General features: G+C 43.0%; 3 protein-coding genes across 5 annotated transcripts; 1 reads left to right on the top strand and 2 right to left on the bottom strand.

Moving 5' to 3' along the window:
* Positions 1–23,226: 23,226 nt before the first annotated feature.
* Positions 23,227–120,333, bottom strand: TTC39C (tetratricopeptide repeat domain 39C). Its single transcript, XM_040431895.1, has 14 exons — positions 120,113–120,333; positions 76,224–76,272; positions 59,457–59,582; positions 56,925–57,039; positions 50,904–51,258; positions 49,107–49,275; positions 46,727–46,820; positions 43,773–43,880; positions 43,197–43,306; positions 41,979–42,102; positions 35,215–35,312; positions 26,262–26,366; positions 24,786–24,824; positions 23,227–24,628 (listed from the first exon to the last, which is right to left on the bottom strand). The coding sequence occupies exons 1-14, from the start codon at positions 120,250–120,252 to the stop codon at positions 24,539–24,541; spliced, it is 1,722 nt and encodes a 573-aa protein (XP_040287829.1). The 5' UTR covers positions 120,253–120,333; the 3' UTR covers positions 23,227–24,538.
* A 22,869-nt stretch (positions 120,334–143,202) lies between these two features.
* On the bottom strand, positions 143,203–391,684 carry LAMA3 (laminin subunit alpha 3). The gene is made up of 77 exons (XM_040434293.1): positions 391,293–391,684; positions 369,802–369,954; positions 354,617–354,734; positions 349,585–349,703; positions 346,834–347,004; positions 344,327–344,424; positions 342,839–342,954; positions 338,818–338,936; positions 334,098–334,188; positions 330,340–330,471; positions 312,516–312,581; positions 308,714–308,851; positions 306,130–306,264; positions 302,029–302,163; positions 299,343–299,480; positions 295,355–295,401; positions 293,289–293,388; positions 293,129–293,181; positions 292,867–292,972; positions 285,068–285,167; positions 284,515–284,671; positions 270,155–270,287; positions 262,515–262,657; positions 257,921–258,018; positions 256,722–256,875; positions 250,964–251,121; positions 249,406–249,514; positions 249,090–249,187; positions 246,098–246,269; positions 243,245–243,371; positions 243,030–243,169; positions 240,691–240,806; positions 233,048–233,259; positions 231,202–231,406; positions 230,509–230,653; positions 228,311–228,451; positions 223,231–223,392; positions 218,012–218,113; positions 213,990–214,073; positions 210,805–211,035; positions 203,552–203,665; positions 194,180–194,298; positions 190,581–190,661; positions 190,327–190,433; positions 190,103–190,144; positions 189,060–189,211; positions 187,728–187,838; positions 186,528–186,639; positions 184,337–184,495; positions 183,978–184,174; positions 182,592–182,708; positions 181,853–182,007; positions 178,139–178,280; positions 176,991–177,090; positions 175,634–175,750; positions 175,346–175,525; positions 174,635–174,774; positions 172,782–172,964; positions 172,452–172,603; positions 171,632–171,791; positions 170,356–170,489; positions 168,327–168,474; positions 166,808–166,933; positions 166,416–166,552; positions 164,820–164,937; positions 163,281–163,421; positions 160,528–160,664; positions 156,589–156,723; positions 156,118–156,271; positions 154,717–154,886; positions 152,111–152,300; positions 151,779–151,919; positions 149,083–149,242; positions 148,870–149,000; positions 148,573–148,666; positions 146,674–146,793; positions 143,203–143,703 (listed from the first exon to the last, which is right to left on the bottom strand). The coding sequence occupies exons 1-77, from the start codon at positions 391,584–391,586 to the stop codon at positions 143,558–143,560; spliced, it is 10,338 nt and encodes a 3,445-aa protein (XP_040290227.1). The 5' UTR covers positions 391,587–391,684; the 3' UTR covers positions 143,203–143,557.
* A 42,803-nt stretch (positions 391,685–434,487) lies between these two features.
* Positions 434,488–483,266, top strand: ANKRD29 (ankyrin repeat domain 29). Of its 3 annotated transcripts, XM_040433148.1 has the most exons (10): positions 434,488–434,616; positions 437,849–437,959; positions 442,819–442,917; positions 443,328–443,426; positions 456,480–456,578; positions 473,855–473,953; positions 477,570–477,668; positions 480,415–480,510; positions 482,107–482,205; positions 482,504–483,266. In XM_040433148.1, exons 1-10 carry the CDS (start codon positions 434,596–434,598, stop codon positions 482,591–482,593), a joined length of 912 nt encoding a protein of 303 aa, XP_040289082.1. In that variant the 5' UTR covers positions 434,488–434,595; the 3' UTR covers positions 482,594–483,266. The 3 variants fall into 3 exon arrangements, with proteins under 3 accessions (XP_040289082.1, XP_040289083.1, XP_040289084.1); XM_040433149.1 differs by lacking the exon at positions 434,488–434,616 and having other exon boundaries at positions 437,849–437,976; XM_040433150.1 differs by lacking the exons at positions 434,488–434,616; positions 437,849–437,959 and adding an exon at positions 439,508–439,688.
* Positions 483,267–576,716: the final 93,450 nt, after the last annotated feature.

Here is a 576,716-nt window from a genome sequence, read left to right as displayed (position 1 = left end):
TAGCGCTACCCCGACGCGCGTTTCAGCGTGCCTTCGTCCGGGGGTCGTTCATGAGACAGTCCTGCATATATAGAACAGCGTCCGGTATGCGTCTGCTGGCACTGACATTAATAGTATCTTCTTTTTCAACAGGAACAAGGTTAAATGGATTGCACAGTTACAACAACTTATCCCTTATCTAGAGAATAGGAGATGTGTCTGATTGGTAGGTGTCTGACTGCTGGGGCCCCTGTTGACCATGAGCATGGTGGCCCATGTTTCCCGGTTTGAATGGACTGGCGCGAGCAGCACTTACTCTTCTTTCTCTCGCAGTCCCATGGAAACGCATATGTATTTGCTGCTCCATTCAAATAGGTCTACATGGACTCCCAATCTCGTGATCGGCAGGGGCTCCACTGGTCGGACCCCTGACAGACACATCCCCTATCCCGTAGGCAGGACCTAAATTGTTGTAATGGGGCAGCCCCTTTAATAATCTGGAAAAGGATGTGGGTCACTAGCTAGAACAAGGTTTTTCAGTGTTCGGTCAGTGATTTCCATCAGTGATTGTGAGCCAAAACCAGGTGTGGCTCTAAACACAGAACAGGTGCAGATCTTTCCCTTATGTCTGTGGAGACTCCAATCCTGGTTTCGGCTCACAATCACTGATGGAAATCACGGACCAAAATACTTAGGTGTGAATGAGGCTTAAAGCAGTATTCCCATCTCAGACAATTGGGGTATATCGTTAGGATATGCCCCCATTGTCTGATAGGTGCGGGTCCCACCTCTGGGACCTGCACCTACAATGGGAACGGAGCGGGGAGAGCTGTGGCTGGAGGACCCCGGATTTCCCGGGGTCCGTCCGCCACCAAGCGCTGCTCCCATAGAAGTGAATGGGAGCGCACCGCGCACACGCGGCCCCGGCTCCCATTCATTTCTACAGGGCAGACGGAAATAGCCGAGCTCGGCTATTTTCGGCGGCCCCATAGAAATGAATGTTCGGGTGGCTGCGCATGCACAGTGTGCCCTCTGTTCATTTCCCCACTCTGTTCTCATTGTAGATGCAGGTCCCAGAGGTGGGACCCACACCTATCGGACAATGGGGTCATACCCTAGCGATATGCCCACATTGTCTGTGAAGGGAATACCCCTTTAAGACTGCACAAGCCATCCAGGCTCTGACCTTTGGGACACTAGACAGTTATTGAATATGTTCTGCATGACAGTGATTTCACTTAGGTGGAGGAGCAGCATGCATGCCATCATCAAGATGTTGCAGGAGAAAGATAATGGGGGTCATTTGGATCTGTGTTGGAGGGGGAGCAATGCCAGCTTCTGTTTTCTACATGTGGTGGACAATAGCTACTACTTGTTTTTGGTCTTCTTATCTCATTTACTGAATCGCCCTTGATCGGTCTTTCTAGCGTATCTGGGCATTACCAATCCTCTTGTCAAGCAACATAGAAATCTAAGAATAGATGTCCACGCAGTGGCGTAGCGTGGGGGGGCGTTGCCCCGGGCAGCAAATTGTAGGGGACGCCAGGCAGTAGGCAGTACAATGAGGGTGATGGAAGCCTGAAGCCTATGAAGTAGTAGAATAGCGCAGGAGATTGCGATTACGTCACTGTGATCTCATGCGCTCACGAGATGACATGATGACGCGGCACAGGAGGGCATGGTGATTTTTATGTAAGTACTAGGGGCCATACTGGGGGCTCTATGGAGGTGCGGGAAAGAATGGGGGCCATTACATATTATACAGAGGGGCCATTATATATAATAATTATATAGAGGGGCCATTATATATTATAATTATACAGAGGGGCCAGTATACACTTACCTAAAGAATTATTAGGAACACCATACTAATACGGTGTTGGACCCCCTTTTGCCTTCAGAACTGCCTTAATTCTACGTGGCATTGATTCAACAAGGTGCTGATAGCATTCTTTAGAAATGTTGGCCCATATTGATAGGATAGCTGTCACGGCTGAGGATGGGGGAAATCCTCAGCAGTGTGCCGAAGGAAGATGGTCGCTGCTTGACCAGGACAAACAGGATTAGGGAGCAGGTCACCTCCTACAGCGTCCCTAACCTGACCCTAACCTGACCCTAACTCCTACCTGCATGGGCCGACCTTGAAGGTAGGAGGACCCATGCGCAAGAACCTCGGAGCCCTAACTTACCCTCCGACCGGTCCCTGGGCTAGGAGTCAGAGTAAGACATCCTGTTCCTTCTGGATACGGAGGAACAGGAGTCTCACTGGCCAAGCTGCAAGCAAGGGGAAACAAATGCAACCTATGGCAATGGCAGGTACTTGCCACAAACATAGCAGAGACCTACCACAGACAACCAAGCCTGGAACCCATGTGGATGTACTGCCCACAGACATCAGGACTCAGCACACAAACACACAACACACGGGAACCCAGGACCACAGGTGCAATAAAACAACATACAACCAAACACATCTCCCAGACACCAAAGGACATATATATTTGCTTATGACCAGAAGGTTGGCCCCCACTGGCAGTTGGTAAGTAACCAGGAGGATGTCTACAGCCAGCATGGCTGAAACACCCTCTCTGGCTACTGCCTACAACTGAGGCTTTATAGGGCCAAGAGGCCACACCCAACAATCAGACACACCCTGTGACTCACACACACTGAAAGGGAGTTAACCCTTCCAAAACCACAGAAGGGAAAACATAACTAAAGGGGAAGTGTCCAAACAACAAACACACTGGCTGTTGCCGCAGGCAACGACATGGGTGGCAAGCGTGTCCTGGGAGTCAGCCCGAAGGCCAGGACACTGCCACCACATGTACATAATACAACCAAACGTTCTGTTTATGCCAAATTCGGACTCTACCATTTGAATGTCTCAACAGAAATCGAGACTCATCAGACCAGGCAACATTTTTCCAGTCTTCAACATTCCAATTTTGGTGAGCTCGTGCAAATTGTAGCCTCTTTTTCCTATTTGTAGTGGAGATGAGTGGTGGGGTCTTCTGCTGTTGTAGCCCATCCGCCTCAAGGTTGTGCGTGTTGTGGCTTCACAAATGCTTTGCTGCATACCTCGGTTGTAACGAGTGGTTATTTCAGTCAACGTTGCTCTTCTATCAGCTTGAATCAGTCGGCCCATTCTCCTCTGACCTCTAGCATCCACAAGGCATTTTTGCCCACAGGACTGCCGCATACTGGATGTTTTTCCCTTTTCACACCATTCTTTGTAAACCCTAGAAATGGTTGTGCGTGAAAATCCCAGTAACTGAGCAGATTGTGAAATACTCAGACCGGCCCGTCTGGCACCAACAACCATGCCACGCTCAAAATTGCTTAAATCACCTTTCTTTCCCATTCTGACATTCAGTTTGGAGTTCAGGAGATTGTCTTGACCAGGACCACACCCCTAAATGCATTGAAGCAACTGCCATGTGATTGGTTGACTAGATAATTACATTAATGAGAAATAGAACAGGTGTTCCTAATAATTCTTTAGGTGAGTGTATAAAAAAATAATTATACAGAGGAGCCATTATATATAATACAGAGGGGTCATTATATATAATAATTATATAGTGGGGCCATTATATATTATACGGGGGGGGGGGGGGCATATGTAATAATTATAAAGGGGGGCCATTATATATAATAATTATACAGAGGGGTCATTATATATAATTATACAGAGGGGCCATTATATATAATAACTATACAGGGGGGTCATTATATAATTTACAGATAGGCCATTATATATAATAATTATACAGAGGGGTCATTATATATAATTATACAGAGGGGCCATTATATATAATAACTATACAGGGGGGTCATTATATAATTTACAGATAGGCCATTATATATAATAATTATACAGAGGGCCCATTAATAATGGCCCCTCTGTATAATTATAATATACAATGGCCCCCCTCTGTATTATTATTACATACATATATATATATAATGGCCCCTATTTATAATTATTATATATAATGACCTTTCTGTAATATTAGGATATATAATGGCCTCCTCTATATTATTATTACATATATATAATTGCCCCTCTGTATAATTATTATATATAATGACCCCTCTGTAATATTAGTATATATATTGGCCCTCTCTGTATTATTACATGTATATAATGGCCCCTCTGTATAATTATTATATATAATGACCCCCCACTATTATTATAATATATAATGGCCCCCTCCGTATTATTAGGATATACAATGGCCCATTATATATCCTAATATTACAGAGTGGCCATTATACAGAGTGGGCCATTATATAATATACAGAGGGGCCATTATTTATAATAATAATAACTAATAATAATAAAATTCTGCAGAGACAAGACGCGGCTGAAGGAAGGTATCATGGCGGTCCTATCTCCGAATGAAGACGTTGAGGAAAGTCTACATCACAGGAGATGTCACTGGATGGATGAGGTATGTGGTGCTGTATTGTACTGTATATTTTGTAGTGATGTATGTAATGTCCGAACACATATTTGTTTCACGGTAGGGTTGCGGGGTGGATTGAGAATTTGGCCCACCCTGCCGCATTATCTGAAAAAGGGGTGTGTTGGGGGGGGGCGCAATACATGGCTTGCCCTGGGTGCTGGCAACCCACGCTACGCCACTGTGTCCACGTATGTCTTCTTGGCACCTTATATAAAACACATGATGGGAGCTGTATGTAAGTAAATGTAGTCACTGTAGTTGTCATTGCTCGGCAGCACTGCATCAAAATAACGACAGGACATATATGTTGATCTCTTTATTTTCTTTGAGGAAATATAAAAGTCTAAGTTCTTTATTATCATCAAACTAAGTTTTTGGTAACATTTACAGTCCTAATTATGTGTGAAGTCTAAGGGATCTTTCAGAGAAGCAGTGTTAAATCTGCCTGTGTTCTGCCCCGGACACATGGATGATTTTCTTCTCACTGCACACAAATTGTGTCCGTGCGCCGTCTTTCTCGCAGACTCATTTACCTGAGTAAATGGGGCACATTTAGTGTAGTGTTTGCGCCTGTTTTCAGGAGTAAATATGAGTATTACACTCACCGGTAATCCGGTTTCCTGGAAGTCTCCATGACAGCACAAACTGAGATTGCCTTCCTCTGATAGGACAGGAAAAAGCACACAGAGAGGTTAAAACCCCACCCCCACCCCTCATCGCCAGTGTATTATAACAGGACTAGGACAAGGGGTAGAACATAAAGCTAGCCAAATAGTCTATTGACAGAGAAAAAAACAAGGGCGGGACAAAGTTGTGCTGTCATGGAGACTTCCAGGAAACCGGATTACCGGTGAGTGTAATACTCATTTCCCCAGTCGTCTCCATGACAGCACAAACTGAGAACTAACAAAGTAACTTAGGGGGGGACTACAGCACCTAGGACTTTAGGTCCAAAGGCCAAGTCCTCGTCAGCAAACACATCCACCCTATAATGCTTGGTGAAGGTGTGGGCCCTCTTCCAGGTAGCTGCCCTGCAGATCTGTTCTAACGAAGCAGAGGCTCTCTCAGCCCAAGAAGTGGAGACCGATCTAACCGAGTGGGCTCTAAGGGATGTAGGAGCCTCCTTGCCAGAAGCTCTATAGGCCTCAGAAATGGTGCATCTAATCCAGCGGGATATAGAGCTCTTAGCTGCCTTCTTACCCTTATTTGGACCTGCAAATTGGATAAATAAATTTTTATCGATACGCCATTCCTCCGTGGCGTGCAAATAATGAAGAACTGAACGCCTAACGTCTAAATTGTGGAATCTAGATTCCTGCTCGTCTTTAGGGTTAGGAAAAAAAGACGGGATAACTATATCTTGCGACCTATGAAAGGAGGAGACCACCTTAGGGAGAAAACAGGGGTCTAATTTGAAAATGAGCTTGTCGTCTAGCACCTTGAGGAAGGGTTCCTGTATGGACAGGGCCTGGAGCTCGCAAACCCTCCTTGCGGAGGATATGGCCACTAGGAAGATGGTTTTCAGAGTGAGCCACTTAATAGATAGGGAGAGCAGAGGCTCAAACGGAACATCTGACAGCCCTAAAAGGACAGTGTTGAGGTTCCATGGTGCGACCATATTCCTGACTCTGGGTTTTAGTCGATCTGCCGCTTTCAGGAATCTTGCTACCCAGGGGACCTCATAGAGGCTGGTATTATAGAGGGCCCCCAAGGCAGACACCTGAACTCGCAATGTGTTAGGAGCAAGACCCAAATCCAGCCCATCCTGGAGGAATTCCAGGATAAGCGGGATATTAGGGGTGGACTGGTTGAACCTGACTCCTCCCCAGGAGGCGAACTTCCTCCAAACCTTGAGGTACGCTTTGGAGGTGTTAGACTTCCTACTGAGTAAGAGGGTCTTAACTACTCTCTCAGAGAGCCCTAGCCCTAGCAAGAGGGATTGCTCAGAATCCAAGCGGACAGCTTGAGGAGGTTGGTATTGGGGTGCGGTATGGGACCCTGGGTTAGAAGACCCTCCTCCGGCCGGAAACGAATGGGATCTTCCGGGCTGAGGGACCTGAGGAGCCCGAACCAGCTTCTCCTGGGCCAGAATGGGACCACCAGAATCCGTCTGCACCTTTCGGACTGAAACTTTTGGAGCACTCTTGGGATTACTGGTATCGGGGGAAAAGCGTAGACAAGGCCAGTCGTCCAGCTCTGGGTAAAAGCGTCTATTGCCACACATGGGTCTCTCCGATTGAGGGAGAAGAAATTCTGAACCTTGCGATTCTTTGCTGATGCGAACAGGTCTAGGATGGGATTCCCCCAACGGTCCCGAATTTGTTGGAAAGCGATCTGGGACAAAGACCACTCGCCTGGATCCAGACTTTGCCGACTGAGGTAATCCGCCTGGAGATTCAGGGATCCCTTTAGATGTACTGCCGCAAGGGATTGTAGATTCTTTTCTGCCCAAAGGAAGATTCGGTCTGAGAGCCTCTGGAGATGACCGTGTCTTGTTCCTCCTTGGTGCTGGATAAAAGCCACCGCTGTAGAATTGCTCGAATGGACCAGAACGTGGCGATTTTTGGCCTGTATTTGGATGGACCTGAGGCCTTCCCACACCGCACGGAGCTCTCTGTAGTTGGAGGACATCTCTCTCTGGTCCTCGGACCAAATCCCCTGGAAAGTCTCCGAAGCCGTGAGGGCCCCCCAGCCCCAAGAGCTGGCGTCCGTCGTGAGGGAAAACACACTTTCCTGCCTCCATGGAACTCCCGATTCCAGGTTCTTTGCCTTGAGCCACCAGCCCAGTGAAGCCTTTACCTCCCGGGACACTGACAGCCCCTGGTCCAGGGATGATCGATACCCATTCCATTGCTTTAGAACCAGCTTCTGTAAAGGCCTCGTATGGAATTGGGCCCAGGCTACCGCGGGGATGCAGGAGGTGAGATGGCCCAGCATTTCCATGCCCTGCCTTACTGAGCAACGGGACTGTTTGGTGAAGTGGAGGACCCTTGACCTCAGCTTCTGTACCTTTAGCGGAGGGAGAAAAGATTTTTGAAGAACTGAATCCAAGAGAATACCCAGGAATACCTTCCGATGGTCTGGGAACATGTCGGACTTCTCCCGGTTGATCAACCAGCCCAAGTTCTGGAGGCGCGAGAGAACCACCTGGATGTGTCTGTGAAGGAGATCTGAGGATTCTGCTACTATTAGCAGGTCGTCTAGGTAAGGGACGATTATTATCCCCTCCTTGCTTAGGGAGGCTACGACCTCCGCCATCACTTTGGTGAATATGCGGGGTGCCGATGATATGCCGAACGGGAGGCACTTGAACTGAAAGTGGCAAAGTGTCCCGCCTTGCTCCACCGCGAATCTCAGATATCTTCTGGAACGGACCTGTATTGGGATGTGGAAGTATGCGTCGGAGAGGTCTATTGTAGCCATCATAGACCCTCTCTTGATGAGCTTCACCGCTGACTTGACTGTCTCCATCCTGAACTTGTGGTAGGTGATGTGTTTGTTCAGGGGTTTTAAATTTATGATGGTCCGAAAATTGCCATTCGATTTCCGGACCAGGAATAAGGGGGAATAGTGACCTTTCCCCAAATCTCTGGCGGGTACCTTTTCTACTGCCCCCAGGCGTAATAAGTTTCTTACGCCCTCGGATAAGGGAGACTCGAGGCCCCTGGTGAGCTTGGTCAGGACGAACCTCTGCGGAGGAAGGGAATCCAGTTCTATAGTGTAGCCATGTTCTACGATGCCTAATATATATGGATCCGTGATGGTTTGCTCCCAAACCCCTAGAAAGGAGCTGAGCCTTCCTCCGACCGGGATGATGTCATTGTTTTGATGAAGAGGGAGAGGGATCTCCCCTGTTGGGATTAAGGAAAAAACCTTTTCCTCTCCCGCCTCTCGTAAATCCGCGACCCTCGCGGCTCCTCCTATCGGCCCTGGGATCCTGCTGGGGCCTCCGAAAAAACTGTCTCCTGGACTTGGATTTGTCCTCTGGAAAGCCCTTCTTACGGTCCGTGGCATTCTCAAGGATTTTGTCCAGGTCGGACCCGAACACGTACTGACCGTGAAAGGGTAGGGATATCAGCCTGTTTTTCGATACGGAGTCGCCCGACCAGGCTTTAAGCCATAGTACCCGTCTGGTGGTATTGGACAGAACCGCCGTGCGGGCAGAAAGCCTAACCGATTCTGCAGCGGCATCGGCAAGGAAGAAAGTAGCCTTCTTCAGAAGAGGAATACTATCCAGGATCTCCTCCCGAGGGGCCTTATTCGCTAAATGGTGCTCTAGTTGTTCAAGCCACACCGCGAGTGTACGAGCCACACATGTCGCTGCTACCCCCGGTTTTAGGAGAGCTGCTGTAGCTTCCCAGGTTCTCTTGAGCAGACTCTCAGCTTTCCTATCTAGGGGGTCCTTGAGCTGCGCTGCGCCCTCAAACGGAAGGACCGTTCGTTTCGCTACCTTAGCGACGGGAGCATCCACCCTGGGAATGGTTTCCCAGTCGGCACAGTCCGCTTCGTCGAAGGGGTATCGCCTTTTGAGGCCCCGTGGGATAAAGGAACCCTTCTCTGGCTTCTCCCATTCTGCCCGTATCATCTTCTGGATATTGTCCGGGACCGGGAACACTGATTTGTGCCTCTCCCCTAAACCCCCGAAAATCTCCTCCTGGACTGACTTGGACCTCTTAGGGACCTCCATCTTAATAGTAGCCCTGATGGTTCGGATCAATTCTTCTATATCCTCTGGGTTAAAGAGGAATCTCCTGTACTCACTACTTTCCTCCAATTCCTGAGATCTAGCCGAAGTCCCCGCATCTGACAAAACAGAGTCGGCCGAGTCCAGATCACTCCCGGAGTAGTCCAGGCCTCTGGAGGAGGGTGGTCTGTGGCCCTGACAGGGCTGGGGTATAGGGGAGGCAGGGGGGTCCCTAGCGGCCAACGCTGATTGGACCTCCGTTCTGACCAGAGTCTTGATCTCCTCCATAAAACTAGAGGACTCTGCCTTCACCACGGTAGAGGTGCAGTCCTTACACAGTAACTTGGACCCTGAGGAAGGAAGGCGCTTAGAACAGACGCCGCACTTCCTGGGTTTGGATTTAACAGAGGAGGTAGACTCCTTTTCTCCCTGCAACACACAAGGGAGGAAAGGGTCAGCCACTGCAGGGAAAATATGCAATAAGAAAAGGTGCCAGCAGGCTACTCACACCGCCCAGAGTGGTAGGGGGCTCAGGACCCGAGCCAGTGGTGGTAGGGGCGCTCATCCTCTCAGCTCCCGTCCACTTACGATGCTGTCAGCAGGTAGGGTGAATCGTAGAGGCCTCAGAGCGGTCCGAATCGGTGTCCCTTTTTGAATTTGGCGCCGGCCGCGGCCTCCGTGACGTCACGACGCTGGCCACGCCTCCCGGCGTCCGACGTCATCACCTGGCGACTGGAGGGAAGCGCGTCATAGCGTCGCTCCAGCCGCCCTACCGCACTGCTTCAAGCCCGCCTGGGCCGCCGCAGAGGGAATTTCGCCGGGGTCACCATGAATGAGGGTGACCCGGGCATAGACCGCACCTGGAGGAGGGAAGAGCCGGACCCCGGAACCGACCTCCGGTCTAACGGATGACCCCCTGCCGTAGCAGGGCGAGAAGAAAAAAGGTAAAAACCGAAGAAAAAAAGGACTAGGGAACCCAGAAGAGCTCCCAGCACCTCTCTGGCATTCCTTCCTTGTCAGGACAGGAAAAAACACTGGCGATGAGGGGTGGGGGTGGGGTTTTAACCTCTCTGTGTGCTTTTTCCTGTCCTATCAGAGGAAGGCAATCTCAGTTTGTGCTGTCATGGAGACGACTGGGGAAAAAAGCTGTTTAAGGTTACATTCACACGACAGTATTTCTTGGTCCGCATCCGTTGCGCAATTTTGTGGAACAGGTGCGGACCCATTCATTTTAACGGGGGCCCAAACAAACAGTGTGCTGTCCATATCCGTACTTCCGTTCTACGGTCCTGCAAAAAAGATAGAGCATGTCCTATTCTTGTCTGCAATCAATGACAAGAATAGGCATTTCGATCATAGGGCTGGCCGTGTGCTCCACAAAATGTGGAACGCACATGGCTATTGCCCGTGTTTTTGCAGATCCATTTGCAGACTGCAAAACACGGCCATGTGAATGTACCCTCAGACGGTTATTTTTTTAAAGGGTTTCGGTCATCAAAAAATGGTTATGTAGCTGGCTGACATTAGCGATGTGCTAATGTCAGCAGAACATACCTGTATGACGTATAACTCCCTGCCTGCTGCCGTTCGCGCTAAATAATTACTTTTATAATATGCAAATGAGCCCAACGCCCCACTAGCACCTAGAGGCTCCGTCCTCTCACCGTTTGGCACGCCCTTGTAAAGGTGATTGACATCCTCGGTGTCCTCCGTGCCCCGCAAATCCCGCACCTGCGCCGTCCATTTTAGTATTAGGCGCAGTGAGTGAAGGACAGCAGCAGGCGAGCGTCCTTCACTCACTGCACCTAATACTAAAATGGATGGCACAGGCCGACTGATTATAATGTGTCAGTGTCTGGAATTGTCCTTTCTACACTGGACGTGAAAACTGTTCATCTGAATGAGCCCTAAGAGAAGCAATTAAACCCAGTGATGGTCACCTGATAAACGTGAGGTTTCACAATGCCCACGCTACCCCTTTATTTATATTAGACAATGCCTCAGAGTGTGATGTACCCAGAGCAGCCTCAAGCTGCACACCATTTCCTACACTCTTCTAATGCCTCATGCAGATGTCCGTGTCAGTTCAATCCGTGTTTTCTCCCGTGACAGATCAGTGTTTGGTCCGTGGGTCTGTTTTTTGCTGTCCGTGTTTCACTGACACTGAACAGCTGAAAAATTATTTTCAAAGCATCTCTTCCTAATGATCCGTGAAACACGGATGCAACACGGATGGCATTTTTCACGGACCCATAGACTATAATGGACGTGATGGATCCGTGAACACGGACAAAATAGAGCATGCATCCGTGCTAAAAACACTGACCTACGGACCGTGCTAAAACACTGATGTCTGAATACAAACATTTAAATGAATGGGGACATGTGCTGTCCATGGAGAACACGTACAGCTCACTGACGTGTGAATGAGGCTTAACATAGTATATCCTGGCTGCTATTTGGTTCAGTAGCTTTAGGCTACATTCACAAACGGATTTTGTTTCCATGTCCGTTACATTTTTTTTGCGGATAAGATGCAGACCCATTCATTTTCAATGGGTTCGCAAAAAATGCGGACAGCACACCGTGTGCTATCCGTATGTCCGTATCGCAGCCCTGCAAAAGAAAAAAAAAATAGAACATGTCCTATTCTTGTCTGTTTTGCAGACAAGGATAGGCATTGTTACAATGGATCCGCCCAAAAAACGGATGTCATCCGTTTTTTTCGCGGATCAACAATTTGCAGACCGCGAAACACATAGGGTTGTGTGAATGTAGCCTTATGCTGAATATTCTGCATTTGTATTATAACACTATGACTGTTCTCATCACAGGCAAAATCTAATGAAGGCACTACTTCTCACGTGTAATTTCACGCAGGCATACAATGGCGGCATCTTATCATCCATATTATGATCACCAGGAGCCCCTATGATTCCACTGAACTAAACTTAAAGGAAATGCACAGGACAGACACATGGTGCTTTCTTCCACAGTAAGCCCTCTTGCACATGACCATTTATGTTTTGCAGTCCGCAAATCCGCAAAATATGCATGTGGTCCGTGTGCTGTCCACATTTTTTGAGTACCCATTGGCTTGAACGGGTCCGTGGTCTAATGGACATATAGATGCAGAAAGCACATGAATGATCTGCATGCTTTCCGCCTCCATACTGTATGTCCCTTCTGCAAAAGAATAGAGCATGTCTTATACTTGGCTGCAAAATGTGGACCATGGACCCACTGAAGTCAATAGGTCCACAAAAAATGTAGATGCAACATGGATGGTGTCTGTATTTTGCGAATCTGCAAATTGGGGACTGTACAAAACATATGGTCATGTGCATTTAGTCTAAGTTGTCCATAGGATGTGTCGGCTATTGCAGCTTAGCTCCGTGCAAATGAATGAGGCTGAGCTGCAATACCATATGCAACCTGTAGAAAGCTGTGGCACTGTTTCTGGAAGAAAGCTGCCATGATCTTCTAATCCCATAAACCCCTTTAAATGTGGCCATATTACCACCTTGTGCAACCAGTCATGGGTATAAATTAAAGCGGACACACCTGACCTGCAATTAAAATCAGTTAGAAAGTTATAGGCTAAGGTTTAGATCAGGACGTTGTAATGGTGATTTTAGCATAACATACAATAATAATGAAAGTTACACACCCCACACGTATTCAGTGTTAAAAATTATAAAAACTCTTAGGCCTCTTTCACACGAGCGTGTCCGGATAAGGTTCGGATGCGTTGCGGGAAACCCGCGCGAGTAGGTACGCAATTGCAGTCAGTTTTGACTGCGATTGCCTTCCATTGTTCAGTTTTTATCGCGCAGGTGCAATGCGTTTTGCACGCGCGTGATAAAAAACTGAATGTGGTACCCAGACGCGAACTTCTTCACAGAAGTTCAGGTTTGGGTTCAAGGTTGTGTAGATTGTATTATTTCCCCTTATAACATGGTTAGAAGGGAAAATAATAGCATTCTGAATACAGAATACATAGTATAATAGGGCTGGAGGGGTTAAAAAGATAAAATAAAAATTTAACTCACCTTAATCCACTTGTTCGCGCAGCCCTGCTTCTCTTCTGTCTTCTTCTTTAAGGAATAGGACCTTTGATGACATCACTGCGCTCATCACATGGTCCATCACATGATCTTTTACCATGGTGATGGATCATATGACGGACCTTTCACACGAGCGGATGCCGTGCGTGGAATCCACTGCGTGAAAGAGAGCCAAGCCCCGTCCCGGACAGCAGAGACACGGAGCATTATTATGATTCATAATGCACTGTGCCTCTCTGTGATCTTTTTACTACAAAATCACGGTGACAACTTTATCTCACTGTGATTTGTAGTAAAAAGGTCACAGAGGCAAAGAGCGTTATCAATCGTGTTACTGCTCCGTGTCTCTGCTGTCTGGAACGGGGTTTGGCACTTTGCGGATTCCACGCACGGCATCCTCGCGTGTAAAAGAGCCCTTAAAAGGGGTCTTCTACCTTACTGTTAGGGCTCATGCACACGAATGAGTGCTGGCCGGGCCCCTGCCATTTTTGCACCGCATCACGGATGCGGACCTATTCACTTGAAGAAGATGCGGTGCCAAACATATTCTATTGTTTTGCGGTGCGGATGGATCACGGACTAGTTCAAGTTGAATGGGTATAGATCCGTCTGCGGCCGCCCCACGGATGATGAGGATGAGCAGCATCCAAGGAATGCGGATGACACACGGAGGGCAAAAAACAAACAAAAAAAAAACACACGGACCAAACATGGATTCTTCACAGATGGATTTTCAACGGACTTTAAATGTGAACGCGGCCTTAGGTTACATTTCCACACAGTAGATTTGCAAGTGTACAATAAGCAGGTAAATGGGATTTTTTTTTTTAACCCATACATGTGATGGAAGATGAATTTTAGTACGTAACGTGTATTTGTATGACGGTATTTCCATAACTCTGAATGATCGAACAGGATTATATCTTTATCCCATACTATAGAGACACGGGAGGTTCAAAAATAAGTGCAAAACGTGGAACACTTGTCCTTAGCAACCAAGCAGGCCCTGTGATTTTTCGATTTAGATCTGATCGGTTATGGTGACGGCATAATTTTCCACGGCTGAAAATCAAAACCATTCATTTGAATGGAGCAGGAAGCACATGGATTTCTGCAAGCCCCATTCAGGTGAATGAGGCTGAAAATTCATGCACACAGCCGTTTTTTGCGGTCCACAAATCTTATATCTGCAAAAAACAGATCCCGACAGAGTGCATGCCAACTTTTATTCTGTATAAATGTCCTATCCTTGTCCGCAGGATGGACAAGAATAGGACGTTTATTTTTTTAGTGGGGCTGCAAAATGGATATACATCGCATGCTGTCCGCATCTTTTTCAGCCCCATTAAAATGAATGGGTCAGCATCCGATCTGCGGATCGGATGCAGACAGAAACTATAGCAGTGTGCATGAGACAGCCTATTGATGGCACTGGGCACTGTGTAAAGCTTGATATCCCTTGTGTTTGTGCTATCCTTTATAGATGATCTGTGGGGGTTCCAGCAGCGGGATAACTTGTGATCAGCTTAAATTTAGGGGACTCTTCTAAAAAGCAGACAACCACTTTAAGGCGTCTTGCACACAACAGTATGCCCTCCGAGACATACAGTCCGTGAGTGGGCCATATCTCTCGGAGCGGCATTGATCGTGCGCAGGTGAGTACACAGCTTCATAGATTACAATGATGCTGTGCACGTCGGACCACCTGCGGGGCTATGAGTGCGGGACAATAGCTCCGCGGACGGCCCGACGTGCACAGCATCATTGTAATCTATGATGCTGTGTACTCCCGTGCGCACGATCAATGCCGCTCCAGGACATATGGCCCACTCACGGACCGTATGTCTCGGAGGGCATACGGTCGTGTGCAAGAGGCCTAAGACTGGATTTACAAACTGTTTTGCCATACCCCCTGATTGATGAGATCTATAGATAATCTTCGCATATTGATTCACCGAGCTCTGCAGTGATGTGCCCAGATTGTAATCACTCACATTACCCTGCGTCCACGCTGCCTCACCTTTTAACTTTCTCATCTAATACATACTAGGCCCAATATCATGAAAAGTCAATCAGTATGTCTAAATGAAATGGGAGTACTAGGAGGACACTCACAAACCCCCAGGGAGAACATACTAACGTAATGAATCTGATTTGTAGTGGAACGAGAACTATAAATCCCCCTGAAGAGGAGATACAAGGGCTGCCATGTGGCCCCCTGTACAAGATGGTGGTGGCCCCGAAGCTGGCAGCACTGGAATGCCTGTAGGGGTGGGAAAAGGAACACTAGAGGGCTTTTTGTGGGGTCAAGTGCATACGATATTGGATTTGGTAAAGGTGGACAGGAAAGGGATTGCTGATGTAGGTGATCGGTGTACAACCATCAAAGCCTGTGATTTTATAACAAGACACGGAGGCTCGTATTGCATCACTCCTTCTTTACTGAAATTCCACAGCAGCAAAGAATGAACATAAAAAATCTAGGGCAAACCCCCAAATAACCCCTCCCATAAACCAGTCCATAAATAGGTCCTCTCTTGTAATCTCTTCCTCTTTCTTTGCTGCTGCCCACAGCAGATAAGTGTCTCTTAGTTTTTTGACCAATGAAGTTGTTCTTACTGTATTAATGTTAAAAGATTTTATATCTTATAGCCTTATGATACTAATAACCTTAGGTCCTAATAACCTAATGATTTAACACTGTGCTCTGGTTCATTTTGCCCTATATTTCATTCATTGTCTAGGAGTAAAGTTTTTACTTCCTTCATAGTTAGTGTGGATTGGTCTCGCTTCTGACCATATTTTCTCTTATCGAGCACTATGTACCTTTCCCTTCTTCCCTTACTTGCGTTTCCCGGTGCCATTCCTCCTCTATTCAGATAAGCAGTTCGCGCTTCTTGCCGCCTGAAGTCTCGCGATTTGCGCCGGGCCCGAGATTCTTGGGCGCCATCTTACTTTTCTACGGGCATCGTATTGCAGCCTGCGGCACCTAGGCTGATATCGCGGCCGCCATCTTAGTACTCCTTTGGGTGTAGGGGGGTGTTTCTTGTCTCCTCCCCCTCCACCCTCTGTTCCGTTTCCGGCGACGCCGTTCACTTCACGTCTGGCATCGGTACCTGCTCCTGCCTGCTCTGATTAGCGCTTCTCTTGCTGGTACTTTTTTCTTTTGCTCTGCATCAGGAGTGACTAACTCCTCTATCATGTCCCTACCCAGCGATATCCCTTCATCTCTAGTGAACCCCACCACCAGCTCTATTCCGCCCCCTGCTGGTTCTAGTCACACTCATTCTGAGTCCCATGTGGTGGATTTACAACAATCCATTTCTGCAGCTATTGCAAATGCCATGGGCAATGTGTCCTCTATGATTTCTCAATCTATTTCTCAGGCGCTTAGAGCGCAGAACCCTGTCGCCACCCCGACTGTTGCCCCTACTCCTGTTACCTCCAGAAATGATTGTGAAGATGACTTAGTTCCATCAAAAGACAACGTGCCTAGGTCACGTAAGAGAGCCTGCCCGCGCCAGGCGGAAAAAGCACGCCCCTGGAAGTCCGCTCGGGCTCGTCCCGAACCCAGTTCTGACTCGGAAATGGAGTCTGATGAGGAGGTTTTGAGTGAGGATCATTATACCTCTGAGATAGATCTTGATGGAGTCCGGGTGGCTGACGAGTTTAAAGGGTTTTCTCCACCACGTCCCCCCCCTTCTAGCGCAGGTCCAGATGCTAGTACCCCGGGACCTGACTCCCTTATTGATCCATAGGGTGAACCCCTGTTTGACCCGGACAGCCTTCACCATCCAAGGTCGGCAGAATGGTTGCCCATCCCTCATGTGGCCCACTATTTGGAAAATAGAGTGAGAAAACCGCTCTCCAAGGAGACCCGCAATAAGTTAAAGGCTGAATGCCCCCGTCCCTTAATACCGAATAAAGTGTGTGAGACACCTAACGTGGATCCAAAGATGATCCAATTCCTTTCCAAGTCGGGATTTAATCCCCGCAAAGGCCTAGACTCCGCTCTTCGGGGTTGTCAGGACAAGCTTTTAGACAGTCTAGGGCCCCTGACTAAAATATTTGAAATGGCTGAAACTGCCAGAACAGAGGGTACGGCCCTAGACCCAGAAGAACTAAGTGGCTGGGCGCAGCGCGCCATTTGTTTAATAGGGAATGTCAATTCCTCACTCTCCATTGAACGGAGGAAGGCTCTTCTTATAAAGATTGAACCCAAATTGTCTAATATGGCACTAACGGAGACGGGTAAGGAGGCTCAGGGGCTCCTCTTTGGTGATAGTTTTATCAAAGATTTAGGCAAATTTGTGGGAGCATTTACTGCGCTTGATAAAGCACAGAGCTCCATGCGCAAGGTGTTCCACGGACATGTCTCTAATAGGGCCGGCAGCTTCAGGGGCCGACTGTCCGGCCGTGTCCAGTTCCAGACGCGTGGAAACGCTCGAGGTCCCTATAATCAACGCCCCTCATTCCAGGATCAGAGGCAGCAGTCCTCCTTCTTCCCATCCAGGGGTCAGTCGTACTGCTCCAGAGGATTCAGAGGCAGTTCTGGTTCAAGACGTCCACTCAGTAAGTCCTCAAAACCTATGGTTTTCTTCCAACCATTGTATCGGGGGCAGACTCCGACATTTTTTACCCGCTTGGAACCGTGTCACCTCTGATCCGTGGGTGCTGGCCACGGTCCAAGGGTTCCAGATAGATCTGGTAGTTTCTCAGTTGTCACTTCCGGAATCTCATTCCTCTAGTTTTGGCACAACCGGCCCAGTCTTACATGGACCAAGAGCTCCATTCCCTTTTGGACAAAGGAGCGATAGAGAGAGCTCCTCCCCATTCTGTCGGGATTGTCAGCAATGTCTTTTTGGTGGAAAAGAAGGGAGGCCAATTCCGACCAGTAATAAATTTACGGAATCTGAACAGGTTTGTATGCTACCGCCATTTCAAAATGGAAGGGATTCATTTACTCAGGGACCTTCTACTTCCAGGGGACTGGATGGTGAAATTAGACCTGAAGGATGCCTACCTGATGGTTCCTGTCTCCCCCAAGTCCAGACTGCTCCTCCAGTTTCGCTGGCACGACCTCCTGTGGCAGTTCACGTGCCTACCGTTTGGCCTCTCGTCAGCCCTTTGGTGTTTTACCAAATTGATGAGACCAGTGGTGGCTTGGCTTCGCAGTCAGGGTATTCGTCTTGTGATCTATCTGGACGATATCCTCTTCATGGCTCAATCCCCATCGGAGCTCCTAACTCACCTGCATACTGCGATGTCTCTTATTACAGGTCTTGGTTTTGTCATCAACACCGAGAAATCCTGTCTACAGCCTTCCAGGTCGATGGAATTTCTGGGTTTTGTGGTGAACTCCAGCGAACTAACCCTATACCTTCCAGGAACCAAGGTCAGGTCCATACGCAAGGAACTACGTCACGCTCTGAAACTTCCTCAGTTGTCGCTTCGTCACCTGGCACGCATTATCGGCCTTCTCTCCTCCTCTATCCAGGCGATTTTCCCGGCTCCTCTTCATTATCGAGCGTTGCAACGGCTCAAGATCGCCCACCTACAAGCGGGAGCGTCCTATGCGGACGTGGTGACCCTGGATCGCGAGACGAGGGACGAACTTGTGTGGTGGATATCCAACCTCGACGCGTGGAATGGCAAGGCCATCGTGGGATTTCAACCCGATCTAATTGTGGAATCAGATGCCAGTCTCCTCGGCTGGGGTGCATACTGCAATGGGGTCTCCACCGGAGGTCCCTGGTCAGGCAACGAATCTCACCTTCACATAAACGCTCTGGAACTGTTGGCAGGATCCTTTGCCATACGCAGCTTCACCAACGACAGGATATCGGCATGCATCAGGCTCAGGATGGACAATGTGTCAGCCGTGCGTTATGTCAATGCCATGGGGGGCACCCATTCATCGATCCTGACCCACCTAGCGAAGGAGTTTTGGACTTTTTGCCTCGACAAAGGCTTCACGGTAGTCGCAGAATATATCCCAGGACTTCGCAATACTTTCGCGGACTGGAGCTCTCGCCACTCATCGGACTTCAGCGATTGGAGATTAGATTCAGCGGTGTTCTCCTCCATCATGTCGATTTGGGGACCTCTCTCTATGGACCTCTTTGCCTCACGTTGGAACGCCCAGCTGCCGGGCTTCTACAGTTGTCAACCAGACCCTCTGTCGGAGGCTGTGGACACCCTACTACAGGATTGGTCCGGTCATCGAGCTTATGCCTTCCCTCTGTTTGCACTCATCCCGCGGGTGCTGTCGCAGGTTCGTCGACAACTGGCAGACTTGGTGCTGGTGGTTCCCTTTTGGCAAGCCCAATCGTGGTTTCCTCAACTCCTGGAACTTTTAGTGGAGGACCCCCTGCTTCTTCCATCGTTTCCGGATGTCCTTCGCGGACCCCTGGACCAACGTCATCCACTGGTGACAGACGGCTCTCTCCGTCTCCTCGCGTGCAGAGTTTCAGGGAGCAGTGGGATGTCTCAGGCTTATCGAGAACGACTCGTATCCTCTTGGAGAGCGCATGGGCCCCCGGCACCCGACGCGCTTATCAGTCAGCCTGGAGACGCTGGTCTGACTGGTGCGTGGGGCGGAGTCTGGATCCCTTTTCAGCACCTGTGACGGACATGCTCGAGTTTTTGTCGTCTTTTTGACGAGGGTAAAGCTTATAGGTCCATTAACCTCTTCCGTTCAGCCATTTCTTCTCGCCACCAAGGTTTTGCGGGTTGCCCGGCGGGTCAACACCCCTTGGTGTGCCGACTTCTCAAAGCGTCTCGGTTATCTCGTCCACCCAGACCCCGTTTCACTAGTTCCTGGGATGTTATGCTGGTCCTTCGTTTTTTCTCTGCTTGGCCCCTCAATTCAACGTTATCCCTCCGCCAAATTTCGGCAAAGCTGGTTACCCTGCTTTGCTTGATTTCCTGCAAAAGGGTTTCAGACGTACGAGCCTTGGATTTCGATGCTCTATCTTTTACTCCAAGTGGTGTTTCCTTTAACATATCTCGCCGCACAAAGACTAATATTCGGTCGGTATCCTACCCGGCCTTTCCGGATAACGTATCTCTTTGCCCGGTGCAATGTTTGAAAGAGTATTTAGACCGCACGTCTTCTTTGCGTGATCCTGCTGCCCCGCAACTTTTCATTTCCTTCCGCAGACCTTTCCTTCCAGTTACTAGTATCACCCTATCCCGTTGGGTTAAGTGGATTTTATCTCAGGCCGGAGTTGATACGTCTATATTCACGGCTCATTCGATTAGGGGAGCGTCGGCTACCTCCATGACCGTTGCAGGAGCCCGTTTAGAGGATGTTCTACGATTAGCGGATTGGTCTAGGGCTTCGACGTTTAGGGAGTTTTACTTCAGGCCACCTTCTCATGCCTTTTCTACTGTAATGTCGTCGCTTTAAACTTGCAATACGAGCCTCCGTGTCTTGTTATAAAATTGCATGATTTTCCTATTTTATGACGTAAAGTCATGATTTTATTAAAGACACGGAGGCGAGTATTGCCCACCCTTCTACTTCCCTCCCTTCTTGTGTTTCTGATGATCGGATGGCTGTATTATATTTTATTTATATTTGGCGTTTTATTTCAACATGATTGGATAAGATTTCAGATTCTATGAATTACCTCATTTTATTCTGTTTGTCACCGTAGGTTGATTCCTGATATGCACCCTGTGATGGTTCCAAGAAGTTCTTAGTTCCAGTTGACCACTGTTCCGGTTGAGTTCTGGTTTCAGGTTCTCGTTCCATGAGTTTCGGTCCAGTTTTCAAGTGTGGATCGGCTAGTCACATCAAAGAAAGAGGAAGAGATGACAAGAGAGGACCTATTTATGGACTGGTTTATGGGAGGGGTTATTTGGGGGTTTGCCCTTGATTTTTTATGTTAATTCTTTGCTGCTGTGGAATTTCAGTAAAGAAGGAGTGATGCAATACTCGCCTCCGTGTCTTTAATAAAATCATGACTTTACGTCATAAAAAAGGAAAATCATGCAATTATATTTTATTTGAGAATGTATTTGTAGTTTTGTTTGTAAGGTAACATTGTGACACTACACATACTCAGATGGGGTGGTCGGGCTGTGTGGGGCTTGGGTAGTCAACAAAGGTGGTTGGGTTATCCATTTACTACCTGGCAGGGGATGCAGGTTGGTGTAGGAGGGCCCGCCTGTGGAACAGAGCAATAACCAAGGGCAGGTGAGACCAGGTTTAGTGGGTATCGTGTTGATTAAATAAGGAACGGCACAAGCCCCCAAAAGTTTGCCATATACAGTGGGCAAATGTGTGCACCTAATAAACATCTGGGTTATCGACATGTTAGAATAGAACTGATTAGACTCCAAAGTCAGAATAATTCAGGACAGGTCCAAAGTTTAATTTTGCAGAATCATGGCATGTAAATCCAGTCAAATAAATCAGTATATGCAGATTGAGCGAACAGTATGCACAAAACTAGTTAGTTATTTATATGATGTCTCTTACAGACAATGTAACGTCTTGTCCTGATCTGATGTGAAGATTAGATGAAGGGTACAGAGTCACATGAAGGGCTTTTATTACTATATACTGGATAATTCTGGACTGTTAGTGCTTAGCCAATTCTCACCTTTTTAGGGGGCCTGAAAACAATTAATCTCTGCTTATTCTGAGCTTAGAAGTGATGGACAGACTTCCCTGTATGAGCGTGTATACAGAAATACAAGTAGCTGCCAATCACTGATCAGATGCTCCCTGAACTCCTAGGGATAAAAGGACAAGGGATTCCGCCACAAACCTATATATCAATCTGTTCAGCTCCTCCTGCTCTGTAACATGCTGCCTGCGTATTAGACATCATGTTCAACATGGCAGGTCCGCTTTGAAGGATCTGACCAGAAGTACAGCCACATAAAACTACTAATGGTACTAACACTTCTAAAATAAAAAATCTGTTCAAGACACCTCAGTCTTGAAAAGTCACTGCCATGAATGAATCATGTAATGGCTTTAGCAATGTCATACGACAATTGCATATGAGTAATTGCACAAAAAAATAATTGTAAAACATTTTTTCTAATATGATGTTAACATTTAAATAAATAACTAATATGAATTTTTATTTGAATGTATTCCTAGCCACTCAAAAGGGTTTATTTCATTTTCTAAACCTTAACATCATTGATCAGTCATAGCTTGCTGGTCTTCTGTATGGTTATGTAGGTTCTTAGTAACTAAATGTACCAATAGTCAGTGAATGATTACGGACCTATCTTGTCTATGGGCGCCATCAGACACCTTCATATGAATTATCCTGGGGGATAAACCCCACTGGATTGTTGTAGCCAACAATCCAAAATAAGGTGACACCGGAGCAGGTGACACCAAGGTGCCTGGCTGCAGTAACCCCACATAGCTGACTGATAGATAACGTCTATGAGCATTGTGACAATGACAGAAGTGAAGGTATCCATATGCATTCTGAGTGTTCCTTATATATGACATATTTGGGCATGCCCCCATAGAGAGTTGAGTGGTGCTGCAGCATCACTGTCCTGTTCCCTATGCAGTTATGGGCACAACCTCAGTGGACACATCAGTTGAACCTGTTATGCACTCATTATTATGATATTCAGAACACCAGATTTCCAAATGCACACAATTTACACACAGGTTCACGTAAAAGTATAACTCCTAACAGCTTTTTCTCGTGTAAGGCTCCCTTTCACCTTGAAAAAAAATGCAACTTAAAGAAGCACTCCCACAAAAATAATTATTCTCTGGCCCATTAGAAGGTTACATGATGCAAACTTTAGTGAAGGTAATCATCTTACTAGTGACTGTACTTGTGGGTTATAACCTCCCTTCTGATCCTTAGCTGTGTCATGTGAACACAACTCTGATTTCCAACTGACACAGGACAGGAAGTCACTTACCCCTCTATTAATTCCTATGAGATTGACATTGAAGCTTCCATAGGAATACATAGAGAAACTGGCTTCCTGTCCACACATAAGATACTGTGTTATTTGGAGAGTCAAGAGTGTTGGTCACATGACACAGCTGAGGATCAGAAGGGAGGTTAGAACTCACAAATACAGTCAGTGGTAAGAAAATTACCTTTACTACAGTTTACATCATGTACTTATCTAACAGGTCAGTGAATAAACATTTTGTGAGAGTGCTTCTTTAAAAAACACACATTTGTAGCACATGACTGAACACGAATAATCCACAGGTATCAAGTGCCCAGTAAATAGACAAGAATGGAAGTATCCCTGAATATGAATAAAAAGTAAAATTTTCAAGTATGTACAGAAGCAAAAGTGCTACAACTTTATTGTATTGCCTCTTCCTACCCTCCAGGGCTGGTTCTTATTTTGTGTTAGAAAGTGTTTGCAGATCGATGTATTTCATCTATTTAATGCAAAGGATAAACAATAGGGGGCGCTATCACATCTACCCCTGACTGCGCAACTGAACCTACTATAATTGCAGTCGTTGGACTTGACTGTAAAATGTTCACTAAAGTCCACACCAATATAAAAAATGATTCTGTATCTATATCTAACAACAAAAAGAAAATGGATACCCCATGTAACATTTAACAGAATGTTCTAAAAATCCTATTGAAGAATGTTAAAAGCTTTATTCCTCTCATCTCACCAAGCGATCTACTTCCCCAGAAGAAAAAAAACATCTCATCTTATCCAGTCACCTAAGAAATTACTGTTGAATTGCCTGTTCTACAATATGGCAGACCAGACGTGGCACAGGAAAAGATCATGTACATCACTGTGTGTTAAATGTGCTTTTCTCATACTAGCCCGACTGCAGCCGAATTCTAGCAGTTCAGCTCACACTAGTCAGGGTTTAGCATGATGGCTGGCCTTGGGTGCTCAGCACCACCTTGCCTTTCATAGATAATATATTAGCCTAATGTTAGAACCTACTACTATAATACAGCATAAGAAACATAACATAGAACTAAACCAGTCAAAACCAAGTAAAAATGCCATGGGTGATGCAAGCTGAACTGCTGCATCAACTTTGATTAACACAAGGGTTAAACAGGCATGCTATACAGGTCACTACCACAGTCCTTAAAGACGGTCATCCGTTGTAGCGATGCCTCAAGTAATGGTCTTTTAGATCATAGTCCTACTTTTCCAGATTCAAATGGTCATGACTTCTCTTTCTCTCCAGCTCTCCTGCTACTGTGAATTGTCCCAAGTCTCTGACACAGGCAGCTTTCTATGGACTCTCGTAGAACCGTGTCATCATCCACAATCCCCTGCTGTGTGGTAAAGTGCAGAAAGCTGTGTGGGATTTAAGAGTCATGTCCTCCTCTCCATCACTGAGGGACTACTTCCCTGAGAGAGGCCAAGGCTGCGTGGATGCGAACATGTAATCTGTTCTCAAAATCATAGCCGGTGTAGTCCTCCTGCAGTACACAAAAGAGGGGGGGGGAAACACAAAAACTTCAGTCTGTGACACCAGTCAAGTCAATGAACAGAAGATTCAGGTCTACAAAACATATGGGATTAAAATGATTAGGCTATCAATTAATAGTATAAAGGTCATTAAGAATATTACCATACCTTTGCTTGAAACAGCAATGCTTTCCCCTTTCCAATGGTCTGTAAAGATAAAGAAAATCAAGATGTAGAAGGCGTTGTCTTGGAGGGATCATTTTTTCTTAGATAAGGGGCAGAATGGCACAAAAATATAAATGAAGCTTTACTCACCTCACAATCCCCTGCCATTTCAACAGTTACTGGTCTCCACTTTCTGGTCCAGCTCAACACACAGGAACTGTCTCTTAGCTAATTACGGACTTCGTCAGGTCACTGCTGCCACCCACGATTGACTGCCATTTCCTGGGTGTCTACTTGAGACCAGGAAGCAGAGACTTGGAAGTATCTTCCATTTCTTTACACCATTCTGCCCTTAATTTAAAAAGCTTGACCTTCCAGACACACTAATTTTAATGGACAATGCTCTACCATGGAAGAGTTGACGTTATGATGAGACTATGATGGTTACAAATGCATAGTCTCCAAGAAGTCATCATTTTAGGAAAATGGATTAACCACTTGATGCCTGCACGCTGGATTTATATGGCAGGCGGACCATGTCCCTAAACAGAATATGTCAGCTCTGAAACACCTGAAAACTAGAGTAATTGAAGTATAGTGTCAATGACACAGAGTCTAATTATGTAATTTTTATCTTCATAGTCACTTGCATTCCAACACTGTGCTCCTACAAACCAGCAGTAAAATGCATTGAGAGGACTGCTGAGCTCACGCGCATAATGGAGAGGACTCAAGGAGAAGTCTTCTCAATGCATTTCACCACTGGTTTGTGGGAGCACAGTGTCAAAAAGTGAGTATGAAGATAGAAATTACCAGTGATGGCCATTTATACTATACACTGCTTGCACTAGTTTGGGGTGGGGGATGTTTTGGAGCTGACACTTCTGTATTCGGCGCAGGCACAGTGAGTGAATGATGCGCTCCTGGCGCTGGATTCCTCACTGCGCCTGCGCCAACTATGTCACAGTGAGGAAGCCGGCATCAGGAGAGCGGCCTTCACTCACTGCGCCTGCCCCGAATACAGAAGTGAACGGCGCAGGCGCGGGATTTCGGCAGCGATGCGGCGAACCGTGCCATCAATCAAGAGGAGCGGGGCGGGCAGAACAGAGGACCTCGGCGGGATAAAGGGTGAGTGGACGGGGCCTCTAGGTGCTGATTTTACGCCCACATAGCACCTAGAGGCTCATTAGCATATTATAAAAGTGCTTTTTTTTTTTACCAAAACGGCTGCAGGGAGAAATGTCAAAAACATACTGTTATGTAGTACTGACATTAGCGCATTGCTAATGTCAGTACTACATAACAGTATTTCTGGTGGTAGAAACCCTTTAATACTTTCTGCTGAGATATCAGCCAACCTAGTTTCCCCACCCAGACAGTTATCACATATAAAACATGACCCATTAAAAGACACCCTAAAAACGAATTCGCTATATATCTACCATTTGTATTGTTCCCAAGTAAAATGGATTTCAATACCTCTGGATTGTCCAGCAAGAGGCAGCCTAGCTCATAGCAAGCATATGGCTGAATGTAGAGGTTTTGCTGTCGTCCCTGCTCATCCTTTACTGCACGATGGAAGAACTAAAAACAAAGTTAGAAAATTGTTATCCACGTATTGCGTGACATGCAGCACGTTTTTTGTCTGGATTTTAGTCACATCAAACATTTTCAAGCCTTACATTCATTTTGTTATACAGTGTTACAGGACTGCAGGCATACCTTTTCACTTTACCTAAACATTATCTAACTTGCTTCTTCTACAAGCAGGAGATATTTGGTAAGAGAAGAGGGAAAAGCCATCCGGCCAGAACCTTATGTCCACAGCTGCCATGTGCCATACCTCCTCTCCCCCATTTCCCATTGATGACATTATTAAAATCAGTTGTTGTTTTTCAAATGAGCAATCTTTTTAACCCCTAGGTGACCAGCCTGTTTGGGGCCTTAAAGGGGTTGTCTCACATCAGCAAATAGCATTTATTATGTAGAGAAAGTGAATACAAGCCACTTACTAATGTATTGTTATTATCCATATTGCTTCCTTTGCTGACTGGATTAATTTTTCCACTACATTATAAACTGCTTGTTTCCATGGTTTTGACCACCCGGCAATCCAGGAGAGGTGGACGTGCTTGCACAATATAGGAAAAAGCATCGGCCTATGTGCACTTTCACAGTCCCAGCCACCAGAGAGGCCAGTGCGTCTTCCTATAGTGTCCACGCACGGCCACTGTTGATGGATTGTAGGATGGTTGTAAACATGGAAACGAGCAGTGTATAATGCGACAGAAAAATAAATACAGCCAGCAAAGGAAGGAATATGGATAATAACAATACATTAGTATGTGCTTTAACTTTCTCTACATGATGGATGGCACTCGCTGAAGTGAGACATTGTTGCCTTCCAAGAGCTATACCTTTTTTTTATTTTTCCGTCTATGAAGCCATATGAGGGCTTGTTTTTGTGGGACAAGATGTCATTTTTAATGGTGACATTTCGGGTTACACATAACTTAATGATTAACTGTTATTAACTCTTTCTGGGCGGGGGATATGAAAAAACAGCAATACTGCCACTGAGATTTTCTGTTATAAATTTAGCGGGGTTTCTTTTCTTTTTTTTTTTAACTTAAATAACATAACAACTTTACTCTCTGTGTCAGTACGATTACAGCGATACCAAATACATACAGTTTTTTAAATTACGTTTTACTACTTTTGCACAAAAGCAGGGGCACGGCTGTTATGTTACAGATGTGCCCCCATGTGGATGAAACATCCAAAGTCGATTAGCATATAACTTTGTTTCAATACTGTACACATTTGGAGTAGGTTTCAATAAAGTTAATTTGTAAATTTAGGTACACTTTAAGCAGAGATGTGGCCCCCTTATCCTCCGGAGTATGGCGGGGGGGGGGGGGGGGGGACGACGACTTGGGTGTTGTCCTGGCAGTCAGACCCCCTACAGATCAGAAAGTAATGACACACCCTAATGATTTGTCTTTACTTTCTGTGATGGGTATACCAATTTAAATCCTTTAACTGAGGATTCCTTATAGAGACTGTTGTAAATGCAAAATCAGTATATTTAAATGGGTTCTCTGGAAATTAAGCAAATAAAATGACTGAAAATACTTAAATATAACTTTATTATAAATATATTCCCAAATACCTTTCATTAGTTATAATGGCTCATTTTGTCTAGGGAGCAATCATCAGGGAAAATAAAATGGCCACCGTTCTGTTAGTACACAAAAAACCTGTCCTAATCACACAGTACAAGTTACTTCACAACACTGAGCTAAAGAGCTGCCTCAGCCTTCTCTCTGCTCTACCTGTCAGGGATTATGATCCTGAATACAGCTGATAAGATCTTCAGCTGAATCTGAGGAGACATGAAGTACAGAGAGGAGGTTGGGGTGTGGATAATGAGCAGCAGCACTTGTATGCAGTCTCCATTACCACAGACTCACATTACCACAGTCTGTCCTTTCTGTACTTCATGTCTCCTCATGAACTCCATTCCCGCAGAGATTCAGCTGAATATTAGTGTTGATCAAGCACCAAAGTGCTTGAGTAGAACACTTTGGGATGCTTGGGTGCTCTACAGAGCACCCAAGCACAATGGAAGTCAATGGGAGAACCAGAGCATTAAACCAGGCACCCCCTGCTCTAAAGGAAAAGGTCAGAAATTGATGGAAACACCACTGAAATTGTTCGGGAACAGCATGGGGAGAATGTCTGGATGCATCTTGCTCCCATTTTGTCCGAGTAGTATGGCACTTTTACAGACTGACAATAATACGCACAAAACGGAAGATTAAATCGATTTTAGAGAAAAAATTGTTAGGAAAAACATTCTTTGCTGTATATTTACTTGTATATAAAGTGCAAGTGCTGCCAAAAATTACAAGGAAAAGGCACTCCGATACAACCTGTATATCACATAAAGGAGGGCCTCATTCACATTGTGGTATAATTGTTCAGGTAGACTCCTACACTCATAAAGCCTATGCACTAAGTGAAAGGGCTTCCAAAAATTACAAGGAACCGGCACTCCAATACACCCTTTATTACACATAAAGGAGGGCATCATACACAACCTTGAAAAATTATGATTGATGGTCTGCTGGTGACACTCAAAAACATTAGGGGCGAGGGTCTGCTGCTGAGCTGACCATCTAAAAAAAAATAGGGTTGAGGGTCTGCTGCTGAGCTGACCCTCTAAAACATTAGGGCAAGGGCAGCCTAATAAGCATGTTGATATGATGTAGGAGGAGAAAAGCAAGATTGAACAATATACCCTTTTTTGTGGCGGAAGGGATGCATGGGAATACAGTATATTGAATACACCATAAAAGCCACATTTAAAGTGCCTTTATGTTCAGCCGCTTTCCTCTGGTGGAATAGAGAAGTCAGGGGCAATCCAGGCCTTGTTCATTTTGAGTCAACCTGTCAACATTTTCAGTTGACTGGCAGATGCGCTTATCAGTTATTATGCCCCCAGCCGCACTAAATACCCGTTCTGACAAAACGCTGGCGGCAGGGCAAGCCAGCACCTCCAAGGCATAGAGCGCCAGTTCGTGCCACGTGTCCAGCTTGGACACCCAATAGTTGTAAGGCACTGAGGGATCACTGAGGACGCTGACACAGTCTGCTACGTACACCTTCACCATCTTCCAAAACTTTTCCCTCCTTGTGACACTAGGCTGCACATCAGGGTGAGGGTGCTGGCGGGGTGTCATGAAACTGTCCCAGGCCTTGGAGAGTGTTGCCCTGCCTCTGTTGGAACTGCTGTGTGTTCCCCTCATCTCCCATCTTCGGTTGCCCAAGGAACTACGTACTCTGACGCCAGCGTTGTCAGCTGGAAATTTTTGGATCAATTTTTCCACAAGGACCTTCTGGTATTGCACCATTTTGCTAGTCCTCTCCACCACAGGAATGAGAGATGAGAAGTTCTCTTTGTAGCGGGGGTCGAGAAGGGTGAACAGCCAGTAATCGGTGTTGGCCAAAATGCGTATAACGTGAGAGTCACGGGAAAGGCAGCATAACAAAGTCAGCCATGTGTGCCAGAGTCCCAACAGACAAGACTTCGCTGTCCTCATCAGGAGGATGACTCAATCTCCTCATTCTCTTCCTCCTCTTTGGCCAATCCACGCTGAACAGATGGAATAAACCTGCTATGGGTACTATCCTCTGTAATGGAGGCAAACGTCTCCTGCTCCTCCTCCTCACCATCATCAAATTCGTGCTGAGAAGACGAACTGAGTACCGTCTTCCCCCATTTCCACCTCTTCCACATGCAAAGCGTCCGCCTTCATTGTGAGCAGCGAGCGTTTTAGTAGACACAGAAGTGGGATGGTTATGCTGATAATAGCAGCATCGCTGCTCACCATCTGTGTTGATTCCTCAAAGTTGCGTAAAACCTCACAAAGGTCACACATCCATGCCTACTCGTCGCTTGTGAAGAGCGGAAGCTGACTGGAAAGGCAACGACCATGTTGCAGCTGGTATTCCACTACTGCCCACTGCTGCTCACAAAGCCTGGCCAACATGTGGAACGTGGAGTTCCAGCGTGTGCTCACGTCGCGCAACAGTCGGTGAGCTGGCAATTGCAAGCGCTGCTGCAGTGTTACCAGACCGGCGGCAGCTGTAGATGACTTTCGGAAATGGGCACACACGCGGCACACCTTCACCAGTAGCTCAGGCAAATTGGAGTAGGTTTTGAGAGACCGCTGAACCACTAAGTTGAACACGTGGGCTAGGCATGGTATGCTCTAAAGCTGCTACCAAGTTACGGCCATTATCAGACACAACCATGCCTGGTTGTAGGTTGAGTGGCGAGAGCCACAGTTCAGTCTGGTCCCTTATACCCTGCCACAGCTCTGTGGCAGTGTGCCGTTTGTCACCTAAGAAAATTAGTTTCAGCACGGCCTGTTGCCGCTTCCCCACTGCAGTGCTACACTGCTTCCAGCTACTGACTGATGGCTGACTGGTGCTGCAAGATGAGAATTAAGAGGTGGAAGTGGAGGAGGAGGTGGATGAGGAGAAGGAGGTTGCAGCCACTAATGTAGGTGGTGGCAGAAATCCTGAGGGAAGTAGGGCCCGCAATCCTTGGCGTCGGTAGCACCTGTGCCATCCCAGGGTACGACTCGCTCCCGGCCTCCACAACGGTCACCCAGTGTGCCAGGGAAATGTAGCGTCCCTGGCCAAAAGCACTTGTCCATGTGTCAGTCGTTAAGTGGACCTTCCCAATAACTGCGTTGGTCAGGGCACGGGTGATGTTATGGGGCACATGCTGGTGTAAGGTGGGATAGGCACACCAGTGGTGGCTGGGGACTGAGTAACAAGGGACGGCTGCCGCCATCAGGCAGCTGAAAGCCTCAGTGTCCACAAGCCTAAATGGCAACATTTCCAGGGCCAACAACTTAGAAAGGTGCGCATTTAGTGCTATGTAGGTGGGTGGCTGGGTATTTGTGTTTTCGTTCAAAGGCCTGCGGTATGGAAATCTGTACGCTGCGCTGGGGCACAGAAGTGGATGTGCTAGCTGATGGTGCTTGCGAAGGTCCAAGTGCAGGGCGGGAGGCATCCGGGCCTGCGTCTTGGGCAGGGGATTGGTCAGCGCTTATCACAGGGGAAGAGGAGGCAGTGGTGTGACCCGCAGACGCTGATTGTGGACCCAGGCATTCGGCCCACCTATTCAGGTGCTTTGATGCCATGTGGCGGATCATGCTGGTGGTGGTGAGGTTGCTAGTGTTCACTCCCCTGCTCATTTTGGTACGGCACAGGTTGCAAATGACAATTCTTTTATCATCTGCACTTTCCTCAAAAAAGCGCCAGACTGCAGAACACCTACCGCTTGGCAAGAGAGGTTGCCGCAAGGGGGTGCTCCGGGGAACAGTTGCGGGCCTGTTTGGTGTGGCCCGCTTTCTCCCTTTTGCCACCCCACTGCCTCTTCCAGCCTGTTGCGGTGCTGCGGATCCCTCCCCCTCTGTACTGATGTCCTCACTCGGCTTGCCACCTTCCCAGGTTGGGTCAGTGATTTCATCGTCCACCACCTCCTCTTCCACTTCCTCACTCTGGTCATCCTCCTGACTTGTTGACCTAACAAGAACCTCACTTATTGACAACTGTGTCTCATCCTCATCATCAACCTCTTGGGACACTAATTGCCGTTGACTTATTGGCAACTGTGTCTCATCATCATCATCATCCACCTCGTGAAACACTAATTTCCGTTCCCCACCGTTATCATCTTCTGACTGTGGATGCTCAAGAGTTTGGGAATCAGTGCACAAGATCTCCTCATGTCCCTCTTCAAGCGGGCTTGGCGAAAGGCCCAAATGAAGGAATGGCGATAGAAAGAGTTCCTTGGAATATCCGAGTGTAGGATCACGTGTTTGCCAAGACTCTCCATGGTGGGAGGAAGGAGAATCAGGGTGAGGATTCTGTTGAACAGACTCTTGGCTACTGAGACTGAACTTTGTGGAAGACAGGCTGGTGCTTAACCTACTGGAAGCATTATCTGCTGCAATCCCACCACCTGGTCGCACTGGTCTGACTTCGAGAGTGGTGTCCTGCGCCGCCTTGCAAACTGGGACATGAAGCTAGGTATCGTGGATGAGTGTGTTTCTTGTGCTCTGGCAGCAGGCACAGTTTCATCGCGCCCAGGGCCACGACCTCTGCGTGAACCATCAGCAGCACGGCCACTTCCCCGTCCCTTACTGCTCACCTTGAGCATATTAAATGGTATATATGCTTGCAAGTATGTCACACGTATAGTAGCGCCGGTTTTGTAAGTGCTATATAGCAGCCGATGACGCGTTCCGGCCAGCCAATCATTTTAATGCAAGTAACTAACATGGCTACGGCGTTACAGTGAGTGCCAGTACTTCCCCGCACGTTTATTGGCTGCGTAGCAGGCAAGAAACGTGTGGGGAGGAGACTCTAGCATCGCGCTCGAGCACACGCAGTGTTCGGCCGAACACCGCAAAGTGCCGAACATCGCGATGCTAGACTGAAAATGGTGTTTGGCCGAGCATGAATATCTTATCAGTTGTATTAAGGATCATAATCCTTGACAGGCAGAGCAGAGAGAAGGATGAGGCAGCTGTTTGGCTCAGTGTTTTGAAGTAATTTATCCTCCTGTGTGATTAGGACAGGTTTTGTATGTACTAATAGGACGGCAGACATTTTATTTCTCCTAATGATTGCTCCCAAGACAAAACGAGCCATTATAACTAATGAAAGTTATTTGGGAATATATTTATAATAAAGTAATATTTAAGTATTTTCATTTTCTTAATTCCTGCAGAACCCCTTTAAGAAAAGGATCACTATCTCTTTTTTTAAACATTGCATCACTCTAAAGATCAGAAATTATCAGCAGAGGATAGGAACTGTATTCCGAATTGTAATACACAACATTAGGCCTGCAACGATTAATCGTTGCTATGCGAGCGGTCGGTCAGGCACTATGCCTGGGGTCCTAAACCGGCAGTAACTTTTACTTTAAATCAGCGCATCGTTATTAGCTTACAATGAAGCTCCAGTAACAGGCAGAGCGGGCGGCGGCATAACGTCACTTACTCACGTGACGCGCCTGCTCCGCCTGCTTCATTCATAAAGTGGGCGGAGCAGGCGCGTCACGTGAGTGAGTGACGTTACGCCACCGCCCGCTCTGCCTGTTACTAGAGCTTTATTGTAAGGTAATAAAGATGCGCTGATTTAAAGTAAAAGTTACTGCCGGTTAAGGAATACTCTACTGCTGTGAACGGCAGGGTCGGGGCTGTTATGGGGAGGGGGATCTGTGGATGGCACTGTTATGGGGAGGGGGATCTGTGGATGGCACTGTTATGGGGAGGGGGATCTGTGGATGGCACTGTTATGGGGAGGGGGATCTGTGGATGGCACTGTTATGGGGAGGGGGATCTGTGGATGGCACTGTTATGGGGAGGGGGATCTGTGGATGGCACTGTTATGGGGAGGGGGATCTGTGGATGGCACTGTTATGGGGAGGGGGATCTGTGGATGGCACTGTTATGGGGAGGGGATCTGTGGATGGCACTGTTATGGGGAGGGGGATCTGTGGATGGCACTGTTATGGGGAGGGGGATCTGTGGATGGCACTGTTATGGGGAGGGGGATCTGTGGATGGCACTGTTATGGGGAGGGGGATCTGTGGATGGCACTGTTATGGGGAGGGGGATCTGTGGATGGCACTGTTATGGGGAGGGGGATCTGTGGATGGCACTGTTATGGGGAGGGGGATCTGTGGATGGCACTGTTATGGGGAGGAGGATCTGTGGATGGCACTGTTATGGGGAGGGGGATCTGTGGATGGCACTGTTATGGGGAGGGGGATCTGTGGATGGCACTGTTATGGGGAGGGGAATCTCCTTCCCCTAGATGATCGGCTGATCATCCATATTTTCATATGCTAGATATTAACTTGAGACATAAACCTGATGCTGACACTTTGATTATGTATTTATTCATTATGTTAAATTATACCCTGATATTTTGTATTTACTTCACTCCAGGCCGTGAACAAGGTCCTGTATTAGGACCGAAACGTTGGCCAGTTTTGCTAATATTCCTGGATGCTAATGAAATGATAAATTATATGAAAAATGTAATGAAAAAATGAAAATACAAATTTTCTGAATTACAATTACGAGTGCCGTGGTTTACTTCTCATTCTATCCCCTCCCCATAACAGTGCCATCCACAGATCCCCCTCCCCATAACAGTGCCATCCACAGATCCCCCTCCCCATAACAGTGCCGTCCACAGATCCCCCCTCCCCATAACAGTGCCATCCACAGATCCCCCTCCCCATAACAGTGCCGTCCACAGATCCCCCCTCCCCATAACAGTGCCATCCACAGATCCCCCTCCCCATAACAGTGCCATCCACAGATCCCCCTCCCCATAACAGTGCCATCCACAGATCCCCCTCCCCATAACAGTGCCATCCACAGATCCCCCTCCCCATAACAGTGCCATCCACAGATCCCCCTCCCCATAACAGTGCCATCCACAGATCCCCCTCCCATAACAGTGCCATCCACAGATCCCCCTCCCCATAACAGTGCCATCCACAGATCCCCCTCCCCATAACAGTGCCATCCACAGATCCCCCTCCTCATAACAGTGCCATCCACAGATCCCCCTCCCCATAACAGTGCCATCCACAGATCCCCCATAACAGTGCCATCCACAATTTGTTTTAATATGGCCTTTGGACATAATTTTTCAAGTAGAATCATATAAACCCCTTTTTTTTGTCATTTTGGTGTTTTTTCCCTGATGAATCGATGAAATTATCGACAACTAATCGATTATTCAAATAATCGTTAGCTGCAGCCCTACACAACATCAAAAAAGAAAAGGCCAAAATGGATTGAGAGCAGGATATCTGATGTCTCACCTGAACAGCATCTTCAACATTCCCCAGACATTTATGGATAGCACCAAGGAGTAAATTCCTCAGTCCAGCTACAGATGGATCCACAACTTCATGGCAAGCTTCAGTTAATGTCAAGTAAGAACAGAAAATAGAGAAGAGTCACAGTGCGTTAGGTTAGTATATAAAGATTAATAACCTTACAACCTTATAAAGTATTCTGCTAGTACACATACATATATGCATTGGATATACACACACCGAGGTCCAAGAAAACCTGTGGATTCTATTTCACAGAGTATACTACAAAGTTGATTCCCGTTACATATGCTGAAAGAGGCACTTTCCCGGGGCCCGTCCACCATCAAGCGCTGCTCCCATAGAAGTGAATGGGAGCGCACCGCGCATGCTCAGTTCTCATTGTAGGTGCGGGTCCCACCGCTGGGACCTGCACCTATCAGACAATGGGGGCATATCCTAGCGATATGCCCCCATTGTCTGAGATGGGAAAACACCTTTAAATGTGCCATTGAGTGCCCCCCCCCCCCCCCCAAAAAAAAATAATAATTTAGCCACTTTTTTTTTTTTGCAGTAAACTAAGTCAACAGATATTTGGTGTGAAGTTACATTACACATTAAAAAGATGTGCCAGATTTATCATCCAGCCCCAGCCATTCTAATAAATCTGGCATAATTTGAAAAAGCAGTGTTTGCTTTGAAATGCCTTTAAACTGTATGTAATATCACTGGCTCAACAATTTTTGTTAGTACATTTTTGTATTAAAAGGTCTATGAAACACAGTCGGATGTAGTAATGTGGTCGCTAACATGACTATAATGAATATAAAAATGCGGAATTTGCACTGAAATGTCCTTCAACTAGGCGCGTAATATCACTAGTAGAGATGAGCGAATTTCATATTTTGAAATTCGTTCACGCTTCGTTTACTGGTAAAAGGTAAATTGCGTTATGGATTCCGTTACCACGGACCATAACGCAATGCCTTTAGAGGCATTCCATCATAATATAAGTCTATGGGCTACAAAATCGATCCGTCACGTTTCCGGTATGCCTCTAAAGGCATTCCGTTATGCATTCTGTCACAGAATTGCGTTATGGTCCATGGTAACGGAATCCATAACACAATTCACCTTTTACCAGTAAACAAAGTGTGAAGGAATTTCATAACCTGAAATTCTCTCATCTCAAATCACTAGTTCCAAAACTAAGTTTACATTCTCTTACTATTAGACAGTAGCCTTGCTTACATTACCCTCTATGGGTCAGAAAATTACTTCTGTAAACAGAACACAGCAAATGAGGAATGAGAAAAAAAGCTGAATTTCGTATTGAAAAATAGGGTAACTAATAATTCTCTGGTAAATTAAATTTAAATATTACAGTATGCTGACTGAAGCAAGAATTTAAGACATTTTAAATAATACCACCATCTATTTGATGCTACATAACACTAATTTACATGTAATGTGACACACATGGTATGTGTTAAATGAAGGCATCCAATTCATTTGCTAATATAGACACTGAATTTGTCCTGTAGCTTATGTTCATAATGGCATACATATAATAATACAGTAATATAATTTGATAAAAATGAATACAAATAAGGGTACTCTCACACTAGCGGCAAGGAACACCGGCAGGCTGTTCCTGTGGGTGAATGAACATGTCGTGGTTTTATTCCGGCCGCCTCTCGGCATGTTTGCCGTGCTGCCGCCGGAACTCCGCCCCGTCCCCATTATAGTCAATGGGGCCGGAGCGGTAGTCCGGGGGCACGCGTGCACTAGCGGCAGCACGGATCCGACAGGCTGTTCACCCGCCGGAACAGCCTGCCGGAGTTCCTTGCTGCTAGTGTGAAACTAGCCTAAGGACACAAAGAATATAATCAGTTACAGTATATTGAGTGTTATCCGTATCTTTACTTGGAAATAGCAAAGCTACATTTTTCTAATATCAAGACATGATAAAATCATAGATTACCTTGTTAACTACTTCTAGAGGCAATATAAAACCCAATCTAAATATGGTGCAATAAAGTCATTCACAGCAATAATCTGCTAGTAGTCAGTATCATATAATCAGCTGCCACCACTGTGTATTCATCTTACATCAGCTGATGAGGAGTATGGTCATGGCCAAAGGATTAAAAGAAATTTTGGTTTTCACAAAGTATGCTGCGTCAGTTTTTGTGGTGAGTGTAAAGAGTGATCAGATGAACTGAAATTAATTGCATAGTCATTTCATGCCATGAAAATTAAAAATGACAGAAAACACATTTCCACTGCATTTCAGCCCTGCCACAAAATGACCTGCTAACATCATTTCAAGTTATCTTCTTGTTAGCTCAGGAGAAAGGGTTAACAAGAACAAGGAAGCAGATATCACTCTGCCATGCTGATTGAATTAGAAGAGCAGACTGCTTTAAAGGGTGCAGTGGTGTTAAGGAAACACATGCAGTCATCATTGCTTTGCATCAAAAGGGACAGACGAGGACATTGCTGCTTGTAAGATTGTCCTTAAATCAACTATTTATCGGATCCTTAAGAACTTCAAGGAGAGAGGTTCAGTTGCTGTGAAGACGACTTTAAGGCACCAAAAAAGTCCAGAAAGTACCAGGACCGTCTCCTAAAAAGAATTTAGCTGCAAGATAAAGTCACCACCAGGGCAGAGCTTGCTTAGGCTACTTTCACACTGGCGTTTCTGGGTCCGCTTGTGAGATCCGTTTCAGGGCTCTCACAAGCGGCCCACAAACGGATCAGTTCAGCCCCATTGCATTCTGAATGGATAAGGATCCGTTCAGAATGCATAAGTTTGGCTCCGTTTAGTCTCCGTTCCGCTTTTGAGGTGGACACCAAAACGCTGCTTGCAGCGTTTTGGTGTCCGCCTGACGATGCGGAGCCAAACGGATCCGTCCTGACTTACAATGTAAGTCAATGGGGATGGATCCATTTTCACTGACACAATATGGTGCAATTGAAAACAGATCCGTTCCCCATTGACTTTCAATGTAAGTCAGGACGGATCACTTAGACTTTTTTTTTTAAAGAATAATGCAAACAGATACAAGCGTTCGCATTATCGGTGCGGATCTGTCTGTGCAGATACAAGACGGATCCGCACCGAACGCAGGTGTAAAAGTAGCCTTAGCGATGGCAGCAGGCAGGTGTGAGTGCATCTGCAGGCACAGAGAAGTAAAGGATTTTGGATAATGTTTTAGTGTCAAGAACGGCAGCAAAGAAGCCACTTCTTTCCAAAAAAAACATCAAGAACAGACTGATATTCTGCAGGAAGTACAGGGATTGGACTGCAGAGGACTAGGGAAAGTAATTTTCTCTAATGAAGCCCCCTTTAGACTGTTTGGGGCATCTGGAAAAATGATTGGAGAAGAAAAGGTGAGCGCTACCACGAGTCCTGTGTCATACCAACAGTAAAGCATCTTGAGACCATTCTTGTGTGGCATTGCTTCTCATCCAAGAGTAGGCTCACTCACAATCCTGCCTAAGAAAACTGCCATGAATAAATAATGGTATCAAAAAAACGTGCTCCAAGAGCAACTTCTTACAAGCCAGGTGAAATCTGGTGATGACCAATGCTTTTTCCAGCATGATGGAGCATCATGTCACAAGATAAAAGTGAACTAAGTGGCTTGATGAACAAAACATTGACATTTTGGACCCATGGCCAGGAACTCCCCAGATCTTAATCCCATTGAGAACCTATGGCCATTCCTCAAAAAGCAAGTGGACAAACAAAAACACAGATAAACTGTAATAAACTCCAAACATGATTATGCAAGAATGGGCTATTATTTCTTTCAAGAAATAAATAATCAGATCTCACAGTGACTACCCCCTAAGATGGCAAGAATGGGCCCAAAAGCTGATATCTAGCATGCCAGGGCGAACTGCAGAAATCTTGAAAACAAAGGGTCAACACTGGAAATTATTGAGGGAAATTTATCAAACTGGTGTAAAGTAGAACTGGCTAAGTTGCCCATAGCAACCAATCAGATTCCACCTTTCATTTTTCACAGCTCCTTTGGAAAATAAAAGGTGGAATCTGACTGGTTGCTATGGGCAACTAAGCCAGTTCTATTTTACACCAGTTTGATAAATGACCCCATTGAGTCTTTGCATAAACTTGATATATTTGTCAATAAAAGTAAAAAAATGCATTAAATACTTATCTTTGTAGATCAGTAGAAATATCTGATCTAAAAACAGCGAAGCAGCAAACTTTGTGAAAACCCAAATTTGTTTCAGACTCTTCAGAAACTTTTGGCCTACAGGGTTTTGCGGACACACTACCCTCTCTGTATAATATTGCCTTGGGGGAGGGGTTCTCCCTCCCTCAGCATCTATGTCATACATAAAACTCCTGTTAAAACCTGGTAGGGACTTAACTCAGCTGGGCTCATACATAAATGCTGATGTCAAGATTCTCTCGAAGACAAAAGCTGGTAGATTTGACCATAATGCCAAAGCTCATAGGCCCAGCCAAGATGAATGTTACCAAGGGATGAGCAGCAGTAACGAATATCAGAACTGTCTTAGCCGTGTTGGGCAAAGTTTAGCACCAACTTCTGCAGGAAGAACTACTAGCCTTATTCACATTGGATGACAAAAAGGCTTTTGACAATATACGTTGGGCCTGGTTGGGGTTGGTGCTGGGCAAGATGGGTTTTGATGACCCTTATTCTACCCTACTTACAAATACTGACACTAACCCACAGGCCAGAATATATATCACTGGGTTTCTATCCCTTCCCTTTGTGTTTCAGAAAGGAATACGGCACAGTTGACCATTGTCGCCTTTGATGTTTAACATTGCTCTAGAGCCCCTAGCTCGTTTCTTGTCCTCTTCTGACTTACATATGAGCATAACAATGGAGTTAGTAAAATCAGCCCTTTTTGCAGATGACATCATTCTATTGTTGTCTGACCCAGTATATTACACCCCCAAGATCTTGAATACCATAGGAGAATTTGGAGCTTATTTTGGGTACTGACTAAATATTTCTAAATGTTCATTGTTGTGGCTGGGTGGGGGTGCAAATCCTTGACCCCATAGTCTGAATTAATTTGGCATCACTATATGTAAGGTCGTACCCACTCCTCATTATACCATCGTAACCATCAGCCCCTATTAACCCATATCCGGTCTGACCTCTTGAAATGGCTGGGTTTACCATTGAACATGCTTGGACGGTGCATTTTAATTAAGATGTCCTCCTTTCCCAAATTACTTTACCCCTTACAGACAATCCCCATTCTGTTGAAACACATTGATGTCAACTTTATATGGTCCAACATCAGTGAATACAATCTAGCTTGCTTGGGCAAACAACACAGTATTTTATTCAAACCCCTCTCTAAAGATGCATTTGGCCCACCCGTGGGATTTAGTCCACTCAAAACTGGCTACTCTTCCAACGCATATTAAAAATCTTGATACTACATAGAGATTACCTGGTGACTTGGAAAGTCTTTTATCAACATCTTAACCTGTCTTATCAGTACTTCAAACATATGCCCACCTGGGATAACCCTGATCTTAAAGTTGGACTCACCAGCAAATTATTTAGTTAGTGGAAACAAAAGGGGATCCGAAGGGTGCGAGATTTACGGTATTGCATGGGCCCAAGGCAAGGTACGTCGCTCACCCTATATAAGATACAATGTAAATTCAGCCTTCAGGGCCCTCAACACTAATCAACAGGTGCAGCAGTTTGGTTTTAAATAACTCAAGGACATCTAACCGGCACCCAGAAAGCAATCCACATCAAATTTATATAATACCCTCAGAACTACATTGCTAACTATGAACCCAAAGATTGCTTTCAAACGATGGTCAAAACAGCTAGCTGACCCAGGAGTAGTCTCTCATATTATACGTGGGTTGAGTAACTTCCGCAAACACATCTTGAACAAGGGCTGGAGAGAAACACGCTTCAAAGTCTTACATAGCAACATAAGCTTTCACCCTTTCTCTTTCAGTTCTCAAACCAGACAGGAAAACAGCCCACCCAAAATGTGATTAACCATGCTCAGACCTATACCATGGCCTGTGGTCTTGTCTGAGGCTGTCCCCTTTCTGGAGCGAGGTCTGGGGCCCAACGTTCTTCAAACATGTTCTACGTTTCATTTCCAGACTGATGATTGACACTGACTGGAGGATGTCTGTTATTCTGTAGGCCCAGACTTATATATTGACTTGTATTTTTTGTTCTGTTATATGGATGATGTTCAATCCATATTATGTGTGTTTTTTATGAAAACCCAATACAATTTTCTTTAAAAAAAATATATGTTTTCTATAGCATGACACAATGATATACTGATGATAGTATGGACCATATGACACTTGTATACATTATTGTTCAGCCAACAGCATAAGGCCGAATGCACATTCGTATAGTGTATTACTGTAGTGCAGCGGCGGCATGAAGCGCACGGCGTCATAGCAACCAATAACGCCGTGCGCTCCTGCTCTGAACAGGAATCCAGCCCAGGATACCACGGACCGCTCTCGGCCGCGGAACACGGCCGTGTGCATTCGGCCTAAAGGCCGTGATGGCTTTTAAAACCAGTCCTCAACCAACCATGATAAACCATTTTCAGAAAAAAAAAAGGTAAATAAAAACAAAAACATGGATTTCTATTCTATCACATTATAGCTGAAGTAGTGTTATATGTTGTAAAAGTTACAGTACTGTATTTCAAAGGATTTAAAGCAAGCAGAATACAGAACCCACGGTTCTCCATACCTTGACTCATGCGTTGGAGGTTGGAGAAGGAACAATTCGGTAAAGCTTTCCACAGGTACAAGACCTCTATAGCCGCTAGTACACACAGCTGCTTAGTTGGTTTTTGTTTTCTAAATCGTTCACCCTGTTAATGACGTACATACCTTTATCAAATGTGTGAACATAGGTCACAAAAATATATAGACATATACACTGAAAGCATTGTTACCCCAAAGACCGTTGCATCATAACTTTGTGTTATTGGACATGCACCCTGTCAGCATTATCGTTTCTGTCTCCGGGTTCTCACCTTCATGTAGTTCTCATACCAGAACAGAACATTGTTGCTGTCACATGTACCCTTCCCTCACTAAACTATCATTATGTATAGTCAATAAGATAAAATATAGCAACATTTTGACATTTTTGTAGACTATATGGCTGTAATACAATAGGACCAATAATCAGTAGTCTCCTGTTCCTGTGCAAACATTTCCTAACTGCTATCTCTCCCCCCCCCCCCCCCCCCTTCCATAGGCTCAGGATGCCCCCCCAAGCGTGCACGTGTTCTTTCCCCCAGCAACTGCCTTCAAGAAAGAGTTGGTAAACTGACTTTGGAAAAGTGCGTCTGAGCAAAAGCTGCTTTTTAGATAACTTTTGGCAGCAGAAGCCTTGTCTTGTCAAGCTAATTCATTTGCGTGATCGCGACTATTGCGCTAAGCGTCACCATGTGGTGAAAACAGCTGTGTAGCCGTGGCCTTCCACAGAAGGGTGTGACCTTGTCATGATAACCACTGGACAATGTCACATTTCTATAGGGGGGAATTTGTCATAGACCATCGTTTTACCCCAATCTATGATATTCCCTGTGCTGCCATAGGATGTGCCTAATTTTTGATGAGGCACAGGCCACATCATAAATCAGGTGCATCCGCTGGTCGTCTGTGTGCATAAACACAGAGCTGGCATAGATTTCAGTCTTCTTTTACACTAGAAAACTGCCGTCAAAGAAGATAAATGTGCTCGGCTGCTGACCCTGCCAAGTCCCCTTTTCGCGAAACTGACGAGGGCGGTGTAAACTCTAAATGTGTTTCGTTTTAGGAGCAGTGGCATTACAAAAATCGCAAACACGAAGTTTGCAACTTTTTTTGTGTACACCAGATAACTGAGGAGAATGATCAATTTCCCCCATAGTTTTCTTCCAATGACATCATTGTCCTTAACCCACATTACACAAACCTTTTTCAATGAAAATTGTTCAATCTGATTGTTTTTTCTTTTGAATAGCTTCTGGACGTCTCGGAAAACTTCCTGTGCGCCATCCACGTCTCCAGTTGCACCTTCACAGACTGAATTAGAATAAAGAAATTATCAAAAGTGAGCAGGTGAACTTCATCTAGGTAGAACCCTGTGCTAGAAATGCTTCATACAGCCTTGTGTGATTCATATCATCCAAATGTAACCAAATAGGGCCACCCTGGGACTCTATGGACAAAAGGTCACCCTCAAATGTTGTATATAAAGAAGCTGGGGAACAAGTGGACAACAGGGAGAATAGGCAAGCATAACAACGTTCTTTTTTACTTAGGGTTCCTTAGGATGAGCCATCAATATCAGATCTGTGGCGTTCCAAGTAGAGTAAAGGTAAGCAAATGGTAGTGAAGTAGCATGATAGGGGGCAGCCTCTTCATTTTAGGGGTCTACGGGACCTAGTTCCGCACTGATTAAAATTTCTGACATGATGTTTTCTAAAATAACAGTGAAAACCTAGGTTGTTGTTTTTTTTTTAACACATTTTAGAGCAGCACCACCCACCTGCGGTAAGATAAGCATAGTAACACTGGGACCACCTTGATTCATTTTTTAACCGTTCAAAGGATCGGAAAGCATCCTTAAAGTTCAACTCTATCATGCTGCACCAACCTAAGAAAGAGTAATAGAACATTGATTCAAAATGAGAAAAAGGTCTGTTAGTGCTTCTAGACGGTGCGTTGTGCCAAAGAGATAGTACAGAATCAATAACCCCTGTATGCTGCTCATATGAAGGGAACAATACCGAGTAGGGGCGCATCCAGAAATGTAATACCAACAGTGGTATCTGGCAGTAGTTTAACTTTCCAGATCGAGAAAACATACACACCCAGCCAAGCTGAACATAAGTGTATGGAGGGGTGAGGAAGAATAGCAGTCTGCAGAGGTGTACGGGCATCTTCGTTAGGTATTGCCAACTTAAAGGGAACCTGTCATCAACTTTGTGTTGACCTCACTGAGAGCAGCATAAAATAGTGACAGAAATGCTGATTTCAGCGGTGTGTTACTCATGAGCTAAAAGTAAGTGGTTGCTGAGAACCAGCATCATAACCATTGCAGCCCAGGCCTTGAGAAGAGTCCAGTCTACCTGAGAAGAGTCCTGGTTATTCATAATGTCCCGCTCTCCCCGTCCATCTGCTGATGATTGGCAGTTTTCTCCTACAAAGGAAAGGGAGAAAACTAGGTAGAAGCCGGTCAGTCATCAGCAGGTGGGCAGGAGAGCAGGAATTCATGGATAACCAGGACTCTTCTCAGGTGGCCGGGACTCTTTTCCAGGCCCAGTCTGCAATGATTGTGATGTTGTTTCTCGACAACCACTTACTTTTAACTTATAAAGGAGAGACCGCTGAAATCAACTCACCTGTCTCTACTTTATGCTGCCGTTAGTATGGGCAGCATAAAGTTGATGACAGGTTCCCTTTAAGGGGTGTGTTGTTGCCCAGGACATCTACCCATCAAATTCATGGCCCAATCCAAAAGTGACGACTATAAACTGTAAGCAGCCCTAGATTTTTACACATTAATCCTACTATAGACAAAAAAAAAAAAAGAGAGAAAAGCATGAATCACACATCCACATGCGATTACTTTTTCCATCACTGTTTCTCAGCATAATTAACATCACTTATCAGCTCAATTAAAAGTATACAGCCCTCTAATATACATATTGTACACAAGGCATTGGTATACATTTTGATCAGAAAGCATAAGACCACTCACCACGCCAAGGTTGACTCTAACCTGTGGGTACCTACTCTAATTTGGCAAGGCACCATGTGGCGCCCACTGACGCTATGGCTGCTGGGTCACACCACCTGCTGGCGAGGTGCTGTTATGTCGGTGGATGAAAGTCCTTAAATTACAGCCTAAAAAATCCATCGGGTGGATAAGTGATAAATGTTAGTTTGTGAAGGTCTGACCATTGAGACCTCTACGATCAGGAACACATGGGATGCCGTCTCCTCCCCACGTGCACAACCATAGATAGGAGGAGACTGAATGGCACAGTAATCAATCGTGTGTGCTCATGCTCCATTCATACGCCTGCTAGCTTCAGCCATGTGACAAGGGAAAATGGAGAACCAGGGTACCCCATTCTAGATATCACAGGGGTCCTCTTACTGATAAATGTTTCAGGCTGTAATAGCCCCTTAAAGGGTTGTCTCACTTCAGCAAATGGCATGCATAATGTACAGAAAGTTAATACAAGGCACTTACTAATATATTGTTATTGTCCATATTGCTTCCTTTGCTGGCTAGATTAATTTTTCCATCACATTATACACCGATCACTTCTACGGTTACGACCACCCTGTAATCCAGCAGTGGTGGTTGTGCTTGCACACTGTAGGAAAAAGCACTGGTCTATGCACACTTCCATGGTCCCAGTCACTAGAAAGGCTGATGCTTTTTCCTATAGTGTGTAAGCGCGACCACCACTGCTGGATTACAGGGTGGTCGTAACCATGCAAACGAGAAGTGTATAATGCGATGAAAAAATGTATCCAGCCAGCAAAGGAGGCAATATGGACAATCACAATGCATTAGTAAGTGGCTTGTATTAACTTTCTCTACATGCCACTTGCTGAAGTTACACCAGCCCTTTAATGTCAAACTATGTCGTATTAGGGAATTTGTAGTGAAGAAATGAGTAATGAGTTTGTACTTTCCATCTGTGCTAACATTACATTATCAAGGACGGGCTTTCAATGATCTCCCTTCATCAGGTCAAAGCCGCAATGATTCGTAAAGCAGGGGCCAGAAACACATCTTGATAACTGAGATAATCAGTTAAAGAGTGAGAAAACATACTACAAGGCCACAGAAAACATGCAACAGCAATTAGGGGTGGGCTGGGAAATGATGGGAGTAGTGTCATATGTGCATCTGATAAGGAGTCAAAAATCAACATCAACGTTCACTTTACTTGGATTTTACTTAAGGTCCCTTTAGACGGGACAATTCGTCAGGCAATTGTCGGGAAGGGGGTTTTCCTTCCCGGCAAGCGCATGCTCGTCAGTGAAGGAGACCGCTGCATTTACATGTGGATCTCCTTCACAGTATGGGGAGTGGGGAGGAGTGATCACTAATGCCATCGCTCATCCCCGTACAGAATCATTGTTTGCTGGCAGAAGACCGTGTATACACAGCACGATCTGCCACCGCCAAACGATGATTTAGATGCCTATACAACCAACTAACGAGCATTTCACTTGTTCATTGGGTAATCGTCAGAACCTTTACACCACCAGATAATCGCTAACGAGCATTGCTATGAACACTCATTAGCGATCATCTATTTGCCCGTGTAAAGGGCCCTTAAGTTCCTGCTCAGTTTTGGTCTCTCTAGATTAAATGTATTTCTCTGTGGGCTCTATGTGCAGCTTTTATACCATTGCTGATGACTGTACTACAGTGGCCTATATTTCTGTTGAATGAACAACACATTTTACACTTACCAATCTCATACAGGCAAACGTGCTGTATCTCTCGCTGCTCTGTTGCAAGCTCCAGCGCGGTGTGGAAGGAGGTCAAGGCACTGTTTATTTGACACTAAAACAGAAGTACAAAATGAGTAGATATTACTTGTTTAGAAGTCCAGTTTTAGACCAGTGGCCATCAAATCGGCTATGCACATTTCATAAGCAAAGCAGTGAATGATGGCGCATCATGTATTAAGCAATTCAGTCTATTCAGGCTCAAGAATAGTTTACCAAGTGGTCACTGGGTACTGTTTCTCCTGGAGCGTGCCAGAAATGGAACAGGGAATCAGGCAATGCTCCTTGGAAATGTAGATAAACTCTCTTCTAAGAGAAAGAGAGCTGTCTCTGTGGTGCCACCTAGTGGAAGTAGATATCCTATTTGGCTAATATCCTTAGTTTCCACATTTATTTGTTATCTTATTATTTCAAAGCACTGTTTCTGCATTGGACAACTTCTTTAAAGGGCCGGACATTGATAGCTACTTCCACTAAGTGGCAATAACGAGACAACTTTTCTTAGAAAAAAGCTAATCTGCATGCCAAGTGGTCACAAATGCATTTTGTGAAGAAATACTAGTCTTGGGGGTAGTGTTTCTTCTTGTGGAGAGCGCCGTACCTGTGTAGGAAGTCTTAAAGGCTAGTTAGGTTAGTATAACATTACAGCAACTAAAGTTGGCCATAAAAATTAGATGGCTTTTGAATGAATGATCCTTTGGCTGACCCCTATCTCCTGCGAGTCTCCCATTATTATATCAGTTTAGCTCAGTTATTTCTAAGATTTTAGAAAGCTAGAAATTTTAGATACAGTTTTTTTTTTTCCTGGGGGGAAGGAGGGGGGGGGGGCACAGACTTCTGGATAGATAAAAAATCAATAGATATGATATTCTCTTTACTGCTATAAAATATACCAGGGAGGGTTTTTTCAAAGCTAAGGAGAGGATGAAAAATTTGCGCCATTGGGAGAAGATGGAGAATCACCTGTTAGTTTTGTAATCTATGGGATAAAAAAAGGCATACTTCGAATTTTCAACCTTCACTCATCATGTAGAGGACTGTATTAATTCAGTGTCCAGTGTCATGCTATGGATGAGTAGTAACACCCATGCACCCAAGAAAAAGAAGCACATTGAATGTACATCCTACAAAAAAGTGTTTGCGACATTGCTCCTCACAAGGTCAGACTGGCCCACCAGAGTGTCCTACCGTGGGCCCAGTCTCTAAAGCCATAGTGGAGTTCCCTTTCGAACGAATCACTTGCCAGGATCTATGTACTTCTTTGATTCAAAACCTTTGAGGGTATAGACATAAGGTTTGATTTCCAGATGCAGTTTTGGAAGCCAAAATCAGGACTGGATCATAAAAAGATGAAAAGTATAAAAAAGACAGATACAACGTCCCTTCTTTACTGCCTTCACTCCTGAGTTTGGCTTCCAAAACTGCATCAGGAAACCTTGACTTTATTGAGGGTATAAGGGTTGAGCCCAAGAATGATTTCCTCTGTTGGGCCCATGGAACTCCAGTCTAACACCTGGCTATTCAAATACTGACCGAACTGATATGCTACCAGCCTTCTCCTTTTTTTTGCTACTCTAAAATATACAGTATGATTAATGGTATTATGGACAGCACATGAATTACGTGTGTAGAGCACAAAATGTGCTTGAACTGTTCTCTGAACCACCTACGATCCGTGTCAAAATAACAAAATGCAGTCTTAAATTAGAATATACCTTTAATACTGTAATTGAAGGGCCCATTTCTTATTATAGTGCAGTTCTTACAAGTGTTTCTCTGCAGTGGCATCTGACTCACGCAATGTAAGGAGCGAGAGCAGATTAGTCACACGACATAAATGCTAGGTGACTGTATTAGGAAAATGAGAACCGTCCTCACACATCAACACCCGTATACTGCTTCACATAATGCACGAAGCACGTGACATGATCATTACTTCTCATAGAGGAAGATAACATGGCAGCCAGCATGGATGAAAGACCATCTCAGAATAAGGACACATTCACACAATCGTATTTTTCGGTCCACATCCATTCCGCAATTTTGCAGATTGGATGCGGACCCATCCATTTCAATGGAACGGCAAAAGATGCGGACAGCACACCGTGTCTACATCTGTACTTCCGTTCCGTGGCCTCACAAAAAAGATAGAGCATGTCCTATTCTTGTCCATTTCATAGGGAAGGATGTTCTGATCCGCAAAATGCAGAACACACACGGCCAGTGTCCATGTTTTGCAGATCTGCAATTTGAGGTCTGGAGAAACCGATACGGTCGTGTGAATGGACCCTAAATGTGTGCCATAGTGACCTATGAGGAAACATGGGAGGAGAAAGACTACCTCTAGTCGTTGGACTCTTCCTTTGAAGAACATGAATAAAGAGGAGTTTGGGTATGCAGATTCCTTCTGGAGGAGAATCTCTTTCGCCTCCTTTAGTCCTGCTTGATTATCACTTCCGTCCAGAGCAAAAAAAGGGCGGACTACCGTATGGTACCACAACAAGGCCAGCCTGTATTAAAAGGGAAAACATCTGCATGTTGTAGTTATACAAGATCAGCACAGTACAGAACACATCGAATATGAGGATGTGAAAAGAGAAATGAAAACAATCCTGGTCAAACGAGAACAACGAACACGGGTCATAAGCAATGATATGGGCACTGCCCTCCTGCTTTCATATAAAGGAGGCCATACTACTCATGATGGTAGCTCAGCTAAACATAGATGTTCAAGCATGGAGGAACGCTGCAGACATTCACTGTGGATTCTGCACAGAAATCAGAGGTTTTAAAAACCTCATCTATGCATGACTGAAAAACTTTTGTCCAGAAATGAGAGGATGTTGCCGATTTCATTTAAAAAAAATAGAAATATGGTGGATGTCACCCTTTGCAACGCATAGGTTAGAATAACTGGTAAAGCTACTGCACAATAATCTGCAAGCAATTCATGAGTATTTGTGGTGACATTCATGGCGGAAGCCTTAAAAACTAAAATAACAAAAATAACTGTAGGTTCCAGTTATCTACCGTGATTAAGAATTGATGAGACTGCATAACAACCAGAGATCGACTATAAAGGGCCTGTCCAGCAAGAAAAATATGTCTGGAAAACAGTTTAAAGGGAGTCTGTCAGCAGTTTGAGGCCTCAAAACTGCTGACAGCACTATACAGGCGAGGGGCAGAGCAGTGCAGACATACCTGGAGTGATGGTCATGCAAGCTGCCTGAATGAGAAATCTAACAAAGTAGAAATCTAAACTTTTTATTCACCTTTCACCACAGCTGCAAGTGCCCAGGAAGAGAGGTGGTCTCTTCATGTTTAGCGCCTTGGGCTCTCTGCAATGAACACTTCCCAGCCTCTCCCCTCTGACTTTAGTAACTGCTTTAGCAGTCTCCTGATTGGACACCAGAGCTGTCACTCAGAGCAGAGAAGCTGGAAAGCATTCCGTGTAGAGAGCCAACTGAACAGGGGGGTTCGCTTCCTGGCTACTTGCCATTGTGATGCTTGGTGAATGACAATTTTCACTTCTCGGTCATGCAACCGAGGGCTCAAAACTGTTGACAGCCTCTCTATAAAAAAAATCTTCAAAAATAAACAAAATACACCAATTCCCCACTACATTTCAAAAAGTTTCTGGGTATCTGGCCAGTCTACTACCTGCTCTCTCTCAACTTGGACATGTGACCACTGCAGCCAATCAATGGATACAGCAGGTCACAGCTGCAGTCGGTGATTGGCTTGACAGGCCACATGTCTGTGTCGAGACGGAGGCAGAGGGACCAAGGAAGCATCAGGGAAAATATATATACTGTTATTTTAGAACATTTTAACAGTGATATAGGAAAGCTCCACCTGGGACTTCTTATCTCCAATACACTTTTGGTCCTGGGATATGCGGCCATCTTATAGACTTGACAGATATCTTTAGATACATAATGTAATCTGACAAGGTAAAACCTCAGAGACCTGTCATGAAATGGAGTCTCGTACAATAAAACAATCACAGTCCTACCACTTAGGCTTAGTCATACTAGGTCACCTTTTATACCCATTGTTACTTTTCTCCCACTTTGATAAAGGTTACTTACTGTTTACACTACATCAACTATTAAAGTGTTGCAATATAGCTACTCACGTAGCTAAAGGGGCCTTCATGTCCTTACTTTCACTTGCATACATCAGTGAAGATAGCCCCTGCAGACGGTCTCCTGGAAACCCCAGCAAGTTGATGATTTTGAGCAGGTTTGGGGGCACCATGGATATGCAAAGGTGAAAAAGTCCGTAGCCAAAGCTCACAGCACCTTTCAGTCTGTTCAGAGCCTCCTCCGTGACACTCTCAACAGAAATGTGATTATCATTAGCAGCGTCAGAGGTAGAGGATTCCTGAGATAGCTTCTTCTGATACATTTCCTGAAGGGAGTTAATGTCCACATAGCATTTGTTGTAAATTTTCCAGGCTTTGCGCAGGATCCAACCACCTTTTATGTAAGCTGGTGAAGTACAAAAGAAAATAAGGAAAATTATAAAATTAAACCACACCTATCATTCAGTTAGAAAACCATAGAGGTATCTACAGTGGGGGCTCACAGCAGTTTACAGGTCACATTCAAATTAGTTACGTGAGCACCATGGGGCTGGCTGTAGCGCTAGGAGCACTGCTAAAACTACGCCCCAATGCACAGTACACGCCCCTTGCCATTTGATTAACACGCCGGTGGCTCACAATCTAGGCACCTGTTCTTTAGATCTGCACAGGCGCCAACAATATCCTTCCACACTGAAGAAGAGATGCAGGTCGCTTCAGAAACAGGAGAGAAATGCTTCTAGGTGAAATTACGTCATTGGCACTGTGAATCTGCGTGGCACAGGAAGCAGCAGCAAATCCAGAGCACAGCACACACACCAGAAGACACTGCAAGGAGAGATACCTTGTCCATTTATTCAAATAGGAGGAAGGAGTGTACTGAGCACTGGGCTGTAGCTGTAGAGGTGCTCCTAGCACTCCAGTCATCCTCTCGATGCTCCAACTAACTAATATGCATAAATATAGAGTAATGATATCTCAGCAGCTATACAAGCTAAAAACTTAAGAAATTGTTTTTATCAGCATGATCAACTCACTGAATGCTCAATAAAATTTGTTTATAAAAAAATGTTTTTAGGTAGAATAAAAGTTAAACTGCACAAAGTAGATTTATGAGAAAAAGTGCTCCAGAAGGGTCATGTCAGGGGTAGTGACAGGTCCTAATTAATTTTAAACATATTTACAGTTGAGTCTGGTAAATGAATAATCAATTTTTAGTCCATTCTCATCCAGAGCTGCATTCACAATGCTGCACTTATCTGCTCTTCACAGGTCTACAATTCAGGACTTTTTCCTACATTAGAATTTGGTATAGTGCTTTATGTAAAGACTAACCGCCTGAATTCACATCAGCAGGGCCTGAATTAGCAGGAGGCTGCTGGAAGAATAGAAGTTGGAGCTAAGAAATAATGGGCAAAATTCTAAATGCAGTTCTGGATTAGAGACTGTTACCATGAAATAAATACAATATTCGATAATGTCCTCCACTTTTTTTTTATAGATTTTATGTAAACGAAAACATTGTATAACATCAGAAGGTACTGTATTTATCAAACTAAATATAAAGACGCCGGTCTTAAGAAATGTGCCCCTTAAATTCTTCACCTTCTTTTTTGATACTCTTCCCAAATCTAAAGGTCTATCTGTCATTAAGTCTTTCTATGCCCTCAAAAGAAATGCATTCCTGCTGAATGTAGCAGTAGTCTCCAAATTGTGGCTCTCAAGGGGCTGCAGAACTACAACTCTCATCACACTTGTGCTGTGATATTAAAATGTGGTAAAACAACAGTATAACTGACTCGGATAGTGGATGTACGACACTTTATAATACTGTATGTACATTTAAATGTTACCAGCTTTGTATTCTTTTACATTAAGTGTATGCAAATGGCTGCTAACCAGTCCAATGCCAGCGTCATAATGCTGTAAAGTGCATGGCTCATATTTAATTCACAACTCCTGCGGCGTTCCCCTTTGTACAAGATGCTACAATTGAAGCAGTCCCATTGCATTTATGCAGATGAATATGAACTGCTAACCTCCTCCCACATGCAGAAAAGACAACAACGCAAACAGGAGTTTCTTAGTCGATTATAAAATGAAACCAAGGACGTGGGTGTCAAATATTTTTGACTGTAGCAAATACCGGTACTTATGGCTCACGCTGAGAAACAGTCTATGTCAAATACAGAAACCTACCACAAACATTGGCAGCCTAAGCCATTTATGGTAAAAGAGTGCAAATGTGTCCACCTGATAGCAGAAAAAGGCTGTACTAGACCTGGTAACAGTGAAGCAATTCACAGAGAAAATAAACGCTAAATTGATAAGCAGAATTTTGCATATGGTGAAGTGTAGTGAGGAGTGGGGGGGGGGGGGGCAGACAGAAGCCTTGCTCTGGGTGGAGTGAGGTAGAGATACAGAGGGGGCACAGGACATGGCTCCCTGTAAGTCCTGCTTAGCCCCTCCTTCTACTGTCTGTAGTGCAGATAGTTACAACAGCTGGATCTTCTTGCTGGCTGTTGTACTGTACATCTATGTGTGTAATATGCACATGTGTGCATTCTATAGCAGTACTATATATGGGTGCAGTATAGTGGTGCTATGAATGTGTGTGGTATAGCAGCACAATGTATGTATGATGTATGTGTGCTGTATAGTGGTACTACTTATGTTTCTGATATAGCACCACTATGTATTTACAGTGGATATAAAGGTCTACACACCCCTGTTAAAATGTCAGGTTTCTGTGATGTAAAAAAATGAGACAAAGATAAATCATTTCAGAACTTTTTCCACCTTTAATGTGACCTATAAACTGTACCACTCAATTGAAAAACAAACTGAAATCTTTTAGGTGGAGGGAAGAAAAAAAATAAAAAATAAAATAAGGTAGTTGCATAAGTGTGCACACCCTCTTATAACTGGGGATGTAGCTGTGTTCAGAATTAAGCAATCACATTCAAAATCATGTTAAATAGGAGTCAGCATACACCTGCCATCATTTAAAGTGCCTCTGATTAACCCCAAATAAAGTTCAGCTGCTCTAGTTGATCTTTCCTGAAATTTTCTTAGTCACATCCCACAGCAAAAGCCATGGTCCACAGAGAGCTTCCAAAGCACCAGAGGGATCTTATTGTTAAAAGGTATCAGTCATGAGAAGGGTACAAAAGAATTTCCAAAGCATTAGATATACCATGGAACACAGTGAAGACAGTCATCATCAAGTGGAGAAAATATGGCACAACAGTGACATTACCAAGAACTGGACGTCCCTACAAAATTTATGAAAAGACGAGAAGAAAACTGGTCTGGGAGACTACCAAGAGGCCTACAGCAACATTAAAGGAGCTGCAGGAATATCTGGCAAGTACTGGCTGTGTGGTACATGTGACAACAATCTCCCGTATTCTTCATATGTCTGGGCTATGGGGTAGAGTGGCAAGACGAAAGCCTTTTCTTACAAAAAAAAAATCCAAGCCAGGCTACATTTTGCAAAAACACATCTGAAGTCTCCCAAAAGCATGTGGGAAAAGGTGTTCTGGTCTGATGAAACCAAGGTTGAACTTTTTGGCCATAATTCCAAAAGATATGTTTGGCGCAAAAACAACACTGCACATCACCAAAAGAACACCATACCCACAGTGAAGCATGGTGGTGGCAGCATCATGCTTTGGGGCTGTTTTTCTTCAGCTGGAACTGGGAAATTAGTTAAGCTAGAAGGAATTATGAACAGTTCCAAATACCCATCAATATTGGCACAAAACCTTGAGGCTTCTGCTAGAAAGCTGAACATGAAGAGGAACTTCATCTTTTAGCATGACAACGACCCAAAGCATACATCCAAATCAACAAAGGAATGGCTTCACCAGAAGAGGATTAAAGTTTTGCAATGGCCCAGCCAGAGCCCAGACCTGAATCCGATAAAAATTCTGTGGGGTGATCTGAAGAGGGCTGTGCTCAGGAGATGCCCTCGCAATCTGACAGATTTGGAGTGCTTTTGCAAAGAAGAGTGGGCAAATCTTGCCAAGTCAAAATGTGCCATGCTGATAGACTCCTACCCAAAAAGACTGAGTGCTGTAATAAAATCAAACGGTGCTTCAACAAAGTATTAGTTTAAGGGTGTGCACACTTATGCAACCATATTTTTTTTATTTTCTTCCCTCTACCTAAAAGATTTCAGTTTGTTTTTCAATTGAGTTGTACAGTTTATAGGTCACATTAAAAGGTGGGAAAAGTTCTGAAATGATTTATCTTTGTCTAATTTTTTTTACATCACAGAAACCCGACATTTTAACAGGGGTGTGTAGACTTTTTATATCCACTGTATATGCTGCAAGTGTTAAGTTACATTTTATGGGATGGGGACAACACTGAATCTTTGGTCCAGGTGATAAAGCAGCTAATTACAGCTCTGGACTGGAGATTACATTATGCGATTTTCTATAATTTCTATTATGTCTTTCAGTTCTGACCTGATTTTTTTATAAATGGATACCACTGAATTGTATTTTAGTGAAAAGAGCAGATAAATTTAAAGATAAATACATTTTGCTATTCATTTCTTTTTTACAGGAAAACAGAAAACAAAATTTCCTCTCCTCACAAAACAGGAATGATTTTTAGAGGTATAGAACAAGAATTTTAGTCCTATCAAAGCAAAGAGAAAGTTACATTGTGTTTTCCCTCATAACAATAATGCCGTAAACAGAGCATAAAATAAAAAGTATAGATATACCATACTTTTCAGACTATAAGATGCACCTGACCATAGGACAACCCTCAGGTTTAGACAAAAGGAAATTTGAAAATAAATATTTTCTACTAATTAAAGCTTTCTTGGTAGTTTAATGAAGTGGGGGGGGGGTCAATGTCCCCAACTTTAATAGTCAAGGGTAGAGGTGGTTAATAGTTTACAGTCAGCTCCCATTAATCCTTGTCTGTCAGCTTTTGACCATTGAAATAAACAGCAATGGCAGATGTAGTCACATGATAGGAGTATCAATCTCACAATCAGCATCACAAGTTACAGTATAGAGTGCAATAAGTACCCACTGTGTAGTCGTCTTTTTGTTACTGTTGTTGTGACACCAGTGGGGTAAGCTACAGGGATCACAGTGGTCGAAATTCCGACTGAGCCCCTAAGCCTGGGAGGCCCATAGGGCTTCCCTTGCCAGTGGTGAACCGCCAATTACCATATCCATTATGGAAGCGCTCACTAGTATGCAGAAGGCAGGGGGAGTGGTGAGTGAAGAGATGTACTTACCCCACCTCCCCGATATTCTCCGGGTCATGCTGATTCTCCTTGATTTTGTACAATGCCGCAACGTAGTAGTTATCTTTTGGAACTTTGCCAATAATTATTGAAAGGGGCGCTATCTGTGTGGTACTAGTATTTTCAAGGGGATTATCTGTTTCTGCAGAATACTTTTGGGGAGCACAGTGGGAACAGTATTGGGGTGTTGAAAAAATAGGAAACAAAGAGGTCTGTCTACCTCAAAGTAACTAATTAAAGCAGCACTCCAAACCCAAATAGGGTATAGTTCATTTTAGAAAAACTCCACTTGGTACCTGATAATGGTCCATGGGGTGAGTGGTGCACTCGGATAGGGACAAAGGCTGATTGTCCCACCAGACGTAGAAAATGTAGAAAATCCACAGCACTCTGTAAATTCAGATGATCTTGTGGTTTATTGAAGAGCAATGGACAATTCACGATACATTAGTGAGTAAGGAGAGTCTGACACTGCTGGACCACTCTGGTTGCGAACTATAACACGCAGGTAAAATATTTTCCTGCTAAAAAAAGTGAGTCTTATAGTCCAAAAAATACTGCCAATTCTTCTATATACCGTATATTATTCCTTTGACTCAAGTGCAGATGACAATGTGCACAAGCTTTTAATATGGCAATTCCTGCCTACACATCCTTTATATTCATACACCCTAGGTAATGACGGTAAGAACATTAGCTACAAAACACAGGACAATCTGACTCACAGAGCCCGTTAACACATGTGCCAGCGCTCCGCACAATACAACCAGTACATCTCTGTTAATCTGGAGACTCACCTGACAGTTCTTGCTTAACAAAAGAAAGCACGGCTAAATAAACCTGGCAGTCTGCAATAATGATCTGTCTCTGCAAGCGGTCAACCATAGACTGGGCAGACTTCCTAACGTCGACCTACAAAAGAGAAAACCTTATGTGATCAGGATAGCGCTTGTTTAAAATAAAAATAGCTGTCGGGATTTCATAAGGACACAATTAGGGATGAGCGAATCGACTTTGGATGTTTCATCTGAAGTCGATTCGCTCAGCCCTAGTCACAATGCCATGAGAATGCAATAAAATGTAACAAATTGATAGCAGATACAATGACATAGAACAGAACAAGTGCTTCATTAAAGGGAACCTGTCACCGGGATTTTGGGTATAGAGCTGAGGACATGGGTTGCTAGGTGGCCGCTAGCACATCCGCAATACCCAGTCCCCATAGCTCTGTGTGCTTTTATTGTGTAAAAAAAAACGATTTGATACATATGCAAAATAACCTGAGATGAGTCCTGTCCCTGACTCCTCTCACATACAGGACTCATCTCAGGTTAATTTGCATATGTATCAAATCGTTTTTTTTTACACAATAAAAGCACACAGAGCTATGGGGACTGGTTATTGCGGATGTGCTAGCGGCCATCTAGCAACCCATGTCCTCAGCTCTATACCCAAAATCCCGGTGACAGGTTCCCTTTAACCGCCAGGCTACGTTCCCAGTACCATTTGGAATCCGGTAGCCTGATCCACCACTGCCAGACACGCCCGCATACCACCAGATCCCTAGGCTGTAATGGGATCTTACAGTGATCCAGATGGTTTCTTGCATAAATGCCGGGTTTCGACTGGACAAATACCGTTTCATGCAACGTTTTTTGTCCGGCCAGCAGTTGGCCTTTATGTTGCAGCAGACTAACAGAATGGCCTAAAGGAACTGTGGATGTAGCCTTAGATTAAACGTTAAAATAAGTCAGAACTTATGCTATAGAGGTACCCTAGAAGCCATGCTGCAGCAGCTATGGACTCATGGGAGGGGGTCTCTATCCTACTTCTCCATGGACTGTGTGAACACACCACACTACTGAAGACATCATAGTATTAGAAACAGAAAAAGGAGAGAGAAGTGGTTGGTCCACTCATCTATGAATACTCCTGAGATAAGTATAAAATACAGGAAATATGTACGGAACCTCAGGGTTTTCCAGCACAAGGAAAATATGGAACCACTTCACAATTTATGGATGAAGAGGTTCTATATGTGTATTTTCACTCTCCTTTCTCTTATCATTTATATTGATTTTATGAATTTTTTTACTTTTCATCTAATGATGCCAGGGCTGCACTGAAACTACATCAATGGGCTGACTGACTGAGTTTGGAACAAAGAAATTTCATTCTAAAACATGCCAGGACCTGTCATCAGATAGGAACCTCACTGAGTTTGGGCATCATGCAGATGCTACTGTATAATAACACTGAAAGGGATTGCACCACCAAGCAACCTTAACAAATGACAATATTGGTGCAGGAAAATATCTTGCCACATTTGAAATTCATAGAATTCTTCATTAAAAAGACCTATATGCTTTTTGTATGGAGGGAGTACTATGCAGCATGTCCCTCTGAACCATGTGTAACTACAAGAGAATCAGACATAACAACCACAGGCAAAGCTCATAGGCCTTTGTGCAAATGTTTAGTTTGGTCCCCCCTTCCTCTGGTGGTCAAGGGCAATGAAAGGGTTATTATGTATTGTGACATAATTGTGTGCATTATATATCTATATAATAACCAAGTTGTGACACTATTATGTATGTATTAACTTGATACTGTGACATCACTGTGTGCATTATCCTGGTAATATCATGGTGTGTATTTATCTTTTACAATGTAACATCACTGTGTGCATTATCCCAATACTGTGACATTAGTGTGTATTATGCCGAGAAGACACACTACAGAATGGAGAACAAACTAAGGGCCCATGCACACGACCGTATGTATCTTGTGGTCCGAAAGAATACGGATGACATCCATATGCATTCCGTATTTTACAGAACGGAATAGCTGGCCCCTAATAGAATAGCACTATCCTTGTCCGTAATGCGGACAATGATAGTACATGTTCTATTTTTTTGCAAAACGGACATAAGGACACTGAATGCACACTTCCTTTTTTGCGGACCCATTGAAATAAATGCTTCGGCATACGGTCCGCAAAAAAACAAAAACAAAAAAAAAAACGGAACGGACACAGGAAGAAAATACGTTCATGAGCCCTAATAATAATAATAATAGGTTTTTCATGTTCCAAACTTATTAGATGCTGCTGGTGGTTATAGTTGAATTAGACCCCAAACTGTGCTATGGTGCCCTGTGATTAGTAGTCGCCCTCCTGCTCTTAACTATACCTATATACATGCTACTTAGAAAATGGAAATTAGAATCATAAATATGACAACAACCATTGCATTTACGTTGTATAATGGAGCGTATGTGAAGTTATAAGCTGTTCAGGTTTTCTGCATGGTATCGTAACTCATACGTACATTTTTCTTGATCTTATTTTTGATGGTCTCTATTACTCCTTCATCACTCTCACACAGCTTTTCGGTCATTTTCAAGTCATCGCATGCTATCTGCATTTTTTCCTCTTCAAAAGTCATCATGGCGTTCTGCATAAAAACCCCCCACAGGTGTTAAAATCCAATATGATATTGTACATCACATATTCAAAAACAGAATATCCTTATGATATTTATTCCCATCAAGTCTGTAGAGACCAAATCCAACAGCCACTAGAGAACCCCGGCATTAGAAATGATACATGTAACAGCAGTTCTACATAAGGTTACTCACAACATAGTAGGGGGTCTACAAAGTTACCTTTTTCACTATGAGTAATCATAGAGCATACACTGTTAAAGGGGTTCTCCAAGATGGAGTACAATTAGGTAGGGAGCAGGAGCAGTATAAAAAATAAATAAAATAAAACCTGTCCCGCCCCACGACTGCTATGCCTGCTGGGCCTTGTATGTCACATTCAACAATCCCGTGAATGCTACAGCCAATCACTGGCCTCAGCAGTCACTTGTACATTAAACGGCACGTCACTGGTGGTGCTAGTGACTGGAGAAACATTTTAAAAGGTCAGTGAGGTTTTTTTTGTTTCGTTTTTTATTTAACAGCCCCTTTTATGGGGCAACATGGTATCTTTCCCATCTTTCTAAGTTATGATCTATGTACAGTCAGGTCCATAAATATTGGGACATCGACAATTCTTTATAACATTTCTGGCTCTATACACCACCACAATGGATTTGAAATGAAGCGAACAAGATGTGCTTTAACTGCAGACTGTCAGCTTTAATTTGAGGGTGTTTACATGCAAATCAGGTGAACGGTGCAGGAATTACAACAGTTTGCATATGTGCCTCCCACTTGTTAAGGGATCAAAAGTAATGGGACAATTGGCTTCTCAGCTGTTCCATGGCCAGGTGTGTGTTATTCCCTCATTATCCCAATTACAATGAGCAGATAAATGGTCCAGAGTTCATTTCAAGTGTGCTATTTGCATTTGGAATCTGTTGCTGTCAACTCTCAAGATGAGATCCAAAGAGCTGTCACTATCAGTGAAGCAAGCCATCATTAGGCTGAAAAACACAACAAACCCATCAGAGAGATAGCAAAAACATTAGGCGTGGCCAAAACAACTGTTTGGAACATTCTTAAAAAGAAGGAACGCACCGGTGAGGCTGTAATTGACTGCAAAGGATTTGCAACCAAGTATTAAAAGTGAAAGTTTGATTTCTGATTATTATTCTGTCCCATTACTTTTGGTCCCTTAACAAGTGGGAGGCACATATGCAAACTGTTGTAATTCCTGCACCGTTCACCTGATTTGGATGTAAATACCCTCAAATTAAAGCTGACAGTCTGCAGTCAAAGCACATCTTGTTTGTTTAATTTCAAATACATTGTGGGGGTGTATAGAGCCAAAAATGTTAGGATTGTGTCGATGCCCCAATATTTATGGACCTGGCTGTATATTTATGTGTCTAGGTCTGCGTATGGGCTTTTATTTTAATATGCCTATGGTGATTTTAGGTTGAGCGAACCTGCCTTTTGGCAGGTTCGAGTTCGCGGTTTAAGTGAATTATGTAATGGATTCTGTTCTCACGGAATCCATAACGTAATTCAATGTTGGCATGCCAAACGGAACACCTTTAGAGGCATTCCGTTTTGCATGCCGTCATAATACAAGTTTATGGCCGGCAGAATGGAACCCTCAGGGCTGGCCATACACTTGTATTATGTGGCATGCCGGTATTGAATTACGTGATGGATTCCATGAGAACAGAATCCATTACGTAATTCACTTAAACCCCGAACCTGCCAAAAGGCAGGTTTGCTCAACTCTACTCCTGACACTGATTACCTATAATCAGGATTGGTCAACAATATCCAATCGGTTGGGGTCCGACACCATGCACAACGACCAACCAGTTGTTCCTTGCAGTCTCTGAGGCTAGAACGAGTAACTGGAATGGAGCAGGAAGCAGAGTTCTGTTCAAAATGAAGTGGCCATGCCGGATTATTGCGTGAACGTGAGCTGCAGTTACCTGGCACGGCCACTCCACTCTGAACGGAGCTCTGCTTCCTCCTCCCTTCCAGTTTCTAGTTCTGGCCTTGGAGACTGCAGGGAACAACCGATCGGTGGGAGTCCATGTGCCAGATCCCCAAAGATTGGATACCGATGACTAATACTCGGGATAGGTCATCAATGTCAGGAGCTTGGAAAACCTCCTTAAAGCAAAGTATGAGTGTGGCAAACAAGGAAAAACGCTTACTTTAAAACATAACCTTTATTTTCATATTGCTCAAAATGCTAAATCAATGTTCCCAACACAGAAAGTACAACTACCATCATTTCTGGTCTGCTGGTAGTGCAGAGAGTGAGACAGGACCTAATATTTCCCATCTGTAAAGTAACCACCCTGAAAAGGGCAACTCTCCTCTCCCAGCAAAATAAAAACTAATGCTGGAAACATCCTTGATCTGGCTAAATATGATCAAATGTGGTCAAATATAATGCGCTTCCCTTTGATGGAGTCAAAGGTTGTATTTGAGGTAGGTCCACTAGAATTTAGGATCGGTATCCCCCACACATAGTGCACATAGTTGTTCTTTAAGGGTCCATTCACACGTCCGTATGTGTTTTGCGGATCCGCAAAACACAGACAGCGGCAATGTGCGTTCCGCATTTTGTGGACCGCACATCGTCGGCACTCTCATAGAAGATGCCTTTTCTTGTCCACAATTGAGGACAAGAATGGGGCATGTTATATTTTTTTGCGGAACGGAAGTGCGGATCCGTAAATGCGGATGTGGACAGCACATTCCGGCCCCATTGAAAATGAATGGGTCCGCACCTGTTCCGCAAAATTGCAGAACGGATGTGGACCCATTTTGCGGACGTGTGAATGGACCCTAACAGGCACAGATTATGTTAGATCAAGCACCTAATGTAGTCACAAAATGCTGCGTCTCTCTAGGCTCAGAGACAGAGAGCAAGACGTATAAAAAATAGAATCTGCAGTCGGAGCCGTCGCACACATGCTCTGGGCACTCTGCGGAGCCTTTTGGTAAGATGTAAAGTCCTGTATCTATCTTTAGAACTAAGCAGAGCACACCAAGGTCAGTGCTGAGCTGTGCAATCACAGCAGTTTAGTGCACCGCTCATCCAGCAGTGGCACGCTCGTCAGCTCTTTCACAGCACAACCTCATTCAAAGCATTAATCTAATCTAAACCTTACCTCATACTTCACCCTATACAAATATCTGATATTCTGTGGACTAGAAACCATGGCGTAAGGGCCTAAACATTAACTAAACAACATAAGGAAATAAATGCCCACACAGATTCGGGTGCAATAGTCAATCACAACTACATATTGAAACAAAAAATATTAAGAAACAGCAAATATCACATTCTTTTTAGACTGTGTGAAGAAGAAAACGGCAGGAAGGGGCGCTGCATGGATGGGGAACCTCTGATGTGATTTCAGATGGAAACTTTATTTGGGTGCACAGATAACGTGTTTTGGGGGTTGTACCTGTTTTACTTACCCTGAAATGCGTTGTCTGTGCACTCAAATTTACTATGTGAAATTACACATTATATATATTATATACACACACACATCTCCAGTGTACCTCAGCCCCCGGAGAGGCCGCGTGCAGGAGTAGGAACCCACACTACATTACATGTCTTTCAAGTTGTTGTGCACTCTGCACAACTACATCTGGTGAGTACCCCCTTGGCTTTTGGTTTTCACAAAGTTTGCTGCATATTTTTAGATGTTTTTGTCAGCTGTTTCTATGGTATACTGGAGTACAATTATAAGCATTTCATAAGTGTTGTAACGTTTATTGAATACATCAATTTTATGCAAACACTCGATATTTACAAAGACTGCAATTCATCTTGGAATGCTGTAGATCAGCATGTGGGCCGAATCCTGACTGATGGCAACCCATTCTTGCCTAACTAGTGCTTGGAGTTTATCACAATTTCTGTGTTTTTGCTTGTCTACCCGCTTTTTGAGGATTGAGCAGAGGTTCTCAATGGGACTGAGATCTGGGGAGTTTCCTGGCCATGGACCCAAAATATCACAGTTTTGTTCTCAGCCACTTAGTTATCACTTTTGCTTTGTGACATGGTGCTCCATCATACTGGAAAGAGCATTGTTTATCACCAGATTGATCCTGTATCGTTGGGAGAAGTTGCTCTTAGAGGATGTTTTGATGCCATTCTTTATTCCTGGCAATGTTCTTAGGCAAAATTGTGAGTGAGACTAATCCTTTGGATGAGAAGCTTGCTCAGGAATGGCAGCAGGCAGATGTGAGGCAAAGGCTTCCGGAGGATGGCGGTATCGCGAGAACTTGAGCTCCTTCTCCCTGGCTAAGAGCGGGGTGCTTTGATTGGATGTGCTCGCAGCCAGGGAGAAGATAACTGCGCCCAGGAGAACTTCAAGTCCACGCCTAGTAGAACCGAGTCGCCTCATTAGCATATGATGCGCCAAAAGATACGGGGACCACAGTGGCCCAATGGGGGGGGGGGGGGGTTCTTTAGAAAAAAAAAAAGCCAAGACATCACTGGGGGACGCACTATAAGGTAGGATAATAATTCGATTATAGATATCCAGGTAAAAAGGTCCTCTTTAACATCATTTGTTTAGTGTCACAGCACACAGTACTGTGGTGGGTGGCAAGCCTCGGTCTAAAAAACAAAACAGTGCAATGTCACAGTGCAGTGCGGGGCCCGGAAGAAGATCAGAGAGCGGTAAATGCAGGAAAAGCATGTGGTCTGGAGCAGGAGAGGCAAGTTCATTTATTTATTTAGTTATTTCTGATGGAGCTTGGGGGTCGATCTGAGGAAAAATGTGGGTCTGATGGAGCTTTAGGGTCTGATCTGAGGAGGAATAGGGGTCTAATACAGAGGTCTGATCGGGGTCTGAGGAGGATCGGGGGTCTGATGGAGCTTGGGGGCTGATCTGATGAAGAATGGGGGCCTGATACAGAGGTCTGATCTGAGGAGGAATGGGAGTCTGATATAGAGGTCTGATGGGGGGTTGGATATGAGGTCTGATGGAGCTCGGGGGTCTGATTTAAAGCCTGATTGAGCTTTTGGGTTTGATACAGAAGTCTGATCTGAGGTCCGATACAGAGGTCCGATCTGAGGTCTAATGAAGCTTGATAGTGTGATACAGAGGTCTAATGGGGATGAAGCTTGGGGGTCTGATCTGAAGTCTGATGGGGTCTGATCTAAGGTCTGATGAGAAATGGGGGCCTGATGGGAGTCTGATCTGAGGTCTAAGAAGGAATGAGGATCTGATCTGAGGTCTTAAAGCTTGGTGGTCTGGTGGGGTCTGATCTGATTGTCTGATGAAAAATATTTGTTTCTTATTTTCTTCCTCTATATCCTCTGTGATTAGTGTCATCCTAGACAATAAAAAGGGATCCACAGGAATACAGTAGGTTTTACTGGAACTTTTAACAATGTTCCCTGCTTCCTGTGTGCCACAAGGTCTCATTGGGCATTACAGCTCATACAATCCTTAATTTGAAACAAAAAAGCACACACCTTCTATACTTAACTGTTATGTTTGTTTTGTTAGAGATAGACTTTTTACTAGAATGAGGAGTAATTACGGTAGATCACTGATATTGTGGGTGGACTGCAAGTATTTAAAAGGGAACCGGACACCATAATATGCAGTGCAATCTGCAGGTAGCATGTTAGAGCAGGAGGAGCTGAGCAGATTGATATATAGTTTTATGGGGAAAAGATTCCGTAAAACTTGTAATTTATGCATTTAAAACTCTGGTCTTTTTATTCATAGGAGTCATGTGGTCAGTGTCACCCTATGACTGACAGATAACTCTGTATGACTAAGCCTACAGGGAAGGCTGTCGATCAACAAGTACACACATCAGCGTATTTTGAACAGTCCCCTGAAAAGTACAATTTAAGTATTTGTATATTTGTCAATCAATTCTAAGGGTTCAACCGTAAGATCAAAATGTAAATTTTTATAGGGAACCTGTCACGTCGAGATGCTGTACAATCTGCAGGTAGCATGTTATAGAGCAGGAGGAGCTGAGCAGATTGATTATATAGTTTTATAGGAAAAGAGTCAGGAAAACTTGTAATTTATGCATTTTAAACTCTCCTCTTTTTATTCATAGGAGTCATGTGGTCGGTGTCACCCTATGACTGACAGATAATTCCATATGACTAAGCCTACAGGGAAGGCTGTGGATCAACAAGTAGGACCGCCCACATGACTCCTATGCATAAAAAGGGGAGAGGTTAAAATGCATAAATTACAAGTTTCCCTGAATGTTTTCCTGTAAAACTTTATATCAATCTGCTCAGCTCCTCCTGCTCTATAACATGCTGTCTGCAGGTTGCACAGCATCTTGACGTGACAGGTTCCCTATAAAAATTTACATTTGATCTTACAGTTGAACCCCTAGAATTGATTGACAAATATACAAATACTTAAATTGTACTTTTCAGGGGACTGTTCAAAATACGCCGATGTGTGTACTAGAGGAACAACATTATATATGGCCATTATATGACTTGTATGTGTAATTTTCACCAACTTTCCCCTCTGGAGACTCCATCTCTAATTTTCAGTTGGCATTCGGCTAGTGGAGACTAGCTGCCATGATGTCTCCTATACACAGCACACAGAGAAGTGAAGATTCTGCTCCCTATCTCACTGTGGAACACGCTCATAAGCAGCAGCCAACAGCAGTCTCTCTCTCTAAGAGTATGTTTTCGATTTAGTCTACTTTGTAATACGACTGTCTGCATCCGTTCAGAACGGATCTGTTTGTATTATCTTTAACGTAGCCAAGACTAATCCGTCTTGAACACCATTGAAAGTCAATAGAGGACGGATCCGTTTTCTATTGTGCCAGATTGTGTCAGTGAAAATGGATCCGTCCCCATTGACTTACATTGTGTGTCAGAACGGATCAGTTTGGCTCAGTTTCGTTAGATGGACACCAAAACACTGCAAGCAGCGTTTTGGTGTCCGCCTCCAGAGCGGAATGGAGACAGAACAGAGCCAAACTGATGCATTCTGAGCGGATCCTTATCCATTTAGAATGCATTAAGGGCAAAACTGATCCGTTTTGGACCGCTTGTGAGAGCCCTGAACGGATCACACAAACGGAAACCAAAATGCCAGTGTGAAAGTAGCCTTACTCTTCAGCTGCTCATTGCATAGATTTCGGTGGACAGCATGTAACCTGATCCCTCAGTGAGATTATAATCCTCTATATTAGCAGTAAATTGAGGGTAGTTGACCAGTGCAGGAGCCATAGGGTGAAGTGGCTAGAGCAAGGGACATTTTTCTCTAATAAGATATATTATAAAGTTTCTTATATTCAAATGTACTATTGATTTATGCAAAGATTGTTGAAATGACAGTGCTCATTTAAAATGAATTCAATTCTGTAATAAAAAAAAATAAAAATTTTTGTCCTCGTGTTTATAATTTTCTACTGACACCGAATATCACATAGTTGATTTGGCTAAAACAAATGTTGCCATTAGTAAAATATTCAAAGTTGCTAATTTGCATGTTTTACTAATGTGAATATTTGTATTAGCCAAATGAAGCTTGCATGTGTCTACATATAACAGTCACATAGTCAGTGTGACACATCCATGATTTCATGCAGTAATATCAGCTCCATCACAGTGAACTGTACATACCCATGGCCACATTTAGTGACTATATCTTAAAGGGCATCTGTCAGCAGATTTGAACCTATGAATCTGGTTGACCTGTTAGGGTACTTTCACACTAGCGCTTTTGTTTTCCGGTATTGAGTTCCGTCACAGGAGCTCAATACTGGAAAAAAAACTGATCAATGGAGAGCATTCCGTTCAGGATGCATCAGTTCAGTCCCCCTTAAGTTTTTTTGGACGGAGAAAATAATGCAGCATGCTGCAGTTTTATTTCCGGCCAAAAATACTGAATACTTGCCGGAATGCCGGATCCGACATAAATTTACATTGAAGTGTATTAGTGCTGGATCCGGCATTATGTGTTTGGGCAAAACGGATCCGGCTTTCCACATGCGCAGACCTTTAAAAATACCCCCAATTTTTTTTATACCGGATCCGTTTTTCAGGATGACACCAGAGAGACGGATCCGGTATTGCAATGCATTTGTCAGACGTATGACAAATGCCATCAGTTTGCGTCCGGTGACTGAACTGCCTGACGGAATCCTCTGCCGCAAGTGTGAAAGTACCCCTTACATGTGCACTTTGCAGTTGAAGGCATCTGTGTTGGCCCCATGTTCATATGTTCCCGCATTCCTAGAAAAATGATGCTTTAATATATGCAAATGAGCCTCTAGGAGCAATGGGGGCGTTGCCTTTACACCTAGAGGCTCAGCTCTTTCTGCAACCGCCGCGCTCTCATCTTTAATTAACAGGGCAAGTGGAGAGGGTGCGGCGGTTGCAGAAAGAGCTGAGCCTCTAGGTGTAAAGGCAACAATCCCATTGCTCCTAGAAGCTCATTTGCATATATTAAAACTTTATTTTTCTTAGCAATGTGGGCACATATGAATATGGGTCCAACACAGGTGTCTTCAGCTGCCAAGTGCACGTGTAACAGGTCAGCCAGGTTCATAGGTACAAATCTGCTGACAGATGCCCTTTAAGAATCCCATTTCACGCCATGGTCTGTGGGTGAAATCTAGTCTATAGACTTACAACGGAGAGATAAAAGAGACAATAGATTATTTATTTCCCAGGAGGAATGCATTGAACATGGCCCACTTATTATCCTGTTATCATCAGGGTGTCCATGGGAACTGCACGGAAATGTACGGTAGCTCGGCATCAATCATCTCTCACTGACAATACAGGGGTCTCGTCGGTGGAGGATAAAAGCTCAGCACTGAATGGACATTTGCAGCCTTACACAATACATATAACCTGCAAGGACAAATTGGATTGCGTATCAATGGACTAAATATAGAGCTGTTATCTGATGTGATTTGTAAGACCCACTGCCTAATGCCAATTAAATATAGGAGCTTACATTTACCAGCATACAACCATCATCCCGAGACTCGGCAATTCAAATATGATCACTTCTGATGTAAATCCCCGAATGTTTAGCTTTAAACAAACTGCTGCTTTGCATAGTTCTTCCACGTTACCGAGTGCACATTTTCATAAGGCTAAATATGACACTTCAGCCATCCACGGAACCAGGACAACGTGTAAGCATTTCAGTGACAGAGGCTCAAAAGGTCAATCAATTACCAGTAAACTTCTACACGGAGATAAATGTAAAAATGCTAAAAAAAATACTATATTATTTCATAATACAGTAAAAAAAAAAAAAAAAAAGGGTTATAAAGATGGGTTCAAAATCCCCTGCTGGTCTACCAGGGTCTGATCACCCTCTTAAAGCTACGACATGCTGTACCAGTATGTGACCACTCCAGCCAATCAGTGACTGCAGATCATGTCAGTATGTATAGCATGGGGTCGCTCTTGTCAGTATTTAGCTGGGGCAGTCAGGTGCAGGTATGGAAGGGAAGGGGATTTAAAAGGGAACTTGATTTTCTGTGATATTAATTTTCCACCTAGTGAATTTATTTTTGAACAGAAAAAAAAATAAAGAAAATCTAATTTATTATTATTTTAGGTATTTTGAAGGGGATTAATGTGGTCAATTTATTATTATTTTTTTTCACATCTAGAAATGTACCGTATTTTTCACTTTATATAAAGACGGACCACATTATAAGAGGTTTCAGAGGAGGGGAAAAAAATCAGAATTTTTTTTTTTTTCATCAGACCTCAGATCAGACTCGCATATCAGACCTCAGATTTAGACCCCAATATCAAAACCCCATATCAGACTTCAGATCACACCCCCATATTAGATTCCCATATCAAGCCCCTATATCAGACCCCCAATTTCAGATCTCAGATCAAACGAAAAATAACTAAACATACTTACCTCTCCAGACTTCTCCGAGGCCTCGATGTAGGCCTGCACAGCGTCAGCTCATAGTGTGCACCCTACATCCTGACGCTGTACGCAGTCAGGACACGTGCAGCATGGCGCCCGCGGAAGACAGGGAGCAGCGAGTACAGCCAGAGCTAGCAGCACTACAGAATCGCTGAATATCAGGATATTACAGAGGACAGTTGCTATAACACATAAATCACGGAGGGCAACTTCCTAAAACATAACCTTTAATCTACATACAATTAAAATACAAAAGATAAATGTGGTCCAAACTGGACCATGATCACTATAGTACAAAAAGCTGTCAAATACAATGGACGGTTAGCACTCTGTCCACGTACCTGGGCTAACTTGTCCTTATACAGCCCTATCACTTTTACAACATACAATGTCCCAACACATTTCCGCACTATGGGGAATACTGGGAACCTGGCTCCTTGATGTACGTGGACTGCACTACCAGCTTGGTCCAGTCCCCATCTTTCCAGAGAGAGGTATGGAAAGCATGAGGGCAGGGAGATTGTATCTCCAAGCGAGTCCTGAGACGCATGGCGTCCAAAGCTATCGGTGGAGACATATGGGGAGGATCTTTTATGCTGCTACCCAATAATGATGGTTAGCTCTGGTCATGGGACTGTGAGGGGTGGAGTTGAGGAATGAGCGGACCAATCGAGTGGGAGCCCGCCCAGTACTTTATCATTTAAATGAGAGCCCATGTCTCCCCCTGGAGCCCCCCAGCTGTGCATCCTGCATCTGTGAGAGGACTGGATTTATTCCTATATCTACCTGAATCAGCTAGTGATACTATACCATTTAAATTATCTGTATTGGATTCATATCAAGTATATTTTAGTGTTTATACACTGTTAAAGTGCTCTATCTCAGAGGCTTATGTCCTTCACCTCGTCACAGGATGTATGCTGATCTGGGGCGCTCCAGTAAATTAGGATTTATTTATCTCTATATATGGCATCCTATTATCATACTGATACTGTTGGTCCCCTGATCAACCTTTGATTATCTAGAAGGGGAAACGCGTTGGAACATTGTATGTTGTGTCAGAAAGCGATAGGGCTGTATAAGGACAGGTTAGCCCAGGTACCTGGACAGAGTGCACCTACCTTTAAGGTGCATCTCTGGGCTGAGCAGTATTTGTAAGGGCATGAACAGGGACAGATATATTATATCTTGATTCTCTGTCCCAGATGTATTTTATTGTCCTCATTTTTTGCTAATTGTCCATTGTATTTGACAGCTTTTTGTACTATAGTTATAATAGTCCAGTTTGGACCACATTTATCTTTTGTATTTTAATTGTATGTAGATTAAAGGTTAAGTTTTAGGAAGTTGCCCTCAGTGATTTATATATTACTAGCAGCACTACACCCAACGTTCCCCACACCTACTGCATACCAGTGAGAGCTTCCATAATGGAAGCACGCACTGGTATTCGCTTCATAAGACGAACTGAAATTTTCCGCCACTCTGGGGAGAAAAAAGCGCATCTTATAATACGAAAAATACGGTAACTAGGGGGCTTGAATTTTTCGGCACACTCATACCTGTCGGACAGGTTTATGATTTTGGGGATTTATAATTTAGCTTAGTTACTTGGAAGTTGGAATAAATTTAACTAATTGGACTGAAGGAGTCTCATTACACCAAGAAGAGGAGAAAGGTACAAAATAAGTGGAGTGATGCCACCCTGCCTACCTAGTCTCCTGCAGTACAGTATATCTGACACTTAAAGGGATTGTCCTATGAAAAATATTCTACATTTTTCAAACCAGCACCTGCATCTAAATACTTTAGTAATGGCAGAGGTTGCACTACATTTTTTCCAGAAGAGTAAAAATACTTCTCCGACCATTTTTGAGGAGTGTTTTTACCCGAGTAGGCGTACGAAATTTGCAGTAATTTAAATACATAATATACGGTCAGGTCCACAAATATTGGGACATCAACACAAGTCTAACTTTTTTGGCTCTATACACCACCACAATGGATTTGAAATGAAATGAACAAGAGGACCTTTCACCGATCCTGACATTGTGAACTAAGTATCATGACATATACAGCGGCGCCCAGGGATCTCACTGCACTTACTATTATCCCTAAGCGCCGCTCCGTTCTCCCGTTATGACCTCCGGTATGTTCGGGGACTTGGTTATAGTAGGCGGAGTCTGCCCTTGTTCTGCGGGCGTCTCCTTCTCCTAGGCTGTAGCGCTGGCCAATCGCATCGCAGAGCTCAAAGCCTGGGAGGTTTTTTTCTCCCAGGCTGTGATCTCTGCGCTGCGATTGGCCAGCGCTACAGCCTAGGAGAAGGAGACGCCCGCAGAACAAGGGCAGACTCCGCCTACTATAACCAAGTCCCCGAACATACCGGAGGACATAACGGGAGAATGGAGCGGCGCTTAGGGATAATAGTAAGTGCAGTGAGATCCCTGGGCACCGCTGTATATGTCATGATACTTAGTTCACAATGTCAGGATCGGTGAAAGGTCCTCTTTAACTTCAGACTGTCAGCTTTAACTTGAGGGTATTTACATCCAAATCAGGTGAACGGTGTAGGAATTACAACAGTTTGCATATGCGCCTCCCAGTTGTTAAGGAACCAAAAGTAATGGGACAGAATAATAATCATAAATTTAACTTTCACTTTTTAATACTTGGTTGCAAATCCTTTGCAGTCAATTACAGCCTGAAGTCTGGAACGCATAGACATCACAAGACGCTGGGTTTCATCCCTGGGTGATGCTCTGCCAGGCCTCTACTGCAACTGTCTGCTTGTTCTTGGGGCATTTTCCCTTCAGTTTTGTCTTCAGCAAGTGAAATGCATGCTCAATCGGATTCAGGTCAGGTGATTGACTTGGCCATTGCATAACATTCCACTTCTTTCCCTTAAAAAACTATTTGGTTGCTTTTGCAGTATGCTTTGGGTCATTGTCCATCTGCACTGTGAAGCGCCGTCCACTGAGTTCTGAAGCATTTGGCTGAATATGAGCAGATATTGCCCAAAACACTTCAGAATTCATCCTGCTGCTTTTGTCAGCAGTCACATCATCAATAAATACAAGAAAACCAGTTCCATTGGCAGCCATACATACCCACGCCATGACACCACCACGCTTCACTGATGAGGTGGTATGCTTGGGATCATGAGTAGTGTTGAGCAAACTTGTGTTTTAAGTTCGGCGTCTAAAGTTTGAGTTCAGGTTATCGAAGTATCCCGTTATGGATTCTAAATTCCGTTATGGTCCATGGTAGCAGAATCCATAACGGGATAGTTTGATAACCCGAACTTTAGACGCCGAACTTAAAACACAAGTTCGCTCAACACTAATCATGAGCAGTTCCTTTCCTTCTCCATACTCTTCTCTTCCCATCACTCTGGTACAAGTTGATCTTGGTCTCATCTGTCCATAGGATGTTGTTCCAGAACTGTGAAGGCTTTTTTAGATGTCATTTGGCAAACTCTAATCTGTCCTTCCTGTTTTTGAGGCTCACCAATGGTTTACATCTTGTGGTGAACACTCTGTATTCACTCTGGTGAAGTCTTCTCTTGATTGTTGACTTTGACACACATACACCTACCTCCTGGAGAGTGTTCTTGATCTGGCCAACTGTTGTAAAGGGTGTTTTCTTCACCAGGGAAAGAATTCTTCGGTCATCCACCACAGTTGTTTTCCGTGGTCTTCCGGGTCTTTTGGTGCTGCTGAGCTCACCGGTGCGTTCCTTCTTTTTAAGAATGTTCCAAACAGTTGTTTTGGCCACGTCTAATGTTTTTACTATCTCTCTAATGGGTTTGTTGTGTTTTTTCAGCCTAATGATGGCTTGCTTCACTGATAGTGACAAGCTCTTTGGATCTCATCTTGAGAGTTGACAGCAACAGATTCCAAATGCAAATAACACACTGGAAATGAACTCTGGACCTTTTATTTGCTCATTGCATTTGGGATAATGAGGGAATAACACACACCTGACCATGGAACAGCTGAGAAGCCAATTGTCCCATTACTTTTGGTTCCTTAACAAATGTGAGGCACATATGCAAACTGTTGTAATTCCTACCCTGTTCATGTGATTTGGATGTAAATACCCTCAAATTAAGGCTGAGAGTCTGCAGTTAAAGCACATCTTGTTCGTGTCATTTCAAATCCATTGTGGTGGTGTATAGAGCCAAAAATGTTACAATGTGTCAATGTCCCAATATTTATGGACCTGACTGTATCTGCCTGCACTCTCTCACAGCTGCGTTGGAGGCTGCGTTTGGGGCCTCTGTTGCAGATTCTGTCTAAAGACCAGACAAAAAAGCCTTGTATGCAGCACTTTTTTGGTCTGGTAAAAAGACAGGCTCGTGAATAGAAACTGAATAGACTCCATCATAGTAAGTGGGGTCTGTTCAGCCTCTTCCCTGTCAGTTAGGCCGGGTTCACATGACATTTTTGCCATATCTTAATTGTACATACAAAAAACATATATACTTCAACAGACGCCTCAGATAGATGCCATACCTTGGCATCTGTCACCACATAGAATTCCATTGTAAAAAAAAAATTAAAAAAAATGTTAGCCTACATTTTTTTTTTTTGCTGGACTTTGCAGGATGGAAAAACATGGTACACTACACTTTCCCATCCTGTAGATTATTATTTTTTCTTACTATGGAACTCCAGGGTGATGGATGTCACAGTATGGCATCTGTTGTGTATGTTGATCGTATGACAAAATCCCAGCCTTACGTGCCCGATTCAGCACTTCTGTTATTTTCGTTGTTCTGCTCCATTAGATGAGCAGAACAACATAAATAAATAGTGGTAATGTGAACAGGGCCTAAGAGGTGGGGATTTACGCAGAGGACCATTACTGGTCTAAATAACATCAAGCTATTATAGCAAAGTTATAAAGTCCAGTCCAATATGGCAGACCTTCCCTGTACTTTACCACTTGGCTATAATAGCCTTTCTGCATTTACTACATACTGCTCCTCCACATACGTGATGATCACACACTGCACTACATACATCACACACATTGTTACGTTACACGCTGCAGTCACCTTTTTCTGCGTTGTTCTGCGTCCATCTTCATGTCTGGCCCCAGTCTTTAGCTCCACCGCCGCCAGGGTCCTTGTGCAGCGCGCCCGGCACTCCATATTCAAACATCCCCTTGATGCAGGACCTGTATTGCTCATGCACCCACCCAAACTAACCAATAGCAAACCCCTTTGCTGTCCAGAGCATTGCTATTGGTTACTGCAGGCACAGGCAGCATTGCTGTGCTGCCTGTGCCGTTCACAGTGCGCCATACGCTGAGGAAAAGCAGGAAAAAAAGTCTAAGGCGTATTGGTACGCCTTAGACTTTTTCCAGGGAGTAAAATGGCCTGAACAGGCGTCTATGACGCTTGTACAGGCGTTATTGCGACCTCTGAGTAATGGCATGAAAACTAATAGCGCCACCTACTGTTTGACCTTTTTCTAAATTCTCTGTCCTGACATACATGCTCATTTCTTTCCTTCAACTGCCAGCAGCTGCAGCAGAAAGGACACCCCAGTTTTTCTTGTGCTGTAATACTTAAAAAATAATAATATTCTGACCCCCTTAGCTTTTTACATTTACTTCTACGGAGCTGTGTTAGGGCTCTTCTTTTTTTTCGGGTGGGGGGTGGTGATTTTTCATTGATGCCATTTTGGGTTGGGGATGACTTTTGGTAAATTTTAAATTGTTTTGGGTGGTGAAGGCAAAACAGGGATTTTGAGGTTTTTTTCCATTACGCCGTTCACAGTACGGGATAATTTTTTTTATACTTTATTAGTCTGGGCATTTTGGAATGTGGCAATACTAATAATGTTTCTTTTTTTCCTAGTTTATTTTGAAAAGGGGGAGATTTAAATGTTTATATATTTTTTATTTATTTTTTTACATTTACTTTTAGTCTCCCTAGAGGACTTTAGCTTGCAAGCTTCTGATCGCTTCTCCCATAGACTGCAATGATTTACCACTGCAGTCTATTGGAGAATTACTACGTTCGGCCTTGATAGAGACTTCACTAAGGCAGGCCTTTGAGCCTTAAGAAGGTCCGAGGTCGCCAAAGCAACTGAACGGCCCTGCGATCTTGCCACGGGAAGCCGTTCGGGCAGCAGGGGCTCAGTGCTCCTAGCAATTGATAACTCAGATATTGTGGTCACAACTGACAGTAACTGAGGGGTTAAAAGTCTGTGTTCGGATCACTGATCACAGACTATGCCACCAGGTGTCTGCTGTGTAAACCTGCAAGCACTCCTGAGCAGGCGCCATCTTTAAAGACCCAAATTCTGGCGTACATATACGTCCCATATCGGAAAGGGATTAAAGGGGTATTCACATCCATAGCATTTATCAAAGATATCTTATTGATGCAGGTCCCTCACCTGGAATCCACACTTATCTCCAGAATGGAGGTTCCTCTGGATAGGTCATCAGTATCTGATCGGTGGGCTTACGACTCCCAGCTTAGTCTAGGCCATGTGACGTCACGTTCATCGGTCACATGGTAGCTGAAGTTATTGGGGCTGAGCTGCAATACCAAGCACAGCCACTATCAAATGGATGGTGCTGTGCTTGGTGAGCAGAGAGATGGCAGCGGTGCTACCAAGAGGATAGGTCATCAGTAAAAAACTGTCAGAAAAGCCCTTTCATATAAAGACAGGTTCACAGAACAGATTATTTATCTGAAGATACTGTGCTACTTACCAAAAAGCTGACAAAACTAGCTCCAAAGCTCATTAACGGACTGTGATTCCTGCAAGACAAAACACAACGGAGGGACTGTTACAAGGGTGAAGAAATGTGAAGGTCGTGAAGACATTTTATTTCGTGCAGTATATTGAGGACACAAACTCCTTGCCAACTCTAAGTCCTAAACTACCAAACTAAATTTACAACTAAGGCGTTGAGTTTTCCATTATTCTTTTCCGTCAGAATGACTGAAAAAAAACCCGGATCTATTAAACGGATTAAATAACAGATACAAACAGAACACCTTCCATTTCTATCCATCATTCACTGACCTCAATGTTTTGCCGGAACACTTGCGGCCGGATCCGGCATTAATGCATTTCAATGAAAATGCGGGAACATATGAACATGGGGCCAACACAGATGCCTTCAACTGCAAAGTGCACATGTAAGGGGTACTTTCACACTTGCGGCAGAGGATTCCGGCAGGCAGTTCCGTCGCCGGAACTGCCTGCCGGATCCGGCAATCTGGACGCAAACTGATGGCATTTGTCATACGGATCCGTCTGAGAAATGCATTGCAATACCGGATCCGTCTCTCCGGTGTCATCCGGAAAAACTGATCCGTTATTATAATTTTTTTGCATTTTTAAAAGGTCTGCGCATGAGGATCCGGCACTAATACACTTCAATGTAAATTAATGCCGGCATTCCGAGAAGTGTTCAGGATTTTTGACCGGAGAGAAAACTGCAGCATGCTGCGGTATTTTCTCCGGCCAAAAAACTTAAGGGGGACTGAACTGATACATCCTGATGCATACTGAATGGATTGCTCTCCATTCAGAATGCATTAGGATAAAACTGATCAGCTTTTTTCCGGTATTCAGCCCAGAGGACGGAACTCAATACCGGAAAGTGTGAAAGTACCCTAAAACCTGCTGACACTGACACAGACTGAGCAGAACTGATGCTCGGAAGAACCCATTCAAACAAATGGGCTTAAAATGGATCTGGTTTTTTTCAGCTTTTATGATCCGCTGACAGAAACAGAAAAAAACGGGGGGGGGGGGGGGGGGGGGAAATCAACGCAAAAGTAAAAAGGCTACTTTTATTTAAAAGACGTTATTATGCATTATTTTTATATTCAAATGATGACATTTCATGTATATACCACACCAAAATCCGTGTGCAATCTGCATTCCATTGATTTCAAATGACACTGTAGTTTGAAATCTGTGTCAGGCTATGTTCCCACAACAGTGAAAAACGGCAGTGTGACCGTCTTAAGAACAATGGTAATCTATGGGGTTATTCACACTGTTGTTTTTTTGACGGCCAGTGAATAATTGCTGTAAAAAAATAGGCCATGTATGGTTTTGTCCGTTTTCACTGAGCAACAGCCCCCCTACAATTGAAGGGGACTATCCTTAACTGCCATTTCTCAAAAAGCCATTTTTTATGGCCGTTCACTGAGGTGTGAATGTAGCCTCAATAGGATTGTCACTGGTCTATCTCTCACCATTCTCTGCACTGCTGGAGGATGCACTTAATTCATGGTACGTTGCAAGCCTCGTCAAAAATTAGGAGCGTACTCCACCTGTCTGTGTCCTTGTCATTTATACCAGGAAACTAGGGTTAATGCCAGTGAATAGCCCCTGCCCCTCTCCAATGGCGAGAGTGGCGTTCAAAGGGTCACAAAATGTCAGCGTGCAACTTCTTGATTCCAGTCCCTGGTGTAGGGGGGGTCACTTATGGAAGCAGATTCAACACGTAAACCACGGCGGGATACAACCTTCCATATTGGATTTTTCCATACAAACAAAAGCTGTGTGAATACGGCATACAGTTGGATACGACCAGGCATATGCTCCGGGAAAATACAGGGACGTGTGAACAGCGCTAATGGCACGGTGCTGTTTTTACTGAGCTTGCGACTTGTGCAGTCAACTGAAAACTCAACACAAAAGGAGAATTTTTTATTTTTTTTGCCTACAGCCAGGTATATATTATAAAGAGGGCAAAATGAGCCATTACCTACCAGGCCTCCAAACCAGACAAAAAAACAACATTGCCTACAGGCCTAAAGGGTTAACATGTGGCAAAAGAGGCGATTATGCAGCTTTAATTATCATATTACAAAGATTTGGATTCTGTTCTCTCTGATATCTCATTACCCTGCACTGTTAACAATGAGGAACACAGTTGCCCCGGGGAACCCCTTTAAGTATCCACACGTCATATTACAGGATTAACAGGGAGACAGCTCCACCAAATCTTCTACCAACCTTCATCTGCGACATACCTAAAGACTGAATATACAGTATATCATATGTAATATCTGACCCAGAAGCAGCTTTCTCATTAGTGGGGGGCTCCATGCTATTTCCCACAACAAATCTTAGGCCTCAGTCATACTTCAGTATTTGATCAGCGTTTATTATCACTGCTACCATTATGTTGGGGTCTATAGCACGACAACGCTGACGTAACTTCACATAACAATTCCAATGCTAATATTACTCTTGAAGAAAAGATTACTGATGGGAGACAACAGATAGACTAGCCGTAGCATGCCAACCCCGTGCCAAAACCATGCTTGCCATGTGACAAACCTGGCACTGCGCCCATGGCTTCCGTTTCTATTTTTAAGTAATATTATGGACCTATTTCTTGTACCCTTTTTGTCATCAGAAAATAACCTATTATTTAAATCGTTTTTAAATGTTACATTTAAAACATTTTTATTTTTTGGTGTTTAAAAAAAAATATTAAAAAAAATGGCCATATCTAGATTTTCTAAATATGTATAAAATCATGCAGTTTTCACACTGGCCACTAGGACTAAAATATGTCAAGACTTCCTGTCTTTCAAGAGCAGCAACATAGATCATAGACACAATGGTCAGGAGAGGACCTCATTGGCTTGGGAGAGTTTTCTGGGCATGCTCTGTGACCTGTGCAGAGGTCAGGGGGGAGTTGATAAGCTGTGATATCACTTCTTGTGAAGGGTGGATCCTGTGTTATCTATACAGCAGTGCTACTTGTCATTGTAATTCGATCTGTGGTGATCATGAAAATGGTTACTAAAAAGTTAGGCTAGTTTCACACTAGTGTTAGTGAGATCTGGCAGGCTGTTCTGGCAGGGAATAGCCTGCCATGTCTCTCTGGATCTGGCATTGCCGGAAACTGCATGATTGCTGTCTGGGACCCCCGCTAAAGCCCACTGCCCACCAGGGACACCTGCTAAAGTCCGCTGACCAGCAAGGAAGGCCTCTTACCCTGCCAGTTTCTCCCGCTGAAGATCACGCGCTGCTGCAGGAGCCTCCCCTTCCACATCTTCAAAACAGTGCAGCCCACCAAAACCAACCAGTAACAAAGCTCCTTACTGTAAGGAGCTTTGTTATTGGTCATTTCAGGCCCAGGCAGCATCGCTGCGCTGCCAGTGCCATTCACAGCGCAACCTGTGCTGATGAACGGCAGGGAAAAGTCTATGGGTGCCTTCACACGCTGCATATTTTGTGGCAGAAATTTCTGCGACTCAAAATCAGTTCCATTCACCTTAATGGGGCTTGCCGAAATCCATGTGCTTGCTGTCCCATTCAAATGAATGGAACTGAATTTCCTGGCACAAAATCTGCCGCCTGTGAAGGCGCCCTAAGGCAGTGGAATCCTTCAAAAGAAACCTGAAAACCCACCTCTTCATGCGGATCGCGGACCCGTTCAAGTCAATGAGTCCAAATCCGTAAACGGCGTGCTCTTGCATTGCGGACTGGCTGTCTGCACGTAAAGCCGACGTTCGTGCGCATGAGGCTTAACTCTGTGAATTACCTCTGATGCCCTGCAGCATGCTATAAACCCGGAAACTGAAGGTCGTGAGCGTTTCGATCGCTAGTGTGACATGGAAAGTGTACATTTTTGAAGAAGCTTTAGAAAGCTCCAGTGCATTGCTTTCCCTACTGAAGCCATTAATCAGACAAAGGCTGCGGGAACAATGAAATAAAGGATGAATCACCGTACAGCTCAGCGTCCTCAGCCCACAATTTAGCCTAAATGATCTAGATTTATAAATCTGTTGGCAATTTTGTGAAATAACAGAAAATATAATATATTGTGGTGTGTCAGAAAACAAAAACATCCAGCGCACATTCAGAACAAGCCGTTATGTACTTTTCATCATTTCCATTACATCTGCACTTACTCAGTCTGAGCGGTGACGGAGTAAACGGCCACACAATAAAAAGGCAAATTATAAATAACTGTTAATAAAGCTACGAGCCCTGCGCAACAGCAGATCCGTCTAGAAATGCAGCTGCTTGGACGTCACATTTGTCCAATTCCAAGACGATGGGGGAGGTTCACTGCAGGCAAACGAAAGGCTTGAATGACTGATCAAACGTTGCAGAGCGCCCAGCTACAGACCTATTTACAGGGGCTATATACGGGGCAATGACTGGGACTGAACTGGTCATTCCCCATCACTGCCTGCTCATGTGGGCCACATTTACAAGCAGCAGATCATCACTACTGTTTGGGGGATGAACAATCGTTTCTACGATCATTCATCCCCATACAGATTCATTAATTATAGGCAGCACTTGCTTGTAAATTTGGGATGATCTGCTGCTGAAAAATGATTTTATGGGGAGCATAAAAAGGCAGATCACCTGACAAGCTAGCGTTTTGCTCGTTCACCGGGGGATCAGCAGCATAGTCACAAAAGCCAAGTGGGTCCGCAGGAACGTTCCTTTCCGATAGTTGACTCAGCCATCGACCCTGAGGCACACACACTCAGCAGATTTGCTGCATACATTTCTAGGACTGAAAGTCTGTTTTGTACACGTGATTAGATTGTGTTTGCAACATTTGCATGAATTTTGCTGCAAGCTCGATTCCAGGGAATGTCTGCAAGAGCTAGGCTTAGAAGAACCCAAAGGTCAAGGACCTGCCTAGCAACATGCACCTCGATTCCCAACAATGGTGACCTAGCCCCATGTTACTACGCCTTGCAGGCAGAAATACATGAAAGACTGCTTTACGATTAGCCTGTGTAGAGCATGGCAATGCTGCTAACAGAAGAAAGCGGAGAAAAAAGGAAGAAGAAACCCATAAACCACATGACAGGATATTTTTACAATTTGCCTGACTGAACAGAAAATCTAATTTTTGGTTCCCCGGAAACAAATTAAAGCTGAACAATCGAGAGCTTGTATTCTGTCTGTACGGTTCTGTTACCTCCACATAACAGTCCATGTGTGATCCAATCATCAGTCATATATTAAACAAGAAATTGTGCATGTTTGGGTGGAGGGTATTTGGCAGACCCCCCTCCCCCTGTGCAGATCTGCTTCCCGATGTTGGCTCCGGATCACGCACTCTTCGGGCCTTTGCTGCTCTGCTTGTGTCCCTGGATGTAAACTTCTGGTTTGTCGCCACTGCTGCCAATTGCTGGCCGCAGTGGTGACCTGTTCCTCTTGCATCACATGACTATTTGACACGATGCAAGCCAATACTGCTCCCTTTGCGTCATGTCAAATGGAAACATGATCCAAGGGGAGCAAGTCACCGCAGCGGCCAGCGATTGGCTGCAGCAGCATCGAACCTGAAGTTTACATCCAGGGACCTGAGAGGAGCGGTGGAGGCCAGCACCGGGAAGCAGGTAAATATGCTTCTTATGCAGGCCTGCCCAGGAGGGGGGAATTGCAGGGGGTCTTTCACTGCAAAAGTCCAAAGCAACAGGTAAAACCCACAGCAAAAACGGACATGCTGCAAACTGAAAACCTGCAGCACAAGTCAAGTTTTCTCTGCAGCGTATGGATGATTTACCTGAAACCTCATCCAGTTTGCTTGTCCTGTAAATGCCGCAGATTTTCTTCATGAAATTCCACTGTGGAGTATCTGCAGCATTCACTCCACGTGACTGAACCCTGAGGCGTTATGTGTTGTGAACAGACAGCATCCCGACTGAATCCTGACCCATTCATTTCCATGGGTCTGTGTACATGAACGGCATTTTTCAACGTTCCGGAAAAAAAAAAACGCAGCCTGTTCTATAGTGTGTGTTTTTCACGTAGCACTAGTTCCATAGACATGAATGGAGCATGTGTCAAAAACAGAAGGCATGCAGATGCAATGAGTCTTTCAATGATGGTTGCTCAAAGATGTAGATTGTTAGTCTTCAGTTTTTCTTCACTTGTGAAAAACGCATCAAAAAATGCAAACGCTGAACGCAACTGCAGAAAATGATTGAACTTGCGTGCAAAACCATCGGAACCATGTTATATTTTCACGCTCTGTCTGGACTGTGGTAAAACGAAGCACACACAGCACTTTGGCATGTTGTGCTTGAGACCTCAAAAGGAACACATATTTCCCCTAATTACTAGTGAAATGACTATGCACTTATATATATATATATATATATATAACCCCTATCAGTATTGAAGAGCAATGTTACCAGGCTCATATTGTTTGCATTGTATCGTATGTGATATGTGCCCTTGTCTACACTGCACTTATTATCCCGGGGCCGCACTTCCACATACGTTGCTCCAGCATGGGTTTTGGCTCCCCACTATTCTCTCCATAGGTTTTAGCCTATATTATGCACATATGTTATAACAATTGCTGCTCTGGGATTTCAGCGCTGGGACGACAAGTGCGGTAATCCCTGTTTAAAGATTCTACATGCTCTACATGGAAAAATGTTGCACAATGCTCGGGTAAATGGAAAGTCACAATATAAAATGTCCTTAAATATAAGTGAAACTTGCTGTTTTAAAGTGACTCTCCTGTTTAACTAAAAAAAACACTTCACATTAACTGGGGGACAAACAGAGCACTTACATGGTGCCCTTCTTTTCATCTTCAGATCCGCCAATATCTAGGCTCTTATTGTGCCATGAAAGATGGCCGCACTGCATCTCAGACTGCCTGATGCACACTGTGACACTTCCTGCTGCCCAGGGATTGGCCAGCGCTGCTCACGTGAAAAGTGCCGGCCAATCCAAGAGACCACCAATGGACTACCAATGCACAGTGCACATCAGGTAGTCTAAGATGCAGTGCGGCCATCTTGGATGGCACTGGGTAAGTAAGTCTGTTCAATCCTCAGTTAAATTATTATTTTTTTCCTTAAATCTGAGGATCACTTTAAGTAACATGCTATTATGACCCATAGAAGAAGACTTCATCAATGTGCCAGGACTATCCCAAATTTTCAGAAACAATCCCAGGAAATATGGCCTGTTCCGGTCTGAAAATGGGCATCGTTTATGTAAACCCCGCCAAAGAATAGGCATTTCTGGGTGGGTTTGGGGCATGACCGGGAGTTTAAGTGGCCCAAAATTACCAGAAATGTTGGTAAATATGCAATAGGGATATGTTGTAAATACCCAAATAGATGTGGACACCTAACGCAAAACAACCTACTGTTTGCATATCACCAAGAATACTGCCACGTGCACTCAGTCATCAAATGGGTGGAGTAGAAGAAATGTCACAGGATACTGTCTTATATGTCAGTACAGTAGATTGCTTCCTTGGTAGAGCTGCCCTGTCACCTGTAGTGAAGTAGGAATGTTAAGGGACACCAGCAGCTCGCCTGCGGAGTGCCAGGTCAAATAAATTCACAAAATGGGATGGCTGAGTGCGGAGAAGAAGCTTCAAACTGTCTCTGGAAATCAGCCAAAAAACTGGGTGCTTAGGTAATAGACCTCCATTATCCAGTAGCCACACATAAGCCTTACACCAGGCAAGCAATGCTAATGTCGATGGAGTGGTGGAATACAACTCTGGAGCCCGAAGAATTGCACTTTACTACCTGGACTTCTGACTGGTGGATCTGCATGGGGTCTACCTGAACCAAAGCACTATGCCAACTGTGTGGTTTGGTGGAAGATAAATAATGGCCTGGTTTTTGTGGTTCCAGCGAAGATAAATCACAATGCTACTTCACACAATCATACAATAAAGGGCCTTCCAGGGGTCAGAATGAAAATGTCGCCGTGCGAAATTCAAGATCTATTAAAAGAAGGTAGACTTAAGTAGTATAATAAGGACATGACTGATCTGAACAGAGCCATAGGCCTTTGCCTCAAGTCGTTTTACCCAACATCATTCCAAAATCTAGTGTTAAACCTTGCCAGAAGGGTGGAGACTGTGCTAGCTGCAAAACCAAGGAGGACATTTATTAGGACTGTCCATGGTTTTGAAATAAGCATATATAAAATGCCATGTCTACTTACTCATGGCCTGTTGACTCTCCTGATATGACTGCTTTAATAATTCTCAAGCATCTTTTCTTGGAACTCTTCAATGTGCCGTAACGCCATTACAGTGGTCCCTCAAGATACAATATTAATTGGTTCTAGGAGGACCATTGTATGTTGAAACTATTGTAAGTTGAATAATCGGTTCCAAAGCCCCAAAATGTCATCCAAGATAAGAGAAAATTAACATTTAAGAAAAATAAGCAGATATCGAAGACAGATAAAACAAGTCCTTACATATAACAGTCACGAATAGCTGCTAATTAGCAACGAATACACCTTTTTTTTTTTTACCAGAAAAGTGACCTTGATTGGTTGGATCTAAGTCAGAGACATTGTATATTGAGTCTAGTTTCAACTTACGATGGGTCAGAAAAGACCATTGTATGTTGAAAATATTGTATCTTGAGGGATCACTGTACTCCTCTTGAATATTTATGAATAATTTGATAACAGGAAGCTACCATTGCTTTTGTCAATGAGTTTGTATCCCTACACATTCTAAATCCAGCAGTTGTCCATTTATTTACAGCAGGGATAACAGAGGAATGACAAGCCAGAATTTTTATTTCATGAAGGATACAAATATTTACTAAAAACAGACATGGCAGGTAGTTGTAAATCCAGTCCTGAGTAATTTTGTGTCATGAAAAGGATTACGATATGGAGGAATTTGGCCAAGAGCTATCAACTGTGCACAACCAGGGAAAGAGAACAATCTCGCTAGCGCCACCTTGTTTAGGGACACACTTTTTTGACAAAGCCAAATATCCATCTGTAGACAGTTGTTATGGGGTGCTTGCTCCTTGTCAGTACGGAGTTGGATTCTGACTATTTGGCTTGGCTATTTTCCCTTGTCATGTCCCAAGGCTTGTGAATAGTTTTTTTTTAGAGATTTTTTTAACTGATGACCTGTCCTCAGGTCATCAGTATAGGATGGGCGAAGGTCAGACACCCGGGACTCACATTAGTGCTGTGGCCTTCTCTCAGCTCACCAAGCACAGCACCGTCCATTTTATAGTGGCTGTGCTTGGTATTGCAGTTCAGCCCCATTCACTTCAATGGGGCTGAGCTGTGCCTTGGCCATGTGACCGATAAACATGACATCACATGGCCTAAGCAAAGCTGTGAGAAGGCCGCGGCTCTACAGTGCCTTCTCAAACAGCTGATTGGCGGGGTCCCGGGTGTTGGCCCCTCACCTCTGGATAGGTCATCAGTTAAAAAATCTTGGAAAGCCCCATCAAAAAGTCAGATTTTTATTCATAGGGAGCCACTTCCACGAGGTGGTGCTAGCGAAATGGTTATCTTTCCTTGGGAGATACCTCTTTGCGTATTATTTTCCCATGGAGCATTGCCTATAAATCTCCTTACACAGCTGGTCTCTTTAAAGGGGATGTCTCCTCATAGACAATGGGGGCATATCGCTAGGACATGCCCCCATTGTCTTATAGGTGCGGGTCCTACCGCTGGGACCCGCACCTATATCGAGAATAGAGCCCCGCAAGTGAAGGAGGGGCTCCGTCGGCCCCATAGAAATGAATAGGAGCGGGGGGGCGCGCATGCGCGGTAAGCTCCTATTTTCTTCTCTGGGGAGCTGGCTTGGTGGTGGCCGGACCGGAGTCCTCCAGCCAGCACCTTGCGGGGCTCCGTTCTCTATATAGGTGCGGGTCTCAGCGGTGGGACCCGCACCTATAAGACAATGGGGGCATATGCCCCCATTGTCTATTATGAGACAACCCCTTTAAGGAGATCCAACGCATTGCACTCAGCCAGCTAGAATCCTACTCTGTACTGACCAGGGGCAAGCACCCTGCAACAGCTGTGTAGAGATGGATACTTGGCTTGGCCTTTAATCCCTTGTGATGTCCCAAGGATTGTTAAAAAGTGGGATTTTGACTCATGGGGAGCCAATTCCACAAGGTGGCACTAGAGAGATGGTTCTCTTTCCTTGGGAGACACCTCTTTGCATATTATTTACCCATGGAGCATTGCCTATAAGTCTCCATACACAGCTGGTGTCTTTAAAGGGATTTTTAGGGTTCAGAGCTGAACCCGGACATATCCCCATTTTCACCCAAGCAGCCCCCCTGACTTGAGCATCGGAGCAGTTCATGCTCCGATGCTTTCCTTTGCCCTGTGCTGAATCGCGCAGGCCAAAGGCATTTTGTGTAGTTCCGGTGACGTACCGGGCTCTCCTTAGGGCTGCCATGCAGAAGCTTCCGCCCAGACGTGAGCCCGGTGACGTCTCAGGCACTGATGGGCAGGGTTTAGCACTGCCCTACCCTGTAAAATGGCTAGGGCAGCGCTAAAGCCCGCCCATCATAGCCGGTGACGTCACTGAACACACTGCTGGGTGGAAGCCATCGCCCGGCAGTGTGTTATGGTAAATAAAAGAGCCCTTGCCCTGCGCAATTCTGCGCAGGGTAAGGGAGAGCATCGGAGCATGAACTGCTCCGATGCTCAAGTCAGGGGGGCTGCCGGGGTGAAAATGGAGGGATGTCTGGGTTCAGAGGAGATTGAGCACACTGCCTAAGTGTACATCCAGGATAAGACTTTTCCATCTACATTACAAAGGCCTACTGTTCTAGCAGATGACTCACATCGCTATATACTGTATCACAACCAATGCGAAAGCTTCAGAATAAAGAGCACATTTTACTATATGGAAAAATTCAATAGTAGCTTCAGTAAACTTGAATCCATCATTCTCTTTGACGCTTGTTTTTCTACAATGCCTTATGGAAAATGCAGTTAATCATCACTGAGCTACTATGAAGACGTCTTCAGTAACCTAAGTACATCTTAATGCTGTATGACCTTGATACAGTGAACTCGTCTCGAGCAAGGAGACACTCTAGAATTGGTATACTCTTGCCAACTTCTGAAGCTCCACGGTGTTGCCAAATTAATTCAACTATCTCTCAGGACACCGGGTATGTTATACTGGAAAGTCCAAGATATATTTTACAATCTAAAACTCTTCAGTGAGTAAGTAACCACGTCTTTGGAGGACGGAAGCGTTTCTTCTACAAGTATGGTGTAAGTCTCTGTTATCCCTCTGCCAGGATCCAAACAGGTTTCATGAGACAGCACTCCTTTGCTTACAAATAAGTTATGAACTTTAGGCTAGTTTCACACCTGCAGCAGAGTTCTCCGGGAGGATCTGGCACTGACTAATACTGCTGCCTGCCCGCTAGACCCCATTGACTAGAATAAGGACAGTCCGATCCTAATTTTTTGTTTTTTTTTCTGTTATGGCGTTCCCCGCATAGGAGATTTTTATATTTTAAATAGTTTCCACTTTTCTGGGCATGGCCATACGGAATATGTTTATTTATTTATTGTTCATATATTTTATATGTAAGATTGGGAAAGGGGGTGATTTAAACTTAATATTTTGGTGTTTGTTTTTTTTTTTTTGCTTTTTTTTTGCTTTTTATTTAATAACTATTAGCCCTAGAACCTGGGATCTTTTCATCCTCTGTCCTATTCAACCTAATAGAGATCTATTAGGGTGAATAGGACTTCACACTCTCCCTGCCGCCCTGTGCATAGTGCACACAGCAGCAGGGAGCTTACCATGGCAGCCAGGGCTTCAGTAGTGTCCTGGCTGCCATGGTCACTGATCGGAGCCCCGGGATTACACTGCTGGGGCTCTGATCAGAAGCTGCCATTGCACCACCAATGAGGAGGAGGGGAGACCCTGTGGCCACTGCCATCAATGATTATAATACTGGGGGGGGGGGGGGGAAGGGGTGGTTGGTGGGCGCACTGCATCACTAATGTTTTTAGTACTGGGGGAAGTGGGGGGGGGGGGGCGCACTTCGCCACCAATGAAGATAGGTAACCTTTTAATACAAATACTGGAGGCAGGTGCTGGCGGCAGAATCACATAGCCGGCACCCAACCTCTATGACGGGGCACTGCAATCCGCGGCAGTTAACCCCTCAGATGCGGCACCTGAGAGGTTAACTGCCGCGTATCGCAGCGGCCTATCATAGAGGTTGGGTGCCAGCTATGTGATTCTGCAGCCGGCACCAGTCTCCTGTATTTGTATTAATGGTTTAGTTATCAACATTGGTGGCGCAGTGGCCACAGCCCCTCCTCTCTTCTCATTGGTGGCAGCGGCATTAGCTGCACAGGGGGGGAGGGAGAGACTGCTTCCTTCCCCCCTGTGCTGCTGAGGAGAACATGGAGCGCGCTGAGAACAGCGCGCGCCATGTTCTCTGATACTAGGCTGCACAGTAGCGCAGCCTAGTATCGGTAAAAGTCAAATCCCGGTATCGAATCAATACTGGTAAAAAAGTATCGATTGGGTATCGATAATTTGATACCCGCAACAACCCTAGTAGCCGATACCCAGCATTCTAGGCTGGAACAGCCTACCGGAGAGGACAGCTGCCGGTGTGAAACTAGCCTTAGTCTTGATTCACCGCTAGAAATACAGTGCAACATTTTGGGTGACACAGCGTCCTTCAGGTGTGCCAAAACTACCAGCAGACCACCATCAATGTCTCTTGCTGATGAGAAGTCCACATTATCCTGACCAGTCTGAAACATTACATTGTAGTTATGGCAGGGAATAAGAATAAAAATTCATATCATATGTGCAAGCAAATTTCAAAGGATTCAAATCTCTACTTTATTGATAAATCCAGTAAGGAAACGCATAAAGTGGAGCAAGCTTATGTACTGATCAGGTTTTCAGGACCGAATGAAAGTCCATAGTAAAAGAAGAGTAGATAAGGAGAAGGTAAATGGCTCTGTGCTGATATTTCATTAAACTATTATATGATTAATTTATCATGGAGCTCAGATACCAAGCTGTCTACAAGCAGAAGACAACCAATGTAGGAAAACAAATAGCTGCCAGAGAATAAAAAGACTCATCACTAAAAACCCAATCTGCCTGGTCCCTGTTTTTTTAACAGGCATAAGGAAGAGCCTCCGTCTAGCTATCAACCTGGAGAAAGCCGCTCCAGAGTTCTTGCTCCTCATCAGTACAGGGCATGGTAATGTTTGGCAACAGCAGAAGACTTGATGTGGCTCTGGGGTTACTAGTTCTGACTGAAGAGATCTAGCAATGAAACTTAGGCCTGTATTAGACCAGCAGATCAGGCTGACGATTGTCGGGAAGGAAGCGTGCTCGTCAGTGGAGGAGACTGCTGCTATTACATGCAGTGATCTCCTCCACAGTATGGTGAGGAGCGATCACTAATGCAATCGCTCGTCCCTATACTGAATCATTGTTTGCCAGCAGCAGTATGTGATTAGACAGCACAATCTGCTGCAGGCAATTTTTTTTGGGCCTGGTAGGTAATCGGCGGCAGTATTACACTGCCAGATCATCGCTAACGAGCATTCCTACAACTTTCTGCATGTCTAAAACAGCCCTTACTTCATGCAGTGATCCATGAGAAAAAAAAAAGTATTCAAATCACCTCTCCTCCAAAAGGAAGGACCAGCCAAACCGAAAGAGACGCCCATCTGTAGACAGCCGATTCAGGGTTCCTCTCGTGGTGCTAATTTCCATTCTTACAATTTTTTGGCTTTGCTGTTATTCTTACCACATAAAATGTAACTTCTCCTCTAGAGTTCTCTGTTTCCAAGGCTATTTAAAGTTGCCTGTCACTGCACAAATCCTTCCCTCTACTGCTACCGGACAGAATGAAGTATTTCAGGTTACTGTCTCCATTTATTATCTATAGCTACTGGGAAAATTGCGTGGACGGGCTCCACTGCGCTGTCTGACAACTGTCCGCAGCTCTATATGGGCGTTCCCACAATGCATTGCTCTCTGGAAACACGCAAAATACTTAATTCCTCTTCAGATACGAACGGAAGAGAAAAACCATCTGGAACTCAAAATTACTACAATACAAATAAAAGAAAGTACTTATGATGAGAAATATTTTATATCAGTTTTAAAAGGTGAGAGTATGTTTCAAGGGGTTGTGCTACAAAAATATTCTACATTTTTCAAACTAGCCCCTGGATCTGAATATTTTTGTAATTGCATGTAATAAAAAAAATGTAGTACAGCCACGGAGTTATTCAATAAAATTGATCTGTATAGCGCCACCTGCTGTTTGTTCTTTTCCTTATCTCTCTGTCCACCTCACTGAGGTGGTCACACTCTCTCAGTTTGAATCTGCAACTGCCACCAGCCATATCTTCTGTTAGAAGCTGTGGCAATTAAAGAACTGCAGCAGAATGGACACACTCCCTGAGAAAGGATGCACCCGCTGAGCTGGCAGCCTGAAATAAGTCCAGAACAGCAATTGGAGCAATGAATGGAGAAATCTCTCGCTCCATGTCTTTTCTTAGAAACCCTGGTTGTCCTATTCCTCTATTATTCCTTCTGGAAAGTCGATCGGCGCTTGTTTAAATGGGCTTTTACACTGCCCGGGGAAAACTACAAGTGGACAAACAAGAACATTTGATTCCCATACAATCTGCACACTCTCGGCAGACCATCCCCTGTTTACATGACGGGATGTGCTGCCGACAATGACTAAGTTTAAGTGCATATAAAATAGGTGATCAGCTGATTATCTAGCTTTGCTCCTTTGCTGGGTGATCAATGCCATGTTTATGTGCACCAATGACTGCATTCTTATGAACGCTCATTCAACCAATTATCAGCCCAGAATAAAAGGGCCTTTAGTTGTCAAATTTATTTTTACACTTCCAGGAGGAATGATGGGGAGTGGGGCACAATGCTAAAAAAAAAACTGTCCTCAAATTGTTATTTTGTAGGCATTTTAAGTGTTTACTAAAGCAGAACTGCTCCTCTTTAAATAATTTTAAGTTTTGCTGTATTACTCACTCTAGCACTGAGCGAGTATTAGTGTAAGGTATCCATAAACAGCAACAATGTTTAAAGGGGTTATGCCAAGTATGTGGATAGGGGGATGACTGATCATGGGGGTCCGACCCAACAGATTCTGAGAAGGGGGTCCCATGTTCCTGCCCTGTTGACAGATCAAGCCTGCACTCTGCTCTTCCATTCATTCTTTATTGAATTGCTGGTGTAGTGTAAGGGTATTTTTAAGTACTGTTTGGTTCTGTCACTTTTAATTCTGTTTAATACTCTGTAATAGTTTAGAAGTCTTCCTTGTAATGAAGTGGGTTAGAGATAGTACCTATCCTCCATTGTGCTGATAAGAACACATTCCTGAGTGATCTCAGAGACATGCGTGATGTGAGGAGGGAATGATGAGAATAAGTGTGGTCTGCACTAATTGGGATTCGATCAGGAACTTCATCCTTGGTAGGATGTAAGTATTGGTCGCCCTATCTCTTGTACACCCTGGGGTGTCGGTTATGTGTTATAATGTGGTAGACAGCCATGTGTTATAGCATAGCCAACTTGATCCCTATATTTAGGCTAGTGATGAGTATTTAAAGAGGACCTTTCACTAGAATAGAAAATCTAAACTAAGTATGCTGACATGGAGAGCAGCGCCCGGGGATCTCACTGCACTTACTGTTATCCCTGGGCGCCGCTCCGTTCTCCCGCTATGCCCTCCGGTATCTTCGGTCACTAAGTTATGGTAGGCGGAGATTTCGGTCACTAAGTTATGGTAGGCGGAGTCTGCCCTTGTTCTGCTGTAGCGCTGGCCAATCGCAGCACAGAGTTCACAGCCTGGGAGGTTCTTTTCTCCCAGGCTGTGAGCTCTGCGCTGCGATTGGCCAGCGCTACAGCAGAACAAGGGCAGACTCCGCCTACCATAACTTAGTGACAGTGACCGAAGATATCGGAGGGCATAGCAGGAGAACGGAGCGGCGCCCAGGGATAATAGTAAGTGCAGTGAGATCCCCGGGCGCCGCTCTCCATGTCTGTATACTTAGTTTAGATTTTCTATTCTAGTGAAAGGTCCTCTTTAACTTTACTATTCTGTATGTGATTTCTCTGTTTTATCTTATATTTAATCACTTCGTAAATATATTTATTCACTAAGCCTGCGTAAACTTATTCATTCTCAAATCTGTTGAATTCACGTTACGTTACACTTGGATATAGCTGAGTACAGCGGCTATTACCAGCAATCCCATAGAGAATGAATGGAGTGGTAGGACGCATGCTCGGCCTGCAGCTCCAACAGAACAGGAACATAGGACCCCCATTCTCTGATGTAGACATAATATGAGTCTTCCTGCTGTATCCATAGCCCAGAAAAAAATTATTCTGCCTAATGTATGTCCAGGAAACACGGAGACAGAATAAGCAGAGGACAAACAAGTCATTAAAATTATTGATATGAATTATAACAGAGTTATTAAAAGTATCTGTTCACTAGATCCACACTGAGATCAAAGGGAGGTGAAATAAGGACATGACGGAAGGAAAAGGACTATATTGATCTGTGCTGTGAGCATATTTCATCCGCACTAGGGTGAATTGCAGGACCAAGACAGGTTATAAAACCTGGGGTTCTTCAGTTTGGAAAAAAGACGACTTAGGGGTGATCTAATCACAAAGTACAAATATATGAATGTACAGTGCAGAGATTTCAAACGATATTTCATGAAAAATGTAACAAAAAAATTAAGCAAAAAAAACCCTAAGTTGGCAAAAATGCCCAAAAAAAAACTATGTGAACCCAGACTTTGCTTCAACCTTATGAACTTTGCAATAATGTATGGGACAATATCAAAGTGATTGGCTTAGGCTCAGCAGCAGGATATCCCTGGGTATGATTTCGTAATTCTCTGCACCCACGCCAGCAATACTTGTGTGAACACCACCCAGTAGCTCTCATTGCTTATACCAGTCCATGGCATAGGTAATTAACTCTAATGAGCTTAAAATAAGAGCTTCACGCATGTGAAAATACTATCTGACCTTTATGTTAACAATGGCGGTGACCACATGGGAGCCTCATGTCGTACGGAGAAGCTCCAGGCGGCATACAGGTAATGCCAGAGACAACCAGATGTCTTATGACACCTTGTAAAAAGCCACTTATGTTTCTGACAATTTATTGCTTCGCTATTTCTTCTAGGAGAGCTGTAGGACAGCCTCTCCTACATTATGCAAAAGGGATGTCACACAGCTGTCCCAGAAGCACAAAAGGTGAAGAAGAACTCAAGCACTTATGGGATAATGAAATATGAGGTAATGAAAATAAGGCAGACCCATACAGGTTGGCTCAGTGGTTAAGACTCTTGATCTGCAGCACTAGAATCCTGGATTCAAGTCCAACCAAGGACACCCAGAGTTGTAGCTAGGTTTTCTTACTCTTGGGACAAAGGTTCAGTTTGCTGATCTAACCTTGTAACTAAATACCATGGTCCACACAAAGTAGCTTGTTGGTGGCCCTACTGGCACATGCTTCGGCTATATGCATGGCATGGGTTTTCTCCAGGTAACCTGGTTTTCTCCTATATTCTAAAGAACATACTGGTAAGTATCATGGGTTTCCTATGAACTTGGCCCTGCAGTGTGTGAGAGGGGAGTTAGATTTGCCCCACACTGGGGATAGGGAGTGATAACCGATTTTCTACAGCCCTGTGGAATAAGTTGGCGCTACAAAAGAAACTGAAAATAAAGGGCGAAACTACACACCTGAAAAGAACATAGGCGATGTATTAAGAACGTTTGAGAAAGGCGGCTTGTTCTAAGCAAATGATCGTAAGAACTTTACCAACTTTACTTTAATCAATAGCAAACCAAGCTGTTACTCAAGTAATGACACAGACGCTTGCTGAAGCCACTTAAAAGACATTACTATATCTTTAAAAGTCAGCACAAGAGTCAGCCAAAGAACACGCCTGAACTCAGCCGGGACCACAGTTGACACAGGACTTACATGGTTTTTTTTCCTGTGCACACTCTAAAAAACCATATTATATATCATTCAAGGTCTATAAAGAAGTGACTGCATAGTCGTGGCCACAAAACATTATACAGGGTTACACTTGCTCTTCAAGATGCTGAAAACATGAGTTAAAGGGGTAGTTCATCATTTTGTTTTGGAAGAGGGGCTGGGCAGACCTGCAGAAGGAAGCATACTTAACTGCTCCCCCTCCTTCGCTGCCGGGCCACCACTACCTTGCTGAAGTCCCCAGCTTTTTCACATGATTTATGGTGGCCAGGTCACCGCTGCGGCCAGTCATTAGCTGCAGGCATCAAAGCGGATGCTGACAGCTGGGGACCTGAGTGAAGCAGGGGCGGCGGAAGAGCAAAGGAGCAAGGACCAGGCGGCCGGCAGCAGGTAAGTTTGCTTACCTTTGCAGGTCTGGCCAGGAGGAGGGATCTGCAACCCCCACCCAAAAGCAACAACCCATTTAAGACCTTTTAAAGGGGTAGTACACCTTACCATAGCACTGGGGTAACCACTGTAAAGTCAACAGTCTCTTCTGTGTTGGGAGGTAATAGATATCATCCTTCAGTTGAGGATACCCACTATAGTCTATAGGGTATAGGGGCAAAAAGATTCTGTAAAGAGAAGCTCTCACTACAGAGGTCTTTCATTCATTGGACCCCTCAAATTCTACAGAGTGCTGGTGAAGCCCAAACCTAGGAAGTATTGTGATTCAAAAGAAGAAGTTGACAAACTCAGATAGAACAACCTGTGAATTATTGATAGGACAAATGTTACAGAAATCAATACAAGAGTTAAAAGTCTATTTCCCTAAAAGCTGCCTCTATTGCACCTGCTCATGTAAGCACAGATAAAGCAAGCGATGCAATACCTGCAATAAAGAGCAAAGGACCAGCAGAAAAGAACAAGGAAGGAGGAGGCCATAAAATGGCACATATCACCATGCAGGTACATACAGTAGTATATCAACTTCAACATGCATGACCATTTTTAGCTCTTGTGTACTCAGGAACATGACCTCATTTATGATATATTACACACTAATCGGCTCTTGCCACAAGGGGGCGTAAAAGTGCATTACCCCACTGCCCTATAAAAAGGTTCTCAGATGCTACTTTTGTGTAGTGAACCTCCTGGTGAGATATCGATGACTGGTAGACATGCCTCTACAACACTCAGACATTTTGCTCAGTTGAAAGACTTTGAGAGGGGTTGTATCATTGGACTGAGAAAAGAAGTATGGTTGTTTTGATGAACTGCCCACCATCTAGGCCGTTCTGACCTAGCTGAGGTATTGGGAGCAGTGGTTATGTGGGGCACGCACAAATGGCGACCAGGCTCTGAATGGCCCAGGCAAACCACCAGTAGAGAGGATTGTTGGATCCGACAAGCGCCAGCAGCTCCCACAGTTTTGTTGTCCACCATATAATGTTATGTTGCCCTTTACATAGCCAAACACCAGTGCCTTTGTGCGAGTTGGTGTCATGAATGAGAAACCTGGACTGCTACGGATTGGAACCGTATTGTCTTTAGCAACTAATCAAGGTTCTGTTTGGGATCAGACAACGGTGGGGTTCAAGTATGGAGGCCTTGTGGTGAGAGTATCAATTCTGCCTTTGCCGTGGAGCAACACAATGCCACAATTGCTGGTGTGATGATCTGGGGAGTCATCATGTATAACATTCAGTCACCCCTAGTAGAGATATGGAGAGCTCAGTGATATATGTGTTGGACATCCCGCAGCAAAGGGTGTTGTCTCTCATGGCAGGGCTTCCAGCTGGCATTTTTTTTTAGCAGTTTAAGGCTCGCACACATACAAGAAGAGTTTCCCAGGAATGTCTCTACCAACAGTTTCTTGGCTGCCCGGTCACCAGATTTATCGCCAGCTTTGGCAACCTACAAGTGTGCGGGATCTACTGACTCAGTTGCAACATCTGCAGGCCAATGTGTCACAGGATACAATAAGGAACCTGTATGTCCCCATGCCAACCATATCTCATCTTGTATCCAGGCTAGAGGAGGCCCAACAGGGTGCTAGAAAATCCTCTCTGTTGTACAGTTTTCCCCAATAAACTTATCCTTTCACGCTAATATTGTAATCACTTACATGCATCTTCCTTACATTCACACATTGAAACTTTCTATCAATGCCAACAACTCCTTCTTGGTGCGGTATTTTTTTTGTCAATGAGTGTATTTAGGTTCAAATTGTTGCATCTACAATCTACTCCCCTCTCCATAATCACGGATTCATCATTCTAACGCTTTTGCTTCATAACTATATTAAAATTTTGATGCAATATTTTGCACTAAAACGGTACCACATATTAGCACATCTTATACTACTTTCTAGGGCAATCACATTGGTACACTTAGATCCATATATATTTGGACACTGACACAAATTTTGTTTTTATTACCTGTTTACTAAAACATATTCAAGTTATAGTTATATAATGGACATGGACATAAAGTCCAGACTTTTAGCTTTCATTTGAGGGTATCCACATTAAAATTGGATGAAGGCTTTAGGAGTTTCAACTCCTTTTCATGTGGCACTCTGTTTTTAAATGGAACCAAAAGTAATTGGACAATTGACTCAAAGGCTGTTTCATGGGCAGGTGTGGGCAATTTCTTCATTATTTCATTCTCAATTAAGCACATAAAGGGCCTGGAGTTGATTTGAGGTACTTGCATTTTAAAGATTTTGCTCAGAAGTAAACATGCGGTCAAAGGAGCTCTCCATGCAGGTCAAACAAGCCATCCTTCATCTGCGAAAACAGAAAAAACCCATCCGAGAAATTTCTACACTATTAGGAGTGGCAAAATCTACAGTTTGGTACGTCCTGAGAAAGAATGAAAGCACTGGTGACCTCAACAATGCAAAAAGACCTGGACGCCCATGGAAGACAACAGTGGTGGATGATCGCAGAATAATTACCATGGTGAAGAGAAACCCCTTCATAACAGCCAACAACACTCTTCTTGATATAGGCGTATCAATATCCAAATCTACCATAAAGAGAAGACTGCATGAAAGTAAATACAGAGGGTTTACTGCACGGTGCAAGCCACTCATAAGCCTCAAGAATAAGAAGGCTAGATTGGACTTTGCTAAAAAAAATCTTTAAAAACCAGCACACTTCTGGAAGAACATTCTTTTGACAGGTGAAACCAAGATCAACCTCTACCAGAATGATGGAAAGAAAAAAGTATGTCGAAGGCATGGTACAAGCTCACGGTCCAAAGCATACCACATCATCTGTAAAACACAGCGGAGGCAGTGTGATGGCTGCCAGTGGCACTGGGTCCCTACTGTTTATTGATAATGTGACACAGGACAGAATTCTGGGGGTTTCAGAGACATACTGTGTGCTCAAATCCAGCCCAATGCAGCCAAACTGGTCGGCGTTTCATAATACAGATGGACAATGACCCAAAACAAAGCCAAAGCGACCCAGGAGTTTAATAAAGCAAAGAAGTGGAATGTTCTTGAATGGCCAAGTCAGTCACCTGATCTGACCCCAATAGAGCATGCATTTTACTTGTTAAAGACTAAACTTCAGACAGAAAGGCCACAAACAAACAGCAACTGAAAACCTCTGCAGTAAAGGCCTGGCCGAGCATTAAGAAGGAGGAAACACAGCGTCTGGTGATGTCCATGAGTTCAAGACTTCAGGCAGTCATTGCCAACAAAGGGTTTGCAATTAAGTATTAGAAATTAACATTTTAGTTACAATTATTTAATTTGTCCAATTACTTTTGATCCCCTGAAATGAAGGGATTGAGTTTAAAAAATGCTTTAGTTCCTCACATTTTTATGCAATCATTTTGTTCAACCCACTGAAGTAAAGCTGAAAGTCTGAACTTCAACTGCATTTGAATTGTTTGGTTCAAAATCCATTGTGGTAATGTACAGAACAAAAATTTTAAAAAAGTTGTCTCTGTCCAAATATATATGGACCTAACTGTATATGTGGACCACGGTCATATATTTTTATGGACCTCTGCTTTGAGCATGGCTTCTCAAATCTATTTTCTACTGGGGCCTCACCAGCCTAAACATGGTGATGACTGGGCCTCAATTTATTCTAAACTTTCTCTCCTGATTCCAGCATAAAAGCATTAAAAGGGATCTGTTCACCTCTGGTGATGACCCATGGTGGTAATCATATTAACTTGATCTCCGCCATTGGGTCCTGGCAGCTTAATGCCACGCCGGCTCTGCAGGTCTCCACACAACAACATCTGGTTCAAGGCAGGTCACGTGACTGCTGCAGCCAATGACTCGATGCATCGATCACGGGTCACCCATGCATCACGTCACTGGGGAGACCCAAGACCTGCAAAGCCGGCAGGGCAGCAATGGAGCCGGAACCCAGCGGCGGGAATCAGGTAAGTATGATGACCACCATGGGTCTGGCCGTGCTTTGGGGGTCTGTAGAAAATGTCCTCAAGGGTGAACAACTTCTTAAAAGCAGTCGGTTATGTTGCTAAACCATAAACTTGTGCAAGTATAGAAAGGTCTGTGCAGATCACTTTTCTAAAAACCAGTGATTTTTTAAGCAGCATGTGGATGCAATTTTTTTTACATTTCACTTTTGCTTGCGCTATATAACTCTGCAGATTTGCTGCATGCAAATCCACAGTGGAAAATCTGAAGCTAGACACAACCTTACGGTATGTAACCTATGCATGGCGCAGTGGAAATCTGCAGCATAAATTAATATGCTGATAATACAAAATACAAATGTAAAATCTGCACTGCAGGTCATTTCAGGCTGCGGATTTCCTACGGAGCATGTGGATGAGACTTGTTTGAGTCTCAGTCTATTGCTGCTACTGTAAAGCTCTGCAGCATTTACGCCACGTGTGGATTTACCCAGAATGTTCACTAAATATACGGACCGACAGAACAGATTTCCACTGGTCTGAAACCAGCAACATGAATTTATTCAGACAAGCATAGGATACTATAGCAGAACACAAAAATAACATAAAATAAGAGGGAAACTTGGGAGAAAAAAAAACAAAACATAATTATTAGCTATGTGCTATCGATGTCGTGTGACTGTAACAAAGAGGCTGTAAGATGTTAATATTTTTAGCTATCAATGCTTAGGAGATACCCGCCACGAGGAATTGTTACGAGCTCGTACATTTATATCCAACACCACATCCACATAAAGAGAAGTGTCAGACATGAAAACCTGCCACCTCGTTATAAATATGCTGCCATATTACACACACGGGCAGGGAACAGTCTGTTTTTATGAATAACCCCCATTCTGCCTCCCCCAGCAAGTTATTCAGCTATTTACTCCTTATTAGTGAAATGTCAACCTATATTCATGGGACACATGCTGCTCGCAACATTAAAATATTATCAGCAGGCAACGAATAGATTACAGAAGACCCCGGTTCATTTTCTTCACCAGACAAAATGCTAATGCCAGCAACGAGGCTATTTTTATTACGAAATCGATATACACTCCATAATATATATATATATATATATATATATATATATATATATTATATATATATATATATATATATATATCTCCATACTGCGGTATATAATGCCAGGGTAACACAATGGTACACGAATACATGGACACCAAAGAGAGAATCCCTGCACTGCAGGGCTCAGGCTTCCTTGTGTGAATACACTGCATCGAAGCTTTTAGACTCTGGTCCAGAAAATTTTGGGGCAGTTTAGCTTAAAACCAACACCATTTTCAAGCATAGCCTGCGTCTTTTCCCCGACCTGGTAAACGTCAGTTATTGCTAGTCGCCCATATAATATTTGGATTTATTCATGCAATATTGCTGCAAAAAAAAACTGTGTGAACCTGACCAAAAACAGTCTTTTAAAATGCTAATATATTTGTTATGGGCAATCCTGGTGGTTCCTTGGTTTTCACCCTTTAAGCCCAAGACAGGGATCTGGTCTTTGCTGCAGGGGAGCCACCAGGCCGCTACGTCTTGGCATAGTCCCAGTGTAGTGGGCAGCTGACCCATGAGGTTAAGGGACACCAACCAGTACGAGGCACCGGAGGATCAGGCAAAATACATAGTCAGAACTAGGGTTGTCACGATACCAATTTTTGATTTGATTTTGATACCATAAAAAAAAATGTATTGCGATACTCGATACCATGCGGAAAAAATAAACCAAAAAAGCTGTGTGCATTCCGCATTTTATTGAAAGTCTGGCCCATAATAGAACAGTCCTATCCTATTTTTTGGGGGGACAAAGTGACTAAAAATGGCGATTTGCGCGGTTTTGATTTTTTTTCTGTTACGGCGTTCACAGCATAGGAAATATTTTAATAGTTCGCACTTTTTCGGGCGTGGTAATATGTAATTTTTTTTATGGTTTATAAATTTTGTATGTAAAATTGGGAAAAAGGGCGATTTAAACTTTTAGCATTTGTGTTTTTTTTTTTACTTTTTATTTACTATTAGTCCCCTTAGAGTCTAGAACCCTTGTCCAATTTCACCCTAATAGATCTCTATTAGGGTGAACAAGACTTTACACTCTCCTTGCTGCCCGGTGCACACAGCAGCAGGGAGATTACCATGGCAGCCAAGGCTTCAGTAGCGTCCTGGCTGCCATGGTAACCGATCGGAGCCCCGCGATTTCACTGCTACTAATGAAGAGGAGGAGAGGAGACCCTGTGGCCACTGCCACCAATGAATATAACAATGAGGAGAAAGGAGGGTGCCAATAATTCTAATACTTGGTGGAGGGGGTGCACTGCACCACCAATGAATATAATTATCACATTAATTCAAGTGTAGGATGCCGGGTATGTGATACCATCGCCGGCACCTGGCCTCAATAACAGGACATGCGATCCGCTGAACTGCAGCAATTAACCCCTCAGGTCTGACACCCCGCACCCCTGCAACAGTTCCTCCCCTCCACCGCAGTGCTATCTCTCATTGGTGGCGGTGGCAGCAGCATCACAGTAGGGAGGGAATCCCTCTTCTCCACTGTGCTGCTGAGTAGAACATGGCGCGTGCTGAAAGCGGCGAGTGCCGTGTTCTCCAACTGATACTAGGCTGTGCAGCAGCGCGGCCTAGTATCGTTAAATAATAAAACCCAGTATCGGATTGATCTGGGTCTAAAATGATTGATTGGGAATCGATACCTCGATACCCGGTGCAACTCTAGTCAGAACCCAGCTAAGGTCAGGTAGGGAGTCAGGTAGAACATGGTCCACAGACAGACATACGGATTATAGATCCTTCATAGGATCCTGCAGACTAGAACGACCAGACAGAACTTGTTGCTCGGGCAAGAGGTGGGACACACAATACTGAATATATAGCGAACAGCTGAACACACAGAGAATATTAACACTTACAATGAACAAGTGCCCTAATTCACAGACAGGAAGCAGACGCCCGTCCAATCTCCCAATGTCTCCCGAGTCCCAAGTGGTCTATATTTCTTGGTGCCTCTAAACACAATGGAAATATCCATTTTGCCAATCACTGACTGAGGCGGGAGAAAGTTGCAGCCAGTGATTGGCTGAACGATCATTTCTTGTATGTCAAAAATGACAAGGACGTAAAGATCAGCAGGGACCTGGAAGCATCAGAACAAGAGCGGCAGGGTATTGTTGACGGGAGTAGCACTTCCTTTTTTGTTTTTAAGGGGTTGTATATTTCCATAAGGATTTTTTTAATCTGCATTCACTACCCCAAATACTGCATATTTCTGCCCAAATACCTGCCCAGATGAGCTGATGCAGAGAAGGGGTTCACTGGGATTTCAATGGCGATGGGTTATCCTCATTGTGCAGTGGATGAAACTGCAGCGCTGCTCCCATTCATTTCAACAGGAGCAGAGTAATAATCAGCCTCACCCACTACATAAAAGGATATGAGTATTACACTCACTGGTAATCCGGTTTCCTGGAAGTCTCCATGACACCAAGTCCTGAGATTGACTTCCTTCTGATTGGACAGGAAAAACACAGAGAGGTTAAAACCCCCACCCCCTCCTCACATCACCAGTGTATTTTAACGAAGAACCCCAGGATGAAAGGATAATAGCTAATAGCAGAAAAAAAGGGTGGGATATATGTAGTGTCATGGAGACTTCCAGGAAACCGGATTACCGGTGAGTGTAATACTCATTTCCCCAGTCGTCTCCATGACACCAAGTCCTGAGACAATATCAAAGATACAATTAGGGGGGGACGACTGCCGACAGGACCTTACGTCCAAATCTTAGGTCATCATTAGCAGCTACATCTAGTCTGTAGTGCTTAGTGAAAGTATGGACTCTTTTCCATGTTGCTGCCCTGCAAATCTGTTGTAAGGAGGCTGAGGCTTTTTCCGCCCAGGAGGCAGCCATGCCTCTCGTAGAATGTGCTTTTAGGGAAGCAGGGACGTCTTTTCCCTGAGCTTTATATGCTTCGGAGATTGCCATCTTAATCCATCTGGAGATGGAACTTTTTGCCGCTTTCTTCCCTTTGTTAGGACCTGAAAATTGGACATTCTCCAAAGACTGGTAGCTTCCATGTACTTTAAGACCGCTCTCCGGACATCTAATGTGTGGTAAGTGATTTCCTGATCGTTTTTCGGATTGTCACAGAACGAGGGGAGAACAATGTCCTGAGACCTATGGAAGGTCGAGACTACCTTGGGGAGGAAAGTCGGATCTAATTTGAAAATTAATTTGTCCTCAAATATTGCAAGGAATGGTTCTTGGATGGACAAGGCCTGCAGCTCACCGACCCTTCTGGCTGAGGTTATTGCCACCAGAAAAATCGTTTTAATGGTAAGCCATCTGATGTGAATAGAGTCCAGAGGTTCGAATGGATCGGAGGTTAGACCCCCTAGTACCGTATTAAGGTTCCATGGTGGCACCATGTTTCTAATCGTAGGTCTGATCCTATCTGCTGCCTTAAGGAATCTGGATATCCAGGGATGTTCCGTTAGCTTGGTATTATATAGTGCTCCTAAAGCAGATACCTGGACCCTAAGGGTATTGGGGGATAGACCTAAATCTAGCCCTTCTTGAAGAAAATCCAGGATTAGTGAGATGTTGGCTCTAAACTGGTTGAAGGAGGTTCCAGACCAATCAGCAAATTTCTTCCATATTTTTTGGTACTTGTCGTTGGTACTCTGTTTCCTACTAAGGAGTAAGGTGTTCACTACTTTTTTTGATAAACCAAAGTTTAATAAGTTGGATTCTTCAGAATCCAGGCTGTTAACTTTAGTATTTTCAGGTCTGGGTGAGTAATGGGCCCCTGACTTAGAAGGTCCGGCCTCTGAGGTAGAAGGAGAGGAGCTTCCACGCTGAGGGCTTTCAAGAGGGAGAACCAACTTCTCTTGGGCCAGAAGGGGGTTATCAGGATTAGTGTACAATTTTCTTTTAGGAACTTCTGTAACACTCTGGGGATAAGCGGAAATGGGGGGAAGGCGTAGACTAAGTTTGTTGTCCAACTCTGGTTGAAGGCGTCTACTGCCCCAGGATGATCCCTGGGGTTGAGGGAGAAGAACTGGTTTAGCTGATGATTTCTCCTGGATGCAAACAGGTCTATCGTCGGCCTGCCCCATTTTTTTGTGATTAAGTAGAAGGCTTCTGGAGCTAACATCCATTCCCCTGGGTCTAGTCTGTGCCGGCTTAGGTAATCGGCCTGAATGTTTAAGACTCCCTTCAGATGAACCGCTGAAAGAGATTGAATGTTGCCTTCTGCCCAGGAAAAGATTTTGTTTGCCAGGTTCTGTAGCAGGCGATGCCTTGTGCCTCTCTGGTGTTGGATAAAGGCCACGGCTGTAGCGTTGTCCGAGTAGACTAGGACGTGACGACCCTCTGCCAGCTGACTCGTGTGTTTCAGTGCTTCCCACACTGCCCTCAGCTCCTTGAAATTTGAGGATTGCTGACTCACGTAATTCCCCCATGTTCCCTGGTAGGAGTTCCCCTGGACGACCGCTCCCCACCCGTGGAGGCTGGCATCTGTTGTGATGACTAGAGGGAGATCTTGTGCCCAGAAAATCCCGTTTTCTAGGTTCGATTTGCTGAGCCACCAAGTTAGTGATTTTTTGGTCTCTGTATCTAAGAATATTATCCTCTCTAGGGTTAATTGCGATCTGTTCCATTTGTCTAAGATAAACTTCTGGAGTGGTCTTAGATGGAACTGTGCCCAGGCAACTGCTGGAATGCAAGCGGACAGACTCCCTAGTACCTTCATGGCCTGTCTTATTGAACAGAATTTCTCCTTCTTGAACTTCCTCAAAGCTGTCTGAAGTTTTACTATCTTTTGAGGCGGTAGAAAGGATCTTTGGGAGACTGTGTCTAGAGTAATGCCCAGAAAAACCTTCCGTTTGGATGGGATTAAATCCGATTTTTTCCAATTGATGAGCCAACCTAGGCTCTGTAGATGATCCAGGACTAACCCGAGATGGATTCCCATGGTCTCTATGTTGTCTGCCACTACCAGTAGATCGTCCAGATAGGGGATCACACAAATTGCCTTTTCTCTCAAGGTTGTCAAGGCTTCCGCCATTATTTTGGTAAAAACCCTTGGGGCAGAAGAGATCCCGAAGGGGAGACACCTGAACTGGAAATGCTGAATGTTTCCGTCCAATTCTATCGCGAACCTTAGGAATTCCCTTGACGACCTGTGAATTGGGACATGATAATAGGCGTCGCTTAAATCTATTGTGGCCATCACTGCATCCTTTTTTAAGAGTTTCACTGCTGACTTCAGGGTCTCCATTTTGAATTTTTGATATCTTACGTATTTGTTTAGATGTTTCAGATTTATAATTACCCTGGATTTCCCGTTTGGTTTCTTTATAATGAAGAGGCGGGAATAGAATCCCAGTCCTGTCTGATTTTTTGGGACGGGCTCTATGGCGGCCAAGGTTAATAGGTTTTTTATGTCGTTTTTTTAAGGTCGCAGTTTGAGATGGGGGAAGGGTAGTGATCACATATTTCTGTGGAGGGGAAGAGAGAAGATCTATCAGATAACCCTCTTGTATAATACTTAAAATCCACCGGCTGTTTGTTACGTGCTCCCAAGATCTTAGAAAGGAGCTGAGTCTTCCCCCCACTGGTATGGCGTCATTGTTTGCTGTTGGATGAGGAGGCTTCAGCCCGATTTGGGTTGAAGAGGAAACTTCTCCCCCTGCCTCCCTTCGCATAACTCCACCTCCCAGTCTTCCCTTTATCTTTTTTATTCTCAGGCTGAAAAAAATCGGTCACGAAAGGGCCGCCTTTTTTGTTTATATCTTTCCTCTGGAAAACCTCTTTTTTTATTTGTCGCGTTGTCTAAGATTTTATCTAAATCTTCTCCGAAAACATACTGACCGTGGAAGGGGAGTGCGATTAATTTATTTTTAGATGTGATATCTCCTGACCACGCTTTAAGCCATAGTGCCCTTCTCGCTGTATTTGAGAGAACAGCTGTACGGGCGGACAGTTTAACTGATTCAGCTGCTGCGTCTGCTAGAAAAGAAGGTTGCCATCTTTAATAGAGGCAAGCTCTCTAGGATTTGATCCCGTGGTGTCTTATTGACCAGATGTATCTCCAGCTGGTCTAGCCAAAGGTTTAGTGTTCTGGCCACACATGTAGAGGCAACGCCCGGTTTGAGAAGGGCCGCCGTAGTCTCACAGGTCTTTCGCAAGAGACTCTCCGCTTTCCTGTCTAGAGGATCTTTCAATTGTGCCGAGTCTTCAAACGGTAGGGCCGTATGTTTTGCTACCTTGGCCACTGGCGCGTCTACTTTTGGAATGGTCTCCCAATCCGTACAGTCCTCTTGGCTAAAGGGGTAGCGCCTCTTAATTCCCCTTGGGATAAAGGATCCTTTATCCGGTTTTTCCCATTCTGACCGAATTAATTTTTGGACACTATCAGGGACTGGGAAAACAGCCTTCTTCCTTTCACCTAGACCCCCAAAAATTTCTTGCTGGGTAGACTTAGGAGCTTTAGGCATCTCCATTTGAATGGTGGCCCTGATGGCCCTGATAAGTTCATCAATATCTTCAGGATTGAACAGGAAGCGCTTATATTCACCCTCTTCATCTGAAGATACCGGGTGTTTTTGGACAGATTCGGAGTCTGAGACCGCCAGCCCCTCAGAGTCGGAATCCAGGATAAGTGATTTAACACTACGGGAGTCCTGAGTGGGGGGAACTTTGGGGGGAGTAGGTTCTCTGGTAGTTAAGGCTAGCTGAACCTCTTCTTTTACCACTTTTCTAATGTCTTCAATTAAACTAGAAGACTCGGCCTTGATGACATTGGCGGTACATTCTTTACACAGGGGCTTGGATCCAGTGTTAGACAATCTTTTGCAGCAAATACCACATTTTCTAGTTTTTTTAGCTGCAGAAGCCGAATCCTTTTCTCCCTGAAATGGTAAGGGAGGAAAGGATGAGCAGACTGAACCCACCATACAAAGCATGTACCTGAGAACAGGTTACTCACTGTCCCAGGGTTTGATGCAGGCTCGGTTCCAGAGCCCGGCGTGAGGGGGGGTGCTCATCCTGACTCCCGACCGCTTCAGAGATGCTTCACCAAATGTGAGAGCCGCGCTATGCAGGGCGCCGTTACACAGGTCCTGAGCGTTTTTATAGCGTCTCCATGTGCTTCTCATGCTGCAGGACCTGTGGCGCATGTTGATGACATCAGCGCGCTTAGCTCCGCCCCCGGCGTCTGACGTCATCCGCCTGCCGGCCGGAAGGGACACATCACAGTGCCGATCCGCCGTGTTCCTCCTTCCCTCTGCATCAAGCCCTCCGGGACCGCCGCAGAGGGAATCTTCGCAGGGGCACTACCTATGCGCCCTTAGCCCAGGCCTAACCGAACGGAGGAGGGAGAGCTGCACTGCAGATCCGACCTCGGCCTGCAGATGAATAATAACTCCAGATGAGCCCAAACGAGCTCCGTGCACCTCTCCTGCTTCCTATCCTGATGGGACAGGAAAAACACTGGTGATGTGAGGAGGGGGTGGGGGTTTTAACCTCTCTGTGTTTTTCCTGTCCAATCAGAAGGAAGTCAATCTCAGGACTTGGTGTCATGGAGACGACTGGGGAAAAAACTATGTAGGTCTGGCGCTGTGGCTACCCAGAGACAGCTGATTGGCAGGGGTGCGGAGTGTTGGACCCCTGTGCATCTGATATTGATGGTCTATCCAAAGGAAAGGCCACCAATAACTAAATCCTGAACAACCCCTTTAAGTATTCGCCTACTTTTTAAATGGTGTCCTGTAACAAAACAGCCTGCAATTGTCAAAGAATAACTAGACCCGTCTATTGACCTTACCCATACTATTTACACTCGGACCAAGGTGCAGAAAATATTGTAGAATTCCAGTCAGACAATTCAAAGAGTCAGCAGGGTTTTACAGGCCGAACCTTGGAAGTATTCCTCCTAGCAGTGCAATTTCAGAAACTAGACAATATTAAAGGGGCTTCCTGGTTATCCCATGACTAAAGTAAAATATGAAAATCAGACATCATCTAGTACATGACAATCTCTTTCTAACAAACCTAGAACCAGCCCTGTACCTCACATGGATCCAGATATCTCCCCATTCATTGATCTGCTAGATTTATATCAAACGGACAGCTCAAGGGGAGTGTCTTTTCTGCAGCAGCTCAGGGGGCGTGTCCATGCTCTTCCTATCACAGCTCAGGAGGCAGTTGAAGGATGAAACTGAGCATGTGCGGCCTTCTCAGTGAGCAGGTCAAAGAAATAAGCAAAAAATAAACAGCGGGTGGCGCTATACAGGTAGATTTCAGTGAATAACAACTACAAAAGTATTTAGACCCAGGTGCTGGTTTGAAAACTGTAGAATATTTCTCATGCGACAACCCATTTAAATACTGATGGCCTATCTTCAGCATAGGTCATCAATATCAGACTCGTGGGGGACCAGGCTCTGACCAGCATTGTGGACCAGGTAAGTATGATCTTCACCGTGGGGTCGGACACTCTGTGAGGTCTGATATAATGTATAGCCAGCTGAACAGGAAAGCCCAGAAACACAGGTGAGAAGACTCTGGAATTTTCAAAAAAAAAAAAAAGTCCAGAGAACCCTTTTAAGCCAACTCTGGCAGCTTCAGATACAGTAGATGTCCTGATCCAAGCTCTTTTGTGGCACTCTCATATAGTTCGGAGAGGATATTATACAATTCAGATCTTCTCTGAGCCACATGAAATGTATCTAACATTATATGTCATGTCAAAAATCAATAACATGCAAGGTTGAGAAACAGGTTCTTCAGTCTTCAGAAGTTCCAAGCTGAAGAACCACATACAGGTAGTCTTATTAATACAACGCTGTATGTACTAAAATGCCCCAGAGAAAAGGCAAAGAGGCTGATTCTCCGGTCTAGGTGAGGCAGAGTCCAGGAGCCAGGTAGTCAATGCGCCCACATTTATTAAGACTGGTATCATCTCCCAGTATAAAAATACATTTATTAAAAGTTGTATACCCCTTAATCATTTTGGTGCATTTTAGAGTTTGCTAAAGTCAGAAAACGAATAGATTTGACACACAGTTTGCGCCATGTTATGGTATTAGTATTAATAAATCTGTCTTAGGATGTGGCTACAGGGGGCGGATTTTGCCGAGCCCTCACCAGCAGAACTTTCTCAATGTGAAATGGGTTTCAGACTAAGGGTTATATCTACAGTATGAATTGACATGCTGCAAATTTAAAATTTACTTTGCAACATTTTTTTTTTCACACCATGAGATTTCTTACAATTTCATCCACTTTGCTGGTACTGTAAAATCTTGCGGATCTGCTTTATTTTAACGCCAGGCTACTGTTCTCCAGGGGTTCTCCTAGAATGTGAACATGGTAATGATGTGATCCTGCCTACAATATGCCATCCTGGCTGAGCAGCCAGACAGGAACATTCATCACTGTGTGGTTTATGCAAGTGCAACGTGTAATGAGCTCTGGAAGTGGTGGCAAGCAGTCCAGCTCATATTCTAGGACAGGTTGTTGCCAGCCATTTTAAATAATTCCCTGAGAACTCACACTAAAGTCAAGGTTTTAATGGATTTGTTTTCAAAGCATGGAATGGATGCCATTGACTATAATGAGCGGCTCGTGTTGCCTTTGAATAAAGCCGAGCACATATTTTTCTATGCCCAATGCCACTTCATTCTAAGCAGCGCTGATGCCAAGGCTTTTGGCCACTCATTTACTGGACATTAAAAGGGTTTTCCAAGACTGTTTGAGAAGGCACCAGCACTCCTGTGAGCGCTGTGGCCTTCTGTGCTTACCAAGAACAGCGCCGCACATTATATATCGGGCTGAGCTGCAAGTAGACCACGTGACTGCTGAACGTGACGTCACTGGCCTAGAAAAAGCTGAGTGAAGGTCGCGGCACTACTGTGTGCGCCACTGCTTTATAAAACGGCTGTACCCCACCGATCAGATACTGATGACCTATCCTCAGGTATTAAAGTCTCAGAAAACCTCTTTAATAGCATTTACTAGCGATTCTGACCCAAAACGCCCACAGATTCAAAGGGGTTTCCCAAGATATATTCCTTGGAGGGGGGGGATTCTCTAGTTCGGTAAATACTGTATGGGTTATCCAATAGTACAAATCCCCCCACAATGCCCTCCTATAGATGATACTTACCCAGCCCCTGGCTCCCGCGTCCCTTCGGATCTCTACACGGCCACCGCTACATCTCCCCATCGAGCGGATCAAAATCCAGCGACAGGAGGGGAGCAGCCAATTGCAGGCCATGACGGTAACACGTCTCCCTAGCATCGCGGGTGACGCTAGGGATGCAGGTCACCATTGCGGCCTGCTATTGGCTGCTCCCCCCCACCCCCCCATCACCGTTTTTGATCCGCAAGACGGGGAGATGTAGAGGTGGCCGTGCAGGAATCCAGATGCCGGGTAATGGGCAAGTATCGTCTATAGGAGGGGCGCGGGCATTGTGAGGGGTATTTGTACTACTGGATAATCCCTTAAAGTGTTTCAGTCCTGTTTGCATTATGCGACTACGGCCAGGAGGATGACAGAACAGATAGATCAAGATGAATGTCAGCATGTGATTCCTTCAGGCCAGTGACACTGCCGCCCACGTCATATACTGACAACATTCTTCAGCAGTCAGCATGAGACGGCATTCAGGAAACAGAAGTACAAAAGAAATAAAAATCACATCCAAAAACTCATCCTGATCAGCAGCGGGCAGCCACGTGCACAAGGACGCCCATCACCATCTCCTGCACTCACACAACACATTAGGAGACTACGGTGGATTGATAGTTTTCATTCAAGCAAATCCACATGGAGGATATAAGACAGAGAGTGAGCAAAGTGTCAGGGGAAGATCACCATGCAGCATTACAAGAATTCCTGTGATCTCCCCATTTACAATGTGCTTGCTGTTTTTTACTATGCTGCGCTACATAATAATAATACTATTGATTTTTTATGCTCCACGACAGCATTAAGTTTATGCGCTCCTCCAGTTATGAATATTACAGCAGAAATCAATGGAAAAAAAGATGAAAGGGTTACTCTTTATGCTTTATGCTATCAATGACCCATAACAGAGTTCTCATGGCCATCATTTTTTAGCTGCTATGGACAAGTGGCTCTCTCCATTCACTTCTATGGAGGTTCTGAAAATAGCAGAGCACGCTTACTTGGTTAATTTCCAAACTCCCACAAAAGTGCATGGAGAGCATCGCGAATGAGTGGCCACCTCTCCACAGAGCTGCTAGTGGAGGTCAGGGGAACCGCCATCATTGTATGACATATCCTGTGAATATGCTATAAATGTCAAGATGGGACAACCCTCTAAAGGTAGGTTCACATCTGCCGGATTTGGCATGCTGTGGTATTTGTCCGGCCGAATGCCAGCATTTTGCCAGAAAGCAGTCAGTTCCTCATCAGATCCCATTACAGCCTCTCCCTCTTATCAGCCCCCTCTGGTAACTCAAACCCCCCCCCCCCCCCCCATAGTATTAATCATTGGCGGCACTGGCCACAGGGTCCCCCTCCCCCCCCCCATCATTGGTGACAGTGGGCAGTGCCCTCCCCCCCTCCCTCCCCAGTATTAATCATTGGTGGCAGTGGCCACAGGGTCCCCCTCCCATCATTGGGGGCAGTGGGCAGTTCCGATCGGAGTCCCAGCAGTGTAATGCTGGGGCTCCGACCAGTTACCATGGCAGCCAGGACGCTACTGAAGTCCTGGCTGCTATGGTATGTTAGTGAGCAGCATTATACTCACGTGCACCGTGGCCGCCGGTCGCTCCTTCTTCTGTCTGTGTGGCGCATTGCTAATGCTTATAGCATTAGCAATGCGCCGCACAGACCTATGAGAAGAAGGAGCGCCTGGCGGCCACGGCGCACGTGTGTATAATGCTGCTCACTGCCCACTAACATGCAGAGACTGAAGAACATTACCGGCACCCGACCTCTGACAGGACGCTGTGATCCGCGCAATTAACCCGTCAGGTGCCACACCTGAGGGGTTAATTGCGCGGATCACAGCGTCCTCTCAGAGGTCGGGTGCCGGGAATGCGAGTCACAGAATTCCTTCCCCCACGCCGAACTGCTAAGAGCGCCGCCGCAAGCGGCCAGCAGGTACCGGCGGTGGTATCGGGGACATTTGCACGAGTACAAGTACTCTGCAAATATCCAGTATTGGTTCATGCTGGGGCGGGCGGCCGCGGACGCAGATTTAGAAGCGGTCAGCGCACATGACCGCTTCTATGACGTCACAAAATACTGCAGTAATTAGGAAACAGCGATATCGCCATATCGCGGTATATCGTGATACCGGTATATCGCCCAACCCTAGCCACACTCCTCGCCTCAGGTGTTGCTAATGTGATCATTTAACCTTCCTTATTTATTGTTGCTTCTCCCACAATGCTGTGTGGTTTATAGCTTCAGTTTCAGTTGTAGACATCTCGGCAGAGTTCCTGGTGCTTCCATAGCCCCTTTGAAGTTAAGTCTTTCCTTTCCCTTTTTGTATTTTGTTTGGGTTCTGTGTGTTGCATTTTCCTATTGTTTTTATTAGACCTGAAGGAGACTCCTGTTCGTCCTTCCTTTTGGAGGAACAGGTAGTCTTGTCCCTGCCAGGGTCTTATAGGGCTAGATAGGACTCTAGGTATTCCTGCGTATGAACACAGCTACCTCTTGGGTCTGTTCATACTGGCAGTGAGTCAGGATTTTGGTTAGTGTTTTACTAGGAGGTGTCCATCTTCCTTCCCTAGTCCTCAGGCCTGATTCCCAGTCCCCCCCCCCCCCCCCCTTCCCTCTTATGCTTGGTGTGGTGTTTCCCTGTTCCCTCCCACACCGAAGCGTGACAGTATGGCATTAGACACTGTTGCTCCATTGTTTAAAAGGATTTTCCAGCCCAATGAAATTAAAACAACATTAACAGAGAAATACCTCACCCATCCCTTGCTAGTTCCATGTCAACACTTTCCTGGTCCCCTGCTGATCTCTGCTTACCAGGATCCAATAAAGATGTGGAATGTAGATGTGAGCGCTGCAGCCAATCGCTATTTGTAGCGCCATTTTGCTGACATTACTGAGGACACCGCTGTGTACAGTGCTTGGCTGCAGCAATCACATGCTGTGTCCATACGTCATCGCTGGAGTCAGATGAACAGAGACCAGTTAGGGGCCTGGGAAGCATCTGAATTGCTAAAAATTTCAAAGGGTTGGACAACTTGCTCAATTGCTTAACATTCTCAGATACCACTGCCAGTTCTAGGGATCTAGCTAGCCTGTCTCAGGACAGAATATTGACTAGAATTAACCAAAATGCCCTCTGGAGAAAACCATGACCAAAGATGAAGTGGTGCAGCTTTTTCCCTCAAGCTGCTGCCAATTCGCTCTAGTGATGGGTGGGTGTCACAGCAGTCGGACTTGCATGGATCATACATTCATCACATAGGAATAGGTCATCAACGTTTCTTCTTAGGTGACTGACTTTGCCAAGGCTTCCAGTTATAACTGAGTCATGACAGTGATGATGGATCGTGTTTCAAGTAGATTCTGAGAGACCTCCTTGACTACACTACTGCACTATTCCTACCATCCAAAATACTGTACCATGCCGGACGACCAGTAACACCAGTGTGAAAGGAGCCTAACAGGACCTGTATAACATCCATAGCAAATGACGCTACTAAAGAGGCAAAGCTATAAAACTGTAAAGTAAAAGTATAAATTACTGATAAGAATTACATGTGGTGATCAAACTACAGTATTTATTAGGCTACTTTCACACTGCCGTTTCTGGGTCCGCCTGTGAGCTCCGTTTCAAGGATCTCACAAGCGGCCCCAAACGGATCAGTTTAGCCCCAATGCATTCTGAATAGATGCGGATCCATTCAGAATGCATCAGTTTGGCTCTGTTCCGCCTCCATTCCGCTCTGGAGGCGGACACCAAAACGCTGCTTGCAGTGCGGAGCCAAACTGATCCGTCCTGACTTACAATGGAAGTCAATGGGGACGGATCCGTTTACATTGACACAATATTGGTGCAATTGTAAACAGATCTGTCCCCCATTGACTTTCAATGTAAAGTCAGGACGGATCCGCTTGAATTACACCTCGACTTAGACTTTTTTTGACTAAGTGTAGACGGATACAGACGGATCCGTACTGAGCGGATACCAGCGTTTGCATTTATAGGTGCGGATCCGTCTGTGCAGATACCAGACGGATCCGCACCTAACGCAGGTGTGAAAGTAGCCTTAGTCCCATAGTGGCAGAACTTTTACCATTACTGATCACTTTGACCCATTGTATGGTGCAGACTGGGTGTCTCCTGACTATTGGTTTACTAGAGAAGGACTGATTCCTACTTACCTGCTGCCGATTTCAGGAAATGTGTCAATAGCCATTCTAAGCAACTACTGTCTTAAAGTGTAACGGTCATTCTTTTTTTATATTTTTGTAATGTATAGGGGCAGTGGTACGGACCATTTTTGTAATATACTTTAATTACTGAAATTGTACATTTCTATTAGAAAAATAACTCTAATGTGGCCCATTTTGAGCCTTCAGCAACGTTCCTCTGTCTTCTATTTACATAACTGTGAAAATTTGCTAAACATTGACCATGTTATGTAAACAGAGGAGCATTGCTAAGGCTCAAAATGGGCAACTTTAGAGCTATTTTTCTAATAGAAATGCACACTTTCAGTAATTAAAGTATATTACAAAAATTTTAAGTATCACTGCCCCTACACATTACACAAATGAAAAAAAGAATGACAGTTACACTTTAATATTTTCTTGATATCCTCTTGCACTTTGTGTGTGCTGGCCCTTTAATTGCTGGTCTTTAATCCTTGCTTAGTCACTTCTCATGTTGCAATCTATTCATTTCACATCCAAACTACCGCACACTTCCCTACTTTTTCTACTACGCCATCAGCACTGAATGACCGTAAATCAAATGATGCTTTTTTGACAATGATCAATACTATTTAAAGGGATTGTGCCATTATGACAACTTATCCCCTCTCCACAACATGCGATCGGCAGGGATTCGACCACTGTGGCCCCCCCGTCATCACTAGAACGGGAGCCGGTGTTCACCCGTTTGAATGGAGCGGTGGATAAGCATGAGATAGCCGATTGCTTGTACTGTGCCATCTCCGTCAGTCCCATGGAGTTGAATGGAGCGTCAGACAGGTATGCGTGTCTGGCGCTCCATTCAAACGGGGAGCCCTTATTCTTATGATCTAACCCCAGCTATCAGAAACGTTTCCCCTATCCTGTGGATTCAGGCTCATGCACCCCGCTGTCATCCATATTGAAGTCCACAAACTTCGGATCCGCAAAATGTGGATACCGGCCATGTGCATCCCACAAGGCCCTGTTGTAAAAATGCCTATTCTTGTCCGCAAAATAGACAAGAATAGGAGATGTTCTATAATTTTTGGAACCGCAGCATGGATGCTGACAGCACACATATGACATCCGTGTGCTGTCTGCATTTTTCACAGCCCAACTGAAATGAATGGGTCCGTGTGAGATTCGCAAAAAATGCGGATCATGGGCGGATTGAAAATACATGGTCGTGTGCATGACGCCTCAGGGATAAGTTGTTTTAGGCCACAGTCACACGACCGTTTGCAGCCTGGGAAACACGGCCCGTGTGTCTGCCGCATCTAGGACCGACGGCGGATCCTCTAACATGAACTCTGTGCTTGATAATGACGTACAATGCAGCGAGTGCCGATCTGACCGCCGGTCTACTGTACTGCATTCACAGGATGGTGAGAGTACTGTACAACAGGCCGGCGGTCAGTCCTGATCTAATGGACACAATCAGATATGAAGAAATGCAGGGAAGACACGGCCCTGTCCTCCCAGTGTCATCCCCAATGAAATCCCAATGCCAAGAATCTGCTAGGGGACACAACACTAACCCCAGTTCTTCCTTTGCTTGCTGTATGGTTGTGAGTTCTCCGTTATGTTAGTAGAATACAGCTGACAACCTGACAACCCAATCCGGGTGGCTGTAATAACGACAGCATGCTATCCAGCATTAGCTGCCATTGCCCGGAATATTGGGTAGGTTTGAGTGTGAGAATTGAAATAATACAAAGCACAAACCCTAATATTTACATCATGGGGGAATTTTACTACGGCAGGCACCTATATAAGGGCTCATGCACACGGCCGTATGTATTTTGTGGTCCGCAAAAAACACGGCTCCTAATAGAACAGTACTATCCTTGTCCATAATGCGGACAATAATAGGACATGTTCTATTTTTTGGCGGAACGGAAATACAGGCATACGGAAACGAAATGCACACGGCCGTGTTCCGCGGCCGAGAGCGGTCCGTGGTATGCCGGGCTGGATTCCTGTTCAGAGCATGAGCGCACGGCGTCATTGGTCGTATAGTGTATTACTGTAGTGCAGTGGCGACATGAAGCGCACGGCGTCATAGCAACCAATGACGCCGTGCGCTCCTGCTCTGAACAGGAATCCAGCCCGGCATACCACGGACCGCTCTCGGCCGCGTGCATTCGGCCTAACTTCTGTTTTTTTTGCGGACCCATTGAAATGAATAGATCCGTATACGGTCCGCCAAAAAAAACGGAACGGACCGAAAAGAATGTATGTTCCTGTGCATGAGCCCTAACAGGTATGGAGAGTGACAAAGGGGGAGATTTATCAAAACTGGTGTAAAGGAAAACTGCCCATAGCAACCAATCAGAGTCCACCTTCCATTTTCCAAAGGAGCTCTGAGAAATGAAAGGTGGAATCGGATTGGTTGCTTACGGGCAAGTTTTCTTTTACACCACTGTTGATAAATCCCTCCATAATTTCTAGAGCTCAATGACAGTGTTTTGGGGACTAATTCCTACACGGGGCAGGCATGGTTAACGTCTTCAGACATGTGGGTAATAAGATGCATGTGACGAGACATTTCACATGTAATGAGATAACTGGCCCGGGTCTATCGCAGACAGCAGCTGGCCAGGCAGACAGATAAGGCCGGCTTCACGTCACCGTTATTTTTCCATTCTTCTGATCTGTCGGAAAGGCAGAAAACAACAACAAAAAAGTGGATCCTGTATTTTAATCATTCGTTATGCACAATTGCATCCATTTTAACCATTTCCGTCTGAGATCCGTTATTAGAAAAAAAACTGAGCATCACGGATGCTTAAAATACAGGACTCGCTTTTGTTGTTGTTTTCTGTTCTTCTGACGGATCACAAGAATGGAAAAATAAACAGTGATGTGAACCCGGCCTTATGTACACTCCTGGGGGAATTCAGCAAAAATGGTGAAAAGGAAAACTACCGTACCTTAGTCGCCCATAGCAACCAATCAGATTCCACGTTTTATTTTCCAAAGTAACTCTGATTGGTTACTGGTTTTCCTTGGCACCAGCTTTGATAAATCTCCCCCTTCAGCCCCTCGGGGACTCCTGGTCACACTAATGGTACTCATTGCTGGAACTTCTGCAAACCCTTAGGCCTCTTTCACACGGGCGTCGCATGCGAGGGCCAGATAGGATGCGGGTGCGTCGCGGGAAAAATTTGCGATTTTTGCCTGCGAGTGGGGCGAGTTTTGACTGCGATTGCGTTGAGTTATTCCGTTTTTTTCCATGCGACTGCAATGCATTTTGCACGCGCGGGAGAAAAAACTGAATGTGGTACCCAGACCCAAATCCGGACTTCTTCACTGAAGTTCGGGCTTGGGATCGGTGTTCTGTAGATTTTAATATTTTCCCTTATAACATGGTTATAAGGGAAAATAATAGCATTCTGAATACAGAATGCATAGTACAATAGGGATGGAGGGGGGTATTTTTTTAACCCCCTCCATCCCTATTTTACTAAACAAGTGGATGAGGTGAGTTTAATTTTTTGGTTTATTTTTAAACCCCTTCATCCCTAATTTACTAAGCATTCTGTATTAAGAATGCTATTATTTTCCCTGATAACCATGTTATAAGAGGGAAAATTATAATGATCGGGTCTCCATCCCGATCGTCTCCTAGCAACCATGCGTGAAAATCGCACCGCATCCGCACTTGCTTGCAGAAGCTTACGATTCTCACGCAGCCCCATTCACTCCTATGGGGCCTGCGTTGCATGAAAAACGCACAAAGAGGAGCATGCTGCGATTTTCACGCAACGCACAAGTGATGCGTGAAAATCACCGCTCATGTGCACAGCCCCATAGAAATGAATAGGTCCGGATTCAGTGCGGGTACAATGCGTTCACCTCAGGCATTGCATCCGCGCAGAAAAATCGCCCGTGTGAAAGGGGCCTAAAATATTGTCCTTCAAGATCCCGACGCTGAGACAATAGACGGAGCCTGCGATTACAAGATCTCGTTATGAGACCCACACGTTCATCTGACATCTGGTGCTGACTCCAGAATGATACGGGCATCCTGATTGGCATAATGATAGGGCAGATCGTAGTAAACACTGGTGCAGAGATTATACACTGAGTAGTATTGATCGTCCTCTGGCATGCTGATGTCATCTTTAGTCATGTGTTGTATCTGGACGTTACAGGCATAGTGGTTACCGTAAGAGTAAATTCACACGGGCAGTTTTGTTGCAGAAATAACATTCCATACATCATCTGCAGACCATTCAGGTGGATGGGACAAACATACTCGCCATTGGTTACCAAAAGCAGCCAGCCTGACCTAGTGGTGGCCAGCAGCAAGTCAGACAGAACTGAAGGAGTTTTACTGGACCTGACCTCAATATCAGACGGTGGGGGTCTGAGTCCCAGGACCGCTGTCCAGCTGATTGAATGATCTGCGCACTGTGCCCTGTCAAGCACAGCGCCATATGCATTGTAGTGGCTATTCCTGGTATTGCATCTCAGTCTCATAGGAATGAAAGGGGTGCAGTGCTCAGACACTGCGATTCAGTCAGCCGGCACGAGTCAGTCCCCCACAGATTTGATATTAATGGCCCATTCTTAAAGACAGACTATCAATATCAAAGTCCCTGAAAACCCCCTTAGGGTACTTTCACACTAGTGTTTTTCTTTTCCGGCATAGAGTTCCGTCCTAGGGGCTCAATACCGGAAAAGAACTGATCAGGCATATCCCCATGCATTCTGAATGGAGAGTAATCCGTTCAGGATGCTTCAGGATGTCTTCAGTTCAGTCATTTTGACTGATGAGGCAAAAAAAAATGAAGACTTGCCTGAATGCCGGATCCAGCATTTTTTCCCATAGGAATGTATTAGTGCCGGATCCGTCCTTCCGGCCTGCGCAGACCGGTAAAAATGTGAAAAAATATACAAGACGGATCCGTCCTTGCAATGCATTTGTGAGACGGATCCGCATCCGGATCCGTCTCACAAGAGCTTTCAGTCAGCGGCAGATCGGCGGATCCGGCGGGCAGTTCCGACGACGGAACTGCCCGCCGGATCACACTGCCGCAAGTGTGAAAGTAGCCTTAAAGAGTTAGGGCTCTCTCACGAGCAGATCCTGTGCATGGAATCCGCTGCGTGAAAGAGAGCCAAGCCCCGTCCCGGACAGCAGAGACACGGAGCATTAATATGATTGATAATGCTCCGTGCCTCTCTGTGATCTTTTTACTACAAAATCACGGTGACAACTTTATCTCACTGTGATTTTGTAGTAAAAAGGTCACAGAGGCAAAGAGCGTTATCAATCATGTTACTGCTCCGTGGCTCTGCTGTCCGGGACGGGGCTTGGCTCTCTTTCACGCAGCGGATTCTACGCACGGGATCTGCTCGTGTGAAAGAGCCCTTATACGACCATTTCTTTTAAATGTTGAAGAGTCTGCTGTGCATGGATGCGGCCCCTACGTTCCAGAGATCAGACCCCTGGAACACGACAGTTTGGTGTTTAGATATCGGCCGTGTGCATTCCACATTTTATCGGTCCCTAATAGACAGTCCTATCATTGTCCGTAATGCAGACAATGATAGGACATGTTCTATTTGTTTTGCAGAAAGTTTGTGCGCATGAGCCCTAACAGGGTCCTGTCACAGGGACCGTCCAGGGGTCCTGTCACAGGGACCGTCCAGGGGTCCTGTCACAGGGACCGTCCAGGGGTCCTGTCACAGGGACCTTCTAGGGGTCCTGTCACAGGGACCGTCCAGGGGTCCTGTCACAGGGACCGTCCAGGGGTCCTGTCACAGGGACCTTCTAGGGGTCCTGTCACAGGGACCGTCCAGGGGTTCTGCCAGTCACCGCTCCTCCTGACAGGTGATGTCCATAGCCCCCGGTACCCGGATGACAGCAGCCCGGCAGTGACAGCCTCACACGCCCCGCGCTGTACAGCGCCGCCTCTTACCTGTATTTCTTGAACAGCTGATCCGATTCTCTGAAGCCGTTGTTGAGCAGCATGTTGATGCCCACCAGGGCCAGCTCCGTATCATCCATCGGGTCCAGGTGCTCGGCTTCCCCCTGCCCTGAGGTCTGCTGCTCGGCCATTGTGCAGAGGACAGGACGCTGTGGTGCCAGTCTGCGGCTCTGACAGGACACCAGTGTGACACCCTGCCTGTGTGGAACTCGTGTGCGGGGGGAGGGGCAGGAAGAGGAGGCCCCAGCTGCGGCTCCTCCGGGCTCTGCCTTTGTGATGAAGGGAGTAATTATAATGAGTGTGATGCCTGTCCTCGTCCCCGGGAGCTGCCCTCATTACCGGGAGGGACAAGCCCTTCTATCGGCTGCGGTACTCGGCATTGCCAACCACCTGCGTGCTGGAGAAGCCGCGCCACATGGCACCAGAGCACTGGCACTACACTGCTGCCCCCCCTAGAGTGAGCCCCTCTACGTATGGGTGCGTCATACAGACCCCCCAATAACCCTGCAGCTATCAGCCATTGGAGAATTACAGCTTCTCTCATGCCAGCAATGGGCACCCGACTAGTCATGTGGTGGCATATAGTGCCCACCATGAGCACATCATACATAACCCATACCATTGTGTAAAACTGACATTATGCAGATGTCAAATGTCACCTCAGTGGTGGAAAAGACAAAGGGGGTCATTTATCATTTCGAAATACGCCTAAATTTGGCATATTTCAGGTGCAGATTGTGGCACAAGGGGAAAGGCCAGCAGGCCCCTCTCATTTACCATTTTCTATGCATGTTTTAGGTGTAGAAAGATGTCTAAAGGGAAGACAGCTGGGAAGCTCTTACATTTAGAACTGGCGCTGGATGCATCGAAGTTCTGGAGAGGCCGGTGCATCTTCATAACTCCGCGGGATCCTCTGCCAGCTTAGGGCTTTATTAAGACCGGCATCTAAAATGGCGGCCCTAATAAATGTGCCCCCAACTCTCTACATCCATACTATAGCTGTCTATCTATCTAATATCTGCTTATCTATCTCTGTCAATCTGTATATTAGTCTTTCTATCACCTTTATCTATCTATGAATATGTCAAATGTCACCTCAGTAAGGGAAAATGCCAACTCTCTACATCCATACTATAGCTGTCTATCTATCGCATATCTGTCTGTCTACTGTATATTCATATTTTTTCCATTTTTGTAGCATACAAGTTATTTCCCGTTATGCACAACATCTGGCGACCTATTCTGTAGCGCTGTACAGAGATTGTCCTGACATCAGACCCAGTCCTCTATGGGATTTCCTTGTTTAGGCTACGTCTACACAACCACATTTGTCGCGCAACAATAAGTCGCGCGACAGATAGTGCACAACTACACTGCAACATTTGTAGCGCAACATTTTGTTGCACTAATGTCGCGCAACAATTTTTTCGAATGGCAGTCTATGGTCTCGCACTGCAACATGCAACAGTCACAGAAAAATCCATCTCGAATGGATTTTCTGCGACTGTTGCGTCGCAGCATGTTGCATGTTGCAGTGCGACACCATAGACTGCCATTCTAAAAATTGTCGCGCGACATTAGTGCAACAAAATGTCGCGCGACAAATGTCGTCGTGTAGACGTAGCCTTAACCTACACACCAGATTCAGTTTCATCAGAAACCATTTAACCTATCAGTATACCGACAACCCACATACATAGATTTCCATATAAATGTTGCGAGTTTCAGATTCCAACCCCATTCTGCCCGGCCAGCTTTAGGCCTCGTTCACATCACCGTTTCTCCTTTCCGTTCTCCGGCTCCGTTGAGGAGCAGGAGAACGGAAAGGACGGATTCTGCAGATAACTGAGACCTAACTGAGCGTAACGAAGCCTAAAGACCCCATAGACTATAATAGGGGCCATTTGGTGTCCGCTCAAAAATCATGTTCTAAGCGGAGAACGGAAAGGAGAAACGGTGATGTAAACGAGGCCTTTTACCCGTGTTTTATATAACGTCATCCTGCTTTGATAAAGTCACTTCAAGGGATCTTGCCTTTGTCTCAGCAAGCCTCATCCTTCCTGAGCTCTCCAAAGATGTCTCATTTTATGCGTTTTATTTCTTCTTTCAGTTTCAGAGAACATAAATGCTGTCTAAGTTCTGTATGAAGGGAAAAATACATTCATGTGAACAGTGCCCAGAAAGAGATCTTGGCTGCCACATTAATTACCCAAGGATCTCATTATCAGAGTCTGCCTAATGTCTGTTTACCCGAGGGAATCTTCTGCCGACAAACCATTATTAAACTCACGTTTTACTATTGCTTGTTTATTTAGAGTTGTTGGCATTGGGCAATGATCAGGAGCAAATGTTTGTACGATCGTTCATTCAGCCAATTATCGCTCTGTGTGAAAGTGACTGTGATCTTCTAGATTGCTGATCTTCCCGGCCAGGGTGATCGTCCAGAGCGAATGAGTGGACATGAGGGATCCTGAATATCACAATAATTACACAAGGCAGGAGTGTGGATTAAGTGGCCGGCAGATGATGGAGCAGTCAGTAACCAGGCCAGTAGATATAGATAAATAAGTCTCTCTTTACTAAAATCTAGGATAGGAGTAGTAGTACATCCAACAAGGAACAGTTCTTCCTCAATAGCAATGTATGGGGTGTGATACTCCTCTCTGTCTTTCTAAAGTCTCTCTCTGCAGAAACTAAGGCTGTCAGTGAGGTTCTTAGATGTTTCTGTAATTTCCCAGGCTAAGGGCTACAGAATTAAGATAACGTCAGGCAAACTGTCTTAACGTATGACAGGATGTGTTGGCAATGTTCCCTCTCACAGCAGCAGAGTCTCTCTTTGCCATAAACGTGCACAATAGCTTGCTGTCTGACTCCAATGCATGGCCTTGCAGATCCTGGACCTTCTAATTTCTTCCCTTTCTCTCTAGAGCACTTTAATGCAGCCATTGTTCTTTAGCAGTAGAAGTCTCAAATGTAAAGATTCTCTGAATTCAGGCCTAGCTTTGAGGAGTAAGCACATGTAGGTCCTCTCTGTTTCTCAGCTGGTGCTAGCTTCCACACTAAAAAGGAGGTGAACCCTGGTCCATCTCCTGGCAACCTAATGGGTTTGAGTCAAGGTGTTAACCCAGACAATGCTGATGGCTATGCAAATACATCAAAGTAGAACCTTTTACTTAATCTAGCATTACAACAATTACCTTTTGCAGTGACCTTATTCTGGGGCAAAAATGGATTCTGTATCTAACAACCTGCCATTATTTAAGCGAAAAACCTTTGGAAAAGTTTGATGTAGATATAATATATTTTTTTTTTTTGTAGAAATAAAAAGAATCTTGGTAAAGATAATTTATTGAACATCATCTTCTGCCTGCCTTGAGACACTTTGCTAGGATCAAGTTCTGTTTCTATTCACCTCCATCATCTTTGGTTTTTGTTCTGCTGGGATATTTATGACTTGTTGGCTCTTTAGTTTGTCAGTAGGTTTCAATCCTTTAAAGGGCCCACTAAACATTTATTTTATTTTTTGGTTAGTTATAATCCCTATACTGCGATTTTTTCATACATACTGTAATTAATCATTTCGGTTCAGTAGATTATGTTAAAAACGTATTTTTAAAATATGCAAATTACCTTGCTACCAGCAAGTAGGGTGGCTACTTGCTGGTAGCAGCCGCATCCTCCTATCCTAAAGACGCCCCCTCCGCATGTTGATTGACAGGGCCAACGGACGGGATCGTCCTCTGGCTGGTCCTGTCTGCTATCAAGATCTCGCACCTGCGCCGTAACGGTATTCAGTCGGCGCAGGCGCACTGAGAGGAGGACGCTCGCTTGGCCGCTCCATCCTCAATGCGCCTGCACCGATGACGTCCTCAAGTACACCCGGAAGAGAAGACGCTGGCATCGCTGGAAGGAGGCGGAGAGTCTGGTGACGTCGCTGGATGCTCGAATCAGGTAAGTATGTACGTAATAAGCATGCTGCCACAAAAACCACCAACGAAATGGGAATAAATAATTTTATAAAAATGACAGTTAACACTATACCACCAACGATTATTAATAATAAATCTCTTCCGTGTGTACTTGAGGACGTCATCGGCGCAGGCGCATTGAGGATGGAGCGGCCAAGCGAGCGGCCTCCTCTCAGTGCGCCTGCGCCGACTGAATACCGTTACGGTGCAGGCGCGAGATCTTGATAGCAGACAGGACCAGCCAGAGGACGATCCCGTCCGTTGGCCCTGTCAATCAAAATGCGGAGGGGGCGTCTTTAGGATAGGAGGATGCGGCTGCTACCAGCAAGTAGCCGCCCTACTTGCTGGTAGCAAGGTAATTAGCATATTTTAAAAATACGTTTTTAACATAATCTACTGAACCGAAATGATTAATTACAGTATGTATGAAAAAATCGCAGTATAGGGATTATAACTAACCAAAAAAAATAAAACTGTTTAGTGGGGTGACAGAAGCCCTTTAAGGAGTTGGCAATGTTGGCAACATTTAACACACATCTACATATGATAGGTGATAAATGTATAATCGCTGGGGGCCCATACTGATGATAGGAGGTCCCCGAGTCCCCTGTGTGATTGGAGCAGTAGGGCTCGAGTGACATAATGAGAAGTGCACATGACGTTTTGGCTTTTCAGACATGAGTGCAGCAGTGAACCAACCCATGTAAATGAGTGCACAACTTGTAGGAAATTGTCATGGCATTTATTTTTAATAGGAAACATTTTTATTAGAACTTATTATAATCTGTCATATATTTCTGAACAATCGTCCAGATATAAAAAGAAAATGCACAAGAACCACTGTAGAAGAAAATCTAGATATAAATATAAAAGCAAGATGCAGCTAGCAAATGTAAACGTATCTATAAGATAATACAAATGTATCATTTGTAACATTTTGCTCTGAAGCCGGTAGCAGAGCTCTTTTTTTTATTTATTTATTTATCTATCTATTTATTCATTCATCTATTTATTTAAATTTAGAGTGATACATCCAAACAGGAACATTTACCCACATAACTTATAATTTATGTAATTATGCTATCGGTATTTTATCAGGTGATTCCCACAGCAACAAGTGGGAGAGTAGCAGAAGTTCCTGTGGTGTCACCGTGCAGCCTTACAAAGGGAAGTCATGAGGAATATGTGGATACTACTCAGCCTCCCCACGCTGGCCTTGTTGCCGATATACACTAACCTAAAGAATTATTAGGAACACCATACTAATACGGTGTTGGACCCCCTTTTGCCTTCAGAACTGACTTAATTCTACGTGGCATTGATTCAACAAGGTGCTGATAGCATTCTTTAGAAATGTTGGCCCATATTGATAGGATAGCATCTTGCAGTTGATGGAGATTTGAGGGATGCACATCCAGGGCACGAAGCTCCCGTTCCATCACATCCCAAAGATACTCTATTGGGTTGAGATCTGGTGACTGTGGGGGCCATTTTAGTACAGTGAACTCGTTGTCATGTTCAAGAAACCAATTTGAAATGATTCGAGCTTTGTGACATGGTGCATTATCCTGCTGGAAGTAGCCATCAGAGGATGGATACATGTTCTCATTCTGTTTACGCCAAATTCGGACTCTACCATTTGAATGTCTCAACAGAAATCGAGACTCATCAGACCAGGCAACATTTTTCCAGTCTTCAACAGTCCAATTTTGGTGAGCTCGTGCAAATTGTAGCCTCTTTTTCCTATTTGTAGTGGAGATAAGTGGTACCCGGTGGGGTCTTCTGCTGTTGTAGCCCATCCGCCTCAAGGTTGTGCGTGTTGTGGCTTCACAAATGCTTTGCTGCATACCTCGGTTGTAACGAGTGGTTATTTCAGTCAACGTTGCTCTTCTATCAGCTTGAATCAGTCGGCCCATTCTCCTCTGACCTCTAGCATCCACAAGGCATTTTTGCCCACAGGACTGCCGCATACTGGATGTTTTTCCCTTTTCACACCATTCTTTGTAAACCCTAGAAATGGTTGTGCGTGAAAATCCCAGTAACTGAGCAGATTGTGAAATACTCAGACCGGCCCGTCTGGCACCAACAACCATGCCACGCTCAAAATTGCTTTAATCACCTTTCTTTCCCGTTCTGACATTCAGTTTGGAGTTCAGGAGATTGTCTTGACCAGGACCACACCCCTAAATGCATTGAAGCAACTGCCATGTGATTGGTTGACTAGATAATTGCATTAATGAGAAATAGAACAGGTGTTCCTAATAATTCTTTAGGTGAGTGTATGTGTGTGTGTGTGTGTGTGTGTGTATATATATATATATATATATATATATAATTGGCAGACATATAAAATAAATATATATATCATTTTTTATATATTTAAAATGGTTTAAGAAATATTCCTTTTTTTAACCAAACGTGTGTATGTACAGTATATAATATGTTGATATATATAAATATCAGTAGAAGCCAGCTACTACTATATAGATCATCTGTCTTCTGCACCTTCTCCATTAACCATTATTCAGCGATCCTCTAGTTCTGCACCTACACCACTAACCAGCGATCCTCTTCCTGTAATATATTATTATTATATTAATGATTAAATTAATTAATAATTAATATATTTAATATATTTAAAGAAGTAGATGGCTGATTAGAGTGGGTACCATTTAAGTATACATTTAAAAATATATATATATACATTGATAAACAAGATCAAAGCAATTGGAATGGACATTATGAAAATATTACCAAAATAGATATTATTATAATATTAAATAATAGAGTAAATGTACAATAAAAAAATGGAAAAAAAAAATGACTAGACTTTATAGGATGAGTTTGAGCTACATTTAATGATCATGTTCTGACAAATCAATAATAAAACTGATAATAGGAACAATCCTGATTAGAATACACAACTATGATTATAAAATAGAGAGAATATGAAAAAGGAAAAATAATGCCTGCACATACAGTAGGAGTGCTAGATTTCCTCTATCAATGTCCAGCATAGGAATAGCAATCACTATTGTGCCATATTGATATCACTGATGGATAGACAGTTAGCCAGTTCATATATGACTACAGTACATCAAATGTCACAATTGCGATTCCATAGCATTCATGTGTACTCCTGCCATTTCTGTTTGAGTGTGTATGTGGAGGAAGGGAAGCAGAAACAATAGGCTTGTTAATGAGCGAATTAAAAAGCCTATTGTTTTCTGTCCCCTTCCCCCAAATACACACTCATGGTAGAGGACATGTGGAATGAAATGGCAGGAGTACTGTATACTGAAAAGTATCTTTATCTCTTTCAGGGTTTATAGGGGAAAAAAGTTAAATTTTTTTTATAATAAAAAAACATACAAAATAAAATGATCAAAAGTAAAAAAAAAAGAAAGTAAAACAACTGGAGAACTGTTTTTTATGGTATTTTTCTTTACCCAAGGTTCCTTCATAGTGCCAGCCTATAAAACTGAAAATGCAGTTTTGGAAGGGACTGGAGTATTAGGGCAGGTTTATAGTTTTTAGGCTTTTTTTCTTTACGTGAGTTTCCCTCATAGTGTCAGCCTACAAAACTGGAAAAGCAGCTTTGGGAGTGACTGGAGCATAACAGCAGATTCTTTTTTTTTCCAGCATAGTGTCAGCCTACAGAGCTGAAAATGAAGATCTGGATGTGACTGTAGTATAAACGCAGGTTTAATGTTTTTTATGCTATTTTTCAATACCAGGCACAATTTTTGATTTTCTTATCTTAAAAATATCCTTTTAATCCAGAAAATGTACAAAGCTTGATTGCATGAATTTAAAGTATATTTCTTATTCTTTGCTGTAAATTGAAGGAGTTCCTGCGTGGGCCAGCCGTACACTCATGCACACACATATGTACAGTACACACATACATATATATATACACACACAAAATGAGAATATATATATTGGAGGGCACTATACTATCTGGTGTTGCACAGAGTATATAGATGCATTTATTTGTAAAAATTATTATTTTTTTATTAAAAAATAAATAATAAGGATACGGATAAAATGAGCAAAACACGAGTTGAATCCATCTTGTTTTACTTTCTTTTTTTTTTTTACTTTTGATAATTTTATTTTGTATGTTTTTTTATTATAAAAAAAAATAAAACTTTTTTCCCCTATAAACCCTGAAAGAGATAAAGATACTTTTCAGTATACAGTACTCCTGCCATTTCATTCCACATGTCCTCTTCCATGAGTGTGTATTTGGGGGAAGGGGACAGAAAACAATAGGCTTTTTAATTCGCTCATTAACAAGCCTATTGTTTCTGCTTCCCTTCCTCCACATATACACTCAAACAGAAATGGCAGGAGTACACATGAATTCTATGGAATCGCAATTGTGACATTTGATGTACTGTAGTCATATATGAACTGGCTAACTGTCTATCCATCAGTGATATCAATATGGCACTATTATTATTATATTAATGATTAAATTAATTAATAATTCATATATTTAATATATTTAAAGAAGTAGATGGCTGATTAGTGTGGGTACCATTTAAGTATACATTTAAAAAAAATATATACATTGATAAACAAGAGCTATGACCTAAATATGGTGGTGATCAGACCCTCAGAGTATGGAGGGGCCCGCTGAGTGGCTGTTCCTATTTCATTGCCGGAGCGCTGGGTTCCAATCACTAGAGAGAGCAGCGGCTGTCAGATGGAGCCGGTGTATGAAGTCTGTGTGAGGGAGGAGGTTCTATATAGAGGAGGAGGGGTGGAGTGTCCCTTTTCGGTGTATGTAAAGTTGAAATCGCAATGCGATTAATTCAAGTTCTATATATCGCATCAAGATTTTAACTTAGAGTGTCACAGTCGTTACCTCTGGCTGTGACCTTCTGTCTATGCTCTCGCTGCAGCTCCATTCCTGTGTGTCATTTGTGGTTATTTATGGGTTAACTCCCCTGTGTGTCTATTAGGAGTTAATCCTCTCTGTCTGCTCCATGGGTGTGGCTTCTCTGCTGCACCCATGGAACCTGTATATAAGGCTGAGGTTTCCTCAGTTCTGGGTCAGCTCTCCTGGTGTGTGTTGTCTTGTCCTGCTCCTGTTTGTACTCTCTCTCCCATGCTGCTGACCCATGGGATCCGTGTCTGTCTGTGCTCTGTGGGTTTCCCTACTTGTTCATTGACGTCCTCTTTCTTGTCTTTCTGTTATCTGTTCTGCCAGTTATGTTTTAGTTACCTTGTGTGTATTCATATGTCTCTGTTCAGCAAGCCCTTGCTGCACCTTTCTTTGCAGCAGAGTGGTATGCGCAAGGCCATGCAGTTTACTACTGGCGGAGCAAGTCCTTCTCTGCTCATTGCCACTCCTGCTCCCTTGCGTGAACTCCTGCTTGTATTTTTAGTTACCTTGTGTGTATTCATATTCATATCTGCTCATTGTCACTCCTGTTTCCTTGCTATGTATTTCTGCTTGTGTTATTAGTTGCCCTGTTTTGTATTTGCCTGTCTGTTATGTTTGCCTATGTGCCGTCGGTACTTTCTGGTACCTGTTGTCCATTCGTTCCTGCTGTCACTGTCTAGTTCACGCTCCAGAGTGGACCCTAGCAACTTCCTGCGGCAAAGCCTAACCCTACCTTCTGGGGCCCTAGTGAATACCAGGAGTTGCTTAGTCACGCCCCTCTGGAGTATTACTAGACAGTGGCGCAGTGGGGGTTTTCTCCCACTGTGCTGACGGTACATAGAGCTCATGTTTTGTCTGTGCTGCCTTCCCTGGTTTTTGTTTGTGCAATAAACTCTTGTGTGTCTGTACCTGATTTCCGTTTGTTTATTGCTTGACGACGCGGTGGTCTCTCCTGGGACCTCCAACTCGTGACATAGAGCTTCTGCCGACTTCCGTGCTCATGGAGTGTCCCCACCATGGGAACGGCTCCATGCTAGAATGTACTGTCGGATTCGAGAAAGTTGAAATCGCAATGCGATTAATTCAAGTTCTATGAATCGCATTGCGATTTCAACTTAGTCCTAGGCGCAACATCGTGAGCCGGAGCTACTGTACAGTACTGTACAGTGTACAGTAGCTGTCTGGTGAACTACCCTGCCACCCCCGACACCCAATTTCTTCTTTTTGGCCGCGTGCGTGATGAAGGGGACAGTATACTGTACATTACCGTATATTGTCAATGCCATGCAGGTTACTGTAATCTCCGCCACCTCAGTGTTTCCATAAGGGTGAACGCGACCAGACGGTAATTACAGTAAGCTGCGCAGCAACGTTAATTTATGCATGTGTATGTACTGTACTGTACATGGCTGTATTTTTATTCATGTATTGCCACACTTTTTAATTAAATACAGCACATGTACTGTACAGTACAGAGTCCAACAGAGTATAGGGAACAGGAGGATGATGAAGTCAGCTACCCGACAGACCATACGGCTTAACGCAGCCGCAAGTACTGTAGATAATGATATACTGTAGGTGCTTACTGTACACATACAGGGGGGGGGGACACTAAGTTTAGGGGAGAACAAACATTAAAGGTGATAGGCAGAGCGGGGAGGGATGACGGGAGCCAGTAAAACGGGAAGCCGCTCTGGCCAATAACTACAATAATTTGAATACTTTAACTAAACATCGCCATCTAGATGCTTTGCTGTGTATTGCTACACTGAAGGAGATAAAATCGCGTTTCGGTATTAACGAATTGCGAAAAAAGGGAGCGGTAACGATGATACATCTGTAGTTTGGACACTAATTAAAACAATCACCCAATGTTTCATTAGTAAATTAGGCAATCAACAGATGCAGAGGTTGTACCAGTCTACCTGTTCAGCCGGTATACTAGTCAGATTTTGTAGCATGCAGTATTTCTGCTATGAATGTGTTCAGAACAGTGAAAGAAAACATCGCCCCTCCATGGCTGTGTTTGGTAATGCAGATCAGCTTGAGCATGAAGTTCATATGGATTTGCAGGGCAATGGCATATTTTTTTATTTTGTTCTGCATACGCACCTGTCAGCTTATTGTGGTTACATACTTGTAATGAAGCAATTATGATCATCTGCAATTCTTTAGTATATTGGTGCAGGTGAATATAGCATAAATCCAATCGCTTTCTCTGCTGCTTTCCCTTTTGTAGTTCTGCCTGCAGGCTTCATGTCATTACAAAATCTGCTACAGTTGCAAGAAAAAGTATGTGAACCCTTTGGAATGATATGGATTTCAGCACAAATTGGTCATACAATGTGATCTGATCTTCATCTAAATCACAACAATAGACAATCACAGTCTGCTTAAACTAATAACACAAATAATTAAATGTTACCATGTTTTTATTGAACACACCATGTAAACATTCACAGTGCAGGTGGAAAAAGTATGTGAACCCTTGGATTTAATAACTGGTTGAACCTCCTTTGGCAGCAATAACTTCAACCAAACGTTTCCTGTAGTTGCAGATCAGAAGTGCACAACGGTCAGGAGTAATTCTTGATCATTCCTCTTTACAAAACTGTTTCAGTTCAGCAATATTCTTGGGATGTCTGGTGTGAATCGCTTTCTTGAGGTCATGCCACAGCATCTCAATCGGGTTGTGGTCAGGACTCTGACTGTGCCACTCCAGAAGGTGTATTTTCTTCTGTTTAGGCCATTCTGTTGTTTCTTTACTTCTGTGCTTTGGGTCGTTGTCCTGTTGCAACACCCATCTTCTGTTGAGCTTCAGCTGGTGGACAGATGGCCTTAAAGAGGACCTTTCACCATAATAAAACCTCTAAACTAACTATACAGATGCGTAGAGCGGCGCCCAGGGATCCCCCTGCACTTACTGTTATACTTGGGCGCCGCTCTGTTCTCCGGTTATAGCCTCCGGTATCTTCATAGTTAGGCTCCACCCAGGGGAACCTGCCGGCGTCTCATTCTTCCATGCTGTAGCGCTGGCCAATCGCAGCGCTCAGCTCATAGCCTGAGAGAAAAAAAAACCTCTCAGGCTATGAGCTGAGCGCTGCGATTGGCCAGCGCTACAGCATAGGAGAAAGAGACGGTGTCAGGTTCCCCTGGGTGGAGCCTAACTATGAAGATACCGGAGGCTATAACCGGAGAACGGAGCGGCGCCCGGGGATAACAGTAAGTGCAGGGAGATCCCTGGGCGCCGCTCTACACGTCTGTATAGTTAGTTTAGACGTTTTATTATGGTGAAAGGTCCTCTTTAAGTTCTCCTTCAAAATGTCTTGATAAACTTGGGAATTCATTTTTCCTTCAATGATAGCAATCCGTCCAGGCCCTGACACAGCGAAATAGCCCCAAACCATGATGCTCCCACCACCATACTTCACAGTTGAGATGAGGTTTTCGATGTTGGTGTGCTGTGCCTATTTTTCTCCACACTAAGGCCTTATGCACACGGCCGTTGTTTTGGTCCGCATCCCATTCACTTCAATGGGGCCGCATGTTCTGAGCGGACACCGAACGGACCCCATTATAGTCTATGGGGTCTTTCGGCTTTCGACTTCTTCCGTTCTGCTCCTCAACGGAGCCGGAGAACGGAAAGGAGAAATGGTGATGTGAACGAGGCCTTTTACCCGTGTTTTGTATGACGTCATCCTGCTTTGATCAGGTCACTTCAAGGGACCTTGCCTTTGTCTCAGCAAGCCTCATCCTTCCCGAGCTCTCCGAAGATGTCTCATTTTATGCGTTTTATTTCTTCTTTCAGTTACAGAGAACATAAGTTCTGTATGAAGGGAAAAATACATTCATGTGAACAGTGCCCAGAAAGAGATCTTGGCTGCCACATTAATTACCCAAGGATCTCATTATCAGTGTCTGCCTAATGTCTGTTTACCCGAGGGAATCTTCTGCCGACAAACCATTATTAAACTCACGTTTTACTATTTTTTTTTAGAGTTGTTGGCATTGGTAAATGATCAGGAGCAAATGTTTGTACGATCGTTCATTCAGCCAATTATCGCTCTGTGTGAAAGTGACTGCAATCTTCTAGATTACTGATCTTCCCGGCCAGGGTGATCGTCCAAAGCGAATGAGTGGACATGAGGGATCCTGAATATCACAATAATTACACAAGGCAGGAGTGTGGATTAAGTGGCCGGCAGATGATGGAGCAGTCAGTAACCAGGCCAGTAGATATAGATAAATAAGTCTCTCTTTACTAAAATGCAGGATAAGGCCTCATGCACACGACCGTTTTTCGGGTCCGCATCCAAGACGCAGTTTTTGCGGCTCGGGTGCAGACCCATTCATTTCAATGGGGCCGCAAAAGATGCGGACAGCACTAGGTGTGCTGTCCGCATCCTTTGCTCTGTTCCGTGGCCCCGCAAAAAAAAATATAACATGTCCTATTCTTTCACTTTGTGGATAAGAATAGGCAGTTATATGTAAAGGCTGTCCGTGCCGTTCCGTAATTTGCCATCCATGTTTTGCGGATCCGCGATTTGCGGACCGCTAAACACACCACGGTTGTGTGCATGCGGCCATAGTGTTGTGTTTCTTCCAAACAACTCAACTTTGGTTTCATCTGTCCACAGAATATTTTGCCAGTACTGCTGTGGAACATCCAGGTGCTCTTGTGCAAACTGTAAACGTGCAGCAATGTTTTTTTGGGACAGCAGTGGCTTCCTCTGTGGTATCCTCCCATGAAATCCATTCTTTTTTAGTGTTTTACGTATCGTAGATTCGCTAACAGGGATGTTAGCATATGCCAGAGACTTTTGTAAGTCTTTAGCTGACACTCTAGGATTCTTTTTCACCTCATTGAGCAGTCTGTGCTGTGCTCTTGCAATCATCTTTACAGGACGGCCACTCCTAGGGAGAGTAGCAGCAGTGCTGAACTTTCTCCATTTATAGACAATTTGTCTTACTGTGGACAGATGAATAGCAAGGCTTTTGGAGATACTTTTATAACCCTTTCAGCTTTATGCAAGTCAACAGTTCTTAATCGTAGGTCTTCTGAGAGCTCTTTTGTGCGAGGCATCATTCACATCAGGCAATGCTTCTTGTGAAAAGCAAACCCAGAACTGGTGCATGTTTTTTTATAGGGCAGGGCAGCTGTAACCAACACCTCCAATCTCATCTCAATGATTGGACTCCAGTTAACTGACACCTCACTCCAATTAGCTCTTGGAGATGTCATTAGTCTAGGGGTTCACATACTTTTTCCACCTGCACTGTGAATGTTTACATGGTGTGTTCAATAAAAACATGGTAAGATTAAATTCTTTGTGTGTTATTAGTTTAAGCAGACTGTGATTGTCTATTGTTGTGACTTAGATGAAGATCAGAACACATTTTCTGACCAATTTGTGCAGAAATCCATATCATTCCAAAGGGTTCACATACTTTTTCTTGCAACTGTATACTGGAGAATATGGTCCATGTTATGTTCTCGTCCCATTTACTACGGTGTACATCTAAATTCTGTAGATTTCTGGGGTCATTTATCAAACTGGTGTAAAGTAGAACTGGCTTAGTTGCCCATAGAAACAAATCTGATTCTACCTTTCATTTTCCAAAGGAGCTGTCAAAAATGAAAGGTGGAATCTGACTGGATGCTATGGGCAACTGAGCCAGTTCTACTTTACACCAGTTTGATAAATGACCCCTTTCATTTGTAGTTCAGGAGTTCAAGCAAAGAAAGATGGAGGCAAGGGAATTTGTATTATTTATTCCGCAGTCTGGGATGTCACGGTAAGAAGTGAACAAACTTAAAGGGGTTGTCTCACTTCAGCAAATAGCATTTATCATGTGAGAAAGTTAATACAAGCCAATTACTAATGTATTGTGATTGTCCATATTGCTTTCTTGATTCATTTTCCCATCACTTTATACACTGCCCATTTTCATGGTTATGACCACCCTGCAATCCATCAGCGGTGGTTGTGCTTGCACACTATAGAAAAAAACACCAGCCTATGTGCGCTCCCATGGTCTCAGCCCCCAGAGAGGCCATAGTTTTTTCCAATATTGTGCAAGCATGACCACCACTGATGGATTACAGGGTGGTCATAACCATGGAAACGAGCAGTGTATAGTGTGTTGGAAACCTTAATCAAGTCAGCAAAGGAAGCAATATGGACAATCACAATACATTAGTAAGTGCCTTGTATTAACTTTCTCTACATGATAAATGCCATTTGCTGAAGTGAGACAACCCCTGTAATAACTCGATACACATTAGAAAACTGCTCTCCAAACATGGAGATGGAGCCATGTCCTAGATAAAAGACATCCCAGCACATGAAACCACAACGGCAAGGACTGATCTAATCAAAATGTCTCAGCATAGGAGGTGAACTGAGCATGTAGACTAAAGGGTACTTTCACACTAGCGTTTTTCTTTTCCGGCATAGAGTTCCGTCCTAGGGGCTCTATACTGGAAAACAACTGATCAGGCATATCCCCATGCATTCTGAATGGAGAACAATCCGTTCAGTATGGATCAGGATGTCTTCAGTTCAGTCTTTTTGACTGATCAGGACAAAGATAAAACCGCAGCATGCTATGGTTTTATCTCCGGCCAAAAAGACTGAAGACTTGCCTGAATGCATTTTTTTCCATAGGAATGTATTAGTGCCGGAATCGGCATTCAAAATACCGGAATGCTGGATCCATCCTTCCAGTCTGCGCATGCGCAGACTGAAAAAAAGGTAAAGATACATTCCAGATCAGTTTTTTTCGTATGACACCGGAAAGACGGATCCGGTATTGCAATGCATTTTTCAGACTGATCAGGATCCTGATCAGTCTTACAAATGCCATCAGTTGGCATACGTTTTGCCGGCGGCGGAACTGCTCGCTGGATCACTCTGCCGCAAGTGTGAAAGTAGCCTAAGATGAATAGCTTTGTTGATGTAACAGTTATGAGGAAATTATAAGATATTGTGCAAATTATTTACAAATGTGGTGAATTGAGAAAACAAGATTTTAAATGCTGCAAAGCTGAGTTTGTCATTTGGTGTGTTATACTATCTGTGAATTTGGATTGGACTGCAGGTAAACCTAGTGAATACCATAGTGTACTTACCTTTACAATGACAAATGTATCTTTGCTATATTTGTATAAAAGTTACATTACCACTTTATGCCACAAAAGGTTATTTAGGAAGAAAAACAAAAGCATATCAAAGTAATTTCTACGCACTGGTGTTTAGGCAAAGTCATTTTGCCCAAGTGCTTACAACTAAGTGCAGGATCTCATCTGAATTCTCTGCAACCTCAGTGCTTACTGGATTGCTTTGGCTTGTAAAGGAAGCTATTGTGATAGCAGTCAGTGTTCGGCAGCACTGGTCATGTTTGGCTGGTGGCAAGGTCATTACTGCTGGACATCCCTTGCTTTCTGCAAGATTTTTTAATGTCCCAGACAACGCCTTTAATGACTGCTTGACATGGTTTCCTTAAAATTTGATAATTTTGTATGCACCCTAATAAAAAAAAAATCTAACTTCATAGTGCACATCGCTCCTCATGTACAGTCGTGGCCAAAAGTTTGCTGCTAAACTGCTTTTAGATCTTTGTTTCAGTTGTTTCTGTGATGTAGTGAAATATAATTACACGCACTTCATACGTTTCAAAGGCTTTTATCGACAATAACATGACATTTATGCGAAGAGTCAGTATTTGCAGTGTTGGCCCTTCTTTTTCAGGACCTCTGCAATTCGACTGGGCATGCTCTCAATCAACTTCTGGGCCAATTCCTGACTGATAGCAACCCATTCTTTCATAATCACTTCTTGGAGTTTGTCAGAATTAGTGGGTTTTTGTTTGTCCACCCGCCTCTTGAGGATTGACCACAAGTTCTCAATGGGATTAAGATCTGGGGTGTTTCCAGGCCATGGACCCAAAATGTCAACGTTTTGGTCCCCGAGCCACTTAGTTATCACCTTTGCCTTATGGCACGGTGCTCCATTGTGCTGGAAAATGCATTGTTCTTCACCAAACTGTTGTTGGATTGTTGGAAGAAGTTGCTGTTGGAGGGTGTTTTGGTACCATTCTTTATTCATGGCTGTGTTTTTGGGCAAAATTGTGAATGAGCCCACTCCCTTGGATGAGAAGCAACCCCACACATGAATGGTCTCAGGATGCTTTACTGTTGGCATGACACAGGACTGATGGTAGCGCTCACCTTTTCTTCTCTGGACAAGCCTTTTTCCAGATGCCCCAATCAATCGGAAAGAGGCTTCATCGGAGAATATGACTTTGCCCCAGTCCTCAGAAGTCCATTCACCATACTTTCTGCAGAAGATCAATCTGTCCCTGATGTTTTTTTTGGAGAGAAGTGGCTTCTTTGCTGGCCTTCTTGACACCAGGCCATCTTCCAAAAGTCTTTGCCTCACTGTGCGTGCAGATGCGCTCACACCTGCCTGCTGCCATTCCGGAGCAAGCTCTGCACTGGTGGCACTCCGATCCCGCAGCTGAATCCTCTTTAGGAGACGATCCTGGCGCTTGCTGGACTTTCTTGGACGCCCTGAAGCCTTCTTAACAAGAATTGAACCTCTTTCCTTGAAGTTCTTGATGATCCTATAAATTGTTGATTGAGGTGCAATCTTAGTAGCCACAATATCCTTGCCTGTGAAGCCATTTTTATGCAACACAATGATGGCTGCACGCGTTTCTTTGCAGGTCACCATGGTTAACAATGGAAGAACAATGATTTCAAGCATCACCCTCCTGTTAACATGTCAAGTCTGCAATTTTAACCCAATCAGCCTGACATAATGATCTCCTGCCTTGTGCTCGTCAACATTCTCACCTAAGTTAACAAGACGATTACTGAAATGATCTCAGCAGGTCCTTTAATGACAGCAATGAAATGCAGTGGAAAGGTTTTTTTGGGATTAAGTTAATTTTCATGGCAAAGAAGGACTATGCAATTCATCTGATCACTCTTCATAACATTCTGGAGTATATGCAAATTGCTATTATAAAAACTTAAGCAGCAACTTTTCCAATTTCCAATATTTATGTAATTCTCAAAACTTTTGGCCACGACTGTACAGCCCCTCTGTTGGGAATTTACCTTAAAATCTGTAATTTGTGCTGCAGATATCTCCTCCTTCTTTATTAAAGGGGTTGTCTCACTTCAGCATTTATCATGTAGAGACATTTAATACAAGACACTTACTAATGTATTGTGACTGTCCATGTTGCCTCTTTTGCTGGCTGGATTCATTTTTCCAGCACATTATACACTGCTCATTTCCAGGGGTTAGGACCACCCGGCAATCCATCAGCAGTGGCCGTGCTTGCACACTATAGGAAAAAGCGCCGGCCTCTCTGGTGGCTGGGACCGTGTGTGTGTATACAGGTATGCCTGTGATTTTTCCTATAGTGTACAAGCACTGCCATCGATGCTGGATTGCAGGGTGGTTGTAACCATCAAACCAGCAGTGTATAATGTGATGGAAAAATGAATCCAGCCAGCAAAGAAAGCAATATGGACAATCACAATACATTAGTAAGTGCCTTGTATTCACTTTCTCTACATGATAAATGCTATTTGCTGAAGTGACACAACCCCTTTAACTAACAGACAGTTGATGTCATTAAGTGCTGTGTTAAAGATCCAGCGGCACTGGAGCCGATCCTGGTCAACGTGTCTACAAAAATGGTAGCTCACATTGCACTTGCACTTCACCGTCATCCTCTGTTAGCACACACCACTAAAAGGGTTTCTATGGGAATAACCTTTAAGTGATACCCGCAGCCTGCCTCCACTATTGAAAGATTCTCAGTTGCCAGCTCCCTGCTTCTCTGGTCCTGTGCGCTGGCTCCCATGTGTCCATCTTCCAGTCCCCCGTCTTGTTTACTTCCTGCCGGTTATGGTCACCTACTCCCCTGCTGCCAACCACTTGCTTCAGCGGTGATGTGTCCCTTGTGGATACATCACAGCTGAAGCCAGTCATTGACTGCAGCAGAGCAGATGACCATACACATATCCATGCCAAAAGTTAACAAGCCAGGGACTGGAACATCAACACACGTCATTGACGGCAGTGGAGCAGGTGACCTTACCCATGTCCATGCCAGAGGACTGGAACATGGACACAAGGGAGCCTGCACGCAGGACCAGAGTGGTGGAAAGCAAGTACAGTAAGTGAGAATCTTTCAATAACGGAGACAGGCTGCAGACATCACTTAAATGTAGTTATTCCTAGAAAGCCCCTTTAAATCAATGCCAAAGCTGTTGTAATCACGAGCTTTTATTAACTAGTAGGTTCTCTTTACAGACAGGAACAATGTGTAATTCCCTGCTTAGGTCAAGTCTGTCTATTTATCTATCTATCTATGTATTTCTGTACTGTAGCTGACATCAGGAAGGAAAGGCTGCAGTAATGTAACCCCTTAAGGACCACCCACTGACTTTTGTTGTCGCTGTTTTAGAGGGAGCACTCCTGCTCTAAGAATGAACTGTAACAGCTCTGGTTCCTAGATCAGCCATTTGCTCCACAGCCAGGATCAGAGGTATCTCCAATTCCAACTGTTCCCAACTCTTTGACTGCCACAGTCTATGAGCACAGAACATGATTAAAGGGGATTTCAACCTCTGATTGGGTCCCAGTGATCTGATCGGAGGCTAGGTAAGTCCTCTGCAGTCAGCCCTGGGCACCTAGAAAAGGACTGGAAAATTAACAAATCCTGCTGTTAGGGCACGATAGTGTTGCCCTAACCACAGAGACTACTATTCTGTGCCATAGAGACACAGAACATAATGTAGTAGAATATAGGAGTATGCTAATACATTGTAAATATAAAAAAACTATTTCTCTCACATAAAACTAGGCTGTTTACAGACATGTCAATGAATAAAACAAAAAGGTGAGCTAGTCATTAAGGGGTTAAGTCTCCTACTATTCTCCCCCATATTGAAAAAAAAATAGAGTATGCTACCTGCAAGTAAATGAAGCTAATAAACAGCATAGAACATTTTCTTTTGCAGAAAAAAACCCTTTAATTTACTCACTGAGGTTTTTAAATGGATCGCTGAAGGTCCTCTTTTATGATTTTACTGTAAGGAGGTAATGTTTTAGTTGGGAAGCTGTACCACCAATATAAAATTAAAATAAAATTACTGAAAATACTTAATTATTTTATTATAAATACATTCTAAAATGTCATTAGTTATAATGGCTCATTTTGTCTAGGGAGCAATCATTAGGAGAGATAAAATGGCCGCCGTCCTATCAGTACACACAAAACCAGTCCTAATCACACAGCAGGACAAGTTACTTCACAACACTGAGCTAAAGAGCTGTCTCATTCTTATTTCTGCTCTACTTGTCAGGGATTATGACCCTGAATACAGCTGATAAGATTTTCGGCTGAATCTCTGTAGGAATCGAGTCCATGAGGAGACAGCTGAAGTACAGAGAGGATGTTCAGGTCAGACTGTAGTAATGTGGGTCAGTTAGCATGTAGAAGATGGCATACAAGTACTGCTACTCATTAGCCACACTCCACTGTCCTCTCTGTACTTCAGCTGTCTCCTCATGAACTTCATTCCTACAGAGATTCAGCTGAAGATTTTATCTATATTCAAGATTGTAACCCCTGAAAAGCAGAGCAGAGAAGTGGCAGAGACATCTCTTCAGCTCAATGTTCTGAAGTAACTTTTCCTTCTGTGTGATTAGGACAGGTTTTTATGTGTACTAAGAGGAAGGCAACCATTTTATTATTGCTATTGATTGCTCCCTAGACAAAACAAGCTGTTTTAACTAATGAAATTTGGGAATGTATTTATAATAAAGTAATATTTTAGTATTTTCAGTCATTTTATTTTATTAATTCCCGGAGAACTCCTTTATTAATATTAATAATGATGTAACAGTCAAATAAATGCTATTCTGTTTGTTATTTTATTTAAGCTTTAGGTTGGTAGTAGAACAGATAGTAAACATACCTATGTCTTTAGGGGTCTTGTCTTGATCGGCCATTTATCTACTTGTTGTTACAGACAATAACGTTTACTACATATGTATTTTACTTTAGAGTTTATTTACTGTTACAGAATACAGTTGTATAATAACACACTATATACACACACTATACCCCAATACCAATTGTACTAGTTCCCTCACTCCATAATAGGAGCTCTGCAATCAAAGGCCTCCAATAATGTCGACCTCTTCAGAAATTTATAATACAATATGAGTTTTCCATCTAAAGCTTAGTTATCATCATCATGTATCACAATGAAAATATTGTTTTTAAATGAAGGATTGTGTTGTCCTGGAAACCACTAAGCTTAATAGGTCAACTTGTCAAATATTTGCAAGCTACTAATATCATCCTTGGATTATAAACACTGTGATGCTGACGCTGGGAATGAAGCTCACCCTGAAATTCACAATTTAGATGATTTTCTGAATAGTACATTTTCTATTTTTAATATGCATTTGAGTTATTTGAGACAATGGAGGCTTAAAGGGCATCTGTCAGCATGATAAACCAAGCTCACTACCTGATAGAGTTGATTCTGCTGATTAAAATGATACCCGCCTCCTGAAAATCAGTTGTGGCTTTCCCAAGAAAAAATACTTTTATTCTATAGGCAAATGAGGGCTTTAGTACACTAAGGGGTGTAGTCAGCACTGGAGAGCTGAGGTGCACCAAGGGGCTGGGCCCTGCCCCTGGGTGCAATGAAGCCCTCACTTGCATAAAGAATAAAAGTATTTTTTTGTCAGGAAAGCTGCAACCAATTTTAACAAGAGAGGTGTCATTTTATTCAGCAGGATCAACTCTACCAGGTGTTGTGCTTGGTTTAATAGGGCTGATCCTTTTGACAGATGCCCTTTAAGCATGGACTCCGGACTCCAGTGTCATAAATACAGTTTATACCTGACTGCAATGTCCCACAGGATTTAATGGGGAATTGTGTTATCTTTAGCAAGCTATTCCATACATAATTAAAACTGTATCTTGGACATCTGCAAGTTCCGATTATATTAGTAGCTTTTTATATACAGCTGGACAAAAAAGCACAGAATTCAGCAAAGGATGGCCGAACACAATGCATCCCGGCTGCTGCGGATTATCGCAAATTGCTGGGCTGTACCTGCTAGTGTGTCTTGGCAATTCATCTGCATGCATGGCTGAATTGTACCATGTATGGACACCTAAACTGATCTAGTATATTTTCACCAAAGTGGAATAAATCATTATACTAATCTAAAATATATACAGATAATAGCAGCCGCATTGAACAAAAATGATCATCTGATTACGATTTATGTGTTACAATGGAAACAAAAAATTTAAACGTCTAAAACTTTAGTGACCAGCATGACAGATTTCATTAGTTGGACACTTTTTCTGGAGCCACACCAATTTTCAGCACGCATACTTTTTATCTGCAATATTGTCCATCTGTCTCTCTATGGCCTGCGTAAGGCAACCTGTTTTAAAGGGAGTCTGTCTTCAGGAGATTCAGAGTCAGAGCTGTTCTCTGGGCTTTTGGAAAAATCCAGGAGCCTTCTGACCTGTTGTGGACAGTTAGTCTGGGCAGTACTTACAGGTGTCCAATTCTGCCATCTCTACTGTGCTCAGACTGGCTGCAGGCTGTTTTGCTCAGGTCTCGACTGGATGTGTTCCTGAGTCTTTCGGTTCACTTGCATTTATTTTGTGCAGCTGACTAGGTCGGGACTTGAGTGGAAGAGCGCAGTGGAGATGGCGGAATAGGCGGCCCAACAGAGGAGTAAGTACTGACCAGACTATCTTTCTACAACCGGTCAGAAGGCTGCTGAATGTTTTTAAATCTCAGAAAAGGACTTTTAAACCATATGCAAATCAGCAGTTCAGTTCACTGAGGGCTAGGCACTCTGTGCACCCTTGCTTCTCCTGCCTCCTTTGTAAGCTCCTCCTCCTTGATTGACAGAGCCAGGTTCCAGCATAGTCACCTCACCTAGTCAGGTCAATCAAAAAGGAGAAAGAAGAACTAGTAGAGTAAGTAGGAGGAGCAAGGGTGCACAGAGAGGCTTGGGTCCGCCCTCAGTGCACAACTGCTTAGTTACATATAGATTGAAAGTACTTTTTCTCCAGAATAAAGCAACTTATCTCTAAGTGAAAAGTATCATTCCATTCAAGGATTGTGAATGGTTTTTCAGTGAAATTTCTGGTGACAGTACTTTAAACTTGCAGTGATCATTTTCCATGTAATTTTCTGTAATTTGTTGCAGCCGTTTTAGGAATATTTCTACTGACACCTACACACCTATCCCCATAAGCACAGAATCTATCACATTTACAGCAAGTCACCATTTCAATGGTAAATAACATACAATCTAATTGAGGTAGTTGTATTTTACACTGAATAAACCACAAATCAACAGATGAGAAGTATGAAAGTGCCCGTTTTTTAATCTTGAGAATGGTAGTTAAGGTAGTGGGAACGAGTCTGCACAGCACTCGATAACATATCTATTTTCATGTACTTTCCCTGGTGAGCGATACGTGACTTATACACCACCGTTATGCTGCAGGACACCTGCTAAGGCTTATAGCACCATGAACGTCTGTTATTTTATTCGAGTTGATGGCTTTCTTATCGACTTTCAGGTTCTTCATACAGCCAACAAACGATCTCTTCACAGGGGGCCACTGTGTTTCCAGGGCATCTGAAACAGAACAAGATCCTGTAAATGCTCTAAAGCTGAACACAACAACTCAGGGTGTCCTTCATATATACATGATAGATGTCCAAAGCTCATGTCTGAAATAATGAGACATACTTTTTTTTTAATTTCCTGGTGCTAGGTAATTGCTAACAGCGGAAATAAGGGAGAAACACTTGAAAAACTGTATAACTGGTGATTTTATGTAGAAGAAACAAACAGCAATGTCTGCTGAAAATACTATGAAAGCTTCAACGTGAAGCTCCTACTTGTCTCATCACAGACGACACCTTCAAAACTGCAGCTGGTGATTTTTGCAGAGGACCACTCAGGTAAAATAGTCATCCATGGACTGCTGAAGTCCACCAGAGCAAGAACCACTGCTTGCTAGCAGTTCTCAGTTCTTAACTAGAGAGGGGGCTTCCAAGAATCAGGGATCACATTATAATGTCCATATGCCATAATAAGATTTTTTGTTACGTGCAGACTGTGTGACTTCACAGGGCAACCAAGCTCATTAACATACTTGACTACCTTAAAGGGGTTGTCTCACTTTGGCAAGTAACATTTATTATGTAGAGTAAGGTAATACAAGGCACTTACTAATGTATTCTTATTATCCATATTGTTTCCTTCAGCTGGCTTAATTTTTCCATCACATTATACACTGCTCATTTCCATGGTTATGACCACCCTGTAATCCATCAGTGGTGGTCATGCTTGCACACTATATGAAAAAGCGCAGGCCTCCTGGTGGCTGAGAACGTGGGACCGCGCATAGGCCAGTGCTTTTTCCTATAGTGTGTAAGCACGACTGCCACTAATGGATTGCAGGGTGGTCATAACCATGGAAATCAGCAATGCAGAAGGTGATGGAAAAACTAATCCAGCCAGCAAAGGAAGCAATATGGACAATCACAATACATTAGTAAGTGCCTTGTATTAACTTCTACATAATAAATACTATTTGCTGAAGTGAGACAACCCCTTTAAAGTGAACCTCTGATGGTACAGATGGTGGTATAGCATGAGCAGCATGCTATAAAACAAGAGATGAGCAGAATGATATATAGTTTATGCAAAAAAATGTATTATAACATTGGAATACCAAATCCTTGCATTATGTATTAATGGGTTAAAAACCCGCCACCATCCATTTTTATTTTAAATATACTGTATTGTAAATGCATTATCACTTGGCAGGCCATGTAAAAAGCAGCACTAGCCTTGCCCAGCTTTTCCTGCTCTGCACTCCCAGAATAGACTAAAGGGTAAGACTGTCGCCTTTTGCTTCAGAGAAAAATAATACCGTAATTAGACTAGCGTTTGTTGAGATCATTGGGACAGTAAGTAAACATGGATATAAAAAAAACTGGCATCGGGCCTGATTCCCCTAATTAGTTCTAAACATCAAAAGCTTGAAGGTGTCATCCAGGTAAAGATAATGACCTATCCTCAGGGTAGGTCATCATTATCACATCGGCAGGGGTCCAAATCCCGGCATCCCCACTGATCAGCTCTTTCAGGGAGCCGCGTCGCTCACCAGAGCTCCGCTGTGTGCTTTCCAAGCACAGTGCTGTACGTTGTAAAGCGGCTATGCTGGTATTGCAGCTTAGCCCTATTCACCTCACTGCAACTAGGCCATGTGACTAATGTACAGTGACCTTACATGGCCTAGGAAGAGGCCGTGACGCTCACGGAGCAGCAGCCTCTTCTAAAAGCTGATTGGCGGGGGTCCTGGGTGTTGGACACCCGCAGAGCAATATAAATTACCGGATAACCCCTTTAAAGGGGTATTCCAGCAGAATAAAAAAAAGCTTGACAATATACAGAAAATTCTTTAAAAATAGCAGATGTTATACTCATAGTCACATAGTTAATACGGTTGAAAGAAAGACATAAGTCCATTAAGTTCAACCAAGGGATAGGTGGGGACGTGAATCCCAGAAGGATACCCCACTGCTTCTGTTCTGATGGTGGCAGGGTAAGTGCTGTGCTCCACTTCCTGTCCTGACACAGCAGGAAATGGCTGTGAAAGGCACTCAACCAATCACTGGCTGCAGTGGGAGTCACAGTCATTTTCTGCCGTCATAGCACAGGTGCAGGATCTGTAGAGCACCAAGAACCTGGGCACCATTAGAATGGCAGTGGCGGGGGATCAGTGAGGCGAGTATAAACTCAGTTTTTTTATAATTTGCAGACTATGGCCAAGTTTTTTTTTAGATATATATATTTTTTTATTCTGCTGGATACCCCTTTGCTTTCCGATCCATTTTCTTAATCCACAGGCACTTCACACAGTGATGTCGTTCTACCAAGACAATATGTTCTGATGTCACATCACAATATAACACACGCAATAAAGATATAGCTCATGAAACCTACAGTGATGTCACAGCAGTGAGGTAATATTCATAGTGATGTCAAAGTACTGGTATAATGCATGTCACAGTACAAAAATAGAGCGCACAGTGAGGTCACAATAAAGGCATAATGCATAAAGTGATGTCACAATACAGAACTAGTGCAATTATTGTGTGTCACAGTACAGTGAAAATGGGCACAATGATATCACAGCACATGAATAATGCACATAATGATGTCACAGTAAGGGATGATATTACAATACATGAATACTGTCCTTTCCTTGATCTGCTAATGGATTCTGCATTTTGCTCCCTAACTGAACCTCACCTCTGGACATACTTGCTGGGCTCCATAGTAGCTGCTATACCTGCTGGCCTGATACTTGCACTCATGGTTGAGATACATATGCAAATATTTGGTCTGATTTTGGTGTTGTCCTAACCTTTACGTATATTCCATATATTGGCTGGCAGACATTTTGAATAATATTTGTGGCCAAATTTATAGGAAGCCAGAAGAGACTTCTAAATTGGTCTAATTGAAATATATTTTGCAGCCATATAAGTACTACTGTATTTATAACATAATGATGTCTACTGTGCTTACCTGGGAGTCCCCCAACATACAGTGTGACCTCTTTGTTGGACCTCAGTGCGGAGTTGGGGCCGGCTGAGTCTTTGGACTGGTTATCTACAATGAGCTGCACTGCATTATCTTTTTGACTCACTGCAAAAATTAGAAATAGAATTTTAACAGTTGAACTATGATGTAATTTTAGCATTTTATTTAGTACAGCACAATTAAAATATTTGTTTACAGGTCAACATAAAAATGTAGTACACAAAAATATTCACGGTAACAGCTTGATGTTTGATCAGTATTTATCCTGAAGAGACTGATTCTGCAGAACTAATTAGAGAGATTAGTCCTGTATGGTGATAATTGTTACTAACTGCCTGCCTAGCACTTAGATGCTACATTAACTATGTACATTGGGGGAAATTTAACAAGGCCATGTACTCTGCAAGCTGTGAGTCCTTAACTGTTCACTGAAGTATTGCAGTACTCTTTTCTGCAGGCAAGAATAGATTTGAAGAAATACTGGTTAGGACTCTGAAGAAACTAGTAAACGCCTAAAATTATGGAGCGTCAGCATCTATGCATTGATATCTAAGGCCCCATTCACACGACTGTATCCATTTCTGCAGTTCGCACATTGTGGATCCACAAAACCTGGATACCGGCCGTGTCCTTTCTGCATTTTGCGGATCAGAACATCCTTCCCTATGATAAAAATGCCTATTCTTGTCCACAAAAATAGGACATGTTCCATCTTCTTTGCCCATTGAAACGAATGAGTCCGCAAAATTGCTGAACAGAAGTGGACAGAAAAATATGGTTGTGTGAATGGGCCCTAATATTGCATGCAAAGCAGACAGTGCTTGAGCCCAAACCATAAATAATCATGTAGTAGCAGTATGTAGGCCTTCCACTAACTGAGAAAACAACTGAGATAATTCTTGCTTCTTGTCTTACAAAATACCACATAGATATGTAAGTTATATACATGGACTTGGCTATGGAGGACATCAAGAGTCAATGGAAATCAATGATAAAACGTAAAAAGGACAGCACTCACAGAAATAATAAAAGTAAATTAGATGCCCGCCTCTCCGGAGACTGATTAAAATCATACCGTATACAAAGTCCAATGTAGTAGGTGGAGACAGCACTCTGTAGAATAGTTGAGGCCAAGTATTTCGTTTAATACCAGGTGCAGCTTTAAACTACTTGGCCTCAACTATTGTACAGAGTGCTGCCTCCATTTCTACACTGGACAAAAAATCAATGGACACCTACTACTTTTAATGGGCAACCTGCGATGCTTTATAGTTGGCTATACACTCGCAGAAGAAGAGTCCAGGTGCTGAAGCGGCCGGCCTACAGTCCAGACCTTTTATCAATAGAAAACATTTGGTGCACCGCGAAATAAAAAAATCGGGCAAAGACGACCCAGGACTGTTGAGCAGCTAGAATCCTACATCCGACAAGAATGAGAGAATATTCCTCTCAAAACTCCAGAAATTGGTCTCCTCACTTCCCAACGTTTACTGTTGTTTAAAAGAAGAAGGGATCCTGTACAATGGAAGACATGGCCCTATCTCAACTTTTTTGAGATGTGTTCCGGCCATTGAGTTCTAAATAAGTAAAAAAAAAAAATCTGAAAATTGTAAAATGTCTCAGATTCAACATCTGATATGTGTTCTATGATCTACTGTAAATAAAATATGGACCTATCAGATTTCAAAATCATTGAATGCAGTTTTTATTTACATTTTACAGAGTGTTAACTTTTTTGATATTGGGGTTGTATAATGTAAAGTACTACAGTAGTTGATGGTGCTATATGATAAATATTAATAATCGTACTATATACTGAATGCAGAGACATACTGTGCTTTTAGTGTCTGTAGAAATAGGCAAGTAGATTTGTCCTGGTGTTACCTGTTATAGTATGCCATTTTCCATCGCAAAGCAATGCAATTGGGGTAACTGAAGCCTGGAAATTACCCCTATTGTTATATACAGACAAAATTACCTAGAAGAAAAAAAAATACTAAAATGAAATTAACGGCACCTAAAAAGGCTTCAATGATGATTTTACTTTGTGAATATTCTCGAGGTCTCATAAGTCACAGAGTATATTATATAAATGTTAAACAGACTAATTATCATCACCACAAGTACTAATGAACTGTCGAGACCCATAACCCTTAGATCAGGTATTATCTATCTACTTACCTCCCCACTCTCTATGTATAGGCTTAGTCTATTTTCTTTCCCTTCTCCTGTATATAACAGAACCGACTCTTGACTTTGTGGTCGAATGTCAAAAGATATTTCAAACTCCTGTCCCAAGCTCAAAGCGTTATCTTAAAGAAACAAAAACAGCAATGTATAATGGGTATGCAGTTACAAAAAACATTCACAAGTACAGTATGCACTTCTACTTACCCACAGCCACATGCCCTGCCTCCTCAGCAAAATACACTCCTGGCTCATAAGAGCCATCATGGCAAGGAGTGACCTTGGCACTTCTAGATGGTCTGTCTAACATCACCTCATTAATTTTTACATTTTTCAAGCAGCCAGTAAAACTTTTCTTGGGCATTCCCTGAAAGATATATTTTAATCAATGTTAAATGTTATTATTTTGTTGTATATTTTGTATTTAAGTTTTGCTTAGCTGATAACAAAATTTAGGCCCCGTACATACAACCGTGGGGCCGCCGTCCCGTGTTGTGGACAGCAAACCGCAGGTCCGCAAAACATGGACACCCGCCATGTGCACTCTGCATCGCGGTATGGATTCATTGACTTCAATGGGTTCGTGATCCGCAACAACATGTAGGACCTTTGGCTACAAAATTGCTCCCCTGAAAGGAAGCCTAATGGATCCCATTATAGTCTACGGGGCCCGTAGGCTCAGTTCGGCTCAGTTATGTGACAAATCCATCCTTTCCGTTCTTCTGCTCCTATAATGGAGCAGAAGAATGGAAAGGTGAGCACAGATGTGAAGTTAGCCTCTGTAACATTTAAGTGTCAGGAAAATATGTATAGAGAAATTTTCTACTGGTCGCTAAGAGGGTATCACATCAAATTAACATAGCCTAAGCACAAAGACACCAGGGTGAATTCAGGTCAATGGACCTACTGGCATATTTCTAAATAGTGGTAGGAACTTTAGGATACCCAGAGGAAATTTACGCTTTAGAGGGAATTTACAGAATGAACTGAAGTAAGATCCAAGTGCCAGAAAAGCAAATCAACGCCAGCAGTAAGCAGTATCAGGCATAAATTCTAGAAAACCTGCTGGCCCGTTGGAGATCTCTGTGCCTCCCAATAATCCCCATCTACTTAAAAAAGTGACATGAGCTGCGTAAAAACATCATAAAGTTCTTGAGAGACTGAAAAGAAATATAAACTTTTGATGATGGTGGTTTCTTGGCACAAAGGCAATGATAAATTCTCCCCTTTTGTGTAACGCCTGTAGATGGACAGAAGCAGACAGTGAGCCCTAACCTAGAACCCAGCCCACTGTCCCTACCTGCTTGCAGTGCAAGCCCTAGGTAGCAAGACCGCAACTGGTTGATAGTCCTTATGCTACTAAGGTGCAGAGACAGACAAACAGCTAGAGACAAACAACACAAAGACACGTGTAGTACGTAAATAGGTTAGAACCAGGAGGACAACGCAATACAAAAACGAGAGACAGAGAGTGGTCAAAAGACCAGCAGAGGTTATAACAAGATGGGATGCACAGTACAAATCACAAGAGTCAGAGTGGTCAAAGGACGAGCCGGGGTCAAAAGCACAAGCAAACCAAATCGGCACAGGAACAAGAACCAGGAACCTAGCTAGTGAGTCCAAACAAGACGATCCCTGGCACTGGTGTATGGCCAGGAAGGGATTGAAAAAGAGCACAGAGTCCATGGATCAGCTCCTGATAGGTGCTCCATTAGTCAGAAACACTAGCACACAGGAATAGAGCAGCTGTGCAATCAGCTCACTGCTAATCTCCTCCAGTACATGCCCACTGTGGGGAGAAACAAGAGCATTGCATCCTGTTGCTAAGGATGCTGTCGCGTCACCAGGGGTTGTGGCTCTGCAGTGTGTCTCTCCCAGCGCGGCCATACCAAGGCTGAGGATCGCGCTGCTGGAGCTGGGACACGTAAGTTTAGGACATTTCATCTGCACTTTTTTTTAAGAGGTACTCCCACCTTAGCGAAGTATGGTATATCCAATGGATATGCCATACATGTCTGACGGATGCAGGTCACAACGCTGGAACACCCAGCCTGCTGAGGAGGCAACTGCTCCCTGCATCTAGATGAAGAATGAATGCAGAGCATGCTTAGCTGGCTATTTTCATAACCCACATAAAAGTGAATGGAAAGTCCTGCGCACATGCACAAACACCTTTCGTTTCATTCTCCACCTCATTATGCACAATAGGCATCAGGGAACTCTCACTCTGGAGAGAGTTGTGGGTTCTCAGAGTTGGGACCCACATATATCAGACATTTTTGTCATATCCTATGGATATGCCATAAATGTCTGAGACAATACTCCGTTAATCAGAAATCATACAGAGACAAATGACTGAAAGGGAAATACATCCACAGAAAGAAAGGCTGCACAGGATACAGAAGTGGAGTAAATGTCTCAAGCCGATACTGTTGTATGAAAGAATATAGACACATTTATATAACGCTGATAAGCTCCACAGGCATAGAATAAGGGTATGTTCACACAACAGATTTTATAAATCTGACTACAAAATTCAGCAAGTTTTTCTTGTGGATTTTTTGTGTGGTTTTTGACGCTTTTTTAACCAATGGGTGTTTACTTCAATATAGAACTGCAGTTTAGTTTGTGGTTTTGACGCGCCAAAAAACATGCAGAAAACGCATAAAAGCTGTATGGACATTTACGGAGCTGTTTTTAATGCTTCCCATTATTTTCAATGAGAGATTCATTGTGGATTATGCTCCAAGATACGCCATGCTGCTTTTTTTTTCCACGTTGAAGTGCAGCTTCCCACTGAAAGGAATGGGAGGCTGTTTTAATGCATTTCTTTGGAGCTGATTTTGAGGCAGAAATGCTCCAAAACAGCAAAGTCAGTGCAAACTGGCCCCACAAGTTCTTACCTGTACTTTCAGGGAAGGAACACCTCCGAGGTAGAGCAGTGACATATTCTCCAAACTCAAGTGTTTTGTCAGACTTCCTGTACGAGCTTTCAGACCATCAATGACAAGCCGACCATTCTTCCCATCCCAGCTGAATGCAACCTAATAAAAAATTTAGACATATTAAGTCAAAACTTCTACAAAGCCGGTCCTTCTATCATTTTGTACATATGGAATTATCATGGTGAATAAAACTACAATAAAGAGAAATTGCTAAATTATAAAAATTAAGTTAGAAGATTTTTGTCATTTTTTCAGCAGAACATCTCTATATGTCAAATAATTTCACTTACTGTATGCCACTTCCCATCATTGTATTTTTCTTGGCTTTTTATCTTAAGTTTATTGCCTTTAGTTCCCAGAGAAAACACAAAACGACCCTTAGATAAATGAAGGGACAGGTAAGTGGACTCCTGTTTATTTGTCATTAAGAAAATTAATCCAGACGATTGCTCGGTTTGCACCTCTAATGAGAAGTGTGACCTGCAAGACAAAAACATGGACCATTAATTGCTAGAAAACATTTCTGTAAAAAATATCCGTATCCACATGAACTCATTTCTGTGTATACTGACCATCTGGTAAGCACTGACCATTACTCTGCCCTTAGAAGGGGCAGTTCAGTTTTAAGGTCTCATGCACACAGCAAAGCATGGTATATGTAGCTTGTATGGAAGGCACGCATACCGCCTGCGATTTTGCACAATGGAGCTGTGGGCACTCATTGTTCTACTATATAGTGCCATATTACAGAAATATTCTCCCCTAAAAGGAAGGTTTCTAGGGGATAATACCTCTTTAATACACTTTTTGATGAATCATTGCACAAATCAGGAGGCATACGGATTTACAGTTGGGCCCTCCTGGTTGAAAGTATTTGAAACTAGTCCATAGTACATAAAACTCTTGGAAGATTAAGGCCCCTTTCACACGAGCGAGTTTTCCCGTGCGGGTGCAATGCGTGACGTGAACGCATAGCACCCGCACTGAATCCTGACCCATTTATTTTAAGGTGTCTGTGTATATGAGCTTTGTTTTTCACGCAGCATGTTCTATAAAACGCAGCATGTTCTATATTCAGCGTTTTTCACGCAGCCCTGGCCCCATAGAAGTGAATGGGGCTTCAGTGAAAAACGCATTGCATCTGCAAGCGAGTGCGGATGCGATGCGTTTTTCACCGATGGTTGCTAAGAAATGTTGTTTGTAAACCTTCCGTTTTTTAACACGCGCGTGAAAAACGCATCAAAACGCATTGCACCCGTGTGGAAAAAACTGAATAACTGAACGCAATCGCAGACAAAACTGACTGAACTTGCTTGCAAAATGGTGCGAGTTTCACTGAACGCACCCTGAACGCATCCGGACCTAATCCCTCACGCTCAGGTGAAAGGGGCCTAAGGGTTTGCTCTCATCAGTGAGAAGAATGAAAATAACGGAAGCTCTGGTCCATTGCATAATGCGAACACATGGAGCTAGATGGACCACATTGACTATAGTGGAGCCTGTTGAGTTTCCGTCAGGAAGCACTTTACCAGATGAAATATTTAGTTTTTTTTAAAATCCAAACCTGAAATAGAGCCTGAATAGACAGATTAGACAGACTGATAGATAGATCGGTACAGCCAAATGGAAGGGTTTTGCGGTCCACAAAACGCGGATACCGGCCTTGTGCATCCAGCATTTTGTGGACTGTACATGACCGGCACTATATAGAATATGTCTACTCTTGGAACAAGGGATGCGGACAGCACAAGGTGTGCTGTCTGCATCTTTTGCGGCCCCGTTGAAATGAATGGGTCTGCACCCATTCTGCGAAACTGAAGGGTTGCAGACCCATTCATACGGTCGTGTAAATGTAGCCTTAACTATATCTATACTGCATTTGTAACTGATCTCTCATGTTGAAAAAGAAACCATAATAATTAAAGCGACCTTCTATAGTTCAAGTAAAAACATTCGCAGGAACTGGGGAAGACCACTTGCATAGTGACCTCCTTTTCATCTTTTCAGCTGCAGATCCGCCAATTTCTGGGCTTCTCCTCTGCCCTCCAAGATGACTGCACCTCTTCTTAGGCTATGTCATGCTCACTGTGCATTTGGTAGTCTAAGACTCTTCCTGCTTGTCCAGCCATGCCCTCAGATTTGGCCAATCCAAGGGCAGAAGGAAGTGTCTTGGGCTATAAAATGCACAGTGCATCCGGTAGTCTGAGAAGTGGTGCGGCCATCTTGGGCAACAGAAGAGGAGCCCTGGAGCTGGAAGGTCTGCATCTGAAAAGATGAAAAGGAGGTCTCCATGTAAGTGCTTTGTTCATTCCCTAGTTCATGTGATTATTATTATTTTTTAACTAGGGGGTTGCTTTAAAAGAAAATGTGTCACCAGGATAATTGCTATTAAAGTAAAGCCTTAGCCTAATAGCACTTAGTACCTTATTTCCAGATGTGCCCTTGTTCCAGCAATAGATGTCTTCTATTTTCTGAAAATCCAGCTTATTTGGTATGCAAATGAGCCAGTGAGGTGCCCAGTGGGGCGTCACTCTTGCAGGAAGGAGCCCAGGCACGCCTCCTGCTAGTGCCCATGCCTGTCCTCAGGCTGGGAGCAGGGAAAAGGGGGGCAGAGTTATGGCTTGAATGTGATGTAGGAGGGGTGGTTGGACACATTGTGGCAGGGGGCGTACCTGGGCTCCTTCCTGCAAGAGTGACGCCCCTCTGGGCACATTACTGGCTCATTTGCATACCAAATAAACTGGATTTTCAGAGGATAAACACATCTATTGCAGGAACAAAGGCACATCTGGAAATAAGGTACTAAGTGCTATTAGGCCATGGCTTTACTTCAATAGCGATTATCCTGGTGACAGATTTCTTTTAACTTTTGCAGTAGCTTGCCCATCATACATACTTCTCCTTGAAGCTGTGACTGCTCAAATCATAGACCAAGTGACTTGCTGGAGAGTCCCCAAATTTATAGGACTTCAGGTCTGATGTGAAGTTTGAGTGAGAAGTGCAGCCTCGTAAATTCTTTAGTCCAGTTTGAGCATTTAGCAAATTGCTCATAACGTCCAGGCCCGACTGTTAGGGGAGACACACAAGTCTAGTTATTGACACATTTACTCTCATAATTACCAACATTTTCATTAGTAAATTTGGGTTATTTAAGCCGCACTGCCAGAACTCCCAAATCCAATGGGACCGCCACAAGCCACACCCATCTCTAGCCCTGACCGATCAAATTTGCTGGAATTGTCTCTGAAAATTAGGTACAATCCTGCCAATTTTTGAACAGTTGGGAACTATGTACTCTTTGCTGCATCCCTTTATGAAACCCTAGCTCAGATGAACAAGTGTCTGAATAAGATGGTGAATTTTCCTGTTTGATGTAAAAATGCTCTATATGCTGAACATAAAAATCATTTAAAACATGGGATCCTATATCTATCACTCATTACGTAAGCACAGCAGCAGGATCCCACGTAATGACCCTTGGTGGCCAAAAACCACATGGACAGATTGACATTTGTTAATTGACTGTTGATTCATAATGACTGTGCAGTTTTAGAGGCTTAGGGCCAGTTCACACAGAGCTTTTTGGCACTGATTTTGGAGTGTTTCTGCCTCGAAATCAGCTTAAAAAAGTGCTCCAAAACAGCCTGATATTCATTTCAATGAGAACCAGCACGTGGAAAAAAGAAGCAGCATGCCCTATCTTGGGGTGCAATCCGTGCTGAATCTCCCATTGAAATGAACGGGAAGCATAAAAAACTGTTCCATCTAAGTCTATGAGTTTTCAGTTTGGCGCAGATTTGCTCTAAAACCCTCAAGGTGTAAATGCAGCTTTGTATTGAAGTGAACACCCACTGGTTAAAAAAAAAGACGCAGCAAAAAAACTGCAACAAAAACACACAAAAAAAACAAAAAAAAAATGCCCTGAAAAGAAACACGTGTTCATTCCTCGCTGATTTTTTCAGTGCGTTTTCAAAATCCGTCGTGTGATGATCCCCTTTGGCTGCCTTCACACTTGGCAGAAAACTTCAGTAACTGAAAATCAGTTCCATTCACTTGACTGGGGCTTGCAGAAATCCATGTGTTTGCCACCAAAACAACCCCTTTCAGATGAATGGAGCTAATTTTCAGCTGCAACAAAATCTGCTGCGTGTGAAGGCGCCCTTACCTGCAAAACTGGGTGGCCATTATCAATCAACAGTCACGTACCAATGACATTTAAACAGTGAATTTGAAAATGGCACAGACTTGGCGACTGCTAGGTGAGTCTGTGCACTTCATCTATCAACCCAGGAATTACCAAGTCAAAGTCGTTGAGTCTGAGATTGAAAGGCTGTCTGAGTTCAGGTAATATCAGAGGCACGGGGGCTTCCTCTGGGGTGCACATTCCCAGTGACACTTTATTCTTCTCAGTGTGGTCAAAAAGATTCTGTACAGAAGGATATTGTAAAGCTCTAAAATACAGAAAAGAAAAGTAGCCAATATCAGTATGACTGCGGATTGCAGCTGCGCCATTCAAAATCTTGAATGCAAAGATGTCTCAGAGAATTGACAATAGTCTAAATCCACAGCAACCCACCTGCTTCATGTCTGCCTGGGATTGGTCAGAGTTAACAGTGACACTTGGTGAGTTATCACATCTAGTTAACGTGTTATGACTGTGACTGTTAACTCTGCTGCATCTGTAGCTGTCATGGTGGGGAAGGTATTGTACATAACGTAGCCTCGACAGCCATATTGGGCTTGCACTTTATACTGCAGTTATGCTTACCTTTTAATAAAAACATTTGTCATACAGCCCTTGAAGCCATTTCCGCCAATGTATATGTCAGTGGGGGAGTAACCTGGCCTCCTGGAACTGTCCGTGATTTCTGTCTCTTCTTTATCATCAACCAAGAGCTTATACCTGAAATCAAAAAGTAACTTTTGTTTTTTAGTCACAAGGGATCATGCAGTCAATTGAGAGGCTCAGCAGGAAAATACATTTTATATTGACCTCACATTAATAATAGTAATTGTCCGAGCTCAACAAAAAATGCAGCCTGATAACAAATGCATAGTAATGAGATAAAATTCTGGCTGACACTAGAGGGAGCCGTTGATGCTGCATGTCTTCAGGTCCGCTTGTGGGCTTCTACAATGTTCTTTTTTTCTGTCTAAAATAACGAATCTCCGATAAAATGGCTAAAACGGATGCAAAGATAGTATAACGGATTCTTCAAATAAAGTACCCATTTGTTGTTGTTGTTTTCTGTTCTTCTGATGGATCAGAAGAAACAAATATGAAACAATGATGTGAACCTAACCTTGAGGCTATGTGAAAGCCTGGGGTTTGTATTTGAAACAGACGAATGGGTCTTCAGTTCTTACAAAAATATTTTATGACATTTGAAATGGCTTGCCTGACAGCTATCTTTACCTCAGCATCTCAGGCCATCAATATCAGATTGTCAGGGGTCCCACAACCTGTCAGAGTAGTGTTGGTGCCAGAACTACACAGCTCCATCCACTGTGTAGGGGACGGAGCTGGTAACCAAAATAACCAAAAAGCTGCTCCCACTAAAATTAGCTATAAACTCCATCCACTACACTATGGATGGAGCTGTTTAGTTCTGGCGCGAAAGTTACTCTGAAATAGCTGATCGTGGGCATGCATGGTGTTGGACCCCCATCATTCTGATATTAATGGCCTACCATATACTTAGTAAAGTTTGTTTATATATATATATATATATATATTTATATAGCTAAGCAACATCATTATATGTTTCTAACCTAACTACAGTTCTCATGACAGTAGTCATCCAGATATGCTACAATCTAAATGACAAATCTGTTATGTTCTGCAGGAATATGGGAGCAGAGGATATTTCATGGCTTAGTTTGACCAATATGCCATTAAGACCTCTAAAAGTAATTTTGGCAGCCATATTTCACATCACTCCAGAAACAGATATAGTACAGAAAACTTGAGGCAACTCAAGGACATTGCCCGTGTCCAGCTGGTAGGTTTACCTTCAGTGCTATGTAAAACTGCACATTAGAGATGAGTGAATTTCTTTCAATTTCTTTTTTGTCCAACTCCCTGAATCTGTCAAAACATTTGATTCAGGTTCGAATCAATACTACCTGAAACAATAGTGTTCCAATGGGACAGAAAATTGGTATATGACACTATAAGGTCTCAGGTTTGGTACACAGATTATTAAATGGTACTAGCAAAACTGCAAGTGTTTTTTCTGTAATTTAAAGAAAGAGCATACCGCGTTGCAGTGGCTGTCCCGGTACGGGGGAGGTATGTGCCGCTTTCTGGCAGCTGTCCCTGCTTCCGTAGGAAGCAGAGACAGCTGCCTGTAATGATGAAGCAATGATGAAGCAATGATGAAGTAATGATGAAGTAATGATGAAGCAAGATCCATCCGTGGGCTCTCTGCTTCATCACTCCTGCCCCCTGTCTGCGCTCTACACTGCAGGTCTGGGCAGGGGGCAGGGCCAGCCGGGAGCTCCACGTGTAGACTTGTGTTGGTTTGCTGCTGGGGAACGAGGTAAGTATGTGGAGTTTATTTTTTTTAACTGCCTGTGAAGAGAGAACAGCACTGGGCATATCAGTGTGAGGGGGCACAGCACTGGGCATATCATTGTGAGGGGGCACAGCACTAGGCATATCACTATGAGGGGGCACAGCACTGGGCATATTACTATGAGATGGCAAAGCACTGGGCATATCATTGTGAGTGGGTACATCTGGGCATATCACTGTGAGTGGGTACAGCACTAGGCATATCACTATGAGGGGGCACAGCACTGGGCATATTACTATGATATTGCAAAGCACTGGGCATATCAGTGTGAGGGGTCACAGCACTGGGCATTTCATTGTGAGGGGGCACAGCGCTGGGCATATCATTGTGAGGGGGAACAGCTGGGCATATCAGTGTGAGGGGGCACAGCACTGCGCATATCAGTGTGAGGGGTCACAGCACTGGGCATTTCATCGTGAGGGGGCACAGTGCTGGGCATATTGTAAGGGGGCACAGCTGGGCATATCAGTGTGAGGAGGCACAGCACTGAGCATATCACTGTGAGGGGGCAGAGCACTGGGCATATCATTGTGAGGGGGCACAGCACTGGGCGTATCACTGTTAGGGGGCACATATCTGGTATAACTACTGTGAGGGAGCACAATGTGGGCACAAATACTGTCCGGTGGCATAAAGGGGAATAATTACTATGTAGGGGTATTTAGGGGACTCGGTGGGATTAGGTATATAGTTATAGCCTAGGGTGGCAAAGATTTTCTGTGGCGCACTTTGCGCACCGCACATTTTATCCCTCATCCTTATCAAAAAATGGGAGGTAAGGAAAGAGGCGCAATTAAATGTCCCTCTCCTTCTATAAACACACTGCTAACTGGTAGAACCATTTTTGTAAAATTCCTAACAAATCCAATTCAAATATATGACTACCAAGTAAAATAGGCAAAACCATGGCAAAAAAAACAATGTGCCACCTCATATGGGGTTCGGTGGGTGCCATTGGTGTCTTTCTTATGACAAACCAAGCACTGCCATTATTATCGTTTCTGATTCTATGATGGAGCAGAACTATAGAAGTAACAATGCAGATTTGAAGAAAGCCTAAATGTAATTGTCGTGTACACTAATCAGAACGAGCAGATTTCCAGCCTGTAGCTCAGCAACCTGTGATCCCCTATAAATAGCACCTTATTCTCTCCACAGCTCCACTGACGCAAGACTGAATTTTTAGGGAAATACAAAGGAGTTAATTAATCTCTAGGGACACAGAAGACATGTTTGAAGTGGTATTTAAGAGTGTGTATTTAAGCTCCTGCTGTTTCCTCAGACTGTAATTTATCTGCGTTCAGGCGATGTACATTACTGTGTGCGCTTCTTGAAGCTGGAACTTCAGCGGTGAAAAAGCCGATGCTGAGAATCTCTGAAGGTCTGGTTCCTGTGAAGTTTTCTGCTTTACTTATCATATGGTGAAAGCATTCAGTTTAGTAATTGCCTCTCCTCTTCAGAAATCAAGTATTTACGAGGTCCTACCAGTAATACAGACTTTTTCTATAGAATAATGAATTGTGATATGTTACTTTGCTTCAGGGCTTTAAACCTATTCATTTTTTCTGCACATTGTGTTTCTATGCATTAAAATCCACTGGTTGTGTTCAGCTTTTTTGTGGCGGTTGGATTTCTGCTCTATTTCTAAATGTAATGATAATTCTATTCCTGTTGAATGTGACACAAATCAAGGCCAACGGGGGCGTTGCCTTTACCCCTAGAGGCTCTACTCTCTCTGTAACTGCTGTGCCCTCTGCAATTTGACAGGGCCAGGCAGAATAAACACGATCACGCCTGCCTGGCCTCTCGATCAAAGTGCAGAGAGCACAGCAGTTGCAGAGAGAGCTGAGCCTCTAGGTGTAACGGTAACCCCCCCATTGCTCCTAGAGGCTCATTTGCATATAGTAAAATTTCATTTTCTCAGCAATGCAGCACATATGAACATGGGACCACCACAGATGCCTTCAGCTGCCAAGCGCACATACAACAGGTCAGCCAGTGTCATAGGTACAAATCTGCTGACAGAGGACCTTTAATGAACTCCATCAAAATCTATCATGGGTTTCCACAGTATCAAACATAAAATAGTGGATTTCCAGTAATTCTGTCTAGAGGAGGTGTCCACTTACTCGTTATTGCTTCTCATTACTGACACATAGTGAAGCTTTCCATCACTGTACTTGTCCCTGGATCGTAAGTTGACATTTGAGCTAGTTGTAGTTAAAGTCACTGTTCCATCCTCCAGAGAAACATGTAATTCATCAGACTGTGGGAGACAAATACGACACTTGTAAGTTAACTAATAAATATAGGGCGGACTTTTATCAGCCCCTGTACGTCAGAAAACAGGTGTCAAAAAGTAGCAAAATTTGGTGGATAAGGGTGAGGAGTGGGCGGTGTGGAATGGCCATAGCCAGACTAGCACATATATTATAATGTATGCCTTAAAACTGCTGTAAACCTATACACTTGTTGGTGTAGCTTTCCAATATGGCGCACAGACCAGATGCATCACAATATTTAAGGGTCCAATCACATGTCCGTATGTGTTTTGCGGATCTGCAAATTGCGGATCCGCAAAACACGGACACTGGCAATGTGCTTTCCGCATTTTGCGGACTACACATCGCCGGCACTCTCATAGAAAATGCCTTTTCTTGTCCGCAATTGTGGACAAGAATAGGACATGTTCTATTTTTTTGTGGAACGGAAGTGCGAATCCAGAAGTGCGGATCCGCAAATGCGTATGCAGACAGCACATTCCAGCCCCATTATAAATGGGGTCCGCAAAATTCCAAAACGGATGCGGACCCACTTTGAGGACGTGTGAATGGACCCTAAGAGGCGCCAGTGGGAGATATTAAGACTGACATGTACAAGGCAACTCTTAGGCCTCTTGCACATCACCGTATTGCTATTTCAGTATTTTGCAGTCCGCAAAAAATACAGATGACGTCCATGTGCATTCCGTTTTTTTGCGGAATGGAACAGCTGGCCCCTGATAGAACAGTACTATCCTTGTCCGTTATGCGGACAATAATAGGATATGTTATATCTTTGAACGGAACAGAAAAACGGAAACGGAAGGCATACGGAGTACCTTTCGTTTTATTTTTTGCGGATCCATTGAAATGAATGGTTCTGTATACGGAACGCAAAAAACGGAACGAAAACGGAAAAAAAAAAAAACGTTTGTGTGCAAGAGGGCTTAAAGGGAACCTGTCATCAACTTTATACTGACCTCACCGAGAGCAGCATAACATAGTGACAGAAATGCTGATTTCAGCGGTGTGTCACTCATGAGCTAAAAGTAAGTGGTTGCTGAGAACCAGCATCATAATCATGGCAGCCCAGGCCTTGAGAAGAGTCCAGTCTACCTGAGAAGAGTCCTGGTTATTCACAGTTCTCTCCTACAGAGAAAGGGAGAAAACTAGGTAGAAGACTGTCAGTCATCAGCAGGTGGGCAGGGAGAGCAGGAATTCATGAATAACCATGACGCTGGGTTCACACCAGAGCGTACTGAACGTACGCTCTGTATGCGCGATTGTACGGGCATTTACAATCGTGCCGCGGAGACAAGCGAACGCCCATTGTCGCGCGTTCCCGGAAGTCTATGTACAGGAACGCGCGACACTACGCCCCAAAGAAGCTCCTGAACTTCTTGGGGCGTCAGGCATTTTACAGCGCGATCGTACGCGCTGTAAAACGCCCAGGTGAGAACCATGCCGATAGGGAAGCATTGGTTTCTCCTTGTTGAGTGTTTTACAGCGCGTAGGAACGTGCTGTAAAACGCTCAGGTCTGAACCGGCTGTGATTATTCTCAGGTGGCCGGGGCTCTTTTCCAGGCCCAGTCTGTAATGATTGTGATGTTGGTTCTCGGCAACCACTTACTTTTAACTTTTAAAGGACAGACCGCTGAAATCAACTCACCCGTCTTTACTTTATTCTGCTGTTAGTATGGGCAGCATAAAGGTGATGACAGGTTCCCTTTAATACCTGCCCCCCATGGTTTATGTACTTGTTGTACCTGTTCCTGTTGTTTTACCTCTTACTGCCACTTTACACAGGCTGAGAATCGACCAGATAACTTCTAACAAGCATTCATAGGAACGCTCGTTATTGATTATCTGTCAGTGTAAAAGGTGCCACCGATTACCTGATGAGTGAAACGCTCGTTCGTCGGGTAATATGATCATTTGTACAGGCACCTAAATCATCTTTTGCCGGCAGTAGATTGTTCCATCTAGACAGTCTGCTGCCGGCAAACAATGATTCTGTATGAGGACGAGCGATGGCATTAGTGATCACTCCTCCTCACACTGTGGAGAAGATTGCTGCATGTAATAGCAGCGGTTCTCTATTACTGACGAGCAGGCAATTCTCTGGCAGGAACGCTTCCTTCCTGAAAATCGCCTGCTAAATTGTCCAGTGTAAAAGGACCTTAAGTTTTACACTATATGACACAGCAACCTTTTTCATTTATTTTATCCCTGCCTTCCGAGAGCAATAACTTTTAAATTTTTCCATCACCAGTTTTTGTTTATCGACAATACAGGAAAAAATGCCCCTCCCCCCAGCAATCCTGCAACTGTTTTTTAGTACTTCACCATGAGATAGAAATAACATGCTAATCTCTACAGGTCGATGTCAATACAGCAATGCCAAATATGTGTAATTCTTTTAATGGTTCACTATATATGACAATACAAACACTTAAAAAAATTCTGAGGGCCATAACCTTTATTTTTCTGTTGACTGAGCTGTGTGGAAAATATTTTTTATTTTTTTTTGCAGGACTAGCTGTAGTCTTCAATGGTACCATTTTGGGTTTAGCTTAAAAGTGGACAATTAAAGTTAAAACCTGTACAATCAAAGAACAAACCTGTGTTTTGTGATTTAACAGCAAAGCATCAACCTGAGGAGTCTGGAAGCCAAATGATGCTTGAAAATCACCAGGGAAGGAGAATCCATCTGGCTTCAGTCCCAGCGTTCCTCCATTAGAGAACTCTGCAGAGCGTATGTTCTGAAACACAAAGGTAAAATGCAGCTTCATGTAGACAAAAATGTAAAAGATCAAGTAGCACTTGTCATATAGCCTGCAATAGGAGACCACAACATCATTCAATGAGATCTAAACAGCACAACTAAAACGTGAAAAACTGTTTTAGTCTGGTGGAGTAACATGTGCCATATTTATTAAAAGGGGCAGGCCTCTTAACAAATTTGGTGCATCCATGGGCTCTCTGTGTGCCAGGAACTATGAGATGATCTTGATTTTAGCTATAATATACTTTTTTTTTTTTTTAAGTAGTGTAAGTGACTTATCCTGAGGATAGGTCATCAATATTAAAAGCATACAAAATCACTTTGTGAATGCACTGCAATAGTTCTCTTGTACTGATTCAGAGTTACAGACTGTATTATAGTCCAGAGCTGCATTCATAATTCTGCATGCTACAGAGATGTATTCTTCCAGCATTCCTTGATAGATGCACACAGCTGGCTCTTGAAATTTGAATCCTTGAATAACAGCATTGTACAACAACCGGTGACCTAAATAGGTATTTGGATTGAAGGAGTTTTTTTCCTCTGCTGACCAACGTGGGTATGGTTCCAGGAATGGAAAGCAGTTAGAATACTGTCCCCAGAATGGAGGCCATTGAGATGAATGGCTGTCCATGTAACACTTGGACAGCTCAAGACTGAAAGAATGGGAATCACTCTTATATAAGCCATTCTCTATTGTGGCTTATCGAGGGAGGTCAGGAGTGGGAAACCAAACTCTCTAGTAACAGTTTATAAGACTGAAAAACAACATTCGTCCATCCAGTTCAACCTGTTATCCTGCAAGTTGATCCAGAGGAAGGAAAAAAAAAAAAACATGACGTGGAAGCCAATTTTCCTCATTTTAGGGGAAAAATTCCTTCCTGACTCCAATCAGAATAAATCCCTGGATCAACGAAATCTACTAACTATAACCCGTAATATTGCTACACTGCAGAAACACATCTGGGCCCCTCTTGAACTCTTTTAGTGAGTTCACCATCACCACCTCTTCTGGAATAGCATGTCTCACTTCCTTCTGGGATTCTTGTCCCCACCAACCAGTTGGGGGGTGTACCTGCACAGTCTCACTTTATCCAATCAGTGCTGCCATTTTCAGACTGTGCACGTACACCCCCCCCCAACTGGTTACCTCCCCTCTGTACCCTTACTGCAGACTGCTGGCAATTCATTCATAAGTTCTAGTAGAAATAATAAAGGAATGGCACAACATAGAGACATAACAATAGATGCTCCAGAATTGTTATTACATAGGGAATGTATGAAGCTATTAAAACAGACATGTCAGGAGCGGTGACAGGTCCTCTTTAAGTACATTTAGGAGACAAAGTTCTCAAAATGAAGAAACCTCACTTACACTCCATTCACTGTAACACCTTCTGCTGACTCCGTAGGTTTCCTTGAATGAGGCTGCACTTACAGGGGTCTTTACATTTTTCACACATCCACGGAAAGGCGGAGTTTTTATGTTAAACCTGTATAAAAGGGAAGTAACATATATATAGTGATTTTCCAATGACCAGTAATTTTTTAAAGGGATTGTGCAGTGTCAGGATACTGATGACCTGTCCTTAGGATAGGTCAGCAATATCAGACCAGTGAAGGTCCGACTCGAGGAAACCCCACCCATCAGCTGCTTGAAGTAGCTGTGATGCTCGTGAAAGGACTGTGTCCGCAGAGGTGCACTGTAATTACAGCTTCTTCTCTTTGTTTACTAGAATGGGGCGTACATCACTAAGGCTACTTTCACACTAGCGTTCGGAGCGGATCCGTCTGATGTTTCATCAGACGGATCCGCTCCGATAATGCAGACGTTTTCATCCGTTCAGAACGGATCCGTCTGCATTATTACTTAGAAAATTTTCTAAGTCAGAAAGTAGCCTGAGCGGATCCGTCCAGACTTTACATTGAAAGTCAATGGGGAACGGATCCGCTTGAAGATTGAGCCATATAGTGTCATCTTCAAGCGGATCCGTCCCCATTGAATTACATTGTAAGTGTGGACGGATCCGCTCGCCTCCGCACGGCCAGGCGGACACCCGAACGCTGCAAGCAGCGTTCAGGTGTCCGCTCACTGAGCGGAGCGGAGGCTGAACGCTGGCAGGCGGATGCATTCTCAGTGGATCCGCCTCCACTGAGAATGCATTGGGGCCAGACGGATGCGTTCGGGGCCGCTCGTGAGCACCTTCAAACGGTGCGCACGAGCGGACACCCGAACGCTAGTGTGAAAGTAGCCTAAGTCTACTTTCACACCTGCGCTTTCCCTTTTCCGCTATTGAGATCCATCATAGGATCTCAATAATGGGGGAAAATGCTTCCGTTTTGTCCCCATTAATTGTCAATGGGGACAAAACTGAACTGGATGAAACGGAGTGCACCAGAATGCATTCAGTTCCGTTCGGTTGCGCTCCCACATTTTTCTGTCCGCCATGTGGTGCGGAGCAAGACGGATCCGTACTGACACACAATGTAAGTCAATGGGGACGGATCCGTTTTCTCTGACACAATAGAAAAACGATCCGTCCCCCACTGACTTTCAATGGTGTTTATGATGGATCCGTCTTGGCTATGGTAAAGATAATACAACCGGATCCGTTCATGACGGATGCAGATGATTGTATTATCAGAACGGAAGCGATTTTGCTGATCCATGACGGATCCAGCAAAAATGCTGGTGTGAAAGTAGCCTAACACTGCACCACAGCTACAATCTAGACGGTGTACAGAAGACTCAGCATTAGTGCAAGCTGGTGTGGTGGGAGTTGAAGCCCCGCCAATCTGATGTAGTCTGACACTGCACAACCATTTTAAGTGTCTATTTTTCCACTATGCGAACCTTTGCTTATCTCTTAAAGACAAGGCCAATTAACTGCTGTAGATGCAATAATGTACCAGTGACACTGGGTAGTTATTCGATTAGTAAAAATTTGACAACAGCGCTTCAATGACTCACTTTTCTCTTAATTCTGTCGGGGCTCCACCCAAGTAGTATGTGTTGAAAGTAAATATATCCACATTACTATCATTTAGGACTTCCCGATCTTGACGTATACGTATGACTTTATCATTGGCTGCTACCAACACCTCAATCTATGAAAGAAATAAACAGGTATATCAACACTATATGATAGCATGGCTGCAAAATTATATAGTACAATATACAATAACACCAAGTGACAGAATTTCTGAAGTAGCGTATGAAGCTACAGAATGCCATTATAGTGCTGATGAATAGATTTAGTCTAGCATCAGTAGGTAAGACCTAACAGGTGCAATGACGGCTAGGTAGGTAGAAGGAAATCAGGAAAACATGGTCTGATAGGTGGAATCTAATATACTACTTACAAGGACTTCTGCTCCGGTATTTACACGCTTAAATGAGTCATTTTTCCTTTTTTGCTCTGGATTAGAATTGATTTTATATTTAAGGACAAGGATGCCATCCTCGATCTCAACACTGATGTAACTTTCCTGCAAGCAAAATACAAAATTTTATGTATGTATGAATGTTATTATGGAGTACATGAGTGTGTATTGTATATGTATGTATAATAGGCACATTACTGTATGAATGGTATTAGATTTTTACAGTCTAGGACTGTGTGAGTGCAATATATGTATAACCCGTGTTTGCGTGGGGTTTCCTCCGGGTACTCCGGGTTCCTCCCACACTCCAAAGACATACTGATAGGGAACTTAGCTTGTGAGCCCCATTGGTGACAGTGAGATGCTGATGTCTGTAAAGCGCTGCGGAATATAGGAGCGCTATATAAGATATGTGTCCATGTAAACTGCACTGATACAATATTGTATGAATATTATAATTATACAGGGTATGACTATGTGATATGTGTCTATGTATAAACTGCACTGATACAATATTGTATGAATATTATAGTTATACAGGGTATGACTATGTGATATGTGTCTATGTATAAACTGCACTGATACAATATTGTATGAATATTATAGTTATACAGGGTATGACTATGTGATATGTGTCTATGTATAAACTGCACTGATACAATATTGTATGAATATTATAGTTATACAGGGTATGACTATGTGATATGTGTCTATGTATAAACTGCACTGATACAATATTGTATGAATATTATAATTATACAGGGTATGACTATGTGATATGTGTCTATGTATAAACTGCACTGATACAATATTGTATGAATATTATAGTTATACAGGGTATGACTATGTGATATGTGTCTATGTATAAACTGCACTGATACAATATTGTATGAATATTATAGTTATACAGGGTATGACTATGTGATATGTGTCTATGTATAAACTGTACTGTTACAATATTGTATGAATATTATAGTTATACAAGGTATGACTATGTGATATGTGTCTATGTATAAACTGCACTGATACAATATTGTATGAATATTATAGTTATACAGGGTATGACTATGTGATATATGTCTATGTATAAACTGCACTGATACAATATTGTATGATTATTATAGTTATACAGGGTATGACTATGTGATATGTGTCTATGTATAAACTGTACTGTTACAATATTGTATTAATATTATAGTTATACAGGGTATGACTATGTGATATGTGTCTATGTATAAACTGTACTGTTACAATATTGTATGAATATTATAATTATACAGGGTATGACTATGTGATATGTGTCTATGTATAAACTGCACTGATACAATATTGTATGAATATTATAATTATACAGGGTATGACTATGTGATATGTGTCTATGTATAAACTGCACTCCTACATTTCTGTATGAATATTATCATAGATGTACATTGTATGACTGTGTGAATGTTATATATCAATGTAGAACATTCAATCACACATTTTCATATTTGAATACCTCTTTTTCAGCGAAGAACAGCAAGCCAACATCTGAGGTGGTCTGAACAGTTTGCTCAAAGCGCAAGAATTTAATGTTGGGCACATTGTAGGAGATGGTGGCATAGCCAATGCCTTCAAAGAAACTTCTTTCTGATTCTTCTTTATATCTATGGCAGTAAACAGGCTTAGTTAAATAATAAAGTAAAAGTGAAATTCTGAATTACAACTTATATAACAGCTATACGCCATGTAAAAATAACAGGCAGACCTCTTATAACACAAGAGCAGGTGTTTGCTGAAAAACCACTTTATAAAAAAAAAAAAACAACAACAACATTTTATTCATAGAAAAACCCTTATTAATATGTTTCTGTCATGGATTTCTTGCTGAACTTCTATAACATTGCAGCAACATGAAGTGCATGGTGCAGACTTAAAAATCCGCAGCATGCTCTGAATTCCACAAAGATTTTTAAATTGTTGCAGATTTCCGGTGTGGGTAATAATAATAATCTTTATTTTTATAGCGCCACCATATTCTGCAGCTCTTTACAATTCACAGGGTTCATGTACAAAAGAAAAGACATCACAAAGTTACTGCCTAATATATTGAAATACTGGGAGTGAGGAGCCTGCTCTCAAGAGCTTACAATCTATAAGAAAGTGGGGCAGACACAAAAGGAAGTTGATTGTTATATGAAGTGGTCCGGTCATCTTTGTACTGAAAGGAGTGGTGTAGGCCGATCTGCTTTGGGCATAGGACTGTCAGAAGAACGAGTTCAGGTCTGAAGAGTTGGGAGGGGAGGAGGATTACTGGGAGAAGATCAGCTTTGGAGGCATGATAAGCCTGCCTGAAAAGATGTGTTTTTAAGGCACATTTGAAGGTAGTTATGTTGGGAATTGACCTGATATTCCGGGGAAGAGCATTCTAGAGAGTAGGTGCAGCTCCAGAAAAGTCTTGAAGACGGGAATGAGAGGTACGGATTATGGAGGATGTTAATCTTAGATCACTGGCAGATGGAGAGCATGAGTAGGGTGGTAGACGGAAATGACGGAGGAGATGTATGGAGGTACAGCACTGGGGAGAGCTTTTTGGGTGAGGGTGAGAAGTAAGAACTGTATTCTGTGGTGGATGGGCAACCAGTAAAGTGACTGGCACAGGCTAGTAGCATCAATATAGCAGGTGGGTAGATAAATTAGCCTGGCTGCAGCATTTAGGACAGAATGAAGGGGAGAGAGTTTAGTGAGAGGGAGACCAATTAGTAATGAATTACAGTAGTCAAGACGAGAATGAATCAAGGCAATAACAAGAGTTTTGGACGTTTCCACAGTAAGAAAAGGGAAGACTCAGGAGATGTTCTTGAGGTGCAGACGACAGGAGAGTGCAAATCATTGGATATGGGGAACAAAGGAAACATCTGAGTCAAACATGACCCCAAGACATTGGGGGTGCTGCCCAGGAGTTATGAGAGTACCGCAGACTGAAATTGAAATATTGGGAGTATGGGAGAAGTGAAGTCCACCATAAGATAAGGCGGCAGGGGAAGCAGTGTCAGAGTGTTGAAGCCAGGTTTCTGTAAGGGCCAGCAAGTTCAGAGAGTGTGAGAGGAAAAACTTATGGATTGTGGGGAGTTTATTACAAACAGACCATGCGTTCCAGAGTGCACAGTTAAAAGAGACTGGAGAAGATGTACAGTGAATATTAATAAGATTTTCAGGGTTTCTATTTGTGGCAGATGAGAAGCAGAAGTTGCCAATAGATTGTGGAATCCAAATGTCTGATTTTCCCCCTGAAGCAGTTGTTTGTTTTTGGGTAGGTTCTACAATGATGAAATGATCACTCCTGAGATCTCAGTGATCAACTGGAGGAAGCCCAGCAGTAAGGGCACCACCACAGGAGAACTGGGACATTACACAGTTTCCGATCAAATCGATGGACTGTCTGTACAATGCATGGACGGGTTGGGTCCTCCATAAGATTCCCCTCTATTAATTCAGAAATTTCCAATGGGGTATTTGAACACCAGACAAACCCTTTATTAGCATACCTTTTGCAAGGCTCAACCCTCTTCGTGTCAATGTTGAATGTCTGTCGGAAATTGTACAAGCTGATTGCATTTTGGTTCATGTCCTCTAGTTCAATGCAGCCCTGGTATTTTGGAAAGTCCAGTCTGGGTGGAGGCTTTTAAAATGGAATAAAAAATAACAATAAAAAACAGGATTTAGATGCTTCAAATGGGAACACTTTAATACATCTATGCATTTTAGGTATACTATTTAACTAACAAAGAGGATTATGCACTATACTATTTGCCTCTCAATCTCATATTCATTTGTTACAGGATCTGTCAAGGACTAATGCTGAGTCACATATATGTACACACAGTTCATCATAACTTTACCAGCAATGATATTATCAATGGTGAATTGCAATCTGATTTATACTCAAGAGGACAGTACTGCATGACCAGATATGAACACTGGGGGGCTTCTGGAGTGTGACAATATATACACAATTACTGTAGGTTGGAGCAAAAGCGCTTTAATGTATTCTTTCTATACCTAAGCCTGTAACCCTGACATCCTCTACATGTACGGTAAAGAAGGTTTCACCATCATAAATGGGGATTCTTTACTGTAAGAGCAGTAAGACTATGCACCTATCATAATGCTATGATGGCTGTTTCATTAACAAACGAAAAATACAAATGTGATAGCACTCTACATCCAGCAATTTGCCTCCATGCTGGATGAGGCATTGGTGTACATTTTGGCCAAAGCGTAGTAAGCCACTCACCATGTCAAGGTCGCCTATAATTGAGTGGTCCCTAACACTAGTTCCTACCTGTTTATGGGCCATGACAGCCACACAAAATCCAGGGAATGCAGGTCAGCGTGCACGCCAAGCACACTCTGCTTTTAACCCCGTCCGGTGCCATTACAGCTTTCATCGGATCCAGGGATGCAAGTACCAACATGCACGCTGAGCCCACCATATACTTCTCCTGGAGCCAAATGGCTACTGGTAGGTTCTATATAAGCAGACTCAGTTTTATACTGACTTTAAAACCAGCCTCCAGGACAGATTGACTGGTCAGGTGTGCAATGACTCCAAGGAGATCGCCACGCCTCCAATATATGCTACAAAGAAAAAATGTAGCATATATTGGAGGCGTGGCGATCTCCCTGAACATGTTCACATAACCTGATATGAACCGAGCCTAACACTGAATTGAATTATTTTTTTTTTGCTTAATTATCTGTTTAAAACACAGAAAAAGACTCCCCAGTATGATAATAGCAGAACATGTAGCATAAACTTACAGTAAAGTCATCTGGGTATCCTCCAACATAAAACACTACATCCTCAGCACTGAGATCGAGCAAAGTGTGTCTCTCCGTCTCTGCGGTGTACGTTTTGGTTGGGTCTGGCTTGTTGGATGTGAATGCTTTGGTGTAATTGAGAGTAACATATTGGTAGATCCTGAAACACAGTAAGACATGGTGCCACATTTAACAACTTCATTGTTAAATCCATTCCTGCCCCATAGAGAATGAATGGGTCCGCACCCATTCCACAGAATTGCGGAAACGGGTGCGGACACATTCACGGACGTGTGAATGGACCCTAAAAACCAGGGGGCCCTTTCTTCTCCTTGATTCTTCAAGCGCTGACAGCGCTTCAGCCGGTGAGTGACCTCCATAAATACTTGAAATTCCCGCCGAAAATGACCTTCCTCCAATCCACTTCCACGATTAAAAATAGCTCAATGCCCAGCAACTGGTCAGCAACACCTTTGACCAATCAAACGCTGTCCTGTTACCGGCTAACTTTACCTGAGGAGACATGTAGAGAAAAGAACAAGGAAGGGGGAGGGGGGCGACGACGACACAGGCCAGCACAAAAAAACGTGTCTCAGTGACACCATGAGGGGCAAACGCCAAATTTCTATCATTACACAGGTTACTCAAGTATCCTTCTTCTCCAGTATGTTAGGTCAACCATTAGAGGGCTGTTAATATAAACATTACTATGCCAGATATCTGGACAGGTTGGACATCGCAGGTTGGACATCCATGCCCTATAGCATAGACATCTGTCCACCATACAGAAAGTATCAAAATACTCCGTCTACATGCTCACCTCTCTAACATGACTCTGTCCAATATTGCTTCTTCTGCCTTATTGGATGAAATAAATTGATCCACATTGATTTCAGCCACATTGCCGCCAAGATTATAGACACACACAAGCTGGCCATCTTCAACGCCTATGCCTATGTAATCCTTGGAGGTCTAGAAAAGAGAGAGCGCTGCTCATATTCTCATACAATATACTGTAGCACAAGGAAGGAGAATGGCTACTGCTTACATTTAACTCTTACTATACAGTAGTATATTTTATAATAAGTGCTCTAGTAAATAGTTGTTTTTTTAGCAACAGTTTCTCTTTTACTAGGTGTATTTCTCTTACATCTTTACTGCCCAGATACATCACAAACATATTTGCGGATATCTGGCGTTTCCTGCGATCTCCCCGACTTAGTGGTCTTTGAAGGTAAAAGGAAAGTGAAGTATAGGCCTTTAAGTCTTCAAGATTGCTGGGAGGTCGAACATCCACTCCTGAATTGCCATCGAACCTCATTGGCACAACTACCTACAAAGAGACAATCGATCTGGTTGAGAATGGAGTTTAGGAGAAAGCTAAAAAAAACATAATATGATATAAAACCAGCTCAAAGAGACAAATATTTTGTGTCTGAATATTGTAGTTAATGTTCTGTAGAACCATGCCATTTTGTGCATCTATTGCGCCAAGGAAAACTGAACTTGGATGAAATTGTGGACACAGTGGTACCTACTAAATGTCACCTTGTCCCACACTGTAAATGTAATAAAATAACCAAAGGAGCAATACTTACCCCTTTTCTCCCCTGTTGCTTCCAGCACTGTGCTCCGGTCCTCCCCGCTGCTGACATCATCTCCTGGCTGCAGCGGTGATGTTCTGTGCACAAAGGTCAGCCATTTGCCTCAGCTGTATACGCAGCACTGACCTGTGTGCATGGAACGTCACCGCTGTGACCAGGAAAACAAACAGTGACAGGGAGGCTCACATATGGCAAATTATTGTCCAATCCTAAGATCTGAACTTTGTGAGGATGTTTAATCGAAAAAATTGTTCCATTGTATTCAGCATTATGAGGGTGCTGCCACACTACGTCTTTTCATGCAGTTTTATTTTTGGCTTGTAAAAAACCCCATGAAATTCATGCGTTTTTTTACAAGTGATTCTTGGATGTGGTGGTTTTTAGTGTTTTTTTTTTCTATAGTGAAGCCTATGGAAAAATGTCTGAAAAAGAAAAAAAGCCACACCCAAAACATGATACGATTTGAAATAAAAGCCTAGAGACAAAAAAGGCAGAAAACTAGCATAAACACCACACAAAAAAAACAAAGTTTGTAGAACATTTTATACTTTATCACTGCCCAACATTTCACATCTGGATGCACTGGGGAGGGGGACAAGGTCTGTGTCGTTTGTGGGTTCAAATTTTGACATTTTCTCTAGAGAACTCAAGGAATACTGGGGGAGATTTATCATGAGATGAAAATTTTAAGTCAGTTTTGCCTGAGTCTGCGTTGGAATACTTTATGCCACATTTATCAAATGTCTCATGTTACTTGATAAATGTGGCTTAGGCCTCATGCACACAAACGCATTTTTTTTCCTTGTCCGTTCTGGTTTTTTTTGCAGACCGTATACGGAATCATTTATTTCAATGGGTCTGCAAAAAAAACGGAAGTTACTCCGTGTGCATTCCGTTTCCGTATTTGTCCGCATTACGGACAAGGATAGTACTGTTCTATTAGGGGCCATCTGTCCCATTCCGCAAAATACAGAATGCACATGGACGTCATCCGTATTTTTTGCGGATCCGTTTTTTGAGAACTGCAAAATACATACGGTCGTGTGCATGAGGCCTTATCCTTAGACCTAACACTCCAGCTACTCCAGTTTTCCTACTCCACCCTCCTTCCGGAGTGAGACTGACTTAGAAAAAAAGTCTCAATGATAAATCTGGATTAAAATGTATTAACATAGCTAACCACCCCCACTTTTCCACCCACATTACAAAACTGGAGTGGTGTAAAAATGCTAAAAGTCGCAAAAATTTTACGCATGTCACTGCAAAAACCCTATTTGATTTTTTTTACATTTTGACACCAGAATTCTGAAGTGAAGGTATGATACATCAGGACCACTGGATTTCCAGCTGTAGGTAGGTAATGTGAAGATATGTTAGTATTGCACAGATCAGAACGTACCCTGTTTGCTGCATCTCGGGCTTGCTGAATGAGCTCTCTTATACGACTCACACTCTCTGAGATGTTTCCTAGCGGCACAAGACTATTGATGCGATTCATGGCATCAAAAACATTGGGCAGGCTTCCACTTAGTTTCATCACTGAGGTTTAAAACACAGTTAGAAATTAGAAAGCAAACCTAATTTTTGTAATTTTTTTATAAAGCAGTTGTACAGTCAAATGTATCAGACAGGAGAAACTGGTGGATACAACATCTGGCTTCCATATCAGTAATAACTGTAAACCCTAAAACCACTTGGAGCTGCTTGTACCTTGTAATATAGCTCACTAAAGTCTGTAGGCAGCCAAACAGGCCTCGGCATTAACTACAGGGTAATACCCCATCTCCAACTACTCATCTCACTCAGATGTGTGTCCACCATCAGTAAAGCTGTATGAGAACAAAGCTGAAAATCAGATGTTGTATGCACACAGATCTGCAGGATAAATGGAGAACCTCTTTCGGAAGGGAAGCATAAATTAAAAAACAAAGAATAACAACAATGAACAAAATGTAAAATGATTCTAACTAAATACTGTAAATTAAAAATGAGAACCCAAAAGGAAAAAACTAAACTTTGACGCCTAACAGCTGGTGACACATTATTCAGTGCTCGCCAATTGCAAATCAATAGATCAATACGTTTTCTGTTCTTGTTACAAATTGCTCACCAGAATTGCTTGCCTCTTTCAGAGCCTCGTTGAAATTAGCATTTTGTGCCGTTCCAATTGTACCCTTAAGATTTTCCACGTCGTCTTTGATGGGCTTCAGTTCTGCTTGGACATTGTTAGTGATTCCATTGGCATTGGTAACTAAGCCCTTAGCATTATTGATCATGTTCTCTATGTCATCTGAAAAGCAAGCAAATGTTGGTAAATTGGTGGGGGGTGGGGGGGGGGGGTTTGACATGGAAGAATATTACAAATGAGGAAAATATATGGAGAAGACAAGCTGTTCACCTCTCTTGATGTCATTGATGCTGTTTTGGACAGCTCCGAGGTCACCGGACAGCCTATTCTTCTTCTCTGTGGCATCTGTCAATCTGTCCTTTATATCTTCAAGCTGGGGGCTTGCGTCTAATTAAACATACATGCACAGATTGTTACCGCAGCGTGTTTAATTTCACAGAGCTTGAATTTATTACCCTGGGTAGATTATTTGTGCAAATACTAGTTATCAGTTGCACTGAAGAGGACAATGTACCAGTTGTCGTTGGAGTTTTGCAGTTATTGTTGGACGTATGTGCCACTCTATAGGCATACTGTGGCATCACCTATAGGCACGGGTGTAGCTAAAGGCTCATGGGCCCTGGTGCAGGAGTTCAGCTTGGGCCCCTCTTCCCTCAGTGCTTTGTGGCCAGCGGCAGGGAAGCACATAGCCTTAATGCTGCCTTAGGCAAAAATTGAAACAGCACCCTCCTCCCCCATGCCAAATTCTTGACCTAACCCGTTCCCTCCAGCATGCACTTTCTATAATACCAGTGAATTTTTATGTGGCGCATGGGTCTTTGAGCCCCCTCAGGCTCCTAGGCCCGGTAGCGATTGCTACTTCTACATCCCCCATACGTACGCCCCTGCCTATAGGTTCCCACAGTAAAAATATATATACCTCATAGCAAACTTTTTTTTGCGGGATGTCTCTGTGTAAAATTCAGTAGACTGTGCAATTCCATACAGCAAAAAAAAAGGTACACCAACCTATACATGCCCAATAAAGCCACCTTCTTTAGCCTCCAATAGGTGGCTGAGAGACAATAGATAGATCTGAGGTATGTGCCAGGTGCTTCCCTGCAGATACGGCAAACAGACTCTGCGAAACAGTGAGAACCCACCCAAAGTGTATGGACACAAAAGGAGGCTTGATGTGTACAATGGTATCAAATACAAACAAAACGTCTTTTTGATACTGATGTCAAAGGCATTTCATATACAAGTGGTCCCTCAAGATACAATATTAATTGGTTCCAGGATGACTATTGTATGTTGAAACCATGGTAAGTTGAGGAATCGTTCCAAAGCCCCAAAATGTCATCCAAGATAAGAGAAAATGAAGATTTAATAACTAAGACAGATAAAACAAGTCCTTACATATAACAGTCAGGAATAGCTGCTAACTAGCAACTAATCCAGCTATTATACCAGAGAAGTGACCTTGCTTGGTTGGGTCTGAGGCATTGTATGTTGAGTCTGGTTTGAACTAACGATGGGTCAGAAAAGACCACTGTATGTTGAAAATATTGTATCCTGAGGCCATTGTATCTTGAGGGATCACTGTATGTTTATGTTGTTCCCCGTTTATACGCTTGTTCAGTTTTACCTGCAAGTGATTTCTGTGTTCTCTTGGCCTGATCCAGCAGTGCTTCAGAATCTGTCAGTGACTTTTTGGCTTTTCCAGGCAGATCCTCACTTTGTACTTTCTAAAATAAATGTAAGTAAGATCCAGTCAATAAATGCTCATTAAATTCTTAGAAATGAATGAGAAGAGACGCAAGCACAGCCGTATATCATAAGAAGAGGAGTGCGGCATGTGAAGCACGCTGGAGACATTTTCTACAGTCGTGACTTGCCCTTTTATGGAGGCCCACCTCCTTCTCAGCAGTCATGCCTCCTCCCTTGACACATCACACGTCTGGGCATAGGTGCTACAGCATCCCGGAGCCACATATATTTGGTGGTCATGGAGGGCTGCTTTTTTTCCAGGACAAAGCTCATGCCATTCATGAGAGATTTGCCAGCTGTTCTGGGAGTCGAGCATGTCTCCCCTTCTTCCAGGAGCCTCTTGGATATTTTGGGAGGGTTAACAAGTATACCAGAAACACTGAGCCCCAATGCAAAATCTGTAACAAGGCCTTCATCTACCACGTATCATTTATAACAAGGTCTTTAGGCCTCCTCAGGCACCAGAGCCAAGGTGAGATTGATACCTATGGCTATGCTTCTGTGAATGACGAATATCCAAATCACTTCTCCCACCATTATAACTGGATGCTTCTGAGTACCAACGTATTTCAGGCTTCTGTGCCCTTTGCTCCGGTACAACTGCACATAAGTACAATACCTAAGTAATGGTGCAACTGACTGAATGGCCAATGGAAGATGTAGGCCATTTGCACATATGATGCCACAATGCCTAGAAAAAAAACTGTCACCACAAGAGTGTTTGAGATGGCGGGATACTTTTGGGGAGGCACATATCTCAATTATAAATTGCTTTCAAGTGAAAGAATCTAGTCCCATTTGATATTTCAAGATAATGCTTTTTGTGCCACCTTGTGGTTAAATGCCAGAACTGACTGAGTGGCAAACTACAGTAGATGGAAAAACACAAATGCACAAAACAATAGTGAAAAAAACCACAACTACACCCCAAAAAACAAGAATCGGAAATGCATGATGTGGTTTTCTCTGCCCCAGAGTAATAGTTTTTCAGATACTACATGTTCCAAGTTTACTGGGGAACCTTACTGTCAGAGCGGAGTCGGCTGCTGTCTTTGCTTTCGTTGCGGCCTCTTCTGCAGCTTTAATTGCATTTATGATATCTTGATAAGCATTAGCAGCATCCACAGCACAACGCACCAGCTCCTCATTGCTAGTGTTCTTCTTAATTCTGTGAAATAGGTAACACAGGTAGTTAGGATAATCTGCATGCTGCAATTCAATGATTGGTTTCACAGTGAAAAATCCCAGTCCATAGGCTCTTAGGGCATATCCATGTCAAAAAGTTGGATCCCTCGCTAGGACACCTTTCTATTAGGCCTCATGCACACGAACGTTTTTTTTCACGGTTTGCAAAAACGGGGTCCGTAGGTCCGTGATCCGTGACCGTTTTTTCGTCCGTGGGTCTTCCTTGATTTTTGGAGGATCCACGGACATGAAAAAAAAGTTGTTTTGGTGTCCGCCTGGCCGTGCGGAGCCAAACGGATCCGTCCTGAATTACAATGCAAGTCAATGGGGACGGATCCGTTTGACGTTGACACAATATGGTGCCATTTCAAACAGATCCGTCCCTATTGACTTTCAATGTAAAGTCTGGAGTCCCTTTTATACCATCGGATCGGAGTTTTCTCCAATCCGATGGTATATTTTAACTTGAAGCGTCCCCATCACCATGGGAACGCCTCTATGTTAGAATATACTGTCGGATATGAGTTAGATCGTGAAACCTCATTTCCGACAGTATATTCTAACACAGAGGCGTTCCCATGGTGATGGGGACGCTTCTAGTTAGAATATACTACAAACTGTGTACATGACTGCCCCCTGCTGCCTAGCAGCATCCGATCTCTTACAGGGGGCCGTGATCAGCACAATTAACCCCTCAGGTGCCGCACCTGAAGGGGTTAATTGTACTATCATATCCCCCTGTAAGAGATCAGGGCTGCCAGGCAGCAGGGGGCAGACCCCCCCCCCCTCCCCAGTTTGAATATCATTGGTGGCCAGTGCGGCGCTCCCCCCCTTTCTCCCTCTATTGTAATAATTTGTTGGTGGCACAGTGTGCGCCCCCCGCCCCCCCCCCCCCTTCCTCCCTCTATTGTAATAATTCGTTGGTGGCACAGTGTGTGGCCTCCCATCTCCCCCCCCCCCCCCCCCGATCATTGGTGGCAGCGGGTTACTAGCAATAGTACAATAGTAAAAGATTCATACTTACCTGGGAGCTGCGATGTCCTGCTTCCGGCCAGGAGCTCCTCCTACTGGTAAGTGACAGTTCATTTAGCAATGCGCCGCACAGACCTGTCACTTACCAGTAGGTGGAGCTCCCGGCCGGACACGAACATCGCAGCAGCCGGTAAGTATGAATCTTCTACTATTGTACTATTGCTAAGTAACCATGGCAACCAGGACTGTAGTAGCGTCCTGGTTGCCATGGTTACCGATCGGAGCCCCAGCGATTAAACTGGGACTCCGATCGGAACTCCGCTGCCACCAATGATGGGGGGAGATGGGAGGCCGCACACTGGCCACCAATGTTGTTAATGCTATAGAGGGAGGGGGGGCCGATGGGGGGCGCACACTGTGCCACCAACGAATTATTACAATAGAGGGAGGGAGGGGGGGGGGCGCACACTGTGCCACCAACAAATTATTACAATAGAGGGAGGGGGGGGGCCTCACTGGCCACCAACCTATTATTACAATAGAGGGGGGGGGGGGCCGCACTGGCCACCAATGATATTCAAACTGGGGAGGGGGGGGAGGGTCTGCCCCCTGCTGCCTGGCAGCCCTGATCTCTTACAGGGGGCCGTGATCAGCACAATTAACCCCTTCAGGTGCCGCACCTGAAGGGGTTAATTGTGCTGATCACGGCCCCCTGTAAGAGATCGGGTGCTGCCAGGCAGCAGGGGGCAGTCTTGTACACAGTTTGTAGTGTATTCTAACTAGAATCGTCCCCATCACCATGGGAACGCTTCTGTGTTAGAATATACTGTCGGTTCTGAGTTTTCACGAAGTGAAAACTCAGCTTTGAAAAAGCTTTTATGCAGACGGATCTTCGGATCCGTCTGTATAAAAACTAACCTACGGCCACGGATCACGGACACGGATGCCAATCTTGTGTGCATCCGTGTACTTTCACGGACCCATTGACTTGAATGGGTCCGTGAACCGTTGGCCGTGATAAAAATAGGACAGGTCATATTTTTTTCACGGCCAGGAAACACGGATCACGGATGCGGCTGCAAAACGGTGCATTTTCCGATTTTTCCACGGACCCATTAAAAGTCAATGGGTCCGCGAAAAAAAACGGAAAACGGCACAACGGCCACTGGTGCACACAACGGTCGTGTGCATGAGGCCTTAGCCAGAGGAAAGATGTACTAATAAAACATAGCTCCCACTCTGGTGGACACCAGAAAAAAAGAAATCTATGCCTGCAAGAGAGTTGGTGTAGGCCTGCCTACTCCCACTTTTTGAAAAAGTGGAGAGCGTGGTGTAAAAGTGCAAAATGCGCGGACAACAAAAATTATACATTTCCTGCTAGACACTTTCAAACATGTACAAGTATGTACCAGTGGTAGCTGTGCCAGCTTGTTTCCAATAACCACCAGTAGAACTGTGAGCACAACTGGTCCGTAATACAGGGTGTAACTCAGGATCAGTATAAAACGGTTAAAGGAAATGTGGCACCAAAATTTTTTTGTTTACTAGTTAAAACCAGATAGTAACACAAATCCTTTTTTCCTAATCTCTTTTTATTTTCTGATTTATTTATTCTATTTCCTGAACATGATTATGGGGGCGGCCATCTTGCCTGAGCTGTTCTTAACAGCATTTAGAAAGCATTAAGAAAATTGCTTGACGGCAGCTACATGGGCCATAGACTCAATGGTCTGAAAGGGTCCTCATCGACGTCTATGGGAGAGTTTTCTAGGCATGCTCTCTGCAGAGATCAGGGAAAGAATAGATAAGCTTTGACAATCACCTATTGTGAATGGTGGATCCTGTCTTATCTGACATTCCAATCCTGCCTGTAAGGGTACCTTCACAGGCGGCAGATTTTGTGGCAGAAAATTCTGCAACTGAAAATCAGTTCCATTTACCTTAATGGGTCTTGCAGAAATCCATGTGCTTGCTGTCCCATTCAATCTGATTTACAGTCACAGAAATTTCTGCCACCAAATCTGCCCTTGTGTGAAGGCGCCCTAATGATATCACCTCTGTGTCTAGATAAGCAGGTAACTGCAGTAATGCCATCTGTACAGACCAAGAAGTGGCGCCTATTATTAGGCTTAGCGGTCAGTATGAAAACTGCAGGATTTTAGGGGTTTTGTTTAAATATAGATAGTGACATGGAAAATTTAAAATACCATCAAAAATTCTTAAAAAATATGTTAAACATAAAAATGTGATTTAAACAATAAAGATCATTTTCTGATGACATATTTCCTTTAATGTGCAGCTAGGCAATGTATAGAGTAGATCTGTACACAGATGGGTGCAGATTTTGATGGATTTTCTGCAGCCAAACTAGGAGTGGATCCAAAAGATAGGAAAATATCCACTTCTCGTTTTGGCTTAAAAACACAGCCAAGAACTGCACCATACCAGCACTGTGTGAACAAGGCCTTAAGGGCTGAACTAGAAAATGAGTATGCATACAGTAATTGAAAGGAGACACAGACATGTTGTAACAGCCCTCTGTAGTGCAAGTAGGTAAATGTACAAAAACAGCGCAGTACTCACTCCACCAGCTGATCCGCCAGATCCTGCAGGGCCTGAGCATGCTTTTCTGCCAGTACCACCAGTGGCTCTTTACTTGCTGCTTTGGAGACATTGTTAACTTTCTCATTTAGTTCCTGCTCAGCGCCGTACAACTGTGCAGCCAGTTTTTCATATTCCTATTATTTAAAGCAGGGTATGAAAGAGATGATCAGTCTGCTATTATTCCAGTTACACTCCATATGATCCTACCTAAATATTGCATTCTCTTCCTAGGAATGCAGGGTAAAAATGGCCACCACTACAGGGTTGTCCCTTAGCCTTCTTTCAGTCCAGTGAAACATCTTTTGCTCTCGAAGTGCGTGTCAGCAAATCGGGAATCCGCAAAATACGGATTTGCAGTCTTCTTTGCATCTGGACCCATTGATTCCAATGTGTCTGCAGTCCACATTTTGCAAACAAGTATGAGACATGTTCTATCTCTTTGAAAAATGGACATATGGATGCGAAACATCTGTGTGCTTTCCATATCCCTATGTCCACAAATAGACTATGTCTGCAAAATGTGGACCACGGATCCAATGAAAACAATGGGTCTGCAAAACAGATATGGTCATGTGCATATGAGATATGCAGTACACTTTATGCTATATTATGCTGCATGTGTGTTAAGCCTTAAATAGTAAATATGAAGGCATAAAAATACTAGGTAGCCGCAGTATATACATCTATACCAAGCACTGGTTTGATTTCTGTGATTTACCTCTTTACTTTTCTGCAGTAAATTCACCATACTGCTGGTCTGCCCCAGACTAGTCTCTGCTGCCTTCAGAGAGTTTGTTGCCACTTTCTGCTGTCTTCTTAAATCATCAACTCTTTTCTAGAATTAATGCAGAATAAAAATATCATCAATCGTGTCACAGCAACTTTAAGGTTAAACATATTAAGAATCCATTCAATGGGACAACTTCTGCACCTGTACATTTAGGGGCCCTTTTACATGGGCACATATCGCTGGGCAATGATAGGCAACGAGCGATCATATAAATGTTCATCCCCGATGGTTCGTCCTTCTTCACTTATTTCTCATCAGCAGGACATCCCCTTTTACACAGGGCTGACGACAAACAATGATTTTTGTGCTGTATAGGGTAAGTTCACACTTAGTTCTTTGTCTCCTTTGAAACCTACAGAGATTTCCAACTGTGTCCGTGCAGAAACCGCACCAAGAAAAGACATGCCCTTTCTTGGTGTGGTCTGGGAAACTACATAGAAATCAACGGAATGCATGCCAAAATTCATGCACAAGAAGCTCTTTGTGAACTTACCCTAAGGACTCATTCAGACGAATGTAAGGGCTCTGTGCCCGTGTGAACCCCATAGCGCGGTGCGGACCCATTGACTTAAATGAGTCTGCGATCTGTAACATAGTAAAAAGATAGGACATGCCCTATCTTCTGCCATGCAGAAGCACAGACCCGAAAGACCACTGAGGCGCTTTTGAGTGTTGCCAAGAATTTCTGATCTGTGTCTTTGCTCCGCAAAAGATAGGACATATCCTATTCTTCGCCGTCTCTTGCGCAGCATTGAGTTCACACGGCCAGTGCCTGTATTTTACAGGCTCGCCATTTGCAGTCCGCAATACGGCACCGAGCCCTTACGTTCGTCTGAATGAGCTGTAACAACTGGATCATCAAGATTGTGTGATCACTGAAACATTTACACTAGCCAAAAATTTACCCAATCATTAACTGGGCCTTTGGTCATACATCTCAACTCTGTTACACAGACAGGATAGCACAAACTTATTTCTAAAACTAAGCTGTAATATTTTAAGAAACTGCAAGCCTAATTCATTTTTTACCCTGATAAATCAGGAACAGAGAAGAGCAAATAAAAAAATGATCATGGTGAGTGTATAATGGGAGAAACTATTTATCTGTCACTTGGCGAATGAAAATCTCAGACATGGTCGATCCACCAAGTGAATCCCACTGGCTGGCAAATCTCAAAGTGTTTGGTGAATCCGCGAGATCAGGACGAGAGAGAGACAGGAACCCTGCACCCTAAAGATATACCTATAATCTGTAATAAAATAAATTCAAGTATACATATTATAGACTATCATAAGAGATGTCACAACCATTACCTTAATATCTTCAAGGGTCATTGCATTTTGTTTATTCAAGTCGTTTGCTTGCTTAGTTTGTCCAGATGCTTCATCTAGTGCATCTCGAAGGTCATTGAGTTTTTCTTCATAATCTTTTATTGACTTGGTGATTTCTCTTATCAGATCCTTATGTTGATCCAGATGCTTCTGGAACTGGTTCCTCACCCGGTTTAGCACTAAAAATACATAAATTCAATAATGAGATTAGCTCAACCTTCACTCCTGTGGGCATCAACAATACTTTAAAAACATCCTATAAATATTGGATGACGTGAACACAGGATCTTATGTCACACGTGGCTCCTAGTACTGGACAGACGTGACTCATCAGAACTTACAAGTTTTGGCTTCCTCTTTCTCCAGCTCGGCTTCTTTTTTCTGTGCATTAAAGTTGCGTTGTCTCATTTCATTTAACATACGCTGAGCTTCCACCATGTTCTTAGATACCTCTGCAGGGCCCGATACACCTCCTTGTGTACCAGCGTTCTTAATAAGAACTGAAAAAGACAACAAATGATGGCCACATAATCATAAATTAAGATATTTGTGAGGGCCTGTCACCCTGCTCCACCACCAGTCAGCTGTTCCCTGCAGCCTCTGGGTCCAGAACTCCTTCTTGAACAGAACAAGAAGCACAGCTCTGTTCAAAGTGTAGAGGCCGTGCTCTGTTACCGCAGTTCATCTCCCACTGAAGTGAATTTTAGGTTAGCCGTAGTAACCCTGGATGGTCACCACACTTAGAATATAGCTGTGTTTCCTGTTCCATTCAAGAGTTAGTTCCAGAGCCAGAGGCTGCAACGAACAGCTGATAAGTGTGGGTGTAGGGTGTCTGGCCCCCCGCTGATCGGATATTGATGACCCATCCTGAGGATAGGTCGTCAATATCAGGAGCCTGGTAAACCCCTTTAAGATATGATTGCATTACACTAACATGAAAGCAGGCCTTTTTTACAGTATGGAACTCCTTTATACAAACATTATACTAACATTTAACCATTAAGCATAATCTATGTACGTGTTTTACGTTTACAACTTGGTATTTGGAACAATCTCTTACATCTAATGCGCCATTGTAACTGCCTGGTGTCATATGCTCACTAAAACCTTTCGGAATTGGATTCATGTGTCATAAAGATTTTGCTTGTTTACCCCTATCCTATTTCCGCACCTATGCTCTCATCCCCTTTTCCTATGCCTACTGGATGTGACTAAACCACCACTTTAAAGGGCTATTCCCATCTCAGACAATGGGGGCATATCGCTAGGATATGCCCCCATTGTCTGATAGGTGCGGGTCGCACCTTCAACGAGAACAAAGCGGGGAGCGCTGTGGCTGGAGGACCCCAGATTTCCCGAGGTCCGTCCACCACCAAGCGCTGCTCCCATAGAAGTGAATGGGAGTGCACCGCGCATGCGCGGCCCATGCTCTCATTCATTTCTATGGGGCAGACAGCAATAGCTGAGCCCCATAGAAACGAATGGAGGGCGGCTGCGCATGCGCAGTGCGCCCTCCGTTCATTTCCCAGCTTCGTTCTCATTGTAGGTGCGGGTCTCAGCAGTGGGACCTGCACCTATCAGACAATGGGGGCATATCCTAGCGATATGCCCCCATTGTCTGAGATGGGAAAACCCTTTAACAGAGGTCTTTGGTCATTTTGACCTCTGACTACCACCTTCTCATTATTGTATGTATAGTTCTTCTGGATCTTTACATCATACTGTATATACAGTGTCATGAGGATTCCTCAATTACCTCCACTTGTTCTTTGTGATTACTGTTTTTGTGTTTCTTGAAAATACCAATGAAAACATGTTTAAACAATTGAATAACATAAACTAAACTAAAACTTGAGTTTCTCTGAGATAATCGGACTTTGGACAATATACAGAATGTCAATATGTTAAATACACTGTTGCAGCAAAACTTGACATTAAATACAACAAAAGCCATGCAATGTCAAGATAAAGTTTGCTGCACTTGTGTATTTAAAGAGGACCTTTCACCGATTCTTACCCTATGAACTAACTATACAGACATGTGGAGCGGCGCCCGGGGATCTCACTGTACTTACTATTATCCCCCGGCGCCGCTCCGTTCTCCTGCTATGCCCTCCGGTATCTCCGTTCCCTAAGTTATGGTAGGCGGAGTAGCGCTGGCCAATCGCATTGCAGAGCTCACAGCTTGGGAGAAAATAACCTCCCAGGCTGTGAGCTCTGCGCTGCGATTGGCCAGCGCTAGAGCAAACTCCGCCTACCATAACTTAGGGACTGGAATCTCCGCCTACTATAACTTAGTGAGCGGAGATACCGGAGGGCATAGCGGGAGAACGGAGCGGTGCCCAGGGATAATAGTAAGTGCAGTGATATCCCCGGGCGCCGCTGTACATATCTGTATAGTTGGTTCATAGGGTAAGAATCGGTGAAAGGTCCTCTTTAACTCATAAATGTCAAATGAAAGACTGCTACATCTGTACCTTGAAATAAGGATACTGGACTGCATGTGATACACATAGATCATAAACAACCTACTGTTAATATTCTTTATAAGAAGTTCTATGGTCAGCAGCATGTGACTGGCATTACGGAAGGTATCATCAGCGTTCATCATGATGGCTTCATATCTTTGAGAATTACTTTCGGCCTGAAAGAAATAGCATGAATAAATATAATGCTTGCGCATTTGTGGGCCTACGAGAGGAAGCAATAACATTTAAGGTACAACATACTGGAGCCTAGTCCTCCCAGGTCCTTAAGAAGAAGGTTGTGCAATCTGTAAATGCACAATAGTAAAGAAAACATGCTAGATATAACAATATAATCACTATAAATAAAACAATTAACACTGCTTCCTTGAATTTGTTTCTAAAATGGTTCACTATGTGGTGCGGTTTCTTAAAGCTTTTCTCTATAAGTTCCATTTTACCTAATACTGAGCTCCAAAACCACTATATTGTCAAGGATTTAAAACATAAGATTTCAGCTGCCTGAAGCCATCACTAGGGGGAGCTTACTGTATACACTGAACCCAATAACAATGCAGTATGCCATAAGCTCCATGTGTCTGCTATTAAATCTATGCCAGTGTTGGGGATGTTGAGCTCTACATCAGAAAAAGTGAGGTCTGACTGCGCTAAAGATATACAGTATTAAGAAATTAATAATAAACGTTGGATTTTAGGCTACTTTCACACTCGCGTTTTGTGCGGATGCGTCATGGATCTGCACAGACGGATCCATTCAGATAATCCAACCGTCTGCATCCGTTCTGAATGGATCCGTTTGTATCATCTTTAACATAGCCAACGTCTTGAACACCAATGAAAGTCAATGGAGGACAGATCCGTTTTCTATTGTGCTAGATTGTGTCATAGAAAACGGATCCGTCCCCATTGACAAACATTGTGTGTCAGAACGGATCCATTTGGCTCGGCTTCGTCAGACGGACACCAAAACGCTGCAAAGCGGAATGGAGACTGATCGGAGGCAAACTGATGCGTTCTGAGCGGATCCTTTTCCATTCAGAATGCATTAGGTCAAAACTGATCCGTTTTGGACCGCTTGTGAGAGCCCAGAACAGATTTCACAAACGGAAAGCCAAAACGCGAGTGTGAAAGTAGCCTTAACAGTAGTATGTGAGGTCATTGGAAATTAGGTGGAGAACCCAAGCATAGCTTTAGAACTAGTGTTCAGACAAGATGGCCTCTGGCCATTACAGAACATCATGCTTACCTTTTCCAGTAGACCTGCTATCTGCAGTTTCAGAGCATTTGTTTCTGTGTCCAGGCTGTTCACCTTCAGGCGCTGACTTGTGAGTTTACTATTGTAACTGTCATATTGTTGCTGCAATAAAAATCCAGAAATAAATATGACTATTAGTAAGATTTGCATGGCTTTTGTCACGTACTTACCTGCCTCGTAGCGGCGGTGTCACTCAGTTGCCACAGTAACCAGCCCCACTGCCAAAGAGGCTCAGCGCCGGTGTCATGTGCTTGCTGTCAGAGGGCTATTTAAACGGGCTACTGCTGGCCACAGTCTGTGATTGGCCTTCTTGGCCTCATTAGTAGTTTTAATCGCAAATTTTCTAATCGCTAATTTTTATCGCGAATATTGGCACTTTGAGAATTCGCGAATATCTAGAATATAGTGCTATATCTTCGTAATTGCGAATATTCTAGATTTTTTTTCATCATTCTCCTTGATCCCTCACTGCTTCTTGCTTGTGAGCCAATGAGAAGGCTGCAATATCTCTGACTTTAGAAGTAGTGTTGATCGCAAATTTTCGTATCGCAAATTTTCTGATTGCCGATTTTTCGCAATTAAGAAAATAATGACTGGAGATCACGAATTCTCGAATATATGACGAATATTCGCCCAAATATTTGCGAAATATTGCAAATTTGAATATTGCCCCTGCGGCTCATCACTGCTCATTAGCATGTATTACTGTTGTTTGAATCCCTGGTATTCTGACTTTTGGATTGTCCCCGATCTTGCTTCTGCCTGCTGATTATTCCTCTGACATTATTTCCTGACACTGACCCAGTCTGGTGTTTGCATGTTGTGTTGGTTCTGACGTATCTCTCTGGTTTGGACTCTGGCCAGATTTTGACTGATGGATTCTGATCCAGTCCTAATTTGCCTGTCTGATTATGACCTCTTTCTGATCTCTTTCTAAATTTAGGCCCCTGTACTTAGTCAAGTTGGGGACCATCGTCAAGTGAGGGCTGCCATTTAGGGCCGATCGTCCAAGTGGTTATGGACAGTGGTTCGGGTAGAGTACACAGCTGCATTGTTCCTTACCCTACACTCAAAATTAGAGAATATACTGTATCTCATTGTTTTCTGTAATTTAGAAAGACATAGATCTAAAAAGACAACTAATCTTGCACTGCAAACAAATGTGTTCCACTTAATACATCTACATACTGTATCTCATAGAGCTGGGAGAGCAAAAGCCTAACGATACAGATTTGACTTGCAACATGAGAAGTAGGAGATTAGCATACAATAAATATTAGAGTATATATATTAGAGGATACAGGTGACCCATCTAACACTTACTTTTACTTCTCGGATGCGGGCTTCTAAAGCTCTGATCTGTTCCAGTGCCCGGCTGGTTGCATTGATGCTCTGAAGCCTTGCCTTAATTAGGTTGAGCTCATCACTTATAGTCATTAAGCCCATGAGCAGAGTATCGACACAGCTGTCACATACTGGAAATACATAAGTGCAGACATCATGAACACATGAAAACCAGATTAGGTTTTAAAGGGGGAAAGCGAAATAAAAAAAAAGATCTCCTACAATGTGTGGTCCTATTGAGCACCAGAATAAGGCTCCTTCCCTCTAAGTTGAATGTTTTTGGGCAGTTATTCTCAATACTTAGATAAATTACATCAGTGTAACCCCAGAGTTATGATCATACACTGTTCTACCTATTAAAGGCACAGCTGTACAAACATGTTACGTCCCCCGAGGTACACATACCACAGGGTAAGAACTTAGGTTTTAGGGCACAATGGTTGCTTGAAAACACTCATTCTGGCTCCTTTACTCATCACCCCCTTGAATATCCTTTTTTATAATGTGTGACCACTAAAATCCCCAGTTTACGGTTGAATAGGAAAAAAGAGCCTCTTTTGAGATATTTATATTGACAGACCAGCACATGGGGAAGATTTTAACACAACATGAAGCTACATTTTAAAGCAAAAAACAATTATAGTCCAGAACTTGACAAAGTCCTACTCAGGCCTCTAGGCCACCACCTTCAGCTCAGGAGCTGGTGCCTTAGAGATCCTATAGTGCTGACTCCCAAGCTCTGTAAACTTTGCCATTCAGCTTAGTGTATGCATTTTTCTTACACATCAGATAGGCAAACCACAGGCACCCTGGTGGGAACATTATTCACAATGGCATACCTACTAGATAATTGTATCATACAAGCAGATATAACCCATTCACGTGACAATTAGACAGCCTTATAAAACATGGCGCATTGATATCACCACATATAGTATTTGCAGTTTTCCACTGGAATTGTATTAGGATGCATACATTGGCCATTTTATACTGATAAATTCATATTTTGTGTCAACACTTACTGTCATCACCTCCTGTGTCTTTGGGATCTTCATCAAGACATTCTGGAAAAAATTGCAATAAATATACATGATTATACTAGTGAATGTGTATCTACCCCCAGATGACAGTGTAATTATTATTATTCATAATAATCTATAAGGCAAATAAAGAGCAGAAAGAAATCCGTCTCGTGGACTCCAATTTCTCAAAAAACAAGGAAGGAGACATTCATGGTCATTCTTACCTCCTGTCAGAGGGTCACAACTTATCAGCTGGCCATTGTTACCACAGTTACATGGTTGACACTTGCCGCCAAGCCTTAGAGGATTTCCATAATAGCCTCTTGCACATCTACACATAGGAAAGAGAAGATCTACATGTAAACATTACGTTATATACAGTGCTGGGTGACACAAGTAGCTTTGGACATTTGGCTAAAGAACTAAACTAACAATGTCATGTAGTCATGTTTCCAATTAGACAAAGCTGTATACTTACTCTCCACAGTTGTACCCTGTGTATCCTGGTTTGCAGAAACACCTGAGATTTCTGCCACTTCCAGAACATCCAGTTGCAAAACTACAAGGAAGAATAGTATTAGCAATCCCTAGAAAGCAAAATTGTCAAGACTTTCTGTAGAATGAAGCATTGTGCATTTAGGACCATACAAGACGGATCCACTAGGTAGAGTATCTCTCACAAAGTAGATGTCTTTTTGTATAAACTGACAAATAGGGAGAAAGGCTCCTTTTACATAGGCAGACTGTCTGCCTCAAGTGAGCGCTGAAGAACTAGGTATGCTGCAGACCACCGACGATTTAATGTCCACTTGATACATGCGATTAAAGGGGTTTTCTGGGATTTTGATACTGATGACATATCCTCAGGATAGGTCATTAGTATCTGATTGTGGGGGTCCGACATCCGGGACCCCCGACAATCAGCTGTTATAAAGCTACCGGCGCTCCTGTGAGCGCTGTGTCCTTCTCCATGCTTATTGGGCACAGTGCCGTACATTGTATAGAGTTTGTGCTTGGTATCACGCTCAGCCCCTTTGAAGTGACTGGAGCTGAGTGCGATACCAAGCACAGCCACTATACAATGTACGGTGCTATGCTTGGTAAGCATGGAGATGGCCGCGGCGCTCACAGGAGCGCCAGTGCCTTTTCTAACAGCTGATCATCGGGGGTCCCGGATTTTGGATTCTCACGATCAGATACTAATGACCTATCCTGAGGATACGTCATCAGTATCAAAATCCCGTAAAACCCCTTTAAAAGACAAACCAGCCTTTGCTCGTTTGATCAGTGGCCAGTTTAGCGAGCCAGTTGTTGGGAATGAACAGTTTGACGAATATTTATCCCCTTGATCGACGGCCCGTGTCAAAGGACCCTAAGGCTCTGTTCACATCTTTGTCTGAGTCTTCCATCAGACATATACATATACAAGAATTCCCCAGTGCATACTTGCAAAGGAAAGCTCCAAATTATGTCAGTGTATTGCAACAGAGTGTCATATGTCACCCATAGCTGCCAGTGTAAAAAATAAATGTAGGCCATATGGTGTATACACTGCGTGCAGAATTATTAGGCAAATTAGTATTTTGACCACATCATCCTCTTTATGCATGTTGTCTTACTCCAAGCTGTATAGGCTTGAAAGCCTACTACCAATTAAGCATATTAGGTGATGTGCATCTCTGTAATGAGAAGGGGTGTGGTCTAATGACATCAACACCCTATATTAGGTGTGCATAATTATTAGGCAACTTCCTTTCCTTTGGCAAAATGGGTCAAAAGAAGGACTTGACAGGCTCAGAAAAGTCAAAAATAGTGAGATATCTTGCAGAGGGATGCAGCACTCTTAAAATTGCAAAGCTTCTGAAGCGTGATCATCGAACAATCAAGCGTTTCATTCAAAATAGTCAACAGGGTCGCAAGAAGCGTGTGGAAAAACCAAGGCGCAAAATAACTGCCCATGAACTGAGAAAAGTCAAGCGTGCAGCTGCCAAGATGCCACTTGCCACCAGTTTGGCCATATTTCAGAGCTGCAACATCACTGGAGTGCCCAAAAGCACAAGGTGTGCAATACTCAGAGACATGGCCAAGGTAAGAAAGGCTGAAAGACGACCACCACTGAACAAGACACACAAGCTGAAACGTCAAGACTGGGCCAAGAAATATCTCAAGACTGATTTTTCTAAGGTTTTATGGACTGATGAAATGAGAGTGAGTCTTGATGGGCCAGATGGATGGGCCCGTGGCTGGATTGGTAAAGGGCAGAGAGCTCCAGTCCGACTCAGACGCAAGGTGGAGGGGGAGTACTGGTTTGGGCTGGTATCATCAAAGATGAGCTTGTGGGGCCTTTTCGGGTTGAGGATGGAGTAAAGCTCAACTCCCAGTCCTACTGCCAGTTTCTGGAAGACACCTTCTTCAAGCAGTGGTACAGGAAGAAGTCTGCATCCTTCAAGAAAAACATGATTTTCATGCAGGACAATGCTCCATCACACGCGTCCAAGAACTCCACAGCGTGGCTGGCAAGAAAGGGTATAAAAGAAGAAAATCTAATGACATGGCCTCCTTGTTCACCTGATCTGAACCCCATTGAGAACCTGTGGTCCATCATCAAATGTGAGATTTACAAGGAGGGAAAACAGTACACCTCTCTGAACAGTGTCTGGGAGGCTGTGGTTGCTGCTGCACGCAATGTTGATGGTGAACAGATCAAAACACTGACAGAATCCATGGATGGCAGGCTTTTGAGTGTCCTTGCAAAGAAAGGTGGCTATATTGGTCACTGATTTGTTTTTGTTTTGTTTTTGAATGTCAGAAATGTATATTTGTGAATGTTGAGATGTTATATTGGTTTCACTGGTAAAAATAAATAATTGAAATGGGTATATATTTGTTTTTTGTTAAGTTGCCTAATAATTATGCACAGTAATAGTCACCTGCACACACAGATATCCCCCTAAAATAGCTAAAACTAAAAACAAACTAGAAACTACTTCCAAAAATATTCAGCTTTGATATTAATGAGTTTTTTGGGTTCATTGAGAACATGGTTGTTGTTCAATAATAAAATTAATCCTCAAAAATACAACTTGCCTAATAATTCTGCACTCCCTGTAGTTTTTTAAAGCAGTTCACTGTATAGGAAAGTGCAATCTGCTGTGCTTTTCTATACAGTTAACAAAAAGTTATGCCAACTCATAGGCCAAAGGAGACCGAAATGACACTTCTTTGGCCTCTGTCAGGTGAATGAAGTTTATGCACATGTTTGGTGTCCCAGGGCATTAGCTAAACAGACAAAAAACTTCATGTGAACAAAGCTTTACTAATGCTTGCCACTAGCCACCAAAAATTAGAAGCCTACAGAATACCATCTACAGTATCAGAGACCTGACATGTGCTTCAATTCATTAACTAGAGATTTGATATGTTATCAGTACATAAGACCAGCACTTTAGACGCTGGTCTTAATAACCCCTATATCTGCCAGGGGATCCAGAAGTTATGAATAGGCGCAGGCGTCTTCGTAACTTCGGCGCATTCAGAGCCAGTGTAAATGTGAGCCAGCTTCCGAGCTGTCTTACATTAGACCATTTTCTATACCTAAAACAGGCGTAGAAAATGCTGAACTTTTCCGCCCACGCCACCCCCCTTTTTTAGACCTGGCGTAAACGTGGAAAAGTGGCAGATCTGCATCTGAAATACGCCAAATATAGGCGTATTTCAGGATAATAAATGATCCTCATAGTGTCCATGAAATCCAGTCCAGCTCCCTAGAGCAGGTCTTTTCTTGGTACAATATTGACAAGATCAGACAACTTTCCATTCCAGACAATAAAACTGGCGTGTTATTGATGACTCATCATGAAAAGGTAGGTGACCCCATGGGTCTTGGTGGAAGCCCTGTGGAGTAATACCCAGATATAGTATGCATCCTGAACTAAATCGTGCAAAATAATGACTCTCAAGTAGTATCATTTACTATTTAGTTGAATATTCTAGTGAATAGACATGTTCCACTATTCTACCAATTCTTACTAGGACATAACGAAACAATATATTCTAAAAGGCATAGGTTTAACTTACCTGTTTGAAGCTACGGGGAGAGGGCAAGGACATAAATTGCATGAGCCTTGGGTGGCAATGCCACTGTATCCTTCTTTGCACAGTTCGCAGTGGTCCCCCTCTGTGTTATGTTGGCAGTTCTATGGACAGTAAGAAATGAGCATCAGTGGTGTAATGCAGCTGGACACTTATATACTACATGTATTCATACAAAGTTTTTACGGGCCACAAACCTACTATTCTCTTGCATTCGTTTTGATAGATCCTATCAACTGTATATAGATATTCCCCATGAAACCTTTATCTCCGCACTCCTGAGAGATCATAACCACTCATTTAAGCTATGTTCTTATGAAATTAAGCTTAAAGTCCCCTTTACACAGGCCGATGACCTGGCAATTATCAGGAATGAAATGAATGCTCCCTATAATTGCCTGATCAATCATCTCCCTTGTATGGAGAGGAGTCATTACTACTGTGATCACTTCTCCCCATACAAATTCATAGTCCCTGGCCAGCAAATCCCTGTTTACACAGGGCCATCAGCTGCCCAGAAACAATGTTCAAAGATGTGTGTGTGAGCTTTCTGCCCCAGCCTTATGTTTTTGATACCTTTGGAGGAATAAAGGACTTCAATCAGTTTACAGTGGTGAGTGCCACCTGTTATACTTCTTTACGGACATATCAATGATTAAAGATGCTTTCACCCAATGAATGAGCATTTGCTTATTCATTAGGTAATGAACACATTCACATAATTGCACATTCACATAGAGAAATTATGAGAAATTAGTCTTTGTACAAACATTCACTCCTGATAACTGCCCATATAAAAGAACATTAACAAGTTTAAAAGAGCAGAGATAAAGACTACAGATCAAGCTATCAGACTGAAGAGACACAGCCTTCAATACATGTGAAAAGAAACCGGCTGCAGAGAACAGTTGCAAATTTTAGATAAAGACTGATTAGAGAATGTTTAGTCCAAAATAAGTAACATAGTAACCCCATGAGGTAGAAGCCAATTTTCCTAATTTTAGAAAAAAAAAATCCTTCTGGACTCCAACTGGGCAATCAGAACAACATCCTTGATCAATAACCCATCTCACCGACACTTCTGTGTGGTCTGACTAGTGATTTGTAAAGTGGTAGGACTATGTTCTCATCACGGGCATCTATGCCCCTTTTGATATATCCGAAATCTTATTGGCCTTGACAGCGGCTGCCTGACATTGGTTTCTGTAGTTTAGTTTGCTGTTCACTAAAATTCCTAAGTCCTTTTTCATGTCAGTGTTACCCAGTGTTTTACCATTTAGTATGTCCGGGTGACTTGCATTATTCCTTCCCAAGTGCATAACCGTACATTTGTCAGTGTTAACCCTCATCTGCCACTTCTCTGCCCAAGCCTCCGATCTATCCAGATCCCTCTGTATCAGTATACTGTCCTCTTCCGTGTTAATTACTTTACACAGTTTAGTGTCATCTGCAAACATTTATATTTTACTGTGCAAGCCTTCTACAAGATCATTAATAAATATATTGAGAATAGGGGCCAATACTGGCCCCTGAGGTACCCCACTAGTGACAGTGACCCAATCTGAGTGTGTACCGTTAATAACCACCCTCTGTTTTCTATCACTGAGACAGTTACCCACATACAGACATTTTCTCCCAGTCCGAGCATTCTCATTTTATAGATTAACTTTTTATGTATAATACAATAATAAAAAAATGCATTCAACGATGTCCATAGACTCTAAAGGTGTCAGTATAACAAATTAACAACTATCCACAGGTTTGGTGAAAAGTGTTTGATCCCTAAAGCCTGTATTACACTGGCAGATTGATCTGCTAAAGAGCGTTAGTAGTAACGTTTGTTAGCGATCATCTGGCAGTGTAATACTGCCTCCAATTACCCAATGAACGAGAAAATGCTTGTTCGATGGGCAATCAAGCATGCTGAAAGATCACGATTTGCTGGCGGCAGATCGTGTTGTCTAATCAAGATCTGCTGCCAGCAAATAACTAGACAGCATGGGGACGAGCAATGTCATAACGATAGCTCCACTCCATGCTGTGGAGGAGATCGCTGCATGTAAGAGAAGTGGTCTCCTCCGCTAGTGAGCAGGCGATTGCCGGGTAGGAAAGCTTTCTTCCTGACAATCGCCTACAGAATAGGCTGGTGTATGGTGCCGATCCCTTCATTCTATATGGGACTGTCAGAGACAGAAAAGCACTCTACTCGGATATCTCCTGTCCCATAGAGAACAAATGGAGTTGCAGCATGAAAGCATGACCATCGCTCTATTCAAACAGAAAACTGGAGATCCTCATTGTGGTGATCGGTGGGTGTCCAAACAATCAAACACATAAAACTGTGGATAGATGAAATATAGCCTTTATGCACAACTACTTTATATATTTAGATAAAAATAAATAAAAAAAAACATCAAATAGTGTTCACCTTAAAGGGGTTGTGTCACTTCGGCAAATAGCATTTATTATGTAGAGAAAGTTAATACAAGGCACTTACTAATGCATTGTGATTGTCCATATTGCTTCCTTTGTTGGCTAGACTCATTTTCCCATCACATTATACATTGCTCGTTTCCATGGTTATGACCACCCTAAAAATCCAGCAGCGGTGGCCGTGCTTGCACACTACAGAAAAAAAAAAACAAGCCTATGGCACGCCTATGATCCTGGCCACCAGAGAGGCAGGCAGTTTTTCCTATACTGTGCAAGCACGGCCACCGTTGATGGATTGCGGGGTGGTCATAACGATGGAAATGAGCAGCGTATAATGCGATGGAAAAATGAATCCAGCCACCAAAAGGAGGCAATATGGACAATCACAATACATTAGTAAGTGGATTGTAATAACTTTGTCTCCATGATAAATGCCACTTGCTGAAGTGAGACAGCCCTTTAAGGAATGTCTACCCATATTGTAAATGACTGTTGTGTTGTTTAGAAATAACCTATACAATCTGACTAAGCTATGATGGCAGGCATCACTGTTAATGTGCATTTCTGCTGATGAGACAATATACCAGGTTAAGAGGTATATGTATTCAGTAACACGCGATATAGCTTTCTCATATTCCCTCCATGCATTAGTACATACATAGACAGCTTCCCCTGTAGTAACATGATACACCATTTATGAATATCATCTGCTCTTTATCCATTTTGAAGTTAACATGTTCCAACAGCTACATTTTATGCAATAGCAACCGACTTCATGTAACCATGATTTACCACAGTTGTAATTGCTATGTTCTTATGTACTAATGTAATGCTTCTGCTCCAGACCACATGGCATGACTTTACTCATTCTTTTCCTTTTTAAGATATGAGGACATCCACAATGCCTGTTCTCACAGTCTGACATTATGAGTTTGCATACTACTCCTGTAGCAGCTTGCCCTGTACATGTGTACGGCCACTCCCTATACTGAACCCACACGGTAAAGGCACATTACCCTGAGATCTGACAGCCTTGCCATTATCGGGTACAAAACAGCTATAACCAGTGACAATTTATAGAGGACAGAAAATGCCTCTTACAGTTCTCTCATGAAAGGATGGCTTGTGAGTTGCGCTCCCTCCCAGGCAAACAGTCACTGGCACTTTATAGGGGGCTGCCCAGGACTGAGCATACACATAAGGTGTGCCCGACTTCAGTCTAGTATAGGACCTGCTACTTGGCCGATCATATAGCAATGTATGCCCAGTCATGGGTGTCACTTCACTGCAGCAGCTGCACTTGCAGGAGGGAGGCATGTGCTTAAGGGTGCATTCACATGAATGTATTCCTTAGCCGCATCCGATCTGTATTTTTTTACGGATCGAATGTAGACCCATTCATTTCAATAGGGCCACAAAAAATACGGACAGCATACTGTGTGCTGTCTGCATCCGTATGTGTGTCCTGCAAAAAATATAGAACATGCAGAATGGTTGTCCCTAGAAATCACTTTTTGCTCTTTAAATAATGCATAGTACACTATAGATAAAGCAAATAAACTAAGACTAACCATTTTGACAGATGCCCTTTAATACATACAAAATTTACAGCAAATGATCTGTTTCATCCTAGGAGAAAGCAATAAAAGCCAAATACATCAATAAAGCCCTTCATTCCAACACATATGAATCTACCATAGGAAATGGGCTGCACTTGAGTTGAAAGACTTAAAGCACTATTTTTTAAAGGGGTTATCCTACATTTTTAGTTTCTATCTTTAAATATTCCAAGAATAATGTTAGTATTGTGCCACCTGCCGTGGACACACATAGAAGTGATAGAGAATGAGGCAGAATGACTGTAGTTGTATTCTGAGAAGAGGAGAAGACAGTGCAGCTTAATAATCAGCAGGCTCACTACACCAGGAATCCCTCTCAGACCCAAAGAAAGGTGGGCAAGAGTTGGCATGTGTGTGCACATTTACTGAGGTGGACTCAGAAAGGCTGTTCAGTAGAAACAGCAGGAGGCACCATACTAAAATGATTCCACCAATATTTGGGGATGGAAGTATTTTTAATAAGTGTACATGTAAACCGGTTATAATTATGTGCTGAATTAATATTTTTCATGGGACCAGATCGGTGGGGTCCGTCTCCCAGCACCCCCGGCGATCAGCAGTTTGAAGAGAACGCAGCTCTCGTGCAAGCGCTGCATTCTCTTGACTGACTACCTGCTCACTGTCAATTTTGCAGTGGCGAGCTCTCTTCAAATAGTTAATCGGCAGGGGTGTCGGGAGTCAGACCCCCGCTGATCAGATATTGATGACCTTTCCTGAGGATAAGTGATCAATATGCGGAAGTCAGAAAACCCCATTTAAGCCCCTAGCAGATTCCTCAACAGGTTGAGGAATCTGTTGCACAGCGGAGTGGGAAAAACACTCCTGCGCTGTTCATAAACTGCACTTGCATTGATAAATGTCCTCAATTATTTTTTTTGATAAATACTGGAGCTGCTTATATGCACCCATTTCCTCATAGTTTACTAAATTATCTTAGGGCTCTTTCACACCTGCGTTGTTGTGTTCCGGCATAGAGTTCCGTCGTCGGGGCTCTATGCCGGAAGAATCCTGATCAGGATTATCCTAATGCATTCTGAATGGAGAGAAATCCGTTCAGGATGCATCAGGATGTCTTCAGTTCCGGAACGGAACGTTTTTTGGCCGGAGAAAATACCGCAGCATGCTGCGCTTTTTGCTCCGGCCAAAAATCCGGAACACTTGCCGCAAGGCCGGATCCGGAATTAATGCCCATTGAAAGGCATTGATCCGGATCCGGCCTTAAGCTAAACGTCGTTTCGGCGCATTGCCGCATCCGACATTTAGCTTTTTCAGAGTGGTTACCATGGCTGCCGGGACGCTAAAGTCCTGGCAGCCATGGTAAAGTGTAGCGGGGAGCGGGGGAGCAGTGTACTTACCGTCCGTGCGGCTCCCGGTGCGCTCCAGAGTGACGTCAGGGCGCCCCAAGCTCATGGATCATGTGATCACATGGATCACGTCATCCATGCGCATGGGGCGCTCTGACGTCATTCTGGAGCGCCCGGGGAGCCGCACGGACTGTAAGTATACCGCTCCCCCGCTCCCCGCTCCTACTATGGCAACCAGGACTTTAATAGCGTCCTGGGTGCCATAGTAACACTGAACGCATTTGGAAGACGGTTCCGTCTTCAAATGCTTTCAGTACACTTGCGTTTTTCCGGATCCGGAGTGTAATTCCGGCAAGTGGAGTACACGCCGGATCCGGACAACGCAAGTGTGAAAGAGGCCTTACCTGTAAGTGCAATAAAAGAGTGGCTATTTTTAGAATGAACAAACCTTGATGTAATAGATATGTTACACTTGTATATCAATGTTAAAGACTGTGAAAGATAACATACAAAAGAAAACTCTTCTTGCCTGCCTGCATTCCAAAGCAAGTGGCAAGATATAATATAGCCAGCTCTGCACAATGATTTGGGTTAAAGTCCAATGAGGGAATTAATGCTGACCACATTTCTCACTTGTGCCAAATGAATTACCGAATGCAGTTTACACCATGCTTCTGATTACTTGTTTTTATAGACTTTATATTTATTGGAATTTCAAGAACAATGCAATAATAAATAATAATAACTTTGAATATATATATATATATATATATATATATATATATAAAAATAAAAAATTGGCAGCACCGTCACAGTTGAAGAAAATGGATGAAGGGTGCAAAAGCCCAATATGGATATAAGCCAATCCAATTGAATACGAATAGTGAAAAAAGGGGGCAGCACTCCAATAGATAAAAATGAAAAATAACTTTATTTACCCATAAGGCTGTTGCGACGTTTTGGCTCTTACACAGGAGGATTCACACTGAAGGCATCAAAACTATGAATTAACACATGTGGAATTATATACATAACAAACAAGGGTGAAACAACTAAAAATATGTCATATTCTAGGTTCTTCAAAGTAGCCACCTTTTGCTTTGATTACTGCTTTGCACACTCTTGGCATTCTCTTGATGAGCTTCAAGAGGTAGTCCCCTGAAATGGTTTTCACTTCACAGGTGTGCCCTGTCAGGTTTAATAAGTGGGATTTCTTGCCTTATAAATGGGGTTGGGACCATCAGTTGCGTTGAGGAGAAGTCAGGTGGATACACAGCTGATAGTCCTACTAAATAGACTGTTAGAATTTGTATTATGGCAAGAAAAAAGCAGCTAAGTAAAGAAAAACGAGTGGCCATCATTACTTTAAGAAATAAAGGTCAGTCAGTCAGCTGAAAAATTGGGAAAACTTTGAAAGTAAGGGCTATTTGACCATGAAGGAGAGTGATGGGATGCTGCGCCAGATGACCTGGCCTCCACAGTCACCGGACCTGAACCCAATCGAGATGGTTTGGGGTGAGCTGGACCGTAGAGTGAAGGCAAAAGGGCCAACAAGTGCTAAGCATCTCTGGGAACTCCTTCAAGACTGTTGGAAGACCATTTCAGGGGACTACCTCTTGAAACTCATCAAGAGAATGCCAAGAGTGTGCAAAGCAGTAATCAAAGCAAAAGGTGGCTACTTTGAAGAACCTAGAATATGACATATTTTCAGTTGTTTCACACTTGTTTGTTATGTATATAATTCCACATGTGTTAATTCATTGTTTTGATGCCTTCATAGTCATGAAAATAAAGAAAACTCTTTGAATGAGAAGGTGTGTCCAAACTTTTGGTCTGTACTGTATATATATAGGATTTTACTGTTATTAAATAAGTTTGGAGTAATGGATGAGCAAGTAAAAGTCTTTTAAAGTAAAAATACCTGTAAATTTGTGTTCAATCCTGGGAGATGAGACCATTGCATTTGGAGCACTGTGGCTTCATAATACTTTTTTTTAAAGAAGTTGTGGAAGAATGAGGTGTTTTTTTAGCAAATCCCCCCCCCCCCCCCCCCACTTGGCCGACCTGTAATGAGAAGCCTACTTACCTGGTTTCCCGCTCCTTCTCCTCCAGGCTTGTAATGCTCAGCTTGCCTCCTTCGCTGTAAACATCCAGTTTGACATCGCTGTGGCCAATCACTGGCCCACTTCCCTTACATCATGACAAATGGTCACATGACGCCCCCTGCAGGATGTTTACAGAGAGGGAGACCAGCAGAACAGCCAAGGCCTAGAAGTGAAGGAGCAGGGAGCCAACACTGGGAAGCAGGTAAGTAACCTTCCCTTTATAGGTTCGGCCAAGTGGGGCGTTCAAACCCCTCTTGAGTCTTTCACAACCCCTTTATGTCAGGTAAACCCAATCCGCCTTACTTCCTATGCAATGTCATTTTTTTAAAAAGCTATTCTAGTGCGTTTTTGGTTGACAAAATCAATTTAGAAAGTTTAGAATTTATTAGTGTAAAAATATAATTTGGTATAAAAACAGATAAAGTGGGGAAGTAAGGGTACTTTCACACTAGCGTTAGAAGAATCGGAACTGCCTGCCGGATCCGGAAATCCGTATGCAAATGGATATCATTTGTTTCCGGATCTGCCTAACAAATGCATTGCAATACCGGATCCGTCTCTCCGGTGTCATCTGGAAAACCGGATCCGGCATTTATCTTTTTCACAGATTTAAAGGTCTGCACATGCGCAGACTGGGAAACCGGATTTGTTTTTCCAGAACACTTGGTACCGGATCCGGCATTAATACATTTCAATGGAAATGAATGCCAGATCCAGCATTCCGGCAAGTGTTCCGGAATTTTGGCCGGAGAAAATACCGCAGCATGCTGCAGTATTTTCTCTGGCCAAATACCGTAAAAGGGACTGAACTGAAGACATCCTGGTGCATACTGAACGGATTGCTTTCCATTCAGAATGCATTGGGACAAAACTGAAGCGTTTTTATCCAGTATTAAGCCCCTATGGCGGAACTCAATACCGGAAAACTTTAATGCTAGTGTGAAAGTGCCCTAATATAGAATTTTAGGAAGGATAAGCATTTTGTACATAGTGATTTTACCAAGCCACGAAGATTGAAATTTAGGTTTCAATATCTTTTTGTATCTGGGTAAGTGATGGTTTGTAATTGCATTCCATGAATAAATTGGAAGTAAAAGGTAGCTCTATCCCACATAAGGAACAGATCTATCTCTCCATATAAAAGGGAATTTGAAATCTCACTCAATGACATCAGAAGCGCTTGCACTGTACATACAGTGAGCCCGATGCCCACTGCAGATAAGCCAGTGTACAAGCATGGAAAGATTACTAAATGTAACTGCGCAAGTTTTCAAGTGCAGAGAAGCTGATGTAGCGGGCAGAACGGAGTGCATGTTGTGCCGTTACAGTGTGTGTGGGGGAGGGGGGGGGCGGAATTATCATTGCAAGGGGGAAGTAATGGCACAAAGTGAGGAGGTGGTCTGGGGCTCTTAGGGGGGGCGGACTTGGGCTCTTGGAGAATTTTGTCTTGGCCTTTTTGAGCAACTGATGAAACCTTGATGGACACTTTGAAACTCATTAGCAAATCGATAAAAGCTCATTTTCTAGGGGAGAGAACATGGATAAACATAAGAAAGGTATGGTTGGAATGATGTTGGAGGGCACTACAATGCATTGGCATTCATTAGAAATGGTAAACATAGGTGACAGATTCCCTTTAAAGGAGCACTCCCATCTCAGCCAGAGTTATATCATAGCATATGTTCCTCTTTGGAGGAAAAACAGTAACTAATACTTATAAAGTTACTCAGAAATAGTTACTCAGAAATCCAAGCACGGAGAATAAAAAAGGAAAACACTAGTGCCTTGCTTGACTGGTGAGATTTTCAAGCTACTCATGGGCAGCAATATCTCAGAGACTTTGTGTAGTGAAAGATAAAAAGTCTAGGTGTTGGAGGGCCATGGAATAGAACTTACTATGCATATTCCAGATCCATCATGGCATCGTGTGGAGTGCCCATTGCAACTGCAAGGGACACATCTTCCTAGGTACAGCCCCTTATTCTCACGGTAATGGCCGGGTGCACACTCCTGTGAAAAGAAATGATTTACATATAAGACTCTGCATATCCAACATAAAATATATAGTCCAGTATACTGTTAATTATTTAAAATATTCAGGAGGGGCATAATCAATATAAGAAAGCATCCCCCCATGTACTTTATTCTTTGGGTTCAGACAGATGCCTGTTCTTATAACAGTAACTTGGACCCACAGAACATCTTTACCACTTATGAAACACCCTGTGGACTGTGCGCGGTGGCAGTGGTGAGAGGGGCAACGTCTTCTCCTAACAAGGGAAGCATTCTGAATCTTGAATATAAATACTGGTTTTCCTACAGGTCTGAATTGGAAATATGATCTTTTGTATCTACCATATATGAATTTATTAGATTGGTTGCATTGTATTATTATGCTTTTGGCATACAGTTTTTTCTCTTTTCCTTTGATATGTCATTTCCGGTCTTTTCACTATGGGTTCATTTGGTTTTTAAAATCACTTGGTTTCCGCATGACTACATGCTAAGATTAAGCACGAACATGTGCGAAATGCGTAGGTGTCTTGGGACCTCTTTTTTAATGTACTGATTTGTTGTTTGTTTTTACGATTTGAAATAATTTGGATTGGACAGCCCCCAAATACATTAGACTTGGCAGATCCAGGCAGAAATGAATGGCCTACTTGACTATTACTGCCATCTGCCATCTATTTTCGACTAAAGTGGTTATTTTACACCGCCATATATCTCCTTTATTTTCAAAGTTACAAGTGTGGCCTATTTTAAGATGCTCTATAATCCAAAATGTCCAAATACTGTGTCAGTCTGATGATAAGTGAGAATTTCTTCACAAAGAACTGGACTTTGTGTATAGAGGTGCACCACTTTGATGTCAGAACAATAAAAGGGTGCACAGTTTGGAGATATACATAGGCCCTGGTGTCCCAGGAACATCTAAAGGTTTTACTGCTGCATCAGACAGCTAATGAATTTGCAAGCAACTTTCAATTTTTCTGTGAGTCATACTGAAGGCCACCAAACCCTGGGTCAGGACACAAAATTGCTGTTAATTTTGAGGAAAAGATCTCTATCTTAAAGCATGTGTCTACCTGGAAGCTACAGCTGCTTTTACACTATGAAACCTCATAAGGGACAGCTCACAGAAGACAACCAAGAATGGGATCAAGGTTCTGATCAATGTCTCCTTTGTATTTTTGGCAATAGTAGCAACTTATATAGAGAAACATGTAACAATAGTTGTTGGGACGATCTCCCTTGCAGTGAATTAAAGCTTCATAATACATAATGCACATAATACAGGTAGAGTCCAGGTGCTGCCTTATAATACACTGATGAAATGAATGGAGACATGCCCTCACTTGCAGAACTCTGGCAGATCCTCAGCCGCCAGTGGGATCTACAGGTCCTGACAGACTCTGCAGCTGCAATATTACTTATAAAACTAGACTATTAATATACAGATATACGGTAGGCTCTCCTATTTTATAGAAGCACATTACGTACAGGCAGGACAATCTCAAACTACAAGCCGCAGTTGTTGCTGTATTATAACAGGAATTACCGTAGTTGACTTGGATGATGCTATCACATAATTCTCTTGATTGAGCTGACTAAATAAGCAAATGCCATTAACAAAGGTATAACTATAATTCATAGGGCCCCATAGAAGAATAAGATGGGCCCCCTACCATTAAGGGAGCATTCACACGACCGTGTGAAGCCCGTGCCCGTATTGCGGACCGCATTTGCGGATTCGCAATACACGGGCACCGTTCCCTGTGCATTCCGCATCACGGATGCGGACCCATTCATTTCAATGGGCCCGCAAATCCGGAGATGCGGAACGGAAGCACGGAACGGAACCTTACGGAAGCACTACGGAGTGCTTTCTGAGGTTCCGTGCTTCCGCACCGCAAAAAGATAGAGCTTGCTCTATCTTTTTGCGGAACGGAGGGATCGCGGACCCATTCAAGTGAATGGGGCCGCGATCCCTATACGGCTGCCACACGGCAGGTGCCCGTGCTTAGCAGACCGCAATTTGCGGTCCACAGCACGGGCACGGACTTCACGCGGTCGTGTGAATGCTCCCTTAGTGTAAGAAAATTAAAACAACAGTGTAAGTGGCAATAGTTAAAGGTAAGTATAGTCTAATAGCACCATGTATCAGAAAACCCACATGATAGCAAAAAGCAACCACAAAAAGGTACAATGTTCTTGAACCTCATTGGCACCCCCAACCTTTGGGTCCCATAGCCATCACTATACATCCCTGGTTGTTAATGTCATTTATTAATAGAGAAGTCAGAATTCATATCATTCATAGTTATAAAGATGTCCTAGAGGCATGAGAATAAAATATATTGTGTACAGATTTGAATGCAGTACTGAAGAAAGTAATATTAATAATGTAATTCTGAATCGCTACAATCCTCCTCCTCCTCATAACGAAGAATACATTTCCATGATATATTTCCAGTCTCATTCCTGATTGATGCATATACTCACATTGTTTGCTTGTCTATCCAATACATTCTGTTGTTGATTGATCCTAAGGGGCATCTGCAGGAACTCTACCCTCTGCTGCGTGCCAAGTGCCTCACACAGCGCCAAGGCGGTTGAGAAGATCAGCAGGTAAATCATTTTCCTGTTGAGTAATATTAAAGCTCCTAGTCCTCTGGCTGCAATGCACTCTACGGTAAGGTATCCTCTGTATATTAGTGTGCGCCCATTCTTCACGGTGCAGGGCTTGCTTTACAAATCTGTCACCCACCTTGTCAAATCCTTCTTATACTGCAGCCCTTCTGACTCAGGTATCCAGGCTTGCTACAGGGGACGCAGGGTACTGAGCTACGCCCCACCTCTCAAACCACTGCATGAGTCATATTGTGTAATAAATATGAGTGGCCCCAAGGGCTGACAGTTTAGAATATTGCAGCGTATCTAAGGTGTGTCTGATAACACTTCGCCTCCACCTCGTAAGACTCAGACATTTCTAGACCACTACTAGGGTAAATCTCAGCCTGAGTAATGCTGCAGACAAATAGGATGTATGTGTGATGGATCAGTCAGAGGTGCCACAGCTTCCTTTGGGCTACATATTTTAGCATAGCACAGTTATAGAAGAGCTAGTTACAGCATTTTAAGAAGCAAGCCCCTACTTGCAGCAATCCTGAATATTCCCCATTCTGAGTATTAGCATTTCTGATTAACCTGTTCAATTCTGTGGAGTATTTGATAATTAAACTACACAGTATAAGAGAAACCATAAAGAGTATACACCATAAGGAACATAGGGGGTGGCGAGTTGTTGACTTTGTTCAAGTTATATAAAAACCAAAGCTGGGTGTAAACATCACTGATCCCACATAGGTGGTCGCTCAGCTTTCTACAGAATGATGAATTCCATTAAAGGGGTTGTCTGGCTTCAGAGCTGAACCCGGACATATCCCCTTTTTCACCCAGGCAGTCCCTCTGAGATGAGCATCAGAGCGCTCTCCCTTACCTTGCGCTGTATTGCGCAGGGTAAGGGCTTTTTTGTTTACATTTTTACACTGCTAGGTGGAGGCTTCCACCTAGCAGTGTTGCCGGTGACATCACTGGACTAATGGGCTGGCTTTAGGGCTGTCCTAGCCTGTTTAACCTAGCAGGGACCCGGTACGTCCCCGGATCTGCAGAAAAAGCCCTTGTCCTGTGCGATTCAGCGCAGGGCAAGACAGAGCATCAGAGCATGAAATGCTCTAATGCTCATCTCAAAGGGGCTGTCTGGGCCAAAAAGGGCTCTGAATCCAGACAACCCCTTTAAGGAGTTTGGGAAAGCTGGGATGTCAATTATAGGGGTAAATATGTTTAATGTACAGTACTCTTTAAGGGGTTATCCCAAAAAGATGCATTAAAATGCAATGAACGGGGCATTTCAAAACACTTTGTATTGTAATATACATGCATTAAAAATATTGCCCAGTTTATTCATGTACATTACATTTCTCTCTCTGCTAGCGCCCCCTGCTGCTTATCCTTCTAGTCCACCTTCGCCAGCCTTCAGGGTTGGACTAACTTACTTAGTAGCTTCCCTGCTCTGTTGCCCTCACCTCAATGCTGGTGTATTGGTCTCATAGAGAAGCATTCATCCCTATTTCACAGAAGTATGTACTGTAGCTTTATGCTCTCTAGACAGTGGAGAAGGAAATCGTGGGGGCATTACGCACCATATGTATCGCTGGGGCTATATGGGACTATTTTCTATGCTGGGGTAGGAAGGAGCTAACAAAGGCTAATGGCAATGCATCCTTGGAGATGCAGATACTTGATGAGCTGTTGCCCACCCACTGAAGGAAAAAAAGTCATTCAAAAGATCTCTAAAAAGATCATTAAATTCATAATTTACCCTATAATGGTAAAACTAGAAGTCAATATCTTACCAATCTGCACAAAAAAACCTGTGATAAAATCTTCAGGTTTTATAGTTAATTTTACAGATTGTCTGCAGATGTAATCCTATTCACTGTACTGGGGGAAATCTGCATCACAAATCTGCAACTGGGCACGCTGGGAATCTGAAAATCAGCAGCATGCCTGGAATCTATAGTCTTTACACTCCACTCACTTTCATTGTATTGTACTTTGTGGTGGACTTTAGGTGTACTGTATATTCTGCAACCAAAATTGTGCCAGGTGTAAGACTACTAAGAATAGGCAGTAATAGACTGTTATACCTATAGATATATAGCTACCATTGGCCCATGGGAGTTTCATATTATGTGTAAGTCCCCCAACACAACATATGCTGCACTCTTGTATTGAATTTGGGGGTTGTGGTCCCCTACCGCTGCAGTTCTTTAGAATAAGACATGGTGCCTGAACATTGGAAATAGCTGCCTGTCCGTCAGCAGCTCTTCTCTAGACATTGATGCCAGGTAACATTAGTAGAGTTTTAAAGAGCATTTGTTCTGGATAGGCCTCCAGTGTGTGTTCGGCCAAGAGGGACAGGCCATTAATGAAAATTCATGGAATTACTGTTAATGCTGACACAACATTATTCCGCATCTACACTCATTTTCACATTACTTACATTACTAATGCCTTGCTCACACACCAGAACATGGATTCTGTCTAGCCACACATGGAGTCCCTGTGGCTACATAGTATGCACCCATGTGTCTCGGTAGAGAAGCGAGAATAGCTCTATAATGGCTTATTCAGACATCCCTGTGCAATCAGGATTATCTCCGATTTACAGTAGTTCAGTTTTTTTCCAACTGTATAGCATCAGTATGTTATCTGTTTTTCATGTCCATCAAAAAAATAAAACAGGAGAATGTCAGTACTTCCTGCTTTCACTTCTTTTCAACATCTCCTAGCAACTATCCATGAAAAACGGACAGCACACTAATGGCGTCCGTGCGCTGCCTGTTTTTCTGAAGACACATTGACTTGAATAGATGATTCTAGCATGAAGATCGAGTCAAAGTAGTCCTATGGTCTGTGTGAAAAATCAGACATGTGAATTGACTACTGAAATGATAAATGCTTGTGCGAATAGACCTTAATATGGCGTCTGATGGAGCAAACCATGATTTTTCATATGAGATTATGGGCAAATATTTAAGTAACTAATGTCATCTCTGGTCGCTCTCCCTTCCAGTTTTAGATTATGTTCCCATTCTCCTGAATTCACGTCACTTTCAATAAAGAAGAGGATGGCGCTGTGAGGCTTCAATGATCACTGAACTTTCAATGCTAGTGTTATTAACGTATTTCACCTGTAACATTAGGCCTCATGCACACAGATACCGGAAGTGTGCGCTCCACATTTTGTTGACCGTTACGTCCTGCCTTCTGTTAGAAATGCCTATTCTTATCTGCAAAATGGACAAAAGCAGGACTTTTTTTTTTTTTGCGGGGCCACAGAGCGGACATACGGATGGGGACAGCACACGGTGAGCTGTCCGCATCTTTTGTGGCTTCATTGAAATTAATGGGTCCGCATCCAATCAGCAAAAAATGCAGATCGGATGCTGACCAAAAGTACGGTCGTGTGCATGAGGCCTTAGTGTGTGCAAAAAACTCAGCGGTGTGCAGGAGAAGCCACATTCTACTTATCACACTAACAGCCCATGTAATTACACCCTAAATACACCCCACTGTTTTCATTCACATTGGTCCATGCTTCTTCATTTGAAGTCAATTGAACAATTATAATTACAAAGTGTAAGAGGAAATTGAAGTACATAAAACAGGCATGCAACAAATAAAGACACTGCCCTAAGAGCATAAAGGTGGAGAACGATATATTATGTACTATATGAATAACTTCAATCGTTTCCATGCTGCAAGTCCAAAGGTGGTATTGTCAAGGTTTGAACTTGTCTGCTTAAAGCATTCATAGAGGCACACCTATGTCCTACTCCCACCCTCAGTTACATTCCAGTTACAATCCTATTTCTCATTACTTGAAAGATCATTTAGTTCATTCAATTTTCGACATGTTTCCATGAAAAATTATTCCATTTGTAGCTTCTGCTATGCAACGGGAATGATCAGCTCCAGTGATATGTACATACAATGACTTTCTGCACAGAGTATAACATACTCAATAAATATATGCTGAGTCAGAAATGTTCTGCTTTGTTGGATCATTGATTGAGACTTGAGTTGTTACCCGTATGTGTGCACCTCCATTTGTGAATAGCAACAGAGACTGTATATGTGTTCCAAATAATACCCATTATAATATTCATTTTCAGTCTGTCTACAGGTCAATATGGCTACTCTATAAAGGCTATATTAGCAGTGTAGACTATTCTGCTTATTATTCTGCAACAGGAACCTGATAGAACTAAACCCAACTGAAGTATAATGATGTCATGGAAGGTCTACTAAAATCAGTGGGACAGTAATGGAAATGTTCATCTATATTTTCTGTAAAAAAAAAAACTATTGGAAGATGCCAAAATTACAGACATTTAGCCTTTAAATCTTTGTTTAAGTTAGCCTGGGATTATACAAGTATAAACTTATGGGGTATATATCTAAACTGTTATGAGTAACCTGATGTTTTTCGATCAAACAAAAGTGCCAGCTGAGTAATTTTTTTGGGTGCCGATAGGATCATATGATTAGATAAGAAACCAGACTATATTAAAACATACCTGGCATGAATCACCTGTGTATTCGGAAGGACAGGCACATATCTCTACATTCAGTGCTACACGCCCACTTCCTGAGATGGTCACGTCCTCCAGCCCAACCTCCCCGAGGGTGAGGCGCTGAGTCTCAGTGAAGTACAAGGCTCGGATGTTCAAACTTTCCAGTCTGGACAAGATCATCATCAGTTCTTCTCGAGAAACCAGACTGTTGCTACTTGCATGCCGGAAGTTACTCTAAATAGTAAAAACACAATATAAACATGTCAGTCCATACTCTTATTATCACCGCATTACCTCTTGATCACGCAGAATTAGCATTCTTTCATTTAGAACAAATTTTCTACAACCTCAGATCCGTGCTTGTAATGACTGAAAATATGGGGAGACAGTAACATCATAGTCGTAACACCACTTGAAAGTTGGACTATGTGTTTTCCTTCCCTCCTAAAATTTTACTTAGTAAAGCCCCATGAATAAAATACATGTGTGAAGGATCTGGGGAGTCCAACCTCTATGAGCCAAAATAGGAGAGCTGAGCTGCAATAACTCGGCAAGGCCCGTACACAGTGGACAGAGCTTCCTGCTCTGTCCACTATATTATTTACGCGCTGGTAGAGGTGTCCGACTTCCACCATCTAATTAATAAGTCAACAATAGAACCTAGAACCCGAAAAAGACCTTCAAACTTCAAAACTGAATAACTACATTTGAATCCATTAATAATTTTAGTCAATCTGAATCACATCCTCCAATGTGTTATGTTGCAGATTAAAATACAATGCTATAAATGTTCATCTCTGTTATACTTATTTAATATATAACATTTTAGAAATAAATGGAATTGTCATTGTTCACGGCTAATCCAAATGACTGAATCGCGCCCAACAGACACTTTTGACTGTAATGGAGTCTTTTGAGTTTTGATTACGGTGTCCGTCATTCTGCAGGACAAAGTAGTACCCCTTCTGTCTCTTCTCAGAAAGGGACTACTATTCTCCTCCATTGTGTTCTGGGGTTCTTGAGATCGGCAACTTTTTTTTTTACCAAGAACTCTGAGATCTAGGAATAAGATAAGTTTAACACAGTCTAAGGGCTGACAGATTAACTGACAGATTTTCTGACCAATTATTGGTCAGATGGCCTATTACACACACAGATCTTTTGTTATACACACCAACTATTGATCTGATTGGACAGAAATTGGTCAGATAATCTGTTGGTGTAATGCAGCCCATAGAGTCAGGGGCATCAGAAATAATGGAGTGCTGCCTTTTACCAAGATCCCAAACAGCATTGTTGAGGGCACTGTATGGGGTCTCATTTTTGAAACCGGAGAACAATAAACATTTCCAGACATGATAATAGAAAGGAAATTCTAAATACTAGATGAAATTATTAGATGAAGTGAGAAGATTAGTAATAGCCCAACTTGGCTAGAATAGAAGGCAGGGGTAGAGGGTTACATTCTCCTTTCTATTCCTCCTTTTAAACTAGTTGTGGATTTGTATAAAATGATAGGGAACCATAAAACTAATAACCTTCTATTATTCACAGCCACCCACTGGAACGGAATTTGTACTTGCCTTCCAAAGAAAACATTCCTATTGTCAAATTGTGTCCATAACAGCTGCATGCATTGTGTTTGGTATTCCCTGGGTCTTAGCAGAACTATGCCAGCTTCCCCTCTATGGAAGGAACGGCAACTAAGCAACTTCACTTGTCATACATACCATGCAGTTACATTTGGGACAAAAACAAACGCAGCAAGCAAAAACTTTGCCAAAACTTTTCAATGTCTGAAAGCTTAGATTTCCCAAAATATTTTAAAGGGAACCTGTCACCATAATAATGGAGTCGGATCTGCAAACAAAATGTCAGAGCAGAAGGAGCTGAGAAGATTGATGAAGTTTGTGGGAAAAGATTTACTTGTTTACTTGTATTTTATTAATCAACATCTCTGCTCATTTTGGGCTAAGTAGTCATATGAGGGGTCCTGTCAGTGACTGACAGCCTTCCCCATGTGAGTGTGCATACAACGATAGCAGTCAGTCAATGATGGGGCCTGGGCAGATTCCTTAGCCCAGAATAAGCAGAGATATAAATCTGTAAATTACAGGTTTTACTTAATCTTTTCCCATAAAACTATATATCAATCTGCTCAGCTCCTCCTGCCCACAGATTGCACTGCATTTCCATGGTCACAGGTCCCCTTTAGGTTTATCATCTGGAATTCTACCACAGTGAAACAGCACATATTGTATATATTATTTGCTTATAAATCAGTGCTACATAAAGAAATATTAAATTTAAAAAAATATTTTGGCGGTCATTTATTAAGCTGAAAGACGACTATATTAGGTGTATTTCAGGTGCAGATTGCAGTGCAACCGGGAAGGGGACAGGCAGGCCCCTCTCATTTACAATTTTCTACACCTGTTTTAGGCATAGAAAAAGGTCTAAATGGAAGACAGCTCGGAAGTAGCCCATTTTTCACCTTCCAGGCAGCCCATAGTTCCTCTTTCCCTGCCTATTAGTCCCCAAATATTAATATAGGGTATAACAGTAAATAGAGGACAGATCAGGGAGAGGGGAAATGCAGCTACAGTTTCTGGTATCAGTGAAACAGCATGAGAGGAAGATGATAGGGGAGCAGCAGAGTAGACATCAGATTACAAAAAAATCTGAAAGAGTCTATCCCTCAGTAAAGGCTCATTCACATGACGTGTGCTGTACGTGTTCTCCACGGACAGCACATGTCCTCATTCATTTGAATGTGTGTATTCACACATCAGTGTTTTAGCACGGTCCGTGTTTTCAGCATGGATGCATGTCCTATCTTGGTCCGTGTTCCCAGATCCCTCACGCCCATTATAGTCTATGGGTCCATGAAAAACACGGGTGCAACACGGATCGGCCATGGTCTGACTTCAGGCATCCCTGCTGATTAGCTGTTTGAAGAAAATGCAGCGCTGCTCACTCTTTACTATTTACCAGCCCGGCGTCGACATTTCAGCAGTGTAATTACAGTGGCACGATCCCATTCAAATGAACATATGTAACATGGAAGAGACAGTTTTAAGGTTTTTCACTTTTTATACATTACCTCTAGTGTACCTTATATATTAGATCTTATAGATAATGCATAAATGGTCAAAATGCATGCAGTGCACCAGTAATAACCAGCTTACCTCTACAAGCTGAACACGGCCATAGTATTGTCTGTCTGGTAAAGGATTGTTTGGATCCACATACACGACCGTCATTTGTCTGCCCTAGTAAAATACAATTTTTTATATTTTTATAAAAATATAGCATTTCAAGAAATTACTACATGGTCAGCAGAATTATAGTCTGGACCACATTTGCTGCCCCATAAATTCATGGGCACACAGATCAATTGTATTCTGCCACAGGATTGTCTTTTCATGTGCCTCTAACCCCAGTCCACTTAGATAAATCTACTCTACTGTACCCATTTTATGTTTCTTGGATATTCAGGGTGGTTTCTCTCAACTTTTTTTTTTTAAAACATTTTATTTTTCTCTCGACCAAAAAAAATAATTGGTGTCCACATGTTACATATTGGTTAATAGGAAATTTTAAGACGCCCTACAAATGCTGTGTTTTTTGTTGTAGCATTTTAAGTTTCCTGGTGTTTTTATATTCCTTTTTTCTTAAATCACAGCATGCTCTGGGTGAGGCATTTTTTCAGGCCTTTTCCCATAGACTTCTCTATAGGAAAAAAAACATGTGTAAGATGTGTGAATAAAACCACACCACCAAAAAAAGCTTGCAAAAATGCATGAATTTTAATGGAATTTTTTTTACAAGCCAAGAAAAAAGGCCCTAAAAACATGGCATGGCAACATCCTAAAAGTGTCATCTGCCACAAACATATAAATTAGTATTTTTATGCTAAATGAGGGACTACACACTTATTTGTACAGTGTTTTATTTCATATTTTATTCTACATTACTCTATTAATGTTATTACATTTTTAGCGTTGCCAGCAAGAAACACTTTTATAGGCATCAGTTAATCTATTCTTTCTGGGAGACAGTTAAAGCTAGGACTACACCTGCAGTCCAAAAGTTTTGAGACAGACACAAATTTTGGTTTTCACAAAGTCTGCTGCTTCAGCTTTTATGCAGGCAATTTGCATAAACTCTAGACTGTTATGAAGAGCGATCAGATGAATTGCAAAGTCATTCCTTGCCATGAAAATAAACTTAATCACAAAACCCCCATTTCCACTGCATTTCAACCCTTCCAGAAAATGACCTGCTAACATCATTTCAGTGATCTTGTTAGCTTAGAAGAAAGCGGTAACGAAGACAAGGAAGCAGATATCACTCTGTCATGCTAAATTAATTAGAACAGCAGACTGGTTGTTTTAAAAGGGGTGGTGGTGCTTGAAATCATTTTCTTCTTCTGTTAACCACGGTTATGTTCAAGGAAACACATGCAGTCATCATTGCTTTGCATCAAAAGGTCTTCACAGACAAGGACATTGCAACTTGTAACCTTGTATCTAAATCAACCATTTACCATTTATACTTCAAGGAGAGAGGTTCGCTTTATGTGAAGAAGGCTTCAGGGCACACAAGAAAGTCCAGCAAGTTCCATCTCCTAAAAAATATCCATCTACAGGATCAGGCCACCACTAGTGCAGAGCTTGCTCTGGAATGGCAGTGGGCAGGTGCGAGTGCATCTGCATGCACATTGAGGCGAAAGCTTTTGGAGGATGACTTGGTATCAAGAAGGGCAGCAAAAGAAGAAACTTATTTCCAAGAAACACATCAAGAACAGACTACATTCTGAAGGACGTACAGGGATTGGACTATAGAGGACTGGGCTAATGTTATTTTCTGTGATGAAGACTCCTTCAGACGGTTTGGAACATTTATTGTCGGGAGAAGAAAAGGTGAGTGATGCCATGAGTCTTTGTCATGCCAACAGTAAAGCATCCTGAGATCATTCATGTATAGGGTTGCTTCTCATTCAAGGGAGTAGGCTGACTCTCAATTTTGCCTAAAAAGTTTGCCATGAAACACTAGGGTTGTGAGCCGATATTGGAGGTGTATCACTCCTAATTTATATGCAATTGATATGTAACCATGCTTATGATTGTCAGTTGAATGTAATTAGATTTTATTGTCTCTGTATGTTCAAATTGTACTTAAAAGTGAAAATAAAATCTATTAAAAAAAAATGTTGCCATGAATGGTATCAAATCATCATCCAAGGGCAACTTCTCCCGACAATGCGATTGGGGAATGAACAATGTTTTTTTCAGCATGAAGGAGCATCATGTCAAAAGTGGCTTGGTGAACAAAACATTAAAAATTTTGGGTCAATGGCCAAGAAATTTATTCCAATTCAGAACCTGTGGTCAATCATGAAAAAGCGAGTGGAAAAAACAAAAACACAGAAATTCTGGTAATCTCCAAGCATTCATTAGGTAAGAATGGGTTGCCATCAGTCAGGATTTGGCCCAGAAGGTGTTTTCTAGCATGCCAAGACGAATTGCAGTAGTCTTGAAAAAGAAGGGTCAACACTGTAAATATTGAGTTTTCACATAAACTTGATGTATTTGTTAATAAAATGTATACAACTTACGAAATGCTTATAATTATACTTCAGTATACCATAGAAACATCTGACAAAAGATCTAAAAACACTGAAGCAGCAAGCTGTGTGAAAACCAAAATTTGTGTCAGTCTCAAAGCTTTTGGCCACGACTGTAGACTTTTTGTAGTATGGGTGCATGTACATGCTGTGGTGTGTGCCATGCGGCAGTAACTGCACTTGTTTTACTGATTCAGTATTTGGCTGTCCAACAAGTACAGCTGAAGCACATCATGCAGTCTGAAAAAACACACTGTGAAACTGCCACAATCTGTGGTAAAACGGTGTTTTTGCCATGTGGTTATCAGGAGCATGGTGCACAACCTTTACATTTATGGGAACTTTTAGGTTGCATTCATATGTTGGAGTGCAACACATTTTAACAGGTAAAAGAGGTTGTTTTCTACCTGTAAAAACTGTTGGGTCAATAACTGCATCACAAAACCGCGTGTGATACTCAACCTGAACACAACCTAAGGCTGGGTTTGTTTGTAATAAGTTAAAAATAAGTTGAATGAGGTGGCTCACTTCTGGTTGTTGATGGTGAGGTGCTACTAACTCAAATTGAGGACACCCTGCCTCAATCAATGGGTTTGTTTGTAGTGGCCATTGTGTGTGGCTGAACAATTTTGAAGGTAACACCTCTGTTAACCTGAAATGCCTGCCATAGATGAGTGGGGTTTAAGCCACACATGACAGCCATATTGCGGAAATCCGGTCTTTTTTTCTGTAGAGAAATCAAAACCTAAACAAGCAATTTTCAAAAGATTTTCATATTCATAATCCCAACATATAGCCAGTAAAAAAAAATGGTTCGCTTAACTCCAGTGATAAAGAAGACATTTTTAAGCCACTCAATGCATTCCTAAGGGCAGTGATTTCATGGTGATTTTTTTTTTTTTGGGGGGGGAGTGCATACCTAGCCTAAGGTGGAGGGGAGTACGCTATAGGAATGCATGATCTGTTCAATCAGTAAGAAGTGCCTTATTATTTCAGATTCTTCTGGCCCTTTAAATGTGTGCAGGAATGTGACCATCTCATTACAGAAGGAAAGATGTGAGAGATTCAACACGGTCTTGTACAATATCTCCAGTCTTCCAGGAGTACTGACAGTCAACAGAGACTTCCAGGATCATACCTAAATCGGCAGCAGGTGACACCTTCACAGCATTCACCTTGTTCCTCGATGGTTGTGTGATTCACTTGTTCATTGCTCCTTACATTTTGAGCAGTTTGTAATGTAACCCATTATATCCTGATCAAGGTTAATGAAGTGTGAAATGGCAGCAGAACATGGCTGAGCAAGAATGTATAGAATGTTACGCTGATAATCATGTCTGACAGCCTCTGACCGATAATAGCAGAGCGCTCACATCCAGATATCCAGCACACAACTTACTGCAGCCACTGACACAGAAAATCAGGACTTGCTCAGACAACATATCATTTAGTGCCTCATGATACGCAAGAACAAAACCATCAAGGCTGATACAATGTTACATCATAATTACATGGTTAGATAAAAATATGCTCTTGCCTCCAGATTTCTACTTTACGAAACCCAATCCGACATCTACTTACTGTGAGCAGGACATCTGGTCTCTTGTCTAAGAGGACCATGCCTTCACTTGGTAAGCCGAAGGACTTCAGCTGGTATGTCAGATAGCCTCCATATAAAGAGATCTGTACATGGATAAATGAAAGTTATGAGGCTAAACTGGGATCACATGGAACTGGGGAGATGGCATTAAGGTTAAGAAACCACCGCCAAAGTGTATGTTAAAGGGCATTACACAGCAGGTTTGTACCTATGAACCTACCTGGCTGATCTTTTACATGTGCTCTTGGCAGCTGAAGGCATCTGTGTTGGTCCTATGTTCATATAACATAGTACATAGTACATAAGGCCGAAAAAAGACATTTGTCCATCCAGTTCGGCCTGTCATCCTGCAAGTTGATCCAGAGGAAGGCAAAAAAAAAACCTCTGAGGTAGAAGCCAATTTTCCCCACTTTAGGGGAATAAAAAATTCCTTCCCGACTCCAATCAGGCAATCAGAATAACTCCCTGGATCAACGACCCCTCTCTAGTAGCTATAGCCTGTAATATTATTACACTCCAGAAATACATCCAGGCCCCTCTTGAATTCTTTTATTGTACTCACCATCACCACCTCCTCAGGCAGAGAGTTCCATAGTCTCACTGCTCTTACCGTAAAGAATCCTTTTCTATGTTTGTGTACAAACCTTCTTTCCTCCAGACGCAGAAGATGTCCCCTCGTCACAGTCACAGTCCTGGGGATAAATAGATGATGGGATAGATCTCTGTACGGACCCCTGATATATTTATACATAGTAATTAGATCTCCCCTCAGTCGTCTTTTTTCTAAAGTGAATAACCCTAATTTTGATAATCTTTCAGGGTACTGTAGTTGCCCCATTCCAGTTATTACTTTAGTTGCCCTCCTCTGGACCCTCTCCTGCTCTGCTATGTCTGCCTTGTTTACATGAGCCCAGAACTGTACACAGTACTCCATGTGTGGTCTGACTAGCGATTTGTAAAGTGGCAGGACTATGTTCTTATCACGGGCATCTATGCCCCTTTTGATGCAACCCATTATCTTATTGGCCTTGGCAGCAGCTGCCTGACACTGGTTTTTGCAGCTTAGTTTGCTGTTTATTAAAAATCCTAGATCCTTTTCCATGTAGGTGTTACCGAGTGTTTTACCATTTAGTATGTACTGGTGACTTGCATTATTCCTTCCCATGTGCATAACCTTACATTTGTCAGTGTTAAACCTCATCTGCCACTTCTCTGCCCAAGCCTCCAATCTATCCAGATCCCTCTGTAGTAGTATACTGTCCTCTTCAGTGTTAATTACTTTACACAGTTTAGTGTCATCTGCGAAAAATTGATACTTTACTATTCAAGCCTTCTACAAGATCATTAATAAATATATTGAAGAGAATAGGGTCCAATACTGACCCCTGAGGTACCCCACTAGTGACAGTGACCCAATCTGAGTGTGTACCGTTAATAACCACCCTCTGTTTTCTATCATTGAGCCAGTTACTTACCCACATACAGACGTTTTCTCCCAGTCCGAGCATTCTCATTGTATATACTAACCTTTTATGTGGTACAGTGTCAAATGCTTTGGAGAAGTCCAGATATACGACATCCATTGATTCGCCGCTGTCAAGTCTAGAACTTACCTCCTCATAGAAACTGATTAAATTAGTTTGGCATGACCGATCCCTCATGAAGCCATGCTGATATGGCGTTATTTGCTTATTTCCGTTGAGATGCTCTAAGATAGCATCTCTCAGAAAACCTTCAAACAGTTTACCCACAACAGATGTTAAACTTACCGGCCTATAGTTTCCAGGCTCTGTTTTTGGACCCTTTTTGAATATTGGCACCACATTGGCCATGCGCCAATCCTGTGGGACATTCCCTATCAGTATAGAGTCCGCAAATATCAGAAATAAGGGTCTGACTATGACATTACTTAATTCCCTTAGGATACGGGGGTGTATGCCATCCGGTACTGGCGATTTGTCTATTTTAATCTTTTTAACCACCTCCCGTCCGCCCATAGACTATAAACGTCCAGGAGGTGGTTCTCTATCTCCTAATGGACGTTTTTTAATCGTGCAGCTGCTGATCGGGTTGCCCGCTGTCAGTGACAGCAGGGCAACCCTTAGAGAAGGCAAGGACAGTTCCCAGGTGTTCCTCACTTCTAGATCGCTATGCGCTTCCTGTTCCGGCCCGGCGGTCATGTGATCGCCGAGACCGGAGAGTGCAGGAGCTGTGTGAGGTCTTTCAGAGACCTCGATCAGCCCTGCACTGAGGCTGTACAGCGCTGTATTGCGCTGTACAGCCTCTCTGGTGGGTGCATTTCTTACAGCCCCAGTTACAGGAGAAATCAACAGTGAATTATAATTTTTTTTTTAAATGAAGTAAATGTCCCCCAGAGGTATTGTATGACCTTATGGGGGACGCAAAGTGTAAAAAAAAAAAAAAAAAAGTTTCACATGTAAAAAAATAATTCCCCATGTAAGGAATAAAAAATAATAATTTAAAAATAGAAAAAATAAAATAGACATATTTGGTATTGCCGCGTCCATGACGGTTGGCTCTATAAATATATCACATGATCGACCCAGTCCGATAAACACCATAAAAAAAATAAAAAAATTGTCAAAAAAAGCTATTTTTGTCACCTTACATCACAAAAAGTGCAACACCAAGTGATCAAAAAGGAGTATGTCCCACAAAATGGTACCAATAAAACCGTCACCTAATCCAGCAAAAAATGAGCCCCTACATAAGAAAATCGTTCAAAAAATATAAAAACTATAGCTCTCAGAACATGGACACATTAAAACATAATTTTCTTGCTTCAAAAATGCTATTATTGTGTAAAACTTAAATAAATAACAAAAAGTATACATATTAGGTATCGCCACTTCCGTAACGATCTGCTCTATAAAAATGTCACTTGACCAAACCCCTCAGGTGAACGCTGTAAAAATAAATAAATAAAAACTGTGCTAAAACAACCAATTTTTTTGTCACCTTGCCCCATAAAGTGTTATAATGAATGATCAAAAAATCATATGTACCCAAAAACAGTACTAATAAAACTGGCACCTTATCCCCTAGTTTCCAAAATGGGGTCACTTCTTGGGAGTTTCTACTGATAAGGGTGCATCAGGGGGGCTTCAAACAAGACATGGCATCTAAAAACCATGTGGCACTCCTTTTCCTCTGCGCCCTGCCGTGTGCTAATACAGCAGTTTATGACCACATGTGGGGTGTTTCTGTAAACCGCAGAATCTGGGTAATAAATATTGAGTTTTGTTTGGCTGTTAACCATCGATGTGTTAAAGAAAAAATTGGATTAAAATGTAAAATCTGCCAAAAAAGTGAAATTTAAAAATTTGATCTCCATTTTCTTTTAATTCTTGTGGAACGCCTAAAGGGTTAACAAAGTTTCTAAAATCGGTTTTAAGTAACTTGAGGGGTGTAGTTCCTACAATGGGTTCATTTATGGGGGTATCCACTATGTAGGACCCACAAAGTGACTTCAGACCTGAACTGGTCCTTAAAAAGTGGGTTTTGGCAATTTTCTTAAAAATTTTAAGAATTGCTTCTAAACTTCTAAGCCTTCTAACATCCCCAAAAAATTAAATGACATTTCCAAAATGATGCCAACATAAAGTAGACATATGGGGAATGTTAAGTAATAAATATTTTATGAGGTATCACTTTCTGTTTTAAAAGCAGAGAAATTAACATTTAGAAAATTGCGAATTTTTCAAAATTTTTGGTAAATTTGGGATTTTTCATAAATAAAGGTGAAATATATTGACTCAAATTTATGACTAACATGAAGTACAATGTGTCACGAGAAAACAATCTCTGAATGACTTGGATAAGTAAAAGCGTTCCAAAGTTATAACCACATAAAATGAGATGTGTCAGATTTGCAAAATTAGGCCTGGTCAGGAAGGGGGCAAATGGCCCGGATGGGAAGTGGTTAAGTCGCTGTTGTACTTCTTCCTGGGTGAAACAGGACACTTTTAATGGGGAATTTATTTTTACATTCTGCATGTCATCTGACAGTTTATTTTTCTCAGTGAATACATTGGAGAAAAAAATATTTAACAGCTTTGCTTTCTCCTCGTCGCTCTCTGAGACTCCCCCCTCATTACTCTTTAAAGGGCCGACACCTTCAGATTTATACTTTTTAACATTTATATAATTGAAGAACATTTTAGGGTTAGTTTTACTTTCTTTGGCAATTAATCTCTCAGTCTCTAGTTTGGCCGCTTTTATTAGTTTTTTACATGTTCTATTTTTTTCCTTATAGTTTTTCAGTGTTTCCGTGCTACACTCCTGTTTTAGTGATTTATATGCTTTCTTTTTGTCATTTTTTGCTTTCTTTACAGTTCTGTTTATCCACATTGGTTTCTTTTTGTTCCTTAACCTTTTATTCCCATACAGTATGTACCTCTCACAATGAGATTTTAGGATGCTTTTAAAGATATCCCATTTTGTGGCTGTATTTTATTTTTGAGGACTTTGTCTCAGTTAGTTAGGCCTATGGCCTCTCTTAGTTGGCTAAATTTAGCTTTTTTGAAGTTTGGTATTTTTGTTCCTCCCTGTAGAAACGCCCTTTTGAATGATAATTGGAAGGTTATTAATCTATGGTCACTATTTCCCAGGTGTCCCCAAACCTGCACATCTGTTGTTCTGTCAGGCCTATTGGTTAATACTAAGTCCAATATGGCCGTCGCTCTAGTCGGGTCCTGAACCAGTTGGGAGAGGTAATTGTCTTTGGTTATTGCCAAGAACATGTGCCTGCATTGCTGAGAAAAATGAAGTTTTAATATATGAAAATGAGCTTCTAGGAGCAATGGGGGTGTAGTCGTTACACCTAGAGGCTCAGCTCTCCATGCAATTGCTTTGTCTTCTCCACTTTGATTGACAGGATCAGGCACTGAAAACATCATCACACCAGGCCCTGTCAATTAAAGTGGAGAGGAAGCGGCAGTTGCAGAAAGAGCAAAGCCTCTAGGTGTAATGGCAACATCCCTGTTGCTCCTAGAGGTTCATTTACATATATTTAAACATCATTTTTCTCAGCACTGCGGGCACACATGGGACCAACACAGATGCCTTCAGCTGCCAAGCACACATGTAACAGATCAGCCAGGTTCATAGGTACAAACCTGCTGTAAAATGCCCTTTAAGTACATACGCTTTTTGCTGCATTAGACTTAGTCTTACTTACCCTGTCTCCCAAGTATGACTCTGGCGCCACCCAGTGCAAACTATGAACCGAAAGGGGTAATTCTTGCACATCTGCTACCACACTGTTGCTTCCTGGATTAAAGGTGACATCTACTCTGGTCTGATCTGATGTTTCAAGTATCCAGGACCTCATATCTACAAACTTATCGAAAGAAGCACATTCATGAATGTTCAATATATACATGTTCAATACGTAAAGTGAGTTTCAAGACTTTGAGAAGCATTTGGTTTAGTATTGGTATTTTTCTAAGGATACATGTGACTCCTTCATTTCAGATTACCTCCCAATATTCATTACAAAGCACACATCTGTAATACTGAAGAAGGATGTGTGGGGGACTGGAGCCAATCCACCCACTATAGTGGCTTTATGCATAGTAGGCCTGGGAAGGGAGTTGTGTAAGATACAGTGGGATGCGAAAGTTTGGGCAACCTTGTTAATCGTCATGATTTTCCTGTATAAATCGTTGGTTGTTACGATAAAAAATGTCAGTTAAATATATCATATAGGAGACACACACAGTGATATTTGAGAAGTGAAATTAAGTTTATTGGATTTACAGAAAGTGTGCTATAATTGTTTAAACAAAATTAGGCAGGTGCATAAATTTGGGCACCACAAAAAAGAAATTAAATCAATATTTAGTAGATCCTCCTTTTGCAGAAATTACAGCCTCTAAACTCTTCCTGTAGGTTCCAATGAGAGTCTGGATTCTGGTTGAAGGTATTTTGGACCATTCCTCTTTACAAAACATCTTTAGTTCATTCAGGTTTGATGGCTTCCGAGCATGGACAGCTCTCTTTAAGTCACACCACAGATTTTCAATTATATTCAGGTCTGGGGACTGAGATGGCCATTCCAGAACGTTGTACTTGTTCCTCTGCATAAATGCCTTAATGGATTTTGAGCAGTGTTTAGGGTCGTTGTCTTGTTGAAAGATCCAGCCCCGGCGCAGCTTCAGCTTTGTCACTGATTCCTGGACATTGGTCTCCAGAATCTGCTGATACTGAGTGGAATCCATGCGTCCCTCAACTTTGACAAGATTCCCAGTCCCTGCACTGGCCACAGAGCCCCACAGCATGATGGAACCACCACCATATTTTACTGTAGGTAGCAGGTGTTTTTCTTGGAATGCTGTGTTATTTTTCCTCCATGCATAACGCCCCTTGTTATGACCAAATAACTCAATTTTAGTTTCTTCAGTCCACAGCACCTTATTCCAAAATGAAGCTGGCTTGTCCAAATGTGCTTTAGCCCACCTCAAGCGGCACTTTTTGTGCTGTGGGCAGAGAAAAGGCTTCCTCTGCATCACTCTCGCATACAGCATCTCCTTGTGTAAAGTGCGCCGAATGGTTGAACGATGCACAGTGACTCCATCTGCAGCAAGATGATGTTGTAGGTCTTTGGTGCTGGTCTGTGGGTTGACTCTGACTGTTCTCACCATTCGTCGCTTCTGTCTATCCGAGATTTTTCCTGGTCTGCCACTTCGAGCCTTAACTTGAACTGAGCCTGTGGTCTTCCATTTCCTCAATATGTTCCTAACTGTGGAAACAGACAGCTGAAATCTCTGAGACAGCTTTCTGTATCCTTCCCCTAAACCAGGGGTAGGTAACCTCCGGCTCCCAGCTGTTGTGAAACTACAACTCCCAGTATGCATACTTGCTCTGCTCTTCTAAGAACTCTCATAGAAATGAATGGAGCATGCTGGGAATTGTAGTTTCACAACAGCTGGGAGCCCGAGGTTGCCTACCCCTGCCCTAAACCATGATGGTGAACAATCTTTGTCTTCAGGTCATTTGAGAGTTGTTTTGAGACCCCCATGTTGCTACTCGTCAGAAAAAATTAAAAGAGGAGGGAAACTTACAATTGACCCCCATAAATACTCTTTCTCAAAATTGGATTCACCTGTGTATGTAGGTCAGAGGTCACTGAGCTTACCAAGCCAATTTTAGTTCCAATAATTAGTTCTAAAGGTTTTGGAATCAATAAAATGACAACAGTGCCCAAATTTATGGACCTGCCTAATTTTGTTTAAACAATTATAGCACACTTTCTGTAAATCCAATAAACTTCATTTCACTTCTCAAATATCACTGTGTGTGTCTCCTATATGATATATTTAACTGACATTTTTTATCGTAACAACCAACGATTTATACAGGAAAATCATGACGATTAACAAGGTTGCCCAAACTTTCGCATACCACTGTATCCTGTAGAGCTGGAAAGGGAGTGGACTGCTGCACAAACCTCTGGAGAAGGTATGGTCTGACATACAGGAGAGCTGAGGAGTGACTGATCTGACACGTGGAGAGCTAGGGAACGCAGAAGGTCTGTGGAGGGGGTCAGCTGTCACACAGAAGAACTGTGGAAGCATTAGTCTTTTACACAGCAGGACTAAAGAAGAAGTGGTCCTCCCACATACAGCAATGGGGAAGGGAGTTACCCAGCACATTACTGACAATACGCAATACGGCCACGGATCACACACGTTCGTGTGAACTAGGCCTTATTCTGATAGTCCAGACAAGAACCGCAAGGTAACCTAGGCTTACAAAATGAGGAGAACACTGATCAAACACTACCAATCATGAGACTGCTGATTTACAAAAATAGGACATTTTCTGTAAATTTTATATACTCAATGACTATTCGATAATCCAACATATTTGATAGTCTGGCATCTGTCAGATTTAAACTACAGGGTGGGCCATTTATATGGATACACCTTAATAAAATGGGAATGGTTGGTGATATTAACTTCCTGTTTGTGGCACATTAGTATATGTAAAGGGGGGAAACTTTTCAAGATGGGTGGTAACCATGGCAGCCATTTTGAAGTCGGCCATTTTGAATCCAACTTTTGTTTTTTCAATAGGAAGAGGGTCATGTGACACATCAAACTTATTGGTAATTTCACAAGAAAAACAATGGTGTGCTTGGTTTTAACGTAACTTTATTCTTTCATGAGTTATTTACAAGTTTCTGACCACTTATAAAATGTGTTCAATGTGCTGCCCATTGTGTTGGATTGTCAATGCAACCCTCTTCTCCCACTCTTCACACACTGATAGCAACACCGCAGGGGAAATGCTAGCACAGGCTTCCAGTATCCGTAGTTTCAGGTGCTGCACATCTCGTATCTTCACAGCATAGACAATTGCCTTCAAATGACCCCAAAGAAAAAAGTCTAAGGGGGTCAGATCGGGAGACCTTGGGGGCCATTCAACTGGCCCACGACGACCAATCCACTTTCCAGGAAACTGTTCATTTAGCTGGCACGTTCCCTGAGTTTTTCCAGCAAGATGGTGCACCACCACATTATGGGTGTCAGGTCCGAGCATTCCTAGATGAACAGTTTCCTGGAAAGTGGATTGGTCGTCGTGGGCCAGTTGAATGGCCCCCAAGGTCTCCCGATCTGACCCCCTTAGACTTTAATCTTTGGGGTCATCTGAAGGCAATTGTCTATGCTGTGAAGATACGAGATGTGCAGCACCTGAAACTACGGATACTGGAAGCCTGTGCTAGCATTTCTCCTGCAGTGTTGCTATCAGTGTGTGAAGAGTGGGAGAAGAGGGTTGCATTGACAATCCAACACAATGGGCAGCACATTGAACACATTTTATAAGTGGTCAGAAACTTGTAAATAACTCATGAAAGAATAAAGTTACGTTAAAACCAAGCACACCATTGTTTTTCTTGTGAAATTCCCAATAAGTTTGATGTGTCACATGACCCTCTTCCTATTGAAAAAACAAAAGTTTGATTCAAAATGGCCGCCTTCAAAATGGCCACTATGGTCACCACCCATCTTGAAAAGTTTCCCCCCTTTACATATACTAATGTGCCACAAACAGGAAGTTAATATCACCAACTATTCCCATTTTATTAAGGTGTATCCATATAAATGGCCCACCCTGTATTTTTGTCTGTAGTGGTAGAAAGAGCTCAGCCCACAAGAGCTCAACAAACTCAAAGGTTTTCTTCATTTTATATACGGTATATTCTAAGGCTGCATGTCTAGGGGCGATTCTGCAGTCCCCACAACGCCAAAGGGTCTGTTCGGTATTTCGAGGTTGAATCAATGTTGTGTATGTCAGCTCAGCTCGTCTCAGCGCATGCGCACTAAATATGGTGAGGCCAATGCCAACCGCAGCGCATTCAATGTACAAGCGCCAACAGCTAATTTTGCCGAGGGACAACGCTGCCTAGTCGGCAGGAGTTGAAGGAGGATTGTGACATCGCAGTGGAAGGGTGGGATGTATGGAGCAAGGGGAGGTACAGGGAACAAGTAAAGAGGAGGGCTTGGCTTCTGGCAGAAGGTGATCCTGGGCTCCTATAATTGTTATGCACGCCCCACTGGGCATCTTGAGGCTGCATTTGCAAAAGAATCAAAGTTAATTTTCTGCACTTCGGAAATACACTAATACTAAGAAAGGTATGTTTTGCATTGTGCTAGGTAGCCCTATGTAGCCCTGGATTGGGTTACATATAGTTAGATTAGCTGACAGATTCCCTTTTACCCGCTTGCATTTGTTAGTTGTTTGCTTCTTATAGGCTCTGCACTTTTTTGTTGTTGTTGTAGTGCTGTAACAAAGTCCCTTTAGCCAACTATGGCCTTGGGCTCTTGGGCACTGCCCAAATGGTCCAGGCACCACTGCTACTGTTATTGTATTTCAAATGAAAGAGTAGAATCTCTACAGTCTTTACCCTTTCGTGAGTCACTCACATAATCCCTAACACATAATGACTATGAATTTTTATTTGGATGCTATAACACAGAACACAAACCACAAGAAAGTCTTTCCTAATCCAGGAATATCAGACTTCCTTGGGATAAGCAGAAACTTGAAGTTAACTTGATTATGTTATTAGTTTATACAGAATGATGTCATCCAGTCTCCTAAGGATCAGCTAAGACTGCCTCGATGATCCTAGCCTGTTTTAGATGACAGGACAGACTTATGTCGTTTTTCCAATGCACATCTAATCTGGAACTCATCTGCAATTATTTCACATACTTATATGAAAGAAATATGAAAGTACAATCATAACTTACCTTTTTCCTGTGTTTACTGGAAGAATGGCAAATATCAGTTGCTCCAAAACAGAAACATCTGATGCATCCCTTGGTGTTTGAAGAGTCAAAATGAAAAGATCCCCTGCGACAAACATCACATCTGGACCCTTCAGTATTTTCCTGAACATTAAGAAAGTTATATAAAGTTATATGCTATTAGTTAAGCACTAAGAGTTGAGTTGTTTTTTTTTATGTCAGACTATACATATATATTCTACACAAAGTACACCACTAAAGGCTATGGAGACACCCCTGGGGGCAATTTTTTTATCATTTCATTTTATTCATTTTGGGCTAAAATCATTATCAATTGGTCTATATTATAAGTTTTCAACATTTACTCTCTCTACATCTACTGAGCTGCTCTCACGACTGGATTTGTAGCCCTTATCTCTGAACTCCTGACAGCTCATTAAGACTCATTATAGCTAAATTTCTATGAAACGTATAACAATTTTAGCTATAATGAGAATTTATGAGCTGAAATTACAAATAAGGGCTACAGAGCAGTTCTCTGATGGCTTCAGTGTGAAGCAGAAGATCTGCTACTCTTCAAATACACTGAAAGCAAAAGTAGTAGAAGAAAAACTGTTGAAAAATGTTAATAAAGATTAACAGAAAAAATGTTTTTTAGCCCAAAATAAGTAAAATAGAATGATAAAAGAATTCTTAGAAATAATGTACCATAGAATGCAGGGTTCTCTCCCAGCTCTTTCTATATATCTAGGATTAGATGCATACTTAATAACATAGTAGATAGTTATTAACATAGTTGATTTGTCTCATCAAGTGCCGTATTAGCAACAGGATAAATGATGAATGCTGAAGTCCAGGACAGGGTTGTGTTGTAGCTTCAGGAAAGTTCAGAGCCACAGGTTGAAAACATTGATACTGAGCACTGTAAAACCCTTTTCAGCCGGGCAACCTTTTGGAGGCGGACATTACAGACAGTTGAGAGGAGGAGAAGCCCCGTACTGGATATTTTTGCTATATATTGTAATGACAACTGTCATGGAACTAGTGCTTTCCCCCAAACTGTTGCCACAATTATCAGTAATGTAGAGAAATCCGCAGCACTCGTCCAATTTAGTCAATGGTGTTTTATTCAGTAGTTAGGCAGAATACATAGCTACTGTATGCTGCCTAACTACTGAATAAAACACCACTGATTGAATTGGACGAGTGCTGTGGATTTCTCTACACTGCTGTTTCTACTGGGATCCCTGGATGCATACCAGGTGACTTGAACATTGAATATGGATTTATTCCACTAAGGGGCTTGGAGTGCTGCTTATCTTTCTTTTGTACACAATTATCAGTATGCATCTCTGTCACCCTTGTATTAGCCATCTGTGCCACTGATGCCATAGAGCATAGAAGACTTTTTAACAATAATCCCCCCATGCACACTTTTTTATCCATTGGCCAAGCATTTATAGATGTGACCATGCTTAGAAATTAATATATAACTATGCAGACAATAATTCAAACAATATAAAACTATACTGCATACTGTGTGAGACACCAGCTTTTGATTCTGCAAAAGACTAAACATTTGACTCAATGATTAGAGATTTTTTTGCATTTTCTATCTTACCACACAGGTTGGCTATATATGTATCTTGTTATTGTATAATGTCTATAAAATATATAGACAGAACTATCATCAGCGCAGAACAAGAACAGTTATCTAAGCTGGTATAATAAAATAGATACCATAGTATAATATCTAAAATGCAGATCATTGACTTTGTGGATTACATTTTCCATGTTTAAAGGGTAACTATATATCAGAAAGTTTTTGGGCCTAACACATTCACTGGGTTAAAAATTGCCCAATAAATGGCAATCTATTATTTATTTGTGATCAGAAGCTCTCAAATATTATAAAACACAGTTTTCTCAGCTTTACCTAGGCCGTGTGAAGACATATTCATCTGTGACATGGCCTAGCTGCAGCTCAGCCCCATTGAAGTGAAGGGGCTAAGCTGCGATACCAAGCACAGCTACAATGTACGATGCTGTAGTTGGTGAGCAGAGAAGATAGGTCATCAGGATTAAAGTCTTGGAAAACCCCTTTAAATGTAAGGTTTATTCAGTTCTATAAAAAATGTTTCTGAATGATCTGAGAAGAGAAACATAAGTAGAATGGAGGTTTTAAAATAATACATATATACCTTGCACAGGCAAACCCCTGTGTGATGGTCACAGATTTGAGGTTCAGTCCCATATGAATTGCAGTTGCAAGGAATGCAGTCAGGAAAGCGGAAGTAACCAGGAGCACATTGGTCACATTGCCTGCCAAAAATTCTGGGCTTACACCTGGAAGACAAAAGAATCAATATAACAGTTAAAGTACACTATAGGCGGCTTCTCATAGCCTAAAACAAGTCCCCGACTACATTTATAAATATCAGCTGCTTCAATACAATAATGTTCATGCAATCAAATTTATCATTTATTTTAGACGTGAGTAGGCAAGTCAGTAAATTACTTATATATACTATATAATTACCTAAAAGACTATGTACAACTATATATAAAACAATGGCTAGCAATTAATATTTATTTTATTATATAATATTTATCATTTGTAATTACATAAATGATACAAATTATTATAAGATTAGAGATTTTAATAGCTATAAATAGTCAAAAACTTAAAGAGGGTTGTCCAAGACTGCAATCACATGGCTGTTTTCTTCTAAAAAACACACCACACCTGTCCACATGTTTTGTGTGGTATTGCAGCTCAGCATTTCTTAACAGCTTCATACTTAAGATCCCAATCAATGTACTATATATTGAATATATTACTATATGATTATATTTACAAAACTAAACATTAGCTAATGAATCTTGCACCCGACCTGCACTGCCCGCTCATAGAATCGCACTCTGGCCGAAATGGCTGTATGACTCCTGTGGTTGAACAGTTGCATCCTTCACAGCCCAAGAGGGGGTGGTAACTGAATGTATGTTGCTCACAGGCTTCACATGCTGGTTTAACCGTCTGAGGTGGACAGATGCATTTTCCGGTTATTTCATCACACAGGCGACGACCACATGTGCATGCTAAATTATGAATAAAATACAGTTATTTGCATACTGTCTGCATATATTGCACCAGAATTCATCACATTCTGCATGTTCAATTAGTAAATGGCAAGCAAAATGGTAACATTAGTATACTGGATTACAAAGATCAATGCTTACACAAAATGTAGGAACTAGATACACCATATGAACAAATGTTTTGGGACACACCTCTTTCAATCTTTGAATTCAAGTGTTTCATTCAGTCCCATTGAGTCGCAAGGCTTATTTTAAGAGCTGGCCTCTCACCCAGTTAAGCCAGTACTCTCTGCTCTGAACTGATGAGGGGCAATCACCCCGAAACAGCTGTCTGCAGATGAGGTGCTGGCTTATTTAATATCCAAGTCATGTCTCAAGGATTATTTTAAGAGCTGGACATTGACTTATAGGATAGCTGCCTTACATCTGGTGGCATTCGAGGCGGAGCTTGTTAAGAGCTCATTCGCATCCCTTCCCTCCCAGAATTCCAGAGGAGCATGTATGGCCTATAAGTCTCCTCACACTGATTAAGGTGCTCTCTCCCTAAGGAGAGTTAGTTCCCCCCTGATTCAGTCCCATTGTCACAGGTATATAAAATGGGTCGTTCTAAAGAGTTCACTGAATTCAAGCATGGTACTGAAATAGGATGCCATAGTTGCAATTCAGTTCATTAAATTTCTTCCTTCCTAGATATTTCACAATCATTTGTGAGTGGTATTATTGCAAATGCAAAGTGGAAGTCTTCAGGAACTACAGCAACTCAGCCACAAAGCAGACCACATAAAGGAACAGAGCAGGGCCACCATATGCTAAGGTGCTAAAGCTCTGCTGACTCAATATTTGCAGAGTTCCAAACCTCTTCTAGGTTTAACATCCACACAAAAAACCTGCAGCGGGATCTTCATGGCATGGTTTTGCATGGTGAAGCAGCTGCATGCAAGCGTTACATCACCAAGCACAATGCCAAGCATCGAACAGAGGGGTGGAAAGCACGCTGCCACTGGACTCTGGAGCAGTGGAAATGTGTTCCATGGTGAGATGAATCAAGACTCTCTATCTGGCAGACTGATGGACAATCAAATGTATCATTCACCAATCAAACAATGATCAAATTGAAACAATAGAAGTAACAATAGAAGAGACCTCCTTCTGATCACATCCACCTAGTTAATATGGAGAGGAGAAATGTAGTGGGCATGCCTACTGCAGAGAAAACAGTGTGGCAGACAAAGCAAGCCCTGAGAACCAATACAAAGCAAAGCATGCTCGGCTTGGTTAAAAGACCCAACAAGAAGCTGATGAAAATAGGAAGTTCTGGATGTAAACATCCTGTCCAGGTGAAATGATGCAGAAAACAGGGGAAAGAGCTCACATGAAAAACATGTAGGTGGGGCAAAACTATGCAGTTTCGGGGGCACAAAAATAAATAAAAATAAAGATAAAAAAAAAAAAATGAACCTGGAGACCCTCTTTAAGGACTCAATCAGGGACATGTACTCTGGGTAGTTTGGGGGCAATATCCAATGAACATGTTCTCTTTAAAGCCATGTACAGTATTAACAAATACTGGTTAACTGGAGTTCAGATGATGGTAGGGCTGTATGGTGCAATACAGGAATGGTAAAGTCAACATTAACTCACGTCTGCAGTGCGGAAATCCATAGTAGCCAGTAGCACAACGGCTGCAAGTTCTTCCGATGATGTTTGGTCTGCAACTGCACTGCCCTCCAAATGAATTGCATAAAGAGTTTATAGATCCTTCTTCATGACATCTACATGGTACTGCTCCATTATTATAATATGCTGCTAAAGATCTTGCAGAATCCTTACAAAATTCAGGCGAGGAATATAGACTAGAGTAAAAAAATAAAATAAAATATTTATAAATGTCCATATGTTTCTATTCTATTAAGACAATTTGCAAAAGTCTCTATGTTGCCTCCTTGTCAACAGATTGTGTGGTTTACGCAAGGTCCAATCAAAACTGAAACTGTACACCAGCATGTACTGTGGATAGTATAAATATGGGGCATCGGCTGCTTACTGGTCACTTCCAACACCACCACCTGTGTCAATGATTAGCCAAGGGACATGGTGGCCAAGGCAGCAATAAAGGGATAAAGGGAGCTCAGCATAAGTGTGGTAAAATCAGATACACAGAAAGGTGATACTGATTTACTAAACCTGTAGATGTCATAAATTTCAGATTGTCTACACGTGCAGCAAATTTATCACAGTGGCTCAGGATGGATGATACATCTGGTGAAGGGATAGACACTTTTCTCTAAACTATTGGTTGGCTTAGATTGTGGCCTTTATTGTGGAACAATTTTTACGCAAAATGTCACAGGCCACGTCACTTTCCCACCATGCCGTTTCCTGATAAGCCATGCCCCTCAGTCATCTAGGCAAAGAGGAATTCTCTGAAACTAAAGACGCCTAATTTTGCTCAGTTTACAGTTTTTGACTATTATCCATGGAAAGCTGTATTCTGTTTTGCAGAATTCATATGATGACTCTACCCAGGCTAAAAAGGCTGTATACACTCTTCAAGCATTTTGCCACTACACCATTTTAGAACAACACTTTTTGTATATGGTTCAGGATTTTCCAAAGCCAAGTCTGACATTTTTTCAGGATTCGCCATAGTTAAGTCTGACATATTGTTCCGTTAATCTGCAGAAGAAATCAGGTCACAAGATCAGCAAGCTTCAGATTGTAAAATCTGCAGTGCAGTTTTTATGAGCTGCATGTGAATGGAGTGTGAAATACCACATTCACTTCCATGCCCAATAGTACGGTCACACGGTCAGGTTTACTAATGCAGTTTTTTAAGCTAAAACCAGGAATCAATTCAAAAAGGTGGAGAAATCCTAATTTTCCTATTTAATTTCTCTCCTTTTACAGTTGCAAGAAAAAGTATGTGAACCCTTTGGAATGATATGGATTTCTGCACAAATTGGTCATAAAATGTGATCTGATCTTCATCTAAGTCACAACAATAGACAATCACAGTCTGCTTAAACTAATAACACACAAAGAATTAAATGTTACCATGTTTTTATTGAACACGCCATGTAAACATTCACAGTGCAGGTGGAAAAAGTATGTGAACACCTAGACTAATGACATCTCTCAGAGCTAATTGGAGTGAGGTGTCAGCCAACTGGAGTCCAATCAATGAGATGAGATTGGAGGTGTTGGTTACAGCTGCCCTGCCCTATAAAAAACACACACCAGTTCTGGGTTTGCTTTTCACAAGAAGCATTGCCTGATGTGAATGATGCCTCGCACAAAAGAGCTCTCAGAAGACCTACGATTAAGAATTGTTGACTTGCATAAAGCTGGAAAGGGTTATAAAAGTATCTCCAAAAGCCTTGCTGTTCATCAGTCCACGGTAAGACAAATTGTCTATAAATGGAGAAGGTTCAGCACTGCTGCTACTCTCCCTAGGAGTGGCCGTCCTGTAAAGATGATTGCAAGAGCACAGCGCAGACTCCTCAATGAGGTGAAGAAGAATCCTAGAGTGTCAGCTAAAGACTTACAAAAGTCTCTGGCATATGCTAACATCCCTGTTAGCGAATCTACGATATGTAAAACACTAAACAAGAATGGATTTCATGGGAGGATACCACAGAGGAAGCCACTGCTGTCCAAAAAAAACATTGCTGCACGTTTACAGTTTGCACAAGAGCACCTGGATGTTCCACAGCAGTACTGGCAAAATATTCTGTGGACAGATGAAACCAAAGTTGAGTTGTTTGGAAGAAACACACAACACTATGTGGGGAGAAAAAGAGGCACAGCACACCAATATCAAAACCTCACCCCAACTGTGAAGTATGGTGGTGGAGGCATCATGGTTTGGGGCTGCTTTGCTGCATCAGGGCCTGGACGGATTGCTATCATCGAAGGAAAAATGAATTCCCAAGTTTATCAAGACATTTTGCAGGAGAACTTAAGGCCATCTGTCCACCAGCTGGAGCTCAACAAAAGATGGGTGTTGCAACAGGACAACGACCCATAGCATAGAAGTAAATCAACAACAGAATGGCTTAAACAGAAGAAAATACGCCTTCTGGAGTGGCCCAGTCAGAGTCCTGACCTCAACCCGATTGAGATGCTGTGGCATGACCTCAAGAAAGCGATTCACACCAGACATCCCAAGAATATTGCTGAACTGAAACAGTTCTGTAAAGAGTAATGGTCAAGAATTACTCCTGACCGTTGTGCACATCTGATCTGCAACTACAGGAAACGTTTGGTTGAAGTTATTGCTGCCAAAGGAGGTTCAACCAGTTATTAAATCCAAGGGTTCACATACTTTTTCCACCTGCACTGTGAATGTTTACATGGTGTGTTCAATAAAAACATGGTAACATTTAATTCTTTGTGTGTTATTAGTTTAAGCAGATTATGATTGTCTATTGTTGTGACTTAGATGAAGATCAGATCATATTTTATGACCAATTTGTGCAGAAATCCATATCATTCCAAAGGGTTGACATACTTTTTCTTGCAACTGTATGATCCACGGCACGGCAGCAGCTTAAAGCCACCGCTCCGCGATCCTCAGTGCTGCCTCTCATTGAGATGTATGGAAGGCAGAGAAGACACGGCCCTTGGCAGGTTTTCAGTGAAATTTCGGAGTACAAAGTTGCAGTGTGAATGTCCCCATATAATTGAGAACAGTGAGGATGTTATCTGCACCAGAGCCAAGGAGAAGAAGACGGTAATTTTCTCTCATAAGATGGCCATATACCGTTAAAATAAATACTCATTTGGTTCACAGTTTTTACTCCATATCTCCCGATACAGCATGGCCGAGCATGCATGTTTCTCAGTGGGGAGAGGGAAATATGCCATTGCCAAATATCTTTAGTGGTAGCTGATCTTGCATAAGAACAGAGAATTGAGCATGTTAAACACCATTATGCCTGATTTTTCTTTCCCTTCGACATCTCTCATTGGAGAGAGTACCGGTAATTGAAAGCCTCAAACACATTAGATGGTAGACTGGTCCAGCTAAAATTGGTGGTTTCTGTCCGATGTTCATCTACTGTATGCGTATAGGGTTATATAGCAGTAAAAACAGATTGGCCACCAACAGTATCTTCCTGCCAGAAGATGACAAAGATATATGGGGGTACTTATAGAGGCACTATGATTGACACTGTTATGGAGAAACTATATCTGGCTCTGCTCGCAATTACCAGTGTCAAGAACACACATGTATATACACTCACCTAAAGAATTATTAGAAACACCATACTAATACGGTGTTGGACCCCTTTTTGCCTTCAGAACTACCTTAATTCTACGTGGCATTGATTCAACAAGGTGCTGATAGCATTCTTTAGAAATGTTGGCCCATATTGATAGGATAGCATCTTGCAGTTGATGGAGATTTGAGGGATGCACATCCAGGGCACGAAGCTCCCGTTCCACCACATCCCAAAGATGCTCTATTGGGTTGAGATCTGGTGACTGTGGGGGCCATTTTAGTACAGTGAACTCATTGTCATGTTCAAGAAACCAATTTGAAATGATTCGAGCTTTGTGACATGGTGCATTATCCTGCTGGAAGTAGCCATCAGAGGATGGATACATGTTCTCATTCTGTTTACGCCAAATTCGGACTCTACCATTTGAATGTCTCAACAGAAATCGAGACTCATCAGACCAGGCAACATTTTTCCAGTCTTCAACAGTCCAATTTTGGTGAGCTCGTGCAAATTGTAGCCTCTTTTTCCTATTTGTAGTGGAGATGAGTGGTACCCGGTGGGGTCTTCTGCTGTTGTAGCCCATCTGCCTCAGGGTTGTGCGTGTTGTGGCTTCACAAATGCTTTGCTGCATACCTCGGTTGTAACGAGTGGTTATTTCAGTCAACGTTGCTCTTCTATCAGCTTGAATCAGTCGGCCCATTCTCCTCTGACCTCTAGCATCCACAAGGCATTTTTGCCCACAGGACTGCCGCATACTGGATGTTTTTCCCTTTTCACACCATTCTTTGTAAACCCTAGAAATGGTTGTGCGTGAAAATCCCAGTAACTGAGCAGATTGTGAAATACTCAGACTGGCCCTTCTGGCATCAACAACCATGCCATGCTCAAAATTGCTTAAATCACCTTTCTTTCCCATTCTGACATTCAGTTTGGAGTTCAGGAGATTTTCTTGACCAGGACCACCCCTCTAAATGCATTGAAGCAACTGCCATGTGATTGGTTGACTAGATAATTGCATTAATGAGAAATAGAACAGGTGTTCCTAATAATTCTTTAGGTGAGTGTATAGCTTGTTTACATGCCCGTATTTGTGGTCTACATTTTAATTTGCCAAACGAGCAAACACTTTTGGTCAGTACTCACAAGGTGGCAGCAGCACATTAAGTTTGGAAACAAAATTTTGCAGTTATTTTTCTAAAATGTCTTGAATGCAAAAATTATGTTTTATGTGCTAGAGTCCACATAGTATCGTTCTGGGACAATGCCCTAAAAATCTGGTATCCAACTATTCGGTCTCATTACAGTATACTGAGCAGTTAGCTTGTTTTTGACACTATATTTACAGTGGTATACACGTAATATGCTTACTACAGTACAACTACCGTACATGAATTTTGGATAACATAATGGTCACTTTTGGAAAATGAAATGGTTATTATTGGGGGAGTTCAAAACAAACCTGTGAATGGCGTTGTTATTTTCAGGCATTTTTTCCCTATTGAGAAGATGGAAATATGCTATTGCTTAAACACAAAAAACACCATTCAACTGAAAAAAAGCCGATACCCCCCCTTCCCCAATACTGGAAAAGAACTGATCAGTTTTATCCTAATGCATTCTGAATGGAGAGTAATCTGTTCAGGATGCATCAGGATGTCTTCAGTTCAGTCTTTTTGACTTTTCAGGACGGAGATAATACCGCGGCATGCTGCAGTTTTATCTCCGTCCAAAATCCCAGAACACTTGCCGGACCATTATTTTCCAATTGAAATGCATTAATGCCGTATCCGGCCCCGAGTGTTCCGGCAAAATGGTTCTGGCATTGCGGTCTGCGGATGCTCAGACTGAAATCCGTTTTTCCGGATGACACTGGAGAGACGGATCTGGTATTTTAATACATTTGTCAAACGGATCAGGATCCTGATTCGTCTGACAAATGCCTTCAGTTTGCGTCCGCATTGCCGGATCCGCCAGGCATTCCGGCGACGGAACTGCCTGCCGGAATTTTCGGCCGCAAGTGTGAAAGTACCCTTAGTGACAGTATTTTTTTCATTTGTTTGACTACCAAAATAATTTTTGGGATTTTTTTTACTTGACACTTAGGACTTTCTATTAGAATGGTTTTTTAGAGTATTTTTTTTCTTTTTTTAGGTTTAATTTGGAAGAAAACTGCTAATTATTATTAAAAAGTATTTTTATTATTATAACTTTTTATTTCTTAAATACTGACACAAAAAATAATTATTGCAATGGGTTCCCTATTTTGTGACGATCGTTTTCATATATAACATCTATGGTGACGGTTTCTGTTAGCCTTCATTTTTATATTATTTTTTTTTAACTTATATTTTAATTTCTTTTTGGCACATAATATGTCCCCCAGGAGGTCATTAAAAGATCTCTGGAGGACACTGCCTTTTTTTTTCACTGTTTCCACTGTAACTGTGGCATCCACAGGAGCCCCAGTTACAGGGGAAAACAGGGGGCATGACACATAGGCAGAGCTGATCAGCTTTGCTCCTGCCCCTGCTCCAAACATCCCCGGCGTCACGTGACCGCTGGGACTAAAATAGGAAGCGGTGCTCCCTGCAACAAGCGCTCGTTCAGCGCTCTCCTGCAGGCACAGAAAAAGGCAGAAGCGGTAATAAACCGCTCCTATCTTCTCCTCAGGGTCCCTGCTGTGTCTGTCAGCTGGGACCCGACCTGCTCCTGCTAGATTGCAGGAGCAGGAGCTTTAATCCCAGCGCAGATCAGCGCTGGTATTAAAGTGCTGCCTGCACGTGTATATACATGCTAGCTGCACGGGGCATGTGCAAAAAGGACATAAATACACAGTGGGCAGTCATGAAGAGGTTAAACAAAAGCTGCAGCAAAAACAAATTAATAAAAACTCCACAAAAAATTTAAAAAGTGCTGACAAGTCACTAAAAAGTTATGTATTCATACACCCTTAGGCCTTTTTCACACAGTCAGTGTTTGGTCAGTAATTTATACCTTTTAATTGTGAGCCAAAACCAGGTGTGGGTCTAGACACAGAACACGTGCAGATCTTATCTCTTATCTATGTGTAGCCTCCACTCCTGGTTTTGGCTCACAATCACAGATGGAAATCATTGACCAAACACTGATGTGTGAATAAAGCTTAAAGGCTATGTATGCCTTCGGAGGCAATTTTTGTTTATGATTGCATTTTGCTCATTTTTTGCTAAAAATCATATTTTCAATTGGCCTTTATTAAAAATATTGAGCCGTTCTGTCACAAAGGTTTAACTGTTTTTCTAACTATGTGACTGCTACTTTCACTTTGTGTGGTCATCTAATAAGCCTTATCTCTAAACTACTAAGAGGACATAAACACTTATTTAGGCCACATTCTTATTAGTAAGATAAGAACTGAGCTATAATGGGTATTTATAATGTCAGAGAGCAGCGATAAGGAGCTGTCAGCTCCCCAACTGACGAAAAGGGGAGAGAAAATCCAGTAGCTGCTACTAGAGCATCTCAGCTCTGTACAGAAAAAAAGAGCTCCATATTTTATAATTAAGACCAATTGAAAAAATGATTTTTAGCTCAAAATGAGTACAATGCAATAATAAATAAAATTGCCCCCAAATGTACATAGCCTTTCAGACAGGCAGCCAGAGTGGATTTTTGATTATCAGAGTATATACAGCACAAATAAACCATTTAGGTAAATTTCAAATGTGGGTGTCGCATCCATCAAAGGGCTGCACATCAGCCAAAATGAATATGGGAGGAACACAGTTTGCAGGCACATAAAAAAAACTCATATCTAGAAACAAATAAAACCATAACCCCATAACAGATCAGAAAAGAGGCACTCTTCTGTTCTGTACGGCTGGGCTGGGCCTCTCCTTGGGGCCACACATCAGGCAGATGAAGGCTATTTGAGGCCCAAGGCTACCAGTTGGGCATCACTGCTGTCCTGTCCTAAATACAGCCACAATAAGATGGTATTTTACCTAATAAAAAGGAAATGTAAAAACGAATAGAAAATGAAAATGGAAACAAAAGAATTGTATTGTAAATTATTCTTACTCAATGTAGAAGCTGTTTTCTCCACAAATATTTATGAAGTCAAAAGATTTATCCAGTGGTTTCTCCTGCAAGATGTCGTGTGTATAGCTGTCTGCTGGCACAAGCAGTATAGATTCCTGAAAGAGAATGATACTGATATCTAATCCTCTCAAGTTGATTAGGGCAGTATCCACAGAAAGCAAGGCATTACAAGTATACAAATAGTATTTGTGCAGACACCATTATACAAAATCATTAAAAGCAACCTGATCTTAGCACAGAGACCATGCAGATTCAAAACACATAAAAGATAAAGAAGCAAGCCTCATATACTACAACTATTAAAATAATATCCAACCACATCATCTCACAGCATGGTGGCTGAGATCTGAATACATTTGTTGAGCTAGTTTTTCTGAAACAGATACATTAGATACAAAGAAATAAGTAAGCAAAAGTTAATCAGGCATCTGATAATTGTAAGATCCTCACCTGTCTCGCACTCCGGTGTGACCAAAAAGGGTCCTCGTGGAGCTGTGGGACAGGTTACGCGTGTCTCCATTGATACACCAGCTCCGACCCCTTTGCAAACCGACGCGGGGATGCGTTCGCATGTGCGCCGGAGGGGAAGACCCCATGGCTTTCGGGGACAGCTTGGCAGGGCTAGTGGCAGTACGCTGCGGTCGAGCTTGTCTCCGGTGCCTATTGCAGATTCCATTCCGGTGTCCATGTCGACGTGCTCGCGCACTCTCGCATGGGCCTGTCGTGCATCCGCGTTTACGTTCGAAAATGGGTTCGCAAGGGGATACGCGGTCGCACGTACACGCGCTTCTTATGCGCTTCGCCCACCTGCGAAGGGAATAGCACCTGGCTGCAAGTTCAAAGTAGATTAGGGGGCCGGCATTGGTCTAATTGACTAATGACCGACCAAAGCCTTGTACACAGGTGTAGGGCAGGATCATGACCAATGGGGAGTGGACACTTGGCACACTGGGATTGGTTAGCAGGCACATAAAAAGTGGCCTCCCAGGTCGGTCAGTGCCCACTGTCATCCTTCCTTATCCAGGTGCAGGTCAGTACTGTTAGCTACTGACTGAAGATTGCTGGGACTCCGTCCGTTCCAGTGGGCCCAGGACCCAGGACTTTCCGTAATTCATCCGTTTACCTGGCAAGTTGCACAGAGACTTATGCAAGGATCGGGACTACTCCTGGCTTTCCTTCGTTTTTTGTTTGCCTAATATTTGCCCAGTGAAGTTTACCTGGACTTTGTTTATTTTGTTAATAAACCCCTTTGACTTCATCCTCACTGGTCTGTTTTGTTGGTGCCTTGCATTACAATAATATAGAAAATCTAAATCCTAAAGATGTTAGAAGTTTAACTATCATATGCTAATGTAGATGCTATGATTTCCTATAAATGACCACCATATAAATCTGTGCTTCAGAATTATTGCATTTAATACAAAAATGTTGATTTCCAACTTGGTATGTCCTTTTTTATTCTGTGTGAATTTCCACCTCTAAAATTCTGGACACTGGATATTTCAGTTTGTAATTTTACTGTTAACATTTTTCTTGGCCTTTAAAAGGGTTCTCCGGGAATTAATAAAATCGAATTATTAAAATACTTCAATATTTCTTTATTATAAATATATTCACACATACTTTTCATTAGTTATAATGGCTCATTTTGACTAAGGAGCAATCATCAGGGGAAATAAAATGGCCACTGTCCTATTAGTACACACAAAACCTGCCTTAATCCCACAGGAGGACAAGTTACTTCACAACACTGAGCTAAAGAGCTGCCTCAGCCTCCTCTCCTGCTTGATGTGGATTATGATCCTGAATACAGCTGATAAGATCTTCAGCTGAATCTCTGTAGGAATTGAGTTCATGAAGAGACAGCTGAAGTACAGAGAGGATCGGTGAGGAGTGGGGGGCTAATCAGAAGCAGCACTTGTATGCAGTCTCCACTACCACAGCCCCACATTACCACAGTCTGTCCTTTGCATCTTCACTTTACTTCATATCTCCTAATAAACTCCATTCCTACAGAGATTCAGATGAAGATTATAATCCCTGACAAGTGCACCAGAGAGGAGCATGAGGCAGCTCTTTAGCTCAGTGTTCTGAAGAAATTCGTCCTGCTGTGTAATTAGGACAGGTTTTGTGTGTACCAATAGGACGGGATCCATTTTATTTTCCCTTATGATTACTCCCCAGACAAAGCCAGCCATTACTACTAATGAAAGGTATTTATAATATATTTATAATAAAGTAATATTTGTTCAGTAATTTTATTTTATTAATTCCCAGAGAACCCCTTTAGAAAAAATAATAATAATGTTTCAACTCACCAAGAGTAAAGGCTTATCTGGAGGGGTTGTCACAGTTACTGAGAGTTCTGGGTCAGTGACATCAAGGCTGATACGGTTGCCGGCAACCACCAGATCTCTACATCCAAACGTGTGAGGACAATATGAGGCGTTGAAGGTACCTGAGAGAGTAGCATACATTTATATTATTGCTGAAGGAAATGAAATCACCATTCGGGGGCTGTACAGTATCCTACCTGACCACTGTGTTCCACCATCAACCAGCACTGACACAGGAAAAGCAGGGTTCTGAGTCTGGTAATAATGAACAATGAAGACATACCTCCCTGTATTAGGTATTCTTCTGCCAAAAGTGATCTGATTCTGTGTAGAAAGCAGATGGAAACGAATATAAGTATAGATATACTACACATGCCGAGTATTTAAAAGGGAACGTATCATCTAGATTTTTTTTACTAATTAAAACAAGATAGTGAAACATATTTATTTTGTCGAACCAGTTTTTATTTGTAGATTTTTACAATTGTATTTTCTGTACATGCTTATAGGGGCACATGGTTTTCCTGAGTTGCTGCTGACAGCATTTTGAGATATTCTTTACAACAGTTACACACACTATGGCATACAATAGACAGGCAATGTTCTAGAGGAGAGTTTTCTAGATATGCTCTGTGACCTCTGCAGAGGTCACTGTGCAGAGAGGGGAGTAGATAAGCTGTGGCCATCATCTATTGCGAATGGTGGATTTAGTGTTACTGTATCTACTGTATATAGAGGCTCCATCTGTAATCCTCTCTATAATGATAATAAGATGACTGCTTATTACTTTGATTCATCGCCAAAAACAAAAAAATTATGATTAATATAAAAACAAGGTTTTAACAATAGGTCACTTTCTACTATGCTGCTTTGCATGATCTGTATTTCTAAGTTACTGCATATAATTAGGGATGAGCAAATTGACTTTGGATGACATTGGAAGTCGATTCGCATAAAACTTTGTTTCAATACTGTACTGAGCGAGCGCTCTGTACAGTATTCGAATTTATTGGCTCCGATGAGCCGAAGTTATTACTTTGCGAAGAACCACTTGGAACTGAACATGAGTTCGGGAAATGTTTTTTTGCAGTATGAAACAATTTCTTAAGTTATTATGCGAAGTCTCGCAAGACTTCGCAAAGTAATAACTTCGGCTCATCTGAGCCAATACATTCTTATACTGTACGGAGTGCTCGCTCCGTACAGTATTGAAACAAAGTTTTAAGCAAATCGACTTTAGAGGTTTCCTCTGAAGATGATTCGCTCATCCCTACATATAATCTTTACCTAAATATACTGTACACATACAGATCTTGCCAGTCTTTGTGGCCATGAAGGAAAAGCTGGCAGTCACTTTATCAAAGTCAGCCAGTTGGAGGATGCTCATTTTTAGGGAGGTTAGGAGGAGATACCTGTTGGCTGAATAAGTGTTCAGTCAACAGCTATTTAATTTACTGGCTTAAAGGGGTTCTCCTGCTCAGCTCCTTTTGCTCTATAACATGATGCCTACAAATTGCATTGCATTTTGTGTTGGCAGGTCTTCTTTAAATACTGATGATGTAGCCTCATGTAGGTCATCAATATCTGATCAGTGGTGGTCCAACTGCCGTCATACCTGCCAATCAGCTGTTTGAACAGGCAGTGGCGCCTGGATGAGCATTGTGGCCTCTTCATAGTGTACCAAGTACAGCACCGTACATTGCATAATGACAATGCTTTCTTCAGGGGCGGATTTAGCCACAGACCTTACAGGGAAGTTTCCCAATGGGCTGATGCTTAGGGGGCCACCTGAGTCCTCCTCATGGCCGGCCAGTGGATGTTTTTGGGGATGTATTTTATGCTCTTGGCGGCAGTATTTTGAGATGAACTGTGGTTCTGTTAAGGTGGTATGATGTGCCACAATTATGGTATTGCTGGCTATGCCTACTTTTGTTGGCCCTGCCTTCCATCAATTTGAATCCCACAACAAAGCGGGGCCGCTTTTAGTATTTTTTCCAGTGCCACTTTAAGTTCCCAGTTGCCCCTGGCGTTCTTGAATGGGACTGAGCTGCAGAACATTCATGTGAATGTAGGACATGATGTCACAGGCAGTGAAAGAGGCTGCAGTGCTCACCCATATACCACGGCTTTGGCCAACAGTTGAACTGCGGGGTGCCGGAAGTGGGACCCACACCAATCAGATACTGATGAAATATTCTGAGAATAGTCCCCCATTATTTAAAAGGGTTCTCTGTGATTTTTACACTCACGGGCTATTCTCAGGATAGCCCATGAAAATCAGATTAGAGGGGTCCAACATCCCACACATCTGATAATCAGCTGCTAGGGATGCTAGTGGATCAAAAAGTTTACTGCTGTGATGCTCCTACTCACTTCAATGGGAGCAGTGCTGCAGTAACCAGCTGTGGCCACCAAACTATGGATGGAGCTGTGTAGCTCTGGTGCCATCTACTCCCGAACAGCTGATTGTCAGAGCTACAGGGTGTTGGACTCCCGACGATCTGATATTAATGAGGTTAGGACAGCAATATAAAAATGCTGGACAACCCACTTAAGAAACAGCAGTGGTAATGAACTCTATACGCCGTCTTTTATATAACTTGTTTCTGAAAGGGTCATTCATTACAGTTCTTATCTGTGTGTTCATCTGTCTAAGCTCTTGTTGTGAACGGTCCTTAACTACTGTATTACCGTTAACTATGCTCCATCTGTGCTATATAGAATTTCTTAGATTAACTAAACTTTGACCTTTTCCCTTTGATTTTCTATTGTTAACATAACAAAACAAATAAAACAGTGTTCACGGAGCTTGTATGGATGCACACAGGGCTCCTGCTGTTAGATATTACAGCGCCTTAGGCATTCTGGGAGTCACTGTACGTTGCCTCAATATGGCACTGTGCTATAGAGGTATTCTTCCCTACAAGCAAAAAGAATACCTGCGTAACATGGCATGTGCTAGAGCATGCCACTATGTTTTTTTTCAGCTTTGGAAAATTTCTTGAAATTAAAGACCAGAATGTAGGAACATTTGAAAGCAAACAAAATACCTGTTGTGACTTCAGCAATACCTTGTTACCCTGGTGCAAAGGAAGACCTGATCCACGGACAGGTTCTTGTCCTGCGCCTTTTGCCCCACCAGAATCTCTAGCATCTTTGACAGGGTCCAACAATAGAGACAGAGGTGGGTTTTCATAGACTGAAGACTGGATACAAGAAGGACTTCAAAACAAGCACACAAAAAAAAAAAATATTATATAACTATTATACAAAATTATCCATTTGATATCATCACATCCAGTCTCAGTGTTTCTTCATACATCGCATATTCTATTAGAAAAAAAGATTAACTCAAAAGATATACTTAAAGGGGTTGTCCAAGTTATTTTTTTGTTCTTTCTATGTTCCTAACTAGGCAAATATAACAACTTTACAATTAACTCACTTTATCTGCAGTGCCTGGTTTATCAGATTTAACTGAGGGTCACATGACCTGTGATGCCAGCTTCTCTCCCTGCTCTGATAAAGTTTGTTTACAAGCCTGTAAACCTGACATCACTGTGCTGGCCACGCCCCCCTTCACTGCCGGGCTGTCTGCTCTCTCCTAGGATTCTTAACCCCTTCAGCTGCACAGACTGGGTAGCTGCAGGCGGTGACAATTCTGGGCACAGTAGCTGACAGACTAGAGAGAGCATTGCACAAGAAGGTAGGGGGAAGATCCTGTGTGTATTAGCAGTGTCATTATACAGGTGAGACTTGTAGTTCTACACATACAACATGCTGCTGAGTCTCCCACCAGGCAGACATGTCACTCAGGGCAGCACTTGTAGCCACTCCCTTAGCAGTGCAGGGGGAGGGGCAGAGAGTGTTTTTATTGCATGTAAACAAAGGGCCAGAAGAGAACCAGGGAAATGAGGAAATATATATATTTTTTTTTTGTATAAAACTTGTATAAAACTTTGTATAAAACAGTGCTATATTTTTTTTTTCATAACTTGGACAACCACTTTAAACATGTACACTATGAGGGATGAGACTGTAGCTTCCATGTCATAAATCACAGATCTCCAAAAGGATGTATGAATTAGCAGAATTATAAAGATGGTGCGCACGTATCAGAGCCATGAGTGCCATAGGAAAGTTGCGTACAACTTTGAGGTTGTATAGAGCCATAATATGGTTGTGTGCTTTAGTCCTAACACGGGCTGAGGGTCAAGCCAATTATCTGCAGCAAACATTGGTATGAATGTTCATTCCTAATAGTTGACCTGTATAAAGATGCTACTGGAAAAGCGAGCAAACACTTGTTTATCAGGTGATTACATCTTTCCTGTGGCAATAAAATCCTTGTCTGTCGGTAGCACATCGCCCTGTGTAAAGAATGAAACTGTATGGAGAGCAATGATCATAGCAACTGTTGTTCATCCCCATACATCACTGATTATTGCTGCATGTAACTGCAGCTACCAAGGGAGAAGATCAGGAAGCAATGCTGTTTACACAGGCCGACAGAGCGAGCACTGATCAGGAATGGGGAAGGTTATTTCTAATCACTGTGCACTGGTTGGCTGCACCTATATCCCGCAATCATCCCCTCTGTATGGGAATGAATGATTGTTTCCAAGATTGTTTTTCCCCATACAGTGCCCATGATTTTGGGTGCTGCCAGAAAGATAAGGAGGGGTGGACTGACCTTAGACCTACAGGGAAATTTACCGTTGAGCCAAAGCCCAGCGCGCCACTGGAGCCCTTTTCACAGCTGCTGGCCAGGTACGTAATGATATGATAATCCTAGCACTAATTAATGCTAGGAGCATCAGGTACTTATGTACCTGGCCAGCGGTTGCAAGTGCCCTCCTGAATTCAACTGTATTTCCATCTTCTGGACAGCAATACAGTTGAAAACTGCGGTGGGGGCAGCAGTATTTTGTGCTGCACTGTGGTATTTGGTTCTGCTGGGGCAGGACTTTGAGCTGCATTATAGTATTGCAGGACCTGCCTACTTCGGTTGTCCCTCTTTAATTGTATTGGCCCGGCTTACTTGTGCTGTCCCACCTTCTGTCAATTTGGACCCGCCTACAACATGGGGCCACTTTTAGTTTTTTCCAGCCTCTGAAGATAAGATCACTTTACAGATAAGTATTTGCTTGTTTGTTGGATGATCTGTGTATGGGCCAGTTATTTCGAATGAGCATTTGTACGACCACTTGTTCCATTAATTGGACTGATCCTCGGCCCCTGTAAAAAAGCCTTAATTTGTCAAATATATTAAAGGGAACCTGTTACCTAAAAAACGCCTACCAAGCCACCAGCATTACCTTAAAGTAGCCAGCAGTATTTTCCTAAAGATCCTTTTTTTCCTCCGGCCAGATGCACCAAAATCTTGAAAAACAAACTTTAATCCCCTGCACGCGCTATGTAACAGCAGAGTTTGAAGTCAAGGGGGTAGCGGCCTCCTCTCTTCAAGTCAAGATAACCACGCCCCCTTTCCATGCCTCTTTACTTTTGATTGACAGCCGGTAGCTTTCGGCTGTTCAGCAAAGCTGGCCGAGTGTGAGTGTGCGTCAGACGTTTACGTGTGAGGCTGTCAATCAGAGGTGAAGGGGCAGGGAAAGGGGGCGTGGCTATCCTGACTTGAAGCGAGGAGGCCGCTGTCCCCTTGACTTCAAACTCTGCTGTTACATAGCGCATTCGTTAGAAATTACAGCATACTGGCTAATTGAGTAGACAAATAGTTCCAAAGTGAATTCTGCCCTAAAATGTTAAAGAGGTTATCCCAGATTGACAGCTTGTCACCTATCCACAGGATAGGCAATATGTATCTCATCAGTGGGGCTGTACTTGGCTATATGCAGCAGTTCCATAGACTTTGAATGGAGTAATAGTGTGTATGCTCATCACGAGACATAGGAACCCCATTCTCCTGATCACTGTGGGAGTTACAGAGGTCGAACTCCCACCGATCAGATCAGACACTTATTTATCCATTGGACAGGTAATAAGTTGTCATTCTAGGTCAACACTTTAAGGATATCCATTTACCTTTGACCAGGAATTCGTCCATAAGCTGCTATACAGTGCACCTTTGGCTCTGCATATTCAATGGAGAACTCCTCAATGGGGACAAGGCATACATTGTGCTGAAAAAGAACAGATAATGGTCCATTGAAATAAAGTGACATTTTCCTGGTAGAATTGGACATGCATCTTAGTCTATTTCACAAACATTCACTTTCAAACATCAAGGTGCAGTGACAGTAATGGGGCGAACATCTTAAGATAAATACTGTACTTGTTCTTGGAGAATATCATCTTTAAATACTGGCAAGAGTGGAAATATGGAATTAGTAGAACTCACCAGTAGGAAACTGACTGATGATGCTGTCACATGTATTTCAGCTTCAGAAAGTATCTCAAACTTTGAGATGCGATTCATGTTGTCCACTACAATACTGCGGCAGAGGAAGCTGAAGCACAACAAATGGATGACACATTAAATTAGCATTTACTAAAGTATTCTCAGCCCATAAACCTTCCAGTGTTTAGAAGCAGCTAAAATTTCTGAGCCTAAGGCAGATATAGAAAATCAATAATAAGGGCACGTTAATAGTTTGTAGTTTCACATGTCCTTTGATTATAGCTACAGGATCATAGACCTCATCCCAGGTAATCAGATAATCTAGCTACAGAACAAAAAACAGAAACAGCAGGGACAGATTATAAGTACCGTAGGCCAATAGGGTCAACTGACCATAGGCCTTACCCACCTAGAGGATCCACCATCCCCAAATAAGAGATGGAAGTTTGAAACATTTTCAAGTATACATCAACAATATATAAAAGTTTTAGTATGTGACAGAAGAGGTACTGTGCATGAGACATCCATCCCTACAAAGACGGAGAGAGGAAAAAGGCAGAAGATATTCGTGCCGAGGGAATGGAAGTAACATGGTTCTCATCTAACATTTGATAATGGATGCATACCTGTAGCTGTATTGGTCTCTGCTTTGTACCAAGCCCTAACTTTTTCCACCCATATGCTTCCTATTTTATGCATTTTTTTTCTTGTCATATTCCACACAATTACAACAGAAAGATGGTGTCAGACTCCATCGGACTCAGTATATATGACGTTATTCTTCCCTATATGCATTGCTTCTAGGGAAAACTACCTGCCATATACTGTATATGACCATATGTATGCCTCCGTCCAGAGGTTGTATAGCTACATAGTAAGGTGTTGTAAAGCCTCTGTACACTGATGTACAGGTGCGCTCGGCTCGACCATGTGCTGAGCCCTTATTAAAGAGGACCTGTCACCTCTCCTGACATGCCTGCTTTAGCTTCATGCATTCCCCATGTAATAACAATTCTGGAGCATTTATTCTTATGGCTCTATGATGTGCCATTCCATTATTATTCCTGCTAGAAGTTATGAATGAATTGCTATTAGCCTTCAGTAAGGGTATAGAGGGGTGGTAACCAGTTGGGGGGGTGTACCTGCACAGGCTCACTCTATCCAATCAGTGCTGCAATGTTCAGACTGTGCAGGTACACGCCCCCAGCTTGTTACCTCCCCTCTGTACCCTTACTGAAGGCTAATAGCAATTCATTCATAACTTCTAGTAGAAATAATAAAGGAATGGTACATCTTAGAGCCATAAGAATAGAAAAAGAGATTAAAACAGACATGTCAGGAGTGGTGGAAGGTCCTCTTTAAAGTCAGGCTCTAGTTCAGAGCCTTGGGACAGCAATGAATGCAGTACTTACTTCTCTATCCCCAGTCATGAAGAAGCTGGCACACACCTTCATATTAACAGGAGGCACATGTGTACGTACAGGTAAAATAAACCAGTGAATGTGCTCCTTATGGAAATGCATTGACGTGCACAAGTAGAAGAAAGCTCTTACTGTACCTGTATTTACAGCTGTACACGTTCACTCTGCCTGAAGTACTGGGGTCATTTCTAATCACCACATTCAGAATATACTGCTGAGCGTCTTCATTGGCATATTCAAAAATAAGAGCGTAAACTCCAGCCCGAGAGACTTTAATGCTAAACTGTAACTCCACCTATGGGAACAAATATAGTAGACACTTCACTTTAGAATAAAATGTGAAAGTATCTCAGATCTCACACACTGTGGTGAAGGCAGAGTAGTTTTAAAGCACATCCATTATGAGACAAGATCCTTTTAAGGTAGACTGTCACCAGTAAATTCACGGTTAAATCAGGCACAATGTCTTGTAGGGCTAGCTTAACTGAATGTAAAGATACTTTCACTTAGGCCCCTTTCACACGGGCGAGTTTTCCGCGCAGGTGCAATGCGAGACGTGCACGCATTGCACCCGCACTGAATCCTGACCCATTCATTTCAATGGGTCTGTCTACATGAGCGATGTTTTTCACGCATCACTTGTGCGTTGCGTGAAAATTGCAGCATGTTCTATATACTGTGTTTTTCAAGCAACGCAGGCCCCATAGAAGTGAATGGGGCTGCGTAAAAATCGCATTGAATCCTCAAGCTAGTGCGGATGCAATGCGATTTTCACGGATGGTGACCCCATTAAAGTCCATTTACTGTATTATTTTTCATTATAACATGGTTAATACAGAATGCTAAGTAAAATGTCCATTAAGGGTTAAAAAAATAAATAAATTACTCATCTCATCCACTTGATCGCGCAGCCGTTATCATCTTCTTACTTCTTCTTGCAGGACCTGCAAAAGGACCTGCGCTGATGTCACCGCGCTCACCACGTGACATCAGCGCAGGTCCTCTTGCAGGTCCTGCAAGAAGAAGAAAGAAGACGATAACGGCTGCGCGATGGATGAGGTGAGTAATTTATAAAAAAAATTTAACCCTTAATGGACATTTTACTAAGTGGATGAGGTAATTTTTTTTTACTATTTTTTAACCCTTAATGGACATTTTACTTAACATTCTGTATTAAAGAATGCAATTATTTTCCATTATAGCCATGTTATAATGGAAAATAATAAAATCTATAGAACACCGAACTTCAGTGAAGAAGTCCGGGTTCGGGTGTGGGTACCACATTCAGTTTTTTTATCACGCACGTGCAAAACGCATTAAAACGCTTTGCACTCGTGTGGAAAAAACTGAACAACCCAACGCAATCGCAGACAAAACTGACTAAATTGCGTGCGCACTTGCGCGGGTTTCCCGCAATGTACCCACAACGCATCCGGACAAAATCTGTGACGCCCGTGTGAAAGGGGCCTTAGTGCTTCATTGCTTCATTCAGGAGAAAAAGTACTTTTAATCTACAGTGGGGAAAGTAAATATTTGATACACTGGCGATTTTACAAGTTTTCCCACCTACAAAGAACGGTGAGGTCTGTAATTTTTAGGTAACTGTGAAAAACAGAATCTAAAAAAATCCAGAAAATCACATTGTATAATTTTTAAATAATTAATTTGCATTTTATTGCATGAAATAAGTATTTGATCACCTACCAACCAGTAAGAATTCTGGCTCTCACAGACCTGTTAGTTTTTCTTTAAGAAGCCTTCCTACTCTGCACTCATTACCTGTATTGCACCTGTTTTAACTTTGTTACCTGTATAAAAACCACCTGTTCACACACTCAATCAATCACACTCCAACCTCTCCACCATGGCCAAGACCAAAGAGCTGTCTAAGGACACCAGGGACAACATTAAAGACCTGCACAAGGCTGGGATGAGCTACAGGACAATAGGCAAGCAGCTCGGTGAGAAGGCAACAACTGTTGGAGCAATTATTAGAAAATGGAAGAAACACAAGATGACTGTCAATCTTCCTCGGTCTGGGGCTCCATGCAAGTTCTCGCCTCGTGGGGTAAGCATGATTCTGAGAAAAATCAGGAATCAGCCTAGAACTACAAGGGAGAACCTGGTCAATGACCTGAAGAGAGCTTGGACCACAGTCTCAAATATTACCATTAGTAACACACTGTCGGCATGGATTAAAATCCTGCAGATCACGCAAGGTCCCCCTGCTCATGCCAACACATATCCAGGCCCGACTGAAGTTCGCCAATGACCATCTAGACGATGCAAAGAAAGCATGGGAGAAGGTCATGTGGGAGGATGGATGGGGCCATGTACGGTATACATTCAGCTGACCTAGCCTTACAAGGCATTGTGTCTGCAATATTATATCTTATCAGAGAGACATTCAGACTCCTTTAAAATTTGTTTCAATAAATTAATCACCAAAGCATTCAGGATTGATGCAACTTACAGAAGAAACACCCTTCTCTGTTCTTGGTAAAACATTTGTTCCTCTAGATAAGGGGTGCTCAACCTGCGGCCCTCCAGGTGTTGCTAAACTACAATTTCCAGCATGCATGGACAGCCTACAGCTATTAGGGCATGCTGGGAGTTGTAGTTTTGCAATGGCTGGAGGGCCGCAGGTTGAGCATCCCTGCTGGATATAGTGGATGTTCTCCTGTTATGTCTACTTCCCTTAATACTGAAATCCACCCATTGCTTAAATTCAGGGGTGCTCCCAATTTTTTTTATTCTGCACAATTCCCAAGGGCCACAAAAAACTAAACAGATTATTCCCATCTGAGACATTTATAACATTTACAACAGTATATACTAAAAATCTCTCAGTTCTACCGTGCAGATTTTCAATTGACAACAATGGGAGGTAGATTGTAAGTGGATATGGGTCGCGCACGGGCACCATACCATTTACCCGGCTTCTCCTCCTGTTGTCCTGGTGGCCCGGCCGCACTTGCCCTCCCCTGCCGGCTTGCAGTGGACCCGGCCGCCAGAATCCGATGTCTCACTCCCCGCTGGAGGCCAAAGTCTGTGCTTGTCTGTCAGGCCTCTTTTGCTGGCCCATACGGCGTGCACACACTTCCCAGCCCTTAATCATAACCAGACAATAGCTGTCTAACCTGGGGCACTTAAAGAGGTTTTGTCACTTCAGCAAGTGGAATTTATTATGTAGAGAAAGTTAATACAAGCCACTTACTAATGTATTGTCATTACCCATATTGCTTCCTTTGCTGGCTGGATCCATTTTCCCATCAAATTATACACTACTCGTTTCCATGGTTATGACCACCCTGTAATCCATCAGCGGTGGCCATGCTTGCACACTATAGGAAAAAATGTTGGTCTCTCTGGTGACTGGGACCGCAGAAGCTCACATAGGCTTGTGCTTTTGTTTTATTGTACCCTTCTGCTGAACGTATGCCCCCAGACATACGTACCAGACTCCCATTTTTATAGAGTTGTATGAAAAATGTAGTCAAATACACTAGGGGTGGGCGATATAGACGATATAGGCGATATGCGATATAAATTTGTGCCACGATATGGATTTTGAGCATATCGCCTATATCGCCGGACCACGATATGATCCTGAGCCGGCACACTGGAGAAGGAGAGAGTCCCTCCCTCCCCACTGTGCGCGGCTGCCGCTGACCACCAATGACAAAAGAGGAGGAGGGGAGGGACTGACAGTAAATCATTGAGTTTTCACGATCTCAGTGAGCGCATGAAAACTCAAATCCGATGGTATATTCTAACCCCCAGGCGTTCCTATGGTGACAGGGACGCTTGCCTGGGGGTTAGAACATACAGGGCCACGCCGCTGACAGTAGAACCTTTAAAAACTAATCAGTAACTTTAACTTTATTAATTGGTGATCTCTTTACTGTATACCTTACTAGGTCTTAGCTCCGGTAACTAGTGATGTCCGGTTCATGAACGAATCGTTCATTTGAATCGATTCAGTTCAGTGAACCGGAGGAGTCGATCACTTGAATGATCTGTTTGAATCGGCTCAGCTCAGTCCCAGCACACAGACACTGCAGACAGAGACGCTCACCTCACCACCTCACGCTGGCAGCAGGAGCCTGAGGGAGGGACTGGGGAGTCAGTAATATGATCTTAGAGTGGAAGAGCTGCTTCTGCCAGCCCCACCCCTCCCCGCCCACCAACCAATCACCGACCAGAGCTGAGGGGGCGAGGCCAGCACAGCACAGTAGCAGCTCTGACTCCAGTCCTCGGAGTAGTGCAGGGTCAGGGAGTCTAAAGGAATCGAATGAGTCAAAAGAATCTAAAGATCCGACTCAGTTAGTGACTCATTCGATTCATTGAGTTAGAAGAGCCGAGAGTCAGACTGTAGAGCAGGTTACACTGAGGCTGTCGGCTCTTGTTGCAGCAGTGATAAGGAGCAGAGAGATAAGAGAAGGGACAGATGACACAGAGTTTACATTACAGGATGAATTAAATTAACCCTTTAGAATCAAATTGGCTTCTCAGGAGATATATATGTTAAAGGCATATATAGGCAGTACTACTGAATGAGATGCCTTTAACATATATATCTCCTGAGAAGCCAATTTGATTTGTGGGATCTGTGAATGGCACCGTTTAGGGGAGGGGGGGGATCTGTGGATGGCACCGTTTAGGGGAGGGGGGGGGGATCTGTGGATGGCACCGTTTAGGGGGGGGGGATCTGTGGATGGCACCGTTTAGGGGAGGGGGGGATCTGTGGATGGCACCGTTTAGGGGAGGGGGGGAAATCGGGGGATGGCACCGTTTAGGGGAGGGGGGGATCTGTGGATGGTACCGTTTAGGGGAGGGGGGGTGGATCTGTGGATGGTACCGTTTAGGGGAGGGGGGGTGGATCTGTGGATGGTACCGTTTAGGGGAGGGGGGGTGGATCTGTGGATGGCACCGTTTAGGGGAGGGGGGGTGGATCTGTGGATGGCACCGTTTAGGGGGGGGGGATCTGTGGATGGCACCGTTTAGGGGAGGGGGGATCTGTGGATGGCACCGTTTAGGGGAGGGGGGGAAATCGGGGGATGGCACCGTTTAGGGGAGGGGGGGATCTGTGGATGGTACCGTTTAGGGGAGGGGGGGTGGATCTGTGGATGGTACCGTTTAGGGGAGGGGGGGTGGATCTGTGGATGGTACCGTTTAGGGGAGGGGGGGTGGATCTGTGGATGGCACCGTTTAGGGGAGGGGGGGTGGATCTGTGGATGGCACCGTTTAGGGGAGGGGGGGATCTGGGGATGGCACCGTTTAGGGGAGGGGGGGTGGATCTGTGGATGGCACCGTTTAGGGGAGGGGGGGTGGATCTGTGGATGGCACCGTTTAGGGGAGGGGGGGATCTGGGGATGGCACCGTTTAGGGGAGGGGGGGATCTGGGGATGGCACCGTTTAGGGGAGGGGGGGGATCTGGGGATGGCACCATTTAGGGGAGGGGGATCAGCTCCCTGCTGCTGTGTGAATAGGCCTATTCACCCTAATAGAGCTCTGTTAGGGTGAATATGACAAGGGTTCTACGTTCTAGCCCTTAAGGAGACTAATAGTTATTAAATAAAAAGTAAAAAAAAGTTTAAACACGCCCCCCCAAATATAGAAAACCATATATCGCAATATATATCGCATATCGCACATGCTTAAAATTATATCGCAATATAGATTTTAGGCCATATCGCCCACCCCTAAAATACACTTTTCAATACTGCTGAAACACAGCTGGATATTCTTTTGGTTCAAACGCAATGTGAACCTAGCCTAAAAGGGAAGTCCTGGAAAATCTGTTAAACATATACTGTGGGTGAAATTTGTAAGTTCTGTAGGATATCCTGCTAAATTTCAGAAGTAAAAAAAAATGACACAAATATATTGTACCTGTCTTCCAGAAATTGCTGCCATTAGAGGATGTCCATAACTTGGTTGCCGAACAATTATTGGACGACTTTTACCATCCTGTTTAAAATACTCCATTTCTGAGCCATGTAAGCAGGTAAACTTTTCCATGGGCAAATGCTGAAAAACCAAGCAGCTAAACAACAAAGAAAAACAGTAAAATTATATTACATAAAAATGAATAAATAAACAGGAACCTTTTGATATGTTTGAGTATATTCATGTGGTACGGGTAAGGATGGAGTAGGAATATGTCATCGCTACAGCACTCTGCCTTGTTCCAAGCAGGCAATTTCTTTCTCTGCAGCGTGAAGTGTGATCATGGGGGTGTACTAACAGGGGACACGGGGTGGGGAGGAGAGCCAAGCGTAATATGAACAGGTTTGCAGACAGAGTGACCGGTGTCCAGTCTGCAGCTCCACATTATTTATGACATGGCAAACAGTAATAACATCATGTTAGTGCATTAGGTAGAAATAGATGTTTTGAGAGAAAAAAATAAGGCTCACCAATGTACTAATGTACTAAACATGAGGATCTAAGAGCTCTTTGAAAAAAAATTTTCACAGTTAATATGAAATGGTATTTTACACACTGCTATTTTGCTGGAATGGAACTTTTTTTTACAAGAAAAACCATTCCTTATAATTTATTAAAGGGTTTGTCGGGGTTCAGAGCTGAACCCGGACATACCCATATTTTCACCCAGGCAGCCCCCTTGACAAGAGATTCGGAGCATGAAACGCTGAATCGCGCAGGGCATTTTCAGGAGATCCGGTGGCGTACCAGGGTCTCCTTAGGGCTGCCAGGCAGAAGCTTTCACCCAGCAGTTAGCCCGGTGACGTCACCGGCACTCCGACCGGCAGTGTGTTATTGTAAATAAAAAAGCCCTTGCCCTGCGGGATCCTGCACAGGGCAAGGGAGAGCATTGGAGCATAAAATGCTCCGATGCTAACATCAGAGGGCTTCCTGGGGGAAAATTATGGGTATGTCCGGGTTCAGCTCTGAACCCGGACAACCCCTTTAAATAAAACTTTACTGTTCCATAAAATACTGTTCTAGGTGATCACAGTTTAAACTACTGAATCACTGGGATAATAATGATTATCAAAGAAATGTAATCAGGTCAGATAAATTTTACAATAATGAGTTTCTGTAGAGGATTGCAATCCTAGACTTACTTTGCTCCAACTGGTCCATTATAGTCACATAGCTCCGTAACTCGCAATTGTAAAATGGAGGCTTCATAGTAATCACTTGGCAGCAGTACAAGGTAATCCTGTAATGAAATATAATAAAATTATAAAAAATACCAAAGCACTCGGTATAAAAATGTCTATGTCCTATATTTACTTGCAGCGTACTCATTTTGAATTGGTCTTTATTAAAAATGTTGAGCCCCTTTCTCTGTACAGCCTTGAGATAGAATTCTCTGTATAGTAGCATGCTCTGTATTTTTACTGTGTTCCATCAGGCAGCTCAGCTGACAGCTCCTTATTTCAGATCTCCAAAACACTCATTATAGCTGAATTTGTATCTTACTGATATGAATGTGGCTGATATGAATGTGGCTTAAATGTATATGTTTGTAATATAGTTTATTGATGGATTTTCCTGTTTTACAAAGCAAATAGGCACCCGAAGTCCTGGATGCCTATTACGCTTTACAATCAGTATACTTGTACCATGTTGACATGACACTTGTGTATTGGTGTACGGATTGCACTGTGGGGACAATGCTGTCAGGCGGGAGCACACATCGCTGCTCCTGACTGTGTCCCCTCAGCTTGGCTAAGTCCTGGCTTATCACATCGGCTCCCTATATGCATGTGCTCTGCCTGGAATTAGCTGAGCGGACTGGGCTCCTGTTTAGCACATTAGAAATAGTGTACCAATGTGTTATGCATATGGCACAGGCAGGAGCTCGCTCTGCTTAGCTAAATCATGACATAGCAGATCTTTAGAGTGTACCAATGTGCTGTGCCAGGATGTAGCCAAGCTGAGGGCGCACAGGCAGCAGTGTTGTGTGCTCCTGCCTGTACAGCAAGCATGTCAAACTCAAAGGCTAACATGGGCCAAAAAAAAAAAAATTTAAGTTTATGTGGGCCGCATCAAAAAAAATAAAAAATTTTTACAATATAATGCAGACGGATCCGTTCTGAACGGATCCACCGTCTGCATTATATGAGTGGATCCGTCTCAGGCGGATCCGCTCTGAACGCAAGTGTAAAAGTAGCCTTAGGGGCGAGAACCTGGGATCTTTCATCCCTTGTCCTATTCAGCTCTATTAGGGTGAATAGGACTTCACACTGTCCCTGCTGCTCTGTGCCTTGTGCACACAGCATCAGGGATGTTACCATGGCAACCAGGGCTTCTGTAGCGTCCTGGCTGCCATGGTAACTGATCGGAGCCCCAGGCTTACACAGCTGGGGCTCCGATCAGAAGCTGCCACTGCACCACCAATGAGGGGGAGGGGAGAGGTCCCTGTGGCCACTGCCACCAATGATTTTAATACTGGGGGGGTTGAGAGGGGCTGGCGCACTGTGCCACCAATGATTTTAATGGGATGGGGGGTTGAGGGGGGCACACTGCACCACCAATGATAAATTTCCCCTTTATACAGGAGGCTGGTACTGGCAGATCAGCAGTTAACCCCTCAGGTGCGGCACCTAAGGGGTTAACTGCCTCTGATCGCAGCTCCCTGTCAGCGGCAGGGTGCCGGCAATGCGATTCTGCTGCCGGCACCCGCCTCCTGTATTGTGTTAAAGACTGACTCTTACTATCAGGCCACACAGAGCGGCGCCCAGCGATGTCTCAGCACTCACCATTAGTTCTGTTCGCCGCTCCGTTCGCCTGCAGTGCTCCATTACTGTCTCCTCTCCTGCTCCACATGCTGCTGATTACTATCGGAGCGATGGGAGGAGACATCAGCTTCACTAGTGGGCGTTCCTTCTTCCTGGCTGTAGCGCTGTCCAATCGCAGCGCAGGGAGAAGGAACGCCCACTAGTGAAGCTGATGTCTCCTCCCATCGCTCCGATAGTAATCAGCAGCATGTGGAGCAGGAGAGGAGACAGTAATGGGGCACTGCGGGCGAACGGAGCGGCGCCCAGGACTAATGGTGAGTGCTGAGACATCGCTGGGCGCCGCTCTGTGTGGGAAATGGGAATAGTCCTATCATTGGTGGCTCAGTGCGCCCGCCCCTCCTCCGCCCCTCTCTCCTCATTGGTGGCGCAGTGCGCCCGCCCCTCCTCCCCCCCCTCTCTTCTCATTGGTGGCAGCGGCAGCAGCACAGGGGGGAGGGAGGACAGCTTCCTTCTCCCCGTGCTGCTGAGAGAACATGAGCGCGCCGATAGCAGCGCGCTCATGTTCAGAGATACTAGACTGCCGGGCCGCAAAGATATTCATTGCGGGCCGCATGCGGCCCGCGGGCCGCATGTTTGACACCCATGCTGTACAGTGTTTCCTGCAGCCCCACAGTGAGATCCGTACACCTGTACACCTCTGACATGTCAGCGAGGTACGAGTGCTGATTCTACTCGTACAGGTAACCCGGACTTCAGCTGGTGATTTGCTTAGTAAAACATTTTTCAGAAGAGCTCTGAAACATGAAAGGTGTACTGATTGGTTGCTATGGGCAACTAAGCCAGTTTTCTTTTGCACTAGTCTTAATAAATCTCCCCATTAAAGGGGTTCTCCGGGAATTAAGAAAATTAAAATACTTAAATATTACTTTATTATAAATACATTCTCAAATACCTTTCATTATTTATAATGGCTCGTTTTGTCTGGGGAGCAATCATCAGGGGAAACAAAATGGCCACTGTCCCATTAGTTCACACAAAACCTATCCTGATCACACATGAGGACAAGTTACTTTACAACACTGAGGTAAAGAGATGCCTCATCCTCATCTCTGCTCTACTTGTCAGGGATTATGATCCTGAATACAGATGATAAGAACTTTAGCTGAATCTCTGGGGAATTTAGTTCATGAGGAGACATGAAGTACAGACAGAGAGGACGGACAGGACAGGCTGTGCTAATGTGGGGCTGTGGTAATGGAGACTGTAAATAAGTGCTGCTGCTCATTAGCAACACATCAGCCTCCTCTCATGTCTCCTCATCATCTCCATTCCCACAGAGATTCATCTGTATTCAGGATCATGATTCCTGACAGGCAGAGCAGAGAGAAGGATGAGGCACCACTATGGCTCATTGTGGTGAAGTAACTTGTCCTCCTGTGTGTTTAGTACAGGTTTTGTATGTACTGATAGGACACTTTCTCCTAATGATTTCACCCTAGACAAAACAAGCCATTCTAATTAATGAAAGGTAAAAAATAATATTTAAGTATTTTCATTTTTTAATTCCCGGAGAACCTCTTTAAGTATTGAGTCATATAGAACATTTATAAAGGTTAATAAAAGATTACTCTTTCATTTTTAAAACCAATCTGACCCTTTTTAAAATAAAAAAGGAATGTGTGTATTGTATATTGGGTCTGAAGACACCACAAGATGGAGCATAAACATTAGGCTACTTTCACACTGGCGTTTTGGCTTTCCGTTTCTGAGATCCGTTCAGGGCTCTCACAAGTGGTCCAAAATGGATCAGTTTTGCCCTAATGCATTCTGAATAGAAAAGGATCCGCTCAGAATGCATCAGTTTGCCTCCGTTCAGTCACCATTCCGCTCTGGAGGCGTACACCAAAACACTGCCTGCAGCGTTTTTCTGTCCGCCATGTGGTGCGGAGCAGGACAGATGTAAGTCAATGGGGACGGATCCGTTTTCTCTGACACAATAGAAAACGGATCCGTCCCATATTGACTTTCAATGGTGTTAAAGACGGATCCGTCATGGCTATAGAAATCATAATACAACCGGATCTGTTCATGACGGATGCATGCGGGTGTATTATTGTAACGGAAGCGTTTTTGCAGATCCATGACGGATCCGCAACAAACGCTAATGTGAAAGTAGCCTTATATGTAAGTAATTACCTACAGAGGATGATTACCTGCATTTTATTTTCCACAGATAATGCTTGTGGACGCTTTTTAGCTGAGCTCTATTTTGGCAGAGATGTAGCGTAAGGTATAACAAAAGTTTAGGTACATTGCCTAGTGTTAGGTAGTCACACCCTCAGCAGCCTGAACCAATGATGAGACAGGAGGTCTGCCCCAGACTACCTCAGTCTAGGCAACGTAGCTACACCTTAGTCACAGATCATGGCTCTGCTAAGAAACGGCAAAGGAGCAAGATTTTAGTAAAATAGATGCAGTATGAGGTGATCATCCCCTGTAGTTACTGACTTACGGTACATACAATTTTTGAGCTCCTTGCTGGAAGGCCACTTTAATATAAATAATATAACACCACTATGTTTATTATAAATAAGTAGATGAAACCTGTTAAAAGAAAACCTGTCTTTGCTCCCCATAGCAACCAATCACAATACAGTCTGACACTGGCAGGGCTAACTGGTTAGTGTCAGACTGTGCAGACACCCCACCCCCCCCCCAACTGGTACCACCCATCTGGACCTTCACTGCAAACTGCTAGTAATACATTAATATGTTCTAGCAGGAATAATAAAGGAATGGTACAACATAGAGTCATAAGAATAGATGCTCCAGAATTGTTATTACATGGGAATGCAAATAGCTGCTAACATTCACATGTCAGGAGAGATTACAGGTCCTCTTTAATTATGTCTATATAGCTCTGTGGCAGCAAAATGAAAATATACACATTATAAAGATGAAATGAGCTTACCAAAAGTACTCCTTCTACAGAAATTGTAATTATCCAGTTTCCAGGAACCAAAGAGAATGGCTCTGCAAAGCTTTTTCCTGGCACGGTAAGGAATGCTGGCTCCGTGCTTGGAGGGAACACAATGTCTTTGACATCTAATGAACCTATAGATTATAAACAGTCTTTCAGAATTGGCGATTTAAGAAAAGAAAAAGTATTTGTATAGAAAATTAGGATAAAAGGAAACAACTGTTTGATATTTGCAGAATATCATCATAATTACAGCTATTTACTGTAATTATATATATTTTTTGTTTAAAAAATAGGGTCTATATTATATACTTAAACCCTTAAAACTTAGCTTTTATTCTTATTCTAATAATTCCCTAATTGACCTATCAGAGTATGTTATAAACAAAGCGAATAGACATATCCACCCAGGGAAATGTCTAGAGCCAGCGTGCGGCTACCAGCCTATGAGGTGTCATACCCAATTCAAGCATCATAGATAGGAGATCACCCTGAAGTTTTTAACTATTGATGGTCAATTAGGGAATTATTAGAATAAGACTAAAAGCTAAGTTTTAAGGGTTTAAGTATAGCACATGGCAAGATGAGGTAATTAGTAGTGTTGAGCGCGAATATTCGAATTGCGAATTTTTTTCTCGAATATCGCAATTTCGAGATTTCGCGAATATTTAGAATATCGTTCTATATATTCGCGAAATAGAATATTCTTTTTTTTTCTTTTTTTTTTTATTATATTTTTTTCTTTCCCACTTCCCTAAAGTTGTTCTTACCTGTCCTTTGGATTCCTGGCTTCCTGGCTGCTCCAGTCAGTGGCGTTTTCAACTTACTGCTATATTCCATATTAGCTAAATTACAATCTAATCTATATGTGTATTTTACGAAATTTCGCAATAGTCGCAATTGCGATGCGAGTAATATAACACGAAATATTCGCATGAAGATTTCAATTTAGCACTGCTATACTCCATATTCTAGCCTAATATGGAATATAGCTGTGCTAAGTTAGCACTGCTATATTCCATATTAGGCTAGAATATGGAGTATAGCAGTGCTAAGTTGAAATCTTCATGCGAATATTTCGTGTTATATTAGTCGCATCGCAATTTCGACTTTTTCAAATGTTCTTAATATTGCTCTAACTTCGTCTTTTAGAAATTTCGTAATATTGCTCTAACTTCGTCTCTTAGAATATTACGAATATTCTAAAAAACGAAGTTAGAGCAATATTACGAAATTTCGTAAAATACACATATAGATTGTAATTTAGCTAATATAGTGCTATAATCCCTTTTTTTTCCTGTAATTTTTTTTTGCCTCTTCTGAACTTAAGTTTTGTAAAATATGTACACTATTAAAAATTATTACTATAGCAGTATATTAGCTTAAATACAATCTATGTGTATTTTACGAAATTTCGTAATATTGCTCTAACTTCGTCTTTTAGAATATTACGAATATTCTAAAAGACGAAGTTAGAGCAATATTAAGAACATTTGCAAAAGTCGAAATTGCGATGCGAGTAATATAACACGAAATAGTCGCATGAAGATTTAAACTTAGCACAGCTATATTCCATATTCTAGCCTAATATGGAATATAGCAGTGCTAACTTAGCAGGGCTATATTCCATATTAGGCTAGAATATGGAATATAGCAGTGCTAAGTTTAAATCTTCATGCGACTATTTCGTGTTATATTACTCGCATCGCAATTTCGACTTTTGCAAATGTTCTTAATATTGCTCTAACTTCGTCTTTTAGAATATTCGTAATATTCTAAGAGACGAAGTTAGAGCAATATTACGAAATTTCGTAAAATACACATATTAGCCTAGCCATAGTCATTAGCATAGGAACGTTGCCTTATACTATCAAGATAAATTTTCGCAATATGCGAAAAAATATTTTCGCGATAATTGGAATAATTGCGAATATTCGATTTCGACGAATATAACACGAATATTCATGCGAATATTCGCGAAATATCGCGAAATCGAATATGGCACCTCCCGCTCATCACTAGTAATTAGTAGTCTTTGACTAAATGTAAACAAATATTAAAGCCTCTACATGTGTTAGGGTCCATGTGTAAAAGTTTATATTAAAGGGGTTCTCCAGGCTTTTACTATTGATGACCTATCCTCAGCTTTTACTTATCAAGGCCATTCTGAGAATGTTTTCTCGTGATACATTGTGCTTCATGACAGTCATAAATTTGAGTCAATATATTTCACCTTTATTTATGAAAAAAATCCCAAATTTACCAAAATTTGGGAAAAATTCTCAATTTTCAAAATTTGTATTCTCTGCTTTTAAAACAGAAAGTGATACCTCATAAAATATTTATTACTTAACATTCCCCATATGTCTACTTTATGTTGGCATCATTTTGTAAATGTAATTTTATTTTTTTAGAATATTAGAAGGCTTAGAATTTTAGAAGCAATTCTTTAAATATTTAAGAAAATTTCCAAAACCCGCTTTTTAAGGACCAATTCAGGTCTGAAGTCACTTTGTGGGGCTAAGGCCTCATGCACACGGCCATTGTGCGGCCTGCATACACACTTCAATGGGTCCGTAATCCGGGAGATGGAGTGCGGAACGGAAGCCAACGGAAGCACTACGGAGTGCTTCTGTGGTGTTTCTGTCCATGTCTCCGCACTGCAAAAAAATAGAACATGTTCTTTTTTACAGTGCGGATGGATCATAGACCTATTCAAGTTGAATGGGTCTCGATCCATCCTGGCCTCCGCACGGATGTTGCCCGTGCATTGGGGACCGCGAATTGCGGTTCCCAATGCACAGAATGGCCGGACAACGGCCATGTGCATAAGACCTTACATAGTAGAAACCCCCCATAAATGACCCCATTGTAGAAACTACACCCCTCAAGTTATTCAAAACAGATTTTATAAACGTTGTTAACCCTTTAGGTGTTCAACAAGAATTAAAGGAAAACGAAGATGAAATTTCTAAATTTCACTTTTTTGGCAGATTTTCCATTTTAATCCCTTTTTTTCTTTAACACATCAAGGGTTAACAGCCAAACAAAACTCAATATTTATTACCCTGATTCTGCGGTTTACAGAAACACCCCACATGTGTTCATAAACCCCTGTATGGGCACACGGCAGGCCGCAGAAGGAAAGGAGCGCCATATGGTTTTTGGAAGGCAGATTTTGCTGGACTGGTTTTTAGACACCATGTCCCATTTGAAGACCCCCGACGCATCCCTATAGTAGAAACTAGGGATCGACCGATATTGATTTTTTAGGGCCGATACCGATAATTTGTGAACTTTCAGGCCGATAGCCGATAATTAAAAAAAAAAATTCCTACACAAATCTGCTGAAAATTAATATGTTTATTGTTAACGTGTATTTTTTTATTTTTTTTGTAAATCTATTTAATTTATACTTAATATTTTTGTTGGTTTTTTTTACTAACTTTTAGCCCCCTTAGGGACTAGAACCCTTGTCCTATTCACCCTGATAGATCTCTATCAGGGTGAATAGGAGCTCACACTGTCCCTGCTGCTCTGTGCACACAGCAGCATGGAGCTGAACATGGCAGCCAGGGCTTCAATAGCGTCCTGGCTGCCATGGTAACCGATCAGAGCCCCAGGCTTACACTGCTGGGGCTCCGATCGGAGGAGGAGGGGAGAGGGGATCCTGTGGCCACTGCCACCAATGATTAATACTGGGTGGGGGGGCGCACTGCGCCACCAATGTTTTTACTATTGGGATGGGGTGGGGGGCGCACTGCGCCACCAATGATTAATACTGGGGGGCGCACTGCGCCACCAATGAAGATAAGTCTCTCAATCATTCATATACAGGAGGCGGGAGCTGGCTGCAGAATCACATAGCCGACTCCCGACCTCTATGAGCGGTAGCTGCGATCCGCGGCACCTAAGGGGTTAACTACCGCGGACCGCAGCTATTGCTCATAGAGGTCGGGAGCCGGCTATGTGATTCTGCAGCCAGCTCCCGCCTCCTGTATATGAATTAATGAAAGACTTATCTTCATTGGTGGAGCGGTGGCCACAGCCCCGCCCCTTCTCTTGTCCTCCTTCCTCTCACTGGCTGCAGCGGCAGCAGCAGCACAGGGGGAGGGAGACACTGCTTCCTTCTCCCCTGTGCTGCTGAGGGAACACAGAGAGCGCTGAGAGCAGTGCGTTCTGTGTTCCCAATAGGTTATCGGTATATCGGCAAAATAGATGCCGATACCGATAACGTTCAAAATCCTGAATATCGGCCGATAATATCGGTAAAACCGATAATCGGTCGATCCCTAGTAGAAACTCCCAAAAAGTGACCCCATTTTGAAAACTACGGGATAATGTGACAGTTTTATTGGTACCATTTTGTGGTACATATGATTATTTATTGCTCTATATTATATTTTTTGTGAGGCAAGGTAACCAAAAAATGGCTGTTCAGGCACAGTTTTCATTTTTTGTTTTTCATAACATTCATCTGACAGGTTAGATAATTTTTATAGAGCAGGGTGTTACGGACACGATGATATCAAATATGTCTACATTCTTTGTCTGTTTCAGTTTTACATAATAAACATTTTTGGAAAAAAATTATGTTTTTGGGTCTCCATTTTCTGAACGCCATATTTTGTATATTTTTCAGCCGATCGTCTTATGCGGGGGCTCGTTTTTTGCAGGAAGAGTTGACGCTTTTATTGGTACAATTTTTGGGTACATATGATTTTTTGATCATTCATTATTACACTTTATAAGGCAAGGTGACCAAAATTGGTTGTTTTGGCACAGTTTTTATATATTTATTTTTACATCGTTCACCTGAGGGGTTAGATCATGTGATATTTTTATACAGCAGGTTGTTACGGATGTGGTGATACCTAATATGTATACTTTTTCTTATTTTTTTTAGTTTTACACAATAGCATTTTTGAAACAAAAAAATTATGTTTTGGCATCTTTATAGTCTGAGAGCCTTATGTGATATTTTTATACAGCAGGTTGTTACGGACGTGGTGATACCTAATATGTATACTTTTTCTTATTTTTTTAGGTTTTACACAATAGCATTTTTGAAACAAAAAAATTATGTTTTAGCATCTCCATAGTCTGGGAGCCGTGGCTTTTTTATTTTTTGGCCAATTGTCTTAGGTAGGGTCTCATTATTTCGGGATGAGGTGACAGTTTGATTGGTACTATTTTGAGGGGCATACGCCTATTTGATCGCTTGGTGTTGCACTTTTTGTGATCTTAGGGGACAAGATTAAACTGATTTTCACAGAACAGCCTCTCACACATTATGTATCTCTCATGTAGAAGAAGCATAAGGCTTCTTTCACATGAGCTATACAGAACGTGTCAGGGTCAGTTCAGTGTAAAATTGATGGTTTTGCATGCTGTATGAGTTTTCTCTGAGATCTGCAATCTGTGTTTCAGCTTTTTTCCATCAGAATCATTTTTACATCTGTTTTTCACGTGCATGAAGAAAAATTGAACAATAACACACACAGCATCTCCTAACAACCATCAGTGCAGTGGCATGCCCAGGGGGGGGGCGGGGGGTGCGGTCCGCCCCGGGTGCCGGCTCTCATGGGGGCATCACTGCCAGGCCCAGAAGCAATAAGCGCTTCCATCAATACAGATGGAAGAGCTCATTGCTGAAGCGCTGATGCCCACATACTGCAGCGGGGCACGGGAGCGGAGCGCATAGTTCCCTGCCCCGCCGCCGATCACCGCCATAGGCTTCAGGCCTAGTAGGCCTGAGGCCTATGCGGTAGACGTCATCGCGCGCCCCTGTACCGGGACTCAGCAGCACAGAGCCAAGACTCTGCGAGCAAGCGCAGGTGAGTGCTCCGCTTTTAGGTTTCTTTTTTCTTTTATGTGCAAACTTTGGGGGACATGAGGGGGGTGCACACAGGAGGACATGTGGGGGGGGAAATATGAAGGGATACTGTGTGGGGGCAATTTAAAAAAAAATAATTATGTGGCAACTTTGGGGGGCATGAGGGGGGTGCACACAGGATCACATGTGGGGGGGGAAATGGTGGGATACTGTGTGGGGGCAAATTATTATGGGAGGGATTACTATGTGGGGGCAATCATTTTGGGAGGATTACTATGTGGGGAGCAAATTACTATATGGGCAATGTGGGGGAAACTACTGTGTGGGGGCCAGTGTGGGGGAAACTACTGTCTGGGGGACACTACTGTATGGGGAAAGTGTGGGGGACAATACTGTGTGGGAGCAGTTTGGGGAAAATTCCTGTATGGGGGAAACTACTGTGTGGGGGGCAGTGTGGGGGAAACTACTGTATGGGGACAGTGTGGGGGAAATTACTATATGGGGCAGTGTGTGGGAAATTACTGTGTGTGGGAAATTACTGTGTGGGGCAAATTACTGTATGGGGGCAGTGTGGGGGAGATTATTGTATGGGGCACTGTGGGGGAAATTACTATATTGGGAGTGTGTGTAGGAAATTACTATATGGGGCAGTGTGGGGGAAATTACTATGAGGGCAGTGTGGGGGAAATTACTGTGGGTGGCAGTGGGGGGGGGGAAATTACTGTGGGTGGCAGTGGGGGGGAAATTACTGTGGGTGGCAGTGGGGGGGAAATTACTGTGTGAGGCAAATTACAGTATGGGGCAGTGTGGGGGGAATTACTATGGGGGGCAGTGGGGGGGAAATTACTATATGGGGGCAGCGTGGGGGGCCTTGCTATTGGGGAGGCACTGTAGGCGCAATTCTATTATATCTGGGGACACTATACATGGATTATTGCCTGGAGCACAATATAGGGTGTTATTATTACTAGGGCCACTCTAGGGGACATTATAGCGGCTGTGGACACTATATGGACATTTGGGGTAATTTATCAAACTGGTGTAAAGTAGAACTGGCTTAGTTGCCCATAGCAGCCAATCAGATTCCACCTTTAATTTTTGAAAGCTCTTTTGGAAATCCAGTTCTACTTTACACCAGTTTGATAAATGACTCCAATTATGTCTACTGGGGTCACTATTTTTTCAGCAGTATAGTACCTGGGGCATTGGGGAACACAACGGGCACAGTATTGGGGGTGGCAGCAGGATGACACTGTGGGGACACCAGGATGGGGAGGTTGATGAAAAAACTGAGAAATCTAACGTGTCTGTGTTACAAACTCTGTAGAGACGAGATGCGGCTGAAAGAATTTGTCATGGCGGTCTAATGAAGGAGAAGAGGAAAGAGAAGGTCTACATGACAGGAGATGTCCCTGGATGTAAGAGGTATGTGGTCAAGTATTGGAGGGGGAAGGGTGCCAGAGAAAGGACCGGCCCCGGGTGCCAAACACCCTAGGCACGCCACTGCATCAGTGAAAAACATATTGCATCTGTACTGTCAGTTTTTTTTCACCGACCCATTGACTTGAATGGACCAGTGAAAAACAATGCTCATGTGCATATATGGGTCAGGGTTCAGTCTGGATGCTATCCATTGTAAAAACAGACTGCATCTGGGCGGAAAACTTGCTCCTGTGAAATGAGCCGCCTGTATGTCAGAGTTTGCCAACGCTAAGAATATCTTTGGCAGCAGTATATGCCAGCAGTACATACAAGTATTACACAATTATATTGCTGTAGAATTTTTTATACTCACCTTTGCTGGAGCGAAATCTGCGAGCTGTAATTTGTCCAGTTATTGCATTTACATCAGGATTAATGTATCTTAATATAATACGAAACAAGTTGAGATTGGAATTGCCCACGTTAACTGGGACCCTTACTTCATTCTGTTGAAATATGAAGAATGTGAGTGTAGAAGGTGTATATACACACAGTACCTAGCATCAGCTATAACATTAAAACCACTGACAGGTAAAAGGAATAACATTATCCCGTTGCAGTGGCATTTTCCAATTGGTGGGATACTGTATATTCTGCTGAGTTCACAGGTAGTGTGAGTTCCAGTAATGGTAGCATACCTCCTAGGTGATTAATGACTGCCAAAACTGCATGTGTTTTATTGCAGTGCTTTTGCAACACGACTGCGTTTTTTTTTTTAAAGGTGAAGCTAATTTTAACCATGCACAAGGCCAATTCAAACCAAGAGCGGTTTTCGACGTGGGTAAAGAAGTTATTCAAGACTAAGAGTTCATGCACACGACCGTATCTCATTTGCGGTCCGCAAAACACAGATCCGCAAAGAAAATGGATGACATCCATGTGACGTCCACGTTACATCAGTTTTTTTGCAGATTCATCGTAACAATCCCTGTCTTTGTCCGCAAAACGGACAAGAATAGGACATATTCAATTTTTTTGAGGAACGGACATGTGGACATACGGATACGGAATGCACACAAAGTCATTTCCGTTTTTTTTGCGGCCCAATTGAAATGAATGGTTCCACATATGGGCCGGACACGGACAAAAAAATAAGTTCGTGTACATGAGCTCTAATACAGACCTTCCAGAGTGGCCGACCAGCAGTAGTCATCATACTTACCTGGTCCCCACCTCTGGGTCCAGTCTCTGTTGTTCCCAGGCTGGCTCTTCCTCTCCCTGTTGACAGTTGGACACGTGACCAGTGCAGCCAATCACAGGCCACAGCGGTGACCCGATCCCCTTGCATCATGAATGTTGATTTTAGCACTTCCGAGCGTCAGAGACCAAACCCAGCGGCATGGACCAAGTAAGTATGACCACCACTGCTGGTTGGCCACTCTGAGAGGTCTGTCTTAGTCTTGGAAAGCCCCTTTAATAGAACAAGTGAGTCCTTCAGGGGAGCAGTGAAGTTGTTCAATACGACTGTACGAAAACTATGGAAGATTGAAAGGTGGACGATGTATGGCGGAGTGCAATTAGACCACGTTTTCTCTGAGATGGTTATAATACCGTACATGAGCACTTATAGCAAATATTTAAGAAAAAATTGCCTCAAAACTTACAAATTCTCTGGAGATAATAGAAGCCTCAGAAGAAGAAATCACAGAGTAACTAAAAGTCATTTCTTTCATAGACATTTAGGAAAGTGAGCAGAGCGTAGTTAAGAAGATGAAAGAAGGTAACAAAAGCCGCAGACATGCATAGTCAGGCCTGGCTGAAAAGAGAAAAAGCAAAACAAGAGACAGATGTGATTAGCCAATCCTTCCGATAGTGAGCAGTATGTATGGGGGCAAAAACAACTAGAAGGTTTAGACAGAGTTAGCGCGACTGGTTACCTTATTGTGGTAGGATTTAGCAGGCACTGTTACTATAAGCCATCATAAGAGGTTGTTAATGAATCAGAAAATGACAAGGACTGTGTACATAAAAAACGATGGCCAATAAGTAATGGTGAAGGAGCAATACTGTTCTGTATAAAGAATTCTATTTACACAAAATGAGCAGTACAATGAGAACGAGATCATTCACATTTTCATAAAGGGTACCTTATCTTTAAACAAACTCTGCATTATTCAATAGTACAGCATGTGTACATGAGAAATAATAAATAAATAAATGATTATCTTTATTGGAATAAAACATATACAAACCATTTTATTTTCATACAAAATAAAAACGCAATGTTATTATTCTTTACTTTCCCCTTATACCACCTATTTCCCACCCCTCCCTACCCTTGCGATGCATCTCAAATCCCTCTATCACATCAGAGGAAGCAACAAAAAGGAAAAGAAGGCTAAGAAAAAGTAAGAGGGGTCAAGGAGAGTTAAATGCAGAAATTGGGTCGAGGAAGATTAACACCTCCAAGCCTCCCATATCTTAGACCATTTTTCCTGACTGTTTCTTTGCTTATATAGAATATTTTCATAATTTTTAACCTTATTAACCAAATGTATCCATGTGTTCAGATTTGGAACACTTCGTGAGAATCAGGCTCGAGTAATCAGGAGTCTTGCCAGGAACAATATTCTACTCAGAAAGATCTTTTTATATTTATGGCAATTTACCTGGGCAAGACCAAAGCATGTGTAAGTGATCAGCACCAAATAAATCACACCGTGCACACCTAGAGCTATCTCTTAACCCACATTTATTAAACCATAAGGGTGTGACATATAATCTATGCAAATTTTCAATTGTACCAATACTTGATTAAAATTGTGAGATGTTGAACTTAAATTCACAAATATATTTCCCATCCCTCTAGTTGGATCCTTGGGCAATCAACTCCCCAGGCCCTTTGTCCTGGTGATTGTGTTTTAGTAAATAGTGCCTTAAGTAGTAATTTATACAATTGTGAAATCTTAACCCTCTGATCTAAATTCCCTATCAAATCATTTAAAAAAGTGGAAGTATCTATCTCCAAAAGTGATTTATCCTTTACACTAGAAAGTGCCAAATGTAACTGGAAATATCTAAACCAAGACAAATTACCCATAGCCTCTCTTTGTGCTAACCCCGAAAACGGCAGTATCTCTTTATTGTTCACCACCTGTGTAACATACATAATATTATTTTCTTGCAAAACTGGTCCCCAGCTATTTTATCTAAACCCTGTAGGTAGAAATTATGCCAAAGAGGAGCACATTGGAGAGATCCTTTTATTCCCAACCATCTTCTAATAGTGTCCCATGACTTGGATAATAACTTTTTAGCCTCTCTGTACTCCTGTTCCACCTTAATCAATTGCCCAGATTCCAGTAGTGTAAATATGTTGTTATACAAAGATCTCCTCAGCAAAGTCGTACAGAGTACACTTTTCTCCTACTCACGAAATAGCTGTAACTGCCCAGTTATAAAGTAGCCCATGAAGTAGGGAAGATTCAATCCTCCCTGCTCCAGCGGCTTATATAAATATTCCAATTTAAGCCTTACCCGCCTTCTTCCCCACAGCAAATCATTAATGATTCTCTCGATAAGTTTAAAAAACGTATTGTCTATCCATATGGAAGAATTCCTTAGGATATATAGTAGTTAGGGTAGGATCACCATCTTCACCAGGGATAGTTAGCAATTATAGTTTAGTAAGCAATGGAATCAAGTTAAGCTGTAAAAAGTCTTAAATCTTAGGGGATATAATCATGCCCAAGTATTGGAAAGAATCAGAGACATTTAACATGCTCAAGAGTCCCTCACTAGAGGGTACAAGAGTATCCACTGGCATAAGAGTGGTTTTTGACCAGTTTATATCTAGGCCTAAAACCTTACCAAAAGAGTTAACTATTCAGATGAGTCTAGGAAGTGTATTAGTATGATCTCTAAAAAATAAGACATCATCCGCATATAAAGAAATACGGTCCTCCACCCCCAATGTTCCAAACCTTACAAGCTTAGAATCCTGCCTAACAGCCAAGGCTAAGGGCTTAATATAAATTTCAAAAAAGGAGATCTACACTGAACAGAAATGATCAAGATGTTATATACACTGAACAAAAATATAAACGCAACATTTTCGGTTTTGTTCCCATTTTGCATTAGCTGAACTCAAAGATCTGAAACATTTTCTACATACACTAAAGACCCATTAATCTCAAATATGGTTCACAAATCTGTCTAAATCTGTGTTAGTGAGCACTTCTCCTTTGCCGAGATAATCCATCCCACCTCACAGGTGTGGCATATCAAGGTGCTGATTAGACAGCATGAATATTGCACAGGTGTGCCTTAGACTGCCCACAATAAAAGGCCACTCTAAAATGTGCAGTTTGATCACACAGCACAATGCCACAGATGTCGCAACGTTTGAGGGATCGTGCAATTGGCATGCTGACTGCAGGAATGTCTACCAGAGCTGTTGCCCGTGCAATGAATTTTCATTTCTTTACCATAAGCCGTCTCCAAAGGCGTTTCAGAGAATTTGCCAGTACACAACCGCAGACCATGTGTAACCACACCAGCCCAGGACCTCCACATCCAACATGTTCACATCGTCTGAGACCAGCCACTCGGACAGCTGCAGCAACAATCGGTTTGCATAACCAATTCCTGGAAGCTGAAAACATCCCAATTCTTGCATGGCCAGCATACTCACCGGACATGTCACCCATTGAGCATGTTTGGGATGCTCTGGATTGGCGTATACGACAGCGTGTTCCAGTTCCTGCCAATATTCTGCAACTTCGCAAAGCTATTAAAGAGGAGTGGACCAACATTCCACAGGCCACAATCAACAACCTTATCAACTCTATGCGACTCTATGGCCACACCAGATACTGACTGGTTTTCTGACCCCCCCCCCCCCCCCCACGTAAGGCAAAACTGTGAACATTTCAGAGTGGCCTTTTATTGTGGGCAGTCTAAGGCACACCTTTGCAATATTCATGCTGTCTAATCAGCACCTTGATATGCCACACCTGTGAGGTGGGATGGATTATCTTGGCAAAGGAGAAGTGCTCACTAACACAGATTTGTGAACAATATTTGAGAGTAATGGGTCTTTTGTGTATGTAGAAAATGTTTCAGATCTTTGAGTTCAGCTCATACAAAATGGGAGCAAAACCGAAAGTGTTGCGTTTATATTTTTGTTCAGTGTATATAACAACTTGATCATTTCTATAAGGCTTCGTTCACATCACCGTTCTGGCTTTCCGTTCTCCTGCTCCTATGGTGTCTCTTGGTATGTTTAACATCTTTGCAATCTTCTTATAGCCATTGCCCTTCCTGTGAAGAGAAATCACCTCTTCTCTTGTCTTCCTGGACCATTCTCTTCACTTCACCATGTTTGTAAACACACCAGTAAATGTCTAGAAGGAGCTGAGTATCACAGTCCTTTTAAATCTGCCTAATTGGTGCTTATTATGCTTAATCGAAAACACTTGAATGAACCTCTGTTCTTAAGAGTGGTAGTCTTTAACCCCTTAAGGACTCAGCCCTATTTCACCTTAAGGACTTGGCCATTTTTTGCAAATCTGACCAGTGTCACTTTAAGTGCTCATAACTTTAAAACGCATTGACTTATCCAGGCCGTTCTGAGATTGTTTTTTCGTCACATATTGTACTTCATGACACTGCTAAAATTGGGTCAAAAAAGTTAATTTTTTTGCATAAAAAAATACCATATTTACCAAAAATTTAGAAAAATTTGCAAATTTCAAAGTTTCAGTTTCTCTACTTCTGTAATACATAGTAATACCCCCAAAAATTGTGATGACTTTACATTCCCCATATGTCTACTTCATGTTTGTAGCATTTTGGGAATGATATTTTATTTTTTGGGGATGTTACAAGGCTTAGAAGTTTAGAAGCAAATCTTGAAATTTTTCAGAAATTTACAAAAACCCAATTTATAGGGACCACTACAGGTCTGAAGTCACTTTGCGAGGCTTACATAATAGAAACCGCCCAAAAATGACCCCATTCTAAAACCTACACCCCTCAAGGTATTCAAAACTGATTTTACAAACTTCGTTAACCCTTTAGGTGTTGCACAAGAGTTATTGGCAAATGGGGATGAAATTTGAGAATTTCTTTTTTTTGCCTAATTTTCCATTTTAACCCATTTTTTCCACTAACAAAGCAAGGGTTAACAGCCAAACAAGACTGTATCTTTATTGCCCTGACTCTGCCGTTTACAGAAACACCCCATATGTGGCCGTAAACTACTGTACGGGCACACAGTAGGGCGTAGACCGTAGAGGGAAAGGTGTGCTGAATGGTTTTTGGAAGCCAGATTTTGCTGGACTGGTTTTTTGACACCATGTCCCATTTGAAGCCCCCCTGATGCACCCCTAGAGTAGAAACTCCATAAAAGTGACCCCATCTAAGAAACTACACCCCTCAAGGTATTCAAAACTGATTTTACAAACTTTGTTAACCCTTTAGGTGTTGCACAAGATTTAATGGAAAATAGAGATACAATTTCAAAATTTCACTTTTTTGGCAGATTTTCCATTTTAATATTTTTTTTTTCCAGTTTTGCAAAGCAAGGGTTAACAGCCAAACAAAACTCATTATTTATGGCCCTGATTCTGTAGTTTACAGAAACACCCCATATGTGGTCGTAAACCGCTGTACGGGCACACGGCAGGGTGCAGAAGGAAAGGAATGCCATACGGTTTTTGGAAGGCAGCTTTTGCTGGACTGGTTTTTTGACACCATGTCCCATTTGAAGCCCCCCTGATGCACCCCTAGAGTAGAAACTCCAAAAAAGTGACCCCATTTTAGAAACTACGGGATAGGGTGGCAGTTTTGTTGGTACTAGTTTAGGGTACATATGATTTTTGGTTGCTCTATATTACACTTTTTTGTGCGGCAAGGTAACAAGAAATAGATTTTTTGGCACGTTTTTTTTTTTTTGTTATTTACAACATTCATCTGACAGGTTAGATCATGTGGTAATTTTATAGAGCAGGTTGTCACGGATGCGGCGATACCTAATATGTATACAATTTTTTTTATTTATGTAAGTTTTACACAATGATTTCATTTTTAAAACAAAAAAAAATGTTTTAGTGTCTCCATAGTCTAAGAGCCATAGTTTTTTCAGTTTTTGGGCGATTATCTTAAGTAGGGTCTCATTTTTTGCGGGATGAGATGACGGTTTGAGTGGCACTATTTTGGGGTGCATATGACTTTTTGATCACTTGCTATTACACTTTTTGTGACGTAAGATGACAAAAAATTGCTTTTTTTACACCGTATTTATTTATATTTTTTTACGGTGGTAGCCTGAGGGGTTAGGTCATGTGATATTTTTATAGAGCTGGTCGATACGGACGCGGCAATACCTAATATGTATACTTTTTTTTATTTATTTAAGTTTTACACAATGATTTCATTTTTGAAACAAAAAAAATCATGTTTTAGTGTTTCCATAGTCTAAGGGCCATAGTTTTTTCAGTTTTTGGGCGATTATCTTGGGTAGGGTATGATTTTTGCGGGATGAGATTACGGTTTGATTGGTACTATTTTGGCGTACATGCGACTTTTTTGATCACTTTTATTACCTTTTTTGGGAAGTAAGGTGGGCAAAATTTCAATTTCCTAATAGTTTCTATTTTTTTATTTTTATGGCGTTCACCGTGCGGGGAAAGTAACATGACCGTTTTATAGATCAGGTCGTTACGGACGCGGCGATACCAAACATGTGTAGGGAATTTTATTTTTTTCATTTTTAATAAGTGATAAATGTGTTTTTTGATTTTTACTTTTTTTTCACTTTTTTTCACTTTTTTTTTTACCCAGACCCACTTGGTTCTTGAAGATCCAGTGGGTCTGATGTCTGTGTAATACAGTACAGTACAATATATATTGTACTGTACTTTACTTACACTTTGTCTGAACAGATCTCTGCCTTTAGCACAGATCTGTTCAGCACCATGGACAGCAGGATGCCTGAGAGGCGTCCTGTTGCCGTGGGAACCTTCCCCGTCTGCTCAGTACTGCTCAGAACTTCGCAGACGGGGAAGGGTAAGGAGGGGATCTGTCGGGGGGCTCTCTGGGGGCTCTCTCCCTCTCCATCGGGGGGCTGCAAAGGCACAGCAGCCCCCCGATGGGAGTGGGAGGGAGCTCCCTCTTACTGTTAACTTTTTCCATACAGCGGTCCGTACGGACCGCTGTATGGAAAGGGTTAAACGGCTGACATCGCATCATCGATGTCAGCCGTTTATACCAGGGTGCCAGCAATGTGCTGGCACCCTGGTATACCCACTGAACACCAACGATTATTCAAGGGGAGGCGGGCGGGGGATCGCCCACAACTCCCCCCCCTGCACCACCCGCCGGCAAAAAATCATGCAGGGGTGCAGGGGGGGTGTAAAATCTATATTTTAGGGGCACTAAAGCTTCTGATCCCCGCGGTCAGGGCCCGCGGGGATCAGAAACTGCAGAAAGCGCAGCAAACCGCAGGTCTGAATTGACCTGCGGTTTTCTGTGATCGCCGATGCGGGGGGGTCAAATGACCCCCCCCTGCATGGTTACGGGATGCCGGCTGAATGATTTCAGCCGAAATCCCGTTCCGATTAACCCCTGGGGCGCCGGAATACCGATTTCAAGTTATGACGTACCGGTACGTCATCGGTCCTTAAGGACTCGGGACCCATGCCGTACCGATACGTCCTAAGTCCTTAAGGGGTTAAGAGGTTGAATAATTGTGTCAATGAAGAAATCACAAAAAAAACCATTTAATACTGTATTACAAAAACAATTGATGTCATTTTAGTTGCATTTGGTTCTTTAAAAAGTCCTTGTAAGATTTCATTCTGAACACAATTACAAATGCACACTAAATTCCCTAAAACCCTTTACAGCATTGGGGGTTGAATAATTTTGAACACAACTGTATGTAGCTGTGAAGTCTCTTTAGTGTCTCTCACTCATGTCCCATCTCACTCATGCTGTTGCTCACTCCTCCTCCCTCCCCATCCATAGTCTTGTATTAACGTGCAATATGTTCATCATATTGCACGTTACTGTCTCGAGATGGGATTTTCAAAGTGAAAAGCAATTAGCAAGGAAGGAGGGGAGAGGTAAACATGAGAACTAGACTTTTATCACTGAAAAAAATAAATCACAAAGTATCTTGGTCGCTTGTACTATTGATTTATGTAAAGTTGTTTGAAAGTACAGTGACAATTTAATCTTTTTTTGTTCAGAATGCATTTATTATTATGATGGTTTGAATCTGAATAGTTATTCCAAATAAACTGACCATAGGCCACTTTCACATAGTCAGTATTTGGTCAGTAATCTGCATCAGTATTTGCTTAGTAAATCCAGGAGGGGAACCCACAGAAAAAAGTCTAATGGAAAGATTTGTGCCTCCTGTGTTTTGGCTCACAAATACTGATGGAAAATACTGAGAAAATTCTGACCATGTGAAAGTGGCTGCATGTGGGTTCGACAAGCAGTAACTTTTTTTTCGCTCATTATTCAAGTAATGTTTGCTTTTTTTCTGTTATCAAAAGGGGCTTTAGGCTACTTTCACACTAGCATTTTTGCTGGATCTGACACGGTTCAGCAAAACGCTTCCGTTACTGATAATACAACCATCTGCATCCGTTATGAACTGAACCAGTTGTATTATCTTTAACATAACCAAGACGGATCCGTCATGTACTCCATTGAAAGTCAATGTGGGACGGATCCGTTTTCTATAGTGTCAGAGTTAAACGGATCCATCCCCATTGACTTGCATTGTGGGTCATGACGTCTTGCTCCACAACCCACGACGGAAAGAAAACCGCAGCTTGCTGCGGTTTGCTCTCCGGTATGAGAATGCAACCAAACGGAATAGAATGCATTTTGAAGCATTGCATTCTGTTCAGTTATGTTTTGTCCCCTTTCACAATGAATGGAGACAAAATGGAAGTATTTTTATAGAAACGCTAGTGTGAAAGTAGCCTTTTTTAATGTAATTTTATTTTTTACTTATTTTTTATACCAAAAAGGGGGAAAATTGCTTTTCTATTTTTTTTTTATAGCAGCTAAAGTGCACTTAAAATACTTTATTCAATTTTGTCCCCTTTCTTTACGGTCATTTTTTTTTGTTGTAATTACTTATTTACAGTATATTTTACACATTGTACCCTACTTTCCCCCACAAGGTCCTACAAGACCGTTAGGGTAGTTTAACATTAAAATTTTTATTGCTGATTTACCCTGTAAGTGGGTTGGATTATCAGTCCCAGTTACAGGAGGAATAAAGCCTCCAGAGACTCATTACAAAACTAATCTGGGCGAGCTAAGACCCAGCAGCTCCTGCAGCTACCCAAAACCCAGCAATCACATGATCACTGAGATGGGAGAAGGTAGCGCCATGGCAACTCCTTTAGCACTGTGTATACAACTTGGAAGGCAAGGATGGTGATAAACCATCTCTGCCTTCTCTATGGGAGTCTGGCTGTTACTGACAATTGGCTCCCTGTCCTTGCAAGACCTCCGTGAAGCTGCATACACAGCAAGGAAGTTTAGAAACTTTGCAGAGTTACATGTGGACCTGCCATCCAATTTAAGTCAGAGAAAGGTCAGAGTGATGGCGCTGTAGTGGAGGGGGTTTGAACCAATAAGCATAACTTCTTTTATTACTTTACATTATGGAACCACTGTATTAACCAACAGATTTAACTTAGGGCTACCCCTAAAAGCGTTATCCTGGCAGTCCCCTGGTATTCACCTTTTAACTCCTGTACAGGGATCTGGACTTTGCTGCAGAGGAACCATCAGGCAGAAGTCGGTACATGGGCGGTCAAATGAATACAGCACACCTAGCAGGATACTAGCAAACTAGGAACCTGGTGCTCAGGCACCTTCCAAAGTGGCTAGCCATTGGCTGGTGTAGATTAGTGTGTAAAATCAATAACTAAACACAGGAGTATTTTTTTAATTACTCCAATTGAAAAATTGTCTATTTTTCCTGATCTAACAGAAAAATGTAGTACTTAATCATGGGAGCATCCCTTTAACTGTCTATGTAACTTTGTTTGGCAACCGGTGTTAACAATTTTACTTATGTTAATGTTAGGGATTGCGGGTGTTGTTACATTGTGGTAAATTTCATAATGTAGACATTGTACCTTTATTTGAGAGCACATGAGGTCTTTTTTTTTATTTTTATGTACTGTATGATTCATATTTGGCTACAGGCTTTGTAACATTTTTTATTATTGTGTGTATATAACCTTATTGGAAGATGTTGCAACAAATGTTACTTTTATTTTATTATAGAGCGGTGTCTCTTATTCCATTTGTCTATAGGGTTGATTATCTTCTAGATACAGATAAAGTAAGATACACGAAATATTGAGCAGCCCTGACTTGCTGCTTTAGTATATGAGGAAGATACCATCTGAACCAATTAAAGGGAGCTCAGGGAAGTATAAAGCAGGGTCACCACATGTAAGCACATATACTAACATTTACATCAATTGTAAGCCAAATTTAAGAATGCATACAAATCTTGTTACTACAAGACAGACTCTCCTTAGTAAACAATCAGTCAGAGCTTTGCTAATAAGACTTTTAACATCCTGTTTTCTAGTACAAAGAGACATCTTTCTCTAATAAAGTATATTACAAAACTATAGTGGTAGGTTGTGGTGGCTCACTAGCAAGTAGTTAAGGTATGGTGCTGCAAGCTCATATAGAGGGAATAGACTGGGAGTAGCATGAACAACAGGTGTCCGAGATTTGGGAAGCAATTAAAGGAATAGATAAAAATGGAGGCAGAGCAGGCAGACACTTGACCACTGAGGAAGGGAGAGTGAATCTACCCGTAACGCGTATGGTGAAACAAGTGATGTACCTGCATTTAAAAGCCTCCGATAATACTGTATGGCCATACAGAAGAAAATGTCTACAGTAAAGGATTAACTATTCTTATCGTCGAAAGCTGCACCAAAGGAAATTGCGGAACAGAGTGGCAACTCCTGCGATCTTTGGAACTCCTGCGAAATTTAAACCAGCTTGCTGTATGGAGCGACTGAATAAGCCGGCAAATATTTAAAGCTCCATTGAAGCAATAGGGAGACAACAGACGCTAGACCAGGCATCCGCAAACTGCGGCCCTCCAGCTGTTGCAAAACGACAACTCCCAGCATGCCCGAACAGCCTACTGGTATCAGCCTACAGCAGGGCATTGTGGGAGTTGTAGTTTTACAACAGCTGGAGGGCCGCAGTTTGAGGATTCCTGCGCTAGACGGTAAGCCAAATATCGATTTAAAGTTTTCTTCAATTCAAAGCTCATATCGAGCTTAAAAGGATATGCTATAAGCGACTTTTCACATTATCAGGATTCCTGTGGACACTTTATGAACATGTTGCGCTCCCAGTGAATACACCTACAACATTTTTCTGTGACATTCAGTTTCCCAAATTGGGATAGAGCGCTAGAAGATAATACCCCCTCCTCCCAAATAACAGCATATACTTGAAGTTTTTTGGTGTGATATATATTATTGAATTTATCGACACTATTGAGTCATATGAATATAGTGTCGATCATATCTACCATAATATATGTGACTGTAATGTTGTATATTATTGCTACATTGTTCTTATAAATTTTATTACTTGTATTTTATGGGGATTTAATAAATATTTTCTGCACATGTCAATCTGGTTGCCAAGTGTATGAGTGCTCGCTCATTTTCCTATTACTATATTACAAAACTGTTAAATATCCCTATTCTTGCATTATATTAAAAATAAACCGAAATGATAGTTACACTTTGTCTATGAATGAACTATTCTAATGTATTTTTGTCGCACTCCTAGAAAAACTAGGAAACGTTTGACAGCTATTTCTGTCAGGGTACATTCACACGACCGTATGAATTGGTCCGCATCCGTTCCGCAGTCCCACAAAAAAGATAGAGCATATCCTATTCTTGTCCACAAGAATATGCATTTCTATCATAGGGCCGACTATGCGTGGTCCGCAAAATGCGTAACGCACACGGCCGGTATCCGTGTTTTGTAGATACGCAAATTGAAGACCGTAAAACATATGTGGTCGTCTGAATGTAGCCTCAGTCCCATACATCCTGAACAGTCACTGTCATTGAAATTCCTCCGTACCACGGTTGTGTGGTGAGGAGTAATGGAAGACTTGGCTCCCCAGCCTTTATATGTATATATGAGGTCGGAAAACCCCTTTAAAATCACAATACAGAGTAAATACGCCCACAATACCTGTATCCCCATCACGCATGCTCCTTCATTGCCACTCTCAGGAAAGTACCAATTTTCAGGTTATATATTACAATGTGTGTACTGTTAACACTACATAACAGTATGCTTTTTACCTTTCTCCCTGCAGCCGTTTTGGTAAAAAAAGCACTTTTATAATATGCTAATGAGCCTCTAGGTGCTATGTCGGCATGAAATCAGCACCTAGAGGCTCCGTCTACTCACCCTTTCTCCCGCCTAGGTCCCCTGTTCTGCCCGTCCCGCTCCTCTTGATTGATGTGACGGTTCACAGCAGCGTTGACGAAATCCCGCACCTGCACCGTTCACTTCTGTCTTCGGCGCAGTGAGCCTGGGCCGACTACGTCACAGTGAGGAAGCCGGCACCAGGAGAGCAGCTTTTACTCACTGTGCCTACTCCGAAGACAGAAGTGAATGGCGCAGGCGCGGGATTTCATCAATGCTGCTGCGAACCGTCACATCAATCAAGAGGAGCGGGGCGAGCAGAACAGGGGACCTGGGCGGGATAATGGGTGAGTAGACGGAGCCTCTAGGTGCTGATTGTACGCCGACATAGCACCTAGAGGCTCATTAGCATATTATAAAAGTGCTTTTTTTTTAACCAAAACGGCTGCAGGGAGAAAGGTAAAAAGCATACTGTTATATAGTGCTGACATTAGCGCATCGCTATGTCAGTCAGCTACATAACAGTATTTCTGGTGGTAGAAACCCTTTATGAATTGTTCCCATCATGTTTTTCTCTCCATCAGACTTTTTTTTTGTATTTTTGTCATTTTTTTCTCCACACGCTTCTGAATACATAGTGTGTAGAATTACATTTAAGGCTGAGTTCCCAGTTGAGTTATTTGGTCAGTTATTTCCATCAGTTATTGTGAGCCAAAACCAGGCGCAGGTCAAAAACACAGAATTGGTGCAAGGTAAATCATTACACCTTCGCTTCTGGTTTTGGCTCACAATAACTGATGAAATAACTCTTTATGCCTATTTATGAATCATATGGAGGTACATTAGAAGGCTCGTGTACCTCTTTAGATGTCCCACTGGATTGGTTGTAGACCCATTAATTTCAATGCGGCCAAAAAAAAAAAAAGAAAAACACACTGTGTGCTGTCCTTATCCGTATATCCGCATGCCCATAATACAAAAAATAGAACATTTCCTATGTCCGTTTTAAAGACAAGAATAGACATTTTTACAATGGGGCCCGCGGGATGCACAGCCGGCATCAGTATTCTGCATATCTGCAGTTTGCAGACTGCAAAATACATATAGTCATGTGCATGAGGCCTTACTTGAATACTGGCTTGCAGGACCACATGGTTCTTGCCGCACCACAGCCACTCCTCAGTTACTGCAGGACCATGCCACATGGCTGGACCCTTAGTGTGACATTCAATAAAGATGACTGTCCTATTATAACTCTCTTACCTGTATGGAAGACATTTGTGCGTATCCCCGCCAGCTGAACCCAGGAAACTCTTGAGGATTATATCCAAAGCGAACAGCCCTTCCACTAGCAGTTGTGCCATCCTCAATTTCAAACTTCATTTGATGGAGGTCAGGGAAGTAGTAGTTTGGTTTAGGCCTGGGAAAACAAAGGGTTAAGGTTATTATGAAATATAATACAACATATAGACATTACAGCCATTATACAGTATATATTGCATATGATACATAATATGTGTATGAATAGGAACTGATATCTGATAGAGTTTATGGTCTGATATGATCAGTTATTTTTGGTGCTGCAGAAGAAATTACACTAGATTATTTTTATAGGCAACAAGATTTGTATTTGTTAGCGTAGCCAGTGTTCGAAGATGGAGAATAGACATTTAAAAGCAATATGAACAAAGGCAGTGAAATCTACCATGACGTTCAGAATTTTTAAATACAGACAAAATTATGTAAATAAGATAAAATCTTGTATCGTCATGTATTGCTTTATAACTTTATATAATATATGCATAAAATAACTTACTGGTTACAGTTCTGGCCTTCAATATTATTTCTGCAAACACATTTTCCTGTGGACTCGTCACAGAGATGACTGACAGATCCACCAACATCGCACTGACAACCTGTCATAAAATACAGAGACTAGCAAAGCAATCCGTAATCTCCATTTCTACTGGTGCTTGTCATCAATATGGACATCATAATCTGTACAGCTTTACAATGTAAACTAGTCACGTCAGAGCATGAAAATTATCTCGGACTCTATCTCACTGTGACTAAAGTGGGGAATGAGTGTTACCATTCTCCTAGCTGTCGATTGTATGTAAGGGTTCATTTTTGTTTCTCCTGGTTCTTTAAACTTCTAACTTAATGGGGGGTGTACAGCCACTACATATTAATGACCTATCCACAGGAAAGGACATCAATATCTGATTGGTGGGGGTCTGACTCCCGGCATCCCCGATGATTAACTGTTTGAAAAGGACACGCCGCTCATACAAGCTCTTCTTCCTTTTCAAAATTACATTGTGAGTCGTCTCCCTTGAAGTGTCAGAGCAGTGTAATTACAAGTACTCGTCCCCTTTAAGAGAATTTAACAAGCACTTGTAATTACACTGCGGCGCCAAGATTTCCAAGCTAACACGCAGTGTAATCTTGATGAGGAAGCAGTGCTCGCATGAGCACCCCTTTCTCTTCAAACAGCTGGGAGTCAGACACCCACCGATCAAATACTGATGACCTATTCTGAGTAAGGGTCATCAATAGGAATGAAGTTCATGAGGAGACATGAAGTACAGAGAGGAGGGATGTGGATAATGAGCAGCAGCAGTCTCCACTACCACAGCCCCACATTACCACATTCTGTCCTGTCTGTCCTCTATGTACTTCATGTCTCCTCATGAACTCCATTCCTCAGAGGTTCAGATGAAGATCTTAGCTATATTCAGAATCATAATCCCTGACAAGCAGAGCAGAGAGGATGAGGCAGCTCTTCAGCTCAGTGTTGTGAAGTAACTAGTGCTGCTGTGTGATTAGGACAGTTTCTGTGTGTACTAATAGGACGGCGGTAATTTAACGTCTCACTGTGGGTAGAAATATATGGAGGCAAAAAGAATAATAAAATACTAATAGGAGTTTATTATAAACCACCTAATATACCAGAGTCCACAGAAAATCTGCTACTAAACGAGATAGATGAGGCGGCAGGTCATAATGAGGTTGTTATTATGGGGGACTTCAACCACCCAGATATAGACTGGGAAACTGAAACCTGTATATCTCATAAACGAAACAGGTTCTTGGCAATAACCAAAGACAATAACCTTTCCCAACTGGTTCAGGACCCGAATAGAGGGACGGCCATACTGGACATAGTATTAACCAATAGACCTGACAGAAGTGCAGGTTGGGGGACACCTAGGAAATAGTGACCATAAAGTAATAACCTTCCAATTGTCATTTAAAAGAGTGTTTCTTCAGGGAGGAACTAAAATACCAAACTTCAAAAAAGCAAAATTTAGGACAAAGTCCTGAAAAAGGCGATTTTTTGTGAAACTCACCTGGAAAATCTTTTTCTCGTCTTTTCCATTGGGGGACACAGACCATGGGTATAGCTTAGTCCACCACTAGAAGGAGACACTATGCAATAAGAAAAAAAAGCTCCTCCTCCACTGGCTATACCCCCATGCTCCAACAGGAGGACCTCAGTGCGTGCAAAAGCAGTAGGAGACCAAAAACCAAATGTTAACAAAGAACACCAGAACCTAGGAATACCACCATCAGGCCGTTAACCATAAGGTCCCAAAAGAACAGAACCAACCCCTCCTGCAACAGACAAGAATAGGTGGGAGCTGTGTCCCCCAATGGAAAAGACGAGAAAAAGATTTTACAGGTGAGTTTCACAAAAAATCTCCTTTTCTCGCCCATTCCATTGGGGGACACAGACAATGGGACGTCCTAGAGCAGTCCATGGGGTGGGAAGACCAGCACCTCCAGAGGGAAAACGTCCAACGGTTAAACAGGAACCACAGCCTGCAATACCTTGCGCCCAAGGGCAGCATCAGCCGACGCCAGAGAGTGCAGCTGGTAGAACTTTGTAAAGGTAGGACAGGACGACCAGGTGGCCGCCTTACAAAGCTGAGATGTAGAGGCTCGATTACGCCTAGCCCAGGAGGCTGGTGGAGTGCACAGTAACCCCCGCTGGGGGAACCCTACCCCGGGACCGATAGGCCATGGCAATAGTCGACCGGATCCACTGAGCCACAGTGACCTTGGAGGCCGCCAGACCCTTACGAGGCCCCTCGGGAATCACAAAAAGGGAGTCCGAGCGGCGAAATGGGTCAGTAACCGACCGGTACACCCGCAAAGCACGGACATCAAGAGACTGGAGAGCGCGCTCCCTGGGTTTGGCTGGGGCGGGGCAAAAGGAGGGCAGGATTATATCCTCGTTGAGGTGGAAGGCGGAAACCACCTTGGGCAAGAAAGAAGGAACTGGGCGCAGAACCACCTTATCTTTGTGGAAGACCAAAAAGGGCTCCTTAGAGGAAAGTGCCGCCAGCTCCGACACCCTCCTGATAGAGGTGATGGCCACCAAAAAGACCACCTTCCAGGTGAGAATACTCAGGGAAATGTCCCTCAGGGGCTCAAAAGGAGCCACCTGAAGAGAAGACAGAACCAAGTTCAGATCCCAGGGGGCAGGGGAGGGACATACAGAGGAACCGAATGCGCCACCCCCTGTAGGAAGGTCTTCACCGGACCGAGCAGAGCCAGAGATCGCTGAAAGAAAATGGCCAGAGCAGAGACCTGACCCTTCAGAGAGCTAAGGGACATTCCCATCTCAAGGCCCGACTGAAGAAAGGAGAGGACCACCGGGATGGAGAAACGAAGGGGAAAAACGCCCAACTTCTCGCAAAAGGCAAGAAAGGCCTTCCAGGTTTGATATGGTGGTCTTCAAGATGGTGGTCTCAACAGCCACGCCGTTAAACGAAGTGACTGTAAATTCCGGTGGAAGAGTAGGCCCTGAGACAGCAAGTCCTCCCTGAGAAGAAGAGCCCACGGAGCGTCCGCCAGCACCTGAGAGACCTCCGAGAACCAGGCGCGGCGAGGCCAATCTGGGGCGATGAGGATGGTCGGGATTCCTTCTGCTGCTACCCTGCGAAGAACCTTTGGAAGCAGAAGCAGTGGTGGGAAGACATAGAGGAGCGCGAAGTCTTGCCATGGAGACACCAGAGCGTCCACCCCGTACGCCTCTGGATCCCGAGCTCGGGCCAGGAACGTGGGAACCTGGTTGTTGAGCCTCGACGCCATCAAGTCCACGTCCGGGCGGCCCTAACGGTGACAGACGCCCTCGAACACGTCCGGATGCACTCTCCCGGATCCACCCTGTTGCGGCTGAGAAAGTCTGCCGTCCAGTTTTCGACCCCTGGGATGTACACTGCAGACAATATAGGAACGTGAGCCTCCGCCCACTGAGTCTAAACGTATGTCAACTGAGTCCGGTAGGGAGGACTTGTCCAGGACTGGTATTGCCGTATTCTTAGCCAATCTGGCCACCGGCGGGTCGACCTTAGGAGGAGAAGACCACTGCTGCACATTATCTGCCGGGAAAGGATACAGAGTATCCATGCGCCTTGTGGCAGAAAAACGGTGACTAGGGCGCTCCCAAGCCTTGAAAAAAGAACCTTGGCAAACTCGCCATGAATGAAATGGAAAAGGGGGAACTCCTTGCTACTAGATGTCAAAGGTGTCACGAACCGCCGTGACCAAGTCTGCCACCATGGTGGAGAGCTTAGGCGATGGTTCCGGCTCCGTGTCCTCGTCCGAGCCGGACCTTTCCCCTTCAGACCGGTAGTCCCTGCGAGGGGGAGAGGCTGAACACGCTTCCAGGCGAGGGGGGGAAGCAGAGTCATCCGAGGAGGGATGCTGCTGCGTACGCTGCCTCTTAACGGTCGAGCGTCCTCTGTGGGGGGCACCGGGAGCTGGAACGGTGCTAACCACAGGATCAGTGGCCGCCATGCGTTCCATAAAGGCCATGGCCGCGCGTGAGACTTGAGGGTTCCGCAGGCTCCGAGGGAGCGGTGGAGGGACTGGGCTGAATTGGTGGAGGGGGAGGAGGAGGAGGAGGATGATCCTGTCCTGAGGCTAGGCAAGAGTCACAGGATCCAGTAACCGAAAGTGGCAGGCAGCATACATTACAGGATCCCAGTGGGACCAGAGTCGCCGCTTTAGATTTTTGCGGGGCCCCAGGTCTAGGCATGATGGCAACAATCCCGGAGTCAGGGTCTCCAAAGATTTGCAAAACGCAACTGTCCTACCATGACCTGTGAGGAGCTGGAGGAGCAGCCAAACGTGTAGAAGCGCTGAGGCAAAGCGGAAGCGTCAGAGCAGACGCGATAGGCTCCGCCCCCCAGTTGCGTCACAGACCGCGCGAAAAACCCGCGCGCGGGCGGGAAATAGGAAAACAAGAAAAAGGCAGGACCCCGGCTCCAAAAATGGCGTCCACCTCCAGAAAGAAGGGGTTAAAAGCCCTCCACAAAAGGAAGCAGCCGCAAGGCACTGCGACTAGTCACAGCCCAAGAAGGAATCCCTCCTCCCTCTCAACCCAGCAGGCCCACCACATTACATAGTCAGTACGGGGGGAGGGGGAGAATGCAGGAGAGTCTTCACCCTCTGATCCGGACCAGTGGGGTCACCTCTTCAGTCATCTGGCACAAGGAGTGGCAGTGATCTGGATAGAGGGCATGAGTAGGTGACCCTGGATCTGGTAGGCCACCGGAGCTGCAGGTCGAGCCCGGTTCCACTTATCTTCTGGGGGGAAGGGGAGGTAGCCGTGGACGTCCATTCGACCCCGGCGCTCGCTCCCTGAGAGCCCAGGGACGCACATGCGACCCTGCGTCTCTATAGAGAAAACAAACAAACAGGAGAAGAGATAAAACTACAGGGACAACCCTGCTGAGCAGGAGTGTCACCTCCTTATCTGACACTAAGCTAAAACTGAGGTCCTCCTATTGGAGCATGGAGGAGCTGTTTTTTCTTATTGCATAGTGTCTCCTCCTAGTGGTGGACTAAGCTATACTCATGGTCTGTGTCCCCCAATGGAATGGGCGAGAAAATAAAAATACAGCCACAAAATTGGATATTTTTAAAAGCATCCTAAAATCTAATTGTGAGAGGTACATACCTTATGGGAATAAAAGGTTAATGAACAAGAATAAAACAATGTGGATAAATAGAACTGTAAAGAAAGCAATAAATGACAAAAAGAAAGCATTTAAATCACTAAAACAGGAGGGTAGCGAGGAAGCACTGAAAAACCATAAGGAAAAAAATAGAATATGTAAAAAACAAATAAAAGCAGCCAAACTAGAGACTGAGAGATTAATTGTCAAAGAGAGCAAAACTAACCCTAAAATTTTCTAACCCTAAAATGGTAAAAAGTATAAATCTGAAGGTGTCTGCCCTTTACAGAGCAATGAGGGGGGAGTCGCAGAGAGCGATGAGGAGAAAGCAAAGCTATTAAATATTTTTTTCTCCACTGTATTCACTGAGGAAAATAGATGAAAAGCAGAATGTAAAAGTAAATTCCCCATTAAAAGTGCCCTGTCTGACCCAGGAAGAAGTAAAGCGGTGTCTTAAAAAGATTAAAATAGACAATTCGCCAGGACCGGATGGCATACACCCCCGTATCCTAAGGGAATTAAGTAATGTCATAGCCAGACCCTTATTTTTGCTATTTATAGACTCTATACTGACAGCGAGTGATCCACAGGATTGGCGCATAGCAAATTAGCATCTACCTCACAGTTTTTTTTCTTTGCCTTCCTCTGGATGAACTTGCAGGATAACAGGCCGAACTGGATGGACAGATGTCTTTTTTCGGCCTTATAAACTAAACTATGTTACTAATGATTGCTCTCCAGACAAAACAAGCCATTACATCAAAAGAAAGCTATCTGGGAATATATTTATAATAAAGTAATATTTCAGTATTTTCATGATCTTAATTCCCGGAGAATTCCTTTAAGTTCAAATTCAAGGCCACATTCCAAGAGTACTCACTAATAACACGTGTGCACACACCTGTTTCACTGGTGGTTTCTATGAGATAAGTGTGCATTATCTTACTTTATTTTGACGAATGTGAAAACGGATGTAACTAATTATGAGATCACAGCCACAGACTATCCTGATTCAACACTGATAGAAAATCATGTTTTTAGCGGACAGAACATGAACAAGCTTTACATCACTCATCTGGATGAACCCTATGGTGGCTTCTAAACACGCTACTCTGATTGTTGTATATTTTGGGCACTGTCATGCATGACATATGGCTTTCCCAAGAGACCCTATGCTAAGTGACTGCCAGTTTACTTTGTCTTTACTTTACTCGCTACCTTATCTATCTTCTGCTTTTTAACTGCAGTAAATCTTATTAGCTGCATATGCATTTGCTAAAGGGGTTATGCCATGATTGATGTAAAAAAAATCAGGCATCATATAGTACATAACAATCTCTAACAATGCTAGAACCAGCCCTGTACCTCACATGGAGACAGAGATCTTCCCATTCATTGGTTCAGTTGCTCTGCTAGATTTTTTGCAGGCTGACAGCTGAGGGGGCATGTGCTTTCTCAGGGGGCATGCGCTTTCTGCTGTAGCTCGTTCTCTGTGCCACAGTTTCTAAAAGAAGATATGGCTGGTGGCAGTTGAAGACTTAAAATGAGCATGTGCGACCACCTCAGTGAGGTGGACAAGAGAAAACAAGAGAACAAACAGCAGGTGACACCATACAGATACATTTTACTGAATAGCTTAGTGGCTATACTAAATTTTTAATTATATGCAATTACAAAAGTATTCAGATCCAGGTGCCGGTTTAAAAACTACAATAATTTTCATGGCTCAACCCCTTAAATCTGCAAAAATTGCCTATTATTCACCTAGCTATGTTGAGTGAGCCTATTTATTCCCATATCTGAAAATCCAATGCAAAATATCAGTTTATTCACACATTTTCAAGGGGAGTAACAAGGATTGCACAAGGCAGAGTTCTAAAGATAGGCGTTTCAGTATTTTTATTTTTTGGAGCATGCAACAGTATAACTTTGATGTAATTAAAAGAGAAGTGCAGGGCATAGAGAAAAAGAAGCAGTACTGCCAACTATTTGCACTGGGCTACAGTAGTGAGATAAGAGGCAGGCTGAGAAGCCGGACTGTATATTATACATAGTTGTTTTCATAGTGCAGTAAATGTTGTAGACAGACTCTCTTTAGCAATGCTTAGTTAGAGTTTACACCCTGTTTTTTTTATAAAGTATGTTCCAAAAATGCTGTTAAGCATTATCCCTACACTTTATTAAAATAGACTGAAATGACAGTTACACTTTAACCTTGATCGGACCTGATCCAGCCCCTCATTCTTCAGTGACATCTAACTGCTAACTTCAATAACGGGGGGCCACTGTTTTCTTACATTTCTAAATCCTAACACATTGTTAAACATGAATGACTATGTGGAATACAACATTTCTGACTTCAGATAGACTCCTAGTGTACATCTCTCAGATATCAATATTTCTAACAAATTCAATTAACCTTCAGAGCCACTGTATGAACATAATAATTCTATGCTGAAATATTTTTTTTCTCCTCATACCTCCTATTCTTGAAATTAGCAAAGGTATCAACAATAAGATCCCCATTGATCCAGTGGATATTCATAAAAAGCCTCAAATAGTAAACCCTGTTTACATATCCTAAACTATAATATAGACTGAACTTGCATTCTTTAATTTTCTGGGACTCTCAATGATAAATTACCTTTACATCCCAAATAGTTCTTGCCATCCAGGTAAAAATAACCATCTTTGCAAGTTCCACAGGATGTGCTGCATGTGTTTGGTTTACAATGACAATCTCCTTCAGTCTGAAAAGAAACATGGCGACATTTATACAAATATAATGAAATATTAAACTTTTTCAGAATTGTCTCGTACAACTTGTGTACTGCAATGAAGCTGGGCAGCAATATCAAATGGGACCCATCTAATCTTACACAACCCCTTCACGTCTGTATTATTACCTGATGACATTCACCTATTCCACTTATTGTTCCTTCTACATCACAAGCACAGTCTGGAAACAAAAGATTTTACATTAATGCACTTATTACAGGCTATACAAATAATAGTACAACTCATCTATACATACATAGAGGTAGAGGACTAATCACAGTTTCTTACCAATACAACCTTGAGGATTGTCCCCATCTAAATTCCAGAATAATGGTTTGCAGTGGTCACAAGTTATACCCTCCACTCTCGGTAAGCATTGGCAGTGACCCTGTATAAAAAACATTCCAATTAATGCAAGTTAATTTATAACAGTATTTTTTCTATCCGTATGGTTTGGAGACCATGCTGCGCTATTTTTTGAAATAATATATAATATATCCCTATCGTTTAGAGAACATACTGCTCTATATAATAGACAACAGCTAGGCCCTTTATGTGTTCATGGGGGGAAAGCAACAGGTTATAATGGAATTTATCCAATATGTCATATAGCATCCATTATATCAGAAGCCTTGACACCATGTGTACAGATCTATGCTTCTCTTATATATGAAGTAATAATTGTAGTAATAAATGAATGTACAAAGTTTCAGATTCTGTACATCATTTCCATATGGGAGATTTATTAAAGTGTACCTGTCACCAATTTTTAGGATTCCAGGTAAATGATTTTCCCTTTTTTAAAGTGTCTCTTTATGGCATTTTTTAGTTTAGTTAGTTAAGTGAATGAGTTTTAAGGTTAGTTTGTCTCTAAATGAGTCTAAAGGCTGGAGCTGCAGTAAAAGCTCTGACCAACCTGATTAAGTATTGTATGTCAGGTGACCTAAACAACCAATCAGCTGCCTGAGGATGGAGTAACCAGGCTAGAAGCCCTCATAATTATAGATACAATTAAATAGATTGCCTATTCTCAGGCTTTGATAGCATATCAGTAGGATATACCATCAAAGCCAGACAGGTACGACTCCAAAAGGGGCCCCCAAAGTGTAATGTAGAGCAGTGTTTCCCAACCCGTGTGCCTCCAGCTGTTGCAAAACTACAACTTCCAGCATGCCCGCACAGCCAAAGGCTGTGCGGGCATGCTGGGAGTTGTAGTTTTGCAACAGCTGGAGGCACACTGGTTGGGAAACACTGATGTAGAGCACACCGCGCAAGCGCAGCCACCCTCTATTCATTGCTATGGGAGTCCTGAAAATAGCCAAGTGCTGGCTCAGCTATTTCTAGCGGTCCAAAAGAATTGAATGTAGAAGCAGCCAAGCACGTGCAGAGCGCTCTCCATTTACTGCTTTGAGATTTCTGAAAATAGCTGAACGTGCTCTCTCGGCTACTTTCAAAACTCCTATAGCAGTGTATGGAGAGCATGCCATGCATGCATGGTGTGTGCGCCTTGACTTTAGGGGCCCTCTTCTTGAGATAGTTGCCTATCTAACTTTGATGGCAAATTTCAGCAATATGACATCAAAGTCTGAGATGAGAAAACCCCTTTAAGTTTGCCAATGCAAGCTACCGAAAGAAATTCAGAGTAAAAGAGCAGAATTTATCTATTGTATAACTATGAAGACTGATCTATAGACACAGAAAGAAATGCATTTTTGTAACAGATGCTTTTCAAACGTGTTGTCTCCAAAAGACAATCTATTTCATACCGCAGGGGAAATGTATGGTAGTATTACATGGTAGACTGCTCATGTAACATTGTATACAGGTGACTCATGTCTGCCAGATGTACATATGCCCTACATGGGACAGACTTAAAGAGGACCTGTCACCAATCCTGACATGTCTGTTTTAATAGCTTCATGCATTCCCTATGTAATAAAAATTCTGGAGCATCTATTCTTATATCTGTATGTTGTGCTATTCCTTTATTATTTCTACTAGAAGTTATGAATGAATTGCTAGCAGTCTGCAGTAAGGGTACACAGTTGGGGGGGGGGGGGGGGGCGGGGTGTCCCTGCACAGACTCACTCTATCCAATCAGTGCTGCCATTTTCAGTCTGTACAGGTACACACCCCCAACGTTACCTCCCCTCTATACCCTTACTGCAGACTGCTAGCAATTCATTCATAACTTCTAGTAGAAATAATAAAGGAATGGCAGAACATAGAGTCATAAGAATAGATGCTCCAGAATTGTTATTACATAGGAAATGCATGAAGCTAACAAAACAGGCCTGTCTTTAATCATTATAAATAGATGCCAATATTGTCCAACAAAATGAAAAAGCACTTACTGTTTGTGAGGTAAGGGTGCCTACAGGATCACATTCACCATTAACATCTATAGTAAGAAAATAATACAATAAACACTACTGAACATCAGGAATAAAGAAGTAAACCGTCTAATCCTATGACCACATTAAAGCCTCTTTCACATGGTCAGCATTCGGTTGGGATTTTTAAGCTAAAACCAGGAGTGGGTCCCATACATGAACAGTACTCTTTTCTCTGTAGGTTCCACTCCTGGTTTTGGCTTACAATATTGATGCAAAATACTGACCAAATGCTGACCTGTGAAAGTGGTCTAAGTGTGTGAGAACTTTTGTTGGAACTGATGCACAGGACCACATTACAGATTCATACTGTAGAGCTGTGGCATGGCATTGGCACCTACAGAAATGTATGGGCCCATACTGTACCTCAGTATGCTTTTAGTTTCATTCTGAGGACCATGAATATGTTTCTCTTATGGAATCATGCTGCACTACAGAGGATATACTTTTAGGGGTGCAGGATGCCATACAGGAGCACCATATGGCAGCCATGCCTAGCAAAACTTGAAGTCACTTCAGTCTTGGGATTACTGGGTCCTGGCTGCCAGCATCTCACCAAAGATTTATTGACAGAGTATCCTATGATATGACTTTGGGATTAAAATACAATTTCAGAACCCCCTTAATACCGTAAAACAGATTTACTCCAATATGAATAGCATTGCTTTTTTTTAAATCATAAAGAGTGTCAGCAACGAGCAATGCCTTAGCAGATATTCCCCAAGATGAACAAACCCTATTCACAAACACTGTGGGGGAGTTGCCCATTGCAACCAAAGGAGCTCTGAAAAATGAAAGATGGAATCTGATTGGTTGCTATGGATAACTAGGTCAATTTTAGAAAGTTATAATTTACATTAATATGTAGTGAAAGAACCATGTCACGCAGAAATATGTGACTTTTTGCCCCATAAAACTAGTGTAAATCTATCCAAAAACTCCCTATAAGAGGTTTCGACACGAAAAACACTCATAATAATAACTAAACTCTAAAAGGGCATGCTTAATGATGTAGTACCATGAGAAAGCCTCTATTCCTTCATATGTTTTATCTCCTGCTACAATACCACTGACATTTGTTACAGGACATCAAAAGATACCCCTCGTAAAAACCACTGCCGCACACTGGTAAATCACTATTCGTGCCAGCATTCATAAAACGTGTGTCACCAATGGGGCCTCTAAACTGGTGGAATCAATCCAAACATTCCCAAAGAACATTCATCTAAGGAGCCTTCCATGATGGTTTATTGCACGCTTGTAACCAAGCAGATTTGATAAACAATCCCTAGAGATCTGGGTGTTATAAAACCAGCGCTGATCTCTCAAAGGTCCTTTGTCTGGCAGTTCTTTCCTTTAGGACTGCACCTCAAAGCTGAAAAAAAGATCACACACTTTTGTCTTCTTAATAATACTTGGGGAAAAAAGTTCAATAAGAGCAAGAGCATTGGATGTGAGCCCAGAAGTCTAAACTACTAGGGGAAATATGCCAAGGAGCCTGTTTTGTGACATAAGTTCTAATATCTATGAAACCAAATTACCCAGAACATGTTTGTTTTTGTGAATCTTACAAAGCTGTAAAAAAGCTAAAAGAAAAAAAAAAAGTATAATCAGACTTTAGACATTGTGACTCTCCAGCTATTGCCAATATTTAAGGGACTCCATACACTTTAGACCAGGGGTGCACAACCTGCGGCCCGGGGGCCACATGCGGCACTTGATACCATTCTGTGCGGCCCCCAACCATCTGGTAACAGACATGTATGTCTATGTCTTGTGGCTACTCACATATATTTTTCATGTATTCTCCCATTAGATGGGAGTACTAGAAATGTAACCAGACAATTATAGTATATACTGTATGTACAATATGAGCATAAATTACAGTATTTCAGTTGTTAATACCCTTTCAAATTTTATTTTCGGCCCTTGTCGTTGGTTCAGTCTGACAATGTGGCCCCCAAGCAGAAAATTTTGTGAAACCCTGCTTTAGACCAAGGATCAGCAACCTCCAGCACTCCAGCTGTTCTGAAATTACAACTCCCACAATCCTTCTTTCACTTCTATGGGAGTTACAAGAACAGCCAAGTAAGTGTGCATGCTCGGAGTTGTAGCTTCACAGCAGCTGGAGAGCCAAAAGTTGCAGTTCCTTGCACTAGACTATGGTCCACCAAATTTACCTTTTTCAGCAGGACCATCCAACAATCTAATATGCATGCGACGCACCCTACTATCCCCAGACAGACTCATCCTCAATGTTACCAGCATATGTGCAGCTAGCATTATAAACTGGTCAACCCCTTTAAGAAAATCTCTCTTTTGTGTCTGGTGTTACACAATCATTACAATACATCACCATCATGTATACAGGGAGTGCAGAATTATTAGGCAAGTTGTATTTTTGAGGATTAATTTTATTATTGAACAACAACCATGTTCTCAATGAACCCAAAAAACTCATTAATATCAAAGCTGAATATTTTTGGAAGTAGTTTTTAGTTTGTTTTTAGTTTTAGCTATTTTAGGGGGATATCTGTGTGTGCAGGTGACTATTACTGTGCATAATTATTAGGCAACTTAACAAAAAACTAATATATACCCATTTCAATTATTTATTTTTACCAGTGAAACCAAAATAACATCTCAACATTCACAAATATACATTTCTGACATTCAAAAACAAAACAAAAACAGATCAGTGACCAATATAGCCACCTTTCTTTGCAAGGACACTCAAAAGCCTGCCATCCATGGATTCTGTCAGTGTTTTGATCTGTTCACCATCAACATTGCGTGCAGCAGCAACCACAGCCTCCCAGATACTGTTCAGAGAGGTGTACTGTTTTCCCTCCTTGTAAATCTCACATTTGATGATGGACCACAGGTTCTCAATGGGGTTCAGATCAGGTGAACAAGGAGGCCATGTCATTAGATTTTCTTCTTTTATACCCTTTCTTGCCAGCCACGCTGTGGAGTACTTGGACGCGTGTGATGGAGCATTGTCCTGCATGAAAATCATGTTTTTCTTGAAGGATGCAGACTTCTTCCTGTACCACTGCTTGAAGAAGGTGTCTTCCAGAAACTGGCAGTAGGACTGGGAGTTGAGCTTGACTCCATCCTCAACCCGAAAAGGCCCCACAAGCTCATCTTTGATGATACCAGCCCAAACCAGTACTCCACCTCCACCTTGCTGGCGTCTGAGTCGGACTGGAGCTCTCTGCCCTTTACCAATCCAGCCACGGGCCCATCCATCTGGCCCATCAAGACTCACTCTCATTTCATCAGTCCATAAAACCTTAGAAAAATCAGTCTTGAGATATTTCTTGGCCCAGTCTTGACGTTTCAGCTTGTGTGTCTTGTTCAGTGGTGGTCGTCTTTCAGCCTTTCTTACCTTGGCCATGTCTCTGAGTATTGCACACCTTGTGCTTTTGGGCACTCCAGTGATGTTGCAGCTCTGAAATTTGGCCAAACTGGTGGCAAGTGGCATCTTGGCAGCTGCACGCTTGACTTTTCTCAGTTCATGGGCAGTTATTTTGCGCCTTGGTTTTTCCACACGCTTCTTGCGACCCTGTTGACTATTTTGAATGAAACGCTTGATTGTTCGATGATCACGCTTCAGAAGCTTTGCAATTTTAAGAGTGCTGCATCCCTCTGCAAGATATCTCACTATTTTTGACTTTTCTGAGCCTGTCAAGTCCTTCTTTTGACCCATTTTGCCAAAGGAAAGGAAGTTGCCTAATAAGTATGCACACCTAATATAGGGTGTTGATGTCATTAGACCACACCCCTTCTCATTACAGAGATGCACATCACCTAATATGCTTAATTGGTAGTAGGCTTTCGAGCCTATACAGCTTGGAGTAAGACAACATGCATAAAGAGGATGATATGGTCAAAATACTCATTTGCCTAATAATTCTGCACGCAGTGTATGACAACAAGAACTTACCTTGACAATATGGATAGTTATCTAATCCAGAAGAGCATCTGTCACACTTCTGCCCAGTTATCCCTGGTCGGCAGTCACACTGTCCAGTAATAGGGTCACATGTACTCTGATAGGAGCCTTGAGGGGAACACTGACAGGCTAAACAGCAATGATGCAATTATTAGAAACTGCTGTTAAGTGTACAGCACAAAAACATTTCTTGGCAATGGAAACTTGGTTTGGAATTTTTTTTTCTATAGATGCCCTTGAGTTAACCTCACTCCAGAAAAAAGGCTATATAGTGCAGCATATTAAAGAATAATGTACAGACTTTTGTGTGTACTTGTTTTAATTCATGCGTCATTTATGGGTTGTCCACCATCTTGATTCCTTCTTTCCCTTACATATGGTTCCCCTAATAAAGCTTATATTTTCCATCATGCCTTTGGCATTGGAGAGACAAAGGGGATGAAGTCTCATCACACTAAGAGCAGCCATTGATAGATCACTGATGTAGAGCTGTCCCGTAATTCAGATTACAGTCTCAGTGTATTCTATGTGATGCAGCTTCAGCCTGTCTCCCTGCTTCCTGCTTGTGATGGGCTTCTCCATCAGCTCTTACAAGCAGGAGGCACAAGATGGGAGCAGTGTGAAGTTGCATCTCATAAAAATACACTGAAGATTCTGCACACAGCATACACGGATGTATAGACCACATGTGTCAAACACAAGGCCCACGGGCCGAATTTGGTCTCATTTTTTGTGGCCCGGTGGTAAGGCCGTAATATGTGTGATAGTGCCGCAATGTATATTTACACCAATCACATCAGCAATCACATTGACGTAGCACGCCATAGCTTCACCTCCATGCTATGTAGTGGTAGCGTAGCAATGTTATTGCTTAGCGGCCAGGAAGGTATAGGTGAGAGTACAGATGATTGCCGGTCGCCATTTTCTTTTTGTGCCCACATGGAGCAGGAATGGAGCTAAATACAACTGGTGACAGCAGGCTCTCTGGGGTCAATATGGCGGCAGGCTCTGTGCAGGCAATCTGGCAGCAGGCTCAGAGAGGGCAATATGACAGCAGGCTCTGTGGGGGCAAAACAGTGTCAGAAATCCAGGCCAAAAAAAAAATAGGTAAGGATGTTTTACAAACCTGTTTTGTGTTATTCAACAATATGTTAACATCAGCCTTATGGTTTGCCTCCAACAGACGATAAATGTAGCTACACCTAACTGGCATAGTTACATTCATTCAGTCGCAGTATTACTAACGGCCCTTTAAAGACAGCCATAATGCTGATGTGGCCCTTGGCAAAAATGATTTTGACACCCCTGGTATAGACAGTGTGAGTCAGAGGAGTTTTATAACTCCGCAGATAATCACTGTATGCACTCCTGGTCCTTATCTAAGGCAGAAATGTATGAGGAGGCATACAGAGAAACTAAGGCTACTTTCACACTAGCGTTTTTCTTTTCCGGCATAGAATTCCGTCACAGGGGCTCTATACCGGAAAAGAACTGATCAGGTATATCCCCATGCATTCTGAATGGAGAGTAATGCATCAGGGTGTCTTCAGTTCAGTCATTTTGACTGATCAGGCAAAAGATAAAACCGTAGCATGCTACGGTTTTATCTCCGGCGAAAAAAACTGAAGACTTGCCTGAATGCCGGATCCGTCATTTTTTTCCATAGGAATGTATTAGTGCCGGATCCGGCATTCAAAATACCTGAATGCCGGATCCGTCCTTCCGGTCTGCGTATGCGCAGACCTTTAAAAATGAAAAAAAAAAAAAATGCCGGATCCGTTTTGCCTGATGACACCAGAAAAACGCATCCGGTATTGCAATGCATTTTTCTGACTGATCAGGCATTTTTCTGACTGATCAGGATCCTGATCAGTCGGAAAAATGCCTGATCAGTCAGAAAAAATCACATGCGTTTGCATACAGTTTGCCTGATCAGGCAGGCAGTTCAGGCAACGGAACTGCCTGCCGGAATCAAACAACGCGGTGTGAAAGTACCCTAAAATGGAGGAGCTGGGTGGGGAGGGTGGGATTTCTGAGCTTTCAGGAGGGATTTCATACGTAAATGAAGCAACGCTGTAGTTTACCTCTTAGTAGTCAGACTGGGGTCATGGACACAGCCTTTCATCATAAAAGAGTTCAAAATGTATGGGTGCAAATGAGCGGGGATAATGCAAACTACACTGTTCGACTGTAACTGGTCGCTAGCATTATACGTACAAAGCAAACCTGCCAGAATGCTTCTAGAAAGTATAAAGAAGTCAGAATAAGGGTCCATTCACACGTCCGTAGTGCATTGCGGATCCACAATACACCCGGCCGGCACCCCCATATTATAATGCCTATTCTTGTCCGCAATTGCCGGACCGGATTATCGGCGGCGCGCTCCGGAAATGCGGATGCGGACAGCACACTGTGTGCTGTCCGCATTCATTCTGTCCCCATAGAGAATAAATGGGTCCGCGGCCGTTCCGCAATTTGCAGAACGGATGAGGACCCATTATTACGGATGTGTGAATGGAGCCTAAAGTACAAACATTTTATTCAGACGACTCGCCCGTCTCTGGTTTCGGATGGCAAAGAAGCAATGTTGCAGAAGGGCATGATATACTGTGATACCTCCCTGCACTGCTGGTCTTATCATCACATTGATCACATTATGATGGTCGGTTATACTTACCTCTACAAGCCGGGTAGTTGTAAAAATTAGGAGAACACTGATTACATGTCAGTCCAGAATAGTGAGGGCGGCATTGACATTCTCCATTATAGCCACATGAAGGGTCTGCGGCGCCAATCATATCACAGTCACATTCTAGTGTTAAAAGAAAAATGAGGCTGAATTGGTCAAAGCATGACACCTGAGTTTGCCATTTAAAGGGGTTGTAACATGAATAATATTCAGGCGTTTTCAAACCAGCCCCTGGATCTGAATACTTTTGTCATTGCATTTAAACATTTAGTATAGCAACTGAGTTATTCAATAAAATGCATCTGTATAGCGCCACCTGCTGTTTGTTCTTTGTCTAATTTCTCTGTCCACCTTGTTCAGGTGGAAGCACATGCTCAATTCCAACCTCAACTGTCATAGGAAGACAGCTGCAGCAGAAAGGACCCCCCCTCCTCTGAGCTGCCAGCTTTAAATAAATCTAGCAGAGCAATTGGAATTATTGTGGAGATCCCTGGACCCATGTGAGGTACACGGCTGGTTCTAGCTTTATTAGAAAGGTATTGTCATGTACTATATGATGTCTGAATTTAATTTTTTATTCATTAATCGTGGGATGACTCTTTAAACACAATTCATATGATGGCAATATGTTATCTCTGATTTTCCATATAACTGTAGTTAACCTACAGATACAGAATCTTAACCCTTTAGTGAACAGCCAACCTGCCTGTTTTGGCCCTTACCGAACAAGCACATTTTTTCATTGTCTCCTTTCAAGAGCTACAACTTTTCTATTCTGTCTATGTAGTCGTATGGGGCTTGTTTTTCGCAGGACAAGTTGTAGTTTTTAATGCTGCCATTTTGGTGTAAAAAAATAAAAATCACAGATCAAAAGATACAATACATCCTGCACGATATGATAGTAAATATGCCATTTTGGGGTACACAAAACTTACTGATTAACTTTTATTAACTCTTTCTGGGAGGGGGATAGAAAAAAAGTAGTTTTTACGTTATAAATTTTGAGGCATTCATTCTTCAGCATAAATGACATGATAACTTTATTCTCTGGGTCAGTACGATTACAGCGATACCAAATACATATTTTTTTAACATTTTACTATTTTTGCTCAATAAAAACACATTTTTTTAAGAAGAGAATCTTTTTACATCGCCTCATCCCAAGACCCTTAATTTTTTTATTTTTTATTTCTACAAAGCTGTATAAGGGATACTTTTTAGTTTTCATTGGTATCATTTAGGTGGTGGCCCAGCCTAAGGCCCCTTAGTGACTGTTGTAAAAAGGTGTATAAAGGTGACTTTGACACTGATGGCCTACCCTTAGGATAGGCCATCAATATCAGGGGGAATCCAACTCTCAGTCCCCCACTGATCCGCTGGGGAATGCTGCTTCTCCCTCATTGTTTACCAGGCACAGCTGTGCACATTTGTTAGTGACTGTTCCTGATAGTGCACCTGAATAGGACTACGCTGCAAATGGCTGCAGCGCCAGGCATACCGTACCCACTACAAAATGTATGGGTACCTGTGTGTGGTAAACAATGAAGGGGGCAGTAAACAATAAGAGAAAAAGTTACTAATGAAAATGCGCCATGCTGCACACCACATTTACTTAGAGTCTTAGGCACTTATTGTGCCGTGCTTGGAAAATGGGCATGGCTTAGTGGGAAAGCGAAGAGTTTTTAAGGAAATGAGGCATGGCTTTAGTTTTAGCACTGTGCCAAAACTGCAAATTTATCATACAGCGTGAGCTACCAGGAAAAATTTGGCACATCTTTAGGGTCCATTCACACGTCCGTATGTGTTTGCGGATCTGCAAATTGTGGATGCGTAAAACACAAACACCGGCAATGTGTGTTCCGCATTTTGCAATTGCAGACAAGAATAGGACATGTTCTATTTTTTGGGCGGAACCAGAAGTGTGGATCTGCAAATGCGGATGCGGACAACACATTCCGGCCCTATTGAAAATGAATGGGTGCACACCTGTTCCGCAAAATTGCGGAACGGATGCGGACCCATTTTGCGGACGTGTGAATGGACCCTTAGACTGCCTTTCCCTGTTTATGCTGTCTAGACAGTAGTAGTAAGTCTTCACCTACAGTGAATATAAAAAGTCTACACACCCCTGTTAAAATGTCAGGTTTCTGTGCTGTGAAAAAATGAGACAAAGATAAATCATTTCAGAACTTTTTCCACCTTCAAAGTGACCTATAAACTGTACAACTCAATTGAAAAACAATCTGAAATCTTTTAGGTAGAGGGAAGAAAACAAAACAAAAAAAATTATGTGGTTGCATAAGTGTGCACACCCTCTTATAACACCCTAAGCAATCACATTCAAAATCATGTTAAATAGGAGTCAGCATACACCTGCCATCATTTAAAGTGCCTCTGATTAACCCCAAATAAAGTTCAGCTGCTCTAGTTGGTTTTACCTGAAATTTTCTTAGGCCTCATGCACACGGCCGTGCCGTTTTTTGCGGTCCGCAAACCGCGGATCCGCAAAAAACAGAAGCCGCCCGTGTTGCCTTCCGCAATTTGCGGAACGGAACGGGCGCCGGCAATATAAATGCCTATTCTTGTCCGCAAAGCGTGGACAAGAATAGGACATGTTATATTTTTTAAGCGGGGCCGCGGAACGGAGCCACGGATGCGGACAGCACACGGAGTGCTGTCCGCATTTTTTGCGGCCCCATTGAAGCGAATGGGTCCGCATCCGAGCCGCCAAAACGGCGACTCGGATGCAGACCCAAACAACGGTCATGTGCATGAGGCCTTAGTCGCATCCCACAGCAAAAGCCATGGTCCACAGAGAGCTTCCAAAGCATCAGAGGGATCTCATTGTTAAAAGGTATCAGTCATGAGAAGAGTACAAAAGAATTTCCAAGGCATTAGATATACCATGGAACACAGTGAAGACAGTCATCATCAAGTGGAGAAAATATGGCACAACAGTGACATTACCAAGAACTAGACATCCCTCCAAAATTGATGAAAAGAAGAGAAGAAAACTGGTCTGGGAGGCTACCAAGAGGCCTACAGCAACATTAAAGGAGCTACACGAATATCTGGCAAGTACTGGCTGTGTGGTACATGTGACAAATATTTCCCGTATTCTTCATATGTCTGGGCTATGGGGTAGAGTGGCAAGACGAAAGCCTTTTCTTACGAAGAAAAACATCCAAGTCAGGTTACATTTTGCAAAAACACATCTGAAGTCTCCCAAAAGCATGTGGGAAAAGGTGTTATGGTCTGATGAAACCAAGGTTGAACTTTTTGGCCATAATTCCAAAAGATATGTTTGGTGCAAAAACAACACTGCACATCACCGAAAGTACACCATACCCACAGTGAAGCATGGTGGTGGCAGCATCATGCTTTGGGGCTGTTTTTCTTCAGCTGGAACTGGGGCCTTAGTTAAGCTAGAGGGAATTATGAACAGTTACAAATACCAGTCAATATTGGCACAAAACCTTCAGGCTTCTGCTAAAAAGCTGAACATGAAGAGGAACTTCATCTTTCAGCATGACAACGACCCAAAACATACATCCAAATCAACCAAGGAATGGCTTCACCAGAAGAAGATTAAAGTTTTGGAATGGCCCAGCCAGAGCCCAGACCTGAATCCGAATGAAAATCTGTGGGGTGTTCTGAAAAGGGCTGTGCACAGGAGATGCCCTCGCAATCTGACAGATTTTGAATGTTTTTGCAAAGAAGAGTGGGCAAATCTTGCCAAGTCAAAATGCGCCATGCTAATAGACTCCTACCCAAAAAGACTGAGTGCTGTAATAAAATCAAAAGGTGCTTCAACAAAGTATTAGTTTAAGGGTGTGCGCACTTATATAACCATATTATTGTATTTTTATTTTTTTTTCTTCCCTCTACCTAAAAGATTTCAGTTTGTTTTTCAATTGAGTTGTACAGTTTATAGGTCACATTAAAGGTGGGAAAAGTTCTGAAATGATTTATCTTTGTCTCATTTTTTTACATCACAGAAACCTGACATTTTAACAGGGGTGTGTAGACTTTTTATATCCACTGTATATGCATGCTTGTTCTTGATGAAATAGCTATTATGAAACTAACCTTTACAGCTTGGAAATGAATGGTAGCCGGGCCGACACTGGTCACATTGTGTCCCCGCCACTCGAAGCTTGCACAGGCACTTTCCTGTGGGACTGCATATCTCGGGGAGCACGCCAGCAGGATTGCAATCACACCCTAAACAATGAAAGGAAACGGCCTTATACACTGAATAAACCATAAATTATATTCTGTGACACTGACAGGAAATTAAATATAATATCAACAAAAAAGGAATTCAACATGAAACTATGCCCATTCTATAACAAATAAATCCATCACTGTGGAGCTGGAAAATCTGCCAGTCATATAATACATCACTGACTGAAGCAATAGAGAATATCTGTTTACCTGTAAGAATGAACTGATATTTTTTCTTACTTTAAACTATTTTTAAGTTCATTTATGAGGCTAGAAAACCATAAAAAATCTGCAGAGGGATTCACACCCAGAAATAGGCCCCAGTGCAGGATCATAAAAGGGAAGTTAAATAACCTTTGGACAATACGGCAGTATATCAGGATTCTATGGTGCTGTCGGCGTTCACAAGAAGCAGCTGCCTGACTCATACCTTGGACCCAGTTTATCAGCGCTTGAAATAAAAAGTCAGCTTTTTATACTGTGTGGTGAGGTTTTCATTAATGGAAAATCCTTTTAATGTAAGGCACACGTGGGATGAACTTGTTTTTCAAGGATTTTATCTTGAACTAATTTAATTTTTAATATATTATATGAATTTAAGGGGTTTTACAAGATTACCATGGTTTATAACAGATAGGATCATGTAGTTGCTTACCTAATATACATCTACTCCATGTTTTTTTTCAGTTTGGACTCTCCTGACCTGTTTTCACCATGTGAACCAATCCCTCTGGTTTCTTTCCATCCTGTATTTAGCACTTCCTGTTCCTGTATCCAACCAAACCCATGATGCACTTCTCCTTTCTCTGCCACAGCTTCAGCTCCGCCCCTAACAATGACCAGCTGGTTCATAGCTCCTCCCACCCAGCTAGTTACACAAACACTCCCCTATCACTGCCCCTGTATAACATCACAGGAAATAAGAAAGAGCGGCATGGACATGGTCATGTGACCACAGGATTATTTTAGGGCAATTGTTGAGGCAAACCAAAACATCCACACAAGCATTTTACAGCTCTGTTCACTGGACGCCATATTGTATTGCTGCTAGGGGAGAATGATTCTGTAATGAAACCCAATTTAGACCCTGACACATCAGTAGAATGAATGGTAATGGCTCTGTAGTATGGAGCTCCAGGGACCCCATGCCATACTGTGTACAGCCTCTCGCCTAATCATTTACTTAGGTAACTGCACCCTGTCCAGTTTCCTATAGCTGAAGCTCATGTACCATATATATGCTGTTTGCCAGCATAACGTCACAATTCTAGGCAACTAAATGTAGGTGATCGGCTCTGTCAGATGCCTTTCTCACCTTTTCAGTGCATCCCCTGCATGCACAATCCGCCATCTCATACTTATACTCTGCCCTGACCACAACACTTGAGCAGCTCCTATAGTAGAGACTGAATAGAGGTGAACCTGCTGGGCTAAATCGATGGCAAGCTGTTGCATTGACTACTGCTAGGCCCCTTTCACACGGGGGAGTATTCCGTGCGGATGCGATGCGTGAGTTGAACGCATTGCACCCGCATTGAATACTGACCCATTCATTTCTATGGGGCTGTGCACAAGAGCAGTGATTTTCACGCATCACTTGTGCGTTGCGTGAAAATCGCAGCATGCTCCTCTTTGTGCGTTTTTCACGCAACACAGGCCCCATAGAAGTGAATGGGGTTGCGTGAAAATCGCAAGCATCCGCAAGCAAGTGCGGATGCGGTGCGATTTTCACGCACGGTTGCTAGGAGACGATCGGGATGGAGACCCGATCATTATTTTTTCCCTTTATAACATGGTTATAAGGGAAAATAATAGCATTCTGAATACAGAATGCATAGTAAAATAGCGCTGGATGGGTTAAAAAAGTAAAAAATAAAATTTAACTCACCTTAGTCCACTTGATCGCGCTGCTCGGCATCTCCTTCTGTCTCCTTCTTTGCTGATTGTAGGAACAGGACCTGTGGTGACGTCACTCCGGTCATCACATGATCCATCACATGATCTTTTACCATGGTGATGGATCATGTGATGGACCACGTGACGACCGGAGTGACGTCACCACAGGTCCTGTTCCTACAATCAGCAAAGAAGGAGACAGAAGGAGATGCCGGCAGCGCGATCAAGTGGACTAAGGTGAGTTAAATTTTATTTTTATTTTTTTAACCCCTCCAGCGCTATTTTACTATGCATTCTGTATTCAGAATGCTATTATTTTCCCTTATAACCATGTTATAAGGGAAAATAATACAATCTACAGAACACCGATCCCAAGCCCGAACTTCTGTGAAGAAGTTCGGGTTTGGGTACCAAACATGCACGATTTTTCTCACGCAAGTGCAAAACGCATTACAATGTTTTGCACTCGTGCGGAAAAAATCGCACGTGTTCCCGCAACGCACCTGCACCTTTTCCCACAACGCCTGTCTGAAAGAGGCCTTAGACTTACTTTGACAGAATGGATATAGGAAGTATCCAGGGGCACAAGTATCACAAGCCATTCCCCGGTATCCTGCACGGCAGGGACACTGTCCTGTCAGTGTGTCACAATTATTACTGAGTGCTCCAGCGCCTGTACAACGGCAACCTGTCAAAAAGAAGATAGACATGGTAAAACATCTATCCCTCATCCATATGCCCTGTCAGGGCAAACTGACATCAAAGTGAGGGCTGCCCCTGCTTGATATGCTGCCCCCTACATTGATATTTCATGTCCTTTTTTCTAGTTTGAAAACCTCTAAATTGTATTATTTGGCAGGATACTTCTTTATTTTCTGATGGGTAGATGCAGACTTATAGCCAAATGAGCATCTCGACATGACAGTATTAAAATGAAGGAGATTTGTTTAAAGACCAGGCACATTATTGTAAAGAAGTTTTCAGTTACTGTCTAGTGGAAAATGCACAAAAAATGCACATGGGTGAAAAGGTACGAGCTGGTACCAATCTACTTATCTTCTAGCTAGGGGCACAATATAGCAAAAGGCCTGAAGCGCTATGGGTAGTAAGCTGCTGCCTCGCTGTCCAGCTGGAGAGGAGGTCTGGAGTGCAAAGTCGTCATGGAGAACCCAAAAATAGACTGATTCCAGCAATGTGTTTCAGGACTGTACCAGTCCCTTCCTCAGGCAATACATGGTGTAGCGTATTGCCTGAGAAAAATACTGGTACAGTCCTGAAACGCGCTGTTTTTATACACTGACAAATGGATTAAACCTGCCATCAAAGTCCTGAAACGCGCTGTTTTTATAAAACTGACAATAAATGGATTAAACCTGCCATCAACAAAGTATCTGGACTCCATTGGGATGTAAAGAGAGCTGGCAATTGGGGGGGGGGGGGGGGGCAAACAGGGCAATTTCCCAGGGCCCCCAACTGTAAAAAAGCACCCTGCTCAGCTGGTCCACAACCACTGAAACAACAGCAGTGACTACAGACCAGAATGCACCGCAGGAGCTGAAGGATCTGTGATAACATCACAGTCATGTGTGGTCAGTGCTACACCAAAGGAGAAAACATCACTGGAAGTAAGAAGTAGTTAGTGCTAAATTTTCCTGGAAGGGGGGGGGGGGGGGGTGGGTTGAGAATTTGGCACGGGAAGGAGGGTCACCATTCAATTTTCACCTCAGGCAGCAGAAAAGCTAGAATCAGCCCTGTCTGCAGCGTCAACAAGGTAGAGGAGGAGGAGGGGGAAGAGCGATTCCCCTCCCTCTCCTCTGTGGTACTAAGCGCTAAGCTGATAGGTGGAGCTACAGTGAGCGATAACTGCTGCTCCACCAATCAGCTTTAGGCAGTGACAGACACTGGCACCGCCAAGGAGAAAGTAGGAGCCGCTGTGTGACATGACACACTGTCACTGAGATGCCATCAGTGAGCAGACAGCTGTATGGACTGCTGAAAGCGGTGCCTAATTTATTAAGAGGTCTACCCTCTTAATAAACTAGGTTCACCTAACTCCAGTGGGCCTCTTAGTAACACTGGTGTAGGAAACTTTTTTTTTTTTTTGCAGCCTGGCTTTCAGTGTGCATGAATATGGGGAAGTTATATGGGGGAGTGAGGGATAGCTGACGGTCTAGGGAGCGTTTTCTGTTAACTAGCTAAATTGTGTGGACATCAGTAAGGGTGGGGGGGGGCACTAAAGTGCCTAGGTCAGCATGAACCCTGGCGTGGAGGCTGGAGGTGTTATACCATATACTGGGTGGGGCTGGGGGTGTATTACTACATACTGTATGGGGCTGGGGGTGCTATCCTATATACAGTTTGGGGCTGGGAGGGGGTTATACTATATACTATTTCTTTAATGAAATTAAAACTATTATACGTGGTTATATTTGTTTTAATATACTAAATTGACTGAATATGACTGTTGGTACAATACTTCAGAATTTGGGGCCCACTTTTAATTTTGCAAGGGCCACATTTTGTCTAAAACAGGCACTGGATGGCAATGCCGATATCAGTCCATTTTGGGGTCTTCCTTTCTAATTATTATACTGAAAAGTCTGCAATCATTGCTGGCAGGGCACAACAACGTAACATAGTCATGGCAATATTTAAAGTGTATCTCTAATTATATCATTTGTAAAGAAAGCAGCAGAATATGATCCATTAGTAACAGTAACATAGCTTATAAGGCTGAAAAAAGACACCTGTCCATCCAGTTCAGCCTGCTATCCTGCAAGTTAGAATATCTTATCTGCCTTTATAGCTCAGTTCTGCTTCTTTACTAAGGAATACAAGCCCCTCTGTTCCCCGCACATGTACTGTACAACAATAGTGCTCTTACTGTATCTGTATGCACTTTTTTTATGGCCCCTATTGAGATGAATAGGAGTCGCATACAAATGCATGTGGGTTAAACATGCAGAGAATGAATGGTAAGAGCTCCCTTCTAAATAAACAGCTAAGGGTGGGTTCACACTAGCGTTAGGGATTCCGTTATGGCTTTTCGTTATAACATGCTTATAACGGAAAATAACGGAATCCATAAGACGGAAGGACTGATCCGTTCTTCTGCCTATAGACCTGTATTATGACCGAATGCATAACGGAAGCCTTTAAAAGGCATTCCGTTTGTTTTCCGTCCTAATAGAAGTCTGTGGGAATCAAAACGGATCCGTCTGGGTCCCGTTATGCAAGATGGAAAACAAAGTCCCGTCGACAGGACTTTGCTTTCCGTCTTGCATAACGGGACCCAGACGGATCCATTATGCTTTCCCATTGACTTCTATTAGGACGGAAAGCAAACGGAATGCCTTTGTCTGGGTATTCCGTTATTTTCTGTTATAACCACAGAAAGCCATAACGGAATCCCTAACGCTAGTGTGAACCCACCCTAAGCTGTCATTTTTCCACGGAGAACCAAAGGCTTAAAGGAGTTCTCCAGGCTACAGATATTCTCAGGATTGGTCATCAATACCAGATCAATGGGGGTCCGACACCCAATATTCCCACCGATCAGCTGTTCTCCAGAGACTATACAGTGTATGGTGCAGGAGACAGTTAGCGCCGTATACTGTGTGGTGGCTGTGCCGGTGTACTGCAGCTTAGCTCCCATTCAAGTGAGTGGGTTGAGTTCCAGTATGCTGCTACTGAAAACCACATAGTGTTCCAAAGTATCTGCTTCATCCCTGTACACTGTTAGTATCCGGCACCGCGGTAACCCCAAATCAGCTGATCGGTGGGGGTACTAGGTATTAGACATTAATATCTGTAGCCTGGAGAACTCCATTAAGAAGTTGTCTGGAAAGAGGAGACACATTCAGGGCCGGTTTTACAGAAAATAGGGACCATGACAACAATAAAGATTTTTCAGCACAAGCAAAACTGCCACGATAATAATGTCATATACAGCCCACATAATATCACTATATATGTATTATCCAAATAATTCTCCCTACATAATACCGCTAAAAGGTTCCCACAAGATGCTGCAGTTCAATTTCTGAATACTTCTACCATATAAATGCCTGCTAAATAGTTCTGGGTGGTTTAAGTTTGTTACTTTGTTGGGAATATGGGGGCAATAGGCAATGGCTTACTTTGCACACCCTGATTTGCGAGTACACTATAGATTTGTGGCATACTGTATATCTGCAGCATGAGATAAATATACGGTAAATGATTGTGGCAGTTCTGTGTGTATGGAATCACACCGCTGGCGTATGGTGAGGATGCTGACTTCATGGTGCTGTGATAAATGTGTTTTCCTGTAACTACAAACTATAGTTTTACAGATAATGGTAATATCTTGCCTTGTATGCTTCCAGCAGTCGGTTCCACAGGAATTGATGATGTAGGAACAGGATAAAAAGGAATTCCTGAAAATAACAAATATATTATAGAATTCCCATATTTAGCTGAGGACAGTAGTTCTGAAAGAGAAAAGTGCCAACGTACATTCCCAAAAACATTTCTGTGCTGATGTTTCCATCTTTTTTATTCCATGCAGTGCAAAAGAAATCCCTTGGGATCATCAATTTGCACTGTTATGATAAATGCCTAATCAGGGGAGGTCTTACCTACAAGACACCTAATGCTCTTGAAAACAGCCCTTAGGCAAGAAAACAGCAACATACAGTCAGGTCCATAAATATTGGGACATCGACACAATTGTAACATTTTTGGCTCTATACACTACCACAATGGATTTAAAATGAAACAAACAAGATGTGCTTTAACTGCAGAACATCAGCTTTAATTTGAGGGTATTTACATCCAAATCAGGTGAACGGTTTAGGAATTAAAACAGTTTGCATATGTGCCTACCACTTGTTAAGGGACCAAAAGTAATGGGACAATTGGCTTCTCAGCTGTTCCATGGCCAGATGTGTGTTATTCCCTCATTATCCCAATTACAATGAGCAGATAAAGTCCAGAGTTCATTTCAAGTGTGCTATTTGCCAATATTTTGACATCTACTGTGAGAAGGGAGATAGGCCTATACGAATCTACTTTAGTAGGGTCTTTGCCGGGTTTTGGAAGAACTACAACTATAGCCTCTCTCGTGGAACTCGGCAACACTCCAGTCTTATACAGTCCTGGAACGCAGATAGAAGGTGCGGGAGAAGGACCTCCTGATGTTTCTTGTAAAACTCTCCTAGTAACCCATCTCCCCCTGGCGCCTTATCATTGGGTATAGACCTCACCGCCAATTCCAATTCCTCTAGCTGAAGGTCACCGTCTAGCATCTTCCTGTGGTCATCTGTCAAATATGGCATTTGGATGGCCTGCAGATAGTTATCCCTCTCTCCCGCCATAACCTGGAACCTGGACCTGTATACCTCAGCAAAGTGGGCATGAAACACACCCAGTACCTTCTCATCACCCCCCATAGTCCCCTGTGTATCCGTGATAGCAGGGATACATGAGGGGCCCTCCTGCCCCCTAATGACTGTGGCTAAAAGGTGACCAACCTTTTCTCCCTCCATATAATATTTCTGCTGCGTAAAGAACTGTTTCTCTCCCGCCCTATGAGTTTGGTGCTCTTTTAATAATTCCTGCGCTTCTAACCAGCTCGCAGCATTTGCCTCCGTTGGATTAGCTATATATATGGCCTCCGTAGCTTGGACTCTATTAGAGAGCTCAATATGAAATGACCTGCTATTAGTTTTGTGGGCACTAATCAGTTTAATATAAATGCCCCTTGTGTAGGCTTTCATGGTTTCCCAGACAGTACTGGGGCTGGCTGAGCCAGAATTAATGTTAAAGAATTCCTTCAAAGCGGAAGAGACAGTATCTCCTGTGTCTACAAGCTGTAACCAGAATGGATCAAGTGTGCTATTTGCATTTGGAATCTGTCACTATCAGTGAAGGAAGCCATCATTAGGCTGAAAAAAACAAAACAAACCCATCAGAGACATAACAAAAACATTAGGCATGGCCAATCAACTGTTTGGAACATTCTTAAAAAGAAGGAATGCACCGGTGAGCTCAGCAACACCAAAAGACCCGGAAGACCACGGAAAACAACTGGGGTGGATGACCGAACATTTTTTTCCCTGCTGAAGAAAACACCCTTTACAACAGTTGGCCAGATCAAGAACACTCTCCAGGAGGTTAGGTGTATGTGTGTTAAAGCCAACAATCAAGAGAAGACTTCAACAGAGTGAATACAGAGGGTTCACCACAAGATGTAAACCATTGGTGAGCCTCAAAAACAGGAAGGCCAGATTAGAGTTTGCCAAACGACATCTAAAAAAGCCTTCACAGTTCTGGAACAACATCCTATGGACAGATGAGACCAAGATCAACTTGTACCAGAGTAATGGGAAGAGAAGAGTATGGAGAAGGAAAGGAACTGCTCATGATCCTAAGCATACCACCTCATCAGTGAAGCATGGTGGTGGTATTGTCATGGCATGGGCATGTATGGCCGACTGGTTCTCTTGTATTTATTGATGATGTGACTGCTGACAAAAGCAGCAGGATAATTTCTGAAGTGTTTCAGGCAATATTATCTGCTCATATTCAGCCAAATGCTTCAGAACTCATTGGACGGCGCTTCACAATGCAGATGGACCCAAAGCATACTGCAAAAGCAACCAAAGCATTTTTTTAAGGGAAAGAAGTGGAATGTTATGCAATGATCAAGTCATTCACCTTACCTGAATCCGATTGAGCATGCATTTCACTTGCTGAAGACAAAACTGAAGGGAAAATGCCCCAAGAACAAGCAGGAACTGAAGACAGTTACAGTAGAGGCTTGGCAAAGCATCACGAAGGATGAAACCTAGCATCTAGTGATGTCTATGCATTCCAGACTTAAAGGGAACCTGTCACCAGTTTTATGGTGTCCTAACTAAGGGCAACATAAATAAGTGACTGATTCTTTTAGCAAAATGCTGGTTCACTTTCTTTAATTGACCCAGTCAATCTGCCAACATCTTGTATTGAAAAGCTCCAGCTGATAATGATGAGTCCTGAATATTCATGAGCTCCTGACTCTCCCCGCCCACCTGCTGCTGAATGACAGTTATTTTCCATATGAATCAGCAGCAGGTGGGCAGGGGAGTGGCTATAGCTCTGAATTAAATATACGCTGGACTCAATGACATCACGCTGGACTCAAATCAGCTCATTTGCATGCGGCATCTTTGTGTGTATATTATGAGGTAACCATCTGTCACACCAGTAAGTGAATACATCTAAGGTACTTTTTAGTAGTTAATGATTGTATATAATTAGTTAGATTATAATCAAATATCCACATGACAGGTTCCCTTTAAGGATGTAATTGACTGCAAAGGATTTGCAACCCAGTATTTAAAAGTGAAAGTTTTATGATTATTATTCTGTCCCATTACTTTTGGTTCCTTAACAAGTGGGAGGCACATATGCAAACTATTGTAATTCCTACACCGTTCACCTGATTGGATGTAAATACCCTCAAATTAAAGCTGACAGTCTGCAGTTAAAGCACATCTTGTTTGTTTCATTTCAAATCCATTGTGGTGGTGTATAGAGCCAAAAATGTTAGAATTGTGTCGATATTTATGGACCTGACTGTAGATTTTAATGGAAAGTTACATCTGTTTCACACTGGCGTTTTGGCTTTTCGTTTGTGAGATCTGTTCAGGGCTCTCACAAGCGGTCCAAAACGGATCAGTTTTGCCCTAATGCATTCTGAATGGAAAAGGATCCGCTCTGAATGCATCAGTTTTCCTCCGATCAATCTCTATTCCGCTCTGGAAGCGGACACCAAAACGCTGCTTGCAGCGTTTCGCTGTCCACTTGACGAAGCTGAGTCAAACTGATCCGTCCTGACACACAATGTAAGTCAATGGGGATGGACACAATCTGGCACAATAGAAAATTGATCCGTCTTCCATTGACTTTCAATGGAGTTCATGACGGATCCGTCTTGGCTATGTTACAGATAATACAAACGGATCCGTTCATGACGGATGCATGCGGTTGTATTATTGTAACGGATCAGTTTTTGCAGATTCATGACGGATCCCAAAAACGCGAGTGTGAAAGTAGCCTTATCTGGTAAAAGGCAGGCAAATTTCTCTGAAGAAGAGGGGGGAACTAGTTAGTAAAATCTCCGTTGTGAATTACGGCAGGCTGTTCTGGCAGAGAACAGCCTGACAGAATTCTTCGAACAGAATGCCCGCCGACCCTATTAAGTTTAATAGGGTCCGGCGGAGATCGGTACACTGTTCCGGAAGACAAGCGGTCAGACATACACCGCTGCATGCTACTGGAGGTGTGAAACCCTGGCAAGCTGTTTCGGCAAACAGACGGAAAATCACCCTGACACAAACTGCAGCATTCAGTGGTTTGTGTCTGGCCGACTTAATGGAGCCGGCAGGCATTCGATTTGTATCCGGCAGCGTCTCTGCTGGAACAGCCCCACCGGAATTCACAACGGTGATGGAAAAGTAGCCTTAGGGTACTTTCACACTTGCGGCAGGATGGATCCGACAGGCTGTTCACCCTGTCGGATCCGTGTTTCCGCTATTTCGCTGTGCCGCCGCTCCGTCCCCATTGACTATAATGGGGTTGCGGCGGAGCTCCGGCGCAGCACGGCAGTTCGCGGTGAGAGGCCGCCGGACTAAAATGACTAAAAAGTCGGACATGCAGGACTTTTAGTCCGGCGGCCTTTTCGCCGTGCACTGCCGTGCTGCGCCAGAGCTCCGCCCCCGTCCCAATTATAGTCAATGGGGACGGAGCGGCGGTCTGGCGAAATAGTGGAAGGACGGATCCGACAGGGTGAACAGCCTGTCGGATCCGTCCTGCCGCAAGTGTGAAAGTACCCTTACAGTAATCACCAATGCTACAGGAATAAGGATATTTTTTTTTGCTTTGTTTTAATGGACATCTTTGAGAGGCCTCATGCACACGACTGTATCCATTTTGCAGTCTAGCTGTGTTCATCCCACGCTTTCCGTGGGCCCTTTTGTAGAACTGCTACAAAATGGACAAAAATAAAACATGTTCTATCATCTTTGCGGAACGGCAGCACGGACATATGGATGCGGACACCAAAATACATGGGTCCACATCCAATATGGTGGTGTGCATGGGACCTGAATTTAATAATAAAAAGTACAGCCACATTGTATTAGTTTTCTGTCAACTCTTGCCTTTCTATTCATAAAAAATCCGGGTAAATTTAAAGTTTTGTAAAATTATTATTGGAAAAGAGCGAAAGCTGTCATGAAATAAAGGACCAATAAATAAATGAAATGTATTGAATATAGGCAAAATAGGTAACAGAAGTAGAGTGGGTCAGGTCTGAAGAGTCCCCACACAATTCGCCATGCTCTGCGGCTTCCTCAGGGGTACTGCGAAACACTGCTCCCAAGCTTTAAATAAGCATGTCACAGCTATATGTGATAGTGTATTTAACTGTGTGTTACGTTCCAGAAGTACGGAGCCCAGAAAGCCGCAGCATCATTAATTATTGGAAAAAACAACCTAATCTTTTGTCGGTGTCCAGCAGAAGGATTCTTCAGTTCATATACAAAAGAAAAGGAAATCGATAGCACTAGCACTCCAGAAGGCAGTAAACTATAGGTTATTTATTAATCATAAAATTATATATATATGTATGCAATAGATATAAATCCAAAACACAGTGATTCAGTCCACTTTTGTCAAGCCGATCAGATAGTGCCGGAACAGATCAGATAGCTCCAGAACTACTGCAAAAGAGATCGGCGGGATTGCAATATGTAAGAAGTGGGATTAGATGACTACAGGCCATCACTTGTAAAAGAGTGGAGAGCCCCTTTAAGGGCTCAGGCACACACCACTGCACGGAGGCTGTATTGCTCCTTGCATTACCATACAAGCTCCACTGGAAGTATTCTTCTGAGATATTCTGGCTGCACAGTCTCACAGCCTTTCTGTTATAACATATTTTTTTGTTCTTGAATGTACCCAAAGGTTATATTCCAAGAATGATTCATGCAGTTTCATGTTCCCTCTCAACCTTATTCCTCCCTGATATCAAACATTGTGTCACTTTTCTTTATCAATATTTACATCGAATTCTGGTTTCGTTTCGCTACTGGGCAGGAAGCACAAGGAACATGTCTTAATACGACCACAGATTAAAAAAGGCGTTTACCCCAGCAGATTTATTTGGTTGACCAACAAATAATAATACAGATTTTAATTAATATAGTTTTGGTTATCTGTAAAATTAGCATACCCAAGAATAGTTATTAAAGGGCGTATTCCCATCTGGCACATTGATGGCATATTGCTAGGGACTTATTTCTATCTCCACAACGGGGCCCCCAAGTGAAGGAGAGCACACCACGCATGTGCATCTTACACTCCATTCACTGCTAGGGGACTTCCGAAAATAGCCGAGCTAGCACTTGCCAAGCTGTGCATGCTCGGCTGCTCTCCCTTCACTTTGGGGACCCAGTTTGAGCAACCTCTCCTTGCCAGCAATCTGCTATTTTCAGACCTCCCAATAGCGGTGACCAGAGAGTGGCTGCACATGCGCGGCTCTTCACTTCGGGGACCCAGTTCTGGAAAGAGGAGAGGGTCCCAGAGATGGGACCCGCACTTATCTTACATTGATGGCATAGCCTAGCGATATGCTACCAGTGTCCCAGATGGAAATACCCCTTTAATACTGTGCATACTTCCCATTAAGACCTTCCAAATAACAAAACTTAACATTTATTAGAAAACTATTATACAATACAGAACGCACCACAGTTAACTATCAGTCCGTCACTAGATTTACAGTTTAGTCTATATGTCTAGTAATAGCATTTACATCATATGTGTGTCTGAGGAATGCCTCAGTAATCTATATACATCTTGTATAGACTACACTTTAGTATTCTACTTACTGATATACACTGATAAGGAGTGCATATATGTGGCGTATAGTAGGACCCTTGGATGCTTTATGAGTCTACACTAAATAGTGGAGTCAATTGAAACGTTACGCAGTGTGCGCTGTCTATATTTGAATTATTAGCACCTATAACAAGGTTGTGTTGTTAACACTTTGCTTGCAATGAGCTCTGTCTGTGTAAGGGCTGGTAACAAGATATTATTTATAAGTACTCAGGGTATAATCAGTTGCCGCTTATATTCTGTATATATGATTCAGAAGTCTGACTTATAGTGATGTCTTATACTGAGACTCAATCTAAAAGTGGAGGATATGTTGTCACTATCCTTTTGTTATTTATTATACCTATATAAGCTAATATTTGCGCTTTGTAATTTTGCAAATTTCCTACACCTACTTTCCTTGATCTCCCTTTATGTTTAACCTCCTATAGGAGGTGATATAAGAGTGATTGAAAAATGGAGGGGATCAACCCCTTTTTAATAGACCATGCACACCTCACACCTAGTGGCTTACCCCCAGATTCATACACCATTCACGCCACTGCTGAAACTTGTGTGCTGAGCGGAGAGCGTTTGTTGCATACCTCCCATTCACACATTATACCGCAAAATTGCCTAGTGACTGCCTAAAAGATTCTAAAAAAGACTAAACCTAAGATCTAACACCCCCCCCCCTTCCCCAACATGTTTCAGCTTCCATGCAGCTTCATCAGGGGACAAGGGGTTATAGGCTCTTGCAGGGAGCATTCACAGTGCTTTTGATTTCAATAAACTACTTTTCTTTACATTGTCAATGTATCTTGTTTTCAAGTATTTGCTTCATTGGGCATCCTTAACCAAATTTGAAAGAAGTAAGGGTAAATACATCTGTCGTAAGTTAGTTGAACACACCCTCAAAACTACCCACACAGAAAAAATACTGGGTGGTGTAAAAAGTGCCACTGGGTCAAAAATGCCTAAAAAAAACAAAAATAAAAAATATACACATTGTCTATAGAGAATACCATATTCTCCCGCTGACTAATAGTAAATATCTGACAGCTAAATTTTTAGCAACTAAATTGTTGAACGTTGGGGGGCGGAGCCTAGCGGCGCATGGAGTAGGACTCACGCCGCACTAGCTCCGGCAAGAATCCTGACTTAAATACCTACAACGGTGGCGATATTACTTACAAACAGCCGTAGGAGCGGGGGACATAGCCAGCAAGCGGTCCGGTGCTGAGGAAAATCATTATGCCTGCAAAGAGAGGCAAAACGCTGAGCCGGCAGGACAGAGAGGCAAGATCCCAAGATGGCGCTGAGGAGGAAGAGTGGCCTGATCTGAGGGCGGCGGTGAGTCAGGGAGCAGCAGCGCGGCTAGAGCGCTTCGCTCACAAGTCACACCAGTCCCCCAGTCATGTATGGGGAGAAGGAGAGGGCACCCTGGCACAAGTGGAGGAAGGCTTAGGGGAGCAAGATGGCCCCTGTAATGATGACCAGCAATCCCCAGTTCAGCATGAGGGGGGGGGGGGGGGGGGGGGCGAGTGCTAGCCTGTGCAGCACTGAAAAGTGTCTGCCAGTGGTCAATGCCCCTGAGCCCACCTTGAAAGATGTGATGGCAGCTATTGCTAGCTGCAACGCCACCCTCCAGAACATGAATATTAATATTGGAAGTCTAAAAGCGGACATGTCCATTATCCGTCATGACCTGCATAAAGTGGCTGAACGCACCTCAGAAGTAGAGAGGAGGGTCTCGGATCTGGAAGATGGGGCTGTTACCCTACAGAGAGAGAGCCGGGCTGCGTCAAAGGATATAGCGGCGCTCTATGCTAAAACCGACGACCTAGAAAACCGCTCTCGCCGCAATAATATAAGGCTGGTGGGCATTCCTGAGAAATCTGAGGGCCCAGAGGCTACTGATTTTATTGAAAAATGGCTTGCGGAAAAATTCCGTGATAGAGGACTCTCTGCACTTTATGCTGTGGAACGAGCACATAGGGTCCCCACCAGGCCTTTGCCGCCAGGACGTCCGCCACGTCCAATACTGGCCAAAATCCTGCACTATCGAGACAGAGACACTATACTGAGGGCCGCAAGGTCTCATCCTGATTTAAAAATTAATGGAGTTCAGGTGTCTCTGTTCCCTGACTATTCGTCGGATGTACAGAAAAAAAGAGCTCGCTTTGTGGAGATTAAACGGAGGCTGAGAGATTTGCAAGTACAGTACTCCATGATGTTCCCGGCCAGGCTCAGGGTGGTGGCGTTTGGATCCGCGGTGTTCTTTGAGGACTCGGACACTGCGGTCAAGTGGCTGGATCAAAATGAGCGTCGCCTTAGGATTCCATCAACAGACACCTGAGACTGTTGGACATTCCTGCTCCTGATTGAAGTTCTGATGTCCACTGGACCGTCCACCCACCGTTGTGGACATTTTCTTTTTTCTTTAGCCGGTTGCTGAAGAAATTTTGTGGGTAGAGCATACGCCCGAGGTTGCTCTCCACCTTTCTAATGTGCCTGCGTACGGTATCGTGCTGGATGCTGTGCTGCTTCAGGCGCTGTTGGGCCAGGTTCACAATGTTGGCCCCAAGTTCATTACTGAATCTAATTATGCTGCATATGTTCATTGCCTGGGGAGGGATAGTTGGGTGGGGGGAGGGAGGGGGGATGGGATTAGCGGGGGTTATTATCGTCAAAGGTGCTTATGATGGCAATTCTAAAATGCTGAAACGTACAGTCCTGGTATATTTTGTCCGGGGGGGAAAAAGAGAAGAGATGGGAATCTGTAATCTGGTATTTAACATTGTTTTTCCCTGCGGCTGCTGGGAGGTGGAAAGTTGTAGATCTCAAATGTACTTTTATATATGTATGCATTCTTATGGGACCTGTTACGAGAATACTTAGCTGGAATGTGAGGGGAATGGCGGATGCTACAAAGAGACACGGTCTGTTCCGTTAAATGTCTAGATATCAGCCGGCAATAATATGCCTGCAAGAAACGCATATGACCAAACAATCTATACATGTCATGCAAAAGCCGTGGTTGGGTTATTCGGTGCACTCCGTCTTCTCCTCGCATTCCAGGGGGGTTAGTATCCTAGTTTCTTAAGAATATCATATTTGAATGCCTGAGGGTATGTGTGGATGAAGAGGGAAGGTTTATAGGAATGCATTGTGTGGTCCAAGGGATGAGAATGGTGTTAGCAACAATCTATATACCCCCACCATTTTCCTCGGTACCTTTAAGGAAGCTTATAGAATTCATGGCAGAGTTTTCTGAACTTCCAATGTTAATAGTGGGAGATTTTAATAATGTACTTGACAGTTCGCTTGATAGATGCCAGATCACACCTAGTGGTAGTAATATGGGTGAAACCTCGTTTGCAAGAATACTGAGGGAAGTAGGTCTGATGGATGTATGGAGAGAGACCCACCCCCTGGACAGGAAGTACTCGTGTTGCTCCTCGACATATGGCTCCCTGTCGCGTATAGATCTGGGTCTGGTAAATGCTCATATGTTCCCGTTTGTACAGACCTCAGAGTATCTTTCTAGGACCCTATCTGACCATTCCTTATTTAGCATCACCCTTGATATATCTGTGACGGCCAGGCCGGGGGTTAGGTACTGGCGACTAAATGCCTTTTGGTTAAAACTGATGGGTGACCCGTCTGATATGCTTCAATCCCTTAGGGAATATTTTTGTATAAATGAAGGGACTGCGTCTCCGTTAGTCGTCTGGGATGCGATGAAGGCCTCCCTCAGAGGATCCTTTATTAAAACAGTCAGTCGGATTAAATCTAAATCTAGAGAGCTTGATCAGCAGAAACATGATAATATGAAGATAGCGGAGGAAGCTTTTGTGTTAAATCCTTCTATCATGACAAGCAATACCTTAAAGACTAGGCAGGAGGAGTTGAGGTGTCACCTTTTGGAGGTAGCAGAGAGGAAAAGACTGTTTTACAGGCAGCAATTTTTTACTGAAGGGGAGAGTGTAGGCCATATGCTCTCTGTTATCGCAAAAGCGCAGCAAGGATCACAATGTATATCTGGCCTGTTAGATGCTGGCGGCGTCCTCAGGCGTCATACGGATAACATTCTGAATATACTAAATAATTTTTATTCCTCTCTGTATGCTTCCAGGGTGACATGCTCGGATGAAGAGATTGACACCTTTTTGGCCACATTAGATCTTCCTAAGCTTTCCAGGGAAGACAGTATGCGGTTAGAGGAGCCGATTGAGCTAGAAGAATTGAGGGCGGCATTGGCTGCTATGGCTAATGACAAGACTCCGGGTTTGGATGGGCTTCCGGCGGAAGTTTATAAGTCCTTTGCGGAAGTGTTGCTCCCGAAACTTCTGAAGGTATTCAATTGTTCCAAGGAGAGGGGGGAGCTACCTCCGTCCATGCAGTAGGCGGTAATAGTAGTCATTCCTAAGCCGGACAAGGATCACTCTCTCCCTGACTCATATAGACCGATATCGTTACTCTCCACTGATGTTAAGATGCTTGCAAAGGTCTTGGCCATGCGTCTGTCTAAAGTGATTCTGTCTATCATACACTCTGACCAGACTGGCTTCATGCCTCAGAAATCAACGTCAATTAATATTAGAAGAGTGTTTGCTAGTATTCAACTTCCAGCTGATAATGTTGGAGATAGAGCTATCCTTTCTTTGGATGCGGCCAAGGCCTTTGACAGCATTGAGTGGCGATTCCTGTGGAGAGTTATGGCGTATATGGGATTTGGAGATGAGTATATATCCTGGGTCCGGGTGCTATACTCTAAACCCGAAGCATGTATCAGGGCGAATGGAGGGGTGTCCCCCAAGTTCAGTCTGGGCCGGGGTACTAGACAGGGGTGCCCGTTGTCGCCTCTGCTATTTGCAGTTGCGATTGAGCCATTAGCCGCAGCAATTCGTAAATCAATGGACATCCGGGGGTTCCAATATGGGACAGTTAATAATAAAGTGGCGATGTATGCAGATGACACCCTGCTTTTTCTGGGAGATACTGGTCCATCGTTGGAAGCGGCTATGAAAATCATTGATTGCTTCGGGGATCTGTCGGGTCTGACTATTAACTGGAGTAAGTCGGCGATTATGCTGCTCGACAGGCAAGTGCAATCACAGACAGTCCGAGACAGAAACATTCCATGTGTAGCGACCTTTAAGTATTTGGGTATCCATATATCTCCGAGAATCCGAGACTTTGGGCGCCTTAACTTTGACCCGTTGGTTATCAAATTTCGTAATAAGACTAAGGCATGGTGTAAACTATATCTGTCGGTGGCGGGAAGAGCTAATCTCATTAAAATGGTGTTGATGCCCCAGCTACTCTATGTTCTACATAACTCCCCGGTCTGGCTGTCAAAATCCAAATTTGTTCCTATCAATGCTACTTTCAGGGAGCTCATATGGCGGAAGGGGCAACCGAGAATTAAGCTTGAAACGTTGCAATATCCTAAAACAGAAGGGGGCCTTGCAGTGCCAAACCCCTGGGTGTATTTCCTGGCTGCACAATGCCAACATTTTAAGGGGTGGATGGAACTGGAGTCGAGTGAGGTGTCGTGTCAGTTGTTTAAACATTGCTTGTCCTCTAATGACCTAATGCTGATCCTTGAGACTAGGGGGGCTGGAAAGAGTGGTCCGATGGGCGATTTGGGACACTTGATGCAGTCCGTATGGAATAAGGTCAAGCTCCTGAGGGGGGTTTTCGGCAATACGGAATATACTCCACTGTGGGGCAATCCTGTGCTGCCGGAATTCCTCTCCCTGTCTGAGTTTGGGGCATGGAAAAGGAAGGGTATTCTGAGGTTGGGCCATCTTTTGGAGGAAAAGAAGTTCATGTCATTTGCCAGATTTCAAGAGAAGTATGATCTGCCTAGAACTCACTTTTATAAGTACCTTCAGGTGAGACATGCTTACAACTCCACATTTAAAGGTACGAATATGGTGGCTGGGAGAGATGCTGCATTGCACCAGATTCTGTCCAGGGGGGCGAGGAGAGGTATGATTTCCTGTATATACAAGCTGCTGCTTGAGAAGTTTCTAATGTCGCATCCGCTTACGGCTAAAAGTAAATGGGAGAAAGATGTTGGCGAATTAACTGATGACCAATGGTCTGACATACTGGAGGCGATACCTCTCTCTTCCTTGAGTGAAGGACGTAAACTCTCGCAGCTGTTTATTGTCCATAGGGTCTACAAAACACCGTTTTTTTTTGTTCCGTATAGTGTTCAGACCCACGGATGAGTGTCCAAGATGCTCTGTGGTGTCTGCAGATTTGTTGCATATGATGTGGATGTGCGAGAACTGGATTAATACACATAGTTTGGTGCCCTTTTTGTTATTAGTCCTATGGATAATATGTCTCTATGTCATCCTTGTATGTATTGTGGAAAAACGTGTATTTACACTGTAAAATGTTTAATAAAAATGATCTGATTTAAAAAAAAAATTGTTGAACGTTAAAGCGCCATGAAAACCTGAGTGCCAATCCAGCCTAATGACTTCAAAAGGGATTTACCAGGTTTGTGGTCCTAAAGCATACCTAAGCGTTTACATAACTTTTCAGAATAAGCTGCTCATGAGTGATAGCATTATATCTGACCATTATATGACTTATTTTTGTCATTTTTTGCAGTTTTCTTCTTTGCATATGCTACATCTTTAATTCTTTGCTGTCTCAAAGCTGGTGGGTGGAGAATAACTGCTGATCCTGTCTCCCCATAGAATATACATGAAGACAGCATATTCTACTTCCTAACTCAAAGTTTTTTCACAGGAAATATGTATCTCACTGTATGTAAGAGTATACCAGGTGAACTGACTTTTTGAGTACATTCTATTAATGCTGAGTTGGGGTATGGACTGAAAGAGAAGTTTTTTGTTTGTTTTTCTCAATAGAAATACAGGTTCACAGAAATCTGAAATGTTCATGTACTTTTTTCTTGTGTCATTATTTACACTCCTTAAGTGTTTGCCTTTTGTACAGACACTTGACGCTTTGTGCTTAATTCATAGCTTTTTCTGGGAAAATTATCTGTGTAAACATAGGTTGTTCTATTACACTGATCTAGATGGAAGCATTTTACTTCAAAGATATGTATGGTTTTGTCACACTGTTCTCAATGCACAAAGTGCACTAAAAACACTGACAGACCTAGGGTGCATGCAAATAACAGAACCCACAGTATAGCCTACAATGGACCCATACTGTACCTCATAGTACCTATGATTTTATAAAGAGGTATGTGGAGGTTTGAATGGATGCCTTGTAACATTTCATTTCCCCTGTAGCTCCATGACCCACTAGAAAATCTGTTTAAAAAAGTGTTGTTGTTTTTTTAATGGAAGAAACACTTTAAGCCTAATGTTAGGGGCCCCCAGCAGAAATATTGGATCTTTTTACTTTTCAACATTGGAGACGGCATCATGCTCTACTAATTTCAGTAAGTGTGCCCAAATAAAACCCACTCTCAAGGGCAAATCTCCCCCTTTCATTGAACAATAAAACGAATGAGCTCCAAGTGAAAACTCATTCTTTAAAAGGTTTGTCCCATCCTGCCATTTCCCTATACCTAGGTGTCGGTGCTTAGGGAAACGGCTGAGCGGGCTTGTGCTTTTCTGTTTCCGTAACTCCCATTGTAGTGAATGAGAGCCACACAACCAGAACAAGCTATACTGCTACCAAATCTCACTATGATTAATGTTACGGGAACAGTGGAGCTTTTTATGTAAGCCCAGCAATCTGTGGCACTTAGTCCCATCTCGCTGGGGAAACAGAGACATTGGACAAACCTTTTAGCATAAATTTAGCTGACAACTCATCTGGGTAGTCGCTTCACACTGCTTTATAAATATGATGCCCTGAAAGGTTTTAGTAAAGTGGTTTTTATCACCCACCAATCTCCTGTAGCCTCTCATTTTGATGTTTCAAGATAGGGGTAACTATTAGATCGCTGGGATTCCCACAGATCATGAGAATGGGTAACCCATACTCATCAGAGCACTCTGAAATGAATGGAGCAGCAGGTCGAGCATTCACACTGCCGCTCCATTCATCTCTTGGGAATACAGCCGAGTACAGCGCATGGCATTTCAAGAACTCTTATAGTGAAGAATGGAGCAGCAGAAGAAGAAGAAGAAAAAAGTCGCAGTTGCCTCTTTTTACGCCACCCTGACAGTTTTCTGGTGCAAATGAAGACAGAAATCTACAGCGGCTGTGAGTGCACAGACTGCCGGAGGATGCGCCTAAGGCTCCATTCACACGTCCGCAAATGGGTCCGCATTCTTTCCGCAATTTTGCGGAACGGGTGCAGACCCGTTCATTTTCTATGGGGACGGAATGGATGCGGACAGCACACAGGTCTTCAGGACCGCAGTTCCGCAAAAGATAGAACATGTCCTATTCTTGTCCACAGCTTGCGGGCATTGGGAATTTCACACGAAAAACAATGGCGTGCTTGGTTTTAACGTAACTTTATTCTTTCATGAGTTATTTACAAGTTTCTCTTTGTTTACAGCCATTGACATGTCGCCGAGGTTAACACGTGAGGAGCGGATAGAAATTGTGTTGATGTCTGGTGAACGCAGTAACCGGGTCATTGCAGCAGATTACGAGACCACCCATCTCCCATGCTACAGTTAGCAAACCGCATGAAATCTGTCTCTAATGAAGAAACATCAGTGGCTGTCCTAGCTTCATTCAGCAAGAGCCCACAGCGTAGCACTCGCCGCATGTCACTGGAGAGTGGCATTAGTCGAACATCCCTTCGGCGGCTATTAGCTACTCACAAATGGCACCCTTACAAACTCCAGCTACTGCAGCATCTCAACGAGGATGACCCAGATCGCCGCACTGAATTTGCAGAATGGGCAAAACAAAAATTGGAACAGGACCCTCAGTTTACGCAGAAGATTTTGTTCAGTGATGAGGCAAACTTTTATGTGAATGGTGAAGTTAACAAACAAAACCACCGCTATTGGTCTGACACTAACCCACATTGGATAGATCCCTCCAAGACTGTTGGAACAAAAAAATTTATGGTATGGTGTGGTATATGGGGTACAAAGATAGTGGGGCCCTTCTTCATCAATGGAAACCTCAAGGCCACTGGATATGCGAAATTGCTACATGATGATGTGTTTCCCTCTTTATGCACTGAAGCTGGCACGTTCCCCGAGTTTTTCCAGCAAGATGGTGCACCACCACATTATGGGTGTCAGGTCCGAGCATTCCTAGATGAACAGTTTCCTGGAAAGTGGATTGGTCGTCGTGGGCCAGTGGAATGGCCCCCAAGGTCTCCCGATCTGACCACCTTAGACTTTTATCTTTGGGGTCATCTGAAGGCAATTGTCTATGCTGTGAAGATACGAGATGTGCAGCACCTGAAACTACGGATACTGGAAGCCTGTGCTAGCATTTCTCCTGCGGTGTTGCTATCAGTGTGTGAAGAGTGGGAGAAGAGGGTTGCATTGACAATCCAACACAATGGGCAGCACATTGAACACATTTTATAAGTGGTCAGAAACTTGTAAATAACTTATGAAAGAATAAAGTTACGTTAACACCAAGCACACCATTGTTTTTCTTGTGAAATTCCCAATAAGTTTGATGTGTCACATGACCCTTTTCCTATTGAAAAAATAAAAGTTGGATTCAAAATGGCCGACTTAAAAATGGCCGCCATGGTCACCAACCATCTTGAAAAGTTTCCCCCCTCACATATACTAATGTGCCACAAACAGGAAGTTAATATCACCAATCATTCCCATTTTATTAAGGTGTATCCATATAAATGGCCCACCCTGTAGATAAATCTCCCCCAAAGTGTCTAGACCTAAACTAGATTTTTCACAGTGGCTCAAGCTGTATAAATGTGGTGCAGGGCTAGACACTTGTCTAACGCTATACAAACTTTTGGTTGGCTTACATTGTGAGAGAATTTTAAGCCAGTAATGTGTTGCATTTTTAGAGCAAAATGGATCACATCTTGGGCCCTGCCCAGTTTTCTAAATCAGGGGCGTAACTACCATAGTGGCAGACCATGCGACTGCTATGGGGCCCAGGGCAAGAGGGTTGTGATCATCCCCTCTTCTACTGGAGGTGAAAACTTGGTCAGGACTCTACCCTCTAAAGGTTCAACTTTTAGCAAATGAGGCAGTGGAAAAAATGGCCCAAGGGTTGTTGAAAAGGGTTCAGGCGGAAACCTTTCTGTCCTGTGGGGAGGGGGGGGGGGGGGGGGTTCCTGGTTTGATCCTTGTTATGGGGACCTTACTTCTCTATGTATGCCATTGCCCTAAATCCTCTCCTTTTCCTCTAAGCCCAGCCCTTTTCAGACCAAGACCCTAGCTGGGAAAAATTGTGCAACTTTTTAGACAAATTATAGGTGAAGACACATTAGTAAATGGTGGCTAGTATTTCTCTATGGCATAATTGTAGTTGCAAGGCTGCACAGCTATGTAAAGGCCGTTAGCTATGTAGCTATAGCCTCAGAATTGTCATTTCATGCAAGGGCTGCACAGTATCTTGTATTTTCCTTTTTGTGTTTTTGTCAGGTGCGTTCTATTTTTTCACTATAGATATATTAGGGTTGTGGTCTCTTAGACCTCATCCTATTATATTGTGTAGGGGTGAAGGAGAAACACAGGCATTTTACTGCTGGGTCGGAATTTAGGGCTCATCAGTCCCAACTGCTCTCCATTCCTGACCAGCTGTCATTGTGGCAGGTGAAAATAAGTCAGAATGTTATAATTTGCCTGAGCTAAATTAAACAAGTGCAGTAAGCCACTTTCATAAAGTTGACGCACGGACTACTACCTTTACACAAATCGATAAATCCGAAGACGAACTTCAATTGTCCATCCACTGTTGATAAATCAGGGCCTTAGTGGGTCATTTATTACACGGAAATACGCCTAAATTAAGTGTATTTCAGGCGCAGATGGCGGCACAACGGTTAGTTGCACTGCTATCTGTGACTTCGCCCCGCTCATGCCAGGCCGAAAATTGTGATGTGGGCGGGACAATTTATTATATTCTATGCCTGTTTTAGCCGTAGAAAATGGTCTAAAGACAGCTCAGAAGCTCTTCATAACTTCGGCGGATCCTCCGCCAGGTACAGGGCGTTATTAAGACCGGCGTCTAAAACGCTGGTCCTAATAAATGTTTCTATATACATTTTTTAAGTTGCAGGTCATTCTCTGCATTGCACTGAACATGAGTCATGCTTATTGTAATGTTCATTAAGGAGGCCTGTTCTCGATTACTTACTCAGACAGACTGGGTAGCCGTAGTAGCCTTCTGCACACCTCTCACAGTTCTTTCCACTAAAGTTGGGCTGGCAGTAGCACCTTCCTGACCCTTCCTCACATCCAAGTGAATGTTCTGGATTACAGCTGCAAGCTTGGGAAGATTATTAAGACATTTTTTAATAGTGAGGAAATATTTATTGCTGTTATGTCACTAGATAAACATCATATGAGTACCATAGATATGCCAGATTTATAACCACACCAGATATCTACATGGAGAAGGAGGCAGGCAAGAAAGCCAAACAATATTATCAGGTAATAATAAGTGATAAGTTTCCATGGCACTATATATACAATGTCAGGAGTTTATTCAGCCAAAATCTGTGTTGGGAGGGTAGCCATGCCGACCAGTAAAACTTCAGATGGCCAATCAGATTCCTGGCTCAGTGTCCAATCCCAGAGCTAGGTGGGATTTAAAGGGGTATTCCAGTTTTTATTTTTTAAGCTTTTTTTCTATATGTATATAATAGGAAATCATACAATTTTCTAATATGCATGTATTTAAAATTCTGCTTACAAACCTTTCTTATATGAGGTGGTTGACCCCTATATGCAGTGGAATGGTATAACGCATTAATCAGTCCTGTGTAATGTATCCATGGCCTAACTGAAACATGGCATCAATCATGTGACACCCTACACATCATGTAATTTCTGACTTTCAGTAAGCAGCAGTGTTACATGACATACATGTGTTGAGTCAGCACACAATACATGTGTACAGGGAGTGCAGAATTATTAGGCAAGTTGTATTTTTGAGGATTAATTTTATTATTGAACAACAATCATGTTCTCAATGAACCCAAAAAACTCATTAATATCAAAGCTGAATATTTTTGGAAGTAGTTTTTAGTTTGTTTTTAGTTTTAGCTATTTTAGGGGGATATCTGTGTGTGCAGATGTCTATTACTGTGCATAATTATTAGGCAACTTAACAAAAAACAAATATATACCCATTTCAATTATTTATTTTTACCAGTGAAACCAATCTAACATCTCAACATTCACAAATATACATTTCTGACATTCAAAAACAAAACAAAAACAAATCAGTGACCAATATAGCCACCTTTCTTTGCAAGGACACTCAAAAGCCTGCCATCCATGGATTCTGTCAGTGTTTTGATCTGTTCACCATCAACATTGCGTGCAGCAGCAACCACAGCCTCCCAGACACTGTTCAGAGAGGTGTACTGTTTTCCCTCCTTGTAAATCTCACATTTGATGATGGACCACAGGTTCTCAATGGGGTTCAGATCAGGTGAACAAGGAGGCCATGTCATTAGATTTTCTTCTTTTATACCCTTTCTTGCCAGCCACGCTGTGGAGTACTTGGACGCGTGTGATGGAGCATTGTCCTGCTTGAAAATCATGTTTTTCTTGAAGGATGCAGACTTCTTCCTGTACCATTGCTTGAATAAGGTGTCTTCCAGAAACTGGCAGTAGGACTGGGAGTTGAGCTTGACTCCATCCTCAACCCGAAAAGGCCCCACAAGCTCATCTTTGATGATACCAGCCCAAACCAGTACTCCACCTCCACCTTGCTGGCGTCTGAGTCGGACTGGAGCTCTCTGCCTTTTACCAATCCAGCCACGGGCCCATCCATCTGGCCCATCAAGACTCACTCTCATTTCATCAGTCCATAAAACCTTAGAAAAATCAGTCTTGAGATATTTCTTGGCCCAGTCTTCACGTTTCAGCTTGTGTGTCTTGTTCAGTGGTGGTCGTCTTTCAGCCTTTCTTACCTTGGCCATGTCTCTGAGTATTGCACACCTTGTGCTTTTGGGCACTCCAGTGATGTTGCAGCTCTGAAATATGGCCAAACTGGTGGCAAGTGGCATCTTGGCAGCTGCACGCTTGACTTTTCTCAGTTCATGGGCAGTTATTTTGCACCTTGGTTTTTCCACACGCTTCTTGCGACCCTGTTGACTATTTTGAATGAAACGCTTGATTGTTCGATGATCACGCTTCAGAAGCTTTGCAATTTTAAGAGTGCTGCATCCCTCTGCAAGATATCTCACTATTTTTTACTTTTCTGAGCCTGTCAAGTCCTTCTTTTGACCCATTTTGCCAAAGGAAAGGAAGTTGCCTAATAATTATGCACACCTGATATAGGGTGTTGATGTCATTAGACCACACCCCTTCTCATTACAGAGATGCACATCACCTAATATGCTTAATTGGTAGTAGGCTTTCGAGCCTATACAGCTTGGAGTAAGACAACATGCATAAAGAGGATGATGTGGTCAAAATACTCATTTGCCTAATAATTCTGTACAGGGTGTATTTACACACTGCCTTTCTCTAGGTGATTTGCAAAATGGCTGCCTTTCTGTAGGTGATGTTGTCATTTTGTTAATAAATTTTAGTGTAAAAAAACAAACAGAGATCTGCTTCTACATAGACACTAACGGACATGATGAGATGCTGCTGCAGGTAGTAATACTATATATAGTGAATATGTTCTGCTCCTCAACACACTATTCACTTGTTAAACACTTAGGCAATTAACTGAAAGCCAAGACACATGATACTTCTGAGGGTTACATTGTTGCTCTAATGACTAATGCCATGTTTAGTCCTATCTAGCTCTCCTATGACTACCATAGGCACCATATTGCACCAGTTTTCTGCTATCTTACTCCACAGACAAGTCCTTGGGTCCCTATGACCTTGCAGGAGACTCTGGTAAAGAATCTAGGGGTGGGCCTAGCTCCCTACCAACTGGAGTGGTTAAGGAAGACTGGTAGCAGGATCCAAGTTTGCTAGCTGTGGTACCGGATGGTAACCATAGTACTTCCTTATATACAGTAGTTCATGTTGGATATTATGATGTAGAATTCACATGAAGGAAAAACCAAGCTTATTTGTGAGCCTTACTTTACATTTCACCAATTTTGTCCAAATCACTAAATGCTACTGACCTGAAAGAATAAGCATGGACTGTCTCAGCTGTTTATACTAAACCTATGTTTGACTACTATACTAATAAAAAATCATGGTCTTTGACAAAACTTAATGTTTCTGCCTTTATGTTTTATTATCTATTTAACAAAAAGAAATCCTCATGTGAATGTCATTTACAGAATATATGTTTAAGAAATACAGAGGTGTAAGGCCTCTTTCACACGAGCGTGACGGATTGGCTCCGGATGCATTCAGGGTGCGTTCAGTGAAAACTCGCACCATTTTGCAGGCAAGTTTAGTCAGTTTTGTCTGCACTTGCGTTCAGTTCTTCAGTTTTTTCCGCGCGGGTGCAATGCGTTTTTATGCGTTTTTCACACGCGTGATAAAAAACTGAAGGTTTACAAACAACATCTCCGAGCAACTATCAGTAAAAACACATTACATCCGCACCTGCTTCCCGATGCAATCCGTTTTTCACTGAAGCCCCATTCGTTTCTATGGGGCCAGGGCTGCGTGAAAAACGCTAAATATAGAACATGATGCGATTTTCACGCAATGCAGAACTGATACGTGAAAAAAAAACGCTCATGTACACAGACCCATTGAAATGAATGGGTCAGAATTCAGTGCGGGTGCTATGCGTTCACGTCACGCATTGCACCCGCGCGGAAAACTCGCTCGTGTGAAAGGGCCTTCCCTGCAATACTTTACTCAATTACTAGAAATTATTCCACATGTGAGGTCTACTCATAGACAAAAGTATTTTTATAAATGCAAGGACACAGAAAACGAAGTACATAGAAAACTTACGTATGCAGCCATGTGGAGCTTCTTTTGGGACCCCATAGGGTCGAAAATAGCCTATTCCACACTTCTCACAATTGATGCCTGCTGTGTTATGCTACAAGCAAGGAAAAACACAAAATAAAATAAAACTGAGTCGAGGAAAGGCTAATATTATCCTAGATGTAACAAATGCAATAATGTTTTAAGGGTATGTTCACACCAGTGCTAGTAATTTCAGTTATTATGATCCATTAGAAGAGCAGAGCTACAAAAATAATGGAAGTTCCGGATTCAGCACATAACTGAAGCAAACAGAGCTGAACAGAACCCATTAACTATAATGGGGTCTGTTTACTTGTTGTTTAGGAGTCCACTTTTTTAGCAGAAAAAAAAGGACTTTTTTGCCTGGCCTTTTTTGGCGGAATCTGAACTGAGCCTCCGAGCACCAAGCTCTGAGGCATGTGAAATATTTTTTTTATACCCGAGCTGCAAAATAAAGTACCGGTACCTAGCTCAGTTCTTGTTCTACATGTTAATAAGAGCTTTGAAATACTATACTGTTATATAATGACATAATGTCTAATGTTCAAGCTTCTAAAATAAATGTACTTCTGGTGCACAAATCACCTGCAATGTTTCACGTTTCAGTACTATAGCAGGAATATTACAATAGATCCTCCTTTTACACCAAAACATACATGTCATTTTCATTCATTCATTCATTATGTTAGGAAGCAATGCAGGGAGGAAGTGCATGTCAATATTTAGGTTTCCTAGGGATGGGACTTAGGCCTCATGCACACGACCGTTCCGTTTTTTTGCGGTCCGCAAAAAACGGAAGCCGTCCGTGTGCCTTCCGCAATTTGCGGAACAGAATGGGCGGCCCATTGTAGAAATGCCTATTCTTGTCTGCAAAACGGACAAGAATAGGACATGCTATCTTTTTTTTGCGGGGCCATGGAGTGCTGTCCTTATCTTTTGCAGCCCCGTTAAAGTGAATGGGTCCGCACCCGAGCCGCAAAAAATGCGGCTCGGATGCGGACCACAACAACGGTCGTGTGCATGAGGCCTTAGGTAGGTGTCACCCAATAATCTATAAAAACTGCTCAGGTATAAGCTACTTTCCCACTTGCGTTGTTGTTTTCCGGTATTGAGATCCGGCAGAAACGGTTCCGTTTAGTCCCCATGTATTCTGAATGGAAAGATATCTGTTCAGGATGCATCAGGATGTCCTCCGTCCTGTCAGCATTCCGTTTTGTGGCCGGACACGACACAGCTGCAAGCTGCGGTTTTGTGTCCGGTCATAAAAATGGGAAAAAAACGGATCCGCCACCCACTGACTTTCAATGTATTTAGTGACGGATCAGTTTTTTTTTCCCCGTTTTCATTTCACACAACTGCATTCTAATAGAGAGGATGCATCCTGATGTGCAAAATCAAAACAAATACGTTTAATTCCGGTATTGAGATCCTCTACTGTTGTTTGCCGGCAGGAGATCGTGTTTACACGGCATTATCTACTGCCAGTAAACGATCACTTTTGTGTGTGCACAAACTATTCAACTACCTGATGAACGAGCATTTTGCTCTTTCATCGGGTAATTAGTGGTACATTTACACTGCCCAATCATCACCGCCCGATCATTACTATGAACGCTCGTTAGCGATAATCTGTGCCATTCTCGGCCCGTGTAAAGGGCCCTTTAGGCCTCTTTCACACGGGCGTTGCGGGAAAAGGTGCGGGTGCGTTGCGGGAACATGCGCGATTTTTCCGCGCAAGTGCAAAACATTGTAATGCGTTTTGCACGCGCATGAGAAAAATCGGCATGTTTGGTACCCAAACCCGAACTTCTTCACAGAAGTTCAGGTTTCGGATCGGTGTTCTGTAGATTGTATTATTTTCCCTTATAACATGGTTATAAGGGAAAATAATAGCATTCTGAATACAGAATGCATAGTACAATAGCGCTGGAGGGGTTAAAAAAATAAATATATAATTTAACTCACCTTAATCCACTTGATCACGCAGCCGGCATCTCTTCTGTCTTCATCTTTGCTGTGTGCAGGAAAAGGACCTGTGGTGACGTCACTCCGGTCATCACATGGTCCGTCACATGATCATTTACCATGGTGATGGATCATGTGATGACTGGAGTGACGTCACCACAGGTCCTTTTCCTGCACACGGCAAAGAAGAAGACAGAAGAGAAGCCGGGCTGCACGATCAAGTGGATTAAGGTGAGTTAATTTTTTATTTTATTTTTTTAACCCCTCCAGCGCTATTGTACTATGCATTCTGTATTCAGAATGCTATTATTTTCCCTTATAACCATGTTATAAGGGAAAATAATAATGATCGGGTCTCCATCCCGATCGTCTCCTAGCAACCGTGCGTGAAAATCGCACCGCATCCGCACTTGCTTGCGGATGCTTGCGATTTTCACGCAGCCCCATTCACTTCTATGGGGCCTGCGTTGCGTGAAAAACGCACAATATAGAGCATGCTGCGATTTTCACGCAACGCACAAGTGATGCGTGAAAATCACCGCTCATGTGCACAGCCCCATAGAAATGAATGGGTCAGGATTCAGTGCGGGTGCAATGCGTTCACATCACGCATTGCACCCGCGCGGAATACTCGCCCGTGTGAAAGGGGCCTTATACTTTATGTCTGAAGATTGCCTAGCGTTGGCTGCACAGTGATGCACTCTGTCCATCTAACACCAGAAGACCTATATTATACTATAACATTTACTGTACTTGTAGATTTCATGAATTTTTCTTAAGGGAAAACAAGCTAGATCTTGCCACTGTAAAAATCCAATCCATCATCATAAATGGTACAGTAAATACAGCCTTGGTACAGTCACCCAGCCTAAGTAACTACTTCTGAGAGTTCAGCTTTCATCTACTGCCTGGGACAAGAAACTACATGACACCGGCGGGGAATCACGTCAGTAAATAATCTATACTTCACATCTTATCTTATATGGCAGTTAGGAGGTATCAGACTCATATCATCTATAATAAAACCTACTCTACAACCCAAGTTCCACTATATTACCATATTTCTAATAGGCATGCTGGCTCTTCACCCAAAATATTTGGCTTGGTAGGTAGCAGTTAGGCAAGAGCATTTAATTGATATACACCGGATAGCTGCAAAAGTAATTCTAGCTTTGAGAAAACAAATAATGACCCACAATCTTGCCAACTAGGTAGACACACACAACGCGGACATCTGATGAAGTGCAAACATATGCAAAGTGAATGTAAAAATTGTCATTGTTAAATGGCATCTGTCACCTGGACATTTATGGTTGAACCAGGCACAATGCCTTGTAGGGCTCGCTCAGCTGAATGGAATGATACCTTTCACTTAGTGCTTTCATCCTTGCTCCCCCTGCTTCCTACTTCCTCTGCAGGGCCTCCCTCTACTTGGCTGACAGGTTCCTGCATAGTCATCTCGCCTGGCACTGTCAATTAAAACCCTTTCCTGAAGGGAGAATTTAAAAAAAATAATAATAATTCTCCCTGACTTCCCAGAGCCATAACTTCTTTTTTTTTTTTTTTACTTTTCTGTTCACATAGCTGTATAGGGCTTGTTCTTTGTGGGACAAGTCGTACTTTCTAATGGCACCATTTTATATTGCATACACAGTAGTAGTTTAAAACTGGAAAATAATTCCAAAAGGGATGAAATTGAAAAAACTAATAATTCTACCACAGTTTGATGAGTTTTGTTTTTACAGACTTCCCTATGCAGTAAAACTGACATGTTACCTTCATTCTCTGGGTCATTACCACATTTATATATTTTTTTTCTTGTCTTTTAAAACTGAAAAAAATTAAGTTTGGGAAAAATATTTTTTTCTTAGCTTCGCCATATTTTGATCCCCATAACTCTTTTATAGTTACGTCTTCGGTGCCAGGGGTAATTTTTGGTGGGGTGATCTGTACTATTTATTGATACCATTTCAGAGTGTATGTGACTTTTTAATTCTTTTTTCTGTTCCTTTTTTTGGGAGGTAAAATGATGAAAAAGGGCACTACAGCATTTACCATACGGGATAAATACTTTTATATTTTAATCGTTCTAAAATTTTGGGACATGTCAGTGCAAATTTTTACTGTGGTAGCCTCGGATCCTTCAGAGGGACCAAGGCTACTAGAGCAAGCCAACAGCTCACTCCATCACCGCACGAGGGTGTCTGCTGTGTAAAACAGCAGACATCCAGCAGCTGAGTGGAGCGGGCGCCATCTTTTAGGACCCATCCAGCGCCATACATGTACGACACTGGTCAGGAAGGGATTAAGAGCGGGAGGGGCTGGCAGAAGAAGGTTAAAGTGGGCACAGTGTGTCTTGGGCCCACCTCGGGGCACTTAAAGGGGTTTTCCAAGATTTTGAATACTGATGACCTATTCTCCTGTTCCTTGTAATGAAATATTATTGTATATGATATTATAGAGCAAGTAGACATACTTTTATGCAACTTCCAAACTACCTAATCCAGAACTGCTAATCCAAACTAACTAATGCAACATGTATTCCTATGTAAGGACCAGCAGATACACTGCTTTTTTCTGCACAGTGTCCCAAAATGCCCAAACTATTAAAATATAACTGATATTATAGGCTGCTGTTACCTGCCAAACCTAAAAACCTACTAATAAAAACCAATAAGGCAGAAGGTGAAGTGATGTATTACAATGCACAAAAAATAGATGCTGTATGAAGAAGTACCTGGCAGTTAATGCAGACTCCTCCACCACTGTATTGTCCATGTATGTCAAGACTTGCTTGTCGATTGTCTACATCGCTATCATAATAGCAATCAGATGCATGTCCATGACAATTACAAGCTACGGGGAGACAACAGGATATTTATTTTTGAAAAGGTGTAATTCACAACAGTATTTCATAAATTATGAGTAAGAATGGTCTTAAAAGAAACCTCTGCCAGAAACATGTTATAGAGGAGTAGGAGTTAATAAGATTGATATATAGTTGTGAGGGGAAAGATTCAGTATAACTCATTATGGGCTTAGGAGTCCAGTGGGCGGTCCTATCACTGATTGACAGCTGTCTCTATATGGGAAGTTATACAAGAAAGGCCGTCAATCAGTAGGTGGCCCAGAATAAGCAGAGGTTTACAAAATTACAAGTTATACTGAGTCTTTTCCCTCAAAACTATATATCAGTCTGCTCTGTACCATTCTGCCTGCAGAGTGCACTGCATATTCAATGTGTCAGGTTCCAAAAATTAGAAATAGATGGGAGAGAGAGATACAGAGGAATAGAGATAGATACAGATAGATAGATAGAAATAGATAGATATGAGATAGATAGACATATATAGAGAGATAGATATAGATAGATAGATAGATAGATAGATAGATAGATAGATAGATAGATAGATAGATAGATAGATAGATAGACAGAAATAGAGAGATAGATATAGATAGATAGAAATATATAGATATGAGATAGATAGATAGATATAGAGAGATAGATATAGATAGATAGATAGATAGATAGATAGATAGATAGATAGACAGAAATAGAGAGATAGATATAGATAGATAGATAGAAATAGATAGATAGATAGATAGATAGATAGATAGATAGATAGATATAGATAGATATAGATAGATATAGATAGATAGAAATAGATAGATATAGATAGACAGATATAGAGAGATAGATATAAGATAGACAGACAGACAGATTAGCATTGTGCATATATAAGCATATGATATGTAAGAACAGCATCTGCCCCATGTGATATATTTCAGTAACTTTACTGCAGAAGTTTATCAAAACTGATGTAAAGGAAAACTGTCTTAGTTGCCCATAGCAACCAATCAGATTCCACCTTTCATTTTTCAGAACTCCTTTGGGAATCTGACCGGTCACTATGGGCAACTAAGCCAGTTCCCCTTTACACCAGTTTAGATAAATCTCCCCCAATGTTTACTTCGATAGACGGTGCCACAGACCATGGGCATTCAGTCTGCGCCAATGAGGAAACCGTGTAACCATGACTAAATTCTGAACAGTATGTGTACCGATATGGAATGGAATTTAGATGCAGCATTTGATAACTGTGCTCCAGCAGGTTCGCAGCTACCAAGGCCCAGAAAGGCTTTCCTGTTCTAAAAGTTAAGCATTGACAGAACAAATACTTTGTTTAACTCATGAGGTTACGCAGCGGCAGGCATTTTATTCTTCAATCTATTATATAAACTTGGACAGTTAAACAAAGATGATATTTGGGCTTGCAGAAGGATTCGGAGGAGGCTTCTCCAAGATAATGCATCGCAGTGAGGTGCTTGGTGTGCAGAATAAGGTTGCTGTAGCATGGAATTGCTGAGCTTATTTCTGATTATAGCGTCTCCCACTAGGAGATTTACTCTTACTGAATCTTCAGGCTTTCATGCTCGATGCATACACTAGTCAATGATGTGCTCCATTTGGCCACAGGCCTGTCGTTCTGACTTTGTCCCTCCTGGGGCCCTGCTGTTAGATGCAAGAGAATACTCTTTGTGACGTTAGCAACCAGTCTGGGGGAAATGCTGGTGCTCTGACCAGTCTACATCACCTGTAATTTATTGCCCATAGCTCCACTCTGGTGCCTGAGTAATTAGGTTGGTTTTGTTCTGCGACGTTGGCAATAATAATGGTGTTCTTGACCTTGGTAGTGTTCTCTTCATCCTTTAACCTTCTACCTTGTCTCTACGCTGTACTGCATTTCAGGTAATCCTAGATTGTACTTTGGTTAACCTTAGCAATTGGGGACTATTCTAGGAATTGTAATCTAGGGACTCCCTCAGTAAAAGTCTGTTGCAGGCTTAAGACTGGATCAGACCCCATAAAATTGGTGAAACAAGTGATGTACCTGCATTGAAAAGCCTCCGATAATACTGTATGGCCATACAGAAGAAAATCTCTACAGTAAAGGATTAACTTTTCTTATCGTCAAAAGCTGCACCAAAGGAAATTGCGGAACAGAGTGGCAACTCCCGCGATCTTTGGAACTCCCGCGAAATTTAAACCAGCTTGCTGTATTGAGCGACTGAATAAGCCGGCAAATATTTAAAGCTCCATTGAAGCAATAGGGAGACAGCAGACGCTAGACGGTAAGCCAAATATCGATTTAAAGTTTTCTTCAATTCAAAGCTCATATCGAGCTTAAAAGGATATGCTATAAGAGACTTTTCACATTATCAGGATTCCTGTGGACACTTTATGAACATATTGCTCTCCCAGTGAATACACCTACAACATTTTCAGTGACATTCAGTTTCCCAAATTGGGATAGAGCTCTAGAAGATAATACCCCCTCTTTCCAAATAACAGCATATACTTGAAGTTTTTTGGTGTGATTTATATAATTTATCGACACTATTGAGCCATATGAATATAGTGTCGATCATATCTACCACAATATATGTGACTGTAATGTTGTATATTATTGCTACATTGTTCTTATAAATTTTATTACTTGTATTTTATGGGGATTTAATAAATATTTTCTGCACATCTCAATCTGGTTGCCAAGTGTATGAGTGCTTGCTCATTTTCCTATTACTACATTTGCCTTTAAGAGAGGGTGGGGTGATTCCCTCTATATGAGCTTGCAGCACCATACCTTAACTACTTGCTAGTGAGCCACCACAACCTACCACTATTGGTTGGTAGTAATGTTTAGCTCGGTAAAGTTGTAAAACCTAAAACAGTAAAATCATACATACATATACAGATCCCAATAATCAAATAAGTTCTAAAAGGCAATAATATGAGGTCTCCGATTCATAAAAGCAATAATAATCGTGTAAGGTAATCGATCATAAATATTCGATAATAATGTTCGATAGTAGTATTCAATGAAAGTCCATCGATGAAAAATATTCGATAATAAGTTTGCTGGAAATGAGAAGAAGTCACAAATGGGAATTATCGGTCTCTACCGAATATTCAGGATAAGTGCCAGCTCGTGACCAGTTCTCATTCATTTAGTGACCAGGATTCGAAACACAGATGGAAGTCGATGCTGCATCAGACGACGTTCCACCTGCTCATACAGACAGCGGCGTCCCGCTGTATTTGGTTAGAAGGCAATCGCTTAGTAAATGGAATAAGGACAGTCTTACCAGGAGGTCTTCTAGCCTTCTAGCCAATTACAGCGGGACGCCGCTGTCTGTATGAGCAGGTGGAACGTCGTCTGATGCAGCATCGACTTCCATCTGTGTTTCGAATCCTGGTCACTAAATGAATGTGTGTTGAGAACTGGTCACGAGCTGGCACTTATCCTGAATATTCGGTAGAGACCGATAATTCCCATTTGTGACTTCTTCTCATTTCCAGCAAACTTATTATCGAATATTTTTCATCGAAGGACTTTCATTGAATACTACTATCGAACATTATTATCGAATATTTATGATCGATTACCTTACACGATTATTATTGCTTTTATGCATCGGAGACCTCATATTATTGCCTTTTAGAACTTATTTGATTATTGGGATCTGTATATGTATGTATGATTTTACTGTTTTAGGTTTTACAACTTTACCGAGCTAAACATTACTACCAACCATTATTGACATTTTATTTGCTATATCTGTGATATTTTATTGCTAATTTTACCTTATTCAATAAAGATCCCTTTACTAATAGAGAGTGCCCCACTACTATTTATTCACTGCTTAGATCATGTTCACGTCTGTCGTACTAGTGATAACATTGTAGAAGCACTCACGTTCACACTGATTGGCACTGTCAATACTGGCAGGACGCCAAGGCTTCTGATTATAACCAGGGCAGCAGCGGTCACATATTTCCCCACATGTGTTATGTTGGCAGTTACACTGATACCTTGACAATGAAATGTAAAGCAAGTCAATAACTGGACAGTAGATTTAGTTATCAATATTGATTTAATAGACCAATAATCACTGAAATAGAAAAAGAAATGACCATTTTTGACATTATGAAATTTAGATGCATGATACAGTGTGAATCCCATTTAAATTCTGCATAACCAACAGATTTGGGCACATAATAAACTAACAATACGATATATAGATCACTGCACATTTCCATCCCCATTGCTTTAATCCACTGATTAACACAGTGTGGATTTCATCAATTCAAGCAGATAATGCTCTTAATTACTGACTCAACTGTTCTATAGATGTACTTCTGAATCAATATAAAACACCACCATAATAATATAAGATGGTGTATATCAACAAACATTGAGGCTTATGACAACGTATACCTTAGATATCTTGTTCTACGCACCCTTTGGCCTAACCCCTTTTTAAAAGGAAGATGGACATTGATCCAGGGATTTCTTCCGTCAATCAATATATCAGGATTACAGGTTGGACTTTTGTCTTTTTCCAACCTTAACAACTATGTAACTACGGTATGTAAGCATAAAGAGGAATTTTGCCCCAAATGTCCAGTATTTATAGCAGAAGCTGATTAACAATTAGAAGCATCCATGCAACTGCCCACGGAGCAAGAAGAGGAGGGGAGTGGTGGAGCAGCAATGGATACAGGCACCAATGTAATAATAGTAGATTTGTATCTGAAATTTCTAAGACAAAAAAAAAACATTCCATATATCTGAACTAGCTTGTTTCCGCAGCATGTGTATGAATTACTACAAATCCTATTCAGATGCATGGAACAGGTGCAGATATATCTAATATTTTAACTATAGAACCTGTAAAATGCATTTAAGGGATTGTCCAGGCATTTACTATAGATGGCCAGTCCTCAGGACAGGCCATTTATATCTAATCAGCAGACGCCCGACACAACACGAATCTGTTGATAAGCTACACCTAATCTGTAGTAGCTCCAGTGCCGACAGCTCTGTCTATTGTATAGTGGATGGAGCTGGTAACTGAACAGAGCTGTGTCGTTCTGGAGCAGACTTCCGATGCCAGACCTATTGGCGGGGGTGAGGGGTGTCGCATTGCCACCGATCAGATATCGATGGCCTTTCTTGAGAATAGGTCATCATAGTAAAATCCCGGACAATCTTTTGACCACAGCAACCACAAGGATAAAAAAATGTAAGGCAGGAGGCCAGGTTGTACTGTATTCTTTTATTTTAACCATGAACAAAGTCTATTTAGAGCGCAATAAACCAATAAGTAGAAACATAAATCTACAAAGTTGCTGAAGCAATAAATCAGAACAGACTATAATATGAATATCAAGTGTTACTTACAGGTTCTGATTGCCAAAGCGATGTACACTGCAATCATTAGCATGACCGTGGCATACACAGCGACCTCCAATACTTATATCCTTGATGCTATAGTAGTACTAGGAAAGATAAATATATATATATATACCTAGTGTTTTACAATACGCAGTTTTAAGTCAACAAAAGACAATAAAAAAGAATAAATATGGAAAAAAAACATCACATTCTTGCACTAGTGTATATTATTGTATTATACTGTGCCTGATGGCGTTGTTGCATTAGGTCTATTACAAAGGTGTTGGAGCTCATTTTGGCACCAAGCATGTCTCCTCAGATATAACTGTACCCAAGCAATTCATACCACAGATCTGCCGGCTTCACAAAAGGCCTCTTTCACACAGACATATATTTTTTTCCGTTTTCCGTTCCGTTTTTGCGGTTTCCGTTTGCGGTCCGTATGCGGAACCATTCATTTCAACGGTTCCGCAAAAAAAATCAGAATGTACTCCGTGTGCATTCCGTTTCCGTATTTCCATATATCCGTTCCGCTAAAAGATAAAACTTGTCCTATTATTGTCCGCAAATAACGTTCCGTCGCTCCATTCAAGTCAATGGGTCCGCAAAAAATACAGAATGCATACGGAACACATCCGTATGTCATCCGTATTTTGCGGATCCATGCCCACTTTGCCCATGTGCTTACTGTTTACAAACATTACAGTACATTACATTAATGATTAAAAATTTTCTATTTCCGTTTTTGCGATCCGCAAGAGATGTTATTGAACGGATAAGGAATGGAAACACAACGGAAACAAACAACAAAACAACGGATCTGTGAAAAATGGACCGCAAAATATAGCAAAATACATACGGTCGTGTGAAAGAGGCCTAAAGCAGGAAATCCCAGCCCAATCGAATGCATCGTTCAGCAGCTGTTTTATGCAGCCTATCAGATGCCAATAAACACACCATACTTTCTTTGTGCAGGTGGAAAAAGCTCCTCCAGGTTCCTTATCTCCGGTACCAACTACAGAAAGAAGCAAGCTTCCATATTTCCTGAGGACCGATCTTGCTGGACCACTGACAGCTTGTTGCATCCAAAAATAATATTTTATTCCTCTACATTTTCTAACCCTTTAATAGGCCTCTAATCATGATTTATTCAGGGAAACTGAGCTGAAATGTTGAACGCCTGAATGTGGGTTACCAACAGTGAGTCCACACAATCACCCTGTAGGACATTTTAAAAACTATGCTAGAACTCTTAAAACTCAGCAAAAAGACTGGATTATGACAAGTCAGCCATAATATGAAACAAGATTTTCAAACTATACAATAGGACAAGGTTTTAAAAGGATACAATACAGTATATGATAAGGCTTGAAAACATGGAACCTTAAAGGGGTTATCCGACACTAACAAATGCTCCCCCATATGCCGGGCCGCTCACACTGATTCTAATTACCTGGCTTCCCGCTCCCTGCCTGGTTCCTGGTCCCCGCATCTCTGCTGCTGCTTCTCCCCGTGCGCGGATGAAAACATCCAGTGTCGGGGAGGAGCAGCCAATGGCAGGCGGTGACGGAGACGAGCCTCCCTAGCGTCACCCCTAGCATCACCCACGGGACCAGGAGCGACGTGGGGAGCGGAGAGCCGTGTAAGTAGAATCAGTGTGAGGGGCCCGGAATATGGGGAAGCATTTGTTAGTGTCGGATAACCCCTTTAAAACGTACAGCTTTTAAGACAGTGACCTGACTGACCTTTGAATACTAGCAAACATGTCACTTCTATTTTAACAAACTCTGCATAAATGAATAGTACAGCTGAGTATGAGAAACTTTGTAATATATCTTATGAGAAGAAAAAAAAAAATTCTCCCTCTAGCAGCATTCTTCCTCCTCTCTCCACAAACATCTATGAGCAGCAAGTATGTCTACCTCTTTAAATAGGTTCTTTTTTTTGTCTCTCTCATTGTAGCTCACTCCTCCTTATTCCTCCTCTCTCCACAGACTTCTATGAGCAGCATGTAATATGATCCTTCGGTGAAGCCATCTTGTCTCTCAAGATGAACATAGCAGAGAATGTCAGTTTAGAAGAGGGGGAAAGAGAAATTTTTCTCTGGTTCAATATATTACAAAGTTTCTTTGGATTCACCTGTACTATTGATCTATGCATAGTTTCTTCAAACTACAGTGACCATTTAACATGTTATTACTGTACATTATTTTATATACAGTGACACCTCTTCAAAACACCACGTCTTTGAGAAAACCAAATTTTGTTTGGCAGATATTCAGATTAATGATATCCTATGTATACCGGCCATCTTGTGTGAGAAGATCACCCTCTAGAAGACCTAGGTATCACACACATGTAACTGTAAAAAGGCGTGTTTTTCCTCATCCAGTGCCAGCCAGTACAGTGACTACCAGTAGTATATCCTCGCTTTTAGAACTTTATCAGTCATCTGTTTGTCTGTGTATATGGAATTGAGTCTTAGGTATAAAAATAACTCAATATGTACTTACCCTCCGCGTTACAGTTTGATCTTTTTCCGCCTTTGATATTAAATGACCAAGAAGTGTGTTTGTTCTGAGGAAACGCAGTCGTATGTTTGTAGCCTTTGTAAAATCTCTTAGTATAGGAGAGTCCATAAAATGCTTTGCACCAGGCCGTCCGCTTACCAACCTCACCACCACCTGAAATTTATAAGAACATCGGTTTTAAAGTAAAGCAGTTCTATGGTTTAGATTACCCATTTTAAAAAAATATATTCTGAGTTAATACGGTAGGTTCAGCTGATGATCTTATAATGTGTATGGGGATCTTTACTGATCCCATAAACCATGAGGTAGAAGTAGAGCTGAATATAGAAGACCCCCTCTGCTATATAGTAAACATAGCAAAGTGCTTGCACTCTTCTGTCTGTTACTGTCAGTTGTGTAGTCATGCCTACCTGGTCCTCATAGTACAATCAACCTCTTAGACCTCTTTCACACGAGCGATATGGATTCTCTCAGGGTCTGTTCGGGAAAAAACTGATGGTTTTGTTTTGCTTGCAAGTTCAGTCAGCTTTGTCTGCGATTGCGTTCAGTGTTTCAGTTTTTTCCACATTGGTGCAATCAGTTTTTGAAGTGTTTTTCGCACACGTAAAAAAAAACTGAAGAATAACAATCTGCATCTTCTAGCAACCATTAGTGAAAAATGCATTTCATCCAGATGCAATCCGTTTTCACTGAAGCCTCATTCACTTCTATGGAGCCGTAGCTGCGTGAAAAACGCACAATATTGAACATGCCGCAAATTTTTCCTGAATGCAGAAATGACGCTGGAAAAACTACTCTCATGTGCACAGACTCCTTGAAATGAATGGGTCAGGTTTCAGTCCGGATGCTATGCATTTGCTTCACGAATCGCACCCGGACGGAAAACTTGCTAGGGTGAAAGAGACCTTAGGGTATGTCAACATGTTGGAAAAAAAAAAAACGGAGGCGATTGGAGATTGGACGCTGACCCAGAGATTCTGCTGCAGATTTTCAATTTACATGATGCGGATCTGCCTCCAGATTTTCCTGATTTAACTCCAAAGAATAAACCTTCTCATTTGCTATTTTCCACATTGTGGATCCAAATCCATGACATGGAACTACAGCCAGGATTCTTATTGCAATCAATGGGCAGTTAATGTTAGAAGTTTTTTTCTGTGCATTTAGGCACGATAAACCTAACCGCTTCTGATAAAAGGGATGACCCTTGGGCCCCATTGACACCGCCATGGTTTCTGCCACGGTTGCTCACTTTAGGTGCCATGGACCTGCTTAGAATGGAGTTAAACCACGAGCGGAGACATGCCGCATCTCCAGCTGTCTGCACACCGTGCCAAGAAGGGACAGGTCTTTTCTTGGCACGGTCACGGCTTTAAACCACTGGCCCACGAGCAGCTCTTGAATCTCTCCTACTTGCTACATGTGAGGGATATAGGCTGTTGAATAAATGTGCTACACTTGGCAGAAGCACCGAATTTAATGCCAAACTTCACGTGTATTCCTGCTAATGCAGCAAGCTCTTTCCACAGTACAGCCTAACCAGCTGTGTCAGAACTTGCTTTTGATCTCACTGTATGTGATGCTTTTCTAATTATATACCATTACAAAAAATTACTTTATTACTGATCCAGCAACAAGAATTGAAAGGTAATCATTTTCTTTCATAATTATCTACCACACAGGAGTGGTTCACCATGTTTTGGCAAGTCTACCAAAGTGCCATAAAATCATATTTTACTTGGAACAAGAAAGACCAGAACACATGTTCTATTTTTCCAGGTAAATCTTGAGCTCACTATCTGTTTCTTCACCCATTATTTATCCTATTATAAGGAATAAAAAGCTTTGAGTAATTAACCTTTTACAGGTATTACACTGAAGTAGGAAGGGAGGTCTCAGTCGGGTCAAATAGTATTTCTAGTATTTTTATGTGGTCTTTGTAGTAATCCCATTAGCAGAATATGAAAAGTATTGATAAAGTCTAAAGTTTAATGCCATAAACATATTATTGATGATGGGACTAGAGCTATCTATAGCAGTACTCCTGTTCACACTAAGGCCTCGAGCACATGGATGTATTACAGCATTGTACAACTTCCAGGTACCATACCTTTATAAGCTTCCAATTTTATATGGAGCCACATGGATGTTTTTGTATCATGCCCCTACGTTTCCATAGTACAGAGTACCAGGACACCATGCACCGCAATGCAGACCCATATTCTGAGGCCTGGAGATGGGTGGTCTATTGAAATGCATTTTACAGAGATTTTTGTAAAAAATAACCCCCTCTCAAGATGCCCCATCAGATCTAATTGCTGACACCCCTGGGATCAGCAGTTATCATTGGGTAAACTTTGGGTGAAATGGGTGATCATATAGAAAACATGGTCACACAAGGCCTACCCTCTCCAGAAGCTCTCCATTGTGGCTAACAGTTGGAGGTCCTGAATGGAGTAACCCCTCTATGACTCCTGAACTTTCTCTTCCGGTCACTAGCAACTGGCACAGAACGCTGTCTGTTCAGCAGAAGTATTGTATTACTGAGCAGTGTGCCACCCCAAAGAGTGTGCACCAACCTCACTAATATACTCTTATTGTACTCAGTGGCAAATCCTTAAAATGTGCATTCAACCATAATTCTTCAGAACTGTTTAAATATTTGAGCCAATGAATATTTTCACGTGTCATAAGGCATGTCAAAATGATGATACATCTTCACGATACACATACCTCCCCATTTTCAAGTGGAACGATCCGTGAGTACTCTGCCGTGCATATGACATCATCATCTCTTGCAATGGGCTGTTTAGGGTCCTTTCCAAAATGAAGTAAGCAGCCCTGTTTAGAATCTGGAATATAAGTCCATATCATTTTACATTTGAGCATTAGATCACACAGTGGTGTCCATAATTTAGAAGGGGGCCCATAGTAAAAATTGAAATACAATGCCTACATTCTCCCTATGGATTGGAGGAAAACAAAATATTACAATGCAAAAAAGTGTTAAAAAGGAAACTTTTGGTAGGCTTACTCCACCCACAATGAAAGTTTTCTGGCCATGCTAAAGAGGACCCTCTGACAGATCTGATTATGACACAGTTTAGACTATACACTAATAGCCCTACATCTGATAAACCACACATTTCAGCAGGTATAAAATACAATATGTGGCTCACAAACTTACTGTGTTGCATTGGATACAACCCTTTCCACCAACCAAAAGAGAGTTTGTGGGGAAAGAAAACACATTATTGATATATAAGAAAAGAATATTTTAAAAAAGGGGAGTCTACACTAAATTCGGGAAGCTCCGGGCTCCATGGCTTGACACACTGGCTCCTAGCATTCTACTTTGGGATGGAATACTGACTATCCCTGTTGTTGGGGGGCTCCTGCATGGTGGTAGGTGAGGGTTTAGGTGGTAGGCAGTGACCTTTTATCTGTTTATGACTCCCATGTCATCAACACGTGGAAATAGGGGTTTTCTGACCTTTGCACTATTGTTCTGTTTTTCTTATTTGTATTTTTTTTATTTTTATTATATCTTTCTCTGTTTTGTATTATTGTTTGTATGGTTTAAAAATTAATAAATAATAATCTGATTTACTATAATGTATACACCAGTGCAGTTCTGCTGAATCAGGTATTGCAAGGAAATATCAGTAAATCAGATTTGCTGAGATACACACAAATATACACACTTAAGTACTGTATATGGCCGAGGGGAGGGGGAGGGGGGGATAGGGTGTTAATACAGAGGTGTGAACTAAGTGCAAATAGGATTAATAGTCGATCCTTTTTAACCAACTGCAATAGTCTTGTCGATAAAGGGGTTCTCCGGGAATTAAGAAAATGAAAAGACTTAAATATTACATTAGTATAAATATATTCTCAAATACATTTCATTAGCTATAATGGTTCATTTTGTCTAGGGAGCAATCATTAGGAGAAATGAAATGGCCGCCGTCCTATTAGCTCACACAAAACCTGTCCTAATCAAACAGCAGGACATGTTACTTTACAACAATGAGGGAAAGAGCTGCCTAATCCTCCTCTCTGCTCTACTTGTCAGGGATTATGATCCTAAATACAGATAAAATCTTCAGCTGAATCTCTGTAGGAATGGAGTTCATGAGGAGACATGAAGTACAGAGAGGACGGACAGGACAGACTGTGGTAATGGAGACTGCATATAAGTGCTGCTGCTCATTATCTACATCCCCACTATCCTCTCTGTACTTCATGTCTCCTAATGAACTCCACTTCTACAGAGATTCATTTTAAGATCATATTAAACTGTATTCAGGATCATAATGTCACGGACGTTCCCGCGACAGGTGGCAGGAGATCGGTGAGACTGGCAACACGTGGCTTGATCTGACATTTTTTCTGTTTGGATCAAATGACGTCTGTGTTGTTTCTGGTGCTTGCCACACCTTCTTTCCCCAGGAGTGGCTATTATGGTCATTTTTACCTTCTCTATTTATTGTTGTTTCTCCCACTATGCTACGCGGTTTATAGCTTCAGTTTGAGTTGTGGATAGCTGGTGTGTGGATCCCGGCTGAGTTCCTGGTGCTGCCATAGCCACTTGAAGTTAAAGGGGTTCTCAAGGAATTAAAAAAATGAAAATACTTAAATAGTATTTTATAATAAATATATTCACAAATACCTTTCATTACTTAGAATGGCTTGTTTTGTCTAGGAAGCAATCATTAGGAAATGGCCGCCGTCCTATCAGTACATACAAAACCTGTACTAAACACACAGGAGGACACGTTACTTCACCACAATGAGCCATAGTTGTGCCTCATCCTTCTCTCTGCTCTGCCTGTCAGGAATCATGATCCTGAATACAGATGAATCTCTGTGGGAATGGAGATGATGAGGAGACATGAGAAGAGGGTGAGGTGGGGCTAATGAGCAGCAGCACTTGTATGCAGCCTCCATTACCACAGCTCCACATTACCACAGCCTGTCCTGTCCGTCCTCTCTTACTTCATGTCTCCTCATAAACTAAATTCCCCAGAGATTCAGCTAAAGTTCTTATTATCTGAATTCAGAATCATAATCCCTAACAAGTAGAGAGGAGGAGGCAGCTCTTTACCTCAGTGTTAAGTGAAAAGTAACTTGTCCTCATGTGTGATCAGGACAGGTTTTGTGTGAACTAATGGGAGGGCGGCCATTTTGTTTCCCCTGATGATTGTTCCCCAGACAAAACGAGCCATCATAAATAATGAAAGATATTTGAGAATATATTTATAATAAAGTAATATTTAAGTATTTTCATTTTCTTAATTACCCTTTAAGTGTTTTCTTTCCCTTTTGTATTTTGTTTGGGTTATTTTGTGTTTTGCATTTCCCTGTTATTTGTATTAAGGCCTGAGGGAGACTCCTGTTCGTCCTACCTTTTGGAGGAACAGGTTGTCTCAGTCCTGACATTAGTACCAGGGTCCTATAAGGTGAGTTAGGACATTAGGTATTCCTGTGTATCAACTCACCTACCTCTGGGGTCTGTTCATACTGGTAGTTAGTCAGGACTTTAATTAGGGTTTTACTAGGAGGTGTCCATCTCCTTTCCCTAGTTTCCAGGCCTTATTCCCTCACCCCTTTCCGTCCTATGTTCGGTGTGGTGTTTCCCTCCCACACCCGAACGTGACACATAATCCCTGACAAGTAAGAGAGGAAGATGGCTTAACTCTTTAACTTGTCCTCCTGTGTAATTTGGACAGGTTTTGTGTGGACTAGTAGGATGGCGGACATATTATTTTTACTAATGATTGCTTACTAAGGTATTTAGTAATATATTTATAATGAAGTAATATTTAAGTATTTTCATTTTCTAATTCCCGGAGAACCCCTTTAACAAGCCTTTCACACATTTAGCCCTCTAGTCTCTTTGATCATATACCATTATATGGATTCTTCCATCATGAGTAAAACATTATACCTGTCTCTATGTGAATAATGAACAGAAGAAAAAATGTTAGCAATAGAGTATTGTATAGATGAAGATTTTACCTGCATTCCACATATACAAGGGACAGCAATTAACAAAGTGTATGAGAGCACCGAGCCCTATAAAGGCAACATGCCAAGAAATTCCTCCTGGATTACTGAACTAAAAGGTTCAACACCTGCACCTCACATCAGTGTATTCTAAAGTTGAGATTCTGGTTTTAGTACATTGTACTGCTCTATATAAGAGAGCTTAAACCATGTTTTTAGTGCACAAGCTGAACCACCGAATGCAGATTTGCGGGAGAATTTGTGTCAGAAATCCAAAACGCACACTGTCAGAATATGCAGTTTTCATGTCACGCAACCACACCTGGATTAGCCCCAATCAATCTGGCTATCTCGTGTGTGGCTGATCACTATGGTTTCCATCACTGATGGGACATTTTGTCCACAAAGTGGATTTAAAATTAGAAGCTGAAAATTCCACATTCCTATGAAGGCCAAAGTAGATTCTCAAACCAATTGGAGTTGGATTCTGCTGTGGTATCTGCATCTATACAGTGATCCTTCAAGATACAATGTGCAACGGGATCACGGGTTCAGCGTCTGGGGTATCACTTGCCCCTTAGGAGGTTTCCACAAAATATCTCCCTTTTACAGAGCAAGTAAACGTGATGCCAGCTGCGGTTAAGCAGTGGAAGCACAAGGCTCCCTTTGTAGATAGTAATGTTGGTACCCAGAGGTAAAATTGCCAAAATGATGCAGGGTGGCCTACAGTCTCTGTAGATGTTATGTACACATGTCACAGTGTTCCTACCTGGATATCTGTGAATCCCAGATGTGATGTGGTCCAAAGCAGTGCAAAAGGGGTAGGTGAACTTGGATGGTGGAAGAGTAGAATGAATGGAGTCCAGACTTTGTAGTAACGTTGAACAGTTGCTTTTATTTGGCATAAATGGCTAATCCAAACAGCTTCCAAACGATATCTTGGTTATCAGCAGGTATTGGCTTAACTTTGGCAGGCAAATACTTCTCTGCAACAATCTCAGCTCTGAAATGCGGTAGCTCTCTCAACACTGCTATGCTTGGCTGGATAATTAGGAAACTGTTCCTCTTCTGCTGGAACTTAAGTTATCTGTAGTTTGTCTCTTACTTATAGTCCTAGGAACTTCTTGTCCTGGCTTTAGAGTACCTCAAGCTTTGGCTCAGCTTGGAAGGAGGCAATGCAAGCCCAGGAGGGAATAAGCAACCATGTAGACTTCTAAGGCAGGGCCTCTGGGCCTAGCAAAGCAGGCAGTGCTCTGCTAGCCAGCACACAACCTTTCCCTAAGGAGGGTGGACTAGAACTTCTGCAGGCTCGTCCAGGAGGGACGAGAACCTTCTGCTTCCCTTACAGGGGATAAGCTAGACTCCTCACTCACTCACCAACTAACTAAACTCCTCCCTCTAGCTACAGAAGGTTGGAAGGAAGCCAGAAGGTTCCTCTCCAGGGAAGCGAATACTGCCAATGTTGTTGCCACCATCTGCTGGTGGACCAGGTTATGTTTCTTAAATCGTAATTTTCTCTTATCTTGGATGACATTTTGGGGCATTGGAACCAATTACTCAACTTACAATAATTTCAACATACAATGGTCTTCCTGGAACCAATTAATATTGTAACTTGAGGGACCACTGTATATGTATGAAATATTTAACCTCACACAAATTTGTAAGGAAAAATCCTATCACATTCTATGGGCATATGCTGACATATTTATTCCAGACATATATATCATGAAACTACATAGAAGAAAATACTTACTAGCAAAATATTGCCAAGGCATGTAAGTGCTTCCAAAGTCAACTGATCGTTCAAGGACCCAAAGATCAGGCCGTGGAGAGTTTGCAAATTTGATGAGGACATATGCAACATGGAAAACCTAGTGACACAACCATAAAGATAAAAATAAGAAAAGGTAATAGCCAGTATATTGTATAGTAGATAATACAGTATATCAAACCATGCAGGCAGTGGTGGTACACTTCCATAAGGAGTTGTTCAAAAAATATTAATTTAATTTAGATCATACATAAAAGAACAATTGGAAACATTTTTAAAAAATGCCCCTGTGTCTGCATATTGCTGCTGTCATGGCACCAACTAACTTTTGATTCCTTCTCAGAATGTCTACCGTCCTAATGTGTTCAATGCTGGTGAGAAAAAGTTGCTTCTGGTGTTTGCTTCTTATTGGGTTGCCCCATGTTTAAGTGGATCCAGACAGTGAGACCGAGCTACTGAGCATGTGTGACCATTAGCACTGGATATATCACAAGGACTCCCTAAGATGGAGCAAAAAAAAATATAGGGGACACGATAACAAGTATGTAAAAGCAGTATCTGGACACAGGAAACTTTTTAAATCACTCCAATTGGAAAATTGTAATGTTTTGCCTGATCTAACAAAGAAATTTAATTTATATGTGAGACAACCGCTTTAATTGGGAAGATAATAAAAAGTACTGCAATAAAAAAAATTGCTATTATTTTATGCATTCCACCATAATATAAATTAAAAGCTAATATACAGTATATTATATTAAAATGGCAAATGGTAAAACTACAAACAGAGAACGGCTTCTTGCTGCTACATCAAAGGAAAAATGAGAAAGCTATGGTTTTCGGAAAGCAGAAAAAAGATGACTTCGTGGCTCCTATATACTGCTGCTACAAACAGCCAGGATGGATTTGGGATAAACTGATAATAGACCTGTAACAAATCATGTTCTTATTTCAGTTCAGTGTTAGGCCCCTTTCACACGGGCGAGTTTTCCGCGCGGGTGCAATGCGTGAGTTGAACGCATTGCACCCGCACTGAATCAGGACCCATTCATTTCTATGGGGCCGTGCACATGAGCGGTGATTTTCACGCATCACTTGTGCGTTGCGTGAAAATCGCAGCAAGCTCTATTTTGTGCGTTTTTCACGCAACGCAGGCAGCATAGAAGTGAATGGGGCTGCGTGAAAATCGCAAGCATCCGCGAGCAAGTGCGGATGCGCTGCGATTTTCACTCACGGTTGCTAGGAGACGATCGGGATGGGGACCCGATCTTTATTATTTCCCCTTATAACATGGTTATAAGGGAAAATAATAGCATTCTGAATACACAATGCATAGTACAATAGGGCTGGAGGGGTTAAAAAAAATATATATAATTTAACTCACCTTAATCCACTTGTTCGCGCAGCCAGCATCTCTTCTGTCTTGTTCTGTGAGGAATAGGACCTTTGATGACGTCACTATGTTCATCACATGGTCCGTCACATGATCTATCACCATGGTAAAAGATCATGTGACGGACCATGTGATGAGCGTAGTGACATCATCAAAGGTCCTATTCCTCACAGAACAAGACAGAAGAGATGCTGGCTGCGCGAACAAGTGGATTAAGGTGAGTTAAATTATTTTATTTTATTTTTTAACCCCTCCAGCCCTATTGTACTATGCATTCAGTATTCAGAATGCTATTATTTTCCCTTATAATCATGTTATAAGGGGAAATAATACTATCTACACAACCTGGAACCCAAACCTGAACTTCTGTGAAGAAGTTCGGGTCATTGCACCCGCGCGATAAAAACTGAACAACGGAATGCAATCGCAGTCAAAACTGACTGTAATTGCGTACCTACTTGCGCGGGTTTGCCGCAACGCATCCGAACACGCTCGTGTGAAAGAGGCCTTAGGCTACTTTCACACTCGCGTTTGGTGCGGATCCATTCTGACAATACAACATTCTGCATCCGTTCAGAACAGATCCGTTTGTATTATCTTTAACATAGCCAAGACGGATCCGTCTTGAACACCATTGAAAGTCAATGGAGGACGGATCCGTTTTCTATTGTGCCAGATTGTGTCATAGAAAACGGATCAGTCCCCATTGACTTACTTTGTGTGCCAGAATGGATCCGTTTGACTCAGTTTCATCAGGCGGACAGCAATACACTGCAGGCAACGCTTTGGTGTCCGCCTCCAAAGCGGAATGGAGACTGATCGGAAGCAAACTGATGCATTCTGAGCGGATCCTTTTCCATTCAGAATGCATTAGGGCAAAACTGATCAGTTTTTGGGCCGCTTGTGAGAGCCCTGAACGGATCTCACAAACGGAAAGCAAAAACGCGAGTGTGAAAGTAGCCTTAACCGTTGGCATACTACATTCACACTGCTTCTGAACTTCACACCACATCATAAACCATTTACAAGGGTTGAGAATTTACTACTGTCCCTGGCATGTATAACATTGTGAACTCGTTAGGGAAATATTTCATTTTTTATATTTTACAACAACAATGTGAGATTTTAAACTAGAGAGCAATTCCAGCCAAGGCCTTACAGAGGCTGACACAAAGAGGGGGGATTCTTTAAAACGACCGGAAGAAAAAATCTGTGTACAAGAAACCATGCAGCTCAAGATTATACAGCACAAATCTTCTACAGCTTGTGCCTGGAGTTACTGTATCTTAAGGTCCCTTTACAGAGGACGACGATCTAGTAGATTATTGGGAAGGAAGTGTTCCTTCACGGCAATCTGCTGATCGCTAGCGGAGGAGACGGATGCATTTATATGCACAAATCTCCTCCAGAGTATGGGCAGGAGCGATCGCTAATGCAATCTCTCTTCCTTATACTGTCTTGTTGTTTATACAGAACGATCTGCCACTGGGAAACGATGATCTTTTGTGCTGAACAAAAGATACAATTACCCGATGAACGAACATTTCCCCTGTTCATCGGCTAATAGGCGGTGCTTTTACACCGCCAGATTATCTCTAACCAGTGCTACTAGTGACGCTGGTTAGCGATGATCTGTTCAATTGTCGGCCCTTTACATAGACTGAAGACAATGCAGGACAGAACTACCAGCGACGACATAGAGAAGTGTAGGATCAGTAGACAGGGCATTCCTTGCACAAGCTATAATGAAACCATAGTGGCAATTTAGAACATTTCCATTCTATTTTTTAACTCCGTATTCATAGAAAACAATTTTTTTTAAAAAATATTTAGCTTTTTTCTATCTAATTTTGCCAGTACTATGCCATTGAAAATTAACTGCCGTATATTGTCCTGAGGGAGCACTGCACTGATTAGGGTACTTCTACACTGCGATTTTGGTCACCACATGTGTCACACCCAAGTATTACAGTTTAGCAGGGCACCCATAAGAATAAATGTAGACGCAGTGCGTCTGGCATGTTTGCTATTGGATTTTTCGCGATTCTCTTGTTGCGGTTGCAGAAAACAAGTTGTACTGTGACCCCATTCATTACTATGGCAGCCCCGCTACACTGCGATACTTGAGAGTGACACGGGCGCGCAACACATTTTGCAGTCAAAATCGCTGTGTAGCTGTATCCTAATGAAATAACAGAATGTAATGTCAATCAGCTGCTTCTAAGTCTAGCAGGATATTGTCATATATTAAACAAGGCATGGACTCGCGGGGCAGGGATGTAATATTACCACTTTACAAAGCGTTGGTGCGGCCTCATCTGGAATATGCAGTTCAGTTCTGGGCACCAGTCCATACAAAGGATGCTTTGGAAATGGAAAAGTACAGAGGAGAGCGACTAAACTGATAAGTGGCATGGAGGGTCTTAGTTATGAGGTAACGATTAAAAGAATTACATTTAGAAGAGGTGTCTAAGGGGGGGCATGATTAACCTATACAAATATACACTGCTCAAAAAAATAAAGGGAACACTTAAACAACACAATGTAACTCAAAGTCAATCACACTTCTGTGAAATCAAACTGTCCACTTAGGAAGCAACACTGAGTGACAATCAATTTCACATGCTGTTGTGCAAATAGGATAGACAACAGGTGGAAATTGTAGGCAATTAGCAAGACACCCCCAATAAAGGAGTGGTTCTGCAGGTGGTGACCACAGACCACTTCTCAGTTCCTATTCTTCCTGGCTGATGTTTTGGTCACTTTTGAATGCTGGCGGTGCTTTCACTCTAGTGGTAGCATGAGACGGAGTCTACAACCCACACAAGTGGCTCAGGTAGTGCAGCTTATCCAGGATGGCACATCAATGCGAGCTGTGGCAAGAAGGTTTGCGGTGTCTGTCAGCGTAGTGTCCAGAGCATGGAGGCGCTACCAGGAGACAGGCCAGTACATCAGGAGACGTCAAGGAGGCCGTAGGAGGGCAACAACCCAGCAGCAGGACCGCTACCTCCGCCTTTGTGCAAGGAGGAACAGGAGGAGCACTGCCAGAGTCCTGCAAAATGACCTCCAGCAGGCCACAAATGTGCATATGTCTGCTCAAACGGTCAGAAACAGACTCCATGAGGGTGATATGAGGGCCCGACATCCACAGGTGGGGGTTGTGCTTACAGCCCAACACCGTGCAGGACGTTTGGCATTTGCCAGGGAACACCAAGATTGGCAAATTCGCCACTGGTGCCCTGTGCTCTTCACAGATGAAAGCAGGTTCACACTGAGCACATGTGACAGACGTGACAGAGTCTTGAGACTCCATGGAGAACGTTCTGCTGCCTGCAACATCCTCCAGCAAGACCGGTTTGGCATTGGGTCAGTAATGGTGTGGGGTGGCATTTCTTTGGAGGGCCGCACAGCCCTCCATGTGCTCGCCAGAGGTAGCCTGACTGCCATTAGGTACCGAGATGAGATCCTCAGACCCCTTGTGAGACCATATGCTGGTGCGGTTGGCCCTGGGTTCCTCCTAATGCAAGACAATGCTAGACCTCATATGGCTGGAGTGTGTCAGCAGTTCCTGCAAGAAGAAGGTATTGATGCTATGGACTGGCCCGCCCGTTCCCCAGACCTGAATCCAATTGAGCACATCTGGGACATCATGTCTCGCTCTATCCACCAACGTCATGTTGCACCACAGACTGTCCAGGAGTTATCAGATGCTTTAGTCCAGGTCTGGAAGGAGATCCCTCAGGAGACCGTCCGCCACCTCATACAGGCACGTGGAGGCCACACACACTACTGAGCCTCATTTTGACTTGTTTTAAGGACATTACATCAAAGTTGGATCAGCCTGTAGTGTATTTTTCCACTTTAATTTTGAGTGTGACTCCAAATCCAGACCTCCATGGGTTGAAAAATTTGATTTCCATTTTTTTATTTTTGTGTGATTTTGTTGTCAGCACATTCAACTATGTAAAAGAACAAAGTATTTCAGAAGAATATTTAATTAATTCAAATCTAGGATGTGTTATTTTTGTGTTCCCTTTATTTTTTTGAGCAGTGTATAAATGGGCCATACAAAAAATACGGTGAAAAACTGTTCCATGTAAAATGCCCTCAAAAGACAAGGGGGCACTGCCTCCGACTGGAGAAGAAAAAGTTCAGTCTCCAGAAGCTTCTTTATTGTAAGAACTGTGGATCTGTGGAATAGATTTCCTCTGGACATGGTCACAGCAGGAACAGTGGACAGTTTTAATAAGGGTTTAGATGAATTCTTAAAAATAAATAACATTAATGATTATGAAAATGTGTGGAAATCTGGGTCTCGCTCTGCTTTTTTTAAATTTACATCCCAACCAATCCCTTGGTTGGAATTTTTTTAAAACATTACATTAACTATGTATACTAGTAATGTGTGATATGCTAATGCAGTCAGTCACCCCTTTTCCCTCTCTGGCCACAGTGAATGGTCTGACTGAACAAGTCAAGTAAAACTGCTGTCCAAACAAAAAGAGGAAGTTAAAGAGCCTAGACAGGTAGAAATATGCAGACACTTTAGAGTCAGCTCTCACTAAGGCCTCATGCACACGACCGTTGTTTTATTCCGTGTCCGTTGTTCCGTTTTTCGTGATTTTTGGCGGACCCATTGACTTTCAATGGGTCCGTTGAAAACTCGGCTAATGCACCGTTTGTCATCCGCGTCCGTGATCCGTGGTTCCAGTCCGTCAAAAAAATATAACCTGTCCTATTTTTTGCACGGAAAACGGTTCGCGGACCCATTCAAGTCAATCGGACCGTGAAAAAACGCGGAGGCACACAGGATTGTCGTCCGCGTCCGTTTTTTTCCCTATCATTTGCATGGCAAACTTGACTTAGACTTTTTTTTTACTTTCCTTCATGTCTGGTGATCCTCCAAAAATAAAGGAAGACACACGGAAACAAAAACGGAAACGGATCACGGAACAACGGAACCGCATTTTGCGGAATGGAACACAACGGTCGTGTGCATGAGGCCTAAGGCTGTTAATCTTTTAGATCTTATTTACATAGTCACAACAAGTGGAAACATTAAAACCATGCACCATGTGCTCAAGGTCACCTGGCGACTCCTCAGGACACAGATACAGCTGAACACCATGGTATCATGTTGAGTGATCTTACAGATAGATAACTGCATGCTTCCTGCTAGAGGACACAAGTGACACAAAAAACATCAATTTAAGGGCACAGTCACAGGGCTGATTTTTGCTTGAATTTGGTGCAAACCGCAACCCATCAATTTCAGTGGAAAATGGGCAGGGTAAGTCATAAACTTGTGGGAAAAAATGTGATATGTTAATTCTGACCACAGATTCTACACAGAAACCATGTTCGGGGGGCCATGTGGGTTACCCCAGTGAACTGGACTAAATCTGTGAACAGATCTGTGGCATGTAAAACTGCAAGTCTATGGTAGAAATACAAGAGACTGCCTGGAATTTCTGTTGTAGATTATGTAGTAAATTTTGTAGAATAATGTAGAAATCCCCCAACTAAACATGCCATAAAGGCAGGATCGCACCGGGTGGACACTGCAGAGTTTGCTAGAAGCAGAGCTGAGGCCAGTGATTGGGCTATAGTGGTCACATGTTGTGATGTAACATCTTTGCTGCAGCCGTGAAGACAGAGACCTTCTGCGAGAACAGAGCAGGGGAGCAGGATCAGTCAGGTATCTATTCTTTTACAGGTCGATCCCTCTTCTTGAAACTGGACACCCCCTTTAAGAGGCCCCCCACATGTATATGAGTAGATAAGGCTACTTTTACACTAGTGGCAGGACGGATCTCACATGCTGTTCACCCTGTCGGATCCGTCCTTCCGCTGTGCTGCCGCTCCGTCCCCATTGACTATAATGGGGACGGGGGCGGAGCTCCGGCGGTGCACGGCGAAAGACCGCCGGACTAAAAGTCCTGCATGTCCGACTTTTTAATCCGGCGGCTTTCGCCGTACACCGCCATTCTGCGCCGGAGCTCCGCCCCCGTCCCCATTATAGTCAATGGGGATGGAAGGACGGATCCGACATGGTGAACAGCCTGTGAGATCCGTCCTGCCGCTAGTGTGAAAGTAGTGTAAGGGGGTTTTCAAGGACTTATTGACTGATAGTCTATCTTTAAGTGCAACTGTCATTCTTTTTTTTCTTGTAATGTGCAGGGGCAGTGATACTGACCATTTTTGTGATATATGTTAATTACTGAAATCGCACATTTTGATTAGAAAAATAGCTCTGAAGTGTCCCATTTTGTTCCTTACCAACGCTATAAGGCAGTGGAGAGAGGCAGTGAGGGCAGCAGCAGTCAGTGTGGAGTCTGTCTCCACAGTTAAGTAAATAGAAGACAGGGAACATTGCTAAGGCACAAAATGTGCTAAAAATGGTCAGTATCACTGCCCCTACACATTCCTAAAAAAAAAAAAAAAAAAGATTGACATTACACTTTTAGGTTAGTCCATCAATATCAGACCAAAAATGTTTGTGTCATTAGTGATGAGCGGCATAGGCAGTATTTGTTTTGGCATAATATTCGCAATAAATTTGTGAATTCAAGAATTTGCGGTTTCCAGTCGTTATCTTCGCGATTGCGCAAATCGGCACTAATGATGTGCATATTTTTTGCGCAATTCATGCAACTTCACATTTTATCAGGTCTGAGTAGATATTACTGATTGGTGCACTAAGTATTGCTGTGACATCACAGCACTATGTCTGTAGCATGTATGTATGGACAGCAGAGAAACAGTAATTCCTATCACACTACCTAACACCCTGCACTGGAACCTATCAGCTACACTATATCACTATCTAACCTACACTGACTGTCACGAGTTAGAGATCCAGCGAAAGACCTCTGCGTCGTCAAGCAATAAACAAATGGAAATCAGGTACAGACACACAAGAGTTTATTGCACAAACAAAAAACAAGGAAGGCAGCACAGACAAAACATGAGCTCTATGTACCGTCAGCACAATGGGAGAAAACCCCCACTGCGCCACTGTCTAGTAATACTCCAGAGGGGCGTGACTAAGCAACTCCTGGTATTTACTAGGGCCCCAGATGGTAGGGTTAGACTTTGCAGCAGGAAGTTGCCAGGGTCCACTCCAAAGCGTGAACTAGACAGTGACAGCAAGAATGAACGGACAACAGGTACCAGAAGGTACCGACGGCACATAGGCAAACATAACAGACAGGCAAATACAAACAGGGCAACTAATAACACAAGCAGGAGTACATAGCAAGGAAACAGGAGTGACAATAGGAAGAGGAGGACTTGCTCCACCAGAAGTAAACTGCATGGCCTTGCCCATGGCACTCTGCTGCAAAGAAAGGTGCAGCAAGGACTTGCTGAACACAATATCCCCTAAAGCAGAGACAGAACCTTCCATACGGAGGAACAAATATGAAATGGGGGAAGACAGGCACGATACAAGATAGGCAAGACAAATAAGGGCAGAGGCATAAAGACATGATAATAAACACAGGGGAACTCAAACATAACTGGCAACCCTGATAACAGAAACACAGGAGAAAGGACGACAATGAGCAAGAAGGCGAACTCACAGAACACAGACAGACACGGATGCCATGGGGTCAGCAGCATGGGAGACAAAATACAAACCAAGAGAAGGACAGGACAAACACATACAAGAAGAGCTGACCCAGAACTAAGGGAAAATCAGTCTTATATACAGATTCCGTGAGTGCAGCAGAGAGGCCACACCCATGGAGCAGACAGAGAGGATTAACTCCTAATAGGCACACAGGGGAGTTAACCCATAAAGAACCACAAACAACATACAGAAACGGAGCTGCAACGAGAGCATAGACAGAGGGTCACAGCCAGAGGTAACGACTGTGACACTGACTATCTCCCACTAACTATCTGTATTATATATAAATGAGCTAACTAACTAACTAACTAATGTAAGGCTACTTTCACACTAGCGGCAGGACGGATCCGACAGGCTGTTCACCCCGTCGGATCCGTCCTGCCGCTATTTCGCCGTGACGCCGGACAGGTGCTCCGTCCCCATTGACTATAATGGGGGCGGAGCTCCGGCGCAGCACGGCAGTGCACGGCGAGAGGCCGCCGGACAAAAAAGTCGGACATGCAGTACTTTTAGTCCGGCGGCCTTTTGCCGTGCACTGCCGTGCTGCGCCGGAGCTCCGTCCCGTTCCCATTATAGTCAATAGGGATGGAGCGGCGGTCCGGCAGCACAGCGAAATAGCGGCAGCCTGTCGGATCCGTCCTGCCGCTAGTGTGAAAGTACCCTAATTGGATAAGGAATATGATCCAGATGAAAGCACAGAGCACAGCAATGTCACTGCTCTCTCTCTCAGAACTGCAAAAAAACTGCAGAAATTGCTGCTGGGGAGGTTCTTACATAGTAAAGGTGTAGGCAGCTTTCCTATTGGTTGCTAGGGATGTTGCTAAGCTCAGACAAAGACATTGCAGCCTTCTCATTGGCCAACAAGCAAGAAGGGAGGTTACTGATGAAAAAAAAAATCTAGAATATTCGCGATTACGAATACATAGCACTATATTCTACATCTTCGCGAATTCTCGAAGTACCGATATTCGCGATAACCAATTCGTGATTAAAATATTCGCGATCAACACTATGTGTCATGACTTCTGTTCTTCAATGAGCCATGACAACTACGACAGATCCATTATCAAACAGCACCCCTACACTCCGAACCTTTGAACACAGGCAGCAGAAACCTTGGCACACACTTCAGGCTCATCGGTGTACGCCTGTAAAGAAAATCTGCCCTTCACATTGCCATAAAAAGCCTATTTCACCTCCTTTATCGCTACACTATCTAATAATTCAAAATGTCTCTTTAATGTTTTCACTCTCTCCTTAGTCCTAAAGTGCAAGCGCCTATCTCTTGGGGCTGTGAAAAGTGCAGGATGCACACTGATTGCATTTGTATTTTGAGGATCAGCGCTTTGCGGACCTCAAAACGTATATGGTCTTGTGAATTGCCCCCATTGCCATACTTATAATAATAAAATGCAGGGTTCATAGTCTGCACTGACAGACTTCAATGAAAATGTATCAAGGATAAAGTACTAAGGTCAACCATAAACTACGGTAGTTCTCATTTCCTATGACATACTGGTAACATTACAACCTAGCAACCAGTACACAACAACATATCTATCACACATATACTACTACTTCTATAATGATGTAGCTAGCAGTCACATATCTATCATACATATACTACTACTTCTATAATGATGTAGCTAGCAGTCACATATCTATCATACATATACCACCACTTCTATAATAATGCAGCATTCACATATCTATCATACATACACCACTTCTATAATAATGCAGCATTCACATATCTATCATACATATACCACCACTTCTATAATAATGTAGCAGTCACATATCTATCATACATACACCACTTCTATAATAATGTAGCAGTCACATATCTATCATACATATACCACCACTTCTATAATAATGTAGCAGTCACATATCTATCATACATACACCACTTCTATAATAATGCAGCATTCACATATCTATCATACATATACCACCACTTCTATAATAATGTAGCATCCACATATCTATCATACATACACCACTTCTATAATAATGTAGCATCCACATATCTATCATACATACACCACTTCTACAATAATGTAGCAGTCACATATCTATCATACATATACCACCACTTCTATAATAATGTAGCAGTCACATATCTATCATACATACACCACTTCTATAATAATGTAGCATTCACATATCTATCATACATATACCACCACTTCTATAATAATGTAGCAGTCACATATCTATCATACATACACCACTTCTATAATAATGCAGCATTCACATATCTATCATACATATACCACCACTTCTATAATAATGTAGCATCCACATATCTATCATACATACACCACTTCTATAATAATGTAGCATCCACATATCTATCATACATACACCACTTCTACAATAATGTAGCAGTCACATATCTATCATACATACAGCACTTCTACAATAATGTAGCATCCACATATCTATCATACATATACCATCACTTCTATAATAATGTAGCAGTCACATATCTATCATACATATACTACCACTTCTATAATAATGTAGCATCCACATATCTATCATACATACACCACTTCTATAATAATGTAGCAGTCACATATCTATCATACATACAGCACTTCTATAATAATGTAGCATCCACATATCTATCATACATACACCACTTCAATAATAATGTAGCATCCACATATCTATTATACATACAGAACTTCTATAATAATGTAGCATCAACATATCTATCATACATACACCACTTCTATAATAATGTAGCAGTCACATATCTATCATACATACAGCACTTCTACAATAATGTAGCAGTCACATATCTATCATACATACAGCACTTCTACAATAATGTAGCAGTCACATATCTATCATACCTTTTATTAACAATATTTGTATTGAATATTTTGGAAACCCGATGGTTACATTGATCTACCCCTACCTGGATATGACTTATTTACTTAATTCCCATAGTGAAAATGATAATCTGTATTAGCTACAGAAAACATTAAAAAAAAAGATAGGAACAAAGATTAAATCATGCTGTATGTGTCCTACTTACAGAAACATATCTTCTGTACAGTGACATCAATCATACAGACAATATCCGGTACTGTATCTACCATGGTTCATAAAGTAAATCATTCAGATCTGCAAACCCTGTGTCCATATACCCTGAAACTCTGTGCCTTTCTTTATTACTTCCTAGACTTGAACATTTTTGATTGATTTTTGAGTTAATATTTTATATGTAATATATAACAATGACCTTTACATTCCACTGATATGACATACAGTAGAAAACACTCGCAATCATAACTTCACCAGTTAATAATTATTTCCACAAAGACCAAAACTACATCTATAACCAGAAGATGCTGATGGATTATGATTTGAATATTTGGTGCTGAAGTGGAGCTATGATTAAATGAACAATTACAGGCAACATTATGGCATTAGGTTGTACAACACTACTCCCTCCATCAGCACCATGGACAGAGGTTTGGAAATGGAAAGCTGGTGGTATCATGCTTCTTTTTGAAAGGCGCCATTATGGTGTTGTATGGTATGTGGGTCAGGAAATTACCCTTTCCTTACCTAGGATAGCGGGCAAATCTGCAGCGAAGAGACTCTGTAACATTGATTTGTTTCTGTAAGACTAATACTAATAAAAAGTGAAAGTAAAAAATAAAGAAATGGAAAGCTGGAGGCTGATTAACCCTTTTGTCCGATCTACCACATATATACGGCAGAAGGTGGTGTTTTAAACATGGCACCCTCTCAGGAGCTGAGCGGGCGCCATATCCGGCTGGTGACTGCTGTGTTATACCAGCAGTGTCTGTGATCAAACACTGCTGATAAGATGCCATGGTCAATTAACCCTTCAGATGGTCAATTGTGACCACTGTATCTGTGGGGTCATTTACTAGGAGCAGGCTGCTACTGGTGACCGAACGGCTCGCCTGTGACAAGATCGCAGAAGTTGTTCTGTTGCTGTGGTGGCAAGGAAACGTGTAAAGGTTCTGAGGCCTGCCATAGCAAAGTTCCTATTGAGCCCTGTCTGTGGCAGGACTCAATAGAAACAATGTGATTCTACCAAAGACTGCAATGGTAAACTACTGCAGTCTATGGTATAAGCAATTTAATAATTGCATTTTTAAAGTCCTCTGAGTGGGATAAAAATAAAGTAAGGGTACTTTCACACTTGCAGCAGAGGATTCCGGCAGGCAGTTCTGTCGCCTGACGCAAACGGATGGAATTGAAATAACGCATTGCATTGAAATAACGGATCCGTCTCTCCGGTGTCATACGGATCCGGCATTTTTTTTTTGGGCATTTCTAAAGGTCTGCGCATGCGCAGACTGGAAAACCGGATCCGTTTTTGCCAGAACACTTAATGCCAGATCCGGCACTAATACATTTCAATGTAAATTAATGCCGGATCCGTCATTCCGGAAAGTGTTCAGGATTTTTGGCCGGAGAGAAAACTGCAGCATGCTGTGGTATTTTCTTTGGCCAAAAAAACGTAAGAGGGACTGAACTGATACATCCTGATGCATACTGAACGGAATGCTCTCCATTCAGAATGGATTAGGATAAAACTGATCAGTTTTTTCCGGTATTGAGCTCCTGTGACGGAACTCAACACCGGAAAAGAAAAACGCTAGTGTGAAAGTACCCTAAAATAAAGTTTTTAAAAACATTAAAAAAATGAAGAATAAAAAAATGTATATCACCCCTATTAGCCCATTTTAAAAATGAAAATAAACAAAGAAAATCAAAACATAACTGGTAATAACGCGTGTGAAAATGCCTGAACTATCAAAATATAAAATTACCGTATTTATCTCATACACGGAACGCCATAAAGGAAAAAATGTCAAAAATGCTGGAATCGTGCTTTGCATCCCAAAAATATTTGCAGAAAAAGTGATAAACAGTGATACAGACTCCAAAATTGTATCAGTAAAAATTACGGCTCAACCCACCAAAAAGAGCCCTCACACAGCTCCGTAGACAGAAATATAAAAAAAAAGTTATAGGTGTCAGAATATGGGAATGTAAATATTTAATTATTATTATTATTATTTTTTAAGTATTAAACCCTAACAAAACCTTTATAACTTTGGTATTGTTGTAATTGTGCTGACCTGCTGAAAAATGCAACATCATCTTTACCACCCAATTAATGCCATAAATAAAAACCCCATAAAACTATGGCGGGAATCCGTTTTTTTCCACTTCCAGACCATTTACAATTTTTTTTCAAGCTTTCTAATACAGTGTATGGACTATTAAATGGTGCCATTAAAAAGTACATGTCCCACAACTAACAAGCACTCATATGGCTATGTGAACAGTAAAATAAAATAGAAAGAAACGGGTTGTTGGTGGCTCACCTGGCCAATACAATGTGTAGGTGCTCTAGGTTTGACTGATTCATCCAATCAGAAAAGGAGAATATGCAATGAGAATGTGTAGAAAACCGTCACTCTTCACCTGGTAGAACACTTAAAGAGCAATGTAGACAGATTGGTAGGTAAAAATGTGCATTTATTTAATATCAATGTCGATCATAGAGGGTATGCTATGGTACGAGGGGGGATCGTATAGGTACAATTGATGAGATTAGATTTAAAAAGGTATTATTCAGTAAAGGTTACCACCTTCATAAAAAGACATAAAATGAAAAAATAAAAAAATAAAAGTATAATGTGAATAGCAAAACTGTTTACATCGAATATCTATCCACTAACTTACCAGCAACCATTGAAGGTGGAAACTACTGCTGAATGACCACTATATTGCTATTCACATTATACTTTTATTTTTCATTTTTTCATTTTATGTCTTTTTATGAAGGTGGTAACCTTTACTGAATAATACCTTTTTAAATCTAATCTCATCAATTGTACCTCAAATGCACATTTTTACCTACCAATCTGTCTACATTGCTCTTTAAGTGTTCTACCAGGTGAAGAGTGCCGGTTTTCTACACATTCTCAGAAAAATAAAATAGTTATGGCCCTTGGAAGGCAGGGAGGAAAATGTGAAAATGAAAACTGGTCGTAAAAGAGTTATTATTACGAAGCGATCAGTTATACAGGGATACTGAAAGACATATTAATATAAGACATCAACACTGCTCACCTGTCCAAGGTCAATAGTGACATTGACTTCGTTGTATTTGACGTCCAGGGATAACGGGGGACTTTGCCACCATCGCTCTGTGCCATCAATGGCATTGGAAGCAGGATGTGCTTTATTGGGATCAGAGGAGTCGCAGAAATCACAAGACTGTCCCTTTGAAGGAAACACAACGGTATGAACTGGATGGATAAACATCACAGATGGAGCAGACTCTTTTATTGTGCACTCATCGTTATTAGGTAAGGGGCATAGTGATCATAGCCCTATCACAATAAGAAATTTGACTCAATTTCTGATGGTACATGTGAAATATTAGGAGTAGGTTACTGAGGATTTTAAGGCTAAGATCTGACAGCCAGATACACACCTAAAACCCCTCCCAGATGTGGTGGCCAATGGCCATAACATTAGGAAAGTAATACCTTAGTTTCACACTGTAAAACCATGCTGCCATTGCACGTGGGTGGGTATTTGGCAATGTGGGGCATCTGACACCTAAGGGTGTGTTCACACGTCATGCATACTGACTACCTGACACTTAGTTTTTTTTTTCTGGCCCTTACCTACTTTCATGTGTGCATAAGTGTACAGTGATTACGCATTCAACATTTAGTTGCTGTCTGGATGTCCCCATTTTTGGCTTCTGAAGGACTAGCACACCATTCATGGTAATAGTTCACTAGCTAAAGGCTGGCATGGGCAAGGCGGGGGTTATTAATGGTATGGAGTCCTATAACTTACCATGAGTCAACATTAGGGACATGAGGTATCAGGGACTTCAACAGTGAGTGGGAAAAGATGCAATATAAGACAGAACCAGTGATATGGATGAGTCCCTGTGGCTATGTGAACCCCTGTGGACCCTCAATGTAGTGGTCAGCAGGAATCAAGAGGACAATTCTCTGCCCACCCCCACCAACCAAACATTCATGGCGTACAAAAAGGAAAACAAAAAAGGAGGTGGCCTTAAAGTAAGATTAGGCCTCATGCACACGACCGTATTTTTTCACGGTCCGCAAAACGGGGTTCCGTTGGTCCGTGATCCGTGACCGTTTTTTCGTCCGTGGGTCTTCCTTGATTTTTGGAGGATCCACGGACATGAAAAAAAAGTCATTTTGGTGTCCGCCTGGCCGTGCGGAGCCAAACGGATCCGTCCTGAATTACAATGCAAGTCAATGGGGACGGATCCATTTGACGTTGACACAATATGGTGCAATTGCAAACGGATCCGTCCCCCATTGACTTTCAATGTAAAGTCAGGAGTCCCTATTATACCATCGGATCGGAGTTTTCTCCAATCCGATGGTATATTTTAACTTGAAGCGTCCCCATCACCATGGGAACGCCTCTATGTTAGAATATACTGTCGGATATGAGTTAGAACGTGAAACTCATATCCGACAGTATATTCTAACACAGAGGCGTTCCCATAGTGATGGGGACGCTTCTAGTTAGAATATACTACGAACTGTGTACATGACTGCCCCCTGCTGCCTGGCAGCACACGATCTCTTACAGGGTAATGTGATCCGCACAATTAACCCCTCAGGTGCTGCACCTGAGGGGTTAATTGTGCATATCATAGCCCCCTGTAAGAGATCAGGGGCTGCCAGGCAGCAGGGGGCACACCCCCCTCCCTCCCCAGTTTGAATATCATTGGTGGCCAGTGTGCGGCCCCCACCCCCCCCTCCCTCTCTCTATTGTATTATCATTGGTGGCCAGTGTGCGGCCTCCCCCGGCCCCCCTCCCTCTATTGTAATATTATTGGTGGCCAGTGTGCGGCCTCCCCCTCCCTCCCTTTATTGTATTATCATTGGTGGCCAGTGTGCGGCGCCCCCCCGGCCCCCCCTCTATTGTAATATCATTGGTGGCCAGTGTGCGGCCTCCCCCGGCCCCCCTCCCTCCCTTTATTGTATTATCATTGGTGGCCAGTGTGAAGCCCCCCCTCCCTCCCTCTATTGTAATATCATTGGTGGCCAGTGTGCGGCCTCCCCTCTTCCCCCCCCCTTCCGATCATTGGTGACAGCAGAGAGTTCCGATCGGAGTCCCAGTTTAATCGCTGGGGCTCCGATCGGAAACCATGGCAACCAGGACGCTACTGCAGGCCTGGTTGCCATGGTTACTTAGCAATATTACAATATTAGAAGCATCATACTTACCTGCTGCGCTGTCTGTGACCGGCCGGGAGCTCCTCCTACTGGTAAGTGACAGGTCTGTGCGGCGCATTGCTTAATGATCTGTCACTTACCAGTAGGAGCTCCCGGCCAGTCACAGACAGCGCAGCAGGTAAGTATGATGCTTCTAATATTGTAATATTGCTAAGTAACCATGGCAACCAGGCCTGCAGTAGCGTCCTGGTTGCCATGGTTACCGATTGGAGCCCCAGAGCGATTAAACTGGGACTCCGATCGGAACTCTATGCTGCCACCAATGATCGGGGGGGGGGAGGGGGGAGGCCGCACACTGGCCACCAATGATAATAATACAATAGAGGGGGGGCCGCACACTGGCCACCAATGATAATACAATAGAGGGAGGGAGGGGGGCCGGGGGAGGCCGCACACTGGCCACCAATGATAATACAATAGAGGGAGGGAGGGGGGGCCGCACACTGGCCACCAATGATAATACAATAGAGGGAGGGGGGCCTGGGGGGGGCCGCACTGGCCACCAATGAAATTAAAACTGGGGAGGGAGGGGGGTCTGCCCCCTGCTGCCTGGCAGCCCCTGATCTCTTATAGGGGGCTATGATATGCACAATTAACCCCTCAGGTGCAGCACCTGAGGGGTTAATTGTGCGGATCACAGCCCCCTGTAAGAGATCAGGTGCTGGCAGGCAGCAGGGTGCAGTCATGTACACAGTTCGTAGTATATTCTAACTAGAAGCGTCCCCATCACTATGGGAACGCCTCTGTGTTAGAATATACTGTCAGATATGAGTTTTCACGAAGTGAAAACTCAGCTCTGAAAAAGCTTTTATGCAGACGGATCTTCGGATCCGTCTGTGTGAAAGTAACCTACGGCCACGGGTCACGGACGCGGATGCCAATCTTGTGTGCATCCGTGTTCTTTCACGGACCCATTGACTTGAATGGGTCCGTGAACCGTTGTCCGTCCAAAAAATAGGACAGGTCATATTTTTTTGACGGACAGGAAACACGGATCACGGATGCGGCTGCAAAACGGTGCATTTTCCGATTTTTCCACGGACTTTCAATGGGTCCGCGAAAAAAAACGGAAAACGGCTACGGATGCACACAACGGTCGTGTGCATGAGGCCTTAGAGCTACACTTTTTGCAGTGAAACAGAAGTGATAGGAAATTACTTCAAGCCCATAGGAGTACTGCATGCACAAGTGTCACCTGCCAACTAGTCTAACTTTTGATTTTCCAAAACCTGTCACCTTTCCTGACATGTCTGTTTTAGCTAGTACTTGTATATCTCATGCAATAACGATTCTGGAGCATCTATTCTTATGACTGTATGTTGCACCATTCATTAATCCTTCTACAAGTTATTCTAATGGCCTGCAATTTGCATTGAAGATCCAGCTGGAAAGCACTGACTGAATAATGTCCTCAAAGAAGGAATAATAAAAAAGTGAACAATAAAAGATTGACACATCATAAAGTCATAAAAATAGATGCTCCAGAGTTGTTAGTACATAAGGAATGTAAGTACTTACTAAAACAGAGTTGTCAGGAGAGGTGACAGGTCCTCCATAGATTTGAAAGGTATAAAACAAAAAAACAAACACTAAAGTGCAAGTATGCAGAAGATAATGTTGGAACTGTCCAATTTCCAATGTTTAACCTGAAAAGCTGCACACTGTATTATAAGTGGCTACATGATGAGGCATGACAGCTCTAAAAAAACAGAGACTCTGAGTCATACAGTTATCCATGGCATAGTGTATCAGAAACAACGAAAACCCCTTTATCTCATGAGTCACAATGTAATAACGTTATCTGCTTTTCTTCAGTAGGTCTTAGTTACAATCAAACACAGATACACAGGGCAGACTTATCAATGTCTCACCGCTTTATACGGCACATTTGGCAGTCGTGGCGAAGCACATTGCTGAATCACTGCTGCACAAAATAAGGCAAAGAACAATAAACCGATGAAGCTCTTTTCCAAAACTGCTTCTATGGAACCCCAGGATCACAGTGATACACGTAAAACCACAAATACATTTTTAGGGTCCATTTACAAGACCGTACCCACAGATGCTTACGCCCAAGCAAACACCTTGGACCCTGTCATGTATCTGTTAAATGAATAATTTTGGTTTTCCCAAGCCAAGAATTCTTCCATAATATACAATGCATCTGGTGGTTTTCAGACTCTTTCACTTTTTTCACATTTTTTTGTTATGTTGCAGCCTTGTGCTAAAATAAAATAAAAAAATTAAGTCTCCCCCCCTTCATCATTCTGCACTCGATATCCCATAATGGCAAAGTGAAAACGGAATGTTTGAAATCTTTGCTAATTTAATGAAACAAAAAAAAAGTAAAAAGTATTCAGACCCTTTACTTGTCTTGTTGGATGGTAAACGTTCGCCCTAGTCTGAGATCTAGAGCACTCCAGATCAGGTTTCCAGATCAGGTAAAAATATCTTTGTACTTGTGCCATTCAACTCTCCCTCATCCCTGACCAGTCTCCATGTCCCAGCCGCTGAAAAAAACTCCCCCACAGCTTGATGCTGCCACCACCACCACCATGATTCACTGAAGGCATGTATTGGGCAGGTGATGAGCAGTGCTTGGTTTCCTCCAGACACGATGCTTACAATTGAGGCCAAAAAGCTCAAAGTTGGTTTCATCAGACTGAAGAATCTTGTTTCTCACAGTCTGAGAGTCCTTTGCAAACTCCAGGTGGGCTTTCATGTGTCTTTTGTTGTGCATTTTCATACGTATACAATATTATCTAATGACATTATAATCAAAATGAATGCTCATCTCATTGCCTTTAAGAATAAAATCAGCCTGAACCAAAGTTCTATTATGTGGCTGAGGAAGCCAAGATGAGTTCATGGCAAGTTCAGTTTATATAAAAATAATTGTGAACAAAAAACGGACATTGTATTTAAAAGTTATTACTAAAGATATAGGATTATCTGTAAGGAGTAAGCCAACTTCCTAAGACATGTCTGTCTGGAGGGAACAAGGTTATTTTATGGATAAGCAATGACGTGATAAGGATACATATCCTTGAGGCACACCTGCTGTATGAGGTTCAATTTATATATTCATAATTATATTATATATATATATCTCTGTATGGTATATTTAGTTTACAACATATGTTAATCAATAATGCATATAATGTGTTATCTATGTGTAACAATGTATCGATTTATATATATGTTATACCATGTATTTATCATTTAGAAGGTAATGTAGAAGGTACAGAAACATTGAAGTAAGTTTATGTTAATTGAATTTCTGAGAAGAGTAAATGTTATTTCAAAACAATAGTTACTCATGGATGTAGATAAGTGAAATGTACAAATTCCGATGCCAAGCATCAAAGCCGTTATATAAAATTTTCATCAAGTCAACCTATATTTCAAAAAGACAGGAGAAGACAGCCAACTCCAACAAGTCCAGGATAGGTAATTAAAAGTGTCAGGAAAAGACCTTCCTCAAAGATTTATATTAAGAAGGTCAACGAGGTCATGTGAACGTATTATTAGATATTTAATTTTAATGCTTAAAAGTTGTGATGTTTATCTGCAGTACCGCAGTGCCATCTGGAGGCAGATGGACAATATTATATTATTTCATTATTTGTTCTATACCATATTAGGAGTTAATATGACATCATGGTGTTATTAGCATGCGAATACACCCACCTTACCTGATTGGGAATCCCTAATCTAGAGGGGATGATTCTTAGATAAGGGGGGGAATAATTACTTGTGTGCGGAGCAGCAAGAGAGATCCATATAGATCCAGGGATCCATATTAAGCCATAGATCCATCCATTCATTCAATCAAAAAGAAAACTTTACCAGAAGAAACTTGGATTATTTTTTTGGATTACTAGGAAAGTTCTTCAGAACTGGTCCCATCTGAACTCTGTCTACCTTTGACCCGGTAACGGTATATAGCCAAGAGTTCCCATACTGTGGGAATATATAGTGTTAGGCGCCTCCATAATGCTGATTATTCCCTTAGCAAAGATGCATATTGTTAATGGAAGATCTGACATTATTTGAAAAGAGGACTAAACCCTTGGAAAGTTATTTTCCATAGTCTGATTGCTGAGCTGAATATTTTATCATATTAATATCATATATTTTTGATTGGTCATAGGAAAACAGAGTCAAGGGATAACAGTTATTTTCCTGTATATCCTCGTTTTATTGCTATAGCCTGTTTGATAAACAGAAGATCCTAAGTTTCTCTTGGTATATGAGTCTGTTTGTTAAAAGTATGACACTGGTTGTCATAAATCACTAAATCATACTGTGCTGATCAGATAGGGGTGTGTTAACACCACCGTGTGGTACATTTTGGGTGTTATTTTGTAACTTCATCATTTGTTTTGCAATTGTATTGATTTTATATTCTTTGTTTTATAATAAACAATATATATATTTTTGCATATACAATTGTCCCTTTGTTTCACTGCTTGCACAAATCAAATTAAGATACCCGATACTACAATTAATAACCTATCCCTTCATGGCAGGAACGGTAGTGGCAGCGGCATGACGTAGGTGTGCCGCGCTCCTCCTCCGGCTGCCTTCTCCTCTCGCTCCTGCCTCACCTCGCTCCTTGATGCAGATCTAAGATCCCAGTGAGTGCCGCCCCCTGGCCAGGCCTGGCTAGCCGAGCTCAGACGGCCTAGATGGGAGCTGAAGTTATTCTTACCTGCCGCCTATGATGATTCTCTGCATGCCGATTGTCCCAACCTGCTTCCTTTGGCCGGCCGCCTGCCGCGACTTGCTGTGACCAGCTGTATGGCGTCTCGTTGTCCTTGAGGTGCTTGGTGTCGGATTCTGGAGCTGGTAACCCACTTCCTATACTTCGGCTACTGCTTTATCCTCCTGCCGTTTGTTTGTTGGTATCTGGCTGCTTGCTTTACACTGCTGACTCTGTCCTGTTTGACCCGTCACCCGATGCCCGTTCCTGGCTGTGATCCGTTGCATGCTGTCTGGCTGCCTGCGAGGTGCTGGTAAGATACCAGATTAATTGAGGTCCGGCTCCTGTGGATGAAGTAGGGGTCCGGTGCCAGATGCCATGTGGATGAATTGGGTGTCCTAATGCATGGTTTGTGAATTTGCGGCCATCTGGCTGTGATCCGTTGCATGCTGTCTGGCCTCCTGCGAGGTGCTGGTAAGATACCAGATCAATTGAGGTCCGGCTCCTGTGGATGAAGTAGAGGTCCGGTGCCAGACGCCATGTGGATGAATTGGGTGTCCTAATGCACGGTTTGTGAATTTGCGGCCATCTTTTTTGTGTCTGTTTTTGGGCACCTGCGAATCCAGGGGCTACCATCTGTGCGAGGTCGCTGCGGTCATTGGAGTCTGGGGTCCTGACCTCAGGTGAACTGCCCCCCCTTGCTGTGCAAAGTACAGACGGTCAACTAAGGTCAATAAAGACCCTCCTTGCTTTACAGCTTCCTGGACCCTGCCTTATTTCTCCTTGGATGGACTGGCCCTGCTGATAACTTTATTTGCTAGTTGGAAGATTCGTGGGGCGCTCCGATATTGTATTTGTGTGGCTGAAAAGCCAAATTTTGGTGCTTTCAGATTGATCCTCAGAGGATGCGCCCACTGGTTATACTGTTTTTTCATCTCGTTTATGGAATATATAATGTAACGCTGTGCTTTAATAATCTGTTAAAGTTCAATAGGATATGTCCACTCATATCTATATGGTCGTTATATAACTGCTGGCAATTATATCATATTCCTCATCTGGGGAGACTAACCATTTAGTCCGAATTTACCCTGGGTTGCTGCTATTTATACCTGATTCAGCGTTTATCTGTTTGTCCATTGTGTATAGCTAATTAGTATTGTCCCCCCTTTTTCTAACTGGTCTTGCTAATATTGATGGGTGGTGCTCTGTATTTATATATATGAGATATTGCTGTTTGGGAACCTTGTATGCAGATACATTATACTGATTTTTATAAAAATGCCGCCAAAATATCGTAAATCAGGTGGTTTGACCTCTCCAAAAGGTGGATCAGGGGGGAGCCCTCAGGCTCGATTAGATAAATTTCTGAAGTCACCACCACCCAAAACTAGAGGAGGGGTACTGAGATCTGTTCTTCAGGTTGATTCAGGATCAGAGAACACGGAACGGTTAGAACAGGGTATATTAAAGACCAGTTCCCCCTACAGTGAAGGGTTTGAGAGCATTAATAATAAACTGCAGGACATACTGGGAGTGGTAAATGCTACTAGTACTTCGGTTGCAGAATTGGCCTCATCCCTCGCAGTAGTACAAGGGGACGTTACTATAATAAGAGACGAGATGATGAAGCTGAGGGCAAAGGTTAAGGAACTGGAAACCGTAGTCAAGTCTGTCATTGTAGAGAACGGGGTATTAAAGAACAGATTAGAAGAGGTAGATGAAGATCGCTCTTGGTTAAGAAAGAAAGTGGTAGAGCTGGATGATAGGTCTCGTAGATACAACCTGCGGTTAGTAGGCTTTCCAGAAGGGGTAGAACAGGATAATCCCGCAAAGTTTGTACAGAAGTGGTTGGTAGAAAGTTTGGGTCCAGATTATGATGTATCTTCCTTTTGTGTGGAAAGGGCACACAGAATCCCATTCAAAAAACCTCCTCCAGGTGCCCCCCCCTAGGGCAATTCTAGCAAAATTTGTTTGTTCAAAGGACCGGGATTGGGTTCTTAGACGCAAAAGAGAAGTATCAGAAACATATTTTGATAGTAACTTGATATCAATATTCCCTGACTTCTCCCGAGAGACTCAAAACAAAAGAAGATCCTTTTTTGAGGTGAAAAAAAGATTGATTTCAGCTAAGATCCAGTATTCTATGTTATATCCCGCTAAATTAAGAGTGGTACACAACGATTCTGTGCGCTTTTTCATCACACAGGCGGAGGCGGTGCAATGGCTGGATTCTAGAGGTTTGTGAAATAGTATGAAGAGGTGGCGAGGTGGGACGTTAGTGAGGGGAGGTGGCGGGGGGGAGGTTTGGTGGAAGGAGAGAGGTTGATGGGTATTGTCAAATGCCTTGTCTACCATGCAGGGGGGTTTTTGGGGGTGGGTTTTGGGGTGGGTTTTAGGGTGGGATTGGCTGCCGTTCTCTGTTTCGTGGTTGTGCGTGCCTCTCAGCTGAGACTGGGGATACTATTACTCATGTGATATGCCGTGTAATATTTTATTTTGGAATGTGAGAGGGTTGGGAGACAGAGTGAAGAGGACGGTGGTATTTGACCTTGTGGTTCGTCATCTCCCTGCGATTGTGGCACTACTAGAGACCCATGCAACAGTAGATAGGATTTATACATTGAAAAGGAAATGGGCTTCTCTGGATTACCACTCTTGTTACTCTTCTTATGCAAGAGGTGTTAGTGTATACATTCATCGAGGGATAGAGTTCCAACCGTTAGACAGTTCCATCGATAAAGAAGGGCGATATGTATTTCTCCACGGGTTTTGGAAAGGGCAGGAGGTGATACTGGCTTTTATTTATATACCCCCTCCATTTAAATCAATAGTTTTTTCACATTTAGCGCAATATATATCTACTAAAAATCATTGTGCCTTGTTGGTGGCAGGGGACTTTAATGCGGTTCTAGACCCTGAGTTGGATTGGTTCTCTTCACTTTCTGGGCGCGGATGCAGTGGGTCCCCTTTGACTGCTGTGTGCCAGGAGCTGGCGCTGGTTGATATCTGGCGCCACCTCTATGGCAATAAAAAAATCTTTTCATGTTTCAGCCAGTCATACGAGTCTATGTCCCGGATTGATTTGGCTTTTGCAAGTTGGGATCTGTGCGGTCGCGTCCTGAGGATGAAGTATGAACCTCATGGAATTTCGGATCACTCCCCAGTATTGATTGTGTTTGTGGAGGTTCCATCTCCAAGAAGAACTTTTAAATTGAACTCGCATTGGTTTGAGGTGATAGGGGAGCAATCCCGAGTAGACCAGGATATTCAAGAATTTTGGGGCTTCAACGTAGGGTCTACACACATCCATTATGTGTGGGATGCGTTGAAGGCCCATATTAGGGGTCTGTACTTTAATAAAATCCATAGATTCAGAAAAGAATCACGACGAAGGGAAAAACAACTGACAGACTCAATAAGGAGCTTGCGTGCCGCATTGATTGATTGTCATACGGAGCAACTTGTCACCCAATTAGGGGAGGCTAATTCTCAGCTTAAGACACTGTTATATAAAAAAGCACAACACAAACTGTTATTTCAAGGCCAGAATCGTTTTTGTGAGTCGGGTAAAACGGGTAGATTTTTGGCTCGTTTGGTGGCTAACCAAAGAGACGATACTAGTATAAAAGAAATCAGGAATTCACAGGGAATTGGAGTGAGATCTGCAGAGGAGATTAGAGAGGAATTTGTGAAATACTATTCTTCCCTTTATAAAGCTGAGTCTATGGTTGATCGTGCTGACATGGATCAATACCTTCAACAATTGGCGCTTCCCCAGGTAACTATCCAAGATAGAGAAATGCTGGATTCCCCTATTCTTTTGGAGGAACTCCAAGCGATTCTCCCGTCCTTAAAGTATAGTTCATCACCAGGCCCAGATGGTTTGCCGTTTGAAATCTATAGGTACCATGCCAAGTCCCTCCTCCCGATCCTTCTTCGGGTCTTTAATGAATCCTGCGCACTCGGCTCTTTACCACCATCATTTAGAGAGGCAGTGATTGTCTTGGTCTTGAAGAAGGATAAGGACCCATGCGATGTGGGGTCATATAGACCTATATCGCTCCTAAATACGGACTATAAGATCTTTGCAAAAATTCTGGCTGGTCGCCTGAAGAGGGTTATAGCCGGTCTGGTACACCCTGACCAGACGGGCTTTATCCCGGGCCGCCAGTTACAGCTGAGTATATATAGGGTCTACCTGAACTTGTCTGTTGGGGGTAGTGTGGACCACTCCATCCTGTCATTAGACGCCGCTAAGGCGTTTGACAGGATGGAGTGGCCTTTTTTGTGGGCAACGATGTCTCATTTTGGTCTTGGGAAATCTTTTTTGGAAAGGACTCAAATGTTATATGAACACCCGGTTGCATATATTAATATCAATGGTATTGGTACTTCTCCTGTTATGATGCGGAGAGGGATGAGACAGGGCTGTCCCCTGTCTCCTCTCCTCTTCGCGCTCTTTATAGAACCGTTGGCTTGTCGGATCCGGTTGGAGAATAGTATAGATGGTTTCGGGGTGGCGGGAGTGAGCGATAAAATTAGCCTATATGCAGACGATGTGATTCTGTTTCTGGATCAGGGTTGGAAAATCCTTCCCTATGTTATAGAGGTTATAGAATATTATGGTAAATTATCAGGCTACTTGATCAATTGGTCAAAGTCATCGCTCCTCCCGCTGAAACGGAAAGCTGTAGATGTGGGGAGCCGAGTTCGTGTTTTGGCTCCTAACGATACCTTAGATTACTTGGGGGTTAAGATCGGGGTTCCTATAAGTAGGTTCTGTGAGCTTAATCTGGTCCCAGTTTTGGATAAAGTCAGGATCAAAGTCGGTGCTTGGCGGAAATTGATACTGGCACAGACAGATCGAATTGCGCTGATCAAGATGATTATTTTGCCTATGGTTCTGTTTCCGATCTGTGCTTCCCCTGTTTGGATTGACGATATCTTCTTTCATAGATTGGAGACTTTGATTAATGATCTAATTTGGGGCAGGAAGAGGGTGCGTATAAAGCAGAGATATCTATGGTTGTCGGAGGCAGATGGTGGGTTGTCACTACCCTTTTTTCAAGGATATTATTTTTGTGCACAGATTCAGAGATGTTGTAACTGGAAAGAGAGTTTACTTTCACGGTATTTGAATAAAGTTATGGATACACCAATCGGGAATATTTTTTCATGTTTGGAAACAGGATCTATGGGAATGAGGAAACCCTTGTTGATCCCTTTATCAATACAGAGGGTGTGGAATAGGTTGAAGGAGTTCCTTAAAGTCCCTGGCCCGTTCGTTTTCACCCCATTGTGGGGGAACAGGGCGTTGGAGGAATTTTTCAAAATTACAGAATTTGGGTATTGGACACGTAATGGTATCAATGGGGTGTCTCACCTATTCCATTTAGGACATTTTAAATCACTTTTGGAATTTGGTTTTCATGATAGTTCCCCATTAGATGTATTTATGTATGCACGTTTGAAACATTTATTTGAAGCTTCTAGGAATAGGGGCAGTATTTTTCCACAAAAGAATATATTTTTTGATTATTGTGACGCCCAGAAGGATGAGAAGGTGAAATTATCCAGATTATACGCTAAACTCCGAATGGCACTGGCTACTGTAACACCTTTTAAAAGCCCAAGTAAATGGGAGCAAGAGTTGAATTGCCCTCCTTTACAGTGGCCCACTATCTATAGGAATGTGAGAAAGGCGACAGTTTCCAGTGCTCATAGACTAATTCAATTTAAGATCCTTCATAGACTGTATTATACGCCCAAAACCCAAGGAAAATTCCCTCAGAATAGGGACCGGGACTGTAGTTGTCCTAAATGTGGATATGTGAATGCGAGTTATGTCCATATGCTTTGGAGCTGTAGTAAAGTAAGACAATACTGGGATGAGGTTTTCTCTGCCCTTCAGAAGGAATCCTTAATGAACTATAACCCGGGGATCTTGATAGTGATCTTTGGAGACTATGGTTCAGAAACTGAAGTCCCCCCCCAGGTTAGACGGATCTGGATGAGAGGATTGATGGTCGCGAAAGCTATATTGGTCAGGCACTGGGGCTCTGTCTCCCAGCCCTCGTCAAGGGAGTGGGGTTTATACCTTCAACAAATTAAAATATATGAGGATATGGAAAGGAATCGGAGAGTTGCACGCAGAACCACGTAGAAATAAATTATTAATGTTTTTCTTTTTTCTTCTTTGGATGAATTGAGGGGAACGACAGCCAATGGGGGGGGGGATATAACGATGTTTACGAATTCTATTATATTATATACATGGATGTGATGGTTATGTTATATATTGTTATATATTATACACTAATGTGATTGACACTGGTCTATGTACTAATTTTATGTGTTTTCTAAAATTAAAATAAAGATAATTTATAAAAAATAAAAAAAAGATACCCGATAAAAAGAACTTAGAGGTGTGTTTATGTCCGCCCGAAGGATAATATCATTTTATGGTTTTTTTTTTATCCTCTCTTTTATATGAAGATTCTTTTTATATAGAAGATATATGACACTTTTACTGAGGAGAGTCTTCTTTCTGGCCACTCGGCCATAAAGCCCAGATTGGTGGAGTGGTGCAGTAATAGTTGACCTTCTGGAAGTTTCTCTATCTGCACACAGGATCTTTGGTGCTCAGCCAGAGTGACCACTTAAGTGTCATTGCAAAGGGTCTGAATACTAATGTCCACGCAAAATAAAAAATATATATTTTTAAAACACTAGCAAAAATTTCTAAAATTCTGTTTTTACTTTCTCCTTATTGAGTTCAGATTCATAGGGGAAAACTTGAATTTTTTTGACTTTAGCACAAGGCCACAACATAACAAAATGTGAAAAAAAAGTGTATGTGAAATGTGAAAAAAATTGGAAAAATGTAAAAAAAAAAGGGGTCTGAATTCTTTCCGAACGCATTGTATGTGGTCAATTTTTGAAATCTTGTTGGGGAGGTTGGTTTGTTCCACCTAAGTGTGCTCTCCTTCACTTATTGGACCCTGTCCTGAAGATAGGAGAGGGTTGGGTCCCAGAGTAGGGATCCACACCTATTTACATATGTGGCATATCCGAGCGATATGCCATAAATGTTGAGATGGAAATACCCCTTTAAGGTAGTGACCAAATGAAGAAAAATGTGCTGTGGTGCATTTCACACCATTATTTTTCTGCCCCACCCCAGGTTACAGTCCTGGTACTGCCGCTGGTGGGGAGTGAGCCCAACCTGCAAATTACTTCATAAATTCAGAATGGTTTGATAGTGGAGCAGTTTCCAGGTTCTCTTCTCCAACAGTTGTCAAAATGTATTCTTTTCACAGTTTTCAATTTAGATGGGGTGAGGTAACATCTCGAGATGTTTAAGGGAGTTAGTTCTCTTGGAGTGTAACAGAGCATCAAGTGCCATGGGAGTTATTATATATTAAAGATATCTCCTTATAAGTAAAGCTGGCCTCAAGATCTAACTCCCAAGCATAGACATAGAGGTGCCTATTAGGCAGGTTAAAGGACTGGAGGTGTCTATACACCCTGGAAAACAGGTGTGAAAGAGGTGAGCTCTAGAATCCAAGGTCTCAAAAGGCACAAGAAGACTCATATAGGGTAAACCATATGATATCTGGTTACCCCCTGATTGGTGGACAAAAAGTATTCCCACCTTACCAAGGGAATTATAGTCTGTGTCACTTTAAGACATCTTACACTTTATCGCAATGTGTTTGGGTAAAGGCGTCTCTGAGACAGGTGTTTTGGTGGCTGGCAGCACCCTGCTGCTCCTGGATGGGAGGGCCCTTTAGTGTGTTGATTAGGGCACTTAGTGGTATATGTACCAGTTCCAGTGACCAGTGTTGGGACGCTGATTTGTTGTTATATCAATCACCCACATGGGCTAGGACTGGTATTTAAGGGAGGATGGTGTTCCCTTCCCTCCAGTGTCAGAGCAGCGGCGGCAACAGTTGGCTGTCACTGAGCAACCCTGGGTTGGGGCCTTACGGCTGAGGGAAGCTAGGCCCAAATCTGGATAGAGCAGCTACAGGAGGAGGCTCCAGAGGGAGACAATTATTGTGGCCACGAGATTAAATGGTCTGCTGGCTGGTTATTCACAAATTTGTGACTCTGGGGCTATGTGAGCAGAACTGTTCCTGCTTTTGATTAGGATTGTGCCCGAAGTCTACCTGGACAGGAGGCGTTTTCTGCAAGAATGCCTCTGTAGGTCTTTCCTCCATCTGGTACTCTGCTCAATGTGTAACTGTGTAAACCTGTGCCAGTTAAGCCTTACTCACCCCCCCTAACTTTTTGTTAGATATGCATGAGCTCTACCTCTTTCTTACAATATCAGCAACCTACATTGTATAGGGCACATTGGTAAAGACTTCCTTTACTGTTCTGTGGTATGCATTTTTTTCTATACATTGAATACCTTTGTAGTATTATTACTCTTAAAGGGTCACTGAGTTCTCATTAAACTTCTGATATTTCATACAGACATATTAAATGTTTTCAATATGTGAGAGAGAATCTAAATCGCACATCCTCATAACTATGCTTTTGATATAACAACTGTTTAAAACTGCAGCAAGATAAAACATGGCTCTACAGCACTATTATCAATCTATTGCGATGCACTATTAGGAGGCATTAGTATACAGTTTAATCAAAGAGCATAGGCCCACTTACCACGACAAGGTTGCCTCTTCAAGTGGGGACCTACTCTAACTTTGGCGCGGCACTGTGAGGCGACTATCGCGCCCCCACACCGCTCCAGCAGGCAATGGGACTCAGCAGCCACACAGCATCCCCACTTGAAGAGGCAACCTTGTCGCGGTAAGTGGGCCTATGCTCTTTGATCAAACTGTATACTAATGCCTCCTAATAGTGCATCGCAATAGATTGATAATAGTGCTGTAGAGCCATGTTTTATCTTGCTGCAGTTTTAAACAGTTGTTATATCAAAAGCATAGTAGTGAGGATGTGCGATTTAGATTCTCTCTCATCCCCACCGATCGCTAGAAAGAGGAGAAAGAAGTGGTCACATATTGCACTCTCTCTACTCTCTGCAGGAGATGAAGTGAGAGAGACTCAATAGAAAGTCTATGGGCCTGTCTTGATTCCGTCCCCTAGCGAGGAAAAAGTGCTTCTCTCTCCTCATTTTAGCAATCAGTGTGGGTCTCGTCACTCAGACCCCCACTGATTAAAACCTTTGATATGTCTCTATGACCTATCAAAGGTTTTATGAAAACTCAGTGACCCTTTAATAAAACATAAAAGAATAAAAAATAAAAAATAGATAGATAGATAGATAGATAGATAGATATAGACAGACAGGGGGACAGACAGATAGATAGATATATAGATAGATAGATAGATAGACAGGGGGACAGATAGATAGATAGATAGATAGATAGATAGATAGATAGATAGATAGATAGATAGATGATAGATAGATAGATAGATAGATAGATAGATATAGACCGACAGAGGGACAGATAGACAGATAGATAGATAGATAGATAGATAGATAGATAGATAGATAGATAGATAGATAGATAGATAGATAGATAGACAGGGGGACAGATGGACAGATAGATAGACAGATAGATAGACAGATAGATAGTTAGATAGATCGAAAGATAGACAGATAGATAGATAGATAGATAGATAGATAGATAGATAGATAGATAGATAGTTAGATAGATAGATAGACAGATAGTTAGATAGCTCGATAGATAGCTAAATAGATAGATAGCCATTTCCTGAAGATCGCGTATATCATTTACTGCCGTACAAGAAGGTAACGCCTATTTGGATTGAGATGACGTGTTTGCATTTAGTCAACCTGTTTCTGACCCCAAACGTTCATAACAACTCACACCTTCATCACAGGCATGACATGGAAAAGTCTACCTGTCTCACAAGAAACATGTCTCAGTCACCTATGCAGCATTATCATGGGGGGAATTCTTTTACCTCAATTACCAGAAACTTTTCTATACTGCCAATGTAATGCCATATATTGTATTACCAGAAACTGCACTGCTAGTGTTATACCATATACTACCAGTAACCCCCCTGCACTGCCAGTGTAATCCCATACATTACCATAAACTGGACTGCACTGCCAGTGTAATCTCACATATTACCAGAAAACCTACTGCACTGCCAGTGTAATCCCATACATTACCATAAACTGGACTGCACTGCCAGTGTAATCTCACATATTACCAGAAAACCTACTGCACTGCCAGTGTAATCCCATACATTACCATAAACTGGACTGCACTGCCAGTGTAATCTCACATATTACCAGAAAACCTACTGCACTGCCAGTGTAATCCCATACATTACCATAAACTGGACTGCACTGCCAGTGTAATCTCACATATTACCAGAAAACCTACTGCACTGCCAGTGTAATCCCATACATTACCATAAACTGGACTGCACTGCCAGTGTAATCTCACATATTACCAGTAACCCCCCTGCACTGCCAGTGTAATCCCATACATTACCATAAACTGGACTGCACTGCCAGTGTAATCTCACATATTACCAGAAAACCTACTGCACTGCCAGTGTAATCCCATACATTACCATAAACTGGACTGCACTGCCAGTGTAATCTCACATATTACCAGAAAACCTACTGCACTGCCAGTGTAATCCCATACATTACCATAAACTGGACTGCACTGCCAGTGTAATCTCACATATTACCAGTAACCCCCCTGCACTGCCAGTGTAATCCCATACATTACCATAAACTGGACTGCACTGCCAGTGTAATCTCACATATTACCAGAAAACCTACTGCACTGCCAGTGTAATCCCATACATTACCATAAACTGGACTGCACTGCCAGTGTAATCTCACATATTACCAGAAAACCTACTGCACTGCCAGTGTAATCCCATACATTACCAGAAAACCCACTGCACTTCCAGTGTAATCTCATAAATTACCAGAAACTCCACTGCACTACCAGTGTAGTCCCATACATTACCATAAACTGGACTGCACTGCCAGTGTAATCTCACATATTACCAGAAATCCTACTGCACTGCCAGTGTAATCCCATACATTACCATAAACTGGACTGCACTGCCAGTGTAATCTCACATATTACCAGAAATCCTACTGCACTGCCAGTGTAGTCCCATACATTACCATAAACTGGACTGCACTGCCAGTGTAATCTCACATATTACCAGAAATCCTACTGCACTGCCAGTGTAGTCCCATACATTACCATAAACTGGACTGCACAGCCAGTGTAATCTCACATATTACCAGAAATCCTGCTGCACTGCCAGTGTAATCCCATACATTACCAGAAAACCCACTGCACTTCCAGTGTAATCTCATATATTATCAGAAACTCCACTGCACTGCCAGTGTAGTCCCATACATTACCATAAACTGGACTGCACTGCCAGTGTAATCCCATACATTACCAGAAACCACAATGTGCTGCTACTAAACTCCCATATATTATCAGCTGAAACCCCACTGCACTGCTAATCTAATGTCATGTATAACAAGAAACCCCACTGCACTGCTAGTGTAATCTCATATATTGCCAAAAATCCCACCATACTGCTAGTGTAATCCCATACATAACCTGAAACAATGGTAGTGTGAACAGACCTTAAAATCTCCTAACAAATGATGGGTTACTTTAATCCCCATCACAAACTCCCCCCCCCCCCCAAAAAAAAAAATCAATGCAGATTTTTATCTGGGCAGTGTAAAAAGAATATTGGTAAGTGTAATGCTCATGCACATTATTATTATTATTATTATTATTATTATTATTATTAGCCCCATTAAAGGGCTTCTGTCACCCCCAAAACACATTTTTCATTTTTGGGCTTGTTAAAATCCTTATTGAACGACTATTCCCTATATAGGGCTCTTACCTTGGTCTGTGGCTTCATTTCATTAAAAATCAATTTTAAAATATGCAAATGACTTCACTACCAGCAAGTAGGGCGTCTACTTGCTGGTAGCCTCCGCATCCTCCTTTTAAAAAAACGCCCCTCTCCTCCTGTTGATTGACAGGGCACTCCCTCAGTGCGCCTGCGCCGATGATGTCACCGAAAGAGAAGACGTCATCGGCGCAGGCGCACTGAGGGAGTTCTGAGGAGGCGAGCCTCCTTCTCTCAGAGCGCCTGCGCCGAATGAAGACAGGCGCGGGATTTGAAATGCTGACAGGGCCAGCCGGAGGAGGAGAGCACTCGCTGGCCCTGTCAATCAACAGGACGAGGGGGCGGTTTTTTAAAAGGAGGATGCGGTAAGAGCCCTATATAGGGAATAGTTGTTCAATAAGGATTTTAACAAGCCCAAAAATGAAAAATGTGTTTTGGGGGTGACAGAAGCCCTTTAAGTACAAGAAGCATGCCCCCTATGTAAACCAACCGACCGAGCAAGAGCAACATGGGTGCAATCCACGGTGCAGGGTGCAGAATCTGCATAGATGGCACGCTTTCCCATAGCGATTTGGACAGGAGATTAGTGGCATTCTCAGCAGGCATATAGGCACATGCCGGGTTGTTTTCTTAAGGCACTTAAGGGAGCTGTCCTGGGACAAAAAGTACTTTAAGACCTCATGCATACGATCGTTGCCTGGCTGTGCCCATATTGTGGCCGAAAACAGCGGGTCCGCGGTATACAGACACCAGCCATGTGCACACCGTATTGCGGATGCGGACCTATTCACTTGAATAAGTCCGCAATCCAGAAGGTGCGGTGCGGAATGGAGGCACCGCACCCCATGGAAGCACTACGGAGTGCTTCAGGGGGGTTTCTCTCCGTGCCTCTGCACCGCAAAAAAGTAGAACATGTGAGAACGGATCACGGACTCATTCAAGTTGAATGAGTGTGGATCCGTCTGCGGCAGCTGCACGGATGGTGCACGTGCATTGGGGACTGCAATTGGAACGGCCGGCACACATTTGCGTGCATGAGGCCATAGTCTGATTTATTCAATTGTGTGTAAAATGTGAGTGTATGTCCATGCATAATGATCATCTGTGTACATGTGTGTGTTTCCGCATGGATGCCTGTGTATGTGTGTGTTTTCTAGATGTCAGTGTATAATCTTTGTGTGTGTTCTTCACATGGATACCTGGATATAATGTGGGTTTGTACATGGAGGTCTGTGTATTTATGTTTGTGTATGAATACCTGTGTGTGTTATGGATGTCAGTGTATAGTGTGTGCATGTATGCTTGTGTATGGCTATGTATAGTGTGTGCATGTATGTGTATGGCTATGTATAGTGTGTGCATGTATGTGTATGGCTGTGTACAGTGTGTGTATGGCTATGTATAGTGTGTGCATGTATGTGTATGGCTATGTATAGTGTGTGCATGTATGTGTATGGCTGTGTACAGTGTGTGTATGGCTATGTATAGTGTGTGCATGTATGTGTATGGCTGTGTATAGTGTCTGCATGTATGTGTATGGCTGTGTATAGTGTGTGCATGTATGTGTATGGCTGTGTACAGTGTGTGCATGTATGTGTATGGCTGTGTACAGTGTGTGCATGTATGTGTATGGCTGTGTACAGTGTGTGCATGTATGTGTATGGCTGTGTACAGTGTGTGCATGTATGTGTATGGCTGTGTACAGTGTGTGCATGTATGTGTATGGCTGTGTACAGTGTGTGCATGTATGTGTATGGCTGTGTACAGTGTGTGCATGTATGTGTATGGCTGTGTATAGTGTGTGCATGTATGTGTATGGCTGTGTACAGTGTGTGCATGTATGTGTATGGCTGTGTACAGTGTGTGCATGTATGTGTATGGCTGTGTACAGTGTGTGCATGTATGTGTATGGCTGTGTACAGTGTGTGCATGTATGTGTATGGCTGTGTACAGTGTGTGCATGTATGTGTATGGCTGTGTATAGTGTGTGCATGTATGTGTATGTTGGTCTGTGTATAGTGTGTGCATGTATGTTTGTGTATGAATACCTGTGTGTGTTATGGATGTCAGAGTATAGTGTGTATCCTTCTGTATGGCTGTGTATAGTCTGTGCATGTATGTGTATGAATACCTGTGTGCTATGTATACCAGTGTATAGTGTGTGTGTGTGTGTGTGTGTGTATATATATATATATATATATATATATATATAGTGTGTGCATGTATGTGTATGGTTGTATATAGTATGTGTATGGCTGTGTATAGTGTGTGTATGTATGTGTATGGTTGTATATAGTATGTGTATGGTTGTATATAGTGTGTGCATGTATGTGTATGGCTGTATATAGTATGTGTATGGCTGTGTATAGTGTGTGCATGTATGTGTATGGTTGTATATAGTATGTGTATGGCTGTGTATAGTGTGTGTATGTATGTGTATGGTTGTATATAGTATGTGTATGGCTGTGTATAGTGTGTGCATGTATGTGTATGGCTGTGTATATTGTGTGCATGTATGTGTATGGCTGTGTATATTGTGTGCATGTATGTGTATACCTGTGCCCTATGTATACCAGTGTATAGTGTGTGTGATGTGTGTATATATAGTGTGTGCTGAGGTCAGTCACTGCATACATACTGAGTGATCAGATTTCTCGGGGTCAGGACAGCACAGAGAGCCGTGCGGGCAGTACCTGGATCGTGTGCCCCTGGGCGGATGATGCCACTGGTCCTCCGACCAGCTTACAGTACAGGTCCACCCTGGGCTGGGTGCCCCCTGCCCCGCTCTCTTCCTCTCCGCAGGTCGCTGTCGCCCTGATCTGGGCTCCTTCTGCCAGGTTGAAGGAAGGTGGGTGCAGACTAAATCCAGTGCTGGCTCCTCCAAACTCCTGGCCGCGTCCCCCGGGCAGCAGGGAGAGCAGAAGTGCAGATGCCAGCAGTGCCCCTGCCAGCCCCGGGCAAGGAGGGCTCCGGCCCCGCAGCACCATAGTCCTGAGGAGATGTGCCCGATGGCAGCCCTATATCCCCGCAGCCATTCCGTGCTCCCTCCGTGCTGCTGTCAGCGCTGGAAAACAAAGCAATAGAGAGGCTGCCCCCTGTGCCCGGCCCCGGGTGTGAAGGACACTCCCCCAGCAGCAACCTGCCCGCCCGGGTCATCTCAGCGCCGGGAGGCTGTGCCGGGCTGCAGGTGAACACCGTCTATCGTCCCCCATAGCAGAGGCTGACTAGAAATGTGCCAGCTGCCATGTCATTATTTCTCATAGTCCTGAGAAGTTCCAGGTACAGGGATATTCCTTGTGTGAAGCTCCTCCAGCCCTGAGGGGGCGCCACAGGCTGAGGAGGACCCACTATGTCAAGGCTGCACATCTCAATGATGGGATTGTTTCAGTTATTCTCATGTATGAGGTGTAGTCTCGCAAACAGTGTATGAGGCATTTACTGTGCCTCCATATGTAAGCCCTGGAAGGGGTGAAGAGCCCTGTACACAAGGTACCACACTAGAGAGTCCTCTGTTCACTGGCATACAGGTCCACCATGTGCATGTGTAGTACCCCAGACCTGGGCGACTACAATTTGTTATGTACTTTATTGTTTACTTCTGGCACTTTCTACCAGCACGGAATGGTTGGCAGGAACACAGCTAACCACCCTGTTCCTCCTCTCATGGTAAGGTGGAGTTCCTGTCCAGAGACAGAGAGGAAAGAGGAAGCACACATCAGAGCTCCTGCTTCCTCCAAGCCTCAAGTGAAGTCCTGAGACGCTAGACAGCAGAGTGAACTGCTACAACCGGCAATATGAGGGTTTTCCGAGATTAATACTGATGACCTATTCTGATTGGGAGGTCCGACACCCAGGACTCCCGCCGATAAACTGTTTGAGAAGGCAGCGGCACTCCTGTGAGCGATAGGGCCTTCTCTGTGCTCACCAAGCCTAGCACTGTACATTGTATAGCGGCTGTGCTTGGTATCATAGCTCACCCCCATTCACTTCTATGGGGTTGATCTGCACCTAGGTCATGTGACCAATAAACGTGTGGTCAAAGCTGGAGAAGGCCGTGGTGCTACTGCGAGCGCCACTGCTTCTCCAACAGCTGATTTGTGGGGGTCCCGGGTGTCCAGAGGATAGGTCATCAGTATTAAGGTCTCAGAAAACCCCTTTAGAGAGGACCTTTCACTACAATAAAAAAAATCTAAACTAAGCATACAGACATGGAGAGCGGCGCCCAGGGATCTCCCTGCACTTACTATTATCCCTGGGCGCCGCTCCGTTCTCCCGATATAGGATCCGGTATCTTCAGATTTTCGGCCCAACTGGAAGGAGCCTGCCGGCGTCTCCTTCTCCCAGGCTGTAGCGCTGGCCAATCGCAGCGCTCAGCTCATAGCCTGAGAGAAAAAAAAAACTCTCAGGCTATGAGCTGAGCGTTGCGATTGGCCAGCGCTACAGCCTGGGAGAAGGAGACGCCGGCAGGCTCCTTCCAGTTGGGCCGAAAATCTGAAGATACCGGAGCCTATACCGGGAGAACGGAGCGGCGCCCAGGGATAATAGTAAGTTCAGGGAGATCCCTGGGCGCCGCTCTCCATGTCTGTACGCTTAGTTTAGATTTTTTATTGTAGTGAAAGGTCCTCTTTAAAGACATTGCTGACAGCTGAGGGTTTCAGCCAAGACACCCATCGCATAGAACGTTACTAGGCCAGTACCACCTGTCTCCATCTCATCTGCCTCCATAACCTTGCTGGTGCCAGAGAGGATGGGCACTTAAAGCCTGCTGCTACTCTTTGTATTTGAAGTTCTACGTTGTGCTTAGTAAAAATAATTTGTTATGTTTATTTCTGGCCTCATTCTTCGGGGATCCCCGGGGAGCAATGGCCTGAGGTAGGACACAGTGACACTACACTTCATGAGGGCAACTACGACTCCCATCTTCTGCACTGGATCGTCTATGGCTCGCTGCATAGGAAGCAGGTTAACCTATCAGTATAAGGGTCCTTCCTAATATCAGTGTGAAGGCTCCTTCCTACCTGATTGGTGGGGAGGCCAGCCACGTGACTCCCCCACTAAGGGTACTTTCACACTTGCGTTGTGAAGATCCGGCAGACAGTTCCAGCGACGGATCAGTAATTACGTGTGCAAATGGATAGCATTTGTAGACGGATCCGGATGCAGATCCGTCTAACAAATGCATTGAAACTCCGGATCCGTCTCTCAGGTGTCATCCGGAAAAACGGATCTGATATTTATTTTATTTGCATTTTTAAAGGTCTGCGCGTGCCGTTTTGCCGGAACACTTGGTGCCGGATCTGGCATTAATGCATTTCAATGAAAAATAATGCCGGCATTCCGGCAAGTGTTCCGCAATTTTGTATGCTGCGGTATTTTCTACGGCCAACTGCCGTAAGAGTGACTAAACTGATGCATCCTGAACGGATTGTTCTCCATTCAGAATACATTAGGATAAATCTGATCAGTTTTTTCCCGGTATTGAGCCCCTAGGACCGAACTCAATTCCGGAAAACATTAACGCTAGTGTGAAAGTACCCTAATCCCGACAATGGGTTGGTTCTATAGCTAACCATTAGAGGAGATTGGCCGTGAAGACAGGGTTGCAGGGAAACATGTAGATACAACTAGTTTTGGTGTTGTCAATGTGACAGGATAAGATATCAATTGTGTAAGAGTGACCATGAATGGCAATGACTGACAAGCAAATGTGATAAGACGTGAGTGACAAAGTGCATGTGACCCGCTGGGTGAGCAGACATTTAGGGCGGTGTTCCTCCTGCAGTCTTTTTTCCCTCCTTGTTGACCAGTCTGAGCTTGCGAGATGCCTTACAGTTGGAATAAGTGCTTTATATCTATAGGGAATCTTCAGTGATTCTTCTCCCGGGCCCGGCTTGTTTTTAAACGGCATATTCTCATGAATGCTGCAGCGGTCCAGAGTACAACATAGCTGCCGCCAGGGTCTGGCCAGCATGAGGCTCCTGGCAGTTACCATTTAAAGCGGTTGTGCCAAGTTTTTAAGTTATCAACCAGCTGATTCATGGAGGTCTGGTAGCTAGGACCCCCACCGATCACCAGAACAGGGGTCCCGTTCTGATGGAGCGGCTGGTCATGCAATTGCACTGCCGCTCCATTTATTCATTTGAGTACAGGGCTCGGTTATCTCCCATAGACAGTGAATACAGCGGCAGTGCACATGCACAACCTGGCACTCCATCAGAAGAGGGTAATGGGACCCCTATTCTGGTGATCGGTGGGGGTTCCAGCAATTGAACCCCCAGGAATCAGCTAGTTAGTCCCCTTTCCTGTGGATAGGGGATAACTTAAAAACAGGCCCAACCTCTTTAAATTACCTGTGGGAAATCCTGCACCTACATTTATCGTACACTTGTTATCAGAAGATTAAAAAATCTTTATTCTGTCCACTGATATCCATCATGAATGGTCATCAGACCATGCTGTACCTGCGCTCTCTGGACTTTGTGTGGCTGTCATGGCCCATAAACAGGTAGGAACTAGTGTTAGGGATCACTCATAGAGGTGACCTTGACGTGGTGAGTGGCTTATTACGCTTTGGCCAAAATGTACACCAATGCCTCATTCAACATCCAGCATGGAGGCAGGGCAGAGTGCTGGTTGCAGAGTGCTATTGCATTTGTGTTCTTTTCTTAGTAGCAATTCTTACCTATTCGGAGTAGTATTTTGACTGTGAGTCATTCTGTGGCACCATATCTGACGTTCTGACCAACATCTGATAATTTCTACATCGAGCCCCCGATTGGTTGATGCAGGTGATCAGGTGACCTAAATACATGGCCGCTGCCTGCATGGGTCATTGTAAATCTGACAGATGATAAGATTAGTTCCCAGCAGCAGGGGATTAGAAGTGAGACCGTGAGGGGAACCAAAACCTCAAATAACTGGTCGATATGTGCCGATTCACAAGCCAATGAGTGCCATTGAGCTTCCACTGAAGTTCTGATAATGCGACCTCACAGTTACTGTACATGGTCCTTCTGGCGAAGAGGAGCAGCCAGCCCTGGAAATTTTAGTTGGTGGTAAGCCGCAGCAATGTACTTGATCCCTTCACTATGCTGCTCGCCTGCTTCCATATTAGTGGTGGCGCAGGGATCTTGACAAAAAAGCCTATATAATAAGAAATATATTAGACTGGGAACCACTGCTAAGGAGACTGGATGAGGGGGCACAAAGGCCAGGTGATTACCAACCAAACTGGGTCAGTTGACATGCATGACCCCCCCTTTCTTGATGAGAATTGTGGTGGTAGTTATGGTAAGCAATGTGGATGTGTCTTGGGACAATCAGTTCCCCACAGTGACAGTTTGGGACATGTGGGAGTCTGAGATTTTCCATACTGTGCTACTGTAACTACTGTAATTAGATGGCAGCGAAGTGTAAGAGACTGGTCTGGATAGGAACATCGTATGGTGTCACTCACCAGCACCTGCCCACCACTGCCTTCTGAAGCCAGGAGCGACTGAGGAGCAGCGGAAAGGGAAACGTTTTTACTATGTTTATGGCCGTTTTTACGTGAGAGCCATGGTTAGATATTGAGCAATAATTTTTTTTTAAACATATGACTAACAATAAACCAATTTTACAATATTTTAAAATGCTACTTGGCAGTGATATTCTGCTGTGGCATGTCTGGTGCATAGTTGTAAGAAGCTCAATACTGATCCATATCCTTCAGACGCAAGACTTATCTTTTTTATTTTTATTTTATAGGTGATTTTTGCATACACATGAATGGGTTGTCTTAAGGTCAGAAAGAGCAGAGATTTAAATATATAAAATTACTCTTTTCCAAAAAAACACCATATCAATCTACTCAGCAACTTCTGTTTTATAAGATGTGACCTGCAGCTTGTATTTCCCAGTTACAGGTCCCAGTGAAACTCCCTCTGCAGTTTTGTGTTAATGGAGAATACTGTATATTCAGTATGAGAATCTAGAGTAATGTTTTACCATTTACTTAGATTTTCCAATTTTTGTAAATTCTTTTTTCAGTTGAAATGTTGGATTGTTTAGTGTCTTTTGCAGTAATGTAACTGGGACCTCATAGATAGACCTGCAATGGGGCTGCTCTTGGCTTTTCTAGGTTTGTTCACTTCTCTCCTCTAAAGAGTGTCTTTTTTCTGCACAGATTTTGTGCAGAAAATCTGCTGCATAATACAGTACCAGCAAACTGAATGAGATTTGAAAAATCTAATGCACACATGTCAACTGTTTGTGCGATTCGACACCTTATGTAGAGTTCAATGGATTATTAACATAAGCAGAACGTGTGCCCATGGACCCATACAGATGCAGCAGAGACCAATTACCTGTTTGCCCCCATAGCTGCTATTATTTTTGGTAAAAGAAAAATCACTGAAAAAAATTTACGAACTTAAAGGGAACCTGTCGTCAACTTTATGCTGACTGTACTGAGGGCAGTATAACATAGGGACAGAAATGCTGATTTCAGCGGTGTGTCACTCATCAGCTAAAAGTAAGTGGTTGCTGAGAACCAGCATCATAATCATTGCAGCCCAGGCCTTGAGAAGAGTCCAGTCTACCTGAGAAGAGTCCTGGTTATCCATAATCTCCTGCTCTCCCCGTCCATCTGCTGATGATTGGCAGTTCTCTCCTACAGAAAAATGGAGAAAACTAGGTAGAAGCCGGTCAGTCATCAGCAGGTGGGCAGGAGAGCAGGAATTCATGGATAACCAGGACTCTTCTCAGGTGGCCGTGATTGTGATGTTGGTCCTTGGCAACCACTTACTTGTAACTTATAAATGACAGACCGCTGAAATCAACTCACCTGTCTCTACTTTATTCTGCTGTTCGTATGGGCAGCAAAAAGTTGATGACAGGTTCCCTTTAATAGATGCAAACATTATATATGGACTTAGCCCTCATTCTGGTATGATAAAATCTGAGACTCTCAGCCAATATATTTTGATCAAAACACATCTGTGCCTACCTACCAACCAGTGTTCCCTCTAAGCCTTGGCAGCTGCTGAGCGGGGTCAGCTCAGAGCTGGGCACAGCGCCATCAAAGGTGGGCGATAGGAAAACCTAAGATAATTGTCACATTAAAGAGCATACAGTGTAACCCCTGCACCATCCCATACAATACAGTATAATCCCTGCACCATGCCGTATAATATACATTTTAATCCCTGCACTGCTGTACAGTATACAATATAATCCCTGCACCATGCAGTACAATATACATTATAACCCCTGCACCATGCTGTACAATATACATTATAATCCATACACCATACAGTAAAATATACAGTATAATCCATACACCATGCTGTACAATATACATTATAATTCCTGCACCATGCCGTACAGTATACATTATAATCCACACACCATGCCGTACAATATACAACATAACCCCACAGTGTAGGTGCTATACTGTATATTGAACGGCATGGTGTATGGATTATAATGTATATTGTATAGCATGGTGCAGGGATTATAATGTATACTGTACAACAAATGTATGGAGGTTGCACCATGCCGGACAATATAACCCCTGTGGGATAGATAGATATATACGAGATAGATAGATAGATAGATAGATAGATAGATAGATATACCTAAATACAGCCTATACCTATACACAGTCTATACCTATATACACCCTATACCTATATACATATATACAGTCTATACCTATATACAGCCTACACCTATATACAGCCTACACCTATGTACAGTCTACACCTATGTACAGTCTACACTGTGTAGACTGTATATAGGTATAGGCTGTATATACCGTAGGCATAGGCTGTATATAGGTGTAGGCTGTATATAGGTGTAGGCTGTATATAGGTGTAGGCTGTACATAGGTATAGGCTGTATATAGGTATAGGCTGTATATAGGTATAGGCTGTATATAGGTGTAGGCTGTACATAGGTATAGGCTGTACATAGGTATAGGCTGTACATAGGCATAGGCTGCATATAGGTGGAGGGCATGCTGCTGTAGAACACAAGAGGTGAAACCACTGGCAGGAACACACCATCCCAGTGATAGACTATCACTGGGATGGGATGGTGTGTTCCTGCCAGTGGTTTCAACCCTTGTGTTCTGCAGCAGCATGCTCTTCAGGTCTGTCGACAGCATACTTATATAGCAGGCGCAGCAGGCAGCTCTCAGTCTCAGGACGGAGTGTAGCTTCTAAGATGGCGGCACCGCCGCCAACGCCACCTCCATGTTACCTCTCCCTGTGCACTGCTGCTCCTCTTCGGTTTGAAGTAGCGCTAGAATATGTGGTAGGCGGCACCTGCTGAGCAGCACAGGAGGAAGTTTTGAAGAAGTCAAACTCATCATGAGTGTGTACAAGTGTGGGCATTTTTTGCAAGCAGGGTGAGCAGCCGCTGAGCGGACTTATTAAACTTGTAAGCGGGGGCACAATAATTGCTGCGCGGCCGTTCACCTGCGCAGCTTAGAGGGAACACTGCTACCTACGCCAAGGTGGTCTCAGTCAAGAAGGTCCTACTCTAAACCTATCTATGCCTTAGGGCATCTACATTCAGGAGAGCAGACTCTGCACATATAGTCCCGCCTTTTGCCCTGCCTAGCCCATAGGCGACCTTGATTAGGTGGTACATATAGCTGTGCATGCTCCTCCTCTCATCGGTTGCTTGGTGCACACAGAGGTAACTAAGAGCCGCACACTATATGTGCAGGGTCTGCTCTCCTGAATGTAGATGCCCAACAGCATAGGTAGGTTTAGAGTAGGACCTGCATTGACTGAGATCACCTTGGCGCAGGTAGGAGGGCATACATGTGTTTTGATCAAAATATATTGGCTGAGAGTCTCAGATTTTATTATCGGAGTGAGGGCTTAGTCCATATATAATGTTTGCATCTATTGTGTTAGTGCATTATAGTCTGTGATTTTTCTTTTATAAATGTAGCCATGTACATACGTATATTTATTTATATCGTGCAGGATGTTTTGTATCTTGTACCCTTGTATTGTGCATTTAGATGAAAATGTATCATGAGGGGAATTTTTGATACCAGTTTTGTTTGAGTGTATTGAAGATTACTGTAATTTGTGCCAAATATATTAAATGCCACATGGTGTTTGATAAATTTGGTGCTTCTTTAAAAATAAAACTGATGATAAAAGATGCTACCCCAAGTTTTGTACCACCTCCCTACTAATGTTTGCTATTTTTAGTGACTTTCTTTAAAAAATTGCCCTTCATAAATCTGGCGTACACCTACTCACCACTAGGTAACCACGCCGACTTTCTCACCCAAGCATAATTCACTTTAGGGCTCATGGACTCTAACATATTTATTTTCTGCATCCAATCCGCATTTTGTGTGGGTCAGATGCGGACCCATTCACTTCAGTGGGGCTGCAAAAGATGCCGACAGCACACTTTCTGCTGTTCGATCCGCGGCAACGTAAAAAGATAGACATGTCCTATTCCTATATGGACAAGGATAGGACTGTTCTTTAGAGGCCATGGTGTTCCGTTCCCCAAGATGAGTATTTATGAGTTCTCAAGAATTCTGAAAAAAGGGTTACATACTGAGCCATCAGGGATTTTACAGTGAAACAGACACAGCAGCCTGCAACATGCAGGCTCCAGAAGACATACAGTTGACATTTTTTTTATAACCGCCTATTGGAAACATGGTTTTAGCACAAAATAAGGTCATTTGCAATAATAAAAAAATGCCCCCAAAAGTGCCCATAGACTTTCAGCAGGAAAGAAACAAAAAAACAATAGGAGGAAGCCTGCCTCTACCCATATTATCAGTATGGTCCCTAAGAGAATAATCCATTTTTGACATTCATAATTCATTTATTATACAACCTTTTCCTGTTGTGGGTTTGGAGAAGTAAGTGCTGTGACTTAAAGAGGACCTTTCACTACTCCTGACATGTCTGTTTTAATAGCTTCATGCATTTCCTATGTAATAACAATTCTGGAGCATCTATTCTTATGACTGTATGATGTGTCATTCTTTTATTATTTCTACTAGAAGTTATGAATGACTTGCTAGCAGCCTGCAGTAAGGGTACAGAGGGGAGGTAACCAGTTGGGGGTGTGTCCCTGCACAGACACATTCTATCCAATCAGTGCTGCCATTTTCAGACTGTGCACGTACACCCCCCCAACTGGTTACCACCCCTCTGTACCCTTACTGCAGACTGCTAGCAATTATTTATAAGTTCTAGTAGAAATAATAAAGGAATGGCACACCATAGAGCCATAACAATAGATGCTCCAGAATTGTTATTACATGGGGAATTCATGGGGGTATTAAAACAGGCCTGTCAGAAGTGGTGAAATGTCCTCTTTAATTTCTCATTAATACACAAGATATCCATTTTGTAAATGAAGTGTCCACAAACTATATTATTTTAACAACTTCCATATTTCATTCTTCCATCTAATCAAGTACTGGAACTAAGAGGACCTGATTATTTGGCAAAACTTGTATGATGCTTATTTCAATCTGCTAGAACTTAAAGGGAGCCTGACACCAGGAAATTCACTGTTTAAACAGGCCTTGTAGGGCTAGCGCAGCTGAATGTAACGACTTAGTGATCAGTTACTTCATTATGAAGAGAAAGTACATTTAATCCATAGTAAATGAGCAGTCAGGGGTGAGTCCAAACTGCTCGGTGCACCCTTGCTCCTCCTGCTTTCTCTGCCAACCCTTCTCTTTCCTTCTTGATTGATAGGGGCAGGCAAGATGACTATGCAAGAACCTGACCCTCTCAATCAAGAAAGAGAGGGAGGGGCTCTCAGAGGAAGCAGGAGGAGCAAGGGTGAAGAGAGTGGCTTAGGCCCACCTTAAGTGCACCTAACTGCTCATTTGCATTAGAATTATAAGTAGTATCATTCCATTCAGCTGAGCTAGCCCTACAAGGCATTGTGCCTGGTTCAACCATACATTTCCCATTGACAAATTCCCTTTCAGGTCAGATTTTACCTAACCCGTTGTCTGAGAGCTCCAAATCTAAGATTAAAGCATATGTTCTCTGGATCGCCCTGGGGTCCAGCACACACATTCCCAGCAATCCTGTGGATAGGTGATAAATACTTTTCGTGAGATGACCCCATTAAGGTGGCTACTTGGACGAAGTGGTCCCCAACAAAATCAGTGGGTTTGGATGACTTGCATCTAATGTTTACGGGCAGCTTTAGTGAGTGGGAGCCAGGAGAGTCGCTGTAACATGCTTATTCAGATGCTGCCACACCTTGCTTCAGTGACAGAAGCTGAAAGGATCGCGTCTTTTTTATAGAATATATGTAAGCAGCCAAGTCCTGCAATAAAGGTAATTTGTTTGATTTGTTATGCTTTTTATGCCATGCCATGGTCCCAACCCTGCAGCAGCTAGATGCTCTCCAGCATTGTGACATAAGGAGCTTCACCTTGATTTACCTCTGATAGCTTCTCTCACACCCATCTGATTTCACTGCCTAGAAACATTACACAAAAATCACCCTATTGGTCTGTATTCGTAAGATAGTTCAGAATCTATTATGAATTTCATATTTGATATGGTCCAACTTGGACTTGTGAAGATCCACTGTAACTATAGCAGCGTTTCTAAGCTTTTAGTTCATAGAGGTATACTACATCACATTGCATTGTCCAGTAGACTAAATATTACTATGGCACAGGCTATGCATCCATCGCGATGGGCAACATGACTATGGATACAACATCATTTCAGCCCTGTCATTGCACCAAAATGCAATGACTAGGAATTTTGACAGGAAGTATATATACACACATTTTTTGGGTATAAATTAGTGTCACGTCTAAAGCTCTGGGTCCCCAGCAAGTGCCCAATTGGTCAAAAGTCAGTCTGCCACTGCTTTTATTTTGTAGGTCTCTCAGCACTTTGCACTCTTTCCCTCCATATTTTCCTGCTGTTCCTACACAACTATTTAGTTATGGTTATCTGTTGTGCTCATGTTAATATAGTGAGTGTGTATTTATAGGCAGTGTTTTATTGTGAGGATGTTATAACAGTGTGTGTATACAGTCTGTGTTCTATTGCAATGATGTCACAAAAGAGTGTGTTTACTGACCAGTTGTGCTCGATTAAAAATATTTAATAAAGGTGCATTCACACGATCAGAGTGTTTTGCGGATCCACAAAACATAGATACTGGCCTGTGTGCGTTCCGCGGACCGCACATGGCCGCCACTGTCATAGAAAATGCCTATTTTTGTCCATAATTGCCGACAAGAATAGGACATGCTCTATATTTTTTGCGGGGCCCCGGGAACTGAACTACGGATGCGAACAGCTTGCTAGGGGCTGTCCACATCTTTTGCTTCTCCATTGAAGTTAATTGGCCCGCACTCGTTCCGCAAAATTGCGGAACAGATGTGGACTCATTCTTATGGTCGTGTGAATGAGCCCTAATAGCGTGTCCATATACTGTGTTTGGTTGTAACAAAAATGTCAACTGATATGTATAATGATGATGTCACAATAGTTTATATTTGCCTTTATAGTCTGTTTAGTATTGTTTTAACAAATCAGAGGTGTGTGTGAGGTTACTTGTTCCATAATGACTTAAAGGCTATGGATATCTTTGGGGGCAGTTTCTTATCATTGCATTCTACTCACTTTGGGGGTGAAATTTTTTTTTTTTGGTCTACAGCTTTCATTTTTAGTGTATCTGCAGACTCTTGCTTGCCAGAGAGCTTGATCATCAGAGCTTGATCTGTAGCCTTTAGGCTACTATCACACTAGCGTTTTTGCTGGATCCGGCAGGGTTCAGCAAAAACACTTCCGTTACTGATAATACAACCATCTGCATCCGTTATGAACGGATCCAGTTGTATTATCTTTAACATTGCCAAGACGGATCCATCATGAACTCCATTGAAAGTCAATGGAGGCCGGATCTATTTTCTATTGTGGCAGATTGTGGTTGAGAAAACGGATCCCTCCCCATTGACTGGCATTGGGGGTCATGCCAGATCCGTCTTGCTCCGCATCCCAGGACGGAAAGCAAACTACAACATGTTGCGGTTTGCTTTCCGGTATGGGAACGCAACTAAATTGAACGGAATGCATTTTGGAGCACTCCGTTCTGTTCAGTTACGTTTTGTCCCCATTGACAATGAATGGGGACAAAACTGAAGCGTTTTTTTTCCGGTATTGAGACCCTATGACGGATCTCAATACCGGAAAACTAAAACACTAGTGTGAAAGTAGCCTTATCTCTCTGAACTCCTGACAGGGGCAATGTAGGATCTAACATACTATGCTCTAATGAAAAGCCATGGACAGATGGGTCGGAGTGCACAGCCCATATTTGGAGCCTCGCTCCAGTGAAGTTGCCCAAAATAGAGTTTGCTGTAAATTAGGGGTGGGCGATGTAAACGATATAAGATATTATCATCATAAATTTGGGCAACCATATAGATTTTAGTTATATCGCCATATCGCGATAGATGACCATGGAGCGGTAATGAATTGAAGAAGCTTCTCACTCACTGCGCCGTGGCCTCCAAACTCTGCACCGCGCTGCAGGGCCTTGCGTTCACACATCGTCAGTGCGCTGGCTGATGCTGTGTGTGACGTCAGGTCCCTCCCAGGGCATGCTCGAAAGAAGACGCGGTCCGTCTCCTGCAGACTCCATCAGCCAGCCGCACACTCTGCGGGAAAGATAAGTATATTAGCAGGGGCTCAAATCTACCGGGGGGTGGGGGCTCAGGGGGTGCATGGCGTTGGCTGTGGGACATGATGATGGTGGCAATGGCATGGGGCTGATGGCGCTGGCTGTGGGACATGATGGTGGCAATGGCATGCGGCTGATGGCGCTGGCTGGGGGACATGGATGATGATGGCCATGTAATTTGTATACATACAGAAGAAAATAATATATCACGATATATCGTTTTATCGCACATGCTTCAAATTATATTGCGATATAGATTTTAGGCCATATCGCCCAGCCCTACTGTAAATACAAAAAAGACCACAAAATGGTAGACAAAAATAGATCCTAAACTTTCCTAGAAAGATGTAGTTAAAGAATTAGAGTATGATATATAACCTATAAAATATAGGTTCTCTTCTATCCTAGATTAGTGCCATAGAGTAAGTACTGTATATTATGCTGCAGAGAGTACTGAGCTGTTTATTCCCATCTGCTCCAAAAATAATATAGGTCTCCAGCCAGGTGGGATAGCCCAGGAAACATAAGCCTTCCTGCCATCTATCCCAGCCTGCCCCTGCTGTGTTGTGTTGGATCACTTTTCAACAGAGACGTGATAGAGATGGAATTATCCTGTGATCGTGGATCGGATATTTTATTACAGATCAGGACCTTCAGCAAGATCATATTACTATTAAGTAAAGATTGCAACATGAATACCATTGTAATACCAAATTGAAGTTAGTCTGAAGAGGAAACTTGTCCCACTGCTATATCGAAAACTTTCTCACAAAAACGTATTCATAATACTTTCATCAATCCTGTTGAAAGTGATTATATTTCTAGCACAGATTTGATATGAGACTGTAATAGAATGTCACTTTATGAATTAGTGATGATATTCACATGTACAAAATGAATCAGCTTTCTTCCATTAAAGTCTAAACAGCAAATAGAAATTCATAAACTTTCATAGTGAAATTCTGTATTTTCCAATAATGCTTAGACTTAATGGTGCTGTAGTATTTTGTCCTTTGACTTTGAGTTGCACAGAGATGTGCGGACATCCAATATCTTTGTCCATGAGGAAAGTCATCTTTAAACTGTACATATCATTCAAATTTATGAATTCTCTATGTTGTACAGGGAAACATATCACATTGTTATAGGGCCAACATTTTTTTTTAATTTGCTATGTAGCTCCGTACTGTCAGAATATTTATTCTGCTCTGATAAACAGTTTAATTTATTTATGTAAACAAGTTAGGTTTATTTGTTTTCCACAAATAAAAAGCTAACAAGAGCTTGTGATTTGTGCTAAGTTGATGACAAAAGGAAGACAGTTGTATACAATATATATATATATATATATATATATATATATATATTTATTAATAATATTTCAGTGCAATAAAATAAAAAAATAAAATAAAATATATGACGATATAAAATTGGTGGCAATTAAAGAATAATCAATGATATGCAATCAAGAAGACAAAATAACCTATAAAGTATATAATAAATAATCAAACTGATATCTTGGTAATAACTGACACAAAAGAAAACTTGAGATTGACACTTGATTTCTCACAGCAAACAGATTTACCTGTTTCAAAGTAAAGTTAGGCTTTCACCATGTTATATAATATATATCCATTCAATTAGACCATCGGACTAGAACTACAATCAGTTCTCTGAAGATCACACAATATATATCAATATCACAATAATATATATCAATTGTACAGGGTGGGCCATTTATATGGATACACCTTAATAAAATGGAAATGGTTGGTGATATTAACTTCCTGTTTGTGGCACATTAGTATATGTGAGGGGGGAAACTTTTCAAGATGGCGGCCATTTTGAAGTCGGCCATTTTGAATTCAACTTTTGTTTTTTCAATAGGAAGAGGGTCATGTGACACATCAAATTTATTGGGAATTTCACAAGAAAAACAATGGTGTGCTTGGTTTTAACGTAACTTTATTCTTTCATGAGTTATTTACAAGTTTCTGACCACTTATAAAATGTGTTCAATGTGCTGCCCATTGTGTTGGATTGTTAATGCAACCCTCTTCTCCCACTCTTCACACACTGATAGCAACACCGCAGGGGAAATGCTAGCACAGGCTTCCAGTATCTGTAGTTTCAGGTGCTGCACATCTCGTATCTTCACAGCATAGACAATTGCCTTCAGATGACCCCAAAGATAAAAGTCTAAGGGGGTCAGATCAGGAGACCTTGGGGGCCATTCAACTGGCCCACGACGACCAATCCACTTTCCAGGAAACTGTTCATCTAGGAATGCTCGGACCTGACACCCATAATGTGGTGGTGCACCATCTTGCTGGAAAAACTCAGGGAACGTGCCATCTTCAGTGCATAAAGAGGGAAACACATCATCATGTAGCAATTTCGCATATCCAGTGGCCTTGAGGTTTCCATTGATGAAGAATGGCCCCACTATCTTTGTACCCCATATACCACACCATACCATCAATTGTTTTGTTCCAACAGTCTTGGAGGGATCTATCCAATGTGGGTTAGTGTCAGACCAATAGCGGTGGTTTTGTTTGTTAACTTCACTATTCACATAAAAGTTTGCCTCATCACTAAACAAAATCTTCTGCGTAAACTGAGGGTCCTGTTCCAATTTTTGTTTTGCCCATTCTGCAAATTCAGTGCGCCGATCTGGGTCATCCTCGTTGAGATGCTGCAGTAGCTGGAGTTTGTAAGGGTGCCATTTGTGAGTAGCTAATATCTGCCGAAGGGATGTTCGACTAATGCCACTCTCCAGTGACATGCGGCGAGTGCTACGCTGTGGGCTCTTGCTGAATGAAGCTAGGACGGCCACTGATGTTTCTTCATTAAAGACAGATTTCATGCGTCCACATTTGGCAAATCCAACACTGAACCAGTTTCACGAAACTTAGCAAGCAGTTTGCTAACTGTAGCATGGGAGATGGGTGGTCTCGTAGGATGTCTTGCATTGAAATCTGCTGCAATGACCCGGTTACTGCGTTCACCAGACATCAACACAATTTCTATCCGTTCCTCATGTGTTAACCTCGGCGAAATGTCAATGGCTGTAAACAAAGAGAAACTTGTAAATAACTCATGAAAGAATAAAGTTACGTTAAAACCAAGCACACCATTGTTTTTCGTGTGAAATTCCCAATAAGTTTGATGTGTCACATGACCCTCTTCCTATTGAAAAAACTAAAGTTGGATTCAAAATGGCCGACTTCAAAATGTCACCACCCATCTTGAAAAGTTTCCCCCCCTCACATATACTAATGTGCCACAAACAGGAAGTTAATATCACCAACCATTCCCATTTTATTAAGGTGTATCCATATAAATGGCCCACCCTGTATAGATTAATCTCCCTAGATTGAAAATACACCATTGATGCTACAGGTACAATTATCTCTAATCAATCTAGTTCCTACAACAAACAATATGGTTTATTTAAATAAATATATATATGGGTATATGGCAATCAGTTGCCTAATATACAGTCAAAAATGTATACTATACCAGAGAATCTGTCTGGAAGAAATCAGCGTCAATGTTCAAATTCAAGGTTCAAGCTTGTGGCTTTCCTGGATTGATCTGATGGATGGATCGATCTGATGTGATCCTCCGATCTCATGTGATGTGATGATCTCCCTTGCTGGCTCCTACCAACTTTTATCACCCCCTCCCCCTGGAAGGTGGGCTTGGTTTGATCTTTCACGTGACTAATGAGATGCATTCATTTTCCACTGCTCTCAAACTCACCACCACCACCACAGCGGAACACTAGTGTGCTACGTAAGAGTTGGAGTAATTACAAATCAAATATTCTATTTTCTATTAATTTAACCTCTTCTATTAAGATAACCTCTGACCTAAATCTAGGACCATGTTAGAAATATAGATAAAAATGGCACTTAGGCTTGCTACTGTCAGACATCCAGTCTACTAGAACGATATATGATTTGAAACAACTCTTTCACAGGATATTTATCTCCTTATCTGTGCATTTTTCAGACATGTAGTAATTAACTTCAACCATTCTTGTTAGCACACATAACAAGACTAGATTGGAAACCTCATTTAATTCTATACACCATGAATATATTTTGATTATTAGAACATAATATATAAAATAAAATAGATAACACACAATACAATCACTTTAAAGCTATATACTCCATACAATTATATGTATACAATTACAAACGGATAAATATTGTCTTGAATGAATCATGCCATTATTGTCATGAGCTCTGTTCACATGCGCAATATACCATTCTTGCACCTTTCCAACTGGAATTGGGATATATTGTAGTTCCATTCAATGGATATCCTTGGACCCAAACTTCACAAAGATTTTCTAAGATAAAATCTTCTTCTCCATTAATGAAATCCTGGAGCGTCTTGTTACATGACTCCTGATGAAAGACCCGGTTCACTGACATATTCAGTCCTAAACTGAGCACCAAGGATAAACACCATCCATACGACAGCTGTATCTTTGGTTGTCATCATTGTCTTGGCGAATCACCGTCTTGCTTCAGACTGTCACTCTTTTCTATGAAAGAAATTGAGATTATGAATATATGCTTTCATCATTTGATATTTACAGTTTTCTGGCTCTGCCATGTAGGATATTTTGCAAAGAAACACTAATTTTGAAAATCTGTAAGCTGAGAGAAAAATCATCATGTCAAATCCTTGTCACATTCTCTTAAGATACTTATTAAGTCTCTTCTTCAACTTCACCTTCCACTATTCTCAATTGAGACCTAGGATGATAGACACGCAACTGATTAACATGAACCCATTTTTCTACAAAACCATAATTTTTATAAATTTTTACTTTGTAAACCACAGGTGAGATTTTGTCGATGATGTCATAAGGACCTTTCCACGACGGAAGAAACTTCTTTTCTTTGACCCGATCCCGAGCAAAATTGTAAAGATACGCTTCATCACCGACCTCATACTCCTTCTTAGTGGTTTTCAGATCATAATAAGTTTTGTTACTTACAGCTGCTTTCTCGAGATTCTTTTGTGCATAAGCAAACGCCTGTTGAAGATGCTGACGAAGGTTCTCCAGATACTGATGTGTCATGGCTGCATTGATCAGATTATGATCCGATGTGCGATACAACAGATGTTGTGGAAGTACCATTTTCCTACCGGTCATCAGCTCAAAGGGTGACATCTTAGTAGCAGCACTTGGAGTGGCTCTAATAGCCATGAGCACTAACGGCAACTTCATGTCCCAGTCTTTACCTGATTCCTTAACATACTTCTTAAGGATGTTGACAATGGACTAGTTATAGCGCTCAACGGATCCACTAGATGCTGGTCGATAAGCAATGTGTAATTTCCGTTTTACACCTAAGATCTTCCACAAATTAGACATTACCTCACTTACATAGTGCGATCCACAGTCCGAATCGATCCTTAATGGCAACCCAAATCTGGAAAATACATGGTTAATAAGCAAAGCGGCACATGTTTCGGCTGTGTTATTACAAGCGGGTAAACACTCTACCCACTTGGTAAACACACAAGTAACTGTTAACATGTATTTGTTTCCCCTGGATGACCTTGGGACAGGACCTATAAAGTCAATCTGGATATCAGACCATGTCAATGAGAAACCCTTTTTCTGAAGTGGGGCACGATGCGTGGGACCTTGAGGTTGGAACTGAGCACATACCAGACAACCTTGACAGTAAATTTGGACATCTTTCAACATATGAGGCCAATAAGCATAATCAGGTATTGATTCATAGGTAATTTTCTCCCCACGGTGACCAGCTGTAAGCACATCATGAGCGTGTTGCAACATTAGGCCTCTAAGGCTGGGTTCAGACCTGAGCATATTTGATATGCGCGTTTAACGCGCGTTTTGGTCGCGCGTTTTTATGCGCGTTTTTTGCAATAGTAAACGCGCGTTTGACGCGCGTTTGTGTGATTGACTGCAGTGTCCTATGGCCACAAACGCGCGTCAAAACGCCCCAAAGAAGCTCAAGAACTTGTTTGAGCGTAGGGCGTTTTTCAGCGCGTTCAAACGCGCTGTAAAACGCTCAAGTGAGAACCAGGGCCATAGGGAAGCATTGGTTTTCATGTGTTGAGCGTTTTACAGCGCGTTTGAACGCGCTGTAAAACGCTCAAGTGTGAACCCAGCCTTAATGTAGTGGGATCTACCCATTGTTGAATACTGTTCTTTGAGGTCCTCATCAATAAACCATCTTGAATACTAAATTGAGATTTAGATTTCACTAGTAATCGGAGGTCTTCTCTTTGGGCATAACCATCCTCCGATATGGGATTGCTATCAGGATCTTCAACGTGTTTATAAAATATTCCAAGTATAGGATCTTCCTTTTGGCTCCTAATCAGATCCTCACTTGTAGATTCTTGACTTCATTGAGCCACATTCTTCGCAGACTTTTCCCTAGCTTGGCGTCTAGTGACAGCTTCAATGGGTATCATCTCTAGTAAATGATCTATGTTTACATGATCACCATTTATGGCTCCTTGTTTGGCAAGCTTATCGGCTAGATCATTACCTTCCTTGTCCATGTTCGGGGTTTTAGAATGACCTTTAGTCTTCTTCCAATAAATGGTCAAACTACTACCTTGGACTAACTCATCCATGGCACAAAATAATTTGGCATGTTTCACAGATTTATTATTAGACCACAACGTGTTATTTCGTTTCCAAGTAGGCATATACTCAACAAAACTGTTTCGTACATAATTGGAATCCGTGACTATGACAAATTTTTTGAGATTGTGCGCTATAGTAATTTGAACTGTTTTGTATACACAGGCTAATTCCGCCACTTGGCTACTTTTAGCCCCAATACTGTAACCTACAGCAACATTTGGGAATTCACCTGTCCAAGTAATTCCAATACCTGACACTAGTTTTTTCTTATCTCTTATGGTGGTGTGATAGGCACAACCATCAATGTATACACATAGGAGTAGAGGACAATAATCTTCATCATAAGCTTTATAAGGAGAATAAATTTGTTCCTCTAAGAAGTCATCTAATAGCTCTTTAGGAGAAGAAACTGCGCAATCATGAAGTTCGGCAAGTGCTTGAGCTACCGGACTCTATTTATTTTGCTTGTACCGGACTTCTAATGGCCATCCTTGTAAGGACAACGTCCAAGCAGTTATTCTGCTGTTTGACAAATTGCCATCCCTGATTTTGTCACTTTGTAAATATTGCAGGGGTTGGTGTGCCGTTTCAATAATGGTTTTCTCACCCTGCATGTAACTTCTAAAGTTCTGATGGGCCCAGACTTTGGCTAATAAAGCTTTCTCACAGTCATTAAATTTTATCTCTACAGGTGACAAGGACTTACTTGCATAAGCTATGACTTTATTCAATTTGTCTTGTCTTTGACACAGTACAGCACTGATACTGAGGTTCCTAAAGCCTGTTTCCATATAAAAGGGTTTACCCCTCTCTGGATATGCAAGACATGAGGCTTGAATGAGTTTTCTCTTAAGTTCAATCATGGCTTGTTCCTGGTCCTCCCCCCACGTCCATGGTACACCTTTCTTTAATAACGTGAACAGTGGTTTAATGATTTCTGCAAAGTTATCAATAAACTTACGTGAATAATTCATCATACCCAAAAATGACCTCAGTTCACTGACATTGGTAGGCGTTTTGGACTTCATCACAGCCTCCACCTTATTCTTTTGGGGATTTAGGCCTTCGGAAGTAACCTCATGTCCCAGGAAGTTGACCTTGGTTCAACACCACTGGGCTTTCTGTAATGAGATTTTAACACCTGCCTCTCTCAACTGATTAAGCACATGCCTAGTCTCCTGGACATGTTTTTCAAATGAAGTACTCTTCAACAAAATATAATCCGTTAAATTCCCCCTTTTAGTGGCATCAGGCATAGCCTTATGTAAAAACACAGCGAATTCATGACCTGAATTTATGTAACCAAACGGAAGTCTGGTCCATGTGAACTGTTACTTACCAAAAATAAATGCCAATTTATATTGGTCTTCAGGACTTACCTTGATGGTCCAATATCCCTGAGCACAATCAAGTGTAGTAAAGATCTTGGCACCTCGCATTTGTACTAAGCATTGGTCAATATATGGCACGGGACAGCCGGACATATATACTAGTTTATTGAGCTGTCTAAGATCAGCACATAAACACCATTGACCGTTCGGTTTAAGGATAGCAAGAATAGGATTATTATAAGAACTGTGCACCGATCTTATAATACCTCTTTCCTTGAGATACCTTATTATTTACGCTAGCGAATAATAATATGCTAGTGGAAGACGATATTGCTTGATATAAAAAGGAGGTGCCGTCTGAATTCTGGAAATGTGTATATCTGTTAGACCACAATCATAAGAATTTTTAGCAAAGATATCCTTGAACTCCAAGAGAACTTCTTTTAATTGTTGACGCTCTAGGTCATTAGAGCATCCACCAGCTAAGGATATTTGTTGCTGTACCATCTCCAGGAACCCTGGAAAAACTTTAGGTTGACCTAATTCATAGGCTTCTTCAAGCCTGTTAGTGAGGTCATGACTAGACTTACCAGCCTCTTTGGCAAACTCGCGATATTCCTCAGCTTCCTGCTCATTAAGTGTATGATCAAAGGTAAGGGAGGATTTCTCCACCTTGCAGGTACCTTCTTCAGGATGAAAAGGATAAATTGAACTGATGGTGAACAATCCTTCAGGAGAAGAATAGAATGTTTGCTCAACCAATTGCTTCTCGGTGAGATATGATTCAGGTATTAGGCCAATAATTACATTTTGAAACCCAAATGTATAATAATCAGAATCTAAAGCCAAACCAATTATAGTGTCTTTAGACAAATGGACTTCGTTTGACGTACCATTATTAACAATGATTTGGGTTTTGAAGGGTTGTAATTTCACCACGGGTGTAGGATTTACTGAAATTTCTAATTGTTGAATTCTGTTTGATTGGCATATTAATGTATCAGAATTCTTTAACTTCTGGCCTTTTGATACCTGAATAGGTAACAGGAAATTATTAGTACCTGGAGGGATAATAACATATTGTGGTTCTAATACACTTATTGCATATGGCAGTATCTGGGATGATTTAAGGGCTTCACATTCATCCATAAAATCATCTGGATTTCGTTTTAATCTAGTCAACAATGTGGAATTCACCATATCCACGTGTATAGCAAAACAATGTAATATATAGTTGCCTATGTAAATGGGTTATCGTGGCTCATTGAGTACCAGGAATAAATGAGTAGCTGATTTTCCCCCAATAGAAATGGATAACATGCATTTTGCAATTACATTATGACTATCAGAGTCATCATCAAACTTATAAACCCAATTATCCTGAGGGTTTGGATACCTAATTACCTTAGGATTGGCCAATTGTTTTAGCAGGTCCCTACTAATGTAACTGTTCTCCTGACGTAAATTCAGTTTAGCCCTTTGAGTCCACCCTAGGTCATTAACCTGTAATGGGAAGTACGCCTCTTCATTCACCTTTTCAATTCCTACGAGGAATTGTTCATGACCACTAAACCCAGTAGAGTCAGTAGTTTCTGGGTGGAGGTGAATTGTGAGAACATCACTTTCCAAGCAAACATCTCTAACTCTTTCAGGAGATACACATATGGTGTTATCCTCCTGTCCACCTACGGTGGAGGTTGAGGTGGCTTGTAAGAAGGAGACATCTGGAACCTGACTACACTGCGTGCAGAATTATTAGGCAAATGAGTATTTTGACCACATCATCCTCTTTATGCATGTTGTCTTACTCCAAGCTGTATAGGCTCGAAAGCCTACTACCAATTAAGCATATTAGGTGATGTGCATCTCTGTAATGAGAAGGGGTGTGGTCTAATGACATCAACACCCTATATTAGGTGTGCATAATTATAAGGCAACTTCCTTTCCTTTGGCAAAATGGGTCAAAAGAAGGACTTGACAGGCTCAGAAAAGTCAAAAATAGTGAGATATCTTGCAGAGGGATGCAGCACTCTTAAAATTGCAAAGCTTCTGAAGCGTGATCATCGAACAATCAAGCGTTTCATTAAAAATAGTCAACAGGGTCGCAAGAAGCGTGTGGAAAAACCAAGGCGCAAAATAACTGCCCATGAACTGAGAAAAGTCAAGCGTGCAGCTGCCAAGATGCCACTTGCCACCAGTTTGGCCATATTTCAGAGCTGCAACATCACTGGAGTGCCCAAAAGCACAAGGTGTGCAATACTCAGAGACATGGCCAAGGTAAGAAAGGCTGAAAGACGACCACCACTGAACAAGACACACAAGCTGAAACGTCAAGACTGGGCCAAGAAATATCTCAAGACTGATTTTTCTAAGGTTTTATGGACTGATGAAATGAGAGTGAGTCTTGATGGGCCAGATGGATGGGCCCGTGGCTGGATTGGTAAAGGGCAGAGACTCCAGTCCGACTCAGACGCCAGCAAGGTGGAGGTGGAGTACTGATTTGGGCTGGTATCATCAAAGATGAGCTTGTGGGGCCTTTTCGGGTTGAGGATGGAGTCAAGCTCAACTCCCAGTCCTACTGCCAGTTTCTGGAAGACACCTTCTTCAAGCAGTGGTACAGGAAGAAGTCTGCATCCTTCAAGAAAAAACATGATTTTCATGTAGGACAATGCTCCATCACACGCGTCCAAGTACTCCACAGCGTGGCTGGCAAGAAAGGGTATAAAAGAAGAAAATCTAATGACATGGCCTCCTTGTTCACCTGATCTGAACCCCATTGAGAACCTGTGGTCCATCATCAAATGTGAGATTTACAAGGAGGGAAAACAGTACACCTCTCTGAACAGTGTCTGGGAGGCTGTGGTTGCTGCTGCACGCAATGTTGATGGTGAACAGATCAAAACACTGACAGAATCCATGGATGGCAGGCTTTTGAGTGTCCTTGCAAAGAAAGGTGGCTATATTGGTCACTGATTTGTTTTTGTTTTGTTTTTGAATGTCAGAAATGTATATTTGTGAATGTTGAGATGTTATATTGGTTTCACTGGTAAAAATAAATAATTGAAATGGGTATATATTAGTTTTTTGTTAAGTTGCCTAATAATTATGCACAGTAATAGTCACCTGCACACACAGATATCCCCCTAAAATAGCTAAAACTAAAAACAAACTAAAAACTACTTCCAAAAATATTCAGCTTTGATATTAATGAGTTTTTTGGGTTCATTGAGAACATGGTTGTTGTTCATAAATAAAATTAATCCTCAAAAATACAACTTGCCTAATAATTCTGCACTCCCTGTATTCTTGAAATGGATCTCAATAGTGTCTGGCCTTTCCTCTATCAAATGGCAATTGCGCTGACTGTGATGGGATTGAGAATGCTCATCGTTAATGGGCGTTCTAAATTGGGACCAGATAACCTTATTGATAAAAATCAATAATAGGATTTAATCTCGTAAGGAAATCAATGCCAATAATTAAGCGATCAGAAGACATATCCACTATCAATGTTGGACGGCTAATTACTTTATTTCCCACCTTGAAATCCAGCAAAACTTTACCTAAGACCTTTAGGGTGGTGCCTGAAACACTTACCAGGTTAGCAGGAAAACTTTTTAACTTATACTTCTCAAAAGATAAATCCTGTAATTGTTAAAAATATTTTTGGGATAATAAGGTTGCTTGGCTACCTGTATCCATCAAAGCCAATATTTGCGGGAACTTCTCAAACAATTCCACTCTAATAAAATATTGTTGTTCTATTTCATGTAAGGAACACAAATATTTTGGATGATAATTGAAACTGCTTTCATTCTGTGCAGGCATTCTTATCCGTGACCCCCCCCCCCCTTCCTTTTTTTCACAAGCAGGAGTGCCCGTCATTCTCTGCACAGCTGAAGTTTCTGTAGGCTGCAAGATAGAATCACAAACATGTCGCCCCTTTCCCCTGCCATTTGGAATTGGAAGGGTTAAATTCTTTGCAGGGGGACAGACATTTACAGTTACAAGAAAAAGTATATGAACCCTTTGGAATGATATGGATATCTGCACAAATTGGTCATAAAATGTGATCTGATCTTCATCTAAGTCACAACAATAGACAATCACAGTCTGCTTAAACTAATAACAAAGAATTAAATGTTACCATGTTTTTATTGAACACACCATGTAAACATTCACAGTGCAGGTGGAAAGAGTATGTGAACCTTTGGATTTAATAACTGTTTGAACCTCCTTTGGCAGCAATAACTTCAACCAAACGTTTCCTGTAGTTGCAGATCAGATGTGCACAAGGGTCAGGAGTAATTCTTGACCATTCCTCTTTACAGAACTGTTTCAGTACAGCAATATTCTTGGGATGTCTGGTGTGAATCGCTTTCTTGAGGTCATGCCACAGCATCTCAATCGGGTTGAGGTCAGGACTCTGACTGGGCCACTCCAGAAGGCGTATTTTCTTCTGTTTAAGCAATTCTGTTGTTGATTTACTTCTATGCTTTGGGTCGTTGTCCTGTTGCAACACCCATCTTCTGTTGAGCTTCAGCTGGTGGACAGATGGCCTTAAGTTCTCCTGCAAAATGTCTTGATAAACTTGGGAATTAATTTTTCCTTCAATGATAGCAATCCGTCCAGGCCCTGACGCAGAAAATCAGCCCCAAACCATGATGCCCCCACCACCATACTTCACAGTTGGGATGAGGTTTTGATGTTGGTGTGCTGTGCCTCTTTTTCTCCACACATAGTGTTGTGTGTTTCTTTCAAACAACTCAACTTTGGTTTCATCTGTCCACAGAATATTTTGCCAGTACTGCTGTGGAACATCCAGGTGCTCTTGTGCAAACTGTAAACGTGCAGCAATGGTTTTTTTGGACAGCAGTGGCTTACTCTGTGGTATCCTCCCATGAAATCCATTCTTGTTTAGTGTTTTACGTATCGTATATTCGCTAACAGGGATGTTAGCATATGCCAGAGACTTTTGTAAGTCTTTAGCTGACACTCTAAGATTCTTCTTCACCTCATTGAGCAATCTGCGCTGTGCTCTTGCAGTCATCTTTACAGGACGGCCACTCCTAGGGAGAGTAGCAGCAGTGCTGAACTTTCTCCATTTATAGACAATTTGTCTTACCGTGGACTGATGAACAGCAAGGCTTTTGGAGATACTTTTATAACCCTTTCCAGCTTTATGCAAGTCAACAATTCTTAATCGTAGGTCTTCTGAGAGCTCTTTTGTGCGAGGCATCATTCACATCAGGCAATGCTTCTTGTGAAAAGCAAACCCATAACTGGTGTGTGTTTTTTATATGGCAGGGCAGCTGTAACCAACACCTACAATCTCATCTCATTGATTGGACTCCAGTTGGCTTACACCTCACTCCAATTAGCTCTTGGAGATGTCATTAGTTTAGGGGTTCACATACTTATTCCACCTGCACTGTGAATGTTTACATGGTGTGTTCAATAAAAACATGGTAACATTTAATTATTTGTGTGTTATTAGTTTAAGCAGACTGTGATTGTTTATTGTTGCGACTTAGATGAAGATCAGATCACATTTTATGACCAATTTGTGCAGAAATCCATATCATTCCAAAGGGCTCGCATACTTTTTCTTGCAACTGTATATGATGATATAACATTGGTGGCAATTAAAGAATAATCAATAATATGCAATCAAGAAGACAAAATAATCTATAGGGTGTAGATATACCGTATTTTTCGCTTTATAAGACGCACCTGATGATAAGACGCACCCAGTTTTCATAGGAGGAAAATGGAGAAAAAAATTATTTGAACTAAAAGGTGGACCCCCTATAACCCCCCTCATCCATAGGAAGTCACACATGACTATTACGGAACAGTGTTTATTTTAAATATGACTATACCCCCCACATCCATAGGAATTCACCCATATACTGCAGTATATGGTTGGATTTCTATGGATGATGGGGGTTATAGTCATATTTGGCACAGTTTTTAATTAGGGTACCATAAATTGCCTTAAGATGTCCTCACCTTGGGACTTAGGATGCAATCTACGGTACCCAGAGGGGGGTCATGTGGCACTGAACAGTGTACCGGTAGCTGATTGGTGGAGGAAGGGGGAGCAGGACTCACCACCAATCAGCACCGGACAAGTAGAGTAGGGGTGAGTAGAAACTGCCCAGGGGGAGAGGAGAAACTGCCCGGGGAGAAGAGAAACTGCCCTGGGGAGAGGAGAAACTGCCTGCCTGGGGGGAAGGGGAGAAAGTGTGGGGGGGGGGGTCTGGAGAGGTGGAGAAAGTGTCAGGACCTGTACTTGGATACAGCAGGCTGGCGGCAATACATGGGATACAGAGATGCTGCCAGCCTGCAGGACACTGGGACGACGCACATGGAGGACGGCAGGAGGTGAGGAGTAACTGCCGGGGGGGGGCTTGGGGGGCGGCGCTATTCAAGGTTCAAGGTTGTGGCTTTCCTGGATTGATCTGATGGATGGATCGATCTCATGTGATCCTCCAATCTCATGTGATGATCTCCCTTGCTGGCTCCTACCAACTTTTATCCCCCCCTTTCCCTGGAAGGTGGGCTTGGTTTGATCTTTCACGTGACTAATGAGATCATAGTACATTAATTTGCCACTGCTCTCAAACTCACCACCACCACCACAGGGGGACACTAGTGTTCTATGTAAGAGTTGGTGTAATTACAAATCAAATCTTCTATTTTCTATTTGTTTTGTAAAAGATAACCTCTGACCTAAATCTAGGACCATGTTAGAAATATAGATAAGAATGGCACTTAGGCTTACTACTGTCAGACATCCATTCTATTAGAACGATATATGATTTGAAACAACTCTTTCACAGGACACTTATCTCCTTATCTGTGCATTCTTCAGACATGTGGTAATTAACTTCAACCATTCTTGTTCACACACATAGCAAGACTACATTGGAAACCTCATCTAATTCTATACACCATGAATATATTTTGATTATCAATAATGAATTCTAAGTGATTTCCGTTTCTTAGAACATAATATCTAAAATAAAATAATCACGGATGAATAAATAGAGGCGCTAAAACGTTTATTGATATTCACTAAAAGAGATGAGAAGGGAATTCATGAATCCTTTAAAAAAATTCCCATGTGTGGTGAGCACACAGAAACCACACTCGGAGGACTTTAATACATAGGTCTCTCAATCTATCAGTAACTATGTTGACATCATCTTGTGCCCCTATTACTCTCCAATGTGAGGGATTCCATGGAAATCATCAACAAAATAGATGGACTCCACTTTGGTGCTAATACCCTCCTTGCGAGTCTCGACATGGAGGCCCTGTATAGCTCCATACCTCACGGATGCAAGACTGTACATTATTTGTTACAGCAACGTGGGAGTAAGTACAGTAGACACAATTAATTTGTCATCAGCCTTCTTGATTTCATCTTACATCACAATGTCTTCCTGTTTAAGCGTCGCTACTATCACCAGCTCAGGGGCGTGGCCATGGGCAGCCCTTGCACACCGTCCTACGCAAATTTATACCTGGGCTGGTGGGAAAGGGAGATAGTATTTGGTGATGAGATGAGTGTCTGGTCAAGTCACATCACGATGTGGGTAAGATACATCAATGATGTACTGATCTTTTGGGATGGCACGGTACAGGAATTCAATGATTTCGTTAAAACTCTGAATGTGAATAAATACGGCCTTTTCTTCCACTTCCGAAATCAATCCTAGTAGAATTACATTCCTGGATCTGACCATTTTGGAAGCAGAGGATGGCAGCATACACTCGAGTCTATATCGTAAAGATATGACAACAAATACATTGCTCCATTGGCAGAGTTGCCACCCGTACCCATTGAAAAAGGGAATCCCGAAGGGACAATTCCTTCGGGTACGTCGGAACTGCTCATCCTTGTCAGATTTTCAGACGAAGGCTAGTGATTTGACCGATAGATTTTTGAGTAGAGGTTACCCTCGCAGGGTCCTCTCGACTGCCTACCAGCATTCCCTCTCCTGTGCCCGTGAATCACTCCTTAATCATTGTGAGAGGGGGGATGGTCAGGGACAGGTACGGCTAATAGCCACTTTTGATGGGGCTAATGGTCCCATTCAGGACATCCTTCGGAGGCATTGGGGGATTTTACAGATGGATCCCGATGTTGGCCATCTCGTTAGCCCTACTCCTGCGGTATCGGAGGGGTCGCAACTTGAAGGATCGCCTTTGCCACTGTTTTTTCCAGGAATCGATTCCATCTACCTGGTTGGTTAATCCCTTAAAAGGGACATTTCGCTGTAGTGGGTGTATAGGATGCGACTCTATCAAATCAGGATCCACATTCCGCAGTACATCAAAATCATATACCATCCGTACTTTCATCAATTGCAGATCCTCAGGACTGATTTATCTGATAACGTGTACATGCGATATTCAGTACGTGGGGAAGACGATTCGCAAATTCCGATGCCGCATAGGAGAACACCTTAATGACATCCGCAAAAATACTGACACCCCGTTTGCCCGTCATGTCAATACCCACCATCTAGGTGACGTACGGGCAATATGTTTTCAGGGGATTGAGGTGGTATGACCCTCCCCTCGTGGGGGCAACCTGGATCAACGGGTGTTACAAAAGGAGGCCCAATGGACTTTTAAAGTGGGCACCTTGCGTCCCCATGGACTTAATGATCATATTTGATATGTCAGTTTTATTGATTGAATAGTCGTAATTGACATATCCAACAATACATAGCACCTGTATGTATATCTATACATGTTTTGGTTGATAATCAACACCTCCATTACTTAGATGTACATTCACATGTGATATGGATGATTTCCTACCCCGATCGGAATTGTCCCTATGTGTTTATTATCACATCATGCGTGCGTCCTCCTTCCTCTCTCTTTTTTGTTAACCCTTCCTCTGTTTATTGTGGTATCTTTAATGGGAGGCGTCCTGCCACCAGCCTGTCTTTATGCATCCAGTTATCCCATCCTAGTATGGAGTCATCCCTGCTGCTATTGGCTTCCACTACCTCTTTACATATCTTACTGTGGGTATCCCTTACTGTATGCATACGATTACGGAGTCGGGAGTTGACAGGCGGTGTGTGCCGTCCTCTGGCCCGCTATTTGTCCGCATGGGATCCCCGCGTCACAGTGTGGGAGTGGCCTCTTCCTTAAAAAGTAGCGTGTTCGGCCGCCGCTTCACGGCCGAACTAGTGTCGAAGCTGTCACCACGCTGGTGGGACAGCCGATGCTCTGTACCTTTTCAAGCAGCCAAAATAGCTTCTGATTAATTATTATTAGAGAAAACGCATCGAGCCATGACGCGCTGCTTTAGTCAGTTGAATTAGAACCTTGAAGTGTAGCCCTATTAGTATAGTGGAGCAGTCCCCTCATCAGTTACCACACAGGTAAATGAGGGTCCCCTCCTCAATCTCTACACATGGGATCTGCATTTTTAGCAGATACCCCTGTGATCTTAAGTCTATGATACACTCCAGGCTCAGTGGTTTGAAAAGTCAATTGCCTACAATATACACTCACCTAAAGAATTATTAGGAACACCATACTAATACGGTGTTGGACCCCCTTTTGCCTCCAGAACTGCCTTAATTCTACGTGGCATTGATTCAACAAGGTGCTGATAGCATTCTTTAGAAATATTGGCCTATATTGATAGGATAGCATCTTGCAGTTGATGGAGATTTGAGGGATGCACATCCAGGGCACGAAGCTCCCGTTCCACCACATCCCAAAGATGCTCTATTGGGTTGAGATCTGGTGACTGTGGGGGCCATTTTAGTACAGTGAACTCCTTGTCATGTTCAAGAAACCAATTTGAACCTGTCACTTACCAGTAGGAGGAGCTCCCGGCCGGACGCAGACATCGCAGCTCACAGGTAAGTATAATGGTTCTACAAATTGCTAAGTAACCATGGCAACCTGGACTGCAGTAGCGTCCTGGTTGCCATGGTTACCGATCGGAGCCCCAGCGATTAAACTGGGACTCCGATCGGTACACTCCGCTGCCACCAATGATAGGGGGGAGATTTTAATTAGGAGGGGGAGGGAGGGGAGAAGGCCCACTGGCCACCAACGAGTTAACTACAGGGGAGGGGGGGGGCCCACTGGCCACCATAGAGTTAACTACAGGGGAGGGAGGGGGGCCCACTGGCCACCAATGAGTTAACTACAGGGGAGGGAGGGGGGGGGGGGCGGCCGCACTGGCCACCAATGTGTTAACTACAGGGGGGGGCTGCCCCCTGCTGCCTGGCAGTACCTGCCAGGCAGCAGGGGGCAGTCATGTACACAGTTGTTTTAGTATATTCTAACCTGAAGCGCCCCCATCACCATGGGAACGCCTCTGTGTTAGAATATACTGTCGGTTCTGAGTTTTCACGAAGTGAAAACTCAGCTATGAAAAAGCTTTTGTGCAGACGGTATAAAAAGTAACCTACGGCCAAGGATCACGGACACGGATGCCAATCTTGTGTGCATCCGTGTTCTTTCACGGACCAATTGACTTGAATGGGTCCGTGAACCGTTGTCCGTCAAAAAAATAGGACAGGTCATATTTTTTTGACGGACAGGATACACGGATCACGGGCTCGGCTGCAAAACGGTGCATTTTCCGATTTTTCCACGGACCCATTGAAAGTCAATAGGTCCGCGAAAAAAAACGGCACAACGGCCACGGATGCACACAACGGTCGTGTGCATGAGGCCTTATCCTGCTGGAAGTAGCCATCAGAGGATGGATACATGTTCTCATTCTGTTTACGCCAAATTCGGACTCTACCATTTGAATGTCTCAACAGAAATCGAGACTCATCAGACCAGGCAACATTTTTCCAGTCTTCAACAGTCCAATTTTGGTGAGCTCGTGCAAATTGTAGCCTCTTTTTCCAATTTGTAGTGGAGATGAGTGGTACCCGGTGGGGTCTTCTGCTGTTGTAGCCCATCCGCCTCAAGGTTGTGCGTGTTGTGGCTTCACAAATGCTTTGCTGCATACCTCGGTTGTAACGCGTGGTTATTTCAGTCAACGTTGCTCTTCTATCAGCTTGAATCAGTCGGCCCATTCTCCTCTGACCTCTATCATCCACAAGGCATTTTTGCCCACAGGACTGCCGCATACTGGATGTTTTTCCCTTTTCACACCATTCTTTGTAAACCCTAGAAATGGTTGTGCGTGAAAATCCCAGTAACTGAGCAGATTGTGAAATACTCAGACCGGCCCGTCTGGCACCAACAACCATGCCACGCTCAAAATTGCTTAAATCACCTTTCTTTCCCATTCTGACATTCAGTTTGGAGTTCAGGAGATTGTCTTGACCAGGACCACACCCCTAAATGCATTGAAGCAACTGCCATGTGATTGGTTGACTAGATAATTGCATTAATGAGAAATAGAACAGGTGTTCCTAATAATTCTTTAGGTGAGTGTATATTCCCCCTGTGGTATCAACAGGAGGGTGGGGATATAATAGGCACATATAGTTCACCTGAGACACTCAAGACCTATGTATTAAGGTCCTCTGAGTGTGGTTTCTTTGTGCTCACCACACATGGGAATTTTTTAAAAGGATTCATGAATTCCCTTCTCATCTCTTTTAGTGCATATCAATAAACGTTTTAGTTTTAGTGCCTCTATTTATTCATCCATGATTAGCTTTATTTTAGAGACGTAATACCTTTATCATTTATATAGTCCGGAAATTATAAAATAAAATAGATAACACACAATACAATCACTTTATAGTTATATACTCCATACAATGAATATAAAATTGATGGGGAAAAAAACTTTTGCACATTAGTGTGCTACAAGAGAAGCGAGAGGAGAAAGTAGGTGAGGGTACAAGATGCTCAGATGGGTAGTAAAGTAGCAGCAGGTTTATTACAGAGGTGGAGTTTCAAAGTTGCTTTTGAATGTTTGGAACTGCCTACCCCAGTGCATCAGACTCCCTTCCACCATCCAGAGTATATGTAATTATGTGAGTAGCAGATAAGAGCAGAACAAAGAAGAAGGTCTTGGGAGAATCCGAGATTACATGTGGGGTTGTATTGTTACTAAAGGCTGTATTACACAGCCGATGTGGAAGACGATTGTTGGGAGAGAAGCATTCCTTCCTTGCAATTGCCTACTCACTAGCGGAGGAGACCACTGCTTTTACATGCAGTGATCTCCTCTGCAGCATGGGGAGGAGTGAACACTATGCCATTGCTCTTCCCCATGCTGTATAGTGGTTTGCCGGTGACAGATCATTATTAAACACCATGATCTGCCGCCTGCAAACAATACATTTTTTAACATGCCAAAACGAGCATTTCCTCGTTCATCGGGCAATCAGCAGTATTACACTCCCAGATGATCGCTAACGAGTGTTCATACGAATGCGCATTAGCAATCATCTAACGAAAAATCTGCTTTAACATGCAGTGATCTCCTCTGCAGCATGCTGTATAGTGGTTTGCTGGCGGCAGATCAGATCGTTATTAAACACCACGATCTGCCGCCTACAAACGATACATGTGTAAGAAGGTACCTGGAATCATTGTGGATGGAAGGTATGTGTCACCGAGTTTCCTGGCCTCGGTGACGTAAGAGCCGGTACTTTATGTGTCAGCAGCAGCAATTGCTAATTGACACCTTAAAATTTAGCATGGCTGTCATAGCTGATCCAGGACGGCTCTTACTGGGAGTAGTCAAAGTGCTGGGTGGGTGACTACTCCCCATGTTCCAGGCCGGGTTTTACCAGGCATAAAAACCAGTCAGCACTACCAGGTGGTGGGGATTTACCTCCCTCTGACAGTTGAGCTCAGGAGTCTGTGTGCTGTGAACTGAGGGCTGTGCTGTGATTTGAGGTTTGAGCCGGGCTGGAGGACTCAGGCCCCTCTAAAGGCGAACAGAATTTTTGTTCTGTACATTACCACAATGGATTTTGAACAAAACAATTCAGATGCAGTTGAAGTTCAGACTTTCAGCTTTAATTCAGTGGTTTGAACAAAATGATTGCATAAAAATGTGAGGAACTAAAGCATTTTTTTAACTCAATCCCTTCATTTCAGGGGCTCAAAAGTAATTGGACAAATTAAATAATTGTAAATAAAATTTTAATTTCTAATACTTAGTTGAAAACCCTTTGTTGGCAATAACTGCCTGAAGTCTTGAACTCATGGACATCACCAGACCAGGCCTTTACTGCAGAAGTTTTCAGTTGCTGTTTGTTTGTGGGCCGTTCTGTCTGAAGTTTAGTCTTTAACAACTAAAATGCATGCTCTATTGGGGTCAGATCAGGTGACTGACTTGGCCATTCAAGAATATTCCACTTCTTTGTTTTAATAAACTCCTGGGTCGGTTTGGCTTTATGTTTTGGGTCATTGTTCATCTGTATTATGTAACGCTGACCAATCAGTTTGGCTGCATTTGGCTGGATTTGAGCACACAGTACAGTATGTCTCTGAAAACCTCAGAATTTATCCGGCTGCTTCTGTCCTCTGTCACATCATCAATAAACAATAGGGACCCAGTGCCACTGGCAGCCATGCATGCCCAAGCCATCACACTGCCTCCGCCGTGTTTTGCAGATGATGTGGTATGCTTTGGATCATGAGCTATACCATGCCTTCGCCATACTTTTTTCTTTCCATCATTCTGGTAGAGGTTGATCTTGGTTTCACCTGTCCAAAGAATGTTCTTCCAGAAGTGTGCTGTTTTTTTAAGATTTTTTTTTTAGCAAAGTCCAATCTAGCCTTCTTATTCTTGAGGCTTATGTGTGACTTGCACCGTGCATTGAACCCTCTGTATTTACTTTCACGCAGTCTTCTCTTTATGGTAGATTTGACTTGGTTGGCTGTTGTGAAGGGGTTTCTTTTCCCCATGGTAATTATTCTGCGATCATCCACCACTGTTGTCTTCCGTGGGCGTCCAGGTCTTTTTTGCATTGTTGAGGTCACCAGTGCTTTCTTTCTTTCTCAGGACGTACCAAACTGTAGATTTTGCCACTCCTAATAGTGTAGCAATTTCTCGGATGAGTTTTTTCTGTTTTTGCAGATGAAGGATGGCTTGTTTTACCTGCATGGAGAGCTCCTTTGACCACATGTTTACTTCTCAGCAAAATCTTTAAAATGCAAGCACCACACCTCAAATCAACTCCAGTCCTTTTATGTGCTTAATTAGGAATGAAATAATGAAGGAATTGCCCACACCTGCTCATGAAACAGCCTTTGAGTCAATTGTCCAATTACGTTTGGTCCCTTTAAAAACAGGATGCCACATGTAAAGGAGCTGAAACTCCTAAACCCTTCATCCAATTTTAATGTGGATTCCCTCAAATGAAAGCTAAAAGTCTGGACTTTATGTCCATGTCCATTATATAACTATAACTTGAATATGTTTTAGTAAACAGGTAATAAAAACTAAATTTGTATCAGTGTCCAAATATATATGGACCTAACTGTAAGTCACAGGACGACCAGAGGAACAGGTTGTGGACAGGCATGTATGTTATAGTTAATATTTCAAACTGAATTCATTGGGCAGGGGGTAGCCAATGACGGGATTGGCAGAGAGAGATGCAGAAAGAAGGGCAGAGGTGGATTAACCTGGGCAAAAGAGTTTAAAGGGAACCTGTCATGTGGATATTTTATTATAATCTAACTAATTATATACAATCATTAACTACTAAAAAGTACCTTAGATGTATTCACTTACTGGTGTGACAGATGGTTACCTCATAATATACACACAAAGATACCACATGCCGCATGCTAATGAGCTGATTTGAGTCCAGCGTGATGTCAGTGAGTCCAGCGTTTTTTTAATTCAGAGATATAGCCATTTCCCTGCCCACCTGCTGCTGATTCATATGGGGAAAAAACTGCAGCAGGTAGGCGGGGAGAGTCAGGAGCTCATAAATATTCATGACTCATCATTATCAGCTGGAGCTTTTCAATACAAGATGTTGGCAGATTGACTGGGTCAATTATAGAAAGTGACCCAGCATTTTGCTAAGAGAATCAGTCACTTATTTATGTTGCCCTTAGTTAGGACTAGGGTTGTCCCGATACCACTTTTTTAGGACCGAGTACAAGTACCGATACTTTTTTTCAAGTAGTCACCGATACCGAATACCGATACTTTTTTTAAATGTCATGTGACCGTTTTGGGGGATCTGTGGATGACGCACTGTCATGTGGGGGATCTGTGGATGGCACTGTTATGGGGGACCTGTGGATGGCACTGTTATGGGGGATCTGTGGATGGCACTGTTATGGGGATCTGTGGATGGCACTGTTATGGGGGATCTGTGGATGGCACTGTTATGGGGGATCTGTGGATGGCACTGTTATGGGGGATCTGTGGATGGCACTGTTATGGGGGATCTGTGGATGGCACTGTTATGGGGGATCTGTGGATGGCACTGTTATGGGGGATCTGTGGATGGCACTGTTATGGGGGATCTGTGGATGGCACTGTTATGGGGGATCTGTGGATGGCACTGTTATGGGGATCTGTGGATGGTGCTGTTATGGGGGATCTGTGGATGGCACTGTTATGGGGATCTGTGGATGGCACTGTTATGGGGGATCTGTGGATGGCACTGTTATGGGGGATCTGTGGATGGCACTGTTATGGGGATCTGTGGATGGTACTGCTATGGGGTGGGATATCTGTGGATGGCATTGTTATGGGGTGGGGGGATCTGAGGATGGCATTGTTATTTGGTGGGGGATCTGTGGATGGTGCTGTTATAGGGGATCTGTGGATGGAACTGTTATGGGGAGGATCTGTGGATGACACTGCTATATGTCATCCACAGATCCCCCTCATAACAGTGTCCCCCAATACACCGGGCCCCGCCGCTCACCGAAGTATTTATAAACGTGAATCCTTATCCTGTTGTTAAGTTGAACTAACGCTGCCCTCTCCCATGTCCCCCCTGTATCCCCACAGCACTTACTTAAGCTTCCATAGCAGGCAGAGCGGACGGCACCAGTAACGTCACTCACTGACGTCGCGCGCCTGCTCCGCCTGCTTCACTCATAAAGTGGGCGGAGCAGGCGCTCTACGTCAGTGAGTGACGTTACTGCTGCCGTCTGCTCTGCCTGCTATGGAAGCTTAAGTAAGTGCTGTGGGGATACAGGGGGGACATGGGAGAGGGCAGCGTTAGTTCAACTTAACAACAGGATAAGGATTCACGTTTATAAATACTTCGGTGAGCGGCGGGGCCCGGTGTAAGAGTACAGTGACTGCACCGGGCCCCGCCCATAGTTACGCCCATAGTATTCTATTTATGTATCGGGGCGGGGTATCGGCGGCTGAGTACCGCCGAGAAAACTCGGAATCGGTCCCGATACCGATACTAGTATCGGTATCGGGACAACCCTAGTTAGGACACCATAAAACTGGTGACAGGTTCCCTTTAAAATTGATTAGAAAGTTGCAAGAGTGTTAGATGGGAGGCCACAGAAAAGAATGGGAGATAGTGTAGGCAGGAGATGATGAGGATTTGCACTAACATTTTTATTGTTTAACAGCCGGATACAATGACTGGATTTCACTTACAATAATTACTGTCCCTGGGTGCTAACAGTACCCAGTTATTCCCAGTACTTACAGTAGGGACAAAATATGCAACAACTGGACAGTCGAACAAACAAGAAGGTTATAAAGCACACATCACAACACTAGTAGGTAATAATAAAGCAGGAAAATAGGAACTTACCAATGGATGACAAGAACAGTATGAGGATGACAATCAGATTATGTAACAGAAAGCTGATTATGATGATGATAGAGATAGTGACAATAACTGACTCCGACTAGCTTTTCCTGAATCTTTTCCTAGATCTGTACCTGAACACTGACCCTCAAACGAAACACCTTTGACCATTACTGCCTGTGAAGATATCTCTATTCAAAACCCTAACAGAAACAGAAAACCAAATGGAACAGAGCTGAGTTGGAATCAAGGCAAGGCAGAATTAAACCAGACCAAAACTAAACACAAACTACAAGTCTCCAAAGCAAGGACTGGACCAGAAAAAAAAACTACTAGGGATGAGCAAATTTCTTGAAATTAGTTTTGAGTCCAATTCTAATGAATTGGTCAGACGAATCAATTTGGGTATGAATAATTTCAACCTACTGTAAATAGAAAGTGCTCAGATTACACTGAAAAAATTATATGACACTCTTGGGTCTCCTAGGGATTTTTTTCTCTCCCCTTTCAAGCTCTTCAATGCAAAGCAATAGTAAATTATGTCAGACTGCCGTGACATACCTATCCATGGGTAACTGCAAGGTTGATGGTGTTAACAAATAGCCTGTAGAATTTTTTAGGCTTTTTAAAATTAAAAAATTGGCCCTTATTGGGTGCAAATGCCTGCCTGTGTTTATACACATGGTAGTCTCAGAAAAAAAGTGGCTTGTTCTGAACAAGTGATCCAAAAATGATGTCTTAATGGGGACAGATGCCTGCCCGTGTTTATACACACACACAGTAGTATGAAAAGGACCTGTGGCTTGTTCTGAACAAGCATCCAAAAAGTCTCCCTTTTTTGGGAGCAGCAGCAATACAGCATAAAACCTGATGGACGGGAAATGTGCAGCTGTGTAGGGTTAGTAGTAATGTCAGTAGCTGCTGTGGCAGTAGCAGTAGTGTATAGAATCTGACATACAGAAGATGTGCTGCTGTGTAGGGGTAACAGTAATGACAGCAGGGGCAGCAGCAGTAATACAGTATGAAACATGATAGACAGGTAGATATCATTGGGATGGCAATAAATAGCCACTGTCAAGGATGAAAGCTCTATTCACTGACAGCTGGAGGTGTGTGGAAATCCTTCCGGATTCATACCTGATTCGTTTTCACAAATGTAATGTTTTCTACACTTGCAGAGGACAACTTTGTCCACTTCGGCGTGACAACGCCACCTGCTGTGCTGAATACGCTCTCTCTGACTGACAGAACACCAATAGCAAACTGAGATAGTTCTGGTCACTATTCCAGTCTGCCTCCCAGAAGTCCATGGAGTCAGGGAACAGGATCTGTGCTGGAGAAAGGGCACAGCCCAGTTATGACTGAACCTATTTGTTGAGGTGGTGTGTATTGGCTGGAGTTTGTGCATCAGGTTGGCATGGCACTTGAAAAAACGGTTCCATCATGTTCAGCAAACTGAATTGGCTGCTGCTGGTACTGCTGCAGCTTGTGGTTGTTGTAGTGGTAGTGCAAGCTGAGATGGCAAAAGATCTGTGACTCCGCTAGATGTGGAGAGAGGCTCCCTGCCTAGTCACATAACTAGGCATCTGCTCAGTAAAAGCTGCAGCAAGCTGGGTATGGAGCGTATTCAGGTAATAAAATATTTTTGCCTCTGTTTCAAATGAAGGAAACAATCTCTCATACTGTTTTTACAGCATGGTTAAAAAACATGGCTTGTCAGGGTTAAAAAATATAGATGTCCTCTCCAGTGTTCCCAAGGACCCAGTTGCTTCAGTCTCTGTCACACAGCGCAATGGTTTGTCATAGCAAGTGTCCTTATCATTACCATCATCATCAAGTGTGCCTTAATGTGTGTCATCTTAACAGTCATCCCATATTTGTGCCTGTGAAGACGCAATTACTTAGTCTACCACCAACTCTCCTCCTCCTCCTCAAGTTTTATCTTGTCATCTTATTCCATTTCTTCCTGAATGTGTGAGTCATCAACCACCACAGGATGGCAGGCAATATTTGGAAGCTGTTCTTCCTCTAGCATACCTTCTTGCATTATCATGAGTATTTTGCCTCTTCGAAGGGCCTGATTATGTAACACGCATCTCTGATGAACCGCCACTTCCTGGGCTCAAAATAACACATGCTCCCTGCTGTGGTGGTCTGGTACATGATGGAATCATTGACTGCTTTACACTGCTTGTACTTACGCTCCAGCCAGGGGCGTACCTAGAGCATTTGGCACCCGGGGCGAACCCTTTGTTTGGCACCCCCCCCTCCCCACCTTAATTACACCCCCTCCCTTAATTACACCCCCTCTCTTCTCCCCTTAATTACACCCCCTCCCTTAATTACACGTCACCTCCTCCCTTAATTACACCCCCTCCCTCCCCTCCTTAATTACACCCCCTCCCTTAATTACACCCCCCCCCTTAATTACACCCCCTCTCTTCTCCCCTTAATTACACCCCCTCCCTTAATTACACGTCACCTCCTCCCTTAATTACACCCCCTCCCTCCCCACCTTAATTACACCCCCTCCCTTAATTACACCCCCACTTAATTACACACTCCCCCCCTTAATTACACCCCCTCCCTCCCCACCTTAATTAAACCCCCTCCCTTAATTACACCCCCCCTTAATTACACCCCCTCTCTTCTCCCCTTAATTACACCCCCTCCCTTAATTACACGTCACCTCCTCCCTTAATTACACCCCCTCCCTCCCCACCTTAATTACACCCCCTCCCTTAATTACACCACCCCTTAATTACACACTCCCCCCCTTAATTACACCCCCTCCCTCCCCACCTTAATTACACCCCCTCCCTTAATTACACCCCCCCTTAATTACACCCCCTCTCTTCTCCCCTTAATTACACCCCCTCCCTTAATTACACGTCACCTCCTCCCTTAATTACACCCCCTCCCTCCCCACCTTAATTACACCCCCTCCCTTAATTACACCCCCCCTTAATTACACACTCCCCCCCTTAATTACACCCCCTCCCTCCCCACCTTAATTACAAATCCCTCCCTTAATTACACACACACATCCCTTAATTACACCCCCCCCCTTAATTACAAACCCCCACTTAATTACACACACACACACCCCTTAATTACACAATTATTTACTCACATTTTGATGATGCCTCAGGCTCCGTCCGACCGCTGGTAATGGATCCTTCCGCTTCTTTAAAAGATCCGTGAAGGCTGCGCGGCGTCAGCGTCGTGACGTCATGTTGCGCGCCGCCGCAATAATCCTTCCACAGGAGAGGTACAACATACTAGAATATACAGTTTACTGGATACTAATAAAACAAGTTTATCCTATAACCAGTAATCCACTGCATAAGCCAGAAATATTTAAAGAGAGGCTAACCAATCAGTAATCTCTCCTAAATTGGCATGAGCTCCAAACTAAATAGATAGAAGCAACAAAAGCAAAAGAACAAGAAAATTCTTGACTAATAGCCAGCCTCCTGCAATAGCGATATCGGCATGTAGGTGGTTAGACAGAAGGAGGAGATTCCCTATGTCCTCATTTCTTGGCCTTTCATGGTGTTATATCTGTTCATTTTTATTTATACAATATGTGAGAGAGAATCTAAATCGCACATCCTCATTATTATGCTTTTGATATAACAACTGTTTTAAATTTCAGCATGATAAAACATGGCTATACAGCACTATTATCAATCTATTGCTATGCACTATTAGGAGGCATTAGTATACATTAGTATACACTTACCACGACAAGGTTGCCTCCTCAAGTGGGGACCTACTCTAACTTTGGCGCGGCACTGTGCGGCGACTATCGGGCCCCCACACTGCTCCAGTAGGCAATGGGACCCAGCAGCCACACAGAGCCCTCACTGTGCGGCAAAGCCACCTAGGCCCTGGGCCCCATCACTCCACCAGCACAGCACAAAAGCAGCGACAGCCACCTTCCAGCACCGCATAATGTGAACAAGTGCAAAGAGCTCACCTGTTCACAGCCTCTCAGGAACACCAACTGAGAGGTGGAAGGAATTTATAAACCCTTTGCAGACTTCTGCTAGTTAAAAGCACCTGAGCCGAATGGGGAGGAGTGCTGATCCAGAGGGGGGAAAAAAGAAAAGTCTATACAATGTATACAATATGTGAGAGAGAATCTCAATCGCACATCCTCATTACTATGCTTTTGATATAACAACTGTTTTAAATTTCAGCATGATAAAACATGATAAAACATTTTTATTTATACCATGCAGTGAATGACATTAAGAAAACATTACAAAAATGGCAGAATTGCCCACATACCCCAAAATTGTACCAATGAAATTACATCTCATCTTGCAACAAACAAGCTCATATGCAGCTGGCATAAATCAACAGCAAAAAAGTTATACCTAGTTCTCGAAAAACCATTTTTTTTATTCACCCCTAAAAAAAGTTTATAAAAGTTAATAATTACTGTATGTGTAAGGTACCTAAATTAGTTCAGTTGAAAGATAAAGCTGATTCACTGGTCCACATTTATCAACCCCTGTACATCAGAAAATTGGCATTGGAAATGTTAAAGGGGTTGCCCACTTCCTAGTTACTGTTAACCAATGTGTTTGTGAGATGATTATATGGCGCTTACTAATATAGTTGTTATTGAAATTCTGGACTATTTTCTATATTTCATAAGGTATGCTCCCTTGATTGCCAAGTCTTTTGTGCTGTCCACACACAGGTCATGTCCATAAAATGGCCACCGAATGAGGGTCATGTGACCAGGCAAATCCCCTCCATGTGATGTTTTTTCTGTCCAAATACACTGCATCTGCACTAGTTCTGTTGAGAGCTTGGTGCAGGTGCAGTGTATTTGAATGCAGAGGACATCACATGGAGGTGATTTGCGAGGTCACATGACCCTCCATCAGCTGCCATCTTATGGACATGACCTCTGTCTGGACAGCACAAAAGAATTGGCAAACAAGGGAGAATACCTTATGAAATATAGAAAGTGGTGCAGAATTTCAACCAAGACTATATTAGTAAATGACATATAATCATGTTACAAACACATTAGGCACAAGTAGCCAGAAAGTGGCCAACCCCTTTAAGATTAAGTTTGGTGTACAAAACATTAACAAATGTCCCCCTGTGTCATTTCCACAGATGCTTGCATCATATAGAGCATTTCCTATAGTCAATAAAGTATTAGCAGGCCACCACACCATACTCAAAACTGGCTAGAGAGTGCATACTGTTACCCAGATGAACTAAGGGGTTAAGCCTATGGTGCTGTGTCTTCCGGCACTCAGATAATATGAGTTACAACACATTTCCTAAGCATCCTGTGAACATTGCAGACTTCTGGCTGCATTATTAATTATTCTTTCCCATGGATTCTGGCAGTGAATGAGTTAATATTGCTGGCTACAACTCTGCGGATGCAAGTCTTAGAGATTTTATGATCTCAGTGTCTGCTGATGAAAGAGGCGAGCTGGTGCTCAGGATCTCCCAGAGAGCCACGAAGCAGCTGCTGAGAACTCTTGATCCATTTCTTTACACCCTCCTTGGACCAGGAAGCATCTGCGGCTGCTGCGACATGTGCATGATGTCTTTCAAGGCAAGTGATGATTGTTTTACATTTAGATGTAAGCAGTAAATAAGTGGCAACGCCTCACACTAAAGGTTCCTGCGTTACAGGCCTTGTTCTGGTATAGCATACTGCAGCTATTGCAAGTACAGGCCTAGAGTCACAGTCACTTTTAAAAACCTGCAGAAATGAGCCAGCAAATATTCTGGGTGAAGTAAAAGGCGATGCAGGGAACACTGGGACAAGCTGCTCTATAGGGAGGAGATGTGTTTATTTAGAGCAAGGAAACTGTTTGTTTTTATACTAATATTATTATTATTATTTTTCACCAATCATGTAAAATAGTTTAATTATTGAACTTTGCATTCACGTAGCAAAAGGCATGCAAATTATTTATAGAATAATTTCGTTAAAAGCTTTTCAGTGCTACATAGCAAAATGTGTAACTACACAGGGACCCAAAGAAAACAAACTCATATTAACAGAAAACATTGTGAAACAGTTGAGGTCAATTCTAATCTGAAACATTTTTAACGTTGTAGAAAATCTACAGTTTCTCAATTAATTCACTTGTCATATATACTTTAAAGTCATCTCTTTATCTTCCATTATCTGTACTTTGAATGATACAGTATGAAATCCACTTTTTATAAAGTTACAGTTTGCCAGACTCACCCGAGTCACCCTACTTTCACACAGAGCATGGAGTAACTAGCAAATTTCTAAATCACGTCTTTTAAAAAATATGCCTGCATCCACCTGGAAAAAATAAATAAAAAAATATGAGGTCATGTTCCCTGGGATCTCACTTTCATCTAAGTTGCAGTCTACTGCCTCTTGTCAGGCAGGAGCAGTCCCTTGTAACAGAGACTCAGAAGACGGCTCACAGGAAATATGAGCATGAATTTTAATTTCTTTTATGTTTTTAAAAACATTGAATTTGTTTTACCTTTATTGAGTCCCCTTAGAGGACTTGAACCTTGTAATATGCACTGTATTACTCCTGTATTAAAGTACACAGTCGCACCAATAACTGTATGCTGGAGGCAGGATGTAATAGCGGCCGAGAAATGGCAGGCCTGGGGCTGTTTCTAAGTCGAGTAATCGGCACTCTGCCATTGCGTTCTCAGGTGGCGATTGGAAGATAGAGAGAGCCCCCCCCCCCCCTGTCTAACCACTTAGATACTGCAGTTGCTATTGAACTTGGCATCTGAGGGATTAAACTGCCTGTGAACTGGGCAGTGAGAGCTGGCTGCTATATTATACGCCATCGTCACGAATACTATTAGAGAGAGGAAATGACCCTGCTGCCGGGACCTATAAGTACATCTTGGGGGCATCAAGGGGTTAAGAATAGAATGTGACATATCTTGGGTTCAGTAAAGTGAGGGGTTTAGAACTGATGATGATATACAATTATAGCTTTGCAAAAGACCACCTATTTTAGAAGACAACCTCCTATTTAGACTACATTTTTTCACTTTCTAAATCTTCCATGTATACTGGCCTGTTCTTTGACAGAAGCACCCCTCTCAAAGATCATTTTTCACTGCAAGTTTAGGTGGTCATCTTAAAGAGGTGTCATGATATGGCTACATGCACACAACCATATTTTGGGCCCATGTTCAATCCGCATTTTTTGTGGATCGCACATGAACGCATTCATTTTTATGGGTCTACAAAAAGTACACGCCACATAGATGTCATTCTTGCGCTGTTACACCGCACTGTTCACACCTTACACTCCATCGTTTACGCTGCAGTCTACTGTATACAGTACACATGTGGTCCTGCAGTGTTTTTATATTTATTACTTTTCTGTTCTGGGTTTCTGCTGTTTTACACAGTAGAGGCCCAGGGGTATTGTCAAATGTGACTACGGCATCTGGAATCGCTAAAACCAGGAGTTGCATGCTTCCTGGCCTTCCTCGATCTCAGCCTGTCCTGGTAATCGGCATGGGCCGATTGGCCATAGACTCCACATGGAAATTTCCCGGTGGACTGATGCCCAGGGGGCCACTTCTCTTGGATGTCAGCAAGGTATATAAAGGTACAAGGTATATTAATTAATGTAGGAGTATCAGGCACAGCTTCAGCTTGGAAATTTGGACCCGCCTACAACATGGGCCACTATTTATTTTTTTCCAGGGCCACTTTAAGTTCCCAGTCCACCCCTGGTAATAGGCCTAACCTATACAATGCTTACAGGCCGATTAATAGTATACTCCAATGCAGGAATATACTGAATTTAATATTTAATAATGCGTAGATATGCATTAAAGAACACAAGATGCAATCCAATGACTGCATGTTATAGTCACCTAGGGTGACTTAAAAAAAAAACAATTTTTTTTTTAAAACATTCAATTCACCCTCCTTTTTAAACAATAAAAAAACTAAGCATTGTCAATGACTATCACTGCGTCTGAAAGTGTCCATACTATTTTTTGTCATTTCTCCGCTCAAAAAAAAGTAGAATGAAAAGTGATCAAAAAGTTGTACACACTCCAAAATGATATCAATAAAAACTAAAGATCATCCCGCTAAAAATTAGCTCTCACACAGCTCTATAAACATAACTATAAAAAAGTTATGGGGGTCGGAATATGGTGATAAAAAGAAAACATAATTTTTTTCCAAAGTTTTTATTTTTTTCCAGTATTAAAACACTAGGAAAGCTATATAAATATAGTATCACTGTAATTGTACTGACCTGAAGAATGAAAGTAACAGGTCATTTTTACCACTTAGGGAACCCCGTAAAAACAAAACCCATAATACTGTGGCGGCATTGCCTTTCTTTTTCCAATTCCACCCCATTTGGATTTTTTCCAGTTTCGCTATTGTTCCAATCACTTTAATATCTAGAAAGCACGGAATACCAATGTGAAATTTTAAGTGTACACAGTCTTTATGTTTTAGCATGTTCATTGCCATTAACATTTGACGGTTCAAGGTCATCCAATTCTTTTTCATTGGGTTTTACTGGCTGTACGAAGCCTTATGACCCACGTGAAGAAGAACTAGACCTGTTGAGATCTGTTATCTAAAAATCTTGGAGGAACATTTCACCTTCCAGAAGTTTATCAAGGTTTACTTTATACTGAGGAATGCTTCACTTTGAAGGTAATGAACTTTGCATGGACAAGTCCCAAATAACACCCGTTACATGCCAAGTATATTCTCTATTGTTGTGTTAATCCATTCAGTGATGTGTTCTCATTTGCCTTGAAAGTAATATGGAGCTATTTTTTTTGCACAGAAGGAAACGCCTCTTGCCAATGCTACTTTCTGGGCTGCTCGTAGAGGAAACCTGGCGTTACTCCAGCTGTTGTTGAACAGTGGCCGTGTCGATGTGGACTGCAGAGACAGTGTATGCCCTTCACTTGTGTATGCCAAGAATTCCAGATCACTGTCTTCATCATCAGAATGGCACAGTGGCCAGACAACAGGCCTGTTATTATTCCTTCAGCGTCAATATTGTGCAATGTCTTAAACAAGGCTCTGGGATATTGGAATGGATTTCTCGTTTATGTGTTAAGAAATGCAAAGTGCAATCTGAAACGGCTAGAGGAGGGATAGAATTCCAGAGCAGAACGCATGATAGCTTCAATTATATTAGATGCCTCTTAGAGGGCATCTGTCAGCAACTGCCACGTCCATTGCACTTTGATTGACAGGGCCAGGTAATGAAAACGTCGTCACACCAGGCCATGTCAATCAAAGTGCAACAGTTGTAGAGAGAGCAGAACCTCTAGGTGTAACATCAACGCCCCTGTTGCTCGTAGAGGCTCATTTGCATATATTAAAATATAATTTTTATCAGCAATGCGGGCACATAGGAACATGGGACCAAAGCAGATGTTTTCAGTTGCTAAGCACACATGTAACAGGTCAGCCAGTGTCATAGGTACAAATCTGCTGACAGATGACTGTTAAAGACTGACAGCATATGCTATACTAAAAGTGTCAGTTTGTAGTCTGTTGCTAAAAAGTTCTAACAGGATTGTCGATGCTAGCCATGACTACTATTTCCAGGGAATATAGTTCAATAGAAGCCAATACCAAGTAACTGTATGTTTGAGCAGCCCTCTGGCTGTGTACCAGGGTGGCCAGACAGTCTGGTTTCCTGGTACCCTGACCTCTGTCTGCGCAGGGCCTGGGTGTCCTCCTTTTCAGTGGCTCCACGCTCGGACAGCAGCATTGCACTTTCTGAGCGCGACCTGCAGACTGACTAACTGAGGCTTCTGTCACCCCCAGTCCGTCACTAGAGCACATGTCACTCTTGACTGACTGAGGGTGAGAGAAGCACTTCAGGCCCCGCACCTTCAGGTCTTCAAAACCTTTTTTTTTTCTTTTGCTGACGACATCAAGAGGGATGTGGCATAGTGGGATTGGGGAATGGCCTCTAATGTCTGTGTAGCCCATAATGTAAGGAATAATATGTGAATGGATGTGACTACATTTCTTTACTTGTGCTATGTCTTATAAAATGTGGAGTTCCTAAAGGGGTATCATCCTATGGCTGCATGTCCTATGACACTTTGTCATGAGATTTCTGTTTTATGGCTACTTTCACCTTGTGTGGAAACCAGTGGCCAATCATAATAATCATGAGAAAACAATTAAAAACATTTTATTATAAACCTCAGAGTTTTATAGTCTGGAGGCACTGTATATTCACAGTATGGCTACATTAGGTTCTGATCCCAACATAAAAAGCTTGCAGGATTGGAGAACAGTTGGCAAACACCTACTGGAAAGGAAAAGGAGAAAGAAAGGTTTTGGCTTAGAACATGTTTTGCATGAGTCATAAAAATTCTTTGCCATGGAAACTTTCTCCACCCATCCAATCTCACGTTTTCTTGTTATCTCATGCTTTATGTGAGCAAGCTTTACCGGCTGTCTTGCTTCCTTGCAGCAGACTAACAGTAAAGTATCTGTGGAACAATCTCAGTGCTCAGGAGAACAAAGTACAGCGGATGATAAATGTGCGCCCCTGGGGGTACCTCACAGGAAGTGAATAGGAATGAGCGATATCCTTCATTGGAATTTTTGGGAGGACCCATAACTGATCATTTATTTCTTGTTAATATTGGAAGGTGATTTTGATCTACTTATTCTGTATTTGAAAACTTCTGCACAAAGCCTCTTATTGTATGAAACGCAAATGCTAAGTTTCTGGCACCAAAAAATCAGCAACAGTCTTAACTCTATTTTTAAAATTTCTTGATCATGTATCATCATTATCTGAAAGCAAAATTCTATTTTGGTCAGATACCAGAGCACTGGAAGTTTCATTTTTATCTATGATCTATGTATTCACCTCACTGGCGACCTGCAGTGCACCACCAAATAGAGCATATAGAGGGAGAGTCATCAAGAGCGCTTCATAAATTGGGCTCATCCTCCTGCAGCCCATGTGCCTGAACAGAAATCTACGACAGCTCAGAGCTGCCACTGATCTCTGACTTCATTTTTGTAAATGAGGATAAATTTGTCGGGGCGGCTGGCCATGCCACCTTTAGAGAAAGTAGCAATCACAGCGGAAAATCCGAGAGATGCGAACATTTTTAACACCACTTTTCAGGTGGAAGGGAGGTGGTAAATATCCCCCATAAAGTTTTTTCACTGTAGAACAAAAACTGACCCATTTTTTTTGTGTCAGTGTGCACCAAGGCTGAATGGTTTACAAGATCTTTCTTGAAAAGGTCCCACAAAACCCTTAGACTGATGTGCATCTGTATGACTGTAAATTTGCATACATATGCCATTTAAAAAAATAATGGTATATATACATCCCTACACCAGATTCATGATCCATCCTGAGCCCCTGCTATACATCTAGTGCAGGTCTAGACAGCCTTTCTAAACTTACATCATCTTTAGGATTAGTAAATCTGACAAAAATATCTAAAAAAATTGTATGACTTTAATGTACAATATGTTTTATACCAAACTTTGTGGCTACCTGCCTCTTTGTGCTCTAGATAGGCACTATTGCACATCTCGGCGGCCATATGCCCCCATCTCTGCACCCTATATGCATCTCCTCTACCTCCAGCGGCACAGTGCCAGACAAAGGCCAGACACGGCCGAAAACGTTTGCACATTTACGCCGCAATCCATTGCAAATAAAATCTATGAAAGAAACCTTCTGCTGTGATTCATGATTTTTATTTACAATAAACATAAGCTTTCCTTGCTGAATCCCAAATATTCATGTTTGGGGACAGTTAGGCAAATCACATACATTTTACTCATAGGCGCATGTTTAATATCCTATGCCAGTCTGAGAATAGAGATAGTTGGATGTACACCACAATTGTTAAAAGAGACATACCTTTTAATTCCTTCCTGCACCATGCCATAAATGTCTGACACTGACACCATACTGCAACAGCCAAGATCAGTACTAGTTTCAATTCCATCCGTTTAACCCCTAGACGATGCTTTCAGTAATGACTGCTGCATCTAGGGGATTTACAGAGGGTGGGGGCTCCTTCTGTCCACCATCGGGCCCTCTGCAACATGACTACAGAATCACAGTGGTTGCAATGGCAGCCAGAGGCCTTCCAACATAAAATGTTGAAAATTGCAAATATTGTTAAATTTATATTAAATATTGGATTTTTAAAATAAATGAAAACAAAATATATTGACAGAAATTTACCATTAACATAAAGTACAATGTGTCACGGTCACGAATAAACAGGCTTGGATAAGAAAAGCATTCCAAAGTTATTATCACATAAAGTGATACGTCTCAGATATGAAAAATGGGCTTGCGTCCTTAGGGCCAAAACAGGCTATATGCAGTTAATAAATTTGTCACATTTAGGATAGTCAGACAATCAAATCAACACATGTTGTGGGCAGGCAAAGATTTGCACCAACATTTGCTCCATATTCAAGCTTTGTTCTTAAAGGGAACATGTCACCATAAACATGTGCAAACTGCAGGCAGGATGTAAGGGTACTACCACATGGTCAGGTTTCCTGATGGAGTTTTGGAAGCTAAAACCAGGAGTGAATTTAAAAAAGAAAAGTTGTATCTGTCCTTTATACTTCCTCTCCTTTTATGATCCACTCCAGATATTTGCTTCCAATACTGCATCAGGAAACCTGACGGGGTGGCCATACCCTTATAGAGCAGGGGTAGCAGAGCGAATTTAAAGTTTTATGCAACATGATTCATCTTAACTTGCAGTTTACTTACCTTCTGCTCTTTCTATGCTGAGGGGTCATGTGGGCGATCCTAAAATTTGGATAAAAAGCTTCTTTTCTAAGTATTTGTGAAATCAAAAGGTTTTAAAAGGGAAAAAAATTCTATATCTACTGTCAAGTAGAATAAACAATGGGCTAGATTTATCATTAGCTCAGGTCATAATAATGGAGTGAAAAAGTCCCAAAAAAAGTCCCAAACGCTAAAACTGCGCACAAATTTGCGACTTTTTTTCTGCTCTGCACTATGCTCGCCAGTTTTCTGAAAGTGGGCGTGTTTTCTTATGTAAATTAATCTCTAGACAGATATACTATTGGGACTATTTAAAAAGTCGCAAAAAAGTCACAAAAAAGTCGCAATTTCACTCCAGTGAGGACCATGCTTATCTTATGAGACTTTTTAATAGAACATGCGACTTTTTCATGAAAACGTGCGACTTTTTCATAAAGATGTGCGACTTTTGTAAAGCTGCTTACTAAAGGATAAACTGCTACCGTCAAACCACATTTATTACAGTCTTAAAGGGCCGATCATAAATCTGACTTGGCTAAAACTGACTTTAGCCAAATGTGAAAGTGGAGTGAGCTGTCAGAGTCATGATAAATCTGGCCCAATATGTATACAATGCTGTAACTTTCCAATATCTTCAATATTTCTTAACAAACCTTTTTAGATCCACAAAGTTTTTTTACAGTATGCATATACCAGTGAAGCGTCTGTAGACAGCTGTTTCTGGGACCCTTGTCCTTTGTCATTATAGAGCAGGACACTGGTTGGCTGGATAAGATGACTTAGGTTTGGATGGCACAAGCTACTAATTTTCATACTTTTCCCTATGGAGCATTGCCTGAAAATATGTTTCCATATATCTCACTTTCAGTGAGAAGCAAAGTCTAAAAAAATTGCAGAAATAGATAATGACATGGCAGTATTTGCCTTATTTTGTGAATTAGCCTTATAACATTTTTTACATGTCATATTCTTATGGTATATTTTCATATCCACAGACTGGGGCAACAGCTTTGATGGTGGCATCGTATGCAGGACATATGCAGTGTGTACGAGAGCTAGTACTACAAGGGGCAGATATTAATCTCCAGAAAGATGTATGTATAACCTATATCCAGAATTGTAAGTCTATACAAGAGGACTCTCTAATTTAGTTCTTTTAAGGCTACTTTCACACCTATGATGTGAATTCCGTCAAGATGTTCCAGCGGAGAAGAGCCTGCCAGAATTCTCCCGATCTGGCAGTGCCGGATGCAACCGGAATGCCTGCTGGCTCCATTAAGTATAATGAGGTTCGGTGGAGATTCGGCTGCATTCCAGCAAAAATGCAGAGAATCAGCCGGACACAAACCACTGCATTCTGCTGTTTGTGTCCTGCCAATTCCCAGCATTGCCTGCCGGATCCGGTGGCCTGATCATAGTGCCGCTAGTGTGAAAGTTGCCTAAGTCTGATTACTATTACACTGTACATTGGTATTATCTATAATTTCCTGCCATTGTTTTGCAGTCTGGCGCTACTGCTTTGTTCTTTGCTGCACAGCAAGGTCACAATGAGATTGTGAAATTCCTTTTTGAATTTGGCGCATCTACAGAATTTACTACCAGGGTAAGGAATACTCTTCTTTAAGATTGCAAAGCAAATTAATTTCATTCTTTGTGACTCATTTGAAAAAACGAAATTTGAGCTGCATTGATGTATTCAAAAAATATATGAAATGTAGTAAAAATTTAATTATCAGTAGTAGTAGATCATAAAAAAATGGATGACACTGGGCATAAGTTTTGTACGGCTTTGTCTGGCAATTTTAACAATTAATATCGCTAGCATTATGAGGACACAGTCACTATCAGTTTTAATAGGCTACTGCTGCATATGCTTAAAGAGTAACTAAACCTTTGAGTAAAATTTTAATAAGATGTCCCTAATGCCCTAATAAAAGTTTTTCTAATATACTTTATTAATAGATTTTGTATTTTTATTAGACTTTTCCCTACCTAAAGTGTACCATTCCCTTTTAAGCGCACAGGGAATAGTGCGCTTTAGGTAGGGAAAAGTCTAATAAAAATACAAAACCGAATTATTAAAGTATATTAGAAAAACTTTTATTAGGGACATCTTATTAAAATTTCACTCAAAGGTTTAGTTACTCTTTAAAGCGTACCTGAGCTTTCAAAAAAAAAGTGTGCATAAAGGCTGTGTTTCATTGTACAATCAAAACTGTGAAAGAATATGTATTTTTTGGGCATCCCTAATGTTTTCCTCAGCCAAGTTATTCCCTGCTTTAAATGCATAGCAAGATGCATTTCTCTCAGAGGCAATGTACATAGTACTATACTTGCAGTGACTTCCCTTCCCTTATTTCCCACTATGGTTTCTTCATCTAGGGAGCACACACAACAGATAAGGCAGGGGAGGTGGGCGCACTTACAGACTTTCGAGCTTCTCTACTCTTTAAAAGCTGTGAAAAGGCAGTGCTTCTATTCGGCTCACCATTTCCTGTAAACCATTTTCTATGTCTCTGTTGCTACTGTAGATATAGATCTTGTCTAACCATAGGCAGTAGACTGCAAATTAGGTGGAAGTGAAAAACCTAGTGGCCATGACTTTACACCTTTTTTCAGGTGTATTTTGCTAATTACATTCTCTATTAAAGTCAATTGTGTGAAAGTACAGTGACACTTTAAAGGGGTTTTCAGGTTTACATATATTAATGTAGAACCAAAAGAAAAAAAGCCTCACTATGATGCCGCAGGGTAGGGCAAGCAGGAAACCAATCATACAAACCTAAAAATGTTGCTAAAAAACAACCATAGCATGCCCAATATATTAAAAAATATATACTTTATTTGATCACAATTAAATCATGATTACACACATATAAAAGATTACAAAAAAAATATATTTGGAAAAATCAGCAGAAAAACTGGATGCCATAGTCCCCCGGCCGGTGTCTCAACAACCCGCCAAAAAGGTGAAACACATGTCAGGTGTATGCATGGTATGCATTGGGGTGATTCACAGATAAGTGGTATAAGGTACTAACCACTAAAGGTAGCTGTGATCATCACTCCATTGCATAGCCGCTATGCGAGTATATAGGTGTAGGGCCCCTAGTAATACACAAATGGCAACAAGGAGTAAAATAATATCTATCTGGAATACTCAAATAAATGCATCTCCATACACCAAACCATCTAATGAAGGCTAAACATACACCTCGCATATAGGCACCTGATGGAAAAATCATAACATACCAAGAGACATGATGGAGGGCAGAGACAACAGACACAGGACAGGCTGGAAACCCCGACGCGCGTTTCGCCTCAGCTTCGTCAGCTCCTGAGCTTCGTCAGCTCCGTGTTTTTCTGCAGATTTTTCCAAATATATTTTTGGTGTAATCTTTTATATTTGTGTAATCATGATTCAATTGTGATCAAATAAAGTATATATTTTTAAATATATTGGGCATGCTATGGTTGTTTTTTAGCAACATTTTTAGGTTTGTATTACATATATTAATGACCTGTCCTTAGAAGGGGTCATCAGTATATAATCAGTGGGGGTCTGACACACAGCACCCCCGCCAATCAGGGAGGCTGCACCCTCTTGTTACTATACCAAGCACAGTGTCATACATTGTATAGCGACTGTGCCTGGTATTGCAGCTCAATACCATTTTCTTGAATGGGACTGAGTCGCACATTATGTGACTGATGGATGTGACACAGGTCACAGGTCCTTTTCAACAGTAGGAAGATTGAACCCATACCAGTCAGGTAGGTCATCAATATTTATGTCCTGGAAAAACAATATATATTTTTTTTTAAATCAGATCATTTTTATTGTATAAATGTACAACAATAAAGCATTGTTACAAAAATAAACAAGTTGTATCACATAATTTGACATACAACGTCAATTCCACTGGACAATAAGATACAGCAACCATTGGCTATGTGAACTATAAAACTACCGCATCATACCCTTCCCACCCAACCCTCCCCCCAACTCCCACTTCAGCACTTTTTGAACTATACAAATATTATTTGATGTTAATCATCCAGCGGCCCCACAATTTTTCATATTTTTGAGGACATCCCCTCTTCCTGAACACCATTTTCTCATAAACTAACATCGTGTTTACTTTTCTTCTGAATTCCTCAATGACTGGAGGACATGACTGAATCCAATGTAAGGCAATCAGTTTTCTTGCCACCTATAGTAATCGGCCAGCTACAATCCTATCTGTCTCCTCCTTTCCAATATCTGACACATAACCCAGAACACATACTTTTGGGTCTCAAGGTATCTGCAGTGAAAAGGTATTTTGAATCACTGCCAATACTTCCAACCAGAAGCCATCTAAATGCAAACACTGCCACAGCATATGTAATAAATCAGCTGGTTCTGCTTGGCATCGTGGACACTTTGCATCCGTCCTGATGCCAATACGGTGTAAAAAGACCGGAGTTTTGTAGACTCTGTGTACAATGAAAAGTTGAGACAACTTCCCACCTTCACTCAATGATACTGTCAGTATGGCTTCTAATATAGCTTCCCATTGCTCTTGGGATATTTCACCTATGTCTTTTTCCCAACCCTTCATTCTGGATAAGGGGAACGCTTTCAGATATTTATCTAGTAAAATTTGATATATCATTGAAATAATCCCTTTTTTTAACTCCTTTCTCCACTATTAAATGTAAGGAAGCGTCTCTATGTATCTTGGTATTGTCATTTTTACACATCTCATTAAATGCGTGCCGTATTTGTAGAAACTGGTAGAAGCTGCTTTTTGGTATACCGTATTCCTCTTGTAATTTATTAAATGTTTTGAGTACCCCTTTCTCCATTATATCTCCAATTTTGGTCACCCCCCTATACTGCCATTGTTTGACAAATCCTCTGAGATGTATGAATTCAGGTACATTGCGATTGTGCCATAAAGGTGTAAGTTCCATGATTCCGACTGCACCCCTCAGCTGCTTGACCTTCTCCCAAACCTTCCTCATCAGACATACCAAATGTGAGCGATTATCTACAAAGGGTGTTCCTGATCCCTCCAATATCCACAGTAACTCCTTACCCCCAAATGCATGTTTCAGTATTTGACCTGTCATGTCCGTCATGTCACGTTCTATCCAGTCCTTAAAGTGCTGACATTGTGCCGCCAGGTAATATAACCATGGGTTGGGCAATGCCAGACCCCCTGCTGACTTTGGATATTGTAAGGCCTCTAGTTTGATTCTAGGTTGGCCTTTCCTCCATACCAGGTCCCTAAATATAGAGTTAATTTTCCGAAATCTGTCAAGTGAGATCCACGTCGGGGCATTGTGTAGTACGTATAGTAGCTGGGGCATCATGACCATCTTGATCAGGTTAACCCTGCCAATCACTGACAAAAACAGTTTGCGCCATGTCTTAGAGCGGAGCCTGAATTTAGCCAGCATTGGAGGCAGGTTCAACTCCTCAAAGTCCGTCAGTTTAGGTGATAGGTTGATCCCTAAGTATTTAATAGTTTTAACGCAGGCAATATTGTTTAATGTAGCTATTGCCGAGGATACCTGCCCATCTAAAAACATAAGAGCCTATTTGTGCCAGTTTATAGTCAGGCCTGACAGTCCTCCAAAGCGGCTAAGCAACGACATAGACTCAGCCAGGGATGCCGATGTGTCTCCCAGAAATAACAAGGTGTCATCAGCATACATGGCCACCTTACTGTGAATAGTGCCATATTTAAACCCCTTAATCGCCTGCGAACACCTGATTGCAGCCGCCAGGGGCTCAATCGCAAGTGCAAACAGCAAAGGAGACAGTGGACATCCTTGCCGCGTCCCCCTAAACAGCTTGAATCTTGATGACAACTCCCCATTAACTCTAATACGCGCCCTTGGCGCAGAATACAACGTTTGTGCCCACTTAATGAAGTATTCCCCAAAGCCCATTGTCCGCAGTGTACACCATAGATAACCCCACTCTATGCTGTCAAACGCTTTGGCCGCGTCTAGTGATAGAATCGCTCTGTCACCCTCATTATCTGCTGCACACTGTATACTAGCAAAGACTCTTCTTATGTTAATGAAGGTGGATTTCTGGGGCATGAACCCAGTCTGGTCAGGGTGCACTATTGTCAGAATCATCTTTGATAATCTCACCGCTAAAACTTTGCTAATATTATAATATCCGCCACTAACAATGAGATGTGCCTATAGGAATCCGGTAACTTGGGGTCCTTTCCTGGCTTAGGTAGTACCACTATAAGAGCATCTTGCATTGAAGCTGGGAGGGAACCTGCTTCTAGAGACTGTTGGAGAACCTTTAGCAACTCCGGGAGCAGAACACCCCGAAATTTTTTGTATATCTCCGCAGGGAGCCCATCTGAGCCCGGGGCCTTGTCATTTGCCATGGAATCTAGCGCTACACCCAGTTCCTCTAAGCTAATAGGGGCATCTAGCATTGTTCTATTCTCAGGGGACAACTTTGGGAGGTCAATGCCATGTAGGAAATCCATAAATCTCTGACTCCACACAACTCGTCTTGGATGTGTAAAGATCAGAGTAGGAGTCCTCCATAACCTTCAGAATTTCCCCTGTAGTTTGTTTACTCTGACCCTGCTCATTTACTAATTCTGTTATACACTTTCCCCTTCTGCAAAGAACTGCTGTTTGTAGAACTGTCTCTTCCTATCTGCCACTTGAATCAGATGACATCTTAAATCTTACTGAGCTAACTTTAAGTTCCGGCTCGCAGCCTCTGACGGATCTGAAACAAATGTCGCTTCTACATCTTTAACAGCTGCATGCATACGAACATCTGTCTCCCTAGAGCGAGATTTATGTTTTCTGTTAATCTGTTGGATTAGTACACCTCGCAGGAACCCCTTCATAGCATCCCAGACAGTGTGCAAAGGGGCTGTACCCGTGTTAAAACAAAAATACTCCTTCAGCGCCATTTCCACATCCTCCAGTCCACCCTGCGTCCGCAGCCAAAAAGCATTACATTTCCACAATTTGGAACCCAATCTGGCGTTTCTTATTAAAACCAATTCTATTTTAAGAGAAGAATGATCTGAGAGGGATCTGGGGAGATACTCTGTGGAATGCACCAGAGGGAACTCAGCTGTGTTAATCAAGGCCAAATCTATTCTTGATAGCGATGCAAAAGTGGAGGAGTTGCAGGAATAGCTGCGAGACCCTGGGTGCTGTATCCTCCAGATAACCAGCAGTCCCACCTCCGCCATTATATTAAGAGGAGATGTTCTCTGATGACTGCCAATGTCGTGAACTCTGCACCTATCTATTTGTTCATCCGGAACATTGTTAAAATCCCCAATTATCAACCAAGGGACACCAGCATACTGCGCTAAAATATCAAACATTTTCCTTAAAGGGACCACCGAGATTGGAGGGGGAATGTATACTGATACCAGAACTATGCACACTCCATCTATTTCGCAAAATAAACATATATACCTGCCCTCTTCATCTACATGTTCCTGCAAACATAGGAAACGGATACTTCTATGCACCATTATGCTTACCCCCCTTGAATGTGAGGAGAACACTGCATGCGACGAAAACCCCGCGCAGGCCTTACTCACAGTGTGCAATGATTGTTTAGTTAAATGAGTTTCTTGTAAGCAGCATATAGCTGGGTGGAATCGCGTCCGATAATTAAACACACTTTGGCGTTTCGTCGCATCAGCTAGTCCCCTCACATTCCAACTAATTATTTTAGTCACTTGAGTCATTGACATTTATGTTTCTATAACTATGCAACACATTTGTTTGAGCTTGTAGGCTCACTGGTGTCTCTCCTCGCCGCCATTGCCATTTAGTGCTGAAGCATGATAACCCCCCCTACCCCCCATGTTAATTCCCCAATCAAGAAACAAGTAAAATGATTTCTCATACTGAACAACATTTCCCGCCCTAGGTGGGCGGCTATAGCCAACACTGCCTAGCTTGCGATGCAGCATAACCTAGATCTGTGTTAACGCTCACACAGGCCAGAGTCCTTCCAATCTTCTTACTCCCAACATATCAAAAGCAGGAGAGAGGGAAAAACCGTAATCAGACAGTGTGGGAGAAACAAAAAGAAACAGATCAGAAGACTGTTCTCTCCATAGCAAGTTTTCCCCAACCGTAGGGGAGCAAGGAATGCAAAAAAGAGTTGGTCAACATTACCACCATCACTGCCCAATTCAAGTGCCCGGATGTTATGTTTCAGACGATTTTCATGTAAATCCAGCTACTTTAGCGCGTCCTCCGGACTTTCAAAGAAATGAGTGGCTCCCAAGGCCGCCACCCTCAATTTCGCCGGGAGCAACATAGAGTATGGTACTTGAAGAGTTCTCAGCCTCCGTTTTATATCCAGGAAACGCGCCCTGCGCTTTTAAACCTCTGAGGAGTAGTCTGGGTATATTGAGATCGTCGCTCCATTAATGGATAGCTCCGGAAGGTCGCGTGCTTTCTTCAAAATAGTGTCTCTATCTTTGTAGTGTAGTATCTTAGCCAGAATCGGGCGTGGAGGCCTCCCCGGAGGAAGCGGTCTAGTGGGCACTCTGTGTGCTCTTTCTACAGCATACAACGGAGACAGACCTTTATCTTGAAAGTTTTCCAACAGCCACTTTTCAATAAAATCTGTGGAGTGAGCTCCCTCAGCTTTTTCAGGGACGCCCACAATTCTAATATTGTTGCGCCGAGACCTATTTTCAAGGTCGTCCGTTTTTGCAAATAACTGTGCAATGTCCCGTCCAGACGTCTTGGTAGCCATTTTAAGGGGCGCCATTTCATCTATTAGGCCAGACACTCTTTTCTCCACCTCAGTGGTTCTTTCAGAGATCTTGTGCAGGTCATTTCTAATGAGCACCAAATCTTCTCTAAGTCCCCCCACTTGTAATGTCAGGGACTTGAGGGTGCTGCTGCACCGTGCCACTGCTCTCATGACATCCTGGAGTGTTGGCTCTTTATCAGGAGGTGCCTTTCCCCCCTCAGCTGCATGGCTCCGCTTACCAGACTTCACAGGTGTCCGGGCTCCCTCCAGACCACTCTCTCCCTCCACCGAGGAGTTTCTCTCCCCATCTGAGGATGCCTCCGTCTCCTCCAGATCTTTTAAGCCTGCTCGCGCTTCTCCCGAATCGCGGGCATATCTACTGAGCCGCGCCGCCACATTCCGGCTCATCTCATCCTGTGGGTCCTCCCCTTCATCCTCCTCGGTGCCGTGTTGCAGCCTCTCCTCTCGCTTCTCTCTGAAGCTCACCCGGGATCCTTTGGACATTTTAGTTTCTGCGAGCTCCTTACCATTGTCCCTGGAATCGTACGGTTGTCACACCGCTGCAGAGTGTCGGTAAGTAGCGTGCTGATAAATTTACAGGATAAACAGCAGGAGCTCTTCACATGTGCGCCTTACTCCATGCCGCACTAGGCCACGCCCCCCTTGAAAACCAATTTAACCCTTTATTCTTTTGCTAAATCTATTTTCTTTAACGTGCTTACTACACTCACCTAAAGAATTATTAGGAACACCATACTAATACGGTGTTGGACCCCCTTTTGCCTTCAGAACTGCCTTAATTCTACGTGGCATCGATTCAACAAGGTGCTGATAGCATTCTTTAGAAATGTTGGCCCATATTGATAGGATAGCATCTTGCAGTTGATGGAGATTTGAGGGATGCACATTCCAGGGCACGAAGCTCTCGTTCCACCACATCCCAAAGATGCTCTATTGGGTTGAGATCTGGTGACTGTGGGGGCCATTTTAGTACAGTGAAATCATTGTCATGTTCAAGAAACCAATTTGAAATGATTCGAGCTTTGTGACATGGTGCATTATCCTGCTGGAAGTAGCCATCAGAGGATGGATACATGTTCTCATTCTGTTTACGCCAAATTCGTACTCAACAGACCAGGCAACTTTTTTTCAGTATTCAACAGTCCAATTTTGGTGAGCTCGTGCAAATTGTAGCCTCTTTTTCCTATTTGTAGTGGAGATGAGTGGTACCCGGTGGGGTCTTCTGCTGTTGTAGCCCATCCGCCTCAAGGTTGTGCGTGTTGTGGCTTCACAAATGCTTTGCTGCATACCTCGGTTGTAACGCGTGGTTACTTCAGTCAACGTTGCTTTTCTATCAGCTTGAATCAGTCGGCCCATTCTCCTCTGACCTCTAGCATCCACAAGGCATTTTTGCCCACAGGACTGCCGCATACTGGATGTTTTTCCCTTTTCACACCATTCTTTGTAAACCCTAGAAATGGTTGTGCGTGAAAATCCCAGTAACTGAGCAGATTGTGAAATACTCAGACCGGCCCGTCTGGCACCAACACCCATGCCACGCTCAAAATTGCTTAAATCACCTTTCTTTCCCATTCTGACATTCAGTTTGGAGTTCTGGAGATTGTCTTGACCAGGACCACCCCCCTAAATGCATTAAAGCAACTGCCATGTGATTGGTTGACTAGATAATTGCATTAATGAGAAATAGAACAGGTGTTCCTAATAATTCTTTAGGTGAGTGTATATGCTCATCTTTAATTTTTTTAAAACACACACTTTATTTACATTAATTTACACATTGTTGCTTTGCCCCCACTTCTCGCAATAATATCACTAGTAAGGGTTTCTCAGGACAGTGACATCTGTATGGGTTTTCATATGGTAAAAGGCTTGTAAAATCACTGCTGCAGTCTACGGTAGTTTCATCAATGTTGATGCTCAAATATTGCTCTGATGATTTATGAATGAATTTATTATGGCACACTCAGGAAAAATAAATGGAAATTTATGATAATTTATTGTAGCTAGGTAGATTTTATAATAAAAGGATTATTCTCTTCTCATTTCATGCCTGTACAATGATAAAAGATGATACAAGTACAGAGTTAACACACATGCTATGAGACGTGTTATCTAAACTAAATGCGTTAAGCAAATACCTTCGATTGCTTTTCAATGGCTTTTGTTTCAATATAACGCGATGAGTTAAGAAATTTTTGTTAAGAGTTTGTGTTAAACCTGCTACATCTGTATCATATTTATGGCATTCCTACTTCTAATTGCTTTGTGTACAAAGTATTTGACCTGAATTATTGTTGATTGATCTATAAAAATAGGTTTTCCAGGTGTAGAATATTGATGACCCATCCTCAGGGAATTGCTTCCTTTGTAGTTGAAATCCCAGAGACTAAGTTTCTCGGAGCTTAGGCCTAGATAGCAGGAACCTTTACACACCCGTCTTCTCCCTTGCTCTGCTCAGACTATATACAAACTAACCAAGGGGAAAGACCTGGTCCATCACCCTGGTAACCTATAGTCTGACAATTTGTTAACCATTTGGTTGGCTTTACATTGCTGATAAGTACAGAAGGCGCAATAAATCACATTTAACTCAATAACATTGCATTAACCCTTTGCAGTAGTCCTTCAAGGGTACTACTAATGTATTACTTCAGATAAAACTTCAAACTCATGATGGAAGATTCCCTTTAATTGAAGTAGATACTGTGTCAAAATGACCAGTTTATACCACCAAACACTGGGTTAAAAAGGTAATCATTCACAGTTCACTTTCCCTGTACTGTTGAGAAGTTGGCAAAACCTTTACACCTTAGTTAAAATACCCTAAATAAAAAGCAAGACAATAGACTAGTAAAAACACGATAGATGTCAGTGAAGGCTGTGTTCACATTACCGTTTACTTTTCCGTTCTGATGCATCAGAAGAACAGAAAAATAAAAAAACGGATCCTGCTCAATTATGCAAATTTTTAATCTGTTTTAGCCATTTCAGAAGAGAAAACTAAACAGTGATGTGAGCCCGGCCTAGCTTACACTCCAACTGATATTATAATATAAGATACTATTGAATGTAAGTCATACGACATTGGCTAATGGTCATTAAAATGCATCCAAATTCCAAAGCAGACTTTATTATGTTTTAGTAATGCTCTTAATTACAACCATCTTTGCCTAACATAAACTTTTAGAAACTTGTCAGAATCGCTGTGTGATCCTGCTTGAACAAGTTGCTGGTGATGCAGAAAGCCTGTAAAAATAAATAACAGACTGCCTTGTTCTACAAGTTGGTAACAAGTCAATATGTTAAGTGTTATGAAAGGAGATGGAATCCATTTGGTGTCGAATCTGTGCTCAGAGAGAGCCTGGCACCCATTCAGAAAAGTGCTGACTTGGCTCATTGGCCTGTTACGGTTTAGTGCACACGTCTATTTCCGGACAGTGAAAGGGCATCTGAGGCTGGATTTCAGGTACTAGCTTGAAGATATTTATTTCATGCCCAGTGTTTCTTATCCACGAGAATTGCCACAATTTAACTGTTTTATTTCTGTTGGAGAGATGGAAATTCAAATGCAATGTGTGTTTCAATCAGCATTTAAATCTACAAATTATTAAAACAGCTTCTAGCCATGTAGAACTGATTCAGTTTTCCCATGTATGGAGGTGAATCAATTTATGGTGCTGTTATTCTCAAAGGGGTTCTCTGGGATTTTGATATTGATGGCCTATCCACAAGCCGTCTGATGTCACAGTCATCGGTCTCCTGGCCCAGGCGCACCTCAGTCCCATTTAAGTGAATGGGGTTGAGCTGCAATACTATACAATGTTCGGTGCTGTGTTTAGTAAACTGTGGGGAGGCAACAGCGCTCACCAGTGGTACCCGCAGCTTATAGGCGGGGTGTTGGGAGTTGGACACCCGCCAATCTCTTACTCATGACCTATCCTGAGGATAGCCCATTAATATGATAATCCCAGAGAATCTCTTTAAGGGGTTGCCCAAACAATACCTGCGATAGCCTAAAATAAAAAATGATCTTATACTCACCTCTTACTCCAGCTTCGAAGAACAGCACTGGAAGAAGTAGTGAGTATAAGATAATTTTTTATTTTAGGCTATTGCAGGGCTTGTCCGAAATTCATCATTATCTCAGACAACTTCAGGACCTTAAGGTCCATTTAAGAAGCTGAATGAGAGGTGTTTACTACATGTTTCCTTTTCGCTTGTCATGAGAAGCATTCATAGTATACATATAAAAGAATAGTGTGTACAGTATAATTGAATTCATAAGTTCATTTCTGTCTGAAGTATAAAGTCGCATTATCCCTTTACCCTGGCACTAATAGCTAATGCTGCCAAGGCTGCAGGAAATAAGATTTCCAGAGTAACTTTAGGAATTTGTCGGTGTGTGTTTACAATTCTGCAGTTTAATGCTGCATGGAAGATGTCTCTTGTAAAAAAGCACAACTTGAAAATGAGCAGAAGAAACTATGGCAGAAAGGTATTTTAAATAGGATCTGTTTCCTTTGGCATCAAAACTCTGTAATTGTGCCAAGTACCCTTCCCCATAAGTTTCAAGTTAGAATTGTGGTAAATAGTAAGAAAAAGTAAATGCAAGAATAAAAGTAAAACGCCAGCTCACCAATGTCTCTTAAAGGTTCCACACACAAAATTCTTTGTCTGCTCAAAAACTTGTAATGAATAGTAGAGATGATCCAGCATGAAGTAAAATCCAATTTATTGAAAAGATTTATTAAAACATATTCTCCCGTAATGCTCCTGCACTTTTTATGACTATAGTTTACATTAAATTGTGTCCTCTCCTATGCTTATATACTCCATTAGACTATTATGGGGGGAATTTATCATGAGGGTAACTTCTGAAGTTATTTTTTGACTGAGTACATTGCACTAAATTTATAAAATGTTGCATGTTGTTTGATAAATTTGCCATTTATTTAAACCTTACACTTTTATCTACAAGTGCTACTCCAATTTTTAGTTACTACCTTCCTATTGGAGTAAGTTTGCAACTCTTTTAAAAAGTCGAAGTGATAAATCTGGAGTGAAAGTAGTTCATGTATGTAACCATATTCACTTTCCCACCCACTTTTCAAAAGTTGTGAGGGTGGTATAAAATGGCAAAAAGTCACAAAGTTTGCTCAAAATGGCACTTGTCACAATATTTACGACTATTTTACACCATACTACTGGCATATCCCTTGTTCAGTAAGACTCACCTACAATTATAAAAAAAATGAAAAAGGTTTAAATAAACTTTCAGCAATTTGGTATTGATTTCTGTACTACTGAACTGTGCAGCCCTAGATACATCCCTGGTATGGCTACATTGAATGTAGTAAAACCATTTTGAGACGACCACCCAAAATTGAGGGTTGATCTTTTCTAAGAAGATACATACATATAATAAGATACGTACTATATGATTAAACAGAAAATCTATTACAGAAACGCTGGTCTGGATAAGGGAATAGTTTTCTCAAAGAGGTAGTGTTCTGGAGAGGTTTCACTGCGTAATTTACTATAGTATAATATATCATTAACATGGGTCAAGTGAATAATTTTTGGGGATAATCAACGTCAGATTCTCCCTCTGGAGTGATTGATACAGTAGTTACAGATTTCTGTGCAAGTCCATTATTTGCACTTGTAAACCTCAAGGCGTGCACACCACGATCAAGGTTGTGTGCAGATGTCCGTGGATGTAGCCTAGCAATAACTGATTTCTATGTAATTCCATTTTTTAAAGCTGTTAACTGCAAGACGTTTATTTGTACGATAGGTATGCACTGTATGTAGTCACCCATGTCAGAGTATCAATTACTCACTTGCTTTTTCTCTACGTAGGATGGAGGAACAGCATTATTAGCAGCCTGTCAGCATGGACATTGTGGAGTTGCTGAAACCCTGTTAAAAAATGGAGCCAATATCCATGATCAACTTTGTGTATGTACAACTGAATCAATCAATTACTATTATTACGAATTACTATGAATGAGTTTGTAGAAAACACAAAAAGGAGTTAACAACAAAGTGCCCTTTGCTGACGTGTTCTGCTAATACAAGTTTATTCATATTTGAAGCAAATGTTCAATTAAGGCCACAGTCAACATGACCTTGTGTGTGTGGGGGGGGTCTCACTTATACAAATAGCATTTATCATGTAGATAAAGCTAATACAAGGCATTTACTAATTTATTGTGATTGTCCATATTGCCTCTTTTGCTGGCATGATTCATATTTGCATAAATTCTCAGCCTGATAGAACATTAAAGGAAACAAAATAATAATTTTTTCTTAAGAACAATTGTATAAAAAAAAGGGGGGCATTTACACCCTCTTCAGTCTAAGACAGGCGAACAGGATACTATGTATGTGTAGAGGGACTAAGATAAACGCCATCTACATGCATAGTAACCTGATTAGAAACCTGTGGTGCACTATCATTGGATAGACTCACTTTTGTTCATACCAGTGCCTTTCACACACAGGCGTGATGAAACAGCCACAGAGAGCAGGTCCGACCAGTACCAGAAGTCTCCCTAATGTTTTCACTTCCCAGTGTTCCTATCCAGTTTACCTGGGTGGAAGGAAGCTGTAACCTGGCGTATTCAATCAGTGTACTGCAGTTCATAAATAAAACTGCCCCCTGCCCTGCCTAACATACTCTAAAGTTTTAATGTTTAACGCTCGCTCAACGCGTTTCTGTGTGGAGATACACTACCACGCTTCCTCAAGGGCGATTGAAACAAGTAAGTGGCACAGTTACTACCGGTTGCTACATTGTAACTGCACTGTAGTGTGCGGGCATCAGCGCTGTGATGGCCGTATATGGTCAAATGAACGCCAGACTGATATAATGTAAGCCCCTCCCCCGGAGGTGTGTGGCGTCGCTGTAGGCTAGTCGGGAGTATGAGTGCTTCAACTGACATGCCCTCCGACTAAGCCGAGCGAAAGATACGGCATTGCAACCCGTGAAGTGAGCGCAGGTAAGGGGGGAATCGGGACCGCAGCTCAGAATCATCCAGTGTATAGCATCAATAGTATTGGGTAAAATTATATCAGAGAGGTACAAGGAAAAATGTAAATAAATGAAATATCAATAAAGTAACATAAATGGTACAGCACACAGGCCTCTGGATAGTCCGGAGCTAACAGAACTGGCCAATAACGACCCATTCTGCAGCCATAACAGAGGGCTGAGCATCCAGTTAAGTTGTAACCCAAGGTGAAATATGGTTACAGATCAGCCCTACCAGGTAGCATATTAAAGATGAATCAAGCCAATCAAATGACCAATGTGTCTAACTACCAATTGGGCATATGAGATTGTCTATAAGGGCTAAAGAAAGAGTAAAAATGTGATTTATAGTTAGATTAAGATCACTTATCAACCCTACCAGATATGATTACATATCCGTCTAATGATTACTTGTCCGCCTTACTCTATATGGTCAGATATCAGCCCTGTTGGATACCATATAAAAGGCTCAAATGGAGCAAGGAGAGTCGCCATACTGCGTCACATAAGCACCCTATTGTGCAACACTAATTCCTTATTAAATGAAGCACGCATATGAGATTGCCTCATTTAGTCCTTTGGGACTCACTGTCCGTAGTTTAAAGATCCATTGGGTTTCCTTACAGAGTAGCATTGCATCGATGTCACTACAGCGAATGGGTCTCTTAAAATGTTCAATCCCTTGGAACATGAGTGTACCTGTGTTACCACCGTAATGGTTACAGATATGACGTGCTACCGATGTCTCTCGATTGTTCCTTATATCTGACAAGTGCTCGTCTCCGTAGTTCACACTTCGTCTTGTCCACGTATTGCAATCCACATTGGCATGTGAGCAAGTAGATCACCCCCACAGATGTGCAATTAATAAAAGATCTGATGAGGTATCTCTCATTAGTGACTGAGCTGGTGAAGGATGCGCTCTTCGTTATATTACTACATGCCACACAAGAGCCACATGGAAACGTGCCTGTTAAAGTATTAAGGTTCGCTCCAATGACTTCCTCAAAAAGTGGGAGGAGGAGTCCATTGAGGGCTCTCTCTGTCTTATGAAATTATTACTTGAGGAAGAGAAGTGCTTATTAATTAAAAGTGATACTGACTTGAAGGACAGTATAGCACAGGCCAGGGTCTTTGACTATAATTCAAAACGGAATATCACCCCTGAAGCGGAAACCAACCAATCCTCCTCAGAGTGTGATACTGGCGCTGATCAGAGAACCATTCCATCCAAAGGGAGAGGAACGCTAATTAGAGGCTCCCAAAGACCAACAGTTGGGAGGCAGATCGGGTAGGGGCATGAGAGTTTTTTTTTAGGCAATACCCCCCAGTCTCAGACTATCTGTTTTTGAAGAAAAAGTGACCATAATTTCCCAAATAGACAAACTATAGGTCATTAATTTACCACCGCACACCCTATTTCCACCTGAAATGGAGGTTATCAAAAAAGGCTTATCTTTTGTCCTTCTAAAGAAATGTAACCTGTTTAATTGGGTGAAAGATCTAAACCTATTTGCGTGTAAGTTAAAATGGAGGAAATGTTTCCTCACCCACGATAAGCGCAAATGCCAGGAGTGGGGAATAGATATGGAGGATCTCCAGGATGTCCAACTCCTGGCTGATCTTTATGTGGAGGAACAAAGAGACATTGGTGATGGTCCTTTCACTGATTTGAGAACTCCTTCCAAAAAATATCCCCCTTTAAGTGACACCACACCTATCAACACCTTTGTATCAGTGGTCACTGAATATCTCCAGAAGTTGGAGGGGAAGCAATTTGGTCCAGACAATTTGAGCTGGGAGGAAAGAAATGCTCAAGGATTTGGAAGGCGACACGACTGTCGTTATCAGACGATCAGATAAAGGGGGCAATATCATCATAATGGATCACAACCTGTACCGGGACATGTGTCTTAGGATACTGGAAGATGATGCCACATATAGACGTCTTTCTACCGATTCGACCCCCATATTTAGGGCCCAATTGTCTGTACTTCTCAATAAGGCCCATCAAGACAAAGGGCTGTTTCACACGAGCGGATGCCGTGCGTGGCATCCGCTCCGTGAAAGAGTGCCAAGACCCGATGCAGACTGCAGAGGCACGGAGCATTAACATGACTGATAATGCTCCGTGCCTCTCTGTGACCTCTTTACTACGAAATCACAGTTGTCACTGTGATTTCGTAGTAAAGAGATCACAGAGATGCACGGAGCATTATCAGTCATGTTAATGCTCCGTGCCTCTGCAGTCTGCATCGGGTCTGGGCACTCTTTCACGGAGCGTATGCCACGCACGGCATCCGCTCGTGTGAAACAGCCCAAACTCATCAGCAGGACGGAATTAGACTATCTGTTACCCAAGTTTCCGGTACTTGCCACCTTTTACAGCTTACCTAATCTACATAAGGTAGGCACACCGATTAAGGGGAGACCTATTTTATCTGGCATAGGCATCCTCACGGCCAATATCAGCACCTATATTGATGTGGTGCTGAGACCATTCGTGGTGGACCTGCTGACACCATGCATGTCCTGCAGAGACTGGATGGCATCCAGTGTGATGAAGATACATGGCTGGCCAGTTTAGATGTTGAGGCCTTGTATAGCTCAATACCTCACCACACTGGATGCCAAGCCATTAAGGCCTTCCTCCAACAAAGGGGTGAACATCTCAACCGACACAATGCTTTTTTGATGGATCTTATTGACTTTACTTTAACACACAATGTTTTTTTGTTTGATTGTCAGATTTTCCACCAGCTCAGGGGAGTTGCGATGGGCAGTCCTTGTGCCCCTACCTATGCAAATCTCTATTTGGGCTGGTGGGAAAGAGAGGTTGTCTTTAATGAAGCAATGGACCATTTTACATCATCGATATTGATCTGGATTAGATATCTCGATGATGTATTTCTGCTGTGGAAAAGCACTAAGGACATGCTCGTCCAATTTGTGGCAGAACTAAATGTGAACCAGTTTGGCCTGTTTTTCATGTTTGATATCAACGAACGTGAGATTACGTTTTTAGATCTTCATTTACTTGGGGACAGAGGGAAAGATTGTCACAAATCTGTTTAGACAGTGGGACAGTGGTCATCCTCTTGCCCTCAAAAAAGGGATTCCTAAGGGACAGTATTTGAGGGCAAGAAGGAACTGTTCAGAATTTAGTGACTTTAAGATAGCCGCTCGTGATCTGAGGACCTGATTTACCAACCGGTATACCCACAGGAGATCATAAGACAGGCATTTCATCAGTCTATGAGCGTCAACCGTGAACAACTCCTAAGCTCCAAAACCACGGCACAGGAAAAAACTATCTCAAGGATTATAGGCACCTACGATAAAGTATACAAACAGGTACGGGAGATCTTACAGGCACACTGGTCTATTTTGCAGTCTGACCCAGATATAGGGGACTTGATGTCTGAATGCCCACTTGTCACGTATCGACGTAGCTCGAATCTACGTGACTGTTTGGTCCACAGCCTTTATCAGCACCCTACATCAGCAACGTGGCTCAAAAACACCTTAACAGGCACTTTTCCATGTGGCTCTTGCGTAGCCTGTAGTAATATAATGAAGAGCACAACCTTCACCAGCTCAGTCACTAATGACAGATACCTCATCAGATCTTTTATTAATTGCACATCTGTGGGGGTGATCTACTGTACTTGCTCACATGTGGATTGCAATACGTGGGCAAGGTGAAGCGTGAACTACGGAGACGAGTTGGTGAGCACTTGTCAGAACAATCGAGAGACATCGGTAGCACGTCATATCTGTGACCATCACAGTGGTAATACAGGTGCACTCATGGTCCAAGGGATTGAACATATTAAGAGACCCATTCGCGGTGGTGACATCGATACAATACTACTCCGTAAGGAAACCCAATGAATCTACGGACAGTGAGTCCCAAAGGACTAAATGAGGCAATCTCATATGCGTGCTTCATTTAATAAGGAATTAGTGTTACACAATGGGGTGCCTATGTGACGCAGTATGGCGACTCTCCTTGCTCCATTTGAGCCTTTTATATGGTATCCAACAGGGCTGATAACTAACCATATAGAGTAAGGCGGACAAGTAATCATTAGACGGATATGTAATCATATCTGGTCGGGTTGATAAGTGATCTTAATCTAACTATAAATCACATTCTTACTCTTTCATCAGCCCTTATAGACGATCTCATATGCGCAATTGGTATAGTTAGACACATTGGTCATTTGATTGGCTTGATTCATCTTTAATATGCCACCTAGTAGGGCTGATCTGTAACCATATTGCACCTTGGGTTACAACTTTCACACTGGCGTTTTGGCTTCCCGTTTGTGAGATCCATTCAGGACTCTCACAAGCGGTTCAAAACTGATCAGTTTTGCCCTAATGCATTCTGATTGGAAAATGATCCGCTCAGAATGCATCAGTTTGCCTCAGTTTGCCTCCGTTCCGTCTCCATTCCGCTTTGGAGGCGGACACCAAAACGCTGCTTGCAGCGTTTTGGTGTCCGTCTGACGAAACTGAGCCAAATGGATCCGTTCTGACACACAATGTAAGTCAATGGGGACGGATCCGTTTTCTATGACACAATCTGACACAATAGAAAATGGATCCGTCCTCCATTGACTTTCAATGGTGTTTTAGACGGATCCGTCTTGGCTATGTTAAAGATAATACAAACGGATCCATTCTGAACGGATGCAGACGGTTGTATTATCTGAATGGAACCGTCTGTGCAGATCCATGACGGATCCGCACCAAACGCGAGTGTGAAAGTAGCCTTAACTGGATGCTCATCCCTATGGCTGCAGAACGGGTCGTTATTGGCCAGTTCTGTTAGCTCCGGACTATCCAGAGTCCTGTGTGCTGTACCATTTATGATACTTTATTGATATTTCATTCATTTATATTTTTCCTTGTACCTCTCTGATATCATTTTACCCAATACTATTGATGCAATACACTGGATGATTCTGAGCCGCGGTCCCGATTCCCCCCTTACCTATCGAGTGCGCCTGCACTCACTTCCCGGGTTGCAATGCCGTATCTTTCGCTCGTCTTAGTCGTGGGGCGTGTTAGTTGAAGCGCCCGTACTCCTGACTAGCCTACAGCGACAGCACACACCTCCTCGGGAGGGGCTTATATTATATCAGTCCGGCGTTCATTTGGCCATATACGGCCATCACAGCGCTGATCCCGCACGCTACAGTGCGGTTACAATGTAGCAACCGGTAATAACTGTGCCACTTACTTGTTTCAATCGCTTCTGAGGAAGCGTGGTAGTGTATCTCCACGCAGAAACGCGTTGAGCGAGTGTTAAACATTAAAACTGTAGCGTATGCTAGGCAGAGTAGGGGGCAGTTTTATTTATGAACTGCATTACACTGATTGAATACGCCAGGTTACGGCTTCCTTCCACCCAGGTGGACTGGATAGGAACACTGGGAGGTGAAAACATTAGAGAGACTTCTGGTACTGGTCGGACCTGCTCTTAGTGGCTGCTTCATCACGCCTGTGTGTGACATGCACTCACTGGTATGAACAAAAGTGACTATGCATGTAGATGACGTTTATCTTAGTCCCTCTATACATACATAGTATCCTGTTCGCCTGTCTTAGACTGAAGAGGGTGTAAATGCCCCCCTTTTTTTATACAATTGTTCTTAAGAAAAATATATTACTTTGTTTCCTTTAACGTTCTATCAGGCTGAGAATTTAGGATTATTGTCACGTGTAGGGGATCCCGCGAAGGACCTCTGAGACGTCAGGTGAGCAGTATCACCGGAACAGAAAATGGAACAACGGAACTTTATTAAAGAGAACAAGCTCATGACAGGAACAGAGGCACTCAAAGTACATACTTGGAACAATGGGTGAGAACCCACTGCGCCACTGACTGGCAATACTCTGGAGGGGCATGACTAAGCAACACCTGGTATTCACTAGAGCCTCAGATGGTGAGGATAGGCTTGGGCCATAGTAGTTGCCAGGGGCTACTCCAGAGCATAAACCGAGTCAGTGGCAGATGGTCAAGACAGACCAGGAGATACCTACGAAGGTACCAATAGTACTAGAGTCCACAGACAGACAGGCGGAGACATACCAGCAACAAGTAGAGCAGAGACGGAAGCAGTTACCTGCATAACAAGCAAAGGGAACAAGCATCCCCAGGCAGAGCTGCACATGGAAAGCGAAAGGGCATACAGAAACATGGTAATTCCCCCTACGGCCAGCCAGTACACAAGGTGACGTGCACAGGGGCGGATTAAGTGCATGATAGGCCCGGGGCTGTTTACCCAACTTGGGCCCCTCCCTCCATTTTAGTTTAGTTTTTTTTTTGTATGAAGAGGCTGCGGTGCTTCATGAGCGCCACAGTCTCTTCCTAAGCCATATGACATCTTCAGACAAAAAAAAATACCCCAAATTGGGTCCTAAACTGAAAAATTTGGTCGCCAGATTTAAAATACATATAATTATAATAAAAAAGACATGGAGGAGAATACAGCACCACATACCTCTTACATCCAGTGACATCTCCTGTCATGTAGACCTTCTCTTTCCTCTTCTCCTCCATTTGACACAGACCGCCATGGCAAATTCTTTCAGCCACATCTCGTCTCTACAGTTTGTAACACAGAGACGTTAGATTTCTAAATTTTTCCATCAACCTCCTCATCCTGGTGTCCACACAGTGTTATCCTGCTGCCACCCCCAATACTGTGCCCGTTTTGCTCCCCAATGTCCAAGGTACTATACTGCTGAAAAAATTGTGACCCTAATAGACATAATTGGAGTCATTTATCAAACTGGTGTAAAGAAGAACTGGATTTCCAAAAGATCTGTCAAATATGAAAGGTGGAATCTGATTGGCTGCTATGGGCAACTAAGCCAGTTTTGCTTTACACCAGTCTGATAAATTACCCCAAATGTTCCTATAGTGTCCACAGCAGCTATAATGTCCCCTAGAGTGCCCCCAGTAATAATAATAACACCCTCTATTGTGCTCCAGGCAATAATCCCTGTATAGTGTCCCCAAACATAATAGAATTGCCCCTACAGTGCCTCCCCAATAGCAACACCCCCATATAGTAATTTCCACCACACTGCCCCATATAGTAATCCCCCCATAGTAATTTGCCCCCACACAGTAATTTCCCCCAAACTGCCCCCATATAGTAGTTTGCCCCCACACAGTAATTTCCCCTACATAGTAATTTCCACCACACTGCCCCCACATAGTAATTTCCACCACACTGCCCCCACATAGTAATTTCCCCCACACTGCCCCCACATAGCAATTTCCCCACACTGTCCCCACATAGAAATTTCCCCACACTGTCCCCACATAGAAATTACCCCACACTGTCCCTACATAGAAATTACCCCACACTGTCCCCACATAGAAATAACCCCACACTGTCCACACATAGAAATTACCTCACACTGTCCCCACATAGCAATTACCCCACACTGTCCCCACATAGCAATTACCGCACACTGTCCCCACATAGCAATTACCCCACACTGTCCCCACATAGTAATTACCCCATGCTGTCCCCACATAGCAATTACCCCACTGTCCCCACATAGCAATTACCCCACAATGTCCCCACATAGCAATTACCCCACAATGTCCCCACATAGCAATTACCCCACACTGTCCCCACATAGCAATTACCCCACACTGTCCCCACATAGTAATTTGCCCCCACACTGTCCACACATAGCAATTTCCCCAACACTGTCCCCACATAGCAATTTCCCCCACACTGTCCCCACACAATAGTTTCCCCCACACTGCCCCCACATAGTAATTTGCCCCCACATAGTAGTCCCTCCCATAATAATTTGCCCCCACACTGCCCCATATAGTAATTTGCCCCCACATAGTATTCGCTCCCATAATAATTTGGCCCCACAGCCTCCACATTCTCCCTCCCCATGTACTCGATGTCTCTTAATATGTCCTACTGTTTGTCCCCCACCCCCCCACATGTCCCCCAAAGTAGGCACATGAAATAAAAAATAAGAAAATGAAAAGCTAAATACTCACCTACGTCCAGGGCCAGGCGCTTGCTCGCAGAGGAAGGCGGGATGAGGCAGTGCTGCGTCCCGGCACAGGCGCGCGATGACGTCATCACGCACGCCTGCGCCGGGATTTCACTACCGCATAGGCCTCAGGCCTTTGCGGCCTGAAGCCTATGGCGTTGATAGTCTCTGTGGACAATAACACGAATAAAGCTTTGGGCCCAAGCTCCAGACCTTAAACATGGTTCTTTTGAAACAACAACAGTTATTTTTGATAATTAGAAAGATATTTAGACAAACTGCAGAATAAACTGTAAAAAATTACTTACTTAACATATTTGAGCATGCCCTAGGAACAGATGAAGATAGGAAGTAAAGGTGGATTGACACGTGTAGATAATTGGGCAGATTATTGGGAACGCTTGTTCCCAACAATCTTCCCAGGTAAATGTGCCGCTGATCACCCGATGAATGAGCAAAACACTTGTTCATTTGATTAAACTGTTGTTCATGCAAACACCTAAATTATACTTTTTGGGCAGCAGATCGTATCGTCTAAATAGTGATCTGCTGCCCAGAAACAATGCAACTGTATGTGGACAAGCGATCACAAAAGCCTCATCGTTCTCATACTGTGGAGGAGATCACTGCATGTAAATGTGGCGCTTCACCTCCACTTAACGAGCCGCCAACTGTCGGGAAAGAAAGCTTTCTTCCTGACAACCTGCTGCTCATCTGCACATGTAAATGCTCCTTAAATCAGAGGAAAGACAACAGCCATTGTGGGTTAAACAAACAGAAGAATTGTTCATTATGTTGATTAATTCAACATAATTAAATGTATTATTTCTTGAAATGGAAAATCAACATATGACTTAATGTATCCTGTATTGCTGGAAGGCAAAGTACATTGTGTTATCTTTATAAAAATTTAACTAATGAGCTGAAGAATGGGCATGTTTTTCTATAACTTACAGTATCTTTATTTTATAAAATTGGATAGTGAGGTTAATTCCTACAAGAGTAGATCGAGAGATAGATAATAGAGAGATAGATTTTGGATAGATAATAGAAGATAGATAGTCATGACAGAAACGAGGTACACTCTCTTTAAATTCTACGGTTTTACCTATCGGAGGTCAGCACTGGAATTGCAATGCATTGTCAACATTGTAGTCGGGGCGGGCAGAGAACTTAAAGTGCCCCAGAAAAAAACATAAAAGTGGTCCCATGTTGTAGGCGAGCCCAAATTGACAGAAGGCAGGGAAACACAAGTAGGCAGGGCCAACACAAACCACAAGTAGGCATGGACAACAGAAGTAGGCGGGGCCAGCAATACCACAGTGCAGCACAAAATACCGCTGCAGCAAAGTCAAATAAATATTGCCCTATCACCATACTGAGGACAGTGACACCGTTGAATTCAGGAGGGCACCAGGCTCCTGGCCAGGTGCATAAGTACCTTATGCTCCTAGCATTAATTAATGCTGAGAGTATCAGATCATTGTGTACCTGGACAGCAGCCAGGAGAGCTTGGGGGCCCCCTGGGCATCGGCCCATCAGGAAATTTCCCTGCAGGGTCTATGGCTAGTACACCTCTGATTGTAGTAGACATTATTCACAAATGCAAAACATTCAAGACAGTTGACAATCTTCAAAAGAAAGGACATCCTAGCAGAACAATCTGAAAAGACTGAACAAGTATGGCTTGTTTGGAGAGGTTGACAGCAGAAAGCTTCTTCTTTCTAAAAAGAATATGGCAGCATAGCTTAAGTTTTCAAAGTTGCATCTGAACAAACCACAAAACATCTGGAACGTCAATGTCAAATGTGAGGCAATCTATTCAACAGCTAAAGCTTGCAGAATCTGAGCCAAGCAACAGGATAATGATCCTAAGCACACTAGCAAATCTATAACAGAATGGCTGAAAAAGAAAAGAATGTTGTTGCAATAGCCCAGTCAAAATCCAGACCTCAGCCCAGGTGAAATGCTGAGGTGGGACCTTAGGAGAGCTGTGCATAAACGAATGTCCACAAACCTCAATGAACTGAAGCAACGTTGTAAAGAAAAGCAGGACAAAATTCCAACAGAACTATATACTGTAAGAGACTCATAAAGTCATACAGAAAACAATTACTCCAAGGAATTGCTGCTAGCGCTAGGTTCAGGTACTTTCCCACTAGCGTTATTCTTTTCCGGTATTGAGTTCCGGTATTTAGTTTTATCCTAATGCATTCTGAATGGAAAGCATTCTGTTAAGTATGCATCAGGATGTCTTCAGTTCAGTCTCTTTACGGTATTTTCTCTGGCCAAAATTCCAGAACACTTGTCGGAATGCTGGATCCGGCATTAATTCATATTGAAATGTATTAATGCTGGATCCGGTACCAAGTGTTCCGGAAAACCGGATCCTGTTTCCCGGTCTGCGCATGTGCAGACCTTTAAAAATGCGCAAAAAATAAATACCAGATCCGTTTTTCCGGATCAGTCTACAAATGATATCCATTTTCATACAGATTTCCGGATCCGGCAGGCAGTTCCGGCGACGTAACTGCCTGCGGGATCCTCACAACGCAAGTGTGAAAGTACCCTTCCCCATCTGCGTACAGAAATCCAGCAGGGTGTTCTGGCAGAGAAACAGACTTCAGGAGTTCACCATAGCTGACATAGCCAGATAGTGCCATGAACGGCTAGATCCCCATTTACTATAATGAGATTCGATGGGGTCCGGCTGGTTTCCAGCATTAATGCTGGCTATTGGCCGGACAAAAAGTCCTAAATGCATGATTTTTTGACCAGCTGAAAGCCAGCATTTCTGTGGGTTATGGCATTATCTGGCTATGCTGGATACGGTATACTCCTGCAGGCTGTTTCTCTTTCGGAACAGCCTGTCGAATTTCAGAATGAAGATGTGAACTTACTCTAAATGTTGAGCTACAAGCTACTGATTCATGTAATGTACTTAGTGTTTCACACATGGCTTTTCCATTATGGCTTCATTTTTGTTGAAAACATAATGACATGGTGGAATCTATTGTGTTCTCTTTATCTGAGGTTGTGTTTACTTAATTTTAAGATAAGGACCAGATGTTTTTCTTATTATGTCCTGATACATGAAACCAAAGAATTCAAAGAGGATATACTTAGGGCTCTTTCACACTTGCGTTGTCCGGATCCGGCATGTACTCCACTTGCCGGAATTACACTCCGGATCCGGAAAAACGCAAGTGTACTGAAAGCATTTGAAGACGAAAAAAAAAAGAAAGTGCCAGAACTGGCGTATGCAATACATCAAAGGTGCCTGACGGACCCCATTGACCATAATGTGGTCCATTGGGTTTTCCATTACAGCCTCTGACACTCCACCAGAAAAAATATCGCTGTATGCAGTTGTATTTGTACTTTTTTTTTTTTTCCCCTAATCTGTGATGGAGGATCCTAACAGATCAAATTTGAATCTAACCTGTGTGATTGGCTGATCTTGCCTGCTATAACCTTATAAGTGGCATTGCTCTGTAATTAGGCTTCATTTGTAATGTGACATTTTCAATTGCAATTATTGTTGCAAAGCTGCCCTCCAAACAAATATGGAAAGTTTTGTGTGTCTGTGTGTGTGTGCAAGTTTTCCGACACCTGTTGACTAAAAAAACAGTTACTTGGGGTGAAGAGAAAGTTGTGCACAAGCTGCAAGAAAGTCGTAAGAACTGTAGCCCCAGCTTAAATGTATTTACTTCTTCAGAACTCTTGCTCATTGCACATCTTACACAGTACGTGTATATACAATATATGATTTCTGCTCCTCCCCACAATCAAAACTGCTGCCCTAGGGAGAGTTGTGTGACCTTATTTAACCAGACCAAGTGCTTTTAAAATAAATTGCAATAGAAACATGCGCCCCCTAAGGAGACCACTTGGGAGAGGTGAGAGAAGCTTGCCAACATTACTAATAATCTACCTTCACTTGCAGATATCTTTAGTTTTCACTCATGAATTCTGCACCAACATGTAGCTGTATAATACTGCTTGGTAGAGCTGGGATAGAAAATAATCTCTTTGTGATGCTTGCACAACTTTTATACCTGGTGAATTTTACCATACAATCAAGCGAAACCATAACACACTATTGGGCCAAAAGTATGTGGACACCTGTCAAAATCAAGCACACAGCCATGTGATGTCCATAAACAAGCAGTGGCATCAGTGTGAGTTGCACTGAAGAGCTCAGTGACTTTAACCCCTTTCCATCATCCTCCATTCAGATTTCAACCTGGCATACCCTTTGAAAAAAAATGCAGAGTTGGATGATAGATCTGGCGCATCTTTAGACTCTCTAGTCTAAGTTTGCACCACCTATGAATTGGCTTTTTTACACCAGAATCTTGAGCCAGAACTCTGGCACATCATCATTAGTAAATGTGCCCCATTGTATCATATCCAGGGTCCACTGTAATATCATATTCTTACCAGGCACTCTATTCATTTCTGTTACATATAAAGAAAATGACAACAGCACACTGAAAAGGAAAGTTTGCCCATCCACCCATTACAGGTAGAAAGACAAATAGACAGAGGCAGATAGGTATTTAGAAAGAAATCAAATTATGATCAGTTCTTTCTGGTTTGTGTTATTTTTTTTTTTTAACAATGCATTACAAAAGGCTGAAGTAACAGTTAAGTTTGTTTTATGCCTGGGGGTACACATGCCAAAGACAGAAAAATGTTGCCTGACACGCATGCAAAATGAATACACTTAAAGATAAGTGCTAAAATAAGACATATGGTACATGATACATAATGAGCAATTTACTGTAAGGCTATTTGCACACATGACTGAAAATGCAGTGGAGAAGTCTGCCGCCGTTTTCCGTGAAAAAAACCCCTCTAAACATAACCTTTAATATATCATGATAAAAATCACTAATTATAGATACCCCCACAAAGAATAACAAGCATAAAATCTTAAGTATGCCCACAATTAAAGTGTAGCCAAATACAAAAACAGATACTGAGGCATTTCCTGGGCACATATGTATAGATGATACCATGTAATAATAATAGTGCGGTTCCTGTGTTTTTGTTCGACGCGTTTCCCCATTGAAGATAGTGATTGGTTCATCAGGGGACGAAATGCAGCAGATTGATGGATGATGGCAACCAAGATGAAGTAGGCTAATTGATCATCCCTCTCCTAGACACGCTTTCTGTGAGTATATGCGGTTTTCCGTGGCAATAACTGCTCCAATATTTGCAGAAAGAAGTGCATGTATTACATGTAGCTTTTGCCGCAGAAATGGCTGGAAATATCACCCTTTCACTGAAAAGTGTCAAATCCATGGTGGAGATTAGGGATGAGCGAATCGACTTCGGATGAAACATCCGAAGTCAATTCACATAAAACTTTGTTTCAATACTGTACGGAGCGAGCGCTCTGTACAGTATTAGAATGTATTGGCTCCGATGAGCGAAGTTATTATTTCGCGAAGTCTTGCAAACTCGGGTTCAGTTCCAAGGTTCGTGAGACTTCAGGAAGTAATAACTTCAGCTCATCGGAGCCAATACATTCTAATACTGTACAGAGCGCTCGCTCCGTACAGTATTGAAACAAAGTTTTATGCGAATCGACTTTGGATGTTTCATCTGAAGTCGATTCGCTCCTCCCTAGTGGAGATCCTCACCATAAATTCACATGCTGCATATTTCAAATCCAGTTTACGTTGTGTTTTTTTACGTAGCGTGTGGATGAGATGACAAAAAATCTTTCACTTTGCTAGCTGGGCATATCTGCCATGTGTAAACAAAAGCTAAGGTGGTCTCTTAGGGTGCAACCAAACAGCATGGTCGTAACCCAGTCGGGCCGTTCTGCGGTCAAGAACTGTGTGGACAATTAGCCCACAAATTCCTTTTATTTAATTAATGAAGACCCCACTATATAGTCAGTCTTAATTGTTAATGGCCGCATGGCAACTTTAATACAGTGCGGCCATTAACAATGAAGACCAATTAAACAGTGTGGTCTTCCTTAGTTAATTAAAAGGCAGCTGCAGGCTAATTAGCCACACGGTTCTTGACCACAGCACGGCTGCAACCCGACGGATCACGACCGAGCTGTGTGGTCGTACCCTTTATGTTTTTTGTTTTGCTTCTTAATAATATGGTGAATAGTAACAGTTTTGAGACTGACATTTTTTTATTTGGACCACAGAATCCATTTTTGTTTAGGTTAGGTTAACATCGGTGTTTAAATTCCAGTATTCTGTGCCAGCATAAGTACACAATACCAGAATTGCTGGATCCGGCATATGCCAAACACTGCCAACTTCCCACAGATCCCATTCCCTATGGAGGTCCGCCAGGTTTCTGGCATGAGTACCAGCATTCTGCCAGACAAAATACTGCTGCATACAATTTTTTGCCTGCTGGAATTTCTGCTGTAGATATGAACCTAGACTTAAAGAAACTGTTCCAGAACCTGATGGAAACTTTACATCATTTTGTATCATTTTTTTTATTGATCCAGTTTTACAATTTTTACCTGAAAACAAGGCAAGTGACCACTGCTGATGGTTGTTTTTTTTTACTAATCTGATTTCAGGCATCTGTGTGCTTTTCCATACAGTAAAACGAACCTAAAACTGGCAGGAATGCAAAATAGACAAAACTGGTGTATTTTTGGGATAGTGTTTTTTTCTATAGAAGCCTTTATTCATTAAGGCTTAATTCACATCAGCTATTTTTTCCATTAGATGAGCAGAACAATGGAAAAAACAGAAGTCCTGGATAGGGCACATAGCTGACCAGAACAGAGCTGAGCAGACTCCATTGACTACAATGGTGTCACGAGGGTGTCAAGAGCCACGTCTGACTCCGTTATACCCGGGGTCAGGAAGTCGCAGCGGGTGGCTGCGCGTTCTATGTATAAAGATTGTGCTGTTTCTTAATGGTAGCTTTCTGGGTTTGCCTTGCAACCCTTTTTGGCTCACTCAGGGATCCGTAGCTTCTTCTCCTCAGCTGTTTCTTGTCCAGCAATCCTAACCTCCTTATATTCCCCTCTCTCACTTCTCTGGTTGCCAGATATAGAGCTTCCTGCCTGGATTTCTATACTGACCCACTGGAGCTGTGTAGTTGTGTTCCCTGGTTGTTGTTCCAGAACGTTACCCTCCGGATCCCTGTTGGGCCTTGGTGGTCTGCTGTTGTTGCCCACCTGGGATAATATGTTTTGTCTGTATTGTCTGTCCTCTCCTTGGTGTTTTCCTCTTAGTGTCAGTGATGCGGACTAGTGATCCCACTGCCCCGTTCACTACATAGGGCTCATCTTAGGGAAAGCCAGGGTTTAGGCACTTGATCGCCGCACGGGTGAGGAACCCGTCTAGGGACGTCAGGGCAGTCAGGTGCCAGCCGCAAGGTGAGTCAGGGGTCACCACTTTTCCCTCTCCCTTGGACAGGGCCTTCCCATTTCCCTCCCTTTGCGTGACACCGGTCATTACAAATGGAGTCCATTCAGTTTCTGTTCAGAATCCTGTTTGAAGGACATTTGAATCCGGTCTTTTTAACAGAATTTGCGATGGAGCCTCCATTGCAGATGTGAACTCGCTCTTAAGCTGATCAGTTTAACTAAAACAAAAACATGGTGTGAAAGGGCCCTTACCACTAAGGAACTGATGGACATTTCCATGAGGATGATCCTTCTTGCTGAGTGAGTAGTGCCATTATTGCCTGCTTTAGGTAGTAATGACCTATGTAAATATAAATTCTTCTAAGCGGCTTTTGCATTTATCAGTAGTAATTTTGTTGATCAATGAAGATCAGGTAGAAACAACAAAATAAGATGAGCACCTACCATATACCTGAGTTGGCACTTACCTCAAGTGAAATAATAAAAACTAAAATAAAAAATACATTGGGGCAGATGTCTCAAAAACTATTCAAAACTATTGCAAAGGAATTTTGGAGTAGTCACCCATGCCAATCAGACCCCTGACATCATCTTGAAACGCTCCCTAAATGTCTGATTTATTCCTCAGTCCTGACAAACAGAACTGGTAAAGGTCTGGAAGACCTGAAGTATATTAGATTGCTGATGGTGTAAGGTTTAAGTATATTTCTTTCATGATCTTCAGGTCTGGGTCTGTGTGGGTTAAATGTTAGTTTTAATTGTCTTTTTGTTCCTGTTCAGGATGGGGCAACCCCTCTCTTTCTTGCGGCCCAGGGAGGCTTCGTGGATGTAGCTCGATTATTGCTGACTTTTGGAGCAAAGTCAAATCAACCACGACAGGTAACCATATACATCCAGTTCTTCTTCGTCCCTCCTCTGTAGCCAGCAGAACCTGCTTGGTCTGTGTACTCTTTCACTTCGCTCTCCCTCAGCTCTTACAAGTTTAATGTTTGACGAAGAAAGCCATTTCTCTATCAGCTACAAAGTATAGATTTATGAACTAGTTCCAAGAATATAGCTGTGCAAAGGGCAACTGCTCATTATAAACTGACCTCCACCACGTATTCCAATTTCAAATGGAATTTCACCGCTCTACTTGATGTGACAATTTACTGTAGTCAGGACATTGCTTTACTTTATCAACAATTTTCATACAAATTTTTACTTATATGAGTTTTCCTTAAAGGGGGTTTCCACTCTTTAGATATTGATAATCTCTCCTCTGGACAGGTAATCAATACGTGATTGGTCGTGGTGGTGGCGTGACTCACAGATTAGCAGGGGCGGATTAAGGGCATCATATGCCCAGCGCTGTCTACCCAATTCGGGGTCCCTCCCTTCATTTTCCCCTGACATCCCCCCTTCTGTGTGCCGTCCAATCGTTTTTTTTTCCTGTATAAAGAGCCTTTGGTGGTCCATGAGTGCTGCATGTGACAGCCTAGGCCATGTGACATCACAATTATCAGTCACATGGCCTTGGTGCAGTTCAGTCCCATCCAGGTGAATAGGGCTGAGCTGCAATACCAAGCATAGCTGATATTATATGGACAGCGCTGTGCTTCCTAAGCAGTGAGGAGACCGTGGCACTCACTGGAGCACCACTATCTTCAAACTGCTGAAACTTATGTTATCTGTAGTTATCTGATAGATATTAGATGTCACCTGCAGGTCTATGTAGCTCTCTGAGTACAGAAAATGTAGTAGATGTTCCCTGCAGTCCTATGCAACACCCTGGATAACACAGTGACAACCCTATGGGTGCAGATAACATAGTAGATGTCCCCTGCAGTCCTATGTAATGTCCCAGATAAAACACCAATAACTCTCTGGGTACAGATAATGTAGTAGATGTTTCCTGCAGTCTTATGTAAGACCACAGATAATACAGGACTGCAGGGAACATCTCTGGGTACAGATAATGTAGCAGATGTTACCTGCCTTCTGGCGCTGCTCCTCTGACCTCCTCCTTTTCCGGCTAGGATGCAGCATTGGCATCAGGAGGGGGATGCAGGTAATGCCAGCAGCTGAGAGCGAGCCTTCAATAGAAGCTGTGCAGCTGCCTAGCCTAGGTGGACAGTACAGTGCTATGCGCTTCTGAATTCATAACGTGTGCATGTGGCCGTTGGGGCGGTGTTGGGCTCCACAGAAATGTTGGGCCTCGGTCTGTTGACCAAAACACACCTATTATAATCCGCTATTGCTGATCAGCTGTTTGTGGTAGCCACCATGGATGGAACCAGAAATTAGAAGGCTCTGTCCACTATGTAGTGGCCATGCTGGTGTACTGCAACTCAGCTCCCATTCAAGTCAAAGGAGTAGAAACATAGAAACATAGAATGTGTCGGCAGATAAGAACCATTTGGCCCATCTAGTCTGCCCAATATACTGAATACTATGGATAGCCCCATTAACCCATTACACAGTGGACAGCGTATTCTGCTTCTGACTGTTTAGTTTCCAGTGCTGGCGGCCACTGAAAACAGCTGATTAGAGGGGCTGCTCAGTGTCAGACCCCCGCTGATCAGATAATGGTGACCATAAATGGCCATCAATGTCTAAGAGGTGGAAACCCTGTTATATATAGATTGTGCTGTATAAGCATAAGTGTCCATTATAGAAACAGCCCTACGGCTAAACCACCCTTTGTCTTCATGGTCCAATTATCTGCCAAATATTCTGCATTAAAAGGGTATACCGGGAGTAAAATATTGATGGCACCCCCACCAATCAGCTATTTGAAGAGCTTGTGGAGCTCCAGTGAGTGCTGCAGCCCCTTCTTAGGCCTTTGATGTCACATAGTCTACTCTGTACGTATGTGCAGCTCAGTCCCATTCAAGTGAGAAACCAAGTACAGCCATTACACATTGTACAGCGATGTGCTTGGTATGCTGTGAGGAGACCATGGTCACAGGAGTTCCTTGCCTCTTCAGACAGCTAGATATTGATGACCTCCACCGTGGATTCTAAATGTAAGACAGGTTAGACAGCATCCAAGTTTTCTTACATTTAAAACAGAACCAGGCGTAGAAAATGAAGAATGAGATGGGCCTGCCGGCCTGCCCCCTTCCCTGTCCATATCACGGCCACTTTTTTAGTGAGCAGGGAATAAGTCGCAGATTCTGACACACCATGGCGTGCGACAGAATCTGCACCATATATACGCCACAAAAGTGGCACATATCTGGTCATAAATGGTCCCCATAATCATTTTCACATCGTAGCACAGAGCCTGGCACTGGCATAAAAACTGCTGCGTCGTTACAATGTTTTTGCCGTGTTCCTTTAGTCATAGTGCTTCCCTTCTGCCATGATACATCAGAATGGGGCTAAACAGTGAATTTACAGTGAGCTAGTCGAATGGTACAAACTCTATAGTAAAGCGCATGTCGCCATCTGCTGGCAATTTTAAAGTAGCACGTCACTTGTATTTTCTGAAGCAGCGTGGCACACTCACACATAAAAGAAATGCTGATTATATGTGCACTGGTCCTGACGCAATGAGTGCCTATGTCTGGCTGGTAAATTGCTATAAAACTAGGTGGCATCTGTTATCTGCAGGGCCTATGATGTTAGAGCATTGAGAAAATACCCTAAAGCATTCATCAAACAATTACAGATCCTCTGTTTGTAAGATTTGGTTCCCATTAGTGTGTTCATACTTTTTCTGCCAAACGTATGTGACAAGATGTGTAACATGGTGGCAGCTTATACCTGTATAGACTTCAGAGTCCCCACAAACTACCACGTGTGTACTCCTCCTGCATCTTAAAGGGCATCTGTCGGAAGATTTGTAGCTATGAAGCTGGCTGACCTGTTGTATGTGCGCTAGGCAGCTGAAGGCATCTGTGGTGGTCCCATGTTCATATGTGCTGCATTGCTAAGGAAAATGAGGTTTTAATATATGCAAATGAGCCTCTAAGAGCAACAGGGGTGTTGCCGTTACACCTAGTGGATCTGCACTCTCTGCAACTACCGCGCTTCCTGCACTTTGACAGGACCAGGCAGTGTACATATCATCACACCTGGCCTGGTCAATCAATGGGCAGAGGGCACAGCAGTTACAAAGAGAGCAGAGTCTCTAGGAGTAATAGCAACGCCCCTGTTGCTCCTAGAGGCTCATTTGCATATATTAAAACTTCATTTTTCTCAGCAATGAAGAGGAACATGAGACCAACACAAATGCTTTCAGTTGCCAAGCGCACATGTAAGAGGTCAGCCAAGTTTCATAGGTACAAATCTGCTGACAGATGCCCTTTAAAGCCCCCTGAATGGAGGAATGGGTGTAGAGTGATGTTCAATTAGATGACAGATGCCCTTTATCGATTTTAAGTATCTACCGTAATTAAAAGTAATGCACACATAAAAATATAAGGTAGGTCGACATGTTAGTGCCTTAGTGGACTTAACTTATTGCAACAAATTGGATACTTCATATATCACAACATTTTTTCTTCAGGATGGAACAACGGCTCTCTGGATAGCGGCACAGCTGGGATACAATGAGGTGGTGAGAGTCCTTCTGCTGAGAGGAGCTGATCGTGATGCTGTGCGGACAGTAAGACCAAGTGACTTGTCAGTAATTATCAGTCGGGTTGAGTGAATGAAGTATCTGACTTCGATCCGAATTTCAGAAAAAATTAGAAGACGAATTTTCTTGCGTGTTCCGGTTAACTAATCTATTTTTCCTGAAATAGCGGTAAAAAAAAAAAAAAAACATACCCATACCTTATCCATTTGCGTGTGAAGACGCTGTTGCGGCCATCTGAATTGCAGAAACAGCGTAAAATCTCACGCTGGGTGACATGTGCGTCACCGCTCCCGGCCAGCGTGATGATGTCATCGAGATTTCGCTTGGTGTCTTCACCTTATCTACTTGCATGCGTTGTAACACTTGCTGCTCACTAGAGACAGAGGCAGCAGGCCCGCCCTATCCAGTGGGGAGTGAGAGTTTGAAGAGTGAGTGTCCCCACAAATTCAAGTGAATGCAGTAGTTTTTTTCTGTTATTTTAACCCCTGGGCTGGTGTGCATTCTTGTTAGTCACTGTTTTATTAAGTTTAAGGGGCACACTGGGTTGCACGGCGAGGAGAGTCAGTAACCAGGCCAGATTAACCAAACGAAAGTCTCTCTTTACTGTGTACAAAATAGAATTTTATTTATTTTATACACTTATATAGCACTATATTCTGCAGCGCTTTACAGACATTAGCCTCCAACTGTCCCCAATGGAGCTCACAATCTAAGGTCCCTATCAGTATGTCGTTGGAAGAAACCCACACAAACACAGGGAGAACATACAAACTCCATGCAGATGTTGTCCTTGGTCGGATTTGAACCTAGGACCCCAGTGCTGCAAGGTACCAGTGCTAACCACTGAGCCACTGGATTTGTAGTATAGTCAGCAATTATCTTTACACAGTGGAAATTCTCCTCAGATGTCCAAGCATGAGCTAAGCAAGTAGTTGAAAACCAAAGAAATACAATGTGGGGTGACTATCAACTCCTCTCTGTTGAGAGTGGATATATGTGTTTTTTTTCTAGTAAAAGAGGTGACAATCAATTTAGCCACTATGGACTAGGTAGCACTGGATGTATGAGGTTTAAATGCATCCACAGTTCCTTTTAGTTTGTTGTCCTATATACCTCTATATGCATTCTATTAATGTATTATTACCTATATGCATTCTATTAATGTACCCTGGACCAACTTAGGGTCTTTGTGTTCTCAAGCAAGTAGTTGGCAGCAATTGCCCTCTGATTACTCTTTCTCTTGTTAAAGTCTCTGGAACCGGCATCTCTGGCGGGCAACTGCAATCTAGCAACCGTAGCTGTAGTGCCCACTAATCTGAATAGTAGAGGGTGTCTTAATAGGTTACCCCTTTCTCGCAGCAGGGTCTGGAACGATTAATGATGGGTTACCTTGCAGACTCTATCCCATGCAAATCCCCTTTCAGATCTTCCTCTCTTTCATCCCCTGGAGCTCGTGGAGATAGTAAAGGCTCCTGGGCTTGAAGCTGGAGTCTGAGGGAGAGGAGTACATAGAGACTTCTCCCTACCTCCTCCCTCTTTACAGCTAGACTATTCTGAACCTTCTGGAGCTAGGGGTGAGGCCAGGATGGTTAACTCTGCCCATGCCTGTCTCATGTTTACACATGCTAGGTGTACAGTACACACTTTTAATCACATTACAAACCAAACATTTGCAAATACTCCCTTCCACTGGAGTACTGCAATCATCCTATAAGAAATAGACAATAGTAGCATGTATTTGGCTTCAAAGTCAGCTCCAAATGGCACTGTCTTCCTACAGTTCTTTGGAGTTCATAATTGTGTCAGTGCCTGGGCCCTCTGGTATTCTGGTGGGCAGATCTGACACTGTACAAAGGTATATTTGGGGGGACCATGAAAAGCTCTGTTTGGTTATACAGCTGAACTTCTATCTCCTTTGTGATGTTAAGGGGTCTATAGATTACACAAAGTATTATTTTTTCACTGTTTCTATCCCTTTGTAATTCCACCTATAAGTTTTTCACATCCTCACCATCATCACCCCCAATTGCCTCTTTCATACTCGCCTTCATATCACTTCTCACATACAGGCACACGCCACCGCCTTTTCTATTGACCCTGTCTTTCCTAAATAGTGTAAAACCCTGAATATTAACATCCCAGTCAGGTGAAGAGTCAAACCATATCTCAGCCATGACTTCTGGCATTTGTGAAAATACATTTTAAATTACTGTTACCTGTAAAGTGAATATCTGGGATTTTTTGGGTACCTTGGTTGATATTGTTGGTATGTAACTGGTCCATGTTACCAGCAGCTTTATTTTTCATTGGTGTACAGTTCTGCCCAGTCTTCTTCCTACTTTCCTAACTAAATCCCCACTGTCCCCTCCTATATCACATTCTCTATCTACACTACTCCCTTATTAGTATGACCTCCTCCCCCCAGGTTCTAGTTTAAAAGTTTCTCCAGCCATCTAACCATTCTTTCCCCCAGAGCAGCTCCAGGGGCCTCAAAGTTTCTTTACTGTAAGAACTGTGAAGCTGTGGAATAGACTACCTCTGGACATGGTCACAGCAGGAACAGTGGACAGTTTTAAAAAGAGTTTATATGAATTCTTAAAAGTATATAACATGAATGCTTATGAAAATCTGAAGAAATCTGAGTCTCATTTTATTCTGGGATTCGTGTCCCAACCTATCCCTTGGTTGAACTTGATGGACTTATGTCTTTTGTCAAACATATTAACTATGTAACTATGTAATTCCATGTCTTTTGTTTTTCAATTCCTGACAGGATGGGACCACTGCACTGTTCAAAGCTGCATCAAAAGGCTTCAGTGATGTAATAGAAGAGCTGCTAAAGTTTTCTCCCACACTTGGTGTTTTAAAGGTAAAAAAATGATCCGAAAAACTGATAATACTTACATAACCATACATCAAAGCACAAAGGGCTAATTTATCAAGCTCTGCAAGCCAGAATTCTTGTTCAAAGAGCTGAAAGTAGAGGCTTTGTGAAGTTTTGGGGGTCACTTAGGCACTTTTGTGACATATTTATGAAGTGCAACTTTTTAAAGAGAACCTGTCAGCTAAAAAACGCACCATAAACCCTCAATATTTCCTTACGGATGTTCTCATCATGTTTCTAAATTAGTTTTTTGCTTTGCTCTCTGAAAACAGTTCAATTGGGCGGCATGCCATATGTAAATTAAGTTCTTGAAGTCAACAGCTTTCTGGCTTGAAGTCAAGCTTGCCGTGCCCGCTTCTCGCCCCTTCACATTTGATTGATGGCCTCCGTTTAATTTCATGTAGGAATCCAGCTTGAAATTTCATGCATGCGCTGCATTGTTGGGATACCGGCGCCTGCTCATTCTTCCCTGCTGCTGTGTACTTGTCTTAAGCAGCTCAACGCAGGTACAGGCTCACCTGTGCACGAGTGCGCCACAAAACAATCCCGTATGTACATGTCACTAACAGGACCAGGAGCATTATTTGTTTTGTGGTGCGCTTGTGCACAGGTGAGCCTGTACCTGCGCTGAGCTGCTTAAGACAAGTACACAGCACAGTACAATGCGCAGGTGCCAGTATCCCAACAATACAGCACATGCGTGAAATTTCAAGCTGGATTCGTACATGAAATTAAATGGAGGGCATCAATCAAATGTGAAGGGGGGAGAAGGGGGCCCTGCGAGCTTGCCGCTGCCCCCTTGAATTCATTTACATACGGAATGTGGGGGAATCAAACATTTTATTCAGCGATTAGGTGGATCAGAGAGCAAAGAAAAAAACAACTTTAGAAACACGATAGGAACATCTGTACGGTAATATTGGGGGTTTATAGTGTGTTTTTGGCTGACAGGTTCCCTTTAAAAAGTCACAAAAAAGTTGCAACTCAACACCAGGCATACTTTTACTGAATTAGGCTCAACTATATTGTAGTTTTGCCAAATTTATTATTACTTTGCGCTATTTTCATAAATGTGGCGCAGGTACGTATAGCAACTTCATTCTAAAGACTAACCTCAAATACAACTACAATGAGAAATTCCCCCCAATGTCTACAAGTTGCCACTCTGTAATAATGTCAGGAATATTCTGTTTATAACTATTTATAGGGTGGGAAAATATAAAAATAAGGCCTCAATTGCTATGTAAGCAGAATAATTTATAAAAATATAATACTGGAATCATGGGGACTGAACATATTATTCCATAGCAATTATATATTAGATTTTAGTAGTGCATGGTTAGATAAGTGGCTCCAAGACCCATCAATCACTGAACACCTATAAGTGAAACAAATAGATTACACTGGAGAAAAACTCCATCCTGGATTTTATCTGTTAGTATTATTACTTACTGTTTCTAAAACTTTACTTGTATTATCCATTAGGCAACAAGTTCATCTTTTGACTTAGTAGGAAGAACGATCTTAAGATATCACTGATGACTTCACTGTTTATGTGATAATCAATCTCATTTTCTCTAGAATGGATCCTCAGCCCTCCATGCTGCAGTTCTTGGTGGGAACCTTAAATCCGTTTCTCTCCTTTTAGAAGCTGGAGCCAACCCTACAATTAGAAATAAAGTGAGTTACTACTGTAATAATTAATTTAATGTACTGTATTATCTATACACATTGCTCAGTGGATCTGATTCTCAGAATGCCAGTGCTGATAGTAACAGAATTTGCAGATACCTCAGCTACCAAATTAATGACATGCATTGAAGGGGTTTCCGACCTCCCCCAAACCAGCAGTTGTCATAAAATATTAAAAGAATGCTCATCAATAATTAAGTCTCGGAACACCCATCATATCTCACTGTCACTCCAGTTCATTCTATGACAATAAGACTGTAATTTACCATTATTAATTTTTTTGCAGGCAAATGAACGACCGGCAGATCTTACCAAAAATGAACGAATGTTACGTCTCCTAAAGACAGCAGAAGCAATTAAAAGTTCCCTGTCTTAAGATGTATTATTTATTCCATTTGGTTTAATATAGCATATTTTGCCCTGTTTTACTGCTGCAAGCCTGATACTCAGCTGGCTCTTCACATTGTGCTAATGTATATTATTTAGGAAAATATTGCAATTCTAGATAGAAAAATGGGAATTTCATATGACCCATAATGCCTTTACCAGCTAAGTCCTAAGACAGTTTTAATGTAAATACTGAGCCATACATACTCAAGGGTCAATATATGTGCCAGCATATTAGGTAGTTCCAGATGGAAAAGATATCAGGGGAAAAATCATGTAGGACATGTTCAGATCACAACAGTTAGTTACAAAGTGAACAACATACTGTACAATTACAGCAATACTTTAAAAATGTTAATATGAAAAGTTTTTGGCAGTGGGCAACTAGAGACTCTTCAATTTAAGAAAATTGTAAGCAGCGCCGAGACAGGGTACACCAGGCAAATGCCCCCCCCCCCCCCCCCGAATCAATTTAAACTGACCCAACTTTCTAAAACACATTTTAAAAGAAGCAGGTACGGGTATACCGAATGTAAATCCAGTGACTTAGGCTCCTTTCACATTAGCGTTTTTGCGGATCCGTCATGGGTCTGCAAAAATGCTTCTGTTACAATAATACAACTGCAATGATCCGTCATGAACGGATCCGGTTGTATTATGTCTTCTATAGCCATGCTGGATCCATCTTGAACACCATTGAAAGTCAATGGGAGACGGACCGCTTTTGAAAGATCCTCACAAACAGAAAGCCAAAACGCGAGTGTGAAAGTAGCCTTACAAGTGATGTCTCCATGGATTTCAGTTGTTCACTTCCCTTTTCTTTTTAAATTGGTCCAGATGCTCATGCACAGACATATTCTACCAGGGGTATGCAGCCCCCTCTGCCACATAAAAGGACACAAGTATTAATAAATGCCATACTGTTACAGATTTTCCTCTATAGCAAAGAAACCCCTATCCAGCTACCCTCTTTAACTCTGCCATCCTGTAGCCTCCACCAATACTGTGCCCACTGCTTCCCATATTCCCCCATTAGTTTTCTTTTAAACTGCTTAGAATGTTATAAAATAATAAAAATAGTGAAACTTTACTGATCCCACCCCTTGCTTCTCAATCACTGCCCACAGCGGCCTCATGTCCAAATGGAGGGGGACTTGGAAGTACAGAGACCAGTGAGAACACAGGAAGCAGCGGAAGAAGAGCAACATTCTAGTCAATTTTCAAAACTAATTTAAACCCTTCATAACACAGACCCCAGATGAGACCCCAAAATGTATAGACTTCCACACCAGACCCTAAAATTAATAGACCTCCAGACCAGACTCCAAAGTGAATACAAACTCCAGAGAAACCCCAAAATTTATACAGACCTCCACATTCCAGAATTAATGCAGACCAGACCAGATCTCAAAATTAATCCAGATGTCAGATTAGTCCCCAGAATTCATACAGACCCCTGATTAGACCCTAAGTCAGACCCAAATTCATTCAGACCCCAGAGCAGACACCAAATTTATACAGACAACAATTTATACAGGTAACCCCCACCTCACTCCTCTGTCCAAAAAATGCAGACCAAAAAGAAAATATATACTCCCTTCTCTGCTCCTCCTCCGGCACCACCACTCTTGGTTTAGCACTTTGTCCTGGCATCAGTGTTGCATTGTGTCCTGATGTCGCACAGAGCCAGGTCATAGTGTCTTGGAGTCTTTGTGTTGCTAGGACATAGTGAATCACTGGAGCAACCACAGTATCTCCCCACATACACTGAACACTCCCTTCCCCCACAGTATCTCCCCTCATACTCTGAGCATCCCCATCCCCCACAGTATCTCCCCACATACACAGAGCTCGCCCCCCAACAGTATCTGCCCCTCATAAACTGAGAACCCCTACAATATCTGCCCCTCATAATGAGAGTAACTCCCACAGTATCTGCCCCTTGTACACTGGGCACCCCCACAGTATCAGCCCCTCATACACTGAGCACTCCCCCCCAATAGTATCACCCCTTATACACTGAGCATCCCTCATACAGAGAATCCAGCATGTTTACATCATGGTCAAACTCACTGTAAAGCAAGTTCCTTACAGGTCAGCTGCCATCTTCTTATATCTTCCTCAGCAGAATCTCTTCTCCCTGGATAAAGCCCTCCTCCTACCCTTATGGTGCTCCACACAGTCTTCAGTGCTCCACACAGGCCCCTCCTCCTTCTTTCACGCTTGCTCCAACATGTACTTTCTCCTCCCTTCACATGGCTCTGCAAAGGCCGCTCCGTGCCACTAAATAGTGCAGCTCTGGAGGATCAGCGGTGAGTACTGCTAATGCTAGAAGCACCATACTCAATGTTTCTCAAGCCTCCTGTACTATTGCGTGCTTCCACAATGAAAGCAGTCATTAGTTAATTGCACCCTACCTTATGGGTAGCGGAGCGGCACCTTAGGTGGCCGACTACCCTTGCCTACCCGTCCTGGCCTTGATTGCAGGTGGAGATCCAGACTGCACATCCACACTGCTGCTAATAGGGGGTGATAAAGACTGCACAGTCATATTGCTGTTACAGTGAGTGGTTCATAATACACAGGCAGACTGATGTTATAGCTGGTGTACCAGACTAAGCAGCTAGTTTGCTGTTACAGGGAATGGTTCATACTACACAGTCAGACTGCTGTTATAGGTGGTGGTCCAGACTACAAAGCTAGATTACTGTTATAGGGGGTGGTCCAGACTACACAGCTAGATTGCTGTTATAGGGGGTGGTCCAGACTACACAGCTAGATTGCTGTTACCGATGCAGCGTGCCTCATTGGAGTTTGTGAATGTGTGGTTGGGTGGGAGTAATAGTATGCAGGGTTCTGACACTTCCTGGGCTCGTGCAGTGATGGGGGCACACTCTGGTGTTGGAGTTCTTCTGCCTGGTGACAGTTCAGGTGCTCTTGATGGTGGTAGTTTTTAGGTGGAAGACAGAGACCTGGTTCGTGACACCAACACTTTTCAGTGTAGTAGGGCAGGAAGCAATAATAAGGCCAGAAAACGGTTCATTACTGAGGAATGAAGTTCAGGCACAGCAATTACAGTTTTCAGGGTGCACGGACTGTCAGATACTTCACAGAAATGCACTTCCACAGTTCTTACAGGTTACACGGCTGCAATTTGAGTTAAAAGTTGTCCCTTTAGAGCAAATTTCCTTACTCTGCACTTCTGTAGCTGACTTTAGCATAAGCATCTAGAAATGGGGTGTAATACCTCTCTCTCACAATGTAGTGCAACAGGGTGGTCCCCCTAACGGCAGGCAAACTTCCACAAAATACTCCATGGGATGTGGATACTTCTTTTAGTTGGCCAAGCTGCTTTTAAATATGTCCAGGCACTGGAAGAAAACACTGGTCGTATATCCAAAAAGTCCTTTTAGATAGGCTACCTCTACTGGGCTTTCACTACATGTCTCTTTTAAATCTGACCTGCTTTTTGTAGGTTTTCTTTGTGGTCTTGTCGTGGCTGGTACCTGAATCTGAAACAGGCAAGTGGGTCAGCGCTCTGCATGAGCTCCTCTCACTACTGTGTCTGGACATAGACTCACTAATCTGTCTAGAGAATGTTCTACCTTCTCCTCTCTAATGGAGGGGAAATAGTTCCACTTACTGGTTGGTTGTTACAACCTGTTATCTCAAATAAGCACATACAGAAATTCATAGCAAATCGCAGTTTTTGTCTTCTGCAGCCTCAATACAGAAAATACAAATCAAAAGCCCATTTGCAGTGACACACTGTCGTAGCAGTCGGACACTGCACATGGGGGTAGTTCTACTACAATCCCAGACTGCTGTTATAGTCGGAGGTCCAGACTACACAGCTAGATTGCTGTTAGAGGGAGTGGTTCATACTACACACCCAGACTGCTGTTATAGTGCAGACTACCCAGCCAGATTGCTATAATACACACCCAGACTGCTGTTATAGTGCAGACTACCCAGCCAGATTGCTATAATAAGGCATGGTCCAGACTACACAGCCAGACTGCTGGTATAGGGGGAAGTGCAGGCTACCAGACTTTTGTTATAGGAGTCGGCCACTCTTTTGTTGGATAACCCTTTTAAAGGGGGTCATTTTTCAATATAGCACCTGGATATGATTAGTTTTGTAACTGCATGTAATTAAAAATTGATTATAGCTACTGAGTTATTGAATGAATTCATCTGTATAGCGCCACCTGCTGTGTGTTCTTTTTCAAATTTCTCTGTCCACCTTACTGAGGTGGATGCACATTCTCAGTTGTTTTCTTCAGCTGCCACCAGCTGCAGCAAAAAGGACATAGAAACATAGAAACATAGAAACATAGAATGTGTCGGCAGATAAGAACCATTTGGCCCATCTAGTCTGCCCAATATACTGAATACTATGGATAGCCCCCGGCCCTATCTTATATGAAGGATGGCCTTATGCCTATCCCATGCATGCTTAAACCCCTTCACTGTATTTGCAGCTACCACTTCTGCAGGAAGGCTATTCCATGCATCCACTACTCTCTCAGTAAAGTAATACTTCCTTATATTACTTTTAAACCTTTGCCCCTCTAATTTAAAACTGTGTCCTCTTGTGGTAGTTTTTCTTCTTTTAAATATGCTCTCTTCCTTTACCGAGTTGATTCCCTTTATGTATTTAAAAGTTTCTATCATATCCCCTCTGTCTCTTCTTTCTTCCAAGCTATACATATTAAGGTCCTTTAACCTTTCCTGGTAAGTTTTATCCTGCAATCCATGTACTAGTTTAGTAGCTCTTCTCTGAACTCTCTCTAGAGTATCTATATCCTTCTGGAGATATGGCCTCCAGTACTGCGCACAATACTCCAAGTGAGGTCTCACCAGTGTTCTGTACAGCGGCATAAGCACTTCACTCTTTCTACTGCTTATACCTCTCCCTATACATCCAAGCATTCTGCTGGCATTTCGTGCTGCTCTATTACATTGTCTTCCCACCTTTAAGTCTTCTGAAATAATTACTCCTAAATCCCTTTCCTCAGATACTGATGTCAGGACTGTGTCAAATATTCTATATTCTGCCCTTGGGTTTTTACGCCCCAGGTGCATTATCTTGCACTTATCCACATTAAATTTCAGTTTCCAGAGTTCTGACCATTCTTCTAGTTTTCCTAAATCCTTTTCCATTTGGCGTTTCCCTCCAGGAACATCAACCCTGTTACATATCTTTGTGTCATCAGCAAAAAGACAAACCTTACCAGCGAGGCCTTTTGCAATATCACTTATGAAGATATTAAACAAAATCGGTCCCAGTACAGATCCCTGTGGAACCCCACTGGTAACATTACCTTGTTTTGAATGTTCTCCATTGACTACAACCCTCTGTTGTCTGTCACTCAGCCACTGCCTAATCCACTCAACAATATGGGAGTCCATGCTCAATGACTGCAGTTTATTGATAAGTCTTCTATGTGGGACAGTGTCAAAAGCCTTACTAAAATCTAGATATGCGATGTCTACTGCACCTCCACCGTCTATTATTTTATTCACCCAGTCAAAAAAATCTATAAGATTTGTTTGACATGATCTCCCTGAAGTAAACCCATGTTGTTTTTCATCTTGCAATCCATGGGATTTTAGATGTTCCACAATCCTATCCTTTAATAGGGTTTCCATTAATTTGCCTACTATTGATGTCAGACTCACTGGTCTATAGTTGCTCGATTCCTCCCTACTACCTTTCTTGTGAATGGGCACGACATTTGCCAATTTCCAATCTTCCGGGACGACTCCTGTTACTAATGATTGGTTAAATAAATCTGTTAACGGTTTTGCCAGCTCACCACTAAGCTCTTTTAATAATTTTGGGTGTATCTCATCAGGCCCCTGTGACTTATCTGTCTTCACCTTAGACAGCAAACTTAGAACATCTTCCTCTGTAAAGATACATGCATCAAACGATTTAATAGTCATTCTTTCTAGTGGAGGTCCTTCTCCTTTTTCTTTTGTAAAAACTGAACAGAAGTATTCATTAAGGCAGTCGGCTAGCCCTTTATTCTCTTCTACATACCTTCCGTCCTTTGTTTTTAATTTAGTTATTCCTTGTTTTAATTTCCTTTTTTCATTTATATATCTGAAGAATGTCTTATCCCCTTTTTTCATAGACTGAGCTAGTTTTTCTTCTGCCTGCGCTTTAGAAGTTTTTATAACTTGCTTGGCCTCTCTCTGCCTAATCTTGTAGATTTCCTTATCTTCATTGCTCTGGTTTTTTTTATAATTACAAAATGCTAGCTTTTTATTTTTAATGATTTGGGCCACTTCTGCTGAGTACCACATTGGTCTCCTCCTTTTTTTGCTTTTACTGACGAGTCTAATGCAATTTTCTGTTGCCTTCAATAATGCACCTTTTAATAGTCCCATTTCTCCTGGACTCCATGTAATCCGTTCCAGTCTGATAAGGACTCATTTATGACTAATTTCATTTTTGAAAAGTCTGTTTTTCTAAAATCTAAAACTTTTGTTTTTGTGTGGTGGGACTCTTTCACAGTTCTTATATTAAACCACACTGACTGGTGATCACTAGATCCCAAGGTTTCGCCTACAATGACATCATATACCGAATCCCCGTTTGTGAATACCAAATCCAAAATGGCCTCCCTCCGGGTTGGCTCCTCAACCACTTGTTGTAGAGATAACCCCAGTAGGGAATTTAGAATATCTGTACTCCTGGTAGAACTTGCTATTTTGGTTTTCCAGTTTATATCTGGAAGATTGAAATCTCCCATAATGATAACTTCTCCTTTCATTGTCATTTTAGCTATTTCTTCAACTAGTAGATCATCTAGTTCTTTAACTTGACCAGGTGGTCTATATATCACACCTACACGAGTTACTGCATGGTTAGCAAACTGCAACGTAACCCAAACTGACTCTATGTTGGCCTCACCAACTTGTATTAGGTTAGATTTAATGCTATCTTTCACATACAGGGCCACTCCTCCTCCTTTCTTGCCTTCTCTGTCTCTTCTGTATAAAGAGTACCCTGGTATGGTTATGTCCCAGTCATTTCTTTCATTAAACCATGTCTCCGTAACAGCCACTAAATCTACATTCTCAGATGCCATTATTGACCCAAGTTCATTGATTTTTTTACCTAAACTGCGAGCATTTGTAGACAGGACTCTGAGCTTATCATTTCTTAACCTCTGTGCTTCTGACCTGTTCTGGCATTGTTTCGGGGGGCAATTGGACTCTTTTATTTTCACTCTTTTGCCCCCCCTTCCTAGTTTAAATACTCTTTCGCAAATTCTTGGAGCTGTTCACTAAGTACATTTGTTCCTTTGAGAGAAAGATGCAAACCATCTTTTTTGTACAGTTCCTTTCTATTCCAAGTAGAGCTATCATGAGAAACAAAGCCAAATCCTTGCTCTTGACACCATTTACCAAGCCATATGTTGAACTCCTTTATGCGCCTCTGCCTATCATTCTGAACATTATGCACAGGCAGAACTTCAGAAAATGAAATGGTGGATGCAAAATCCTGTACGTCATTACCAAGTGTGATAAAAGATTTTTTCACCTCTGACACTTCATTGCAAGCCAGGTCATTTGTCCCTAGATGGACAAGAACATCTACGTCCCCTTCCTGCTTTGCTTGCTTAACAATATTAATAATACGTCTTCTATCTCTTCTAGCAGTAGCCCCAGGGAGACATCTCACAAAACCATTTTCTTTAAGCTCCACGCTTCTTATGATTGAATCACCCAGCAACAGCTGCATCCTTTGAGACTTCACTTTATCTTTTTTGTTGCATACATTAGACATAGGAGTCGATGGTTTCTCACCCTCTGTGCTTGAGTCCATATCCATGTTGTCCTTACATTAAGGCCCTGAGAAAGGGCATGCCCTCTGAGTTGCCAGCTGGAAATAAATCTAGTAGAGGAATTATAGATATGAATGGTGAGATCTCTGGGTCCACATGAGGTACACGGCTGGTTCTAGCTATGTTAGAAAGAGATGGTCATGTACTAGACGATGTCGGATTTTCATTTTTTATATTAATCAGGGATAACTCCTTTAAAGTTCTTTTTGTTTATTGATGTTTCAAGACAATTCAAGCTAAAGGTGGATATTTTCTTTTTAAATATACTGTCCTTTAACCACACCTTGTCAGTGTCGGAGACCATACCAGACACTGCTGTGTCCCACAAATATGCGCCTGTTATTGAAAACAGAAGTACCGTATCTGCTATAGGCTCTAACACTGATTTGGTGTGGTTAAAGGACAGTCTGATAATTTATGAAGATTGTAATGGGTGGTTCAGATTGCAAAGCCAGACCGCTGTTATAGGGGGTGAGGTGATAACCTGCTGTCATAGTGGGAGGTGCAGAATACACAACTAGACTGCTGTTATTTGAGGGCGGGCTGAGCTACAAAGCTAGACTTCTTTTGGAGGCGATACACAGCCAACCTACTTATAGATGGAGGTCCAGACTGCTGTCATAGGAAAGACCCAGATATAGGTTCAGGCGTGGCTAAGCTACACTACAAGATTGTTGTAATATACTGTATGACACAATTACTGGGTTCCTTTCTGGCAGATTATCAACATTTCTAGCAGATTATCATTAATTTTATAGTATAACATATAATAATTTAATCATAATAATCTTATCTAATAATATAATCACAATAATACATGTAATGTTCATGACAAAAGAAATATTAAAAACTAATGTTTTCATGCAATATAATATAGGACAATGTAAATTATATTCTTAATAGGTTATTTCCATCTCAGATATTTATGGCATATCCATAGGAAATGCCATAACTGTCTAAAAGGTACAGTACGCACTTCCGTGACTCTCCTAAAACAGGACTCACAATTCTTTCTCCATGTGGATATGGTGGCCAGAGATTACCTCATCAGATGAGATGGTGGTTCCCTGTTTTAGATATAGGTACCGGTCAAAGAAGTGGTAACCCCAACTGTGAGATGTATAGCATATCCTGCGTAGATGGAAATTCCCCCTTTTACTGTTAAATAATAAAATTCTGGTTTAATGTAGTATATAAAACATATTCTATATGCCTTCTAGGTCAAACTCACATACACAGCTGGAGTCAACCTGAATTTTACATCTTCACACTGTAACTCCTAAAAAGATATAGTAATTTTGACTCTATTTAGATGAAAAAATGAATATGGCCTTTTTGTCCGTTTTTAAACTTCTGCCAGTACCCTGGGGATCAGTGCTGGTCTATCAACAGACACATAGGTTCAGTCCATACTGTAGCACTGATGCCTAAATCTCCTAAGTATATAATGTTGGTGCTGATGCACATGTGCTTGATGGAGAACTTTTAGTGCTTAGAGTGCTTCCAAAAAATAGACCGCCAGCTGAAGATAACAGCGACTGGTCATGAGCTAAGAGAGTCACAGAAGTGGTCAAGGCTTGTAATAACCAGATGGCAGAAAACTGTGAGTTAGGATCTAGCAAACACTCTAAAACTTTTCATAGTAAATTGTTGATACACACTAAGAGTTATTACTGCGACTAGAAAACCCTGTTATCCATAGCCCACATGATATATTATAAAAACTGTACTATTTTTGGAGTATGCAGAAATAACACACTGGGCCTCTATGCATGCACTATTGTAAGAATGAAATAAAGTTATCTATGCAATGACATGCTGTACCCATTGGGCAATGGTCCAGGCATTACAATGGTAAAGTGACTATGGATTGTTCTTCTATTACATCCGTGCATTTACCTGATGTAATGGGAATATGGGTGCTATTCCTCTTTACAAATAAGCTGTTCACCTGTATATAAGAGCTTGGATTTATCTGAAAATGAAGACTTGCATCTTCTACTTAAGTTATTTCATATAAATGTAAGCACAGTGTTTTAGTTTTGATTAAAGTGGGTTGTAGCTGTAGTGGGTGCAGAGGTAGCAGTTGCTACCGGGCCCAGGAACCTGAAGGGGCCCAAAGATCCTTGTGTCGCATAAGAAAACACCAGTAATATAGAAAGTGTATGCAGGTCAAGTTACACCTCTGGTTGGAGGGAAGGGGTTAGGTCATAAATTTGGCATGAGAAGGTGGGGGTGCCATTACAATTTTTGCCTCAAGCAGCACAAAGGCTATGTGCTTCCCTGCCCAAGCTGAACTCCTGCACCCAGACCCCTGAGCCTTTAGCTACGCCCCTTGTGAAACCCTTAGTAAGAGTTGTGTGTACCATTACTTATGCCATAGGCCAGGGGCTAGAAAACACTGGGCCTCAAAGCAAATATTTAAGAGGACCCCTTAGACCAATTATTCAGTCAGGTTGACCTCTGCTATATATAGTAAACTAATACCAACCATTGCCCAAATAATACCATGACAGAGTATGCAAATAAATACCACCATATAGTGCCACAGGACAGTAATAGAATTTAAACATATATTACACAGGTATTTTAAAACAATAGAGCAAGATGCTCCACATTTATTGCCTCATTAAAATTGGTGTATCTTTGGCTGTCTCTTTGCCTTTAATTGAAATCTAAGCCTTCTATGAGCCAACTTAGTTTTTGCCATAATTTACATTAAAGGGGTTTTGCAGCTTTTTTTTTTTTTTTACTGATGATCTATCCTTTGTATAGATCATACGCATCTGATCAGCGGGGATCCAACAACCGGGACCCCCACGATCAGCTGTTTGAGAAGGCCTTCTCGCTGTTTCCCGCTGGCTCTGTGACGTCACGACTAGTATCACTGGCCTGGGCGCAGCTAAGCCCCGTTCACTTGAATGGGGCTTAGCTGCACCCAGGCCAGTGATACTAGTCGTGACGTCACTAGGCCGATCAGATGCTGCTGATCTATCCAGAGGATAGATCATCAGTAAAAAAAAGCTGCAGAACCCTTTTAATTATTGGTTGAAATTCAAATATAAAAATCTTCCAATAAACCCCTCCTCACCACTGTTCAAATGTGGAGAGAAACGTAGGAGGTTTGCAGGAGAAGTGTAACCGTCATTTCAGTTTATTATTAATATAATGTAGGTACAGGGATGTTAAAAATTTTGTAATATACTTTTTTAGGGAAAGACGATTCTTTGTTCTAGAAAACACGGTGTAAAAAGTCTTCTTAGCAAAGCTCTGACTGAGCATTGATAAGAAGATTGATACTGAACACTGAAGATGCCTGTGTGTAACAAGTCAGGAAGGCAGGGAGATGGGCAGTGATAGTTAGGGCACCTGTACTTATTCAGAGACTGGCATAGTGACAAAGGGCAGACTTGAAGCCTCTGTATGTTACACACAGGCATCTTTAGCACTCACTAAAACTGAAGACTGAAATGGGCCCAATCCATGGTAACTGCCAGGGGGAAGACATGGTGGCATAGTTCCTAGGAATAACTACCCATATATATTATACGAATAGTTCATACTTGGGTGGTAAACTGTAAATCCATGTGTATCTTCTGGAGAGTTCCTGATGTGCTCAAGACAAGAGCCATCTGTATCCTAATTGGGTGACGAGGAAGATTGTCAAGACAGCAGCACCTTTAAAAGAGCAAGTGTCGGCTAAGTCATTCAACGGTGAAAAACTCCAGCAGCAGAACCACCCTCCCTCCCATATTGGCGTTCACAATGTTTTAGTGGGGTGTAAGTCGCCCAGTTATAACATAAAGGCACAAAGTAAAGGTGGTGGTGCGCCCCATGTGATGTTACCAAAATCAACCACCCTCACATATACCGGACTAACAGGGAAAAGGGGGTCACAGACATTGGGTATAAAGCTGCATACTAATGGGAGAACTGTGAGTTTACCCAAAGTAACCTATAACCATGTGTATGCTACATACAATAATGCAAAAAAGTCAATGTGGTCACACACTGCTCACCTATCCCCCAGTGGTAACATAGATGTCAATCCGATAAATGCGGATTACCAAATAGTAACACAATCAAGGGCAGAGCAGGAATGCTGTGTGAAAGCAATAAATCATACTAAATTAACAAAGTAACAATGCATGAAACAAAAACACAAATTACCCATGGTATGCGGGAACCCAAGGTCTGTGACCGGAGCTGCACCTCGACGCGCGTTTCGCCGAGAAGGGCTTCGTCAGGAGGTAAAGATAACAAACAGTGTCCATCTTTAAATAGTGTGGTCCACAGCTGGCACTTGATTAGCGCATACGCCCAGTGATGCAGAGCGTGACATCACAGAGGCGTGCCACCCACTCCCAGGAACCAGGTGAGGCCCGCCCAGCACGTCACATGACCGGGCAGGGAGGAGGGAGCCGCACCTACTGCGTGCAGCCCCTCCCCCCTCCCGTCCGATCACATGACATGGGGGCGTGCGTCAGCCGGCTCACAAGGGACAGGTATAGGAGCGCCACCGCGATGCCCCCCAGCAGCGCACCGGTGCGATGCGCTATTGCCAGGTGGAGATATCGACTGACCAGTACAACAGATCACGATGCTTATATTTTATAATTTAGATTGTAATATTGAACGGGATCCGGCATACCCATGCAGCAATGAATGGACAACATAATGACAGAATACATCTCAGATACAATTTATATTCCAATCCGATGCATATAGGAACGGAATCCCTATGTAACCCCCATTTTTACAAATCTCTAAAGCTGGAACAATCATATACATATATAAAGTATGAAAAAGAGCTACAGTAGAAATAATGGCCAAAACATTAGCCCACTGTGCCATATCATAATGGGGGCATATAGGTGACCTATCTCATAAATAGAAAGCTAACACTATGAATCTTATAGAAAAATATACAGTGATATAATACCATATAACATGATAGTGGTATAATGATACACAAAAAATAATAATATAATAATAAAATAATGTGACCTAATAATCAGAAACTGTGAGGACGATGCGTCGTCAGAAACATATCAATGTAAAACGAGATTTTTGTATAACTTACCAGTAAAATCTCTTTCTCGCTCTTTCCTTGGGGGACACAGAAGACCTTGGGTATAGCTCATCTCCATAGGAGGCGTGACACTAAGTGAAAACTGTTAAGCCCCTCCTCCACAGCTATACCCTCAGCCTGGAGAGAGAGACTGCCAGTTGCGTGTCCAAGTAGTGAGAAAAGGCAAAGTCCAAAAGTGGAACCAACAAGCCAACTACCCAACGGGTAACACAAACTCGGAAACCGTGTAAAGAAAAAACAAAGAATGGGTGGGTGCTGTGTCCCCCAAGGAAAGAGCGAGAAAGAGATTTTACTGGTAAGTTATACAAAAATCTCGTTTTCTCGCCCAGTTTCCTTGGGGGACACAGAAGACCTTGGGACGTTCAATAGCAGTCCAAGAGGGGAGGGACCACAGCACCAAGGCGAAGCACCCTAAGGCATCAAGAAACCGCCGCCTGCAGACCAGGCGGCCCAAGGCAGCATACGCCGAAGCCCGAGTATGCACCCTGTAGAACTCGGTAAGGTGTGCAAGGAAGACAGTGACCGCCTTGCACAAATGCATGGCCGAAGTCTAATGCCTCCGGCCCAGGAGGCACCGACCGCTCTGGTGAAATGAACGGTGACACCAAAAGCAGAACCCTGCCCTTGGTGCGGTAACCACAGCAATAGACACTCTGAGAAAGCGGAGGAAGCCACCCTGGAGGCCATCAACCCTTTGCGCGGACCTCCTGGAAACACAAGAGACCGAACGCCGACCAGAGTCGGAGATCTCCAAGTAAAAACTGCAAGGCCCAACAACCTCCAAACGGTAAAGCGTCTGTTCCCGGGGATGGGAGGGAAAGGACGAAAGCCTCGTTGATAAGAAGGCAGATACCACCTTCAGAAGGAAGGGACAGGATGGAGAACAGCCCTGTCCTGGAAAAGGACAGAAGGCACAGAACACGAAGGGCCGCCAATCAGGCACCCGTCAGACATGATGGCAACAGAAACACAACTGTACAGGACAGAAGGAGTAGGGAGAACTTCTGCAACGGCTCCAAGGGAAAGATTGGAGCGCCGAGAGCTCAGTATGTAGTTCCCAGGGCGGAACCAGGGAACGGTACAGAGGAACCAAAGAGCCACTCCGTGGAAGAAGGTCATGACAGGCCCAGAAGGGCCAGGAAACGCTGGAAGGGGAAGGACAGAGCCGACACTTCAAGTAACAGAGTCCCAGGGTCAGGCCGGACTAGAGAAAGACAGAACCAAGGGAGAGAAAGGCAGAGTAGGGGAATGCCCCGCTTCCCACAAAACCCCAGGCAAGAACCCTAAGTCCGATAACCAAACCTGGACGAAGCACGGTCGGGAGCGAACACTAGCGTGCTCGCAGGAATCACCTGGCAAGCGGGAGAAAACCCAATGTGATCAGGCGCAGACCAGTAACACGGCAGAAGGGTCGAAAAAAATAACGGTCCTGTCGGCCCCCGAACAACATAGTCCGTATCCAACCGGAGTGGGGGAGCAGAAGGACAGACGGAAGAAACCGGAAGGGTCCGCCCAGCATCCGACAGATGCCCGGACAAGACAGGCCAAAGTCCAAGTCGATGTAGCCACCACAGAAAGGAGTTCTACAGTCCCGGTGTGGGAGATCCAAGGACAATCTTGACCGAAGGGTAGTCCTCCCAAGTTACCGAGAAAGTAAGTCCAGCAGGACAATATGCCCAGAATGGAAAGGCAATCTGCACCCAGTGGGAGGACAAAACGCGGTAGGCCCGGCAAACAGCTAGTACTGCCAGTGAGAACGAGGGAGATGGTACGAGACTGCAAGTAACACCGGAACCATCCAAGTGAACAACCATGCTCACCCCCGAGGGGGTGGGGGGGCAATGACGGAACAGCCTCTGAGGCCTGGCCGGGGCAGAAGCCACATTAGAGCGACAAACCCAGAGCGGAAGCCAAAAAACCGAGCCGGCGAGGAAAAGCAGAGCCGAATCCCTGCTACTCTGTGAGACGACCTGCACACCGCCTCGCAGCAGGCGAATGCCCTGAAGAAACCAAAACTGGAGGTCCCCCGGACCTGGATAATCAAGCACCCGAGAGGAGTTGGGTGACCTACCCGAGAGGAGCGGTCTGAACCTGGTAGCAGCAGACCGAAGCGCAGAGGGCGCCAATAGGAAGGACCCATACCACACTGCATCCGAGAGGAGGAAATGGTAGTAGGCGAGGGAACCGTAGTCCCGCCAGAGCCAACGTAGAAGTCGAGCGGCACTGCAGACAACACTCTCGACCCCGACCGGTTGCGCGGGGAAACAATGTCACAGGATGACAAATGGGTACGCATCAAGGAACCCCGAACACTCCCCAGGTGGGCAAACGAACATGGTGGGTGCCGACACAACGGGACCACACCAGAGAAAGAGTACCACTCAGCTCGGTGCAGTAGCGAGCCAGCAGAGCCCGTCTACGTATATAAAAGATATACAGCTGTGAATACATTGAGCATTCATTGTTGTGTGTTGGACAACAACACCTTAGGCTCATACAGGTGGACAGAATGATCTCTTCAGAGAAGAGTGCAAAGCTTGCGACAAGCAACCTTACCCCAAGAGAAAAAAGTATGTCGCAGGAGGAAGGGAGGCGTACGTACTAGCAACCCTGCAGGCCGTGAGAAGGCCAACCCACGGGAGGAGAAGGCATACACGGCCCAAACAATGCACAGAGCGCACAGCCACAGCGTCCCACAGTATCCACGGAAGTGTAAAGTGCAACCTGAAAAGGAGTTATGCACAAGACCAGTACAGGCATGCGATGGAACGCAAGCAGTCCGCCCAGAAAAGGGGGGAAAAAGGTACCTGGCAAACTCTGCAGATGGCAAGAGTGCAAAGGCCCGCACCAAAAGGACCTAGTGAAAGGGGGGCATGCACCGGATTATCCTAGCATTAAATGATTGTGCAATAATCCACCCAACACCGAATTTCGTGAGAGTGCAACTACTCCGCCCATGAAAGGGGAACGTCCAGTACAGCATATACAGGGAGTGCAGAATTATTAGGCAAGTTGTATTTTTGAGGATTAATTTTATTATTGAACAACAACCATGTTCTCAATGAACCCAAAAAACTCATTAATATCAAAGCTGAATATTTTTGGAAGTAGTTTTTAGTTTGTTTTTAGTTTTAGCTATTTTAGGGGGATATCTGTGTGTGCAGGTGACTATTACTGTGCATAATTATTAGGCAACTTAACAAAAAACTAATATATACCCATTTCAATTATTTATTTTTACCAGTGAAACCAATATAACATCTCAACATTCACAAATATACATTTCTGACATTCAAAAACAAATCAGTGACCAATATAGCCACCTTTCTTTGCAAGGACACTCAAAAGCCTGCCATCCATGGATTCTGTCAGTGTTTTGATCTGTTCACCATCAACATTGCGTGCAGCAGCAACCACAGCCTCCCAGACACCTGTTCAGAGAGGTGTACTGTTTTCCCTCCTTGTAAATCTCACATTTGATGATGGACCACAGGTTCTCAATGGGGTTCAGATCAGGTGAACAAGGAGGCCATGTCATTAGATTTTCTTCTTTTATACCCTTTCTTGCCAGCCACGCTGTGGAGTACTTGGATGCGTGTGATGGAGCATTGTCCTGCATGAAAATCATGTTTTTCTTGAAGGATGCAGACTTCTTCCTGTACCACTGCTTGAAGAAGGTGTCTTCCAGAAACTGGCAGTAGGACTGGGAGTTGAGCTTGACTCCATCCTCAACCCGAAAAGGCCCCACAAGCTCATCTTTGATGATACCAGCCCAAACCAGTACTCCACCTCCACCTTGCTGGCATCTGAGTCGGACTGGAGCTCTCTGCCCTTTACCAATCCAGCCACGGGCCCATCCATCTGGCCCATCAAGACTCACTCTCATTTCATCAGTCCATAAAACCTTAGAAAAATCAGTCTTGAGATATTTCTTGGCCCAGTCTTGACGTTTCAGCTTGTGTGTCTTGTTCAGTGGTGGTCGTCTTTCAGCCTTTCTTACCTTGGCCATGTCTCTGAGTATTGCACACCTTGTGCTTTTGGGCACTCCAGTGATGTTGCAGCTCTGAAATATGGTCAAACTGGTGGCAAGTGGCATCTTGGCAGCTGCACGCTTGACTTTTCTCAGTTCATGGGCAGTTATTTTGCGCCTTGGTTTTTCCACACGCTTCTTGCGACCCTGTTGACTATTTTGAATGAAACGCTTGATTGTTCGATGATCACGCTTCAGAAGCTTTGCAATTTTAAGAGTGCTGCATCCCTCTGCAAGATATCTCACTATTTTTGACTTTTCTGAGCCTGTCAAGTCCTTCTTTATGCACACCTAATATAGGGTGTTGATGTCATTAGACCACACCCCTTCTCATTACAGAGATGCACATCACCTAATATGCTTAATTGGTAGTAGGCTTTCGAGCCTATACAGCTTGGAGTAAGACAACATGCATAAAGAGGATGATGTGGTCAAAATACTCATTTGCCTATTAATTCTGCACTCCCTGTACAAGGACAGCCGTGAATCTCGTGAGCGTGCAAATTTCCACCCATGGAATGAGAAGTGGTCATGCACAAGGCCAGCACCATTTCCAATAGGAGTGCAAGCAGCGCACCCATGTTAGAGAGCCATGCTCACGGCCAGCAACGTATTCGGTGAAAGTGCAATGATCCTCCCAGAGGGGGGGTGGGGGGGCACATGGCCAGCATCGCATCCCGGGAGAGCGCGAGCATCCCGCCATGGATGGGGGTCATGCACCTGGCCGGCAACGTGCTGGCGCAATAACAAACCCAGTCAGTGAAAGTGCATGAATGTCGCCTGAGGAGAGGAGGCATGCCCACGCCGGCAGCAATCCAGCGAGAGTGCTGTACACCGCCCACGGAAGGGGGGCCATGCATATGGCCGGCAGCGGATCCGATGAGAGTGCAAGCACCCAACCATGGAAGAGGGTCAGGCACGTGGCCAGCAACCTACCGCGAGAGAACAACTCCAGCCAGTAAGAGTGTATGTATGCCACCTGAGAGAAGGAGGCATGTTCAAGGCCGGCAGCAAAACCAATGAGAGTGCAGCATACCGCTTATGAAAGGGAGTCATGCACATGGCCGGCAGTGAATCCAGTAAGAGTGCAGTGTTCCGCTTATGGGAGGGGGACGTGCACATGGCCAGCACCGCATCCAGCGAGAGTGCGGAGTTCCTCTTATGAAAGGGTTTCATACACATGGCCGACAGCGAACCCAGTGAGAGTGCAGCGTACCGCCTAAGAAGGGGGTTACACACATGGCCGGCAGGGAATCCAGTGAGAGTGCCGCTTTCCCCTAAGGAGGGGGGTCGTGCACATGGCCAGCACTGTATCCGGTGAGAGTGCAAATATTCCGCCCCAGAAGGGGGTCATGCACCTGTCCAGCATTAAATCCAGTGAGAGTGCAGCGTTACCCTAAGGAAGGGGGGTCGTGCACATGGTCAGCACCGATCCGGTGAATGTAGTATTCCACCTATAGAAGGGGGTCATGCCCATGGCCAGCACCATAACTGGAGAGGTGACGTCCTGCCTATAGAACGGGCGGAAGAGGGGCGCCTACACTTGGCCAGCGCCGTATCCCGGGAGATGGCAAGGGTCCGCCTAAAAGGAAGACAGCCGGGGAGCACGGCATGCCGCCCACGGAAGGGGGGCATAGCGTGCGGCCAGCACTACTGTATCAGGCTGCAGCGTCCTGCGCAGCCATTCCGTTATTTATTAACTCCGCCATGGAAGCCCCTTTTTTTTTTTTTTTAAACACAGCCACTCTGAGACAAGAAAGGGGCCACCATACAGGGGCACAGCCTCGTACAGGCCTATTAGGAAGCCCAGAACATAAAGGGTGTCCTCTAGATGGGAGCCGGCCCCTGGAGATGGCCGGTACCCAACAGGTTAACAAAGATCCGGCTTGGGGGGCGGCGCTGCGATCCCCTGGGGGCGGGGGACCTCCAGGCAGGAAGAATTTGCGGCGCGAGATGTTCCCGCCCCCTCCAACCGAGGCCGGAATTTTGCGGCCTAGTAGGTCGCGAAGTCGGGGCCTAGATTTTTGCGGCGCCCGGCCGGCCAGGAGGTATCGACGGTCGGCCGGGACCTGGAGGGAGCCAGGCTGACGCATGTACTAACGGCCGCGGGTGCCCACACCGCGGGCCGGCAGAGGCAGAGGGCCGGATTGCGGTCGAGCAGGCCAAAGCCTGGGTGTAATGACCGACGTCACGCACAGGGAGGAAAACAGGGAAAGCCCTGCCCAAGGGAGAGGGAAAGGTGGTGACCCCTAACTCACCTTGCGGCTGGCACCTGACTGCCCTGACGTCCCTAGACGGGTTCCTCACCCGTGCGGCGATCACGTGCCTAAACCCTGGCTTTCCCTAATATGAGCCCTGGATAGAGAACAGGCCGGTGGGATCGCTAGTCCACACCACTAACACTAAGAGGGAAACACCAGGGAGAGGACAGACAAAACATACAAACACATACACCCAGGTGGGCGACCACAATAAACCAAAAAGGTCCAACAGGGATCCGGAGGGTAGCGTTCTGGACCAACTACCAGCGAACGCAGCAACACAGCTCCAGAAGGTCAGAATAGATGTCCAGGCAGGAAGCTCTATCTCTGGCAACCAGAGAAGTGTGAGAGAGGAATATAAGGAGGTCTGGGAGTGCTGGACAAGGAACAGCTGAGGAGAAGGAGCTACGGATCCCTGAGTGAGCCAAAAGGGTTTGCTAAGCAAACCCAGAAAGCTACCATAAGGAAAACAGCCCTATCTTAAATAGAGCGTGCAGCCAACCGCTGCGACTTCCTGACCCCGGGTATAACGGAGTCAGGCGTGGTCCTCGACACCCTCGTGACACTGGGTCAAAGTTTGTGGCACCCGGCCGACCGGAAGCATCAACAGCTGGGGCCTGTTGGAGCATCGCGTTCAGCACATGCAGGCCGCGAGGTCCTTGCGTCCGGCAGCGTCTGGAGCGGGCCCTTGGCCCTAGCGCACCGGTAAGGAGGGGGACCCTGAAGTCCAGCACTGCACCCCCTGCCCTAATGGACAGGCACCCGTAGAGGAGGGACAGGGGCAGCTAGCACGAGCCCCCTATACTGAATCTGCGACCGGTAAGGGGGAGGGCCAGCATAACCCCTGTGTCAGGGGCAGCTAGGAGCGGGTCTCCGGCCCTATAGCAGAATTCCTCCACAGCAATGCCATGCTCACCCCTGTGCAATACCCTATGGAGGGGCAGTGTATTGTCGCCCTGCGGTCACCAGTATGGTGGTGGTGTGGGGCTATATGATTATTGGGCAACAGCTGGATATGAGAGACAGCCCTGGAGTCAGAAACATGGCTGTTCATCTACGGCACCCCAGGGGCCAGCGTAGGTCCAGCAGGGACCAGCATGGGGGTCCAGCACGCAGGAGACCAGGGACGGGGACGTAGGGCTGGAGAAGCCACTCTCTTACCACAGCCGTCTTCACCCTTGGTCCGTTCCAGCAGGGTCGCCCCTTCAGCTACTGGCACCGTAGTGGCAGGACGCTGGAAGAGGGACTTGGCGTGTGGGCGACCCTTGCGCTGGCGGGATGCAGGGGAGCTGGGCTGCCCTGGTCCACCTTGCCTTCTGTGGGGGAGGCAGCAGTGTGGGTGACCGGCACTGGCGCAGCTCAACCCCGGGAGAAGCAGAGAGGTCTAGTGCGTCTCTGTTGTCCCTGATGATCTGAAGAAAAATAAAAGAAAAAAGTAAAAATCAAAATTAAAAACCAAAACAGGAGAAAAACAGCCCTGCAGAGCAGGGAGTGTCTTGCCTCCTTGGACACTAAGCAAAAAACTGGCAGTCTCTCTCTCCAGGCTGAGGGTATAGCTGTGGAGGAGGGGCTTAACAGTTTTCACTTAGTGTCACGCCTCCTATGGAGATGAGCTATACCCAAGGTCTTCTGTGTCCCCCAAGGAAACTGGGCGAGAAATAACGGTCCCACATCGTCACTTACTAAGGCCCTGTGTAACCAGAGCAATTATTATAATCAATAATTCATAATAAGTGCATAGAAATGTGAACAAAGTATTAAATATTAAAGAAAGTGACACACATAATAAATATACAAGTGACAATAATATCTTAAAAATTAATAAAGTGACTAAGATAGATGCTAGAGTAAAGTGCATAGTGCAAAGTAGCCCTGAGATAGTAACCACAGAGTTAATGTATACTGCACGCATAATTCGTGCCAATAACCTAGCCCCCTAACAAGGTGGCCAGAATCCTAACAGTTAGGGGTTATAAGGGATAAAAATCAGCTGCCACAAGTATCCTCCCACTCCATAGTGAGGGTGTTAGGGTTTTGATAGATGTCCATTGCTCAATAGATAGATGTTCTGCTCTAGGGCCGAAACTCGCATATCTCCAATGGGACAACACGCAATCGCAGCAATCAGATGTACTATGAAATACAAATAATAACAATAAGTACAGTACAGACCAAAAGTTTGGACACACCTTCTTATTCAAAGAGTTTTCTTTATTTTCATGACTATGAAGGCATCAAAACTATGAATTAACACATGTGGAATTATATACATAACAAACAAGTGTGAAACAACTGAAAATATGTCATATTCTAGGTTCTTCAAAGTAGCCACCTTTTGCTTTGATTACTGCTTTGCACACTCTTGGCATTCTCTTGATGAGCTTCAAGAGGTAGTCCCCTGAAATGGTCTTCCAACAGTCTTGAAGGAGTTCCCAGAGATGCTTAGCACTTGTTGGCCCTTTTGCCTTCACTCTGCGGTCCAGCTCACCCCAAACCATCTCGATTGGGTTCAGGTCCGGTGACTGTGGAGGCCAGGTCATCTGGCGCAGCACCCCATCACTCTCCTTCATGGTCAAATAGCCCTTACTTTCAAAGTTTTCCTAATTTTTCGGGTGACTGACTGACCTTCATTTTTTAAAGTAATGATGGCCACTAGTTTTTCTTTACTTAGCTGCTTTTTTCTTGCCATAATACCAATTCTAACAGTCTATTCAGTAGGACTATCAGCTGTGTATCCACCTGACTTCTCCTCAACGCAACTGATGGTCCCAACCCCATTTATAATGCAAGAAATCCCACTTATTAAACCTGACAGGGCACACCTGTGAAGTGAAAACCATTTCAGGGGACTACCTCTTGAAGCTCATCAAGAGAATGCCAAGAGTGTGCAAAGCAGTAATCAAAGCAAAAGGTGGCTACTTTGAAGAACCTAGAATATGACATATTTTCAGTTGTTTCACACTTGTTTGCTAAGTATATAATTCCACATGTGTTAATTCATAGTTTTGATGCCTTCAGTGTGAATTTACAATTTTCATAGTCATGAAAATAAAGAAAACTCTTTGAATGAGAAGGTGTGTCCAAACTTTTGGTCTGTACTGTATATAAAAGGACAACTAACAATAAAGGTTAAAAAGCACGATTTATAGAAAAGACTTGAAGCTAACCGTCTCATTGAGACCTTTAGGGATCTCACTCTTCAGTAGAACAATCCATTTGGTCTCCAATTGCAGGAGGCGTTTCTTAATATCACCTCCACGGCAGCCCATGGAAACCCTGTCAATACCCATACACTGTAGCCCTCGGGGATCACCATTATGTTTGTCCCTAAAGTGCAGGGCTATAGGTTGAAATTGGTTCAGTTCATCGTATGCAGTGGTAGCTGCCTGGCGGATATGCTTGCATGTTCGAATACCCTGACGCGCAGCTCCCTGGTGGTTATCCCAACATACAGGAGATTACAAGGGCAGATGATCAGATATATCACAGATGCAGTCCTGCATGTAATATGATGTACAATGTGATAATCTCATTGGCCCTCGGAATCCCTAATTGTGGAGGACCGAACCATATATCGACGATCCTGTCATTAGGACTTGCGAGGCAAGTAGGCAGGGGTGAGGGTGGAGCGCAGTGGTCACTATCCTCCCCCCTGTGTGTAGTGTACGTTACCGTCATAGATTAACAGGCCCTGCCTACTTGCCTCGCAAGTCTTAATGACAGGGGACAACTAGACGGCAGTCCCTAACTTAGGATAAGTGCTGGGAAGACAGACAAGACAAATAACGGAACGTGAACGGACCGAGTCAATACCTAGAGAGCTACGCAGTACTAAGAAATGAGCAGAGAATAGTCAGGAAAAGCCGAGGTCAAATACCAGGAAAGAAACGAAGTACAACAGGAGTCCGCAAAGAATCGTCAGGTGGAAGCCGGGGTCAGGATACCAGGAGAGATGCGCAGTACAGGAGGAGCAGGCAGAGAATCGTTAGGGAACACAGGATCAGGTAAGTATGCAGGAATAAAACAATCACCAGATACCTAAAACTAACAGGCAACCTGTGGCCAGCAGGCTGCCTGTATTTATAGTGGGGAGTGAGGGTCATGTGACGTGGCCAGAGTCACATGACCGACAGACAGACAAATCGAGCACCGAGTGATCAGCTTGGAGCTCAAGGCAGACCTAGTAGCAGGGAGCCTCCCAGCTAGCAAAGCCATCCTGGGAAAGAGGCCAAACACAGATCCTCGCTCCCGAAGCTAAGCAGCAGGTCTGCGGCTGATGGGAGACCAAGTGCGCCTTTGGCGCCCCGTGACTGTAGATTAACAGGCAACCTGTGGCCAGCAGGCTGCCTGTATTTATAGTGGGGAGTGAGGGTCATGTGACGTGGCCAGTGTCACCTGACCGACAGACAGACAAATCGAGCACCGAGTGATCAGCTCGGCGCTCAAGGCAGACCTAGAAGCAGGGAGCCTCCCAGCTACCAAAGCCGCCCTGGGAACGAGGCCAAACACAGATCCTCGCTCCCGAAGCTAAGCAGCAGGTCTGCGGCTGATGGGAGACCAAGTGCGCCTTTGGCGCCCGTGACAGTACCTCCCTGTAGGCAAACAGTAGGTAGGGAAGATATTTCTCCCAATCCTTCCTACTCTCCACGAAGGCCTGAAGTAGCTGCTTTAGGGTCCCGTTAAATCTCTCACACAGCCCGTTCATTTGGGGGTGGTAGGGTGCGCTCTGGAGGGTTTTAATACCACAGAGGCGCCAGAGCTGCTGGGTCAGCTCGGCGGTGAACTGATTTCCTTGATCAGACAATATATCCTGGGGAAATCCTACCCTAGTGAACACCCGCAGTAAGGCATCAGCTACCGTGTCAGCCTGGATATTGGATAGGGGAATGGCTTCCGGGTAGCGGGTGGCGTAATCCACCACTGTAAGAATATACTTCTTCCCAGTGGGACTGGGGCGGGATAGTGGGCCAATAATGTCTACTTGTAGACATTTATCCGGCTAAAGGGTTCCCTAATTATCGGCATGGGGTGCAGAGAGGCTTTGGATTATCCCCCACCTTTCCTACCCTCTGGCAGGTCTCACAGGTCTGGCAGTATTCTCGTACCTCTGCATGTAACCTAGGCCAGAAGAAAGCACGAGACAACGACTCCGGGTCTTAGCTATCCCTAAATGTCCGGCCAAGAGGATATCGTGAGCCAGCCTCAATAGCTCCTGTCTGTACTTCTGGGGTACGACTGCAGCCAGCCAGTCGCAGGGGCAAAACGTGAGGTGCACGGTGGACCGATGAGGGGCCAAATAATATAACACACAGTTCATCAGTTTGCTCACGGTTAGCAGAAAGCCTCCCTGGGCTGGTAGCACAGTGTTGAGGTGGACAGCACGAAATCCTCCGGGGCACGCTCTGTGTAGGGAAGCATCAGCCAAGATGGTGGTTGAGGTGGCCTTGATGTTAGGGGTGCTTAGGGTGCTTGTTGCGGCTGAGTCCCTTGATGGATTTTGTCGAGACGCCAGTACCATTAATGGTGGTACAACCAATAGTGGTAATAATGAGGTCGACAGTGGTGAAATACAACTCACAACTTTTACTTTAGATGTCCTTGGTTGCAGCCATACAAATATGCAGTCTCTTGATGTTACAGAGTTAATTCTGCAAATCCACTGTTTCTAGGCTTTTCAGGTTTCTAGTTTTGGAGCAGTGGGTTAGGTGTACCTGGTTCCTTTAGATGTTCTGGATCCTATTCCTTGTCTTTCCCTACAAGCTGAATATTTAGACAGGAAAACTCAACTGTCTCTCAGAAGTTTGGTGTGGCTGCCTGAAGCTATAAAACCTCCACCATGCAAAGGTGTCTGTGGCCCTCAATAATGGCTCTTATCACCAATGATTCCTTAGGAAAGCTTGTTTCTTTTCCAGGGAGGCAAACTCTTCTCCTACTGGTCAGGGATGCAAGTCTATAGTCCGGCCACAGAAGGAAAACGCTCTTCTGCGCCTCACATCTGAGTATCACCTACTAGCGAAGTTGGCTCCACTCACTAATCTGTGTTATGAAGTCTTCACTCTACATTTTCTTCCACTAATCTGATCTGACCTCCTCAGATCTGCTCTCTTCTGAACTACATTTTTCAAACTCTGATCTCAACTAATCTGTCTCACTAGGTCTGACCTAGGTATATATATGACCTGAACTATATCCCCATCTAGTGGTGGGATGTATAAATTACACCTAATCTGCCTGGTAACAGGGATTTTGCAGATACATACACACAAAATCATACATTACAACCTAGTACTTTTGACAAGGTAAAAAGTGCTTTTAAGCAGTGCCCACACACACGTAGTGGGACGCTGCACGACTAGCTGTTTGTGGGGGCCCTCGCGCTTCCTGTTGCCCACCCCTTCAGTGTAACGATAAAGGAGCCCTCCCTCCCACTCTATTCTGTTTTCCCATAACCCCCCTGGATCCTTGCCCGCCCTGTCCTGATAGCACGCTAAAGTAGGGTCTCTCCGGGTTTCTTGCCTAACGTCGGAAGGAGAATCCCAGGACATGGGGTTGTCAAGTCGGGGTAACATGGGAGGATTTGGTCTTACCTGGGTCCCCATAGGAGTGGAGTTGCCTTGTAGGTGGCTTTGTTGTCGGGTGGTCACGGCCATGGCGTGCAAATGAAGAAGTCAAATGCCCCAAGTCGCTCCCCAAAAGTACTTCTGTGGGTAACTCACAGAGTATCCCTACTTGCACTTGTCGCTTCCCTGAGCCCCAATCCAGGTGAACTCTGGTGGTGGATAAACGCAGCACCTTGCCCCCTGCTACCCTGACTGCCACAGTCTGGCCAGTTCGGGCCGACTGAGGAACCATGTGAGGCTGAATAAGGGTAATTGTAGCCCCGGAACCACAAAGTCCCTGGGCCGGCTGCCCATTAACCCATACCGCCTGACGATGGTGCTGCCGATTATCTTCAGCTGCGGCCTGGACTGGATCAGCCTCGAACAGTTCACCAAACTCTTCCTGAACATCTAAAGGGTTGGCCTCGTTCTGGAGGCAATAAGTCTCCGACGCCGTCTCTTGGTACCTCGGGGATTGGTTAGGGCAATAACGCTGCAGATGACCAGTCTGATTACATGAATAGCACTTAGGCCCGGTAGAAGGTTTTGATCGGGCTAAGGGTCTAGAGGCAGCCCACTGAGATACTGGAGTTGGGCTTGAGGTCGGTACACTGGGCCGCGGTAGTGGATAGCGCTGGCCTCCAATGGATCTCCGAGAGTCCAGATATTCATCGGCCAAAGTCGCCGCTTGCTGTACCATCTGTGGCCGCTTATCTCGCACCCAATTCCGTACTGTCGGAGGGGTGTGGTCAAACAACTGCTCTAAGAGAACTAGCTGGGCGATGTCCTCTATGATATGAGCATGGCTTCCTAGGAACCAGCCCTTGAGGTTCCGCTGCAGACGATGTGCCCACTCCACGTAGGTTAGGTTGCCTTGTTTCTGGGATTCTCCAAACTTAATCCGGCTGGCTTCAGGGGTAATGGAAAATCGGGCTAGCAGGGCTTCTTTTACCCGGTCATAATCCATGGCGTCCTCATCCTCCATGGCCCGATACGCATCCGCAGCTTTGTCAGTTAGGTTACTCGCCAGTAAAGCGACCCGATCTTGGGACGGCACTTTATGTATCTGGCACAGTCTCTCAAAGTCCTGGAGGAACTCTTCTATTTCCTCCTTTCCTTCCTTAAATAATTTGAATGCGCGAAAGGGCAACTTACGGACAGGTGCTGTATCTCTAGGTGTTGTCTCTGATCGCCGTATTTCCGTCATTCTCCACTCATGTTGTCGCTCCAATTCTCTCTCTTGTCGCTCTAGTTCTCTCTCTTGCCGCTTATCCTGCAGCTGGATGTCTCTGATGGCATTCGGTATGGCGGTCTTGGATGGGTTGGCACCATATAATGCCAACCGCTCTCTAACTCGTTGCTGAAACAAGTCTTCCACGGACCGAGGTCCAGCATCACCATCCCTCTGATCCATCTCAGCTAACTCACTGATCAAGGTGGCCTTGTTCTTTGTCCCAGCGATCCCTCCTCGGCTCTCAAGTAAATCTTTCAGCGTGTCTCTCCTGCACGCTGCGTAGCTGGTCATTCCTAGTTGTGATTTGGAGTGTCCCAGTAACTGGAGAGCCAATCCCACCGCTGCCACCAATGTAACGAGCCCCTGCTCTGGAACGGCACTCTCTAATGTGACCACAATATCTGCTGGTTCCGCCGTTGATGATCCGGCTTCAAACGACTGCTCGTGTCATTTTAATTCTCACAGAACTAACACAACTGACACTTCCATTGCGGTGTGCCAATGGCCACAAATTTTCTAAAGGACTCCAAGTCCACCAGTTTATATGGCAGTAGTTGTCAGGGTAGCAGTTCCGACAAGCCGGCGGTCAGCCTTTGGGCAAGAGGGTTATCCGGCGTCATCAACTTCTTACGTTTGAACATTTGGGCCACGGAAGCCTGCCTTTTGCCAGATGAATGCAACGATGGTACGGTGGAAGGTGAAGTGGAGGACAAATGGGAGGAAAGAGGAGAAGGAGAAGAGGCAGGATGTGGAGCGCCAGGAGTGTGGCTTTGTGGGTTCTGATGGTGTTGCTCCCACTGGGCTCGGTGATGGTAGGCCAGGTGCCTTCTTAAAGCGGTCATCCCTAGGTGAGTGTTGGGCTTACCGCGACTTATGCATTGACAGCACAGGCTGCAGAGGGCAACACTATTGTCAGCAGCTGACACGTAAAAAAAGCCCACATCTGATGCTCTGTCTCTCCCTCTGAACTTTCCTGCTCTTCCTCTCTATTGGGCACCCACGTGACGTCCATCGACATGTCATCATCGTCACCTTCACCGCCACTGACATTAGAGATCTCGGAGTAGGCAGCAACAGCGGGGACCACCCTCCTTGGGATGATCTGGGTATTGTCGTCAGACTGCTGGGTGGCGGCTGTTGCTACCTCCCCTTCCTCATCCGATGCCAAGAATGGCTGCGCATTAGTAATGTCTGGGAATGGATGGGAAAATAATTCCTCTGACTCGAGTGGAGGGGCTATTGTGGTGGTGGTGGTGTCTTTGGGGGTGCACACAGCAGAGAGTGAGGAGGGTGCAGATACAGAGTATGAGGAGGGTGCAGAAGCGGAAGGCTGAGTGAGCCACTCAAACATCTCTGGTGCATCCTTTGATGTAATGGCACGCACCTTCTCCAACTTCCCTTTTAGGCTCTGGCCTGGTGCACCTGCCCGACCCCTACCACCTCTCCGGAATGGCCTGCCTCTTCCTCTGCCTGTCATTTTCAAAATGACCCTGTGACAAAGTCCCTATAGAAGAGCTGTATTTGTGGAAGCAGGTATATTGCAGGCCTCAATCAATATTTTGTGGAAGCTGGTATATCAATCCCCTCTATCAGTATTTTGTCAACACAGGTATATAGAACCCAATAATGAGTATTTGCTGGAAGCTGGTAAATTAAACCCCTTAATCAATATTTGATGGAAGCTGGTGTATCGCAGGCCTCAATCAATATTTGGTGGAAGCCGGTATATCAATACCTTCTATCAGTATTTAGTGGAAACAGGTATATAGAACCCAATAATGAGTATTTGCTGAAAGCTGGTAAATCAAACCCCATAATCAATATTTGTGGGAAGCTGGTGTATCGCAGGCATCAATCAATATTTTGTGGAAGCCGGTATATCAATCCCCTCTATCAGTATTTTTCCAAAACAGGTATATAGAACCCAATAATAAGTATTTGCTGGAAGCTGGTAAATTAAACCCCTTAATCAATATTTGGTGAAAGCTGGTGTATTGCAGGCCTCAATCAATATTTGGTGGAAGCCGGTATATCAATACCCTCTATCAGTATTTTGTGGAAACAGGTATATAGAACCCAATAATGAGTATTTGCTGGAAGCTGGTAAATTAAATCCCTTAATCAATATTTGGTGGAAGCCGATGTATCGCAGGCCTCAATCAATATTTGGTGGAAGCCGGTATATCAATACCCTCTATCAGTATTTTGTGGAAACAGGTATATAGAACCCAATAATGAGTATTTGCTGGAAGCTGGTATATGAAACCTCTTAATCAATATTTGGTGGAAGCTGGTGTATCGCAGGCATCAATCTATATTTGGTGGAAGCCGGTATATCACACCCCTCAATCAGTATTTTGTGGGAGCTGGTACAGTCAGGTCCATAAATATTGGGACATCGACACAATTCGAACATTTTTGGCTCTATACACCACCACAATGGATTTGAAATGAAACAAACAAGATGTGCTTTAACTGCAGACTGTCAGCTTTCATTTGAGGGTATTTACATTCAAATCAGGTGAACAGTGTAGGAATTACAACAGTTTTCATATGTGCCTCCCACTTGTTAAGAAAGCAAAAGTAATGGGACATAATAATAATCATAAATCAAACTTTCACTTTCTAATACCTGATTGCAAATCCTTTGCAGTCAATTACAGCCTGAAGTCTGGTATGCATAGACATCACCAGACGCTGGGTTTCATCACTGGTGATGCTCTGCCAGTCCTCTACTGCAACTGTCTCCAGTTCCTGCTTATTCTTGGGGCATTTTCTCTTCAGTTTTGTCTTCAGCAAGTGAAATGCATGCTCAATCGGATTCAGCTGAGGTGATTTCCTTGGCCATTGCATAACATTCCACTTCTTTCCCTTAAAAAACTATTTGGTTGCTTTTCCAGTATGCTTTGGGGCATTGTCCATCTGCACTGTGAAGCGCCGTCCAATGAGTTCTGAAGCATTTGGCTGAATATGAGCAGATAATATTGCCCGAAACACTTCAGAATTCATCCTGCTGCTTTTGTCAGCAGTCACATCATCAATAAATACAAGAGAACCAGTTCCATTGGCAGCCATACATGCCCACGCCATGACACTACCACCACCATGCTTCACTGATGAGGTGGTATGCTTAGGATCATGAGCAGTTCCTTTCTTTCTCTATACTCTTCTCTTCCCATCACTCTGGTAGAAGTTGATCTTGGTCTCATCTCTCCATAGGATGTTGTTCCAGAACTGTTAAGGCTTTTTTAGATGTCGTTTGGCAAACTCTAATCTGGCCTTCCTGTTTTTGAGGCTCACCAATGGTTTACATCTTGTGGTGAACCCTCTGTATTCACTCTGGTGAAGTCTTCTCTTGATTGTTGACTTTGACACACATACACCTATCTCCTGGAGAGTGTTCTTGATCTGGCCAACTGTTGTGAAGGGTGTTTTCTTCACCCGGGAAAGAATTATTCAGGCATCCACCACAGTTGTTTTCCGTGGGTTCCAGGTCTTTTGGTGTTGCTGAGCTCACCGGTGCGTTCCTTCTTTTTCAGAATGTTCCAAACAGTTGTTTTGGCCACGCCTAATGTTTTTACTATCTCTCTGATTGATGGGTTTGTTTTGTTTTTTCAGCCTAATGATGGCTTGCTTCACTGATAGTGACAGCTCTTTGGATCTCATCTTGAGAGTTGACAGCAACAGATTCCAAATGCAAATAGCACACTTGAAATGAACTCTGGACCTTTTATCGACTCATTGTAATTGGAATAATGAGGGAATAACACACACCTAGCCATGGAACAGCTGAGAAGCCAATTGTCCCATTACTTTTGGTCCCTTAACAAGTGGGAGGCACATATGTAAACTGTGGTAATTCCTACACCATTCACCTGATTTGGATGTAAATACCCTCAAATTAAAGCTGACAGTCTGCAGTTAAAGCCCATCTTGTTCGTTTCATTTAAATTGTGGGGGTGTATAGAGCCAAAAATGTTAGAATTGCGTCGTTGTCCCAATATTTATGGACCTGACTGTATATCGCACCCCTTAATCAGTGTTTTTGGGGGCAACAGGTAAGTCCCTATAGAAGAGCTGTATTTGTGGAAGCAGGTATATTGCAGGCCTCAATCAATATTTTGTGGAAGCTGGTATATCAATCCCCTCTATCAGTATTTTGTCAACACAGGTATATAGAACCCAATAATGAGTATTTGCTGGAAGCTGGTAAATTAAACCCCTTAATCAATATTTGATGGAAGCTGGTGTATCGCAGGCCTCAATCAATATTTGGTGGAAGCCGGTATATCAATACCCTCTATCAGTATTTAGTGGAAACAGGTATATAGAACCCAATAATGAGTATTTGCTGAAAGCTGGTAAATCAAACCCCATAATCAATATTTGTGGGAAGCTGGTGTATCGCAGGCATCAATCAATATTTTGTGGAAGCCGGTATATCAATCCCCTCTATCAGTATTTTTCCAAAACAGGTATATAGAACCCAATAATAAGTATTTGCTGGAAGCTGGTAAATTAAACCCCTTAATCAATATTTGGTGAAAGCTGGTGTATTGCAGGCCTCAATCAATATTTGGTGGAAGCCGGTATATCAATACCCTCTATCAGTATTTTGTGGAAACAGGTATATAGAACCCAATAATGAGTATTTGCTGGAAGCTGGTAAATTAAATCCCTTAATCAATATTTGGTGGAAGCCGATGTATCGCAGGCCTCAATCAATATTTGGTGGAAGCCGGTATATCAATACCCTCTATCAGTATTTTGTGGAAACAGGTATATAGAACCCAATAATGAGTATTTGCTGGAAGCTGGTATATGAAACCTCTTAATCAATATTTGGTGGAAGCTGGTGTATCGCAGGCATCAATCTATATTTGGTGGAAGCCGGTATATCACACCCCTCAATCAGTATTTTGTGGGAGCTGGTACAGTCAGGTCCATAAATATTGGGACATCGACACAATTCGAACATTTTTGGCTCTATACACCACCACAATGGATTTGAAATGAAACAAACAAGATGTGCTTTAACTGCAGACTGTCAGCTTTCATTTGAGGGTATTTACATTCAAATCAGGTGAACAGTGTAGGAATTACAACAGTTTTCATATGTGCCTCCCACTTGTTAAGAAAGCAAAAGTAATGGGACATAATAATAATCATAAATCAAACTTTCACTTTCTAATACCTGATTGCAAATCCTTTGCAGTCAATTACAGCCTGAAGTCTGGTATGCATAGACATCACCAGACGCTGGGTTTCATCACTGGTGATGCTCTGCCAGTCCTCTACTGCAACTGTCTCCAGTTCCTGCTTATTCTTGGGGCATTTTCTCTTCAGTTTTGTCTTCAGCAAGTGAAATGCATGCTCAATCGGATTCAGCTGAGGTGATTTCCTTGGCCATTGCATAACATTCCACTTCTTTCCCTTAAAAAACTATTTGGTTGCTTTTGCAGTATGCTTTGGGGCATTGTCCATCTGCACTGTGAAGCGCCGTCCAATGAGTTCTGAAGCATTTGGCTGAATATGAGCAGATAATATTGCCCGAAACACTTCAGAATTCATCCTGCTGCTTTTGTCAGCAGTCACATCATCAATAAATACAAGAGAACCAGTTCCATTGGCAGCCATACATGCCCACGCCATGACACTACCACCACCATGCTTCACTGATGAGGTGGTATGCTTAGGATCATGAGCAGTTCCTTTCTTTCTCTATACTCTTCTCTTCCCATCACTCTGGTAGAAGTTGATCTTGGTCTCATCTCTCCATAGGATGTTGTTCCAGAACTGTTAAGGCTTTTTTAGATGTCGTTTGGCAAACTCTAATCTGGCCTTCCTGTTTTTGAGGCTCACCAATGGTTTACATCTTGTGGTGAACCCTCTGTATTCACTCTGGTGAAGTCTTCTCTTGATTGTTGACTTTGACACACATACACCTATCTCCTGGAGAGTGTTCTTGATCTGGCCAACTGTTGTGAAGGGTGTTTTCTTCACCCGGGAAAGAATTATTCGGGCATCCACCACAGTTGTTTTCCGTGGGTTCCAGGTCTTTTGGTGTTGCTGAGCTCACCGGTGCGTTCCTTCTTTTTCAGAATGTTCCAAACAGTTGTTTTGGCCACGCCTAATGTTTTTACTATCTCTCTGATTGATGGGTTTGTTTTGTTTTTTCAGCCTAATGATGGCTTGCTTCACTGATAGTGACAGCTCTTTGGATCTCATCTTGAGAGTTGACAGCAACAGATTCCAAATGCAAATAGCACACTTGAAATGAACTCTGGACCTTTTATCGACTCATTGTAATTGGAATAATGAGGGAATAACACACACCTAGCCATGGAACAGCTGAGAAGCCAATTGTCCCATTACTTTTGGTCCCTTAACAAGTGGGAGGCACATATGTAAACTGTGGTAATTCCTACACCATTCACCTGATTTGGATGTTAATACCCTCAAATTAAAGCTGACAGTCTGCAGTTAAAGCCCATCTTGTTCGTTTCATTTAAATTGTGGGGGTGTATAGAGCCAAAAATGTTAGAATTGCGTCGTTGTCCCAATATTTATGGACCTGACTGTATATCGCACCCCTTAATCAGTGTTTTTGGGGGCAACAGGTATATCACACCAGTTGCAATTAGTTATTCGAATAGCATTTGTCCCTCTATGTAGCTGCGGTATCTCAGGAGAACCGCACAAAACTGCTGCACAATACAAATGCACTATAATATACTTTCTATGTTAGAAAGTATATTATAGGTATATCACACCCCTCTATCAGTTTTTTTTGGTTGGCAACAGGTATATCACACCTGCTGCAATTATTTATTCCAATAGCGTTTGTCCCTCTATCTAGCTGCGGTATCTCAGCAGCACTGCACACAACTGCTGCACAATACAAATGCACTATAATATACTTTCTATGTCAGAAGGTATATTATAGGTGCTGTATATCACACCCCTCAATCAGTTTTTTTTGGGGGCAGCAGGTATATCACACCAGTTGCAATTACTTATTCCAATAGCGATTGTCCCTCTATATAGCTGCGGTATCTCAGCAGCACTGCACACAACTGCTGCACAATACAAATGCACTATAATATACTTTCTATGTTAGAAGGTATATTATAGGTATATCACACCTTTCAATCAGATATTTTTTTTGGGGGGGTGTGAGGATTCGCTCTGGTAGGCAGGATAAGCGGACGCAGAACAGAGGCAAAAGAAACAGTTTGTAAAACCAAACTTCAGTGTTTATTCATACAGGAGAAAAAAAGCAAAGCAACATTGACAGTCTTAGTGTTTGTTTACACAAAGGAAGTCCAAAGCACAAAAACAGTCACCTTGTTAGCAGGTTCTTTCAGCGTCCACAACAGGCTTTAGGGGGCTTGTTTCCCCACATGCAGCTCTCAGCCCTCTAGTACGGCACCATTCCTCAGATCCCAAGACAGAGACTCTGATTCTGAGCCCAGCTGCCTATTTAAAGGACAGCCAGGTGCTGCCAAAACCTAGCTGGAAATCAGCCCAGCCGCCCATGCTATGTCACAGGGGAAACAGGTATATAACACCAGTTGCAATTACCGTAGTTATTCCAATAGCGTTTTTCCCCCTATCTAGCTGCGGTATCTCAGCAGAACCGCACACAACTGCTGCACAATACAAATGCACTATAATATACTTTCCATGTTAGAAAGTATATTATAAGTACAGTATATCACACCCCTCTGTATGTCACACCTATCGATAGCACACCTATACCAGTCCTTAAAAGGACTTTTGTGGCCCTATTAGCTAGCATTTGGTGTCACTAACAGTCTGTCCCTGCTCCACACAGCAACCTCTCTCTACAATGGCAAAAAACTGAATGTAAAATGTCTGCCAGATCAGGTTTATTTATAGGGTAGGGGGTGTGTCCATGTGCTGAAATGACAATTGGCTGTCCTATCCTACCTGATAGATGTGTCATGGGTCAAAGTTCGGTGCTATGCAAATAAATATGGCGCGTGCGAATATCGCCGCATGTTCGGCGAATTGCGAACGAGCAAAGTTCGCAGCAAAACGACCGCCGGACAAACCGCAAGGCCATCTCTACCTCTAATATCATTCATAAAGCTGTGAGGACAGCGTCTGCGGCAGCTTTAATATATACTCATACTTCTTCTTGTTGTCTCTCAGAATTTCTATCTGTGCTTCTAATTCCAGGTCAACTGTTCTTGAGCCCCGTCCTAGCTTCTTGGAGAGGATATGCCTGGTGCACTTGTATGTATTTAAACTCCACCTTCTCACTAGTTCTAATTTTTCAATAGCGGTACTTCTTGGTTCTTCGGCGAGGACAACTGAGCCACTTCTCTGCTGTGTCATCTGCCCTTCAGCCTGAAAGGGCCCGGCTTCTACGATTCCTTCTTTAGTGCTAGCAAAGCCATGGGAGGTGATGTGTGTTTCTGAAAGGCCAAGTCCTACTGGCACTGATCGCTTCAAGTCCATGTTAAAATTGTGCTCTACGGTTTCATCATAGTCTCCATTGCTGGTTACAGGAATTTCAGCTGCTGAGCTTCTTGGTGAATCTTGAGCTATTGTGAGCTCATGTAACTCTAAAGACTTCAAGCTGAGGTCTTCAAATGCATCTCCCAATTGCCTCTGGGTCTGCACCATCTGATATCATTCAGAAGCTCCAGCAGTGAGGAGGATTTTCGATACCTCCTCTAAGGAACCCCTCTATTGTAGCCTAAATTTTTTTTTTTATAATCGTCGACTAATGGGAGCCACAACATGGACTGGACTTGATGGGTGAGGACGTGTTGGCCCATTTTCTGTGTTGTTGCCCCCTGTTTGTTTTTTATCCAAATGGACATGTTTGTTAGGACTCCCCCTATCTGCAGAATCACTCCACAGTTGCGCATGTCAGTGCCCAATTCCTTTCCCTCCCCTTCGCAGGTTAAGCGAGAACCCCCTTTTGCTCAAAGCGTTCTCATCATAATTGCTGCTATTCTATGCATACCCATGTGGATTACAAATGATGACATTGTTACCTCATGTGGATTACAAATGACTTTGGTACTATTTGTTCCAGTTTGGTGCACTTAATCAACCAGCATTAAAGGAAAAGACTCCAAAGTGAATTTCATTGCACTATGGTATTGCATTAAATATTTGCAGCATTTTTGCACTTAAGTTTTACAGGTTCAGCAACGTTCAAGCACTTTCGCCCATTGTATGGACTCTATTTTGGTTACCTCAATGTGATTTATGAGCTTTTTGTATGGACTTTGGTAAAATAATATTGTTAGCCAGATAGCTAGTAACTTACTTCATCGCTCATATGGACTGCTTCTGAGGACGTCAATGTAGAGTCACAAGCGGTCCAACAACATCAAGGGTAACCCCGCTGCTAATGTGTGTTTAGAGGGAGTAGCCATTATATGGGAGTTCTGGTAGAGAACCAGCTCCTCATAGTTTAGTGTGTCCTAAGGCATAGTGTGCCTATGCCTGTTCAGTCATCAAGGTGACAAAGCGTAAAGCATTATAATGCCTTGGTGCTAGGAAGGGATGACAGGATGAAGCCACCCTTTTATTTGTGGGCATCTCATAGTATCGTGGAGGGATTACAGTACATGACACCCCCACACTCCATATACGACTTGCCCCAGTCCTGTGTGGAGTATTTGAATGCTTAGTGCAGGTTCTTTTTTGGTTCACTGGTTGTACCGAGAGGGCAAACTGTGAATAGATACCCTACTCATACAGGCAGTAACATAGTGGTAGCCGTCTCTATGTTAGTATATGTATGTCATAATAGTAAAGAGTCTTATGCAGCACTTTAACCTTCCTTCGGTACCTTGGAGAACATCCTAAGTACAAGCCGAGGACGGCTTGGCTTTGAGTAAGGGGGAATGTAACACCCCAGAGTGGTGTTACCAGTTCTGCTCCCTGCTACTGTCTTTATTGATCTAACCTTATGTCATCTTATGCACTGTGCATTTCTAATGTTATGTAACTGTTCATATGTAATATGCCAGCAGGTGGCAGCAAACCCAGCAGAGCTGTAATTATGTAGAATGGAGTTAACCATTCCATTCTAAACCCCCCCTCTGGAGAGAAGTGGGCGATTCCTACTTCCTGCAGGAAGGGTGGGGAAGAAGTTCCAGTTACTCTAGCTTACCCCCAACTAGGGGAAGGGTGTGCCGGGGCACGTCTCTGCTGGACGTGCCCACGCCATCAAGAGCACCTTAAGCTCTGCTGGTCATGGAGGCCAAAGCTTGAAGCCTCAGGAGCTAGGAGGAAAGTTCCCTGGAATAACCTAGAGTCAGACTACAAAGTGAAGTGAAGCATAAGGAAGAAGCTGACTTATACAGCGAGCCTGTTAGTACAGCAGAGTCAGAGAGAAACAGATATAGCAGAGTGAAGTTTGCCTGCCAGTTTTATGCTTAAGCCTGCTAGAACCAAGACAAAGCCTGTAAACCATTCTGGAGAACATTTATACAAAGCAAAGATGCCATTGAACTTCATCTCAAGGTCTGGACTCAAGGTATTCTTTTATCCCTCAATTATTGCCTCTATTTATTGCTTCGGAGCCAAAGCCTGCAGTCCAGCCGTGTACAGGTAGGAGCACCGTGACACACATAAAGAGACATTTTAGGCCGAGCTATACCACTCGGCATTTCCTACACTTGGGACGTGTTATATAGAGGACCCTAGGGGGAGGCGCCCATTGCACATGTACCCAAGGAGCATGTGACCCGTCAATGACATGTTCCTTGGGGACACATCACCATTGAGGCTATGATGTCTATACTAGTATATTTACAGGATGGAGACCAGAAACCCACAGAAGGGAGACAGGAGCCCAGAGAACTGGAACGGTGGGGGAGTAGGTATGACTTTTTTCAATAAGTACAAGGCTACTACTGACATTTGAACAAGCTACAAAAGTTTGATAAGCCCTGAAAGTTATTCTGAATATGTGACTGAACATCTGCAGAATCTGGCTTTGTACTAGTATCTTGAAAATAGCCATAGAATTTATTGACTTACTGTATATTAATTTCCCTGGGGATTTATAAAAGAGTTAAAGTGATTTTCTGAGACTTTAATACTGATGACCTATAGTATGGATAGGTCATCAGTATCTGATCAGTGAGAGTCCAACACCCTGGATCCCTGCCGATCAGCTGTTTGAGAAGTCACTGACGTTAGCAGTAGTCTCAAGGCCTTCTCACAGCTTTTCGTAGGCCATGTGATTACATGTTCATTGGTCATGTGGCCTAGGAGCATCTGAACTCCATGGAAGTGAATGGGGCTGAGTGCGATACCAAGCACAGCCGCTATCCAATGTAAGGCGCTGTGCTTAGTGAGCAGAGAGAAGGCTGCGGCTCTCACAGGAGCGCCGGTGCCTTCTCAAACAGCTGATTGGTGGTGGTCCGGGTGTCAGACTCCTACCGATCAGATACTATCTGATACTATCAGATCCAGAGGATAGGTCATCAATATTAAAGTCTCAGAAAACTCTTTTAATTTAAAAACACACAGATAGGATTTGTTTGTGCTTTGAACATTACGAAATAACAAGCTTTTCATTACCATGGAAACATTGCTTTAATTCTGCCACATTAGTCGACCCTTCAAAATGAACTGCCACAACATTTCTATTGGGTTCAAGTAAGGATTTTGACTCTATAGAACCTTTTTATTTTAATCCATATAAAGGTGGATTTACTTTTAGGCTTCAGATCCTAGATCACATGCTGATGTCAGGGCATTCAGAATTTTCTGGTAGAGAATAAATTATGGTTGCATCATTTGCTGCAGGTTTCCCAGGCGCTGGAGCAGCTAACTATAAGTCCATCAGAGTACTGCCCCTGTTTTTGACTGCTCTCTGCTCTTTCCCTTTATTCTCCCAGTGTCTAAGAAAGCAGCATGAACAGGAGGGTATAGAGGGGAGCTTTATTGGTAGCTAATTTTCAAAATAGACAATGTGTTTCAGGGTTCTGGGACCCCTTTATCAAGTCTAAAACAGCATGAAAAAGGATAACATAACACACTATGGTGATAAAATCTTTAGTGATTGTATCACTATTGTGTTTTACATTATCATTTTATTAAATAAAGGCACACAATGCCTAGTTACTGACAAATTTGTTCTTCTCAAAAAAGATTGGTTAGTGTGAACAATAACTCAATGATAACAGCTATCAGAAGACCTCAGAAGACACTGCTAAAGACATTGCTAAAAGACCTAAAACATTGCTAAAGACCTTGGTATACATCAAACCACAGTTAGACATCTTCAAATGAAAGATAGTAGGACTGTTGCTACTCTGCCCAGGGCTAAGCAATTTGTTACAATCACTCTAAGAGCACAAAATGCTATCCTGTGGAAGGTGAGAAAGAACCCACGGGTAACAGCCAAAGACCTACAAAAGACTCTCCAAACTGTAAAAACCTCTGTTCCTGTGTCCACAATTAGAAAAACACTGAACAATAATGATAATCATGGAACAACAGCAAGGGAAGCTTCTGTAGTTCAATAAATGCAGAACATTGTTTCTATCTGCAGTTAGGGGATGACCTGGATGTTTCACAATAGTTCAGAAAAAATGGTCTATGGAATAATGGGAGTAGAAGGAGCATCATGGTGTGCAGCTGCTTTTCTGCTTTATGACCTGCACACCTTGTGATGATAGAAGGAACTCTTGGGTATTTAAACATACTCTAGGATGTATCAACACATTTCACAGGAGAAAATAAGGGCAGCAGTCTATGACCTCTAGCTGAAGAGACGTTGAATGATTCAGCAAGATAATAACCCAAATCACACATGTGAATCAACAAAAGAATGGTTAAAAAAATATTTGCATTTTGGAATGACCAAGCATCCTGACCATAACCTGATTGAGATGCTGTGGCCTTGCCTGCAGATAGTCATAAATGCACGGCATCCCAGAAAAATAGATAAAACAATAGGGAAGGCTTGTCACATGGGTGTCGGAACAAGAGAAGGACTGATGTGGATAGAAGGTCCAAAAGGTGAAAGTTGTTAATGAGTTTGAAGGTAAACAGCAGTCTGTATATTTTCTATGATAACCCCGTTGTTTGTACGCATTGTCCTTTTTTTATATTAAAACTTCACTTTAATAAGAGCCTTCTTGTGTTCTAACGATTCCATGACCTTAGAAGAAGCGTTAACTATAGTGTGCTATTAATCTGTGAATGGAGTTAGGGGCATCTTCCACACTAGCAGCTGTAGAGAATACTTAGGTGTTATTTAATGCAAGGTGTCCCGTCAGCCTGATTTGACGAGTGGTGGCAGCTGAGATTGATTCGTTTTGGATGATGGAGTGCTGACAAAGGGAGGGCCAGCGTGACATTGCAGGCTCCCATCCTGAATCTAAGTTGGTGATCATTACAGGATCAGTATCAATAATGTTTATAACAAAAAAGAATTACCTCATTTATGAAGGACATTAGTGTTTTTATCAGTAATGTATGTTTAGCCTTCTTCTGATGAGTTAATAGAAGGTACATTCATATTATACGATATAAAGCGTAATAAATAGGATACGTTTAGGATACTATTAATTATAAGACAGCTTGACATGCTCTAATAGCTCTATAAGTTTATACTGTTGGTTATACATTCAGTCTGATTGAAGCATACTTGTAATTTGTGATTGTATAATCTATTGTATCAATGTATTTTGTTAGTTAGCATGTTAGGAACAGTGGAGCACAGCAGGGGAAGTTGATATAGAATAGGAACATCTCTATGAGGAAGGATAACAGTGGGAAAGTTGAATATCAGGACATAGAGTGTGTTTGTCCTGAGTTGTACCATGTTGGGGACCACAAATGATTATTTGGGTAAAACCTGTGAAGTCCTACAGGGTACAGTCACATAAACACTGACCATTGCTCCATAAGTGGAAAGAGGGTGTAGTGTGAAGGGAAGAAACATACACACGACACTAAGGTTTCTCCTGACCGAAGTCAATATTCAAAAGAGATTGGGAGCTGAAAAGTAGAGGACAACATTCCTGTCTGACCTGTGTTAATAGCAATATAGATAAAAACACAACCATAGGAGAGATAGAAAGCAAAGGTAAAGGAGAATCTGGGGACATATTGTAATATTCCCCCTTTAGTGATGAAAGGCAGAAATATAATACTATATTGATAGACCAGGATATCATTAAGTGTAGTAGCAGGATCTAATCTCGGTGGACATTTATAAATTGTCTATTACTGCTGGATTGTATTTCTATATTTTGAATATTTGGAACTGTTCTTATTAAAGAAATATCTTAAAAACCTATTGTACAAGGTTATTTTGAATGCATAAGGATATACCTCTCATATAAACTACCCCCTATTTACATAACGTTAGATTAAAGTGAGGCCTATTTATCTATACTAACCTTTTTATATATATATATGCTAAATGGCCCCTTTATTAGAGATACATTCCTTTTTACTATTGTTCTGCACAGCTGGGTTAGAAAATGATTCTAGTTCATTCTGCCAGAGTCTTGGTATTTATCAAGTATTTAATGTGGTTTAATGTGGTTATAGCACCATCTAGCGGTGTTGAGTTGTATTGTTTTTTTTACACTTGGTTTTTCCTGTTACAAAGACTGCTGCATTGCGGGTGGTGCAAAGCATTGTGGGAGTGCAAAGCATCATGGGAAAGAGAAGCCTCCAGTCTCCAGGACACATCAGCAGAGCTGTCCTTTTGCATATCTCCTTCTCAAATGCCATCATCCTTGTAAAATCATATCTGGTAAGAGATCTACCTTTGTTTCAGGGATATTATGCTATGCAGAGCTGTTCAGTCAGTTGTAATTGTTACTCTGGGAGTTGTTACTACTGTTAGTTAGACATGTAGTCCTATGTTAGGCAGCCATTTTACCATGTGCTTCAGTGTTATGCAAATGTTACAGTACATGCTATTCTATACGTTATACTTATACATGTTATTTGTATTCTTGTAGTTTTACCAAACAATCCTGTTTTACCAATCAATCAATCAATCAATCAATCGTATATAATCAATCACATATGTATGACCTGTTGACCAATAAACAAGTTAGACTACCAAGAACAGTCCTCTTATTTGGAAGACAGGAATGGTTTATGCTTAATGTCAGACTGCACACTGTGTGAACGTGCATGAACACAGAACAACTATTAGATCTTCCTTGTACAGAAATTAGACATATAACCCCATAGTGCAGAATGAAATCAAGTGATCCAGTTTTCCATGGATCAGCTTCATTGTGAATCCACATTAAAATATGAAAATTGAGTTTAGTTGGTGGTACCAAGAAGTCTCTTTAATCTTTCAAAATTTTAGCTCATTCTATTTTCTCCATCATCTTCTTTGTCTAAACATGTGATGAGCTCCATTTATTAAAAGTGCCCAAAACAAAAAATTTTAAACTGCTCTGCTGACCCGAAAGCTGTGCGGATATGGACAACAAGAAAGTTTTTATTTGACATTTTTGATAAATCTGCCTCGATATTGATATCTTTGTCTGTACCACAACCCTAAATATTGGGCTTGATGTCTTATACTTTAAAGAGTTATCCCTATTGGGACATTTATGTCATATTCATTGGTATATAGTAATGATTTCCCAACAACATGCCATCCGGAAGACTTTAGTATACTGCATTTACTAGTAAGACTTCACCAATAAACTGTAAGAATATGCTAGTGGCAACATGTCCAACATGTAAATGATCCACTAACAGTTTTCCCCATGTACTGTATTTTACTATTCCTCAAACTTTGGATCATTTTGCTGTCACTTTGGTGATTACCAAGTACCATTTATGTGTTATTTAGACTGTAAATATAATTACAAGTTTGACCAGAAGAATTACATTAGCACAAATGTATCTGGATCCCGTACATTAGCAAAAGTACAAAATAATTGGAATTTGTCATTGTAAACCTTCTCCAAATTTGGCTATGTTGTTCAGAGCCACAAGATGTCACTACAGTTCAATGTATGTCCTTGGTCTCCGTTGCATTCATACCCGGATGTATTACAACAAGGTGAGCAAAGATATTTATCTTCCAGATTTGGAAGCACGGTTGTTAATTAATATATCCTTCAGTACAATAAACAATATCTGGAGAAGATGATCATAACCTAGGTGTCTAAATACAAAGAAGACAAGTGATAATGAGTACGGACACACAAAATTAATATTAGACATGGTTACACAGAGAATGTTTGCCAATTGTACCACATTAAAGGTTACTCCTACTTCAGATATATATGGCATATCCGTCTGATAGAGGCGGGTCCCACCTCTGGGACCCACAGCAATCCCTAGAACGAGGGCTCCTCAATCTCATCAGACCAGTATGCAGCAGTTAGAGGTGGTCAGACCAACGGAAACAGCGTAATGGCCGTACTACACTGCTTCTGCAACTTCAATACAAATGAATGGAATTTATAGTGCACTAGGCTGCTTCCGCATCTCACAAATTACAGAAACAACAGAGGTCAGGAGGAATGAGGTGGGGGTCCCTGTTCTAGAGATAGGTGTGCGTGCCAGAGATGGGGCCTCCATCTATCTGACATTTCTGGCATAGCCTGTGTCTGACATGAGAATAACTTTTTTAAAGAGTTTTCTGGGACTTAATTATTGATGAATTATCTTTAGAATAGGCAATCAATATCAGATCGGGGGGCCCAACTCCCCGCAACCCCGTTGATCAGCTATTTTCACAAGCTCTAGAAGCAGGCACCCAAAGCACCCAAATCAGCTCCTCTAAATACAGACCCAAAGTGCATTCCTTAAACTAATACAGACCCACACCAGACCCCTAAACTAACACAGGCCCCAGACTAGACCTTACTGTATGCAGCTCACGCTAAAGAAGCTGACTGCTCTGCCTCCTTGTTGCTCTCCCTCTAGTTTGAGGACCTGAAGAGGTCATTGGACAATGTGTCTGCAGATCTTCCTAAAGCCACAGCGTTTGTCAATTTCTTGCCCAGGGATCATTGTGCAAAGTAGAAGACTGTTATAAAACTGGTTTTATCCTTAATGGGCTATAATACACTCTGGTTTAGTGTCAGTAGATTGTAATAGATTATAAATCCATATTATGGGCTTGGCCTAATCAAATGATCTTAGTACAACATCCAAATTGAACTTAAGTAAGAAGACCTGTAGAGACCCAATTTGAGCTTGAAGGGTATGACAAGACATAAAAACCAGAACTTTGTAAATTTACTGCCCAATAACCCTCTGACTGCACAAAACACTCCTCTACATATATTTTGCTGAAAGGGCAGTTTTAAGGGTTGCTAGGAGACATTAGATCAAAAGATTCTCCTAATATGGACTAGAAAAATATCTAGGAGTGAGAGAATCGCTTATTTACTTGTATATATAGCGTCAATATATTCCGCGGTGCTTTACAGACATTATCATTGTTGTTCCCTGTGGAACTCAAAATCTACATTCCCTATGGGATGAAACTGGAGTACGTGGAGGAAACCCGAGCAAACATGGGTAGAACATATAAACTCCATGCAGATGTTGTCCTTGGTAGGATTCAAACGTAGGCCCACCAGATAAAATAATTCTGAGGGCCCACCTAATAATTCTGAGGGCACACCCCTAGTGTATACAGGACACATAGATGTCCACTTTTAAGTCATTGTTAATATTGCATTTGCAGGACTTTAATCAATAAGGTTTAATAGGATAGATATCTAGTTATTGTTTTCAAGGTCACCTTCAAATTTTCTCCTGCTAGACCTTAAGGGCGCTGTTTTATTAGGGGTCCATTATTGGGGCATAACTCCTAATCAGTGAATTCACATACTTCATTGAGTTCTGTTATCGCAGGGGTATAAAATTCATCACCTAGCCATGGTGTTTCACTGTACTTTGGTACTGTAATAAAAAGTCAGTTTCTGACATTTCTTACCTCCTGTATATTCCACAATCAACTGTGAGTGGTATTATTGCAAGGAAAGGTGTTTAGGAACCACAGCAACTCAGTCACAACGTGGCAGACTATTTAAAGCTACAGAGCCGGGTCGCTGAGTGTTGAGGAGCATACTGCATGAAAGTCACCAACGCTCTGTTGACTCAATAACTGCAGAGACTGAAAACTTTTCTGGCATTAACATCTGTGCATAAAATGTGCCCTGGAAGCTTCATGCATAGACATAACTAAAGGGGTCGCAGCAGTCACAATTGCTCCCCTGCCAGTGCCGCATTGCCAATTATGTATCCTCAGGACGGCAATACAGTTAGATACTGGGATAGGGCACAGGAGTGATATCTCCCTGCTCCTCCGTTCTGTCTGATAGGCTTCAAGCATAGTGTCTGTTGCCTATCAGAGGCCGGCACAGGCAGTATTATTATTATTGCGCTGCCTAAGCCACGCATCGTACAGCTCAGGAAACTGGCCAGAATTGGCCTGCACCGCATCACTGACAGCCACATGGAGGTAAGTATTTCAGTTTCTACTGATGGCACTAAATAGGGGCATTTCCACTATGGGGACAATGGGGACATTATTACTTGTGGGAGCGCTGTTAACACTAAGTGCAGTCTGGCAGAGAATTATTACTGTTGGTGGGACACTATTACTGTAGAGGGAACTCTATCAGCTTAAGGCTACATGGACACGAACGTTGTTTGTTTCCGTGTCCATTCAGTTTTTTTTTGCGGATAGGACGCAGACCCATTCATTTCAATGGGTCCGCAAAAAATGTGGACAGCACACCGTGTGCTGTCCGCATCAGTATGTCCGTTCCGTAGCCCCGCAAAAAAATAGAACATGTCCTATTCTTGACCATTTTAGGCATTGTTACAATGGATCCGCAAAAAAAATAAAACAGATGGCATACGGATGTCATCCGTTTTTTTCTGTGGATCCGCAATTTGCGGACCGCAAAACACATACAGTCGTGTGCATGTAGCCTAACACAATTATTTTATGGACACTCTGGATCAACAGGTTGAACTCGATAGACGGGTGTTATGCAAGGCACCAACGAAACAGACCAGTGAGGATGAAGTCAAAGGGGTTTCTAAAAAAAATAAACAAAGTCCAGGTAAACTTCACTGGGCAAATATCAGGCAAACAAAAAACAAAGGAAAGCCAGGAGTAGTCCCGATCCATGCATAAGTCTCTGTGCAACTTGCCAGGTAAACGGATGTGTCACGGAAAGTCCCGGGTCCTGGGTCCCACTGGAACGGACGGAGTCCCAGCAATCTTCAGTCAGTAGCTAACAGTACTGACCTGCACCTGGATAAGGAAGGATGACAGTGGGCACTGACCGACCTGGGAGGCCACCTTTTATGTGCCTGCTAACAAATCCCAGTGTGCCAAGTGTCCACTCCCCATAGGTCATGATCCTGCCCTACACCTGTGTACAAGGCTTTGGTCGGTCATTAGTCAATTAGACCAATGCCGACCCCCTAAACAGCTTTGAACTTGCGGCCAGGTGCTATTCCCTTCGCTGGTTGGCGAAGCGCATAAGAAGTGCGTAAGCGCGACTGCGTATCCCCTTGCGAACACGTTTTCGAACATAAATGCGGATGCACGACGGGCTTTGCGAGGGTGCGTGAGCGCGTCGGCATGGACACCGGAATGGAATACGCAATAGGCACCGGAGACAAGCTCGGCCGCAGCGCACTGCGACTAGCCCGGCCAAGCTGTCCCCTAAAGCCATGCGGTCTTCCCCTCTGGCGCACATATGCGAACGCATCTCCGCACCGGTTCACAAAGGGGTCGGAGCTGGTGTATCAATGGAGACACGCGTAACCTGTAGTGTTGAGCACGAATATTTGAATAGCAAATTTTTTTAGAGAATATCGGCACTTCGCTAATTCGCGAATATTTTGAATATAGCACTATAAATTCGCTATTTCGAATATTCTTTTTTTATTTTATTTATTGTTATATTTTTTTCTTTCCCACTTCCCAAAAGTAGTTCTTACCTGTCCTGAGGATTCCTGGCTTCCTGGCTGCTCTAGTTAGTGCCCGTTGCCGCTTCTGCCGACTTCCGTGCTCATGGAGCGTCCCCATCACCATGGGAACGCCTCCATACTAGAATGCCCTGTCGGATGTGAGAATTAAGTTAAAATCGCAATACGATTAATATAACTTGAAGTAATCGCATTGCGATTTCAACTTAGACCTGGTTTATATTGGTTGGCTTGGTAGAATTAGTGAAGATGACAAATATGACGAATGTATTCGTCATATTCCTCAAAACGAAGATAACGAAGTATTCTCCATCTTCGTTTTAGCTCCATATTCGTCAACTTCGCTAATTCTAGCAATCAAATTGGAAAGTTGACTATAGAGACAGCTGTGTTTAATTCGCTATGCGATTATATTACTTTGCTTTTTTTTTATAAATAGAATAATTCTAATAATTATCAAGTATTATAATTATTTTATTTATTTTAAAAAAAAGCAAAGTAATATTATCGCATAGCGAATTAAAAACTTTTCTGTCTCTAGTCAACTTTCCTATTTGATTGCTAGAATTAGCGAAGATGACGAATATGGAGCTAAAACGAATATGGAGAATACTTTGTTATCTGCGTTTTGAGGAATATGATGAATACATTCGTCATATTCGTTATCTTCGCTAATTCTACCAAGCCAACCATAGTAAACCAGGTCTAAGTTGAAATCGCAATGCGATTACTTCAAGTTATATTAATCGAATTGCGATTTCAACTTAGCACTGCTATATTCCATATTCGTTAACTTCGTTAATTCTAGCAAGCTGACCCATTAGAAACACAGCTCTAAGTTGAAATCGCAATGCGATTACTTCAAGTTATATTAATCGCATTGCGATTTCAACTTAGAGCTGTGTTTCTAATGGGTCAGCTTGCTAGAATTAACGAAGTTAACGAATATGGAATATAGCAGTGCTAAGTTGAAATCGCAGTGGCTGTGGCTCCGAAGTGCATGGAGTAGTATCAGTAGAATCATCATAGTCCAGTAGGTCACTTTTGGTAGTTGACATATGCAGTAGTGTCAATTCCGGTGAACTAGGTTTAGCAGGTGACTGAGAAGGGGTCAAGTCAGCATTCAAACAGTGCTGGATATCTAACCGGACTTGCACATTGTAGTAGGTTTCTCTTTTTGTGGCATATTTTGGTATCAGTAGGTTTTGATCTCAGGATTTAGTCCAGAGAGAGGATCCTCATTTTCCCGTTTAGGATTTGGATCCATATTACACGTGGCAGTACCATCAAAGATGGCTGTTTTGGGCGCATGCGCGAGGCTCACGAGGAAGACATGATTCTGTGAGCTCCGCACCGCACGCCGATTTACCCTCACTTTAGCGCCTGAATCAGGCTCCAATACGCCTGCAACTACATGCAACGGACCCCTAAGATGACCCGCTCCAAGGGGAGGTCGAAAATACCTGGTACACCCGCTTCTTCACAGACCTTACCAGAACTTTTCCGGCAGACAAGGCATACTGTCATGGCGGATGCCGCCGCTGATCCACCGAGCCCGGTCTCCTCTTCTGAAGGTGAGCCGACTCCGGACATTAATGACCATAATGTGGGTCAAGAGGACCTTTACAAGAACATTGCAGCATTGTTCCGGTCTGAATTGTCCCAGGCGGTCACAGAGTTTTCCCGCCAGATCCATGATCTAGGGAACAGAGTCTCTGAACTAGAGACACGCACGGATGACATCTCAGACGCCATAGACCACGATAGGGATGACATTTACTCACACGAGGCCCAACTGGCTGATTTGGAGCTTAAGATTGAAGACCTAGAGAATAGGTCCAGGAGAGGGAATCTACGGGTCAGGGGACTCCCTGAATCATATCAAGACCTTCAAGCCACCCTCTCCTCCCTGTTTTCAGCGCTCCTACCACAGGAAGAATTCAGCTACCTAAAGATGGACCGGGTTCACAGAGCACTATGGAAACCCTGCAGCTCGGACTTACCTCGAGACGTAATTCTTAAATTTCACCATCCTGGGACCCGAGATAAAATATTATCTGCAGCCAGAGGCAACCCGACCCTACCGGGACTGCCCTCCTCGGTCCACCTGTATGCAGACCTTGCTCCATCCACGCTTCGACGAAGGCGGGAAATGAGACCGGTCACCCAAGCTCTTCAAAAGGCCCAGATCAGGTATAGATGGGGCTTCCCTTTTAGCCTGACTTTCCAAGTGAACTCTCGCTCACATACGGTGCGTTCACCGTCAGAAGGGCTGGAAGCACTACAGCGGGCCGGAGTGCAGTGTGAGCTAGCATCGCCTCCTAGCCCCGCTCCACTACCGCAGCGACCGGCAAGAGTTTGGACCATGGTCACTCCAACATCCTCCGGATCGGGCAGACCGAAGACCTCTTGATTTTCATATCTTTTCCTCATACCTAGCACACCGATGAGGACCCTAGATCCGCTTGGATCCGTTTCCTTATTTGTCTATCGACATATGTTAAGTTAATACAGTTTAGGCTAACCTTTTTTCCTATAGGGTACCGGCGATGTGGACTTTCATGCTGACCTTAACCATGTGTTTATGTGGAGGGACGAGGCAAGCCAAAGTTTGGCTGTTTCCCCTTCCGCATCTACCAACCAAACAGGTTGTAAGTTATGGGCCCCGAAGCCCTTTATGTTATTTTTTGTTGTTTTATACCCATTTTTATGTTGTTCTCCATTTTGAGGCATTGCATATGTATGTGACTATGGTGGATGTTGTTGTCCGGACAGTTAGGGGGGCGGTGTGGCGTGAGGCGGATGATGTCTGGCGCGTTCAGGTTTCTCTTTCACTCCTCTAACTTTTCAAGATGTATAACATATTAACCCATAACATTAGGGGATTTAACTCCCCTAGGAAGAGGAAAACTGCATTTTCTTCATATCTCAAACACGCGCCGGATGTCATCTGCCTTCAGGAGACCCATTTCTCACACACCTCCCACCCTAAATATCTTCACCCTCAGTACTCAAGATATTACTCATCCACTTACCATTCTAAAAGCAGAGGTGCGGCAATACTTTTGAGAAATTCCTTTCCCATAACTATTACCTATACCAGTATTGATCCAGAGGGAAGGTTTGTTATTCTAGTGGGGATATACAGAGAGGAAACTTTATGTCTGGTTAATACTTACGCCCCCAATGATAGACCCATCTCGTTTTTAGAGGATGTAGGTAAAATAATTGAATCTCTTTCCTACCAAAAAATAATTTGGTGCGGAGACTTTAATATTACCATTCACCCTACATTGGACCGTTCTGCCCCACAACCTATTCCACGCTCTAAAACTTTGTCCAGCAGGATAAACCAACTTCTGCAATCCCTTTCTTTGGCCGACACATGGAGAGAACATAACGGCTCTCAAAGGAGCTATACATATTACTCCCCTGCTCACCAGGTATACTCCCGTATTGATTTGATCCTGGCCTCTACATCCAGTCTCCCTAACCTATCTTATTCCAGGCATATTGTATCACCCTGGTCAGACCATGATATGGTCCTTTCAGCTTTCTCAGCACCTCACCAAAACTATACCAGAGCAATATGGAGACTCAATGAATCCATTTTAACACAACCTGCAATTCTTTCCCAATTGCAAGAAGATATTTCCCACTTCTTTGCTGACAATGCTACCCCTGATATGGACCCCATGAATCTTTGGCTTACACATAAAGCTTTTATTAGGGGTAAATTGATAAGTATAGCATCCAGACGAAAAAGAGAACGTACACAGACTCAAACTAACCTGGAGTTTAAACTTAATAGGCTTGTATGGGCACACCAAAGGAACCCATCTCTATATCTCCTAAAAGCCATTAAAGATGTGAAACAGCAGCTAAATATGATACTTACTAATAATACTGAGAAAGCTCTCCGCTGGACAGGTTCTTTTTATTATAGGTACGCTAACATGCCTGATAAACTACTTGCCAGCCAACTAAAAGCGAGACAAAAGACCAACCAAGTATTTCAAATCCGTACTAGGCCTGACCATGTCACTTCCCACCCAGATATTATTTATAAAACTTTCCATAAATATTATGAGCTTCTCTATACTCCACCAGGGGGGGATACTGTTCCTCAGATAGACGACTTTATGTCAACAACTAGGCTACCTATTCTATCCCCAGAGGTGCAGTCTGAACTATGCAAGCCAATTTCGACAGACGAGGTGACATTTGCCATTAAGTCCCTTAAACTTGGAAAAGCCCCAGGCCCCGACGGGTATACTGCCCTCTATTATAAAAAACTGGCTCCACAACTTATCCCTCACATTACTAACATATGCAACCAGCTGATGCAGGGAGTCTCGCCCCCGGAAGAGTTTCTTAATGCGTCCATTACGGTCATCCCTAAGCCTAATAAGGATCCTTTGCTCACAACTAATTTCAGACCAATTTCTCTACTGAATATTGACAACAAGCTTTTTACATCAATATTAGCTAACAGACTTAATAGGTTCATTCCAGACCTCATCCATAGAGACCAGGTGGGATTCATCCCTGGTAGGGAAGCTCCAGATAACATAAGAAAAATAATGAACATAATACACTCATCTCATAAGCAAAAGACCCCGCTAGCCCTCCTGGCATTGGATATTGAAAAGGCCTTTGACACTGTTACCTGGCCATACTTGTATAAGGTCCTTACAGTAATGGGTATTAGGGGACCCTTTCTTAGGGCTATCCAAGCTCTCTACTCCAACCCTAAAGCCAATCTCAAACTCCCGACCACTCTAGCCCAACCTGTTCATATTGGGAGGGGAACGCGTCAAGGTTGTCCCCTATCCCCAGCACTTTTTGCCTTGGCCATCGAGCCCTTAGCGGCCCGTATCAGAGCACACAAAGACATCACAGGCTTCTCGATTGGGGCCACTGAACACAAATTAAGTCTGTTCGCTGATGACTTAATGTTATCAATTACTAACCCTATTATTTCCTTCCCTTCACTACTAAAACTACTTGACTCTTTTTCCAAAGCATCGGGCCTAACAATAAATCATACCAAATCTGAACTAATGCTTTGTAATACACCAGAAACAACAAAAACCTTACTTTTACAAAAATTCCCCTTTCAGTGCAGACCAAGGCACGTCTCCTACCTGGGGGTCTCGATACCGAGTTCACTAGAGGACACATATAAAATAAATTACCTACCAATATTTCGTAAGATACGCCAGGATCTAGCTTCATGGCAGAAACTTCCAGTATCCTGGGTGGGGAGGATTAACATAATTAGGATGGTTACGCTCCCAAGATTATTGTACTTATTTAGAGCCCTCCCAGTACCTGTCCCACTATCGGACTTGAGATCCCTTCAGGGAGACGTGCTTAGGTTTATATGGGCGAATAAACGCCCTCTCATTGCCAAATCAATTATGTGTAGGCACAGGACAGTCGGGGGGCTTTCTGTCCCGGACATGTTAAAATATTATAAAGCTGCCAGACTAGCCCAAATGTTCCTAACCCACCTAGATCCGAAACTACATCCCCTGTGGATTGAAATGGAGGCCTCTAGTCTCTCTCTATATTCCTGGAGGGCTTTGATCTGGAATATTGGTAGTATTCCACGTACTATTAAGTCTACTTCACCACTATCTTATTACTCATTACTCCTGTGGAGATCGGTTAGATTTAAGAGTAATCTTCAATCCAAACCCGCAGTTCTCCCCGGGTCTCCAACATCGCAACTTTTCATGGTGGATAAGCAATCGATTATGTATGCTTCATAAGTTCCTATCTAGAGGTAAATTGTTAACAATTGACAGCTTCAGGGAGATACACTCCCCTCCACCTGAGGAGAATTTGCGTCTGAATCAAGTGTTCTCCTTCTTGAAGTCATTGCAAATGACAGATAGGAACATTTCGTTCTCCCCATTTGAAAGATCAGTTACATATTCCCTTTATAGGCAGGGGTTACTATCTCGTATTTATGGCTTACTCTGTTACGTACCTGAAGAGGTTAAATTACCTTACATGAAGGCCTGGGAGGAGGACATGCAACTGGAATCCTCTTTCCCCAAATGGTATCAAAGATCGCAGACCCTTACAAAAGGATCCTGGCAGGTCACATTAGCTGAAACCTCAATTAAATTACTTCACAGAACCTATATGGTCCCTACTAGACTCAATCGTATGTACCCGGAGGTTTCTCCCAATTGCTTTAGAGGTTGCGAAGAAGAGGGATCTATGCTCCACATTTGGTGGACTTGCCCAATTGTCAGAAGGCTATGGGCCCAAACAACTGCACTATTGTCTACAGTTTTACAATGTGATTATCCTACGACACTTCCCTTGTGCTTATTGGGCGATAAACCACATTGGCTGACATTCGCCAAGTTTAAACTTTCCCAACACATATTGATGGCTACCAGGATCCACATAGCCTTTAAGTGGCGTACTGATGCTCTTTGCTTCCAGATGGTGCTTGATAGGATTAACAAAATTCTACAATGTGAAAAATTATCTGCCATACGTACTGATACATTCTGTTCATTTGAAAGGGTTTGGGAGCCATGGCTGTCCTCCTCCTATGCCCCAGATATACGCTACAGTATTTCTTTATAAGCCTCTATGTCAAACTTCACTCAATGTATGGGTCTTTATCTGATACACGATGCCCTCACCTGGGTCTGATGGAACTTCATCTACTATGAATATACCGAATTTTGAACAAACATGTATATGCCTTAAACATTTATTATTTTTTCTGTATTTCCTTTAAAATATTTTGTTATGTATGTCTTTTTTGCTTAAATTTCTCAAAAAACAAATAAATGTTTTTTGAAACTAAAGATGGCTGTTTTGTTTGTGCACTGCACATAGCGCAATTTTACATTTGTCATGGCAAATAAGTCTTCAGGGACAACTATAAAGTCACTCAAGTGATCCACAACAACTTGGCCACTTGCTGTTAAGGCATGGAGGCCCATCCTGTTTGTGACACCATTTTTATGTAGTGAGCACCTGGGGAACTAGAGCAAAGGATGGGAGTGGTAGTGGCCCTGATGATGATGTGTAACAGTGTTCTCCCTCAGACTATTGCTCCCTGGCCTTGGTGCAGTGAAGGATGGGCCCACTGTGTTCTCTCGGGGCACTCCCTATAGCTGTGATCTACCTGCCTGTTCGATTGGTGTCCATGATGTTAATCTCTTGGGGACACATGACGTACTGGTACATCATGATGTCCCGGTACTTAAGGACACATGATGTACCGGTACGTCATGTGTAGTTCCGATCACCACCGCACGTTATCAGAACTGGGGGCCTGCTAAAATCAATCAGCAGGCACCCTGGGACAATGCGCCTTTGACCACCCCGTATCCCCGGGACCTGCGGTTTGCAGCGTTTGCGGGTTGTTGCGGCGAGAGGTCAGCGGTGCCATCGGGTCCCCGTGCTGCTGTAATGGGGACCCAATGGCATGGAAGTCAGCGCAATGCCCTCCTAATGCATTGTAAAGGGGATCAGACCCCCAAAAGTTGAAGTCCCAAAGTGGGACAAAAAATAAAGTGAAAAAAAGTCGAAAAAATAAATTTTCCCCCCCCCCCAAAAATTAAAAGTTTCAAGTAAAAAAAAAAATTAAAATGTAATTTCCCCCAAATAAAGTAAAAAAAATTGGTAAAAAATAGGGGGAATTTTTTTTTGACATATTAGGTATCACCGCGTCCGTATCGACCGGCTCTATAAACATATCACATGACCTAACCCCTTAGATGAACACCATAAAAAAAAACAAAAAAAACTTTTTTTGTCATCTTACATTACTAAAAGTACAACAAGCGATCAAAAAGGCGTATGCCCACCAAAATAGTACCAATCTAACCGTCACCTCATCCCGCAAAATATTTGCCCCTACCTAAGACAATCGTAAAAAAAAAAAAAAAACTATGGCTCAGAATATGGAGACACTAAAACATGAATTTTTTTGTTTTAAAAAAGCTGTTATTGTGTAAAACTTAAGTAAATTTAAAAAAGTATACATATTAGGTATTGCCGCGTCCGTAATAACATTCTCTATAAAAATTTCACATGACCTAACCCCTCAGGTGAATACCGTAAAAACGGTGAAAAAGAAGCCATTTTTTGTCACCTTACATCACAAAAAGTGTAATAGCAAGCGATTAAAACGTCACCCCAAAATAGTGCCAGTCAAACCGTCATCTCATTCCGAAAAAAATGAGCCCGACACAAGACAGTCGCCCAAAAACTGAAAAAACTATGGCTCTCAGACTATGGAGACACTAAAACATGATTTTTTTGTTTCAAAAATGAAATCATTGTGTAAAACTTACATAAATAAATTAAAAAGTATACATATTAGGTATCGCCGCATCCGTAATAACCTGCTCTATAACAATATCTCATGACCTAACCCCTCAGGTGAATACCGTAAAAAAATAAAAACGGTGTAAAAAATCTTTTTTTGTCACCTTACATCACAAAAAGTGTAATAGCAAGTGATCAAAAAGTCATACGCAGCCCAAAATAGTGCCAATCAAACTGACATCTCATCCCGCAAAAATCATACCCTACCCAAGATAATCGCCCAAAAACTGAAACAACTATGGCTCTCAGACTATAGAGACACTAAAACATGATTTTTTTTGTTTCAAAAGTGAAATCATTGTGTAAAATTTACATAAATAAAAATATACATATTAGGTATTGCCGTGTCCATAATAACCTGCTCTATAAAAATATCACATGAACTAACCCCTCAGGTGAATACCATAAAAAATAAAAATAAAAACGGTGTAAAAAAAGCCTTTTTTTGTCAACTTACATCACAAAAAGTGTAATAGCAAGCGATTAAAAAGTCATACGCACCCTAAAATAGTGCCAATCAAACCGTCATCTCATCCTGAAAAAAATGAGCCCCTACACAAGACAGTCGCCCAAAAAATAAATAAAACTATGGCTTTCAGAATGTGGAGACACTAAAGAATCATTTAAAAAAAAAAATGCTTTGTTATGTAAAACTGAAACAAACAACCCAAAAAAGTAGTCATATACCACATGATCTAACCTGTTAGATGAATGTTGTAAATAACAAAAAATGAAAACGGTGCCAAAACAGCTATTTATTGTTACCTTGCCTCACAAAAAGTGTAATATAGAGCAACCAAAAATCATATGTACCCTAAAATAGTACCTATAAAACTGCCACCCTATCCCGTAGTTTCTAAAATGGGGTCACTTTTTTTTGGAGTTTCTACTCTAGGGGTGCATCAGGTGAGCTTCAAATGGGACTGGTGTCAAAAAACCAGTCCAGCAAAATCTGCCTTCCAAAAACCGTATGGCATTCCTTTCCTTCTGCGCTCTGCCGTGTGCCTGTATAGCAGTTTACGACCACATATGGGGTGTTTCTGTAAACTACAGAATCAGAGCCATAAATATTGAGTTTTGTTTGGCTGTTAACCCTTGCTTTGTAACTGGAAAAAAATTATTAAAATGGAAAATCTGCCAAAAAAGTGAAATTCTGAAATGTTATCTCTATTTTCCATTAATTCTTGTGGAAGACCTAACGGGTTAACAAAGTTCGTAAAATCAGTTTTAAATACCTTGAGGGGTGTAGTTTCTAAAATGGGGTCACTTTTTTAGAGTTTCTACTCTAGGGGTGCATCAGGGGGGGCTTCAAATGGGACATGGTGTCAAAAAACCAGTGCAGCAAAATCTGCCTTCCAAAAACCGTATGGCATTCCTTTCCTTCTGTGCCCTACCGTGTGCCCGTACAGCAGTTTACGACCACATATGGGCTGTTTCTGTAAACTACAGAATCAGGGCCATAAATATTGAGTTTGGTTTGGCTGTTAACCCTTGCTTTGTAACTGGAAAAAAATTATTAAAATGGAAAATCTGCCAAAAAAGTGAAATTTTGAAATTGTATCTCTATCTTCCATTAATTTTTAACAAAGTTTGCAAAATCAGTTTTGAATTCCTTTAGGGGTGTAGTTTCTAGAATGTGGTCATTTTGGGTGGTTTTCTATTATGTAACCCTCACACAGTGACTTCAGACCTGAACTGGTCCTTAAAAAGTGGGTTTTTGAAAATTTCTGAAAAATTTCAAGATTTGCTTCTAAACTTCTAAGCCTTGAAACATCCCAAAAAAGTAAAATGTCAGTCCCAAAATAATCCCAACATGAAGTAGACATATGGGGAATGTAAAGTAATAACTATTTTTGTAGGTATTATTATGTATTATAGAAGTAGAGAAATTGAAACTTGTAAATTTGCAAATTTTTCCAAATGTTGGGTAAGTTTGGTATTTTTTTATAAATAAAAATGATTTTTTTTGACTCCATATTACCAGTGTCATGAACTACAATATGTGAAGAAAAAACTGTCTCAGAATGGCCTGGATAATTCAAAGTGTTTTAAAGTTATCACCACATAAAGTGACACTGGTCAGATTTGCAACAAATGGCCTGGTCCTTAAGGTGAAAATTAGCCCGGTCCCTGTGCGCTGACAACAGTGGCTGTAGTATTTACTATTCTGAACTGCATATGACGTTAACGTTTTTCCTCTGGGTTACCTTGCTGTCTATTTCTCTCCCGTTGTATCCCTGCATATCCTCCTCCTTTAGTTCTTGCTTGCATGCATCTCCTGGAGCTCGTGGAGGTATATGGGAGAGGAGCAGATGGAGACTGTTTCTTCCTCCTTTCTACAGCTACTCTAAATGGAATCTTCTAGAATTAGGAAGTAGAGCCCTGGCTGGAGTACTGCATGGTCCTCTAATGGGCATCTGTCAGCATGATCAACCCTAGTAAACCAAGCATACTGCCTGTTTTGCTTAATCATGCTGAGTGCAAAGACCCCTGTCTTGTGGCAATCCAATATGTCATTTTACAGAAAATACTACCTTTACCTTTATGCTATTGAGGTGCTCTGAGCCCCAAATGGAGGCCTCCCCACTGTCCCACTGATTGACAGGGCCAGGCACCATCACTATTGCAGTGCCTGGTCCTGAAATTTCACACATGAGCTGGTGAGTGTTCAATAGTAATAAATAAATATAAGTGGCTCGTAACCTCTTGTATCAGCGTATGGTTCGGTGCACAACCCTTTCGACCTACCCCTGGAGAGAAAATGTATGGAGATGAAGTGGTAGGGGGCACTCAGCTAGCCAGAGCCAGACGGACACAAATTGAAATAAAGAAATTAGAATTTATTATAGCAGATGAGTAAAGCACTAGGAGAGAGTGTTGCAAACTATGTATTCTAAAACATATTACAATAAAAAAAACTGTGGATCCACCTAAAAAAATAAGGAATAAAACATGAGATAAAATGCACATAAAAATATTACCAACTGATAACAACTACGAGTGCTTGCTGATTAACCCTGCAATGTACTAAAACAGAGGGTATGGCAGTAGGATGTCAAAAAATATAAATAGATATAGAGCGTTGATTCCTTATTTGCTCCAATGTGCACAGATCATCAACTACAGATAGTAGCGATGTGAAATATAGGCTGCAGCTTATACCAACAAAGGTGCAGAGTGTTATTTCATGGAAGTATACATTTAATATACAGCTAGGGTTGAGGAATAATTCATTGATAACGCCACTCATATGTTACTTTACCCCTCCTGAAGAGCCTCTGTGTCACTGGAGGTTCTGATTGCCGTGCAATGCCTCTCCCACTGTGTCTCTAGGACCTTCCATGCTGTTCCACGTGATCGTATCAGGTCATGTGATCAGAGTGAGTCTACGTAATCGATGGGATACGTAGAGAAGCTGAACAGCCTTGGATTGGTATTGCTGCAGAGACGTACGACTTTGTTAGCTTGCAAGCTCAAAAAAATTAAAAAAGGGGAAGGCTACTTAGGTCCAAAGTCTTAATTAGATGGAATCCATCAATTGTTGCGTGGTAGTAGCTGCTGATACCATGCGTGTTTCAGGGGTGAAACTTGCCCCTTCCTCAGTGGTCAGCAGCATAGTACCAACTGTGTCTTTTTATAGAGTACTTAATCTTGAAGAGAGGTGCCCATTATAGGAGAAAATTTTGGAAAACCTTCTAAAACTTCTAAAATTTTCTAAAATTTTCTCCTTCCACTGAGTGGATAAGGTCCTTGCCTCTAATGTACAATGTTGGGAGTTCAAATCCCAGCAGAAACTTTTCAGAAATTAGCTTTAAATACACTGGGGTGTCCCCAAGCACCATATATTGATATAGCTATATATGGAGTCACATCAGGGACTCCTAAACTGAACTAGAGTCCCAACACCCTCCCCTCTTCAGAGCAGGGGGTGCCTGGGGTTCTCCCATTGACTTTCATTGTGCTCGGGTGTTCGGTAGAACAGCCAAGCATCACAAAGTGTTCTACTCGAGCACACGGGCACTTTGGTGCTCGATCAACACTATTCAATAGGTGCATGTGTAATAGATCTCAATTGGCTGTTCCACACCTGAGATCTGAACTGTGCTGATTGAACTCTTACGTGTGCAAGATTTCAGGGCAAGGCATCGGAACAGTGATGATGTCTGACCCTATCAATTAGTGGGAAGGAGAGAGGGAATGACTAAGGCTGAAATGTGGAGGTGAAGTGATGCTCCAACGCTGGGTTCAGACCTGAGCGTTCGCGATGGAGCGCTCTGTATGCGCGATTGTACCGGCGTTTACAATCGCGCATACAGAGACAAGCGAACGCCCATTGTCGCGCGTTCCCGAACCATTCCCATAGGGAAGCATTGGTTTCTCCTTGTTGAGCGTTTTACAGCACGTAGGAACGCGCTGTAAAACGCGCTGTAAAACGCGCAAGTGTGAACTTAGGGCAAGGGATTAGGCCTGCCCCTTGGTGCTCCAAGCATCTCATTAGCATAAACATAAAGGTAGAATTTTCTCCAAAATGAGAGATCAGATTGCTATGAGACAGAGGTCATTGCACTGTGACAGAGGCTCTTTCAAGGGGTTCTCTGGGCATTCTTGAAAATCTTCCTCTGTGCTGTGGAGAGCAGATACTGTAGTCTGCTCAGTACTTGCCCGCCAATCGTTCTGCTGATGCCGCTGTCTCTGCTGTGCTCAGGCACGCTGGAGGCTCTTCCACTGAGGAAGTGACTAGATGTGTTCCTGAACGGGAAGACTGTGGAAGACATTTGGTCAGGAACTCAGTGGAAGAACCTGCAACTGGTCTGAGAGCAGCAGGGATGGCGGCATCAGCTGCATGATGGAGAGGTAAGTACTGAGCAGTCTATCGTCCCTCCATAGCTCAGCACACAGGAAGATTTTCAAGAAACCCTAGAGAACCTCTTTAATGCATATAATAAAAAAGCTAATCATATTTGTACCTTTGCAAAATACATAAAATGATCAATGAGTGAAGTACAGTTTATACAAGCCGTAATCAGCAAGCTTTGTATAAAATTTATAAAGCCCTCAATGGAAAGAGCTTTCAATCTGTTCCTGAAAATGCCCTGCGTGAAGTTGCCTACAGACTGCTGGCACAAACTCTTTTCTAACTTTCTTATGAATAGAGGTAAATTTCCATGTCTGATGAAAGGGCATTTAGTCTTGCTTCAATTTAAACTGCAGTGTGCACCTTTACTAAATGGGCATGTGGCATCACAGTGCCCATTATTTCACTTGCTCCTGGTTTTAATGTTTGAATGCTATCATATTAAGGCAACTAAAATCTGAAGCCTTCTCTTTGAGAAATATACAAAAAATGTCAATTACGAGTAAATCAAAAGTACATCCTGTTGTAATTTAAGGATGAAATTTAACACGTAATTTGAAGCTTTATAGTGATGAAAATGAATGTCGTCTTATTGTGACTGATGGCCAGCACGAAATAACACCATTATAATATGTGAGGAACTAGGACTGATGATTAAAGAAATTAGGCTTTGACACATTGTGTGTTGGAAGTTTATATACTTTTGAGTTTATTATATGATCATTTCAGGACAGACTCTGAATGTTATTGTAATGTCCTGATGCATAGTACTGCCGCTGCAATGTTTGCTTCCTGTACTTACATGGAGGTCATGGAAGTCTAATTACAACTTGTGGTTATGTCCACCGGAACGTTAGAAAGCTCAGGTTTTACGCTGAGTACCATTAAGCAGGAATAAATGGTTACTGCACTTTGGTTGTGGTGCAGGAGATGGCAATTTAATGATCTGCACAATTTTGATATGCTACAATGTAAGTGGTGGATATGTTTTAATGTGAAACTCTGGCCAAATTGTAATTATTAGTCAATTGAGCTATTGAGGTCATATAACGAAACAGAGACATTCATTATTTTAATATGGTCCCTTAGATCAAAGTTTCAAAGGTACTATGTATACTATATGTTCTTTAAATCATCAGCAATGACAACATTGCTGCATGTTACTGGGTTTTACAGGAAAATGCACAAAAATACCCCCCCCCCCTTTTCAAACAATGCTTTCTGCTCTGCAGCTATTGGCTGAACTTTCACCTCATGGACTTCCTGGTCTGCCTGTCCCCTGAACGTGCTCTGCAAACACGAAGAGATGCCTCACCTGTATAAATGCTTTCTCTTGTACAATATTTGGACCAAAAAGTAGAGGCAATGACCCTAAAGGGACAATTCCATCAATATTTTAATCACATATTAACAACCTAGATGGGAAATATAGTCAAAAGAATGGAGGGGCACTCGGATATCTGGGTATAATGGGCAACAATAGGGTTTATTGGCATAAAATATTGAAATAAAATGTCAAGAATAAAATATCAAAAGTCGTATAGCACAATATATATAAAAAAAATAAAAAATTACCCTCCCAGTCCAATATGGGGTGAGCAGTCAAATGAACACTGTAGGGTGCCCTATTACAATAGATAGCATTGGTACCATAGGTCACGATCTGCGGATGGCAAAGTCTATATTGGAATTGTGCAATCCATATAAGTTAAATGGTTAGTAGTACGTTACCGCTCCCTGGCTGGTGTTCAACTTTTTGCTCAGCCGTCCGGACCTGACACGGCATCCCGTGTGGTCACACGGTCAGATAGTGGCGTCCCACGTGACTCGGCGGCGTCTCACGTGATTAGGTAATAACCACGTGACCAGCGTACAGGAAGATGCAGCCCAGAGGAAGAGTGATGCGTTCCACCGTGTGTTTCAATGAGAACTTCCGTAATAGGAAGTGAGGTAGTAGACGATGCGTTCCACCATGTGCTTTAATGGGAAACTTCCACGGTATTTTGCACTTCGATTTGGACGTAAAGAGCTCTTTTAGATGTCCGTTCGTAATGGAGAGCAGTTGAATCGCTGTTATATCTTACAGCTAAATTCTCCAAGTAGTGTGAATGCTTGCTAGGACACTTCCGCCATACGCGTTTCGGGGTAACTCCCCTTCCTCAGTGGCAGTGCAAGCAAGCAGGGAATGCCATGTATTTATACCAAATATGGTCCAGAGGGAATGATGGGATAGAAGGTAACTCCCAAAATATGGCATGGAGTAATGACCTCAAGATACAATGGTGACATTTTTAAACAGTGGCATCTGACTTGTACAGTTAAAACATAGCATAATTAAACTTAAAAACAGTATCAGTATCAATAAATAAAGATACATGTCCCTATTAGTGAATGTTCAAATATAAAAAAGGAAAAAATTCCTAAAATACATAAAATGACAGATCCACACAGAAGGCATATGTTCAAAATCAGGTAGTCTTTCTTCAATATCAGATAGATGGATTAATGAAACCTAGGATGGTAATCTTGCGGAGGAGTAGCATGTGTATATTCTCAAATAAACTATGCTTGATGGTGTATCCTGTAGAATGAGTAGGCTAACAATGGAGATTCGCCCCCAGTTATGCCAACTTGTTTTTGGCCCAATGGGAGAATGACATTTTATTTATATGGCAAGATAGTAGGGAACTATTGGATGTTTTCCTGGCAAAACTTAATCACAACAACGGAAATCTGAGATCCTGTTTGAACATGCTGCTTGAAGCCTTGCAATGGTGAGGTACTGTTGATCAATTGTTAGGTGTTGTCTTGGTCTCATGATGTCAAAATGTGAACAGCATGATAAGGAGGACTGTTTAAATACCAATTCCAATTTCACCAGGAAATTTTCATGGATCAAACACCTATTGTGAATTTTTCCGTTAAGCTCCATGTTAGAGAACAGCAAGTTGTGCAAAAAGTACTGAAACAATGAACAGTTGGACATGTGCATTTTAGGTTAATCCTGAAATTTCACCCACAAGCCAAATATCCCTAACTTTTTGTGAGTAATGTAAAATTGTGAAAGTGGTGTGATTTAAACTTTTAGTATTTTCATTTTTTATTAATTTTTTGTTAAACATTTTTAACAGTAACTTTTAGCCCCCTTAGGGTACTAGAACTCGGGCTCTTTTAATCCCTTGTCCCATTAACTCTAATAGTGATTTTTTTTAGGGTGAATGGGATTCTGATAAGCTCCCTGCTGAGCTGTGCCTTGTGCACAGCTTAGCAGGGAGGATACTATGGCAGCCTGTTTTTCAGTGATACAGGTTGTGGGAATAGATACTGTGTACTAGGATATATTAGGCTTACTGCAGTAGAAAGTTAGGGACAGGGGCGTAGCTAGAACTGACTGGGCCCCACAGCAAAATTTTGTATGGGGCCCCCCCCTCCATGACTATCCTGGTATCCTATATGTGCATATGTAAGGGAGAGTTCACATCACATTTTTGCCATCCGTTTGATGTATACATTGGAAAATGGGATACAAAAGCGCAGCACACTACGGTTTTGTATCCTGCAAAGTCTGTTAAAAAAAAAAACGTATACATTAACATATCATTTTTTTTGATGGTGTCAGTCTGAGTCACCTGTTAACATATACATTTTATGTATACATTACCAGGGGTCAGCAACCTTCGGCACTCCAGCTGTTGTGAAACACAACTCCCAGCATGTTCCATTAATTTCTATGAGAGTTATGAGAAGAGCAATAATGCATGCTGGGAGTTGTAGTTTCACAACAGCTGGAGTGCAAAGCCCAGCTGGAGTGCCCACCCCTGCATTAGACGAATGGCAAAACGTGATGTGAAACCGGCCTTAGTGTGCCATGATAGTGCCAAGTGGCAAGCACTAGAGACAGAGAAGGGAGGCTGCAATGTACAGGGCACAGTATAGTCTAGGGGGTACAGTACAGGGCAAGAGGGGGGACGCACAGTGCAGAGTAGGGGTACAATGCAGCATAGGGGGCACACTAAAGGGCAAGGGGTACAGCATAGCGGGCACAATACTGGGCAGGGGGCATACACAGTGCAGCATAGGGGGCACAGTGCATTATAGGGGGTACAGTATAAGGCAGGGGGCACACAAAGTGCAGCATAGGGGGCACAGTACAGGTCAGGAGCCACACACACAGTGAGGAATAGGAGGCACAGTGCATTATAGGGGGTACAGTATAAGGCAGGGGGCACACACAGTGCAGCATAGGTGGTGCAGTACAGGGCAGGAGGCACACACAGTGCAGCATAGGGTAGGGGGCAGAATACAGCATGGGGTACACAGTACAGGGCAGGGGGGCAAAATACAGCATAGGGGGTATACACAGTGCAGCAGAGGGGTACAGTACAGGGCAGGGGGGCAGAATACAGCCAAAACATGCACCTAGAAATGCTCCATTCACATGTCCTACCTCAGGAGATGATAGTTCCTAGTGGGCTAAAGGACCTTGCATGATGTCAGGAGCACATGATCAGTCACATGAGTGGGCGGAGTCAGGCCCCGGGCTGTGCAGGAGATTGTGTGGAAATGACTGCCAGCATAACATTCGGGGCATTGGTCAAAACATCCGGGGCTGAAGCCCCGAATGTTTTGACCTAAAGATGCCCCTTCAGTGAATGATTCAGAGCACTAGATAAGCAGGAGATAAGGGAATTGAAGTTAGGTCACTCCACCGGCCCGGCCCCGCCCCCTCCACCGCCTGAGTCCGCCTCCTGAGTACTCCCTCTAGTTACTAGGACTCTAGGAGGCGGAGCCGGAGGAAATCTTTACTGCATGCACTGCGGCACTGGTGCCAGCCTGGCTCCGCCTCCGCTACGCCCCCGTTCCGGCCGCCCCCGTTTCGGCCCCCTCCACCGCCTACCTCATGTTCTCCGAATCTCCTTCCTTGTGCGTGCGGCAGACAGTGCGCCCGGCCCCCGGCCCGGGCCCGCCTGCTCCTACTACAGCTCCTCCTTCCTGTTCCTGTTGGCTTCCTTCCCCCCAGTCAGGCCCGAGCCGCGGACCGCCCGATCCCCGCCCACTACACTGGGCGGGCGGGCGGGCCTGCCTGTGTGTAGTGTATTAATAAAAAAAAAAAAAAAATTATGCGGTCCGGACGGGCCCCCAGTGGCGTAGGGCCCCATAGCCACTGCTATGGTTGCTATGGCGATCCCTACGCCACTGGTTAGGGAAGGATCCAGGGGCCATTATCAGATAAGAATATAAGGTTATAAATAAGCCTGTATGTTGTACTGACCAATCTATTTATTGTTGCTCAGCTCTGGTGGCTCTGCTGGTGAGGCTAGCTGACCCCGGCGGCAAACAGATTGATTTATGATAGTAAGGTGATGCTAGTTCTGCTAAACCCGGCGGCAATTGGATCTGGTATTTGCTATAGTAAGGTGAGGCTAGTTCTGCTGATCCAGGCGGTGAACAGATCGATTTGCGATAGCAAGGTGATGCTAGTTCTGCTGAACCTGGTGGCAATCGGATCTGGTATTTGCTATAGTAAGGTGAAGCTAGTTCTACTGACCCCGGCAGCAAACAGATCGATTTGCAATAGTAAGGTGAAACTAGTTCTGCTGTACCCAGCGGCAATCAGATCTGGTGTTTGCAATAGTAAGGCGAGGCTAGTTCTGCTGATCCCGGCGGCATTGATTTGCGATAGTAAGGATCAGAGACCGGAGATGCTCATTTGCATAGTTCCTTTAGGTAATAGGGAAGCTTTATCACCTTCTAGCGGCCTAAAGATGGGGGCTTCGAGGTCTTGGAGTGCTCAGAATGCAGGGTAGGACACCTAGGATGTAGGGTGGGGAGTTATAGCAGTAGAAATAGACAGGAGTCGGTACAGGAACAAGCTTTCTGGAAAATAACCAAAAAGGCTCAGATGCCTCTAAATGGGTGCCTGAGCTTAAATATTTTGATATTTGGACAGATTTTCAGCCCCTGGATAAGAAAGCAAGGAGTGGGAGAACAGGTAGCAGCGTGGATTAAGGTTTGTGAGGAAATGAAGAAGCAAGGGTACACAGAAAGCCTAGTTGAGAAACAAGGTCAGCAAGTGTACTTCTATAGTTTGCAGGAAGATGAGGAGCATGCAGTTGCTGGAGCTACTGGAACACAGCTGGTACAGATAGTCTCAACTCCGCAGCACAGAGATGTTTCCTCCATATGACCCCCTCTCCTACCTCCATCCCCTCCTACCCTAACGTCCTATACCTCCTCAATTCCATCTGCCCCCACTTCTAACCTGTATCCTGAAATCCCCTTGAGCGAGTCTAGTATGATGACCCTAGATAGCACCAGTGCTTCTGTGAGTACTGGAACACCTATGCCTCTGCCTCCCCCTTATGCAGATATACCCCTGTTCCCAGTTAAGAAAAAAAAAACAGTCAAGGGTTAACCTGCGACTTATAGGATGGTTCATGACCTTAGGGCTATAAATGACATCACAGAAGCTGACATTCCAGTTGTCCCAAACCCTCACACCTTGCTCAGTCAAATAGCTCACACTGCTGTCTGGTTTACTGTGAATGATTTAGCAAATGCATTCTTTTCTGTACCACTGGATGAGGAGAGTCAACTGCTTTTTGCCTGTACAGGAGACTCTTTGCCTAACCCAGATTTTGAGTTTTTCTGAGCTGATTCCAGATACCACCATGAGGGGGTCTACAAGACCGGATTTGCAATTACTACGCTGACAGAGGTGATAAAGAAAGAGCCACTATCACCCTCTGTGTCAGCACAAGAGGCACAGTTGAAGGCTCTTGCTGAGGCATGTAAGCTGGCAAAAAATAAAACTGCCAATATTTATACAGATTCCAGGTATGCCTTTGGTATTGCACATGATTATGGCCCTATCTGGAGAAGCAGAGATTTTGTTGAGTCCACGGGAAAACCCATTAAGAATGCTGAAAGTGTGAAAGAACTGTTTGAGGCACTGACACTTCCCTCTAAGGTGGGTATTACAAAGGTGCAGGCACACACAAGAGAAAACACTCCTGAGGCCAAGGTAAATAGATTGGCTGATGATGCAGCTAAGGCTGCAGCCCTGCTCCCTCTCCCTCAGGAAGAAGTCCCTATCATGACCATTGGGGGTAAGGGCCCTGTAGACTTAGCCATGTTAGAAAAGTTGCAGGAACAGGCCCCACAAGCTGAAAAGAAGCAGTTGGAAGCCTTAGGTGCAGCTCAGAAACATGTCATTTGGCAGGAGTAACATGGTGCCTGCCTAGGACCTTGTTTCCCATGATGGCTCAGTTAGTACACGGAGGGTCACATGTGTCTCGAGAAGGAATGTGTGAGATACTGGCTAAGTGGTGGGTGGCCCCGGGATTCAGCAGTACTGCAGCCAGATTTGTGCAAGGCTGAATGATATGTGCCTGCCATAATCCTGGCAAAACTGTGCGAGTTGCAAAAAGACATATGGTTAAGGCAGCTTACCCATTTCAGTGACTGCAAATTGATTGCATTCAACTGCCAAGGGTTGGTAAGTATGAGGATATTCTGGTATGTGTGGATCTCTTCTCAGGGTGGCCAGAGGCTTGGCCAGTTACTAGAGCAACTGCCAAAAATACTGCAAAGAAAATCCTCTCAGAGGTTGTCTGTAGATACGGTGTACCTGTCACCGCCAGTTCTCTGAGAAGGTCTGGTCGACGTTCTTCTCTACCTCTTGCATGACGTTCTTTGTTTTGGTTTCACTTTGTCATCTCCTTGACTTCTCCCAGCTGTCACCTATTTACACTAATTGCCTTCCTTTATATTCCCTCCCATACTGCCTCACTTTGCGGTTTATACTACTTCCTGGATTGTGTTCACTGCTGGAGGCTTCTGCTGCTGATTCCTCAAGATAAGTCTTTTTCCTTTATTTGTGTTTCCTTGGTGGCTTGATTCTAGGTGACCCTGACTCCGTCCGTATTAAGTGCAGGGAGCCGGTGGTTGTGTCCCCTCACTATTATAAGGTTTTTAGGTGTCACATAGTATTAGGTACGTGGACATGCAATCGTCTACCATAAAGATCTTTGCATGGGCATAGCAGTCAGGGAGAGCTCTAGGGGCTTTATAGGGCTCACCCATATGCTCCTTAGTTTGGGATCAAGCCAGTCAGATGTTTATTTATAAATTCCAGCTTTCTGCAACACCATCCGTGACAGTACCAGAGACCATTGAGAGCGATAGAGGTACCCACTTTCCTGGAGAGGTACTACAAGAGGTGTTAAAAGCTCTGGGGATAGATCAGGCTTTTCACACTCCCTATAGGCAGCAGAAGGTGGAAAGACTGAATGGGACTATCAAGCTAAAAATGAGAAGGCAATAAGGGAAACTGGAAAATTGCGGGTGGAGTGTCTCCCTTTAGCCTTGTACTCAGTATGAACAACACCCTTAAGGAAAGGAGGGATTAAGCCCCTATGAGATTTTGTTTGGATAGGCACCAAGGACAGGTTTATATTTTTCTCAACAGGAACAGCTGAAACACTGCATATGTGGGGGCACTCCAGAAACATCTCACATGTCTGCATAAGCGGGTTTTTGATTCTATTCCAGATCCTGATTAAGTCGAATGTGGGCGTTCGCTACAGCCAGGAGACTGGGTGTGTGTAAAAAGACATGTCAGGAAAGCATTGGATCCCAGATTTGATGGCCCATACCAAGTCCAGTTAACCACCCCTACATCAGTAGAACTGGAAGGAAAGTCCACTTGGATACACGCCAGTCATTGTAAAAAGGTTTTGAATCAGGAGGTCCAATCATGAGGAGCTTCCTGGTCTGGTGTATTATGTTTGTCTATGTGTCAGCCCTTAAACATGTCCTAAAGGAGCATTGGGACAATAAGCTTGTTGAACATCATGAGTGATTGCAAAAATAACCAACTTAGCTGATTGTTGGATATGCACATACTCACCAATAGCAGCCAAAAGTATGCCCTATCTAGATGTTCCACTTACAGAAGAGGAACTTCTAGTGTAAGATTGTTGGGACCTGGCGTTGTATAATTATAACAAATGGACAGATGTGGGTGTCCCTCTCCCAATAGTGGGGCATGTTTTTAACCCTTGCTGGGTGGCCAATATAACTAAGAGGGTAAATTTAAATATGATTAATTATAGACAAGGAGTCCCAGGGAATTGGAAAAGGGTTGAGGTAACTGCAATTAAGCTAGGAGAAACCACTAAACTAAAAATTAGCTTTCAAAAGTTTCCAGATCAACTGGGCTGTAGCATGGCATACTCAAAAGATTTTTTGGGTCAGTATGTGCATGATCCAGCCTGGGTATGGGCATCTAACTATACGGAAGAGGATAATAATACTTGTACCCAGAAGGGAGCTATTGCTGATCCTGGGACTGAGTATAACCAGAACGATGTTTCCACATGCAGGTGGAAAAGATTTCATAGTCCCATGGGAAAAAAAGACTAGTAAACCTTGGTGCCTTTTTCGCAATTCCCTGAGGTTAGCAGAGCTAGCAGATATGTTGCTGCACTATAGAGGCAGTGCCTTTGAGCTAACCAGAGATGTCTATATTGTATGTGGTCATAATGCATATGAGTGGATACCTTTGGGAGCAGAGGGATCCTGTACTTTGGCAAGGCTGACTTCTGCAACATGGGTATGGGATGATAAGGATTTCACATATGGCAGCATGTCAAGGGCAGAAACAAAATGGACACACTGAAAATGCAAATGTGATCGCACACTACATCCAGCACTCTGCCCTCCATGCTGGATGAGACATTGGTTTATATTTTGGCCAAAGCATAGTAAGCCACTCACGCGTCAAGGTCGTCTCAATTGAGTGGTCCCTAACTCTTGTTCCTACCTGTTCATGGGCCATAACAGCCACATGAAATCCAGGGAATGCAGGTCAGCATGCAAGCCAAGTACACTTTGCTTGTAACCCCGTCCGGTGCCATTACAGCTTTCATCGGATCCAGGGATGCAAGTACCAACATGCATACTGAACCCACCATATACTTCTCCTGGAGCCAGATGGCTAATGATAGGTTCTATATAAGCAGACTCAGTTTTATACTGACTTTAAAACCAGCCTCCAGGACAGATTAACTGGTCAGGTGTGCATGACTCAAAGGAGATCGCCACGCCTCCAATATATGTTACAAAAAAAAAAATTATAAGGGGTTGAATCCGCACAACCTGCCTGCAGGTGCACATCACTATGACGAAATACATACACAAACGGAAAATGCAAATGTGATCGCACACTACATCCAGCACTCTGCCCTCCATGCTGGATGAGACATTGGTTTATATTTTGGCCAAAGCATAGTAAGCCACTCACCGCGTCAAGGTCGTCTCAATTGAGTGGTCCCTAACTCTTGTTCCTACCTGTTCATGGGCCATAACAGCCACATGAAATCCAGGGAATGCAGGTCAGCATGCAAGCCAAGTACTGTAATGGCACCGGACGGGGTTACAAGCAAAGTGTACTTGGCTTGCATGCTGACCTGCATTCCCTGGATTTCATGTGGCTGTTATGGCCCATGAACAGGTAGGAACAAGAGTTAGGGACCACTCAATTGAGACGACCTTGACGCGGTGAGTGGCTTACTATGCTTTGGCCAAAATATAAACCAATGTCTCATCCAGCATGGAGGGCAGAGTGCTGGATGTAGTGTGCGATCACGTTTGTGTATGTATTTCGCCATAGTGATGTGCACCTGCAGGCAGGTTGTGCGGATTCAACCCCTTATAATTTTTTTCTTTGTAACATATATTGGAGGCGTGGCGATCTCCTTTGAGTCATGCACACCTGACCAGTTAATCTGTCCTGGAGGCTGGTTTTAAAGTCAGTATAAAACTGAGTCTGCTTATATAGAACCTACCATTAGCCATCTGGCTCCAGGAGAAGTATATGGTGGGTTCAGCATGCATGTTGGTACTTGCATCCCTGGATCCGATGAAAGCTGTAATGGCACCGGACGGGGTTACAAGCAAAGTGTACTTGGCTTGCATGCTGACCTGCATTCCCTGGATTTCATGTGGCTGTTATGGTCCATGAACAGGTAGGAACAAGAGTTAGGGACCACTCAATTGAGACGACCTTGACGCGGTGAGTGGCTTACTATGCTTTGGCCAAAATATAAACCAATGTCTCATCCAGCATGGAGGGCAGAGTGCTGGATGTAGTGTGCGATCACATTTGCATTTTCTGTTTGTGTATGTATTTCGCCATAGTGATGTGCACCTGCAGGCAGGTTGTGCGGATTCAACCCCTTATAATTTTTTTCGTTGTAACATATATTGGAGGCGTGGCGATCTCCTTTGAGTCATGCACACCTGACCAGTTAATCTGTCCTGGAGGCTGGTTTTAAAGTCAGTATAAAACTGAGTCTGCTTATATAGAACCTACCATTAGCCATCTGGCTCCAGGAGAAGTATATGGTGGGTTCAGCATGCATGTTGGTACTTGCATCCCTGGATCCGATGAAAGCTGTAATGGCACCGGACGGGGTTACAAGCAAAGTGTACTTGGCTTGCATGCTGACCTGCATTCCCTGGATTTCATGTGGCTGTTATGGCCCATGAACAGGTAGGAACAAGAGTTAGGGACCACTCAATTGAGACGACCTTGACGCGGTGAGTGGCTTACTATGCTTTGGCCAAAATATAAACCAATGTCTCATCCAGCATGGAGGGCAGAGTGCTGGATGTAGTGTGCGATCACATTTGCATTTTCCGTTTGTGTATGTATTTCGCCATAGTGATGTGCACCTGCAGGCAGGTTGTGCGGATTCAACCCCTTATAATTTTTTTCTTTGTAAAATGGACACACTGATACCTGGAGGGTTAAATTTTGAGGTTGAGCTTTTTGCATTTGAATAAGGTAGGGTATTATGGAGAATGTGCATTTAGGAACCGTAAACTAAAAAACGTGGAATGAAGGAATGAAAGGATTGGGATTATGGATGAGAGTGTATAAATATCAGGTACCAAGCAGCAGTGCCAGATTCCTCTTCCTGATGAAGGACAGCGTACTGTCTGAAACGCGTAGATAGCATTTTTGGTACCCACTACTCACCGTAGTGTATGAAACATACACTCGGCACAGCGCCACCGGCTGGGGCGTGAGCCGTAATCCAGTCATCTTAACCTCATATACTTAAAGGGGAAGGAAGAGACATGAAGGAAATGCCAAGGATCAGGTAATGAAAAGTAACAGCAATATCAGCCTATATATCCTAGTGGCAAGCGCGTCGGTGATACCTTCAGTGTATGATAAGTGAGCTGGCATAGGTTGGGAAGAGCGCGGTGTCATATTTATTGATTTTTAAAGTACACATATCTGCAGCGGTTTGTGCAGTACCGCTGCGACGACTGCAGCAAAGTAAGAAAGCAGGGACTGAAGCGAGCGCCAGGGGTATTGTTGTTTAACATACCAAAGCACATGCTATATAAGTGAGAGTATAAGGCAAAGGATCTAATGCATGTTCCGTGGCACTTGAAATTTGGCCTATCATTAAACCTTATGGGCCTGCCAGTAAAGAATACCCATAACATAGAGCACTTAGCTAAATTATTTGAAAATGTTACAGAATATATCTTTGATGCACCGAATGTAAAATCGACACTCACAGGGCAGCTGGCATTGGTAACTAACTAACATACTGTAGTGCTAGATTACTTGACAACTTCGCAAGGTGGTATGTGCCAGGTGGTAGGTCCTGCCTGTTATCATTATATAGATCCCTCTGGTGTTTTGCTGGTCAAGCATGATGTTGAACAAGCTAAAAGGTTAAAGGAAGCATTTAGAAAGACTAACTCAGAAGAAGACTGCAATATCCAGTGGCCAAGTTGGCTTAGTTGGCTAAACCCAACCAAATGGTTTAAGGAGCTTAGGGGATGGATCTCTAGGATCTTGCATATAGTATTGCAAGTAGTACTATGTGATATACAAAAAATACTGGGCACTCTCACTCTATATAAAACCTTATAGTTTATTGACAAAGTAAAAACAGTGGGTTCTAACAATAGATATCTGTGATTATTAAGTCCAGGATATAAAAAAATCATGCTACAATACTAAAAATATAAATAAAATCAATTGGCATAAATGCTACAATACTAAAAATACGTATACTACAACTAATCGCTAAAACATGATACACTCTGGATGGTTTGGGTTGGAGCCTCCGTGAGTGCTTCTACCGTATCCCCTTAGTGGCTCTTAGATGTCGCTCCGTAGTATCTGGGAGCCGGTATCTTATGAGCTTGTTACTTTCGTCTTCCGCGCTGATCTTTGTTTGCACGTGTGGAGTCTCTTATGCAATCGTGCAGTGGTTCTGTTTAGCAGCGCGTCGGGTCTTTATTTCTCAGGGTTGGTTCTGCACTTGAGGTCTTTCAGCAGGTATTATCAGAGTCCATCAGGGGGGTCTTGAACCAAACGCGTTTCGGGGCTTACAATCACCCCTTCCTCAGTGGTAATCAGTCCCCCATGTAATCTCTCTTTATATAGCGATTACAAATTTGTCTTCCATGATCCGGTGTGGGTTCTTTTCTTTTCCCACAAAACCTGGTACGGATTTAGAGTCTCCAATTCATTTGAATAGTCCATTTTTATTATTATATTATTATATATACCATCCCATGAACTAATTGGCTTAATATAATCGCACTGTTTAAAATCTTAAAACAACGAACTAAAAATTAAATAGATAATACTAGCAATCTTAAAAGTGCACTATTTCGCATTAACTGCCATTTATATGGTCACTTCTCAAGGTGGCATCGGAAAACGCTGCAAGTCCTCCTGCGGTATTGATGCGGCTTTAGCGTAGTTCCCTGCCATCCCAAAGAATGTGCACATAAAGTCCTTTATCCATATATATTCAATATATCTGCATAATAATACATTCATATAAATCTAGGTTACCATTAACCCCTTAACATCTCTTGTTGATTATTCACATCTATTTTATGTATATTTTTTACTATGTTTTTATAGATTTGCATCTCATATATCCCGACTATCCTTAATACACTTTATAATACTGATTCGCCAATTGTCTGTTTTTCTATATTTCGTGGAGGAGCAACAATATTTAGGTAGATGAACTGTTTATGAATATGGCGGACCGGAGATAAGATGTACCGGTGGAGGCTCCTGGGGGGGGGGGGTCCGGTCCTTCGCGGTGGACCTCCACCGGTACATCTTATCTCCGGTCTGCCATATTCATAAACAGTTCATCTACCTAAATATTGTTGCTCCTCCACGAAATATAGAAAAACAGACAATTGGCGAATGAGTATTACAAAGTGTATTAAGGATAGTCGGGATATATGAGATGCAAATCTATAAAAACATAGTAAAAAATATACATAAAATAGATGTGAATAATCAACAAGAGATGTTAAGGGGTGTAATGGTAACTTAGATTGATATGAATGTATTAGTGATAGTGATATAAAATGTAGAAAATTATAATTCCGAATGCATTAGGCAGCTGTCAGATACCAATACATATCAAAAGCTTATGAAGGATCCTAATTAAAGGGATAGATTTTATATTGTCGCACTATTATTTTTATTTCGAAGGAGATTTTTATCTGCAGGTCCAGGGCACGGCTATGGGCACAAGGTTCGCTCCCAGTTATGCCAATTTTTTTATGGCATATTGGGAGAATCAGCATATTGCCCCCCGACTGAGGGTGGACCTGGTGCTCTGGAAGAGATACATAGATGACGTGTTTTTTATTTGGAAATTAGGTAAGAACAGTTTAGAGAGTTTTTTACAGGAGATAAATTTAAACTACTGTAACTTAAAATTTACTCATACTATTAGTAGCGAGACTCTAGAATTTCTAGATTTAAGAATCTATGTAGAAGACAAAACACTTAAAAGCTGCACATACATCAAACCTACAACAAGAAACAGCTACATTCTATATAGTAGCTGCCACCTACCAAGTTGGTTGATGAATATACCACAGGGGCAGTTACAAAGAATCAAGCGTAATTGTATAGTAGAAGAGCAATTTGAAAAGGAGGCGATGAAAATGAAAGAAGCTTTTAGGGAAAAGGATTATCCCGAGGAATTAATTAATGGATCTCTAGATAAAGTAAGAAGTATGAAAAGAGAAGATATTTTTAGATCCAAAAAGGTGGTAGACAAGGAGTTTAATAACGAGGAAATAAGAATAATATTGCCATTTAATAATGAGTATAGGAAGATCCAGGGAATAATACGCAAACATTGGCATTATTTAAAAAAAGATAAAACAATAGGTTCTTTAATCTCAACCACCCCTCGCATTACCTTCACCAAAGCCCCAAATTTGGCAAATATGGTGGCCCCAACAATAAAAAGAGAGAAAAAAGGGACAGCCTCTTTACAGAACTGGATAAATATGGAGGGATTCTACAGATGTGGTCAATGTGGAAATTGCAAAATTACCACATTTCCACGTAAGACAGGAGAAATCATATCAACAGTAAATAAACATAAACATGTAATAAATGATTTCTTATCCTGCAGTTCGGAAAATGTAATATATGTCATAGAGTGTCCATGTGGGAGACAATATGCCGGAAGGACGAAAAGGACTCAAAAAAAGCGTATCTCCGAGCATATAGCCAATATTAAGAAGGGCCTAGAGACACATATACTGTCCAAACACTTTAAATTAATACATAATCAAAACCCGTCTGGTATGAAATTTGCTGCAATTGACAAGGTCAATAAAGAATGGAGGGGGGGAACCATTCTCGGTCAAATGCCAACTTTGTATAAAAAAATGGGAAAAGTTGTCTTTTGCCGAGATATTTCTCTCACCCAGCATGGGTATATTTAAAAAGACACCCCAAAACACATTGCCCTACTTCTTCTGAGTACGGCGATACCAGATGTGTGACACTTTTTTGCAGCCTAGGTGGGCAAAGGGGCCCACATTCCAAAGAGCACCTTTCGGATTTCACAGGGCATTTTTTTTACACATTTTGATTTCAAACTACTTCTCAAGCATTCGTGCCCCTTAAATGCCAGGGCAGTATAACTACCCCACAAGTGAACCCATTTTGGAAAGAAGACACCCCAAGGTATTTCGTGATGGGCATAGTGAGTTCATGGAAGTTTTTATTTTTTGTCACAAGTCCACCTGGAAGGTAAAAAATACAAAACAAAAAAGAAAAAACCAGGCCACAACGCAATAAATTTATTAACTTTATAATAAAATTTGAACGGAACATATAAACTTTATTTAACTTTTTGAACAGAACGTTAACTTTTTTGCTTACCGATGATTTTTTTTTTTTTTTTTACTTTTATAGGGCAAACCTCTCCTTCCCAATGGGACAATGTGCAAAGCGCAAATCGCCCAAAGATGTGGCGAAGTACATTATACACTTTGTCCCAGGTGAAAGGAGAGGTTTGCAGCAGCTGTGTGAATGGGCCCTAATAGCCCTGTGTGCCTGTCCTGTGAGATGCAATCCCTATGCTAAGTGTACCTGTGTGTGGTACTTCCGGAAACACTCCCCTAAGCATAGGGCAGGGTGGTCAGGACAATCAGGACAGAAATAGCGGGTGTCACGCCTTATTCCACTCCTGCTACAGACACGACATCTTTTTCGGGGTGACGGTTGGGTTGAGGTACCAGCAACGACATTGGGGAAATGTCGCTCGTGTTGACGGCTAACTACACTGGTGGATGGGGCCACGGAACCTCCTGGATACAGGAGGTTCTCGATGATCTCTTCCTGAAATTTGAGGAAGGATCCTGTTCTCCCAGCCTTACTGTAGAGAACAAAACTATTATATGCAGCCAATTGAATCAAATATACAGACACCTTCTTATACCAGCGTCTGGTGCGTCGGGAAACTAAATAGGGAGCTAACATCTGGTCATTGAAGTCCACCCCTCCCATGTGAAGGTGATAGTCGTGGACTGAGAGGGGCTTTTCAATGACACTGGTTGCCCGTTCAATTTGTATTGTCATGTCTGCGTGAATGGAGGAGAGCATGTAAACGTCACGCTTGTCTCTCCATTTCATCGCGAGCAGTTCTTGGTTACACAAGGCAGCCCTCTCCCCCCTTGAAAGACGGGTGGTAACGAGCCGTTGGGGGAAGCCCCAGCGACTAGGTCGCACGGTGCCACAGCAGCCAATCTGTTCAATGAACAAATGCCTGAAGAGGGGCACACTTGTGTAGAAATTGTCCACATAAAGATGGTACCCCTTGCAAATTAAGGGTGACACCAAGTCCCAGACTGTCTTCCCACTGCTCCCCAGGTAGTCAGGGAAATCGACTGGCTCCAGGGTCTGATCTTTTCCCTCATAGATCCGAAATTTGTGGGTATAGCCTGTGGCCCTTTCACAGAGCTTATACAATTTGACCCCATACCGGGCGCGATTGCTTGGGATGTATTGTTTGAAGCCAAGGCACCCGGTAAAATGTATAAGGGACTCGTCTACGCAGATGATTTGCTCAGGGGTATACAAATCTGCAAATTTGTTGTTGAAGTGGTCTATGAGGGGCCGAATTTTGTGGAGCCGGTCAAAAGCTGGGTGGCCTCTGGGACGGGAGGTGGTGTTGTCGCTAAAGTGCAGGAAACGCAGGATGGTCTCAAATCGTGTCCTGGACATAGCAGCAGAGAACATGGGCATGTGATGAATTGGGTTCGTGGACCAATATGACCGCAATTCATGCTTTTTGGTTAGACCCATGTTGAGGAGAAGGCCCAGAAAAATTTTAATTTCGGAAACTTAGACTGGTTTCCACCGGAAAGGCTGGGCATAAAAGCTTCCCGGGTTGGTGGCTATAAATTGAGTGGCATACCGATTTGTTTCTGCCCCGACTATGTCCAAGAGCTCCGCAGTCAAGAACAGCTCAAAAAATCCCAGTGCCGAACCGATCTGAGCTGTCTCAACCCGAACTCCAGACTCGGCGGTGAAAGGGGGAACTACAGGTGCGGCTGAAGTTGGGGACTGCCAATCAGGGTTTGCCAGCACCTCAGGGATTCTAGGGGCTCTACGGGCCTGTCTGTGCGGTGGCTGCGACGGGGTAACTATTGCACGTGCCACCGTACCAGCTTCAACTGCCCTTCTGGTGCTCGCCACTTCACCATGTTGTACGGCAGTGCTGGTACTAGGTCCAGGATGGGCTGCGCTGCTGGTGTATGCCTCACCACGTAATCCGACAGCGCCAGCCCCACTCTGCTGCCCTTGAAGCGGATCCTGCGCAACCTATGGTCTAGCAACACAGGGCCGGGTACGCCTGGTGCTATCAGGGACCTCAACCTCCTCGTCCGAACTTTGGGTCAGACTGCCACTGCTTTCTACAGGTTCATATTCTGACCCGCTAGATTCATCAGATGAGGGTTCCCATTCCTCATCCGACTGGGTCAGAATCCTGTAGGCCTCTTCAGAAGAATACCCCCTGTTTGACATTTGGACTACTAAATTTAGGGGTATTCCCTGACACTACCCAAGAAAAAAAGCAAGCCTGTCTTACAAATGGGAGGCTAGCGAAGTTCCAGAGGCCGCTGCGATTGATAAAAAATATCAAAACAGATTTTTTAATGCCGCAGCGCTTGTAAAGTGATTGTGCAGTGATCAAAAAAAAAATATTTTTTGTCACTGCGGCGGGGCGGGCGTGGGTGATCGCACGTGTGGGCGACCAATCAGGCCTGATCGGTTAAACACTGTGTTTTGGGTGGAGGGCGAGCTAAGGTGACACTAATACTATTATAGATCTGACTGTGATCAGTTTTGATCACTTACAGATACTATAAAAGTACAAAAGCTGATTAGCGATACGCTAATCAGCGAATCAGTGACTGCGGTGCGGTGGGCTGGGCGCTAACCGACGCTAACTACCTAACCAAGGGGCCTAAACTATCCTAAAACCTATCATTCAATACCAGTGGGAAAAAAAAGTGACAGTTTACACTGATCACTTTTTTCCCTTTCACTAGGTGATTGACAGGGGCGATCAAGGGGTGATCAAGAGGTTAATTGGGGTGATGGGGGGTGATCTGGGGCTAAGTGTGGTGTTTGGTGGCTACTCACTGTGATGTGTGCTCCTCTGCTGGGACCAACCGACGAAAAGGACCAGCAGAGGAGCACAGAAGCCATTTAACACCTTATATTTATAAATATAAGGTGTTAGATGGCTTCTGATTTGATTTTTTTTAAATCGCCAACCTGCCAGCAACGATCATTGGCTGGCAGGCTGGTGACGAAATACTCCTTTAACTTTTGCCGGCGCGCGATGCGCATGCGCGGGCCGGCTCAGACCGAAATCTCGCGTCTCGCAAGATGACGCACGGATGCGTCCAGGAGAAATGAATCGACCGCCTCCAGGACGCATCCGTGCGTTAGGCGGTCCGGAGGCGGTTAAACTTTTCTGGGATCTCTGGTGTTGTCCGTGGATGGGGGGAGGATGACATTTTCCTTGGCGATGAGCAATTTAATGCAAATGGGGGCCTTCATGCTCCAGTGTTTGAAGAGGGACCCCCGTATAAAAAGCATAAAGGGCAAGGACCAGTACTGGGTGGCAATGTACTTCGACCCCGGTACAAATACAAAATGGCAGACATGTTACCAGGGCTTTTTTTCTGGCGGAACGCACCGGAAGCGCGTTCCGCCACCTTTTGACATCTCATCCTTCTATGCTCCAGCAGCGCAGGCTGCGATGTATCAGCGGGGAGGGACTGGGAGGAGGAGCTGGGGGGCGGTGCGTTCACTGTGCTCCGGCCCCGCCGCTTCAGTACAGTTATAAAATGTGTAATTCAATTAATAATGATTCATGCTGCCCCCTCTGTAGTATAACATTCAATATATCCTACTCACAGGGCTACTGTTATATCGTAATGCAGGCCGGCCGGGCAGACGAGCGGCAGAGTGACTGACTGACGTCACATGCCTGCGCCGCCTGCTTCATTCAGAAAGTAGGCCGGGCAGGCACGTGACTTCAGTCAGTCACTCTGCCGCTCGTCTGCCCGGCCGGCCTACATTACGATATAACAGTAGCCCTGTGAGTAGGATATATTGAATGTTATACTACAGAGGGGGCAGCATGAATCATTATTAATTGAATTACACATTTTATAACTGTACTGGAGCGACAATGGGGGGTCTGTGGATGACACTGTTAAGGGGTGGGGGGGTCTGTGGATGGCACTGTTATGGGGTGGGGGGGGTCTGTGGATGGCACTGTTATGGGGTGGGGGGGTCTGTGGATGGCACTGTTATGGGGTGGGGGTCTGTGGGTGGCACTGTTATGTGGGGGGGTCTGTGGATGGCACTGTTATGGGGTGGGGGGGGGTCTGTGGATGGCACTGTTATGGGGTAAAGGGGGTCTGTGGATGGCACTGTTATGGGGTGGGGGTCTGTGGATGGCACTGTTATGGGGTGGGGGGGTCTGTGGATGGCACTGTTAAGGGGGGGGGGGGTCTGTGGATGTCACTGTTATGGGGTGGGGGGAGTCTGTGGATGGCACTGTTATGGGGTGGGGGGGTCTGTGGATGGCACTGTTAAGGGGGGGTCTGTGGATGGCACTGTTATGGGGTGGGGGGGTCTGTGGATGGCACTGTTATAGGATGGGGGGGTCTGTGGATTGCACTGTTATAGGATGGGGGATCTGTGGATGCCATCCACAGATCCCCCATAACAGTGCCATCCACAGATCCTCCACCCCATAACAGTGCCATCCCCAGATCCCCCATTAACAGTGCCATCACCAGATCCCCCATTAACAGTGCCATCCCCATCTGGGGGGTTTCTTTGCTGGGCTGGACTTTTATAGCCCCCCAAATTTTACTTGCATCCCTGTTCTCTAAAGGGGCGGTTTTAGGGGCGGTCCTAGGGACAGGTAGGGGCGTGGCCAGGGGAGGGGGTGTGAGTTCCACCACCTTTTCTCTGAGAAAAAAAGCCCTGCATGTTACCAGCAACACAGAGTGCTGTCAGAATGCAGCATTTCCAGGTCTTGCGTCGAAAGATGCTGCATTCTACTGTTGCGGGTGCTGGCAGAGGAATTTCCACCCACAGAGAAACTGTTGCGGGTACCAATCCTACAGCGCATGCAAGAAGAGGGCGGTTTGAAGATGTGTTGGTCACTTCGGATATGAGATCATTCTAGCAGCCAACCCATCGACAGCCGCCCTCTGGATCCAGCCTCAGGAACGCCTAGACCGACAGGTTTCTGACTACATCGAGTTAACAGCCGATGTGGATGCTCTGAGAAGCGAGGAACCCCTTGACTGCAGGCTGTGCAGGCTTGACCTGTGGCCAGAGCTGGCACAATTTGCCATGGAACTCTTGGCTTGCCCCTCGTCCAGTGTCCTGTCTGAATGGACGTTCAGTGCAGCAGGAGGGATCGTGACCGATAAGCGCACTCACCTAGCTCACGACAGTGTGGACTACATCACATTTCTAAAAATGAAAGAGGCAAGGATCTTGGAGGAATTCAACACCTGTGATGACCACATTTAATTGAATTTCCTCATGTAAGTCCACACATATCCGCCACCACCCAGAACAAATAATAGTCCCTGTCTTTTGTAAATACAGCGGCATAAAAGGCCTTTTCTGTCAGGTGAATGCCTAATGTTTGGGGCCTCGGAGGAATTCAACACCTGTGATGACCACATGTTATCGAATTTCAACTATTATCATTTGTTTGTTTTTTAAGAGGGGGGATTTCGTTAGCCATGTTTTTAATCCAATTTAATATTTTTTGTTCTTTTAAACATATGTATTTAACCATATGTATTTGTCATATATTTGTACTGGCCTGCAGTAAAATTGATATCCAATGACGGTCTACTATACCTCCAGCCACATATTCACTTGTTCTTTTCTGTACGTTGAATGAATAATTTTTGTGGCATGTACTACACTGGCCTGCATTAAAATTGTAATCCAATGACCGTCTAATATACCTCCAGCCACATAATCACTTGATGTTTCCTTTCCAGGGAATGAATAATTTTTGGGGTCTGTACTCGACTGTCCTGTAGTAAAATTCATATCCATCGACCATCTAATATACCTCCAGCCACATTATCACTTGATCTTTTATCTACATTGAATGCATAATATTTGGGGCCTGTAATCGAACTGACCAACAGTAAAATTGTTATACGGTGACTGCCTAATGTACCTCCAGCTAAATAATCACTTGATGTTTTCTGTCCGGTGAATGAATATTTTTTGGGGCCTGTAGTACACTGGCCTGCAGTAAAATTGATATCCAATGACCGTCTAATATACCTCCAGCCACATAATCACTTGATGTTTCCTGTCCGGTGAATGCCTAATGTTTGGGGCCTGTACTCCCGTGGTCTAAAATAACATTTTTCTAGGCTCCAGCAGGGCACTTTTATGACAGTTTCCCTTTAAGACGCATAAAAATGGCCCCTGATTAAAATACATATTTTTTGTGGGAATTTTTGCCATTCATCCCCCTCTGGTATGTCACTGTGCATATTGTGGGATGATTTGTGCACTTCTAGTAAGTATTTGGTGGCTGCAAATATGACCTGAAGGTTTTTCAGGTTTGCCTGCCATTAGAGTGAATGTGGCCCGCCACGAACTTGCGTTTCGCGAACATTTAGTGCACTTTATACTTAGCAATTTGGTATATCCCACGCAACAATGGTTAACACACCTCCAGCTTGAAATCTCCACTGTAAGATATTCAGCTTTTAACCACTTGCTTTTTACCCTTGCATTTTTGCTGTTTTTATTGTTTTATCTTAACTATAGTTTTATCTGCATATGTAAATAATTTACAGAATAAATTATTCTCTATAGTGATACCAGAGGTGGAGTGCCAATCTCTTTTTACAATTTAAATAAGAATATGTGCTAGATAAAAAACTGTGGATGAACACTCTGAAACAAAGCACATGGCGAAGCACTCATTGCATGGTGAGGTGGAGGACATTTCAGGCTGTCTACAGATGTCTCTGTATAGTTGGATATTTTTGTGATGAATACTGGTGTGTTTCAAAACTGTTTGAATGTACATACACAGCCCACTTACTTAGTATGTCTGGTGCAATCACATTTATCATATGTAGCATACTGTATATTCTTATTCAGGTGTGGACATATATACGGCTTCTTTGCATTTTATTCAGATTTCGAATACTCTTCAATTATGGACTGACCTATTACTGTTCTTTGTATCTCCTTTGATTGCATTGAATCATGCCTGTCATATTCTCTACTAATTGTCTTTGTCCCCCTACTGATTTGCCAGAATACTGTTTGGACAGGCAGAAAAGACAATGCTATTTCCCCCAAACGGTGTTCGGGCTGTGTGGCTTTGGAGGCTGGCTTGGCTTGGTCTTTTTTTAACCCCTTGTAACCACCCATATGCCTTTTTATGGCGGTCACTAAGGGGCCTTAGGCTTGGCCGCCACTTTTTTTATGATGGCCCAGTCTAAGCGCTGCATTGGTCCCCCGGGGAGCGGAGACCTGGCTCTCACATGAGAGCCTCGGCCCTGCTCTCACATGAAAGCCTCGGCCCTGCTCTAACAGCCTGAACCGGCAGGAGTACCGATCCAGGCTGTTTACCACTTTACATGCCGCGGGCAATGGCGCCTGCTGCATGTAATGTACTGACAGAGGGAGCGGACTCCCTCTGTCTCCCATTAGCACCCTGCAAATGCGATCTTGGGGTGCCGATGTGTGTGAAGGCTGGCTGAGGTCTCATGTAGGCCCCAGACCAGCCTTGAGTAATTTCCAGCAGGCTGCGCCTCTATAGGGATAGTGCCTTGCATTTTAAAATCAATCATAAAGCTGTTATAGTCCTCTTGTGGGACTATTAAGTGGTAAAAAAAAAGTAAAAAAACAAAACACATTTATTCAATAAAAAAAATCCCATAAAAAAATGTACACTTTTTTTTCCATTGAAAATACGCTTTTCAATGAAGTAAATTGCAATACCATATGTTTGGTATTGCCGCGTCCGTTGTGACCCGGACTACATAAATATTACATAAAGTATCCCCTACGGTGAACTCCGTAAATGTTTTTTTTTTAAAAAGACAGAATTGCTAATTTATTCTTAGTTGCCATGGAAAAAACAAGCGAAGTCATCCTGCAAAAATCTAGCCCTCACACAACTCCATAGAAAGTAAAATAAAACGTTATGGGTCTTGGGAAGCGGCAATGCAAAAACTTTTTTTTCTTTAAAAAAAAAAAGGGGGTTTTATTGAAAAAAAGTAGTAAAACAAACTATATGTGTTTGGTATCACTGTAATCGTACTGACCCAGAGAATAAACATATTATGTTATTTATACCGAAAAATGAATGCAGTAAAATTTATAACGTAAAAATGCAGTGGGAGTATTGCTGTTTTACCCATCTCTCTCCCAGAAAGAGTTAATAAAAGTTAATCAGAAAGTTATGTATACCCCAAAATAGCGCCATTAAAAACTTGTGCTGCAAAAAAACAAGCCCTCATAAAGCTATATAGACAGAAAAATTTAAAAGTTATAGCTCTTGGAATGCGACCAGGGCCGGACTGCCTACCGACAGCGAGGAGGCCCCTTGGCTCATGCAGTATATTACACAGAGTGACTGACAGAGAGAGGAGCCCGGCCCCGCCCCCAACAGCAGGCTCTAGCACGGACATTGCCCGGAGCCTGACTCCTCCCACACATGTGACTGATCACATGATCATGACATCACAGAAGGTCCTTTAGCCTGGTAGCTGCTGCTTGTGCAGAGCTGTCATCCGGCTGTTCAGGGCTGTGTGTCAGGTAGGAGGCTGAGTGAGGAGATCTAGTAGCCACACACTGATGCTGCTTCTAATGAAAATACTTCAATAGCAGCATCAAGAATGCTCAGGATAGAGGTAGAATTATATAATCAAATGATCAGCCATATTCAGTAGTCCTGCCATTCTGACAATGCCTGAAAAAAATCCAACCTGAGAGATCAAACTTTTGGCAGACAACAGTTTTCTATCATTGATCACAAAAAATCGCATATAAATTCTCAACCCTATTCATCCAAAATTATCAACAGCTTTAAAAGGTTGATGACTGGGCCCGGCTGTGTCAGGGCTGTAGGAACCGGCTGCGCTGTATGTTTGTACGTTATGTAGCAGAAGCTCGGACGCGCTGCATCTTGCTTGCATTATGCGTTTATAGTGACTTCATGAATCTTAGGCTTATTGCACACGAACGTGTGCGCTCCGTGGCCGTATGCATTCCGCATCACGGATGCGGACCCATTCACTTCAATGGGTCCGCAAATCCGGAGATGCAGAATGGTGCGGAACGGAACCTTACGGAAGCACTACGGAGTGCTTCCGTGGAGTTTCGTCCCGTATTTCCATTCCGCAAAAAGATAGAACATGTCCTATCTTTTTGCGGAACGGCCGGATCGCGGACCCATTCAAGTGAATGGGTCCGCGATCCGCTGCGGCTGCCCCAAGGACGGTGTTCGTGCATTGCGGGCCACAGCACGACCACGCGGCGCACACGTGAATGGTCCACCACTGTCTGCCAAAACATGAGAGTGACGAGGGGGGGAGAATAGAGTGACGGGGGGGGGGGGGGGGGAGATTGACACCCATCACAATGCACCCCTTGCACACATACACAGAAACACACAATGCATCTCTTACACACACTCAATGCACCCCTACAGAAACACACCTTGCAGCCCTTACACATACAAACACAGATTCCCGTACGCATTCCGTACACACATTCAGAAACACACAATACATACCTTATACACAAACACAAACTTCTTTCTATCCATTACACGAAAACCACTACACACACACACACACACTGTATCCTCTACACACTGGTATCCCTATACACTACATTCCATAAGCACACACATTAGATTCTCTACAGCAGCACATAACACATACCCTACACACTTCACCCACTGTGAACAAACTCATGGGTGGAACATGTAGGCGGACTTATGGGTGGCCTTATGGGCATTCTCACTGTCAGGCCCTGGGCCCCAGACCTTGAGCTGTGTAAAGGGCCCCAAAAAAATGGATCTGCTTCCCGTTCTCCCAGAACATTGATTTTTGTGACCACAGTTACAAACATCCTCCAGAGAGCCTGTTCTACACAAGACCAGTGGAGCCAGACTGCAGCTAGAGCCCATCATCATCCTCATCTGGTTGTAAGGAGGCAATCTAGTATATTACTCGTGGCACTAATCTCTAATTTACCTCACATTAAAGGGACACTCTAGTTCCCAGAACCACTGCAGCTTAATGTAGTGGCTCTGGTCTTTATAGTCTGTCCCTCCAGACGTTTTAATGTAAACACGGCGGCACTGCAGCACTGGCGTTAGTTATTATGGCAGATCATATGTGTGGGGCATTGTGATGTCACATGGGGGGGGGGGGGGGGGCAAAATCCATGCACCAGCCCTGGGGCACATATATGGCATAACTACTGTGGGGGAGGCACATATTTGGCATATCTACTGTGAGGGGCACATATCTGGCATAAATACTGTGAGGGGCACATATCTGGCATAAATACTGTGAGGGGCACATATCTGGCATATCTACTGTGAGGGGGAACATATCTGGTATAAATACTGTGAGGGGACACATATCTGGCATATCTACTGTGAGGGGCACATATCTGGGCATAACTACAGTGAGGGGGCACATCTGGGCATAACTACAGTGAGGGGGCACATCTGGGCATAACTACAGTGAGGGGGCACATATCTGAGCATAGCTACTGTGTGGGGCACATATCTGGGCATAACTACTGTGAGGGGGCAAATAACTGGGCATAACTACTGTGAGGGGGCACATATCTGGGCATAACTACTGTGAGGGGGCACATATCTGGGCATAACTACAGTGAGGGGGCACATATCTGGCATAACTACTGTGAGGGGGCACATATCTGGGCATAACTACTGTGAGGGGCACATATCTGACATAACTACTGTGAGGGGGCACATATCTGTGCATAACTACAGTGATGGGGCACATATCTGGCATAACTACTGTGAGGGGCACATATCTGGCATAACTACTGTGAGGGACACATATCTGGGCATAACTACTGTCACAGGAACAAAGGTGGGCATAACTGCTGTGAGGGGCCACAAGAAGGACATAACTTTTGTGAAGGGACCACAAGGTGGGCTTAATTACTGTGAGGGGCTACAAGGTGGGCATTAGTACTGTGAGGGGCCACAAGGTGGGCATTAGTACTGTGAGGGGCCACAATGTGGGCATTACTACAGTGTGGTAGCACTTAGGGGAAATGTCCTAGATTTCCCTGCCATACATTGGCATGGCTCAGTCTCACAGGCCAGCACAGCGCTCCCTGCTGGTGATTTCACAGGGGCAGTCACCATCCCTTCCTTTTTTTCTCTATCACCACAGGGACCTTGTTCTGGATCCAGTGGACCATAACGCCAACACCAGCGACACTCTGGATGAGGTAGGACCAGATTTTATTAGGAATGGGTGAGTGTAGCCATGCATTGGGGTTAGGGCTCTCACATGAGCGGATGCCATGTGGGTAAACAAGAAAATGACGTTGTGCTGGACTGCTGGTATAATTACACAATGCTATGGGGCTTGTATGTAATTTTTTCCAGGGCTGGTTTTCATACCCAGTCCGGCCCTGAACGCGACGATAAAAAAAGGAAGAACGCTTGGTCAGTAAGGCCCAAAACAGGCTGGTCACTAAGGGGTTAAAACTTAAAATTTGAGCTTTTAAACAAATTCACAGTGTTAACTGTAATAAAACCAGAGGCACAGCTGTTAGAAACATCTGCCACTGAGAGCTGCATAAACCTGCAGCTTTCACTCTTAACTTGGATGTCAGCTTTAAAATAAGCCCAAGATTGCTACTAGCTCAATTACAGCTTAAATATTAGGTTAGTGGAAGAAGTCCTGACAGGCTGCATGGAGGAGAAACATAGATACTCTCTTCCTGCGCAACTGTACTTGTCCCCATGGGAAGGGTAATATGGACTTCTGTGCACGTTATCAATCCCTTTTCCCCAGTCAATCAGAGAGCATACCTGTTCATCTTATTGCTCCCTAATTCAGCTGCTTATTGATACCACAACAATAATGTTTACCAGGGTCATAATGGTTTCACCAAACAATTGCCCCACATACACAAACATCAATAACGTTTCTATTTAACACTGTCCCTATCTGGTCCAAAATATACAGACCACTTCTCTTGTGATACTTAACACTGTCCCTATCAGGTCCAAAATATACAGATAGCTTGTCTTGTGATACCCGTTACACTAAAGAGGAATATCTAATATCTCATTTCTTTTTATATGTCCATGAAAAAGATTTCTGATAGTCAGAAAATACATTTTCACTCAGCATGAACTATTGTTTCAATTACTTTTACAAGTGAAACCATTGTGGCAAACCAGGGTAAGCTGGTCTCCTGCATATGGCTGCAGCTCAGATACAAGGTGAGCGGGACAGGAGATGCTGCATGTGGTTGCCTATGCGCGTTCCCATGGTCCCGGCCATCAGAGAGGCTGGCGCTTTTTCCTATAGTGTACAAGCACGGCCACTGCAGGGTGGTCATAACCATGGAAGCGAGCAGTGTATAATGCGACTAAAAAAATGAATCAAGCCACAAAGGAGGCAATATGGACAATCACAATACATTAGTAAGTGCTTGCATTAACTTTCTCTACAAGATAAATGCCATTTTCTTAAGCGAGACAACCCCTTTAAGTTTTAAATTCCTGAGATGTAACATCTTTGGCATTTACATTTAAACCAAGACCCTTTTCATTTTAGCACTCTTCACCTTTTATTGTTTTTATATTGCATTTCTAAAAATGTTACCCTTTATTCAGACATTGCAGCTACTTCTAGCTTACATAGAGACTTGTCTAGGTAGAATTTAATTTAGGATATAACCTAACTCTCAAAATTAAGTATATATTGAAGAAAAATATTGCTCATAAAATATTTAGCTATTAAACTTAATTTAGTCAAAACCATTGCAGAAAAGTCATATTTGTGATTTCATTTTTTGTTTAACAGCAAACAGAGTACAGTATTTTTTATGGAGAGAATAATTGTTTCATGGGTGTTATTTAATAACGAGGCAGACAACAGTACATACAAATCCACTGGGAATAAGGTGTCCCTTTCAATGTTTCCACTGAATATTAGGACCAGCTTCAACTGAAATAATACAAGTTCTCCTATTGACAATTTTATCTAGGCAACTTAGTGAAATGTGGATTTTTTTTGTTCTTAAATAAAGCATGCTTTTATTCACATGCACACTGAGATAAAGTATATCTGTGATATTGTAAAGGGAACCTGTTAACTGTACTATGCTAAAGGCAGCATAGTGTAGTGACAGAACTGATTTAAGTGGTCTGTCACTTCTGAGCTGGCAGTCAGTTCATTTATAGTACTGACAAACTGTCACGGATGTAGTAGGGGAGAACACCAAAAGACAACTAGAAGGAAGGGAAAAGACACTAGGCCTCACCGCTAGGGAAGGAAAAGGGTCAACACCTATAAAACCCTGCTCCTGGCCCTAACTCCTATCCGTATGGACACCTCTTGATCGTAGAGATGCCCATACACAGGAACCTAGAAAACCCTGGTGGCCCTCGGATGCCCTAATAGTAATGACAGGGCAGAGACTACCCGCTCCTTCCCTGCTGAAGGAACCAGCGTCTCTCTGAGGCCTAGTAAACAACAAAGGTGGGGGGGGGGAATACAACAAACGGAACACTTAATTTCTGAGGCTGATGAATGATGGATGAACAGGACTTCAACTAGAACCACACTCCAGCTCTTCCAAAAACCAAATGAAGCTATCCCGAGCAAGGAGTGATGGGTAAAGTCAGACTAAATAGGGGGAGGTAAAGGTCACATGATCCACACCTGAACAGGAGGTGTGGACATACAAGCAACACACAGACAAAGTGAAACCAAAACCAAAAGAGGCTGTCAGATCACTAATGTGCAGATAATCTTTCAGACATTCTAAAACCTGTCACCGGTGTGACAGTACCCCCCCTTCTACCGGTGACCTCCGGCCACTCGTTTTTCTTTACTTAGCTGCTTTTTTCTTGCCATAATACAAATTCTAACAGTCTATTCAGTAGGACTATCAGCTGTGTATCCACCTGACTTCTCCTCAACGCAACTGATGGTCCCAACCCCATTATTAAGGCAAGAAATCCCACTTATTAAACCTGATAGGGCACACCTGTGAAGTGAAAACCATTTCAGGGGACTACCTCTTGAAGCTCATCAAGAGAATGCCAAGAGTGTGCAAAGCAGTAATCAAAGCAAAAGGTGGCCACTTTGAACAACCTAGAATATGACATATTTTCAGTTGTTTCACACTTGTTTGTTATGTATATAATTCCACATGTGTTAATTCATAGTTTTGATGCCTTCAGTGTGAATCTACAATTTTCATAGTCATGAAAATAAAGAAAACTCTTTGAATGAGAAGGTGTGTCCAAACTTTTGGTCTGTACTGTATGTCCCTTTGCCAAACTCTCGGTGATATACTCTCGCATAGCCTTTCTTTCGGGTTCCGAAAGATTATACAACCGAGATTTGGGCAATTTAGCTCCGGGAATAAGATTGACGGGACAGTCATACTCCCGGTGCGGAGGCAACTCCTGATTACCACTCTCAGAAAACACATCAGAAAATTCAGAAATGAACGAGGGTACCGTTTTAGTGGTAACCATAGAGAACGATGCATTGAGACAGTTGTCCATGCAAAAATCACTCCAATCGAGAATCTGTCTCGTTTGCCAATCGATGTTAGGGTTATGTTTGCTTAACTATGGTAAGCCCAACACAAACGGAGCAGGCAGACCCTCCAACTCATAACAGGAGATAGATTCCTGATGCAAATCACCCACTCTTAAATGAATGTCATTCACTACCTACGACAGGCATTTTTGGGCGAGAGGTGCTGAGTCAATTGCAAAGACAGAAATACTATTCTCTAATGCATTAGTAGTCAACCCGTGAATGCATACAAACTGTTCATCAATCAAGTTAACTCCTGCCCCACTGTCGATAAATGCTTTGATTTTCACAGTTTTGGACTCTAGTGCCACCTTGGCAGACAGGAGAAAACAGGTACTACCAGTAAAAGACAAAATAGGTTTTCTTGCTCCCCACCCACACTACCAATAGTAATTTGGGGATTAAACTTTTATTTTTATTTTTGTTTACACCTTAATGCTGCAAGTACGGACAAATATTCACAAAATGTCCCTTCTTGCCACAACAAAAGAAGACCCCTTTCACATGACCCAAGATTTTGCCAGTAGTTCCAGGAGTAGCTCCTCCTAACTGCATAGGCTCATCACAAGGCACAACCACCCGTGTCTCTCCACCATAAGTGTCAAAGGAAGCAGTACCCTTATTGGACAGTACGTCCTGAAGGTGAGGACCCCTAGATCTCTCCCTCAGGCGTCTATCAAGACGTACAGCAAGGGACATAGCTGCTTCCAATGACTCAGGATTTTCATGAAAAGCCAATGCGTCCTGCAGTCTCTCAGAGAGACCCTGGCAGAATTGGCTACGGAGAGCAGAATCGTTCCACTCTGTATCCGTAGCTCATCTCCTAAATTCAGAGCAATAGGTCTCCGCAGAACGTTCTCCCTGCCTCAAACCCCGTAACTTGGTCTCAGCCTGAGAGATATGATCCGGGTCATCATAGATAAGACCCAAGGCTCTAAAGAATTCTTCTACCGACGGAGGGACGGTGATCCGGTCGGCAGAGAAAAAGCCCAAGATTGGGCGTCCTCTTTAAGCAATGAAATAATCATACCCACACGTTGACACTCATCACCAGAAGAGTATGGACGCAGCCTAAAGTATAATTTACATGACTCTCTGAACCGGATGAATTTGTCACTTCCCCCCTGAAAACCTGTCCGGGAGAGCTACCCTCGGTTCAGGGCAGGCCTGGAACCCACCACCGGAACCAGCAGCCTGTGGACTCTGAATCTGCAAAACCATTGCATGGAGGTCTGCTACCTCCAAAGTCAGATTCTGCAGCTGTCATAGCATCCATAGCTGCACAGATCAGAACAAAAAATGGCGGTATTGGCTCTGGATAATGTCACGGATGTAGTAGGGAAGAACACCAAAAGACAACAAGAAGGAAGGGAAAAGACACTAGGCCTCACCGCTAGGGAAGGAAAAGGGTCACCACCTATAAAACCCTGGCCCTAACTCCTATCTGTATGGGCACCTCTCGATGGTAGAGATGCCCATACACACGAACCTAGAAAACCCTGGTAGCCCTCGGATGCCCTAATAGTAATGACAGGACAGAGACTACCCGCTCCTTCCCTGGTGAAGGAACCAGCGTCTCGGTGGGGGGGGGGGGGGGAATCCAAAATACAACAAACGGAACACTTAACTTCTGAGGCTGATGGATGATGGATGAACAGGACTTCAACTAGAACCACACTCCAGCTCTTCCAAAAACCAAATAAAGCTATCCAGAGCAAGGAGTGATGGGTAAAGTCAGACTAAATAGGGGGAGGTAAAGGTCACATGATCCACACCTGAACAGGAGGTGTGGACATACAAGCAAGCAACATACAGACAAAGTGAAACCAAAACCAAAAGAGGCTGTCAGATCACTAATGTGCAGATAATCTTTCAGACCTTCTAAAACCTGTCACCGGTGTGACGCATACCGATCCCCACAGCCAGTGCAGTGAGGGAACTGAGTCTGCTGAGGTTCGCTGTCCCTGCCCTTCCCCACCTCAGGGCAACGACTGACAGGTTTCTTTCCTGTTATGCATAGAAAAGAAACCTGTCAATCATCATGCAGAGATAGCAGGGACATTTTTATTTATTTATTTCCAGTATGCCCTATAATATGGTAAATCATGGCAACTCTAAGGATCCATATGATAAAATGTAATTTATTACATTACTTTAAATCTAATAAGTTATGTTTTGAGATTGCAAATGGTCACAAGCCTTGGATGCCACCTGTTCAGCAGGGGTGACTGATGAATCTTTTACAACTGCACTGGTTGTCCAACCATGTGTTCCTCGAAAATAGCTGAATTCCATCCCTTCGTGAATCATGCTATAATAGTACAGGGTGGGAAGCAGGTTGTTTCTGCATTACGCTATACAGCTGCAGTATGGGCTCAGGAACTGTAGGCATGAATGACAGCAGTGTCGGACTGGGGTTCCTTGTGCACCCCAGAGGAAATTATTCTTTGGGCTCAGCCATATATGATCAATAAAGTCTGATAGGTTTTGAACAGAATAGAACCTAGTGGCAAGTGATTGGCTCCAAAGGCAGCCAAATTAGTTTTTTCTTTGGTCCCACTGTGGTATTAGAGCCTGGGCTTACTGGAGGATCTTCTGGTACTCTGGTGGGCCAGTCTGGTCCTGTTTTTATTAGTGTTGGGTGTGAATATTCGAATAGCAAATATTAGTCATGACTATCGGCACTTTGAGAATTCGCGAATATTTAGAATATAGTGATATATAGTCAAGGCTGACATGTCAGCCTGTATTTGTGGGAGGGGCGGAGGTGCCTTTAAAAGTCAAGGCGCGTTATCCTCCGTTGCCCGTGAGCTCTCTGTGTGGGGGGGCGTGTACATCCTGCAGTCTTGCCAAGCTCATGTCGCCAAGCACACTCGCTGAATCGCACGTTCATTTGTAAGTATGCAGGGGCCGCTGTGCCCTACAACCTACTACAGCTCCGGAGCGCTTCTGCCGAACGCTCCTCAGGTAACGCTGCCACAGCCCTGTCCCTGCTTCCAGCATTCCCTCCCTGTCTGCAACCCCCATTTACCTCGGCCACGGTCCGCTCCCTCACACGCGCTGCACGCCCGGGCTCATA

The sequence above is a fragment of the Bufo bufo genome, chromosome 5 (genome assembly GCF_905171765.1).
Source record: "Bufo bufo chromosome 5, aBufBuf1.1, whole genome shotgun sequence".
In the NCBI taxonomy this organism is placed as follows: domain Eukaryota; kingdom Metazoa; phylum Chordata; class Amphibia; order Anura; family Bufonidae; genus Bufo; species Bufo bufo.
This window is presented reverse-complemented; position numbering and strand designations above follow the sequence as displayed.

What these genes read in the sequence shown, in the direction of transcription:
- LAMA3 (XM_040434293.1), bottom strand. Translation starts at nt 391,586, where the DNA reads ATGGTGCTGCGGGGCCGGAGCCCTCCTTGCCCGGGGCTGGCAGGGGCA. An exon ending in TCTATGAGCGGGCAGTGCAG is followed by an intron (nt 230,654 to 231,201) that starts GTCGGGTGCAAG and finishes TTTGTCTTCCAG; the next exon opens with GTGTAAGCCCAGAATTTTTG. An exon ending in TATACATAGAGAGTGGGGAG is followed by an intron (nt 148,667 to 148,869) that starts GTAAGTAGATAG and finishes TTTTTCTTCTAG; the next exon opens with GTAATTTTGTCTGTATATAA.
- ANKRD29 (XM_040433148.1), top strand. Translation starts at nt 434,596, where the DNA reads ATGTGCATGATGTCTTTCAAG. An exon ending in ATATTAATCTCCAGAAAGAT is followed by an intron (nt 442,918 to 443,327) that starts GTATGTATAACC and finishes ATTGTTTTGCAG; the next exon opens with TCTGGCGCTACTGCTTTGTT. An exon ending in CTACAGAATTTACTACCAGG is followed by an intron (nt 443,427 to 456,479) that starts GTAAGGAATACT and finishes TTCTCTACGTAG; the next exon opens with GATGGAGGAACAGCATTATT.
- TTC39C (XM_040431895.1), bottom strand. Translation starts at nt 120,252, where the DNA reads ATGGCCGAGCAGCAGACCTCAGGGCAGGGGGAAGCCGAGCACCTGGAC. An exon ending in TGTTAAGCAAGAACTGTCAG is followed by an intron (nt 51,259 to 56,924) that starts GTGAGTCTCCAG and finishes GTACTTCACCAG; the next exon opens with CTTACATAAAAGGTGGTTGG. An exon ending in CGTTTGCCTGTATGAGATTG is followed by an intron (nt 43,881 to 46,726) that starts GTAAGTGTAAAA and finishes ACTCTTTCTTAG; the next exon opens with GTTGGTGCAGCATGATAGAG.